General features: G+C 39.4%; 5 protein-coding genes, 2 pseudogenes and 4 gene segments (V, D, J or C); 6 read left to right on the plus strand and 5 right to left on the minus strand.

The window, feature by feature from the left end:
- Window positions 1–34440: 34440 nt before the first annotated feature.
- On the plus strand, window positions 34441–34936 carry LOC131922272 (Ig lambda-2 chain V region-like; annotated as a pseudogene).
- Window positions 34937–63686: 28750 nt separating this feature from the next.
- LOC131922436 (Ig lambda-2 chain V region MOPC 315-like) lies at window positions 63687–335027 on the plus strand. The segment is given in 4 exon segments: window positions 63687–63732; window positions 63827–64128; window positions 333206–333242; window positions 334596–335027. Coding segments are annotated over 4 exon segments (702 nt in total).
- On the plus strand, window positions 197893–198414 carry LOC131922438 (immunoglobulin lambda variable 4-69-like). The segment is given in 2 exon segments: window positions 197893–197984; window positions 198092–198414. Coding segments are annotated over 2 exon segments (402 nt in total).
- Window positions 276000–276527, plus strand: LOC131922439 (immunoglobulin lambda variable 4-69-like). The segment is given in 2 exon segments: window positions 276000–276083; window positions 276205–276527. Coding segments are annotated over 2 exon segments (402 nt in total).
- A 1650-nt stretch (window positions 335028–336677) lies between the features above and the next one.
- Window positions 336678–338604, plus strand: LOC131922437 (Ig lambda-1 chain C region-like). The segment is given in 2 exon segments: window positions 336678–336947; window positions 338143–338604. Coding segments are annotated over 2 exon segments (525 nt in total).
- Window positions 338605–392690: 54086 nt separating this feature from the next.
- LOC131922273 (small ubiquitin-related modifier 1-like) lies at window positions 392691–393135 on the minus strand (annotated as a pseudogene).
- A 31529-nt stretch (window positions 393136–424664) lies between these two features.
- Window positions 424665–425606, minus strand: LOC131922689 (olfactory receptor 2M3-like). The gene has a single exon (XM_059277531.1). The coding sequence runs from the start codon at window positions 425604–425606 to the stop codon at window positions 424665–424667; it is 942 nt and encodes a 313-aa protein (XP_059133514.1).
- Window positions 425607–453333: 27727 nt separating this feature from the next.
- Window positions 453334–454275, minus strand: LOC131922738 (olfactory receptor 2M3-like). The gene has a single exon (XM_059277581.1). It carries the CDS (start codon window positions 454273–454275, stop codon window positions 453334–453336), a length of 942 nt encoding a protein of 313 aa, XP_059133564.1.
- Window positions 454276–523797: 69522 nt separating this feature from the next.
- LOC131922274 (olfactory receptor 2L13-like) lies at window positions 523798–524736 on the plus strand. Its single transcript, XM_059277037.1, has one exon. The coding sequence runs from the start codon at window positions 523798–523800 to the stop codon at window positions 524734–524736; it is 939 nt and encodes a 312-aa protein (XP_059133020.1).
- A 12456-nt stretch (window positions 524737–537192) lies between these two features.
- On the minus strand, window positions 537193–538149 carry LOC131922275 (olfactory receptor 2L3-like). The gene has a single exon (XM_059277038.1). The coding sequence runs from the start codon at window positions 538147–538149 to the stop codon at window positions 537193–537195; it is 957 nt and encodes a 318-aa protein (XP_059133021.1).
- Window positions 538150–557103: 18954 nt separating this feature from the next.
- On the minus strand, window positions 557104–558042 carry LOC131922276 (olfactory receptor 2L13-like). The gene has a single exon (XM_059277039.1). It carries the CDS (start codon window positions 558040–558042, stop codon window positions 557104–557106), a length of 939 nt encoding a protein of 312 aa, XP_059133022.1.
- Window positions 558043–576716: the final 18674 nt, after the last annotated feature.

The raw sequence follows: 576716 nt of genomic DNA on the forward strand, positions 1-576716 counted from the left end.
TCTTACTTAATAAGAAGGTTGGTTACATCTTCACCCATAGGGCACCTGCTTAGAACCAAGAATCCCTGAGTGTAAAGATGACCATATCCAATGCACAAAATCTTCAGTGTGGTAAATAAAAGGTAAACTCTAACTAGATTCTACAATAAGAGAGAATCTGACCAGGTAGACTGAGGCAGTAATAAGCAACAACCCTCACCCTCTGCAGAAATTCCAGAGGATACTGGTTAGGGTTTTAACAAACTCTTTAGACTAAAAGTAATCATGCCAAAGCAGAGACAGATACAGCAGAACTGGTGGACACAGAAAGGCACAGCACAACTGGTGGATACAGAGGTGGGCACAGCAGAACTGGTGGATACAGGGATGGATACAGCAGAAGTGGTGGATACAGAGGTGGGTACAGCACAATTATATCCACTGTGTCCATACTGGAGAGCTGAGAGGACAGAGGCCACAGGAGACACTTGGCAAGATGTTGTAAGGGAAAGAAATTGGTGTGATATATTGTGTTTCAAATAAAGCTTGCCTGAAGCTCATAGGACAGAGTTAGCCACAGACTTAGCCACAGAGGTCAGGCAGTGGTGTCACACACCTTTAATCATAGCACTTGGGAGGCAGAGACAGAGATCCATCTGGATTTCTGTGAGTTTGAGGCCACACTGGGCTAGAGGAGATTAATTCAGTCTAAAAAAGAGACAGATCCAGGCAGTGATGGCACACACTTTTAATTATAGCACTTGGGATCACACACCTTTAATACCAGCACTAGGAAAGTTGAAACAGAAAGTGATATGGAGCAGCAGAAAAAGTATAAGGCAGGAGGAGACAGGAATTCACTCTTTTGCAGAGGCTCTGTCAAGCTGAGGAGTTGGTGAGGTAAGAGGTGGTAGCTGTGGTTTGCTCTGCTTCTCTGATTCAGCTTTCACCCTGATATCTGGCTCCAGGTTCTTAATTAAGACAAATTAGGATTTATGCAAGAAATTGGGAAGTTGGCAATAAATATATATATGACATTAAGGCCATGGAGGTACTAAAAGAGGTGATAAACAAATGCTATAGCTCTTAACCCCAAGAACAAGAGAAATAGTTTGAGGAAACAAACACCTCCTCTACATCTTGGATTCTCAACAAATATTGCCTGAACCAAGATCCCTTGTCACACACTGTGTGAGAGCTCCAGGTCTTCAATCTCCTTCCTCTCCTCTAACCCAAAGGTCACCCAAATTAACCCCATAAGTCATCCCAAACCCACGCTCTTCTTAAAATCTCCAGGCCAAGAAAACCAAGCCCATGTGTCAGATCTAGAACTTTCCCCACAGTATTGATAGTGGCCTGGAAGGACATGGAAACTATCTAGCCCTCCATACTTAGCAAAGAATACATGCATGAGAGCTACCTTACTTTAACAAGATTCATAGACCTCTCACAGTAGATACAACTAACAGGTAATTCATGAAGAGAACCCTGGGGAGGAGAGCCAGTCTGATGAGAAACAGTTCTAGATTCCCTGTCCTGCCTAGTAGACTTTACAAAAAAAATCACTTGGAGGTGCTTTCTCTACAAGTTTTGCCCTCACAGACTTTCTTTCTGAATATAAAATATTTTTTAAAGTTTTTCTCTGTTATTAAATATAGATTTATTTCTCATACAATAATATCTGAATAGAGTTTCCCTTCCCTCTACTCATCCTGGTTCCTCCCCACCTCCTTTTCCATCCAGATCCACTTCCTTTCTATCATTAGTAAAGAACGGGCTTCTAAGAGATAACCACAAAATAAAATATGAGAAACAAATCATTATATTTACACTGGACAAGACAAGCCAACAGAAAGATTAAAGAGCCCCAAGAGAAGACATGGGAATCAAAGACCCTCTTGTTTACACATTCAGGAGTCAAATGAAAGTACTAAACTAAAAGCTATAGTTATATATGCAGAGGACCTAGTACAGACCCGTGTAGGACCTGTGATTGCTGCTTCAGCCTCTGTGAGCCCATATGAGCTTTTCTCAGTTGTTTTAGATGGCCATCTTCTTCTGGTGTCCTCAGTCTCCCCCATCTCCCCCAATCCTCTGTCTCTTCTTCAACAGGGGTCCCTGAGTTCTAAAAGGGAGAGATTTGATGGAGACATTTCATTTAGAGCTGTGTATTCCAAGCTGTGTACTCTTTCTTTCTGTGTCATGACTGGCCATGGGTCTCTGTATTTGTTCCCATCTTCTGCAGGAGGAAGCTTCTCTGATGATGGCTGAATAAGGCACCAATCTATGAGGATAGCAGAACGTGATTAGGAGTCATTTTACTATTACTTTTTTAGATCAGTAGTATTTTGTATTACCCTAGGTCCCTGAGCTACCTAGTCTCTGGTCCTTGGTCAGCCAAGCAGTGTCAGGTATGGGTTCCATATCATGGAGTGGGCCTTAAGTCAAAACAGACATTGATTAGTTACTACTACAAAATTTTTTGCCCTAGCATATTTTTCAGGAATAACAGAATGGATCAAAGGATTTACAGTTGGGTTCTTGTTTAAGTTTCTCTTTTGGTATCCTGCAGAGTACTTTTCCATATCAAAGACACTGGAACATGGGGGCAAATGTTCTATGTCTGCACCAAATCAACCTCTCCGTGATCAATGAGTTGTGTGGATGTTGTCTTCAGCATTGGGGGCTTGCTGTCAGTTTGTGGGGAGCAACCTCTAGTCTTGGCAGTTGCTGATCGTTATAAATTTCACTGCCTCTATTCTTCTTGCAAGACAATGGATTCTGGGAACAACCCACTTTTGTAAAAACTACTTGCTTTCTGGAGATAACTAAGGCATCTATAGGATGTCTATTGTAAAAGTTAGGCACTGAAGGATGTGAAGTAATTCAATCCCCCAAAAGATGTGACTTTGTGTGGTTTTGTTTGCTTTGTTTTTTTGGTTTATTTTCAAGACAAGGGTTCTCTATGTAACAGTCCTGCCTGTCCTGGAACTCACTTTGTAAACCAGGCTGGCCTCGAACTGACTGAGATCCTCCTGCCTCTGTCTCCCAAGTGCTGGGATTAAGTGTGCACCACCACTGTCCAGCTTTGTTTTTGTTTATTTGTTTCCTCTATTGAGAATTCTCTGTTTAGATCTGTACCCCATTTTTAACTGGGTTATTTATTTTTATGATATCAAGTTTCTTAAGTTTTTTTATGTATTTTTGAAAATCTCAATAAACTATCTATGATCATACAGAGAAGAAAATCTATTCCTTTATCTTTTATTATATTTAATTTTCAAGCATCTGGGAGTCTCAGTGTGAGAACTGGTGGGAGGAAGGACAGAGGAATCTGTGGTTGACAAGTAGAATGAATAGAAAATCTCTTAACAAAAAAGAATTGGCATCCAGTATAATAGGCGGTGTTATCTGACTTATTCCATATAGTGTCATCCAACAACAGGAAGACTTAACCCAGAAAACGCTTTTCTCTAATTTTCCCTTGAGTTCCCAAGTTCCACTGTGCAAGCTTATACAAAACGTCTCTCCTTCATGTCTCAGTTTCAGTGCCCTCAATAGACTAGACTACACATTGCTGTAATATGTTTTTATTATCTGCTCATGTCTGAGGGGGCACTGTTCAGAGGTGTAGTACAGATCTACTGTGAGATTTTATCTCCCCATATTCCACCAATACAACTCAAAAGGGAGTTGCATGAACTGCCTGTGTTTGTGGGGATCTGACCCAGAGAAAGAAGCTATCCTTGCAGCAAGACCCTGGGCCTCCTCCTCTGCCAGGAGTGGCACAGAGAACAGAAGGAGGAATTGGAAGTAAATAGCCCAGAAAACAGGAGGCTGAACTCAGAGACCTGGAGAGAGGCTTGTGGTTTATCACCCTCTGGAAGTATAGACTTCCAGGTGTGTGAACAATACTTAACCTTTTCCTGAATTAGGTTTGCAAGTATTTTGTTGAGAATTTTTGAATCGATGTTCACCAAAGTAATTGGTCTATAGTTTTGTTGCTGTTGTATCTTTATCCAGTTTGGAATCCAAATAATACTGGTTTCATAGAGGGAATGTGTTACTGTTCTATTTTGTGGACCAAGTTACAAAAAGAATTGGTAGGTGATCTTCTTGAAAGTTTGCTAGATTTTAGCAGTAAATCCATCTGGTCCTGTGCTTTTCTTTGAAGGGGGGGGCTTTTGATTACATATTTGGTCTCATTACTTGAAATGAATTAATTTAAGATATTCATATTTTCTGAGTTTAGCAAACTGTGATGTCAACACTGGACATCCAGAATAATCAAATTAGACTCAGATCTTTCACCTCATACCAAAATCACTTAAAAATGTATCAAAAACCTTAATTTAAAGCCTGAGATGGTAAAGTTTCAAAAAAAAAAAAAAACCCTTAGAGAATACTCTTGCAAGATATTGTAGTAGGCAAGAACTTTCCGAACAAAATATCAACAGCACAAGAATTAAACTAAGGTATGAACAGAAGAGACTATATGAAAATAAAAGGTTTCTACTAGCAAAGGAAGTTATTATCAGAACAAACAATACACAGAATGGGAGAAAATCTTCGCCAGTTATTCTTCAGACAAGGGAATAATATCCATAATTTACAAAGAATTGCAGAATTATATGTCAAGAAAATAAATCTTCCATTCAACGAATGAACTAGTGAATTTAATGATTTTTAAAGAGAGAAGTGCAACTGATCAATAACTATTTTCTTAAACTGTTTGATAACCTTGGCCACTGGGAAAAAGCAAATTAAACTACTTTGAGACAGCATGTCACTGAGTCTGATAGAAGAAAGGGAGGGTTAAAGTGATGTAATTCTATTTCAATTAAAATATATTATAAAAATTAATCTTAAAAAATAAAAATAGAACTGACATATTACCTAGTTATTTCACTCCTGAGTGTACCTACCATAGAAATATTTGCACCCTCGTGTTTATTGATGATTTGTTGATTACAGCAATAAAATGAAACCAAAATAGTTTTCTATTAACAGATAAATGGATAATGAAAACCTGGCACATATATAAAATAGAATACAATTTGTCCATGAAGAAGAATGATATCAGAAAATTTCCAGCTAAATTTATGGACTTAAAATATATAATTTTCTAAGTAAGTGAGGCATACAATCTCTGAAAGAAAATACCCTACATTCTCTCTTATATGTGAATCCCAGCCTATAGTATATTCTTTATATTTATATTATTAACATTTATATATTATATATGTAAGCAAATGTATATGTGGGCACATTATAAAATCAGGAAAGGGCAGATACCAGGCAGTGAGGAAGGAATGAATGCATGTAATGGACATGAGTCAAGAAAAGATATAAAGCTACTTGTTTTCCTGGTTTTAACTCTGTAATGTGTTTTTAGTTTTTTGATGATAAGTGCATAAAATGCAACTGTTGCTCAATGACTTCAGACTGGCTATATGAACTATATGAAAGTTCATTGAGATGTATAGTCTTTAGGATATCTAACCTCACTGCATGCTCTTTAATTTGTAATTTCTTATAAAGTTTTAAATAAAAATGCTATTGATTTGTTTAAATAAAATGCTTTAGAAACTAAAAACAGTCTTATAAACAGGATTATGAAACATGTCTATAATGAAATCATCATAATTGCTTTATGACTAAACATAGCAAATGTTGCTGTGACAATTTTCACTTGCTTTTGTCTTTGTTCAAAACTGGACAATGCATCACACCAACTGCCTCTTAATCTGTTTTACAAAACAAAACCTCTTTGGAGGAAAATAAACATATGAAAAGATGTAGGAATAGGTTTTCCCCTTTAAACATTCAAAAGCTAAAAACAAACAAACAAATAAAAACCACCTATGTAGATACCAGTAAGGTGTTAAACCTAATAACACTCTCATTATTTGTGTTTGGACCCTGGGCCCTGCATATGCTGCTTTATCTCTGAGTTTCATCTTCATTGCTGTGCTTTACTTTTATTTTTAGACAGTGTTTTGCTACATTGGTTTAATTGGCCTTGAACTCCTACCTTTTCAGCTTTAGCTTCCAGTGTATCTGGGAGTACAGGCATGTGCTGCCATGCTCCGCTGGGACTCTTTCTTGAGAATACCACACTCACATCTTGGGTATATGCTTCTGTCTTTTTCTTAGTAAATCTCAACTTTTATTTTATACTGCCTAGTCCTTAATTGTTTTTCTGCTTGGTGAATCAAGATCCTAGTTACTTCTGAGTAGAAGTCTCTGAAAAGAATTTCCCAGTACACAAGAACAGAAATACCAAGCTGTATCTTCTGCTGCTGGTGACATTCTAACTGTCATCCAGGTGCTTGATGTTTCACTAAAACTGCAGCCTCTATCTATTCTTTACAGCAGGGTGGGTTCCCATGTCCCTGCAGGAACCTCTCTAATGACCCACAATCAAATCTCCTATATTGTTCCTAAATTAGATGTATATAAAATGTTTCTAAATTTGCTCAGTCACCATATCTGAGATTCTATGATTCCCAAACTAGCTTTAAGCAATATTGTAAGGAGTGGAATTTACCTTTAAGTGATGTCTTTATTTTTAAGGGAGCTGATAAGCTCTATTGAGGCTGGTTCACTTTTTAAAACAATGTACTTTTCTTTCCCAGGTTTCCTTCCCCTAGTGCAGTCCCTACATTCAGCTGGGTTGGCCTTACTAAGTCACAAAGATACAACTGTCTCTTTTCCTCTCTTCTGCCTTTTCCTTTTGGAGCCTTAGTATGCTTTAACACCCTCAACTAATACTTTGGACTTGTTGCTCTTTTTATTCCCTGCCTCAATGTGGCTGATCTTTGTGCAAGCTTGTCTCCTCCATTCTCCTTCAGGCAGCTTTAAGATGTACAGATGATTGCCCTTATGTTTTCCTTTTAAACTCTAGTAGGCTATCCATAAGCTTCTGTTGTGCTTGCTCTTCAATCCTTTAAGCAATAAGACTAAGAACCCTGAGAGGGGATGGCAATCTCCCAATGTCATATGGCTCTGCTGGGACTTCTCAGTATTTCTGGTAACAATACTTTTCTGTCTTTTAATTCTTTAATCGGCACAGAAAATGAACCTGTATCTGCACCTCTGGACAGCATCAGTGTCTTTTCAAACAACTCTTCGGTGAAATCCCTAAGAACCAGATATTCCAAAGATTGTGCATGAGGTCCTCTGTGAGGTGATCTTGGGACATTGCACTCCTTCAGTCAAGGCTTAGAGACACCAGCACAGAAACATGATGCATGATTACCTGGCCAAGGTCACTTAGGGGCCTGAGAAGTCACATTGTCATTGAGGATCACAAACCTATTTGTTTTTCTAGGAAGTCAACAGAAGTCTTCCATAAAGTCACCTAGGACTAATGGCCTTTAAACAGTGTGACCCGTGTTCTTTATTTTTTGAACATTCTCAGTTTCTACCTGATGTCCTGGCACCATCTATTTTCCCCTGATATTGGGCCTCATGCGTAACTCGGGCTTGTTTTACATTGGCAGTCCTCCTGTTTTCCCCTCTTTATTGCTGAGACTAAAAGACAGAAGAAGAAACAGGGGTCAAGAACCCTGGCCACTGACGGAGGGAAGGCCAACGTCCACATCCTCCAAGCATATGCCTTGATCGGTGTAGAAAATAAAGGAAATACGTAGGCAAATCCCCAATAAGCTCAGAAATTCTGTGTGGTCTTTGATATTCAAGAGCAGCGACAATGTGGAAGGACCCAGCCAGGTGACCCTGTTCTCAGGTAGACAAAGTCTTTACATGGAGCATGTAGATCCAGAGGTTAGGATGTCATTCCTGAGTACCTGTTACGTGCCAAGCCTACAGCAACTTTAGGCCAAGCAGGTGTCATCAGGCTTAGAGTACAGAAACCTTAGAGAGAAATAAATAAGTGTAAGGGAAAAATGCATAATGTCTTGTAGGAGACAGGGAACCATTTTGTGGAGAAATTAAGTATGTGTAGTATGTAGGAGTGGAATAAACACACCAACTAGAGATGCTCAAGGGTTAATGTTCCAATAGCCCAAAGCAAGCAGGAGTTTAGACGCCTGCTGCTGTAGCCTGTGCTTAGCCTCAGTTTTCTTCATGCGCAGCTGGAATGATGATAATGGAAGGGAGAGGAGATCAGATGAACAGCGAGATTCTCATTATCATAATAGACACAGAGCTCCAAGGTTCCACACTGTTATAGTTGGTCCAACCTCTGAAGAACATAAGGTCTTAGGGCAGCGTTGTATAGTGGCATTGTAACATGCCGTTTACCTACGCTCTAGACTTCTCTGGATTTTAGTATGTGTTTCTTGCTTGATATTATTTGCATTGGTTGTAGTTCCATCTTATCTAGGTCGTTATCCCTCATTATTCCTGGACAGTATTTGATAACCATTCCTTTCTATATAGTCTTGCATTAGGTTAGAACCTTCTTATTTAGACAAAAGGGGAAGATGTAGTGGATAGCCATTCCAGCTTTGATCTGGAAGTTCCAACCCCCATTGAGGGTTCAGTAACTGTCATGCCTACAAGGCGGGGCCAAGAGAGGACCCTGAAGACCCTAGATCTGGATGTGCCACCTCTCTTGGTTCCTGGACCCTGGACGCTGGAGGTAGACTGAACAGAGTTCTCCAGAGAACACCACCAGACTGCACCACGCCTTCCCTAGACCCTGCAACCTACCTATCCCTTCATTTGTAACTTATGCCACTAAATAAACCTCCCTTTTAACTACATGGAGTGGCCTTAATAATTTCACCAATAGTGTTGTATTTGATACACAGAGCTCTTCCTCTAGTTCTTGCCAGCCTGGCCATGCAGGGATTTTATGAGCTTTATGTATCTTGGTGATCTCAATGTTGGCCTTAGTTCTGTGCCCAGACACCAGAATAGGATCCTTAAGGAAGGGTCAAGGCCTGCAAGAACAGAGGATTTTGCTTCTAGAGTCAGTCAACCATTGTCTCAACATTCTGATTACCTAAGGCCTGGGAAAGGGTACCACGGGCAGGAAGTGGCTTAGTGCAGGGCCATGAACCCGTTTTCCAGCTGCAACTGCAACCTGGTCCCTGCCCTAACACAACCAACAGAGGTGAAAGCACCTGATGCTAGGCCTTGGGCTGGGTGGGGTTTCCCAGCTAATTTTGGCCTCTGAGATTCTTAGTTTCATCATGCTAGCTTCATTGGATCAGGCCTACAGGGACCCCAGATGGGACAGAGAGGTTGGTCCATTTCCAGCTGAGGTTGCAGAAGCACAAGAGTAACAACCAAACATGTAACCAGCAAAGCATCCATTTTCCACGACCCACCCTTCTTTTCCTTCAAGATATCACTCCAGTTTTATGAGAAGTACCCCCACTTTACTTTCCACCAGATGTGCCCACCCATGGGTCTGCAGAAGTTTGGCCACTCCACCTCTATCCCACATTCTCATGTCTCCCACTATGCCAGGCATAGTCCCCAGCTTATGCTCACACGTGTTTCATCCAGGTCACATTTTGGAGAGATGTTATGATACTGAAGCTTGCACTACAGGACAAACCTACAATGCGAATGGTATACTATAGATTACATGGCAGCAACAGGCTAGAGCAGGGCCCAGGAGTTTTACCCTAAGACAACAAGGCAAAGGGATACAGAGCATCTTGTGTGACTGGCATGACCACAGGAATAGACGGTGAGTACTATACACCTTCTTGATCTGCAGCTGAAGCAGTGAATTCAACATCCCTGGAGCATTCTGGCCACTCCACCTCTATCCCACATTCTCATGTCTCCCACTATGCCTGGTCTACCACCCTACCCTCTGCATAGAAAGTCCCGAAACATTCTGTATTATGGCTGGGTGGTGCTTAGAACCAGTTCACACATGGGGCAGGAAAGAGAGGAGAGTGGACATGGGAGCCCTATCACTACATGGAAAGATAATTCAACACAGACAGTTAAAATATGCACAGAAGGACTGAGCACGGGTAATTTGAGGCAGGCCTAGGACAGAATTCAGTGTGTAAGAGGTTTGATGATGATGAGAGGTAGACCTTGAATGTGAATTCTATCTTGGGACAGGGACCAGAGGGTCACAGAGATTGCAGCCCAGGAGACTGGTGGTAGCAGGGCCCAGAGGCCAAGACCTGGAGTAGAGGCCATAAACAACTTTACTCTGGCCACATATACCATACTGAAAGGCATCAGTACCCCAAGCATTATTGTCTTTTATGCCATTTACAAAACATAGGGACACTAGAAATCAGAACAGGCATTCATGAATTCTGTGAAGCCAATACCTAGGATATTTATCCTACTGCAGTGAAATACCCAGAATAAGACAGAATGGGCTCCTGTCTTCCAGTCTTTCATTATGGACCAGGGAAACATAGTCATGAAAGTTATGCTGCCTTCTTTCAGGCAATAGACACATTCACAAAGAGGGATTTCTACCCATCATTCCAAAGCCTAACCTCAGCCAGCCATGACAGCAGATATTGAGCAGAAACTGAACTATAGGTTCTATGACCAGTCATCCACAAAAAGCTGAGTGGGGAGAGACGGCAGCAGAGTCTAGCGAAGCCCAGAGATCTCTTCTTTCTGTAAAAGACTCCAGTTGACACACATGGATGGCTGCTACTTGCTCAGTCTTCATTGGCCCTTCACCCTGAGTAATTAACTTCCCCTCTGTGTACCTCAGTTTCCCTGTTTGTACTAAGGTATGGTTATCAATCTTTCCATGGCAGTGTGGGTTTAGAGATTAATAGAGAAAATGACTAGAGTGTTCCTGACCAGTGGAGATCCTCATTAATCTACAACTACTACTATCTTCTCCTGAGATCTTACATTGGCCTGCATTTTTTTTTTTGCTGTGGTCCTAGATTGGTAATTTCCATTCACTGGAGTTTCACATTCCCATCTGAGCAATAAGCAGTTGAATGTCAAGCCATGAATATAAGCTATCTGAGAAACCATAGATTTCCTATATGATGGAGTTAGCCAGGAAACTAGATTCTGGACTTGGTAAAGCAGCAATGCCTGAAGTGTAGCATATGGTAAGAAAGCAGTAAGAAAGCTCAGGGTGGGGGTGGGGAGGGAAGTATGGACCGAGCTGCTTTACTGAGCCCACTGTGACTGCAGCTGGCCACCCTTGAGAATCCACAAGCTAAAATTAGTCCTGTTTTGGCTGAAACAAGAACTCACAGTCACAGAAAAAGAGAAATAAGAAATGAAACCAAGCCCATGACCAGCAAGGCATGGCAAACAGGGTCAGGTGTGTCATTGGAGGGACGGGGCCAGTATTGGGAGTGTAGATGAGCAGTTGTGTATCTCATAGTTAGGGGCAACAGAGTCTCTCCCTCACACCTCATCCCTACTTTCAGTCACATTCCTAGAGTCTGATACTGCCTCTGCTCAACCAAGCTCAATCCTGAATACTAGAATCCTGGAGAGTCATAGCCCAAAGAGCTTCATAACCAGGCAGTAGATTATCTGAGAAGTGGGCAACTTGGGTAGAGCTCTGTAGTCACAGCCCAAGGTTCTGTTCTGAACAGGAGTGAGCAAGCACAGGAAGTCTCACTTCTTCAGAATCTGAGGTTCAGAGGCACACGATCCAGCCTTTCAGGCATCCTGACTTTGCCCCTTATGTCTCCAAGGTTGTAAACACCCTCCCTGTGACCCAGAAATCTTGCTTTTGGCAACTGATCATGGAGCTGTCACAGGGCCAGCACATAGAAACACATGGACAGAGCACATTTTTAAGAGGGAAATGGTATAGATGCCAGTTGTACATGTGGTTCTAATGGCTTTGGAGAAGGGCCCTGACAGGTGCCAACAGAAGGGAATAGTGTCTCACAGGCTCAGGACAAGATCTCACTCTTGTTCAAAGACATGATTTCTTGCAGAGACTAATCTGAATGGACCCACATCAACACACTCTCAAAGTTTTTCCAGTAGGAATTTGTCTCTTTATGCTTTCTATGTTTTCTGACTTTTCGGTGAATGGCTACTGGCTTTATAACTAAGAAACAAATGAATGAACTGAAGTAGGAAATAAGATTTTCTACAAATTCTATCTGAGAGGAACTTAAAATACATTTTAAAAGTTTTATACAAAGTATTTTCTCAAAGAGATCCAAAGATGTAAGCAGGGCTTGATAGCAGATGATTGTAATTATAACCATTGTAGGCTGTAGGCAGTAGGATTGTCTGAGATGGGAATTCTAGGTTAGCTTGTTCTACATAACAAGATTCATCTTGCATACATAAATAAATGAATAAAAATGTGACTATGGGTGCATGCATGTCTGTGTCAGGATCTATGCTGACTGTCTATATGCATAGGTATTCACTGTGAGTACTTGTGAGAGCAGTAATATTTTTGTTTGCTCATCTGAGTTTTCTTTTATAACAATGACCAAACATTTATTTTTTAATTATGAAAAGTGTTGTGATCACATAAGAGTATTTATTCCAGTTTAATTAATATTCAACAAATGCTTATTGTCTGCCTGTTACAATCCTTCCAGGAAATGGGCAGGATTTGAAATTGTACTGAGGAAGAGAGAGAACCATCCATCTCTATTTTGAATCACTATAATTTGGGGAACATACACATGGAAAGAGGTTCTTAAAATAGACATGTGGAAACTTTACCTCTAAAGCTTCATTTCTTGCCATAAATCATGAAACTCAGACAAAATTATAGCCAGTAAGCTAAAGCGCAAATCTGAGAAACCTCCATAAAAACTGAGAGAAGGAAGCATAGGAGTTTTAACTACCTGGAGGTAGGCATTGGCAGAAAGGGTTAGTGCACAACAATCCAAACTAAGATCAAATAAAAACAAAGGTTATTGCCAAAATAGGAAAGGAAACAATCGCACATCAAATTCCTTTTATCTTTCATTTAGTCAGCGCTAGGGATAGAACCTGGGGCGCTGCACATAGTAGGTAAGCAGTCTACCACAGAGCTGCATCCACAGCCCTTTCTGTGTTTTTATTTTTGAGACAATATCTCACTAAGCTTCCCAGATGTTCTCCAGACCAGCTGAAGTTACTAGCTTGTAACTGGGCCTGACAGCTTCAGCAATTCCTACATAGAATTTTAAACTCCTTTATACCCATTGAGACTACAACTGCTGGCAAAGATGTAGAGAAAAAAGTTCACTTATTTGCTGCTGGTGAGAGTGTGCATGGGTGTACACAATGAAAATGAGCATGTGTGTTCCTCAAAAAGTTAGAACTAGATCTACCATATAATCCACCTATCACATTCTTGAGCATATACCCAAAGGACTCCGTATCTTACTACAGAGATACCTGCTTCTCAGTGTTTAATGCTGCTCTATTCACGATAACCAGGAAATGGAAATGGCCGAGATATCCATCAGCTGGTGATGATGAAAATGTGCTACATTTAGGCATGGAATATTACTCAGTTGTTAAGAAAATGAAATTGTGGGATTCATTCGGATTGAGCTGAGTGAGGTAGATCCAGAAAGACCAGCATCACATGTTCTCTCTCATATGCAAAATGCATCTTCTCTCATACATGTATCATTTAGAGTACCCACAGAATGCAAGAAATCAGTAAGGGGCCTTTTTTGGGGGTCTGTCAAGGGAGGGGAATAGAACACAATTGTATAAAGGGTTAAAGTGGAATAATGAAATGTGAAGATTTAAGTCAGGATTGGGGATGGAGAGGCAAGGAACAAGGGGAGAGATAACACTAAAGATCACACACACATATATACACAACATACACACACCCGGGGGAGAGAGAGAGGAGAGGAGGGAGAGAGAGAGAGAGAGAGAGAGAGAGAGAGAGAGAGAGAGAGAGAGAGAGAGAGAGAGAGAGAGAGAGAGAATTAAATGGAATTACAATATAACTGGATGCCAATGCCCATACTAGACACCACAGGCAAAAATGTCTACTTCTTCTGGAGTTTTTGGCCAGTGGGGTTTTATATACCCTGAAACACTACAGACTATCCCAGAACTTGATGGTAAAACCCTATTGCTGAAGATACTACATACTTGAATCTTACAACATGGAGAACTCAAGCTGGTGCTCACCTGGAAGCTTCATCTCTTACTGGATAGCTTTCATTGGGCTATTAATGCTACCAGAGAATCAACATAATCATCAGTCTTATCTGGCTGTGAACTCCATGAGCTACAATAGTGACTCCCTGGAAAGGTATGTCCACCGGTGCAATAGTGGAACAAATGTCACATTTGTTTGGATTTTTGCCACTGGGTACTCCTTCTTTCCCCCAGCATCTATGTTTGGATCTAGACTCAACATGATGTAACTCATTCCTAGCACCTTTATCCAGAACAAGAACCTGTGGCTAGGCAGGTCACTGTCCCTAGTGGAGAAGCTACTATTGCTACTCTGCTAAGTGTGCCTAGTATTAAATCAACTCCTAAGTGATGTATCTTATATCCACAGGTTAGTGCATGTCTCAACCTTCATCAGAGAAGCTTCTGTTTGCAGTAGATAACAATTAACAGAGACTCACAACTGGTCCAGATACAGAGAATACTAGAGTTCAGAGCTGAATGTGATGTCTGTTTCACACCCCTCTACCCAAGGATCAGGGATCATTGCAGAAGGAATAGAAAGATTGTTAGAGCCACAGGTGGTGGTTGACTACAAGGAAAACATTTGTTTTCTTGCTTGTTTGTTTTTCTGGACTGAACAGAGCAGTTGTACATATGAACTCACAGTGGTTGTGACAGCATGAAGAAGTGCAAGCTCAAGGGAGAAAAATCCCAACATGTCGGTATTAGATGGTCACAAATCCTGCCCCTAGCTGAGCAGCTACTGGTAACTGATAACTGCTAGGGGAGAGTTTTCTTTAAGGTGTAACTCCTGGTAGGTCGATCATGCTCTAGTGGATGGCCACACACCCAAGGGTATATAGACAGCACTAATGAGATTTGGTGGATTAAAAATAAAAATAAAATTTAGGGGGTTAAGAATGAGGATTTCTTTGGGAGGAGATGGGGGATAAGTGTGAGTATGATCAAAGAAACATAGGAAATACTCAAAGGATCAACAAAAATATTAAGAAAGGAAAGATGTCACTATTCACAGTGAACTAAATTAAGATTTCACTTAGGAAACTGATAACCAAAGCCCACATGTGGTCATTGAACTGGAGCATAGCAATGTAGAAGCATTTTGTGTCCTGAGAAACTCCCCATTCAGGAAGAGGAGCCTACCTTGGACTGGCAGGCTTTCCTTAGCTTTACCTAGAAAAGGTTGATCTAGGGTGAGCAGTCCCTGGCAGAGGATGCTGTTTGCATGGATCAGAAAGGTAATGGGAAATCTTCAACCTTCATTCTGGACTAGTCTCTCAATCTTGTTATCAAAAGGGTTTTGATAGTAAATAGATGCTAGGGGAAAGAAGGAGTACCTAGTGGCAAAAACATGTTGATGCATTCTTCCAAGGGAACACAAGTGTGCTAGCTCAGGAACTGACACTAACAGCAAACCAACAATAAACAGGGGCTGAAATAAAAGGAAATTAAGATTGTTACATGGGTGTGAGACATCCTGATGCCTAAGGAATTGCCAACCCTAGGAGAGATTTCTCTTCTGTCACTAGGGTCTTCCTAGAAAGAGATGTTGGTTACCTCCAATGCCTTCAGACTCCAGGCCCAGGTGAAGGAAGCCAGGCACAGATGAGACTCAAGAACACAGGTGTCAGAACAGACCAAGGGGATCAGCTTGTTTGTTTTCTCACTTCCTCTAAGAGCAGGGACCACTGGTCTTGGTTTTAGTTTCAGGATAATAAACTGCTCACTGTTCACAGCATGAGAAACACAGGAGCACAAATAAGAGAAAAAAATTCATGCAGAGGAACCATGCATTATATTTCTTTTTTTAAAAAATTTTTTTATCTTTTTGGTTTTTCGAGACAGGGTTTCTCTGTGTAGCTTTGTGCCTCTCCTGGAACTCACTTGGTAGCCCAGGCTGGCCTCGAACTCACAGAGATTCGCCTGGCTCTGCCTCCCGAGTGCTGGGATTAAAGGCGTGTGCCACCACCGCCCGGCTGCATTATATTTCTATATGTTCCTTTGGTTGTAGCTACGAGCAGTAACAAGCTTCAAATGAGCAAATGAAATTCATTTGCAAGATGTAGAACACAGTGACACTGGTAGTGATGGTAGCACAGCACAGTGGATGTATTAAATGTCACTGAGCTGTTCACATAAGGATAGTGATGTGATGTGATGTGGATTTTCCCTCCGTTAATCACTGAGGCTAAGTACACTCAGGCCCTTAGGATTCCCTAAATTAATCATCTCTTTTGTCCTCTACTTACTTTTGCTTTTCATTCTGCTTCCCTCTAAGAGAACTACTTTCTCTGCCTAGCCAGATTTTGAATTTCCTGGAAAACTAGATAGGGCTGGTTATATTTATCATCATTTGGGTCTTCCTGTACACTGTGTCTTTGGCATCCATTCACATGGATATACTGCTCACTTTCAATTCTAATTACTAGAAGTGCCAGCATCCAGTTCTCCACTCTGGTCTCCACCATGATGTGGGTAGCTGTTCTCTGGAGCAGTGCATCCAAGACACCAGCCTGAGGCTTAGTGCAAGAGTTTCTCTGGAGTCCTGTCCTTCTATAACACTTTAAAAAATAGAGATTACTTATATGTTTCCAATTATAAAAAGCAGTGAAAGATTCTTTTGAACAACAACCAAAAAAATCAGGGAAAACAGTATGAAGAAGAAACATCTGTACACAGCCTGGTAGCTTGTTTTGTGTGTCTGAGCATATCTGGACTTAACCTTGGCTTTCAAGGAGACCAAAGAGGTGTCTATATGATATCTGAAGCCCAGTGCTGCATTAGGCCCTGAGAACATGGTGGTGGCCATAGGACCCAGCCATGGAGCAATGCCAGTGGATGACACAGATCAAGCACAAACACATGTTGCTCTAATAGGCAGTGTGGTGCATTCTAGAAGAGAGTGGCAACTCCTGGCTTTGCTGGATGGTCAAGATGAGCTTGCCTTCCTCCCCAAAGGAGTGGGAGAGACACTGTGCAGAGAGTCTTCCAGGGGAAGAGAATTCCCTTTAAGAAAGTACACTGTGTTCAAGGAAATGATGCTGAAAAGTATACATAAGAAAGTACAGGAATAGCAAGAGCATCCAAGAGAGGGGAGAAACAGGAGACTTGAGCCTTTCTGGTAGCGCTGTGTAATTTGTGTTCTGTTTCCAGTTTTCAAAGTTACCTGATTATGTGGGACACACTGGGTTCCTGAGTTTCTAGGATTAGGACATCCTACCTGGTGAGATGGAGTGAGCCAAGTGGCTCCTGTGTGAACAGAGGACATGAACTAGGCCACCTGGTGTGTGGTTATTTGAGCTGATTAGGTTCTGCTTCCTTTACAATGTACTTAGTAAAGCATTCTAGTTCCCATACACACACTGGCCTTGGGAGACTATCAGGCCTGGATCTCTTGGAACCTGGTTCATGTGGACTCTTAGCTATATTCTCTCTCAGAGCAGAGGGACCAATTCAGGAGGACCATAGCCCATCCCTGTGGCCGCATTGCCTAGAGACTGGATAAACAGGTGTTGCTTTATTTTTTGAACAGCCTCTTCCACACTCAGTGAGAACCCAGGTAAAGTCCCCAGGTGTCACTCTGAGGTCCTTAAACTCCTCTCTCTACTCTCCACCCCGACTCTACTTCTTCCTATGTAAGTGTGGGTTCACTGTGTTGTCATTAGGAAGTTCCTCTGTTTACAGGTACCACTCCTTTGGGTCTTCGTGGAGTGGGCCACTCTGCTAAGGAATCAGAGAGAAGGCATAGAGTCCCCTTGTGGCCAAGGATGGGACCTTGAGGCTAGGTTAAAAAGAAGACTGACCTAACCCAGTGCTCCCTGCTCTGGAGCCTCTCCACTTTTCATGATCTTTAGTTGCCCAGGTGATGGAAAGAAAGGATGGCACTTAATTAGAATCATCTGAGTGTCTCATAGTTAGAATCATTAAAAATACTTCTAACTCCCAGGAGTCAAAGTATAGAAATTTAGTACCACTGAAGGAATTCTGAGACCTGCCCTGGAGTGTGGTTCACCACACCCAGTGTCACTCCATACCTAGAAAACTGATTTTTCCCTCTCCAAGCAGGTGTCAATTTTAAATAGCTTCCTGGTTGGAGTTGGGACTTTGTGCTTCTCCCCATGCCCCCTTCTCCATGTTGGAATTTTATCTGGCTTGAACTTGTTCAGGTCTCTTCTGAGTTGTTACAGTCTTTGTGGGTTTACACGAATCATCCCTGTTGTGTCTGGAAGACAGTTTCATTAGGGCCCACTGAGACTTATGATCTGTCCACCTCCTCCTACAGATCCCTAAGGTGAGGAGTTTGATAAGGACATGTCATTTAGGGCTGAGTGCTCAGAAGCCTCTCACCATCCACACATTGTCCAGTTGTGCATTTCTGTTTTAATCTTCATCTATTGCAAGAAGTTTCTCTGATGAGGTGTGAGTCATGTACTGCTTAAATGTCATTAGAAGTCATTCTATTTTCATATGTATTAATCAGAATAATAATAGTAGGTTTGCCCATAGGGCCCATAACCTGTCTAGTCTCAGGTGCTTCGCCAGATTAACAGTGTCAGTTGTTCAGATTTTTGAGTTCTTTGTATATGTTCTAGAGACTAAACATTTTTAAATGTACACCTGGTAAAGATACATTACCCATTCACTCAAATGATAGTGTCATTTACAGTACAGCAACATTTGAGTTTTATGAGACACCATTTATTAATTATTGGTCTTAATGCCTTTATAATAAGAATCCTGTTCAAAAAGTTCTTTATTGTGCCAATGAATCTGAGCATATTCCCTACTTTCTCTCTATCAGACTTAGAGTACCAGATCTCAAGTTGAGGTCCCTGATCCATTGATCCATTTGCAGTTGAGTTTTATACAAGAGACAAAAGTCTAGTTTAATTATTCTATAAGTAGTTATCCAGTTTGTCCAGAACCATTTCTTGAATATGCTGTCTTTTCACCTATGTGTAATGTTGGCCTCTGTGACAAAACTCAGATGACTGTATTTGTGTGGGCTTATATGTGTGTTTTCAATTCTATTCTATTTATCAGTGTGTCTTGTTCTCTGCCAGTGCCATACAGTTTTTGTTGCTGTAGCTCTGTAACATAACTTTAAATATGAAATGGCTATACCTCCAGAAATTTCTTCTTTTTTCCCCCAGGATAATCTGTGCTATTTTGGGTGTTTTCTGTTTTCATATGAAACTTAAGATTACTTTTCAATTTCTGTGAAAAGATTTTATTAGAAATTTGATGGAGACTTCATTGAATCTCTAGATTTGTTTTTCATAGGGTGACCATTTTTACAATATTAATGTTATCAATCCATGAGCATGGAAAATCTTTCCTTGTCTTTCTGATAGCTTCTTTAATTTTATTTTTCAATGCCTGTTTGCTCCACTTAGTGACTGTATGCCATGTATGTTGATGGCAGCAAAGGCCAGAAGAGGTGTCAGATCTCTTGTGTTTTGAAATACAAGCAGTTCTGAGCAGCCAAAAGTGGGTAGTGAGTGTTGGGAGTCCAACTCAGGTCCTCAGAAGAGCATCAAGTGTTCCTAACTGTTAAGTTGTTTCTTTAGCTTTATTTTTTATCTTAGAATGAAACAAATTTACAATATAAAATTTTCACTAGTTCAAATATTTTTCCAAAAATATCTGTCTTTTAAAATATTTGTCTCTGTCTCTGTTTCTCTCTCTCTCAATATATATTGGTTTTTTGAAATAGGGTTTCTCTGTGTAACAAATCTGGCTGTTCTGGAACTTTATTTATAGACCAAGCTGGCCTGGAACTCACAGAAATCACCTGTCTCTGCCTCCCTCCTGAGTGCTGGGATTAAAGGCATGTGCTACCATGCCCAGCTTCAGTATATTATTAGTAATAACATGAAACATAGTGATATAAACAAAAATGTACTAAGTTATTAAAAGAGAGGATACACACAGAAATCCCCTAGATGTTAGCTCTGTAATTGCAGTTATAGATAGCAAAGTTGTTTGCTCCCCCAAGAACTAGAAGTGACAGTTAACAGCTGCTTTGTCATCTAGTGATAACCATTACCAGTTTGATTTGCCAGAACCTTCCCCTATGGAAGTGTTGCAGGAATGGAAGCAGTCCATTCTAACAGAGTTCTATAGTAAATAAGACAACAGATAAGATCAAAATAGACAGAGACCTTAAACCAGAGGACACACAGGCCACAACCTAGGAAAACAAAAAATGCCTTTCACCAGAGACCAGATTAGTTAGTTTTTATTTTATTTTATATTTTTACAAAACATGGCAAGCAAAAACAAAAACAAAAACAAAAAACAGAAAATACAGCAATTCAGTCAAGGTGAAGGCAAGAGAAAGTTCAAGGGTCAGAAAAGGGAACGTTCCCAAGTGAAATGACTTGGCAGTCATGTGGTTGGGTGTTTGCCAGTCCTGAAATTCCAGGGGTTTTGGTCTTAAGTAGCCTGTAGGCACTGCAAGGCAAATTAATGACACCCCAGACAGTTCCAAGACTGTAGTCACCAAGAATGTAAACAGAAGTCCATACTGCCCATCACACAGTAAAAACAGGAGTTGAATTATTGCAAGACTCACAAAAAGTGGGGAAGATGGGATAGAAAGGTTATGAGAGCCAAAGGTGATGAATGGTTACCAGGAAATGATGTTTTCTGGAGATAGTAGGCCGGGTGCATATGCAGCAGTGTACACAGACCTGTGTAAACTCAAGCCAGACAAAATCTCAGCATGAAGAAGGGAGGTGGACATGAAGTCTCAACCTTGGCCAAGGAGCTACTCTCAATTGATACCTGCTGGGGAAGGGAGATTTTCTTAAAGAGTATAGCTTCTGGGAATTCGACTACAGGCCAATGGAAGGCTACACATCCAAGGGTATGTAGGCTGTGCCAACTATCCTTGACAGGTTACAAAACCAAAAAAAGATACAAAGCAGGGTGAGTAAGTAAGGGAGTTGGATCTGAGAGGATTTGGAAAAGGAATGAGTATGATCAAAATCAATTATAAGATATTCTTAAGGAAGTAATAAAAATGAGAAGAAAAAAATGAAGGAAACTAAATGGTTAAAAAATGAATAGCTGGCCAATATAAAACAAAGTGTGTAGTGGTTTGGGTTGGTTTTGTTGTTGTTTGTTTGTTTGTTGTTTTCTGTTTTGTTTTGGCATTTATTTATTTGTTTTTGTTTTTGATTTGTTTTGTTTTTATTTTTATTTTTTGTGGGAGAGAAAAAGAACATAAAGCTGAGTAGGTAGAAAGGTGGAATGGCTCTGGGAAGTGTTGGAAGAGGGGAAAAACATGATCAAAATGTACTGTATGAAAATTAAATAAATAACATAAAAATATTAGAAGTTATATATGTAATTTTAAAAAGTTTCACAAGTTAAAACAACAAAAGAAGAACTGACATGGCTATAGCCATATCAACCTTAATGATGCTATTAAAATTCTTTTTTTTCTTTTTTTCATTTTTCTTTATTAAGAAATTTTCTACTCACTTCACATACTAACCACAGATACCCCCCTCCTCCCTCCTCCCACCCCCGAGTCCTCTTTCCCAAGCCACCCCACATCCCCACATCCCCCAAATTGAAGTCTCCCATGGGAAGTCAGCAGAGCCCAGCACACTGAGCCTAGGTAGGTCCAAGCCCCTTCCCACTGCACCAAGGTTGTGCAAGGTGTCACACCACAGGCACTGGGTTTCAGAAGCCTGCCCATGCACCAAGGACAGATCCCGATCCCCCTGCCTGGGTGCCCCCCTAACAGTTCGAGCCAAACAACCGTCTTCCATGTCCAGAGGGACTAGACCAGTCCCATGGGGGCTCCACAGGAACCAATCCACAGTTCATGGGGTTCCACTAGTATGGCCGGTCATCTCTGCACATCCTCCCATCATGTTCACATCCCTCACCTGCAGTACCTCTCCTCTCTCTTATCAATTGGATTCCTGGAGATCAGCCTGGTGCCTGGCCGTGGATCTCTGTATCTGCCTCCTTCAGTCACTGGACAAAGTCTCTATGATGACAGCTAGGTTATTTGCTAGGCTGGTCACTAGAGTAGACTGGTCCAGGCACCCTCTGGACCACTGCCAGCAGACCAAGGTGTGGTCAACCTTGTGGATTCCTGAGAGCCTCCTGAGCACCCTGCCTCTTCCTATTCCCATGATGTCCTCATTTATCATGGTATCTTCCTCCCTGCCCTCCCACTCTGTCCCTGTTCCAGCTTGACCCTCCCATTTCCCTATATTCTCATCCCCCACTCCTCACCCTCTGTCACCTCCCCACACCCAGTCCACTCATGTAGATCTCATTCACTTCTCCTTCACAGGGTCATCCATATGTCCCTTCTAGGGTCTTTCCCTGTTAACTAGCCTCTCCGGAGTTGTGGGATGCAGTCTGGCCATCCCTTCCCTCACATTTCATATCCACTTATGAGTGAGTACATACTATGTTTGTCCCTCTGAGTCTGGGTTACTCACTCAAGATGATATTTTCTAGTTCCATCCATTTGCCTGCAAGCCTCATGATGTCATTGCTTTTTACTGCTGAGTAGTACTCCATTGTGTATGTGTGCCATATTTTCTTTATCCATTCTTCAGTTGAGGGGCATCTAGGTTGTTTCCAGGTTCTTGCTATTATGAATAATGCTGATATGAGCATAGTTGAGCATGTGTCCTTGTGGTAAGATTGAGAATTCCTTGGGTATATGCCCAAGAGTGGTATAACTGGGTCTTGAGGAAGACTTATTCCCAATTTTCTGAGAAACCGCCATACTGATTTCCAGAGTGGTTGTACAAGTTTGCATTCCCACCAACAGTGGAGGAATGTTCCCCTTGCTCCACATCCTCTCCAGCATAAGCTGTCTTCAGTGTTTTTGATCTTAGCCATTCCGACAAGTTTAAGATTGTATCTCAGAGTTGTTTTGATTTGCATTTCCCTGATGACTAAGGATGTTGAGCAATTCCTTAAATGCCTTTCAGCCATTTAAGATTCTTCTGTTGCAAATTCTCTGTTAAGCTCTGAAACCCATTTTTAAATTGGATTGTTTAGTATTTTGATGTCTAGCTTTTTGAGTTCTTTATATATTTTATATATATATATATATATATATATATATATATATATATAATATATTATATATTTTTCAGATGTGGGGTTGGTGAAGATCTTTTCCTATTCTATAGGCTGTCAATTGGGCTTATTGACCATGTCCTTTGCTCTACAAAAGCTTCTCAGTTTCAGGAGGTCCCATTTATTAATTGTCACTCTCAGTGTCTGTGCTACTGGTGTTATATTGAGGAAGTGGTCTCCTGTGCCAATTCGTTTCAGACTACTTCCTACTTTCTCTTCTATCAAGTTCAGTGTAACTGGATTTATGTTGAGGTCTTTGATCCACTTGGACTTGAGCTTTGTGCATGGCAACAGATATGGATCTATTTGCAGCCTTCTGCATGTTGACATCCAGTTATGCCAGCAACATTTGTTGAAGATGCTTTCTTTTTTCCATTGTGCACTTTTGGCTTCTTTGTCAAAAATCATATGTTCATAGGTATGCAGATTAATGTCAGGATCTTCAATTCAATTCCATTGGTCCACGTGTTGATTTTTATTCCAGAACCAAGCTGTTTTTATTACTGTAGCTCTATAGTAGAGCTTTAGGTCAGGGATCATGATGCCTCCAGAGGTTGCTTTATTATAAAGTACTCTTTTAGCTATCTTAGATTTTTTTTCCATATAAAGTTAAATATTGTTCTTTCCAAGTCTGTAAAGAATTGTTTTGGGATTTTAATGGGGATTGCCTTGAATCTGTAGATTGCTTTTGGTAAGATTGCCATTTTTACTATGTTGATTCTATGTTGAGCATGGGAGATCTTTCCATTTTCTGATATCTTCTTCAATTTCTTACTTCAGAGACTTAAAGTTCTTATCATAGAGGTCTTTCACTTGCTTAGATAGAGTTACCCCAAGGTATTTTATATTATTTGTGGCTATTGTGAAGGATGATGTTTCTTTGATTTCTTTCTCAGCCACTTTTTCACTTGTATATAGGAGAGGTACTGATTTTTTTAGTTAATCTTATATCCTGCCACCTTACTGAAGGAGTTTATCAGCTGTAGGAGTTCCATGGTAGAATTTTTGGGGTCACTTATGTATTCTATCATATCGTCTGCAAATAATGAAAGTTTGACTTCTTCCTTTCCAATTTGTATCCCCTTGATCTCCTTATGTTGTCTTATTGCTCTAGCTAGAACTTCAAGTACTATATTGAATAAGTATGGGGAGAGTGGACAGCCTTGTCTTGTTCCTGATTTTAGTGGAATCGTTTTGAGTTTCTCTCCATTTAATTTGATGTTGACTGTGGATTGCTGCAAATTGCCTTTATTATGTTTAGGTATGTTCCTTGTATTCATGGTCTCTCTAGAACCTTTATCATGAAGGGGTGTTGGATTTTGTCAAAGGCTTTTTCAGCATCCAATGAGATGATCATGTGTTTTTTTCCTTCAGTTGTTTATTACATGGTGTATTACATTGACAGATTTTTGTATATTGAACCATCCTTGCATCCCTGGGATAAAGCCTACTTGATCATGGTGGATAATTTTTTTGATGTGTTCCTGGATTCAGTTAGCCAGTATTTTATTGAGTATTTTTGCATCAATGTACATGAGGGAGATTGGTCTATAATTCTCTTTCTTTGTTGTATCTTTGTGTGGTTTGGGTATCAGGGTAACTGTAGCCTCATAAAAAGAATTTGGTAATGTTCCTTCTGTTTCTATGGTGTGGGACAATTGAAGAGTATTGGTATTAGCTCTTCTTTGAAAATCTGGTAGAATTCTGCACTGAAACCATCTGGTCCTGGGATTTTTTTGGTTGGGAGACTTTTAATGACCATTTCTATTTCCTTAGGGGTTATTGGTCTATTTAAATCATTTAATCTGGTCTTGATTTAACTTTGGTATGGGGTACCTATCCAGAAAATCACCCATTTCTTTCAGATTTTCCAATTTTGTGGAGCAGAGGTTTTTGAAGTATGACCTGATGATTCTCTGGATTTCCTCATTGTCTTTTGTTATGTCCCCATTTTCCATTCTGATTTTGTTAATTTGGATGCTCTCTCTCTCCTTTTTGGTTAATTTGTATAAGGGCTTATCTATCTTGTTAATTTTCTCAAAGAACCACCTCTTTGTTTCATTTATTCTTTGTATTGTTCTCTTTGTTTCTATTTTATTGATTTCAGCTCTCACTTTGATTATTTCCTGGCATCTGTTCCTCCTGGGTGACTTTGCTTCTTCTTGTTGTAGAGTTTTCAGTTGTGCTGTTAAGTCACTAGTGTGAGATTTCTCCAACTTCTTTTTGTGGGCATTTAGAGCTATGAATTTTCCTCTTAGCCCTGCTTTCATGGTGTCCCTTAAGTTTGGGTATGTTGTACATTCGTTTTCATGGAATTCTAGGAAATCTTTATTTTCTTTCTTTATTTCTTCCTTGACCCATTGGTGTTTCAGGTGGGCATTATTCAGTTTCCATGAGATTGTAGGCTTTCTGTAATTTTTGTTGTTTTGAAATCTAACTTTAAGTCATGGTGGTCTGATAAAACATAGGAGGTTATTTCAATTTTTTGTATCTGTTGAGATTTGCTTTGTGACCAAGCATGTGGTCGATTTTGGAGAAGGTTCCATGGGGTGCTGAAAAGAAGGTATATTCTTTTGTGTTAGGGTGGAATATTCTGTAAATATCTATTAAGTCTATTTGAGTCATAATGTCTGTTAGTTCCCTTATTTCTCTGTTAAGTTTCTATCTGGCAGACCTGTTCATTTGTGAGAGTAGGGTGTTGAAGTCTCCCAGTACTAGTGTATGGGGTTTGATGTTTGATTTAAGCTTTAGTAATGTTTCTTTTACGAATGTCAGTGCCCTTGTATTTGGGGCATAAATATTCAGAATTGAGACTTCATCTTGTCAGATTTTTCCCTGTGATAAATATGTAGTGTCCTTCCCAATCTCTTTCAATTGATTTTAGTTTGAAGTCTAATTTTTTAGATATTAGGATAGCTACACCAGCTTGCTTCTTAAATCCATTTGATTGGAAAGTCTTTTCCCCGCCTTTTATTCTGAGTTGATGTCTCTCTTTGAAGTTGAGATGTGTTTCATATATGCAGCAAATGGATGGATCTTGTTTTTGTATCTATTCTGTTAGCCTGTGTCTTTTATTGGTGAATTGAGACCATTGATATTGATGGATATTAATGACCAGTTATTGTTAATTCCTGTTATTTTTTGGTGGTAGTGTTGTATGTTTTCCTTCTTTGGTATTTGTTGGTATGGGACTATCTATTGCCTGTGTTTTCATGGGTATATCTAACTTCCTTAGGTTGGATTTTTCCTTTAAGTGCTTTCCATAGGGCTGGATTTGTGGAGAGATATTGTTTAAATCTGGTTTTATCATGGAATATTTTGTTTACTCCGTCTATGTTGATTGAGAGTTTTGCTGGGTATGATAGTCTGGGTTGGCATCCATGGTTTCTTAGTATCTGCATAACGTCTGTCCAGGACCTTCTGGCTTTTAGGGTCTCCATTGAGAAGTCAGGTGTTATTCTTATGGGTCTGCCTTTGTATGTTACTTGGCTTTTTTCCTTTGCAGCTCTTAATATTTTTTCTTTATTCTGTATGTTTAGTGGTTTGATTATTTGTGGCAAGGGGACTTTTTTTTTTGATCCAGTCATTTGGTATTCTGTAACCCTTATATTTTTATAGGCATTTCCTTCTTTAGGTTGGGAAAGTTTTTTTCCTATGATTTTGTTGAATATATTTTCTGTGCCCCTGAATTGGTATTCTTCTCCTACTTCTATCCCTATTATTCTTAGGTTTGGTCTTTTCATGGTGTCCCAAATTTCCTGGATATTTTGGGTCATGACTTTTTTGGCTTTAGTGTTTTCTTTGACTGATGAATCTATTTATTCTACCATATCATCAATGCCAGAGATCCTCTCTTCCGTCTCTTGTACTCTGTTGGTTATACTTGCATCTGTAGTTCCTGTTTGTTTACCCAGATTTTCCACTTCAGCATTACCTCAATTTGTGTCTTCTTTATTGACTCCATTTTAGTTGTGAAATCTTGAACTTTTCCCTCACTTGTTTAATTCCTTTCTCTTGGCTTTTAAGGGATTTACTGATTTTTTTTCCATTTTTTGTTTGACTTTTCCTCAATTTCTTTAAGGGAAATTTTCATTTCCTCTTTTAAGATCTCGAATACCTTCTTAAAGTCATTTTTATGGTAGATATCTTCTGTTTCTTCTGTGTTGGGATGTTCAGGTCTTGCTGATATAGGTTCTAATGGAGCCATATTGGGTTTTGTTTGTTTGTTTGTTTTTCGAGACAGGGTTTCTCTGTGTAGCTTTGCGCCTTTCCTGGGACTCACTTGGTAGCGCAGGCTGGCCTCGAACTCACAGAGATCCGCCTGGCTCTGCCTCCCGAGTGCTGGGATTAAAGGCGTGCGCCACCACCGCCTGGCGCCATATTGGTTTTTATGTTGTTGGCTGTATTTTTGCACTGGCGTCTACCCACCTCTTTCTCCACTTGGTGCAAGTGGTATCTGTGTCTGAGGGAGCCTCTCTTGGTCTGATTGATACTCTTGATCCAGTGGGAGCTCTTGGTCTAGTTGATGCTGATGGACTTTTTGTGTTAGGGAGCAGCTCTTAGTCCAACTGGCGCTAGTGGGCTCTGTCTCAGGGAGTAGCTATAGTCTTATGGTATGGTAGATGGTGGTAGTCTGACCTGTCTGCAGGAGGTCTTCCTGCCAACTGGCCTCTTAGTCCAGTTGGGTGCTGGCAGGCTCTGTCTCATGGAACAGTTGCAGTCTGGGAGGGTGGGTGGGATTTGGGGGAGGTGGGGCTTGGGTTACAGGGTCTGATGGTGGATGGTGGTAGTCTGACCTGTATGTAGGAGGTCTGCCTGCCTGAAACTGGAACTGCAATGGGTGGTGGTGTAGGGGCGCAGGGTTGTGCCCCTGGGCCCAAAGCCTAAGGGCTGTGGTTTTCGGGTATGAGGATAAAGACTCACCTCTTAGTCTAGTCAGGTGCTGGCAGGCTCTGTCTCAGGGAACAGCTGCAGTCTCAGAGGGTCTTAAACATTTGTTTAATGATGGTGATAGAAATTCCAATCACACCCCATGGTCGTGTATGCCCAGTGGGACACTTAGTCATCTCTGCCTAGTCATTTCCAGGTCATACATCCTGTGTGACTCATCCCCATGTTTACGTGGTCACATAGTCATGCTGATGTGACCCTGTGACCTCTGCACTTGAGTCTGTGTGCGTAGGTGTGTCCTGGCCTTTATAAGGCGGTGCCATGTTCCCCTGGTCTCTCTCTCTCTGCATCTCTCTTTCTGTTTCCTCTCTGCCAGGCCTGGCTTCTCTAGCCTATCTCCTCTTCATTCCAATAAAGTCCATTCTAACTCTGGTAGCCAGGGCCTATGACTCTTGTGCCGAACAACCTGTGCCGTCTATCCTTTCAGATGGAAAGATGTGTTTAATTAAATAAAATTCACCTTCAGTCAGAAGACTGAGTGTAACTAGCTGGCAGGAAGTGGTAGGGAGGAGCCAGGTGAAAAATGGTTTATAAGGAAGGGTGAGGAGAAGGAGGAGGGCTTTTTGGAGGATGAGAGCAAGGAGAGCAGGTGAGGTACTTGCTATTCAGCCTCTCTGAAGAGCAGAATTCCACTTTAACCTTTGAATCTTGAGTTACTTGGAGGGACAGAGGTTTAGTTAAGTTTCTTGTGTAGCTTTGCAAGAGTCAGAGCCCGAGGGAAGAGAATTTCCTCCGGCTGCATACAGCCCTGTGGCCTAACCACCACTGGTAGCAGTGGAGTTGCAGTTACTGATTTGGAGAGCTGTGGCTTAAAAAGAAGCAACAATTAAAGGACAACACAAGTATCTTTGTAGTAAGCTATAAAGTCTTTTGAGTATATCCATGAATAGTACAGCCAGAATATATGGTAGAATTTTTTTTTTCATTTTCAGAACTGATCTCTATAGTATCCATCCATGTGCTCTTTCACTCCCAATAAAAGCATATAGACCTCTTTCTCTTTCACTACCTCCATAGCAACATTTGCTGTTATTTCTATTCCAGATGACTGACATTCCAACTAGAGTGAAATAAAATCTTAAGTTGGTTTAAGTATGCATTTTCCCTGATGACTAAATGTGTTGAATTTTTTAAAAAGGTATTTACTAACAATTTGTATGTCTGCTTTTGAGAACTTTCTGCTCATCCAATGACCCATTTTTAATTGGCATATTTGTCTCCTTGGTGTTTAATTTTCCCTTTTCATATATTCTAGACACTATTCTTCTGACACATATAACGGGCAAAGATTTCCTCTCATTCTGTGTTGGGTTTGTCTGTTCACTAACTTCATAGCATAGTGGAAACAATTAGTTCAAAGGGATCCTTTTATTCTAATGTACTCATGTCCTTCCCATGGTTAAGTAATTAGCTCATGTGGTTAGTTCTCAGACCTGTTACATATTAAGTCCGGAACAACATTACAGATTTCAGAAAGATCTAGAGATGCTAGGGATGAAAGGAGTATACTTCAACATAACAAACAAAAACTCCTAAAGTCAACTCCTAAAATCATGTTAAATGGGTGAAAATGAAAACCATTCCCACTAAGATCAAGAAGAATAAAAGGGTCTCTACAAACCCACACCTTTTCAGGTTAGTGCTTAAAGTCTCAGCTAAAGCAGTAAGACAGGAGAACATAATAAGAGGGCTAGAAATGGGAGAACTAAAGGTAACCCTATTTGCATTTGATGATTCTTTATATAAGGGACCCTGAATGCCCCAGAGCTGAAAATTTAAGCAAAGTGGAAAGATTAAAAATAAACACAAAATCAAATAACCTTTCTATAATCAATGACAAACATATGGCAATTTAAAAATATTGGAGAATACATTCCCCTTCATAGTACACACACACACACACACACACACACACACACACACACACACACCCCATGGGAATAAACTTAGCTGAGGAAATGTATCACTACAGGTGGCACTTGCCATCATTACTTTGATTTCAAGTTACAGCTGATTCCAATTATTAGTCACTAGATGAGGATATGATGAATGTCTTTGTGTACTGAAATCGTCTTTGACAAAAGAACCATATGTAAATTGTCCCATTAAGTTGGGGTTCTTTTAAGGGTAGATAAAATTCCCAATCTAAAAATTTAGGAATAATTTTTCAAAAATGAGAGAAATATCTATAAACCAAAACAATTTAAAAAATAAGGTGATGGTTATGAGTTAGCTTGGGAAATAAATGTACAGCTGCCTGATAAAATAAGTAAACACTGGTTCAATGAATGAAACCCCCCAACTCAGAATAAAGTAGCCACCAGAGGGGACTGTGACCCTTCACAGAAATCTCAGTGACTCAAGTGTTCAAATTCAATGGACCCAGAACAGTTGCTCACTGGCCCATTACAGTGTTACAGCAGCTGCTTCCTCCCAGGGGCAAACCCACAGCACAGAGCACAGGGCCTCCCTGCATAGGCCTCTCACAGTGTAACTGCTCTGAGAGCTGAGGACCAGGTGGTGGAGGCTGTTAACAGCTCATGTTTACATAATCCACAGCAGAAAGAGATCACAGGGAAGAGCAGTCTTGTGCTGAGAAGCTACAGATAAAACACAGCATGTCAAAATCACAGAACTTAGAAATTAGATTAAGAGATCAGGTGAGCTGCAAAATGAACATAGACTCTTGGCCATGGTGACTGTGGGCCTTGTTACCTGCAGGGGGCACTATGGGATAGTCTGTTTACAGTAAACTGAGGACCATTTACTCAAAAAAACCTTTGCATAGAGGAGATGCCTTTTGCTTGCTGATTAGGAATCAGTAGCTGCATCTTCTCCAGCCTGGAAGCAGACCTTCACTTTGCTCAGCAGGCACCTCCTCCTGTGGAGTCCCCAGTGAATAAATAACCCTCCATGCTCCCAAATGTGTGTGAGCTGAGCATCAGCACTAAGGCTGAGGGAGGAGCAGAAGCCATCATGGATGGAAACACTGTGGTAGGAAAGTCTCTGTATGTGGAATGAGGAGGGGATACAATGAGACCTGAGGCTGGGCCTCCCATGGTAAGGGTCAGGAGCTGTGTCCCTCATGAGGGGACTGTGCCCTTCCTCCTGCTCTTTCCTCAGGTCACAGGTAGGAATGTGCATCAGCAGGTCTCAATTCCCACTCAGCCTTGTCCATCTTGTCCAGCAATCCATGGGACCGTCTACTCTGGTCTCTGCCGCATGTATTCTCATACTGTTTGCAGGGTCCCTCTGCCACGCTGTGCTGACTCAACTGCCCTCACAGTGTATCCTCTGGAGCATCTGCCACACTCCCTTGCAGCCAGAGCAGTGGCTGCAGTGTGGGAACTCTGCTTTTCTGCTTCCTGGATAATCCAAGACCCAACTGAAATCTCCTGCAGGACCACACTGACCTGAATTTATCTTGGGGCTTTTGGGCAACAGTGACTTGTTTGTGTCCAAAGATTTCTCAGATATTATAAGGGTACTTGGTCACTCTTAGAATGCAGCCTGTGGATGAAGTTGATTATCACTATTCTCAAACTCATCTTAATGAAACACATATTCATTAAAATATTTCAGTTAATTAAAAGAGAGGGAAAAACATGGGTTCATATGTAGTGGGTAGCTGTTCCAGCTCTGACCTGGAAGTACTACCCCTAGTGAGGCTTCTGATAACTGCCACGCCTGCCTATGACCTGCCCCTGGGGCAGGGCCAAGACAAGAGCCCGAAAGATCCCTGGTCCGGATGTGTTGGCTCTCTTGGTTCCTGGTGATCCTGGATGCTGGATGGTAGACCAAGCAGAGTTCTCTAGAGAACACTGCTGGACTGTACTCCACCTCTCCCGGATCAATCCCTTTACTGGCTGTAAATTACCCCCAAATAAACCTCCTTTTTAACTCTGTGGAGTTGCCTTAATAAATCCCCATAACATTCATATGCCCTATATCTTTTGAGTGTCCTTCACTGGCATACTTCCTAGGTGGCATTAAGATATTAAAAAGTCCATGACCATGTAAAAAGTAATAAAATGCTTGTTCTGTAACAAAATATACACTAGAGAGTCCCAAGAAGGCACAGGGAAACTTGATAATCAGTCCAGGGGCACATGTCATTTTGTCTGAAGTCATTAACATGAGTGTCTACTATGGTCAGCATGGTTAACATGACCAGCACAAGCCAGGCATGATGAGTCACCAAGCAGAGGCCTAACTGTATTCCTTCAAGCCCCAGGGCTACATGAGGTGTCCCCTTTCCTTTGCTGTCAAGCTCAGCACTGTCTCTAATCCTGTCACCACTACTGCATCTGTGTCCATGTTTTACTCTGAATGTTCTGTCACAAGCCAGGCCCAGGCCCTGAGACCTCAGCTTGCAGTCACTGCCCTCCCCACCTCCTCACTGCTCAGCTATAGCCACTTTCACAGAAACTACTAGATCTACTCAGACACTTAGTAATAGAATTATTCCTGTATCAATGGGTGGTTAGAGGTACTACTTTCCTATCTTGTGAATGCTGGATTTAGATGGGGTCAGCACCTATCTGTGTCCACACCAAGACAAATCTGACTCTCAAATCACTGAGTTCTGGAAGCTCTGTCATCCCCTTGTTTCTCCACACCCAGTCTTCTCCTTTTGATACACCCAGTAGCCATTTTCCTTCTTTATTTAAGTCTGAATTTCTACCCCACATCTGATTTTCATTGATCTGTGAGAATGTTAGCTCTGATTCATGGACAGAGCACCTTTATCTGTTACCCTGTTGAACAATCAATTCTTGCCAGCCTTGGGATGCACATCCTGATTCCAAATATTGATACTGTCTTAGAAATAATTTATGTATTGTGTGGAACCCAAAACAAAAGGCAAAAGATTTGCATCATTATTCTGTTTTGATAACCATATTTCAAACAATAATTTTTGTTAGTTTTTTTTTTTTGAGACAGGGTTTCTCTGTGTAGCTTTGGAGCCTGTCCTGGAACTTGTTCTATAGACCAGGCTGGCCTCAAACTCACAGAGATCCTCCTGCCTCTGCTTCCTGAGTGCTAGGATTAAAGCTGTGGGCCACCACCACCCAGATTCAATCAACAATATTTGGGAAAAGTTTCTAATATAAACCTGTTATTAATATCATTTTAAGAATTACATCATTGTAATATATTTAAAGCAAGTTTATTGAACTGGAATTTTTATAAAATATATGCCTATGTTAGATACAAAGTTTGGCATGTGTATATACACACATAATTTATATAAACACTTATTTTTTAGTGTATTAAACACATATAGTATATACATGCATATGTATATATATATTTATCATTATTTAACAAATGAAAATTTAGATTCTCTCTTTCACCCTATATTTTTGCCTGTATATTCATCTCATGAAGCATGGATCTAGTTATCTGCTTTGCTGCTTGAAACTGCATCCCATCTTCTCAGAAACAAGCACTTAAATTCTGAAATAACATTCTTCAAATACCTGACAAGATGATTTAAAAACCCAGTTATATGTTGGTGTGGACATGCACTTGATCCTTCCTAGTTTCTGTGCAGGACATCTTTATGTAGATAAGCAACAGTTTCTTTGTTACTTTATACACATTTGGGTTTTCTGAACCATGAATAAATCTGCCTTGCATTAATATTTTCATGTGTTCATGAATTAGCACAATTGAGCAGAATGATAAGCCATATCAGAAAGTGATTATAACTGTAAAACGGACTGCTTTTAAAATACTTCCTACCTCTAGCAGTGCTCAGAGATCTATTTGAATTAAAGCCCTGCCCACTTCCACTCTTGTCATTCCATTCACAAGTTCTTACATGGCCTTGTGTAATGAGGCATCATGGTGATTTGATTTGGCAGCTTTAGACTCATTAAACCATACACAATCAAGTTCAAGTCACGTTCCCATCCTTACCTAACTAACTGTGAGCTCTTTAAATTATTTTGACTCTTTCTCCTTATTTCCTCCTTTACATTGCCCTGCATCTTCCAGTGATTCTCACTGTCAGTAGGGTAAGACTTGGTGGAGCATGGTTTGCACTGCTGATACCCCTCTAGGACACTAGACAGAAGAAACTTTTGTCTCTGGAAAAGCAAAGGCAGCTGGACAGTAATGCAATGCTCTTGACCTATATTTGATCAGTAACTTGTGTCAGCTCAATAACCTTCACCTGACAGCATATAATCATCATGGAAAATGATCCCATTTGCATTAATGCAAAACTGTCCCCTTGTTAGGAGTTATATATAGTAGGCACTCTGACACAGTCTTGTGCTGAGCAATCTTGAAAAGAACAGACCTGAACTGAGAATCATGGCCTGGACTTCTGTTTGGATCACACTTCTGGCTCGCTGCACAGGTCAGGGGGTCTTTTAGGGTCAGAGTGGTTATGCAATGGTGCACATCTTGTCTCTGATTGCTTCTGATCATTGGCTTTCTCACCTGTTTGCAGGAGCCATTTCGCAGACTGTTGTGACTCAGGAATCTTCCTTCACTCACCACATCTCCTGGAGGGACAGTCACACTCACCTGTGGCTCAAGTACTGGGGCTGTTACTACAAGTAACTATGCCAACTGGGTCCAAGAAAAATCTTACCAGGTACACAGTGGTCTGATAGGTAGCACCAACTGCAGAGGACCAGGTGTTCCTCCCCGATTCTCAGGCTCCCTGCTTGGAGACAAGGCTGCCCTCACCATCACAGGGGCACAACCTGAGGATGAGGCTGTGTATTATTGTGCTCTGTTGTACAGCAGCCAGTTCCACACTGACACATGCAGATTTACAGTCAATGATTCTAAATGGTCATAAAATATAAATAAAACAGAAAAGTGCAAACAATTAGCCAACACTACATCCAAATGCTTCCTGTAGATGTAACCAACCTTCTTATTAAATAAGAAACACAGAACCAATGCAAAGAAGAAAGCCAAGAGGTCAGAGCTAAGAGCTAAAACCTTACCCTTCCTCCTGCAGTGGTCCTACCTCTCTGAACCAGAGCTACCCCTGTGTTAAAGTCTTTATATAGAGTTCCTGTTCTGCCTTCTCATTGGTTGTGAACCCAACCACATAACTGCCTCATCATGGCCTGTGTGTATAGGCCTCCAGGTTTTCCATGATTGGTATTGAGATTAAAGGCATGTGTATCCAATAATGGCTGTATCCCTGAACACACAGAGACTTACCCAGCTCTGCCTACCAAGTGCTGGGATTACAAGCATATGCCACCACTGCCCTGCTTTCCTATGGCTTGTTAATAGCTCTCACCCCTGGGCAACTTTATTTATTAACATACAAATAACATTTTAATACAAATAAAATATCACCATAGCTTCCCATTAAACTTATTGTTTAAATAGACTCTTTTGTAGTAGACATTGTTCTCTTAAATATAGGAATATCATTCTGTGCTTGGTGCATTTACTGACAGAAAATAACCATGAAATTCTAAGTCTGCTTCAACTCACACTTTTCCACATCTTCATATCTCATATGGTTAATATATAACTAACCTCCAAGCAGTTCCTCAGTCCTGCTTCATTTCCTAAGTCACTGTCTATGACACATCTTTTACCCTATACCATCACTTCCTTTCCCAACACAGGTTCAATGGGTCAGTGATGCACTTCCAAGACCTATCCCATTACAGCTCTTTCCTAGTTCCGTACTCTTGACTTATGTCAGTTACATGCAAGCGTATTCTTCTAGGTCCCTTATGTGCAAGTTCAGATCATAAAATCTTTTAGAGCTGAGTGTCTAATGTTAGAGGAAACAAAAGAGAGTGCTGTGGTTAAATGACTACTGAAAAAAATGAAATGTTTGCCTGAAAGCCATACATGCCATCTTGGCATACTGCCTGGCTTTGCACTCTACTTCACACCTTCAAACCTGCATTGATATTTGATATCCTTTTTATTCATCTCCCATGACTTTTATCCATGCCCGCTTCACTACTGTAAGCCCCCCCTTTTTTTTCCGCACACAGCATCCCAAAGAAGTGCCTTGTCTTCTGAAGTATAAAGACATATGTAATTCATCTTTGATCTTCTAAAGGGGAATGTATCTCCTGGTTTGAAATGTTCACATTGACAGACTGAATTTTCTCTGCTCAAGACTTTTTTTTTCCTTCACACTGTATAGTTTAATGGATAATATATATTCAATATTTTAAAACAAACCCCAGAAAACACTTCATTCTATACCATTGGCTCATTATTCAAAGAATAACAGTTTTCTGAACAGGAGGGACCTTTCAAACAATGGTCTTTATATTTCCTTAAACTTCAGTAGATCTGGAAGTGGGAGAAAATTTATACTGTTTCATTCCTAGGTTGTTTCTCCTCCATCCAATCATGCTATGAAATTAATATCCATCTTTCCTTGAACTTCTTCTTTTTTTTTCTTTTATTTTTTTTTTGCTTTTGTTTTTTCCCCCTCCCGCCCCCCTCACCTTCCCCCCAGCCTGCCCCCCATTCCAATCTCCTCCAGGGCAAAGCCTTCCCCGCAGACTGAGATCAACCTGGTAGACTCAGTCCAGGTAGGTCCAGTCCCCTCCTCCCAGGCCAAGCCAAGCGACCCTGCATAGGCCCCAGGTTTCAAACAGCCGACTCATGCAATGAGCACAGGACCCGGTCCCACTGCCTGGATGCCTCCCAAACAGATCAGGCCAATCAACTGTCTCACCCACTCAGAGGGCCTGATCCAGTTGGTGACCCCTCAGCCATTGGTTCATATTTCATGTGTTTCCGTTCGTTTGGCTATTTGTCCCTGTGCTTTATCCAACCTTGGTCTGAACAATTCTCACTCATATAAACCCTCCTCATTCTCGCTAATTGGACTCCCAGAGATCCACCCGGGGCCTAGTCATGGATCTCTGCATCCAGATCCCTCAGTAGTTGGATGAGGTTTCTAGCATGACAATTAGGGTATTTGGCCATCCCATCACCAGAGTAGGTCAGTTCGGGCTGTCTCTCGACCATTGCCCTGCTTAAGACTTTTTGTCCTCAGCTCCTGGGTGGTGCACAAACTATCCTGGGTTGACTGCCTGTGTGCTGTCCCTGCCTGTCCACATTCATCAGAGAAATACATCAGTGATGGCTCCACTGGAACACATCAACATGCTCTCTGTAGTTCTCCTTTCATGTGTCTGAAATATAAGGTGAAGAAAACACAGCAGAACTGATATATTGAACAATAGTGAAAAGTGATGCTTGCTCTGGAACTTAAAGGAGTGTACTGAGTCTCTCTCTGGAGTTTCTGGAGGACAGGCACCCACATGTGGTGACCCTAACGGACATGGGACCCATTGACTGAGTCCTCCACTTTTTGTGAGGAATCGGCAATCTGAAAGAGGTCTTTGCACATGGGAAAAAGTAATTCACTTCACATGGCTTGCTGTTACAGGAACTCACACTGTGAATCAACCACTAGAAGGAGTTAATGAGAATTCATTTTCATGACAAACCCCTCTTCTTCTCTGAGATCCCTGGTAATAAGACAGGGAGACAGCCCAGATAGTATACCCTGGCCTAAGAAGAAGCTGTACTGTGCATACCATGTCTTGACTCCTCTCATCTTCATTCTTCTATCTCAATGTACAGGCAGGGACAGGATTAAGAGTACTGGGAGAACTCCTTCACTCAATCATTCCCTTCTGGTTCAAATCTCCAAGGAGTTGTACCTCAGCTCTGCTCTTCACTGTGGTGTCTGCTTTGCCAGGTTACTTTTCTCAAGCTGTGTTCACTGAAACACCCTCTTTCTTTCTGCTACTTGGCTCAACAACAAGATTTCATGGGCCAAGGAATAATACAGCGAATGGCAATTTATATTCAGATGTCAACCTACCGGATGGCTAATTCTTTGATGAAAAAATCTAGTTTAAGCAAGGCTTACTAGGCCACAGACTCTAAATAATGTTTGCCTTTGTCTGTAATTTTTCTCATGTGCTAACCACAATTTTTTCTGAAACAGCTATGGGAATCTCCCCCACTATCTGTACTGTAATGTGTCTATCTCATGATTACATCTCAATCTTATGGGCAATTTCACCTGTGAACAGTCTAGAAGATAATTCCTTCTTAAGCTGTATTGTCCATTTGATATCAATAATGTTAGTCTATACAGAATTCTTATAAAAATATGAATACAAATAATTACTACACAAATCATAACTTGTAAGACACTGAGAACTATTTTATATCATAGCTCAAGATGACATAAGAAAATAGTTGCATCTCCCAAGCTCTGAGACAATTGTATACCATTGGCTGATTTAATGCTTCATAGTAACTTTAGATTAAGACAAGGTGTCTTGCTATCACAAGGACACACCTGAGCTGTCTGGCTAAGTTGTAAATACAAAGACAGCCCAATTATTGCTCACAGGCACATGATTAATTTCTTACAGTCATTTCTGACTGCAAATTGTGAAAGTAAATTCTGGCTAGTCAAGGCCACAGAAAATAACTTGACTCTGTAGCCCCAAATGAGGACTACAGATGTTTTTAGATAATTAGAAGCTACACATAGAACAAAAAGTACATTTTAAGATTTAAATGTTATTATGCTATAGTATCATGGAAAGTACAGACTTGAGCTGATGCTAAAAAACATAAGGCTTATTTCAGAGGATTTATGGTCTCCTTGCCTGGAGACTGAGCACTCACCAGATACCACTAATTTGTAGGCAGTTAGCTCTAAATGTTTACATATGTCATAGTTTCTGTAATCTTTCACTTAATTGGAATGTAGCCTTTGTGTGACTATGGGATTGTCTGAGAAAGTTTTTGTTGGGAATATATATATATATATATATATATATATATATATATATATATTTGCATATATATATATATGCAAAAAGGAGATTTGAGGGAGGGAGCAAGGAGAGGAGCCAACATGAGAAAATAGTTGGGGAAGCAAGATGAGAACAGAAATGAGAGAATAAAAAATGTTACCATCAGTATGTGTGTGATTTTTTTCCTAAAATCCTCAGACAGACAAATTTCCTGGAGCCCTCAGTACTCTGTGGCATTTTCTTTACTAAGCCTGGAGCATCCTGACAGCTAATTTTAAGGTTTGCAATAGCAGGTGCACCCTGAGGAGTGGCATCAGCATTGTTTTAAAAAGATTTACTGGTACCAGCAGAACATTGCAGGGGAGCCCTCCTCAGTTTTTCCTGTACTACTACTGCTCAGACTCAGACAAGCAGCTGCATCCCAGAGTCTTCATTACATTCTCTGGGTCCAAAGAAATCACAGAAATGCCGCAAATTTGCAGATCTCTGAGCTACAAGTGGAAGATGAGGCTCAGTATTATTGTGTTACCTGGGAAAATAGAGTGTCTCACAGTGCTGCAGGCACATGGGGAAGTAGCTATAAATTGTAGTTTATGCTAAAAAAATCAGTTCTGGTAGAGGGCATTCTCGGGATGCATGGAGGAAAGCTGGCAGGCAGAGACATAGGTACCTGGGATAGCATCATCTTTGAGCTGATCACAGGCCCATCATAGTGGCAAGAGCTAAAGCAGAACAGCAAGGCAGCTTAATAGCCTGTAGAGAGCTGTCCACGGCCGCGCCTCAAAGATGGTGTCGGCATCCGGCTTCTGCCTTCCTGATGGCAGGTGTTCTCTGGGATAAACAACTCCTTATTTGGCTTGGGCGTAGAATCTGGCTTGCTTGCGTATGTCTGACCCTATCGGCATTGTCCACGTGACACTACGGGGTTGGTTGCCCAGTGGCTATAAAGGGCGTGGTCTGGCTTGTCCTGGGGTCAGAAGATTGTTCAAGGTTCCCGAATACACGGCAGAAAGAAGAGCTCAGTGTTGTGTCTTCCTTGCTGGTCGAGGTGGTCACCACAAGTGGTGGCCTGTATGGGGAACCTCAGCCTCTTCGTGGAGCTCAGAACTTTTTGCTGTCAGGGTGGTATACTAGTAAGTCCTCAGGTAATTTGGGGAACCACGATAAAAGCAGATGGGAAAATTAAAGAAAGAGAAAATGTAGAGCCGCGACAAAAGCAGACGGGAAAATTAAAGAAAGAGAAAACGTAGAGCCGCGACAAAAGCGGACAGGAAAAAATAAAGAAAGTGAAAGTAAGTGAAGGCAAAAGTGCTGCTAGTATCATGGGCACAACTTCTTCGCACCCAATTTTTCTGGCTCTTAACGAGCTGCTCCTTTCAAAGAAATTAAAGATTAAGAAGAGTGTTTTAGAAAGATTTCTAGAGGAATGTGATGTTGTGGCACCCTGGTTTGCAGTTTCCAGAAGCCTCATGGTAGCTGCCTGGGAAAAGTTGGGCCGTGATCTAGACTTTGCTGCAGAACAAGGGACGCTTAAACATGGGGTTAGACCAGTTTGGAAATTAGTGAGAGGGTGTCTCGAAGGCCAGCGCTGCAGCGATGCAGTAGAGAATGGGCAGGCAGCCTTAGAAATGTTGCAGGAGGAAAGATCAGAAAAGGCCATATCTGCTAAAGCAGTGTCAGCTGCGATTAACAGGGCTGCAGGTGGAGGTCAAGCAGCTTGGGATGTAGACATGCTGCTGGGACAAGGCCGATTTGCCAATCAACAAAATGAATATCCACAGCAGGTTTATGACCAGATAAATCAACTAGCAACAAGGGCATGGAAGTCCCTACCTAATAAAGGGGAAGTGAGCAGCAACCTTACTAAGATCCTTCAGGGACCTATGGAACCTTTTTCAGATTTTGTGGCCCACATGGTCGAGGCTGCAGGCAGAATCTTTGGGGACCCAGATGCTGCAATGCCGCTTATAAAGCAGCTAGTTTATGAACAATGTACCAAAGAATGCAAGGCTGCGATTACCCCTTATAAGCACAAAGGTCTAGAAGTATGGATGAAAGTGTGCAGAGAATTAGGGGGACCTCTAACTAACACAGGCCTTGTGGCTTCAGTTATACAACTTAGTAACAAGAAAGGAGGGAACACTGGGGCATTTTTTCGGTGTGGAAAAATGGGCCATCTCAAACATAGCTGCCCTCAAGGAGGAGGTAACCAAGGAATAGGGAGGAGCCAACACCCTACACAGCCTGGACTTTGTCCTAGGTGTAAAAAGGGGAAGCATTGGGCGAATGAGTGTAGGTCAGTCAAGGACATAAATGGTCAGCCTATAACAACGGCAATCTTTCAAAAAACGGACAGCGGGGCCCTTGGCCTCAGGGCCCGCAAATATATGGGGCAGTGGAGAATCAGGAGCAAGGCGGGAACCCGGAGTGGTGGCCAACCCTCCGTCATCCGAGGAACCACGGAGAGCCACTACAGGCTCAGCAGGATTGGACCTCCGTGCCACCACCAGAATTGTACTGACTCCGCAGATGGGAGTACAATTAGTGGAGTCTGATTTTAAAGGCCCTTTGAAGCCAGGCTCGGTGGGTTTATTGATAGGAAGATCCTCCACCACCATAAGAGGTCTTAAAGTACACCCAGGAGTGACTGATCCTGATTATACTGGGATCGTGAAAATTATGGTTGAGTCTCCAAAAGGAATTACTGCCATTTTCACCGCTGCTAACTATTCTAAAGCTTTGAGTGCTATGTTGACAGGAACCTGGTCGGCGGAGTTTGATAACCTGACCCAGATCCTGCGCAATGAGATCATTGCGGTCAACTCCATCTGTGTGCACCTGGCCTCCGCTGTGGAAATGATGTCTTGGCTGTGAAATTCTATCACCTTGTTAAAGGAGTGGGCGGGATTAGGTGCCCTGGCAGGCCTACTGGTACTTGTCTCCCTGATGTGCCTGTGGTGCATTGTTCATTTAAGGGTTTCTCAGCAGCGCAATGCAGCCATGATTATCCAAGCCTTTACAGCCATAGAGGCTGGACAGTCTCCCCAGGCCTGGCTGGCCACGTTAAAAGCTTGATCGCGCAGGATGCAAGGCTAGTGCACTGCACTTGGGTCTAGCTGTATTGCAAAACCCAAGAAGAGCAAGTCTAATTGCATGTGGGTTGATACCCTAATTCCCACCTCTGCAAAAAAGGGTATTGGATGGGTAAAGTGTTCTCTGGGTGGATGACACCTGGACTAACACCAGTACAATGTTCAAGTTGTATTTTGGCAGAGATTAGACCTCTGCTCTTGCCTGCTGCTTAAAACAAAAAAGGGGGAACAGTAGACAGCCATGCATGGCCACGCCTCAAAGATGGCGCCGGCATCCAGCTTCCGACTTCCCGATGGTGGGTGTTCTCTGGGATAAACAACTCCTTATTTGGCTTGGGCGTAGAATCTGGCTTGCTTGCGTGCATATGTCTGACCCTATCGGCATTGTCCACGTGACACTACGGGGTTGGTTGCCCAGTGGCTATAAAGGGCATGGGCTGGCTTTCCCCGGGGTCAGAAGATTGTTCAAGGTTCCTGAATAAACGGCAGAAAAAAGAACTCGGTGTTGTGTCTTCCTTGCTGGTCGAGGTGGTCGCAACAATAGGCACCTGAAAATGCTGCAGTGTCCAGGTGTGGAGGGCAAGCAGTGTGCCAGGGTCCAAAAGAGCAGCTATTACTAGGTGCATCAGATGTTCCAAAGCCTCTTATGATACAAGTACCAAAGCAAGCATGCAGATGCCCAGGCATTCATGTATTCAGGAGCATTGCTCTTCTTCATTCATGGCCAGCAAAACAGTGTGCATTACCTGTCCATGCTGGTCCTCAACTCCCTGAAGAAAGCAAAGGTAGGCATAGAAGATAAGCTGTTGCAAAATCTGGCTAAAATTTTCAGTTTGAGGGATCCAAATTCTTCTGAGTGAGTAGCTTTTGTGTGCAGAGCTCTGAAGTAGTCCAGTGGCAGATTTGGGAACTTTGGCCATCCTCAGTTCTACTAGCTGCTGGCCCTGTGGGAGCCCACAGAGACTCTGTAGTGAGACCTTACCCAAGGACAGAGAATCTGAGCTTGCTTTACCCTGCAGGGCTGCATAATGGGATGACTGGACCATGGGAATGTTTACCAGGTGTTTGGAAGGGTCTATTCTTGGCTGTACAGTGTGCATTGATCTTACAAGCAGAGGGTGGGGGAGAGGTCTTTTGCCTCTCTACTTGGCTTGTTATAAAAAGCCACTTTTAATAAAGGATAAGGCTGTTGGCTATTTATCCAGGCCTTCCTGATGCTATCCTGTTTTTATGTCTTTCTCTTGTCACCTAGGTCTCTATCTGATATTTTCTTATCCCTCTATCTCCTTCCTAAGAACCACTCAAAAACTTGGAGCTGGACTTCCACAGAAGCACCATAATGTGGGGCTTAGGTACAGAGGATAAGAGAGAAGGGGTACAGTGGAGCAGGGGTCATGACTGGTAATGAATTAAGTAGAAGTTGTGGTGCTCTATTCTTTAGAAATAAAATTTGAAATATAATGCAGAGTAGTTCAAGTTAGGCTGTAGCAAATATCTTTCTCTGGTTCTCTCTCTCTCTCTTTCTTTCTTTCTCTCTCTCTCTCTCTCTACACACACACACACACACACACACACACACACATATAGTCATAAGTAAGTCAAAAGTTTAGTTTGAGAAATTTATGCTTAAGTATTTTAGGATAGACTAGGCTTTAGGTATAGAGATATTATGTAGGCTTAGGTATATTAGGATAGAATAGACTTTAAGTATAGGAATATTATGAAGGCTTAGGTATAATAGAAACTTAGGGTAGAGTTTTTTTTTCTCCCAAGTACAGACAGGATCTGGGACACAGAGAGTAGCATCCAGGACTGTACAGACATTGTGAACCTGGTGGTCTGAGAGCAGAAAGCAACTTCAGAGACTGCCAGATTCAGAAAGCAGCAGCAGATCATGAGTGGCTGCCACAGCCAGGCATCCTTGGCTTAGAACCCTGGGTGTCATAGCTTCCCAGGCAGCAGATGCTGAAATAAAGCATAGGGTTTTGCATTCTTTCTGCCATGGCAGAGCTACAGTGAGGAGATTGCAGTCAGTCAGCCTGAGAGACATGACTTGAGGGTACACTGAGATGCCATGCCTTGATAGAGGTAAACAGCAGGTAGTTGCCTGGAGTACAGCAGACTTTGGATCCCAGAAGCCAGAGCAGCTCTGACACTGAGAGCCAGAGTCCCTGGTGGTGAGTACCCAGCAAAGACACCATGTGAGAGGCCACAGTGGGAGGAGCAGCTGAGACATGCCTCTGCATGGAAAGGCAGGCATGGGAACTGCTGAGTAAGGCAGATCTGTGCTCCAAGGCTGAACAGAGAGATGCACTGGAACCTAGGCCAGCCCAAGCTCCCACTGGCAAGCCTGTTGCAGGCCAGGGAACAGTCTCTCTGAGTTTAAGTGCATTTCAGTGACACCAGGGAACCTGAGGTGGTGCTTGCCCATGCAAATGAGGCAGCACACAGGGGATGTAAAGACCACCAGCACAACAGGTATTGGAGCTCAGGGTACAGTAGCCATGACTGGACACAGCTGGGTTTCCTTGAAGAGCTGGGGTTGCTGTATGAAAGCCGTAGCTCATAGACACAGGAGAAACGTTGAGCCCCTGGGGTGAGAGGTGATTGAGAGTGCTTGGTCCTAGGACCAGGACTGTAAATAAAAAAGTAGACTGGGACAAAGGCTTTACTGCTGTTTGAGCCAGCAACCAAAGCTGTATGGTTTCTGTTTGCTGGCAGTGGGCCAATGTGTGGCTCCATTGAGAGACAGCTTTATAGTTCATGCTGGCTGTACAAAGAGCTCTCCCCCAGACAGATAACTGCTTTTGCCATAGAGCAGATTGCCTAGGGGAAAGCTAACATAAAATGCTGCTGTAACTGAGAGTGAAGTTTCAGCAACTCTTGTTTGAACTAGTGTTGCATTCAGAGGAACTACAAGACTAGTACCAGAACTGTCTTTTTGAATTTTTCAGACTTAAATGAGATGAACAGGAGTGGTTCAATTGCAATGGGACAGTATTGAATTTAATTACACTTATAGAGTCTATCAACTGTGATGAATTATGAATTATTTTATGTATGCATAAATGCTTTATTAGCTGTGGTGATTTATGAACTGTTTTGTATAAAAAATGGAACTGTTTGTGTAGGAATAGAGAATTTTTTTCTACCCAGGCTCAACACACAGCTTAAAATTTATAAAGGAAAGGGGGAGTTAATATTCCTCAGTCTCTTTAATTTTTTAAAAAAATATTTTCTTGTCCCTTGAGTGGATTAATGTTAATTTGTGTTAATGTACCCTATCTTTTGTACAGTTCTATATTGCTTTTGGATGTTTGCTAAAGTTTATAAAGTGTAAGTAATTCTATTGAGAGTTTGCTTTTGGATGTAAGTTTGTAAGAATTGTAATTATAAATAGTAATATTCATGCTAGAATTATGTTAACTTGTTAATGTTGATGAAGCTTGGTATGGTGATGCTAAGAGTTCTTAGGTTTGGTATGGTTGCATTAGGAGTTTACTATTTATTTCACATGATTACATCAAGAGTTTATTGATTTAAAAAGGGCTTGGTGCAGCTAAGACAGCTATAGACATCTTAGACGCATTAAAAAAGGCCTTTCCATCTTTATCATCCTTTACTCCTTTACTGGGAGGTTTGGCAGCCATAGGGAGCAGGAGTATTTCTGTAATTTCAGCTACTTGAAAGCTCTTAATGGAAGGCTGATTCAGAGCTGCATGTAATTAAGCTCTGTTCCCTCATTTGAGTTATTAATATTATAAAGCAGGATATGTAGGAGCCAATAGAGGCTCTCTAGTGAGATCTTACACAGGGCCAGGGAATCTGGGCTTGCTTTACCTAGCAAGGATGCATAAGGGGATGATTTGACTACAGGCATGTTTATCAGGTATTTGGAAAGGTCTATACCTGGCTTTATGGTGTACTTTGATATTACAAGGAGGAGGTCTTTTGCCTCTCCACTTGGCATGTTATAAAAAGCCCTTTTCAATAAAGGATGAGGCTGTTGGGTATTGACCCAGGCCCTCCAGATGCTATCCTGTGTTTCTGTCTTTCTTCTCACATCTGGTATTTGCACTTTGTTAGGCAGCCTTTGGCTCTAGGGGGAACACCATCTGCCCAGATGATAAAATCTCATTAAAATTATGTGTATATTTACTCACTGATTAACATGTATTATAGTTTTTTTGTGGTTTCTCTTTTTTTAGGTTACAGTTAACAGTATGATTCTTTGTGGCTTTTGCAAACATTTTTATTGTTGTTGTACTAACCTCCATCTTTCTCATGTATTTACCTTTCTCCCCTTCTCTAAGAAGACCCATATTTCCCATTTCTCCTATCAGATCACTTGTATTCTGCTATTTTCTTTTGTCCTCCTCTTTCTCTGTATTTATCTCTCTCTCTCTCCATAAGGAGCTGTCCTTTCCCCTTTCTCTTGTATGGCCACTTTTCCCCTGTTACTCCTGACAAATCCCCTCAACCCTGGCAATAGTCCCATTTTATTTTTCAGAATAGGTATTCATGTATGAGAATTTGATACTAGGAGCCTTAAATAAGAGAGAACATGTGATATTTATCTAGGTCTTTTTAGGTCTAGGTTATCTCACTCAATAGGATCTTTCCTAGTTTCATTGTTTTACCTGCAGAGTACATGATGTCATTTTTCTTTATTGATGAAGTATTCCATAAAGAATTTTATTTAATTTTCATTATTTTTAATGTCAGTTGTAGGACATATTGTGAATAGAACATCAATGATGATGGCTGAGCAATTATCTGTTTAGTATGATGTTGAATGTTTTGGGTACATGTCAGGGAGTGGTATAGCTGGATCATATGGTAAATTTCCTTTTAGCTTTTTGAGGATTCTCCACACTGACTTCCACAGTGTCTGCACTCATTTGCAATGCCACCAGGAGTGAATGTGTATTTAGTTCTTAGCACTACTGTCTTTTGTTCTCTATATTAGTTTCACCTATTAAGCACTATATGCAGCATTCAACCACTTTTCTCATCAAAAGTCTCCAAGTCTTTCACATTTGAAGAATCAAAGCAACAACCAATCAACCAACCAGACCACATCAAACAAAAAATACAAGCTTAGGCCCATCAGCAGTTGTTAATTGCATGCTCTATGGCACCATCTTCTGTATTAGTTATTTTGCTATTGTTATGATAAGAATCCAGGACCTTTGAGTTTTTAGTACCATGTGTATGAAAAACTATTGGAGAAAATGTGAAGTTACTGGATAACATGCCACAATACTGAATGCCACTTAAGTCTGCCATGAACATGGTCTTTCAAAGATGAATCATGGCAAAATTGCCAGTATTACATAAGAGATACCCAAGGAGCTACTCTTTCTTGCTCTGAAATTGTGGTGGATTCCTAATGCTGTGACTTATTTTTCAGTATGTATAATCTCAAGCCTTTCAATATTTCTTTCCAGTTCCAGCTCAAATACACAGGAAGGCGATTATTCTTCTATTGCATGCTTTGAGTGTGTAATAGAGGGCCTGTAGCGATATCACAGAGATACCTGCAGAATCCAGATACTGGTTGTTAATTATAACATTTTGTTTACTCATGAATAGATCTGTAATTGAAATTTTCTTCATCTATAACATACATACATGGTATTTCTTATGTGACTATGTTTCTTATTGTTTTCTGAATTTTGTGCACATTTACAGAAGTTTATGCATTCATGAACCTCATTTATATAGTCTTGATTTAAGTCTTAGCCTTGACACTATTTTTCAAATTTCATATGGACAAAACATTTAAGTAGAAGCTGAGGTGGATGTTATACAGTATGTATAAAACAATTTAAAAATGTATATCTAAACCAAATATGATAGAAATATTTTTTAAATGCAAATGTATTAAATTTGAATCACTTTACAATTTAGGAGTGAGAAAAAGAATTCTTTTTATTTCCTTTATACAGTGTTGTAGACCAAATTTTTAGTTTCATTTTTGCCAATTGAAGGGAGAATTTTTTTACTCCTAAATCTTTCTCGACTCCCACAAATACTTCTTCCCTTTTCTGGCATTTATATTGAAACTACACTTTATACTTGATTATTTTTAAGAAAAACTTTACAAATGTGTGTGTGTGTGTGTGTGTGTGTGTGTGTGTGTGTGTACATGTGCTTGCAAGTGTATCTAGGTATCTGAGGAAGCTAGAAGAGGCCATCTGATCCCCTAGAGCTGATATTAGACAAGATTCTGAGTTGCCTGATATGTGTGCTGGAAATCAAACTCATGTCCTCTGCAGGAACAGTAAGCACTCTTAACTGCTAAAATCCACTCTTAACTCCAATCCACTAGTAAATTCTTACCTGGAAATGTCCACCATTATAACTACCGGTCTTCTAGAATAAAAGAGTAGTGTGTTTCTCAAACCAGGATTGATTCTCTATGCAAAAGTAAACTAGGTTGACCACTGTCTTAACTGATATTTACAGACTTTTATTAAGGAACAGTTCATATTCCACTCAGACCCCTGATAGAGCTACGTAACTTCCCAAATGGTCTCACTGTTGGCAGGAAGAGGACCTAGCAGTCACACTCCAGATGGCAGAACATAGTTGCCTTGGGGACTGATACGGCCAAGCACCTGCCTAGTGCTCCCCAGCTTTTCTTCTGTTTTCCCTTCACTTTTAGGTTTTTCTGTCCTGCCACTAGGTGGAGCCCACATCCTCTCCATGTGTAGTCTTCCACTTCTCAGTCAGACCCAGTCTGAAGTAAAAGGAAGGGCCTGTACCTCCTCAGGAAGAGGGGTATTTGCATGGAACCATTCTGCACTTAGAATCCCAGAGACAGATAAGAAGTGGTACCCAGATGTAGTCAGTTCATTGGACACAGAAAGCTGAATTTGGGTGTCTTCACCATGAATTGGGCTCATGACATGATATTCATGCATTGCTGGATTCTCTCAGGGAATAAATCAGATGGTTTAGAATGGCATACTCTTCCTAGGTAGGCAACTGTGAAAGGTATTGTAGTTTCAGTAGGAAAGACAGTAGAGCTGTAGAGAAGAAAGGAGAAGATAGGAACAGGGAAAAGAAAGGAACAGTGTGGAGGGAAGGAAAGACTTAAAAACTAAAATTGAGTGGATGGAGGACTTAGCTATGACTGTGGAATGAGTCCAGCTGTAGAGAGCAGGAGCTAAGGTTGAAGACAGGGAGCTAAAGAAGATATTCTCTGTACCTCTTGGCAGTGGTAAAATTCATTTTAGAGAGACAATGTTACAGAGACAAAGGCCTTTCCCTGAATTGTCCACTCTGATAAATTCAACTGTGTGGTGAATGTATGCTAAGAGATGGTCTGCAGAATTCATTTGGCTTGAGGGGAAATTATTTTGAGTCAGCATTGTGATGAGCACTATGCAGTGGGAAACAAGTCAGAGGTGGGGTCACTTCCTCAGCCAGGATCTCCACAGAGGAGGAGGGAGGTTGCTGTTGGTGTATAGAGGAATGAAGAGCACATCTGCAGCACCTGCCACAAGCTCGGAAAATGGAAGTGGCTGCTGCTGTCTAGGGAAGATGCACCCACTCTCTCCAGTGCTGAGATGTAGGAAGGCCAGAGGGAGTAATAGAAACTTAACTTGGGCCACAAATCCCACTCCCTGGTTGTTAGGAAAGCTACATGTGTATAAATATTTATAGACAAAGCTAGATCACAGAAACAACACCTCTTTTTGGGTGGTGAGAAACTAAATAAAAAAATGATAAGTCTAGGTAGAATACAACTCTACATACCTGCTGACACAAATTAATCACTTGTGGATGAAAAGGAGCTCGCTTTCTTTATTTCATATGCTACTAACAGGAATTACTTGGGGGTCCAGACCCTCGATAGCTCTCCTCCCCCAGGGTTTGGGAAGAATCTACAACCAGCTGATAAATTTAATCTTAAAGACAGTGAATCAATTTATGTATCTATGCTCTTTCCTTCATCAGCTTTATTCCTCTGCCACCATAATTCTGCTCCATACTCTTGGGGATCCAGTCTATATCTCACCAAAACAGCAACATTTTTTTGTTTTTGTTTTTTGAGACAGGGTTTCTTCTGTGTAGATTTGTGCCTTCCCCGGAACTTCACCCTGAAACTCAGGCTGGCCTCAAGCTCACAGAGATCCGCCTGCCTCTGCTCCTGAGTGCTGGATTAAAGGCTTGCACCACCACTGCCCAGAGACAGCAACATTCTTTTGTTTACAATACAAGACTTGCAAGGTCCTCACAAGAGCTTCCTGGTCAACTTCACATAAATACATATATTATTGGCTAGATTCCACATGTGGAAAAAATAGTTGATATTGTGTGTGATAGATTCACGAACACGCCCCCACAGTTGGGCATGTCCGGCGGACCTAGACACTTCTGCCTAGCCAGTTCCAGGTCAAAAAATAGCCATTTCTGGGTCAAGGCGTCTCGCATGACCAGGACCCCGTGGATTTGCATGGTTGAGTAAGAGCGCGCAATGCAACCATGTGATCTACGCACATGCGTGGAGTAGCCACATGGACCTTTGTACACATGCACCATATTCCCGGCTTCTTCTTCTTCTCCTCCTCCACACACGTATCTCTTCCTCAGGCCTGAGCACCCCTGTCCTTTTCTCTTATCTTAATAAAACTCTTGTTAGTGGATTCTGTCATGTTTCGTGACATTTCCTTGCAGGGTAGGAGCACCGCAAAATAACTAACATCTGATGTCGTGACCAAGGGGGGGCTTCCAGGAGCCCTGTGCCTGGAAACCCATAACCCGGGGACTGCTCCACACAAACCAGGGCCTCTGCTCCATACGCGCGACAGACCGCTTTCCATTAGCCTCGACGCATGAAACATCCATCCAACACTGCTTCTCTGATTGGTGAGTCCCCCACTTTTTGGCCAGCGTAAATGGTTTCCTTAATCTGTGAGAATGACTGTTGAGCATCTGGTGCCTCACTAAGTATTCTTAAAACTGGTGGAACCCCTGGCCACTGTCTTTATTGGCTATGGTTGGCCCCTACTGCAGGCCTAAATTTCTAGCCATCTCCCACATCTGCAGCCTGAGATATTCCTCGCAGTTGGACCACCACTGTTGGGTGCGTCCTGGGGGCTGTGTGAGGGCAACACGTTCTTCCAGTTTGACGAAGTGGTAGACGCTGTCCGGATTCCTGGGGAATCCTTGCTTCACATGGCGTGGCTCCTGCTTCTCGGCTGATGAGCCGTTTAGCATCTTGTGTGCCAGGTATCCATCCTTGGCCTTGGGGGCACCTGGGGCCTTGGCTCTGGATCACATTTGTTTTTTTATTTTTTTATTTTTCTGCCTCTCTGCTGCAGACATAGGAAACAAAGCTTCCAATGCTATTAGTCCTTCCTCTCCCTTAGGTTGTCTTCTTGAAGCTTAAAAACCTCTCAGCTTAACGCCTTACTTAAAGATTCCTAAGCTGATCCATCTCTGTACTAAGAAATGGCCCAAATATGCTTTAGAAAATAACAAAAAGTGGCCGCCGAGTGGCTCCTTAGATCCCGATATTTTACAGGAGTTATCTATTTTCTGTCAGCGAGCAGGCAAATGAAAAGAGTTGCCCTACATAATAGCTTTCTTCTTTGTCAGTGCTAAACCATCTCTTCTGGATTCCTTCTCTCCTGCTGAGGCGGCTCCTGACCAAAACAGCAACATTTTTTTTTTTGTTTTTTTGAGACAGGGTTTCTCTGTGTAGATTTGTGCCTTCCCTGGAACTCACCCTGTAGCCTCAGCTCCTGGGGGATGTGAAAGGTTAGTCTGGTGAATTTTGTCTGCATGGGTCCTAGCCTGTTCCTATACTTGCCTGTGCTCCTCAGGAAGTAAATTATTAGAAAGTATCATGTATATATCATGAAGGTGAGACTATAAGATTGAGTTATATATTGAAACTGTTTAATAAAGGAAGCAGAATTAGAAGTATAAGAACCCAGCTTACTTTCTATCTGAGAGAGTTCTGCGAGAGAGAATGGAACACGAACTTTAATCAGTCCATCCACACCAGCCACCTCTCACAAAGGGAGAACAGTGGAAGGGTTTGGATGGCTGGAATTAAGAAATTTAGCAGTTCGAGAATGGGTGGTAAGAGGAGTGAAGGTTAGAGCCAGGGCAGGGCCTTTGGAAATGGCAGCTGCCAAGGGAGAAGCAGCTGCTGCCAAAGGAGGATCAGCTAGAGAGGAAGGAGAATCCAGAAGAGGAGCTGAAGGAACAGTTGCCCTAGGAGTAGGGGTGGGAGCCAGATGTCGGATAGTTGGAGGTTCATTAGCAGGATCCAGAGTCAGAGATTCCAGAGTCAGTGAATCCTCTGGTTTAGGCATAGCTAGCTCCAACAGGCTCTTCTTCAGGCCCCAGTGCTTCATCTTCCAGACTTAACCTGTCCCTTTTCCCTCTATGTAGCAGAGAAGGAGGGATTTGCCCTGGGAACTCTAGGGCATCAGCTGGGACCCACCTTTGCACCTGTAGCCTACCTGTCAAAAAAATTTGACCTTAACAGTCAGGGCTGGGCACCTTGCATCCATGTCTTAGCAGCTGCATAGTTCCTTATTTAGGAATCAAAGAAGCTAAGCTTTGGGTCATCCATTACTGTTTTCTCTCATCATAACTGTCCCATCTCTTAACTTATAAAGGCTTACAAACTTTACCTCCTTCCCGGGTTCTTTCTCTCCATGTAGCATTACTAGAGGATGCCACACTTACTTTCTGGACTTGTCCACCTCTTAAGATTTTAAGCCTCCTCCCTCAACCTAATGCTGACTCTTCTCCTTCTCATTCCTGCACTGAAACCTTAGAGGAACTGTTACCTCACCCTTCACACATACAGGAGGGCACATTGCCTCAGGTCACTTATACCTGGTACACAGATGGCAGCTCCTCTTTATATGAAGGGACCCGTAAAGCAGGTTATGCCATAGTGTCAGATACTGAGATAATAGAGGCACAGGCATTACCCACACACACCACTAACCAACAGGCTGAGTTCATAGCTCTCACCCGTGTCTTCCAATTGGCACAGAGACAGTCTCTAAATATTTACACAGACTCCAAATATGCTTTTCATATCCTCCTGTCTCACACTACTATTTGGAGGGAGCGTGGCCTTCTCATAGCAAAAGAGGGATCCATATCTAACTCAGGCCAAATAATGGCCATGATGGAGGCTTCCCATCTCTCCAAGGCTATAGGAATTGTCCCCTGCCAGTCTCATCAGACCAATAGCTCCATCATCTCTAGGGGAAATAACTGGGCTGACCAGGCAGCCAGGATAGCGGCCCTCCAGGGCCAAGTCTCACTTCACCCACCACAGGGAATCCATACGGTACAGCCTACACCCTCACAGGGAACTCCAGACACTAGACAAATTATTTCCTATCTACACCAGATCTTTCATCCGAATTATCTTGCTCTGTCTCAATTTGTAAAAGCTTACCTGCAGCCCACTCCTGAGGACTTACAGTTCTTAAGAACTATTACTGCCTCTTGTGAGATCTGCCAAAAAGCAGATTTTAATACCAAGTACAGGAGTCAGCCTTTTCCCACCTACCAGCCTAGAGGTTCCCTTCCAGGGACTGACTGGCAGCTCCATTTTACCCACATGCCCACCGTCAGGAAAGTTAAATATCTCCTCGTGATGGTGGACTCATTTTCAAATTGGGTGGAGGCATATCTGGTTTCTAATAAGCGGGCTCAGACAGTTGCAGACCTCCTTCTCCGAGAAATTATTCCTCGGTTTGGGGTTCCTGCTTCTCTTCAGTTTGACAATGGCCTAGAATTTACCTCTCAGATTTCTCAGACACTAGCTAAGGCTCTTAACATTCCTTGGCATTTCCATATCCCATACCGTCCTCAATCCTCAGGAAAGGTGGAGTGTACCAACCGTTCTTTAAAAACTATTCTTACTAAGATGTCACAGGAACTTGACCTCGACTGGGTAAGATTATTGCCTCTAGCTCTTCTCAGGCTCGGGGCTCTTCCGAAAAAGCCTCTTTCAATTTCTCCATTTGAACTAATGTATGGAAGACTAGTTCTAACACCAGGTCTTTTATCCAACCCTCCAACTGTTCCAGATATCCTGTTAACTCCACTTTTATGTCACCTAAGGTCTATCCTACAAAGCTACGCAGAGTGTTCATTACCTAGCTGTCCACTTAACTGTCCACTTCCAATCCACATCGGGGATCAAGTTCTTCTCTTCCCTCCAGGTCAGCACCAGCACCATTCACCCCTTCCCCCTAAGTGGCAGGGAAAATTCAATGTAATTTTTGTGACTCCTACAGCTGATAAACTCGAGGGTTTTTCTCACTGGGTCCACCTGTCTCATCTAAAACCTTTCATCTCACCTCCATCCCAGAGAAATCTCTCTTCATGTACAGTAAAACAAACAGGGCCTTTTTCTCTCAAGCTCCAGAAGACATCAGGATCCACTGCCTTGTCACCAATTCCAGAGTAATAAGGTATCACCCCTTCCTTTCCCAACTAGGGCCACACAGAGCTGGAGGCAAAAGGACCATCAGAAATATTCAGGTGGTAAGGAAAAATGTAATACAACAGTCTATCATTGTTCAATACTCAGTAACTGATCACCTGCATTTCCTAAATGCTAAACTAATGAAGGAAACAGGTGCCTTAAATAAATTACCTGTAATAAGGCTTGTCTCAGATAAAAATTAAGCAAAGTACTAAGGCCAGATCTACCTCAGATAAATGTCACATGTCTCCATCTGGGCAGGCCAGATCTACCTCAGACAAACTCCAACTCCAAAAATAAAATAATAATGATTTTTTTTCTCTAAGCTTTTTCTACATCAACAGTATCTTGTCAGACAAAAGGTTCCCAGCCACAGCACGGATGGATAGCTGCAGAACAAGGTAATGGCAGAACTTCATTCCAGGAACCCCCCCCCCACCATCATCCCAGGACTTCACAAGCTACCCTCCCCATTTCCCCCAAGAGCCAACCACTGCCCACTATTCAGCTGGAAGCAGTCTTTGAGAGAAACAACACCCCACACCCACTCAACCACAATTTTTTTCTTTTTTAAAGAAGAAGAGTCAGGGATGATAGATTCACAATATGCCACCACAGTTGGGCATGTCCAGCTAGACATTTCTGCCTAGCCAGTTCCAGGTCAAAATAGCCATTTCTGGGTCAAGGCGTCTCACGTGACCAGGACCCCATGGCTTTGCATGGTTGCATAAAAGCACTCAATGCAACCATGTGATCTATGCGCATGCGTGGAATAGCCACATGGACCTGTGTACACATGTGCCACCCAGCCTTTATAAGCTGGTGCCATATTCCCGGCTTCCTTCTTCTCCACACACGTGTCTCTTCCGCAGGCCTGAGCACCTTTGTCCTTTTCTCTTATCTTAATAAAACTCTTGTTAGTGGATTCTGTTGTGTTTTGTGACATTTCCTCGCAGGGTAGGAGTGCCGCAAAATAACTAACAGTGTGACTTTGCCTAACATTGTACAGTCTGTCTGTCTTTTCCTTCATCTTTTTCTTTTAAACTTCATTTTTCTTTAGAGCTAAATAGTATTTGTATGTGTCTGTGTGTGTGTGTGTGTGTGTGTGTGTGTGTGTGTGTTTATGTGTATGTTACCAAAATATATCTCCTCATTTTTAATCATAGACCAACCAAGCAATCTGCTTTTTGCCATTCTTCTGTGGGATAATTAACACATTATTATTTCTTCAGTTTTGTAAGAAAGTCAAAGATTTCTTCACGATGGTAAAAACTTTTACAGAAGAGCAAAAAATATCCATTTCACATTTAGAAAGCAGAGTCTGTGTTTGTGTGTTCAGACAGTGCTCTGGTGAGTACTAGAATCCAGCTGGACTCTGAGGTCTCTGCACTTTGGTAACTAAGGACCCTTTGGCTAATAGGGGGCACTGTGGGTCTATGATATGATACCACTTCCACTTACTCAAAGAAGCTGGCCTTTAGGGCTTACCCAGTGTTCACTGAGGAAACTCAGCAGTGGAATCACTCTGTCCTGTTAGAGTTCAGGGATAAAGGGGCTCTGTCTTAGCTAGTGATTCCACCTAGACACTCCCACTACTGAAAGCCTATCTCTGCTTCAGGCTGTCATGTAAGCTGAACTCCAGCAGAAGGGCTCACAAACAGTCTTGGCAGCCACAGTGAAAACATATCTGAAGGAACAACCACTTCTTGAAGAGGCTGGAAAGGAGGCTTGGGGCAACCTAGACTCTGTGGAGATCAGTTTTCTATGTCCACTTATTTTCTCTTGCACTGTTTCTTTCTCACTACTGAGTTAGAGACAGGCCTAAGAGCTCTGTCACCCTGACTATATCTGCCTCTTAAGCACAGATCATGACAACACTTTACCACAGCACCTTACCTACTGTCTGATGGTATCTTTTGCTATAAGTAACCTTTCCTAGTCCATGATTCTACCCTCTGCCTCTCTGCTAACTTTGCTGACTTTCTTGAATTTGAGCATGAAAATCAGTTCCACTGTCTCTAGCACAAAGTGATGCAAATAAAATAAAATAAAAGTCAGACATCCATCCCTCATATCTCCTTGGCTAACCCTCTGTGTCAACTAAGAACAAGTCCCTTAAGAAATATTAAATTCTCAAATTTCATGTCAAATACTATAAAACTAACCTTTTCTTTCCCTCTTCTCCCATCACTACTGAGACTTTCTTTCTCAATCCACCAATGTCCCTTTCTACATGCCCACTTCTCCTCAAGGTTTAGAAGTGTTTGCCCAGCCAGATGTAACCAACTTCATTTTTGTCTTTTAGACAACAAGAAAACTGTAATGTATATTTATCCAGGAACTTACACTATCTTCTTCAGCTCCTGGGTGTCTAACAAGCTCTCCTGGGATGTCTTCATTCATTCAGACTCATGTCCTTGCCTGTCACATTCTTCAGAGAAATGTATCAGTGATGGCTCCACTAGAACACAACACCATGCTCCCTATTGTTTTCCTTTTATGTGTCTGAAATATAAGGTGAAGGAAACACGGCAGAACTGATATATTGAATAATTGTGAAAAATGATAGTTGCTCTGTGACTTAAAGGAAAGTACTGAGTCTCTCTTTGGAGTTTCTGCAGGCCAGGTGCCTACATGTGGTAACCCTAACAAACATGGGACCCAGTGACATCACTTTTTGTGAGGAATCAGCAACTGTTCTACTGTGGATCTGGAAGAGGTCTTTGCATACGGTCATGTGTACGTTACCACCTGTTTTATATTCTGTGGGAAAAAGTAATTCACTTCACCTGCTTTGCTACATCAGGAATTCATACTGTGAATCAACCACTAGGAGGAGTTAATGAGAACTCATTTGCATGACTAGGCCCTCTTCTACTGTGAGGTCCCTGTAGATGAGATACTGAGACAGCCCAGACAGAAGACCCTGGTCTAAGGAGAAGCTGTACTGTGCCTACAATGGCTTGGACTCCTCTCATCTTCATGATTCTATCTTTCTGTACAGGTAGAAACAGGCCTAAGAGTAGTGGGGAGGACTCCTAGACTCAGTGATTCCCTTCTGCTTCAGATCCCCAAGAATTTGCATCTCAGCTCTGCTGTTCACTGTGGTGTCCTCTTTTGCAGGTTCCTTTTCTTAGTCTATACTGACACAACCGCCCTCCATCTCTGAGGCTCTTAGATCAACAGCCAGACTCACCTGCACTCTGAAGAGTGACATCAATGTTGGTAGTAAAAGCATTTACTGGTACAAGCAGGTGCAGGAGAGCTCTCCCCAGTTTTTTCTGTACTACTACTCAGACTCAAACAAGAAGCTGGGGCCTGGAGTCACTGATAGAGTCTCTGGATCCAAAGATACCTCTAAAAATGCTGCAAATTTGCACATCTCTGAGCTACAAGCAGATGATGAGGCTGACTATTACTGTGCCATCTGGGAAAATAATGTGTCTCACAGTGATCCAGGCAGATGGGGAAGTAGGTAAAAACTGTAGCTTGTGACAAAAAATTCAGTTCTGCTTTTGTTACCTTGTAATATTCATGCACTATTAATGTAAGTGATAGTGACCTGGACTTGACCTGTGAGAGGAAGGGTCTACTATATAGACATAGGGAAGAAGAGGGAGGTATTTTATAGTAAGAGAGAAGGAAGAGGAGAGTAATGCATAAAGAGAGGGAAAGGGACAAAAATAACAGTAAAGATGTTTGAGAATCATAGCAAACCCAGTATTTTATATTCTTATTTAAAAATATAGACATTTATGTTGTTTCATTGAAGTTGCTTCACATATTGTGATAATGTACCACTGGACCTGCAGATTAGCTAAAACCACACAGTGGCAAGTATGAAAAACATCCCCTTGAGTTGTTTTTGAGTGTGATCCAAGAGACCTTCAAAACATTGCTTTGGTTGCCTGCTAGAACATCAGGGTGAGATGCTATTGCTGAGGATACTACACCCTATGGTCAACACAGTGTCATTGATCTGAAATCTGCCTCCCTTAGGGATAGCCCTCCCAATTTTGAATGTAATGTGCAAGGAGAACATGTTATCAATTGCACTACCCAGATGAAAATGTTGGAAACAACACAAAAGGAATAGCAAGACATCCCCACAGTGACATAAAAACACATGCATCTTGAGGATAGCCAACACCTACCCAATTGGACACAAAATCAACCACATAGAACAGATACATTGCACTATAAACCTAGCCAAGAATCTATGATTTTTGGACAGATTGTGGGCCCTAAGGGAAAACTGCTGCTACCTACCAATTACTGGAGTTTTGTCTGCTTGTGTGTTTGTTATGGTTTCCACAATAGAGTAAGTCTGGCTTCATGGAGGGAGTTTGAAAGTGCTCTTTGGATTTCCATATTTTTCTGATACATTAAGAAGTATAGGTTGTAATCTTTTTAAAATACTTTAAAATTCTGGTGTTAATCCAACTACATCCAAGGATGTCAGCGTTGTAAAAGTTTTTGGTGCTGTTTTACCCTCTTTATTTCGCAACACTTATTTAAATTAATTATCCAAATTATTTAAATATGGATACCTTCTTGATTCATTTATATCTAGAATTTTACCCAATTCTACTAGGTTTTCCGGTTTAATAGAGTTCAGATCTCTTTTCTTTAACCTTACATTTTTTATAAAAATTATTTCAAGATTATAATTACATAAATTTCCATTTCTTTTTCCTCTTCTCAAACCCTCCTATATATGTGGCCTTGCTTTCTTTCAAGCTATGGCCGGCCTCCTTTCTCATTGTTATATACATACATGTGTATCCATATGAACTCCTATGTACATAGATACAACCTGGTCTACATAACATTACTTGTATGCATGTTTGCAAAGTTGATCATATGATATTAATTAGCAAATTAGTGCATTCTTCTATGGGAAAGACTATTTTTCCAACTCTCAGCATTCTTGGGTTGACTTATTTCTTTATTTGGTTGTGAAGCCTTGCGCTATCCCAAGTCTAGACTTGTTAGTGAGACTTTATGGGAATGACTTCTGATATCACTAGGAGACACAGCAAACTCTCTAATTATTTGGCTTTCACAATCTTTCCACTGTCTATTACTCAATGATCCCTGAGATACTGGAGTGTTTTGTAGATGTATTCATTAGGACTGGACTCCACAACTCTGTGGTTTGATTAATTTTGGTTTTCTGTAGTGGTCTCCATGTGTTACAAAGAGAAGTTTCCTTGATGAGGGGTGTAAATTACACTTATCTATGCATACAAATACATGTTTATAGATGGATTGTTATTACAGATTATGCTGGTGTAATAAGTTAGTCATTGTAGTAATCATCTAATAACCATGATTTCTCTAGCCCTGAGTACTTAACTAGGTATGTATGGTATGGTATCTCTCTTACTGTGTGGGCCTTAATTCCAATTAGAGAGCTGTTGTTTAATACCAAGTTATGTGTGTCAGTACTGCATCCTTAGGGTTACCTTACCATGCCGGACATTATGATATATAGGCAGAATAGCTGTAGGACTGTTGGTTGTCTCCTCCCTTGGAAGCTTGCAGGAAACCTTCTGGTACCATGGAATTTTAACTTTAGGAAAGGAATGTTCAGGTCACTCCAGTTAACGGGTCTCATGGATGTGTTTCTGAAGTGTGTAGTAACTTCAACAATAATGACTTACCACTCCTGGAGGTAACAAAGGGCAAAATCAATAGGTTGTGTTTTAGGAGTCTCTTGACAGTTCTGGCCACCAACTCCAAAGAAGGCTTCTCATATCTGGAATTTGAGTTTTATTTAGGTGGCCTTTGATTTTTGGAGGAGCACAGTCTGCCCTGATGATTAAAATTTAAAAACTGTATGTGTATTTATATACTGACTTACACGTATTAGATTATTTTAGTTGAATAGTTAATAATATGAGTCTACGTGGCTTTTCCAAACATCCTTATTGATGTTTTCCCAACCTCCATTCTTCTCCTCTATTTACCTTGCTCCCCTTCTCTAGGAAGCCCCAGGTTTCCCATTTCTCCTATCAGATCAGTTGTCTTCTGCTATTTCCCTTCACCCTCCTCCAACTGTTTTTTATCTCTCTCTCCCTTCCAAAGGAGCTGTGCTTTTCCCATTTCTCTCTGATCACTTTTACTCTGTCATGGCCCTCTCTGTTGCTCCACAACTACCACCACTACAAATTGTGGCATTAGTGCTATTTTTTTTTTCAGAATATGTACTAACATGTGAAGATTTTGAGCCAGGGGCCCCCAGGAAGCGAGAGCATGTGGTATTTATCTTTCTAAGCCTGGGTTTCCTCACTCAATATGATATTTTCTTGTTCCATCCATTCACCTTCAAATTACATGATACAATTTTTCTTTATGCATGAATAATATTCCACAGAGCACACATTGTCCTCACATCTTTCTCAGTTGTAAGACATTTGGTTGTTTTCATTTCCTAGCTATTGTGAATAGAATAGCAATGAACATGGCTGAGCAATAATCAGTGGAGTAGGATATTGACTCCTTTGGGCACATAGCATGGAGCGATATAGCTGGAACATATGGTATTTTTCTTTTAAACTTTTTGAGGATTCTTCACACTGACTTCCACAGTGTCTGCACCCATTTGTAGTCCCACCAGCAATGAATGTGATTATATTTGTTATCATTACTGTCTTTTACTCTTTATATTAGCTTGACCCATTAAGCAGTATATACAGCATTTGACCACTTTTCTTTCAAAGTCTCAAAGTCTTCCATATTGTTTAAAACAAAACAAAGCAAAGCAAAGCAACAACCAATCAACAAGACAGACCAAACCATATATATATATATGTGAGTGTGTATATAAATGACATGTGCCCTCACAGTGTATCCTCTGGAGCATCTGCCACACTCTCCTGCAGCCAGAGCAGTGGCTGCAGTGTGAGATCTCTGCTTCTCTACTTCCAGGAGAATCCAAGACTCAACTGAAATCTCCTGCAGGACCACACAGATTTGAATTTATCTTAGGAATCTTGAGCAACATTGACTTGCTCAAAGATTTCTCAAACTTTACAAGGGTATTGGTCATTCTTAGAATGCAGCCTTGGATGAAGCTGATTCTTACTATTCTCAAACTCATCTTAATGGAACATATATTCATTAAAATATATGTTAACTAAAAGAGAGTAAAAACTTGGGTTCATATACCTTATATCTTTTGAGTGTCCTTCACTGGCATACTTCCTAGGTGGCATTAAGATACTAAAAAGTCCATGGCCAAGTAAAAAGCAATAAGAAGCTTGTTCTATGATAAAATATACACTAGAGAGTCTAAAGAATACACAGGGAGACTTGATAATCAGTCCAGGGGCACATGTCATTTTGTCTGAAGTCATTAACATGAGTGTCTACTATGGTCAGCATTGTTAACATGACCAGCACAAGCCATGCATGATGACTCACCAAGCAGAGGCCTCACTGTATCCCTTCAAGCCCCAGGGCTACATGAGGTGTCCCCTTTCCTTTGCTGTCAAGCTCAGCACTGTCTCTAACCCTGTCACCACTACTGCATCTGTGTCCATGTTTTACTCTGAATGTTCTGTCACAAGCCAGGTCCAGGCCCTGAGACCTCAGCATGTAGTCTCTACCCTCCCCACCTCCTCACTGCTCAGGTGTACCTTCTTTGAAAGAAACTTCTAGATCCAATAGGCCCTAAGGTGATAGAAGTACAATATATCTACTGTGTAGAAATATAATTTCTCCATCATGGGAATGCTGGACAGATGATTGGAAACTTAGCTCTGGTTCTCATGGGAAGTATCATCTATCTGTTTTTCTGTCCACCTATCAGAGCTTTTCTGCCTCAAGGCCCAGATCTTGCCTCCAAATATTTATATTATCTTAGAAAGAATTCAATGTATCTTGTGGAACTACAAATAAATGGCAATAGATTTACATTATTATCCTGTTTCGGTAATCATATTTCAATCAATAATCTTTTGTGAAGAAGTTCAAAATAGGTTTGATGTCAAAATCTTGTTAGATATTTAAAACAAGTTTATTGAGCTGGAATGTTCATAAAATACATACTCATGTTAGAGACAAAGTTTGGCAAGTGCACACACATATACTTTATATAAAGTACTTATTTTCAAATGTGTTATGATTATATATTATTTGTTAAAAAATTTAAATCCTCCCTATCTACCCTACATTTTCACCTCTACATTAATCCCATGAAGCTTGAATCTAGTGATCTGCTTTGTTGCTTGAAAGTACATCCCATCATTTCAGAAACAGGCACTTATACTCCAAAATTACAGTCTTCAAATACCTGACAAGGTGATTCCAAAACCCAGTTATATGTTTGTGTGTACATGCACTTGATCCTTTCTAGTTTCTGTGCAGGGTATAGTTATACAGATATACTACGGTTTCTTTGTTACATGACACACATTTGGGTTATCTGAATGATGAATAATTCTGCCTTGTATTAATATTTCCATGTGTTAATGCATGAGCGCACTTGAGCAGAATGATAAGCCATATGAGAAAGTGATGCTAACTGTAAAATGGACTGGTTTTGGAATGCTTGCTACCTCGTGTTGTGCATCAGAGATCCACTTGTTTTATAACCTTGCCCCCTTCTGCTCTTGACATTCAGTTCTCCAACTCATTTTTTTGTACTTGTGTAGTGAGACATCATGGTGATCTGATATTGCAGCTTTAGACTAATTATACTATACAAAATCATCTTGCATGAGGTGAAACTGTGATGAAGAAAGAAATGAAGTTCAAGTCACATTCCCATCCTTACCTTACTAACTGTGAGCTCTTTAAATTACTTTGACTCTTTCTCCTTATTCCCTCCTTTACACTGGCCTGCATTTTCCAATGATTCTCACTGTCAGTAGGGTAAGACTTGGTGGAGCATGGCTTGCACTGCTGATGCCCCTCTAGGACACTAGACAGAAGACACTTTTGTCTCTGGAAAAGCAAAGGCAGCTGAACAGTAATGCAATGCTCTTGACCTATGTTCTTAAAAATATTCAATCAGTAACTTGTGTCAACTCGATAACTTGCATCTGACAGCATATAATCAGCCTGGAAGAGGAGTTCATTTGCATTAATGAGTGCCCGGCCCCATGTTAGGAGTTATAGTAAGCACTGTGGCACTGCCTTTTGTTGAGCAATCTTGAGAAGAGCAGACCTGGACCGGGAGTCATGGCCTGGACTTCTGTTTGGATCACACTTCTGGCTCACTGCACAGGTCAGGGGGTCTTTTAGGGCCAGAGTGGGTATGCAATGGTGCACATCTTTTCTCTGCTTTACTACTGACCACTGAATTTCTCACCTGTTTGCAGGGGCCATTTCCCAGGCTGTTGTGATTCAGGAATCTTCACTCACCACATCTCCTGGAGGGACAGTCACACTCACCTGTGGCTCCAGTACTGGGGCTGTTACCACCAGTAACTTTGTCAAGTGGGTCCAAGAAAAATCTTACCGGGTACACAGTGGTCTAATAGGTGATACCAGCAACAGAATCCCAGGTGTTCCTGCCCGATTCTCAGGTTCCCTGCTTGGAGACAAGGCTGCCCTCACCATCACAGGGGCACAGCCTGAGGATGAGGCTGTGTATTATTGTGCTCTATGGTACAGTGACCATTTCCACAATAGCACATGCAGATGGAGAAGTAGAACACAAACACCCTGGTAGAGCCTTATGACTACTGTCTCCTTACTATGTGACTACATCTCCCTAGGCTCAGAGAGCATGTTCTCTATTACTGCAGAGAAAGTCATAAAAGCCTTTATCTAAGGTTAACAAATGTTTTATTTCAACATATTTAATGAAGCCTGTCCTGGAACTTGCTCTGTAGACCAAGCTGTCCTGGAACTCAGAGAGACTGGTCTAGAGAATACACTAACTATCATCATTGAGCTTTCATCCAGTGATTGATGGAGGCAGATGCAGGGATCTGCATCCGAGTGCCAGGCTAAGCTCTGGGAATCCAGTCGATGGGAGAAAGGAGGGATTCTATGAGCGAGGGATGTTGAGATCATGATGGGAAGACATGCAAAGTTGACCAGCCACACTAGTGCAGACCCATGAACTGTGGACTGGTGGCTGTGGAGCCCCCATGGGACTGGACTAGGCCCTCTGGATATGGGAGACAGATATTTAGCTCAAACTGTTTGGGAGACACCCAGGCAGGGGGATCAGGATCCATCCTGGTGCACGGGCAGGTTTTTGGGAGCCTGGTGCCTGTGGTGTGGCACCTTGCGCAGCCTTGGTGTGGAAGGAAGGGGCATGGACCTGCCTGGGCTCAGTGTGCTGGGTTCTGCTGACTTTCCATGGAAGACCTTGATTTAGAGGATGTGGGGATGGGGAGGGTGGCTTGGAAGGGAAGGCTGGAGGGTGGGAGGAGGAAGGAAGTGGGATCTGTGGGTGGTATGTAGGATGAGTAGAAAATTTCTGAATAAAAAATGAAAAAATAAAAATATAAAAATTAAAAAAAGAAAAAGAAAAAGGCAGAGAGAGAGAGAGAGATCATCCAAATTAACAAAATCAGAAATAAAAAGGGAGATATAACAATAGACAATGAGGAAATCCAGAGAATCATCAGGTCATATACTTCATAAATCTGTACTCTACAAAATAGGAAAATCTGAAGGAAATGGACAATTTCCTGGATAGGTAACACATACCAAAGTTAAATTGAGACCAGTTAAACTATTTAAATAGATCAGTAACCCTAAGGAAGTAGAAATGGTCATTAAGTCTCCCAACCAAAAAAAGCCCAGGACCAGATGGTTTCAGCACAGAATTCTATCAGATTTTCAAAGATGAGCTAATTCCAATACTCTTCAAATTGTTCCACATAATAAAAACAGAAGAAACATTACCAAACTCTTTTTATGAAGCTACAGTTACCTTGATACCCAAACCACACAAAGATGCAACAAAGAAAGAGAATTACAGACCAGTCTCCCTCATAAACATTGATGCAAAAATACTCAATATTATTGGCAAACCAAATCCGAGAACACATCAAAAAAATTACCCACCATGACCAAATAGGCATCATCCCATAGATGCAAGGATGGTTCAACATAAAAAATCTGTCAATGTAATATACCATATAAACAAACTGAAAGAAAAAAAGCTACACGATCTCTCATTAGATGCTAAAAAAGCCTTTGACAAAATCCAACACCCCTTCATGATAAAGGCCCTATAGAGATCAGCAATACAAGGAACATACCTAAACATAATAAAGGCAATTTACAGCAAGCTGACAGCCAACATCAAATTAAATGGAGAGAATCTCAAAGTGATTCCACTAAAATCAGGAACAAGACAACACTGTGTACTCTCTCCATATTTATTCAATATAGTGCTTGAAGTTCTAGCTAGAGCAGTAAGACAACAAAAGGAGATCAAAGGGATAAAAATCGGAAAGGAATAAGTCAAACTTTCACTATTTGCAGATGATATGATAGTATACATAAGTGACCCCAAAAATTTTACCAGGGAACTCCTACAGCTGATAAACTCCTATAGTAATGTGGCAGGATACAAGATTAACTAAAAAAAAAATCAGTAGCCCTCCTATGTACAAATGATAAATGGGTTGAGAAAGAAATCAGAGAAACATCATCCTTTACAATAGCCACAAATAATATAAAATACCTTGGGGTAGCCAGGCGGTGGTGGCGCATGCCTTTAATCCCAGCACTTGGGAGGCAGAGCTAGGCGGATCTCTGTGAGTTCGAGACCAGCCTGGACTACCAAGTGAGTTCCAGGAAAGGCGCAAAGCTACACAGAGAAACCCTGTCTCGAAAAAAACCAAAACCAAAACAAAACAAAACAAAACAAAACCTTGTGGTAACTCTAAGCAAGTGAAGGACCTGTGTGATAAAAACTTTAAGTTGCTGAAGGAAGAAATTGAAGAAGATATCAGAAAATGGAAAGATCTCCCATACTCATGGCTAGGTAGAATTAACATAGTAAAAATGGCAATCTTACCAAAAGCAATCTACAGATTCAATGCAATCCCCATCAAAATCCCAACACAATTCTTCACAGATTTGGAAAGAACAATACCCAACTTCATATGGAAAAACAAAAAACCCAAGACAGCTAAAAGAATCCTGTACAATAAAGCAACCTCTGGAGGCATCACCATCCCATACACCCAGTTCTGCTGTAGAGCCATAGTAATAAAAACAGCTTGGTACTGGCATAAAAACAGACATGTGGACCAATGAAATTGAATTGAAGACTCTGACAGTCTGCACACCTATGAACACACGATTTTTGAAATAGAAGCAAAATTCTACAATGAAAAAAAGAAAGCATCTTCAACAAATAGTGCTAGGATAACATGTTAACATATAAAAGATTGCAAATAGATCCATATCTGTTGCCATGCACAAAACTCAAATCCAAGTGGATCAAAGACCTCAACATAAATTCAGTGACACTGAACCTGAGAGAAGAGAAAGTAGAAGTAGTCTTGAATGCATTGGCACAGGAGACCACTTCCTAAATGTAACACCAATAGCATAGACACTGAGAGCAATAATGAATAAATGGGACTTCCTGAAACTGAGAAGCTTCTGTAAGGCAATGTACATGGTAAATAAGACAAAACCACAGAATACAGAATCAGAAAAGATCTTTACTAACCCCACGTCTGACAGAATGCTGATCTCTAAAATATATAAAGAATTCAAGAAACTAGACATCAAAATATCAAGCAATCCAATTTAAAAAAATGGGCTACAGAGTTAATAGAGAGAATTATCAACAGAAGACTCTCAAATGGCCAAAAGACATTTAAGAAATTGCTCAACATCCTTAGTCATCAGGGAAATGCAAATCAAAATGACACTGAGATACTATCTTACACCTGTCAGAATGGCTATGATCAAAAACACTGATGATAGTTTATGTTGGAGAGGATGTGGAGCAAGGGGAACACTCCACCACTGGTGTTGGGAGTGCAAACTTGTACAGCCACTTTGGAAATCAGTATGATGGTTTCTCAGAAAGTTGGGAATCAATCTACCTCAAGACCCAGCTATACCACTCTTGGGCATATACCCAAGGAATGCTCAATCCTGGTGCATGAACTGGCTTTTTGGAGCCCAGTGCCTATGGTGGGACAACTTGTGCAGCCTTGTTGCAGGGAGGATGGGCTTGGACATGCCTCAATTGAATGTACCAGGCTCTGCTGACTCTCCATGGGCGACCTTGCCTTGGAGGAGGTGGAAATGAGTGGGTGTATTGTGTGTGTGTGGGAGACTATTGTCTGAGACCAAAAGTGTGTGTGAGTTTAGGGTCTTCTAATGAAATATGGGTCCACATCCCTGAAGAAAATTATCCTCTCCTCCCAGCAACTATCAGTTGCCAGTATTTCTTCAACTAGGGGTGGAACTACCTGACATTCTCTGGTGTGATTTCATGACACTTGACTTTCTGTTATCAACTGGCTTATACATCTTTGTATATTTTTTGCCTACATTTTCTGCCTACAACACACATAATGATTGATTTCAATCACTATGTACATCATTCCTTGGCAGATATCTCATGGCTTTTGCCTAAAATCTTGGTGTCTCTAGTGCAATGCCGGGTTCATTATCACAGTTTCAATCTATGGCCTCCTAGGGCCTCTTGAGGTATGAGAGCCTTTATGCAGGGACTTCCCTGCTATGTGTTGCCTGGCCTCAGGGTCTGAAATTATGAAAGAAGATTGCAGGACCTTTTTACTTGTCCATCTTTATGATTGTAAGGCCAGAACCACAGGATGACACTGCCAAGTTTGGCTGCCAGCTTGTGATTGATCCCAGAGCCCGTGAAGCCTTTATCAGCTATTGTTTGCAGCTGCTTTGTGGGAGCAGAAAGCTCCTTTGGATTTTCCCCTTTCACAAGTTGGAAGCTTAGCTGAGTGAAGTCTTGCCCTGATAGAGCCCTACCTTCAGCAGTGCTGAGCAGGGGTCTCTCTTAATGGTGCTAATCTTATATCTTTCTGCACAAGCCTGAGCTGTAACATTAAGCTTTCCAGTGTCTGTTTCCTCTACAAGTTGTAAACTTTGAATTTCTTTCTGCCATATTGTTCTTTCTTTCATTGTAGACTTGCATATGAGTGACTGCTGATAACCACAAACAGATTCAACACTAGCTATCTTGAAATATACTCTCCTGAAGAAATTCACCCATTGTTTTATAATTTAGCCTTAGGCAAGTTCTTAGTACAAGGGCATAAAACAGCCATATTTTTTGCCAAAATTTCACAGAAATTGTTTTGAATCTAGTTACTAAAATTGTTATCCCGTGAAACCTCTTAAGCTGGGCTTCCACAGCTCTAAGTAGTGATGGGTCCTTAAACTCCACTCACAGTATTCAATTGCTTTTCTAGTTGCAAATTTCCAAAGTCTTCTACATTCTTCCAAAAAATCAAAACAGAAACAAAGCATAGCAGGATCTGTATTACTAACTTTTTTATTGCCATGATAAAACACCACAACTAAGGCAAGATGTAGAATATTTTATTTAGTCTTACAGTTCCAGAGGGCTAGAGTTTATGATGGTAGAACAGAGGTAACAAGGGCCTGCATGGAGACAGGAAGAACAGCTGAGAGCTCACATATTGAATTACAAGAACAAAGCAGAGAGAATAAACTAGAAATGTTTGAATCTTTAAATTATCAAATTCTGACCCCCAGTAACTCACTCTAGAATAGCCACACCTCCTACCTACCAACTGGAGGCCAAGTATTCAACACCTGAAACTGTGGACAATACTTTCAAACCGTGACAACCTGTCTTATTATTATAGCTTGCTGTGGATATCTTTCTGTATGCTGTGAATATGTGTTGCTCTGATTGTTTGATAAATAAAACCATTTGGCCTATGGCAAGGCAGCTTACAGGCAGGCAGGAATTTCAAAGAGACAGAAAGAAGGAGAGGAGGGATGCCAGCGAGCTGCCCAAGGAGCAACATGTAATGGGACATAGGTAAAGCCATGGAACATGTGACAATACATAGATTAATAGTTATGGGCTAATTTAAGATATAAAAGCTAGCTAGCAAAAGGTTTGAGCCATGGCCAAACAGTTGTAATTAATATAAGCCTCTGTGTGTTTACTTGGGGGACATGAGTGGGAGAGATTTGTTTCAACCACCAGCAGGCCAGTACACAAAAGAAAAATCTTCCAGCTACAATAGCTAATACCTTATATTCTGTATTCAATGTGAATAAACAGAATAAAAATCTTATATTTTTTTCTTGTTTGGGCAGAACTAAAAGGGTTTTCTCCCATTTAACATTTTTCTTTAAAACTTTTTGTTTGTTTCTTCTGTGTGTGTGTGTGTGTGTGTGTGTGTGTGTGTGTGTGTGTGTGTGTGTACAGGCACACCATAGCATACATGTGGAATTTGGAGGATAACTTACAGAAATTGGTTTTCTCTCTTCATCATGTGGAATCTGGGGATCAATCAAGCTCAGGTTGTTAGCTTGCCTGCAAGAACCCTTACCCATTGTACCACCTCATGGATCCCTCCCATCACTTCCTAAAATGTGATACAACCATAAATGCAGATATTAAAACTATAAAATACATGATAAAACAAAGGGACAGATCTAAGTAAGATGAGTATTCAAATGGATAATTTGAGGTAACAGAAATACATAATAGGAAAATCTTTGAAATGCAATTTTATTAAAAATAACCATAAACTATGTCATACCAAATTATGTTCTCAAATAAGTTAAAAATCAACATATGAATGGGAAATCATACATGTGTGAAAGTTTTGTTGTCTCTGCTATTCAAGGCATTTTTTACAACTGATCTGAAAAAGAAATGCAAGCATTCCAGTAAAAATGGGCAGAGCATGTAGATGGACTTTCACATACAAAGATAGACAAACTGCCAAGAAACCCTTAGGTTGCTATAATTTAAAAATAACTGGAACAAGAAAGACATGGAGAAGTGAGGACTTTCAAAATGGCAACATATAATTCTTTACCAAATTCAGAATGTCAAAGTTCGCCAAAACTTTAACAGATTTACCATCTCAACATTGCATTATTGAAGTTATAAATAATTGTAAAATTAAAATATTAAAAATAACTTTGCTCTAGTTACATAATAGACTGCTGTTGCTAAGACCAAATTGCCTGAAAGAACAACCCAAAGTGAAGAACATTTTACTTTAGCTTCAGATTGCACAGGTTTGATTTTGTGGCTGCTCAGCACTTTGTACACAGGCAGAGAGAGCATCACTGGAGGAGGAGAAAGGAACTAGGGACTAGGAAGAAGTTCCCAAGGACATACCACCTATGACCCACTTCTCAGAGTAGACCCTGCCTCCTTTTTATCCCTCCCTTCTTCAAATATTGTCACTTTATGAATCCATCAGTGAATTAATAAATTGATTATGTTTTATCCTTCAGGATTCACTCAGTTTGAAAATATTTGTCAGCTAGTAACCAAGATTCCAACATGTAGCTGGGCAGTGGTGGCTCACGCCTTTAATTCCAGCACTAGGGAGGCAGAGGCAGGTGGATCTCTGTGAGTTTGAGGCCAGCCTGGGCTACAGAGTAGTTCCGGGAAAGGCGCAAAGCTACGCAGAGAAACCTTGTCTCAACACCCCTCCCCCCCAAAAAAAAAAGATTCCAACATGTGAGTTTATAGATGGAACATTTATTATTCAAATTTTAGCAGTATATATTTAAAACACTTAGAACATTCATTCAAAAATGCTTGCATGCTTATATTCTTAACACAGCAATCATAATCAAAAGGGAAAAAATGACTGCCATAATTAATAATGAACTACATGATGTTTGTTTGAAATAGAAATGAGCAGGCTGTGAAGAATTACAAAAGTAGATGAACATCCAAGGTATTATGCTTGATTATCAGGAATGCATAATCTCAGAGGCAGAAAGACACTAGATGTCTAGGGCTGAAGAAAGGAAAATGGACATTTGTTATACACCTAGTGTAATAGGTTAAAGGTATCTCCATCTTGTGTCGGATGAATCTGTATTTGATTTCTATCCCCTACCCTGGGAAGTCCCCTGTGAAAGCAACCAATCCTATTCTAGAAACTCAGGGTTGAAATTCTCCAGATAACTGCATATTCTTGGCTCTTGTTAGACTGCTTGCATGCTTCCCTCTGCAACTGCAAAGCAGCATGCAATTTCTTTGTTTGTCTTTCAAAGCTCCCTGCAATGTGTATTCAGAGATGCTCTATGAGAACCGCTTCTCTCTAGGCTCCTCCAGCCACCTTCATACAGAAACTCTGTATTAAACTTCAGTCCTTCTGAATGGTTGGCTCTGGGTTTTACCCATAACACCTAGTCTGTTCTAAGAAAGTGATTGCATAACTTTGTGGATGCAGGTAATGTCACTGACTTGCTTTTTGAAGTGATTAATCTTATGTTAAATTTAGTTCACTGCTAAGAAGATATGGAACACTGTTTAAGAAGGTATGGTGATCTGGCATTGTCCCTCAGTTGATAGTTTAAACCTGATTTGGAGGCAGATGTAAATTTAATATTTCTCCCATTCAGGTCGATTTAACTGAGGTATGCATACAGTAGAAAATGCAACATGCTGGGGGCCTTTCATTACCTTTGGTTAGCACTTCTGCTCATATGCCTCACAATTCCATTTGTTTAAATGCTCCCAATTTTCTTTTTTTCAAGACTTATTTTATTTATTTAAGATTTATTTTTATTTTATGTGCATTAGTATCTTGCCTGCCTGTGTGCCTGTGTGAGGGTGTCAGATCCCCTAGAACTGGAGTTACAGACAGTTAGTGAGCTGTGGGTGCTGGGAATTGAACCTGGGTCCTCTGGAAGAACAGCCAGTGCTCTTAACCACTGAGCCATCTCTCCAGCCCATGTGTTCTCAATTCTTAGATGTCATCAATCCTTTGCTGCCATCTCAGGTTGATGATACGAGGCTTGGCTCTGGGAAGGCTGATGTCCAACCAAACCATCTGTCTTTCACTGTTATCGAGGGTCCTTCTTGCACCGTCGATGCAGAAGGAAGTCAGAGAGGGTTTAGAGGAGGACCACCTGCTTGTCGTGGTAGGAAGTGGCAAACAATGAACAAAGCCCAGCTGCAGGCCGTTTATGCTCTTTCTGCTTGGTCTGCCACTGTGCTGCGCCCTTTGCTGTGATGACCAGCAAACTCACAATAAAGAAAAGGCCACTTTGGTCAACCGCTAAGGACAGCACATCTTTGAAATCAGGGCTTCACCTGGTAAACGTCCCTGCATCCTTTGTAGGAGGCTCCTATGCAGGGAAGGGGGCAGGGCCCCTGCTTCTCTCCGGAGTTCCTAGGTAAGGCTGTCCTGAGTGACCTGTACGGAGACAGTAGGGGGCGCTGCATACCTGTCCCTTTGGAAATCAGCCTTCCACTCCTCTGGTAAAAGCTAATGCTCAGGGTCCAGAATAAATCTGTAATCTTGGCTCTTTCTGCCCAGCTCCCCCAAAAGAAGACTCAGAAACTGAGGTGAGAGGCCTTCTAGTGGAGGACATGATTTGCATGGGAGGTCCCTCTGTCCTATTTATGGGAACGTGGGTACACAGACACTAAATGGTCTTTGCTGCAGCATTAGGTCCTCAGGAACCAACAGTCCACAGATCTCCACGATGACTGGGGTCTCCCTCCTTCTCACTGTCCTTACTCTCTGCACAGGTGACTGCTTGTAAAAAGCAATAGGGATTAAGGAGTTGCTAGAAATGTAAACTTTCCTTCTATTGGAGAGCAAACTAGCCCTGCTGTGTCTCCATGTCCTCTGTTACAGGGTCCTGGGCACAGTCTGGGCTGAGTCAGGAAGCCTTCATGTCTAGTTCTATTGGACAAGAAGTCACCCTCATCTGTACTGGAAGTGGTGGTGATGTTGGACTCTATGATGCATCCTGGCACAAAGAAATTCCTGGTGATGTACCCAAATTTGTGACAATTGGCTATTCCCGGCCCTTTAGCAATACATATTACCTAACTATGACAGACCTCAAGCCTGAAGATGAGGCCAGTTATTACTGTTCAACATGGGACAGTAGCACAAATGCTCACACAGTGCTCCAGATGCATGGGGAACTGAGACTGAAACATTCCCCTGACCTTCACTAGCCTACTCAGGCCATGGTGATCTAGCAGTTAAAGTGGGCAGCTGTGAGGACCAGTGTCCCTGTTATTACATCAGATTGTCAGAGGACAGATCAGCCTTATGTGATAGCTACAGTTGGCAATCTTCATGTGGTTGGATCTTAACTTCTTTACTGAGATATACTGTCCAAGAGACCAACTGTTGCCAAATGTGCAGTAAAATTCTTCTTTTCATATTTCTATGGTGTTGCAAATTTCACATAACATAAACTAAGAATATAACACCTTAAAAAGGAACAATTATTCATTAGAAGGACAGCAGGTTATTGTAAGTTTGGCTTGCAACTACACTTTTTGTTTTCGTTTTTTGCATCGCTTTTGGTATTTTTAGGAAATTGTCTACTAGTTGGCTGTTTTGGACACTTCTCAGACATAATTTTGTACTATCAGGTAATTATTATCTTTAACTTGAATTGTATGGATACACTACTGGTGGCCCACCTCTAACCGGGTTAGAGGTATTTGGTTTGAATTTTTGTATTTATAAGCATTTTTATTATAGATGTCAACCTACAATTTTCAAGTGCTTCTGTGGACATACCCTTTGGGGACAGATAACCAGGACCAGAATTTCTAGGAAATACTGTGACTATTTGTGGAAATTTCTCCTTTTTAAAGTGGATGGATAAATTCACAGGTATGTGAGCAAGGTATGCTGACCCACATTTTCTACATTCTCACACTAGTGTTCAAATTCCAAGCATTTCTTTGGGCATGTATTTCCAAGTATCTTTAACAGATAACTGAAATATGAAAATCATCATTCTTTGGAGGAAATGCCTCACTCCTTTGCTAAGTTGCTGTGCCAGTTAATAGTTCCATGAGAAGACGAGGTTCATGATTTCTCCATGATATCACTGACCTCACTGCTATCTGCCATTTTGACTTTAACCTCTTTACTGTTAATGAAATACCATTTCATTATATATTCAATTGTAATCAATGGATTGATGACACTTGCATTCTCTGAATCACTGTAATCTATCTAATCCATTATAAACAAATCAAAGTATGAGTTCATTCCATGAATCATTGACTCCAGGACTCCTGACTTGTTATTGCTAATGCCACTGAGTATATTCTCAGTTGTACAAAGCAGATAGGAACAACTACTTCAGATAATAAGTTGTTGGCATGAAGCCATCTCTCCATGCATAATCAGAAGCCATAAGAATTCTGTATGGTTTGAGTGTTTCAAGAGCTGAGGCCTCACTCATCTTTACATAGCTCTAAGTTCTCCTTTTGAGATGGTCACTAAGCAGTGGGGGGGATGAAAACAAGGTGGGCATGTGTCTCCTGAGGCTTCACCATCTGTTGCTTCCCTGGGAGGGTAAGTTGGGGTAAATATTTGACTCCTGCCCTGTCTCCTACATGCACCATGCAATCTTTATTAATAACACAGAGCCTGAATACATGCACATGCAAATTAAATGTCTTCATCTACAATGAGACGGATTCAGAAACATCTAGAGATATAGCATATTGGTAGATAAGATGTTCTAATGTCACATGCCAAAAAAAGGTATGCTTATTGACTAGACTAATATAATAAATGTATTTCAATATACGTTACTAAGAATGTAGCTAATTTGATTTTTTTCTAGTAATAACATGGAAAAATGGTAAATTCTAGTGCACCTTAGAAACAAATAGAATGCTGGGCAGTGGTGGTGCATGCCTTTAATCCCAGCACTTGGGAGTCAGGGCCAGGTGGATCTCTGTGAGTTCGAGGCCAGTCTGGTCTACAGAGTGAGATCCAGGACAGGCACCAAAACTACACAGAGAAACCCTGTCTTGAAAAAACAACCCCCCCAACCCCCCCCAGGGAAAGAAATAGAACAGTGAACATACACTATTATATATTGAAAAGAATTAAAAATATTACTGTAAATAGCTGTTGAAATAAAAAATTTATTGACAATTCAGAGGCATGCAAAGGTTTAAAATAGGCTTATGAGGGATGCCAGTTGTGATGTGGCATTTAGACAAAACAGTGTCAAAGAAAATTATAAATCACCATGCAATGTTTGCTTCTGTATTTTAAAATGTAAATTTCAGAATGATATATGCAGAAACTCTTATTTAGGAAGATTTAATGTTATGAAGTTGGAATAGCATAGAGTAGATTTAGCCACTTATTTCTGATCACAAGAAAACTGGACAATACCACTTGATAGATATAAAAAGCACTGCCATCCTTAAGGCTCAGGAAACATTGCAAAAAAAGAGACAGAAAGATTGTAAGAGCCAGAAAAAAAGGGAGTTTGCTGTGAGATTGTGTCTCCTACTAATATCAGAAGCTACACCCACAGAGTCTCACCAACATGATCACCTAGACATGGTTTGAACTAGGATGACACCAGTGAACATGCCAAGCCGGACTGGGAAAAGTCCACAAGTTCATCCTGCACAGACAACTACAGGCCACTAAGGAGAGCTGGCAGTGGGAGAGGTGGTCTTCCTCAGGGAAGAGCACACTGACTGGTTATCATGGTCAGCCATGATAACATGCAAACAAGTAACATTATATGCATTAAACAGTGTATACTTCGGAATATATACATGTATATAGTAGGGCTTGAGGGAGTAATGGACAGAGAGAAATGTTACTCAACTATAACCTCAAATAGAAAAAAAGTCAAACCTCAGAAAAGAGACAGTGCAGGGTTTGGATGCTGAGCAGAGCATGTAGTCACCTTTGGTCACGGTGATTCTTGCATGGAGCAAGTTAGGAGTAGAGCTTACTAACTGCCCGAGACTTAGCAAACAGAGCCAGAGGTAGTGAGCCTGAGGCTTCCATGACAAACACATAGTAGATCTGGAGAAGACAAATGGATGAAAAAAGGTTGACACTTCTGTAAACTGTCTTCCCATGTCTTTGAAGAATGTCAAAATATCTGTGTGGAGAATACAATCCTATTATTTAAAAATAGGGCAGCCAGGATATGTGGGATGATCAGTTTTTACTTTTCACAGAATGGTGAGAAACACTACAATTCTTATCCATTATCAAAATAGTACAGTTTATTTTTTCAATCATTTCAATATACACCAGCACTATATTGAAGATGAGAAGACAACACAATTTTGCAGAAGATTTAAAGATATATTACAGGAAACTCACTCAGTTGTCATAATTTTTTTGTCAATTTGACACAATCTAGAGTTATCTGGGAAGATGAACCTCAAGTGGGAAAATGACCTTGTCAGATTGACCTATTGTTAAACTTGTGGAGCATTTTATTGGTTAATGATTGATGTTGAAGAGTCCACTGTGGGTGGTGCTTCCCTGGGGCAGTTGGACCTGGAGTGTATTGGAAAGCATTCTGAGAAATCTAGTAAGCAGTACTCCTCCATAGCCTCTGTATAAGTTACTGCCTCCAGATTCATGTCTTGAGCCTGTCCTGACTTCCCTCAGTGTGAGACTGTGCCCTGAGAGTTGTATGAAGAAATAAACCCTTTACTTCCCAGATTGCTTTAAAAATTTAAAAGCAGAGAAAGATAATATTTTTTTAAAAACATGCTAGTTAAAATAGCACACTAATATTTTCTCTTAATATCTTAATTACAACAATATTAGTATAGAGAGAAAAGACAAAGTTTTGAGTAGCAAAATAGAAAATTCTAGTTCATAAGCATAAATTGATGAGAAAGGGGTAATTGAGGCTAAATGTAAAATTGCCTCTGGATATTTCTTGGGGTAATTTCTCTGGACTTTCTTGGGCTCATATGTCAAGGTTTCCTTGATGCTTCCATCAGGTAATGTTAGATAGCTCTTCCTGGCCACATATGAGGTTGTAGTATGACTGAGTCTGAGCTGACCTTGTGTTCAGGGACACTGCAGCATGAGTCTGAGATTCTTCTGGAGACTCCTGTGCAAATTTCTAAGAGCTGCAACCTTTACCAACTTCCCTGGTTTTACACTCAAGGCAAGCCACTCTCTCACCCTCCTGTGTCCTCAAGACCTCTCTCTGATTCAGAATCTGTAATCAGCAGCGTCTGAAAGAATCACGAAGGGAAAAGGCAACTATGAATAAACCCACCCCCCCCCTTCAGAAAGGAGGAGCTAATACCCTGGGGGCAAGCAGCTGCATGGAGGGAATGAGAGAGGTGTACCCACCATGACTGTATTTCTCTACTGATCCTTCTTGCTAACTCTACAGGTAGAGATTGGCCTAGAAGACCAGACTGATATCCAGCCTGTCTTAGAGTCTTTGGTTCATATAGTAAACAGTGTCTCCTCATTTTGCCCATCACCACTCTGTGTCTGTTTGTTGGATCCTTCAATTACCCAATTGCTATTCAACAGCTAACTTGTTCTTCATCTCTGTGAGCATCTTCCAGACTCATGGGTACCTTGAAGCAGTGGTTTCATTGTCCATTTCAATGGTCTATCCTACTACCAACTGAAGTTAGGAGGCCTCTTCATATATGAAAAATGCAAATTCACAATTAGAATAGGGAATCCCCTTCCATCACTTGGGATACAAGGATGCTTCATGTGATTAAGGTGTAGTTAACTTTTTTTTGTAATATATAGGTTCAAAAAAAAATACATAGGAACAGGTTTGAGGTGTCAAAGTTGGGGCAAATGCTGCTGGCTACAAACAGGTCACAATCTTACTGCTGAAGCATAGTTATATTTCTCCAGTATTATCAAAATGAGGATGATGACAGCTATATATTGAAGAAATGTGACCCTCTGGGGAAACAGATTTTCTCTATCTATGTTCCTTAGTTCTCCCCAGAAGACAAATATTTGTGACACTGAATTACCATCAAGAAACTCTCCAAGGTTCTCATGATCCAACAATAGTGTCCTATCCTCTTAGTGTTCCTTGTCTCTTCTTTGTCCACCTTATATGATTCTCAGACGCCTCAGTCTATGAGTCATCAAGCCTTCTTACCCACCCACATTGGAATCCAATCTTATCTTTAATTTTGACTGTGATTGAGTCAACAGTGTTGGGCATCACCAGTAGAGGAAATAATTTTGACTTCCTTTTTTATATTTTTGAATTACTCTCAGTTCATTAAAGATAAGATGGCTTGATAGTAAAAAAAAAAAGTTGCACAATCCTCAATTCCTTGAAGGTAATATTATAAATAACTCTCTGGTGCTGTTTAGGCATGTAGATGATGGTTCCTGTCAAGCTTATATCACAGACTACTATGTCTTTTACTTTAAACAGCACTGAATTTTCCCAAGACAAATATTAGTTAAAATGTGTGCATTTTCCAAATTGTCTTCAAGCTAAATCCTATACATCCTTCTCTAGGGTCTCTCTTGCCTGGTAGGTCTGCCTGACTCTCCCTTCCACTAACCATCACCAACCTGCCAGACCTATAACAGGTCCCACATGCAGTGTACAGACTAGTATAACAATGCCTCCCAGCACCCCAGCAAATATCTAGGCTTCAAGAGGACCTGATCTGCCTGCCCCTGATACACAGGAGCTTCCAACCCCACACCTAAGCTCTCCAAACAGCCGTATCCTGCACATCCTTACCCAGGGTCTACCTCAGTGAGTTTGACTGCCCTCCGTGCACCTTTCCTAACCTGACAAAACTAGCCTGGGTCCCACATGCAGTGTCCCATCCTAGTCTAGACATGCCTGATGGAACCTCAATCACATCCTACAGCACATCCAACAACAACAAGCAGCCACTAAGGTGACTCTACAGGTGCTAATGACTCTTATACATCCAACTCATGGCTCTCCACAGGAGGTTATGAATGCTTGGCTTTCTGAAATTCAAAAGGCTACTGCCTGACACTCCCCACTAGGAGTGACTTCCCAGGGACGGATGCTCTTCGAGGGCTGGTAGTCAAAGATGGGTAAGAGATTGTTTGGCAAGCTAACCTAAAACAGGCACAGTCCAGTTGCTGAGCCCCACTGAGGCAGGGTCAATAAGGCCTGAGCAAAGAACTCTGACTCCTGATGAGTGCCCATGTAATAAAATAAAAGGGTGGATATGTAGTAGAACAGGCCCATAGGGTGGAGGAAATTGGCTCAGACCAGTAGCCAAGGCATGCACATAACATACTCCTTAAGAGCCAACCTGGAGTCTGCCTGAGGGCCTAGCAACAGGAGCTGTAAGAGTTCTTAGTTGATTTCAGAGTTCCTGATTGTGCAGAATCTACTTAAAGGCCTAGCAAGAGTCACTGTCAGAGTTCCTGATCATGCTGAGTCTGCCTGAGGACCTAGCAACAATTGCTGTTGAGTTCCTGATTGTGCCCAGCCAGTGAGGGATGACCACACAGACTGGATGCTGGGAAGAAGGTATGTAAGGCCTACTATGTTAAAATAAATGAGTTAGTTATTTGCTTTCAACAGATTCTTGGTGTCTGAGTCATTGCCACTGTGCCTTCTTACTGTCTCCCCCAAGGGAGCCGTTAGAATCCAAGCAACACACTGATTTATAGGTATAGCAATAAGTCAATAGAAGTCACTAATGACATGTCTATTTAGCAGAATAATAATATGAGGTTCTTCTCAGGGAATGATAAGCTATCTAGACTTAGTGTCTTGACCTTGTTGTCAGTGCTAATGGATGTTTTCCATCTTGTTGAGCAAGTCTTAAATACAATGAAAGAGTGGTGGGTCATTTCCATAACATTCATACAGATATTGAATCTGTGGGCATATTTTTCCAGGCAGTTCACTGCTGTATATTGAACAGTTTATATCTGGGTGAAGCTGATGATTGCTTTTCTACCAAGGTAGCATGCTTTGCATCTTCCAGCACTATGAAATCTAGCCAGTAGGGGTGAAGTTTTAAGCTATATCTCTTCATGTTGTTTATCAGTATTTTTCTTGATTGAATTTTATGTAAATAAGAATTTACCATAAAAGCTATTTTGAGTATGAAAGGTAATCTGAGGGCAAAGTATTTAGGAAATTACTTAGGATTTTAGAGGAAAAACCAAAAGGAAATCGGGATTCCTGAAATTAACTGACAGAAACTGTTAACCATAGAATTATCAGTAATTCTAAAATGGCATTTGCCACTTGTCAATTTTAACCAAAAGATTATACAAGTGAAAATATGAGAGAAGAGTTTCAAACTAGAATGGAGGAAAGGTTTGTATAAAATTGAAAACAACCATTGATGATTAGCAACAACAACAGCAAGTAAATGCACAGAACAGTAATTCTTCAAAATATATGCTGTGATTGTTTAGGCAGCATCTTTCTTGAAGATAGTCCAGTGCAGGGTAGGAAGCAAACTTAAGAATGGGAAGGGAGTCTTCATGTCTCACTTCTTCATTGTGTCATCACCTCTCCACTGTGGCAAGCAAAGAAGGCATCAAATGAGGAAAACATTACATCATAAGAGTTGCCCTCCTGTGTGCAGGATCAAGGTAGAGTCGATCAGCTGTGCAAAAGGCAGTATGTCAAGTCACGCTTGTACATGTTCCAGCTTTTCAGTATCAGGTTCCCAATACGTCATTTTCTGCCTGAATAATGTTTGTAGCAATCCATAAAGCCAAATAAGTATGAGCCTCCCATCTGGTCACATAACACCTTGTCACAGTGTGAAGCCTGGCAATGAATGATCTAGCAGGCATAGCCATTCATTGGTGTAGTTGAAGAACTAAATCTCAGCAATGGTGCCCACATGGCTCTTCTGGCATTAAGGAGAGGGTCATCCTGAAGTTCATGGTGTAGCTCACTGCTCTGAGAAGAGCTATACACGGGGCAACAGCTTGGCAGGCCACCAGAAGTGCTCAGCTTCCCACAGCAGATTTCAACACCATGATACGGGAGGCATCTTGACACTACATGCTCTGGCCTCCTACACGGAGTGTGGAGTTGTGCTATATCCAAACTTCTCTACACCTCTGCCTCTCAGTTTATCGCATTTTGAGTAAATAGCACTACAGATCACACATGTCCAGTGTATTCACAGTTATCCGAATAGGGCAAGATGTGTTCTATTCAATATGGTGTGGTGTGCCTCAGCACTATAGTTGTTTTTTCTTATTTATTTTATTTAAACTAGATATTTATACTGATATGACATTACTACATATGAATATGATAAACAGTAGTGTCAGGATCAAAAGGAAGTATAAGATGAAAAACATAGTAGTTAATGTAATTGTATCCTATATATTGAAAATAAGTTCATCTTAGATATTTTATTATAAAGGACCAATGAAATGAAACTGTGATTTGGATACAGGAACTAAGAAGAAATAAAAAGAAAGCTGCTTTTCAAAAATCTCTGATGCCTTTCCCCATTTTCTTCTCAGGTTTGATTCTCACCAGCACAGTTGTATGTAAAATTAACTCTCGGAACACTATGATCACCTTCCCAATATGTGAGGTGTCCAGTGTCTCCCTGGAAAGCTGCCATGGGCCCCACAGGCAACACCTAGTATAAAATGTTGATTGTGGGCAGGGCATCTTCTTTGAAGGATAAAACATCCGTGACAAGTGGGTGGAATCTCCTCTTCATGTTGTTTTTCCCAGCACGAAGTATGGGATACCAGCCTGAGCTGTGCACATCCTTATTAGTTGAATTCAAGGACTTTTCCAGCCTATGTTGGAAGACTCCATGACAGGAGCCACAGACAGCTCCTGTGCCCCACTTTGGGCTGCCAGAAGGGAAAAGCATTGTGAAGATTTCCTAGAAAAACGGAAAAGGAGATTGAGTTAGGGCACAGCCCTGTGTTCTACCACCAGATGTCAGATGGACAGCAACGGTGATTTTTGAGTCTTGAAGGTTAATGTCTGGCCACAAGGGGGAGGCAGACTGAGTTTTCTCTATGAGCCCTGAACCTTTATGAGATCTCAGTGTAGGAAGTGGGAGGTTATATTTGCATGAGAGGTTAGGTCTTGGCCAGACTGAAGCTTAGGGGATAAGAGGTTGGGATCTCAGACTTAGTGAGGGTCTAAAGAACAGCATCGTTCATGTCCACCATGACCTGGACTGTTCTCCTCATCATCCTCACTCTCTTCAAAGGTCAGCTGTGGGCAATGGTCAAGATCTCCAGAAAGACCACTAGTGCTTAGCACCAACCTCCCTCACCCCATCCTTTTCTCCAGGAATTATTCATTTTCTTCTTTATGAGATCTTTAACTCATATCTGTGTTTCCAGGGTCTCTTTCTCAGCCTGTGTTGACTCAGCCACCATCTGCATCTTCTTCTCTGGGAAAATCAGTCACACTTACCTGCACCCTGAGCAGTGACTACATCAAGTATAATGTCGACTGGTACCAGCAAAGCTCTCAGCAGGTTGTCCAGTTTTTGATGCGAGTGGGCACTGCTGGTAATGTAGTATCCAAGGGTAGTGGGATTCCTGATAGATTCTCAGGCTCTGGCTCTGGACTAGTTCGGTATCTGAACATCCAGAATGTCCAGGATGATGATGAGAATGTCTACTACTGTGGATCAGATCATGGCAGTGGAAGCAGTTATGTGTAACCCACAGTGACACAAACAGTAAGGAAGTGAGACAAAAACTTGGTTAATCTGCCCAGTGCTCTCTGATTTCCCTGTTGTCTTAAAGTAAGAGTCTTCAGAGTTTCTTGATGTTGCCTGATATTTTCTATTTTCCAAATTGAATTAACATAAATATTTTTTTCAGTGTTGGTTGAAATATTTGAATTTATGTAGTTACATTCAATCACCAGTCTTCTGGAGTATTTATTATACAGGTTATAGACATTTTCCCATGTTAATTCATTGTGCAGTACCTGATGTCATCTGAGGTGACTTTCCACTATATCAATCGTGTGTGTGTGTGTGTGTGTGTGTGTGTGTGTGTGTGTGCCATATAGTGATGAGCATCACAAATTTCATAGAAATTCCCAACCTTGACCCTTAACCACAATGTCATAGGTTCACCAATGGTTATGGTGGATTTCACTCACCTCATATCACATCCATGTGCAAAGAGGAGTAAGTACCAAGATTGGGGTGGTGTTCCATAGACATGTGCAATCTGGAAATGGCTCTGAACTTTTCATCGGTGACTGTCTTTTCTACAAGGGAAATTTGATCATGCTCAGAAGAGAAACTTCTGATTTAATTTGTAATGCCTCTCTGATAGTGATTACCTTGGTTTTAACTCACTTGATTGAAGGCACACCCATTCATAATATCATACCCAGTTCAGAATGTATGTGTGCGTGTTACAGATATGAAAAGATAGCCAATATGATGACTCAGTTTACAGAGATTCATGTAGAAAAAAGGAAGAGGAAATGCTGAAATACCACATACTCAGGATTGAAACCTCAGGAATGAAGTAGAAGATGAAATAAATCCTGAGTAAAGAATGGTAAGTCCATGATATAGTAAATTAAAGGTTTCACAGATATGAGTAGATTTAACATAGCATTTCACCTGTGAGCTTATAAGATTATCAGTTAAATAAAAGGCATCACATGCCTGGCGGTGGTGGCGCACGCCTTTAATCCCAGCGCTCGGGAGGCAGAGCCAGGCGGATCTCTGTGAGTTCAAGGCCAGCCTGGGCTACCAAGTGAGTTCCAGGAAAGGCACAAATCTACACAGAGAAACCCTGTCTCGAAAAACAAAAAACAAACAAAACAAACAAACAAACAAAAAAGGCATCACACAATCAGTGAAATTCTATTATATGACATTCCAATAATAGAATCTTCAAAAGTCAAAGTGGGAAGAATCAGGAACGGAAATAGTGTGTTTGTGAGCTTGATGTGCATTAGAGATGATTCTGCACTAAGAAATTAAAGGACAGAAACCATCCAGTAACTATCTGAGGATATATTTGCAAATTAATTTATTATTTTTTTCATGAGAGATTCATGCTTAGTATTCTAGCTTTGTGAAAACATGCAATCCATCTGTCTTGTTCAATTCTAACTTACTGAATTCTGGGATCACATATGTGTACCATGCCTGGTCATTAGCTGGACTTAGTTCTTCAGAAATGTTGTGCTTATGAAATCTGCATTCACCTAACATCCATAAAAATAAGTTTAGTGGTGATGTTTCTAAGTGGTAAAGCTAGTGATTATCCTGCTTTAGGTCTTTTTGTTCAATAGACAGAATTAAATAAACAAATAAACCAATATAGCCCCAAAGGCCTCCAGAAGGTATCCTCAGAGGATATGACAGGTCATGATTAAAATTTTTGACTTTGCACAGTTGCTTACTTGTTCCCATACAATGTTAAAACAGCTGCTTCTTCCCCTGGGACAAATCCACAGCAGCATGGATTGGTCAGGTCTACATCTGACAGTGTAACTGTTCTCAAAGTCAAGTTCCAGGTGGTAGTAAAGATCAGTAAAAGGATCCAGTTTTCACAATGCATACCCAGTCTTTTTTCTCTAAGATTCTATCACAACTTTATTTTTAAAATGAGAAAGTAAGTTCAAAAACACTATTAGTGATTCAGTCAAATGATCTCCTCCCCTCCTTTAATTGGCCCTCAATTCAAGGTATCTCTTCTATCATATTCTCCCTTGACCACATCTCCTTTCCCCTACCCCATCTTATACTCCTGTGCTCATGTCATTCAGACTCCCTGGCTACTCATATAATCTGTTCTATGTCCCCTGTCAGGAAGATCCACGTGTCCCCCTAGTCCCTCCTCTATACATAACCTCTCTGGGTACAGACTGTAGCAGCATGACTGCTTTACTTAACAGCTAATATCCACTTACAAGTGAGCACACACCATGTTTGCTTTTCTGTGTCTGGGTTACCTCACTCAGGATGATTTTTTCTAGTTCCATCCACTTCCCAGAAATTTTTATGATGTCATTTGCTTTAATAATCAACCTTTGTTTATTTTTTTTTACTATCCAATAATCCCCCATGGTCAGCTAAAGACAGGCAACTTGATCCATCTCCCATATCTCTACTGATAGAGCAATCACTGTCTGCCACATCTACTCCCAGTGGTAAAGTGAGAAAGCATGCTGGGCTAAGCATGATCTGTCTCTCCAGACTTCCTCCTGTAAATATTCACACAACATCTGCTCACTCCTCTTTTTTTTTTTTTTGAGGAACAATTTTACAATTTACTTTATTTGTCATCCAGTACATTTTTAAAGAAAAACAAAGCATTTTGGTGCTAATTTAACATAAGAACAATTTAACTTAATACACTAAAAAATTTTCATGCAATCTTTCCAATCAACTATTTCTAATTTTAATAACCAATTTTTTGTTTATATTTTTGTTTTTCCATTCTTTTGTTTTCTTTTTTCTTATTTTTTTCATTTTTCTTTATTAAGAAAATTTCTATTCACTCCACGTACCACCCACAGATCCCACATCCTCCCTCCTCCCACTCCCCAGCCCTCTCTTCCAAGCCACCCCACATCCCCCCATCCCTCAAATCAAGGTCTCCCATGGGAAGTCAGCAGAGCCCAGCATACTGAGCCTAGGCAGGTCCAAGCCCCTCCCCACTGCACCAAGGCTGCGAAGGGCATCACAACACAGGCACCAGGCTCCCAAAAGCCTGCCCATGAACCAGGGACGGATCCCAATCCCCCTACCTGGGTGCCCCCCAAAGAGTTTGAGCCAAACAACCATCTTCTGTATACAGAGGGCCTTGTCCAGTCTCATGGGGTTCCACAGACACCAGTCCACTATTCATGGGCTTTCAGTAGTGTGGCCGGTCATCTCTGCACATCCTCCCATCATGATATTGACGTCCCCTGCCTGTAGAATCTCTCTTCTCTTTCATCAATTGGATTCCTGGAGCTCAGCCTGGTGCCTGGATGTGGATCTCTGCATCTGCCTCCGTCAGTTACTGGACAAAGGCCCCATGATGACAGCTAGGTTATTCGCTAGACCGATCACCAGAGTAGATCGGTCCAGGCACCCTCTGGACCACTGCCAGCAGATCAAGGTGGGGTCATTCCTGAGGATTCCTGAGAGCCTTCCCAGCACCCTGCCTCTTCCTATTCCCATGATGTCCTCATCTATCATGGTATCTTCCTCCCTGCCCTCCCACTCTGTCCCTGTTCCAGCTTGACCCTCCCATTTCCCTATGTTCTCATCCCCGACTCCTTGCCCTCTGCCATCCACCCCCCCCCACACCTAGTCCACTCATTTAGATGCCATCCACTTCTCCTTGGCTGGGTCTTCCATGTGTCCCTCCTAGGGTCTTTCCCTGTTAGCTAGCCTCCCTGGAGCTGTGGGTTGGAGTCTGACCATCCCTTTCCTCTCATCTAGTATCCACTTATGAGTGAGTACATGTAGCATGAATCTTAAAAGTTCTTAATAAAAACAAACCCAGGGCCTGATATTGGGGTGAATGCTGGAAGATCAGAGAAGCAGAACAAGCCACAGCTACCTCACCTTGCCAATTCCTCAGCTTTAACCTGTTTCTTCACACTGGAAGCCTCTGAGTTCTCATCTGACTGGAACTCAGCTGACTGCCACTAAAAGCCTAAAAGCTTAAGCAGGATCTTGTAGATGTAACCAACTGTCTTATTAAATAAGAAACACAGAGCTGATTCAGAGAAGAAAGCCAAGAGGTCAAAGCTAAGAGCCTTACCCTTCTTGCTTTAGGGATCCTGTTTAGCCAAGAGAGCTCTCTGAAAAAAGAGCTACTTCCTGTGTGTTTGTCTTTATATAGTCTTTTTGTTCTGTCTTTATATTGGTTGTAAACCCAAACACATGACTGTCTCGTCACTGCCTGTCTGTATAGACCTCCATGTCTTCTATGGTTGGGATTGAGATTAAAGGCGTGTGTCTCCAATGCTGGCTGTATCCTTTTACACACAGAGATCTACCTAGCTCTGTCTACCAAGTGCTGGGATTAAAGGTGTGCACAACCACTGCCACACTCTTGCTATGGCTCTAATAGCTCTGACCCCTGGGCAACTTTATTTATTAACATACAATTAAAATCACATTTTAGTACAAATAAAATACCACCATATTTCTCCTTTTCTATTTTAATAAAAAGAAAAAAAAAGAAAAACGTTATAACTAACAAAAGAAAAACTATATACAAAAGTACAATAACTATATACAATATATACAAGTAATAAATACCTAAACAATGTTTAGTCTATTTTTATTTGACAAATTTAGAGAAAATAATTTTATTATTTATCTTATTTTGGTAAGTCCAAAATGTACCTAATTCACTTTTTATCCTAACTAGTTTTTAACAATAACTATCTAACCTTTAACTATAACTAACTAATCTTTAACTCCTTCAGAGACCCAAGAAGGAAATAATATTAGCTAACAAAAATAAAAACAGGAAGTACATGCAAGCAACTTCCAAAAAATTTGTGAGTTGACAGAAACAGCCAGCTGCCTGGACAGTCACCTGAGGTTTCTCCGCAGTGCTGGGGCATCATCTTTAGCCTATAAGCTTAGCGTATCTGACAGACTCATTTGTGAAGTAGGATGTACACAAGGTCAACAGTTCAACCTCACATTGGGTGAGAGCAGTCCATGTACCAGAAACACCTGAATTCCATTAGTGTCATGTCATGATTTAAGATTTTAAATTCTGGAAATTGTTGATGGTTTTTTTAATTTAGCTGTCCATTTTTTGGCTGTGTATATATGGCTTTATCTCAGCATCCCATTCTTTTCCACATCTCTCTAGCAAATGTCAGTCTACTATTGAGAGGCGTGAGCTTAGTTACTCTTTAAGAATAACAGTTTTAGCTGTTGTCCCATTGTACATCAGAAGCCATCGGCCCATTACCTGTTCAGCCGCCTTCGAAGAAAAGGGCACTGTATCTTTTCCAAATTGTGAAGGCCACTTTAGAGATGGTGCCATATTGTCCTGGCCTCAGAAGATGCCTTTCAATAAAGCCATAACCACATTTGTTTTGGCAAGAATCAGTAATCCTTTGTTTCATGTCCCGTCTGTCCATTTTGTCCTGTTGATTTGAGGATACTTTGTTGTTTAGTGGCTAACTTTTGTCACAATGAAAGTTAATTCCATATGTAGTTTCTTTAATGCTCATTTTTTTTAAAAGAAGATTGGTACTGCCAGGAGCCGACATGTCTCAAAAAAGAAAAATTTTTTAAGTTATTAAAACATTTTAAATGCCATATTTTGTAGATCTCTGAAGGGTTTGAAGATAACCTGTCTAAAATATATCTGTTCCTCATTCTCACACTTTAAATACCTTTCTGCTTCCTGCCATCACTTCCTGGGATGAAAGGCTCTTGTTAGCACACCTAACTGTTTCCAGTGTGGCTTTGAACTCACAGATATCCAGAGGGATCTCTGTCTCAGGAATGCTAGGATTAAAGGTATGTGTGTCACTATTCCCTGGATTCTATATCTAGTGACTGTACTGTTCTCTGACCCCAGATAAGTTTATTAGGGTGCACAATATTTTGGGGAACACAATATCACCACAAGTACATACTGTGTTTGTCCTTCTGAGTCTGTGTTACCTCACTCAGGATGATAGTTTCTAGTTCCATCCATTTGCCTGCAAATTTCATGATATCATTGTTTTTTAAGTGCTAAGTAGTACTCCATTGTGCATATATGCCACATTTTCTTTATCCATTCTTCAGTTGAGGGGCATCTAGGTTGTTTTCAGTTTCTAGGTATTATGAATAATGCTGACATGAACATAGTTGAGCATGTATCCTTGCGGTAAGATTGAGTATTCCTTGTGGCTGTATAAGTTTGCATTCCCACCAACAGTGGAGGAGTGTTCCCCTTGCTCCATATCCTTTCCAACATAAGCTGTCTTCCATGTTTTTGATCTTAGCCAATCTGACAGGTGTAAGATGGTATCTCAGAGTTGTTTTGATTTGCATTTCCCTGATGACCAAAGATGTTGAGTGATTCCTTAAATGTCTTTCAGCCATTTGAGATTCTTCTGTTGAGAATTCTCTGCTAAACTCTGTAGCCCATTTTTTAATTGGATTGTTCAGTATTTTGAAGTCTAGCTTTTTTAATTCTTTATATATTTTGGAGATCAGCCCTCTGTCAGATGTGGGGTTGGTGAAGAACTTTCCCCATTCTGTAGGCTGACGTTTGTCTTATTGACTGTGTCCTTTGCTCTACAAGAGCTTCTCAGTTTCAGGAGGTTGTAGCTAGAGTTTTCCTGCCTGGCCCACGGTCAGGGCAAATCTCTCTCAGGCTGGAGAATTTCTCTCCAGCTCCCGCCACCAAGTCCCGCCAGTCCCAGAGCCCACTTATAAAATAAACACACAGACTCTTACATTATTTAAACTGCTTGGCCATTAGCTCAGGCCTGTTATTGTCTAGCTCTTACTCTTATATTTAGCCCATTTCTATTAATCTTTACTTTGCCACATGGCTCATGGCTTACTGGTACCTTCCCATGCGGCTTGTCATGGTGGCGGCTGGCAGTGTCTCTCTCTCAGCCTTCCACTTCCCAGAATTCTTCTCCTTGTCCCGCCTATACTTCCTGCCTAGCCAATGGCCAATCAGTGATTTATTTACTGACCAATCAGCAACACACTTGACATACAGACCATCCCACAGCACTTCCCCTTTTCTTTTCTTAAAAAGGAAGGTTTTAACTTTAACATAGTAAAATTACATATAACAAAACAATTATCAAGCAAGAATTACAATTACAATATTAAAGAAGAGATCCTATCTATCTTATATTTGTAAGTTTAAGGTTTTATATCTAACTTATCTTTTATTATCACTAAGGAAAATTGTAAGTATCTAGTCTTTAACCACATCAAAGACCTCAGAAGGATATACTACTACCTGAGAAATGGAGAAGGATATAAGCAACTTTTAGGAGTCTTGTAGGGTAGACAGAGACAGCTGGCAGCCTGGACAGTCATTCAAAGTTCTCTTGTAAAGTTGGGGCATCTGTCTTCAGCCCACAGGCCTAGAGTCTCTTATTCACTTTTCTCTGTGTCCTGTAGAATGTCTGGCAGTTTTCTCTGCAAAGCAGGAACCTGAAGGACCATTTTGTCAAGCAAAGTTCAGTGGTCACCTTTGTATGGGTCCTGCATGTCCAGTTGATCAGGCAGTCCAGGCAAGAACAGTTTCTTGCCCAAATGGCTATTTTTGTCAAGGTGAAGATAAACTCCGTATGGAGTGTCTTCGATGCCCATCCTCCTCTCTGAAGTAAATCGGTGCTGTCAGGAGCAGACATGTCTCACTGTCCAGAAAGTCTAAATTTTTAAAACATTTTAAATGCCATATTCTGTAGGTCTTTGAAGTGTTTGAAGACTACCTATCTATCTGAAATATAACTATGTATACCTAGAAGACTTAACTAACATGGCTACAAATATGATTATCATAGATGACTAATTATTAATCTATTTTTTAATTATCCATTATAATTTTAAATGAGTTACATAAACATAATACCTCAAACAAGAATAGAAATATATATATAGTATAACAAAATTAAGTTTAAACTTGTATCAATAAACTAAAATCTATAGCAATGTAAAACATTTTAAACAAGTTGTTACTCTTTAAAAGTAGGTTCATTAATCTACCCTTTCATCCTATCTAAACTATCCCCCTTTTTGTTTTAGAAAGAGATTGTATTTATAATCAACCTGACTTAAATAAAAATATTGTTTTTTCTCTGTCCCACACCAGAGGGCTCTTCTGATTTGGGACACAAGAATCTCTTAACCATTTTTTTTTTTTTGAGCAATATGTCTGGGTTTAGAGGGGGAGTGAGCCAATTCCATCTCTAAAGCCAGCTTGGTATATTTGGGAATTTGGGCGTAGCTTCTCTTACTACTTCCTGCTGGAGGGGGGCGCTGTATCTTCTGGAGACAGAAAGAAAATTTTAGGATCATGGAGTAGTCCGTGAGGCTGTATATCTGAGCCAGTTGACTTGAAACCATTCTGGATGTTGAATCATCTGGGCCATGGTGTCATTGGAGACCTTTCAGGGGGTCTTGGCTGGTCAAACCTGATGTATCTTAATCTGGAACAAATCCATAGTCTCTGGCTTTCTGTGGAAACAAGAGCAGAGACTCTTTTCCAAAGCAACATATCCTTATATCCAAATTTTGAAGTCAAGGTACCTTTAAAATATACATTTTGGCATAACTCAACAGCTTTTACAATCAAATGTTTTTCTGCAGTTATGAATATCAAAGAGAACATAATCCAGATTCTCTGTGTGGTAGTCATCTTTACGTGGCTTATTTTTTTTATATTAGCTTGAGCCTATTGCTTTAAACTACAGCCTTCTAAGCCTGAAACGGCGCAGTGGCTGCTGGCTCCGCCCACTTCAGCTTCCCAACATGGCCGTGGTCCGCTTTCCGCCAGCTCTGGGAGCCGTAACTCTCAGAAATAGTGGGTCTACACTTTTACCAAAGTAGCGTGTAGCCCAGAAACCTCTTTTTTTGTTTTGTACTAGCAAAGGCTAAATCCACCACACAGTTTAATGTGCTACTTGCAGAGGCCTCATTCCCACCATACTGCAGGTCGAGAGCGCACGCTAGGAACCCGCCAGTAGCTCAAACCGGCAGCTGCCACTTATTTGAGAGAGACAATTAGGAAGCTGTTTTTAGGTCCGTTTTAGAATCTTTTTTCTAAGTTTTTAGGTGGAAACTCTTGCCACCACGTTGGACGCCATTTGTAGCTAGAGTTTTCCTGCCTGGCCCACAGTCAGGGCAAATCTCTCTCAGGCTGGAGAATTTCTCTCCAGCTCCCGCCACCAAGTCCCGCCAGTCCCAGAGCCCACTTATAAAATAAACACACAGACTCTTACATTATTTAAACTGCTTGGCCATTAGCTCAGGCCTGTTATTGTCTAGCTCTTACTCTTATATTTAGCCCATTTCTATTAATCTTTACTTTGCCACATGGCTCATGGCTTACTGGTACCTTCCCATGCGGCTTGTCATGGTGGCGGCTGGCAGTGTCTCTCTCTCAGCCTTCCACTTCCCAGAATTCTTCCCCTTGTCCCGCCTATACTTCCTGCCTAGCCAATGGCCAATCAGTGATTTATTTACTGACCAATCAGCAACACACTTGACATACAGACCATCCCACAGCAGGAGGTCCTATTTATTAATTGTTGCTCTCAGTGTCTGTGCTACTGGTGTTATATTTAGGAAGTGATCTTTGGTGCCAATGCATTCAAGACTACTTCCTAATTTCTCTTCTATCAAGGTCAGTGTAACTAGATTTATGTTGAGGTCTTTGATCCACTTGGACTTGTGCATGGTGACAGATATGGATCTATTTGCAACCTTCTGCATGTTGACATCCAGTTATGCCAGCACTATTTGTTGAAGATGCTTTCTTTTTTCCATGATAAAGTTTTGGATTCTTTATCGAAAATCGTATGTTCATAGATGTGTGGATTAATGTTAGCATCTTCAATTCGATTCCATTGGTCCACTTGTCAGTTTTTATGCTAGTACCAAGCTGTTTTTATTACTATAGGTCTATAGTAGAGCTTGAAGTCAGGGATCATGATGCCTCCAGAGGTTACTTTATTATACAGGATTCTTTCAGCTATCTTAGGTATTGTGTTTTTCTATATAAAGTTAAGTATTGTTTTTTTCCAAGTCTGCGAAAAATTGTATTGGGATTTTGATGTGGATTGCATTGAATCTGGAGATTGCTTTGGTTAAATTGCCATTTTTACTATGTTGATTCTACCTATCCACGAGAATGGGAGATCTTTCCATTTTCTGACATCTGCTTTGATTTCTTTCTTTAGAGACTTAAAGTTCTTATCATACAGGTCTTTCACTTTCTTGGTTAGAGTTACCCCAAGGTATTTTATATTATTTGTGGCTATTGTAAAGGGTGATGTTTCTCTGATTTCTTTCTCAGCCCATTTATCATTTGTATATAGAATGGCTACTGATTTTTTTGAGTTAATCTTGTATCCTGCCATCTTACTGAAGGATTTTATCAGCTGTAAGAGTTCCCTGGTAGAATTTTAGGGGTCACTTATGTATACTATCATATTGTCTGCAAATAGTGAAAGTTCGACTTCTTCCTTTCCAATTTGTATACCCTCGATCTCCTTTTGTTGTCTTACTGCTCTAGCTAGAACTTCACATACTATATTCAATAAATATGAGGAGAGCAGACAGCCTTGTCTTGTTCCTGATTTTAGTGGAATTGTTTTGGGTTTCTCTCCATTTAATTTGATGTTGGCTGTTGGCTTGCTATAAATTGCCTTTATTATGTTTAGGTATGTTCCTTGTATTCCTGATCTCTCTAGAACCTTTATCATGAAGGGGTGTTGGATTTTGTCAAAGACTTTTTCAGCATTCAATGAGATGATCATGTGGTTTTTTTTTTTTTTTGAGTTTGTTTATATGGTGTATTACATTGATGGACTTTTGTATGTTGAACCACCCTTGCATCCCTGGGATGAAGCCTACTTGACCATGGTAGATAATTGTTTTGATGTGTTCTTGCAGTTTGTTTGCCAGTATTTTATTGAGTATTTTTACATCAATGTTCATGAGTGAGATTGGTCTGTAATTCTTTCTTTGTTGCATCTTAGTGTGGTTTGGGTATGAGGGTAACTGTAGACTCATAAAAAGAGTTTGGTAATGTTCCTTCTGTTTCTATGGTGTGGAACAATTTGAAGAGTATTGGTATTAGCTCTTCATTGAAAATCTGGTAGAATTCTGCACTGAAACCATCTGGTCCTGGGGTTTTTTTGGTTGAGAGATTTTTAATGACTATTTCTATTTCCTTAGGGGTTATTGGTCTATTTAAATAGTTTATCTGGTCTGATTTAAATTAAGTATGGGTACCTATCCAGAAAACCATCCATTTCTTTCAGATTTTCCAATTTTGTGAAGTACAGGTTTTTGAAGTATGACCTGATGATTCTCTGGATTTCCTCATTGTCTGGTTTTATGTCTCCCTTTTCATTTCTAATTTTGTTAATTTGGATGCTCTCTCTCTGCATTTTGGTTAATTTGGATAAAGGCTTGTCTATCTTGTTGATTTTCTCAAAGATCCAACTCTGTTTCGTTGATTCTTTGTATTGTTCTCTTTGTTTCTATTTTATTGATTTTAGCCCTCAATTTGATTATTTCCTGGCAACTGTTTCTCCTGGGTGACTTTGCTTCTTATTGTTCTAGAGCTTTCAGGTGTGTTGTAAAGTCACTAGTGTGAGATTTCTCCAACTTCTTTATGTGGGCATTTAGAGCTATGAATTTTCCTCTTAGCACTGCTTTCATAATGTCCCATAATTTTGCATATATTGTACATTTGTTTTCATGGAATTCTAGGAAATCTTTAATTTCTTTCTTTATTTCTTCCTTGACCCATTGGTGATTCAATTGGGCATTATTCAGTTTCCATGATATTGTAGGCTTTCTGTAATTTTTGTTGTTGTTGAAATCTAACTTTAAGCCATGGTGGTTCAATAAGATATGAGAGGTTATTTCAATTTTTCTGTCTGTTGGGATTTGCTTTGTGACCAAGCATATGATCAGTTTTGGAGAAGGTTCCATGGGGTGCTGAAAAGAAGGTATATTCTTTTGTATTAAGGTGGAATATTCTGTAGATTTCTATTAAGTCCATTTGAGTCATAATGTCTGTTAGTTCCTTTATTTCTCTGTTAAGTTTCTGTCTGGCAGACTTGTCCATTGGTGAGAGTGGGGTCTTGAATTCTCCTACTACTAGTGTATGGGGTCTGATGTATGATTTAAGCTTTAGTAATGTTTCTATTACAAATGTAGGTGACCTTGTATTTGGGGCATTAATATTCAGAATTGAGACTTCATTTTGTTGGATTTTCCCAATCTCTTTCAATTGATTTTAGTTTGAAGTCTATTTTATTAGATATTAGGATAGCTACACCAGCTTGCTTCTTAAATCGATTTGATTGGAAAGTCTTTTCCCAACCTTTTACTCTGAGGTAGTGTCTGTCTTTGAAGTTGAGGTGTATTTCTTATATGCAGCAGTAGGATGGATCTCGTTTTATTATCCATTCTATTAACCTGTGTCTTTTTAAAGGTGAATTGAGACCATTAATATTAATGTATATTAATGACCAGTGATTGTTAATTCTTGTTATTTTTTGGTGGTAGTGTTGTATGTTTCCCTTCTTTGGTGTTTGTTGTTGTGGAACTATCTATTGCCTGTGTTTTCATGGGTGTATCTAACTTCCTTAGGTTAGATTTTTCCTTCTAGTGCCTTCTGTAGGGCTGGATTTGTAGAGAGATATTGTTTAAATCTGGTTTATCATGGAATATTTTGTTTACTTTGTCTATGTTGATTGAGAGTTTTGCTGGGTATAATAGACTGGGTTGGCATCCACGGTCTCTTAGTGTCTGCATAACATCTTTCCAGGACCTTCTGGCTTTTAGAGTCTTTATTGAGAAGTCAGGTGTTATTCTTATGGATCTGCCTTTATATGTAACTTGGCCTTTTTCCTTTGCAGCTCTCAATATTTTTTTCTTTATTCTGTATGTTTAGTGGTTTGATTATTATGTGGCGAGGGGACATTTTTTGGATCCAGTCTATTTGGTGTTCTGTAACCTTCTTGTATCTTTATAGGCATTTCCTTCTTTAGGTTGGGAAAGTTTTGTCTATTATTTTGTTGAATATATTTTCTGAGTCTTTGAGTTGGTATTCTTCTCCTTCTTTTATCCCTTTTACTCTTAGGTTTGGTCTTTTCATAGTGTCCCAAATTTCCTGGACATTTTGGGTCATGACTTTATTGGCTTTAGTGTTTTCCTTGACTGATGATTCTATTTCCTCTATCATATCTTCAATGCCAGAGATCTGCTCTTCCATCTCTTGCATTCTGTTGGTTATGTTTGCATCAGTAGTTCCTGTTCATTTACTCAGATTTTCCATTTCCAGCATTCCCGCTGTTTGTGTCTTCTTTATTGTCTCCATTTCAGTTTTCAAATCTTGAACTTTTCCCCACACTTGTTTAATTGTTTTCTCTTGGCTTTCAAGGGATTTACTGATAGAAAATCTTTTTTCCTTGAATTTGAGTTTTCCTTGAATTCTTTAAGGGAATTTTTCATTTCCTCTTTAAAGATCTCTATCGTCTTCTTAAGGTCATTTTTAAGGTTGATTTTTTCTGTTTCTTCTGTGTTGGGATGTTCAGGTCTTACTGATGTAGGTTCTGATGGAGCGATATTGGTTTTTATGTTGTTGGCTGTATTTTTGCACTGGCATCTACCCATCTCTTTCTCCACTTGGTGCAAGTGCTGGCTGTGTCTGAGGGAGACTCTCTTGGTCTGATCGATACTCTTGGTCCAATGGGAGCTCTTGATCTAGTCAGTGCTGATGGACTCTTTGTCTCAGGGAGCAGCTCTTAGTCCAATTGGCCCTTGTGGGCTTTGTCTCAGGAAGTAGTTGCAGTCTTGGCTCATGGGTGAGTTGGGAGGGGTGGGGCTTGTGGGTTACAGGGTTTGATGGGGGATGATGGTAGTCTGACATGTCTACAGGAGGTCTTCTTGCCAACTGGCATGAAACTGGGGCTGCAATGGGTGTTGGTGTAGGGGCCCAAAGCCTAGGGACTGGTGTGTTTGGGTATGAGGATAAAGACTCACCTCTTAGTCCAATTGGGTGCTGGTGGGCTGTGTGATGGCATTTTTTAAACAACTGAGTAATACTCCATTGCATTCCAAATTCACCACATTTTCTTTATCTATTTTTCTGTTGAGGGGAATCTAGGTTGTTTTAACTTCTGGCTATTATGAGTAGAGCAGCAATTACCATGGTTGAGCAAATGTCTTCGTGGTGGTACGAAGTATCCTTGGGACTAAGCTGTGAGTAGTATGCCTGGGTCTACAGGTAGATTGGTTCCTTAACTATCTGAGAAACCACTATATTTGTTTACATAGTTTTTGTAAAATTTGCACTCCAATCAGAAATGGATGAATGTTTCCCTTATTCTACATCCTTTCCAGCATGAACTGTCACATGTTATTGATCTTAGCCATACTGACAGGTAGAAGATGGAATCTCAAAGTAGTTTTGATATGCATTTCCCTGATTGCTAGAAATACTGAGCATTTCTTTAAGTATTTCTCAGCCACTTGAGTTTTCTATATTGACAATTCTCCACTTAGATTTGTGCCCCATTTTTAATTGGATTATTTTATTTGATATTTAGTTTTTTAGTTCTTTATATATTTCAATATGCATCCTCTATCAGATGTGGAGTTGGTAAAAATCTTTTCCATTTTGCAGGCTGCTGATTTGTCTGAATGACAGTATCCTTTGCCTTAAAAAAGCTTTTCAAAACCTTCATGAGACCCTATTTATTAATTGTTGATTCCATTTATTAAGTGTTGCCTACACTATCAGAGTTTTGTTCAAAAAGCATTCTCTTATGTCAATGAGACACTTTCTCTTTTATGAGGTTCAATGTATCTGGTTTTATGTTGAGGTCTTTGATTCATTTGGATTTGAGTTTTGTGCAGAGTGATAAATATGAATTTGTTTGCATTCTTCTACATATAGACACCCAGCTCAACAAACACCATTTGTTGAAGATGCTGTCATTTTTGCAGTGTGCATATCTGGCATCATTACCAAAAATCCTTAGGGATGTTGATTTAGGTCTTGGTCTTCAGTTTGGTTCCATTGATCAACGTGTCTGCATTTATTCCAAAATCTTACTGTTTTTATTTCAATAGTTTTGTAGTACAACATGAAATTAGGATAAGCGAGACCTTCAGCTGTTCTATTATAGTTCAGGATCATTTTAATTATCTTGTTTTTTTCTTTGTTTTTCTATATGAAGTTGAAAATTATCTTTACAAGATCTGTGAAGAATTGTGTTGGAATTTTGATGGGTGTTGTATTGAATCTGTCAATTGCTTTTGGTAAGTTAGCTATTTTTACCATGTTAATCCTTCTGATCCATGAGCATGAGAGATCTCTCCATCCTCTTATATATTCTTCAGTTTCTTTATTCAAAGTGTTAAACTCTTTACCATATAAGTCTTTCACTTGCTTTGCTGGGTTTACTCTGAGATATTTTATTACACTAGCTTGCATTTTTAATCTATTAGCTTGCAATATCTTTTTCCAACACTTTACCATTAGGTAATGTCTATCCTGGGTGTGTTTCTTGGATACAGCAGAAAGATGGATCCTGTCTTCACATCATTATTTTAGTCTGTGTCTTTTTATTGGGGAATTGAGACTATTGATATTGAGACCAGAGTTATCAATGACAATTGATTGTTGATTTCTCTTATTTTGTTACTGTTGTGGTGGTGGTGTGTGGTTGGGTATGTGGTTGTGTATGTGTATGTTTGTTTGTGAATGTGTGTGTGTGCCTCCTTCTATTGATTTTGCTGTTCTGAACTTATTGATTCCCTATGCTTTCACGGTTATTGTTAAACCTCCTTAGGTTAGGAGTTAATGTGAGTAAAGATGCTGTTTAAATTTAGCTTTATCATAGAATATCATCTTTTCCATCTTTAACCATTGAAATTTTTTTGGATATAGTAGCCTGGGCTGCCATCTGTGGTCTCTTAGAGACTGCAACACATCTTTCCAGGACCTTCTGGCTTTCAGAGTCTCCACTGATTTATTAGCATAATTTTAATATGTCTGCCTTTATATGTTACTTGGTCTTTGTCCCTTGCATCTTTGTTATGTATGTTTAGTGTTTTGATTATTATTCAAGGAAGAGACTCTTTTCTGGACCATCTATTTGGTGTTCTGTATTCTTCTTGTACCTTGATAGGCATTTCCTTCTTCAGGTTAGGAAAATTTTCTTCTATTTTCTTTTGTTGAAAATATTTTCTGAGCCTTTGACCTGGGTATCTTTTCCTTTTATTATTCCTATTATTCTTAGATTTAGTCTTTTCACAGTGTTCCAGATTGCCTGCATGGTTTGTGTCATAGTACTTTAGATTTAACATTTTCTTTAACCATTGTATCCATTTCTTCTACTGTATCTTCAGTGCCTGAGATTCTCTGTTCCACCTCTTGTATTCTGTTCTTGAAGTTTGCTCCATAGTTCCTGTTTAAATTTTTAAATTTTTCTTTTCCAGATTTTCCACAGTTTGAGTTTTCTTTTTTGAATCTATTGCCTTTTGTATATCTTGAACATTTTTATTTGTTTCTTTCCATTGTTTGTTTATGTTTTCATTTATTTATTCATTTCTTATTGCTTTGTTGTTTCTTAATTTTTTATTGTTTCTTTGTGGATTTCATATTATGTATCCCCATCTAACTCATCTCTCTGTCCCCTCACTTTTTTTTAAAGATTTATTATTTTGTATACAGTGTTCAGCCTGCATGCCAGAAGAGCACAACAGATCTCATGAGAAATGGTTGGGAGCCACCATGTGGCTGCTAGGAATTGAACTCAGATCCTCTGCAAGAACAGCCAGTGCTCTTAACCACTGAGCCATCTTTCCAGCCCATGTCCCCTCACTTCTGTCCTCTGCCCTTGCAAACACCTCCAAAAACAAAATTTAAAATTAAAACCAAACCAAAGCAAAACACAACAAAATAAAACAAAAAAGCAAATTAAAAAAACTCTTGGTGTGGAAACTGTAATTTGGGCCAGTGAGTCACCCTTTAGTCCATAAATCTTTACCTGTGAGTTTATTGCAATGAGTCATTGGTCTGTTTTGAGGCCTCTGGCTTCTGCTACATACTCTATACAGGGCCCTCACTTGGACTCCTCTTGGATATCTTATCATTGCCTTTCATCATGGAGATCTTGTAGCTTTGGATCTGCAGGTCTGGCCCTTTCACATGATTCAGCAGTTCATAGATGAGGTGGATGTTGGGAAAGGTCACCTGATGGTCCTGTTTCTGGGACTGAGTGGTATCTGGGTTGTTCACCCTACCAGCTTTACCACATCCTCACCACCCAGACAAGCTCTCCAGCACTGCCCCAGCTAGCTCACCCAATGTAGCAGAGAATAAGGAACAGGACCAATATCATACAGGCATCTAAAGAATAATAATAAAATAAATCAGAAAACTAAAACAAATAAAGTGGAATAGCACACAACAAACAAAGGAAGGAGCCAACAGAAAAGCACAAGAACACATACAGACTCAGACACAAACTTTCCCATAAGAAGGAATCTATTAAAAACACAAAACTGCAAGGCATAATATATACTCCAAGAACCTGTAAGGTAAAAAAAAAAATGCCCTGACACAGACAGTGGTGGCAGAAGCCTTGAGAAAACAAAGCTCTTAGCTAGGCCATGTAGGAAATTATTATACTGGTTTTTAAATACTTGAGCAAGAGTGTCTTCATTGAAGTGTGACTTCCTTGCACCTGGGTCTCCAAGAGGCACAAGAACATTGAGCTCTAACTCTCATACTTGTTTCCTATGTCATTATTTGTGACTTATGAAGGAACTGTCTGTGCAGGAGAGAGGCACAGTAACAGATAAGGAAATATTATATGAAATATGCAGGATTGTTTGATCAGAGAATAAGAATAAATTGTTAAAAATGGATTTATATTTCCAAAAATAAGAAGCAAAAACCCTAAATTAATGTGTGAATACAACTGTAAAGTGTGTCAGTGAGGTATTATCTGACATAGTATCACTACAACAGTCCAGACACAGCTATGAAGTAAAGAGAAGTTTATGTTTGATCATTGTTCATGAAGTCTTAGTTAATGTTTAGTTGATCATATATATTTGTGGAACATGTGAGAGTGTTACATCATGTGAGAGAGAGAGAGAGAGAGAGAGAGAGAGAGAGAGAGAGAGAGAGACTGAAAGAGACAAAGAAACAGAGAGATAGAGAGAGACAGAAGAGAGAGCCTCATTGGGGTGATCCTAAGGCCCTCTCACTATGCTCCACTCTATTCAGAGCACCTTAAAACCACATCACTGGAACCAATAATTTACATATTCAATTTACAATGAAAGTATAGCATCATGCTAGAAAGAGGACTCTAGAAATGTATGCCAGGTTGAGAAAAGGTTACTTTGACTGCCAGAAAATATTTGTGATGAGAACAGGATCTTTTGAGGTGTGTGAGGAATGATGATCATGGAGTTGAAGTGTGGGCATGTAGAAGAGTACTGAGAAACTGTCAGATTCCATAATCAGCTTCTGAGATCAGCAGTGCTTGAGTTAAGTAGGAGACAAAGGTGGAGTTTCTGAAGGCAATGAAATAGGAATAATCAGTACTGGGTCTCAGTCCTTCAGGGAAAGAAAGCAAAGAAAAGGAAAGTTCTTTCCTGAGCTAAGAGCTCCTTATACCCTATGTACTTCTATCACATCAACATTCCCAGTCTTTCCTCTAGCACTTCTTATTGGCCCCTAGTCCCTTTAAAGGACATATGTGTCCTGACTGACAGCACTACCACTGCCATTTTCCTAAGTCAGTGTGCTTCCTAACTGCACTCTACATACTTAAACTTATACCCACAAAGTAAGAGCTGCTCCCACTCTTCATAAAAGAAGCTCCTTTTATAGCAGGAGACCATTACAGCAAGACACAACTGGTCAAAATGAAAAGATTAACTGACCATGGGTTGCCCAGCTCAAGCTGAATATATCTGTAAGGAAAACCCTGCACTTAAGGCTCAGGGGACATCACAGAAGAGGACAGAGAGGGTTGTAAGAGATGTGGAAGTCTGCTGTGAGAGCATGCCTTCTACGACAAGGCAGCTACACCCATGAAATATCAGGAGAAACTGTGCAATCCATTGTCATTGGCAAACCATTGAAGATGGGGCCTCACTCCTAGATGAAGAGCTAAAAACCAATTAACAACTGCCGAGAGAGAGAGAGAGAGAGAGAGAGAGAGAGAGAGAGAGAGAGAGAGAGAATGAGAATGAATTAACCTTCCCCAGGGATGAGTGCCCTCTTTGGTTACCCAATTCCAACTAGTCAGCAGTAGAAGCATATACATGCAGGCAACAGGGGACAGACTAAGAAGGTTGTACTTATATGTTTATCACTTATATGTATTTGTAATAAAAATGATTAAAAAACAGAAGGCTGTGAGTTTGGGAGATAGAAGACATGGGACGTTAGGAGGGAAGAAGAAAAGAGGTAACTGTATTCTAATAAAATAAAAAGCTCCCTCATGTATGATAGTGGGTCAATTTCAAGCAGGACATGATTTAGCAGAATAATAGTAGTAGGTTCTCTCCTAGGGCCTAGGTGCTGCCTAGCCACAGGTTCTTGGCCTGATACTGTTGCTGGATTTGTGTTTTGTTTTGTGGAAGAGCTCAATCACTAAGTGGTTGTTTTACTCCTGTAATGGTCATGCCACTATTGGGTTCGTGGAAATGTCTAACGAGGCAAGTCTCTACTGAAGCTCTCAGGGTTCACACATGGGTGAGATTGAGGCACACCTCCAAGCCCTTTGTATCCTACCCAGTGGGGATGAAGCTTCCAGACTAGTACCAGCTGAATCTCTTCATATTTCAATATTCAACTATACTGTGTGTTCAGCAGGCAGGTCTTATTGTCATGTTATGGAAGGGAAATAAAGCAATTGCAACAGCCTGCAATCTTTGGTGGTCTCCAAGGAAGTAAACCATTCTTGGAAACTGGATGCTATAGAAGCATTGTCACCCTGTTATAAGGTAACTCCATTTTAAATCTTTTTAAAACACGCGTATGTATTTATTATAGGAAGCTTCTCCTGTAGTAGGTTTCCATATGCCTTTTGCAAAATGCCTTCATTGTTATTTATCCTTTTCTCTATTCCCTCCTCTACACTGCCTTTCTATGCCCAACACTAATGTAGCTATCCCTGCTCTCTTAGTCCCCTTTAACCTTTTATACCACTGAGTTCTATCCTTGAAATTCTCCATTATAGCTCTTTACCAATTTCAATATCTATATGGATTTTCCAATGAAATATGTATATGTGAAGATTCAAAACAAACATTCACAGATGAGAAAACTTGTGTCTTAGTTGGTGTTTCTATTGCTGTTAATAGACACCATGATCACAGCAACTCTTCTAAAGAGATGTGGAAGTCTGCTGTGAGAGCATGCCTTCTATGACAAGGCAGCTACACCCATGAAATATCAGGAGAAACTGTGCAATCCATTGTCATTGGCAAACCATTGAAGATGGGGCCTCACTCCTAGATGAAGAGCTAAAAGGAAGATATTTAATTGAGGCGGCTTACAGTTTCAGAGGTTTATTTCATTATCATAGCAAGACATGGCAGCAAGTAGGCATACATGGTGCTGGAGAAGGAGCTGAGAGTTCTGTATGCTGATCTGCAGGCAACAGGAAGTGAACTGAGACACTGAGCATAGTTTGAGTGTAAGAGACCTCAAAAGCCTGTCCCCATAGTGAAACAATTCCTCTAACAAGGCCACACCTACTCCAACAAAGCCATACCTCCTAATACTGCCACACCTTATGAGCTTTTGGGGGCCAATTACATTCAAACTATCACAACATGAAACTTTTATCTATCTGGCTCTGTGTTATCTCCCTCAAAATGATTGTTCTCAGAGTCCCATAAACTTCCATTGCTAAGTAATTAAGGATCTAAGAAATGAAGTGGGAAATATACATTTTGGGGGGCTTAATGTTTTCCCAAATATTATGTAGGAAAACCCTGCAGACTTGGATTTGTACCTGGTAAGAGATAATGGAAAATGTGGGCTCACTCCTCTCAGTGCCTCCAGGTCTATTATTTGTTAGTCTTGTTCATTCATCTATTCTGGCTTCTTAGAATCATGATTCTCAAACTGGCACATCCAGCTTCACAGCTAGGAGTGTGCTAGCACCTTTTTCTAGGGAGAGGAAAGGAACTGTAAAATTTAACCTGTTCTCTGCACTCGTTATGTGGAATATCAGTCTGGAATGTGTTTTAACACATTCTCCAACCATCTCTTTATCCTGTGATCTAGGAGAATGCATGATGCCAACTGTCTTCAGCTTTTCTTGTTAGGACATTTATGATGTATTCCTTCAGAGGACATCTGTAATTTTGAGGCTTTTCACATATGTACAAACTCCTTACACAGTGAATTTGTGGACCTGACTCCACCACTGAAGCTGTCCAGAGGATGAGCCATGAGGTGTTCTCCCAGACATTTCTGATGTCTAGATGTGAAGAAGCCCTAAGCCCAAGGTTTCCATCTTCATGCCATTTAGAGACCTGGTTGTCACTTGGCAATGTGAAAAAACATGTTAATTTTAGGAGGACATCTGAGTTAGTCATGTTAACCCATCCTCTGCTCTGTTGGGGATATAGTCCCTGACAGTTGTGAGGTAGCTGCTTAAAATTATGTTTGCTTTGTACTGTAGGGATATTTGGGATGTCAAGTCACTTTAATTTCCAGAGAAATGTAAATGAAAAGCCAAACCCTCCTGAGGAATCTTAAAGTTATGATATTACATGTGTGGTCTAAATCTTTCTTTAGGGAGAGAGACTTAAGGATTCCATTTAAAATATAAGGCATATTCATGCCTGAATGAGCCTCAGGTTTCAGTTAAATGCAGATCATTTTTTGCTGATACAATGTGTGCAGGCCTATAAACCATATTCTGGGTTTCTCCTGAAGGTAATTGATTCATATAGAGCAGCTTCAGGGTACATATATTGGAGCAAGTAGGTTCCTTTGATTTCACCATCTTCAGATATCCTGTCTTCTACTGCACATGTTGACAGTGGAGCTCATGTTCTTTGTGATATTTGCCACCCACACAAGGAACCAGAACATCGGAAAGAGTAGTAACTCTTGGTGCATATGGATAGGTATGAAAGTCTAGCTGTACAGAAAGCACAGGTGGTTGTGCAGAGCCCTGAGGGCTAGTGATTGTAACAGCCAGAAGTGTTTTAGGGAGGGCAGAAAGTTTGAGCACAGGCACCTGCCCTGGATCGATGTCTCCTCCAGCCACCAGAGGGCACTGCCAGCCACAAACTTGCTTAGTGTTGCCAGGCTCTCAGCTGATTTCTCCTTGCCCAGAAGCATTTCCTGTGCTTGAAAAGGCAAGTTCTCTCTAGCTTTCTTTCTCAGCTGGTGCCTGAGCTAATGTTGAAGGAGGAGCTTTCACAGGCTCCAGGACAGGAGATATTTGCATAGGGATGATCCACTCTGGGTGCAGGGACAGATAAGAAGTCACTGCCTCTCACTAGATTGTGTGGCTCCAGGAGAACCTGAATGCATCTCCAGCATGACCTGCCTTCCAGTTCTCCTCATTTTATTTGCTCACTGCTCAGGTGGCTGCTTTCATTTAATTTTGGGAGTGTGAACAGGAGAAAATGATAGTCTCTTCCTAGACTCCAAGAAACCAGCAATGTTCGGTCCTCACTAATACTCTGTTTCACTCCATCCTCACAGGGTCTTGGGCTGAGGTTGTATTCACTCAGCCCAAGTCAGTGTCTGGATCATTGGGGCAGAAGATCACCATCTCCTGCACTCGAAGTAGTGGAAACATTGGAAGCAATTATGTATACTGGTTTCAGCAGCGCTCAGCAAACTCACCCCAACTGCTCATCTATGAGTATGATCAAAGACCTTCTGGGGTACCAGATAGGTTCTCTGGCTCCAAGGACAGCTCCTCCAACTCTGGCATCCTAACTATCTCTGGGTTGCAGCCTGATGATGAAGCTGACTACTACTGCCTGTCTGGTTATGACAGCTATTCCACACAGAGCCCCAGACTTATGGGGAACTGAGACAAAAACTCTCTAGAGCATCACCACCCTGTGTTACCTTCAACCTTGGAAAATTGAGTTTTTCTGTCTTGTTTTGGAAATTTCTGTTGAATAGTCCCTTTATTTCCTAAATATAACTTACTCCCTGTCTGTCTGTCTATCCATCCATCCATCCATCCGTCTGTCCATCTATCCATCCATCCATCTACCTATCATTCTCTCTGTCTCTGTCTCTGTCTCTGTCTCTGTCTCTCTCTCTCTCTCTCTCTCTCTCTCTCTCTCTCTGTGTGTGTGTGTGTGTGTGTGTGTGTGTGTGTGTGTGTGTGTCTGTGTCTGTGTCTGTGTGTCTGTATCTGTGTGTTTTTCAGAAGACACCTTGTGGATGTCAGTTTTCTCGTTCCACCAGATGGGTCTCTGGTATCAAACTCAGGTCATCAGGTTTGGTGGCAGGGTCCTTTAACAACTGAGCCATTTCTCTGACACAAACCTCTATCAACGCTGATGGATGAGCTCCTAATCCTTTTAAGACTGTTTCATGGAAGAGATTTACTTAACCTCAGAGCTTGCCAAACTGCGATGAATTTCCTTAAACCAGATATTCCATTTTTTTTGCTTTCTCTGTTTGTTGTTTTCTTAAGATTGGGGTTTGTTACACAGCCCAGGCTGCCTCACAACTTGCTATGTGGCTGGTCCAGGCTTCTCTTGAATCCTCTTTGTGTGGCAGAAAATATTCTTCACTCTTAAACTCTAGTTTTTTTTGTTTTTTGTTTTTGCAGTCTCAGCAGCTTTAAGAAGGAGATCTTTGGAGTGCCTTCCACTTGGGAGAATGCTAGGTTCTGTCTTTTATTAATTAAATTTATTGTTTGACATATGTATACACGAATGGAATGTATTCTAATCATTCTTATCTCCTACCTTGACAGTTCACCCCCACTACAAATCCCCTTCCCCTATTTTATATTTTTGTTTTGCTCTGTGACCCACTGAATTTAAACAGAGCCATCTGTGTGACTGGGAGTTGGAACTGTCTATTGGAGCCAGGTGGGCTCACCATTGCCACACAGCTGAAGGCAACTACTCATCCTTCCCAGAATCTTTCAGTCACCAATACTTTAGCTGGTTGGGTAGTGGCAGGGGCATGTTTACAGACCCCTCCACTCTGCATACTGACTGGTGACAGGCCCAGTCTTGTGCAGGTTTAGTTCAGGTAACTACAGCTGTTGTAAGTTCAAAAGACTGCCATGGCTGTGTCTCACCCAGAGATGGCATTGAGCAGCCCCTCTCCTTGCCTGATAATCTCTTTGCCCATATGTCACAGTTCCCTGAGCTCAGAGGAGGTAGTAGAAACATTTTATTTAAGGCTGAGAACTCAGACATCATTTATTCTTAGCACCTTGTGAAGCAATGACACTGTGCATTTACCTTTGTTCACTGCAAAGTAAACTTTTCTCATTAAGGCTGATAATAGGATTTGACTATGAGTGTCAATATAGGTATTTAGAAGGAATTTTGATGCTATGCCTATTTAAGTAGACAACAATATTCAGTTCCCCACTAAGGTCTATGACTTATTCAAGCATACACTTTTGACAAGATTTATGGTATCATGCATGTATTCTCTTCTGTGGAGTAGGATTCAAATGTAATCAGAGAGTAATTGGTTGCTTGCATAACAGTTTTTTATTGTAGTAAAGAGGGCATGTCTAGCCCAGGAGGATCACAGCTAGGTGAGACTGTTGGAGGCTTTTCTCCTCTAGTAGCCAGGGTGGTATCTTCTGGAACTATTAAAGCTAGTCAACATGGAGGAACCTTTCAGCTGTTTTCTCTATATCTTCCAACCAAGATGTGTGATGTTTCAGCCATGGGTTCTTATCATCTAGTTATGGAAGGCAACCAAGATTATAACTTCTGGCTTTATAGGGCTAGGCGAACCAAAATTGTGCTGAACAGTCAACAAATACAAATATAATTTACTCATCTTTAAAAGCTAAAATTTTCCCTGATACACTGGATGGTTTGACACAGACAGCAGAAATTCAGCAGATATGACTCTTTTCATGGTAAGCAAGGTGTCTCCTGGTCCCAGTAGAGAATGTGTTGATATTTGCATGAGTTCTGAACTCTTTTTTTGTTTTGTTTTTTTGGAGATAGGGTTTCTCTGTGTAGTTTTGGTGCCTGTCTTGGATCTCACTCTGAGACCAGGCTGGCTTCGAACTCAGAGATCTGTCTGGCTCTGCCTCCAGAGTGCTGGGATTAAAGGCATGTGCCTCCACCACCTGGCTAAGTTCTGAACTCTTAATGAGGTCAAGTTTCTTTGGTATCCCAGTTTGCTCTGAGCAGGAGCTCCTGAATTCCCAAGTGCAGGATGAGCCCTTACCATTAAGAAAAGTTCCAAGGCCTTCATATGACTCAATCCCAAGTTAGATCTTGAAATTTTGAAATTGTTCATTGTCTAGTTCTTCAGTTGGATTAGTGTTAGACAAGTATAAGTAACTTAGGGCCTTTAAAAATAATCCTTCTGAAATTAAATACATGGACTTCTTTTGTCCCCTTTGTTTTCCTTTTATTGAAGATAGATTTTTTTACTCATACTCTGGTTATGATTTCACCTCCCCCAGCTACTCTGAGATCTTCCCCCATCCTTTCTCTTCAAAATCCACACCCTTTCTGTCTTTCTTTAGAAATAATGCAGACATCTAAAGAATAATAATAAAGAAAATCAGAAAAACTAAAACATAGTGGACTAGGACAGAACAAACAGAAAATAAAGGGCCAAGAAAAAAGCCCAAGAAACACAAATAGACTCAGAGACACACTTTCCCATCAGTAACAACTTATTAACAACAACACACAACTGGAAGGCATAATATATATTCAAAGGACCTGTAAGGTAAAAAATAAAATGCCCTGACACTGACATTGGTGGCACACAACTTTAATCTCAGCACTTGGGATGCAGAGGCAGATGCATCTCTGCATTTGACGCCAGCCAGAACTACAGAGTGAGTTCCATGGCAGTGAGGGCTACACAGTGAAACTCTGTCTCAAAAAAAAAAAAAAGAAAGAAAGAAATGTACTATAAAACATTATGAGACAAAGAATATCTGAAGATGCCACTGACTGTAGTTTGTGTTTGTTGGGTATGGGGCCAGGCCTTAAGTGTGGTTAGTATTTTGAGTGATATTCCCTTAGAAAAACAAATGTTTGCATTTGTGAGTGGTTATCAATTGGAGATAGGTTTTAAAACAGGGATGGGGGTTTGTGTTCTTTTTCCTCTAAGCATTAGGATCCAGTCTGGCTGAGACCTGTGCAGCCTCTGTCCATGCTACCACAGTCTCTGTGAGTTCATATGTGTATTGCTTCTGCTGTGTTTAAAAATCTTTGTTTCCATCCATTCTGACTCTTAAAGTCTTTTAACCTCTTATTTTGCAGGGTTCCCTAAGACCAGAGAGGTGGGATTTGATGGAGCCATACCATTTAGGACTGATTATTCCAAGATCTCTCACTCTCCACACAAAGTTCAGTTGTGAATCTCTGTATCTCATCTAATCTAGTGTAGGAGGAATGTTCTCTGATGATCATTGAGCAAGACAGTGATCTATGAGATAACAGAATGTCATTAAGAGTCATATTATGACTATGTTTCTTCAGCAGAGCAGTAGAATTTTGTTTTTCATAGGTCCCTGGCCTATATCTCAGGTTCTTGGCCCCTTCAGTACTGCCAGGGATTGGTTCCATTCATCCACTTAAGGACATCTAGGCTGTTTCTCATTTCTGACTATTGTGAATAGACTAGTGATGGACATGGTTGAGTAAGTGTTTCTATAATAGGATGAAACATCCTTTGGGTATATGTCCAAGAGTGGTATAGGTGGATCTTGAAGTAGATCTATTCCAAGCTTCCTGAAAAACAGACACACTGATTTCCATAACCGCTGTACAATTACAGTTGTGCACTCCCATTAGCAATGGATGAGTGTTCCCCTTACTCCACATCCTGGCCACTATGAGCTGTCACTTGTTTTTCAGATCTTGGCTATTCTGGTGGTATAAGATGAAATGTCATAGCAGCTTTGATTTGGATTTCTATGAGAACCCTTTACAGAAACATTTGATCAAGGTATAAATGACTGAAGATAAAGGTCATGGGTGCTCCTTAGTCTCAGAGCAGTAGAGGAAATAATATATATAGTAGTGTTAAAGGAAACAATATATATATATATATATATATATGTATATAAATATATATATAAGGAAACAATATATATATATAGTAGTGTTTTATATCAACCTTTCAAGATATATTAAAATGTTGTAACATGTCACTCAGAATAAACTCAACATTTCCAGGTTGACATTAAAGGGTGAATGAGAGAGAGCTTATAAACAAGACAGCAGGAAAGCATTATGTCTTCTAGGGAGGACAGAAATCACAAACCAATTTCTGTGTCATGGAAGGGAGAAAAGAGACAAGGGGAGTCTCACAGCAATAGGCACTAACAAATCCATTTGTAAGAGCAGCATAGACAGAACAAAGTCATCAGGAACAAACGACCTGGGTCCTGGGCTAAACTTTGAGCATCCAGCAAAGTTCCCCATGGTGAGAGAAGTATAATGATACCAGCTCCCAGCAGTGAGGAAACTAAAGTCCTTGCAGACCTCTGATATATGGTGCCATAAGCCCAGCCCTTAGAGCTCTGGAGATCAATATAGACCTAAACATCACATTGATGAATCAGGACTACATACTGAGGGAGATCACTTATCCTGCTGAGAAGACCAAGGCCAGGAGTTCCTTCTGGGAGTGCTGCATTTGAGGGCATCAAGGACCTGGCCTTGAGAAAACAAAGTCCTTGGTTAGGCCACATAGGAAATTATTATACTGGCATTTACATACTTGGGCAAGAGTGTCTTCATTGAAGTGTGACTCCCTTGCACCTGGGTCTCCCAGAGGCACATGAACATTGAGCTTTAACTCTCATTCTTGTGTCCTATGTCATTATTTGTGACTTATGAAGGAACTGTCTATGCAGGAGAGAGGCATAGTAACGGATAAGGAAAGATTATATGAATATGCAGGATTGTTTGATCAGAGAATAAGGGTAAATTGTGAAAAATGGATTTTTATTTCCAAAAATAAGAAGCAAAAATCTTAACCAATGTGTGAATACAACTGTAAAGTGTGTCAGTGAAGGTATTATCTGACATAGTATCGCTACAACACTCCAGACACAGCTATGAAGTAAAGAGAAGTATATGTTCGATCATTGTTCATGAAGTCTTAGCTAATGTTTAGCTGATCATGTATGTTTGTGGAACGTGTGAGGTTGTCACATCATGACAGAAAGAGAGAGAGATTGAGAGACAGACAGACAGACAAGAGACAGAGACTGACATAGACAGACATAGACAGAGATAGATAGATAGATAGATAGATAGATAGATAGATAGATAGACAGAGAGCCACATTGGGGTGATCCCTTTTGTAGATACGTTCCAATGACCTAAAGCCCTCTCTCTAAGTTCCAATATATTGAAAGCATATTAAAATCACATCACTTGGACAAATAATTTACATATTCAATTTACAACAAAAGTATAACACCATGCTAGAAATATATGGCAGATTGAGAAAAGTTCATGTTGACTGGTGGAAAATATTTGTGATGAGAACAGGACCTTTTGAGGTGTGTGAGGAATGATGACCATGGAGTTGAAGTGTGGGCATGTAGAAGAGTACTGAGAAACTGTCAGATTTCATAATCAGCTTCTGAGATCAGCAGTGCTTGAGTTAAGTAGGAGACAAAGGTGGAGTTTCTGAAGGCAATGAATAGTACTGGGTCTCAGTCCTTCGGGAAAGAAAGCAAAGGAAAGCTCTTTCCTGAGCTAAGAGCTCCTTATACCCTATGTACTTCTATCGCATCAACATTCCCAGTCTTTCCTCTAGCACTTCTTATTGGCCCCTACTCCATTTAAAGGACATATGTGTCCTGACTGACAGCACTACCACTGCCATTTTCCTAAGTCAGTGTGCTTCCTAACTGCACTCTACATACTTAAACTTATACCCACAAAGTAAGAGCTGCTCCCACTCTTCATAAAAGAAGCTCCTTTTATAGCAGGAGACCATTACAGCAAGACACAAGTGGTCAAAATGAAAAGACTAACTAGCCATGGGTTGCCCAGCTCAAGCTGAACATATATGTAAGGAAAACCCTGCACTTAAGGCTCAGAGGACATCACAGAAGAGGACAGAGAGGGTTGTAAGAGATGTGGAAGTCTGCTGTGAGAGCATGCCTTCTATCTATGACAGGGAAGCTACACCCATGAAATATCAACAACATGGCTGTGTAAACAGAAACTGTAAAATTCCATTACCGGTTGGCAAAGTATTGTAGATGGGGCCTCACTTCTAGATGAAGAGCTAAAAACCAATTAACAAATGCTGAAGGAGAGAGAGAGGGAGAGAGAGAGGGAGAGAGAGAGAGAGAGAGAGAGAGAGAGAGAGAGAGAGAGAGAGAGAATTAACATTCTCTAGGGATGAGTGACTGCTGATTGGCTACCTAATACCAAGTAGTCAGTCCCAGAAGCAAATACATGAAGGCAACAGTGGACAGACTAAGCAGGTTGTGCTTATGTGTTTATCACTTATGTGTATTTGTGATTTTTAATATGGTTAAAGAACAGGAGGCTGTGAGTTTGGGAGATAAGAGACATGGGATGTTAGGAGGGAAAGAGAAAAGAGGTAATTATATTCTAATTAAATAAAAAGCTCCCTCATGTATGATAGTGGGGCAATTTGAAGCAGAGAATGATTTAGCAGAGTAATAGTAGTAGGTTATCTCCTAGGGCCTAGGAGCTGCCTAGCTTCAGGTTCTTAGCCTGATACTGTTGCTGGACCTGTGTTTTCTTTTGTGGAAAAGCTCAATCACTAAGTGGTTGTTTTACTCCTGTAATGGTCATGCCACTATTGGGTTAGTGGAAATGTCTGGCTAGGCAAGTCTCTACTGTAGCTCTCAGGGTTCACAGATGGGTGAGATTGAGATCTTTTTCTCTTCTCTTGTATCACGTACAACACCTCCAAGCACTATGTATGCTACCTAGTAGGGATGAAACTTCCAGGTGAGTACCAGCTGGATCTCTCCATATTTCATTACTCAACTTTGCTATGTTTTAAGTAGGATGACCTTACTGTCTTGTGATGGAAAGGAAATAAAGCAATTGTAATGGCCTGCAATGTTTGGGGGTCTCCAAGGAAGTAACCTATTCTTAGAACTTGGATATTTATTTGTTAGTCTGAGGTATCTCATAGAATCATTGCCACCCTGTTATAAGGTGTTGTATTTACCACAGTGAGAATGGACCACAAATATACAATAATTTTCACTATAAGAGTTTTAATGATAGAGAGTGGGAGAAAGGGAAAAGGGGGTGTGCTCAGGCCTGTCTGGAAGAAACATGAGGGAAAGAGGATGTAGGATGGGTGGGTCCACTTTTAAAGGTAGCTCAGCACATAAATATAGGGGTTTACATAGCCATGCCACACAAGAGTATAGATTATGTGTCACGCTGCACATGCACAAACATTACATAGGACATAAGGCCTTTAGATGTCTTGTTAGTCTATGGTGTCGCATAGAAGCATTGTTACCCTGTCATAAGGCAATTCCATTTTAAATCTTTTAAAAACATGCATATGTAGAAAGCTTCTACAGTAGTAGGTTCCATATGCCTTTTATAAAATGCCTTTATTGTTGTTTATCACTCTCTATATTCCCTCCTGTGCACTGCTTTTCTATGCCCAACCCTAATTTAGCCGTCCTTGTTCTGTTAGTCCCCTTTAATGTTTTATACCACTGAGTTCTATCTCCCCTCCTTTGAAATTCTCTTTTATGGTTCTTTACTAATTTCCATATCTATATGGATTTTCCATATAAAACATACACATATGAAGACTTGAAGCTAACATTCATACATGAGAGAAAACTTGTGTATTAGTTGGTGTTTCTATTGCTATAAATAGACACCATGACCACATTAACTCTTGTAAAGGATAAACATTTAGTTGTGGTGACTTACAGTGTCAGAGGTTTAGTCCATCATCATAGCAGGACATGGAAACATAGGCATACATGGTGCTAGAGAGGAGCTGCAAGTTCTATATCTTGATCTGCCGGCAATGGGAAGTGAACTGAGATACTGGGCATAGCTTGAGCATAGGAGATGTCAAAAGCCTGCCCCCGCAGTGAAACAATTCCTTTAACAAGGCCACACCTACTCCAACAAAGCTACACCTCCTAAAACTGCCACAAATATGAGCTTATGGGGCGCTAATTACATTCAAACTATTACAACATGCAACATTTATCTATCTGGTTCTGTGTTACCTTACTCAAAATGATTGTGCTCAGAGTTCTATAAACTTCCATTACTAAGTAATTAAGGTTCTAAGAAATGAAATGGGAAATATACATTTTGGAAGGCTTGATGTTTTCCCAAATATTATATAGGGAAACACGACAGATTGGATTTGTACCTGGTAGGAGCTAATGGGGAATGTGGGCTCACTCCTCTCAATGCCCCAAGGTCTATCATTTGTTAGTCTTGTTCATTCCTCTATTCTGGCTTCTTAGAAACCTGATTTTCAGGCTGGATCATCCAGATTTACAGCTAAGTGTGTGTTAGCAACCCTTTACTAGGGAAAAGAAAAGAGCTATAAGATTTAACCTCTTTTCTATACCAACTATGTGGAATATCCCTCTGGAATGTGCTTTATCCCATTCTCAAACTAATCCTTTATCCTGTGATATAGAAGGATGCATGATGCCAACTGTCTTCAACTTTTCTTTCTAGGAAATTATGATAAATTCCTTCAAATGTAATCTGTAATTTTGAGGCTTTTCAAATGTGTACAAACTCCTTACACATTGAATTTGTGGTCCTGACTCCACCACTGAAGCAGTCCAGAGGATGAGCCACGAGGTGTTCTCCCAGACTTTTCTGAGGTCTAGATGTCAAGAAGCCCTGAGCCCACAGTTTCAATCTTTACTCTATCTAGAGACCAGGTCATCACTCAAAAACTTGATAAAACATGTTGATTATAATAGGAGGACATCTGGGTTAGTCATTTTAACCTATCCTCTGCTCTATCAGGTATGTAGTCTCTGGCAGTTGTGAGGTAGGTGCTTAAAATTTTGTTTGTATTTTGAGGTAGGGAACTTTGGGATACCAAGTCTCTTTGATTTCCAGAAAAATGTAAATGAAAAGCCAAGCCCTCCTGGGAATTTTCAAGTTATGATATTACATGTGTGGTCTAAAACTTTCTTTAGGGAGAGAGACTTAAGGATTCCATTTAAAATATAAGGCATATTCATGCCTGAATGAGCCTCAGGTTTCAGTTAAATGCAGATCATTTTTTTGCTGATACAATGTGTGCAGGCCTATAAACCATATTCTGGGTTTCTCCTGAAGGTAATTGATTCATATAGAGCAGCTTCAGGGTACATATATTGGAGCAAGTAGGTTCCTTTGATTTCACCATCTTCAGATATCCTGTCTTCTACTGCACCTGGTGACAGTGGAGCTCATGTTCTTTGTGATATTTGCCACCCACACAAGGAACCAGAACATCGGAAAGAGTAGTAACTCTTGGTGCATATGGATAGGTATGAAAGTCTAGCTGTACAGAAAGCACAGGTGGTTGTGCAGAGCCCTGAGGGCTAGTGATTGTAACAGTCAGAAGTGTTTTAGGGAGGGCAGAAAGTTTGAGCACAGGCACCTGCCCTGGATCGATGTCTCCTTCAGCCACCAGAGGGCACTGCCAGCCACAAACTTGCTTAGTGTTGCCAGGCTCTCAGCTGATTTCTCCTTGCCCAGAAGTATTTCCTGTGCTTGAAAAAGTAAGTTCTCTCCAACTTTCTTTCTAGATGGTACCTGAGCTAATAGTGAAGGAGGGGCTTTCACAGGCTCCAGGACAGGAGATATTTGCATAGGGATGATCCACTCTGGGTGCAGGGACAGATAAGAAGTCTCTGCCTCTCACTAGGTTGTATGGCTCCAAGAGAACCTGAATGCATATCCAGCATGACCTGCCTTCCAGTTCTCCTCATTTTATTTGCTCATTGCTCAGGTGGCTGCTTATATGTAATTTTGAGAATGTGAACAGGGAAAATGATAGTCTCTTCTTAGATTCCTAGAAACAGGTATTGTTTGGTCCTCACTAATGCTGTTTCACTCAATCCTCACAGGGTCTTGGGCTGAGGTTGTGTTCACTCAGCCAAAGTCAGTGTCTGGATCTTTGGGGCAGAAGATCACCATCTCTTGCACTCGCAGTAGTGGAAACATTGGAAGCAATTATGTATACTGGTTTCAGCAGCGCTCAGCAAACTCACCCCGTCTGCTTATCTACAAGTATGATCAAAGACCCTCTGGGATTCCAGATAGGTTCTCTGGCTCCAAGGACAGCTCCTCCAATTCTGGCATCCTAACTATCTCTGGGTTGCAGCCTGAGGATGAAGCTGACTACTACTGCCTGTCTGGTTATGACAGCTATTCCACACAGAGCCCCAGACTTATGGGGAACTGAGACAAAAACTCCCTAGAGCATCACCACCATCTGTTGCCTTCAACCTTGGAAAACTAGCTTTTCTGTCATGTTTTGGAAATTTCTGTTAAATAGTCCCATTATTTCCTAAAATATAACTTACTCCTTGTCTGTCTGTCTGTCCATCCATCCAACCATCTATATCTATCTATCTATCTATCTACCTACCTACCTACCTACCTACCTATCATTCTCTCTCTCTCTCTCTCTCTCTCTCTCTCTCTCTCTCTCTCTCTCTCTCTCTCTCTTTCTCTCTCTCTCTCTCTCACTTGATGTTGCTCTATCTATCTATCTATCTATCTATCTATCTATCTATCTATGTGTGTGTGTTTGTCAGAAGATACCTTGTGGAAGTCAGTTTTCTTGCTCCACCAGGTGGGTCTCTGTTATCAAAAATCAGGTTTGGTGGCAGGGTCCTTTAACTACTGAGCCATTCCTCTGACATAAACCTCTACTCAACATTTATGGATGATCTCCTAATCCTTTTACGACTATTTTATGAAAGAGATTTACTTAACCTCAGAGCTTGCCAAACTGTGATGAATCATTCCTTCAACTGGATATTCCTTTTTTTACTTACTTTTCTGTTTTTTGTTTTCTTAAGATTGGGTTTTGTTATATAGCTCTGGCAGCCTTGCAACTTGCTATGTGGCTGGTCCAGGCTTCTCTTGAACTTGTAATCCTCTTTGTGTGGTAGAAAATATTCTTCACTCTTAAACTGTAGTTGTTTTTTTTTGGGGGGGGTGTCTCAGCAGTTTTAAGAAGGAGATCTTTCAAAAACACTGAAGACAGCTTATGTTGGAGAGGATGTGGAGCAAGGGGAACACTCCTCCACTGTTGGTGGGAATGCAAACTTGTACAACCACTCTGGAAATCAGTATGGCAGTTTCTCAGAAAGTTGGAAATAATTCTTCCTCAAGACCCAGTTATATCACTCTTGGGCATATCCCCAAGGAATTCTCAATCTTACCTCAAGGACACATGCTCAAATATGTTCATATCAGCATTATTTGTAATAGCCAGAACCTGAAAACAACCTAGATGCCCCTCAACTGAAGAATGGATAAAGAAAATGTGGCACATATACACAATGGAATACTACTCAGTGGTAAAAAACAATGATGTCATGAAATTTTCAGGCAAATGGATGGATTTAGAAAATGTCATCTTGAGGTAACCCAGACTCAGAAGGACAAACATGGTAAGTACTCATGAGTAAGTGGATACTAAATGGGAGGGAAGGGATGGCCAGACTTCAAGCCATGACTCCAGAGAGGCTAGCTAACAGGAAAAGACCCTAGGAGGGACTCATGGATGACCCTGTGAAGGAGAAGTGGATGAGATCTACATGAGTGGACTGGGTTTTGTGGGGGCATGGCAGAGGGCGAGGAGTGGGGGATGAGAACATAGGGAAATGGGAGGGTCAAGCTGGAACAGGGACAGAGTGGGAGGGCAGGGAGGAAGATACCATGATAGATGAGGACATCATGGGAATAGGAAGAGGCAGGGTGCTCAGGAGGCTCTCATGAATCCACAAGGTTGACTCCACCTTGGTCTGCTGGCAGTGGTCCAGAGGGTGCCTGGACCAGTCTACTCTGGTGACCAGCCTAGCAAATAACCTAGCTGTCACCAATGACAGATGGAGGCAGATACAGAGATCCATGGCCAGGCACCAGGCTGAGTTCCGGGAATCCAATTGAGGAGAGAGAGGAGAGATACTGCAGGCAAAGGACGTCGAGATCATGATGGGAGAATGTGCGGAGATGACGGACCACACTAGTGGAAACCCATGAACTGTGGACTGGTGGCTGTGGAGCCTGCATGGGACTGGACTAGGCCCTCTGGACACGGAAGACGGTTGTTTGGCTCCAACTGTTTAGGAGGCAACCAAGCAGGGGGATCAGGATCTGTCCTTGGTGCATGGGCAGGCTTCTGGGAATCCAGTGCCTGTGGTGTGACACCTTGCACAGACTTGGTGCAGTGGGAAGGGTCTTGGACTTGCCTAGGCTCAGTGAACTGGGCTCTTCTGACTCCCCATGGGAGACCTCAGTTTGGGGGATGTGGGGATATGGGATGGCTTGGGAAAGAGAGCTGGGGGTGGGAAGAAGGAGGAGGGGGGTCTGTGGATAGCATGAGGAGTGAGTAGAAAATTTCTTAATAAAGAAAAAAAAGAAGATCTTTGGAGTGCCTTCCAATTGGGAGAATGCTAGGTTCTGTCTTTTATTAATTAAATTTATTGTTTGACATATTTATACACGAATGGAATGTATTCTAATCATTCTTATCTCCTACCTTGACAGTTCACCCCCACTACAAATCCCCTTCCCCTATTTTACATTTTTGTTTTGCTCTGTGACCCACTGAATTTAAACAGAGCCATCTGTGTGACTGGGAGTTGGAACTGTCTATTGGAGCCCAGTGGGCTCACCATTGCCATACAGCTGAAGGCAACTACTCATCTTTCCCAGAATCTTTCAGTCACCAATACTTTAGCTGGTTGGGTAGTGGCAGGGGCATGTTTACAGACCCCTCCACTCTGCATACTGACTGGTGACAGGCCCAGTCTTGTGCAGGTTTAGTTCAGGTAACTACAGCTGTTGTAAGTTCAAAAGACTGCCATGGCTGTGTCTCACCCAGAGATGGCATTGAGCAGCCTCTCTCCTTGCCTGATAATCTCTTTGCCCATATGTCACAGTTCCCTGAGCTCAGAGGAGGTAGTAGAAACATTTTATTTAAGGCTGAGAACTCAACCATCACTAATTCTCAGCACCTTGTGAAGCAATGAGACTATGCATTTACCTTTGTTCACTGAAAAGTAAACTTTTATCATTAAGGCTGTTGGTAGAATTTGTCTGAGTATCAATATAGATATTTAGAAGAAAAGTTGATACTATGTCTGTCTATTTAAGTAGACAACAGTGTTGAGTTCCCCACTAAGGTCTGTGACTTATCCAAGCATACACTTTTGACCAGATTTATGGTACCATGCATGCTTTCTCCTCTGTGGAGTAGGACTCAAATGTAATTAGAGAGTAGTTGGTTCATCCTATAACAGTTTGTCATTGTAGTATGAGAGGGCATATGTAGCCCAGCAAGTTTACAACTATGTGAGACTGCTGGAGGCTTTTCTCCTCCAGTAGCCTGTGTAGTGTCTTCTGGCACTATGAAAGCTAGCCAGCCTGGCAAAAGCGTTCAGTTTATTTTCTCTCTATCTCCCAACCAAGTTGTGTGCTGTATTCAGCTATAGGTTCTTTTTAACTAGTTGGGGAAGGCAACCAAGATTATCACTTCTGGCCTTATAGGGTTGAGAGAATCAAAAGCGTGGCAACTCTTTCTTCTGCAGCAAAAGTGTCTTCATTTCTGTGATCACCTCTGTGATTCTGACACAACTTGAATATTTCTATTTAAATTTCAACATGGTGCTTGCATCATTTTTGGCCAATGGGGGTCACATAGACCCCTAAGCTATTGCAAGCTGTTGCCAATAATCTCTATTACCTTCCAGAACTTTATGCTAACATCCCATTGCTGAAGACCTTACTTGAGTCATAGAATATATGGAAATCAAGCAGATAAATCACTTGAATGTTTCATCACTACAGGCTATTTTTCATGGTGATGGAAAGTGCTATCCACACTGCTAGAGAAAAAAATAAGCTTCAATATGACCTATAAAGTTGTGCAAAGTATAGCAATGACTGTTCTGGCATGATGTGTACCCAGGTGCCATTATTGTGTCATGAACATCATGGGAGCAACCAACCATTTTCTTGGTTGTTTTGAAGCTTGTTCCATGAGATGGACCTCCATTTGGCACTATTAAAGGGACAAAGAAACTGAGGTCAGATTGGTCACAGACCAATATAATACAAGGACATAAAACAACTCCTAATGACTTACTGCTTTTGATACTAAGGGTAAAACCTACGGGCTTGTGTGTAGACAAATGCTGTTCTGCAGCTCTATTTCTATCGTTTTTTAGATTAATTATTGAGGTGGTTTGAAGAGGAATGGCCTCGTAGACTCATGTGTTTGAAATGCTTGGCTCATAGGAAGTGGCACTATTATGAGTTGTGGTCTTGTTGGAGGAAGTATGTCACTATGGAGGCAAGCTTTAAGGTGTCATATCTTCAAGCTACACCCAGTGTAGCGCACAGTCACCTCCTGTTGCATGTGGATCAAGATGCAGAACTCTTAGCTCCTTCGCTAGCACCATACCTGTCTGCATGCTGCTGTGATGATAATGGACTAAACTTCTGAACTGTAAGACAGCCCCAATCAAATATTTTTTGTAAGTGTTGCCATGGTCATGGTATCTCTTCACAGCAATAAAACCCTAACTAAGACAATTACCATACCTAAAGTAATATAAATACCAGGTAACAGTTGCTTTACTGAGTTGTCTAGTAAATAATGACAAGAAAAATGTCTGAGAATGTTCAGTTAAACTGTAAGTGTGAGGAATCAACTTCTAAAGATCTCAGTGGTTAAAACAGTGGTTTTCAAACTTCTTTGTGATGATATTGTGTTCCCCAAAATATTGTGCACCCTAGTAAACTTATCTAGGGTCAGAGAACAGAACAGCCACTTGATAGACATAGAGACCAGAAAATGGTAACACACATGCCTTTAATCCTAGCATTCCAGAGGCAGAGATCCCTCTGGATCTCTGTGAGTTCAAAGCCACACTGGAAGCAGCTAGACATGGTAACAAAGAGCCTTTAATCCCAGGAAGTGATGGCAGGAAGCAGAAATGTATTTAAGGGTGAGGACGAGGAACTAGAGCTTGGTTAAGCTTTTAGGCTTTTGAGCAGCAGTTCAGCTGAGATTCATTTGGATGAGGATTCAGAAGCTTCCAGTCTGAGGAAACAGAATCAGCTGAGGAATTGGCAAGGTAAGGTGGCTGTGGCTTGTTCTGCTTCTCTGATCTTCCAGCATTCACCCCAATAACTGGCCTTGGGTTTGTTTTTATTAATAAGACCTTTTAAGATTCATGGTACACTTCTTAATGCTGTGATCTTTTAATACAGTTCCTCATGTTGTGGTGACCCCAATGATAAAATTATTTTGTTGCTGCTTCATAACTGTAATTTTGCTGCTGATATGAATTGTAATATAAATATTCGATATGCAGGATATCTGCTATGGGACTCACAGATTGAGAACAACTGTGTTAAAATAAGGCAGTGTTTGAAAAACAATGAGATCCTGTGACTTGGATGGCAGTGTGTTGCAGAAATATGGGGAGGTTGAGATTGTTGAATCTTTAGATTATAATGGACTCACTACATCTGAGGAAATAGTCTTCCTTCTTACTCCCTGAAGTTTTTTTCTGTTCTTTCTGCCCTTTCCTGAAGATTCAATCCTGCACCATCTGTACACCCTAAAGGAGATGTCAAGCAAGACAATGATGATCTCTTTTAGGGACCAGGTATCATAGCCTCTAGACTGATACTTATAGTAAAAACAAAACCCTCTAGAGGTGAAGTAGGAAGTGTAGTCCAGGAGGAGATGTGGTACATCCATAAAGAATCAAATGAGGTTTTTAAATCCATTCAAGTAGACATATAAGTAATACATACAGGAATGGAAGAAAAAGGTGTGAGATAATGGCACAAGGATCATAAATACAGATCAGGCTGAGTTTATTGCTATGGGTTTATTGAACAGAGATTCTAGGTTAATATTGTAGATCATACAACCAAACCATTGTCAAAAGTTTATTTGATTGATTTCCCAAGTGGTTGTGAAAAGGTGAGCTACAGAGAAGGGATTGGAGATGTCTGACATTCCTTGGCTGAGTACTTTATTTTTCTGTTTTTTTATTGTTTTGTTTGTTTGTTTTGTTGTCGTTGTTTCTGTGATGAAAGCTTACTAACCCTTGGCTTAGTACTGATGAGGAAATTCTAAAGGTCAGGAAAATTGGAATGCTTAAGTGGATTTGTTATTTAAAACCTAACCCACCACGGTGGAAGGCCTAATAGCTATCTCTTTCACTAATACAATAATTTAAAAAAAGGTGAGAGAGCCACCAGCATGTTTTAAGACCTTGGTCATTGTTCCTCTAGTACAAGACCTTTGGCTGTGAGATGCAGATGATCAGTTTTGTGAATTAAATGTGATTATTTTGATAGAGTCCAAACTCAGCATCCAAATTGAAACTGCCAGAAGGAGATTTCAGATTCAGTAGTTCACTGGCTGATCTGACTCTCAGCCTTCCCACACACTGCTGGGCCCAAGGACTGTGTGGAGCTGGACCTAGAAAATTAAACTTTCTAGTGATCTTTTTCTATACAAATTACATTTTGTATTTGTTTTTCTCCACTTGCTCTTTTTCATTGTATCCCATTGTAACAGCAGTTACTAGTAACCAGAAAACAGAGCCAACTTCAGGTTGTCTTAAAATATCCATGGCCAATGAAATCAGTCTAAAACTCACCAATTTAGCCTCAGGCAGGTTCCAAGGACAATGTCAAAACAGCTACATTCTTTTTCAAAATGCTACAAGAACAATCTCTAATCTAGTTGCTAGTTTGTTTCCATTGGAAATCTCTTGATCTTAATCTTGGCCTCCACAGTTCACATTGCTCAGCACTACTGTTTCCAAGCTCCCACTAAGAAGGGCCATTAAACCGCTACCTACAGTGTTCAAGTGTATTCCTAACTCTTAGTCAAATGTCCCAACATCTTCTATATTTCTCCACAACTCAACATGGTCCTGCCTATCACAGCACTATCTCAATTTCTGGTACCAACTTCTATCTTAGTTATGTTTTTATTGTCATGATAAAACAGCATAACAAAGACCACTTATGGAAGAAAGTGTATAATTGTGGCTTGCTTACTGTTCCAGAGGTTGAGTCCATAACCATTGTGGCATTGTTTAAGCTTACATTCTTAAAAACCAACCACAAAAGGGAGGGGTGGTTGGTGAGAGCAAGCTAACTGGGAATGGTAAGGGCTTTTTGAAACCTCAAATTTCACCACTAGCAACACACCTTCTCCAACAAGACCACACTTCCTAATCCTTCCCAAACAGTCTTACCAACTGGGGACCAAATATTTAAATATATGTATCTATGGAGCCATCCTCAAACCTCTATAGTAACAGTCAATTCAGAGATTTATAACTGTTCATATTGCTGAGAGTATGTGACTGTGAATTCTTAACTTTCCATAGGACTTATGTATCACTCTATTCTTTAAGACACCAGGAACAATGAGGAAGAGAGGAAGAAAGAATGTAAAAAAACAGGATGAGGATCAGTGCTGTGCAGGTATGGCCTCTTGGTGTTGCAAACATGAGCTCACATCACTGTGGTTATCTGCACAAGGCAGTTAAGATCAAGCCAGTTAAAATTCCAGAATGGAGTAGGGAGAGCTCCTGAGGTCTCACATCTGCCTGAGTAGCTAAGGGAAGCTAAAAGCTGCTGAAAGATCATTTTTGGTGGAGGGCAATGTGTGACCTTTGGTTGTGTTAGGTTGCCTGCTCCTATGTAGATGAAACCCTCCAATGTGCATGTGGGAATTCTTAATTGGACATGAAATTGGGAGGGGAATGGAGAATATATTGGAGAAGCATGGGGAAGTTAGAGTGAGGGGTGATAAATGGATATGTCTAAGACACATTGTATAAAAGTATGACATTTGAAAGAAAAAGACAGAAAACCAAAAAGGCTGAGAATATATCTCACTGGTAGAGCACTTACCTGGGGCATGTAAGACCTTTCTTCAACTACAAGTACCATAAATCTATACGAACATAGTAAAAAAATGGAGAAACATTGAACTAACCAAAACAAAGATTGTAATAGAGAGCACAGAGAGTCTCTTCAAAGTTTTCAGCTCTTAGAAATCATAGTCTTAACATTTCTCTAATGTCAGGCAACTCAGGGTCTGTTTGAATCAAATAGATCCATTTCTCATTTCAGTGTGTTCATTAAAACTGTTAGAGGGACCAACTAGTACTGAAAATGTTTGATCAGACAGAGAAATAGTTGACCAAAGTAATCTGTTGGACATATGGTAGGTGGCATGATGGAGGTTGTCATATTACTGGAAATCTAGGCCAGATATCCTGTGGTTAACAACCTTAAGGTAAGACTAATGTCCTACTGACTCCAAGGTATAGCTGGAGAGTTTCTCTCTGGGTCCACCAAGCTCCCACAGTCCCACAGCCCACTTATAAAATAATCACTCGGATGCTTATATTACTTATAAACTGTGTGGCTGTGGCAGGCTTCTTGCTATCTGTTCTTATATCTTAAATTAACCCATTTCTATAAAACTATACCTTGTTACATGGCTCATGGCTTACCGGTATCTTACATCATGATTCTCCTCATAGTGGCTGGTAGTGTCTCCCTTCCTCAGCCCTCCTGTTCCCACAGTTCTCCTCTCTCTTTGTCCTGCCTATACTTCCTGCCTGGCTACTGGCCAGTCAGTGTTTTATTTATCAATCAATCATCCACAGCACCTAGGTCTATACGTGAACACTTAGTTTTCAAACATCACACCTACTTGAAGAACTGCTTCACTCCCCCTGTTAAAGTGAAAAATGGAGTTTACAGACACCAGAGCAAGTGGTTAATCCTTTCACATGAGTTTCAGAATTCTGGGGAAGGGGCAAAGGGTCAGAGTTACCAGGAACCTATCTTTTAGGAATTAGAATGGGTTCCTAGCACAAAATTGAGTTTTCCTTTTTCTTTTCTTTCTTTCCTTTTGTTTTGTTTGTTTGTTTTTCAAGACAGGGTTTCTCTGTGTAGCCTTGCACCTTTCCTGGAACTCACTCTGTAGCCCAGGCTAGCCTCGAACTCACAGAGACCTACCTGCCTCTGCCTCCCAAGTGCTGGGATTAAAGGCATGTGCCACCACCGCCTGGCTAACTAGCTTTTGTAGTACCAGAAGGAGCCATGCAAGCTTCCGAAGAGGAGAAGCAACCAACAATCCTACTCACCTATGATACCTATGACCCACAAACAATGGCCAGCGTGACACAATAATTCTTTTTTTTTTTTTTTTGGTTTTTCAAGACAGGGTTTCTCTGTGTAGCTTTGCGCCTTTTTCCTGGAACTCACTTGGTAGCCCAGGCTGGCCTCGAACTCACAGAGATCCGCCTGGCTCTGCCTCCCAAGTGCTGGGATTAAAGGCGTGTGCCACCACCACCTGGTTGACACAATAATTCTAAGAGGGCAGTAGTGGCACACACACCTTGGCAGTAAACAACAGTGCTCTATTTGTTCTTAAGGCCCTTTAAACAAGAGGGAAATCATTCCTGGTACAGGAAACCTAGCCAGGTACCCAGGGCTAGTGAAGCCATAAGTCTTGGAAAAAAACCTACAACCACCATAATCCTGTTCTGTCCATGTATTTGTCTTCATACCAAGAGATAAGTGCAGTCCTCTACACTCATTTAGGAAACTTGTCTTTGAAACAGATGGAGACTATTACAGAAAACCACAAGCAATCAAAATGCAGAGTTGGAGTTCAGTTTGAATGGATACATCTGTAATACAAATCCCTTAATGGAGGCTCAGTGACCATTGGGAAAGAGGAGGTAGAATAATGGTAACAGACAGAACAGGGAGTTTGCTCTGAGATTATGTGTCCTAGGTATATCAGAAGCCACACACATAAAATCTCACCATCATTACTGCCAAAACATGAGGTGAACAAGAACAACAGCAATAGACATGGCAATGTGGCCTGGTTGAATGGGTGGAACAGTGAATCCTGGATGTCTCATCCTCACCAAAATAACTGCAGGCAACTTGGGGATTCTGGAAGCAAAAGCCATTGTCTTCTCCAGGGAACAATTAACTAGCTGGTTATCCAACATAAAATGTTCAGTCCTGAAAACATATATAAAAGTAAACATATATAAAAGTAACATTATACAATGTTGGTTGAATTTATTTACTTAGGAACACACACACACACACACACACACACACACACACACTTAACTAATTAAAAAAGGAGGGCATGAATTTGAAAGACAGAAAGGAGGGTTGTATAAGAGGGTTTGGAGGGGAAGAAAAGGAAGGTGAAAATGATGTAATTATATTGTAATCTCAAAAAAGAGAAATAATTAGAAAAGATTTTGGTATATATCTATTAAAATGTTTTCATCTTTTCCCTATCATGATGATGATCATTTCGACTGTGGGCAATAACTTCTCACCTTGATAATATTTACAATGGCATAAGTGAGTAATCATTGCTCATTTTCCATTCAGATTGATAACCAACCCGGAGCAATGTGGTGATCCCATGCGTACCTAAGTCAAATCAACCAATTCAAATCTGAGAGGTTCTGCTTGGTAGATCATGCAAAACCCCAGCAATTGTCACACAAGTGAGATTACAGTCACTACATCTGACTTGTTTTGCTGATCTTTACAACTGCCATTTCCTTTCAGACCAACAGGGAGCAGGTGGTTAAGAACAGCAACTCAGCCGGGCGGTGGTGGCGCACACCTTTAATCCCAGCACTTGGGAGGCAGAGCCAGGCAGATCTCTGAGTTCGAGGCCAGCCTGGGCTACCAAGTGAGTCCCAGGAAAGGCGCAAAGCTACACAGAAAAATCCTGTCTCGAAAAACCAAAAAAAAAAAAAAAAAAAAAAAAAAAAGAACAGCAACTCACAGTAACAGAACTGGAGTACAAAACATTAGCCACCAGTGGGCCCTGGACTTCCCTTCTGGAGCTCAAGTGAGTCCCCTAGATTGCCCCAGACCCCATCCCTGGGCACCAGTCACTCTGGGGAAGACCTGCCCAACTTGGCCCCAGGTTCTGGCCACCGGGCAGGTTCCCTTCTAGCCCCACCAGGAAGGATCCCCTTCTCCAAGACCCCTGGCAGACCCTGCAGTCTCCACGCCCTACCCCCATGCCCATCCGACCGAGCCACAAGCCTCTTCCTGAGACTTAGAGGCCGGCCCCCAGCTCCCATCTTGCCCCGGACTTCCCTTCTGGAAGAGAGAGAGAGAGAGAGAGAGAGAGAGAGAGAGAGAGAAGAGCTCCCATCCTGCCCCGGACTTCCCTTTTGGACAAGAGCTCCCATCCTGCCCCGGACTTCCAATTTGGACAAGAGAGCTCCCATTTGGACAAGAGAGAGAGATTCCCCGAATCTGTCAGCTCTGTCTGAACCAAGTGTGCGGATAAGGCCAAGAACGAACCACAAGGAGATGGGCAGATGTCAAGGCAGAAACGCATACAACAAAATGAATAGCAATACAACATCACCAGGCCCTAGCCCTCCTCCAACACCTAGACCTGAACATCAGAAATTGGAAGAAGCAGAAGAAAATAGCCTTATGAATGACATCATGAAGAAGGTAGAGGCTTGTGTAGAGGAAAAGACAAAAAAATGTGAAGAACGCTGTAAACAACTAGAGGAAAGGGCAAACAAATTAGAAGAAATCAATAAAGTCCTGGAAGAAAACAATAAAGTACTGAAAGAAAATCAAGAAAAATCAATGAAACAAATGAAGGAAACAGTCCAAGACCTGAAAAGGGAAATAGAAAAAATGAAGAAGACACAAATAGAGGGAACGCTTGAAATAGAAAATCTGAGAAAACGATTGGGAACTTCAGATGCAAGTATAATCAACAGAATGCAAGAGATGGAAGAGAGGATCTCTAGCATTGAAGATACAGTAGAAGAAATAGATTCATCAGTCAAAGAAAACACTAAAGCCAACAAAGTCATGAACCAAAATGTCCAAGAAATTTGGGACACCATGAAAAGACCAAACTTATGAATAATAGGGGTAGAAGAAGGAGAAGAATACCAACTCAAGGGCACAGAAAATATATCCAACAAGATCATAGAAGAAAACTTTCCCAACTTAAAGAAGGAAATGCCTATGAAGATACAAGAAGCCTATAGAACACCAAACAGACTAGACCCCCCAAAAAAGTCCCCTCGCCACATAATAATTAAACAATTAAATGTACAGAAGAAAGAAAGAATATTAAGAGCAGCAAAGGAAAAAGGCCAAGTGACATATAAAGGCAAACCTATCAGAATAACATCCAATTTCTCAATGGAGACTTTGAAAGCCAGAAGGACCTGGACAAATGTAATGCAGACACTAAGAGACCATGGATGTCAGCCTAGACTAATATACCCAGCAAAACTTTCAATCATCATAGATGGAGTGAACAAGACATTCCATGACAAAGCCAGATTTAAACAATATTTATCCACAAACCCAGCCCAACAGAAAGCACTAGAAGGAAAATTCCAACCTAAGGAAGTCAGATACACTCTCGAAAACACAGGCAATAGATAAAGCCACAGCAGTAAACCCCAATGAAGAGAAGTACACACACATCACCACCAAAAAATAACAGGAATGAACAATCACTGGTCATTAATATCCCTCAATATCAATGGACTTAATTCACCTATAAAAAGACATAGGCTTACAGAATGGATACGAAAGCAGGACCCATCTTTCTGCTGCATACAAGAAACACATCTCAAATTCAAAGATAGACACTACCTAAAAATAAAAGGCTGGGAAAAGACTTTCCAATCAAACGGTCTTAAGAAACAAGCGAGTGTAGCCATCCTGACATCCAGCAAAATAGACTTCAAACTAAAATCAATCAAAAGAGATCAAGAAGGGCATTACATACTCATTACAGGAAAGATCCACCAAAACGAAGTCTCAATTCTGAACATTTATGCCCCAAACACAAGGGCACCCACATATGTAAAAGAAACATTAATAAAGCTTAAATCACATATAAAACCCCACACATTAATAGTGGGAGACCTCAACACCCCACTTTCACCACTGGACAGATCTCCCAAATTGAAACTTAACAGAGAAATAAAGGACTTAATTGATGTCGTGACCCAAATGGACTTAATCGATATCTACAGAACATTCTATCCTAACAAAAAAGAATATACCTTCTTCTCAGCACCCATGGAACTTTCTCTAAAATCGACCACATACTTGGCCACAAAGCAAATCTCAACAGATACAAAACAATTGGAATAACCTCCTGTGTTCTATCAGACCACCATGGTCTAAAGTTGGATTTCAACAACAAAAACTACAGAAAACCTACAATCTCATGGAAACTGAATAATACCCAACTTAATCACCAATGGGTTAAGGAAGAAATAAAGAAAGAAATTAAAGACTTCCTAGAGATCAACAAAAATAAAGACACCACATATCCAAACCTATGGGACACTATGAAAGCAGTACTAAGAGGGAAATTCATAGCACTAAATGCCCACATAAAGAAGTTGGAGAAATCTCACACTAGTGACTTAACAGCACACCTGAAAGTTCTAGAACAAGAAGAAGCAAAGTCTCCCAGGAAAAATAGATGCCAGGAAATTATCAAACTGGGAGCTGAAATCAATAAAATAGAAACAAAGAGAACAATACAAAAAAATTAATGAAACAAAGAGTTGGTTCTTTGAGAAAATCAACAAGATAGACAAGCCCTTATCCAAACTAACCAAAAGACAGAGAGAGAGAGCATCCAAATCAACAAAATCAGAAATGAAAAGGAGGACATAACAACAGACATTGAGGAAATCCAGAGAATCATCAGATCATACTTCAAAAACCTCTATTCCACAAAACTGGAAAACCTAAAAGAAATGGATAATTTTCTGGATAGGTACCACATACCTAAACTAAATCAAGACCAGATAAACTATTTAAATAGTCCAATAACCCCTAACGAAATAGAAACAGTCATTAAAAGTCTCCCAACCAAAAAAAGCCCAGGACCAGATGGTTTCAGTGCAGAATTCTACCAGATCTTCAAAGAAGAGTTAATACCAATACTCTCTAAATTGTTCCACACAATAGAAACAGAGGGAACATTACTAAACTCCTTCTATGAGGCTTCAATTACTCTTATTCCTAAACCAAACAAGGATACAACAAAGAAAGAGAACTACAGACCAATCTCCCTCATGAACATCAATGCAAAAATACTCAATAAAATACTGGCAAACAGACTCCAAGAACACATCAGAACAATTATCCACCATGATCAAGTGGGATTCATTCCAGGGATGCAAGGATGGTTCAACATATGAAAGTCTGTCAATGTAATACACCATATAAACAAACTCAAAGAAAAAAACCACATCATCATCTCACTAGATGCTGAAAAGGCATTTGACAAAATCCAACACCCCTTCATGATAAAGGTCTTGGAGCAATCAGGAATACAGGGAACATACCTAAACATAATAAAGGCAATTTACAGCAAGCTAACAGCCAACATCAAATTAAATGGAGAGAAACTCAAAGCAATTCCACTAAAATCAGGAACGAGGCAAGGCTGTCCACTCTCCCCATACTTATTCAATATAGTACTTGAAGTTCTAGCCAGAGCAATAAGACAACATAAGGAGATTAAGGGGATACAAATTGGAAAGGAAGAAGTCAAGCTTTCCCTATTTGCAGATGACATGATAGTATACTTGAGCAACCCCAAAGATTCCACCAAGGAACTGATACAGCTTATAAACACCTTCAGCAACATAGCAGGATACAAGATCAACTCAAAAAAATCAATAGCCCTCCTATATACAATAGACAAAGAAGCGGAGAAGGAAATCAGAGATACATCACCCTTTACTATAGCCACAAATGACATAAAATACCTTGGGGTAACACTAACCAAGCAAGTGAAAGACCTATATGACAAGAACTGTAAATCCCTTAAAAAAAGAAATTGAAGAAGGTGTCAGAAAATGGAAAGATTTCCCATGCTCATGGATAGGCAGAACTAACATAGTAAAAATGGCAATCTTACCAAAAGCAATCTACAGATTCAATGCAATCCCCATCAAAATACCAACACAATTCTTCACAGACCTGGAAAGAATAATACTCAACTTCATATGGAAAAACAAAAAACCCAGGATAGCCAAAAGAGGTTGTGTACAATAACACAACCTCTGGAGGCATCACGATCCCTGACTTCAAGCTGTACTATAGAGCTACAGTAATAAAAACAGCTTGGTACTGGCATAAAAACCAACATGTGGACCAATGGAATCGAATTGAAGACCCTGACATTAATCCGCACACCTATGAACATATAATTTTTGACAAAGAAGCCAAAAGTGCACAATGGAAAAAAGAAAGCATCTTCAACAAATGGTGCTGGCAAAACTTGATATCAACATGTAGAAGGCTGCAAACAGATCCATATCTATCACCGTGCACAAAACTTCAGTCCAAGTGGATCAAAGACCTCAACATAAATCCAGCTACTCTGAACCTGCTAGAAGAGAAGGTAGGAAGTAGTCTTGAATGAATTGGCTTAGGAGACCACTTCCTAAATAGAACACCAGTAGCACAGACACTGAGAGAAACAATCAATCAATGGGACCTCTTGAAACTGAGAAGCTTTTGTAGAGCAAAGGATACGGTCAACAAGGCAAAGCGACAGCCTGCAGAATGGGAAAAGATCTTCACCAACCCCACATCTGACAGAGGACTGATACCCAGAATATATAAGGAACTCAAGAAATTAGACATCAAAATGCCCAACAGTCCAATTAAGAAATGGGCTATAGAACTAAACAGAGAATTCTCAACAGAGGAAACTCAAATGGCTGAAAGACATTTAAGTAATTGCTCAACATCCCTAATTATCAGGGAAATGCAAATCAAAACGACTCTGAGATACCACCTTACGCCTGTCAGAATGGCTAAGATAAAAAACACTGAAGACACCTTATGCTGGAGAGGATGTGGAGCTAGGGGAACTCTCCTCCACTGCTGGTGGAAATGCAAGCTTGTACAACCACTTTGGAAATCAATATGGAGCTTTCTTAGAAAATTGGGAATCCATCTCCCCCAAGATCCAGCTATACCACTCTTGGGCATATACCCAAGGAATGCTCAACCATACCACAAGAGCACTTGTTCAGCTATGTTCATATCAGCATTGTGTGTAATATCCAGAACATGGAAACAACCTAGATGCCCTTCAACTGAAGAATGGATAAACAAAATGTGGTACATATACACAATGGAATACTACTCAGCAGAGAAAAACAATGACATCATGAGGTTTGCAGACAAATGGATGGATCTAGAAAAAATCATCCTGAGTGAGGTAACCCAGACTCAGAAAGACAAACATGGTATGTACTCACTCATAGCAGGATACTAGATGTGGAACAAGGATGATTGGACTGCTACTCACATCACCAGGGAGGCTACCTGGAAAACAGGACCCTAAGAAAGACACAGGTATCGCCCAATGACAGAGAAATGGAATGAGATCTACATGAACAGCCTGGACATGAGTGGGGGTAGTGAAGGGTGAGGGTCGAGGGAAAGAGAGCTTGGAGGAGTGGGAGATCCCAGCTGGATGAAGAACACAGAGGAAAAACAAGGAATAGGAGACCATGGTAAATGAAGACCGCATGAGAATAGGAAGAAGCAAAGTGCTAGAGAGGCCCACAGAAATCCACAAAGATACTCCCACAACAGACTGCTGGCAATGGTCGAGAGACAGCCGGAACTGACCTACTCTGGTGATGGGATGGCCAAACACCCTAATTGTCGAGCTAGAAACCTCATCCAACTACTGAGGGATCTGGATGCAGAGATCCATGACTAGGCCCCGGGTGGATCTCTGGGAGTCCAATTAGCAAGAATGAGGAGGGTTTATATGAGCGAGAATTGTTGAGACCAAGGTTGGATAAAGCACAGGGACAAATAGCCAAACAAACGGAAACACATGAAATATGAACCAATGGCTGAGGGGTCACCAACTGGATCAGGCCCTCTGAGTGGGTGAGACAGTTGATTGGCCTGATCTGTTTGGGAGGCATCCAGGCAGTGGGACTGGGTCTTGTGCTCATTGCATGAGTCGGCTGTTTGAAACCTGGGGCCTATGCAGGGTCGCTTGGCTCAGCCTGGGAGGAGGGGACTGGACCTACCTGGACTGAGTCTACCAGGTTGATCTGAGTCTGCGGGGAAGGCTTTGCCCTGGAGAAGATGGGAATGGAGGGCAGGCTGGGGGGAAGGTGAGGGGGGCAGGAGGGGGGGAACAAGGGAATCCGTGGCTGATATGTAGAACTGAATTGTATTGCAAAATAAAAATTTAAAAAAAAAAAACATTAGCCACCAGTGGACAGAAAAAAAAGAGCAATCTCATTCAGAGGATTAAGAATATCTGGCTAAAAATGAATTTACCAGTAAATGCAGAGAGGCTATGAGTGATGACAGGTGAAATGTTAGAGACTTATTTGCCCTAAAAATCACAGATGGAAAAAAAAAAACAAGCAAAAAATATCACTCTGACATAGCTTCCACCCACTCCAGTTCCACTTTCCTATTTGTTTCTTCTGTAGAATGGATTCATGATTTCCTTTTCTAGTAGCTACCAATTCCCAAGGCTTCTGGGTTGGAGGTAGTACTTAATGTCCTTGGTCCCCTTTCCATGTTAGGATTTTTGTTTGGCTTAAGTTTGCCCATGCTGTAACTTTGAAAGTACCACTGTCTGCTGTGTCCAGAAGGCAATTTTGTTATGGTCATTCACTGCTTCTGGCTCTTTCTTTCTTTCTACTCTTTCTTCTGCAATGATCCCTGAATCTTGGGAGGAGGGAGTTTAGTATAGATGTTTATTTAGGGATGAGCATTCTGCACTCATTCTCTGTACCTTGGCCAGTTGTGAGTCTCTGTATTAATTGTCACTCACCTACTGCAATAGAAGCATCTGTGATGATAGTTGAGAGATGCATATATAGGTGTAATAATAAGTAATTCGGAGTTAGTTTGGTACTATTTCCAGTTAGGAGAACAACAGTAATGGGCTCTCCTCTAGCATTTATGGCTTGCATAACTACAGGTTTTGGCTTCATATTGGTACCAGATATAGGTTCAACTTGCAGAGTGGTACTTAAATTCAATCAGAAAATGGTTGGTTACTGTGTCTTAGGGTTTCTGCTGCTGTGCTTAAAATGTCATGGCCAAAAGTAATTTGAGGAGAAAAGAGTTTACTAATGAATTCCCCCCAAGTGCCTGCCTTAAGGAGATTTCTATCAGGGTCCAGAACAGATGCTACAATCGGCTAAGGAAACTAATCTGAGGGATATCAAATGAATCTAAGCACACTGAGTTCTTTAGTCCATACACTTTATTCTTCTAGGTCAATTTTATCTACACAGTTTCAGCCCAGTCCTCACATACAGCTCCTCTCTGTGCCCAGTTTTCCTGTCCTCATAGTTTTAATAAGCTTCTATGCTTTTAACCTGACCTATGTCCTCTGTCCCTTTGTCTTCCAACTCACCTTCCTAGCTCCTTACTGCTGGCTCTCAAAAAACTCTACCCAAGGTCTGCTTTATCCTGTACAGAGCCTCTGTCTTTCTCTTCTCTCTCTGTCCATATGGTTCTATGTCTCCTCTGGAGTTCTGCTCCAGTCCTTGCAGCACCTGGTTATGCAAAAAGCCCTATTGTTCTCAATCAATCTTTCTGCCATGACCTAGGCATGAGGGAAGGGGATGGTATGAGCTTCATTTGCACAAGAAACAAAGCTATACATCTAGGAGCCTGCTTGTCTCCTAGGCTCAATGGGGGAGTTAGTTCAGCAGTCCTGGAAAGCTTAGCTGTTTGCCAAATGGTCTATAGTATTTGGGCACACAAGAATTTCATAGCACAAAACAGCTGAAATATTAAAAATTGGATAATACCAAATATTTCATAATAAATGGCTTGCCTTTTGACAGACCCTTGGCTGGTCAAAGTATAGCTTTAATACACAGATGAATCTCTATAATATATTCCTGTGGCCTGCAAGAGTTTTCTTCATTTACACTTCAGTGTCACAGTCCTCCTTTTAAGGAAGTCATGCCAGGAACTCAAGGCAGGAACCTGAAAGCAAGGATTGAAGTGGAAATCATGGAGAAACACCGCTTACCAGCCTGTTCTCCATGACTTGCTCAGCCTGCTTTCTTACACAACTTAGGACAACTTCCTCAGGAGTGGCTCTGCTCACAGTAAGCTTGGTCCTCCCACATCAGTTATTAACCAAGAAATTTCCCTACAGCTTTGCCTATAGACAATGTCATGGAAGCCCTTTATCTGCTGAGGTTCTTATTTTTTAAATGACACTACCTTGTGTCAAGTTGACAGAAAACTAAACAACACAATTACACAGATATACAATAGTTTCATAGCTTTTTTCTTTCATTACTATGAGAAAAGATTCATTTTTTTTATACTTTAATCCATTGTTCTAGTTTCATTACTGTTGCTAGGAACAACAAAAAGCAACATAAGGATGAAAAGGATTATTTGGCTTACAATTATAGGATGTGTTCCATTACTGTGGGGAAGTCAAAGCAAAAACTGAAAGCGTCATATCGAGAATCAAAAGCAAAGAAAATAACACTTGATCCTTGGTAGCTTTCTTTCTGTTTATACTCTGGTGTGTGTTTTGTTTTGTTTTGTTGTTCTAGTTGTTGTTTTAAGCTATTTATCTATATACAAATATAACCCTACAGAAGGCACTCAAAGAAAAACTTCAACCTGAAGAGACTAACAACAACCCTCCAAAAAAACTACACAAGAAATAAATAATATCAGACTGGAAATTTTTAAAAAATGACAACAAATCCATATCACAGCAAAAAAAAATAACAGGAATCAGCAAATACTGAATATTGATATCTCTCAATGTCAATGCTATCAATTCCCCAATAAAAGGGCATAGGCTAACAGAATGAATATGAAAACAGGATCCATCTTTCTGCTGAATCAAAGAAACATAACTTAACATTAAGGATAGACATCCCCTCTGGGTAAAGGGAATAAAAAAAATATTCCAAGCAAACAGACCTCAGGAATAAGCCAGTGTAACCACTTTATTATCTGGCAAAATAAACTTCAAATGAAAACTAACCAGAAGATATAGGGAAATTACATACTTATCAAAGCAAAATTCCACCAAGAGGACATTGAAATTCTTACTACAAACACAAAGGCATTCAAGTTCATAAATGATGCACTGTTACATCTTAAATCATATATCAACCCAAACACAGTGAAACGCCACTCTTGTCAATACAACATTCTTGCCAATAAATGGGATATCCAGGCAATACTAGACAGAGAAATGCAAGAATTCACTAATATCATAAATCAAATGGACTTAATGGATGTTACAGAACATTTTACCCAAATACCAAAGAATATGCCTTCTCAGAAATTCATAGAATTTTCTCCAAAATGGACTGCACAGTTAGACATAAAACAATTCTCAATAAATCCAAAAAAACTGAGATGGCACTATGTATCCTATCTGACCACCATGGATGAAAGCTGAATATCAAGAACAACAGAAAGTTTACAAACTCACCACTCAATGAAAAAATGAGTCTAGACAGAAATTAAGAAGGAAATTAAAAACTTTTTAGAATTGAATGAAAATGAAAATTTAACATACCTTAACTTATGGGACATAATGAAAGCAGTTCTAAGAGGCAAGTACCTAGCACTGAGTGCCTACATTAAAAAAAGAAATGTTCTAATGTTAGTAACTTAATAGTTAAGTTTTAGAACAAAAAGAAACAATTACAGCCCAAAGGAGTAGATGTCAAGAAATAATCAAATTCAGGGCTGAAACTAATGGAATAGAAACAAACAAACAAAAGCAATACAAGGAGTCAATGAAACAAAGATTTGGTTCTTTGAGAAAATTAAAATGATTGACAAACCCTTAATGGAAATAATGAAAAGATGGAAAGGAAAGATACAAATTAACAAAATTACAGATGAAAAGGAGAACATAATAAAAGACACTGAGAAAATTTAGAGAACCACATAGACAGGCTTTAAAAACCTGTACTCCTCCATATAGAAAAATCCAAAGGAAATGGATAATTTTCTCAGTACAGACCACCTACCAATGTTGTATCCAGATCAGATAAAAATCTAAATAAACCTGGAACTCCTACTTAAATAGAAGACACAATTAAAAGGCTACCAACAAAAAAAGTCCAGGGCCAGAGGCTTTATCACAGAATCCTATCAGACTTTCAAAGAAGAGTTAATGTCAATACTTCTCAAATTATTCCACAATATAGAAACAGAAGGAACATGACACGCCTCAGTTTCCAAGCCCAATTACCCTGATACCCAAATCATATAAAGATCCCACAAAGAAAGATAATAATAGATAATTTCTCTTATGAACATAGATGCAAAAATTCTTAATGAAATATGACTATTATTAAAATAAAATGCAATTAATATTTAGTAAAATAAAATGCAAACCAAATCCAATAGCACTTCAGAAAGTTCATCTACTATGATCAAGAATGCATCATTTAAATGATACAGGGATGGTTCAACATATGTAAATTGATAAATACAATCCACCATGTAAAAAGACTGAAAGAGTACAACCACAAGCTTATTTCATTAAATGCACAAAAGACTCTTGACAAAATGCAACACCCCTTCCTGATAAAAGTCTAGGAGATCCTAAAGACATACCTCAACATAATAAAGACAATATATGGCAAGCTGATAGCCAACATAAATTCAATTGGAGAGTAACTCAAAGCATTTTCATTGAAATCAGAAATAAAACAAGGTTGTCCACTCTCTCTAAGGCTATTCAATACAGTACTTGAGGTTCTAACTAGAGCAATAAGATAGTGGAAGGAGATCAAGGAGACACAAATAGGAAGGGACAGTATAAAATTATCATTATTTGCAAGTGATATCAGAGTATACATAACTGACCCTAAAATTCCACCAGGAAACTCCTACAGCTGTTAACACTTTTTACAAAGTAGCAGGATGCAAATTAACAAAATTAGCAAAAATCAGTAGCCCTCCTGTATACAAATGACAAAATGACAAATGGACTGAGAAAGAAATCAGTGAAACCATACCTTTCACAACAGACTAGAATAATATAAAATATCTTATGGTAATTCTAACTAAGCAAGTGAAGGACTTGCATGATAAAGTCTTTGAGACATTTAAGAAAGAGTTTGAAGAATATGTCAGAAGATGGATCTATCTCCCATGCTCATAGATTAGTAGTAGTTACAGAGTGAAAATGGTTATCCAACCAAAATCATACTACATATTCAATACAATCTCCGTCAAAATTCTGGCACAGTTCTCCACAGAACTTAAAAAGATATCTTTCAGCTTCTTATGGAAACGCATGCACATGCATGCACGCACGTGCACATGCACACACACACACACACACACACACACACACACACATACATACACATCATCACAGGACAATTAAAACACTCCTGGATCATAAAAGTTCTGTTGAATGTATCACCATCCCTGATCTCAAATTTTAATGCAGAGTGATAGTAATAAAAACAACATCGTATTGGCACAAGGCAGACATATGGATCAATGGAATTAAATAAAAGACCCAGGCAAAAGTCCACATGCCTATGGTTGCCTGATTTTTTTTTATTAAAAAGGTGAGAAATACACACTGGAAAAAGGACATCATCCTCAAAACTGGTAGTGGTCAAACTGGATGGCTGAATGTAGAAATGCAAACAAATCCATATTTATTACCTGGAGCAAAACTGCACTCCAAATGAATCAGTTGCCTCAGAATAAGGGCAGATCCACTTAATCTGATAGAAGAGAAAGTAGGACATACATTTGAAGTCATTGGCACAGGAAAAAACTTTCTGAACAGAACACCAACAGCACAGGTGCTAAGAATACAATTAATAAATGAGACCTCATGAGAATGAAAAGCTTCTGTACAGGCAAGAACACCATCATCAAGACAAAGAGGTGGGCTACAGATTATGAAAAGATTTTTACCAACTCCACATCTGATAGATGACTAATAGTGAAAATATGTAAAGAACTCAAGAAATTGGGTGTCAAGCAAACAAATAACCCAATTAAAAGTGGGACACAGATATAAGCAGAGAATGCTGAAAAGAAGAAACTAAAATGGGATACAGACATAAACAGAGAATGCTCAGAAGAAACTAAAATAGGATACAGATGTAAACAGAGAATGCTCAAAAGAAGCAACTACAATTCTTGGGAAACAAAGATATGTTTAACATCCATAACCTTCAGGGAAATGAAAATCAAAACTACTTTGAGATTTCATCATACACGTTCAGATGGCTAAAATCAATTAAACAAGTAATGGCTTATGCTGGGAAAGAATTGGAACAAGAACACTTACCACTGCTTGTGGGCATGCAAACTTGTACAACCATTATGGAAATTGGTGTGACAGTTCCTTAGAAAGATAATCATCAATCTGCCTCAAGAACCACCTAAACAACTCTTGGTCATATACCTAAAAAAAACACTTCATCCTACAACAGAGACAATTGTCCAACCATATTCATGCTCTATTCTTAATAGTCAGGAATCAGAAGCAATTTAACTAGCAGTCAACAGAAGATAAAATGTAATACATTTACACAATGGAATATGATTCATCCATTAAAAAAAGGAAATATTGAAATTCTCAGGTAAATGGATGGAACTGGGAAAATAATACTGGGAGAGGTAATTCAGACCCAGAAAGATAAATTCATGATATAATCACTTATATGAGGGAGTTGGCTGTCAAGTCATTGATAAGCAAGCTACAACACATAAAACCAGAGAGATTAAGTATAGAGTAAGGGACTTGTGGGAAAAGAAGGATCTTCCTAGGACAGGAAAATAAAATGGATAGTCGTAGATAGATATAAGGGATGTGAGGCTGAGTTGAGAGAATTAAGCAGGCAGGGAGAGAAGAGTGGGCAAAGCAAGGGGATGTAGGTAGGAGGTAGCTAAAGCCAAGGGCCATTTGAGGGGTCTTATGGTAGCCTAATGTTGTAGAAACTCCCTAATTTTTTTTACATGTATGAAAGTGATCTAAGTAAAACTGCCATGAATGTAGGAGACAGAACCCCAACTGTACAGTTCTCATCTCAAAATGAAGCTTCCAGTACTGGAAATAGGTTATGTCTAATCAAATTCTTGACCAAGAGTGTTGGGTCCAGCCTTGACTCAGGTTCAAGTCCTGAGACCAGGAAGGGGTGTCAGTGTGAAGAAATAAATTGTCCAATCAACAGATGAGTTTACCACAAGTGCCCAGGCCTGAATAGCTCCAACCTTCATTTATACATCAAAAACAAGCATGTTTTCCCATACTAACAAGTTTTTCCCATCCTCCAACATTAACTTCTGGCAAAAACCAAATATGTCAAATATGTTTATTTCCAACAAAACATCTTTAAACCAAAACCAACACTAATCATTTTGCTTGCTTGGCCAAATGTAGAGCCAGGTACATCCTGTCTTTAGAAAACTAAAAGGTGATTGACATAGGCATGTATTTTCAAGAACAACAACCTCATTCAAGTCATATTTATAGAAATAGGGGTGCTCTGCCTTTGATCCTGTCAGCACTGAATTAGAACAGCTCCTGGGGTCTGAAGTCACAGCTGGCATCCCCAGATAAGAAACATGAGAAGCATCACCTCCCAAGGAATTTTAGGGGAAGATATTCAAGAAAAAAGGGGGTTTTCAGAGATGATCGCATCTGTTCCATGCATGATTGAAAAAATGACAGTAAAAATGCCAAGAGAATCATCATTATTATGAGAGAGAAGAGAGCATTCAAACCTCACTGTCCCAGCAGTATTCTTCACCATCCCAAAGTCCACTGGTCCTTGCCAAGTGAGACTGTCCCCATGGGCTTTTGCCTCATCTGGAGAGCCGCTGGACAAACACTCATATACTGGCCTGGAATTAAGCTGTAAGGCTCCCAACACAAGAAGGTCCCATTAGAACCTCCAAATAACTCAGGCTATTGCCAAAGTATTGGTGACTCCTCAAACAGACAGTAAAGCCCAATTGCTGAAGAAGTTGCTGTACAACTCATTGAATGAGAAGAACTGGAGTTGGTTCCTGTCTAGAGCTTTCACCTTATAGACTGGTGTTTATGGTACTAGAAGATATTTTATACTCTGCAAAAGGATAGGATAGAGGTCAACACCAACCCAGCTACAAACCCCTTTGATGTTGACCTTCCTGTAAGATATGCTGGTGTAACAGTGGAATGAAGCCTTTGTGGGTAATCAAACAATATCTGACTTAATTAAATCTTACTCCATGAGGTGAAACCCATTTCCAATGTTGCTTTTGTGGCAAGAACTGGTTCTTGATAGGCCAGGGACCTAGGAGAAAACCAAATGTAATGTTCTGCTAAAGGAACACATCAACAAAGAGATTCCTAATGGCATTTGGCTATATTCATAGATCCACCATCAGAGAAGCATCCTCCTGCAGAAGATGGGAACAAATACAGAAATTCAGAACCAAGCAATAGGCAAAGAGTAAGAGACTTTGGAACACTCAGCCCTAAAAGGGATGTTGCCATCAAATCCCTCCCTCCAGGGCTCAAATACTTTTGCAGAACAGGAGGTGAAAATAATGTAAGAGCCAAAGGAAATGAATGGAGGACACCAAGGATTCAAGGCCCTCTAGAGATCACATGACTGCTGCATTTATGACCTCAGATAGACTGTAGCAGCAGGTATAGGGAATGCACACATCTACATCTGATGGGGTCCTAGAGCTGAAAGGAGAACTGGACACTGCCCCCTTCAATAACCCAGAAGGTATGTCCAACTAATAGTCACTACAAATAAAATATTATTTTTTGCCTAGAGGTTCTAACCTGCTATACAAACCATACTTAATATAAAATGAACTCACAGGCATCTTTAGAGGTTTTGTGTCTTTTTGTCTCATAATGTTATCCTGGTTTTTATGAGATTCCTGTATGTAAAAATGGCTGTGCCTCTGCATCTATATGCATTTCTTGTGCTTTTTCTTGTTTGGTTGTTTTTTTCCTATTCCATTTTATTTTTGTTTTATTTAATTGTATCTTATTTTTATTTAATTATTATTCCTTAGATGTGTGTAGTGGGTAGCTGTTCCAGCTTTGACCTAGAAGTACTACCCCTAGTGAGGCTTCCTGTAACTGCCACGCCTACCTATGACCTGCCCCTGGGGTGGAGCTGAGACAGGAGCCCTTAAAACCTGAGATTTAGATGTGCCAGCTCTCTTGGTTCCTTGTGATCCTGGATGCTGGATGGTAGACTGAGCAGAGTTCTCCAGAGAACACTGCTGGACTGTACTTCACCTCTCCTGGATCCTGTAACCAACCCCTTTACTGGCTGTAAGTTACCCCAAAATAAACCTTCTTTTTTTTTTTAAATTTTTATTTTGCAATACAATTCAGTTCTACATATCAGCCACGGATTCCCTTGTTCTCCCCCCTCCCGCCCCCCTCACCTTCCCCCCAGCCTGCCCCCCATTCCCATCTTCTCCAGGGCAAAGCCTTCCCCGCAGACTCAGATCAACCTGGTAGACTCAGTCCAGGTAGGTCCAGTCCCCTCCTCCCAGGCTGAGCCAAGCGACCCTGCATAGGCCCCAGGTTTCAAACAGCCGACTCACGCAATGAGCACAGGACCCAGTCCCACTGCCTGGATGCCTCCCAAACAGATCAGGCCAATCAACTGTCTCACCCACTCAGAGGGCCTGATCCAGTTGGTGACCCCTCAGCCATTGGTTCTTATTTCATGTGTTTCTGTTCGTTTGGCTATTTGTCCCTGTGCTTTATCCAACCTTGGTCTCAACAATTCTCGCTCATATAAACCCTCCTCATTCTTGCTAATTGGACTCCCAGAGATCCACCTGGGGCCTAGTCATGGATCTTTGCATCCAGATCCCTCAGTAGTTGGATGAGGTTTCTAGCTCGACAATTAGGGTGTTTGGCCATCCCATCACCAGAGTAGGTCAGTTCGGGCTGTCTCTCGACCATTGCCAGCAGTCTGTTGTGGGAGTATCTTTGTGGATTTCTGTGGGCCTCTCTAGTACTTTGCTTCTTCCTATTCTCATGCGGTCTTCATTTACCATGGTCTCCTATTCCTTGTTCTCCCTCTCTGTTGTTGATCCAGCTGGGATCTCCCGCTCCCCCAAGCTCTTTCCCTCGACCTTCGCCCTTCACTACCCCCACTCATGTCCAGGCTGTTCATGTAGATCTCATTCCATTTCTCTGTCATTGGGCGATACCTGTGTCTTTCTTAGGGTCCTGTTTTCCAGGTAGCCTCCTTGGTGATGTGAGTAGCAGTCCAATCATCCTTGTTCCACATCTAGTATCCTGCTATGAGTGAGTACATACCATGTTTGTCTTTCTGAGTCTGGGTTACCTCACTCAGGATGATTTTTTCTAGATCCATCCATTTGTCTGCAAACCTCATGATGTCATTGTTTTTCTCTGCTGAGTAGTATTCCATTGTGTATATGTACCACATTTTGTTTATCCATTCTTCAGTTGAAGGGCATCTAGGTTTAAACCTTCTTTTTAACTATGTGGAGTTGCCTTAATAAATCCGCACAATATCTGGTGCTCATGTGAGGCAAACTCCAAATGCCTGGGTGGCTTCAGCCTTCAGCCTCCTCTGTGGCTACTGGGGCACACTTTCTACACTTGCCATGCTTCCCTGTCTCTTTTAAAATTCTCTGCCCCTCCTGGGGACCAAACATTTACTGTTCAGCCCATAACCACTCAGTACTGTTCCTTCCCTTCCCTTCCTTCCTCCTCCCCTGTTTGTGGGCGTGTGCACCTGCCTGCCAAGTTCCATATAGCCAGGGAACACCTCTGCAGCAAGTCTGGTTCCATTCCCAACACAAGGGAGCAGCTGAGTCTGGGTCCTGGTTCCCCTGGCAAGCTTAGCCCCCAGACCAGAGATAGCCACCATGAGTAAGCCCCCCACATGCTGACTCCCACCCAAACTCTGCCTGAGCCCATGGCTTCCACCATCTTACCATCTCTCTCAGAAGCTGCTCAGAGGCTGCCTGGTAAAATTAGATGCTGCTACTGCCCCCCAACTGGCTCCCTGAGGGTGCTGCTCCTGTGGAGGCAGAGGCACTGAGAGGGGCTCAGCGCCACAGCTGCTGGCAATCATCCTTGCCACCTGAAGCTCTCTGCCCCCTGAGCTCAGGCCACTCAACCCCACACACCAGCCTTTGGGCTGAGGAAAGGGCACTGAAGGGCCAGGCAGGCCACAAAAGCCAAGCCGGGCCCTGAAGCTCCAGGGGGTCACAGGAAGATCTGTCTATACTACCTCACTGCTGCTGCCTCCTGCAGCTCCTCCATACGTGCACACAGGACACTCTGCTCCCGCCTGCACCTACCACCAGCCAAAGCCTTCAGCAGAACCTATGTTAGAGCTACACCAGTCACACCTGCTGGCCGAAAAGCACTACTACACCCCAAAACCCATTGCAAGGATGTTAAGACAAGCAAGCCAGTATTTTATTTTAGGTAAGAGTGCTTGATAATTTTACACCTTACAAATTTTGAGTAATTCTTATAATATGGCCAAAAACATTACTTCATAAGAATTTAAAAATGTTTTTGCCTGTATGATGAATGACATTTTCCTGGAAATATATGACCTTCCTAAGGCATATATGGCCTGTACCATTTTGGCATTTACTGTAATAATTCACACAGCATTCAAATACTGGTTTAATAATAATAACAGAGATGAGTCATTATCGGGACTGATACAGACTTTAAAAGATAGCAATGAAAGCTTACATAAAAATTCTTATTCTGGAATCTGCTAACCAGGATTTACAAGATAGTAATAAAGATTTACAAAACAGGCTTCCTTGTTTGGAATCTGCTAACTTAATACAAGAACTTCAGTCCATTAATAATAAATGTATAGCCAAATTTGATTTTATTGATAATAAATATGGATACTTAAAGGATAGAACAATAACTCTCCAGGGTGAAGTTGTTGCTACTCAGACACATTATAAGGAAGAAAGATTATCATTAATTGATAAAATAAGGTCTATGGAATCATGTGTTTCAGAAGAACATAAAAAGTTGCATGAGTCCATGAGAAATCTGGAATCCCTTGTGAGAGAGGAGGTTCACTCCCTAGAACAGACCCTAGGTGCTTGTTTGTAAGCCCTAGAAGACACTCTCAGTATACATGACAAGGGAACTAATAAGCAGAACATCAAGACCATACAGGTTGTAACATCTCCAGATGGCACTCATACAATGGGTTAGCCTATCATCATCCATGAGAGGCCAGCAGATGATAGACACCCTGAGCCACATGTGGAATTTATATTATAACTGATTTTGATGAGGGATTTTTAAAAATATGAAGGAAGTGGGGTTGGGGATTTAGCTCAGTGATAGAGCACTTGTTTAGCAAGAGGAAAGCCCTGGGTTTGGTCCTCAGCTCTGAAAAAAAAAGAAAAAAATATGAAGGAAGCAATAGTCACATATATAATACTCTCAACATATATAAGGCAGATGTTAAATCTGTGGTCTACCTCATATAGAATCACTCCAGATGACTGGAATCAGTTAATTTCAGCTATTCTAGAAATTAGCCAGCAGTTACAATGGAAAAGCTGGTTGAGAGTTAGAGGCAAGAAATTTAGAGCAACAAGGTAAAGTCAGAGGTTTTGAGCTCTCCCAAGATCGAATTCTTGGTGAGGGACGTTTCACTGATAGGAATGTACAAGCCACTTATGATGAGCATACAATATCCCTACCCTATGCCGTACAGCAGCTCTGGATGCTTGGAAAAAATTCCAGAACCAGGAAAACCAACTGAGGTATTCACAAAGATATTTCAGCCACCACAAAAACCTTCACTGATTTTTTTTTACAAAGGCTGACCACAGCTATAACGAAATCTGTGTCAGATAAAGGATTAAGACAAGAATTAACTGAGTCCTTGGCATTCGACAGTGTTAATACAGAATGCAAAAGAATACTTATATCATTAAAGGTCAGATTAGCTCCTTTGGGAAGAATGAATTCAGTATACTACCAGTGCTGAGTCTCTTAACTATAGTAATGAGGCTTGGATAGGAGAGTCAATTCCCAGAGGTGGAAGAAGGCCCTGTGGTACCAAGTGTTTTAAATGTGGTACACCAGGTCATATCAGTAAAAACTGTACATGGAGTGCTCCTAGAAGTAATATTCCTTCTAGAAATAACCCAAACAGGAGACCCCAAACTTCTGGATTATGTAGAAGATGTGGCAAAGGCTGACATTTAACCAATGAGTGCGGATTAATAATAGATGTACAAGACAACCCTTTACAGGTGGGAAATGCCTCAGATGGCCTCTTTCAGGCCCTCAAATTGAACGTGGTCCAAACATTTCCAGCCACTGTGGAATAAATTCCTCTCCAGGAAATTAAATAAACCAATACTTAATATAAAGAACAATACCCAGTTCCCTCAGTCATTGGATGGGGTTTCTAGCATGACAATTAGGGTGTTTGGCTATCCTATCACCAGAGTAGGTCAGTTCGGGCTGTCTCTCGATCATTGCCAGCAGTCTATTGTGGGGGCATCTTTGTGGGTTTCTGTGGGCCCCTCTAGCACTTTGCTTCTTCCTATTCTCATGTGGTCTTCATTTACCATGATCTCCTATTCCTTGTTCTCCCTCTCTGTTCTTGATCCAGCTGGGATCTCCCGTTCCCCCAAACACTCTTTCCCTCAACCTTCGCCCTTCATTACCCCCACTCACATCCAGGCTGTTCATGTAGATCTCATCCATTTCTCCGTCATTGGGCAATCCCCATGTCTTTCTTGGGGTCCTGTTTTCCAGGTAGCCTCCCTGGTGTTGTGAGTAGCAGTCCAGTCATCCTTGTTCCACATCTAGTACCCTCCTATGAGTGAGTACATACCATGTTCGTCTTTCTGAGTCTGGGTTACATCACTCAGGATGATTTTTTCTAGATCCATCCATTTGCCTGCAAACCTCATGATGTCATTGTTTTTCTCTGCTGAGTAGTATTTCATTGTGTATATGTACCACATTTTATTTATCCATTCTTCAGTTGAAGGGCATCTAGGTTGTTTCCATGTTCTGGATATTACAAACAATGCTGATATGAACATAGCTGGGCAAGTGCCCTTATGGCATGATTGAGCATTCTTTGGATAAATGCCCAAGAGTGGTATAGCTGAATCTTGGGGGAGATGGATTCCCAATTTTCTAAGAAAGCACCCTATTGATTTCCAAAGTGGTTGTACAAGCTTGCATTCCCACCAGCAGTGGAGGAGAGTTCCCCTAGCTCCACATCCTCTCCAGCATAAGCTGTCTTCAGTGTTTTTGATCTTAGCCATTTTGACAGGTGTAAGGTGGTATCTCAGAGTCGTTTTGATTTGCATTTCCCTGATAATTAGGGATGTTGAGCAATTCCTTAAATGTCTTTCAGCCATTTGAGTTTCCTCTGTTGAGAATTCTCTGTTTAGTTCTATAGCCCATTTCTTAATTGGACTGTTGGACATTTTGATGTCTAATTTCTTGAGTTCTTTATATATTCTGGATATCAGTCCTCTGTCAGATGTGGGGTTGGTGAAGACCTTTTCCCATTCTGTAGGCTGTCGCTTTGCCTTGTTGACCGTATCCTTTGCTCTACAAAAGCTTCTCAGTTTCAAGAGGTCCCATTGATTGATTGTTTTTCTCAGTGTCTGTGCTACTGGTGTTCTATTTAGGAAGTGATCTCCAGCTCCAATTCATTCAAGACTACTTCCTACTTTCTCTTCTAGCAGATTCAGAGTAGCTGGATTTATGTTGAGGTCCTTGATCCACTTGGACTTAAGTTTTGTGCACGGTGATAGATATGGATCTGTTTGCAGCCTTCTACATGTTGATATCCAGTTATGCCAGCACCATTTGTTGAAGATGCTTTCTTTTTTCCATGGTACACTTTTGGCTTCTTTGTCAAAAATTATATGTTCATAGGTGTGTGGATTAGTGTCAGGGTCTTCAATTCGATTCCATTGGTCCACATGTCGGTTTTCATGCCAGTACCAAGCTGTTTTTATTATTGTAGCTCTATAGTAGAGCTCCTGGGCTTTTTGTTTTTCCATATGAAGTTGAGTATTATTCTTTCCAGGTCTGTGAAGAATTGTGTTGGTATTTTGATGGGGTTTGCATTGAATCTGTAGATTGCTTTTCGTAAGATTACCATTTTTACTGTTAATCCTATCTATCCATGAGGATGGGAGATCTTTTCATTTTCTGTCATTTTCTTCAATTTCTTTTCTCAGGGACTTAAAGTTCTTGTCATATAAGTCCTTCATTTGCTTGGTTAGTGTTATCCCAAGGTACTTTATATCATTTGTGGCTATTGTAAAGGGTGATGTATCTCTGATTTTCTTCTCAGCCTGTTTGTCAATTGTATATAGGAGGGTTACTGATATTTTTGAGTTGATCTTGTATCCTGCTATGTTGCTGAAGGTGTTTTTAAGCTGTATCAATTCCTTGTTTGAATCTTTGGGGTCACTCAAGTATACTATCATGTCATCTGCAGATAGGAAAAGCTTGACTTTTTCCTTTCCAATTTGTATCCCCTTAATCTCCTTATGTTGTCTTATTGCTCTGGCTAGAACTTCAAGTACTATATTGAATAAGTATGGGGAGAGCAGACAGCCTTGCCTTGTTCCTGATTTTAGTGGAATCACTTTGAGTTTCTCTCCATTTTATTTGGTGTTGGCGGCTGGCTTGCTGTAAATTGCCTTTATTATGTTTATGTATGTTCCCTGTATTCCTGATTGCTCCAAGACCTTTCTCATGAAGGGGTGTTGGATTTTGTCAAATGCCTTTTCTACATCTAGTGAGATGATCATGTGATTTTTTTCTTTGAGTTTGTTTATATGGTGTATTACATTGATGGACTTTCATATGTTGAACCACCCTTGCATGCCTGGGATGAAGCCTACTTGATCATGGTGGATAATTGTTTTGATGTGTTCTTGGAGTCTGTTTGCCAGTATTTTATTGAGTATTTTTGCATCAGTGTTCATGAGGGAGATCAGTCTGTAGTTCTCTTTCTTTGTTGTATCCTTGTTTGGTTTAGGAATCAGGGTAATTGTAGCCTCATAGAAGGAGTTTGATAATCGTAATGTTCCTTCTGTTTCTATTGTGTGGAACAATTTAAAGAGTGTTGGTATTAACTCTTCTTGGAAGATCTGGTAGAATTCTGCACTGAAACCATTTGGTCCTGGGCTTTTTTTGGTTGGGAGACTTTTAATGATTTATTCCATTTCCTTAGGGGTTATTGGACTATTTAAATAGTTTATCTGGTCTTGATTTAACTTAGGTATGTGGTACTTATTCAAAAAATTATCCATTTTTTAGATTTTCCAGTTTTGTGGAATAGAGGTTTTTGAAGTATGACCTGATGATTCTCTGGATTTCCTCAATGTCTGTTGTTACGTACCCTTTTTCATTTCTGATTTTGTTAATTTGGATGCTCTCTCTCTGTCTTTTGGTTAGTTTGGTTAAGGGCTTTGTCTATCTTACTGATTTTCTCAAAGAACCAACTCTTTGTTTCATTAATTTTTTGTATTGTTCTCTTTGTTTCTATTTTATTGATTTCAGCTCTCACTTTGATAATTTCCTGGTGTCTATTCTTCCTGGGAGACTTTGCTTCTTCTTGTTCTAGAGCTTTCAGGTGTACTGTTAAGTCACTAGTATGAGATTTCTCCAACTTCTTTATGTGGGCATTTAGTGCTATGAATTTCCCTCTTAGCACTGCTTTCATAGTTTCCTGTAAGTTTGGGTATGTGGTGTCTTCATTTTCGTTGATCTCTAGGAAGTCCTTAATTTCTTTATTTCTTCCTTAACCCATTGGTGATTCAGTTGAGCATTATTCAGTTTCCATGAGATTGTAGGTTTTCTGTAGTTTTTGTTGTTGTTGAAATCTAACTTTAAACCATGGTGGTCTGATAGAACACAGGAGGTTATTCCAATTGTTTTGTATCTGTTGAGATTTGCTTTGTGGCCAAGTATGTGGTCGATTTTAGAGAAGGTTCCATGGGATGCTGAGAAGAAGGTATATTCTTTTTTGTTAGGATGGAATGCTCTGTAGATATCGATTAAGTCCATTTGAGTTATAACATCAATTAAGTCCTTTATTTCTCTGTTAAGTTTAGATTTGGAAGATCTGTCCAGTGGTGAAAGTGGGATGTTGAAGTCTCCCACTATTAATGTGTGGGGTTTTATATGTGGTTTAAGCTTTAGTAATGTTTCTTTTATATATGTGGGTGCCCTTATGTTTGGGGCATAAATGTTCAGAATTGAAACTTCATCTTGGTGGATCTTTCCTGTGATGAGTATATAATACCCTTGATCTCTTTTGATTGATTTTAGTTTGAAGTCTATTTTCCTGGATGTCAGGATGGCTACACCCACTTGTTTCTTAAGACTATTTGATTGGAAAGTCTTTTCCCAGCCTTTTATTCTTAGGCAGTGTCTATCTTTGAATTTGAGGTGTGTTTCTTATATGCACCAGAAAGTTGGGTCATGCTTTCGTATCCATTCTGAAAGCCTGTGTCTTTTTATAGGTGAATTAAGTCCATTGATATTAAAGGATATTAATGACCAGTGATTGTTCATTCCTGTTATTTTTTGGTGGTAGTGTGTGTGTACTTCTATTCTTTGGGGTTTACTCCTGTGGCTTTATCTATTGTGTTTTCGAGGGTGTATTTGACTTCCTTATGTTGGAATTTTCCTTCTAGTGCTTTCTGTAGGGCTGGGTTTGTGGATAAGTATTGTTTAAATCTAGTTTGTCTTAAAATGTCTTGTTCACTCTGTCTATGATGATTGAAAGTTTTTCTGGTTATATTAGTCTAGGCTGGCATCCATGGTCTCTTAGTGTCTGCATTACATCTGTCCAGGTCCTTCTGGCTTTCAAAGTCTCCACTGAGAAATCGGGTGCTATTCTGATGGGTTTGCCTTTATAAGTCACTTGGCCTTTTTCCTTTGCTGCTCTTAATATTCTTTCTTTACTCTGTATGTTTAGTTGTTTAATTATTATGTGGCGAGGGAACTTTTTTGGGGGGGTCTAGTCTGTTTGGTGTTCTATAGGCTTCTTGTATCTTCCTAGGCATTTCCTTCTTCAAGTTGGGAAAGTTTTCTTCTATGATCTTGTTGAATATATTTTCTGAGACTTTGAGTTGGTATTCTTCTCCTTCCTCTATCCCTATTATTCTTAGGTTTGGTCTTTTCGTGGTGTCCCAAATTTCTTGGTCATTTTGGGTCATGACTTTGTTGGCTTCAGTGTTTTCTTTGACTGATGAATCTATTTCTTCTACTGTATCTTCAACACCAGAAATCCTCTCTTCCATCTCTTGCATTCTGTTGGTTATACTTGCATCTGAAGTTCCCGTTCGTTTCCTCAGATTTTCTATTTCCAGCATTCCCTCTGTTTGTGTCTTCTTCATTTTTTCTATTTCCCTTTTCAGGTCTTAGACTAGTTCCTTCATCCGTTTCATTGCTTTTTCATAATTTTCTTTCAGGGCTTTATTGTTTTCTTCCAAAGCTTTATTGTTTTTTTTCTGCTTTATTTGTTCTCTAGTTTTTTATAGCATTCTTCCCATTTTTTGTTTGTCTTTTCCTCTGTATAAGCCTCTACCTTCTTCATGATGTTATTCATAAGGCTGTTTTCTTCTGCTTCTTCCAATTTTTGATGTTCAGGTCTAGATGTTGGAGGAGGGCTAGGTTCTGGTGATGCTGTGTTGCTCTTCATTTTGTTGTATGTACTTCTGCCTTGATGTCTGCCCATCTCCTTGTGGGTTCATTCTTGGTCTTATGAGTGCACTTGGTCCAGACAGAGCTGACAGATTCAGGAAGTCTCTCTCTCTTGTCCAGATGGGAGTTCTCTTGTCCAGATCAAAAGTCTGGGGCAGGATGGGAGCTGGGGGCCAGTCTCTAAGTCTCAGGAAGTGGCTGAGGTCTTGGGCGATGATGGGGTTGGGGGCAGGGCTTAGAGATTGCAGGGTCTGCCAGGGGTCTTGGAGAAGGGGAGCCTTCCCGTTGGGGGTGGGGGTAGAAGGGATCCTGCCCAATGGCCAGAACCTGGGGCTATGTTGGGCAGGTGTTCCCCGGAGTGGCTGGTGCCCAGGGATAGGATCTAGGCTGAGCCCAGGCACTCACCTCTTGTCCAGAAGGGCATTTTCTGCTTATTACTCAAGGAAAAAAATCATAGGTCTAGCACTTCCTCCTGAATTCCTGGAGAAAGAGGAAAAAAGACAGGGATTATAAAGAGTCACTGATCTGTAATAATGCTGACTTTGTAAAAGGTGGTGTATATACTGGTGAGGTCAGAATATTCTCCTTTCAAGTTGGAGCAGTGTGTCTAAGGCTCTCACTGTCACTCACCAAAGTTCATAGAAATTTCTGTTCTTCATAAGATGGCTTTCTTGTCTCATGCTCGAATTGTTTGGTAACTCCAGCAAATTCCCAAGAAGCACAGTGTAAGAACAATGGAGGTGGCAGTGTGATTGAAGCCTGCTATTGCCAGGGAAAAGAAAAATGAAGAACAGGCACAAAGGTGGAGCATTCCCCTTGAATGTACATGACCTCCATGTCCCTCCTGACACTCGCTCTTTACTTAGTGGGCCACCCAGAGTCTTTGAAGGAAGAACAAAGCCATCATGGGGTTTAGTCTCTGCCAAACTGCTTACATATGACCTTGCCGTATTCCCCTCAAGGCCTCCCTTCATGCACATCGAGGTCATCATTACAATCTTATTTTAGGCTTACAATGACCAAAGAATTTACAAGAAACCATGAACAAAATAACCAAAATGTTTACAAAAGGCTCCTGTTTTGCGAGGATCTGGGCTCCAATCTTTTGAACAGGATTTCAGACACATGTGCTGGTGGCCATGTCAGAGGAGCAGCAGATGTCAATTGATTTCAGGGGATCAATCCACCAGGAAACAAATCCCTGATGGGTAAATTATTGATAGGCAAGGCCCCGAGAAAGCCTAGGTCCCAGAATGTTTCTTACTACTGCTTTGTCTTTGTGTATTTGCCACTGCCATTTTCTCTGGTATCTGGCATGGTATGAATGGGAGTAGGGAGATCCACACTGCCTGTAATGTAGTGTGGGGCATTTACCCACCAACCCCACAGTTCCCCAGAGTTTTCTTGAGTGCGAGCAGCAGGAAGTATTAGATAGAAAGATTTATATTGTGGAGAATATTGCAGAGATAAACAGATAGAAAATAAAGGATAGCCTTGAGAGGGCCTGGAATCTTTTCCAATGGGCCCCGACTGTCTCTGCACCAGGGTTTTTATAGAGACACCAAGGGATGGAGCAAAAGACCTCCTCCCCCAGCACAGCCAAGTGCAGACCATCTCAGACACCTGCACTCAGGCCCGTGGTCTAATCATCCTCTATGCAGACCTGCTGGATAAAGCCACGAGGAACCCAAGAACGGGCTCCTGCAATGTAGTATGATTATTTCAGGAAAATATCCCATTCTATGAGGCATTTTTACCTGTGGGTTATTATGGAGATGATTTCCTCCTGTTTAACTGTTTAACTGAAGCAATGATTTTATGCAATAATAGTGTTAGTTTAAATATGATTTTGATGATTGAGGGTTTTTAATAAATATAGTAAAGAATTATGATAGAGGTTCATTTAGTAGAAAACTTTACATAGGTAAAGGTAGGAAGGATAAAATGTTGCCCCTGACTCTGATAAAGCAGAGGCTGCAGAGGGTAAAAAATAAAACATGGAAGTGTCATACAGCTAGAACACATAAGTTTTTATAGAGGAGCCATATAGACTGTGGCTGAGGTTAATGATTAAGCAAAACAACTGAGTCCCAGAAGCCCAGCTAGTTTAATTCTTTGTATCTTTATGTTGGGAGATGTATTCACAGGTTTCAGAGTGCATCATAGCTAAAACAAAGCTTTGAAAACATCTTAAGGTTAGACTAAGATGTTTTTGTCAAATAGCTTTGAGGTGAAAAACACAGAAAGACTAAAGTTTTAGGAAGGCATGTAGGTGAGTGATAGATTCATTAAGGTTAGTTATCAAAAACAAAGCAGCCCAATTATTAGCCAACATACCTTTGTTGCTAGGATAGGTTGGTGACCAAAGGCAATGATTAATTCTTTGTGTCCATTTCTAACCCCAGCTTCCTGATATAAAAATGTGTTGATGAGTGGGTATGGTATGCACCCTGGGGATTTAAAATAGAGCTGACTGATTATTTTTCATATATAAAAGTTTAAATTTGTGATTCTTCTAAGATTTCTTATAAGAAATCTTTCAAGACAAGTAGTAAAGTAATTGATTCTTTATAACCACAGCATGCAGCCTGCCAGTGAAAGAACTGATCGAGGAAAGCACTGTGCTTGCTCATGCGATGTGAATCTATAACAAGTGTGTGCTTGCTAATGCTATGTGAATCTATAACAAGTTGCTTGGACAGGAATGTAAGTGGGTTCTTGGGAAAACCTGCTTTTTGCCTGTAATATGTAAAGATGTTTAATCATGTAAGGGATATGGAATACATGCTAGTTTTTACTTGCATTCATTGTAATAATTCACTGGAAAAATAGAATGTAACCACATTGTAATCTTTATGTTTCTTGAAAGGTATTTGCTGGAGTATCTAAGTTGTATGAGAGAAAATAAAGTGAGTTGGAAGGAAAATATCAGAATGAGAAAAAGAAAACACCAGGAGAGATGTAGAGGAAAAATAAGAACAAGAATAGAGAAAAAGTCAGAAGGAACATCAAGAGTGTGTGTGTCATTTCCCTTACCTCCTCAGATGAAAAAGTCTTAGTTCACTGACTGTGTGGATCCCCACTGAGCCCTGTGCTGCTAGAGGCTGGAACTCATGGCAATAGTATGTGGTGATATTTTATTTGTATGTTAATAAATAAAGTTTGCCTGGAGGTCTGTACAATAAGACCATTTATAAATTTGTCTACAGTGGTAGGGGGATGACTAGCAAATTAAAGTTTCCTGGAGAAGCCTCTGAAGCCAAACTCACTGGTCAGAACCCCACAGCAGCAGGTCCTGAAATCTGCTAGAAGATTCCATTGGGTTCCCCAACCTTTTTGAGTTCTTACTTGGAATGGATATTTTTTCTTTTTTTCCTTTTTTTTTTCTTTCTTTCAGATGGTGAACAGAGCTGATAGCCTGCTTTTTCTGTTGCTTTGGGCTTCCTCACTCTTCCCCTAACACTCTGCTCCCTCTCATGTGGCTGATTGAACCCTGTAATAGTTACTTTTCTATTGCTTTGATAAAACACCATGGCCATGGTATCTCATCAAAGAAAGAGAGTTTTCTGGACTTATGGTTTCAGAGGTATAAGTACCCATGATGGTGGAGGAGTGGCAGGCATAGCAACAGGAGCAGAAACTGAGGGGTCCACATCTCAAATGTCAAGCAGATAAAATTGGTATTGTGCAAGGCTTTGAAATTGCATTGCCATTAACATACCTTCTCTAGGAATATCACCCCTCCTAAACTTATCCCACAGTGCCACTAACTTTGGAGTAAGTGATCAAATGCCAGAACCTATGGGGAACATTCTCATTCAAATCATCACATCCACCATGCAACTGATCTCCATGCTGGCTTAACTCAACAACATGAATTCTTTCCTGCAATGAAGACTACTGGAACCTGGGACGACGATGGTCTGGGTAATCTCGGTCTTTTTAAAAATAGAGTTGAGAGCTGCCTGGTCTGCACTTAAACAGAATTTATGCTTCCAGATCTCTGATTATATTGATGACTAGGTTAGCTATAACTTTGTCACCTTAGCAGCAACAGACACCCAGAGTCCTCCACAAGGCTGCATCCATCTTGTTAATTCATTGCTCAATACATTAATTAATTAAAGTACTGGGTCTCTAAAAAGAAAGGACAAACAGGTTTTCCTTACAGACTTCAAAAAAGATAAATAGATTTAAAACATGATATAAAATGGTTTAAGTTATGTGAAAACTATTACAATATTTCTTTCCTTCACCATGCTGCAATTGCATTGAAATTTCAAAAATTCAGATTTTAACATTAATAGAATTTTGACAAGTTAATAGAGCAATGACTGCTTACAGTTAGTATCAGAAGCTCCAGATTTTAGGTTTGTTTTGGTTACCTTCAAAATGTAGACTTAAAGATGCTTCTCATCAAGCCAAAGATATCTCTGTTTAATCTATACCTGGCTCTCTGGACAGAAGGAAAATGTACATGCTTTTAACACAAATCAGTAGTCTACTTCTGCTATTTTACAGATAACGGTTACTTGCTTTTTCTACAATATGAATCTCAATACAAATTATAAATGTTAATATATCTGAAACTTTTAGGTCTTTTTATAAAATATGAATTCATATAAGCTTCAAAGAATCAAGAAAATAATAAAACTTGGATTCACTTCTCAGGTCAAAGGGATTCCAAATAAATACAGGTGAGGTTCTCAACCTCTCTATTCCTGGGGATGGTATTTTTCTCTCTCCTGATCTTGGGAATTCTCTCCCTTCCTCAACTACTAATATCATGGGTCTAAAAGTTCCAAATAAGTTGATAAATTTTAACTTCTGTTCCTAGTTTATATCTGTCTCAACAGAATTCCACTTTATTATTTCAGGTCTGATGATGAACTCTAGAGAATTCTGAAGCAGAAAAGTTACAGTGAATGAGAAAAACATAATACAAGGACACTAATACTGAGATGGATCAGATTGTCTAATTATATAGTAAAGATTTTTCACCAAAAAATCACAGAATCCCAACGAAGAAGAAAATTGCAGGAATTTTTTTAAGAGGGAAAATAACCAGGGTTCAGAATGCATAACAGTCATTAAATCAATGAAAATTAAACAGATAGAATTTTAGTTAAAGTTAATAGCAATTTCAGTGATGAACTAAGGAACCTATGACAGAATAGAAATCATGTGAAATATATTTAACGCAAACCATGAAGGAACTACCCCTGTCCAGCAGGGGGCACTGTGTGCTTCTGAGAATCTGACAAGACTTGAGGCTGACTCCTTACTCACATGTAATCTGGGCAAAGCTGTCTGGACTAGAGATTACAGCAGGTGTTTCCTCAAGTTGCCCCAGCCCCTTTGGGAGGAGAGTTGTCCCTGGACTGCAGAGATGAAATGAGGTGGTGATGTTGATAGTAAAAGTCTCATAATGCCTGGACTCACCATTTCCCTGATACCCTGAGAGCCCCAGAGTCCAACAGCATCTGTGGGTCCTGGGAATCTCTGGAAATCTACAGCATGACCTGGATGCCTACCTCATTCCCCAGCTTTTTCCATCTCTGTCAGGTGTCACGGAGACTAAAGAGGCCTGCCTTTGGAATGATCCCTCTCCTTTCTTTCCTTCTTTCTTTCTTTCTTTCTTTCTTTCTTTTTCTCTTTCTTTTTTATTAAGAGATTTTCTATTCATTTTACATATCAACCACTGATTTCCCTGTCCTTCCTCCTCCCACCCCCAAGTCTCCCCCCTTAACCCACCCCTCATTCCCACCTTCTCCAAGGTAAGGTCTCCCCTGGGGAGTTAGCAGAGCTTGGTACATTCAGTTGAGGCAGGTCCAATCCCCTCCTCCCTGCACCAAGGCTGAGCAAATGTCTCAGCATAGGCACAAGGTTCCAAAAAGCCAGCTCATGCACTAAGGACAGGTCCCGGTCTCATTGCCTGAGGGCCCCTTAAACAATTCAAGCTAAACAACTGTCTCGCTTATCCAGAGGGCCTAGTCCAGTATGATGGGGGCTCGTCAGCTATTGGTTCACAGTTCATGTGTTTCCACTAGTTTGGCTATTTGTCCCTGTGCTTTTTTCCAATCATGGTCTCGATATCTCTTGCATGGTATGTACTCACTCATAAGTGAATACTAGATGTAAAACAAAGGACAGCCAGACTGCAACCCACAGCTCCAGGGAGGCTAACTAGTAAAGAGGACCCCAGGAAAGAAACAGGGATCACCCAGTGATGGAGAAATGGATGAGATCTACATGAGCAAACTGGGGGTGAGGGGTGTAATGGAGGGCAAGGGTTGGGGAAAAGAGAGCTTAGGGGAGCAGGAGGTCCTAGCTGGATCAGGAACAGAGTGGGAGAACAAGGAAAGAGTTATCATAATAAATTAAGACACCATGGGAATAGGAAGAAACAGAGTGCTAGAGAGGTCCCCAGGAATCCACAAGGATGACTCCACTATAGACTACTGGCAATGGTTGAGAGGGTGCCTGAGCGCATCTACTCTGGTGATTGGATAACTGAACCCCCTAACTGTCATGATACAACCCTCATCCAGTGACTGATGGAAGCAGATGCAGAGATCCATGGCCAAGCCCCAGGTTGAGCTCTTCTCATTTCTTAACTCTTTCCTAACAGCTGTTTCTTTTCAGGCTCTCCTCCCCAAGCTAAAGTGATGCTGTGGAATAACACTCTCTAGCAGTTACTGATCCTCTCTTTCCACACTAGTTCCAGAAGCTGCCTGGGCAAGTCTCTAGGCTTTGATTCACACAACAGTAACAGCCATTCACAGTCTCCTGTCATTTTTCACCTTAAACATAACCTTGTCCTGGGCTCTAGGGTTACAATCTGAGGACAATGCTGAAGGCTACTGCATGAACACTGCAGTGGTGCTCAGCACAGTGAGACACACATGGAGAAGCAAGACACAAACATGCATTTGTCTGAGCCTGGGAGAGGGTCCCATGACTAGTCACTGTTGCCATCCTGATGTCGACTCTCCACAGACAAGAAGGTGAAGGGAAGCATCTGCCTTCACTTGAGTCCTAGTTAGAGTCATAAAAGTGGAAATGTTTGTCAACTATTATGATAGAGATTTTAAAAAGTACAGAATTCAATTACTATATTTCTCACTTAGATGTGTTAATTGCAAGACTAGAGTCTAAAGTTTTCCAGAGAGAAGCATTCTCAAGGGCGTTCTATACAAATACGTTAAAGTGAAGTAATTATCCTTTCCTATTTTCTAACTATTGTTTTATTAACTATTATTTGAAGACAATACAAATTCATTGTGTAGTTTTTAAAAGTCATGAAAAAATTTCTTCTCTGACATTATGTTAACATATTTTCCCCTAAAGAAGATATGGTAATGTAATAAATCCGAGTATAACTTTATGTAATCTTATTATAAGATCCTAAGTACTACTGCAGATACCTCAGTCAGATGAACTCATGCTGAAGCACAGTGAGTCAGTCCCCTCTGCCATGGGGCTTTGAGAGACAGTGACATTGTGATGGATTCCCATGTGAAGTCTAATGTGTACACATGGCTTTGTAGCTGCTGACCAAAAATCTCATAAGATTGCTTAGAAACATCAGGGACAGAGGAGGGGAGGAAGAGGTGCCATAGGGTGCTGAGCTCAGCATGCCCATTTTACAAGTCTGTCCTCCATAAATCAGTATGAGATAACACAAGTCACTTTTGTGTTAATCCACAGTTTGTACATTGTTACTGCCATCCCAAGGAACTAACAAACTAGGCAATCCTTTGTAAAGTACTTATGAATTTGTGCACATTCTTTGATCTTGACTCACATTTTATCCTTGCAGATACTGACCCATTGGCTAATATTTCTACCTTCACGACTGCAACTAATCTCTAAAGTTAAACAATTTTCAGTCCTAAATCATAAATATATTTCTTCTCTTTCAATATTTTAATACTGTAAGCAGTGACATAGAAGTGAAGCTTCTAGAAGATACCCTTTTTCAATGGCATCCACCTGTGAATGTGGGAACATGTAAGTATTCCTTCTTTTTAGGAAATAAATTTCAAATACTTAGTGAACTATGTGACACCAAGGGACGTGCCTTTAATTTTTAGTGGAAACCTTAAGAAAGTTAATCCTGTCATATAATGAAGAGACTGGGAGTCAGGAAGTTCTTTTGCTGCACATGGTGGTAGGAAACAATAAATAAAAGGAAAAGGAAAAGTTCAGTTCATAACCCAAACCACAACAGTTTGTAGCCTGTGTTAGAGAAATACTTGTTAAAACTCAAGGTGCACATGGAATCTGTATCTGAGGGTCAGAACTGGGCCTGACACCCTTCACTAGTATAGTCCTCCTTCCCAAGGAACTTATATCAATATTCAAATGTCAACAACACTAAAGGGTCTAAATAAAATCAAAACCAAAAGTGATATGGATTCACAACACGCCCCCACAGTTGGGCATGGTTGTGCATGCCCGGCGGACCTAGGCACTTCTGCCTAGCCATTTCCGGATCAAAACGTCTAGCGTGACATGGACCCCATGGTTTGCATGGTTGCGTAAAGCAGGCAGTGCAACCATGTGATCTACGCGCATGAGTGGAATAGCCACATGGGCCTGTGTGCACAGGAGCGGCCCAGCCTTTATAAGCCGGAACCATGATTCCCAGCTCCATCTTTACTCACGTGTCTTTTCCACAGGCCTGTGCACCTCTGTCTCTCTCCCTTATCTTAATCAAACTCTTGTTAGTGGATTCTGTCGTGTTCCGTGACGTTTCCTTGCAGGGTAAGAGTGCCACAAATAACCAACAAAAAGGGCACAGAAAAGAGAAACAAAACTGTCACGAAAGGATCAAAAGATTTTTTAAATATGTATCTATTTATATACAGATTTATTTAAGAATTTAATGTGTGTGTGTATTTGTGTGTGTGTGTGTGTATGTGTAAATGCCACAGCATGAGCACAACAGTTAGAGGACCACTTGTGGAAGTCTTCTCTTTCCTTCCACCATGGTTGTTCCAGGAATCAGCTGGCACTGAGACGCTTGGCAGCAAGTGCCCTCATGTGCTGGCCATCATGCTGGTTCTGAGTAGGACACAATGTATAGTTCCATGCTCATTTTCAACCAGGAATAACAGAAGTCTGAGCCTCATCTGTTTTCTTCCTTCCGTGTTTCCTTCCCTCCTTTGTTTCTTTCTTCTTTTTATCTTTCTTTCTACAGTTTTTATCAATATTTTGTCTTGAGATTCTTTTTTAAAAAACTTTCTCATACAATCTATTTTGATCATATTCCTTCCCTTCCCCCAACTCTTCCCAGATCCTCCCAGTTCTCTACCCACCCAACTTCATGTTCTTTCTCTTTCAAACAAAGCAAGACAGGAAAACAACAACAAAAAAAACCTAAAAAGAAAACCAAACCGAACAAAGTAAAATGGGAAAATCAATAAGATAAAATATAACAAAACAAATAAAAAGGACACACACACACGCACGCACACGCACACACACACACACACACACACACACATATACACCATGGAGTCTGTTTCCTGTTGACCAACTACCCCTGGCCATCAAGCTTGCCCTGGAGGGTGATTGATATTGCTAGTGACACTCCATTGGAGAAAACTGATTTTCTCTTTTCCAGAAGTTATCTATGGCCACACCTTTATGGCTAAGGGTGTGACTATTTGTCCACTTCTCTTTCTCATAGCTGGAATTTTGTCTGGTTTGAACCTGTGCTGGTCTGTGCATGCTGTCATAGTCTCTGAGTTCCCATGTGGATTAGTCCTATTGTGTCTAGAAGATGCTATTTCCTTGGAGTCATCCAGCACATCTGGCTCTTATAGTCTTTCCACCTCCTCGTCTGCACATTCCTTGATTCTGGAGGACAGGGTTTGACAAAGACAACTCAGGTACACAGTTTCTTTAATCATGTATAAGTTAAAGCACACCTGAGCAAACCCACATGGTCCTGACATTCTTCTTGTTCCAGCTCATCTCTGCAGTGACTAATTCTTCTATCATGATTCATTAATTCTTGCCTCCAATTTAGAGCTGTTTCCTTTTCTCATCATATATCCCACTAAACCCTCTATCAGTTAAATACAGTATTTTAATATCAGATAAGCAGTAGGCAGGTTTCCATGAGTGTTTTTAAAAACCATGCACAATCATTCTTCATCAGTACTTTCTAATCCTTTTGCACCCAAAATCCTAAGTCCCCAAAGACCACCCAGATATCAATCTGACTGCAAAAGCAAAGAACCTTTTAACTACGAGTTTAAATCTGGTCCCTCATCCATCTGTCTCAGCGGTGGAGTAAAAGCAGGAACAGGATAAAATTTTTATAGTGGTTAGGGTCAGGGTTCTAGGGGAATTCCAACTCTATATAGTCACAAGCTCAGGATTGGTGCTTACTTCAGGTTGGAGATGCTTGGGTTGAACTGATTGGAGAGTTGCAGCTGCAAGGAAATTGCCATATCCTCTGGCAGTTTATGTCATAGCATCTATGTCACCAGCAGAACCGTTTTCTCTGACAGTTACACTTGCTGTAGTATACAATCTATCATATCCTTTAGGTTATGGCAGAAAGTGTCTGGAACTCATTTTTTATGTGGACTTAATTGTCTGGGTCTAGGGGTAGCACATCCTCTGGTGGATTTCCCAGGGCCTGCTGCTGACCCTTCTCTAAGATGGCTGTAACCCTGTCATCCTCTCAATCCTTACTTAAGGACAATTACAGACCCACTGTGTTCTAGCCCCCTTTTTCCTATATTTCTGTTTTGTTTTACCATGTTATTTTCTAATTTTTTTACTTATAATCCATCAAGGGAGTCTTGCAGTATAATATTTACCATCATAGATGCCAGTATTCACATTGTGTCTCTGTGGGTCAATCTGCTGAGGAACCAAGTAGAAAGAGAGAGAAGCCTGGCCTCTTGAGCATTCCAAGAAGGGGCTCGTGGAGTAAATTTCTCCATCCTCAGCTTCAGTGGGGAAAGCCCCTGAGTAAAAAGATCCTAATAAATACAGTCTAGCAACAGTGGTTCTCAAACTTTCTAATGTGGAGACACCTTAATACTGTCCCACGTGTTGTGGTGACCTCCAACTATAAAGTTATCCATTGCTATTTCAGAACTGTAATTTTCCAACTGTTGTGTATTATAAAGTAAATATCTGATCTACAGGATATCTGATCTATGACTTCTGTCCTGTGGGGGTCATGACCCTCAGGTTAGGAAGCACTGGTTTACACAATGTTCCCACTGAGCAGAAGTAAACAAAATAAAAGAGGTGATGTAAAATCAGCCTCAGAGGAGGCAAATTCTTTTGTCATTGATCAAAAAGTGTTTGATGATCACAGCCTGGGGGAAGTCATGTGGACACAGACATGACAGACCTGAACCTGCTCAGTGGGGTCTGTAGGAGACACTGAAGAGTCTGGAGACTCTAAGCTGACAACACAAACATCTGTCTCTTTGTTTCTGCTCAGGACTCAACAGGCCCAGCAGCTGGGGACACTGTGGTCCCTTGGGCAGCCTCAAGCAGGAAGTGACACCCAGACTTTGATGGCACACACAACTGAGAAGGGATTTGGTTGACCAAGAAAAATTTGCATGAAGGGCCCTGTCAATTCTCTGAGAATTGTTAAAGGATTAGAGAGACCTGCACCATGTCTGTCTCAGCAGAGCTCAGTGGTGTCTGCACCATGGCCTGGACTCTTCTCCTCTTCTTCTTCCTTCATTGTACAGGTCAGGAGTCATCTGCACCCTGATCCCAGTTCAGGGAAACCATCTGACAGCAGATACATTCTCCTCTCTTCTCTCAGCGTAGACATAATTTGTTTCTCTATTTTCAGGGTCTTTCTCCCAGCCTGTGCTGACTCAGTCACCCTCAGCCTCTGCCTCCCTGGGAGCCTCAGTCAAACTCACCTGCACCTTGAGTAGTAAATACAGCACCTACAACATTGGTTGGTACCAGCAACATCCAGACAAGGCTCCTAAGTATGTGATGTATCTTAAGAGTGATGGAAGCCACAGCAAGGGGGATGGGATCCCTGACCGCTTCTCTGGCTCCAGCTCTGGGGCTGATCGCTACTTAAGCATCTCTAATATCCAGCCTGAAGATGAAGCTGACTACATCTGTGGTGTAGGTGGTACCATTAGTGGACAATACCAGTGAACACAGTGAACTAGATAAATGAGGAAGCAGGACAGAAACTGTTTCACTCTCTTGCTACCAAGACGGGCCTATGATTATGAGAAAGAACATCTGAAGTTGTTAGATATCACACTCATTGCATGTTCTCCGATTATTACTCAAAAGGAGAGACCATACATCTATCAGGGTCTCTAAGACTCTCACTGTTACCTCACCAATGTTCATAGGAATGTGTGTTCCTTGTAAGATGGCTTTCTTGTCTCATGATCGAGGAGGTGTTTTATAACTCCAGCAAATTAGCAAAGAAGCATAGCATAAGAACATTTAAGGTGGCAGTGTGATTGGAGCTGCCTATTCCCAGAGAAAAGCATAATATAAAACAGCCATAAGGTCTGAACATTGAATGTACATGATCTTTTCCATGTCCCTCTCGACACTCCCTCTTGACCTGGTAAGCCTACCAGAGACTTGGAAGGAAGGACAACCAAACACCATGTGGGTTAGTCTCTGCCAAACTTCTTACATGACCTTGCCATATGCCCCCTGAGTCTCTCGCTTCCTACACACCAAGGCCATCTTTAGAATCTCACTTTAGCTTATAAAATAACCAATGAAATTACAAGAAACCATGTATAGACAGAAAAACACACAAGTCCTACAAAAGGCTCCTGTTTTGTCAGGATCTCGGCTTCATTCTTTTGAACAGGAATTTAGAGAGAGATGACCAGAAGAATGGAAGTTGCTCTCCTGGAGAATACGCTGAAGCCAAACTCATTGGTCAGAACCCCACAGCAGCAGGTTCTGAGGCAGCTGTGAGGTGAATCAGAACCTCACAGCAGCAGAACCTACAATCTGCTTGGAGATTACATTGGGTTTGCCAACCTTTCTGAGTCCTTACTTAGAATGGCATGTTTTTTCTTTTTCTTTCTTTCATGTGGTGACCAGATCCTAAACCCTGCTTTTTCTGGTGCTTTGGGCTTCCTCACTCTTCCCCTAACATTCCCCTCCCTCTCAAATGGCTGATTGTCCACTGTAAGAGTTACTTTTCTGTTGCTTTGATAAAATACACCACGACCAAGGCATCTCATAGAAAAAAAAAAGATTTTCATGGGCTTGTGGTCTCAGAGGGATAGGATTCTATGATGGTGGGTGAGAGGGGAAAATCAGCAGCCATCTTGAGAGACGCTTCTCCCTCCCCTTCTCCAAAGGTATTTGCTGACCAGCAGTTTTAGAAGTGACCAGAAGTTGAACTTATAAGGCTGGGACAATAAATCTATGTATCCTGGACTTGGCAAAACAAGATATGGGCTCAAAACAAGAATGGGCTCAACTGACCAGAAGTTGACCTTAGAGGAGAGTAAGACTGGAACAATAAATCTGAATGTCTATATCCTGGGTTCAACAAAACAGGACATAGGGAGTAAAAATTTATGTCTGTGTAGATACCCTGAATCCTGTTAGCAATCCGTAACCTCATGCTTATAATTCAGCCAGTAACTTCAAAGAACTTCCTCACCCCTAGCCCCCTGGACCAATCCCAAGCTGCATGTAAACTTTTCCTATATAAACCCCTTAAAGTGAGTGCTCAGGACCGTTCTCTTCCACTTGCTGTGTCGGATGTTAGATGGTGGACTAAGCTTGCTTGTTTTGTTATTAAAAACCTCTGTGTGCTTGCATCAGATATTGGCTCTGTGGTGATCTTGCTTGGGGGTCTTGCGACCTGGGTACAACATCTGGGACCTCATCCAGGATCCCGTTGCTTCCCCCATCCCCTAATCTGAGGGGTTTCTAACCAGCCAGTAAGTTTCTGTGTGTCTTTGTTTTTCTTTGTCTCTGTGTAACTCTGTGTGTTCGTTTTCTGAGGCGTGCTAAGGTCTGTGACGTGATCTGGTAACAGACAGTGCCTGCAGCAGGCAGCCAGCAGACATGTTGGTGAGCTGGGATCATGGGGGGGTCTCGGGAGACGTTCTGGGACCCTCCATGTTTAATGGGGATGTGGAACCCCCAATCTGTTTAACTGAGGACTGAGCCCCTCGAGTCTGGATGGTTTTTGGTGTGATTGAGCCTGGACAGTTGCTCCCCCAGAGCACATCAGGCTGTCATTGTTTTTGGAACTTTGTTGGTTGTCTCTTGGGGCAAAGTTTGTTTTGGTGTGCCCTTGGTCTTGTGTGTAGCATGTTAACTGTTCTTATTGTTGACTAAGACAGACATCATGGGACAGTCTCCCTTTTCCCCCTAGACCCTTGCCTAGCATACTAGAAGGATGTGCAAGCCACTGCTCACAATAGAATGATTGATTCACAAAGGGAACTTTGTCACCTTTTGCAGTTCAGAATGAGCCTCTAACAATGTTTACTTAGCCTCTGGAGGGAACCTGATGCTGGAGGAAGAGCTGCTCCCCATGGTTCCTGCAGACTCTGCCCTAGGGGGAGAGTTGGCTATGAAGGGCTGCAAAGGGTGCAGTATGCAGAGGCAGAGAAGAAAAAAAAGAGAAAAACAAAACCTTCTGATCCCAGTAAAGTGGTTCTATGTCTATGTAAATGTTACTTGTTTCTGACTACTAGCTTTCCTTATTGCTGTCAGACCTGCAGCACTGGCCAGCAGGTGAAGCTCCTCAGCAGGGCCACCAATTGAGTGCTCCTGTCACTCCCCTGGCGCCTGGGAAGATCTGAGACTGGGGCCTCCAAAGGCCCTAACCAGGCTCTCCCCGAGCTGGGAGGTGAGTTCCCAGAGAGCAGGGCTCCAGGGGCAGACCAGGCAAGAGGGGCCCTGAGTGGGCAGATGCCTCCCTTGTGGGAGCTTGGAGCAGGACAAGCAGGGAAGATGTTAGCCTGCAGGAGGGGCTCAGGTGGCTCTCACAGAGGCTGGAAATGCACACTCTCTACAGGCAGGCAGAGACAGGGGTGGGGGTAGGGGTGGGGGGAGCTGGGGGTAGTGGGGAGGTTACTGCCTACACACTCTGAATCTAAATCCTTCCTTCCTAAGCCAAATTCCTCATTAGCTTCCCATTTTAACCCTTCTCTGTCCTGGTAATACTTAAAAATTGTTAAAGATATATTAGGTTTAAAAAATTTTAAGAGAATTCGTTACAAATTATTATTGGTTAAGATTTAAAAAAATCTATCAAATTTCAAGTAGAGGATAACTCAATGAATTAAATAAAAAAAAGATATTTTAAAATGTAATGTTTTTATAAAGGCCTGAGATATGAGGACGAAAGTTTGAATAAATGATTTTTGGGTCTGAGGAAGTAGTTTGAGGTAAAATGTGGAACTTTAAGTACTTTAAAGTTCAAGTAAGTTATGAGGTTTGAGTATAAACAAAGTTTTTGTGGGGTCTAAGATGTAAAGGTTTTAGGTATGGGGAAAAAAGGTTTTGGAAAAAATGAAAGAATGTGAAATGCAAGTTATTGGAATGTGTAAAAGCCAGTTATAAAGATCTGAGCATAAAAAGGCTTAAGTAATGAGTTTTTAGAAGACAGTGACTTAAGGTATATAAAAGATAAAACATGCTTCAGATTCTTTTTCTTGCCATTCTGCTGTTACATTGAGAATCCAAAGGTTCATAGTTTTCAAAATGTCTGTTTATTCTGTAGTTATGAATGAAAATGTGGCCACATGTATGTTTGGTTTCAAATGTCTAAGTTTACATGTTCTCTATATTAAGGAATACAAGTTAATGCTAGTCATCCGGCTATCCAGATACTAGTTTAAAGCATAAACTGTTAAATCTTATTTAATTATAAGCAATTAAAAAAATAGATAAAACAGAGCCTGAGAGGTCCATTTGACTACTATATCTACAGGATAACAAATTGGCCTGGTTATTGTTACCAAACTTAGAGAAGTTTTCAAGATTGGGCCTAGATTTGTTTGCCTCAGATGTATTTGATAGATAATGATCCTCAAACCCGTCAAAGATCTGATGAATATGGCATTTAAATTATTAATAAAAAAGTTTACTATAACAAACAGAGACTACCAGCTCCTAGCAATGACTCCCAAGGTCTCCAAAGAAGATATGGAACAATGACAAGAAGATGCCACCTGAATTGCAGACAACACTGACCACTGGGCAAGATCCCCTAACTCAACACCTGCTGCCAGGGATCTGGCCCAGAGTGAAGACATTGACAAGACAAGATCAGTCTTTCTCCTCCACAGGGAGAAATTTCACATAATGGGCTGGCTCATCAGTTAAGACTGATGCTGTCCTCATACCTGTTCTGCCAATGCTATGAAGACTACAGGAGCCTGGGATGATAGCGGTCTGGGCAATGGATAGTCTATGTCATTTTTTAATAGATTTGAAAGTCTACACTCAGGTAAAATTTATCCTTCTCAGATCTCTGATGGCATTGACAATTGGGCTAGCTAGAGCTTTGTCAGCTTAGAAACATCAGGCAACCAGAATCTTCCACGCGGTTGCAGTCACCTTATTAACTCATTGATCAATGCATTAATTAATTAAAGACCACATTGTCATTGCATTAAAACTTAATGAGTTCAGAATTTAACATTAATAGAGTTTTGACAAGCTAATAGAGCAATGACTACTTATTGTTTGAATTATGAGCTCAAGATTTTGGATTTCTTTTGGTTATCTTCTGAATATAGATGTATAGACAGATACCTGTTACCTGTTTTTTTCACTATTGATTGATAACCCTAATATATTTACTGAGGCTGTGGGCCTAAAAATTTCAGGTAAGCTAACTTTTGTCTCTAGTCTATGTCTGTTTCAGTGGGCTTCCATTTGGCTAGCTGACACATCCAGGCATCAGCTACTGACTTCAACCTGTGATATATGGACTTGCTGAAAGCTGATATGAACCTATCAAGCCAATATAAATGCTATTTCTTCAGGTGGTTAATGAACCAGATGCTTCTAAATCCCCTCCTTGCTTTTGATTAACATTCTGGCTTTCTAGGGTCCTGAAAACGACATCCCAACATCAACAGGAAGTAATTACAGAAGCAAAAACATCATCCTTATTCTTGGAATACTAGATCAAAGAAAATTTTCCATCATAGGGAGCCTGAGATAAAATAATAACTGGTCCCTATTCTCATTTCCAAGTTCCTTCAGGATAAGGAACTCTCTCAGCTATCACAGGGCTTCTCTTTCTGCTAATTACTGTTGGCTCTTATGTCATTGATGCCTTAACTAAATAATAATTCCTTTTTGGATGCCACTAAAATGATGATGCTAGAATCCCTCACCTCGCTTTTTGAGGTCATATTACAGAATAGGCTAGGGCTAGACTTCCAGTTCTTACAACAAAGTGGACTATGTGCAGCCCTGGGAGAAAAATTATGTTTTTATGTAGCTCACTCTGGGCTGGTTAAGGACTCTATGACCAAAGTATGAAAAGGCCCCAACAAGTTGATGCAAATCATCAAAGAAAGGTAGGGGACCATCCAATTAATGGTGCAAAGGACTCAAACTTAATATGAGACCCTCAACCAAGATATAAAAATGGGCCATCTGACTCAAGGCAGACATTTGCAGACTAAGTACTAGGAGAGGAGGAAATGAAAGGGAAAAATCAATAGCCATCCTGAGAGACGCTTCCTCCTCCCCTCCTTCAAAGGTATTTGCTGACCAGCAGTTTTAGAAGTGACCAGAAGTTGAACTTATGAGGCTGGGACAATGAATATATGTATCCTGGACTTGGCAAAACAAGATATGGGGAGTAATGGACTCAACTGACCAGAAGTTGACCTCAGAGGAGAGTAGAACTGGAACAATAAATCTGAATGTCTATATCCTGGGTTCAACAAAAGCAGGACATAGGGAGTAAAAATTTATGTCTCTGTAGATACCCTGAGTCCTGTTAGCCACCAGTAACCTCATGCTTATAGTTAAGCCAGTAACTTCAAAGAACTCCCTCACCCCTAACTCCCTGGTCCAATCCCAAGCTGCATGTAAACCTTTCCTATATAAAGCCCTAAAGTGAGTGCTAGGGGTCTTTCTCCTCTACCCACTGTGTGGGATGTTGGATGGTGGACCAGGCTTGCTTGTTTTGTTATTAAAAACCTCTGTGTGCTTGCACTGGATATGGGCTCTGTGGTGGTCTTGCTTGGGGGTCTTGTGAACTGGGCACAACAGTGGGGAAGTGGCAGGCATGGCAGCAGGAGAAGAAGCTGGGGGATCACATCTCAAATGTCAAATAGATAAAATGGTTCTGGTGCAAGGCTTGGAATTGCAAACCCCAGTGATGTACCTCCCCCAGCAAAATCACACCTCCTTGACTTATCCAAACAGCACCACTAACTTCAAACCAAGTTGTCAAGTGACAGAAGAACCTGTGGGAACATTCTCACTCAAATCACCACATCCACTGTGCATCTGATCGCCATGCTGGCTAAACTCAAATGCATGGCTTCTTTTCTTTCCCATCTTCATTCTTCTCTTCAGGGAAGCTGGAAGATCTACAGCTTGCTTTATCTTGAGTGTTCTTTTTAAGGTATAATAAAATTGTCCTCAAGCTTAAAAAATAACCATTTAATGAGGGGAAGGGAGAATGGAAGAAAAGTGGACAGGGAGAGGGAGACTGAAAGTGAAGAGAAGAGTAAAGGGGAAGGGGAGTGGGAAAGACAGACAGACAGATGAATTGATTCCACTAATATTTAAAATTACCTTTGAAATATGTGTGTTAATTGTGATCATCGTATTACTGATTTTTGTTTTAGTTTAGGTTCAGTGATATTGTGTGTTTGGACAATTATGGCTTAATTCCTTCCACAGTCTCTGTGCAATGCCTGTTTCTCTCCTGAGCTCAAAACAATGCTTCCTCTATTCTCTTTAGGTTTGATTTCTTACTTAATGATTTTTAGGATATTTTTGTCATGGAAATTTCAATCATTGAACATAATTTTGTTGGGTATATCACTCTAGGTTCACCATTACAGTCCTTTAGGCCTTCAGATATATTGATCCACACTCTTCTGGTTTTCAAAGTTTCTATAGATAAATTGGCTATTTTTCTGAAGGATTTTCCTTTATATGTGACTTGAATTTCTTTTATTGCAGATTTCAAATCACTTTCTTGGTTCTGTAAATTAGTGCTTTAATTATGATATACCATGGATTTTCTTTTCTGGTTCTGTCCAGTTGGTGTTCTGTGAACTTCTCTTCTCTGTATGGATGTGTCATTGCTTAGTTTGTAGAAGTTTTTTCTCTGTAATATACTTGAAGAGAAAATCCAAGCCATTAATTTGAGATTCTTTTCCATCATATAGGCCTATACTTTGAAAGGTCAGTTTTTTTCCCCTTGTGTCTCATATTTCCTGTGTGTTCCACCCCAACTTGTGTGTGTGTGTGTGTGTGTGTGTGTGTGTGTGTGTGTGTGTGTTTTAGAGTGACAGAGATAGATAGACAGACAGATAGATTGATAAATAGATAGATGGTAGACAGAAAGACAGATAGATAGGAGAATTTTAATTGGGTGGATATAGTTTTGGAGAGATATGGGAGCAGTTTAGGGACAGGAAAACATGATCAAAATACATTATATAAACAATTTAAAATATATTATGTTATTTTGTCCTGGCTTTCTTTTCCTTTATTTATAGGTTTTTTTTCCCCACAGGGTCCCAAATTTTCTGTATGTTTTATGACTGGATTTTTTTATGTATATATTTAACATTATCTTTGGTTGAGTTATTTATATGTTTGACCTTTTTTCAAGACCTGAAATTCTATCTTCTGTATCTTTTAATTTATTGGTGAGGATTATCTCTGAGATTTTTCTTTGATATTTTGAGTTTTTAATTTCCAATTTTAATTTACTTTGTGTTTTCATTAGTAATTCTATTTCCTTGTTAAATCTATTTTGCTATCACAAGTTTTTCATTATTTTTTCCCACTGGTTGTGTCTTCACATTCTTCATTAAGGCATTTACTCATATCCTCTTAGGATCTTTGACACAGTCATATCTGATAGTTTGCAGTCTTAGTCTAGTGCTTTAGCTAAATTGGTTTTTGAGGCCCAAACACAGCAGAAATCCTGGCTTCTGTAGGAAGCATACTGTCTTGTTTGTTCATGTTTGTCTTTTTATGTTTGGATCTAGGCATCTGGAATTATGATGACTGAAGTGTTTCTGGTATAGATATTTGATCTTGTCTTTGTTACAGGGGTGTGCTGTGGTTTCGTTGCTGTTGCCCACTCTGGGTCCTAGCCAAGTGTGGCATCTGTGGGGTCCCTGATTCCCAGCCAAGTGTGTTGACTCAGCATTCCCTGCTGGTGAGTTGTTCTTCAGGTCAGCAGAAAGTCACAAGAACTGAGATGGGCTAGAAGAATAGGCTAAAACCGACAATTGGCTAGAACTTGGGGGACTGTGGATCCACATCAGGAAGCCGAGTCTCACTGTGATGCTGGTGGCCTGAAGTGAGGGTCTCAACAGGCAGGCTACAGTAGGACTCAGATAAGTCTGGAGAGAATGGAATGGAGGATGGGAAGGGGGTAAAGATGTCCTCCCTGAGTTCCAGCCTAGTATGTCAGCTGTGATTCCTGATGGACAAAGGTTCTGTGGGCCAGTGAAGTCACAGAGGATTAGAGATGGACTAGAAGACTAAAAGAGGCTGCCAGGAATAGCTAAGGGGACTCTGGTTCCAAACCATGGACCTTACACCCCAGGGGGCCCTCAAACATTCTTGAAAACAGTTAATCAGATCTCCCAGGAATACCCAAAAGTACCAAGCTTTAAATGAGAAATCCTGAAGTTATTTAAGAAGTCCCTCTTGGCCACACCTGACTTCACTTTCCCAAACTTCCCACAAGGCTACAAAGTATTTGTAACCCAGTTAGTACTGACACTTCCTACTTTTACAGGAATTTGTAGATGAGTACACGAAATGAACATTTAAATACCAATTTCATAATGATGACCAGTTTTGAGTCATGCATTCATTTATTCTTTTGTGTCACAGCTTGTTAAAAGATCTACATTTCACAGAACTGAATAAGTGATTTTGAATGAAGATTCTGAACAGAACAATCAAATCTAATTGATTTGTTCATAGTTCTTCATGCAATAATTGGATTCTCACATTTATTTTATGCTTATGTTATGGGCTGCCTATTGAAGGCCCATTGTGAGCCTACAGTCCTGCTGAACACCAGTACATTCAGGCCATGAAATACAGACATCTGATATTTAACAAGATGCTATGACAGGGGAGTGGGAATTACAGGGACCTCTTTCCTTCTGAGGGACCATTGGGTGTTGGGAATGAGGATGCAATAAGTAACCCCTCCCCTACTGTCCTTTGTATTGGGTCCCCTTTGGCTTCTGTGGAACCCACTTCAAAATAGTTCATTAATGCCAGGGCCTTGTATTCTGGGGTAGATAACAGAGAACAGGGAGCACTACCCAGCTGTGGACACAAACTGGGGTATCTACAGCATTACCTGGACAATCACCATTATCTCTTACTTTCTCTCATATACAGAAGATCTGCCAAGGCTTTTCCACCTTGGTCAGCCAGAACATGACTCACATTTGGAAATGACTTTATGATTATTGTAGGTGACATTGTTTGGATAGGACCCTGACAATTACTCTTCAGTTTCCTGAGCCTTCTGGCCTGGCATCCCTTGAAAACTCAGCTTCTGCAACAGAGGTACCCACGCAACACATACTCTGCTGCTCAGAGTGAGGATGGACACAGAACCAGCAGAATCAAGGCAAACCCTGCCCCAGCACAGCAGCCTTGTTTTATCCCACAGGTGATCCATTTTCTACCTGGGACCATATCCAAGGTCACCATTATCTGAATGCTGAACTGATGATGGCTAGACCATGATGTGGATGGTGGTGAGTTTCATGAGTCATAAAATCTTGTCAAGCAGTCACCTTATTGCATAGGGTAGTGACAGTCCTGCTTCCTAAACTGCTAAGTGGCCAGTGTAGTGTTGATGCTGCTAACACTTTTGTAGATTTTTCTATTGTTTGCAAATGAACTTATTTTATTGATCATTTCCAGTATTTCAAAAAAAAAAAACTAAACTAAATAGTTAGATAAAAGTGATGGTGTGGTTTTTCATGCCTGGCATCCCAGCATTCAGAAGGCTCATGGAGAAGAATTAAATGTTCAAGGTAACTGGAAAGAAAATGCAATTCTCTTTATCAAAAAACTTGGAATAAAATAAAAAAAACAATAATACATATACATTTGATCAAAATTAAATTGACTCTGTAAGATAAATGCCAATGTACATATATGTATATATACATATATATGTATGTAACAATAGAAAAGTACATATGATATTGGGAAATGGGACTTGGGAGGAAATAACAGGGAGAGAAAGGAAAGTGATATAAATGCAGAGCTTATTTATGAAGTTCTCAAACATTAATAAAATAATACATAATTTATTATACTATTTTATTATGCCTGGAAATTTCTGGGTGACTTCTCTCCCCAGGTTTCTGCCTATGTCCTGGAGTGACACTGTTATGTGGCCCTTAGAATGTGATATACATATGCTCATACATACACATACACACACACACACACACACACACAAACACACACACACACATATACAAGAATACATGAGAGAGAGACACAGACAGTCAGAGAGAAATAGACAAAGATACAGAGAGAGACACACACAGAGAGACGGAGACAGAGAGAGAGGTGAATTTCAAACCCAGAGATTTTTTTATAGGAACAGATATTGTCCTGCTTCCCCACACACTTCTGTGTTCTGGCCCAGGATGTTGGAGTGTGCCTCAAAACATTCCTTAAGGCTGGACTCCCTGCACCTCTTCAGGCTAAAAGTATGTCAGACAAAGAAGGAAGTTCCTATTCTTACACTCTCCAATCAGCGGAATAGCAGGGTAGCATTCTGAAGCAGGCAATGGGGAGACTAGAGAGGACAAAAGAAGGTGATGAGGTGATGCTAGGACAGGGATTTGGCAAGTGTAATTGTCAAGGGACAGTTTTTGACAGTTTTTGGACTACAGTGATTACTTTCAGAGTGTCACATAACAGTATCACTACAAGAAACAGACAGAACCCTGGGCAGAGTAAGAGACTCAACCAGGAAATGCTCTGGCATATTGCAGTACCAGGTGTGAACCTGGGTAGCTCCATGATGGCCAGCATTCATTGGTGAGAGCACTCTGAGTCCAGCTCATTTTGAGAGAACTGACCCCCAAGGGCCTGTGTCTTTCTCTCAGGAATAGGGTCTCCTGCCTATGGTTCACAGTGCCCATGGTTGTCTAGCCATCATCTGTCACTTACCTTTCTCTCTTTGGGACTCCAAGAGCAGCCTGCTCTTGGGTGTTAGCTTTCCCTCTCATCTAACACCTGGACTCTAGTGCAGTCTGATGTGGGGAGTGTGGGCATTAGGGGACTGTCCCTGGATGAAGAATCCACAGCTTTCTTTGCAAATAGTTTGAATGATCTGAACACTTACCTGACTCAGAGCACACCTGTAACCCTGGCTGTATTGGATCAGTGTAAGCATTCTTCCTGATGGGAACCCTGACCACTTTCCAGAGCTCAGCTCTGCAAACTTGATCCTGTGTCTTTCACACACACAAGAACTGGAGTGTGCTTCTCAGGAAGGCATTGTTTCTTGCACATTTTAACAAGATCTTCAAAGCCACTTGTGCATGATTTTCAAAGGAATTTCTGATGCTGGATGCTAATCTCATGTAAGAAGGGTGGAGTCAGAGAGGGAGGAGACTCCACAGGAGAAATGAGACTAGACTTTTGGTTACTCCACCAAACAAATGTTTGTATAAACAGCCCATACCACACAGGAATGTATTTAACACCAATTCTAAGAGCACAGGATGATATTTTATTAGATTGACAAGGATGGAGCACAAACAAGTATAACGTGGTGACCCAGAGAGAGAAAGGAATATGAAGGTGACAGGTGTCTCACCTTCCTTCTGCTGAGTCAGATGTCAGTAGTGGTCTCTCAACAAGAACAAGTGTACACTATGAACAAAGCAATGGAAGGTGCACAGCCTTGATAAGCCCTGCTCAGCAGAGTTAGAAGACAGATCATGGATAAGTTCCTGTAGGGTTACTGTGTTTAGAGACCACAGAAGTATAGGGTTTCTGAGCCAAGGGACTCTTGAATGAATTGGGGCTCCACCCCTTCTCAACAGTTTCTACATCACAGCTTTGTAGAACTTTCTCCTACTAGGGCTCCTTGATGAGCCCCAGAAGGACAGTAAACTTTCATAGCCATCAGTGAAAGACAAGCCACCACTTTTACAATCCAAGGTACTCTTGAGTAGGGAGACGTAAGAAATATTAGCTAGAAAGAGATACCTAGGTGATGAAAGGAAAATACAGAAACATAGGATAGTCTTGGGAGGGCCTAGATCCTTATCTACCGGCCTAGAATGTCATTCTAAAGGTCTTTTTATGACCATGCCAAGGGGAGGAGCAAAGAAACTCCCCCTTGCTAGGTACAGCCAAGTGTAGACCCTTCCAAACACCTGATACTCAGGCCCGTGGTCCAATCATCCTCTTTACGCAGACATAGTGGATAAAGCCACTAGGAAACCTAAATGCTCTCCAATATGTCTCACTTTCTTAATATATATATATATAAAAAAAGAATAAACAAAAACTCCCATTAAGAGCTCACAGCAATTTCTATAGCTGTCATACCTCCCAGTGAATGAGTAGAAGATGATATAGATGGAATGTCCTTTTTGGAATTGACTTGAGATGACTACAGCAGTCTTAGCTGCACCAAGGCTTTTAAATCAAAAAACTCTTGATGCAATCGCTTCAAACAAATCAATAAACTCCTGATGCAACTGCATCAAACTTAAAGACTCCCTTTGCTGGGGATGTCTTTCTGTATGCTGTGAATATGTTGCTCTGATTGATTGATAAATAAAACACTGATTGGCCAGTAGCCAGGCAGGAAGTATAGTATAGATGGGATAAACAGAAAGGAGAATGTTGGGAGGAGGAAGGCTGAGTCAGGAGATGCTGCCAGCCACCACTGCTGCCATGAGAAGCAAGATGTGAAGGCAGAACTGGGAAAAGGTACCAAGCCACGTGGCTAAACAGAAATAAGAATTATGGGTTACATGAACTGTGGACTAGTGGCTGTGGAGCCCCCATGGGACTGGACTAAACCCTCTGGACACAGAAGACGATTGTTTGGCTCGAACTGTTTTGGGGGCATGCAGGCAGGGGAATCACGATCTGTCCCTGGTGCATGGGCAGGCTTCTGGGAATCCGGTGCCTGTGGTGTGATACCTTGCACACCTTGGTGCAGTGAGAAGGGGATTGGTCCTGCCTAGGCTTAGTGAGCTGGGCTCTGCTGACTCCCCATGGGAGACCTTGATTAGGGGGACATGGGGATATGGGGAGGCTTGGGAAAGAGGGCTGGGGTGGGGTGGGAGGAGGGAGGAGGGGGGTCTGTGGATATCATGAGGAGTGAGTAGAAAATTTCTTAATAAAGAAAAATAAAATTAAACAAAAAAGAATTGCCGGACGGTGGTGGCACACGCCTTTAATCCCAGCACTCGGGAGGCAGAGCCAGGCGGATCTCTGTGAGTTCGAGGCCAGCCTGGGCTACCAAGTGAGTCCCAGGAAAGGTGCAAAGCTACACAGAGAAACCCTGTCTCGAAAAACCAAAAAACAAAACAAAACAAACAAAAAAGAATTATGGGTTAATTTAAGTGTAAGATCTAGCTAGCAAGAAGCCTGAGGCATTAGGCCAAACAGTTTTAATATAAGTGTCTGTGTGTTTATTTGGGTCTGAGCAGGTGTGAGCCGGGTGGGACCAGGAAAAATCCAACTACATCCCTTAGCTTCATCATTAACATTAACAGGATAACATAATTCTAACATAAATATTGCTATACATAATTACAATTCTCTAAATCTTACATCCAAAAGTAAACTCTTAATTGAACCATAACACTTTAAACACTTTAGCAAAAATCCAAAAGCAACTTGTTAATGAAACTCTTTACATTCTAAAGCAACCTCTTAATATAACCATTTACATTTCTTATGAATACAACATAGGATAAACTTCTGATGCATCCGCATCAAACTTAAATACTCCCTGAACTTCAACAAACCATGGTGTATCATTATCAATAGGTTAACATAATAACTGTCATAAAAAATGCCATACACAATTACAATTCCTACAAACTTACATCAAAAACAATTTCTTAATAGAACTCTATAAACATAATATTAATTCACTCAAGTAACAAGAAAGTATTTTTTAAATTAAATAGACTGAGGAATATTAACTCCCCCATTACCTTATAACTTTTAAACTAAATTTTTAGCCTAGTTAGAAGAAAACCCAAACTTCTCCATTTAGGATAACATAATAACTAACATAAACATTATTATACACAATTATAATTACTATAAATCTACATTCAATGGTAATATTCTCAGTGTAACAATTAACATTTTAAAAACTTTAGCAAAACATCCAAAAGCAAGTTCTTCTTTTTTCTGCTTTATAAATATATATTTTTCTTTTTCTTTTTTTATTTTCTTATTTCCATGGTTATTTTTATTTTATAATTTAATTTAATTTTATATATCAGCCACAGATTCCCCTGTCCTCTCTCCTCCTGTGCCCCCCACCCTCACCCTAGCCCACTCCCCATTCCCATGTCCTCCAGGGCAAAGACTCCCCTGGGGATTCAGCTCAGCCTGGTAGATTCAGTCGAGGCAGGTCCAGTCCCCCCTCCCTTTATCCAGGCTGAGCAAAGTGTCCCTGCATTGGCCCAAGGCTCCAAACAGCCAGCTCATGCACTAAGGACAGGTCCCAGTCCCACTGCCTGGGGGCCTCCCGAACAGTTCAAGCTAATCAACTGTCTCACTTATCCAGAGGGCCTGATCCAGTTGGGGGCTCCTCAGCTGTTGGTTCATAGTTCATGTGTTTTCACTAGTTTGGCTATTTGTCCCTGCACTTTTTCCAATCATGGTCTCAACAATTCTCACTCATACAATTCCTCCTCTTTCTTGCTGATTGGTCTCCTAGAGCTCCACCGGGGCTTGGCCATGGGTCTCTGTATCCACTTCCATCAGTCATTAAATGAGAGTTCTATCATGACAGTTAGGGTGTTTGGTCATCCAATCACCAGAGTAGGTCAGTTCAGGCTTTCTCTTGACCATTGCCAGTAATCTATTGTGGAGGTATCTTTGTGGATTTCTGGGGACCTCTCTAGTACTTTGCTTCTTCCTATTCCCATGGGGTCTTCATTTATCATGGTCTCTTTTACCTTGTTCTCCCTCTCTGTTCTTGATCCAGCTGGGGTCTCCTGCTCCCCTAAGCTCTCTTCCCCTGACCCTTGCCCTTCATTACCCCCCCCACATCCAGTTTGCTCATGTATATCTCATCCAAGTGGATCAAAGACCTCAACATAAGTCCAGTTACTCTGAACCTGATAGAAGAGAAAGTAGGAAGTAGTCTTGAACGAATTGGAGCTGGAGATTACTTCCCAAATATAACACCAGTAGCACAAACATTGAGAGAAATAATTAATCAATGGGATCTCTTGAAACTGAGAAGCTTTTATAGAGCAAAGGACATGGTCAACAAGACAAAGCGACAGCCTACAGAATGGGAAAAGGTCTTCACCAACCCCACATCTGACAGAGGGCTGATATCCAGAATATATAAAGAACTCCAGAAATTAGACATCAAAATGCCCAAGAGTCCAACTAAGAAATGGGCTATAGAGCTAAACAGAGAATTCTCAACAGAGGAAGGTCAAATGGCTGAAAGACATTTAAGAAATTGCTCAACATCCCCAATTATTAGGGAAATGCAAATCAAAATGACCCTGAGATACCACCTTCCACCTCTCAGAATGGCTAAGATCAAAAACACTGAAGACAGCTTATGCTGAAGAGGATGTGGAGCAAGGGGAACTCTCCTCCACTGTTGGTGGGAATGCAAGCTTGTACAGCCACTTTGGAAATCAATATGGCACTTTCTTAGAAAATTGGTACTCAGTCTCCCCCAAGACCCAGCTATACTACTTTTGGACACATTCCCAAGGAATTCTCAATCATACCACAAGGGCACTTGCTCAGCTATGTTCATAGCAGCATTATTTGTAATAGCCAGAACCTGGAAACAACCTAGATGCCCTTCAACTGAAGAATGGATAAATAAAATGTGGTACATATACACAATGGAGTACTACTCAGCAGAGAAAAACAATGACATAATGAGGTTTGCAGGCAAATGGATAGATCTAGAAAAAATCATCCTGAGTGAGGTAACCCAGATCAGAAAGACAAACATGGTATGTACTCACTCATAGGTGGATACTAGATGTAAAACAAAGGATGACTAGACTGCTATTCACAACTCCATAGAGGTTACCTAGTAAAGAGGACCCTAAGAAAGAAACAAGGATTGCCCAGTGACAGAGAAATGGATGAGATCTACATGACCAAAAGCAAATTCTTAATAAAACTCTTTACACTTTAAAGTATTCTCTTAGTATAAACATTTACATTTCTTACTAATACAATATTAATTCACTCAAATAATGTGAAAATATTTTTTAAATTAAATAGACTGAGAACATAACTCTTCCTTTTCTTTATTTTTTTGAATAAAATATCAAGCCTAGTTTGAAGAAAACCCAAACTTCTCTATTTAAACAGTTTCATTTTTAACACAAAACCAATTCCATAAGCAGTTCCATTTTTACACAAAGAGTTCCATAAAACAGTTCCATTTTTAACACAAAACAATTTATGAATCACCACAGTTAATAAAGCACATATGCATACATAAAATTGCATCTTGAGCATAGATAGAAAAAAATAAATTTCCTCTTTTAACAGTTCTATTTTAAAAACAAATAATTCCATAAACAGTTCCTACGTCATCACCATTGATAGAGTCTATATGCATAAGTAAATTCAAAATTGTCTCATTACAATGAAATCACTCCTGTCCAACTCATTTCTTAAGACCCAAAATTCAAATAATAAATTCTGGTACCAGCCTTCCAAATATGAAGAAATGCATAACGAAAACCTTTTTTTTTATATAGTTTTATCTCATTTTTTTAAAGTTCAAGGGTTCAATAAAATAAATTCTGGTATTAGACTTGCACTTCCAAATATGAAGAAACGTTTGTTACATCCAAAAACATTTTGCAGTTAACAATTTTAGTTCAAACAAGCATCTGTGCAACTTTTGTTCTCATGAACAGAGGTGCATTCAATTACAATACATTTTAATGACAGTGTTTCCCATAGGGTGAAAGCTATTAGCTCCACAAGAGCTGGTTGATACAAAGTCCTCTCAAAAGAGACTTTCTTTTATCCAGCAAACAGAAACTGCAAAACTTTTGCTGCTAGCTCAGTTTTACAGTTTTTACAGTCCAGATCTGTCTTTGCCTCTGGAAACCAGGCCATTATCAGGCCATTCCCAGGGCTCCTGTGTCCTGAGGCTAGAAGGCTCTCAAACCCCTCACAGCCACATGGTCTCAAGGCTCCTTCAGCTGCTATAGCTGTTTCTTTCCTACAGCAACTCTGGCTCTGTGAGGAAATCTAGCCACAACTACAGCTTCCTTGGTTCCCATTACCTGCTTCCAGCACTCTGGGTCCTGGAAACCTCTAGATGTTTTCCTGTTGCACATCTGTAGCCCCAGGCCAACTCAATGCTTCCAGCCACACCTTGCTGCTATGGGTACAGACTGCTTCAGTCTCAGCAGTTCTCGTAGAGACCCAGTCTGGCTGTTCAGCCTGGAGCACGGCTCTAGCTCCCTGGGATCCAGCACTCCAGCTGCCTGCTTGGCTCTTGGCTTCTCCCATGGTGCATCTGCTGAGCCACTTGCTTGGCTCTCTGCCTTTCCTGCTGTGTCTTGGGGCTCTGGCTGCCAGAGACAGGCTCCAAAAGACAAGCCTACACTGGCAGCTGTGGTCCAAATTCTTTGTTGCACTCCAAGCCGCTGCCTGCCATCTCTGTTCAGCTGGCTGCATTCTCCTGCCATGGCTCTGTCACAGCAGAAAGCATGCAGAACCTTGCTGCTAGTGCTGGCTCTGCTTTTGCTGGCTCTTGGCATCTCTATTGCACTCCTCACCATGGCTTCCTTTTGGCAAAAAGCTTGCCAGCCCTTGGGTGTCTGCCAGTTGAGAAGCCATGATGCTCCACAGGTCTTAGCTGCCTGAAACCTGGCTGCTGCCACAAGCTTGTGCTGGCTCTGGAGTCTGTTGTTGGTGCCTTCTGGAGCTTCTGAAGTGACTCAGACTGTCAGCTTGCAGTCTGCTAGGGACACTACCTTCTGCATCCCAGGTTGGGAAAACTTGCTCTACAACTGTTTTATTAAACTTTCACTATCTAATCCCTCCATTAAACCTTCACTGTATCACTAGACCTAAAGCTTATTCTATCTTATTATCTCAAACTAAATTTATAGCTTACTTTACTAAAAAGAGAGAGAAACATAAACAGAGAAACATAGACAGAGACAAACATTTGCTGCAGCACTTGGGCATACTTTCATCCCCTTTCACTCCTGAAAATACAATATATTACCCCCACCTATACAACATAATCAGACATGGCCTAACTTCCCGCAGGACCCTCTACCCTACCAATTCCCTGGTGTCTCTGTTCAGTGGCGCTATCTGTGGTGGACCAGCTGCCACTTTTATACCCAGAATATTCTTGAGTAGGGAGAAGTAAGAAAGATTATCTAGAAAGAGATACCTAGACGATGAGAGGAAAGACAGAAACACAGAATAGGCTTGGGATGGCTTGGATCCTTATCCACTGGCCCAGAACTTTATTCCAAAGGGCTTTTTATGACAATGCCAAGGGGAAGAGCAAAGGAACTCCACCTTGCTAGGTACAACCAAGTATAGACCCTTCCAAAAACCTGATACTCAGGCCTGTGGTCCAATCATCCTCTTTATGCAGATGTGCTGGATAAAGCCACTAGGAAACCTAAATGGGCTCCAACAACCATCAAATATCCACTGCTGCAAAACATCTAAAAGAGAATAAAAGGCTCGAGGAGTCCCATTTTTCTGTAATTCCAAGACCCAGAACTCTGTGGACTCTCCATCATGGTCTGGCTCTTCCTCCTGTTCCCTTTCCTCTCTTTCTGCACTGGTATCCTACCCAGAAATAGTCCCAAGTTTCAGCCTGCACAGGACACTAATGGCCAGCCCTGAACCATGAGCCATGTTCTGGTAGAGTTTTTACCTGGCCCTAAAAATGGTATTGTTCAATATCCACAGTGTTTTTCTCTTTTCTTTTACAGGTTCCATAGCCTTCCATATACTGACTCAATTTCCCTCAGTATCAGTGTCCCTAGGTCAAAAGGCCACAATCACTTGCAGATAAACTCTCATACAATATGTTCATTGATACCAGCAGAAGCCAAGCCAAGCTCCTGTGCTGGTCATATATAAAGATAATATACATTACCCTGGCATCCCAGACCAATTCTCTGGCTCCAACTCAGGGAACAGAGGTACCTTGAACATCAGTAAACCCAGACCAGAGATGAAGCTGACTGTTACTGTCAATGTTGGAATAGCACTGATAATGTTCACAGTAACACAGGCAGATGAAGAAGAAAGACACTACTGTGTTAGTGGCAACTTGTTTTCTAGTTTAACTTGCAGAGCTGCTTTCCTATCCTTTGCCAAGAAGTTGTTTTCTGATGCAAAATGACCAAGCCTACATGATTAAGATGTGAACTGTTAAATATCTTTCCTTAGACTCTACCAAGCAAAATATGTGGTGACCTTCAGATTCTGGCAGATAACAGACTTTATTTCTCTTTTTTTTTTTTTTTTTTTTTTACAGAATTTTATAGTATCTCTATTGTGCAAACCAACACATTTTGTTATTTGATTAATTTTTTTTCTTAGACTTTTAACATCTACTTTGATTATATTCAGACTCAACATTTCTCTCTCTTGTCCAGTTCTCCCTTGAAAAAAATTTATCAGGGCTCTTTTAAATTATAAGGAATCTTCCTGCAGCCTAACAAGTATGAAGTTAGAGCTGAGAAGACAGGTCAAAAAGGAATAATCATTTCCCTCTCTCCTACTGGCCCCACAGTCACGACCTATTCTTCAAAGAGACCACATAGGAGAAACCATGACATGCATCCCTTACTCAAACAAAGAGTATACATGGCTGTGAGGTTTAGCTTGAAGAAAAGTATTATGTTTGTATCAGGACTTTCAAGAACTTGAACCAGGAGTCAAGAACAATTGCATCTTCCAATCAGAATAGAATTGTAGATAGAGGCCTTGGACAGCAAAGATACTGCCCAGCACACTTCCTCACTTCCCATGGATCCTATTTATTGTCTTCCTAATGCCATATATATATATAATCTGAATTTCTAAAAATGCTGTATTTCATGGGATAAAAAAGCTTATCCAACATTACTTTTATTGTAGATCTAAGAATAAACTTGCTTCTTCTCCCTATCAATTCTGTCTCCAGAATATTGCCTCTGAATAGCAATTCGATGGATTTCGATTTCATAACACCATTTTCCCCATGTAATTTCCTCTGCTCTCATGAGGATAAGAGAACAAGTCACGATCAGGCCTGTTCCTGCTTACCCAGCTATGAGATATCCAGCCTGCCCTTTTCTACTAGCATCCATCAGGATGGATACAAAGTGTAGAAAAAAACCATATTCAATAACAAAGTTAGACATTGTGGATGGGATTTTTCTCAACGTACCTAATGTGCTTTCCTGAATATGTCTTTATGTAATACAAGACTACATACATTGAAAAAAAAAAGCAACGAAAGTTTAAAAAGCAGGGAAAATAATGACATTCTTTATTTTAAAAAAATAGAAAAATTATTAAACATTGAAAAGGACATAATTGATATTACATAAATGAGAAATACATGTCTAAGATTATAGGCAAACTAAACTGAATGATTGGTCAAAGATTAGACATTGTAAAATTAAATACCAATGGCACTGAAATACAACAGAAAATATTAAAGATAAATCAAGTACATAGGTCCTGAATATAGTTTAGTGGTGGAATACTTGAGTGGCATATGATACATCTGTCCCCCAATAAAAAAAAGGGAAAAGTGCAAAATATTTTCAGGACATCATTGAGTTTTCCAACTCTGTGTTGAATTCTCATTCTCTCTCTCTCTCTCTCTCTCTCTCTCTCTCTCTCTCTCTCTCTCTCCCTCTCTCTCTCTCTCTCCACTACTGAGAAACTGAGAAGACACTGTCAGGGACCAGGAGTGAACACAGTATATCAAGAATCAATGATCAAAATAGTTCTGCACTTATAAAAATAAAAAAAATTAATGTATGCAAAGAACACAACAAAATGAACCTGAAGGTAAATGTCAGTATCTAACATCATTAAATGGCACTGATAGTAATAATTGGTGAATTGAAACTGGATCCTAAATTATTAGGGCAGAATTCTCAACTAACGTAAGAATGTATTAAGAGAGTAGAACAATATGCTTTGTGAAAATTCTCCCTACAGAAAATACTTTATGCAGTGAATATATAAAAGTATACTAAAACTTTTTCAGATATTAAGTTTATCTCTAAAATAATCTAAAAGAGTATTTACCCCTTTAAAAAATGAAAATCTAAATATATATTATGAAAGAAATTTAATGAAAACAGTGTATAAGATAAAACATAATCATTGATATCATTTCCACAGACCTGAGTCTGATGTCTCCAGGTGGCTGGATATGATCCCTCTTTAACCTTTGTTCTACATATGTCATGGTTTCCTAATTGTCTGTTCCAAATTACACAGCCCTAGCCTGACTCTGTGGGTTAATGTAAAAGTCCTCCATTTGGGAAACCACAGACCATTGCCCTTCTTCATGTCTAAGTTAAAATATGCCCTCAATGTATATTAGACAATGGTCACTGTTGACCCAAATTGAGAACTTATGGTTTTATTTTCTAAACTGACAGAGATAACTTCATAAGTTAAAATGGATTTCATGCCCTTCCTCTCATATAACTCCAAGCTCATCTGAACCTTTCTCATGCAGCTATTTAGCTCCTGCTTACAACAGTACCTAGATCCCAAAATTTAATAATTTTTATACCCCTTTTCAAAGAACCCACTGGCCTGTTGGAAGTGAGCAAGAAAGTCAAGTGAGCTGAGTCAAGCTAGGATAGACTGCCACACAGGACTACATAGGATCTTAATGCCTGCTTATTTGACTGGGTCTCAAAGCCTGCTTTCCCGGAATAAGATATAGCAGTTCTTCTATCTGTGGTCTGCTTTTCTTTCTGCCCCAGCTAGTAGCCTGGACACTCTTCTTTGGTAATTTTATAGTTTTTTTGTCTGATGGCCTCTAGGTTACAGTACTTACATTACTTGCGACTTTATTTCTTTCCTTTCCTTTCTCTTCCTTTGCTTTTCTTTTATTTTCCTTTCTTTTTTTGAGACAGAGTTTCATGATGTAACTCTGGCTGTTCTGAGTCACTAAGTAGATGAATCTGACCTCAAACTCACAGAGATCCACCTGCCTCTGCCTCCCAAGTGCTAAGTTTAAAACCATGTACCAATATTCTAGGCTCAACTTGAGGTATTTATAAGCGGAAAAAAAAAATACTTACGTTTTTCAGATTGACTGATTCCCCCAAGCTTCACACACACACACACACACACACACACACACACACACACACACACACACACACACTGCTTATGCATATTTAAATCACTAGGTTCAGTCTTTTAGTGATCCAAATATTTTGTGCAAATGGATAATACAGGAAAATTGTTGCATGCCATTTTGCTTGATTGGAAAGTTGGATCTGGAGATGAGATGTGGACTGTTCATTTCAGACCCAGGCACGTTTACCTAAAAGTTTCCTTCAAAGCCCCTGTCCTGACTCTGTGACAGGAAGAAGGAGAATCATCCCAGGAAAAATGCATTGTGCACTGTGTGAACAGCTAAGAGATAAAGCATTTGAAAAAGATTGCTCAAGTTTATCTCATGATACTTAAACTGTTTTCATGAAAATAAATTTGTCCATATAAATGAAAATGGCTAAATGTAATTAAAGATGTCTGGTTCACTTAAAAACACTTCACTCACTTCTTGGTTCTTGTTTACAGGACATGTTCTCCATTTAGTTCATTGATACCTTTGAAGCTCTTGCTGAAATGCAAACTTTCTTTGTCTCAGGATCTGTGAGACCATGGGGGATGTGGTTTAAAAACCTGTAAAATACTAATACTAGCTTACAACTTGTAACAAAAAAAGGTGGTGGTGGGACACATTTTTAATCCCAGCATGTGGGAAGCAGAGGCAGGTGAATTTCTGAGCTCGAGGCCAATCTGGCCCACAGAGCAAGTTCCAGTACAGCCAGGGAGGGATACATGGAGAAACCTTGTCTGGAAAAAAAAATCCTTGTAACAAAAAGTGACTAATGGTTAAATGTCTATGTACAGGTAACCTTAATTTGGTACAGCAGGCAGTATGCATAACTTAGATTCTGCTCTTGTCTAAAAATAGAAAGAAACACTAAGTTTGATGATTAAGGTTTATAAAATCCTAAGGTTACAGTGGTCTCTTCATGATAACAGAAATTGACTCAAAGAAACAGAAGTTATTCAGAGTATCCAAGCAGTGTCTTTGTGGGTCAGTCCTAAAAACTTCCTCACTAGGATTCTATTTTTCTTTTAAACTGTTAATTAAATGCTGATTTTAACTGACTTTTATATATGTATGTATGTATGTATGTATGTATGTATCTATCTATCTATCTATCTATCTATCTATTTATTTTACAAAATTCAGGTGCTGGATGTTTATGCAGGAGTCTGAGATAACAAACAACCGATTACAGCTACTTTATCCCTCTATGGAACTCTGATACATGGTCCAGCCAATCGTACAACAGCATTTAACCTTGTGTTAACTTTATATTTAACAGTATATTAAGTTATGCTGATCTTGAAATATTTTTTCCTCATTAGCTTTGTGTCTTAATGTTCCCCTCAGGGTTGTGTAGTTATTACATTCTTACTTATGTTTTGGGTTGTTGCCATGAGTTAGAGTCTCTTGTAGACCCTCTGATGGACCCTCCTCTCGGATACTCTCCTTGCTGCTCTTTGTACATAGCCCATTATGTCATAAGGACACACTAAAGCAATATAAGGGTCTCCAAATCCCTGAAAGTAGTTCCAATGACCTCTGAAAGGGAGACTATTGGGCCATGGACCATTCAACCCCTCTGAAGGCCAGGCTCTCATCTCCTTTGTGCTTTCTGTCCCTTTAAGCTACCTCAGAAATCTACCAGCCTACATCCAAATATATCTCAAATAACTTAATTACACACCTGAGGAACTCAGAAAACTAAGAACAAACCAAAACCCAATCAGTCAATGGGAAAAGAGAATGAAAATCAGGACTGAAGTGAATGAGAAAAAGACTCAGTACAAACAACCAATGAAATAAAGCATTCAGTCTTTGAAAAACACAAGATAGAAAATAATCTTAGTCAAATTAATCAAAATAAAGAGAGAGAGAAGACTCAATGTCCCTTTAGATATCAATGGGGATATTACAATACATACATCAATAAAATTCATAAAAACATTATTATTGTTTTTGTTGTTTTAAGACAGGGTTTCTCTGAACAGATCAAGCCATCCTAAAAGTCATTTTTTTTTTCAGACCGTGCTGGCCTTAAACTCACTGAAATCTGTCTGTGTCTACGTTCCAAGTGCTGGGATTTAAGATGTGAGCCACCACTACCTGTCAATCAGAAAATTATTTTAACTTAAATATATTTATTTTCATTATATGTACATGATAATTCTATAGGCAAATTTAAAACAAACATATATTTGTGTGCCTGGTATTTGTGGAGGATAAAAAAAGGTATCAAATCCTCTGGAACTAAGGTACATGTGATCAGCAGCAGTCGTGAGAATTTTGGTAACCTAAAATGAGTCTTTTTGGTAGAGCACCATGTGCCCTTAAATGCTGAGACATCTCTCAATGTCAAACTATAGGAAATTTTAACATCTTTAAATCTGTATCCCACTAGACTAGAAAATCTAAAAGAAATGGATACAATTCTAGGTGCATATGACATACCAAAATGAAATAAGGTGAAATAAACAATTTAAGCAGATCCATAACCAATAATGAGATTGAATCAATAATTAAAATCTTCTGACTAAAAGTGCCCAGGTCCAGATGGATTTACTGAAAAATTCAACCAGAACTTCAAGGTGTGAGTTCTACCACCAATAGTGCTCAGTACTTCCATGGAATCAAAGAGGAAGAAAGGTTCTCAGAGGTATCATGAAGTCAGTGGTGCTGTCACCTGCTAGCTCTAGGCTCTTTGGGGAGCAGAACTTGTACCCCAAGTTTTTCAACCAGAACTTCAAGGTGTGAGTTCTACCACCAATAGTGCTCAGTACTTCCATGGAATCAAAGAGGAAGAAAGGTTCTCAGAGGTATCATGAAGTCAGTGGTGCTGTCACCTGCTAGCTCTAGGCTCTTTGGGGAGCAGAACTTGTACCCCAAGTTTTAGGGGAAGCAGCTCTCAGTGGCTGCTGTTAATTCTGAAATTCACCAAAAAACCAGTTCCATTATTTTGGCTAATTTTAGGCAAGTTTTTATTAAAATTTCACATATTGACAACATGGAATTTGGTCAGGACACTATGCAAATTTTTCAACTGTGTGGCCTCCAGACACATGTTTGCCTGGCTTATCTGGACAAAATCTATACTTCATCATAGTTCCCATGGGGCTTTGTTTTAATTTTCTAAGAACTACACTCCCAGAGTGCCAGGAAGCTTGCTCTTGGGCAGGTGAGGCTTACATGTTACCTTCTATCTAACACTGAAGCAGGCTGAACAAGCAGAGATGACTTCCTAGTGTGCTGATCCTTGTGTGTGAGTTTCTTTTTTTTTTTTATTAAGAATTTTCATTTTATGTACCAACTACACATCCCCCTCTCATCCCTCCTTCTGCTCACCCCCAGTCTTCCCCCAACCCACTCTCCATCCCCTCTTCCAAAGAAATAAGGCTTCCCATGGGGAGTCAGCAAAGCCTGGTACATTCAGCTGATGCAGTTCCAAGCCCCTCCTCCCTGCATCAAAGCTGTGCAAGGTGCCACACCACAGGTAATGGGCTCCAAAAAGCTAGCTCATGCACAAGGAATAGATCCTGATTCCACTTCCAGGGGCCCCTTAAACAGACTAAGCTACACAACTGTCTTGCTTATGCAGAGGGCCTAGTCCAGGATCATGTCGACTCCACAGCTGTTGGTCTAAAGTTCATGAGTCCCAACTGGTTTGGTTGTCTCTGTAGATTTCCCCATCATGTCTTGGTGCTCCTAGCTCATAGAATCCCTCTTCCCTCTCTTTGACTGGATTCAAAGTGTGTGAGTTTCAACTGATAGCAGGGACACTGAGTCTCAGGAACCCAACACCAACTGGGTGAGGCTCTGGGATATCTAATTCTCTTCTGCATCTCAAAGTTGTAGTTGCATATTTTGCAAACAAATTTCCTGGCAGAAACTACTATGGTAAGAAATGTTTATTTTATTTGAAGTTTCAGAGTTTATCACTATGGGGAAGGCATGGCAGGTGGTCTCAGTCCATGGCTCTAGGATTGTGAATCCACTGCTATGTATATTCTGTGTGGGTTTAGGGAGAAAAGACAGTCTTTTGTATAGGACCTGTGGGTTATGAATAGCCTCATGAGAACCCTGTAGTCTTAGGAGTGAAGAGAAAATTGGTCAGAGAAAAGATGTGATTTGCCTAATTCTCTTCATGACTTTGGATGCTCATTTGAGCCACCACAGGATGCTGTCCTTAGGCCAGAAACATTTAACCCTGTTCCTCTGAGACTGATGTAGTGCTCTGATCAGGGTCTCACCAAAGGATATTGAACACATTCTTCTTAGAGCAGGGACATTTCTAAAGCATTCATGGAGGCTGCCACCTGCTATAGCTACCTGTGCAGACTGAAGGTATTTATTTCCTGGTGGCTGTAGCTTCCTCCACTCTAGTTGTTTTCTGGAGAAGGAATGAATTTGAAGTAAAGGCAGAATTCATGTGGAAGCAGGTCATGACTGTCTCTCATGAAGGTATCACAGGCATGGAATGCATTGGGATCTTTATACTTGCTTCAGAAATAGCATATGAAGAGCAGAGATGGGTTAAGGTAAGACTTAGTCATTCTTTCTTTTTCTAAATAATCTTCAAATTTCCTGATCTACATATTAGAATGCTTTCTTTTCTGGGAATAATAATTTCATAGAAATGCTACCAATTAAATTGTGTAAGTTACAAATATAGTTACATTCATATGTCTTTATTTTTATTGGGACTGAAAACAACTTTAAAAATTAAGGGTGCCCTGTCCCTGCACCTCTTCCATTAGGGAGATAAATCTGCCTGTAAACAAATGGCAACTTTCTTTCTTTCATAGAGAGTTTTACAACCTCAAAAGGTGTCCCAATCCCTATTGAGGAAGGATCCTGATGTGTAAAATAGTTTGTGTACTCTATAGGAATGTCCTTGTGGTGTTTTACAACATCAATGGTTACATTGTAAAGACTTTCTAGCCTGCAGCAGGTGTGATGTGACTGCAGCCTTTTGTCTTTCCATCCCTGAGCCTCCTTACTCTTTCCCACCAGGAGCCTATTGCTGGCCACACAGCTAGAGGACTCACTGTACTTATAATTGGTTTAATAAAGGTTGATTTCTGTAACTTTCTTACATGAACTGTTTGAGAAAAAAAAGTGTAGTTAAATATAAGATATAACTAAAGCAATTGACTTATCAATAAAATAGTCTAGACTCTATAAAAATATCCTTCAGAATGAAGGGAAGATTTGTCACTACCCTGATATTGTATATTTACACAATACAATAGATTCCTTGATATAGCAGACTTTATGGGTTCAAAACACATTTAAGTAATATTTTTTCAGGAGAGTATCACAAATTTAAAGTTTTTTGGTGGCTGGAGAGAAGGTTCAGTGGTTAAGAGCCCATACTGATTTTGCATTAGTTTGAAGTTCATTCTTATCACCCATTACTGCTTGTAATTTCAGCTCTTGGGGAATCCTACAGCACTTCTCTCTCTCTCTCTCTCTCTCTCTCTCTCTCTCTCTCTCTCTCTCTCTCTCTCTCTCTCTCTCTGTCCTGTGTGTGAATGTGTGTATTTGTGTGTGTATGCATATGTGTGTGCTTGCACATGCACAGAAATAATTTATAATTAAATAATTTTAAAAATCTAAAACTTATTTTTTAGTACTTCAAAAGTACTTTTATTTTTCACCTCTGGGTCTTAAACATGGGTTCTAACAAATTCTAATCAGGTTCTCTATTACAGGTCCGTATCTCCAGGACAATAATTCTTTCTTTATTTTTTCCTTCTGTCATTCTATAAAGCATAGCATATGAACAATCAGAATAACACAGACTCTGAGGATGTCAAAACATGTCACTGTCAAACTTTCAGGAAAGAATTCTCTGCCAATAAATGACATTAACTATTTAAACGTGAGTCATGTCTAGATATTTACTTTGTGATAAAACATTCCCATAGGTTACTAATGTCCAATACAATTTCCATTAATATAAAATCTCAAAGGAATACTCCCAAAGCAATGTGTGCTTCATAATATACAAAAAAGGAAAATGAATAGTACTGGAAAAAATGAATGAACCATAAATCAAGTATTATTTCATTTCAGGTCTGATGATAAACTCTAGAGAATTCTGTGTCACAGCACTCAAATAACAAAACATTTTTATTATACACCAGAAAAGTTACCGTGTGAATGAATAAAATACAATCCACACACAATCTAATTGAAGAACAGTTGAAGATATTTTTGAATTAGAGATAACTAACGATTAAAAACATTACAGAAGACATACAATGAAAATTTAAAAGATACAATTTTAATGTTTAACAAACTAAACTTAATAGCAATTTTGAAGAGGAAGTAAGGAATCTATAATTGAGAAATGGAAATCATATGGAAGATATTTAATATAAATCACAAAAAAGTATCCCTAGTCCAGCAGGGGGCACTGTGTGCTTCTGAGAAATTGACAAGCCTCAGCTGACTCCTGACTCTCATGTAATCTCCTGGGCAAAGCTCACTAGACTAGAGGATGCAGCTCAGCAGGTGTTTCCTCAAAGCTGCTCAAGGCCCCTTGGGAGGAGAGTTGTCCCAACGGGCTGAAGAGATGTAATGTAGAATGATGTTGATAGTAAAAGTCTCATACTGTACCACATCACCATTTCACCATTACCCTGAGAAACCCAGAGTCCAGCAACATCTGTGGGTCCTCAGGTTTCTGGAGATTAAAAGCCTGGCCTGGATGCCTGCTGCTTTCCTCCATCTCTGTCAGATGTCACAGGACTAAAGAGGCCTGCCTTTGGAATGATCCATCTCATTTCTTGACTCGTTTTTAACAGCTATTTCTTTTCAGGCTCTCCTCCTCAAGCTGAGGTGATGCTGGGGGATTACACTCTCCAGCAGTTACTGATCTGCTCTTCCCACACTGGTTCCAGAAGCTGTCTGGCCAAGCTTCTAGGCTCTGATTCACCCAACAACAACAGGCGCTCCCAGTCTCCTGTCACTTTTCACCTTAAACATAACCTTGTCCTGGGCTCTAGGGTTACAATCTGAGGACAGTGCTGAAGGCTACTGCATGAACTACAGTGGTTCTCAGCACAGTGAGACACACATGGAGAAGCAAGACACAAACATGCATTTGTCTGAGCCTGGGTGTAAGCCCTGTCCTGTGGAGTGGGTCCCATGACCAGGCACTGTTGCCATCCTGATGTCGACCCTCCACAGACAAGAAGGTGAAGGGAAGCATCTGCCTTCATTTTTGTCATAGTTAGAGTCATAAAAGTGAAGGTGTTTGTCAACTATTATGATAGATAATAAAAAATAAAACTAGAAGTCAATTATTTTATTCCTCCCTTAGATGTGTTTGATTGTAAGACTAGAGTCAATAGGTCTCCGGAGAGAAGCATGTTCCATGATGTTCATTCAACAACTTAGATCAAAGGGAATAACTGTCCACTCATATTTTCTAACTATTGTTATATTATCTTTCATTTGAAGACAATGCAAATTTATTTTGGTTTTTAAAAGCTATGAAATTATATAATACATATATATATATATACATATATATATGAAATAATTTCTCCTATGACATTAGGTTAACACATTTCCCCCTAAAAAAAGATCTGTTGATGTGATAAATCTGAGTACCACTGTATGTAATCTCATTATAAGATTGTAAGGACTATTGCAGATGTCCTTAGTCAGATGAGCTCATGCTGAAGCACAGTGAGTCCCCTCTGCCTTCATAAGATGGCTTTGAGAACACGGGGAGGTAGCAGTGATGGACTGCCATGTGAAGTCTGATGTGTATGTAGGGCTTTGATGCTGCTGACCAAAAATCATCAAGATTGTTCTTAAACAAAAGGGACAGAGGAGGGAAGGAAGAGGTGCCTTAGGGTGCTTAGCTAAGTATGTGCATTTTGCAAGTCTGTCCTCCATAAATCAGGGTGAGATAACATGTTCCCTTGCGCTAGCCCACACAGTTTGTTGTATGTCACTACTGTCATCCCAGGGGACCAACAAACCAAGCAATCATTTGTAAAGTATTTCTGAATTTGCACACATTTCATTCACCTTGACTCATATTTTATCCCCAAGGATATGGACACATTGGCTCATATTTCTAGTTTTATGACAGCAACTAAACTCTAATGTTAAGCAGTTGTCAGTCTCAAAATGTGAATATATCTCTCCTCTTTCAATATAGTACTCCTGTAAGCAAAGACACAGAGGTGTAGCTTCTAGGAGAAGCCTTTTCTTCAAGGTTTCCAGCTGTTTACATGTGAACATGCAAGTATTACCTTGTTATAAAAAACTTAGTTTTGAATATTTTGTTATTTACATGAAACAAAGGGACATGCCTACCATTTGTAGTGGGAACTTTAAGAATGTTAATCTTGACACTTAATGCACAGAATGGATGTTAGGAAGTTCTTTTGCTGTACATGGCAGTAGGAGACAATAAATAAAGGAATCAGGAAAATGTGCAAGTCAAACCACAATAGTTTGTAGCCTGTGTTAGATCAATATTTGTTAGAAGTCAGGGTGCTCATGTATCCTGCATCTGTGGGTCAGAAGTGGGCCTCTAATCCTTCATTCATAAAGCTCTCTTTCCTAAGATTTCACACTGGTGTTACATTGTCAACAATAATAATAAGGGCCTAAAATAAGGAAAAATCACAGATAGACAGAAAGTAGTGACAGACGCAAAGAATCAAAATAGTTTTTAATATATTTATTTATTTTATGTGTGCATGTGGGAATGTGTGTTTGTAAATGTGTGTGTGTTTGAGAATGTGTGTGTGAGTACGTCCTTGAGATTAGAGGACAATTGCACAAATCAGTGAGCCATTTAATTCCATCATGGATGTTCCAAGTAAACTCACATTGTCAGGCTTGGAAGCAAGTGCCACTGTATACTGAAGCCTCAATATACAGTTCCACGCATGGATTCTACCAAGGACAAATGAATCCTAGTTTCTCTTTCATTCTTTTCCCTCCCTCCCCCTTTCTCTCTCACTCTCTCTCTCTCTCTCTCTCTCTCTCTCTCTCTCTCTCTCTCTCTCTCTCTCTCTCATTGTCTGTGTCAACATTTTTTCTAAAGTGTTTTATTACTTTATTAAAAATAATTTGTTGCCTGACAGTGGCGGGACATTCCCTTAATCTCAACACTCAGATTCACAGATCTCTGTGAGTTTGAGGCCAGCCTGGTTTCCAGGAAAGCCATGGCTACACAGAGAAACCCTTTCTGGAAAAAAAATGTTTTCAAGACAGCATTTCACTATGTAGCTCCAGCTGTCCTAGAGCACTCTATGCAGGCCAAGTTGGCCTACATAGAGAAACTGAAAAAAGAAAAGCATTCAGACAAAATAAAACTATACAAAAAGTACATACAAATAAACACACACCACGGAATCTGTTTTGTGTTGGCCAACTATTCCTGGGCGTGAGGCCTGCCCTAGAGTGTGGTTGATATTTCTAGTGACACTACATCAAGGAAAACTGATTTTCCTCTTTTCCAGAAGATACCTATCCCAATAACTGCATGGCTAATGACTGAATTTTTGTCTACTTCTTTTTCTCAGAGCGGGGATTTTTATTTGGTTTGAACCTGTGCTGGTCTTGTGCATGCTGTCATAGTCTCTCTGAGTTCCCATGTGGATCAGTCCTGTTGTGTCTGGAAGATGCTCTTTTGTTGGAATCATCTACCACCTCTGGATCTTACAATGTTTCCTCCTCTTCTTCTGCATATCCCCTGAGCCTGGAAAACAGGGTTTGACAAGGAAAATCCATATAGTACAGCTTCCTTAAACATGTGTGAGCTGAAGCAGACTCCAGTAACCCCTCCTGTTGTCTCTCTTGCTCTTGCCCAATCTCACAGATGACTTCTATCTTGATTTAATTTTTCTATTAATTTATACCTGTCCTCATTTGTGAGAATCCATCTCCCTTAAGCTATGCCAGTTAGATATGATTTCTATGTCAGCTACATAGTAGGCAGGTTTTTATTGGTTTCCTTGAAATCCATCACACACAGTCATTCTTCACTGACCCTCTATAATCCTTAATTGAGGACAAGCTTTTTTTCTTTTCTAGTTTGTAAACTTTTATGTAATTTTTGTTTGTTTCAACTTGTGATTTTTTAAAAATTCTGTATGTCTAATGTATTAAGAGAGTTGTACAATATAGTATTTATCTTCCTAGACACCAATATTCCCAGTAAGTCTTTATTGGTCAGTCTGCTGAGGAACCATGGAGGTGTGTGGCTGCTTGGGCAACGTGTGAGAGGGGCTCACGGAGGATATATCTGTGTCCTCAGTCTGCATGGGAGAAGCCCCTGGATGAAGAGCTCCTTATAAATTCAAGTCTACATACTGTGCCCAGAGGAGGCAATCCTTCTGACATTGATCAGAAAGTGTTTGATGACCACAGCCTTGGGGAAAGTCACGTGGACACAGACATGACAGACCTGAACCTGCTCAGTGGGGTCTGTAGGTGACACTGAAGAATCTGGAGACTCTCAGCTGACAACACAAACATCTGTCTCTGTGTCTGCTCAGGACTCAACAGGCCCAGCAGTGGGGACACTGTGGTCCCTTGGGCAGCCTCAGGCAGGAAATGACACCCAGGCTTTTGATGGCACACACACCTGAGAAGGGATTTGGTTGACTAAGAAAAATTTGCATGAAGGTCCCTGTCAGTTCTCTGGGAATTCTTAAAGGACTAGAGAGACCTGCACCATGTCTGCCTCAGCAGAGCTCAGTGGTGTCTGCACCATGGCCTGGACTCCTCTCCTCTTCTTCCTCCTTCAATGTACAGGTCAGGAGTCATCTGCACCCTGATCCCAGTTCAGGGAAACCATCTGACAGCAGATAGGTTCTCCTCTCTTCTCTCAGCATGAACATAATGTGTTTCTCTATTTTCAGGGTCTTTCTCCCAGCCTGTGCTGACTCAGTCACCCTCAGCCTCTGCCTCCCTGGGAGCCTCAGTCAAACTCACCTGCACCTTGAGTAGTCAGCACAGCAGCTACTACATTGCTTGGTACCAGCAACATCCAGACAAGGCTCCTAAGTATGTGATGTTGCTCAAAAAAGATGGAAGCCACACCAAGGGGGATGGGATCTCTGACCGCTTCTCTGGCTCCAGCTCTGGGGCTGATCGCTACTTAAGCATCTCCAACATCCAGCCTGAAGATGAAGCTGACTACATCTGTGGTGCAGATTATACCATTAGTGGACAATATGGGTGAACACAGTGACCCAGATAAATGAGGAAGCAGGACAGGAACTATTTTGCTCTTTTGCTACCAAGACTGGCTTATGATTATGAGATGGAAAAATCTCAAGTTCTTAGTTATCACAGTCATTGGATATTTTCTGTTTATTATTCAAAGGGAAAGAGCATAGATCTAACAATTCATCCTAAACTCCAGGGGAAAGAGAGGGAAAAGGCAGGTATTGTATAGAGTCACTGTTCTGTAATAATGATGACTATGTAAAGTCAAATCTGTTGTGTGTACAGCAGAGGAGGTGAGAATATACTCCTTTCAAGTTGGAGCAGTGTATCTAAGGTTCTTACTGTTACTGCTCCAAAGTTCATAGGAATGTCTGTTCTTCATGCTCAGTGTTTTGTAACTCCATCAAATCGCCAAGAAGCATGGTGTAAGAACATTTAAGGAGGTATTGTGGTTGGAACCCCCTATTGCCAGGGAAAATGAAAAATTGCCATAAAGTCTGAGCACTGTCCTTGAATGCACATGAACTTATCCATGTCCCTCCTGCAACCACCTTTATTACTTAGTAAACCTTCCCAGAGATTTCAAAGGAAGGACAAAATGACAGACATGTGGTTTTATCCTCCAAAATTCTTACATGTGACCTTGTTATACCAGCCTTGATGCCCCTGTTCCTCCACACTGAGGCCAACTTTAGAATTTCACTTTAGGTTTTAAAATTATCAACAAAACTACAGGAAATTGTGTATAGAAACAAAGAAAAACCTAGATTCCTACAAAATGGTCCTGTTTTGTCAGGATCTGGACTCCATTCTTTTGAGCAGGAGCTCAGAGAGACAGTCAGCAGAATTAAAGTCATTTTCCTGGAGAAGACTCTGGAGCCAAACTCATTGATGAGAATCACAGGGCAGCATGTCCTGCAGGCTAGTAGGAGGTTATGTTGATCAGAATCATGAAGCAATAGGTCTTTCATGCTGCTAGGAGATTCTGTTGGATCATAATCCTAAAATAGTTGGTCCTGCTGGCAGTTAGGAGTCTCTGACGAGTTTGACCAGCTTTCTCAGTCCATACTTACAATGTCATAACTTTTTCTTTATCTCTCTTTTTGGTTCTTTTGTTAAGTGATGACCAGAGCCAAAAGACTGTTTTTTCTCATACTTGAGGCTTCCCCAGTCTTCCCCTAGAATCCTCTCTCCTCAGGTGGTTGATTGTCCACTGTATTAGTTACTTTTCTATTGATTTGATAAAACACTGTGACAAAGGCATTTCATTAGAAGGGAGAGTTGATGGTTGGGGTTGGGAGGGGGAGGGGTTATGGCTCCCAAGGGATAAGAATCCATGATACTGGAGAAGTGGCAGGTGGAATAACATGATCAGAATTTGTGGGCTCACATCTCAAATGTCAATCAGGAAGATGTATGTGGTGCAGGGTATTGAAACTCCAAAGACCACTCTCAATGACAGTAATCCATCAATACCACACTGCCTAAACCCTTCAAGCAGCACCACTAACTTTGAATCAAGTGGGCAAATGCCAGAACCTACAGGGCACATTCTCATTCAAACTGCCTTATCTTTGTTGTTACTGATCTCTATGCTGGCTTAACTCAAACAGCATGACTTCTTATCTTCATTCACCTCCTCTGGGCAGAAGCCAGAATTTACAGATTGTTTTCTCTGATTGTTTTTTTCTTTTTTCTTTTTTTTGTTTTGTTTTGTTTTGTCTTGTTTTTCAAGACAGGTTTTTCTCAGTGTAGTTTTGGTGCCTATCCTGGATCTCGCATGGTAGACAAGGCTGGCCTCGAACTATCAGAGATCTGCCTGGCTCTGTCTCCAAGTGCTGGGATTAAAGGCATGTGCCACCACTGCCTGGCTGATTGGTTTTCTTTTAAGCTCTAATAAAATTGTCCTTAAGGTTAAAAATAAAAGGCATTTAAGGGGGAGAGTTAGATTGGAGAAAGTGAAAAGGAAGGGGAGAGGAAGAGGGAGAAACAGAGGAGGAGGAGGAGGAGGAAGAGAGAGAGAGAGAGAGAGAGAGAGAGAGAGAGAGAGAGAGAGAGAGAGAGAGAGAGAGAGAGAGAAATAGGGAGAGCTTGCTTGGCATCACAGCTTCTGTCTGTCTCATATGCAATAAGTTACCTGATTCCATTAACAACTGATGTACTGATGTTTGGAGGAGATTCAGACCACCCCAAAGCAAAGATGGGAATCTGTATACACCATAACAGTATAAATCCATGAAGTATTAAGGAAGGTCATCATAACACCCTTGAAAATGAACAGCAGCAGTCTGTGTTCTTTCCAGATAAAATTTTTCCCTTGCCAGATGTCTTCTGTGAGAGCAGAATGCCTTCTGTCCTGTCTTGCTCAACATTTCACTTCCAGTTCTTTTCTTTCTTAACCAAATTCAACCTCAAAACTATCAGAAGCCAAAGAGCAGGTAAGGAAATTGTTATCATGACTCTGGAATTTCTACCAGATGCTTGAAATTTGGTATTCATCTGTTCTCTCTGAATCTTGAGATTCCCAGCTCTGGGGAATAGAATGCAAATGCCTCTTTTTGGAATGATTATTTTGAAATGACCATGCTCACCAAAGCTCTTCTCTTACCACATCTACATTTAAAGAACAGATCTGAGCTGTAGTGTGTAGGACTGATGCACAGGAAGTGGGGTGGATATCCATGAGACGCCCCTCTTAGACTGGAGAGAAAGTGAAAGGCCTAGGAGAGATTCAGTGTGAACTGTAAGACATGAAGCACAGCTCTGGGATGTAATCTCAAATGAGTGCACAGCTCTCTTCCTGATCCTTTTCATTCACCACACAAGTCACTGGATAACTAGTGTTACATTCTCCTCATTCTAAAGTCATTCTCTAATCCTGAATGTTTCCAGTTAAAATGTGGACACTAAAAAAAGCAAAGAATCCACTAGTGTCTTCCATATTAACTACTAGGAAGTTCATGAGGTAAGATTCAGTAACTGTTTGCATTTAATTTCCTTAGAGGAATTTTTTCAAAATGGATTTACATCACCTACCTGTTTATATAAGTATTTTTTTCCCATCGAGGAAAGGTGCCAAAAATGACTTCATGGGCTGAAAAGTACTAAGGCCTGGATCCAGAAGGGACAAAGTCCTTAAAAATTCTATATCCTTCCTGGGAAAAAAAAATCAAATTAGAGTGGCACCAATTCTTTATGCTCAACATCTTTGCAAGGACAAAAGAAACTGTTTTTGGAAGCAGAAGAGACAGGGTCTAGTGGTATTAAAATTCATAATGAGATAAATGAGCATAAACAAAGGTGAGCATTGTATATTTGTAATCAAGGGAAAAGAGGACTTGCTACAATGGGGTAGATTAGAAGAAGCTGTGGGAATAGCCTGTCTTTTTCTAATACATGTATTGATATCACGCATCTTTTCTCAACCACAGGAAGTTTGCTTTTAATGGCTGGTCTTCTAGGTTTTTATTTTTTATTATTTTTCATTTATTTATGCATTAAGCCAATGTATCAGTATGTAGACTAGGCTGGCCTCAAAATCACAGTGACCCAACTGTCAGCGTGCTAGAATTAAAAGCATGAGCCATCACACATATTACTTCTATTTTAGATAATATGTGTTTTTAATTTTTCAATTTTTTATTATTTCAGCATATCCCTCTTCCCTTCCCTCCCTCTAAGCCCTCCCATATACATTTCCTTGGTCTCTTTCAAATTCATGGTCTCTTTTTTTAATTCATTGTTATTACACCCATATACCTATAACCACATACATACATATGTATGCAAATATATAGGTATATAAATACATATAAATATATATAACTAAGTGTATGTATATATACATATATATATATATAATATACATTTATGTATATGTATTTCTAAATATAGCCAGCTCATTCTTTAGAAGGTTTAATGTAAGAATGTTTTCAGGGCTGACCTTTGGTATTGGATAACCAACTGGTGTGCTCATCCCTGGGAAGGGCTGTTCCTTTTACTCCCAGCATTGCTTAGATGCCTGTTGTTCTTTGTGTAGAGTTAGGGACTCCCAGGCTTTTCCCATCCATGTGGCATGACTATCCATCTTATCCTTGTTCAGCTATGGTTTATGCATTCACGTGATGAGATATTATGGGCCTAGTTTCTGACATTCCTAGGCAATACATTCTTATAACAAAGTCCATGATATATTTAGGTATATGTGAGTGAGTGAGTGAGTGTGTGTGTGTGTGTGTGTGTGTGTGTGTGTGTGCGTGTGTGTTTCTGTGTATGTAGGCATTTGCCTGTGAGTACCGGAGTTCTGGAGCTGGAATTCTAAGAGATTCTTGGCTGACATGTGGGTGCTGGGAACTGACCTAGCATCCTTTGCAAAAACAGTCAGTGCTCTTAACCACTGACCATCTTTACTGCCTTAGATATTGTATTTTCTGATGTTCTAACACCAGCTTTAGCATCTTACTGAAATCCACATTAACATACCAACTGAATGCAACAATTGACATTTATTCTTTTTACAAATTGAAGAGAATCAGGTCTTTGTTTTTAAAAGTTATATGCCCATCAATTTGCAAGTTATTTACTGAGATGCAAAAGCACATTTAACTATCATATGCATTTTGTTAGGGTCAAAGAGTAGTCCAAAAGAAAGACCATCAGCCGGGTGGTGGTGGTACACGCCTTTAATCCCAGCACTAGGGAGGCAGAGCCAGGCAGATCTCTGTGAGTTCGAGGCCAGCCTGGGCTACCAAGTGAGTTCCAGGAAAGGCGCAAGTCTTCACAGAGAAACCCTGGCTCCAAAAAAAAAAAAAAAAAAAAGAAAAAAGAAAAAGAAAAAAAAAAGAAAAGAAAAGAAAGAAAGAAAGACCATCAATCACATGTGCAATCAGCAAGCACATTTGTACTGATTGGTGGAGGAAAGATTAGTCTGGAGGTTGATTGGTGGGAGGCTCTAGTGGTTAGGCACCTTCCAGCAGCAGGGCAGGGAAAGCTATCTTTAGCTAGTGAGAGGCTGGGGAGCTCCTTCTGAGCCAGCAGAATGCTGTGGGGTGCCTGCTGGTTGGTTTCCCCTGAGTTGTGGTCTTCCTAAGAACTGCTCACTCAGCTCCAGCCAGTTTCAGTAAATTGAAACTAAGGCCTGGTCCCTGGCAGGGCTGTTAGAGACCTGTCATGCCTCTGGTCTGCCTCCCCAGCCCTCTCACATTTAAGCAATTCTTTCTGGTGACTGAATCTACTTCAGTCACAGAGATTTTTTTCTTGTATCCACTAGCAATTTCTAACATATTTATCTGTATAAAGATTGATTTTTACCCCCACAAGATCCTGTCCTTTATATTACAATATGTTATTTTCTTTGTTAAAGACTTTAGATGCAGACAAGTATTTGGGGTGATTAACATATTGTATAAACTTGGCTTTGGTTTACCTGGGTGGTGGGTTGAAGCTTGAGAAACTAATGGGTGATGTGTATTTGAAGTAAAAGTGGATCTTTTTAATGTTTTAATTGAAATAGATTTGTGGAACTTCCCCTTACCTTTTCTGGCTCCAGTACCTCACAGCAAACTCCCTTGAACTTCTCCCATGTTCTCTCCACAGTGAAATTGGCAGTCTCTTTTTCTTTTATTACATTTCCTACACACAGACACACATTTACACATGTACATGTAATTGTGCATGTACACTTGCTGAGTCCGTTTTTGTTATTTTATGTGTATGGTTTCAAGGCTAACCACTCTGAATGGGACAACCAATAGGGGGCTCATCCTTAGAAGAATCTAAATCTCTTTCTCTGGGAAGTCAATAGCTTCCTTTATTTAAGGTCTTGGCATGCCAGGACCCCATAATCTGTCCCCAGTTCTACATTAACATACTCATCTATATTGATATTTTTCTGGTCTCATTTAGACAATCATTTCTAGGGAAGACTATTTCACAGTGGAATTTTAGTATTTTGGCTTTTCCAATATGTATGCCTCCATCTTCTCCTTTCAGATTCATGGGAGTTTTGTTTGCACCAGGTTTCTACCTGACCCCAAAATGCTCCTCCCCATTAAGATATTTCTTTCATTACTCTCTCCCTGAATCTACCCCCACAATGCAATCCTTCACATTCCCATCTCATCCAGCACCTAGTCTACCAAGGAGATCTCTTATATCTTCCCTTTCAAGGAACATTCATGCATCCCCATCTCCTTTGGACCATCCTTGTTATCTAGGCTCTCTGGGGCTGTGGATTGTATAATTCTTATCCTTTACTTTACAGTTAAATATCCATTTATGAGTGAATACATACTATGTTTGTATCTCTGGGTCCAGGTTACCTCATTCAAGATGATTTTTTTTAAGTTTCACCTACTTGTCTTCAACTTTGATGATGTCATAGTTTTAAACAGCTGAGTAACATTCCTTTGTGTTGAAGTACAACTTGTTCTTTATCCATTCTTCAGTTAAGGGGCAACTAGCTTGTTTCCAGTTTCTGGCTATTACAAAAAACACTGCAATGAACATAGCTGAGTAAGTGTCCTTGTGTCATGATTAAGCATCCTTTAGGAATATGCCTAGGGGTAATATAGCTGGGTTTTGAGGTAGAATGATTCCCAATTTTCTGAGAAATCTCCATATTTTCCAAAGTGGCTGTGCAAGTTTGCACTCTCACTCATAGTGGAGGAGTGTTTCCCTTGCTCTACATCCTCTCAATAATAACCTTTCATTAGTTTTTATGACTTAGCCATTCTGACAGATGTAAGATCATATCTCAGAGTTATTTTGATTTGCATTTCCCTGATGACTGAGAATGTTGTACAATTATTTATGTTTTTCTCAGCCATTTGAGATTCTTCTCTTGAGAATTCTCTATTTAAATATGTACTCAATTGTAACATGAATTTCTAAACAGTCTTATTAATATAAAACCTGGAGCCAGATATTTGGGTGAAAGCTGAAAAATCAGAGAAACAGATCAATCCAGCTACAAGCTCTTACCTCTATGAAATCCTTGGTCTCAAGACAGCAAGTTCCTGTTTCATCACACCTTATATACCTTTCTGTGTCCTGCCATATGACTTCCTGGGATTAAAGGAATGTGTCACCACTGCCTGGTTCTGTTTGTCTCATGTAGCCTGGTGTGACCTTGAACTCACAGAGATACAGATGAATCTATGGCTCCCAAGTGATGGAATTAAAGGTGTGTGCCACCACTGCCTGCCCTCTATGTCTAATTTAGTGGCTGGATCTGTCCACTGATCCCCAGATAAGCTTTATTGGAGTACATAATATATCACCACATTTCCACTTTTTTGTCTAAAAAAATAAAAGAAGTTTATAGCTAATATAAGCAAATCTATATACAATAAGTACAATAACCATATATAATATATACATCAAGAATTACATTAGCAATGTCTAATCCATTAACATTTGACAAATTCAAAGAAAACACTCCATTATTTACTCTATTTTGGTGAGTCCAAAATTTTGTAGCTAATTCACATTCTATCTTAACTTGTATTACCAACTAAAAATATCTTTTGATACAAAATTTATACACTTAACACCTTTTTAGGCAGTTTCTCTTCTGAATTTTTTAACAAGGAAAATTATAACTATAACTATCAAATCTTCAACTCTTTCAGAGACCTAAGAATAAAATAATATTATCTGAGTAAGCAGGAAGTGCAAACAAGTGATTTCAAAGCAAAACAAAAAAATGACATCATTGAAGGTATTGTAGACATAGGTGCAGATGTTACAAAAATTGCACCAGAATCTTGGCATCCAAATTGACCTCTTCAGGAGGTAAATGTGCAGCTTTTAGGGATTGGAACATTATTTCAAGTGAAACAGAACATGAAGGCCAGAAGGACAGAGAGGAAAATTAAAGCCATATGGCTAATATAGCTATAAATCTATTGGGATGTGATTTATTACAACAATGGAATACCCAGACTAACATGCTTCTGAGAAAAATATTAGAAGGTATTACAAAGAACAGTCACCAAGCACTGAGATTGTACAAGGACAGGGCAAAACAGCTGCTCATCTTTCAAAGACATCAACAGCTCTACCTTTAAAATGGTTAACAGACAAGCCTGAATCGATTCAGCAATGGCCTTTAACAAAAGAGAAACTACAGGCCTTAGAACAGCTGGTACAAGAGCAGTTAAATGCTCAGCCCTTGGAATTTGTTACTAAAAAGAAATCTGATAAGTGTAGAATGGTAACAGACCTAAGAGCAATTAACAAGATAATTTAGCCAATGGCCTTTCTACAATCTGGAATTTCTTTGTCTACTCTGTTACCTAAAAGATGGCCTTTTATAGTTATCAATTTAAAAGACTTTCTTTTCAATACCCATACAAGAAAAGGACAGAGAAAGATTTGCCTTTATGGTGCCTTCTTATAATAATCCTCAGCCAGTTAAAGAGATATCAATGGAGGGTTCTCCCACGGGGAATGTTAAATAGCCCAACCCTGTGCAAATAATTTGTATGACAGGCATTGGAAGTAATAAATAAACAATTTCCTGAATCTATAATTTATCATTACATGGATGATATTTTACTAGCTGATTCAAATGTTTGAATTCTTCAAAGAATGTTTGAAGAAGTAAAGAAAATTTTGCCTTTTTGGGCATTGCAAATCACTCCTGAAAAGATACAAAGAGGAAATTCTATTAATTATTTATGATATAAAATAGGTCCACAAAAAATTAGACTGCAAAAGGTACAAATTGGGAGAGATTGATTACAAACTCTTAATGACGTTCAAAGATTATTCAGAGACATTTCCAATCTATGGACCACTATTGGAGTAAAACTGAGTAATTTGTTCAAAACCTTAGAGGGTGACAAGGATTTAAAAATCAAAGAAAATTATCACATGAAGCTGAGAGAGAATTGGCTTTGGTGGAAAAGAAAATACAGGATGTACAGGTGGTTCTAAAGATAGATTGCCTTTTGATTATTTTACCCTATAAGCATTCCCTTATAGGAATTTTATTGCAGAGGAAAGATATTATATTGAAATGAATATTTCTACCAAATAAACAGTGTAAAAAATTAAAAAGTTATGTGGAAAAGTTCTCTGAGTTTGTTTTAAATGGAAAATTGAAACTTGGTCAATTAGCAGGAATAGACCCAGCAGAAATTGTAGTACCTTTAACTAATGATGAAATTGACAAATTATGGGCAGAAAGTGAACCTTGGCAAAGAGCTTGCAGTATTTTTTTGGGAGAGATTAACAGCAAATATCCCAAAAGTGATTGAATTGAACTTATAAAGAGAGCTTATTGAATATTGCCTCTCATTGTACAGGAAACACCCATATCTGGAGCTCATATATTTTATACAGATGCAAACAAACAATGAAAGGCAGGTTACAAGTCAGAAAATTTAAGTAAAGTGGTTCAAAGTACTTATAATTTGGTTCAAAAATTGGAATTATATGGTATTCTGTTGGTATTAATGGATTTTTCTGAACCTCTCAGCATAGTTACTGACTCTCAGTATGCTGAAAGGGTGGGCTTACATACTGAGACTGCAGAATTTATCCCTGATGAGTCAGAATTAACTTTGTTATTTATTCAACTACAAGATATAATCAGGAACAGAAAGCATCTTTTATATATAACTCACATCTGATCCCATATGGGTCTTCCAGGCCCTCTAACACAAGGTAATGATGAGACTGAAAAACTATTGACAGGAAATGTGCAGGAAGTCTCAGAATTTCATAAAAACTTCATGTTAATAATAAAGGTTTAAAAAAGATTTTTCCATAACGTGGCAACAAGCCAAGGAAATTATAAAGGAAATGTCCTACATGTTCTTTTTACAATTAGACTCTGCTACCAGCAGGATATAACTCAAAGGATATTCAGAGGACTGTAATCTGGGAGATGGATGTGTTTCACTTTGCAGAATTTAGAAAATTCTATTGATTTTTATTCAGGATGTCAATGGGCAACTGCTTTGAGTTCTGAAAAAGCTGATTCTGTAATCATGCATTTGCTACAAGTTATGGCCATCATGGGTATACCTGTACAAATTAAAACTGACAAAGCTCCAGCATATGTCTCTGGTAAAATGAAACAGGTTTTTTTTTTTTTTTGCTTATTACAATGGTGTTGATGTTCTGTATGTTAAATGTTTTGCTCTGATTGGTTAATAAATAAAACACTGATTGGCTAATAGCCAGGCAGGAAGTATAGGCAGGACAAGGAGAGAGGAGAATTCTGGGAAGTGGAAGGCTGAGGCAGAGAGACACTGCCAGCCGCCACCATGAAAAGTGAGATGTAAGGTACCGGTAAGCCATGAGCCACAAGCCACATGGCAACTTATAGATTAATAGAAATGGGTTAACTTCAGATATAAGAACAGTTAGCAAGAAGCCTGCCATGGCCATACAGTTTATAAGAAATATAAGTCTCTGTGTGTTTACTTGGTTGGGTCTGAGCTGCTGTGGTACTGGCAGGTGAGAGAGATTTGTCCTGACCATGGGCCAGGCAGGACTGGAGAAAACTTCAGCTAATTACAATATAAAGCATATTACAGGTATACTACATAATCCTAGGGCAAGAAGTCATAGAAAGATCAAATCAAACTCTACAGGATATGCTAAATAAACAGAAAGGGGTAACAACCTCCCCCCCAAATAGATTACATAATGCTCTATTAACTTTGAATTTTCTCTATGCTAATGAGAAGGGAACAACAGCTGTGGAGAGACATTGGATAATAGAAAAAAAATACTACAGAATTAAATCAGCCTATATACTTTAAAGATGTGCTGACCTCAGAATAGAAACCAGAACATGTGTTACGTTGGGGACGAGGGTTTGCTTTTGTTTCTACAGGAGAAGAAAAGCTGTGGTTGCCACTAAAATTAATAAAAGTTAAATTTGAACAAGAAAGACTTGTTAATTAGAAGAGGTGATAGTTCCTTAACCAGAATGACCATCCAATTTAAACTAATTTATACCACTAACAAATGCTTTTTATTTAATCAGATACAACTTGACAAAAGGGAACCTCCCCAAAGTTAGGCTTGGGGAAGGGTTTTTGTTTTTGTCTTTCAGGAGAATGAAGGCTAAGGAATCTGAAGAAGACTGTACAAATGAGACATCTGAAAAAAAAGGCAAATCATCTAGAAAAAAAAGGCCCATCAAAAAGGAGTAAATTGGTCTATTGTTATATCACATACAAAATTCCATAAGTCATCCTAAGTGTTTGTTTCTGCTCTTCTCTACAGACACTTAATACAAATGGTCATTTTGTAGTCCCAGTTCAATTAAAAATTAAAGCTGGCTTAGGAGTTGAAGAATGTCTCTCTCCTTCTCTGAACCCAAGCATGCTGTTAAAAGAAAAATGAAAAATCTCTATACCATGTCAGAAGAAAGAGCCATCTTCTGATTTGGGACAGAAGAAACATAAAAAATTAAGGGACAATTCTATTGCCACTAATATCAATCCTTTGGTTCTATTTTGAGTCTTTAATCTTTCCTTAAGGTATAAATTTTATATCAAAATTTATAAGATTAATATATATATTTTAAACTTTTGTTATGATATTAATGGTCATATAGAGTGCTAACTAATTCTAGAAAAACGACTTCAGTTAGCTGCCAAAAATGTTTTTGTGTTGTAGTCTCTATCAGTTTTATGCAGGGAATCAAGACCAGGCCTAACAGTGTATTTGAAGTTTCCATAAAGATGATGGGGCCCCACAACAACAATTTCACACGGACCATAATAATACCACTAAGCTGACAAACATCTCCAAAAGATCAGCTTTGGACGACAAACTGCTCAGGACAATTTTGATATAGCTAGCTAAGATGATTCAGCCTCACAGACTATTGGAGCAAGGACGTGAGATAAGCCCTGAACTTTGACATTATGCAGAGACTGGGCAACAAATGATAGAGCTACTTCTCCCAGAATTTGACAATTAACCCCAAATTTTTCTTTTCAGGATCCCCTAAAGATGTCTTCACCCACAAACAGCAGGAAGTAATTTTAAGAACACAACGTTCATATTCCCAAGTGATGAGGCAGGTGGTTTTTGGTATTTCAACGGGTTTCAGGTTTGGGATAGTTGTCATTGTTTAGAAGGGTTGGTTACAAGCTGTTGTTGTTAATGGTCAGAAAAAAGGGCTAAACAAAGGAGATTAGATTTCAGATTCTTGTTTGAGAATAAAAAAGTGGATACAGGTAAGAGGTAGATTATTGAATCTACTCTGAAAAGAAAATGAAGATATAGATATGACATAGATAAAAAGGTACATTATTGAATCTACTTTTAAAAGAAAACTACTAGTCTTAAATACTTTACATCAGATTAGATTTTTATATATTGTATACAAGTTATATATATTGAGAGAGAGATTGTTAGAAAATGCTGTATGTATATTTCTAATCTTGTTCAGGATATTGTACCTATATAGTTCATTTAATATTGTAATGCAATTTGCTAATCCTTGAATGTTATTATTATCAACTATTAGGATATAAAGAAATAAAAATTAGTAGTTAGACATTACAATCGAACTTGTAGTCATATTAGGTATGGTTTCAAGGTCAAACAGAGATATATTTTAGATAGACAGGTCATCTTCAAACCCTTCAGAGATCTACAGAATATGACATTTAAAATGTTTTAATAACATAGATTTCTTTCTTTCTTTTTTTATGACTATGAGACATGTTGGCTCCTGGAGGCACCAATCTACTTCAGAGAAGATATGGGCATTGAAGAAACTGCATATGGAGTTAATTTTCATTGTGCCAAAAGTTAGCCACTGGGCAACAAAGTACCCTCCAATCAACTGCCGACAATATGCTATCCAAAATGGACAAACAGGACACAAAACAAAGGACTGCTGATCCTTGCCAAGACAAGTGTGGTTTCAGCTTTGGCAACAGGTGTCCCCTGAGGCCTGAACAATATGGCACCATGGCTGAAGTGGCTTTGCAATCTGGAAAAGGTATATTTCCCCTTTCTGTGAAGGCAGCTGAATAGGTAATGCACTGATGGCTTCTGATGTGTAGTAGAACAGTAGCTAAAACAGTTATTCTTGAAAGAGTAACTAGGCTGATGGAGTCTAACCTCTCAATGGTAGACTGGTATTTAACAAAGGAGATGATGCAACCCATAAACCGAGAAGAATGGGATGTAAAGAAGAATGGGATGCTGAGATGAAGCCATTCACAAGCTGAGAAGAATAAGCAGCTGAATTCCAAAAACACCAGCAATTTCCAGCATTTAAAATCCTGAATCATGACAGCACACTGGTGGAATTCAGGTTTACCTGGTATCTGGAATACTCATACCGAATGTGAAGGCAAGCTGTAGGCCTTGTGTACATTCTACTTCACAAATTAGTTTGTCAGATACGCTAAGCCTGTAGGCTGAAGATGATGCTCCAATACTGCGGAGAAACCTCAGGTGACTGTCTAGGCTGTTTCTGTCAACTCACATTTTTTTAGAAGTTGCTTGTTTGCACTTCCCATTTTACTAGGTAATATTATTTCCTTCTTGAGTCTCTAAGGGAGTTGAAGATTAGACAGTTGGAGTTACAGTTTTCCTTATATCTTCATAGGTATTTCCTTCTTTAGGTTGGAAACATTTTCTTCCATGATTTTGTTGAATATATTTTCTGTGTCTTTGAGTTGGTATTCTTCTCCTTCTTCTATCCCTACTATTCTTAGGTTTGGTCGTTTCATGGTGTCCCAAATTTCCTGGACGTTTTGTGTTATGACTTTTTCGGCTTCAGTGTTTTCTTTGACTGACAAATCTATTTCCTCTATTGTATCTTCGATGCCAGAGATTCTCTCTTCCATCTCTTACATTCTGTTGGTTATGCTTGCATCTGTAGCTCCTGTTTGCTTACTCAGATTTTCCATTTCTAGCATTCCCTGAGTTTGTGTCTTCTTTATTGCCTCTATTTCAGTTTTCAAATCTTGAACTGTTTCCTTCACCTGTTTAATTGCTTTCTCTTGGCTTTCTTTAAGGAATTTATTGATTTCTTCCAATATTTTGTTTGTCTTTTCCTCAAATTCTTTATTGATTTCTCCCATTTTTTGTCTTTTCTTCAATTTCTTTAAGGGAAATTTTCTTTTCCTCTTTAAAGGCCTCTATCATCTTCTTTTTTTATTTTTTTATTTTTTTTTAAAGATTTATTTATTATGCATACAATGTTCTGCCTGCATGTATGTCTGCAGGCCAGAAGAGGGCGCCAGATCTCATTACAGATGGTTGTGAGCCACCATGTGGTTGCTGGGAATTGAACTCAGGACCTCTGGAAGAACAGCCAGTGCTCTTAACCTCTGAGCCATCTCTCCAGTTCTATCATCTTCTTAAAGTCATTTTTAAGGTCAATTTTTTCTACTTCTTCTGTTTTGGGATATTCAGGTCTTGCTGATATAGAACCATTAGGTTCTGACTGTGCCATATTGGTCTTTTTGTTGTTGACTGTATTTTTGCACTTATTTTTAATTGAATTAGATTATTTTCTTTCAATATATTCTGATCACAGTTCCTTAATATCACAACCAACACCTCCCAAACCTGCCTACATCCTAGCCAACCAAAGTCCACAACCTCTGTCTTTCATTAGAAAAGAATCATGCATCTAATAAACAGAATACAATCAAATAAAACAAAATCAAACTGGTATAGGATGAAACAAAGAAACAAACAGAAAAACACAACCAAAAAAAAACCACTAGAAATACATATAGTCCAAGAGATACACAAATGTCTTTTTAAAACATAAAATAGGAAACCTTAATGTATAAGAAAAAGAACTGCAAGCTTTAAAAATCCCGGACAAATAATTATGTGACAAAAACCATCCAAAAGTACCATTGAGGTTTTGTTTTGTTTTGTTTTTTTGCTTTGTTTGTTTACCATCTACGTCTGTGTATGGGGCTTACCCTCAAGTGTGGTTTGTGTACCCAGTGAGACTCTATTGGAGAAAAGTAACTTTTTCTTTGCAAGCAGTCATCAATTTTAAATAGCTTTTTTATTAGGGATGGGAGCTTGGGTCCACTTCCCTTGTCAGCACTAGGTCCGCTAACTGGCTGAGACCTGTGTGGGCTTTGTGCATGCTGCCACAGTCTCTGTGAGCTCATACGTGCATTACTCCTGTTGCATCTAAATGGCCTTATTTCCTTGGTGTCTTTTTAGCTATCAGGAAAAATACAAATTAAAACTACTTTGAAATTTGGCCTTACCTCACTCAGACTGAGCATGATCAATAAAACAAATGATAGCAGCTGATGTATAGAATATGGAAAAAGGGGAAATTTTATTCAATGCTTTTGGGAGTGTAAGCCAAAACAACCATTATGAATGGAAACCGTAGTGTGGATCTTAAGCAAGCTGGAATTGATCTACCTCAAGATACAACTACACCAATCTTAGGCATATACTCAAAGGACTCTACACCCTAATAGAGAAATACTTGCTTATTCAGGTTCATGACTGCTCTATTTATAATAGACAGCAATCATAATCAACCTATATTTCCAACAACTGATGAATGGATAATAAAATGTGCTATATTTTCACAGTGGAATATTATTTAGCTCTTAAGAAAAAATGAAACTAAGAAATATTCAAGTAAATGGATCAAGCTAGAGAAAAATTTTCCTCACTGAGGTAACTCTGACTACAAAAGACAAATCTTGTACGTTTTCTCTTATATTTGTTTCTTAATTTTTTGGTTTCCAATCTGTATGCTACAGACTGAATATCAACAAAAGATAAGTTCCTTGTGGACTAGGGAGAAGTGTGGTGGTATTGTGTTCCCCCAAATATTGTACACCCTAATAAACTTATCTGGGATCAGAGAACAGAACAGCTATAATATTAAACATAGAGGATAGGCAGTGGTAGCACCACACCTTTAACCCTAGCATTCCAGAGGCAGAGAGCTCTGTGTGTTTAAGGATACAGCCAAGCGTGGTGACTCATGCCTTTAATCCCAGAAAGTGAGCTTTTAATACCAGGGAGTGATGGCAGAAAGCAGAAAGTTATATACGGTGTAAAGACCAGAAACTAGAAGCATTTGGCTGGTTAAGCTTTCAGGCTTTTGAGAAGAAGTTCAGCTGAGATTCATTTGGATAAGGACTCAGAGGCTTCCAGTCTGAGGAAACAGGATCAGCTGAGGAACTGGTGAGGTGAGGTAGCTGTGGCTAGTTCTGCTTCTCTGATCTTCCAGCATTCACCCCAATAACTGGCCTCAGGTTTGATTTTATTAATAAGAAGTTTTAAGATTCCTGCTACAGAGAAGAGCTCCAAAGAAAAGAGAAATAGAGGGTATATGATGTTGTGGATAGTAAAACAGGAACCTAGAATTGGAGGATCAAATGGCAAGGGGTTGGGATATAAGGGTAAAAGAATTTTATGAGCAAAGATAGCTAGCATTGAAGTTCTTTGGAAAAGCCTTATGGGAACCTACTACTGTAGAAGCTTCCTAAAATAATGCACATATGAAAGGAATATAAATTGAGCCACCATAAAATGAAGGAGACAATGTCCCAACTAGACATACTATACCACCAAGTAAAACCTGCTGTGCCAATATGGATTACATTTTACTGAGTTATTAGCCAAAGCAGCACAATGGAACCCTCAAACATAACAAAATAATGCCAAGTTTATTGATTGCTATCTAAAACCTTAAAGGTTTTTGCTGATGAAAACATTTTCAAACATCATTGAGCTGGTTCCTAACTAGAAACTTCACTCCTACTGACTTGCATTCATGATGCTAAAAGGCAGTCTGCACAGTACCAGGGGAGAAAAAAATCATCAGTACCTAGCAGCTATAAATCTTGGAACCTACAAAGGTCATCTGTGTGCAAGACACACTGGTGCAATGATGGCACCAATGTTATGGGGATAACCAACCACTCTGATTGGACTTACGGGTCAGTATATGGCATGGAAACTATACCTGGCACTGCCAAAATGGCAAAGGAACTGGGACTATATAGGTCACAGACCTGGTAGAAAGTTTAATACTATTATTCTGCTAAAAGAATACTGCAATAAAATGACTCCTAATGACATGCAGTTATTCTGATTGATAAGTGTCTGGCTCAAACCTCATCAGAGAAACTTCTTCTTGCAGTATATGGGAGTCAGCACAGAGACAACACAGAGCTGTACAATACACAAACAAAGAGAGTCTTTGAAGCTCTCAACATAAATAAGATGCTCTCACCAGACCCCTCTTCTCAAGTCTCAGGGATCTATGTGGAAGAAAACATAGGAAGATTACAAGAGACAGAAGTGGTGAATGACTTCAAGGAAGCTTTGTCTTCCAGACGCAACAATATTGAGGCACATTTGAAGTCACAGAGACTGTGACAGCTCACACAAGGCAGGTGCATGTTCAAGGCCAGAATTGAAGAGTTGAAGACGACAAAGACTCCCATCCCTAACCAAGAAGGTATTAGAAAGTGATACTTGCTGGAAATCTATTTTTGCCAACAGGTGTCACTGGATATAGCAACCGCACTCCAGGGCAGGCCACTGTCCAGGAATGTTTTGCCAACACAAAGTGCACTCCCTGAGTTTCTTTTGTTTCTTTCTTTGTTAACTTTTTTGTGTCATTTGTCATTTTTGTCTTAATCGTCTTGTTTTTGTGGGTTTTTTTTTGAGACAGAGATTGAATATATATATTCATATATATATATATATATATATATATATATATATATATATATATATAGAGAGAGAGAGAGAGAGACATATAGAGGAAGAACTTTAATTCAGGTGGGTAGAGATTTGGGGGTAATGGGAGCAGTTAAGGGAAAGGGAAAACATGATCAAAATATGTTGCATGAATTTTGTCGAATATTTTATGATTTTTGACATGGCTTTCTTTTCCTTTATTCATTGGTGTCTGTCCATATGTCCTGTATGCTTATGAAATGTTTTTTAAAATACGTATTTAACATTTTTTTGGCTGAGCTGTTTATTTCTTTTATCCTTTTTCAAACCTGAAAAATTCTGTCTTTCATGTCTTTTTAATCTATTGGTAAGGCTTATTTCTGTGTTTTTTGCTAGACATCTAGAGTTTTAATTTCCAATTTCCTTTCAGTTTGAGTTTTCATTAGTATTTCTATTTCTTTGTTAAAGTCTACTTTCATGTATGAAGTTGTTTTCATTATTTTATTCAACTGTTTGTGTTTCACATCCTTCATTAAGGCATTTATTCATATCCTTTTAGAGTCTTCAGACATAGTCACAATTGAGAGTCTGAAGTGCTTGTCTTGTGCTTCAGCTAAATTGTTCTTTTAGGCCCTAGCACAACAGAAATCCTGGCTTCTGTCTGAAGTATATTGTGTTGGTTGTTCATGTTTGTGTTTTTACACTTGGATCTAGGCATCTGGAGTTATGATGGTTGAAGTGCTTCTTGGTATAGATATCTGGTCTCATCTTTGTTGGTTGGGTATTCTGTTTTTTTGGTTGTTGTTGCACACTCTCAGTCCTAAGCAAATCTGGTAGCTGTGGGGTTCTCAAGTCCCAGCGAGTTTGGTGGCTTTGGCTTACCAGTTAGGGAGTTGTTATTCAGGTCAGTGGAAAGTCACAAAGAAATGGAGATGAGTTAGAAAGAAAAGCTCAAAGGACCATCGGAACAGAACTAGATGTTCCCTTGGTCCACACCAAAAGTCTGAGATTCAATATTATGCTGATGGCTTGGGAGGAGAAGCTCAAAAGGCAAACTGGAGTGGGACTAAGGGTAAATTTGGAGAGAACTGAATGGAGAACTGGAAGGAGGGTAAAGATATCCTCCTTGAGTTCCAGCCTAATATAGAAGCTGAGGTCCCTGGCAGACAAAGGCTCTGAGAACAGTTGTTTACAGAAGCTTAGAGATGGGCTAGAAAAGAAGAGTGAAATAGGCTGCCAGGAATAACTAAGGGGACTCTGATGCCAAGCTATGGACCTTAGGCCCCAGGTTTCCCTCTAACATTCTTGGAAATAGTCAATCGGATCTCCCAGTAAGACCCAGAAGTACCAAGCCTTAGATGAGAAACCCTGAGGTCATTTCATAAGCTCCTCCTGGTCACACACAACCTCACATGCCCAAACCTCCCATAAGGCTGCAAAACATTTGTAATCCAGGTAATGACAGTTCTTCCTTGTTATGGGAATTGGTAGAGAAGTGTGAAAAATAAACATTTAAATATCAATTTTAATAATGATGACAAGTTTTGAATCATTTATTCACTCAATCATTCCATCTTTTACTTCAGAGCTTGTTAAAGTGTCTACATTTCATAGAACTAGGTAAGTGATTTGGAATGAAGACTGAACAGAACATTTTAAATCTAGTTGGTTTGTTAATTGCTCTTCATGTAAAAATTGTATTCTCACATTTATTTTATGCTCATAATTATGTCTCTCCCATTGAAAGGTCATTGTGGTCCTGGAGTCTTGCTGAATACCAGCACATTCAGAAAATGGATCTAGACATTTTATATTTAACAAGATGATGTGAGGCAGGAGTGAGAAAGACAGTGGCCTCTCTCTCCTTCTTTGGGAGAATGGGAGATTGGGAATGAGGTTGAAATAAGCAATACCTCCCACACTGTACTATGAGTTGGGCTCCTTGACTTCTGTGAACCACATACAGTGCTACCCACTTCAGAATAGTTATTTAATGTCAATGTCCTGTATTGTTGGGTGGATGACAGAGAACAAGTAAAACCATCCAGATATGGACACAAACTGGGTTGTCTCCAGCATGGCTGGTACACTCACTGTCACCTCTTATTTTTTATCATTTGCAAAAGACCAGCCAAGGCTTTGCCACGTTGCTCAGCCAGAACAGAACTTCAAGGCTGGCAGTGAGTTGAGATTATGGCAAATGATGATATTTATTGGGTGTGACACTAACAGTGATCTCTATAGGGGCCTGAACCTTCTGGCATGACAGACACTAAAAGCTCAGCTTCCATTGCAGAGGTAATGAAGTGATACATCCTCTACTGCCCAGGGGAGAAGGTGCAGAAGCAATGCACAGAGAAGCAGCAGGATCAAGGCAAAGACTACCCAGTACAGCAGACTTGTCTCCCACAACAGGTTGTCCAGATTCCACCTGGAGAATTTCCAAGGAAGCCATTATCTGAATGTTGAACTGATACTGGTGATGGCTAGGCCAGATGATGGTGAGTCACCTGAGTCATAACATTTATGTCAAGCACTTACCTTACTACAAAGGGTAATGTCAGTCTAGATTCCTAAACTTAAAACTGGCTATCACAGTACTGATGCTGTGAACACTTTTGTGGACTTCTCTATTGCTTTTAAATGAATGAATTTTATTGATAATTTCCATTGTTTTAACAAAAGATAATTAAATAATTGGAAGTGATAAGCATAGCACTCAAAAATCTCATGCAAAACTATTGAATGTTCAAGGTAACTAGAGTGAAAATGATATACTTTGTACCTAAAAACTTGAAATAAAATAAAAATATGCAAGAATATATGTACATATGAGCAAAGCTAAGTGGACTCAGTAAGATATACACATACATGTTCTGGTGTGTGTGCTTATTGCATGTATATATATGTATACATATACATATAAATATGTCTATATGCATATATATGTGTATGTGTTTATATATGTGACAATGATATAGTAAAGATCCTGAAATTGGGAAGTAGGACATGAGAGGCATTGACAGAGAGAGAAAGAGGAATGATGTAAATGCAGAACTGTAGCTAGAGTTTTCCTGCCTGGCCCACGGTCAGGGCAAATCTCTCTCATCTGCCAGTCCCACAGCCGCTCAGACCCAACCAAGTAAACACAGAGACTTATATTGGTTACAAACTGTATGGCCGTGGCAGGCTTCTTGCTAACTTTTCTTACAGCTTAAATTAATCCATTTCTATACATCTATACCTTGCCACGTGGCTCGTGGCTTACCGGCATCTTCACATGCTATTTGTCATCATGGCGGCTGACAGTGTCTCTGACTCAGCCTTCCACTTCCCAGCTTTATTCTCCTCCTTGTCCCGCCTATACTTCCTGCCTGGCCACTGGCCGATCAGTGATTTATTTATTGACCAATCAGCAACACACTTGACATACAGACCATCCCACAGCACAGAACTCATTTATGAAGTTCCCATAAATTATTAATATAGTATGTAATTTATTGTACCATTTTATTATTCCTGATAATTTACTGGGTGAGTCCCTCCAAAGTCTGTTCAGGTTTTTGTCTGTGTCTTAGAGTGACACTGTTGTATGACCCTTAGAATACGGTGTACATATACACAAGTATACACACACACACACACACACACACACACACACACGAACCAGACAGACAGACAGAGAGGGGGTGGGTAAATTTTAATCCCAGAGTTTGTTATACAAATCGACCCTGTTCTGCTTCCTCACACACTTCTCTCTTCTGGCCCCAGGATGTTGTAATGTGTCTCCAAAAATTCCTTAAAGCTGGACTCCCTGCACATCTTCAGGTAGAAAAGACTTTGGGTTCAGTTAAAGAGAGAAGTTCCAACAACTTTTAGGTGTGCTGTTAAGATACTAATATGAGATAACAACAATTTCTTTATGCAGGGACTTAGTGCTATGAATTTTTCCTTTTAGCACTGCTTTCATTGTGTTTGTAAGTCTGGATATGTTGAGTATTCATTTTCATTGTATTCTAGGGAGTCTTTAATGTCTCTCTTTATTTTGCCTTGACCTAGCAGTCATACAGTAGATAGTTGTTTGGTTTCCATGAGTTTGTAGGTTTTCTATTGTTTTTGTTGTAATCCAGTTTTAATTCATGGAGAGTTGTCATGATTTTCTAGCCATCACCTGCCACTTATATTTCTCTCTTGTGCACTTCCAGAGCAGCGCTTTCCTCTAATCTTACCTATGGGCACATTTTCCATTATACTGAAGAGTTGCAAGAGAGTTGTTCATACAGGTATTCAACTGTGCCAATTAAGCTACATTGAATCAAAGGTCAGAGCCAGCAATTAGCTGAGCAGGATTAGCCATAGAGTCATTGGAGGACTGAGAAGGTCTGATAGACAGGAACAGGAAGAGAGAAGAAGAAATTTCCAGGGAGATTTCGGTCATGGTCTATCAAGAAAAACATGGAAAGAGGGTCAGCCAATTGACTCCCCCCTGTTGTTTGGATTTATCAGGTCTTAAACTCAATTTCTGACTGCCAATTTTTTAATTATACTAGAACAATTTAGGTAAATGTTATACTGAAGTACCTGAGCTCTGGTGCAGTCTAACATGGGCATGGAGGAAATCCACAGCTTTCTTTGCAAATACTGTGAATGACCTGACTCAGAGTATACCTGTATCCTAGTTGTATTCACTCAGAGTCAGTTTTATTTTTCCTTTGGTTTTTCGAGACAGCGTTTCTCTGTGTAATTTTGGTTCCTGTCCTGGACCAGGCTGACTTTAAACTCACAGAGATCAGCCTGGCTCTGCCTCCCGATTGCTGGGATTAAAGGTGTGCGCCACTACCTCCCAGCCCATAGTCAGTCTTGAGGCCTGACCCATCAGATGTGAAAGCTCAGTTCTGTGCGACTCTTATCTTGATGTCATTCACACACACAAAAACTGGAGTGTGTTTTTCAGAATGGACTTGTTCGTAGCACTTTTAACTAAGTCTAGAAATTCACAGATGCAAGATTTTAAAATCAATTCCTAATGCTGTTTAGTAGTCTCTTCTGAAAAGAATAGAGGCAGAGAGGAAGCAGATTATTTGAGAAATGAGACTGGACTTTTGGTGACTCCATAAATACCAATGTTTGTATAATAAGACAAAAATCAGGAATGTACTTAAAAATTCTAATAACATTGGATTACATTTTACTGGAAAGACAGGAATGGAGCACATGTATAGCTTGGTTGCCCAGAGACAGAAAGGAAAATGAAGGTGTCAGGCCACACTACACCTTCTGCTGTGTCAGATGTCATGACCAAGTACACACCACAGACAGGATATTGGAGGGTGCACAGTCTTGCTAAGCTCAGCTCATCAGAGTTAGGAGACCGATCATGAGTTTCTGTAGGGTTGCTGTGATCAGAGACCACAGAAACTTAGGGTGATTTTCTGAGCCAAGGGAATCTTGAATGAGCGGGAGCTCCACACCTCATCATCAGTTTCTACATCACAGCCTTGAAGAACTTTCTTCACATAGGCTTTTATTGAGAGCCCCCCTGAAAGGGAGTAATTTGCATAATCACCAAACGTTTACTACCCCAAAAGGTATAAAAATAATAGAAGGCCTAAGTAACCTTGTTGTGCTATGATTTCCATGACCCAGAACTCTGTGGCATCTCCACCATGTCCTGGACCCTCCTCCTGTTCTCCTTCCTCTCGCTGTACACAGGTGACCTACCCAGACTCAGTATCTCAACTCAGACACTACTTGCAAGCTCTGAACCCTGAAGTCAATTTTGGTAGAGCTTTTATTTGGCCTTAGAAAGAGAATTGCTCAATGTCCACACCATCTCTTCCTTTTCTTTGCAGATTCCATGGCCTCCTATATGCTCACTCAACCTCCTTCAGTATCAGTGGCCCTAGGTCAAAAGGCCACAATCACCTGCTCTGGAGATAAACTCTCAGACAAGTATGTTCACTGGTACCATCAGAAGCCAGGCCTGTGTTGGTCACATATGGGGATAATATGGATCCCTCTGGTGTCTCAGACCAATTCTCTAGCTCCAAATAAGGGAACAGGGCCACCCTGACCATCAACAAAGCCCAGGCTGGAGATGAAGCTCACTATTACTGTCAAATCTGGAATAACATTGGTGATGTTCATAATAACAGAGGTAGATGAGAAAGTAAGACACAAACCCTTCCTCTACTGTGACCCTGGCAACACTTTTCTATTCAACTTGCAGATTTACATCACTGTCCCTTGCCAATAACTATGTAATCTAATGCAAAATGACCAAACTTACATGACTTAGATGTGAAACTGCTAATTATCTTTCTTTTTTTTTTTTTTTTCCCTTCCGGAGCTCAGGACCAAACACAGGGTCTTGCACTTAGCTAGGCAAGCGCTCTACCACTGAGGTAAATCCCCAACTTTCTTTAGCCTCTACCACACAGAATAGGTGGTCAGCTTCAGAAAACATCACATAAAGGACTTTCTTACAAATTTATTAGGATATATCCAATTGTGCCAAACAGTGCCTTTTGTTATTTGATGAAGAATTTTTCTGGGATTTTTGACATCTGCTTTGGTTATATTCACACTCATCATTTCTTTCCCTTGTTAAACTCTCCCTAGGAAAATATTATCACTGCACTTGTGAATTATAAGAAATCTCACAGTCTAATGAGTGCGCAGTAAGAGCTGAGAAGATAGCTTAAGAAAGAAGAATCATTTCCTCTTCTTTACCTTGTCCCAATGTCATGATCTACTCTCCGTAGGACCCACACAGAAGACATCATGTCATACATTCCTTACTGACACAAAAAATAGACATGGATTTGAGGTTTACTTTGAAGGAAAGTGCTATATTGGTATACAGATTATCAGGAACTTGAACTAGGAAGTCAAGGGCAATTGCATTTTAGGTGAAAATATAAAAGTGTAGATATAAGCCTTAAGAATAAAAATGATACTGCCCAGCATACTTCTGCACTGCTTATTGCTCATAGATCTTATTTTTCATCCTCTAAGCCCCATTCATTTATACAAATTCTCTAAAATAATAAATTTCACGGCATAAAAGTGCCTCTCCTAGCTTGTCTGTGGGTGTAGAACTAAGAATAAATTTGCTTCCCTCCCTATCAGCTCTATATCCAGAATGTTGGTTTTGAATAGTAATTGTATGGATTTGGAATTCATAACACTATCTTTGCCATATATTTTCCTCTGTTCCCATGGGGCCTAGAGAACTAGTCAGTCTAGTCTAGCCCTGATTTCCCAACTCTGAGACATCAAGCCTGCCCTTTCTGCCCTTTCCTCTAGCATCAATTAGGGTGGAAACAAAAGTGCATAGGAAAAATATATTCTAGAGGAAGAGAGGGGATTATAGATGGGAACACAGTCAATGTACGTAATATGCTTGTCTGAAAAATGTCCTCATTTAACACAGGATTAAGGAAGGTCAAGGAAAACAAGATGAAAGTTTAAAAAGCAGGAAAAATAACTGGCATTTCACATTTATAAGAAATATAGAAATAATTCAACATTGAAAAGAATATCATTGATCTCAGAAAAATGAAAAATACAGTGTCTTAAGATTATGAACAAAACTACACTGAGCATTGGCAAAAGAATAGACACTGAAAAGTAAAGATCAGTAACACAGAGACAGAGCAGTAGAAACTATTAAAGATAAAGCTGCTCATTATTTTTTGGATATAGTTTAGTGATGAAATACCTGCCTGGAATAAATTAGGTTCTATGTTGGATTCACAGCACCTAACCTCCAATAAAAATGAAGAAATTTTTTTTTTTAAGGGCACAATATTTTCGGGACATCAATGAGATTTTTCAACTATGTGTGTCTCTCTCTGTCTCATCTCTGTCTCTGTCTCTGTCTCTGTCTCTCTCTCTCTCTGTGTGTGTGTGTGTGTGTGTGTGTGTGTGTGTGTGTGTGTGTTTGCTCACTACTGAGAAGACAATGTCAGGGAGCAGGACTGAACAGTGTTTGAAGAATCAATGATCAAAAATGGACTGCATCTGAAAAAAAAATAAGAAACTAACATATGCAAGGAACACAACAAACCAAAGCTGAAAAATCACACTAAATGGCCTAATAAAAATAAGTGGAGAAGAAAACTGAACCCTGCATTATAAGAGAAGAATTCTCAACTGAAGAAGAGAAAGGAGTAAAATACTAGAACATGTGTGTAAAATGTAAATTGAAAATCCCCCTTACAGAAAACAATTTATCCAGTGAAAATATCTCCCACCAAATGACACCAGAAATATTTTTTCTCTTTTAAACAAATGAATATATACATATAATGAAAAAAATTAATAATCTTTAAGACAAAACCAAACATTGATGTCATAGCCACGGACATGCTGTGTTAGTTCCATGGGTCTTTTGACAAGATGTCAAACAATTCGTCTAAGATTCTCCACAGTTAATTGACATTAGCATGGGGGTCTGCTGGTGGGCACTATCCTAACCATAGCATTTCACTGCAAAGTTTCCTGAAAGAGGATTGCATGATCATCTATCTCAGCACAGTTCTCTGGAACTTGTTTTACATCCTGAAATCAGGGTTAGATGGCACATGCATTGGCATCATGTGATTGCTGTATCCTTTATATGGCATGCATTCCAGGCAAAAATGTCTTTGGTATCACTGTTGGAAAACAGTGAACTCCAGCTTGTTCACTTTCCAGTGACTTCCAGAACACAGTTACCTTAAAATTACAGCCCTGGCCCCACTAAGACATTCTAACCATTCTTTAAGTTAGAAGAAGCCTTGGCAAACTGAAATGTCATCTCAGGGACGTTGTTTAATGCCTTCCTTTCTTCAAAGATCTTACAGTTGGCCAACAGCAGACTAATACATCAAGCAATAGTGAAGGACCCTTCTCAAGAGTAGAGACCACCACAGAGAGATGTTAAATCACATAATGCCAAGAAAGTCATTTGACACCCTGGATAATTAGAGGAAGTTATGGGTTATAGAAATTTATTAGTCAAAGAAAAATTAAATTATTTTGTCTTAAACTGCGTAAGAAGGTTATTCTGTAATGCTTAAAACTTAGCTCCATTTCAAACTGAGGTTCAAACTAAGTTTTGCATAAAAAGGGGAAACCTGAGTGTCAGCAGATCCTTATCTTAGCCTAAGAACTCTTAACCATAGGATTAAGGTCACATCCCTAAGGTCAACTCATCAGCAGTTGAGTCTTGACAGTACTCTGAAGAGGAGACTGATTTCAAAGCCAATTCTCTCATTTTCCCTTCGTGTGTAATTGTTATCCAAAAATATTAACCAGATGCTCATTATGCTTTTGTAATCTTGCTTAACTGCTGCTTGCTCAGAAAAAATATCGATGATAGTGCCTCATGTAAAAAATCCCCATATTTGAGAGAAATGTGGTTTGTACCTTTAAAAACACCTGACACTGTCTTCGTCTTTGGCAGCAGCTTTCATATTGGCAAAGGAAGCTGTTTGTCACAATGTTGCTATAAATAAACTTGGTTTTTGTTTTGTTTTGTTTTTTAATCTTTTAATTTGAAAGTAGTTTTGTGTGATGGGGCATTTTCCTTGTGGTCTTGAACTCTGCAACAATTTGACCAACATGGAAAAAGCTGAAGAGGTACAGAAGAGGTGTCTGAAGCTCTTCTAGTGTATGTTATTAAGTGCATAATAACTCTTGAGATTAGATATTGATGTGGTTAGGTCTGTGCTATACACTCCATAGCATTAAATAACAAAGTATCTTTTAACATTAAAGTATCATAGCTGATAATTGAATTAATCAGCATTCTTCATAGAAAGAGGACCAATGGAAGATATGCAAAATGATATCAAAGAAAAGATATCTGAAATAAATGACAAAGACAATTCCAGCTTTGAAATCTGAGTTCAAATCCACCTGAACTCAGTTGTTGCTGTTGGTAGTGGTGGTGGTGGTGATGGCGGTGGTTGTGTGTGTGTGTGTGTGTGCGCGCACATACGTTTGTGCATGCATTTTCCTCTGGTGTGGAATTACCTGTTGGCTGTATTTTCGTGAGTGCAGCTAACTTCCTTGGGTTGGAGTTTACTTTCTAGTGCCATCTGGAGAGCTCAGTTTGTATCTAGATAGTGATTAAATTTGACTTTGTCATGGAACATCTTGTTTTCTCCATCTATGGTGATTAGAAGTTTTGCCAATTATAGTAGCCTGGGCTGGCATCCAGGGTCTCTTAGAGTATGCAAGAAGTCTATTCTGGCTCTTCTGGCTTTCAGCATCTCCATTGAGAAGTCAGGTATAATCCTGATATGTCTGCTTTTTTTGTTACATTCCCCCTTTCCTTTGCATCTTTTAATATTCTTCTATTATTTGGTACGTTTAGTGTTTTGACTATATTGTGACCAGAGGACTTTTTTTCTGATCCAGTCTATTTGGTGTTCTGTAAGCTGGAACCAGGTTACTAGTAGACTTCAGTACAGCTCACTGGCCTCAGGGACATAGATCCTTGGGAGGATGAATGAGGATTGGACCTCTTTATTACCTGTCTAAGAGACAGACATCTGGTGTATCTACACCACTGCTGGCAGACCTCTGGGTCTGTTTCCTTTTTCTTGGAACATGTAACCTTTCCAAATACTGTATTAATCTCTGTCTCAAGTTCCTACGTCTTATCAGGACCCTGAGCCTTTAAGATGCTAAGGTGAAAAGTATTAGCTGCCAGTATTCTGGGATTATAGGCCTCAAAATTTAGAAGAAATAAATATCCCCAGTATAAGAAGACACAAGACTCTGGTCATTCACATGTTCAGGAGAGAGGAAAGATTCAATAGTACAGAAATACCAGCAAGAGGCATGCAAGGGCTGCAAGGTTTGCCGAAGCAAACATCCAGTTCCCTAAAGGTTTTCTAGCTCCAATCTGACACAATCTAGAGGTTGCATTGGACTCTTCAAAACAGCCAGGAGATGCTGGGGGACAGGAATGAGTTGTGTGGAAAACAATCTCAGCCAAATATTTAGCCACTATGTTCTACTTTTATCTCTATGTCTTGACCCCACCCTGAACCATAGGATTGCAGGTATGGATTTGGGACTTATGTGCCTACTCCTGGACATGGAAGCTCCTGTCTCTGTTCTGTGTGTAACCTTGACTCTATTTCTTCTCTTTGCATCCTTTGAAGTTCTGTATCCATTACAAACCAAAAACTGGGTTCTTGCTTTTGAAAGTCATGTGCTACACACAATTGGAAGACACTCATGTATTGAACATAGGTGAGGTCTCTGAGAAGAGACAATGTTTTGGATCCTCCTGGAAGCTCTTTTCTTCTTTGAGAATCCAAGGATAGGAGGTCAAAGGGAGTGTGTTTTCCTCTGGTGGTAACTGGCTGTAACGGACACAATAGGGGACTCTGTCTTCATGAAAAGAGCAGTAGAGAAATGGTTGAAATTCTTGGCTGAATTATGAATGATATGATGTACTAGTGATAGTAACAGATGACAATGATGATGATAAACCAGACACAGCAATAACAATGTCATGAAGTTGACCCATTAGCACTAAAATGGCAATGACTCTTGATCTGGCTAAAAAAAACCATAAGATCTTGACTGAATTTAAGGTTGTGCATGTTTTTTTCTGGATTGTTGAGGTTTTGGGAGAGTTATACTTGAAGTTCCCTATACTGTCCATGAATTAAATCATAGCACTCAAGTAGGACATTTAGAGAAGGTCACAGGATAGTCCCTGACAAAAGCCCCTTGAACGGTCTGACTTGCCAGTGTGGGCACACCAGGTAGAAGCAGACTGGGATCCCAGGCACTCCCAGGCAAACTGTCAACTAATGGGGCTTGTGATCGCCTGAAAGAGAAGTTCCTGTTATGGGGCCACTGGGCCAGCAGAGGGTGGCAGAGCTGCAGCAAACACCTGCCAGGGAACTGTGGGAAGGGCAGCCCTGGAGGTCAGCAGAGGAAGTCAGAAGTGTCCACTCTATGCTCTGAGCTGTGGTGTTTGCATTGGGTCAGACTTACATTGTAAGATCAAAGGATACGAGCAGGGTTATGGGAAACATCTTGAAAATGCATTGAATAAGCTTGGTCCCAGGTACTTTCTGGGCAAACTCCCACAGCACTGAGAGTCTCTAAGGAGATCACCCAGAGGCCCAAGCACTCAACAGTATGAGAGGACGGGTTCCCTGCGCCTATGCTCTTCATCCAAGATGGCTGTCTGTGTCTTGTCACCACTCTCCAGGCAGTCTAGCAGTGACTTTTTCTCTCCTGAGCATTTTCAGAAAACTTCTGCACTCCTCCCTTTCCTCTAGCTCATCTCCAGAGTCATCTGATGTCAAGATGTGGCACCAATGCTCACATGCAGTCTCAGTTTTTCAGGTAGAGCTGTTAACTAGACTCTCAACGTGCCCTTAAACCAGATCATGTTAAACACTGGCATGAAATGGACAAGAATGAATTCCTCTTGACAGCTGCTACTCTACTGTGAGAACAGGGACAGTGTAGGAGGAAGAAGTCACCATATCTGGAATAAAAGATGGAATTGTGAAGAATCAACTAAAGCAGGTGATTACAAACTTACCAAGCAACATGTTGTGTAAGAAATGAATTAGGCCAGACCCTGATGAAAATGACTCCATTCTAGTGAGGTAAGCTCTGCACTAACCCTCCTTGGGGAGCCTCAGGGATGGAATAAACTTGCATAAGTACTACACTTTGCCCCATAGACCAGAGGACAATAAGAGAAGCCTGCAGGGGCCCAGATGTGCTGTGTTTTCAGAACACAGAGCTCTGAGGCATCTTCATCATGGCCTGGACAACTCTCCTTCTATATCTTCTCTCTCTCTGTGCAGGTGACCTTCTCAGCCCTCTCCCCAGGCTCACAGGAGACCCTGAACTCAGAGGGAAATCCCAAGGATGAGTCTTTTACTTTGACATCTCTATCCTCTCTTTCTTACAGGTTCTGTGGCCTCCTACGAGCTGACCTAACCACCTTCAGCATCAGTCACTATAGGAGAGACTGTCAAAATCACTTGCTCTGGGGACCAATTGCCAAAAAATTATGCTCACTGGTTTCAGCAAAAGCCAGACCAGACCATTTTGCGACTGATATACGAAGATAGTAAGCAACCATCAGGGATCCCTGACTGATTCTCTGGTTCCAGTTCAGGGACAACAGCCACCTTGACCATCAGTGGAGCCCTGTCTGAGGATGAGGCTGACTATTACTGTTTTTCAAGATATGGTGATGGTAGTACTTTGTTCCACAGTGATTTAGGCAGATGGGGAAGTGACTCACAAACTCCTTCTCTGTGACTTGCGTCATATTCCTGTAGCCACGGGAGGACCAGAGGCAAACCCACGAACATTTCTGGGCCTAGCTCACCCACATCAAGACTTCCAAGCTGTCTTTTCCTTCTATCTAGTCCTCCCGCAGACTCTGTAGTGAGTGCATTGGGTAGGTTTACAGCTGTCAGGGATACACTGTCTGGATTTGGGTGAAGAGTGATTAGAAAAAGGGCACATGAGTGGAGAATCAGATGAATGAGACATCCATGTGTGTCGCAGCTCTCCACACTTCTTTATCATAAAGTGTGTCTCCATTGAACAAATGCTCCGGGTTACCTACTTCAAGGTCTCAACTTGTCTTTTCTCCTAAAGTTGTAGCACTCTATGACAGGCCAGTATATAGAACAGAGGAATTCAGAATAGCGGATATAAAGGGATCCCTGTTAGATAAGAACCACCTACTGAATCTTATATATCAGTCACCTGGTAGAGGTGAGTTCAATGGAATACGCAGCTGGAACTTGCCTCTGTAGGTTCATGATCTACACAGGAAAGCTCAGTCTAATGAAACCTTGATGCTAAAATCTCAAGGTTCCTGTATCAAGTACCTCAACTTGGGATATTCTCAAAAGTGACATCCTAATGTTACTTTATCTTCTCCCCACTGCCTTCTCCTTACTGTCTATAAGCTACTCTGATTCAAATTTCTGTTGGAATCATTATTCAAGAAACCAAATAATGAAGACCAACTAACTCTAATATGAAACATCAAGGTACTTGAAAGACATCTCTGCATATAGAAGGTGGTGGTGAAACTAGTATAAATATCCAAATTCTCTTTCTTCTTCCAATTATTTATTATTCTATTGTAAACAGAAAATGTCCTCACATATTCAGTACTCTGGATTATGGAAATGAATTAGATTCATCCTGGGGATGAATAGACAAGTCTATAATGTATCAGGAAACACAGGTTTGAGGTACAGAATGAAAGTAGTGTCCTATACGTTCTCCCCATCTTGAAAAAAATGTCATTCCTATAGCCAGAAATACAGATGTCTCCAAAGTGGAAATCAAGTTGAAAATTTACATTAAAATGTAGCAGTAGCACACGGTTGACAATATGAAGGCCATACACATTGCCTTCATATTGTGCCACACAATCCATAAATAAAACTGACAAGTTTACCATGCTCTACCTACTAAAAACAGCATCTTTATAACAGCTGTTGGTGGTCAGGGCAATGGTCTTATTTGAGCTGAGGCCAGGAATTCACTTCCTAGTCCATAGAAGATACAGGTTTGTCTTCATTGTGTTTATTTTTTCACTTCGATATTATGAAATCTAAATACCGTAATGAGCAATTAACTGCTTTAAAGACATATTATCATGGATGACACTGGGATATAAGGGGTAGAAAATTATTTGAAAAGAATACATTTCAAGATATTTGTATCAAATATGAAAATACAGATTTGGTCACAATTGATATTTTCTTCATTACAGATTTAATATTCTCTCTGCAGTCAGAAAATAATGTTTGCCAGTGTTGATCCATGAAGTCATCATGTCAGATGGGATTAACCAAATCTTCATTCTAACTGCAGATCCATGACTGCACATGTTAATTGGGGCGATATATATTTTGTGACTCACTGTTCATCAAGAAAACATTCTTTATTACATGAAACTCCTCAACCCAGTCCTCATGTGGCCTCCACATTCACTTATGGTAGTTCAAGTCAGTAACTAGCCAATAGCTTCTATTTTATTTGATGGTTTTTTAACATGAGAATATAAAAGTGCCACACATACAAGTCAATGTGGTCATTGTTTGGTCCACTGGGATAATGTATCCCCTTCTCGAACTCTGATCTCTGTACTCTACCATCATTTTTTTCAAGTTACAAAGATGAGAAGCAAACATTGTATCTAGGGATGACACTGGGACACTGCTTGTGCAATCATGAACATCCTATAGCCATAGCTACCTGTACAAGTCCTACACACATACATACAAAGACTGAAATATGGGGTGTCAGAGCTTGGAAGCAGGTCAATGGGAGAGAATGGAGGATGAGAGAGGATACTAGGTGGTAAATAGGATATACATTTATGAAACCCGAGAAATTTTTAATTACAATAAAAAGAAACACACTAATCTCATTTCAAAACCCTAATTCTGATATTAATGAAGTTTAATGTGGGAGAAGTAATATACATTAGATAGTGGCTTTTAATATCCATACAGTGATGGCTAGTCTTGTCAACTTGTCAGAATGTAGAATTACCTGGGATGGGGCCTCTAGAAGTGACTTGTGGTATTTGGTTACATTAATTGAGATGGAAGTACCCACCCTCTGTGGGTAGCAACATTTCATCATCAGGAGATTCTGGACTAAATAAAAGTGGAGAAAACAACAGGTACATTTTCATTGATTCATTGTTCTCTCTTCTTAATGATGGATGCAGTATGACTAGTTCTCTTAAGCTGTTGGCGCTGTGACTTACCTGCTACAATGGACTATTCCTTGAAAGTAGAAGCTGAAACAAAGCTTTTGTCCTACAAGTTGTTTTAATCAGACATCAGAGCAACAGGAAAAGAGGCTAAGAAACACAGGTTTCTGAATGACATCTCTTAGTTCAGCCAAATTGAAACATAGATACCTTTTTCACTGAGTCCTCTAAATTCGTTGTCCTTTCTGTCAGTTGGAAATTCAAAATGCAAAAGGTGACTAACTTCAGGCCAAATACAGTGCTTTAGTGGCTGTGGAATGGGTTCTGTGTTCAGAATGGATATGTGAGATGCCATTACTGTGGGTGAGGTATCTACAAGTCTATAGGCAATGGTTTTGATAGAAGCATTTAACGTAAGAAAACCAGATGCTTCTAATGTAAATCTATGACAAAGAGTATTCAGTTGGAACGCATGCTTTCCCTTGCCCAAGCTGGGAAACCCTGTCTACCTGACTTGCCCCAACCCTACTCACATTGAGAAAACACTGAAAAAAAAAGGAATGGCACCAAAAGCCTAGTTCTGTAGAGAGCCGTGCTCAAAGATGGTGCGGGCTGTCCGGCTTCCGCCTTCCCGATGGCGGGTGTTCTCTGGAATAAACAACTCCTTATTTGGCTTGGGCATGGAATCTGGCTTGCTTGCGTATGTCTGACCCTACCGGCATTGTCCACGTGGCACTACGGGGTTGATTGCCCAGTGGCTATAAAGGGCGTGGGCTGGCTTTCCCCAGGGTCAGAAGATTGTTTAAGGTTCCTGAATAAATGGCAGAAAGAAGAGCTCGGTGTTGTGTCTTCCTTGCTGGTCAAGGTGGTCGCAACATAGTTCCACATGTCGGGCAGCTGAGGCAACCTGCCGTTCTGACACAAGCAGCCTACCCAAGAGTCCACCCCAGGGCATAGCCTTGGAATATTCAGGAGCACAGTCCTAGCCCCTGGCTGGTGCATCATCACACCTTACCTAAGTAAGGTCCATAAAACAACTCTGTCTTAGTCTAGGCATGTGACTTCCATGGCCATGTTCTTTAGGACCTATGAACGTACCCAGGAACAATACCCAATTCATCTACATTCATCTGTTTTTAAGCTGGCCTGATCTGGCTGTTAGTACTAGCAAAAACATATCAATGAGAACAAGAGCTAGCCAGTCACAATAAGAGGCCATCAACCTGCAGCCCACAGAGAATAGCATGCTAATGACAGCACAGGGCTGAGGGTATGACCAAGTCAAATGGTGATCAGAATCCATGTTGGTGTCTCCTTGAATATTCATCTCTGCCACCAGGGACACTTTTTTCATGAGCTCATTTGGCAATAAAACATGTGCCTTGAAGAGGAAGATCACTGATTCCCACTGAATGACTCACCAGTCAACTTGTAACCTTTTAATTCTGAAATCACCATTTGTTGATGAATACTTAGAACATATATATCAGTATTAATTTCAAATAGATGCTGATTTGATAAGTGTCTTTTCTAATCTTAAAAGGAAGTTTATGAATGCAGTCAACAAAGTGCCCCAGGGAGGAATCAGCAGGAAAAATACTTTCTACCATGTCTTACAACCTGAGTTTGATCTCTGGAATTCACTCCATGGTGGATGGAGTGAACCTACTCCCACAAACTGCCCTCTGATGCCCATATGCACACCATGACACATGTTCATGTGTGTGGCACATGTGTGAGTGCATTTGTGTGTGTGTGAGTGTGTGTGTGTGTGTGTGTGTGTGTGTGTATGTGTGTGTGTGTGAAATAGGGTAATTTGGTATAGGAAGACTGTTTCTACCCATAGGATTTATGTATGAACTAAAAGAAAGATGGTGGTACAAGAAGGATGGAAACACAGGGTTTGAAGTGCCACAAATCATTCAGGTTACTAATCTTCAGCTCTTCTGCCTTATCCTAGAAATATAGTGTCTACTTTACAGTGGCAACTACTTGGCTGTCCTGATCCTATAACATATTTGTAGATGCATGGTGATCTGATGTCCTATATCCTACTTATTGGGACCCAAGAATGCATCAGAAGCTAATTTTTAAAAAGTGTGTGACTCTGCTGTGAATTGTGTGATTTATACTGAGATTCGTTTTGAGGGTGGGTTTGACCTTAGTTTTATTCACTTGTCATTGCTTGTCATCATTTCATTTATTACTAGAGACTTCACTCAGCTTGATTTTTCTATGCAGCAGGTTGAGTGACCATTGTATAGCAGTTTCCTCCAAGACAGAAACAATTCCTTCTGCAGGGAAGCTCTTTAAGCAGTAGGTAAACAACTCAAAATAACTCCAAAAAGTCCCTGAAACTGATCAGGTTCACTAGGCTCCTCCCTCCCATAGTAAGCAATAAAGGCTGCTGAGAGTTACTCTGAGACAAGCCAAGCTACAAAGAAGACTCTGAGACCAGACCAGCTGCTTGGAAAGAAGCAGAAACCAGCGGCTCTGTGAGAGGAACAGAACAGAGCTGAGTCCCTGTGCTGATGGTTCATATTGTCCGTTGTCAGCATTCATTCTGTTCTAAAGGATTCCACACGAGGGAAGGTCAATGTCAGTATCTCCTGCCTGGTCAGTTAAGAATACATTTCTACCTTCCTGGATACATCTCACATGTGAAGGGTAATACGTATACAAATTAATCATTAAATGCCTGCAAATGATATATAAGTAACATTAACTGCCTGAACAGACTATATATGTACTTAGAAATATATAATGTAATAAATGAATAGAAAGAAACTGGAAAATGTTTTAATCATGTTATAATCTGAAAAATATATTAAAAAATATAAGATCAACCACATTCCATCAAAGTTATAAATGCATCAATAGTTTATGTTATTTGTAAGGTGTAATAACTATGACTTCATAGTCCTATGCGGCAGAGATTATCAAGACTCAGAATTTATCATCGGTACAAAAGTGCATTGAGGACTCTTCAGTGTTTACCATTGATACAGTTTATGTTACAAAGTTTCTACTCTGTTGTCTTAGTTTGAGAGCACCAGTGACAAAAGGATGAGCATGGATCAGTCCAATAATATGCCATCTACATGGCAACCGTTGTACTTGTAATGATCTTACCTTTACATGGTACAGTGTTATTGTTATGAATTATATACTCTGGGTGAAAATGTTTTAGATCTAAGTAGTGAAGTTGAGACTGGGGGCCATTCCTATTCAAACCACTGCACCCAGAGTTAGTATAGCCAGGTAATAGAGTAGTTGTTTTCTAGCATTTTTATTTTTTGCTGTTGAAAAGTCCAGACTACTTCACAAAGTGACTACATTCATTTTTACACTCCCACAAACACTGCAGAAGAATTACCCTTCTATCACATCTACACCAACATTTGCTGTCATTTGAATTCTTGATGTTGGCCCTTCTGACTGGAGTTTCATGGAAATTTAAATTAACTATACTCTGCATTTTGCTGATGGCTAAAGATTTTGACTAGTTCTCTAGATGCTCACTAGCCATTTTATTTTTTCTTTGAACCACCCTCTGTTCCATTCTTCACCAGCTTTTTAAATTGTGTAGTTTGTTTTCTTGATATTTAGTGTCTGAGTACATTTTATATTCTAGCTGCTAATCCTCTGTCAGATGTCCAGCAGGAAAATATTTTATCTCATTTTATGGGTTGCTTCTGTATTAGATTGACAGCTGCATTTGCTGTACTGAAGGTTTTAGTTCTGCTATAAGGAAAAGAAAATGAAATTTGCAGATGAAAAAATCAGAGTGGAACAATACACTGAATGAGGTAACTCAGGCACAGAAAGAAATCACCACATGTTGTTGCACTTGTGTAGACTCTTGCTTTGAGTCTTTAATCCTATGTGTTTAATTAGGAATAATGTGGAAACCAAGATACTAGACAGGACCATTGTTTGGGGAAGGAGAATGTCATAAGGGAGAGAAGTTGGAAGAATACAGACCAAATGAAAGTATAGAGGAGAAATCCTGGAATGGAAAATTTAAGCTTGGAAGGTACTAAGTGATTGAGCAGGAAAGGGCAAGCAGGCACAGTTAAGTATAGTGAAGAGGTGACATGTGTAAAAAAGAAAGGGTATGGGGTTGAGCAAGTGTATTCTGGGAGATGGGTGGGGATGTTGAAAAAGAAGATATATTTTCATGTAAGTGTAACATTTTCAAGATTTAAAAGATTCCTAGTAAAACTGTTAGGGTCTTTTATGTATAAAATCATATCATCTGCAAATAGGGCTACTTTGAATTCTCCCCTTTCTATTTGCATCCTTCTATTTGATCGCCTTCAGTATTCTTAGTGTTAAGATAAGCCTTCCAGTTCTATTTTAAGTAGGTATAAATAGAGTTGAAATCTGGTGTTTTCTCTTATTTTAGTGAAAATTCCTCAGTTTCTGACCATTTCGGCTGATGCTAGCTATGGACTTGCTGTTCATTGACTTTATTATATTGAGGTATGTTGTTGTGGGATATACTGTATGTTAAATGTGTTGCTCTGATTGGTTAATAAATAAAACACTGATTGGCCAGTAGCCAGGCAGGAAGTATAGGCCTGACAAGGAAAGAGAAGAATTCTGGGAAGTGGAAGGCTGGTTCAGAGAGACACTGCCAGCCACCACCATGGAAAGCGAGATGTAAGGTTCCGGTAAGCCACAAGTCATGTGGCAACTTATAGACTAATAGATATGGGTTAATTTAAGATATAAGAACTAGATAGCTAGAAGCCTGAGCCATTAGGCCAAACAGTTTAAATAACATAAAAGTCTGTGTGTTTATTTCATAAGTGGGCTATAGGACTGCTGGGGCTTGGTGAGATCTGGAAAGAAACTCTCCAGCTACAAATGGTGCCCAATGTGGGGCAAGAGTTTCCACCTAAAACCTGAGAAAGACAATTCTAAAATGGATCTAAAACAGCTTCCTAGTTGTCTCTCTTAAGTTAGTGGCACCCTGCATGCTTGAGCTACTATATGGTGGGTTTGTGGCATGCATACTTGACCTGCAGTATGGTGGGAGTATGGTGGGAATGAGGTGTCTACAAGCAGCACATTACGCTGCTGTGTGGTAGATTTAGCCTTTGCTAGTACAAAAAAAAAAAAAAAAGGCTTTTGGGCTACATACTGCTTTGATAGAACTGCTTCTGATAGTTGATGGTACACATGGCTACAGGACCCAGAGCTAGTGGTAAACTGTACCATCTCCATGTTGGGAAGCTGAGGTGGGCAGAGCCAGCAGCCGTTGCAGTTTTAGAAATGATGCAGTTTAAAACAATAGATCACGATAAGACAGATTCAGGTGGAACAAGACTTTAAATGATTTACAATGTGTGTAAAAATGCACGTAGGTTTGGAAGAGAGAGAAAAAGGAATATATACAGTTATATAAAGAAATAGATAGTTTTTAAAAATAAAGTCAATAAAGAGATAGTAAGGTAATATAAAAATTAAGCAATGTAAAGATGGATATTACACAGAGAGTCTGGATTGTGTTGTCTTTGGGATTTTTAACTCTAGAAAAACATTTGACCATAAAAGCTGTTGAGTAATGCCAATATGTATATTTTAAAGGTACCTTGACTTCAAAATTTGGATGTAAGGATATGTTGCCTTGTAAAGGAGGCTCTGCTTTTGTTTCCACAGAAAGCCAGAGACTATGGATTTGTTTCAGATTAAGATACATCAGGTTTGACCAGCCAAGACCCCCTGAAAGGTCTCCAATGACATAATGGCCCAGATGATCCAACATCCAGAACGGTTTCAGGCAAATGGGCTCAGACAATGCAGCCTCATGGACTACCTCATGAGCCTTAAATTTTCTTTATGTCCCCTTAAGAATACAGTGCCCTCACCCAGCAGGAAGTAGTAGGAGAAGCTATGCCCAAATTCTCACATATACCAAGCTGGTTTTTTGGAATGGAATTGGCTCACTATTATAAATAGACTAGATATTGTAACTGTAATTCTTACTTGGTAATTGTTTTCTTATATGTAATTTTACTATGTTAAAGTTAAAACCTTCCTTTTTGAAAAAAAAAGAAAAGGGGAACTGCTGTGGGATGTTAAATGCTGTGTATGTTAAATGTGTTGCTCATATTGGTTAATAAATAAAACACTGATTGGCCAGTAGCCAGGCAGGAAGTATAGGCGGGACAAGGAGAGAGGAGAGTTCTGGGAAGTGGAAGGCTGGGTCAGAGAGAAGCTGCCAGGTGCCGCCATGGAAAGCAAGATGTAAGATACTGGTAAGCCACAAACCACGTGGCAACTTATAGACTAATAGATATGGGTTAATTTAAGATATAAGAACTAGATAGCTAGAAGTCTGGGCCATTAGGCCAAACAGTTTAAATAATATAAAAGTTGTGTGTTTATTTTATAAGTGGGCTATAGGCCTGCCGGGGCTTGGAGAGAGCTGGAAAGAAACTCTCCAGCTACAGTTTGTCCCTTGCATTCCTAATATCTTCAGAACTTTTATCGTGCATGGATGTAGAATTATGTCAAAGATCATTTCTTTATCTAATGAGATCATCATGTGGTTTTTGTCTTTCATTCTAATTATGTGGTGGATGACATTTTTGGATGAACTTATTTTGAGCCATTCTTTTTTTTTGTTTTTGTTTTTGTTTTTGTTTTTCGAGACAGGGTTTCTCTGTGTAGTTTTGTGCCTTTCCTGGAACTCACTTGGTAGCCCAGGCTGGCCTCGAACTCACAGAGATCCGCCTGGCTCTGCCTCCCGAGTGCTGGGATTAAAGGCGTGCGCCACCACCGCCCGGCATTTTGAGCCATTCTTGCATCTCTGGGATGAAGCACCCCTCCAATCTCCCATACATGTTTGTTCAATTAGAAACCCAAGTCTGATGTCTCCAGTTGGCTGGATATGACCCATCTTCAACCTTTGTTCTACATCTGTCATAGTTTCCTAATTGTCTGTTCCAAATTACACAGACCAAGCCTGCCTCTGTGGGTTAATCTAAAAGACCCTCATTTGGGAAATCACAGACCACCGTCACACTTCTTCAGGTCTAAGTTAAAATATGCTCTCGCCGGGTGGTGGTGGCGCACGCCTTTAATTCCAGCACTCGGGAGGCAGAGCCAGGCGGATCTCTGTGAGTTCGAGGCCAGCCTGGGCTACCAAGTGAGTTCCAGGAAAAGCCGCAAAGCTACTCAGAGAAACCCTGTCTTGAAAAACCAAATATACATATATATATATGCTCTCAATATATACTAGACAATGGTCACTGTTGACCCAAATTGAAAACTTACGATTTTAATTTCTAAACTGATACAGATAACTTCATAAGATAAAATGGATTTCATGCCCTTTCTCTCATATAACTCCAAGCTCATCTGAACCTTTCTCATCCAGCTACTCAGCTCCTGCTCACAACAGTGCGTAGATCACAAAATTAAATAATTTTTATCCCCCTTCTCAAAGAACACACTGGCCTGTAGGAAGTGAACAAGAAAGTCAAGCTGAGATCATACCTAGGATAGCCTGCTGCACAGGACTACATAGGATTCTAATGCCTGCTTATTTGACTGGATCTCAAAGCCTGCTTTCCCTGAATGAGATACAGTAGTTCTTCTATCTGTGGTCTGTTTTTCTTTCTGCCCTAGCTACACTTTTTTGTAATTTTATAGGTTTTTTTTTTTGTCTAATGGCCTCTAGGTTAGAATACTTACGTTACTTGAAACTTTATTTCTTTCCTTTCCTTTCATTTCCCTTTCCTTTTCCTTTATTTTCCTTTCTTCTTTTGAGACAGAGTTTCACTGTGTAACTCTGGCTGTCCTGAGTCACTAAGTAGATAGATGAGTCTGATCTCAATCTCTCAGTGATCCACCTGCCTCTGCCTCCCAAATGCTAAGTTTAAAACTATGCACCAATATTCTAGTCTCAACTTGAGGTCTTTATAAGCAGAAAAAAAATACTTAAGTTTTTCACATTGACTCCTCCAAGCTACACACACACACACACACACACACACACACACACACACACACACACGCACACACACACACACGCACACACACACACAAACTGCTTATGTATATGTAAATCACTGGGTTCAGTTTTTCAGTGATCCAAATATCTTGCAAATGGATAATATAGGAAAATTGTTGCATGCTGTTTTGCTTGATTGGAAAGTTGGATCTGGAGATGAGATGTGGACTGTTCATTTTTAACCCAGGCATGTTTTCCTAAAAGTTTCATTCAAAGCCCCTGTCCTGACTCTGTGAAAGGGAGAAGGAGAATCATCCCAGGAAGAATGCATTGCGCATGTGTAAATAGCTAAGAGATAAAGCATTTGAAAAAGATTGCTCAAGTTTATCTCATGATACTTAAACTGTTTTCATGAAAATAAATTTGTCCATACAAATGAAAATGGCTAAATGTAATTAAAGATGTCTGGTTCACTTAAAAACACTTCACTCATTTCTTGGTTCTTGTTTACAGGACATGTTCCCCATTTAGGTCACTGATATCTTTGAAGCTCTTGCTGAAATGCAAACTTTCTTTGTCTCAGGATGTGTGAGACCATGGGGGATGTGGTTTAAAAACCTGTAAAATACTAATACTAGCTTACCACTTATAACAAAAGAGGGTGGTGGTGGGACACACCTTTGATCCCAGAATGTGGGAAGCAGAGGCAGGTGAATTCCTGAGTTTGAGTCCAGCCTGGTGCACAGAGGAAGTTCCAGTACAGCCAGGGAAGGATATACAGAGAAACTCTGAAAGAAAAAAAAAAAAAGCCTCGTAACAAAAAGTGATTAATGGTCAAATGTCTATGTGCAGGTAATCTTAATTTGGTATTGCAGGCAGTGTATATAACTCAGATTCTGCTCTTGTCTAGAAATAGAAGGAAACATTAAGTTTGATGATTAAAGTTAGTAAAATCCTAAGGTTACAGTGGTCTATTCACGGTAACAGAAATGGACTCAAAGAAATGGAAGTTATTCAGAGTATCCAAGCAGTGTCTTTGCAGGTCAGTCGTATAAAAATTTCTCACTAGGATTCTATTTTTCTTTTAAACAGTTAATTAAATATGATTTTAACTGACTTTTATTTGTTTATTTATTTATTTATTTATTTATTCATTTATTTTTTACAAAATTCAGATGCTGGATGCTTATTCTGGAGTCTGAGGTAACAAACAACTGATTACAGTGACTTTATCCCTCAATGGAACTCTGAAACATGGTCCAGCCAGTTGTACAACTGCATTTAACCTTGTGTTAACTTTATATTTAATCTTATATTAAGTTATGCTCATCTTGAGGTATTTTTTCCCTCATTAACTTTGTGTCTTAATGTTCCCCTCAAGGTTGTGCACTTATTATATCCTTACTTATATTCTGCGTCTTTGCCATGAGTTAGAGTCTCTTGTAGACCCTCTTATGGACCCTCCTCTAGGATATGCTCCCTGCTGCTCTTTATACATAGCCCATTATGTCGTTAGGACACACTTAAGGGAGATAAGAGTCTCCAAATCCCTGAAAGTAGTTCAAATGACCTCTGAAATGGAGACTATTGGGCCATGGACCATTCAACCCAGCTGAATGCCAGGCTCTTGTCTCCTTTCTGCTTCCTGTCCCTTTAAGCTATCTCAGAAATGTAACAGCCTACATCAAAATATACCTCAAATAACTTAATTATGCACCCGAGGAACTCAGAAAACTAAGAACAAAACAAACCCCAATCAGTCAATGAAAAGAGAGAATAAAAATCAGGACTGAAATAAATGAGAAAAAGACTCAGTATAAACAACCAATGAAATAAAGAGTTGAGCCTTTGAAAAATATGAGATAGAAAATAATCTTAGTCAAATTAATCAAAATAGAGAGAAGAGCCAATGTTCCTTCAGATATCAATGAAGATATTACAACACATACATCAATAAAATCCAGAAAAACATTATTATTGTTGCTTTTGACACAGGGTTTCTCTGAACAGATCAAGCCATCCTAAAACTCATTTTTTTTTAGACCAGGCTGCCCTAAACTCATTGAAATCTGTCTCTGCCTCCCAAGTCCTGGGATTAAAGATGTGAGCCATCACCACCTGTCAATCAGAAAATCTTAAACATATTTATTTCAATTGTATGTGCATGATAATTTTCTCTGCATATGTAAAATAAACATACATGTGTGTGCCTGGTGTTTGTGGAAGATGAAAGAAGGTATCAAATCCTCTGGAACTAGAGTAACATGTGATCAGCAGCAGTCATGAAATGTTTGGGAAACTAAAATGAGTCCTTTTGCTAGAGCACCAAGTGCTCTTAAATTCTGAGACATCTCTCAATGCCAAACTTAAGGAACTTTAAACATCTTTAAATCTCTATCACACTAGACTAGAAAATCTAAAAGAAATGGATACAATTCTAGATGAACATAACATACCAAAATGAAATCAAGATGAATTAACTAATGTAAGCAGATGCATAACCAATAACGATATTGAAGCAGTAATTAAAAATCTCCCAACTTAAAATGCCCAGGTCCAGATGAATTTACCAAAAAATTAAACCAGAATCTCAAGATGTGAGTTCTACCACTAATAGTGCTCAGTACTTCCATGAAATCAAAGAAGAAGTAAGGTTCTCAGAGGTATCATGAAGTCAGTGGTATTGTCATTCTGGCACTTGCTAGCTCTAGGCTCTTTGGGGATCAAAGAACTTGCACCCTGAGTTTAAGGGGAGGCAGCTCTCCATGGCTTCTGTCAATCCTGAAATTCACCAAAAAAAAAAACAAAAACAAAAACATATTTTGGCTAATTTTAAGCAAGTTTTTATTAAAATTTTAAATATTGACCAACATGGAATTTGGTCAGGACACCATCTGGAAATTTTCCAGCTGTGTGGCCTCCAGACACATGTTTGGGTTATCGGGACAAAATCTATATGCCATTATAGTTTCTATAAGGCTTTGTTGTAATTTTCTAAGAACTACAACTCCCAGAATGTCAGGAAGTTTACTCCTTAGGCAGGTGAGGCTTACATGTTAACTTCCATCTTACACTGCAGCAGGCTGAGCAAGCAGAGATGACTTTCTAGTGTGTTTTTTCTCTTTATTTAGATTTTTTTCATTTTATGTACCAACCACAAATCTCCATCTCATCCCTCCTTCTGCTCACCCACAGCGTCGCCCACAACTCACTCTCCATCCCCACCTCCGAAAAAATATGGCTTCCCATAAGGAGTCAGCAAAGCCTGGTACATTCAGTTTAGGCAGGTCCAAGCCCCTCTTCCCTACTTCAGAGCTGTACAAGGTGTTCCACCACAGGTAATGGGCTCCAAAAAGGTAGCTCATGCACCAGGAATAGACCCTGATCCCACTGCCAGGGGCCCCTTAAACAGACCAAGCTACACAACTGTCTCACTTATACAGAGGGCCTAGTCCAGTTCCATGCAGGCTCCATGGCTGTTGGTCTAAAGTTCATGATTTCTCAGTAGTTTGGTTGTCTCTGTAGATTTCCCCATCATGTCTTGGTGCTCCTAGCTCATAGAATCCCTCTTCCCTCTCTTTGACTGGATTCAAAGTGTGAGTTTCAACTGGTAGCAGGGACTCTGAGTCTCAGGAACCCAACACCAACTGGATGAGGCTCTGGGATATCTAATTCTCTTCTGCATCTCAAAGTTGTAGTTGCATATTTTGCAAACTAACCTCCTGGCAGAAACTACTATGGTAAGAAATGTTTATTTTGACTTGAAGTTACAGAGTACATCACTATGGGGAAGGCATGGCAGGTGGTCTCTGTCCATGGCTCTAGGATTGTGAATCCACTGCTATGTATATTCTGTGTGGGTTTAGGGAGAAAGACAGTCTTTTGTATAGGGCCTGTGGGTTATGATCAGCCCCATGAGAACCCTTTAGTCTTAGGTTGAAGTGAAAATTGGTCAGAGATCAGATGTGATTTGCCTAATCTTCTTCATTACTTTTTTGATGATTTCATGATGCTCATTTGAGCCACCACAGGATGCTGTGCTTAGGCCAGAAACATTTTATCCTGTTCCTCTGAGGCTGATGTAGTGCTCTGATCAGGGTCCCACCAAAGGATATTGAACACATTCTTCTTAGAGCAGGGACATTTCTAAAGCATTCCTGGAGGCTGCCACCTGCTATAGTTACCTGTGCAGACTGAAGGTATTTATTTCCTGATAGCTGTAGATTCCTCCACTCTAGTTGCTTTCTGAAGAAGGAATGAATATGAACTAAAGGCAGAATTCACATGGAAGCAGGTCATGACTGTCTCTCATGAAGGTATCACAGGCATGGAATGCATTGGGGTCTTTACACTTGGTTCAGAGATAGCATATGAAGAGCAGAGATGGGTTAAGGTAAGACTTAGTCATTCTTTCTCCTTCTAAATAATCTTCAAATTTCCTGATCTACATATTAGAATGTTTTCTTTTCTGGAAATAATAATTTCATAGAAATGCTACCAATTAAATGTATATGTTACAAATATAGTTACAGTGATATATCTTTATTTTTATTGGGACTGAAATGATTTTAAAAATTAAGGGTGCTCTGTCCCTGCACCTCTTCCACTAGGGAGATAAATCTGCCTGTAAACAAATGGCAACTTTCTTTCTTTGATAGAGTGTTTTACAACCTCAAAAGGGGCCCCAATCCCTATTGAGGAAGGATCCTGATGTATAAAATAGTTTGTTTACTCTATAGGAATGTCCTTGTGGTGTTTTACAACATCATAGTTTGCATCGTAAAGACTTTCTAGCCTGCAGCAGGTGTGATGTGACTGCAGCCTTTTGTCTTTAAATCCCTGAGCCTCCTTACTCTTTCCCAGCAAGAGCCTATGATTGGTCACACAGCTAGAGGACTCACTGTACTTATAAGTGATTTAATAAAGGTTGGTTTCTGTAACTTTCTTACACGAACTGTTTGAGAAAAAATGTATAGTTAAATAAAAGATATAACTAAAGCAATTGACTTGTCATTAAAGTAGTCTAGACTCTATAAAAATATCCTTCAGAATGAAGGGAAGATTTGTCACTACTGTAAGGATTCTGTATATGTGCAGCTTGGGGTCTTGTCTCGTGCCTTATTACATCATCAGCAGGCATCTGCGACCCAGCCTAAAAGCCGGAAGTGTACCCCAATGTGCTCTCTCGTTCTTTCTTTCTCTGTGCCTCTCTATGCGCCTCTCTTTCTGTTTCCTCTCTGCCAAGCCTGACTTCTCCTGTCCTATCCCCTCTTCTGTCTAATAAAGCCCATTCTAACTCTGGTAACCAGGGCTCATGACTCCTCCACTCGTGACTCTTCTGCTGCCCACCAAACCAGTGCCATGAGCCACCAGCACCATATACCCTTTCATTGGTGCTGTTTGGACTCGGGGGATCACCGGGGGGCTTGTGAACCTGCCTGACCCAGCCCACCACTCCTGCTACCGTCGCTGCTGCTTCTCTCCAGTGAGACCCCAAGTACACACGTCCCCCTGCCCTCAAGCCTCCACTGGACCCCCACACCACTCCTGCCGCTACCACCATGTTTCTCCACCACACGTGAGTCCTCTGCCGTTCTCTCAGCTGCAGCCTGACCTATATTCTTCACGACGGACGCCCTGGGGGTCGTCCTCTGGCTGCACTGGCAAGGACACATTTTCTTTCCTGATGAGGTCAATGCTGTCTCGGTCCACCGGGTGGTCTTCCTGCAGTGTACGCCCCAGCCCTTAGCTCTCCCTTGATAAAGGGGGCTAGCTTGGCTGATTCATAGATCTTCCTCCTTGCCGCCTGGGATTGGAGTCTGATCCTGGTTTGTTATTTTAATTTTTTATTTTTCTCTCGGCTGCAGCCATGGGACAAAGGAGTGGATACCACTTAAGTTGGCGGATACCGGTATATCTGGCTGCATAACAGCTCCACGGGAACTTCTGCCAGCAAATGGGCAAATGAAAAGAGTTACTTTATCCCCAAGCTTTCTGCTAAAGTTCTGAACGCTTCTCCCTCTCCATTTCTGATGTTTTTTTTTTCTCTGCCTTTTCTGTCTGCTTTCTGCCTACTGCTCTCCAGCAGTGGGAGGGCTCTGTACTGTTGTGTGGGCCACTTCTGCTGACTCTCACTTTAACACTCCTCCCACTCTTTCTCAAGCTGCTGTGAGAGGCACAGATGGATCTGGAAGCAGCTAAGATCCACACAAATAAGTTTACAGTAGTCAGGATGGCTCTTAAGCCAAAAATCAGTTTATACTCTCAGACAAGTCTTCCAAAAGGATCAGTTTATAGTCTGCCTCCTGGCAGATCTTCCAAAAAGCTGTCTTTAAGCCAGCAATTATCAAGGAAAAAAATCCAAGACACAGAGTAAAATCTGTCTCTTGTTCCCCAGATCTCCCCAACTAAAACTTAAGCATCTGGAGAGCAAGGCTCCTGACCCCACAGGCAAAAGTGTCATCTGTGGCATTTAAGGTGTGCCAGGTTAGAGATCAAAAGCCTGAAAACAAAATTGCCAAGTGCTGGCACTCGCTTACTCCCAAAAGCTGTTGGGTCCCTGTTTTAAATGAGGAAAAAGGCCGCGGGCTAGCCAGTACCCTGCCAGGCCATCAACAGCCTTGTTGAAAGTGCTGCCTAGAAAGATAATCAGTCAGCTGACTGCCTCCCCCACCCCCCCACCCCCCAACCCCTACCCCCCCACCCCCCCAACCCCCAGCCCCACCCCTCCCCACCCCCCCAACCCCCTACCCCTGTGCCAAGACACATGGGACCATCAAGCTAAGGCCTCCAGCAGACCTAGGCTTGGCTATAGGCTTGCAGGGAAAGCGTTCTGTTTCTTTCCTCTGGACACCAAAACCACTGACTTGGTTCTGGGAGTTTTGGGATGTCACCTCTCCTTGTTTCCCTATTTTTGGTGTAGGGAGGACAACCTTACCCACCTCACCAGATTTAATTGCACTTTCAGGGTTATTTAATGGGAAAAGATTTCCAGGTAAGATAGGAGCTTTCATTTCATTGCCTCACTCCAGATCTACAAGCCTGTGTTTCTCATGTGCACACAGACAAGGCTCTGATCTTTGCCTTGTCCCTAATTCCAAAAATAAATAAATAAATAAATAAATAAATAAATAAATAAATAAATAAATAAATAAATACATAAATACATAAATACATAAATACATAAATACATAAATACATAAATACATAAATACATAAATACATTAATAAATAAATTCTTATGCACCACCAGCTTTTCTCTTCCCAGTTCCCTGTTCTAACTCACTGTTCAACTAATGGTACAGGACCACAACAGAACCGGAGTCCAGAGATCATCAAGTAAGAAACTGTAACAGCTAAAAGGTCTTTACACCCCCAGACCCAAAAGTGTCTGGGCTCTACAAAAACAGACTTTAATATGAACATCTATTACTATAAAATTCTTTTAACAATTGATCTCCTGTCTTCTGGGTACCAAAGTAGTGAAGGAAACAGGTGCCTTAAAATAATCTGTCTCGAATAAAGCTTACCAATATAAGCAGAGTACTAAATACCACATATGGTCACTAATCTTCTCATGGCTGCTTCTTAACATGTTTCAAACTTTTCCCAAGCTCCAGAAACCAGCTTAAATCCATCTGGACAGGTCAGACCTACTTCAGGCTTTTCCTGTCTCACCAGCATCCTGTCAGATACAAAAGCAGCCAGAGTGCCAAGTCAAGAAAGATTCATGGCTCCAGGACGGACATCCCGTCATCCAACAACACCTGTCTACCTTGGAAGACCCCCTCCTTCCTTATTCACCCCAAGAACCAACCGATGCCCTCCAAGTCAGCTGGAAGCAGATTTTCCTGGGAGAAATGACACACCTATTCCTATCTACTTGGTTTTTTATAATAAGCAAAAGTCTGGAATGTAAAGATTCTGCATACAAGCAGTTTGGGGGTCTCATCTGGCACCTTATTACATCATTAGTGGGCAACTGCATCCCAGCCTGAAAGCCAGACGTGCACCCCCACGTTCTCTCTCTGTGCTCTCTCTCCACTCTCTCTCTCTCTGCCTGGCCTGGCCTGGCTCTCTCTCTCTCTCTCTCTCTCTCTCTCTCTCTCTCTCTCTCTCTCTCTCTCCCTGTGTGTTAGTGTGTGTGTCTGTGTGTGTTTATGTGAGTATGCATGTGTGTGTGCTTGCACATGCACACAAATAATTTATAATTAAAAAAATTAAAAATCTAAAACTTGTTTTTCAATACTTCAAAAGTACTTTTATTTTTCACCTCTGCGTCTTAAACATGGGTCATAACAAATACTAATCAGGTTCTCTATTAAAGGTCTATATCTCCAAGACAATAATTTTTTCTTTATTTTTCATTCTGTCATTCTATAAAGCATAGCATATGAACAATCAGAATAACACAGACTCTGAGGATGTCAAAACATGACACTGTGTCAAACCTTCGGGAAAAAATTTTCTGCCATTAAGTGACGTTAATGATTTAAACGTGAGTCAAGTCTAGAGATTTACTTTGTGACAAAAACATTCTCATAGGTTACTAATGTCTAATACAATTTCAATTAGTATAAAATCTCAAAGGAATACTCCCAAAGCAATGTGTACTTCATAATTTATAAGAAAGGAAAATAAATAGTACTGGAAAAAAAGTGAATGAACCAAAAATCAAGTATTATTTCAGGTCTGATGATAAACTCTAGAGAATTCAAGCACTCAAATAACAAAACACTTTTATTATACTCCAGAAAAGTTACAGTGTGAATGAACAAAATACAATCCACACACAATCTGATTGAAGAACAGTTGCAGATATTTTTGAATCAGAGATAAAATAACTAACAATTAAAAGCATCACAGAAGACATACAATGAAAAGTTAAAAGATACAATTTTAATGTTTAACAAACTAAAGTTTATAGCAATTTTGAAGAGGAAGTAAGGAATTTATAATTGAGAAATGGAAATCATATGGAAGATATTTAATACAAACCACAAAGGAAGTATCCCTAGTCCAGCAGGGGGCACTGTGTGTTTCTGAGAAATTGACAAGCCTCAGCTGACTCCTGACTCTCTTGTAATCTGGGCAAAGCTCACTGGACTGGATGTTGCAGCTCAGCAGGTGTTTCCTCAAAGCTGCCCCAGCCCGCTTAGGAGAAGAGTTGTCACAATGGGCTGAAGAGATGTAATGTAGGGTGACTGTGATAGTAGAAATCTCATGCTGCACCAAATCACCATTTCCCCATTACCCTGAGAACCCCAGAGTCCAGCAGCATCCGTGGGTCTTCAGATCTCTGGAGATTTAAAGCCTGGCCTGGATTCCTGCCTCTTTCCTCCATCTCTGTCAGGTGTCATGGAGACAAAATAGGCCTGACTTTGGAATGATCCCTCTCATTTCTGGACTCTTTCCTAACAGCTATTTCTTTTCAGGCTGTCCTCCCTAACTTGAGGTGATGCTGGGAAATGACACTCTCCAGCAGTTACTGATCCTTTCTTTCCACACTGGTTCCAAAAGCTGCCTGGCCAAGCCTCTAGGCTCTGATTCACCCAACAATAACAGACACTCCCAGTCTCCAGTCACTTTTCACCTTAAACATAACCTTGTCCTGGGCTCTAGGGTTACAACCTGAGGACAGTGCTGAAGGCTACTTCATGAACTACAGTGGTGCTCAGCACAGTGAGACACACATGGAGAAGCAAGACACAAACGTGCATTTGTCTGAGCCTGGGTGTAAGCCCTGTCCTGTGGAGTGGGTCCCATGACCAGGCACTGTTGCCATCCTGATGTCGACTCTCCACAGACAAGAAGGTGAACGGAAGCATCTGCCTTCATTTGTGTCCTAGTTAGAGTCATAAAAGTGGAGATGTTTGTCAACTATTGTGGTAGATAATAAAAAATAAATCCAGAAATCAAATATTTTACCGCACCCTTAGATGTATTTGCTTTTAAGACTAAAGTCAATAGGTCTCCAGAGAGAAGCATTCTCAGTGATGTTAATTCAACAGCTTTGATCTAAGGGAAGTAACTGTCAACTCATATTTTCTAACTATTGTTATATTATCTTTCATTTGAAGACAATGCAAATTCATTTTAGTTTTTAAAAGCTATGAAATAGTAAATATATAATGGTAATAATTTTTCCTCTGACATTAGGTTTTTAAAATATTTATTTAATTATTTAATGTGTGTTTGTGAATGTGTGTGTGGGTGTGTCCTTGAGATTAGAGGACAACTTGCACAAATCAATGAGACATTTCCTTCCACCATGGATGTTCCAAGTAAACTCAGATTGTCAGGCTGGGAAGCAAGTGCCCTTATATGCTGAAGTCTCAATATACAGTTCCATGTATGGATTCTACCAGGGATAAATGAATCCTAGCTTCTTCTTCATTCTTTTCCCTCCTTCTCTTCCTCCATTACTCCCTTCCTTCTCTCTCTCTCTCTCTCTCTCTCTCTCTCTCTCTCTCTCTCTCTCTGTCTCTCTCTCTCTCTGTCTCCATCTCTCTCTCTGTCTCCATCTCTCTCTCTTTCATTGTCTGTGTCAACTTTGTGTTTAAAGTATTTTATTAATTTATTAAAAATAATTTGGTGCCTGACAGCTGTGACACATTCCTTTAATGTCAGCACTCAGAAGGCAGAGTCAGGAAGATCTCTGAGTTTGAGACCAGCCTGGTCTACAGAGAGAGTTCCAGGAAAGCCATGGCTACACAGAGAAACCCTTTCTGTAATTTTTTTTTCAAGGCAGCATCTCACTATCTAGCTCCAGCTGTCCCGGAACACTCTATGTAGGCCAAGTTGGCGTACATAGAGAAACTGAAAAAAGAAAAACATTCAAACAAAATAAAACAATACAAAAAGTGCACACAAATAAATACCCATACACACACACACACACACACACACACACACACACACACACACACCATGGAATCTGTTCTGTGTTGGCCAACTATTCCTGGACATGAGGCCTACCCTAGAGTGTGGTTGATATCTCCAGTGACACTGCATTGGAGAAACTGACTTTCCCTTTTTCAGATATTACCTGTTACAATAACTGCATGGCTAATGCTGGAATTTTTGTTCACTTCTTCTTCTCAGAGCTGGAATTTTTATTAGGTTTGAACCCATGCTGGTCTTGTGCATGCTGTCACAGTCTCTCTGAGTTTCCATGTGGATCAGTCCTGTTGTGTCTGGAAGATGCTCTTTTGTTGGAGTCATCTACCACCTCTGGCTCTGACAATGTTTCCACCTCTTCTTGTGAATATTCCCTGAGCTGGAGGAGAGGGTTTGACAAGGAAAACCATGTAGTGCAGCTTCCTTAAACAGGTGTGAGCTGAAGCAGACTCCAGCAACCCACCTGCTGTCCCTCTTGCTCTTGCCCAATCTCACCGATGACTTCTATCTTGATTCATTAATTTTTCCATAAATTTACGGCTGTCCTCATATTGAAAATCTATCCCCCTAAAGCCATGCCAGTTAGATATGATTTCTATGTCAACTACATAGTAGGCAGGTTTTTATGGGTTTCCTTGGAAGCCATCACACACAGTCATTCTTCACTGATCCTCTATAATCCTTAATTGAGGACAAGCTTTCTTTTCCTTTCTAGTTTGTGCACATTTTGTATTTTTTGTTTCATTTTGCCTTATGATTTTCTAAAATTTTTTATTTCTAATGTATTAAGAGAGTTGTGCAATGTAATATTCACCAGTATGTCTGCTGAGGAACCATGGAGGGGTGTGGCTTCTTGTGCATTCTGAGAGGGCCTTATGGAGGTTATATCTGTGTCCTCAGTTTGTATGAGAAAGCCCCTGGATAAAGAGCTCTTTATGAATTCAAGTCTACATACTGTGCCCAGAGGAGGCAAGTCCCTCTGACCTTGATCAGAAAATGTTTGATGATCACAGCCTGGCAGAAGTCATGTGGACACAGACATGATAGACCTGAACCTGCTCAATGGGGTCTGTAGGTGACACTGAAGAGTCTCTTCTGACAACACAAACATCTGTCTCTTTGTATCTGGCTCAGGACTCAACAGGCCCAGCTGTGGGGACACTGTGGTCCCTTGGGCAGCCTCAGGCAGGAAGTGACACCCAGACTTTTGATGGCACACACACCTAAGACAGGATTTGGTTGACTAAGAAAAATTTGCATGAAGGGCCCTGTCAGTTCTCTGAGAATTGTTAAAGGACTAGAGAGACCTGCACCATGTCTGTCTCAGCAGAGCTCAGTGGTGTCTGCACCATGGCCTGGACTCCTCTCCTCTTCTTCCTCCTTCAATGTACAGGTCAGGAGTCAGCTACACCCTGATTCCAGTTCAGGGAAACCATCTGACAGCAGATACATTCTGTCCTCTTCTCTTACCACAGGACATAATGAATTTCTCTATTTTCAGGTTCTTTCTCCCAGCTTATGCTGACTCAGTCACCCTCAGCCTCTGCCTCCCTGGGAGCCTCAGTCAAACTCACCTGCACCTTGAGTAGTCAGCACAGCACCTACACCATTAAATGGTACCAGCAACATCCAGACAAGGCTCCTAAGTATGTGATGTATCTTAAGAGTAATGGAAACCACGGCAAGGGGGATGGGATTTCTGACTGCTTCTCTGGTTCCAGCTCTGGGGCTGATCGCTACTTAAGCATCTCCAACATGCAGCCTGAAGATGAAGCTGACTATTACTGTGGTGTAGGTGAGAGCACTGGAGGAAAGTACCAGTGAACACATTTACCCAGATAAATGAGGAAGCAGGACAGAAACTCTTTTGCTCTCTTGCTATGAAGGCCTAATATTGTGAGAAGGAACATCTGAAGTTCTTAGCTATCACAGTCTTTGGAAGTTTTCAGCTTATTACTCAAGGAAATAGACCATAGGTCCAGCACTTCTACCTGAACTCCTGGAGAATGAGGGAGAAAAGACAGCGACTATAGAGAGTTTAGTGCTCTTTAGTAATGATAACTACATAAAAGTCAAAGGTGATGAGCATACAGGTGAGGTGAGAATATTCCCCTTTCAAGTTGGATCAGTGTGTCTAAGGCTCTCACTATTACCTCTCCAAAGTTCACTGGAATGTATGTTCTTCATAAGATGGCTTTCTTGTCTCATGCTTGAACTGTTTTGTAACTACAGCAAATTCCTAAGAAGCACAGTGTAAGAACATTTAGGTGACAATGTGCTTAGACCCCTCTATTGTCAGCAAAAGAAAAAAAAGAAAGAAAAATCGAGAGCAGACAGAGGCTGAGCATTCCACTTGAATGCAAAAGACCTCCTTGTGCCTCTTGACACTCCCCCTTTACTTAGTGAGCCTACACAGAGACTTTGAAGGAAGGATAAAGCAACCACCATGTGTTTTAGTCTGAGCCAAACTACTTTCATGACCTTGCCGTATCCCCCTGGAGGTCTCCCTTCCTGCTCACCAAGGCCATCTTTACAATCTCATTTTAGGTTTAAAATGACCACAGAAAGTACAAGATACCATCTATAGAAACAAACAAAACAACCCCACCAAAAGGTCTACAAAAGGCTCTTGTTTTGCTAGGATCTTGACTTTATTCTTTTGAACAGCATTTCAAGGAAATGACCTGGAGAATTAGTTTCCTGAAGAAACTTCTGCAGCCAAACTCGTGGGTCAGAATCCCATAGCAGCAGGTTCTGCAATCTGCTAGGAGACTCCAAGAGTTAACCAAACTTCCCGAGTCCTTACTTAGAATAACATAACTTTTTCTTTTTCCTCCTTTTTGGTTCAGTCTTTCAGATGGTGACCAGAGCCTAAAGCCTGCTTTTTCTGGTGCTTTGGCTCCCTCACTCTCCTAACACTCCCCTCCACTCATGTGGCTGATTGTGCGTGGTATTAGTTACTTTTCTGTTGCTTTGATAAAACACCATGACCATGGCATCTCATATAAGGAAGAGTGTTTCATGGGCTTATGTAAGTATCCACGATGCTGGGGGAAGTCGTAGGCATGGCAATAGAAGAAGCTAGTGGCCCACATCTTGAATATCAAGCAGAAAAATGGGTATTGTGCAAGGTTTTGAAATTGCAAACCCCAGTGACATACCTCCTCCAGCAAAATCACACCTCCTTAATTTATCCAAACAGCACCACTAACTTCGGACTAAGTGGTCAAATGACAAAACCTGGGGGAACATTCTCACACAAATCACCATATCCACTGTGCAACTGGTCGCCATGGTTTCTTAACTCAAACTCATGACTTCTTTTCTTTCCCATCTTCAGTTTCCTCTTCTGGGAAGCTGCCAAAATCTACAGCTTGCTTTCTCTGAGCCGTTATTTTAACCTCTAATAAAAGTGTCCACAAGCTTAAAAATAACCATTTAAGGAGGAATAGAGAGAATGGAAGAAAAGAGGACAAAGAGAATGAGTTTAAAAGAGAAGAGAAGGAGAGTAAAGGGGACAGAGAGTTGGAAAGACAGACTGACAGACAGATGAACTGATTCTACTGATATTTAAAATTACTTTTGAAATATGTGTGTTAATTTTGGTCATTGAGTTGTTGATTTTTGATGTCATTTGGAGTCACTGTATTTTGTGTTTTAATAATTATGGCTCCAACCACAGTCTCTATGCTGTCTCATTTCTGTACCAAGCCCAAAACAATATTTCCTGTATTTCCTTATGTTTGTTTTCTTGGTTGTGATATTTATGCTGTTTTCATCATGAAAAATACATTGTACATAGCTTTGTTGAGTTTATAACTCTAGATTCACTATTATAGTCATTTATGCCTTGGAATATATCACTCCAAACTCTTCTGGCTTACAACGTTTCTATAGATAAATTGGCTCTTTTTCTGATGTGTTTTTCTTTATACATTACTTGAAATTCTTTTCTTGCTTGCCTCAAATCACTTTCTTGGTTCTGTAACTTAGTGCTTTAATTATGCTATGTCATGGATTGTCTTTTCTGGTTTTGTACAGTTGGTGTTCTGTGTACATCTCTTATCTGTATGGATGTGACATTCTTAGTTTATAGTGGATTCTTAGTTTTTCCCTGTGATTTTGGTAAAGACACGGTCTATGCCATTAATTTGAGAATCTTCTCCCTCACACCTGTAATTTGAAGGCTTAGTTTCTCCCTTGTGTCCCATATTTCCTATGTATTCCTTCCCCATGTGTGGTTTTTGTTTTTAATCTTTCATGTTTTGTCTTATTTGGACTAGATCTTTTATCCCCAAGACTTGATTTCTATCTTCTGCTTCATTCATTCTGTTTGTAAGTCTTTCCTGAGAGATTTCTGTTTGTGTTATTGGGGTCTTCAGTTATGTCTTCATTATCTGGAGTTCCCTTCATGATTTCTACGTCCTAATTTAACTATATTCTCAAGTTTCAGATAGTTTTTGTCATTTCTGTCAGACAATGCTTCTCTTTTCTTGGACATAGCCCAGACATTTTATCTCTTTAATTTCACTCTTTGTCCTTGGTTTCAGTGAACTGTTTACTTGCTTCTTCTTTTTAAAAAATTACCCTATTTTTAAATGAACAGAAAGTTTTCATACAATATATTCTTATCACAGTTCCCCACTTCTACCACAAACACCTGCCAGATCCTTTCTACATCTTCACCCAACCAAATCCACACACTTTGTTTATCTGTCATTAGAAAACAAACAGGCATCTAATAAACAGAATACAATAAACACAAACAAACCAGTATAAGATGAAACAAACAGAAAAAAAAGAGTTAACAAAAAGCACTAGAAGCACATACATTCCTAAAGATACACAAAGATCTCTTAAAAACACAATATTATAAATCTCAGTATATAATAAAAATAACTTTAAGATTTAAATAAGCCTAGAAAAGAATTATGAAACAAAAATCATCCAAAAGTACTAATGAATTCATTTTGAATTTGAAATCTACTACAGTGCATGGGGCATAGCCTTATGTGTAGTTTGTATAACTAGTGATAGTTTGTGAGATAAAACTAACTTTTTCTTTTCATGCAGTTATCAATTGGAGATATCTTCTGTGTTAGGGATGGGGGCTTGTGTGGTGGTATTGTGTTCCCCAAAATATTATGTACCCTAATAAACTTATCTAGGGTCAGAGAACAGAACAGCCACTAAATATAGAGGCCAGAAAATGGTGACACACACGCCTTTAATCCTGTCACTTGGGAGGCAGAGATCCATCCGGATCTCTGTGAGTTTAAAGCCACACTGGAAACAGCCAGGCATGATGACACAGGCCTTTAATCACAAGAAGTGAGCCTTTAATCCCAGGAAGTGAAGGCAGAAAGCAGAAAGGTATATAAGGTGTGAAAAACAGGAACTAGGTTGGTTAAGCTTTTAGGCTTTTGAGTAGCAGTTCACCTGAGATCCATTTGGATGAGGACTCAGAGGCTTCCAGTCTGAGAAAAAAGGATCAGCTGAGGAATTGGCGAGGTGAGGTAGCTGTGGTTGGTTCTGTCTCTCTGATCATTCAGTGTTCACCCCAGTACCTGGCTCTGGGTTTGTTTTTATTAATAAGACTCTTTAAGATTCATGCTACAAGCTTGTGTCCACTTCTCTTCTCAGCACTGGGACCCCATCTGGCTTAAACATGTGTAGGCCCTTGTGTATGGTGCCACAGTCTCTGGGAGCTCATATGTGCATCACTCCTGCTGTGTCTAGAAGGCTTTACCGCTACTGACTTGCATTCATCATGCTAAAATTACTTTGCACACTACCTAAGGAGAAAGATAATCACCAATAACTCCCAGATATAAATGCTGGAACCCACAAAGGTGAATGGTGTGCAAGGTATACTAGTGCAATTGTGGCACAAATGTTATGGGAATAACCAACTCATTTGATTGGACTTAAGGGTCAGTTTATGAGATGGAAACCATACCTGACACTGCTGAAGTGGCAAAAGCCATGGGACTATGTAGGTCACATGACTAATAGAAACTTTAATATTATTATTCTGCTAAAGTAACACTGTCATTCAATGACTCCTAATGACATATGGGTATTCCTGTTGATCAGTGCCTTGATCAAACCTCATCGGAGAAACTTCTTCCTGCAGTATATGCGAGTCAGCACAGAGAGTTATAGCTGTACAATATACAGACAAAGAGAGTCTTTGAAGCACTCAGCCTGAATAGTATGCTCTCACCAAACCCTTCCACCCAAGGTTCAGGGATCTATGTGGAAGAAGACACAGAAAGATTGCAAGAGACAGAAGTAGTGAATGACTCCTAGGAAACGGTGTCTTCCAGATGCAACCAAACTGATGCACATTTGAAGTCAGAGACTGTGACAGCTCACACAAGGCATGTGTGGGTTGAAGGCATTCAGAATCTCAACACTGAGGGGTTGAAGTGGACAAGGGTCCCATTCCTAACTAAGAAGTTATTAGATAATGATATTTACTGGAAGTCTATTTTTGCCAAAGGTGTCACTGGATATAGTGACCACATTCCAGGGCATGCCACTGTCCAGGAATATTTTGACAACACAAAATTCATTGCCTAGGTTTCTTTTGTTTCTTTCTTTATTGGCTTTTTGGTTTCTTTATGGCAGTGTTTTTTATTCACTGATCTTTTATTTTTTGTTTTTTTTGTTTTTTATGAGAAGTAGTGATAGATGATAGATAGATAGACAGACAGACAGATAGATAGATATAGACAGACAGACAGACAGACATATAGATAGATAGATAGATGATAGATAGATAGATAGATAGATAGATAGATAGATAGATAGATAGACAGACAGATATGGGCAGGAGAACTTTATTTGGGTGGGGAGCTATTTAGGGAGATAAGAAAGCAGTTAAGGGAAAGGGAAAACATGACCAAATAATATTCTATGAACAATTTTAAGTATTTTATGTTCCTTTGAGCTGGCTTTCTTTTCCTGCATTGATAGGTTTCTGTTCCATACGTCCTGGATGTGTATGAGACTATTTGTTTTATACATATTTAACACATTCTTTGGCTGAACTGTTTATTTCTTCTACCCTTTTTAAGACCTGAAATTCTGTCTTTCATGTGTTTTCATCTATTGGTGTGGCTTACCTCTGATGTTTTTATTAAACATTCTGAGTTTCTAACTTCCAATTTCATTTCGGTTTGGGTTTTCATTAGTAATTATATTTCTTTGTTAAAGTCTACTTTCATGTCTGGAGTTGTTTTCACTATTTCTTTCAACTGTATGTTTTCATAGTCTTCATTAAAGCATTTATTCATATCCTCTTTTGGATCTTTGGACATAGTCACAATTGATAGTTTCAAGTCTTTGTCTTGTGCTTCAGCTAAATTGTTCTTTTAGGCCCAGACACAATAGTAATCCTGTGTCTGTAGGAAGCATATTGTCCTGGTTGTTCATGTTTGTGTTTTTGGATCTGACATCTGAAGTTATGATGACTGAAGCATTTCTTGGTGTAGATATCTGGTCCCGTCTTTGTTGGTGGGGTGTTCAGTTCTTTGGTTGCTGTTGCACACTCTCAGTCCTAAGCAAATGTGGCAGCTGTGGGGTCCCTGTTTCCCAGCAAGTTTGTTGACTTGGGGTTCCCTGTTAGTGTGTTGTTCTTTGGGTCAGGGGAAAGTCACAAAGAAACAGAGATGGGCTTGTGTTGATATATTTTGTCCCCCAAAATATTGTGTACCCTAATAAACTTATTTGGGGTTAGAGAACAGAACAGCTGCTAGATAGACACAGAGGCCAGAAAATGGTGGCACATGCACCTTTAATCCTTGCATTCTGGAGGCAGAGATCCATTCAGATCTCAGTGACTTCAAAGCCACACTGGAAACAGCCTGGTATGGTGACACATGCCTTTAATCCCAGGAAGTGATGGCAGGAATCACAAAGGATTATAAGGTGTGAGAAACAGGAACTATATGGTAAAGCTTTTAGGCTGTTAGCAGCAATTCAACTGAGATCCATTTGGAAGAGGACACAGAGGCATCCAGTCTGAAGAAACAGGATCAGGTGAGGAATTGGCAAGGTGAGGTGGCTGTGGCTTGTTCTGCTTCTCTGATTTTCCAGCATTTACACAACACCTGGCTTCAGGTTTGTTTTTATTAATAAGACCTATTAAAATTCGTGCTACATGGGCTAGAAGAACATACTGAAAGGGGCATCTGCATGTAAGTAGGGGTTCTCTATGTCCACTCAAGAAATGAGTCTCAATGTGATGTTGATGGCCTGGGAGGAGGGCCTTAACAGTCAGGTTACAGTAGCACTAAGGAAAGTCTAGAGATAATGGAGTGGAGAATGGGAAGGAGGGTAAAGACATTCCCCCTGAGTTCCAGCCTAGTATGACAGCTGTGGTCCCTGATGAACAAAGGTTCTGTGGGAAATGAAGTCACAGAGGATTAGAGATGTGCTAGAAGAAAGACTGAAAGTGGCTGACAGGAATATCTAAGGGGACTCTGATGCCAAGCTATTGACCTTAGGCCACAGGGGACCCTCTAATATTCTTAGAAACAATCAGATCTCTGTGGAGGACCCAGAAGCACAAAGCCTTAGATGAGAAACACTGAAATTATTTCAGAAGCCCCTCCTGGCCACACATGATGACTTTGCATTCCCAAACCTCCCACAAGGCTACAGAGCATTTATAACCCAACTAATGACGGTTCCTTCTTGTTACAGGAATCTATAGATCAGTATGCAAACTCAACATTTAAATACAAATTTTAAAAATGATGACTGATTTTTATTCATTCATTCATTCATTCACTTAGAGCTTGTTAATTAATCAACATTACACAGAACTGGAAAAGTGATTTTGAACGAAGACTGACCAGAACAATATGAAATCTACTTAGAGATTATTCTTTATGTTATTAGATTCTCACATTTATTTTATGTCCATAATTAGATCCTGCCTGTGGAAAAGTCACCAGTAAATTCAGGAAATGGAACCCAGACATTTTATATTTAACAAGTTTGTGTGAGGTAAGAGTGAGTAAGACAATGGGCTCTCTTTTTCTGAGGGATGGTGGGAGACTGTGAATGTAGTTGGAATAAGCAACACCTCACCAGTGTCCTCTGGGTTGGGCCCTCTTTACTTCTGTGGAACCACATATAGATCTACCCACTTCAGAACAGTTAATTAATGCAGGGTTCTGCATTGTTGGGTTTATGACAGAGAACAGGGAGTGGCACCCAGCTGTGGACACAAACTGGGGTGTGTCCAGCATGGTCTTCACACTCACTGTCACCTCTTACTTTTGCTCATTTACAGAAGACCAGCCAAGGCTTTGCCACCTGCTCAGTCAGAACAGAACTTCAAGATTGGCAGTGACATTAAGATTACTTCAGATGATGATGTTGATTAGGTGGGACCCTGACGATGATCTCTCCAGTGTCCTGAACCTTCTGGCCAGGCATCCATTAAAAACTCAGCCTCCACTGCAGAGGTGGTCATGTGACACATCCCCTGCTGCTCAGGAGAGAGGATGCAGCAACAGTGCACAGAGAATCAGCAGGCTCAAGGCAAATCCTGCCCAGCTCCACAGATTGTCCAGCTTCTACCTGGAACCATATCCAAAGACTGCATTGTCTGAATGCTGAACTCTGATCCTGGTGATGGTGAGGCCATGATATGGATGATGGTGTGGTAAAAAACACTCAACATCTGAAGTTTTCTCCAGTCCCATCCGGGCCCACAACTGCTCAGACCCAAATAAACACACAGAGACTTATATTAATTAAAACTGTATGGCCTAGGGGCTGGAGATATGGATCAGTGGTTAAAAGCACTGACTGCTCTTCCTGAGGACTCAGATTCAGTTTCCAGCACCCACATGACAGCTAACATCTATCTGTAACTCCAAAATTTGACACCCTCACATGGACGTACATGCAGGCAAAATGCCAATGCACATAAAATAAAAAAAATACTGTATGGCCTAATGGCTCAGACTTCTTGTTAGCTAGATTTTACATCTTAAATTAACCCATTTATATAAATCTATACCTTGTCATGTGGCTCGTGGCTTACCCATATCTTTACATCTTGCTTCTCCTAGCAGCATCTGGCAGCATCTCCTGACCCCGCCATACTGTACCCAGAATTCTCCTTGTCTGCTTATCCCACCTATACTTCCTGCCTGGCTACTGGCATATCAGCTTTTTATTTATTAACCAATCAGAGCAACACACTCATAGCATACAGAGTGTTATCCACAGCACTTTCACTTTTCTTTTTTTTTTCAAAAAGGAAGGTTTTAACTTTAACATAGTAAAATTACATATAACAAAGCAATTATCAAGCAAGAATTACAGTTACAATATCTAGTCTATTTATTATATCTAGCCTATTTGTATTTTACTACCAACTGGGGCAATGGTGACATTCATTCCCTGGCTTCTGACAAAGACCATGTCTGTGTCCCTGGACAAACCCCATTTAGGGTCAGTGTTGATATCCATGGCTTGTGTTGCCATTAAGAACCACTCAGACACTGGGGTCTGGGCAGCCACCTAGGTTCAGGAGGGTGTCCAAGGGCTATGCTACTGTTGAGGCTATGCAGATCTAACCAGCCATGCTGCTACCCAGGACCATGGCTTTCCCTGGATTGGGCTGATGGCAATGGCCATGTCTGGGTCCGTGGTTCCTGTTCTCCTCTAAGACAGTGAAGGTAGGGCTGCACAGAGTTGACCCTGCCCCCTTACTCAGGAGAGCAGACCTTCACGTGGCCTGGGCAGCACAGTGGAGCTGACACCTTGGGCAGGTAAGCAGGCCCTGAAGGCATGAGAGTAGGAGAGCTGGCCCCACTATCTCTCTGTCAAGTGGTGGCATAGGCAAGGGAAATATGTTCTTCCCGCACTGTACCCCACCTCAACACCTACTGAATTCGGGAAATCTGGTCCCAAGTCACAAGAGTGGGAGAGCTGATACTGTCCCTCACTGGCTGCAGCACTAGGGAGATCAGGCCCTACACCTTGCCTGAGCAAAATAGTAGAGCTGGGCCTGGTGCTGTGGGTGCAGGTGAGCCAGTCTCCACTGCATGAGAGCAAGAGAAATGATGCTGCTCATTACTGCCTGCTGCAGTGGGTGAGCTAGGGCAATCCTGGCAAGCTTGTCCTGTTGTCCATGAGGGAAACCTGGCAGGTTGAATAACCAGCTAACACCCAGGATTAGAACCAGGGCTATGTGTTGGCCCATACCAACATCTATCTCATCTATGAACTCCTGGAACATGGTAAGGTGCCAGATTTGCAGATCCAAAGCCCTAGGATTTCCATTATATAAGGCAACAGCAAGATATCCAAGTGGAGTCCCAGTGAGGGCCCAGTATCAACAGTGTAGCAGAAGCCACAGGCCTCAAGCCATCCAATGACTCATGGCAATGTACACTTACAAGTAAAGATGTAAAGACTAAAGAGTATCAGTGTGACTCACTCTCCCACAGCTTCTAAGCCTACACTATTCTTTTTTGTATGTTAATTGGCTTGGTAATTATTGTTTTTTGCTTGTTTGATTTTCTTTGGGATTTTGTTTTGTTTTGGGGAAGAAGTTGCAAGGCTGGAGGGTGAATATGAAGGGACAGGGAGATTGATGGGTTCAATATGCAAGATGTAAAACCTACAAAGAATCAATAAAAAGGATAATCAGAAATATAGTATGAAAAAACATTGATTAAACACAATCTATAAGACAAGCCAATACTTGGATAAGTAAAATAAATCATGGTTATGGAAATTGACTACTCAAAGAAAAAATAAATTATATTGAGATTTATATGCCATAAGAAGGTTATTTGTCAAAAATGGTAAATACTGACAAGATACAGAATGTGTCTGAAGCTCTTATAGTATATATTAGTGTATATTATCTCTTGGAGTTTGATAATGGGGGTATTAGCTCTGTTTAATACACTCTGCATCTTTATAAAACAAATCCTTGGGCATCAAATTATCATACAGATAACTGAATTAATCAGCATCCTACATAGAAAGAGGATGAATGGAAGATCAGCACACCAAGTGATATCCAAAAAAGATACCCGAATGAAATGACAAAAACAATTCCAGCTTTGAAAACTGAGTTCAGAAAAGAGGTAGACATAGTGAAGAGAAATGACTTTGAGAAGAAGATGAAGGTAAAAAAATTAATGTCATGTTTATAAACCTTGGAGGTAGCCTTAAAGTAGAATGTCTCAAATAGAAGGGAGAATATCAGGACTTGAAGATGAAATAGTGGAACTGGACCACTCAAGCAAATAATATGAAAAGTTTTAAAAAGCAAATAAAAGGACCATGCAGGAGTTATTACACACCATGAAAAGACCAAATATTTGAACCATAGATATGGATAAAAGGGAAGAATACCAGGTTAATGCTATAGGCATAAACTTCAACTAGATAACAATGGAAAATTTACCTAAATCAAAGAGATGTTAAGTTGTATCTCATAAAGATAAAAGAAACACAGAGAACACCAAACAGATAGTACCAGAAAAGAAACCCCTTACAACATATTATGCCCAAAATACTAAATATATTGAACAAAGAACGTGTTTTGAAATGTATGAGATAATACCCACAGTAACATATAAAGTAAAATCCACCAGAATAACAGCTGATTTCTCAGTGAAAACTTTAAAAGCCAAAAGAGCCTGGAGCAAATGTACTTCAAGATCTCAACAATCATGTATGTCTATTGATACTACTGTACACAGGAAAACAGTTGTGCCAAGGTAGAAAAACAAAGAAAGAAAGACTCCCTATAATATGAACACACTAATAGAACTCATGTCCACCCAACAAGCCTTACAAAGAATACAGGAAACAATGCTTCAAACTGAAGAGATCAAGGAACAGAGCCAGTTTACTGTAAAAGGAATATACATGAAATTATATTTACTAAAATAAAAAATACTATCAAGGACAATAAGGACAAAATAAGCCATTAATCAACACACACCTTCATAATAACTTTAAATAATAATGAGCTCACTTTCCCAAACAAAAGACATAAGTAAAATGAATGGATTAAGAAACAAAACCTACCTTTCTTAACTCTACAAAAATCTCATTTAATCTTAAGGATAGTCACCTCCTTAAAGTGAAAGGATGGAAAAAATTACAAGCAAATAGGATGATGAAGCAAGCTGGGTCACTATCCTAGCATCCTATTTAATAGATCTTACACTAAAATTAACTAGATGAAATTTCATAAAAAGCATGCTGTTGGTTGTAAAGACACAGATTAAATCCATCTCAGTAACAGTGGGTGAAATCAATACACTACTTTCTTCAAAAGACAAATCATCCACATAAAAATACACAGGGAAACATCAGAATTAAATGACACCATATATCAAATGTACCTAGTAGATATCTAAGAATATTGCAACCAAACATGAAATAGACATTTTATTCAGCATGCTTCCATGTCCTAGGCAGAGTAGAACCAAAGAATCATCTCCCCCCTTCAACCCCTCCTATGCTCCTCTACTCCCTCTCTGCTCATGACCATCTATTAATTACTGTTATGTTGTATATATAGAATTATACCATCAGTGGGCTCATTGACTGATGCATACACACACACACACACACACACACACACACACACACACACACACACACTTATATATGTCTGGCTACTTTAAATTAGATCATATATCAAAGACTTGATTCCTGGGGAAGTCCACTTATCCCTTCCTTAGCAATGATAATTGCCTGTAGCTCCTGTAGCTATTCATCAAGGGATTTCCTCCATCACTGTTAACTGGTTTTGTCATTGTACCAGTCTTTATTACTTGACAATGTTTTTGTGATTTTGTGAGTTCAAATTCCTTGTCATACATAAAGGACACTATTTCACAGGTGATACTCTGATCCTCTCACTCTTACAATATTTCTGACCATTCTCCCATGATATTCTCTGAGCCTTAAGTATAGGAGACTGTTGTGAGCCTATCAGTTGGGGCTGGATATATACACACCATGGTGAGCTGTTCCCTGCATTTTAATCAGTGCTAGATTTCTGTAATAGGCTCTGGTGCAAAAGGAAATTTCTTTAATGATGTCTAAGTGCTACACATGTTTGTGGTATATAGATAATTATTGAGCATGCCATTAGAAATTATACTGGTTAAGGAAAGTGGCAATAGTGTTCTCATCAGCCATAGAGAGTTGACTAGGTTTTCAGTAACAAGCCCTCATTATCTCGTATTTAGTGGTCCTTCAGTCCAATTAGACAGCTGTTTCTGTTTGTTTGTTTGTTTGCTTTGTTTTGTTTTTTTACTTTGAAGTCTTGCCATGCTGGTTAACTGTAGGTGGTAGGTAGTACAGCTGGGCAGGTCTATTGATTGCTTTTCTCCATTGGGAGCCTGTTTAGCATCTTGGTATACTATAAAAGCCAGTGTTCAGGGAGGAGCCTTGCAGGTGAGTTACAGCTGATTCTTCAAGTTCTGTGTCTGAAGTATGTGGTATCTTCAGCAATATGGTTTTACCTTCAACTTCTAGGTGAGCATCATGGAAAATATCAATAGCCTATATTATCTTAGATGTCTCTTGGAGTCCCCTAACACTCCACATAAACACATAAGTAATTGAAATTGTAAGTTTCAAAAGCAATTGAATTTTATTATAGTTCTATGTTAATATTATATTCAACTATCTCTAAAATGAGATGTGAACTGAAATAAAATTAAAGCTTTGCTCAGCTGCAAAGCTGGCCTATAATCCCAGTGCCCATGGTAGAAACAGTTCCTGGGACTGTTGGCCTGTCAATCTAGTTAAATCAGTGAGTTCAAAGTTAGGGGAAGACTCCATGTTAGAGAGAATGGAGATAAATAGGATACATCAGTCTCTGCCCTCAACATGAACAAACTTGTCCACACGTGTCTATGCCTGAACACATAGGACAAATACAAAGAAAACTGCAAATTAATGATATTTCACACCCTTACTCTGGCTCTGTTCCACTAAACAGTGCAAAGTACAGACCACAGAGGAAAGTTAATAAAACACAGGTGTAACTATGCATCCATGCATCTCCCACATCCCTATGATCACTTTCACCTCTCCAGGGCTTCAAGACCTAGATCCAGATGACAGAAATGAGGCTAAGAGAGACACAATATTTAACACAATGGAATCATGATGTGAAGGGAAATAAGGCAAACTTACCACATTTTTTCTTATGTGTGAAACATAGCAGGCAAAAATACTCATGAATGTAACAGGCAAACTTTTAGCGGTGCAAAAGTGGGGAAGGGCAAAAGCAGGGCGTAAGAGCAGAAAATATGGGGATGAATAAATATCTTTATATATATATATATATATATATATATATATATATATATATATATCTTTATACATAGGGGAATATGTCATAGTAAAACGCATTACTTTGTACTGTTATTGTGTTCTACTAAAATTATCAATGGTTATTAAAATGAGATGAATAATATACTTTGAAGATGAAAGTCACTACAGATTTTTCAAAGTAAGATACAATGACCTTACAGACCACTGGACAGCTCTGGCATCATAATGCTGTCTGATAGATGATTAGGCATGCTGTGTCTGTACTCTCCAGTCTACATAGCTCAGATTTGGTTCTTTAGTCTTTCATTGCAATGTTAAGTACTAAATATTGCATTTTAAAAATATTGTTGCAGTTGTGCTCCTTAGCTTTTGATATATAATGTTTTCGTGTTTAAAAACTTCACAAGTGTAATTTCATACCTGTTACTGTAATCCTGGTCAGCAGTCTATGCCTGGAAGAGAGGGTTCATGGACCGTATGTTAGAAGTTCATATTGTTATATTGCGAAGTGACCATGCTGTCAAACATCTTTGTAAATGTGTATGCTTATACCCTAGACTCAGTTTGGTAAAGAAGCTTCTTTTTGCAATGGGCAACAGTCAATGGAGAGACACATAACTGATCACAGTCCTGAGATTAAGAGACTGAGTGCTCAGCTCTAAATGGGACATGTTTATCAGCACTCACCCCAAACACACACAACAATGCTCAGGGAACATTGGAGTGAGGATGGAAAGAACATAAGAGCCACAGAACAGGAGACTGTTGGACCGCTTTGAAATGTGTGGTGATATTGTGTTCCCCAAAATATTGTGCACCCTAATAAACTTATCTGGGGTCAGAGAACAGAACAGCCACTAAATACAGAAGCCAGAAAGTGGTGGCATGCACACTTTAATCCTAGCATTCCAAAGGCAGAGATCCATCCAGATCTCTGTGAGTTCAATGCTACACTGGAAACAGTCAGGCATGGTGACTCACGCCTTTAATCCCAGGAAGTGAAGGCAGAAAGCAGAGAGATATGTAAGGTGTGAAAACCAGGAACTAGAGCTGATTCAGCTTTTAGGCTTTTGAGCAGCAGTTCAGGTGAGACCCATTCTGGATGAGGACTCAGAGGCTTCCAGTCCAAGGAAACAGGATCAGCTGAGGAATTGGCGTGGTGAGACTATGACTTGTTCTTTTCTCTGATCTTCCAGCATTCACCCCAATAACTGGCCTTGGGTTTGTTTTTGTTAATAAGACCATTTAAGATTCATGCTGCAGAAATGTGCTTTGAAATGCTGTCCTCTAGATATGATATGCTATCAGAATTAGAAACTTACAGAAGCTATGGTTATGTGCACAAGGCCTACACATAATCAAGACAACAAAAGTCCTGGAATAGATAGGGTAGATTATGGTAGAGGGTGAAAACATTGGCTACACAGATAAGCACTGGTGAAGCCAAGAAAGTGAAGTCACTTCTATGTTTTCGTAGCACAAGCCAGTCAAGACACCCACAGGCATTTTGTTTACCTCAGTCATTCTGCCTAGATCATCTACCTTGACCATTGTTTCTAAAGTCAACAAAAACCCATCATAGGTTGAAGTCATGTTTATTTTGTAATAATTTTATAATGTCTTAAGCTATTTTGTACTCACAGGACTGAGTTAATTGTTATCAGAAAACATTTTTTTTCAAAGTTGTGCTATGCTTAAATATGGCCAAAAGAAAATTACCTGAGTCAGACTCAAGAAGTCTTGGTCCTGCAGCAGTTACCTAAACCGAGCCGATCAGTTTTTCATTCTTTCACCCTAATCACTTTCCTTGCCTCCTGTAAAGCCTGCAGGGACCCTCCCACAGAGGATCTCCAGTCTCATTGCCCATACTCATGGAGATTAAATAACTTACTGCTCAATGACAAAAGGTTGAAGACGGAATTAAGAAAGATTTTCTAAATCTGTAATTAAATGAAAATGACAACACAGCCCAACAAAACTTTTTGGACATAATAAAGAAGTTGTAAGAGGAAAATTTATAGCTCTAAATGTATATATTTTTTAAAAAATCAGGAAGAGTGACTGAAGAGTGTTGGTTAAACGATGGCGCTTGTGGCTGGCCGGTGGAGGAGAATGCTGATCAGAAGAATCCTTACAAAGAGATGGATCAGTTGTTGAGAGTATTGGATGCTCTTTCAGAGGAATCAGGTCCAGCTCCTTGCAGCCACTTGGCACCATACACTTAGCAGCAACTTCAGTTTCAAAGCATTTGCTCTCCCTTCTAACCTCCATGTGCTCTTGTCTGCACTTGCTGGATATACATGCATTCAAGCACATTCACTCAAACTTATTAAATGTTTTCTTTAAGTCATAGAGCACCAATAAATTACTTAAGGATGCTTCTTCTCAAGGTTTGGAAAATCAAGGACAAATGAAGCCCAAACCTAGGAGATGGAGAGAAATTAGAAAAAAATAGAGCAGAAATAATGAACCAGAAACGAACAACATATAAGGAATCAATGGAGGCTGTCTCTATGGAAACAAACAACACATAAGAATTCAATGGAGGCTGTCTCCAAGGAAACAAACAACACATAAGGAGTCAATGGAGGCTGTCTCTATGGAAACAACACATAAGGAGTCAATGGAGACTGTTTCTATGGAAACAACACGTAAGGAGTCAATGGAGGCTGTCTCCATGGAAACAACACATAAGGAGTCAATAGAGGCTGTCTCCACTGCATTTGCCAGTGCAGCCTCAAAGTATTTTCTCTTGGTAAGCTGCAGGATCTCCTGCATGTTAGTCCTTTTCTGGCAGAGAAATGAATGTGGAACAAAGTTAGACTTTAAGTTAGAGCGGGTCATGACTGTCCCTCATGAAGGTATCACAGGAATGGAATGCATTGAGATGTTTATAATTCTCCTTCCAGAGTTAGCATAGGAAGAGTAGGGAGGGTTTCAGGTAAGACTTAGTCATACCTTCTCCTTCTAAATAGTCTTCAAAATTCCAGGTCTGCCTCTTAGAATGTTTCCTTTTCTGAGAATGATAATTTCATTGAGATACTACCAATTAAAATATATGTTACCAATATAGTTACACTGAAATATCTTTGTTTTTATTGGAACTAAAATAGCTTCAGGAAGGTCAGGTTGCCCTGACCCTGCACTTCCTCTACCTAGGAGCTCCATTTGCCTGTAAACAAAGGGCTTTTTACCTTGTTTGAGAAAATGTTTCACAACACAAAGGGTCCTTCATTCCCTACTGAGAAAGGGTCCTGATATGCAAAAACAGTTTGGTTCCTGTACAGAAGTGGTCTTTTGTGATGTTTTACAAGATCAAAGGTTACATTGTAAAGACCTTCTAGTCTGCAACAGGTGTGATGTGATTGCAGCTTTTTGTTATTAAAAACCCTAATGTCCTGTCCTTTGTCTTTCCCAGGCAGGAGCCTTCTCTTGGTCAGTTAGAGGACTCATTATACTCTTAATTGGCTTTGCAAAGCTTGATGATCTGTAACTTTCTCAAGTGGACTATTTTAGACCGAAATAGGAGAGTATAGCTTAATAAAATATATGCCCAAAGTAATTCACTAATAAATTAAAGTTGTCTAGACATTATAAATATTTACTTCAGCAGAAAGGGAAGATTTGTCACTGCTCTGATAGACTGGGTTTACACAAACCAATACCGTTCTTGATATCCATTCAAGACTGCTGTAAGTAATATGTTTCAAGAAAACAAGATAATTTTATACTATTTTGGGTGGCTAGAGAGACAGTTCAGTGATTTAGAGCACATATTGCTCTTGCAGAAGATTCATGTTCATTCCTAGCACCCATGTAGTTTGCCTCATAAGGCCCTGTAATTCCCCATATAGGGCAATTAGGGCAATTAGACCCAACAGCTATGGTATCTCTCTCTCTCTCTCTCTCTCTCTCTCTCTCTCTCTCTCTCTCTCCTTCTCTCTCTCCCTCTCTCTCTCTGTTTCTCTGTCTCTCTCTGTCTCTGTCCCTGTCTCTGTGTGTGTGCATGCACATTTGCATTCATGGGTGCATGCGCACAGGGATAATGTAAAATAAAAATAAACATTATTTTCAGTACTTTCAAAAATACTTCTGTTGTGCCCAGATCGTGACCCCCAGAGAGACCACCAAAGACAAGCATGCCAGAATGCAAAAGCAAGGTTTAATTCCGGATATCCAAAAGCAATACAAGCGTAGGCAGGGACTTAGTCCAACACATCCAACGCAGCGGAGGCTGGAAGAAGTGCCTGCCTGTCTGCAAGCTCAGTTTTTAAAGGGAAAAATCACAAGGTTACATCATTTAGGGGTGCTAGTATGGGCATAATTCTGATTGGCTCGCTTCTAGGGGCTTTCTAGAAATCATGGCTTAATCTTACTTCTAAGGGGGTGGTTGCCCACCACCATTTCTCATTGGCTGCCCTCAGGTGGGGACACTTTTATGGTCAGTTACCCTGGAAACCAGGGTTGGAACATTCTATAGTCCGGCAGTCATTACCTAGTGACTACCTTGTGACTCTGTACTTTTACACTTCCTGGTTTCTGGAATCTGGACTGACTTGTTTCAGTAACTATTGGCCTATTCCTAGAAGGAGAAATCTTAGGTAGGCCTTAGTTTTTGGGTGAAAGCATTTTGGTCTTATTTCTAAGATGGCTCATTTTGGTCTCACACTTCTTTTTTGTTTCAGCTCTAGGTCTTGATCACAGGTCTCTATGCATGCTAGTCACATTCTCTATTAGTGCTATACACTTCCAGGCCTGTAAGAATTTCTGTCCTTTTTTCCTGTCTTTTCTTACAGCATAGGATGTGATCAATAGGAATAACACAGACTCTCAGGGTGTCAGACCACATCACAGTAAAATCTACACCTGAGAACTCTTGCCATTAGATGACATTACTCATTAAGTTCAATGTGGGCCATGTCTGGAGCTTGGCTTTTGGAAAAACACTCTAATAAATTTTCACTGACAATAAAAAGTGAAATTCATTTTATAGTCAGTTATAACTTCCAAAGCAAGGTGTGTCTCATTCTCTCCAAGAAAGACAAAACAAACAGTAATAGAGAAAAATGAATGAACCAAAAGACAGGTATTATTTCAGTTCTGATAATGAACTCTAGGGAATTCTGACGCAGAAAAGTTACAGTGTGAATGAGAAAAACATAATACAAGGACACTAATACTGAGATGGATCAGAGTGTCTAATTATATGGTAAAGATTTTTCACTGAAAAATCGCTGAATCCTATCAAGAAAAAAAATACAGGTATTTTGATTAAGAGGGAAAATAACTGGGATTCAAAATGCATAAAAGTCATTAAAACAATGAAAATTAAACAGATAGAATTTTAGTTAAAGTTAATAGCAATTTCGATGATGAACTAAGGAACCTATAGTAGGAAAATAGAAATCATGTGGAAGACATTTAATACAAAGTATGAAAACTACCCCTGTCCAGCAGGGGGCACTGTGTGCTTCTGAGAATCTGACAAGACTTGAGGCTGACTCCTTACTCACATGTAATCTCCTGGGCAAAGCGGCCTGGACTAGAGGTTACAGCAGTTGTTTCCTCAAGCTGCCCCAGCCCCTTTGGGAGGAGAGTTGTCCCTGGACTGCAGAGATGAAATGAGGTGGTGACGGTGATAGTAAAAGTCTCACAATGCATGGACTCACCACATTCCTGATACACTGAGAACCCCAGAGTCCAGCAGCATCTGTGGGTCTTGGGAATCTCTGGAAATCTACAGCATGACCTGGATGCCTACCTCATTCCCCAGCCTTCTCCATCTCTGTCAGGTGTCATGGAGACAAAATAGGCCTGCCTTTGGAATGATCCCTCTCATTTCTGGACTCTTTCCTAACAGCTATTTCTTTTCAGGCTCTCCTCCCCAAGCTGAGGTGATGCTGGGGAATGACACTCTCCAGCAGTTACTGATCTGCTCTTTCCACACTGGTTCCAGAAGCTGCCTGGCCAAGCCTCTAGGCTCTGATTCACCCAATAATGACGGGCACTCCCAGTCTCCTGTCACTTTTCACCTTAAACATAACCTTGTCCTGGGCTCTAGGGTTACAATCTGAGGACAGTGCTGAAGGCTACTGCATGAACACTGCAGTGGTGCTCAGCACAGTGAGACACACATGGAGAAGCAAGACACAAACATGCATTTGTCTGGGCCTGGGTATAAGCCCTGTCCTGTGGAGTGGGTCCCATGACCAGTCACTGTTGCCATCCTGATGTAGACTCTCCACAGACAAGAAGGTGAAGGGAAGCATCTGCCTTCATTTGTGTCCTAGTTAGAGTCATAAAAGTGGAGATGTTTGTCAACTATTATGATAGAGATTTTTAAAAGTACGGAATTCAAATATTTTATTCCTTCATTAGTTGTATTTGCTTGTAAGACTAGAGTCAACATGTCTCCAGAGAGAAGCATTCTCAGTGATGTTGTCTATAAAACTTAAATCTAAGTGAAGTAACTATCCATCCATATTTTTTTAACTATTGGTATATTACATTTCATTTGAAGGCAATGCAAATTCAATGTATAATTTTAACAGCTATGAAATAGTATATATATATATATATATATATATATATATATATATATATGGAAATAATTTCTACTCTAACATTAAGTTAACATATTTTCTCCTAAAAAGATATGCTGACATGATAAATCCAAGTACCAGTGAATGCGATCTTTTATAAAGCTGTAAGTACTATTTTAGATGTCTAATCAAAGGGTTTCATGCTAAAGTACAATGATTCATCTCTGAGTTCATTAGATAATTTTGAGAACACAGGTATGCAGTGATGGATTGCCATGTGAACCTGATATAAGTATTGGCCTTTGTGGCTGCTGACCAAATGATCACCAAATATTTGCCCAAACAACAGACACAAAGAGGGAAGGAAGAGGTGCTATAGGGTGCTTGGCTTAGCATGTTCAATTTGCAAGTCTGTCCTTCAAAAACCAATGTGAGATAGCACAAGTCACTTGTGTTAGCCCATGTTGGTTGTTGTTTGTTGTTCCTGTAATCCCTGGGAAGTAACAACCCAAATAACCATTTGTAAAGTGTTTCTGAATTTGCATTCATTTCTTTGATCTTGACTCATATTTTACTCTCAAGGATGTTGACATGATGGTTCATGTTTCTAGCTTTATGACTGAAACTGAAGTCTGAATTTAAACAATTTTCAGTCTTAACTCACAAATCTCTCTCTCTTCTTTTAATATTTTAATATTGTAAGCAATGGCATAGAAGTGCAGCTTCTAAGAGATGCCTTTTCTTTAATGGTGTCCACATGTGAATGTATGTTCATGTAAATATTACCTTGTTATTAGAAATTCAGTTTTGGATACTTAGTGAACTATATGACACTGAGGGACATGCCTGTCATTTATAGTGGGAAATCTTTAAAAAGTTAATCCTGGCATCTAACACACAAAATGGGACTCACGAAGTTCTCCTGCTGCAAATGTTGGTAGGAAACAGTGGAATCAGGAAAAGTTTGTAACCCAAGTATCAACAGTTTGTAGCCTGTGTTAGTTCAATCCTTGTTAGAACTCAAGGTGCACATAGAACTTGCATCTGTGGATCAGAAGTGGGGCCTGATATTTCCTTCCCAAGAAATTCACATCAGTATTTGAATATCAACACTAATAAGAAGGGCATAAAATAAGGTAAAACCACAGGCAGACAGAATGCAGCAACAATACATGAAAGAATCAAAATATTTTTAAAATTCTTATATATTTGCATATTTATTTATTTAGTATATGTGAGTATGTGTGTGTATGTGTGTGCATGTGTGTGTTCATGAGTGTGTGTGTGTGTGTGTGTGTGTGTGTGTGAAAGAGAGAGGAGGAAGTGAGCTATTGGAGGACAACTTGCATAAGTCAGCCATTTCCTTCCACCATGCTTGTTCCAAGAATTGACTCACATTGTCAGACTTGGCAGCAAGTGCAGTTATATGCTTAGTCATCACACCAGTTAAAAGGTCTTGAAAAGGTACTCTGTACAGTTCAATACATGGTTTCTACTAGGGGCAAAAGAAGCCTTGCTTCCTTGCCTTTCTTCCTTTCTCTTTTTCTTCTTTCCTTCCTTCTTTTCTTTCTCTCTCTTATTCTTTAATTGTTTGTATCAATTAATATTACTCTAAAGTGTTTTACTACTTTACTTAAAAGTTTTTATACAATATATTTTGATTATGTTCTTTCTCTTCTCCCAATTCCCCTCAGATCTTCCCAACTTCATACATACTCACCCAGCTTCATGTTCTTTCTCTTTCTCAAACAAAACAAAACAGAAAAATAACAAAAAAATCAAAACAGACAAACTAAAAGAAGAAAATCAACCAGACAAAAAAATAAAAACAACAAAAAGTGTGCTTGTGTGTGCATGTGCACACAAACATCCTAGACACACATACACACACACACACACACACACACACACACACACACACCATGGAGTCTGTTTTCTGTTGGCCAACTACTCCTGTACATTAGGCCTGCCTTAGAGTGTAGTTGATATAGTTAGTGACACCTCGTGGGAGAAAAATGATTTTCCCTTTTCCAGAAGTTACCTATTACCATAACTTCATAGCTAAGTGTTGGATTTTTTTCCATTTCTGTTTCTCAGTGCTGGGGTTTTGTCTGGTTTGAACCTGTACATGTCTTGTGCATTCTATCACAGTCTCTGTGATTTCTTACGTGAATCTTACCTGTTATGTCTAGAAGATGCTCTTTCGTTGGAGTCATCCACCAGCTCTCGCTCTTACAATGTTTCTACCTTCTATTCTGCATATTTCCTGATTCGGATGAGAGTGTTTTGACAAAGAAAATCCATGTAGACTGTTTCTTTAACAATATATGAGTTAAAGCATGCCTCAGCAAACACTAACCTGGTGTCCTAGCTTTTGCCCAATTTCACCAAGAATTTCTTCTCCTATCTTGATTTGTTAATTCTTGTCTCACATTTAGGGCTGTATCCCTTACTGATCATCCATCCCCTAAAGCCTCAGCAGTTAGATAATGTATTTTTTGTTGTTGTTGTTTTTTCCAGGCAGGGTTTCTCTATGTAGTTTTGGTGTGCTGTCCTGGAACTCGCTCTGTAAACCAGGCAGGCCTCAAACTCACAGAGATCCACCTGGCTCTGTGTCCCAAGTGCTGGGATTAATCACCACCCAGCCTTAGATAATGTATTTTTATATCAGATGCATAGAAGGTAGGTTTCTATGGAAACCATCACACACAGTCATTCTTCATGATCCTCTCTAATCCTTAATTAAGGACAACCACAGGCCCACTGCTTTATTTCACAATAAAGTTTGTGAACTTTTTTAGTGTCTATTGTGCTTTGACTTGTGATTTTCTAAAAAAATATATATTTCTAATGCATTAAATGAGTCTGACACTATAATATTTATCCTCATAGTCACCAATACTCACCAGTAAGTCTCTATGGGTCAATCTGCTGAGGAACCTTGGACGGGTGTGGCTTCTTGTACAATCTGAGAAGGAGCTAATGGAGGATATTATCTGTGTCCTCAGTCTGTATTGAAGAAGCCCCTGGATAAAGAGTTTCTCATAAATTCAAGTCTACATACTGTGCCAAGAGGAGGCAAGTCCTGTCCTTGATGAGAAAGTGTTTAGTAGACACAGCCTTAGGGGAAGTCTCATTGTCACAGACATGACAGACCTGAACCTGCTCAGTGGGGTCTGTAGGTGACACTGAAGAGTCTGGAGACTCTCAGCTGATAACACAAACATCTGTCTCTTTGTGTCTGCTCAGGGCTCAACAGGCCCAGCAGCTGGGGACACTGTGGTCCCTTGGGCAGCCTCAGGCAGGAAGTGATACCCAGGCTTTTGATGGAACACTCACCTAAGAAGGGATTTGGTTGACCAAAAAAAATTTGCATGAAGGTCCCTGTCAGTTCTCTGGGAATTCTTAAAGGACTAGAGAGACCTGCACCATGTCTGTCTCAGCAGAGCTCAGTGGTGTCTGCACCATGGCCTGGACTCCTCTCCTCTTCTTCCTCCTTCAATGTACAGGTCAGGAGTCATCTGCACCCTGATCCCAGTTCAGGGAAACCATCTGACAACAGATACATTCTGTCCTCTTCTTTCAGCACAGGAAATAATGTGTTTCTTATTTTTTTATTCTTTATTTCAGGGTCTTTCTCCCAGCCTGTGCTGACTCAGTCACCCTCAGCCTCTGCCTCCCTTGGAGCCTCAGCCAAACTTACCTGCACCTTGAGTAGTGAATACAGCAGGTACATCATTCATTGGTATCAGAAACATCCAGACAAGGCTCCTAAGTACGTGATGTATCTTAAGAGTGATGGAAGCCACAGCAAGGGGGATGGGATCCCTGACCGCTTCTCTGGCTCCAGCTCTGGTGCTCATTGCTACTTAAGCATCTCCAACATGCAGCCTGAAGATGAAGCTGACTACATCTGTGGTGCAGATTATGCCATTAATGGACAATTTGGGTGAACACAGTAACCCAGATAAATGAGGAAGCAGGACAGGAACTACTTTGCTCTCTTGCTACCAAGATTGGACTATGATTTTGAGAAGGAACCTCTGAAGTTCTTAGCTACTACAGTTACTGGATGTTTGCTGCTTATTATTCAAGGGGATAGATCATAGGTTTAGCAATTGCTCCCAAACTCCTGGGGGAAAGTGGGGATTGTATAGATTGCATAGCTCTGTAGTAGTAATGACCATGTAAAAGTTAAAACTGTACAGCTGAGGAGATGAGAATATTCTCCTTATAAGCTGGAGAAGAGGATCTAAGGTTCTCACAATTACTCACCGAAGTTCATAGGAATATGTTTTTCATAAGATGGCTTTCTTGTCTTATGCGCTAAATTTTTTTTTCACTACAGCAAGTTCCCAAGAAGCACAGTGTAAGAACATTTAAGGTGACCCTGTTGTTGGAGCCCCCTATTGGCAGCAAAAAATATAAATGGAAAATAGTTACAGGTCTGAGCATTGCCCTTGATGTATATGACTTCCATGTCCTTCCTGCAGTACCCTCTTTACATAATAAGTTTACTCAGAGACTTTGAAGGAAGGACAAAGTAACCACCATGTCTGCCAAAATTCTTTTTGAAAAATTTTTATTGATTAAATTTATACATTTATTTTACACCCCAACCACAGTTTCCCTTTCCTTCTCTCTTTCTATCCCCTCACCTACCCCACCTCCAGTGAACCCCTACCTCCTCTGCTTTTGTTCAGAAAGGGACAGTCCTCCCATGGGTGTCAATAAAGCATGACATATCAAGCTGGATAGGACTAAGCTCCTCCTCTCATATTAAGGCTTGGTAAGGTAATCCAGTATGAGTAATAGGTTCCCAAAAGCCTGCCAAAGCATCAGGGACAAGCCCTCCTCCCAGTGCTAGGAATCACACAAGTAGACAAAACCATATTACTGTCACACATATATAGAGGGCCTAAGTCAGTCTTTTCAGGCTTCTTAGTGATCAGTCCAATGTCTGTGAGCAACTATGAGCCCAGGTTAGTTGTCTCTGTAGGTTCCCCTGTGATAACCCTGGTCCCCCTGGCTCCTATACTCCTCTCTCACTCTCTTCAACAGGATTCTCAGAACTAGGGGAAGTGCTGGGCCGTGGAACTCTGTATCTACTTCCATTAGTTTGTAGCTGGAGAATTTCTCTCCAGCTCCCGCCAAACCCCGCCAGTCCCGGAGCCCACTTATAAAATAAACATACCGACTCTTATATTATTTAAACTTCTCGGCTATTAGCTCAGGCATACCATTGTTTAGCTCTTACTCTTATACTAAGCCCAATTTTGTTAATCTATATGTCCCCACATGTTCTGTGGCTTTACCTGTTGCCTCTACATGATACTTCCTGGACCGCAGCTGGTGTCTCCCCTCCCTGCCTTCTTGTCTTTTTCTTTTTCCAATCTGTTAGTCCCGCCTATACTTCCTGCCTGGCTACTGGCCAATCTGTTTTATTTATCAAACAATCATCCACAGCATTAGTTATTGGACAAAGGTTCTCCAACGACAATTAGGATAGTCACCAATCTGATTACAGGAGATGGCCAGTTCAGGCACCCGCTCCACTGTCTCCACTTTTAGATTCATGGGAGTTTCCCTTGCACCAGGTTTCTATCCTGAACATAAAATGCCCTACCCCCTGCATCAAGACATCTCTTTCACTACTCACGCTTTTTATCCTACCCCAGCCCTAACCTTAATGTTCCCATCACTGTCTGCCCCAGTTTACCCAGGAGATCTCTTCTATTTCCCCTCCCCAGAGAAATCCATATATTCCTATTTGTAACCTCCTTGTTACCTAGCCTCTGTGGGACTGTGGATCGTAGCATGTTTTTCCTTTACTTTACAGCTAATATCCACTCGTGAGTGAGTACATACTATGTTTGTCTTTCTGGGTCTAGACTACCTCACTCAGTTTGATTTTTTTTCTAGTTCCACCCATTTGCCTGCAAATTTCCTCATGTCATTGTTTTTAACAGATGAGTACTATACTCCATTGTGTAAATGTACCACATTTTCTTTATCTATTCTTTGTTTGAGGGACATCTAGTTTGTTTTCAGATTCTGGCAATACAAATAATGCTGCTATGAACATAGTTGAACAAGTGTACTTGTGGTATGATTGAGCATCCTTTGAGTATATGCCCAATTTGTATTGCCGGGTCTTGAGGTAGATTGCTTCCCAATTTTTTTTTTTTTGAGAAACCACCATATTGATTATCAGAGTGGCTGTACAAGTTTGCAGTTCTACCAGGAGTAGAGGAATAATACCCTTGCTCCACATCCTCTCCAGCATAAGCTGTCATTAGATTTTTTTTAAATCTTAGTCATTCTGACAGGTATAAGATAGAATCTCAGAGTCATTTTGATTTGCATTTCCTTGATGGCTAAGGATATTGGACAATTCTTTAAGTGTCTCTTGGCTATTTGAGATTATTCTCCTGAGAATTCTCTATTTAGATCTGTACCCCATTTTTAAATTTGATTATTTGGTTTTTTTATGTCTAGTTTCTTGAGTTCTTTATATGTTTTGGAGATCAGCCCTCTGTCAGATGTGGGGTTGATGAAGATCTTTTCCCATTCTGTAGGCTGCTGTTTTGTTTCATTGACAGTGTCCTTTGGTTTAAGAACCTTTTCAGTTTTGTGTGGTCCCATTTATGAATAATATACTAGTCAATGTACTGGTGTCTGTGCTACTGATGTTCTATTCAGGAAGTTGGCTCCTGTGTCAATGCATTCAAGGCAACTTCCTAATTTCTTTTCTATTAGGTTCAGTGTAACTGTATTTATACTGAGGTCTTTGATTCACTGGACTTTGAGTTTTATGCAGGGTGATAGATATGGATCTATTTGCATTCTTCAACATGACCACATCTAGTTATGCCAGCTCCTTTTGTTGAAGATTCTCTCTTTTTTCCATTGTATAATTTTGGCTTCTTCTTCAAAAATCAGGTGATCATAGGTGTGTGGATTTATGTCAGGGTCTTTGACTCAATTCCATTGATCCATCTGCTTGTTTTTATGCCAATAGCATACGTTTTTATTATTATAGCTCTGAAGTACAGCTCAAAATCAGGAATGGTGATACTTCTCAAAGTTCCTTTATTGTTCAGGACTGTTTTAGCTATCATTGATTTTTGTTGTTTTGTTTTGTTTTGTTTTTCCATATGAAATTGAGTATTGTTCTTTCAGGGTTTGTAAAGAATTGTGTTGGAATTTTGACTGTAATTGCATTGAATCTGTAGATTACTTTTGGTAAGATGGTCATTTTTACTATGTTAATCTTACTGATCCATGAGATGGGAGATCTTTCCATCTTCTCATATCTTCTCCAATTTCTTTCTTCAAAAACTTCAAGTTCTTGTTATACAGGTCTTAAATTGCTTAGTTAAAGTTACCCCCAAGATATTTGATGTTATTTCTAGCCACAGTGAAGGGTGTTCTTTCTTCATTCCTTTCTCATACCCTTTATCATTTGTATATTCGAGGGCTAATGATTTTTTTGATTTAATCTTATATTGAGCCATGCCATAGGAGATGTTTATCAGCTGTAGGAGTCCCCTTGCAGACAGTCTTGTCTTGCTCCTGATTTTAGTGGAATTGTTTTGAGTTTTTCTTTGTTTAATTTGATATTGAAATCTGCTTGCTGTATATTGCTTTTATTATGTATATTTATGTTCTCTATATCTCTGATCTCTCTAAGACCTTTATCATAAAGACTTGTTGGATTTTGACAAATGCTTTTTCAGCATCTACTGAGATGATCATGTGGCTTTTTTCTTTCAGTTTGTTTATATGATGGATTACACTGATAGATTTTTTTTTGTATGTTGAACTATCCCTTTATCTCTGAGATGAAGTCTACTTGATCACGTTGGATGATCTTTTTGATATGCTCTTAGATTGAGTTTGCCAACCTGTATTGAGAATTTTTTGCATCAAAGTTCATGAGGAAAATAGGTCTATAATTTTCTTTCTTTGTTGAGTCTTTGTGTGGTTTTTTTATCAGGGTGACTTTGGCCTCATAAAAAGAATTTGGCAATATTCCTTCTATTTCTATTATATGGAATAATTTGAGGAGTATTGATATTAGCTCTTCTTTGAAAGCCTGGTATAATTCTATGCTGAACCCATCTGACCTGGGTTTTGTTTGGTTGAGAGACTTTTAATGGTGGCTTCTATTTCCTTAGGGGGTTATAGGTCTATATAAATTGTTTAATCTGGTCTTGTTTTAGTTTTTGTATGTAGTACCTATCAAGCAATTTGTCCACTTCTTTTACATTTTCCAAATTTGTGGAGTACAGGTTTTTGAAGTATGACTGTGGTGATATTTTATTTGCATGTTAATAAATAATGTTTTCCTGGAGATCAGAGGACTAGCAAGCCATAAACAAAAGTCAGGCAGTGGTAGCACACATCCTTAATCTGATCACATGGCTGGCAGAGTCTCTGTGTGTTCAAGGACACACTAGGGAACAGCCAAGCATGATGACACATGCCTTTAATCCCAGTACCAACCATAGAGACCTGGAGGTCTGTATAGATAGGCAGTGACAAGGAAGTGAGGTAGCTGAGCTAAGAGCCAATGAGAGGGCAGAACAGCAAGGCAATAAAAGCCTGGGTAGACAGGAAGTAGCTCTCTTGGGAAGCTACGGCAGCATGGTGAGTTAAGGTTAGCTGGTGGCTCTCACTATTTCCCTGATCACTAAGGCTTTCACCCCTATATTTGACTCTGTGTTTCTTATTTAATAAAACAGTTTAGAAATTTGTTTCCGTTTTATTGATTTCAGCCCGTGGTTTGATTATTTTCTGCCATCTACTCCTCTTAGGTTTGTTAGCTTCTTTTTGTTCTAGAGCTTTCAGATGTGCTGTTAAGTCACCAGTATGGGACTTCAACTTATTTATGCAAGTACTCAGGTCTATCAACTTTCCTCTTAGCACTGATTTCATTGTGTCTCATAACTTTGGGTATGTTGTGCTTTCATTTTCATTAAATTCTAGGAAGCCTTTAATTTCTTTCTTTCCTTCTTGGCTCATTGTTAATTCAGTTGAGAATTGTTTTGTAGTTTGGGTTGTGGTTGAAGTCCAACTTTATCCCATGGTGATCTGATAAGATACAGGGGATTATTCCCATTTTTTGTATGTGTTGAGATTTGTTATGTGATCAAGTATATGGTCAGTTTCCAGAAGGTAACACTAGGTGCTGAGAAGAAGGTATATTCTTGGGTGAAGGTATATTTTGGGTGAAATGTACTATAGATATCTGTTAGGTCAATTTGAGTCATAACATCTCTTATTTCTCTGTTTATTTTCTGTTTGGAAGACCTGCCCTTTGTTGAGAGTGGAGTGTTGAAATCTCCCACTATTAATGTGTGGGATTTTATGTGTGATTTAAGCACTAGTAATGTTTCTCTTACAAATGTGGATGCCCTTTTAGTTGAGGCATAGATGTTTAGAATTGAGGCTTCATCTTGATGAATTTTTTTCCTTTGATGAATTTGAAATGCTATGAGATATGTGTACATTGAGCCAAGGTGTTTGCTATGATTGTGTAATAAAAAGGTAGATGGCCAATAGCTAGTCAGGATGTATAGGCATGACTTCAAGGCAGAGAAAGGAAGTAGGATGAGATAATTGAAGCACAAAATTGTTGCCAAGGAGACACAGAGGGATTCAGACATACAGAATGCAAGAAAGGTGAAAAGCCACATATTAAAATGTATGTTAAAAAGTAGGATAATTGAAGTTATAAGAGCTAGTGGGACAGGTTTTCCCTATTAATAAGAAGTCTCTATGTCAATATTTGGGAGCTGTGTTGTGGGACAGAAAAAAAACTCAGTATTTTTGACACCCAAATTGAGGCACATTATTTCCATACAGGACCTGAGAAAGGCTTTAAAAATTCCAAATACAGAAACATGGGCCCAGACACAGCTTCCTGGTCCCACAGTCTCTCAGCCAGGTCATGACATACAGAGTTGCATCTCCTGGTCACTGCCTGTGGGATTGAACAAGTCAGCACCATCTGAGGAGCTTTGTGTCAGCATTAAGGCTTGGCTCATGCAGTCAGAGAAGCCTACAGGCATTCAGTACAGTGATCTAGATGGAGAAAACCTTTAAACAAACACAGCAACAAGTGGTTATAGGCTGTCATAAAAAATAAATAATATAAAAATAATAAAGTCTTTCAACAGAAGGAGATCAAGGGGATACAAATTGGAAAGGAAGAAGTCAAATTTCACTATTTCACTAACAGACTACATAAGTGACCCCAAAAACTTATAGCAACTACCAGGCAACTCCTACAACTGTAAACATCTGCAGTAATGTGGCAGGATACAAGATTAATTAAAAAAAATCAGTAGCCCTCCTAATACACAAATGATAAACAGGCTAAAAAATAAATCAGAGAAATATCATCCTTTACAATAACCACAAATAATATAAAATACCTTGGGGAAACTCTAACCAAACAAGTGAAGCACCTGTATGGCAAGCACTTTCAGTCCTTAAAGAAAGAAATCGAAGAAGAAATTAGAAAATGGAAAGATCTTCCATGCTCATGGATAAGTAGAACCAACATAATAAAAATGGCACACTTACCAAAAGCAATCTACAGATGTAATCCCCATCAAAATCCCAACACAATTCTTCACAGGCCTGGTAAGAATAATAATAACTTCATATGGAAAAACAGAAAACCTAGGATATCTAAAACAATCCTTTACAATAAAGTAACTTGTGGAGGCATCACCATCCCTGACTTGAAGCTCTCCTATAGAGCTATAGTAATAAAAACAGCTTGGTACTGGTATAAAAACCGACATATGGACCAATGGAATCAAATTGAAGATCCTGACATTAATACACACACCTATGAACACGTGATTTTTGATAAAGAAGCAAAACTTTACAATAAAAAAAAGAAAGCATTTTCAACAATTGGTGCTGGCATAACTGGATGTCAACATGTAGAAGACTGCAAATAGATCATATCTATCACCTGGAGATGGTAGACAGAGCCTCATGGCCAAGGAGAACCAGTCTTAATAATATTCTTCCCAGGGGCCCAGAAGAGAAACTACAAATGGCAAGAATTGTTTTCTGGGAAAGAATCTACATACACCATGCTCTTTGTCTGTTTACTTTATTCCTCTGTGACAAAATTCTACCTCATTCCCCAGCTTTCTCCATCCTGAGTTTCTAACTTCCAATTTCATTTCAGTTTGGGTTTTTATTAGTAATTCTATTTCTTTGTTAAAGTCTACTTTCATGCCTAGAATTGTTTTAATTATTTTATTTAACTGTATGTTGTTATAGTCTCCTTTAAACCATTTATTTGGGTCTTTGGATATAGTCACAATTGATAGTTTCAAATCCTTGCCTTGTGCTTCAGCTAAATTATTATTTTAGGCCCAGACACAATAGTAATTCTACGTCTGTAGGAAGCATTATTGTCCTGGTTGATCATGTTTGTGTTTTTACGCTTGGATCTGACATCTGAAGTTATGATGACTGAAGTGTTTCTTGGTGTAAATATCTGGTCCTATCTTTGTTGGAGGGGTGTTCAATTTTTTGGTTGCTGGTGCCCACTCTTAGTACTAAGCAAATGTGGCAGCTGTGGGGTGTGTGAGTCCCAGCAGGTTTGTTGGCTTAGGGTTTCCTATTAGCGCATTGTTCTTTGGGTCAGGGGAAAGTCACAAAGAAATGGAGAGTGGCTAGAAGAACAGGCTGAAAGAGGCATCTGGATATAACTATGGGTTCCCTTTGTCCAATCCAAAATTTGAGTCTTAATGTGGTGCTGGTGGCCTGGCAAAAGGGTCTTAATAGGCAGGTTGCAGTAGGACTAAGTGCAAGCCTTGAGAGAATGGAATGGAGGATGGGAAGTAGGGTAAAGGTATCCTCCCTGAATTCCAGCCTAGTATGGCAACTGTGGTCCCTGATAGACAAAGGTTCTGTGAGCCAGTGAAGTCACAGAGGATTAGGGATGGGCTGGAAGAAAAGATTGAAAGAGGTGACCAAGAATACCTAAGAGGACCCTGATGCCAAGGTATTGAACTTAGGCCTCAGCAGACCATCTAACATTCTTGGAAACATTCAGTCAGATCTCTGTGGAGGACCTAGATGAGAAACATTGAAATTATTTTAGAAGCTCCTCCTGGCCCCACATGATGACTTCACATTCCCAAACCTCTCACAAGGCTACAGAGCATTTGTATCCCAAACAATGACAGTTCCTTCTTGTTACAAGAATGATCTACAGAGATGACTGTACAAACTGAACATTTAAATACAAATTTTGATAATAATGACTGGCTTTGGTCATTCATTCATTCATTTACTTTAGAGCTTGTTAAAGAGTCAAAATTACACAGAACTGGAAAATTTATTTTGAATGAAGACTGAATAGAACAATATGAAATCTACTTAGTGATTGTTCTTTATGTAAAAATTAAATTCTCACATTTATTTTATGGCCATATTTATATCCTACCTGTGAAGAAAGCTTATTATTAATCTGCTAAATGGACACATAATTAAAATGAATCTTAATGATTTATTTCTCTACCCACAGATCAGTACCTTGCTCAGCACTCAGAGAAGTTTCTTCTTGAAGTAGACATCAGTCAATACAGAAACCAAAAAAGTATTAATGTGTAGAGAATAAGAAATTTTTTTGAATTCTCAGCTTAAGTGGGGAAGACATCTGATTCATACCTCTTCCTCTCAATACCCAGGGATCTTCTTGAAAAGTGAGGCCAAAAGATTATAAGAGATAGAGAAGGTAGACTGTTTCAAGGAAACTGTTTTCTGAGCACAATGGGACAGATGTACATATGAACTCACAGACATTGTAAGAGTAACACAAAACATGTGAAAGATCAAGCCAGACAAAATTCTAGCATAAATGGAGAGGTGGACATATTTTCCTAACCTTAGCTGAGGATCTGTTGACATTTGATACCTTTTGGGAAAAAGCATAGTCAGTTCGATTAAATGGTGTGATCTTTGTTATAGTGACCATACCATGCCATGTCCCAAGATAGTTTCCACATCATAGGAGTTGGGCAAGCAGGACTCAATGAGTTTGAGAGAGAGAAAGAAGGAGAAAACTTGGGGGTGTGGAGGGTTGGGGTAATCACGTTGAAACTTCTGTACTTTTCTGAAAATCATCAAAATACATCACCTGAAATTCCCAAACAAGTAATTAAAATATTCTAAAATAATAATAGAAATTATATATTATAAACCCATGCAAGGGCTTTTTCAAATTTAAATAGGTTCAGTAAGTACAAGGAAAACACACAGAAAAAAAAGCCAAAAATATAAAAATACATACAGACCCAAAGACCTTCTAAAAAATAAAAATAGGAAATATTAGTAAATAAGATAAAGAACTTTAGGATTAAAAAAAAAAAGAACAAACAAAGAATTATCTGACAAAAACCATCCCAAAATATCATTGAGTTTGCTTTGTGTTAGCCATCTATTTCTGGACATCGGGCCTGCCCTTATGTATATGCAGGGATACTTGTTGGATGAAACCTTTTCTTTGCTAGAGGTTATAAATTAGAGATAACTCCTGCATTAGGGATGAGGACTTGTTTCCACTTCCCTCTCAATGCTGACTCCACCTGGCTCTGACCTGTGCAGGCCCTGTTTATGATATAACAATTTCTGTGACTTCATATAGAGGTCAGTCCTATTTTATCTAGAAAGTCTTGCTTTGGTGTCTTTTACTACCACTATCTCTTATCCTCCTCTTCCACAGAATTATCTGAGCCATGAAGGGATGGATTTGATGGTGATAATGCACATATGACTAGTGTTTCAAGATCTCCCCATTTATGTACATTGCCAGTTGTGAGTCTCTGCATTTGTTCCCCTCTACTACAGGAGGAAGCTTCACTGATGATGGCTAAGTAAGACATTGATTTATGAATACAGCAGAACATTATTAGGGGACAGTTTGTTGTTACATTCTTTTATCAGAACACTAATGTTTAGTTTTCTCCTATGTCCTTGGCCTATCTGGTCTCAGGTTCTTGGCTCCCCAAGCAGTGTCAGGCATGGGTTCTATCTTATGGAGTAGGATATTCCAATCAAATAGGGGTTGGTTATTCCAAGAACTTTTGTGTCATTATTACAACATTGTATTTTGCAGGCAGATGACTAGTGTAGATTGAAGTGTTGTGGCTGGGTTGGTATTTAGCTTTCTCCTTTGATAGTGTGTAGAGTATTTTCCAGTATCAGGGCACAAGTCATTAGAGGTGAAGGCTTTTGGTAGGCAAAAACTCAACTTCTCCATGTTCAAAGAGTTATGTAGATGTTATCCTCAACAATAGGGACTTACCATCAGTTTGGGGAGAGTAACCAATAGTCTTGGTAATAATGTGGGTTGCTTGGGGCTACCGTGGGGCCTATTTGGCCAACAACTCAATTAAATGTAACCCATTGCCAGCACAGGCAGTTTCAATTGGTGGGAATATGGCTAGTTGGGGCTTTCTGTCCCCTATCATTTGGTGATTCACCACCATTTGGTGATTCTATTTAGATTTCTTTCATATATGTATATTTTTAAGAAGCTTCTACTGTATTAGTTTTCCATTTATTCCTCAAATAGCTCTTATATTGTTCTGCAAACAGCCCAGGCTATTGCCAAGGCTCTTTGTTGTTCTCTTCAAACTGATGGTAAGACCCTGTTACTGAAGAAAACACCTACATAAATCACTGAACATGAAGAAGATAAGCCGGTACCTACCTGGAGCCTTCATGCCTACTGTCCAGTGTTCCTGACACTAGAAGATACTATGAACACTATTAGAATTGCAATCTAAACACCAATCCAGCAATCTACAATCATGTTCTGACTTCAGGATACACTGGTGAAATAGTGGCACAAAAATGTATGATTAATCAATCAGTATCTGACTGGATTTAAGGCCTGCCTACTACAGCAGATGGAACCCTGGCCTGATACTACCTAGGTGGCCTAGAACCAGAGACTACATAGGCCAGAAACTTAGTGGTAAACCAAATAATATTGTTCTGCTTAAGGACTGATTCCTACAAATGATCCTAAAAAATTGACCCTGTGACAGTCTACTATACTCATACACTGATACTCATATCAGTGTCTTACTCAGCCATAATCAGCAAAGCTTCCTCTTTCATTAGATGGGAACAAATATAGATTTTGATAACTGAACAATGTGCACAAAATAAAAGATCTTGGAACACTCAGTCCCAATGGCATGTGCCCACATTTACAATCATACCACTCAAAACTCAGGGAACTCTGTGGAAGAAGAGGTAGAAAGATGTCAAGATTCAATGGGAATGAAAGACACCAAGGAAACAAGGCCTTCTAGATACAAGACTGATGGGCATATGAACCCACAGGGATTGTGGCAGCATGTACAGGGCCTGCATAGGTCTCTGCAATGGGAGGTTCCAGTGCCAAAAAGGAAGTAAACACAAACCCCCATTCCTAAGCCAAAAGTTATGTTCAATTTAGTGTCTGCAAAGAAAAAGTTAGTTTTCTTCAATGGTCTCACCGAGTATACAAACTACACTTAAGGCAAGGCTCCATGTCCAGCATTAGATGGTCAACACAAAACTATGTTAATGATATTTTAGGAATCTTTTGTCTTATAATGCTTTGTCTGGGTAATGTTTTTCATTAGACAACTTTTGCTTGCATGTTATTGTTTCTATGAATTTTCTGTATGTGAAATGTATATGTATCAGCATCTTGTGTTTTTTCTTTATGTTTTGTGCTATTGTTTTTTATTTTATATTATTATTATTATTATTATTATTATTATTATTATTATTATATACCCGTTTGCTTTCTATTGAGAAAAAGAAAGAAGGGATATTTTGAGTGGGTGCAAACTAGAGAGAGTCTAGTTGGGGGAAGAGGAATAGTAATTAGAATGTATTTAAAATTATTTTTAATTAATAAAAGAACCACAAAGCCCAATAACATGAAAATAAATAATTCAATTAAAATAGGTACAGAATAAGCAGAGTGTTCTTAAAAGATGAAATAATTGACTAACAAACACTTAAAGAAATGTCTAACATCTTTTGTCATCAGGGAAATGCAAATCAAAATTACTTTGAAATTTCATCTTATCTTTCTCAGACTGAAAAATGTCAATAAAACAAATGAAAGCACATGATGGAGAAGATGTGAAAAAAGAGGACCGTTTATTCATTGCTGATGGGAGTGCAAACAGAAACAGCCCTTATGGAAATCATTGTAGTGGTTCCCCAGCAAGCTGGAATTGATCTTCCTCAAGATCTAGGTATACAACTCTTAGGTATATTCCCAAGGACTCTACATCCTAGTAATGAACCCAGGTTCGTTACTGATCTAGTCATAATAGCCAGCAGTTAGAAACAGCCTATATTTCTAGCAACTGATGAATAGATAATAAAAATGCAGTACATTTACACAGTGGTTGTTATTCAGCTCTTAGGAAAAAAGAAAACTATGAAATGCTCAGGTAAATTGAGAGAGCTAGAGAAAAACATTCCTGAGTGAGGTAACACAGATCCAACAAGACAAATACTCTATTTTTCTCTTATATTTGGATGATTACTTTTAACTTTCCAATCTGTATGATACAATCTGAGTAGCCATAGAATTTAGGTACCTTATATGAGAGCAGGGAAGAGACGATATCCCAAGAAGGGGAAATAGCATATAGTGTTGTGGGGAGTAAAAGGGGAAACTGGAATAGAAAGATTAAATGGGGAAGGGATGGGATAAAAGGTTGAGGGAGGGGTATAGGGAAGAAAAACTATTAGCATTGGGCAAAGGGGTCCCATAGAACCCCCAAACATCACAAAATAGTGTTAAGGCTGTGGGTTGCTGCCTACAACCTGACAGGTCCTATTCTGATGACAACAGTTTCCAGTGTCATCAAACATGTAGAAATTGAGATGATGTTTAACTAGAAGCTTCATCCTTACTCACTTGCATTCGTAGTGTTGCAAGATACTCTTCACACTATCTAAGGAAAAATATAACCATCAATACCTCCCAGGTATAAGTCCTGGAATCTAAAAAGTTCACCTTTGTGCAGGATATCCTGGCATAATGTGGCACCAATGTTATGAAAAACAAAAACAAAAATAAAAAAAACAACAACAACCATTCTGATTGGATATAAGGCCCACTCCCTGAGTGGGAACCCATAACTGACAGTGCTAAAGTGACTGAGAACTTAAAACTATATATGTCATAGACTGTAGATGAATTTCTAAATAGTCTTATTAAATAAGAAACACAGAGCCAAATATAGAGGCAATAGTCAAAGAGATCAGAGTGAATAGACACGACTAGCCTTAGCTTACCACCACACAGTAGCTTCCACAGAGAGAGCTTCTTCCTATCTAAATTGAACTTTTATTGCCTTCCTGTTCTGCCTTCTCATTGGCTCTAAGCCCAGCCACATGACTTCCTCATCACTGCCTGTCTATACAGACCTCCAGGTCTCTATGGTTGGTACTGGGATTAAAGGCTCATGTCACCATGCTTGGCTGTGTCCTTGACCACACAGAGACTCTGCTTGCCATGTGATCGGATTAAGGGCATGGGCTACCACCACCTAACTTCTGTTTATGGCTTGCTGACCTCTGATCTCCAGGCAAACTTTTTAACATACAAATAAAATATCACATTTCAGCACAAATGAAATATCACCACATTTCCCCTTTTTATTCTAATAAAAAGAAAAAAGTTATAACTAATAAAGAAAAAACTATATACATTAAATACAATAACTATATACAATATATACAAGCAATAAATACCTCAACAATGTCTAGTCCATTTGCATTTGACAAACTCAGAGAAAATATTCCAATATCTATCCTATTTTGGTAAGTAATGTACCTGAATCATTTCCTGTCCTAACTTATATTACTAACAGAGAACTATTTTATAATGTCTTTCAAATGTATACACTTACACCTCTTTAGTGAGTTTCTTTTCTGAAATTCTTAACGAGGAAAACTATAACTATAATTATCTAATTTTCAACTAACAATAACTATAACTATCTAATCTTCAACTCCCTCAGAGACCCAAGAAGGAAATAATATTACCTAAAAAACAGGAAGTACAAGCAAACAGCTTCCAAAAAGTTGACAGAAACAGCCAGCTGCCTGAACAGTCACCCGAGGTTTCTCCACAATGTTGGGGCATCATCTTTAGCCTATAGGCTTAGCATACCTGACAGACTCATTTGTGAAGTAGAATGTACACAAGGCCTACAGTTCGACCTCACATTAGGTGCGAGTAGTCCATGTACCAGATAAACCTGAATTCCACCAGTGTCCTGTCATAATTCAGGATTTTAAATTTAAATTGCTGATGTTTTTGGAATTCAGCTGTCCATTCTTCTCAGCTTGTGGGTGGCTTCATCTCTATTTATTATGTATTTTATACATACAACATTTTTTAACAATCTCAATCTCAATATATATAATTTGTATACAATATAAAAATCCAATCCAATGTAAAGTATTTATAGATAGTAATTGTCTTTTAAAAGTAGATTCAATAATCTACCTTTTTATCTATATTGTATCTATGTCCTGTCTTTTCTTTTCAGAGTAGGTTCAATAATCTACCCTCTATTCTATCATTGCTATATATCTTTTTTTCAAATAAGAACCTTAAATCTAATCTTTGTTGAGCCCTTTTCCTAACAATTAACAACAACTTGTAACCAACCCTCCTAAACAATGAAAATTATCCCAAACCCCAAACCCATTGAAAAACCAAAAACCACCCGCCCCACACCACTTCTTTGGGAATGTGGGCATCATTTTCTTAAAATTGCTTCCTGCTGGTTGTGGGTGAAGGCATCTTTATTCTGAAAAGAAAAATTTTGGGTTAATTGTCAAATTCTAGGAAAGGTAGCTATATCATTTGTTGTTCAGTCTCTGCATAATGCCAAAGTTCAGGGCTTATCTCAAGTCCTTGTTCAATTAGTCTGTGAAACTGGATCATCTCAGCTAGCCATCTTGAAATTGTTCTGAGCAGTTTATAGTCCAAAGCTGATCTGTGGGTGATGTTTGTCAACTTAGTGGTATTATTGTTTACGTCGGATCGTTGTTGTGGGGCCCCATAATCTTTCTGGAGACTTCAAATTCAGTGTTAGGCCTGATTGTGATTCCCTGTAGAAAACTGATAGAGACTCAAACACAAAAAACATGTATATACAGCTAATTAAAGCCTTTTTTCTATAATTAATTAGTACTCTATATGACTATTAATATCATAACAAAAGTTTATATATATTAATCTTATAAATTTTGTTATATAATAGACATTTTAATATTATTATTTTTCTGAAAGAAAACTGCAATCAAATAACTCCTAATGGCATATTGCTATTCCCATTGATCAGTGCTTCATTCAAACCTCATCAGAGAAACTTCTACTTGCAGTAGATGGGAATCAGCATGGAGACCTACAGATGCACAACATGCTGAGAGTGAGAGGCTTTGAAGCATTCATCCCTTAATGGGATGCTGTCACCAAACCCTTCCTCTCAAGGCTCAGAAGACAAAGAATGATTGCAAGAGCCAGAGGTGGTGGATGATGCCAGGCAAATTGTGTCTTCAAGCTATAATACAACTGATGTACCTATGAAGTCACAGATACTGTGACGGCTCACACGAGGCCTGCACAGGTTTGAGGCAGACAGGGTCCTAGCATTGAGGGGCTAGGGTGGAAAAAGAATTCCATCCCTAACAAAGAAGTTAGTAGAAAACAAAAGTCTGTTTGATGGAAATCTATTTGTGTTAACAGGTATCATAGGATATATCAACCACACTCCAGGGCATGCCCCTGGCTAGGATTATTGCTTACACAGAAAATGCACTCCATAGATTTTTGTATGTTTGTTGAGATTTTTGTTTCACTTTGTCATTTTTGTCTTATTGGTCTTTTGTTCTTCTGTCTTTACGATTTCTTCTTAATTTTTTTTGAGAGATAGCAACAGAAAGGTAGGTAGATAGGTAGATATGTAGATAGGAGAAGAACATTAATTTGGGTAGGTAGGGATATGGTAAGGATAGGGAGGAGTTAAGGAAAGGGGGAAATATGATGAAAATAAATTGTTTGAAAAAAATTAAAAGGTATTTTCAGTTCCTTTAACCTGGTTTTCTTTTTTATTATTCTTAGTTTTTTTTCAGAGTCTCCAAAATATACTGGATGTTTTATGTCCAAATATTATATTTTCAAGATCTGAAAATTTGTCTTCCTTTCCTTTTAATCTATTGGGAGGCTTAACTCTGAGGGTTTTGTTTCACATCTTGAATTTTTAATTTCTAATTTTATTTCAGTTTGGATTTTTATTAATAATTTTATTTCTTTGTTAAAGTCTACTTTCATGTCTCAAGTTGTTTTCATTATTTTATTCAGCTATTTGTGTTTTCATAGTCTTCATTAGGGCATTGATTCATATCCTCACAGGGTTCTTGTACATAGTCAAAATTAGAAGTTTGAAGTCCTTCTCTTTTGCTTTACCTAGATTGATTTTTCAGGCTCTGACACAATAGAAATCCTGGATTCTGGAGGAATCATATTCTCTTGGTTGCTCATATTTGTGTTACTGTGCTTGGATCTGTGCATCTTGAATTATGATTAAAGTGTTTCTGGGTATAGATATTTGGTCTTATCTTTGTTGGGTGGGTATTCTGTTCTTTGTTGCTATTGCCTACTCTAAGTCCTGGGCAAGTGTGGCAGCTGTAGGGCCCCTGATTCCCAGCCTAATGTGTTGAATTAGGGTTCCCTGATAGTTACTCTTTTTTATTTTATATAAGAAATTGTCTAGTTGTTTTATGTATCAGCCATGGATTCCCCTGTCCTCCCTCCTCCCACCTCCCAACCTTCCCCCACAATCCACCCCAGTCTATTTTTCTAGTTCATTTGTGTCCTTGTTAATTTCTGCTGAGCTCAAGAATAACTCCCAGCTTTTTGGTGCAGGGGGAGAGTTACTCTTGAGCTCAGCAGAAATTAACAAGAACACAAATGAACTAGAAAAATAGACTGAGACAGGCACCTGGATATAACTAGGGACCACTGGATCCACACTAGTAGGCTGAGTCTCATATGGATTGAGGTGGTCCAGGAGGAGGGGCTCACATGGGCAGGCTGTAGTGAGACTAAGAGTTAGTCTGGAGAGAGTGGAATAAAGGATGGGAAAGAGGGTAGCCCTCCCCTCCCTGACTTCCAGCCTAATGTGATATCTGTGTGTCCCTGGTAGATGAAGGTTCTGTGGGCCAGTCATGTCACCAAGGGTTAAAGAAGGGCTAGAAGAAAAGAATTAAAGAGGCTGCCAGGAATAACTAAGGGTACTCTAATGATAATCTATTGACCTTAAGTCCCAGAGACCCTTTTACATTCTTTTGAGATAGTCAATCAGTTCTCCCAGGAGGATCTAGAAGTACCAAGCATTAGATGAGGAACCCTGAAGTCATGTAGGAAGCTCCTCCTGGCCACACCTGACTTCATGTGCCTAATCCTCCCACAAGTCTATCAAGTATTTGGAACCCAGTTGGTACTGACACTTCCTATTTGTTACAGGAATTTGTAGATGAGTGAGGGAAATGAATATTTAAATACCAGTTATAATAATGATGAATTGTTTTGAGCCATTGATTCATTCATTCTTCTGTTTTCACAGCTTGTAGCTAGAGTTTTCCTGCCTGGCCCACAGTCAGGACAAATCTCTCTCACCTGCCAGTCCCACAGCCACTCAGACCCGACCAAGTAAACACAGAGACTTATATTGGTTACAAACTGTATGGCCGTGGCAGGCTTCTTGCTCACTGTTCTTACAGCTTAAATTAATCCATTTCCATTAATCTATACCTTGCCACATGGCTCGTGGCTTACTGGCACATGCTGTTTCTCATCGTGGCGGCTGGCAGTGTCTCTCTGACTCAGCCTTCCACTTCCCAGCTTTATTCTCCTCCTTGTCCCACCTATACTTCCTGCCTGACTACTGGCCAATAAGTGTTTTATTTACTAACCAGTCAGAGCAACACATTTGCCATACAGAACATCCCACAGCAGATCCACATTTCATAGAGCTGTCAAGGCAGTCGTTAGTGAAGAGACTCAATACAGCAATCGAAAATCGATTTTTGGATGGTTCTTCATGCAAGAACTGTATTTTTAGATTTACTACAAAATAAGTTTATTGTAAATAAATATGTCATAACGATGCCCTGCCTATTGAAGAATCATTGTATTGAATACCAGAAACTTCAAGATATGAACATAAAAATCTTATATTTAACAAGATGCTATGAGGAAGGAGTGAGAAAGACAGAGGCCTCTCTCTCCTTCTGAGGGAGCATGGGAGATTGGGAATGAGTTTGAAATAAGCAACACCTTGACCACTGTTCTCTGGGTTGGAACCCCTTGGCTTCTGTGGAGTCAAATATAGCTCTACCCACTTCAGAATAGTTAACTAATGTCAGGGTCATGTATTGTTGGGTGGATGACAAAGAACAGGGAGGAGCACCCAGCTGCAGACACAAACTGGGGTGTATTCAGCATGGTCTGCACACTCACAGTCACCTCTTACTTTTGATCACTTATAGAAGACCTAAGGCTTTGCCACGTGCACAGTGATTGCAAGACTATAAGGCTGGAATTTGCTTTGAGATTATTGCAGTTGATGTTGTTGTTTGGGTTGGACCCTGACAATGATCCCTCCAGTGTCCTGAACCTTCCAACCTGCCATCCCCTTAAAACTCACTTTGTACTGCAGAGGTGATTGTGTGACACATCCTCGGCTGCTCAGGAAAGAGAATGCAGAAACAAGGCACAGAGAAGCATCAAGCTCAAGGATAACACTGCTCAACTTTGTTTCCCTCACTGGTGATCCAGGTTCCACATGGGATGGTATACAAGGACACCATTATCTGAATGCTGAACTGTTATCCTGGTGATGGAGAGGTCATGATGTGGATGGTGGTGAGTTACAAAGCACTCACCCTGCTCATGCTGTGACCTAGAAACCTCAAACTCGAATCCAACCTATCTATGTCCATTCTTATAATGAACCACCCTTTCCTCATTTTTGTGAAAAACTCAAGTTTTCATCGTTACCTGTTATACTGCTCCTAGGAAAATGAATTTTGGAGCATACATTACATAAAGGAATTAAATAGTCAATTTATTTTAGACAAAGCTGGTGGAGTCTTGATTGCTCCCTCTGCTCTTAGAACTTCCTGCCTTTTCCCATGGAAATGTAAGGAGAGAGACTCAGTAGTGAGTGTGTCTATGCACTGGGGACAAGCACCTCCAGTTCTGAAGGAACAGACTTCTCCAGTTTCATCACATTGAGGTCCAGGCTAGATTTGAAGTCCTCTAGCAGGAGATAGGAAGGGCATGTGATCAAATAACAACAGCAATAAAAATGGTGATAATGGATGATAAAAATGATTGTGACATCAGCAAAGCCTGAGTATTGGTGACACAAACAATACAGATTTCACCTCCAACAACCTTGCTACTCTTGCTGAGCAGGGTAGTGTTTTCTTGCTTCTTAAACACATAAATGACCAGTGTATTAAAGATGCTGTCAACACTTTTTCAGACCTCTCTGCTGCTTGAAAATGACTTAATTTTACCCACTATTTCCATTGTTTGAACAGCAAATACTAAATAATTAATATAATGTGATAAACATGGCATGGCATTTTATGTCTTCTATTATAGCATTCAGAATCTAATGGAGAATTGACTATTATAGATATCTACAGCTAATGACTGTACTGGCACATGCCTTTAATCCCAGCATTTGGGAGGCAGAGGCAGGTGAATCTCTGAGTTCGAGACCAGCCTGGTTTACAGAGAAAATTCCAGGTCAACCAGGGCACACAGGGAAATCCTGCCTCAAAAACAAAACAAAACAAAAATGAAAGATAAACTGTGATACTCAAAATAAACATTAATACCTGGCATATGAGTACAGTTAAATTAATTCAGGAGATTATCTATCTATACATACTTATGTGTACACATAAACAAATAAGTGTACAAATGTTTATACATGTAACAATAATAAAGTAGTGATCAAGAGTTTGGAAAAGAGGATGTGGGAAGAACTATCTGGGAGGGAAAGAAAGAGATGCAAATGCAGAGCTCATTTATGATTTTTAAAAAATTTCTTATAACAGTATATATTATATTGAACTTGTTTACTTTGCCTGAGAATTTCCTGGGTTAGCCCTCCTCACTCAGCCCAGGTTTCTGCCTGTGTCCTGAAGTTACACTGTTATTTGACCCTTATTTGTGATACAAATATACGCATACAAATGTATGTACAAATTCATGCACATATTAGAGAAGGGTGAATTTCACCACTATGTTGGTTATAGGAGCAGATCCTATCTGCTTTCTCACATATCAAGGTTACCAGTCCTCTCTGCTAGCCACAGGGTGTTGGAGTATGTGAAGGAGACACAGAGTAAGGCTCAACTCCCTGTACTGCACTTTTTCAGGTGAAAAGGACTTTGGGGCCAGTTAAAAAATGAAGGAAGTTCATGTTCTTAGACTGTTCCACCAGCAGAGGGTGGTAGGGTAGCATCCAGGAGCACCCAAGGGGGAGACTAGAGTTGTACAGGGGAAGTTGAGTAGGTGATGGTAAGCCAGGAATTCCGAAAGTGTCAAGGGACAGTTTTTTTACTGCCAGTGATGACATTCTGAGAATCACATAACAGTGTCATTCAGGAAAGAGGCGAAACCCATGCATAATGAGGGACTCACTTAGGAAATGCTCAGGTATTGTAGGATACCAGGCATGAGCCTCGGTAGCTCTGTCATGGCTGACATTCATTGGCATAAGCATTTTGAGTCCAGTGGGGAGTTCACTGTGGCAGAACTGGCTACCAGGAATGGTGTCTTGCACTCAGGATCATGTTCTCTTGCACGTGATTCACAGTTGTCATGGCTGCAAAGACATCACCTACTATTTATCTCTCTCCTGGGTATTTCCAGAGAGGCATACTTCTCTAACCTACAGGCAGATTTGCCATTAGACTGAAGCACCTGGGCTCTGGTACAGTCTAAAGTAGGGAAGGTGGCAACCTGTGTTCTGTCCCTCCATGAAGAATCCAGTGTTCTTTGGAAATACTTGAATGAACTGAACACTAACCTGACTCAGAGCACATGTGCTCAGTGTCTGCATTCCTCCTGATGGGAACTCTCACCAAGCACCTTCCAGAGCTCAACTTAGTGCAACCTTGATCCTATGACTGACACACACAAGTGTGTTTCCCAGAAAGTCTTGTTTCAGGGTATTTTAACAAGATCTTCAATGTCACTCATGCAAGATTTTTAATTTAATTCCTGAAGCCAGATGCTAATATCTTCTAAGAGAATGGAAGTCTAGAAAAGTCTAAGTCTAGGAAAGAGACTCAACATGAGAAATGACCCTGGACTTCTGATGACTCCACAAAAACAACTGATTGTATAACAAACCAATATCACATAGGTGTACTTGACAACAATTCTAATAGCACAGGGCTACATTGTATTGAGATGATCAGAATGAATCACAAATATAGCTTGATGACCAAGAGAGAGGAAGGAAAATCAAGGTGATGTGACAGGCCACACTATACCTTCTGTTGAGTCACATTTCAGTAGTGGTCCCTTAATGATACCAAGTGCACACCATAGACAAGATAGTAGAAGGTGCATAGCCTTGCTAAAACAGCTCAGCTGTTCAGAGACTATCATGGGTAAATTGCTGCAGGGTTACTGTAATCGGAGACCACAGAGGCTTAGGATGTTTTTCTGAGCCAAGAGACTCTTGAATGAGTAGGGATCCACTCCTCCAAGTTGGTTTCTGCATCACATCTTTGAAGTATTTTCTCCACACAAGCCTCCATGGGGAGACCCAGAGAGGGGTAAATTTGCATAGCCACAGAACATCCACTACCCTCAAAAGGACTGAAAGAGAATAAAAGCCTGATTAGTCTGGTTGTGCTGTGACTTCCAGGATCCACTACTCTGGGCATCTCCACCATGGCCTGGCTGTTCCTCCTGTTCCCCTTCCTCTCTCTCTGCACAGGTGATTTACCCAGACACAGTCTGATGTTTCAGCCCACAGACATTGCTGCTCAGCCCTGAATCCTGAGTCCTGTTCTGGTGGAGTGTTTAGTTGGCTCTGGAAAGAGCATTGTTCAGTATCCTCAGCATCTTTCTCTTTTATTTTGCAGATTCCGTGGCCTCCTATACACTGACTCAACCTCCCTCAGTATCAGTGGCCCTAGGTCAAAAGGCCACAATCACCTGCTCTGGAGAAAAACTCTCAGATAAGTATGTTCACTGGTACCAGCAGAAGCCAGGCCAGCCCCCTGTGCTGGTCATATATAGAGATAATAAGCGTCCCTCTGGCATCCCAGACCACTTCTCTGGCTCCAACTCAGAGAACACAGCCACACTGACCATCAGCAAGGCCCAGGCTGGAGATGAAGCTGACTATTACTGTCAATGTTGGGATAGCACTGATGATGCTCACAATAACACAGTCAGATGAGGAAGTAAGACACAAATCCCTTCTCTCCTATGACAGTGGCAACCTGTTTCCTAGTTTAACCTGCAGAGTTGCTTCCCTGCCCTTTGCCACAAACTTTGTTTTCTAATGCAGCACTACAAAGCTTACATGACTAAGATGTCAACTGCTGAGTATCTTTCCTTAGTCTCTACCAGGCAGAATATGTGGTGACCTTTAGATTCCATCAGAGAAAGGATTTTATTCCTCATTTTTTACAGGTTTTTAGAATATATCCATTGTGCAAATCAGTGCACTTTGTTATATTAAACGTTTTCTTCAATTTTTGACATCTACTTTGGTTATATTCACATTCATCATTTCTCTTCTTGGCTAGATCTCCCCTGAAAAAAATCTATCAGGGCACTTGTGAATTATAAAGAATCTTCTTACAGCCTAACAAATGTAAAGTAAGAGCTGAGAAGACAGGTGAAAAAGGAAGAATTGCTTCCCTCTTTCCTACCTGCCCCTCTGTCATGACCTATTCCTCCAGGAGCCCACATATGAGAAACCATGACATGCATTCCTTACTGACACAGAGTATACATGGCTATGAGGTTTAGCTTGAAGAAAAGTAATATGTTTGTGTCAGGACTTTCAAGAACTTGAACCAGGAAGTCAAGGACAATTGCACCTTCCAATTGAGAATAGAATTGTAGGTAGAGCCCTTGGACAACAAAGATACTGCCTAGCACACTTCCTCATTGTCCACAGCTTATTTTCTGTCTTTCTAATTATATATGTGTGTGTGTATATATATATATATATATATATGCTGTATTTTATGAGATAAAAGAGCTTCTCCAACATTACTTTTGTTGTAGACCTAAGAATAAACCTGCTAGTAGTCTAATTAGTGTCATCCTTGGGAACTTCCCTAGCACCCAATTTCTCCCTATCCTCATAAAGTCTCCCTTTATCATGGTATCTCTTTCATTGTTCTCCTACTCCATGCCTGTTCCAGCCCAAACATCCAATTCCCCTGTGTTCTCAGCTTAGACTACTAGCAATAGTGGAGAGGGTGCCTGAATTGGCTTATCCCAGTAAGCAGATAGTTGAATACCCTAACTGTCATCATAGATCCTTCATCTAGTAACTGATGGATGCAGATGCAGAGATCCAAAGCCAAACATAAGGCCAAGCTCCAGGAGTCCAGTTGAAGAGAGGGAAGAGAGATTCTATGAACAAGGGGCATCAAGATCATGATGGGGAAGCCTACAAGAGACAACCAAACCAAACTAGTGGGAACTCATGAAATTTAGACCAACACCTGTGGAGCATCCACAGGACTGGACTAGGACCTCTGCATAAGTGAGACAGTTGTGTAGCTTGATCTGCTTAAGGGCCCCCCCCCTGGCAGTAGGATCAGGATCTATCCCTGATACATGAACTGGCTCTTTGGAGCACATTACTTGCAGTGGGACACCTCTCTCAGCCTTGAGGCAGGGGGAGGGGCTTGGACCTACCTCTACTGAATAGACCACACTTTGCTGACTCCCCGTAGGCAGCCTTACTTTCTTGTAGGAGGGAATGGTGAGAGGGTTGGGGGGGGAGGCTGAAGGGGAAGAAAGAGGAAAGGGGAGATCTGTAATTGGTATGTAAAATGAATAAAAAATTTCTTAATAAAAAAATAATAAACTTGCTTCTCTCCATCAATTCTGTTTCCAGAATGTTGTCTTTGAATAGTAATTCCATGGATTTCGATTTCAAAATATTATCTTTCCCATATACTTTCCTCTGCTCTCATGAGGGCAAGATAACAAGTCATGATCAGATCTGGTCCTGCTTACCCTACTATGAGATGTCCAGCCTGACCTTTCCTACTAGCATCCATTAGGATGGATACAAAGTGTAGAGAAACACCATATTCGAGAACAAAGTTAGACATTATGGATGGGAGTATACTCAGTGTACATAATGTGCTTCTCTGAACATGTACTTATGTAATACAAGACTAAGTACAATGAAAAAAAAGCAACAAAAGTTTAAAAAGCAGGAAAAATAATAACATTCTTTATTTTTTAAAAATGGAGAAATTATAAACATTGAAGTGTACATGATTGATATTACAAAAGTGAGAAATATTGTATCTATAGTTATGAACAAAACTACACTGAGTGATTGGCCAAAGATTAGACATTGTAAAATTAAAGATCAATGGCACCGAGTCACAACAGCAGATACTATTAAAGATAAAGCATGCACATATGTCATGGATATAGTTCAGTGGTGGAATACCAGACTGCTGGAATATATTTAGGTCCTGTGTTGGATTCACAGCATTCATCCTCCAATAAAAATAAGGAAAAAGTTCAAAATATTTTCAGGACATCATTGAGTTTTCCAACTCTGTGTGGAATTTTACATATCTCTCTCTCTCTCTCTCTCTCTCTCTCTCTCTCTCTCTCTCTCTGCCTCTCTCTCTCTCTCTTTCTCTCTGTGTATGTATATCTGTGTCTGTCTGTCTGTCTGTCTATCTGTCTCTTTCTCTCTTTCTTTCTCTGTTCACTACTGAGAAGACACTGTCAGGGACCAGGAGTGAAATACAGTATTTGAAGAATCAATGATCAAAAAAGTTCTGCATTTGTTAAAAATAAAAAATATTAACATGTGCAAATAACACAACAAACTGAACTTAAAGATAAATGACAGTATCAAATATTAAATTGCACTGATAACAGTAAGTGGTGAAAGGAAACTGAACCCTAAATTATTAGAGCAGAATTCTCAACTGAATTTAAAAAAAAGGCACTAAGACAGTAGAACAACATGCTTTTAAAATATAAAGTGAAAATTGTCCGTCTAGAACACAATTTACACTGTGAAAATATCTTCCTCCAAATGAAGGTATAATAAACACTGTCACAGACGTTAGTTATCTCTAAAATCCTCTAAGAGAGTATTTACTTTTTTTAAAAATGAAAATCAAAATATATATCATGAAAGAAATTTAATGAAAACAGTGTATAAGATAAAACAAAATCACTGATGTCATGTCCACAGACACGTTGTTATTACAATGGGTTTTTTGATAAGATGATAAACAATTTTTCTATAAGTTCTCCACAATTCATTGACATCAGCAGAGGGTGGTGGAAACTACCCTCTTCTGAGAATTTCACTGGAAAGTCTGCTGGCTGGGGACTGGACAGTCATTTGTCCTCTGGTCAGTGCCATGGCTCTTGTTCTACACTCTGTTATCAGGGCAGAAGGCTTGTGTACATTGACACCATATGCACTGATGTCATTTGATTGCTGTGTAACTTATGTGACCAGGACTCCAGGGACAAGCTGCCTTTGGCATCACTGCTGGAAAACAGGTCCTTTGCAAAGAACTTTAGTTTGCTGAGTTTCTAGTGACTTCTAGATCACACTTACCTTGAAATTAAAGTCCTGGCCTGACCAGGACTTCCAATCCCTGCTTTAATTTAGAAAGAGACTTGGTACTTGAAATTGCATCTCAGAGACCTGTTATTTGAAGCCTTTCTTTCCTCAAAGACCATATAGTTGACCAACACAGCAAGCCATAGTAGTAAAGGACTTTTTTCAAAAATAAATACCAGCATATAGAAACGTTCATTCAATTAATAACAAGAGAGCCTTTTGACAATCTAGATGAGTAAAATAAATTATGGTTTATAGAAATTGATTAGTGAAAGAAAAAGAAATTATATTGTGATTTATATCACATAAGATATTTGAGTAAGATGGAAAACACTGAAGAGGTATAGAACATGTGTCTGAAGCTCTTAAAATACATAGAAAGTATATATTATACTTGGAGTTTGATATGGAGGTGCTGGGCTTGTGTTATACACTTTATACCATTTTAAAACAAATCCATGGACATCAAAGTGTCAAAACTGGTAACTGAATTAATCAGCATCCTTCATAAAAAGAGGATGAATGGAAGATAAGCAGACAAAGTGATGTCTAAGAAAATACATCTGGATGAAATGGCAAAACAATTGCACTTTTGCGAACTGAGTTCAGTAAAGAGGTAAACATAGTGAAAAGAACTAAAGTTGAGATGAAGATGAAGTTGAAAAATTTAGTATCACATTTATAAACCTCAGAGAAAGACTTACAAGTATATGGATCAAGTAGAAGGTAGAATATTGGGACTTAAAGATGAAACAGAGGAATTGGAACACTGAAGCAAATAGTATGAAAATTTTAAAACAAACAAATAAAAGGACCATTCAGGAATTATTAAACACCATGAAAAGACTAAATATTTGAATCATGTTATGGGTGAAGTAGAAAAATACCATGTCAATGCTATAGACATAAATTTCGACAAGATCACACAAGAAAACATTGCTACTTACAGAAACACATTCTCATTGATATATAAGGAGCACACAGAACACAAAGAGATAGGACCGGAAAAGGAACTCCTCACAGCATATTATGCCTAAAATACTAAATATATGGAACAAAGAAAGAGTTTTGAAATATAAAAGACAATGCCAACAAGTAACACAGAAAAAAAACTCCATCAGATTTATCAATGGAGACTCTAAAAGCCCAAGACCTAGGAGCAATGTACTTCAAAATCTTAAAGATGATGTGTGCCTATCTAGACCACTGCACACAGAAAAACTGTGTGCCACAGTAGAAAGAGAAAGAAATGCTCCTTATGATGCAAACACACTAATAGAATTCATGTCCACCCAACAAGCCTTACAAAAGATATTAGAAATGCTACTTCACTGAAGAGTTCAATAAACATAGCCAGGAGACTGTAGAAAGAAAACAAATAAAATTATAACTATTGACACACAAAATAGGATTAAGAACACAAGGGCCAAAAGGTCATCAATAATAATAACTTTAAATATTAATAAACTCAGCTCCCCAATCAAAAGATATAGGTAGGTTGAGGGGCTTAAGGAACAAATTTTGTCTTTCTGTTATCTACAAAATACTCATCTAACCTTCAAAGATATGCAGCACCTTAAAATGAGAGAATGGAAAATTATTACAAGCAAATGTGACCCAGAAGCATGGAAGTGTCACCATTCTAGTATCTAATAAAAGAGATTTCCCACTAAAAGTATTCAGAATAGATATAACAAAAAGCATAAAGTTGGATGGAAGGACATGAATTGAATCCAACACATTATCAGTGGATAAGGTCAATACTCTACTTTTTCCAAAAGGCAAATCATCTGGACAAAAATAAATAGGGAAACATCAGAATTAATGGACACCATACACCAAATGTACCCAATAGATATCTAGAGAATATTCCACCCAAACAAGAAATATACATTATACTCAGCAGTCTGCAGAAACATCCATAATATAGACCACACCCTGTGACAGAAAACACATCTTAATAACTTTGGAAAGCTTACAGTAATCCTGTATCCTGCCTGACCACAGGACAACAAAATTTAAAATTAAAAGTAAAGAATTATCCAGGATTTCAGACATCCACATGGAGTAAACAGCATATTACTGAATGTTGAAAAGCTAAAGGAAGAAATTTAAGAGGGGAAAAACAATACTGGATTTAAATAAAAATGATAATACATCACAACAAAATTTCTTAGATAAATTAAAAGCAGTCCTAAGAGGGAAATTTATATTAAAAATCAGAAAATGTACAAATCATTGATTTAATGTTGAGATTCAATAATTTGGACAAGGCAAGATTAAATAAAACCACAATCTATTACATAGAAAGAAATAATAAAAACCAGGACATAAATTAATGAAATAGAAACAAAATATAAAGTATCAGCAAACCTAAGAGCTTGTCTTTGAGAAGACAAACTGAGACAAGCCCTAGCTCAATTAACCAAAAGAAAGAGATGACCTAAGTTACCAGAATCAGAGATGGTAGGAGATCATTATTAGCGTCATTAAAAGAATTTGGAATTCTTTCAAAACTATTAGGATAGAAAATCTAAATGAAATAGATGAATTTCTAGATTCATTCAAATTGGAAAATTTAAGCTAAGAAGAGATCAACAGCTTAGACACATAACAGATAAAGAGAATAAAAAGTAGTGAAAACCCTGACAAAATTTTAAAAAATCAAGCCCAAATGAATTCACAGCAGAATCCTATCAGACTTTCAAAGAAGAGCTACAATCATATTTACTAATTTATTTTTAAACCGTAAAAACCACTTCTAAACTGCTTCTATGATGCCATTATAATATTCATGCCAAATACAGGTAAAGACATTATATCAACAACAAAAATCTTTTTAAAAAGAAAACTATAGGCTAATACATGCCTGATGCAAACATCCTTAGTAAAAAATATTTGCAAACCAAATATAGGCTTACATTAGAAAGATCATCCACCATTACCAATTTCTCTTTATCATATAGATGTGAAGTGGTTACACAAGTCAGTAAATGCCTTACATCATATAAATGGATTTAAAGTTAAAGACTATACAATCATCTCAATAGATTCATAAATGAACCTTAACAAAATCCAACACACTTTTATACTAGAAGTCTTAGAGAGAGCAAGACTGGAGAAACATCTCCCCCTTTCTATCACTTCAGTGCTCCCCAGTCCCTTTCAAATCTATGACCCTTTCTTGTTCATTTATTATGGTTATAATGTATATACACACAAAATTATAAATACAACCCACAGAATTCAGTTACTGCTGCATACATATGTAAGGGCTGACCACTTTGAATTGGATAATCTTTCAAAGGCCTGTTCTCCAGAGAAGACTGATTCTTCCTCTGTCCATACCCCCAGTTGCCTGTAGCTCTTTCTCAAGAGGTTTCTTCTATTCATATTAACTGGTTTTGTCATTGTTCTAGTCTTTTGTTGTTGTTGTATTGTTTGGGGAGATAGGGTTTCTCTGTGGAGCCTTGGCTGTCCTGGAACTTGCTCTGTAGACCAGGCTAGCCTTGAACTCACAGAGACCCACCTGCCTCTGCCTCTTGAGTGCTGGGATTGGTGGTATGCACCACCATTGCCTGGCTTTGTTCTGGTCTTGACTTGGTGACTATGTTTTGAAATTTTGTGAGTTCAACTTTCTTGTTATATTTAAAAGACATTTTTCAGCAGATGCTCTCTACTCTGGCTTTTACCATCATTCTGCCCTCTCCTTCAGGATATTCTCTGAGCCTTAATTATAAGAGTGTGTTGTGAATGTATCAGCTGGGGCTGAGCACATAATGGTTGACCAGTTGTATATTTCTGTAATAGCCTCTGTTGCAAAAAAAAAAAAGCTGTTTTGAGGAGGTCTAAGTGCTATATATGTCAGTAGATACAAGGATAATTATTAAGAATATAATTAGCACTCAGGAGACAGAGGCAGGCAGATCTCTGTGAGTTCAAGGCCAGCCTGGTCTACAAAGCAAGTTCCAGGGAAGGCACAAAGCTACACAAAGAAACCCTGTCTCAAAAAAACAAAACAAAACAAAAGAATGAGATTAGAAACTATACTGGTTTGCAAAAGTGTCAATGTGTTCTTTTCTTTAATCCATAACCTCATCAGCTATGGGTAATTGACTAGGTTTTAAGTACTAAGCATACATTCTCTCCTATTGCGTAGGCCTTCAGTCCAATTAGATGGCCGTTGGTTGCTTCCAAGTCTTGACATTCTGGTTATTACTGCAGGATGTAGGTAGTTCATCTCTGTAGGACTATTGATTGTTTGTCTCTTTGTCTTGTTGCCACTCTCCAGGGAGTCCAGCAGTGACTTGTTCTCTCCTGAGCATTTCTAGAAACCTTCTGCACTTCTCCCTCCTTTTTTTTTTCACTTCATCTGAGACATCTGATGTCAGGATGCAGCACCTGCGCTCATATGTAATCAGATCAGGGAGGGGCATTGTGTGTCTGTTCCTGGATAAGATCTTTAGATTCTGGAGACAAATGTGGACTCTCACCCTGCTTCAGATCACAGCTCTGGTAACAGGGCTTTCTTTAGGTCAGACAGATTCTTTCCAGCTGCCAAAAAAATATGCTTACTGGTATCAGCAAAAGCTGGACCAGACCATTTTGCCACTGATATACGAAGATAGTAAGCGACCATCAGGGATCCCTGACCGATTCTCTGGGTCCAGCTCAGGGACAACAGCCACCTTGACCATCAGTGGAGTCCTGTCTGAGGATGAGGCTGTCTATTACTGTTTGTCATCATACGATGAGAGTAATAGTGTTTTGTTCCACAGTGATTTAGGCAGATGGGGAAGTGACTCACAAACCCTTTCTCTGTAATTTGCATCATTTTCCAGTAGCCACAGGTGGACCGGAGGCAAACCCATGAACATGTCTGGGTCTACCTCATTCACACCTGAGACTTCCAAGCTGCCTTTTCCTTCTAGTCCTCCAGAAGGCTCAATAGTGAATGGATTGGGCAGGTTTGGAGCTGTCAGCGATACACTTTCCCAATGTTTGTTTAGGTGAAGAATGATGAGGAAAAGGGCACATCAGTGAAGAGAAAAATGAATGATACATCCATGCATGTTCCAGGTCTCCACACTTCCTTATTGTGATGTGTGATCCTCCTCTGCAAGTTCTATGGGTAACTTCCTTCAAGGATTCAACTGGTCTTTGCTCCTGAAATCCTAGGACTTTATGACAGTCCAGTACATTGAAGAGAGGAATTCAGAATAGTGGATATAAAGGGATCTCTGTTAGATAAAAAACATCTACTAAATCTTTTATTTCTGTCATCTGGTAGAGGTACTCTCAGTAGAATGCACAGTTAGTACTTGCCTCCCTGCATTCATGACCTCCACAGAAATGTTCAGTTTAATGATTTTCTAAAGATAGAAACTCAAGGTTCTTGTACCAAGTACCTCAATTTAGGATATTCCCAAAAGTGATATCCTAGGATTACTTTTCCTTCTTCCCACTGCCTTGTCCTCACTGTTTATAAGCCTCCCTGTAGTTCAATTATCTCTCAGACTTGTTATTCAAGAAACCAAATGATGAAGACCAATTATCTTTCATATGAAATATCAAGGATCTTGAAGACATCGCTATACCCAGAAGGTGATGATGCAACTAGTGTGAATATCCAAATGCTCCTTCTGCTTCCAATTATTAATTGTCCGATTGTAAAAAAGAAAAACATCCTCACGTATTCAGTACTCCTGGTTATGGAAGTGAGTTAGATCCATCCTGGCAGAGCAGACAAATCTACACTCTATCAGGAAATACTTAGGTGTGAGCTACAAAATGGGAGTTGTGTCCTATATATTCTCCTCGTCTTGAAAAAAATGTCATCCCTACAACCAGAAATACTGATGTCTCCAATCTGGGAAATAAAGATGAAACATTTACATATAAATGCTACCACAGCCCACACTTGTCCGTATCAAGGCCATGCACATTCCCATGTGTCACACAATCCCCAAATAAAATTGACAAGGTTAACCATGCTCTATCTACTATAACAAGAGTCTTCGTAACAGCTGTTGCCTTTGGCTTACTTGAGTTGAGGCCAGGAATTAATATCTTTCAAGGGCCATAGAAGATACAGATTTGTCTTCATTGTTTATTTTTCCACTTCAGTGGAAAAGTAACCTAAATACTTCATACAACCTAAATACTGAAATGTGCACTTAACTGTTGTAGAAGGCATTTTATCATGGATGACACTGGGATATAAGGAGTAGAAAAATTATTTGAAAATATACATTTCAAGATATTTCTCTCAAAATATGAAAAAACAGATTTGGTTAAAATTGATATTTTCTTCTTTACAGATTTCATATTCTCTCTGAAATCAGGAAAAAATGTTTGCTAGTTTTGATCCATGAACTGATCATGCCAGATTGGATTAAGCAAATCTTTACTCTACCAAACCTGTTAATAAGGACTGTATATATTTTGTGACTAACTGTTGATCAAGAAAGGATTTCTCATTACAAAAAACTCTTCAACACAGTCCTAGTGCATCTTCCACATGTATCTGTGGTGGTATAAGTCAGTCACTAGCCAATAGCCTGTTTTTTTATTTGATGATTCCTTAGCATGAAGTTACTTAAGTGCTACACATAGAAGACAGTGCAGTCTTGTTCAGCTCCCTGGGGAAATATATTCCTTCTGGAACTCTGATATCTGTACTATATCATCATTTTTTTCAAGATGCAGAGATGTGAAACCAACATTGTATCTAGGGATGATGTTGGGACATCATGCAAATTCTACGCCCATGGCTACCTGTACAAGTATTGCACACATACACCCAAAGACTTAAAAACAGAGTGGAAATATAGAATTGGGTCAATGGGATAGAAAAGAAGATGAAAGAAGATAGAAGATGGTAAATGTGATATGGATTTATGAAAATGACAAAAAATTTAAAATTATAGTAAAAAGGAACATATTAATCTCATTTCAAAACCTTAATTCTTTCACTAATCAAGTTTAATGTAGGAGAAGTAATATCATACATTAGATGATGGCTTTCAATATACATGGAGTAATGGCTAGTGTTGTCAATTTGTCAGAATTTAGAATTGTATGGGGTAGGGCTCTGGGACTGACCATGGGTGATTATTTTGATTATATTAATTGAGATAGGGTATGTATAGCAACATACCCTAGCCAGCAGATTCCAGACTATGCAAGAGTGGTGAAAAGAAGATGTGCATTGACTTGCCTGAATTCATTGCTCTCCATTCCTAAGTGTGAGTGCAGTACGACTAGCTCTCTTCCACTCCTGGTGCTGTGACTTACCTGTTATTCTGGACTGTAACCTGGAAACAGGAGATGAAACAAACCTTGTAAGTTGCTTTTGTTGGGTATCAAAGCAACAGGAAAAGAAGCTAAGGGACACGGGTGTCTGATATAGATATCTCTTTTTTACTGAGTTTTCTAAGTTCGTTTCCCAGATGAGATAGATACTTCAAAATGTAAAGGGTGACTAAGTTCAGATGCATTATGGTGCTTGAATGGCAGTGGAACTGGCTCTGTGTTCAGAAAAGATAATTGGAATACCATGACTGTGGGTAAGGGATCTGTAAGTCCATATGCAATGATTTTGATAGGAGCATTTAAAGCAAGAAAATCAAACGTCATCCAATGTGAAATTAGTGACAATGAGAACAAGAGCTAGCCACTCACAATAAGAGGCCATCAACCTGCAGCCCATAGAGAACAGCGTGCTAATGACAGCACAGGGGTAAGGGTATGGCCAAGTCAATGGTGATCAGAATACATGTTGGTGTATGGTGGTATTTTATTTGTACTGAAATGTGATTTTAATTGTATGTTAATAAATAAAGTTGCCTGGCGGTCAGAGCTATTAGAGCCATAGCAAGAGCATGGCAGTGGTGGCGCACGCCTTTAATCCCAGCACTTGGTAGACAGAGCTAGGTAGATCTCTGTGTGTTCAAGGATACAGCCAGCATTGGAGACACACGCCTTTAATCTCAATCCCAACCATAGAAGACCTGGAAGTCTCTACAGACAGGCAGTGACGAGGCAGTCATGTGTTTGGGTTTACAACCAATGAGAAGGCAGAACAGAAAGATTATATAAAGGCAAACACACAGGAAGTAGGTCTCTTTCAGAGAGATCTCTTGGCTTAAGGGGCTAGCTGCAGGGTAAGGCTCTTAGCTCTGATCTCTTGGCTTTCTTCTTTGCATTGGTTCTGTGTTTCTTATTTAATAAGACGGTTGGTTACATCTACATTGGTATCTCCTTGACTATCCTTCTCTGCCACCAGAGACACTTTGTTCATGAGCTTATTGGGCAATAAATCACATGACTTGGAGAAGAAGATTATTAGAGCCCACAGAATGAGTCATCAGTCAACTTGAGACCTTTTATTTCTGAAGTCACCATTTGGAGATTATTATATAAGACATAGATGTTGTAACTACCTACAAATAAGCAGTGATTTGATAAATGTCTTAAAGGGAAAATTTTACAATCTTATAGGTAAAATTATAAAAGCAATCAACAAGGTGTCCTAGAGAAGATTTAGCAGGCAAGGTGCTTTCTACCATGTCTGACAACATGAGTTTGATCTCTGGAATCCACAGGGTAGAAGGGAGAACTTACTTCTAGAAAGTGTCCTCTGATGTCCACCTGCACAGTATGGCGCTTGTTTATATGTGAGGCACATGTGTGAATGTGTGTGTGTGTGTGTGTGTGTGTGTGTGTGTGTGTGTGTGTGAATTAGGGGAGGAAACCTGTTTCTACCCATAGGACATACGTGTAAAAAAAGATGATGATGCAATGATGGAGACACAGGGTTTAGATTACCTTAGAGCTTTCAAGTTACTAAGCTTCAGCAAACTGCTTATGTGTTCATGATTATAATATAATAAATGAAACTGCTAATTGTTCTTCCCTATTGTAGAAATTCATGTGTCTCCTCAAGCTCTTCAGCATCTTTTCATGTCCAGGAATGACTGACAGTTTCTATGAGGGGTCAAATCCCTGGCAATACCTCCAGTTTTTCAGGAAGCCCAATGTCCCCACAATGTTATGATCAAAGGGGGAGTTTTTGAAGCAGAGGGAATTAAAGACACACATACATACTTTTGTCCAAACTTTGTGAATTTGTATTTTTGTTTTTTTGGCTATTGCTCTGTGAAAGGAATAGAAGATAATGGGAGTCCCTAAACTGATGGCTCATACCATTCACTTGTAAGCATTCATTCTGTGTCTAAAGGATTTCATACAAGTGAAGTGAGTGTCAATATTATTATCTCCTGCCTGGTCACTTAGGAATACATTTCTACTTTCCTGTATACATCTCACATTTGAGGGATGCTGTGCATACTAATTCATCATTAAATGCATACAAAAGATATATAAGCAACATTATACAGACTGAACAGAATATATTTGTGCTTAGGAATGTACAATATAATAAATAATGGAAAGAAATTAGAGCCAGGCGGTGGTGGCGCACGCCTTTAATCACAGCACTCGGGAGGCAGAAGCAGGCGGATCTCTGCGAGTTTGAGGCCAGCCTGGTCTCCAAAGCGAGTTCCAGGAAAGGCGCAAAGCTACACAGAGAAACCCTGTCTCGAAAAACCAAAAAAAAAAATTAGAAAAATGATACAATTATAATCTAAAAATACATTTAAAAAGACCACCTCAGCCACAGTCAATTAAGCTTGTAAAGGTGGCAATAGTTTATGTTATTTCCAAGGTCTAATATCTCTGATGTATTGATAATATGTAGCAGAGATTATCAAGACTCAGAACTTGTCATCTGTATAAAAACACAGAAAGACTCCTTCAGTGTTTACCAGTGATGCAGTTTGTGTTAAAGACACTGCACTCTGCCATCTCAGTTTGAGAGCACCAGTGATAAAAGAGTGGGCATGGCTGTTCTCAGGAATACCTCACCAACACTGCAGCAGCTGTACTTCATATGGTGCTATTGTTATAGAATTGTAGATTCTGGGTGGAAAGGTTTTGGATCTAGATCCTGGACTTCAGACTGGGATCAGGACACCTGACATCACCCTTCCTTGTTTCTCTGGGTTTACACCACTCCCTATTGTTCTCTACAGACCAAACCTGAGGATGGTATAAATGAACTGTATTTTCATAATCTATTAATTAGTTCATGGGATGTCTAGCTGATTCGATTACCTAACTCTTGTGGATGGAGGTGCAGTGACCATGAAATAGCAAGTGTCTCTAGGTAGGAGAGTCCTTTGGGTACATGCTCAGGGTACATGTCACTAATTGTGACACAACTTATAGTGTTGGCCTTAGATGTGTCTATATGCATACAAAATATATATATGTTATATATATATATATATGTGTGTGTGTGTGTGTGTGTGTGTGTGTGTGTGTGTGTCTATACATATTTCACATAGGACAAGAGACAGAATGTTTTTGTCTCTGGTGTCTTTTGTTCTCTAAAGATCTCACTGGGGCATCATCTCAGAGCCTCATTCTGAACCACATATATGTTTTCTTCCTGGGAGTGTACAGATATATTCACTGCACCATTTAAAGGTTTATTAATTTCAATTCAAATCATTGTTTGTCATTTAATTCTATGTGTTCATCATGCTCAAGTTTTGTATGACATATACATGAGTAATCATTTAAGTGAACAGAAACATTGACAATTACAGCATTCACAGTGCTAGGGATAACCTAGCTCTCTCTACTTCCTAATATTACTTCAGACTCAAAAAAATAAACCTGCATCCCTTATTCATATCCTATGCTTCCAGGTCCTGCCCTTCATTTGCCAGCCCATCTTTATGGATTCATTTGGCCTTGAGTCTCATGGGGATGGAAATGTGATTTATGAAATAAAAGTCTGTTTCTCTTCACTTTTAAGCCTTGAGTCTCATGGAGATGGAAATGTGATTTATGAAATAATAGTCTACATTTCTTTTCAATTTTGAGCTCCTTCTGAATCATCCACACTATGGCATAGAAATCACTGCATGCATGCTGAATGTTGAGAGCACAACAATGCATTTTAAGGAAATAGCACACATGTTCAGTAATTCAACAGTTGATGGTTTCTGGAGTAGAGTATAATAGACTATAAAGCAATGACTATCTGTGTAAAAATTCTTGTTTGAATTCCAAACTTTCATATTTTATGGTATACCACAATGAAGCAAATTGATGAATCAAATGCTAAATATTTGTTTTGAGTATTGATCCTCTTTCTACAAGTCCACTTAAGTATTCCCTCTTAATTCTCTCTCTCTCTCTCTCTCTCTCTCTCTCTCTCTCTCTCTCTCTCTCTCTCTCTCTCTCTCTCTGTGTGTGTGTGTGTGTGTGTGTGTGTGGCTTTGTGCTTGTGTGTATAGATACATATAGAGGCCAGAAGTAGATTTTTAGATTTTAGATGTCTTTTATCTACCACCTTATAACCATCTTTAAGATAGGATTTCTAAGTGAAAATGAAGTTCACCAATGAAGCCTAACTGGCTTGCCAATAAACTTCCATGATCTATCTGTCTGTCTCCCAGTGTTGGAATTATAGATACTCAGTGCCATTCTCAGATTTCTACATGGATACTAGGGATCCAAAATTAAAGTCTCTTGCTTGTACAACTACTTTACTAACTGAGCTGTCTTCCAAACCCTCACTTTTTGTTCTTTTATTGCATTTTGAATTGAACCCAGGGCCTAAAATACACTAGGTAAGCACTGTGTTACTGAGCTATATCAGCTGCCCTCACTTGCCACTCATGTTGATCATGAGATCATTTCTGCAGTACCTTTCCTATGACCATGTGGAAATGACATTAGCAATAGATGGAGAATAGTTCAAATACTAAGTTTTATATAATACACATGTAGGCAATATATTAAGTGGAGACAAGTTTCTTGCATATGATAATTTAAATTTTTGGATAGACCCCAAAAATAATATTGGTAGGTCATATAGCAATTCCACATTAATTTTATTAGCAATCTCCTTAATAATCACTTGTCAGTTTCTCTGAAGGGTAATGAACAATGGTCTATGCACCTCAGATAGGATGCCAATATTAGACCAAAGAAACAATTGCATTCAAGTACTGTTTGTTGAATTAATGGTTTATTGGACTTCTGTGGGTGACATGCAATAGCTAGATTACAAAAATAACCCTCCACAACTTGAGAGACAATCTCTATTGAGGTTCTTATGGAGAGCCTGCTCCAAAGCCATCTCTAGCGTCACAGAATAGTTTTCTAGGAATATTTTCTGTTGATAAGTCCATACTATTTCACAAAGTGTTGCCCTTTCATCACATATACACCATAATAAGCTGCTACAAAGGTATTTTTAAGGTCCTTTTCTTATGTTTCAGCTGCCTTGGATTATCCAGGTCTGGCTATAGTTGGATAGCTGTAGTCTAGTAGTGGCTTATTGCCCTGATTATTGTTAATTGTATTCTTACATTAGCATTTAGGCAACTGGTTTTGGGATGATTATTGGTCTAGGTCCTGATTTCTGAGTTTGTCTTTGTTGAATATGTGTTTTGTTCCGTGGTTTCTGTTTCCTTCTTGGTCTTCTAGTCTCTGTGGCCTGGACTTCTAGTGGCCAGTGTGACCTCTGATCTAGTAGGGAATATCTGTCCAAGTTGGGTGCTGGACTTCAGGTGGTTAGCTTGGCCTTTGGTGTTGCATGGGGTCATTGTTCTTCTGACTGGTATGGCCTGTTTTTCTGACTACTGTGGTTTGCACCCTAGCAGTGAATTTCTGCCTGAGTTGGGGGCAAGGCCCAGCAGAGGTACTATTCTTCTGACTGGGGTTGGCTGTACATGAGTCAATGAAGTCTGCCTGAGTTGGGGGGAAGGGAACATGAGGGATTGGGTTGTGCAGGTTGGGGGTGGGACTGAGGGGGAGAGTAATGAAAGAGATGTCTTGATTGCTGCGGGGGGAGGGATTTTGAGGTTAGAGAGAAACTTATTGTCAGGAAAATTCCCAGGAATCCACAAGGATGACTCCAGCTAAGACTCCTAGCAATAGTCGATAGGCTGCCTGAACTGGCCATCTCCTGTAATCAGATTGGTGACTACCCAAATCGTCATTAGAACACCTACATCCAGTAACTGATGGAAGCAGATGCAGAGACCCACAGCCAAGCATTCACTGGCCAAGTTCCAAGAGTCCTGCTGAACTGTAGGAGGAAAGATTGTACGAGTGGGGGTGGGGGATGGGGGTGGGGAGAGGTTGGGGGGAGTGTCAAGCTCATGATGGGGAACCCATGGAGGTATCTGACCTGAGCTTGTGGGAGATCACAGACTCTGGACTAGGCCCTCCACATGTGTGCAACAGTTGTACAGCTTGGTCGGTTTGTGGGGCTCCCGGAAGTGGGATCAGGACCTGTCCCTGGTGCATGAGCCGGCTCTTGGGAACCTATTCCCTATGCTGAATTGCCTTACTCAGTCTTAATGCAGCAAGGGAAGCTTGATCCTGCCTCAACTGGGTGTTCCATGCTTTGTTGACACTCATGAGAGGCCTGCTCCTTTCTGAAGAGAGACTGGAGATGGAGGAGAAGTGGACTGGGGGGAGGGGGTACATGGGAGGTAGGGGAAAGAAATGGGAGGAGAGGAGGGGGATAAACTGTGGCTGGTGTGTAAAATAAATGAAAAAATTTAATTAATTAAAGAAGAAGGTAGGAAAGGGGTAAAGGTGAATAGCAGTATACAGTATACAACTGATCTGAGAGATGAAAAAGGAAAAGGGGGGATTCTAAAGGAAGTGGGAGGAGGTAAATATAGAAGAAGGGACAGAGGTAAAATAACAATATGGATGCTTGAAAAGGCCACAAGGACTCATACTATTAATTGGCACAGCCATATCTGTTGGGAATAGCAGAAGTCATAAAGCCAGCACAGCTGCTTGACAAAGATCCAGCAGAGCTGAACCACATGATGTCTGCCATGCCACCTTTGGTTTTCATCTCCACCTGTTACACACTTGGGGCACTTTTAATATTTGTACAATTTGGGGATATTGAATTGATGGAAAATTCCTTATGAATCATTTATGCCATCTCCCAGGAATGCTGCTTCTAAGCTTCCCCAGGAAAGTTCTGAACATACTATTCCCCCCACTTTGAGGGAGATATCCTTATCTACTTGAAGGTCTTCCTTACACCTTGGAGGTTGTGACACATGAAGAAGCCAGAGGTCTCTTCATGAGGCTATGAGACATTCTTGAAACAACTGTCCCTGTACTTACATAGGAACAAGATATTCAAAACAAAGTAAACTTACAAAAATCAACAAAATTTGGTGGGTTAGAGGAGTTGTTCACAGTTTAGATTACAAGGCTCTTCCCACTGTACACTCAGACAATTACATGGCATACAACTCTGCCCTACACAGGGACATACTGATGAGTAAAGTATGGAGTGGGAACATGATAAAAGTATGAGGTGTCAGGACCTCTCTCTCTTAGAATAGTTAGCTCATGCAGAGCCACTATAATGTCATATGAGCAAGGAACAACCAAATGCCAGGATTAGACATATAGACAAATTCTATAGAGATATAAATATGAACATTGTATTATGCCAGAATTTGAATAATAACTGCAGCATCTTTGGCCTGAGGATTTTTCTTGGGCACTCTGACCACTAAGAGTTCATAATACACTGTTTGGGACATGGCAAAATGCCCAGGGTGGTTGAAGATTTTTGTTTTGGTGGAGTGCCCTTGAAGCAACCAAAGCTACCAGCCTGAGAACAGGCTTTCATATGCCTCTAGATTCTCAAAAATTGGGTTGTGGGGTTAATGAGTAAAAATAATAACTCTGTTTATTAATGATGTCAAAACTTGAAGGAAAATGATTGGAAATGATAACTCTGTTCTGTCATAGTTTATTAATGATGACTAAAAGATGAGCAAAAGGAAGTGAAACGCATGTCCAAAACCAAAAATGATATGAACTATATTTAGGAACATCATGAATGTATCCCTGCTTACTAAATATATATAAATAAACACTCTGGCTGCTAGTCAGTCAGGCTGCAAGACTCTCCTGACCACCATGGTCTGGCTCACTTCCTTCCTCAGCTGACTCCTTATACCCTCTGCAGGACCCATCCACCCCTGGGGATGGCTCCCAGAAATTAATCATTTACCTAAAAAACGTAATGCATATAATTCATTTTACGCAAATATAGTTTTAATGAACTTTTCTCGTCTGGGCTGACGGGGTTCCCTCTAAGAACAAAAGACCATGTAATAAAACCTTTAATACCAGAATAAGTCCTTTTTCTTCTTGAGTTACTCATCATGGTTGTCCAAGAGATTCCTAAAACATGTAGCCTATTGCTATTGTCCTTGATTACCCCATTGAGGTGAAAGGTAAGTCCTTATTGCTGAAGACACCATGCACTTCAGAAACAGGGCCCAGAGACCATTGAGCTGGACCTGATCTGAATGGCCTCTCCCTGAGTACTATGGTACCATAAGGCACCATGTAAACTTCCAAAGGAGGGAGGTAACCAACAGTCCCACACAGCTATAATAGATCACACATCAAGACCAGCATGACACACTAAGCCTTAGAGTATAATAATGACATACATATTTTGACAGCATCCAAGAGCTCTATATTGGACTTAAGACAGGCTAAGCAAGAGGGAGACCATATCTGGTACTGGAAATCTAGCTAATTACTAAGTGCTAGTGAAATCCTAGTTGTCGGAGGAGACTCTACAACTACTAATTCACCAATCAGCATAATATGTAAAACAATCCATGAGCATTTGTCCTTATATTTACAAATAAGTTCAGTCTTCATGCCTCATCAAGGAAACATCTCTTTGCAACACAGGAAGACCACTACAGAAAACCACAACCAATCAAAATGCAGATTTGTGAAGCCCAGTCATAATAGATACATCTACAAAACACTTCCACATCTGAGGCTCAGAAAACATTATGGAAGAGGGGGTGGAAAGATCATAAGATCCAGAGGATCAGGGACTGTGCTGTGAGATTCTATCTTCTAGTAACATTGGAAGCTATACCCATAAAATCTCACCAACATGACTACCCAAACTGAATAAGAAGGGCACCAAAGAACATGCTGAAATCCACCAAGATAAACTCATGAGTCCTCAACTCTTTACAAAACAAAACAAAACAAAAGACTATAGACAACTAAATAAAGATGCGAATGGGAGAGGGTTGTTGTTCAGTGCCAAATGATCATGACTAGAGATATACATACAAGTAACCTTATATTTTTGGTTGTGAGCCTAGCCGTTAACGGCTGAGCTATCCCTCCAGCCCATACAAGTAACCTTATATGGACTCAACAGGTTGCATTTCAGAATGCATATAAGTGCATGCAATAATAGTGGATGTAAAAATAATTCCATGATCTTGAAGGAGAGCCAGAAGAGTTATATGGGAGGGTTTGGAGGGAGGAAAAAGGTTCTAGAAATGTAATTTAAACACAATCTTAAAATACACAACAACAAAATAGCAATATGAACGTGGCACAATTACAGATATGTAGACTAATGCAACAAACCTGAGAATCCAAAACTGAGTACAACAAGATCAGCCATTTAATGTCTGACAAAGTTGTCAAAAACATAAGCAGGAGTTCTAGAAATGGTGCTGAGAAAACTGCCTGTCCAGGTAAAGAAGAAGAATGTAACCAGCCCTATATCTATCGACTTGTTCAAATACACCAAATGAATCAAAGAACTGACTGTGAAAACTGAAGCTACTGGAAAAAAACATGGTCAGTACCCTACATAACACAGGTTTAGGAAAGGACTTCCTGAATAAGACTGCATTTGCCCAAAAAGTAAAGGCAACCGTTGACAAGTGGCACTTCATGAAACTAAAATGTGTCTGTACAGCTAAACAAACAAGCAACTTGGTGAACAGGAAGCACATAGAATGGGAGGGAGTCTTTGCCGGCTGTATACTTCATAGAAAATGAGTATACACAATGCATGAAGAATTAACAAAACAAAGAGTCAAAAAGCAGACTACCTTTTTCAAAAATGGCCATGGCATATAAACAGAGTTCCCAACGGAAGATGAAATTTGCTGAGAAATATATCTAAAAATATTTTCCCCCTAGCACATAGGGAAAAGTGAATCAAAACAACTTTGTGATTTCATCTTACCCCAGTCAGAATAGCTAAGACCAACCAATCAACTGACAACAGTGCCTTTGTGGGTTCAGGGAAAGGGGAACCCTACTTCGCTGTTGGTAGGACTGCACACTGGTACAGCCACCGCAGAAATCAGTGTTGAGGGTTGTCAAAAAGCTAAAAACAAATCGACCATATGACTCAGCTGCACCACTCTTTGCCAAAGAGTGTCTATGGATACTTTCTCAGCCATGTTCATTGCCTCTATGGTGGTGTTCCTAGGGAGAGCTGGACAGAAGTAGGTATGAGTATGGTCAAGATACATCGTGTAGGTGTCCGAAAATGTCAAAGAATGAGTAAAAAGTACCTTTTAGAAAAGAAAGAGCCTCAGCATTGCTGGTTCTGGTGCCATACTCCTGCTTCCTGCTGTTCCTACTGTGCTCCTTTCCAGGGCTGCTTTAGGTAGCCCGAGCATTTGAAATTAAAGAAAAAAACTAAAATTGCCCCACTTCTTACTGCCCACTGGAGAGATATAGGCAGTAAGATATTGGCCATCTCATGCCCCCCAAAACACTGTTAGAGAGATCTTTAAATATAAACATATTAGAAAGCAATTTGAAAACATGACCATTTAGCAAATAAATAAACAACAGTAGGTTCCCCATGAGGCCTATGCTCTCAGTACCCACGTAATTTGACTGTGTTCATACTATCAGTCATGAATTCCCTCCTGGTAAGCAGTGATCAAATCCAATCAAGAGCGTTAGTGGAAGTTTGTGAGGTGGGTACCCAATGGGTCAGTGTAATGGGGACTTATTTCCAGAAGAACAAGTATCAACTCTTAAGTGTCAATGAACAGTGAGAAGATTCTAAACAATCTCCAAATGCAGCTAGGAGAAGTACTAGTTAAGACCTGTTATGCCTAGAAAGCCTGGAGTACCTTAGGTAGAAGCTGTCTCTAGCAGCAAAGACAAGAGACATGAGGTCATCATGCTATCTACAAAAACTGTTCTTGCTAAAGAAGTTAGAGAAGCATATGGTCTGGAGGTCAGGAGCCTCTGACTGATAGTGGTCAATTATCAAGTCAACCTTTATACCCATTTGTTGTGTATCAGTCCTAAAATTCTCACTTTATTTCTCCATTAAATCCTCAGTAGGAACTGGGCAGCGGTGGCACACACCTTTAATCCCAGCACTCAGGAGGCAGAGCCAGGCAGATTCCTGTGAGTTGGAGGCCAGCCTGGTCTACAGAGCAAGATCCAGGACAGGTACCAAAACTACACAGAGAAATTCTGTCTCAAAAAACCATAAAAAAGTTCTCAGTAGGAGCAAGATCTCTGCTAACTCAGGAAGTTTGTGACATCTAAAATGGAAACAGGAATAGCTATCTATTTCTCAGGAAAGAGATGAGTGAATGACGCCCCCACCACTGGTCACCCGCAAAGCCTGGGTCTTTCATGTTCTTAAGCAGCAGTCAGAGTAAACTTGGGGTATTGGTCAATGTCCTCTAAAGAAACAGATGCAGCCTACATAGCCTAACAATAGGTGTCTCACAGCAGAAAGCTCAAGAAGCTGGTAGTTTTTCAGTTCAAAAGGTTGGATGGTTCACCACTGCCAATCTGGAACTGGAGACCCAGAAGTTTCCTGAAGAGCTGCTAACCTTCAGTCTACATTGGAATCCTATTTTTCTGAAAATATATCTTGCCTTTGAAGAGACTGAACTTTCACCAGACCTTGCAATAAAGTTAAAAATACACATTGAGATCATTTAAGCTATGCAGACTAAATTAGCTACTTAAGCTAATTTGCTGTCCTACTGTGTACTCAGCCTATTTAAGTTTAACCTGCCTTTAAGAAAACAGTAGAACTAACCTTACAATGCCTTGAATTCCCATGCAATCAGATTTTACAACTTAAGATAATTGCATAGCTTTAATCTTAAACTATGTACTCTCGCATGCTCCTGAACCAGAATAATGTAATACATATATATATATATATATATATATATATATATATATATATATATATATTAATCATTTTCTGAAAACAGCCAATGGGTTGAATAAACAAAATGAATATCCCATGAATGTTGGAAGCAATATGTGGATTCAGGCTGGTAACATCTGATCATGAGGTCAAATGCTATTCTGGGTCAGCTGGGAGTCAGTAAAGTAACTTTTCCCACTGTAAAATTCTGTTAAGGTTTCTGGAGAAAATAATTCCTCATTTCTGTCCCAGACCATGTTTTTTGGCCTTTGTTAGGGACAGAAAACAGGGGCAGACACAAGTCACACAGGGGCAACAAAGAACACACGGGCACAGTAGACAAACAACAGGTAGGCAATGTAGACAGGCACAATAGAAAGGTAACAAACAACAAATAGGTACAAAGACAGGCAACACACAAACAGATAACAGACAGACAATAGGAGCAGTCAGATGGAAGACAGGGAAAGAAGTGGATAATTAAAATGTTGCTTCATTGTTGGTTAGCTATTCCAAGAGGAAGTCCTCTCTCTCTCTCTCTCTCTCTCTCTCTCTCTCTCTCTCTCTCTCTCTCTCTCTCTCTCTCTCTCTCTCTCTCATTCCTTAATGAGACATTGATGAATTTTGGTACCCACTCTGAGGTTACTTCATTGTGTAGCTGACACATTTTGGCACCTCTCTGAGGTTTCTTTAATGCATAATTAATGCACTGTGGAATAAATAAACTTGCCAGCAAGAGTGAGGTCAAGCAGGTAAAACTCAATGTTTCCTTCTTCCATTTCATTTTTTTTTCTGGGTTGCCACAAGTAGGCATGGCCCAGATTTAGGGGAAGGGGGTGCTGTTTCAAATAATCAGATCAAGAAAATTCCCCACAGGAGTACCCAGCAGTTTGTACTTTAGTTGATTTTATAATCAGACAAGTTGATAACCAAGATTCGCCATCACACACTTGGGATATACAGAACCAACCCTTAAATAAATATTCAGAGAGATTCAACACCTTTCTTATGTCCCTGATACTTTGTCATTCTTTGCTCCAATTTTACCAAAAGAGGAAATAAATGTGATATGAAAAGATTTGGTGATATGGGCAAGCAAGATGGCTCAGTGAGTAAAGATAAAGATGCTTTCTGGAAAGGCTGAGATCTGACCTGAGTTCCATCCCAGAGACTTGCATAGTAGAAGAGAATAAACTCCTTCTAGTTGTCCTCTGACATTCACATAGGAACAGTGATGCACATGTGTATGTATACACACACACATACCATTTCACAAATTAATGAATTATATGTAAATATACATATTTATAATAATATTTGATATATTGTATATATTTGAGTTTGGGGAGTCTGAGAAGCAGGAAGGGCAACAGCAGACCTCCAAGGAGGAAGGTACTAGAGCTGTAGGAAAAGTCTTTGAGAGCTATGGGTGGAGAGTAGTTAGGTACTTTTCAGCAGGAACTTAGAGATGCCTGTCTCAGATTTGAGCTGGACAGAAGCTCCTGAGCAGGAGACACCTAGATAATCTGGAAGAAAAGGTGACAAAGGTCTTGAACATGCAGTCAGCTTAACTGGATCCTTCTGTGCAGGTCTGAATGGATTCAGCCCTCATCCCATTTCAGTCCAGAAGAGCACAGTCTAGGCAGCCAAATCTTAAACTACATGATGTGGAAAGTCCTAGTATCCATCCTGAATATATTTCTGTGGCTACCCCATGAGGATGTGGCTTGTGGCCTGTGACGAAATGCCTACCCAGAGACCATAATAAACGCAGAACCTTGGAGGAGAGCAGCTAGTATTGCTACACTTGGGGACAGTTCTTTCTGTTCCCAAGACTGTCTCTGAGGGGACACTGTGGATTCTGGACTCTAAATTATGAGACAGTCACATCCACATAAGGGTGCTGACATGGGGCACAGCAAACCCAGACTCCTATACTCAAGAGCAGAGGAGCCCAATGGCAGAGGCAAGAGAGGACCTGTGACAAAATGGAGAGAAACTGGACTAGATCAGAGACCTCACAGGACACCCTATTACCAGTGATGGTACCCACACCCATAGCTGACCAAAACCATGTCAATTTAGAAAGTCAAGGATATGTGGCATTTATTGGTGTGATCTAGACTTTAGCACCAGGCCTGGCTCTCAGAGCTGACTAAGCAATTTTGTGCAGTGGCAACATATAGCCTGAAGATCCTGGAAAGCTGATCTGGAAAAAGGATCAACCTATTAATCCCTCGTTACCACCATTAAATTTATATTTTCTTTTCCCCAATATTATCATCATTGTGGGGAACTGTGAAAGATGTGAGACCATTCTCTACTTGCAAGCTGCCTCAGTTCTGGAGACACTGGCAGTTGATATGGACTTCTAGATCAAACACCAAGAACAGCTTGTATAAGTATCAGCAATATAAGCATCAGCATTTTTATACCTATTCCACAAGACTATGAGAAGACAACCCCAGGTGGTATCTGCAAAGTTGAGTTTGAGGACCCCATATTTTCCACATTGGTCATATGGTGTCTCTACCTTCCATGGTTGGTCACACTTCAAACAGAAAGGTAAACACAGAACAAAGGTAATCATGCCTATGTTAAAGACATTTGAAAATGTAAGAACCATGGACAGTTTCTTCCTGGAAGTCACAATGCCTGTAAGTGAAATGCTGGGCGATTTTTCAATCCCTGAACTCGATGAAAATAAATATAATGATTTTCAACAAATACAGCAGAAAGTACAAAGAGTAACTATGTATCTGATCAAAAAATGGGTGGAGAAACTCCTTAAAGGGCCAGGAAGTTCACCTTGCTGTCTTCTGAGCCATTCTTGCTAGAACTGTTGAAACAAAATATCCAAACTGAAAACGTAACAAAAGTTTCAAGAACTGCAGCTCTGAACTTGAGCAGAGGTGTTTAATGTGTGTGTATGTAAGCTTGAGTGTTTGTATCTTCACCATGTGAGTGCAGGTACTTGTGGAGGCCTGAAGAGGGCGTCAGATGTCCTGGACTGGAGTTACAGGTGATTTTGAGTGGCCTCATGTAACAAATCCAGGTCTTCCTCAAAATAAGTACATACTGTTAATTGCCAAGCCTTCAGTCGAGTGCTTTTTCATTTTTAAGAGATGAGATGTCTCTATGGTGCCAAGGCTGGCTTTGAACTCCTGGTCTCAAGTTATTGTCTTGCTTCAGGCTTGCATTTGGCTAGGGCTTAATGTAAATACTATATTCCTGGCTCTATACAAAGGATTTTGAGTCTTCCCAAGACAAAAAAAAATAGTAAATGTAGGTGGATTTGCCAATAACCTTGGTCTGATAGTTGTAAATTGTAGACAAGAATTGAAATATCACATATATTCCATTAATTGTATATAATTATTTTTGTCAATTAAAAATTTATGTTATAAGAGTGTGTGCAAGAGCTTATGCAATAGCTCAGTGGATTAGCACTTATTCCTGAGGCCTTGTGTTCAATCTCCTGTACTACAAAAGTTGTTAGTGGTAGTAAAAGGACTTGGAAAGCAAGAGGACGAATCTTCACTGACATTCTAGGAATGGAACAATAGGGATTTTCTCTCTGGATGTAGGAAGTTGGGGACATCTGAAAAAGGAGACATGGAGAAACCAAAAGATACCAGCAGACAAATAAAACAGAGGAAAGCTCCGTTCAATATGTCCATATTCAACTACATGTAATTGAATATCTATTATGTACCAGGCTCTGGGCATTATGTTTTCCCATGCACCAAGCACTACCATACCACCTAGAATGAGAGAAAAATGTCATCGTTGGAAATCCCAGTCCTGCCACCTCTCAATTCTGTGGCATCATAATTTAGAGAATTTGCCAGAGTGTACGTTTATTAACTTGCATACCTGAAGAGTAGGTAATCTTAGACCCAGGTTTACAGACAAGGCACATAGCCAGTGTTAAAATGTCACCATTTCCACTGAACTGTGTATCATATTCCTGGGATTCAAACTCGAGTCCAATCAAAAGCACATGACCATGCCCTTCCTCCACCAGCAATGCCTAGCACATTTCAGTTTTTGGCACACTGAGGATCTGGGAACAAAATTATTGATGGTGGGGGAGCTGAAAATTTATGGAACATGATCCCTATTGGATTCTAGCTCACCCCTAGAGCAATAGTGAAATTTTTCTTTATTTTCTTTGGGTTCTTGTTGATGTCTACAGAACAAGGATACTTGCAAGAGGATTCCTGAAAAGTTCCTTAGAAGCCTAAAGTCAGAGGAGAGCAAACAAGGGAGCCACATAGGTGGAGTTTTCCCATCCCAGGATTCACTTCCAAATTACCACACAGAGGTTTATATTAATTGTAAATGCTCGGTCAATAGCTCAGGCTTATTACTAACCAGCACCTACATTTTAAATTAACCCATATTCTTTATTTACACTCTGCCATGTGGTGTTAACTTTATTAGCATGGCATGGCACATTCATTTTGCTTCTCCATGTCTCCTCCTGACTCCTGACTCCACCCTTCTTTCTCCCTGTATCCTTAGTTTGATCACTGTGCCCAAACTTTTTGTCTGGCTACTGGCCAATCAGCTTTTATTTGCCAATGAGAGTAATACATATTCATAGTGTAAAACAAGATTGTTTCACAGCAAAGCCAGATACACTAGACAGCAGCATGGAGTCATCAGATACCATCAGCCATTAACGGTCACAACCCTCCTGTGTAGAACACCATTCCATTTCACACACACACAAAACCCTGAAGTCTGGGGCTGATAGTTTCAACATGATCTCACTATTACTGCTCCCCTGAGCTATATAGAGTCACAGTCTGATGGGATTTTGTCAGACTCATGAGAGGGTCAGACAGGAGCTGAACAGGCAGAGACATTCTATACAAGGAGGGATTGATCACACTTGACCTGAGTACAGAGTTCATGGGCCACCTTAGGGACTGATCTGAGAAGCCCAGCACTCTCCAGGACCCCGAGCTCAAGCTTTCAGTGGCTCTTGTCTTCCCCAGCCATTGGAGTAACTCATTGCAACCTCTGGGCACCTGGGAGAAGCTTCAGAGCTCTAGAGTATCCCTTGGGGAACCAGAAAATTGTGCTGGTCAGCTTTGTTCTACACAGGTCCCTAGGGACAGGACCAGTCTGGCTGATGCCCAAGGGAGTAGTTGAGCTCTGGATCCCAACCACAATAAGACAGTTTATAACCCTCCCCATGCCCCGGGATAGACCTCTAGAGAATATTAACCACAGAGTCTGGAGGGCTAGGCTGAGGGTGGGGCCACAAGCCATGTGGACCTCTGTGTACTGAGGCAGCCATCACTAGCAAGTCTTATGGATCTCCTCCAGAAATCTCACCCACTGGTTGGGCCAGAAGTACTTGTGACCCTGAGCACAGGTGAAGACCAGGATATGGGGAGTGAGACTCCAAAAGAATTAGGCCATGACCTAAGAAATACTTTCTACTCTGTTGGTGAGTGTGTCCATGACAACCATGGTCTGTTGTGTCAGTTGACAGCACCTTGGAGCAGGATGAAGGCCTAGGAGCATGGGCAGGAAACAGTCCCTTAGTCTGCAGAGCTTGAAGTACAGGTATGTGTGCTTATGTCAGGCAATGGCCAGTGGAGGAAAAGTAATGTCAAGGGAGGGTGAGAAGGACCTGTCTGTGAGGAATGTCTTGGTAGACTCTGGCTTAGTGTTAGCATTTTGTTAATTGTAGATTTGTTTACAATAACTTTAGTTTTTATTAACATGTTATAATATTAGTAATCTTGGTTTTGAATCTCATCAGCCAGTGTTAGTACTTCATTCACACGAGTCTTCTGAGCAGAGAGAAACCACCTACAGAAAGCCAGGTGCACAGCACAGTGGTAGTGTCCACTGCTGCACAGGATGTTGCTGTTCTTCTCTCCTCCCCCTCCTTCCCTCTCCTCTCTCCCTTTTCCTTCTCCCCTCTCCTCCTTCCCCTCCTCATGCTGAACTTCATACTCTCTCTTCTATCTTCCTCTTGCCCATCCTCCTTCATCTATTTCCTTTAAGCTATGCACTATCATTATGTTAGCTAGCCAGGGATTCTGCCATGCTATGGGTTCCACATGATAATGTAGAATAAACGCCCCTTTACTGGGCTGCATGTTGCACAGGTGCCAAGGCCCAGGGGCTTTTTGGCTGTCATTGCATCCTTGGGCAGTGCCATTACTCCCAGGTTTCCAACATCAATGAATTGCAAGAGAGTATTGTGTTAATATGCCCTTTCTTTCTGGAGAAAGGTGACTGATATGGAGCCCAAGGCTAGGCACACAGTGACATGTACTCTAGGATGTAGTTATATTACCATTACTAGCTTATATTTTGGGAAAGACAGTTAAGCTATAAAAAAGGAATGGTGCTTGACTTGGTCTGTCCCCAAGGATAAGACTTTCATTTGCTAAAGTACTCATCAATGGTTACTGGGGTCAAGGCCTGGTAATGAAGAGGAAGTGTGTCTGAACCAAAGGGGCCTATCCCATTGTAGAATAAAACCAATTTTCAATTTTATGAGCAACAAAAGGGAAAAGAATGCTAGCATTACAGAGTTTGAGTACTGGGTGGTGATGGGAACACCCCATAAAACAAGCAATGATTGAATGGGGAGAACAGGACACCAAGTACAGCAGGGAGCTGTTGGGAAGAGCTAGTGGATCAAGAAGTCTAATGTTAGAGCTGTTGCTTTGAGGTGTGAGAGAAGCATCAGAAGGGTTTATGTAGATGTCTTAGGGTTTCTATTGCTGCAACAAAACACCATGACCAAAGAGCAAATTGGGGAGAAAAGGGTTTATTCAGCTTACACTTTCACATTGCTGTTCATCACTGAAGGAAATCAGGACAAGAACTCAAAAGGGCAGGAACCAGCTGTTTGCTGGCTTGCTTCCCACTGCTTGTTCAGCCTGCTTTCTAATAGAACCCAGGACCTCCAGCCCAAGGATGGCTCCATCCACAAAGGGCTGGGCCTCCTCCACTGATCACTAATTGAGAAAATGTCACTACAACTGGATCTCATGGGGACAATTTTTCAACTGAGGCTTCCTCCTCTCCAATGACTCTAGCTTGTGTTAAGTTGACACAAAACCAGCCAGTACAAGAGGTGACCACCAAAGTTGAACTGTTTCTTGGAAAAGTTGGTTCCAATAGCAAACTGTATGGTAATATTTGAGGATGGAGGCAGAAACCAAAGAAACTGATAGAGAGACAATGTACCTAGAGCACAGCCTGTTAAGATGTGATCCTAATTAGTCTTATCAATAATCACTTGGAGTCAAATATTGAAGGTGAAAGCTGAAAGATCAAAGAAGCAGAGTGTCAGTCACTAGAGACTTTGTACCTCTATGAATCCTCAGACCAAATGGAGGCGAGATCTTGTCTCTATCCACCTTATATTCCTGTCTCTGCCTCCTGATTGTGCTGGGATTAAAGGTGTGAGCCTCCCAAGTGCTGGGGTTAAAGGTGTGTGCCACCATCGCCTGACCTCTACGGTTAACCAGTGGCTAGCTCCACCCTCTGATCTCCAGGCAAACTTTATTCATCAGAACACAAGCAAAATATCACACAACATTCCCCCTTTTGTCTATAGGCAAGAACAAAATATCACACAACAGCCCGGAGATGTGAAGGGTCTCAGGTACACTTAACCCCAGGCCAAGATCCCTGAGGAAGTAAAGTGATTAGATTTAAAGTAAGAATTATTGGAATTATCATGGAAGGAATTAGCAATCTTAAAGACTGTCTAGAGCGTTTAAATGCATAGCCATTTCAGGAACAGGAATGAGTTGTAAAAGAAATGTTATTTATCTTCATGGTACAATTCTACTCTATGATTTATTCCTAAGCAAGGAACATAATAAACTTGTAACCAAATACTTATATGCAGGAAGAATGAGCTCAACATTATTAGTAATGACAGAAAATAGGAAATCATATAAATGCTGCATAAGAGCACATCATAGTATATCCATCATAAGCAATCTAATGGAAAACTTCAAAATCATGTTACCCAGCAGCAGAATGTGACATAAAGTTAATATCCAGGAAAGGTTATTTTTATTGCTATTAAAACATAAAGATAATATTTTATTAAAATTACATGTTTCTGAAACATCTAGAATCATAAGAAAATCTTTTTAAAATTACAATCCTAGCATACTGAATGTTTCCAATTGCATTCTTCTTATTATTTAAATATATTTTAATGGTATTCTTTCCCCTACCCCAAGTATTCTCAGACCCTCCCACTTCCCTATCCACTCAATTTCAAGTTATTTTCTTTCTAAAAAAAAATACAAAAACAAAAACAAGCAAACAAACCATTAAGACAAAAATACTGAAACAAAGCAAAAAAAAAAGCATACAGAAAACATGAAGCTCATTTTGTGTTGGTCAGTGTATCTTGGGTATGGGCTTGCCCTGAGTGTGGTTGATGGTCACTGTCACTCCCTTGGAGAAAACTGATTTCCCCTTTACAAGTGGTTATCAATTGCAAAAACTTCATTTTACTGCTGCTCCTTTAACAAAACAATAATAGTAGATTTTCCCCTAGGCTCATGACCTGTGTAATCTCAGGTTCATGGCCACTTTCATAGTGCCAGGTATGGGTTCCATCTCATGGAGAGGGCCTTAATTCCAACTAGGATAGTTGATCACTCCCATAATATTTGTGCCACTATAGCACCAGTATATCTGACAGGCAGGTTGCTGTTGTATGCCATATAGTTTGTAGTTAAGTGACATTAATGATTACTTTTCTCCTCTGGTAGCATGCAACGTACCTTCCAGTATAATGAATACTAATTAGTAGAGGTGCAGCTTTTAGTTAGGCACCAACTCAGCTTTTCTCTGCTCAATGATAGAAGAAGCATTGTCTTTGATAACAGGACTTAGATACCATCAGATTGTAGAGAGGAACCAATAGCCTTCGTAGTGATCTGTGATGTTACAGGGGGTAGAGTATATGCAGGAATTCTTTGACCAATGACTCAACAAAACATAGTCAATTGCTAGTCCTGTGAGTTTTACTCTGTGGCATATTATGTCTATTTGGGGCACTGTCTCCCCCATTATTAGGTAACTCTAGTTAAATTACTTTCATATATTTGCACATTTTATGAAACTTCTATAGTAGTAGGTTTCCACATGACTTTTCAAAAGGTCTTTAAAGTTAGTAATTCTCTCTCCATCTGCCCTCCTATACACTTCTCTATTTAATGAGGTAGAAACTGTCATGTTGCTCTATGCACCAACTACCCATGCCTATTCTCCACTGTTCTTACTGCTTGATTTTATAATTAGTTCCCTGTTTCTCAAGAAGTCTACAATTTTGATGCAGTATATGATTAATTTGAAAAGAAATGATCTTACAATACTCAGCATTTTCATCAAGGAACAAGATTGTACTCTGATGACTAACCTTTACGTTAAAAAGACAAGTAATTTATTTACAAAGCACATCATGTTTATATGACATTCTATGTTGTTTATTTCTAGAGTATTTTCTATAATGTTAATAAATCTTTAAAGGATCTCTGTAGACTTTATAAGCTGCTTTTTCATTCAGCCACTTACTTCTCATGTTAGTTCAGTGATTCCTTAGCTGATTCTTTCAGATTGGTCTGTTGATTGGCATTTTACTATGCATTCATATCCCCAAGCTTATTTCAGTGGATCTGAATATTCAGAATCTGTGAAATACTGTAAATGTTGAAAGAATAAGTGAGAGTTTGTCCTTGTTTCTGATTCAAATGATTTGCATTAAGTATAAAGAATATTGTAACTTTTAAAAGAATTACTGACTGAGGAAGTTTCTTTCCAATATTAAAGGAAGAATGTATGCATTATTTACTAAGAAAGAAGGGTTAGATTTATGCTGCTAATATATTAAAAAAATACTTATGTACAAGTCTTAAACCAGTGGAAGTTGTCATTTGGATGGAATTTAAATAAGGTAAAGAACATGGAGGAAAAAATAAAATTGTAGCCTCAACACAATAGGTAATCTTCCAATGTAAATTAATAATCTTGGGGAGCTGGAGAGATGGTTCAGAGGTTAAGGGAGTTTACCACTCTCACAGGAACCCAACTTTAGTTCCCAGGACCCACATTGGGTGTCAAACAATGGCCTATAATTCTAGCTCCAGAAGAATGACACCCTCTTCTGGTCTCTGGGGGTACTAAATTTACATACAGAAAGCCACATGCATACATATATACACATGAAGTTGGTTGTTTTAATTTAAAAATTATGGAGAGATAGAAGCAAATTTCAACAATACCTAAGGATTCTTGTCATCATGAGCTTTTGGTGTGAGCTGCATGTTGGTCTTGTGTTTTGAGTATTTTAATAGCATGCTATGCTGTATAGAATAACAAAAAAAATATATGTTGATTCAATGAAAGGAAAACATCCTGGGATGACTTCAGGCTCTATATTGGAGAGAAACTGCTGAAAAGAAGGCATTGTAGAGGATCAAATTACAGGGACATAAATTTGGTTGGGGAACTGTTGAATTTGATGTTCCTATAGAACAGTCAAGAAGAAACAATATAACTGAATTTGGAGCCAAAAAGAACAGGACACACACAGAGTTCTGGGCAGCTGTGGCTTTGTAGAGTGCATAACGCAAGCCATCTAGAGTAATAATATGAAGGGGACAGGGCAGGCACTACCCTGGTGACAGTCTCAGAGTGAACAACCATTTGCAGACCAAAGGGAGAGGAAAGACAGTAGTCACAATGTGGGAAGTTTCAGAAACAAAGGAGAGGAAAGTGGTGAGAAAGAGAGGGTTCTTTGAGATACACGGGGTGCTGTTGAACTACAGAACTGTTTGAGAGGAGATTATTTTTGTCTTTTGTGTGAGAAGTTTCAGAAAACTATGAAGATGAAAGTCAGAGTAGTCTACCGATGTTTTAATGTAAAAAACCCCAAATAGATGGGTACTTTGTGGCCATGTATATGTACAGTTAGGTATGTATGTATGCGTATAGATAAATAGAATGGTGAACAGATACTGTATTCTGAAACACCCCATAAAAATGAAGTACATATGAGCTATGTCTCTGGGTGTAAGAAATTCAAAGAGAATTCTCTCTGTGGAAGTTTCTTAAGGCAAGAGTGGTCCTGGGTCCATGGTTCCAAAGAAGAAGATGGCCAAATGTGACTATACGAATTTGTGAGGAAAACTATCTCAGTCCGTAAAATGAGGCTAAAAATCATTGGACTTTATGGCACACAACAAAGACACCTGAAATAATGTGTCAGTTGGGATTCTTTGGGATCTTCTGTATTGCTGTCAGCACAGGCAGTATCAGAGATAGGGCCGGGTACACACAGTGTAGAAGAAGTTCATGGAGGGCCTGCCAGACAAGGACAAAGCCAGAGAAAAGGATTATCATCTAACCCTCCTCAAGTTAGGTCACAGCTCCACCCATTACAGCCAGCTAGTATTTTGGTCCAGCCCAGCTGCCAGAGAACAGGGACAGGTGCTGGCCCCACAGGTTTTGGTTTGAGTCTCAGTCACTGTGGTATGTTTTCGGCGGAGGAACCAAGCTCACCGTCCTAGGTAAGTGGCTTTAATGCTCCTTCCCATTCAGCTCAACCCTTGTTGTCTTGGAAAGGTCTGTTTTTTCCCTCTGGGAACCTCTTCTCATCTGCCCTCCCCAGACTTAAGGACCGCATCCTTAGCCTTCTCCATGGTGACTAGGGGAGATAAGTATTTTAGAGTAATCTGCAGGAAGGGCCAGGAGATCAGAAGCATCTGGCCTCAGATTCTAATAAATATGCTGCGATCTCACAGGATTTAGTTAGGGTCAGGCAGGAGTCAAGGGCTCCATCCTTGTTCTCAGACAGATTAATCATTAGGGACCATTGACTGGGTCAAAGAAGAGGTACTAGGACTTTGTCAGAGCCCACAGTATCTTTATAGGGTATCAAGGGTTGGATCTAGAGATGTATGTCCAGCTTCCAGGGACTTAGATTACCTAAGTGGGGACCGCAGAGGTATGGTGAAGGAGTAGGCTTGTCATAGTCTTCAGTTGTCTGATCTTCTACTGAGCTGCTGAGGTCCTCTAGACACAGGGACATCACTGAGTAGTAGGGTAACCAGATCCTGCTCATCTAAGGATTATGGAAGGTTCTGTCTAGAAAGCCGCATATCCCTGGGTTATGGTGTCTTGTGTTTCCATTGTCTGCTTTCTATCTTCTTAAAATGGCACGTTAAACTTAGGAGGTCAGGAATGAGGGACAAACTTGGGGTTTCAGAATGCTCAATGACTGTCAGGGAAGCAGGCTGTTGCTGTGAGCAAGTGACTGCAATGGTCTTCCATCTGAGTGCAGAAACCTCTAGAACATGGTGAGTGTAGAAGGAATAGTGGTCAGGTCAAAATGTGCAGGAGGCTTCAGAGCCCTGGAGTAGCCTCAGATCTTCTCTGAACGGAACAGACTACCCAGTGGAAAAGCTGTGTGGGTTGATGTAGAAACTCTGTGGTCCAAAATAACAGGAGGTTCAGTGTCCCTGGGTGCTGGGGACAAAGAAGGGGCCTCCTCACTTAATGAAAATGTGATCTTCAAAGCAAGGTGGAATATAACCTGTTCTCCAGAGAGCTCTGACCACCTCAGGAATAAAGAGCAGATGGGCTGGGGAAGATAATCCGATATGGGGCAAATTCCAAGTTAGATGATAGACAATAGGGTGGAGAGAGCACAGTCATACCTGCTGATAATATTCAGGTCACTTCACTTGGGAGAGTGTCCAGGAAAAGGCTACTAAGAAGGTTGTACTCATGGAGGCTCAAGGGGGCAGATGAGAAAGAAGAGAAAGTTCCAGGTGAATAAGATGACCAAAGTGAAGAGTCACTGAGATTTTGATATTTTGTATTTTGTCTCCTGAATCAATCCCCTTCCTTTATTCACACAGGTCAGCCAAAGTCCACTCCCACAGTCACAGTGTTTCCACCTTCCTCTGAGGAGCTCAAGACAAACCAAGCCACAGTGGTGTGTCTGATTAACGACTTCTACCCGGGCAGTTTAACCGTGACCTGGAAGGCAAATGATGTACCTATCACCCAGGGTGTGCACACTACAAATCCTTCCAAACACAACGACAAGTACATGGCCAACAGCATCCTCACTTTGACAGCAGACCAGTGGAAATCTCACAATCGCTTGTCCTGCCAAGTTACACATGAAGGGAACGTTGTAGAAAAGAGTGTGTCCCCTGCAGACTGTTTCTAGGAGCCCAGCCTTTCCTTAGCCTAGGGGACCCAGAATGGGGTCTCTTCTCTATGCTAGCAATCTCATCCTTTCTCTTTTACCCACTGAATATTCAATAAAATATCATTGATCAGAAGTACTGTCTTGTCCCATTTGTTCTCCTTATATGTTTAATTTTGAAGCCTTTGAATCTACAATGTGTGTGTGTGTGTGTGTGTGTGTGTGTGTGTGTGTGTGTGTGTGTGTCTCGGGGGGGGGGTTGGATTCAGGTTCCCAGTGAGAAATTAGTTCTCCTTTGAAACATACAGAGGGTATCACCCTAATAGTGACCTTTCCCTTGCTCTGCACTGTTCTTTGAGCCCTGTGATGCAGGAACACTCATTTAGAATGCAGCTGAAGTAAGATATCATGTTTCAGGCTAAACAACTAACTTAATATTACACAGGAAATCCCACAATTCTGTGTATAATTCAAAACATTGGTGCTCATGGTCCTCTATACAGGGGCATGAGGTGGGATAACCACTAAAGCATAATAACTTCATCCAGTGGGAAATGGATCCAACTCAATTCCTGAAGGGGTTCCAATTAATTGTTCATAGGAAGTGGTCTCAGAGTTAAATTCCAGACTACTCAAGGTCCTGTTGGGTGAGACTTCAAGGAAGACTGAGTGTGACCTGAGAGGTAAACTCAAACCAGTTGCTTGGGTAGAGTTAGGTGTATCAGGCACCCACTTCACTGGTCCAAGTCCTCTCATGTGCATCAGCACACCAGTGTGCACATCAGATTGGTGTCAATCATGGTCTTTGAAATTCACAGTCAGCCTTCAGTGTCCCAGCCTCTGTTCAAGTCAGCAAGGATTTAGTGTTCAGGGTTTGGAGACATCATCCTCAGTAGCTCATAAGCAGTACGGACACTGAATACACGCAGAACTCTAGTGGATTAATACAGTACAGTAGCATAGTCTGCCAAGCCAGAAATATTCTTCAACAATGAGGCAGAGTGACAGTTAACAACACTGAGCTTGACCTCAGGCCCCAAGTCCCTAGTTTCTGAGCTAGGAAAAAACCTTTGGGGTTTGTGCTTCATGGCAGCTTTCTGATGCTAGGGCATGATAAAGTTTGTGCCCAATAATTGGAAGTGAAGACCCTGGGTATCCTCACAGTAGTGTTCCTTGCTAGGGTCAGTGCCAGCACTCATCCATACCCAGATATTGCCCAGAGACTCACTTCCTCATCCTTTTGCTTCAAGTTTTCATTGACAAATTTGGACACAAAAATTAGGAAACACAGAAATAGTAATGTTCTCATATTCTCACCAAGGAACCTCTAACCCTCATTTCAACTGGATTTTGATTCAACTATAACATTAAACTCTTCCCTTATATTGTGTTACAAAAGCACATTCCAGAACTTGTATCTTGTGTGATATGATTACATATACTTCCGGGTTTACAGAAAGAATGCCTAGACAGCATATCTAACTCCAAAAGAAGTTATTGATTATGTCTTGATATCAGGTAATAGTCAAGTTGTTATTAAATGACTGCATAACATGACCCTATAGTGTTTAGTAATGTATTATTGGTAAAGATTCTACCATGTGTAGGAAGATGAGACGTGGATTGAAACTGATGGTTGTGTGTGTTGTCCACCTGCTGCCTTCTGCAGGGTCTCAGAGCTCTGTTTTTGTTCTTCACCAGGCAGGAGCTACAGAGACTGAGTTAGTGGGCCCAAGACTTTGCATAGACTCCACACAGTTAGCAGCTTCCTTGACCTGTTACCAAGGGCTCCTCTCTGTTCATTCTTATCCTGTAAAGAGCTTCTTCTAAAGAGTGTGTGGAAATTTTATGAATGACTTTCTGTCAAGGCTGGCTCAGAGGACATGTGGGATCCTGGGAAGCAGGATCTTTCAGAGAGGTCACCATATATCCCAGAATCACCAGAGACTGCATATGTCACAGCTGAAACTGGAGGGTAAGGTGCATGTAGGGTTTTTGCATGAGCCTATATCACAGTGTTGGGTGTTCGGCCAAGGCACCACATTGACTGTCCTAGGTAAGTGACTCTTTTCCTCTTCTGTTACTGTAATCTCTAAGGTTTGAGATGATTTTTTTGTTTAATTATTTCTCATTCTCTATTCTACTTCATGCTTAAACTTCACTCGAGGTAAATAATCTCTTGCTTCTCTAGTTCCTGCAGCTCACCTCAGATGGTTCCCTGTCAATTTTCATGTCTAATCTCAAAGACGAGGGCAAAAAAAGATAAACTGTTAATATGTGTCTGTCATTCTGTTGAGATATGCAGTGCTCTGATAAGTACCCCACTGTGCCATTCTCTATGAGTGTCTATCTTTAATGAACTTTGTGAGGGCTAAAGTGAGTTACTATCTCATGGGGAAGGAAGGCTAGAGGCGTAGAGGGAGAGGCAGCTGTTGAATTAGGAGAACATAGAACACTCAGCACTGAGGCTGGTGAATAACATGTCAGAGGTCAGATAAGCTGGAGAGTGGAACTTGGGATTCAGTTCCTAGGATAGGCAGGAGAAATGATCCCCAAGCTCCCATGGAAAGCCATGAATAGAGCAGTAACCAATCTAGAACTCAGGAATTTTAGTAAGGAGAAGAAAGGTAAGGGAGCTCTGGACACAGGAAGTCAAGAGAAGAGAGACTGGAGATGCAGTTGGGAAGCTGGGTTCCTGGGTCTCTCTAAGACACTGGTTAGGAAACAGAGCAACTGCGTTCACATAGCTCTGGTCCTGATCCATGAAAATTACACAACTCATCCAGAGAAGGGGATCTCACCTCAGTCTGCAGAATGAGAAACAGTTCACCCAGATCCACGCTACACTGAGCAGAGGCCAGGGACCTACAAGGCACAGATTTGGGTGAAAACAAACTCCTAGGTTTAAAGTTTAGACTCAGGACAGGTTTTACCTCAGAACTGTCCTCTGAGTGGGCCAGACAGACTGCAGACATATTAAAAAAATAGAAACAAGGTTACAAGGGTAGGAAAGTGAATGTCAGTTATCTTTGTTGAAAGTCAAAGTGCAGGGAGGTATCAAGTGAACTACTGCACAAATATGGGGTGCATAATTCCTAAGAACATAGGGAGTATATAGAAGAAATGCATACCTCATCTTCTGTACTCTGTGTGTTCAAACACGGTCACTAAACTCAAGACACTTAAAATGCTACCTCCAGGATTCCTATTGGAATACTAAGATTCTGACCTTCTCTTTCTCTACCCTGCAGGTCAACCCAAGGCTACACCTTCAGTCACCCTGTTTCCACCATCCTCTGAGGAGCTTAAGACCAAAAAGGCCACACTGGTGTGTGTGTTGACTGACTTTTACCCAGGTGTTGTGACAGTGGCCTGGAAGGCAGATGGTACACCTATCACCCAGGGTGTAGAGACCACTAAACCTTGGAAACAGGGTGACAAGTACGTGGCTAACAGCTACCTGCACTTGACAGAAGAAGCATGGAAATCTAAAAGCAGTGTCAGCTGCCTGGTCACTCATGAAGGGGACACTGTGGAGAAGAGCTTGTCCCCTGGAATGTGTTTCTAGACCTTTCAACATTCATCTCACCCACACAGGCTGGGATTTGAATGATGCACAAGTATACCTTTACTGCTCTTGCCTACATAGCCCTTCTCCCTGCTCCTGAAATGCACAATAAAATATCCATTCTTGGCTTGTAATTCTACTCTAACTTATTTGTTTTAGTGTATATTTCACTGGGATTCAGAGTGGTGTGGGGATGTCCTGGCACCCTGGAGTCTGCAACCAGGGTTATAACCTGCATCATCACTCCAGGGAGTACCATCTCCACACAGACACATTTTCCCAGCCCTCCTCTGGATCTCTGATCATACCATGCAGTTATACAGTGTGAATGTCATAGACTTCCATAATCTCACCTAACATACCTAATATATATATATATATATATATATATATATATATATATATATATATATATATATATACCTAATAACATGTCCCCTCCATTTCTAACAATCTATTGGTACTTAGTCATCTTGCCTTAGAATTACAGTGTGTGGACTGGGACACGTCTATTATCTGTGATCTCAGTTTCTATTACTCAAGTCAAAATGAATAGATAGTACTGGGAAATTGGAAGTTTATTACAATCAATACAAACAAGTAAAATCAGGCTGAAGATAGCGCATATGTGGAGTTCATGAAGGCTACAGTATGGTTGCAGTCAGCCTTCATGTGAACATGAACTAAAGCAAACAAGACATGATTTTCAGGCCAAATGTTAACAAAGGCATTCAGTGCTGAATGTGAGAGACTATGACAAGTCTCCACTTCAGAACTTGATTCTGGGATTTGTCATACAACATCAGTGCTGAAGGTTCCAGGCATAACTAAATATCTGGGTACCCTACAGAGAACAAGACTGTTCCTAGAATCCCCATCCAACCAGGTCTCATTCTTTCCCTAGCTCAAGGCATAATAGTTCAGGGTGCACCTGTATCCTGAAGTTATCACAGGACCCTACTAGGAGACTAGGTCAAACCCCTAGCAATAAAGACCCTGTTCTATAGTTCCCAGGACTTAGGGACACAGGACCATGGTCTGTACAAAGTTTAATGTTGAGGAATCAGCCTGGTAACTTGGCCTGAAAGATGAGGGAATATTTAAAACAGTGGTATGAGCAGAAATAAGGCAATACTACTAGATCCTAGCCACACCAATTCAAACCATAGTTTCTGCCTTAAAAGGGTATTCAGTGGATTATGTTGTACAGCAAATGACTTTAGTTCATAGTGGTGATTCAAAGTTGAGGTTGTGTCCTTGACCATATTGGATTCAATGCCAGCTCCACTCTCATCCACCAGCTACTACCTATAGGAACACATTTTCATCACTTTGTTGTAACATTGTAAGCACAGAATTTAACTTATTCCTTGGGGACACACCCAGCGTCACATAGGCATGCCTCACATCACTTATCACAGGATTCCTATTATTTTATTTTAATATGACCCTTAACAACATCTCCCCTTTTGGTGCTCCTGATATATGAATTTTCTCTTCTTTATGATGTGTTAAAAGTTTAATAGAGACACAAAACAGTAGACTAGTCCTAATGCCCAGTGGTCAGATGTCTTTTGGTTGTCAATGTGGCAGAGCATGATTTAATTCAACATTGGCTTATGTCCAGACTCACTGTGGAGTATCAGAGGGTAGGAGGCTGTATACTGGTGAGTCTCCTGGGTTCAATTTTTTCCCAGTCTTGGCAGAAATACTCCAACAGAGTGATTGGAAGTGACTGGACTGAGGATATCAATATACTGAAGAGAAAATGAGAAGGGGACAAAGAAGTTTTAACATGAGAAAACAGGCCCTTTTACCTTTCCAAGGACAAGCTTGACACCTTGACTGCCATGTAGCTTGTGATTCATAAGTCAAAAAGTGGGCATATCTATATCCCACAACTGGAATTCTTGGGAGAGGGGGAAGTCCTGATAGGAACTAGTGACAGGGACGTGTTGAGAGAAGAAACTGTCCTGATATGACAGATCTCCCCAGAGCCTTCAAGATGAGATTTGAGCAGGATCAGTCCCAGAAGAATGTAAACCTTGATATATAAAAACTTCTGGGATCAAATTCCAGGGCTTGTCAAGTGTTCTAATAATTCAGCACAGCAACTGCACAGGTTCAATCCAGAAAGGGTCCCAGCACTGATAGGAGAAAACAAACATGACCTACCATATCTAACAAAAAAAGCTATCTCCAGTTGACAACTGCTTGCGAAGAAGAAAGTAATTTTTACCAATGGAGTCTCACTGGGGGGTATATAAACCACATGCAAGGCTTGGCCTTGTGTCCAGCAGTAGATGGCCAACACAAAACAAACTCACTGGTGATTTTGAGGATATTTCATCTCATATTGATTCGGCTATTCCTTATCTCACAGGTCCTTTGCTTTGCTTGTGTTTTATGGTTTCTGATTATGTGTTTTTATGACTTTTGTGTGTGTTGTGCTTTTTAATTGATTTCTTTAAAAAATTCAGTTTTTTTGTTTGCCTGTTTGTTTTCTAGGAGAGAGAGAGAGAGAGAGAGAGAGAGAGAGAGAGAGAGAGAGAGTTTAGAGATGAATGGGTGTGGAGATGAGGATCTGAGAGGAGATGGGGGAGGGGAAACTGTAATCAGAATATGTTATATGCATTTTCAAAAAAAGAAAAGGAAAATTAAATCATGCTATGAATAGAGTATGAATAAAGTTGTTAAAGATTGGAGCCTGGACATGGTCAGTCTATGTGAGTATAAGATTCAAGTCAATTTGGAAATGACCCCAAGATTAACACTCAGGAACTCTGATTAATAGAAGCTGTTTCAAAATTGATTTCAGGACTAGACTCAAGTCATGAAAGGCCAAAGCAGAGTGAGTGTGGCCTGAGAACTGTAAACAAGGCCAGGTGTTCAGGAAGTCTCAGCTGGTCCACATGCTTCTTCACTAGCCCATGTCCTTTCACGTGTAACTTCATCTGGTGTGGACCTCAGACTGATGTCAGGAGTGATCCTTAACACAGATCTGCCTTCCTTGGTCTAGTGCTTATCCAGCTCGGTTGGTCCATCATGTTCAGGTCCTGTGTAAAACATTGTCTGTTGTTAACAAGGGACATGGCAGTTGCCTGCACCAGAGCTCCTGGTCAACCTGTCAGCTCAGTGACACACTCTGAAAATCAGGAGACATCCTCAATGATGAGACAGAGTGATAGGGAAGGTAAAAGTAATGTTTGATCCTGGCCAGAACATTCCAAACCTCAGCCTCTGATATAGAAGAAATTTTGGAAACTCGTATCTCACAGTATTTGTCTTATTCTAGTTCACAGAAATACTTTCTGTGACCCAAAGTTGGAGGGGATTACTTTGTGGAAGAAAGAGATTGAAATGAAGTTGGGTATCATTGTATCTCAGCGTGTTCTAGGCTATTAGAACACTGCCACCAAAGTAGTAGCTCTGCTGAGGGCAAAGTCAGAACCTGCTGAGTCCCATCTGCTACCCAGAGACAAGACTCATCCTGTTGTTGCATGATTTTATTACAGAGAATACAAAACATAAGGAACAGAGGCATGCCAATGTTTCTATTTATTAGTCACTGAATAATTTATTAAATTATTTCAGTTGACCTTTGATAGCATAAGTCTTCCTTTACATAATATCTTGAAGTGGATCTTGACAGGTTGTCTTTATGTGTATATATTCCACCACAATTATGCATTGATAATAACTAAAATGTTCAGAAAAATCAACTCTAGATTGAAATTATGGACAATCTTTCATTTCAGAAAAGAGTAATGTTGTCATCACGTACCCATAAATATCTTAGACCCATAGTGTTTTTCACGCTGGCATTATTCCTTCTTGTTTCTTTATATGTATACATTACAAGGATGGATTCTGTTTCTTAATCTACACAACTAACCTGTGTCTTTTGATTGAAGAGTTGACAGTATGAATATTTACATTTACTATTAAAAGGTGTTTGTTTATTGCTCTTGTATTTTTTTACTGTTTATGTTCTTAGTTTTATTTTGTGTCTCACTGAGCAGTGCCTCTACTCAGCTTCAGTAATTACAGCTTCATTTTCCTGTAGGAAATTGAAAGATAGCTTAAAATAGTCATGATACATGAGTATGTTCTAGGCTGTTGAAAACTGTAGGGTCCACAGGTCGCTCTGGTTCCCATCCAGTCAGAAGGTAAAGGAGGAGAGCTGCTGATCCTAGGATTCTTTTGTTCCTGTAGCTGCCCAATATCTTCCTAAGTTGTTGCTGGTAGCAGCTCACTGCTTCTTACTCCATGAAAAGTTGCTCTTCTATACAGTTATTGAAAAGGATCAGTTTACTTTGAAAGAGGATAATTCCAAGGACTGGTAGCATTTTCAATGAAAGACCTCCAGTACCACTCACTTTCAGTGAGCTCAACATCTTCTCAGGAAGACAGTTACATTTGAGCATTCCCCCAGCACAACTGCAACCAAAGGCTGCTGCATCCATGACTTTGGGCAAAGCTCACACATTGTTTTAATGAACCTGTGTCACAGTATTGGATGTTTGGCAGAGTGGCCGAGCTGGCCACCTTAAGTCAGTGTCTGTTTTCCTTGTTTTTCTAAAGGTTCAAATACACTTCTGCTTTGTTGTTGTTCTTTTTTCTTGTTATACTTAGACATGGTGAGTGGTATAAAAAGAAGGCCAAGGCTTAAGATAGTCTCAGGAAGTTACATACAGGTATCTCGGCCAAGAAATCTTCAGTATATGGGGAACAATTAAAGGAAATTGAGCCTACATTCCATATGATGAGTTTGTCAACCCAGAGCTTCAAATGGAGCCTTTTCACACACTGAGCTCAGGAGCCACAAGCATACCTCTGACCCTTCGCCTCTAACCCTTCACCATTGTCACATTATTGGTCAGCTCAAAAATATACCTCTATCACTCTGTCCCTACTATCTTTTGAGGAACTCCAAGTCAACAAAATTACTATATGTATCAGATCAGTGACTTCTACTCAAGTATCATGACTGTAGCCTGTAAAGCAGGTGGTACCATTGTTACATAGAATGAGAAAGCCACACAGCTTTCCAAACACAACAAATACATATCCAGCAGCTATAAGACTCTGGTACCTGACCATGTGACCACTGGAGATCTTATAGGGTCAATAGTTTCTAGATCACCCATTAAGGGATTATAGTAGAAACAATAGTTTCCCCTGTAGAGTCTTCCTACTTATCTAATAGTTGCATTACAATGTGGGCTGGAGTTATGGGCCCTAAGAAGGAATTTTCTCTCCTATACTTACTTATTCTAGTTCAGGATTTCTCAATCTATGGGTCTCGCCCCCTTTCAAGGGTCAAACAACTCTTTCTCAGGGGTTGCCTAAGACCATTGGAAAACACAGACATTTATATTATAACTCATAACAGTAGCAGAATTACAGTTATGAAGTAGCAATGAAAATAATTTTATGGTTGGGGGGGTCACCACAACATGAGGAACTGTGTTAAAGGATCTTAGCATTAGGAAAGTTGAGACTCACTCACTGTTCTAGCCCTTCACTCTGAACCCAATGAATGATAAATAATATATCCATTATGACCCAGAAACCCTTCTCTTACTCATTTTTTCTTATTTAATGTTTAATTTAAAATGGCTTTTAAGGTTCCCAGTGCAGAAAGCAGGGAATTTTGGTATCCAGTAGGGAAGTGGCTTCACTGTCAGGAATCCCTCAAGGCATCATCATGAGTGGGGCCTTCCTCAATCAACTATTCCTTCTCTTAGCTCTTCACTATACCCAAGTCTCTGCCATACAAGCTCACTCCAAGCAACTCTCTCACACTTTGCTATTCATATTACTAATCATGTATCAGCCCATATTTTTAGCATAACACGACACCCAGTCATGTCTCTAAAGGCTCACATCAAAGAGTCAAAGGAAATTGCACTGTGAGATGTCACCTCTCCATCATCCCATTTGCTCAACCCACTAAGGACACAGATCATTTCTTTCTTCTGATGGAGATTATGATCCAGAGGAGCTCATTGTCTCTGAAGATCAGCCATGAGATGAAGTCCTTTTCAATATGGGAAGCAAAAAGTTCCCTTCATAGAATTGGTAATTAGCCATAGTAGGGAGTAGAAAATTTGGAGCACAACTTCATAATGAAGGCAGATACTTACAAATAAGTTAACCCTGGGGCCAAAGCTACACTTTTCACATGGGCACAAGTTGAAATGTTCACTTACAACTGAGGCACATAGCCAGAAGAACATTTATCAAGTGGGAGATAAATAAGTTGCCACCACTAAGGAATCATGGAAAAGTTTGTGAACTGCATGTCTCATATTTTGGCAAAATAATAATTCACTTTTGAATGACTTGATCTACCTAACACAGAAGATACTTTGAAGTTAATTCATGTATTTCATCTTTTGGTTATATTCTGAAAAGAAGACATAAGGAAATATGATTACTATTCCTAAACAGGAAATATCAACACTTCAATGTAAAAGTAACAAGCGGGGTCTTGTCAAGCTGCTCCCAAATGACATGCATGCATTTCTTTGGTTATTTATGATGCTGTTGTTATATTTGTCCTTGAGTGTAGGAAACCAAAAGGAGCTTCGAAATTTGTGGAGGCCCACAAAAGTTTCCTAGTGAGACCTGAGTTTGCTTTATCCAGCAGGACTTCATCAGAAGATTGCTTGAACACGTGTATTGTTACCAGGTGATTGGAAAGGGTCTGCACTTGGCTGTTCTGGGGGGAGGTGTTTTGCTTCACCCCTTGGTATTCCTTTAAAAGGCCCTTTAGAAGAGACAGAAGGGGTCAGTGGATAATGATCCAGGCCCTCCTGAGGCAATCCTGTGTATCTAGTACTGAATTCTCTAAGACCTTTAGATGTCAACAAACCCTTAGTAGAGTTTCAACTCAGGATCATTTCAAGCACCATGGAAACTTTTGATCTATAGTACTCCTGAGAGCCAGCCAGAGTCAATCTCATGTTGTAATGTAGCACAGCTATGGCTCTGTTGGCAGAGACTGAAATGAGGGACCCAGAGAAACATACTGGTAAGAAACCAGTCACCAAAATGGAGGAGAAAGTAGAAGTAGAACAGAGGCACTTCATGGTGATCAAGAACACAGGATCTGGCAGAGAATGTCCTGAACCATGGATGCCCAGAGGACATATGAGTTTCCATGGATTCTCTGGCCAGCCTGGAAAAGAAACAGAGGTGATGACACTTGTGCTGGATGGTAAAGCCAAGACTGGAGACAAAGGATAATAACTTCACTCCAGTGCATTAAATATCTTATTCACTGACTAAAGTTCATTAAGAGCCCATCTTCATCAATGGGACCTGTACCCTGCTGTAAGATTGGAACCAACACACATTGGTCCTCTCAACCCCTCCTCCATTGCTCTATATGCTAGCCCATAGCCCCTGCCTGAACTTTCACCCTACCCTGAGGAGCTCCAGGCTAATGTTACACTGGGAATTTGGTCAATGCTTTCTACACAGGTACTGCTACAATGGCCTGGAAAGCAGATGGCACCTCTGCCAACCAAAGCAACAACAAGTACCTGATCACCAGCTACATGGCCCTGATGCTCCAATATGAGACATCTCATAGGACATGCAGCTGCCAGATCATGTGCAAACAGAGCACCACAGAAAGGATGATACCATTAAGGGTATTCCGGGACCCACATCCTTCACAAGGACCCTTTTAGTTACTACCATGGCTTCTACTGGTAATGGACTATTGTCTGGGGGTTCTATGTTGAAATAAACACTTTCCTCCTCAAGATAGTTTTGGTTATGGTATTTTACCATAGCACAATAGAAGCAAACTAATACAATGTGAAATGGTTAACATTGTCGGTGTTCTTAGCATCCTATCACCAGACTGGGTTCCCTAATCACTTTACATGTTTCTTGCCAGGCAGGAGATACAGGAGCAGAATGCCTCCTTCTGAGATATTCCAGAGCCCTTCTTCATAACCTCCCTGAGTTGCTTCTAAGGACTTTACTTGGCTCCTTCTTTTCCAGCCAATTGCTTATTCCACAAAAAAAAGCTTAAAGGTGATTTTTATAAAAGATTTATTTTTTTATGTGTTTGAGTGTTTTGCCTGCATGTATATATGCACATGTGCCTGGTGCCCAAGGAGATCAGAAGAGTTGCATGGATCTCTTGGAACTAGAGTTACAGATGTGTATGAGCCACCATGTGAGTGCTAGGAACAGAATCAGGGTACTCTGCAAAGAGCAACAAGTGTTCTTAACCCCTGAGCCATCTTTCCTAAATCCTAAAGGTGATATTTTCTTCTTTTTTCTTTTTTTTTCATGAGACCACATCCCAGAGTAGTAAACTGTTAAGAAAGTCATTTTTTTCCACTAAAGAATCAACATCCTTCCAAATTCTTCAGGATATTTTGCACATGCATGTGCCACTACAGTATTAGGTGCATAGCAGAGATCCAAGGTGACTACAAGGTGTGAGTGATTTTTGTTTTCTCTTCTTCGCTGCTCACCACAAACTTTGGAGTAACTTTCCAGGTTTTGTTTTTATCTGTACACCGTCTCTCTGTTTAGGATCTTGCTTTCTTGTAGCTCTTGATCCTTGGGCACTGAACTCTTACTTCTCTGTGTACACACCCATGGTTCCTTCAGCTGGTTGCCAGAAGGCCTTAATTTCTGAGCCCAGAGGTAGGGGACTGAACCTAAGCATAACTAAGTTTCAACAAAGTGTTTTCCTGGGTGCCATGGTCTCTCAGAAGTCCTCTCTTCTTGCAGCTTCTCATGGCATTTAGTCTGTCTGATGAGCTATGTAAACTAAGGTAAACTAAGGCCATATATCATGGAGAAGTGAGGATGCATGGTGCTGAGAAAGATGACTGGTGAAAATAGAAAGACCTGGAACATGCAAAACTGTGGCTAGGAAGCCAAATGTCAGAAAATTAGACCAAGTCCCATGGGTTTTAGGACTCACTATCAGAAAAAGGAAGCAGATAGGGTGTATAAGAATTCTCCTGTTTCCAGGTAAGACCAGGCACATAACCAACAGCAAATCATGGCTTGAGAATTTTCGTCAGGAGGAGAAATGAGGAGATGGCTCTGAATGAGACATAGCCAGTGCATTGGTGAGTGAAGGACATTGCTGTGGATCAGGGTTCCTGGTTTCCCATAGGGCACCTGCTTAGAATCAAAAATCCCTAAGTGTAAAGATGACCATATCCAATACACAAAATCTTCAATGTGGTAAATAAAAGGTAAACTTTAACTAGATTCTATAATAGGAGAGAATCTGACCAGGTGGACTGAGGCAGTAATAAGCAACACCCCTCACCCTCTGCAGAAATTCCAGAGGACACTGGTTAGGGCTTTAACAAACTCTTTAGACTAAAAGTAATCATGCAAAAGCAGAGACAGATTCAGCAGAACTGGTGGACACAGATGGGTACAGCACAATTGACGGATACAGAGGTGGATACAGCAGAACTGGTGGATACAGCAGAACTGGTGGATACAGGGATGGATACAGCAGAAGTGGTGGATACAGAGGTGGGTACAGCACAACTGGTGGATACAGAGATGGGTACAGAAGAACTGTATCCACTGTGTCCATACTGGAATTCAAGAAGTCCTGGAGAGCTGAGAGGACAGAGGCCACAGGAGACTCTTGACAAAATGTTGTGAGGGAAAGAAATTGGTGATACATTGTGTTTCAAATAAAGCTTGCCTGAAGCTCATGGGACAGAGTTAGCCATAGAGGTCAGGCAGTGGTGTCACACACCTTTAATCATAGCACTTAGGAGGCAGAGACAGAGATCCATCTGGATTTCTGTGAGTTCGAGGCCACACAGGAGATTAATCCAGTCTAAAAAGAAACAGATTCAGGCAGTGGTGGCACACACTAGCACTTGGGATCACACACCTTTAATGACAGCACTAGGAAAGTTGAAACAGAAAGTGATATGGAGCAGCACAGAAAGTATAAGTCAGGAGGAGACGGGAATTCACTGTGGGAAACAACAAATATATGTATGACATTAAGGCCATAGAGGTACTAGAAGAGGTGATAAACAAGTGCTATAGCTCTTAACCCCAAGAACAAGATAAATAGTTTGAGGAAACAAACACCTCCTCTACATCTTGGATTCTCAACAAATAATGCCTGAACCGAGATCCCTCATCATATACTGCGTGAGGGCTCCAGGTCTTTGATCTCCTTCCTCTGCTCTAACCCAAAGGTCACCCAAAGTTACCCCATAAGTCACCCTAAACCCACGCTCTTCTTAAAATCTCCAGGCCAAGAAAACCAGGCCCATGTGTCAGATCTAGAACTTTTCCCACAGTATTGATAGTGGCCTGGAAGGCAGATGGCACCGCATTCACCTAGGATATGGAAACTATCTAGCCCTCCATTCTTAGCAAAGAATACATGCATAAGAGCTACCTTACCTTAACAAGATTCATAGACCTCTCACAGTAGATAGAACTGACAGGTAATTCATGAAGAGGACCCTGGGGAGGAGAGCCAGTCTGATGAGAAACAGTTCTAGATTCCCTGTCCTGCCTAGTAGACTTTACAAAAAACATCACTTGGAGGTGCTTTCCCTACAAGTTTTGCCCTCACAGATTTTCTTTCTGAATATAAAATATTTTTTAAAGTTTTTCTCTGTTATTAAACATAGATTCATTTCTCATACAATAATATCTGAATAGAGTTTCCCTTCCCTCTACTCATCCTGGTTCCTCCCCACCTCCTTTTCCATCCAGATCCACTTCCTTTCTATCATTAGTAAAGAACAGGCTTCTAAGAGATAACCACAAAATAAAATATGAGAAACAAATCATTATATTTACACTGGACAAGACAAGCCAACAGAAAGATTAAAGAGCCCCAAGAGAAGACATGGGAATCAAAGACCCTCTTGTTTACACATTCAGGAGTCAAATGAAAGTACTAAACTAAAAGCTATAGTTATATATGCAGAGGACCTAGTACAGACCCGTGTAGGACCTGTGATTGCTGCTTCAGCCTCTGTGAGCCCATATGAGCTTTTCTCAGTTGTTTCAGATGGCCATCTTCTTCTGGTGTCCTCAGTCTCCCCCATCTCCCCCAATCCTCTGTCTCTTCTTCAACAGGGATCCCTGAGTTCTAAAAGGGAGAGATTTGATGGAGACATTTCATTTAGAGCTGTGTATTCCAAGCTGTGTACTCTTTCTTTCTGTGTCATGACTGGCCATGGGTCTCTGTATTTGTTCCCGTCTTCTGCAGGAGGAAGCTTCTCTGATGATGGCTGAATAAGGTACCAATCTATGAGGATAGCAGAACGTGATTAGGAGTCATTTTACTATTACTTTTTTAGATCAGTAGTATTTTGTATTACCCTAGGTCCCTGGGCTACCTAGTCTCTGGTCCTTGGTCAGCCAAGCAGTGTCAGGTATGGGTTCCATATCATGGAGTGGGCCTTAAGTCAAAAGACCATTGATTAGTTACTACTACAAGATTTATGCCACCATTGCCCTAGCATATTTTTCAGGAATAACAGACTGGATCAAAGGTTTTACAGTTGGGTTCTTGTTTAAGTTTCTCTTTTGGTATCCTGCAGAGTACTTTTCCATGTCAAAGACACTAGAACATGGGGGATAATGTTCTATGTCTGCACAAAATCAACCTCTCCATGTTTAATGAGTTGTGTGGATGTTTTCTTCAGCATTGGGGGCTTGCTGTCAGTTTGTGGAGAGCAACCTCTAGTCTTGGCAGTTGCTGATCATTATAAATTTCACTGCCTCTATTCTTCTTGCAAGACAATGGATTCTGGGAACAACCCACTAGTTTTGCTTTTGTAAAAACTGCTTGCTTTCTGGAGATAACTGAGGCATCTATAGGATGTCTGTTGTAAAAGTTAGGCACTGAAGGATGTGAAGTAATTCAATCCCCCAAAAGATGTGACTTTGTGTGGTTTTTGTTTTTGTTTGCTTTGTTTTTTGGGTTTATTTTCAAGACAAGTTTTCTCTGTGTAACAGTCCTGCCTGTCCTGGAACTCACTTTGTAAACCAGGCTGGCCTCAAACTCACTGAGATCCTCCTGCCTCTGCCTCCCAAGTGCTGGGATTAAAAGTGTGCACCACCACCATCCAGCTTTGTTTTTTGTTTATTTGTTTCCTCTATTGAGAATTCTCTGTTTAGATCTGCACCCCATTTTAATTGGGTTATTTATTTTTATGATATCAAGTTTCTTAAGTTTTTTTTTATATATTTTTGAAAATCTCAATAAACTATTTATGGTCATACAAAGAAGAAAATCTATTCCTTTATTGTTTATTATATTTAATTTTCAAGCATCTGGGAGTCTCAGTATGAGAACTGATGGGAGGAGGGAGGACAGGGGAATCTGTGGTTGAATGAATAGAAAGTCTCTTAATTAAAAAAAAGAATTAGCATCCAGTATAATAGGCGGTGCCATCTGACTTATTCCATATAGTGTCATCCAACAACAGGAAGACTTAACCCAGAAAACCCTTTTCTCTAATTTTCCCTTGAGTCCCCAAGTTCCACTGTGCAAGCTTATACAAAACGTTTCTCCTACATGTCTCAATTTCAGTGCCCTCAATAGACTAGACTACATGTTGCTGTGATATGTTTTTATTATCTGCTCATGTCTGAGGGGGAACTGTTCAGAGGTGTAGTACAGAACTACTGTGAGATTTTATCTCCCCATATTCCATCAATACAACTCAAAAGGGAGTTGCATGAACTGCCTGTGTTTGTGGGGATCTGACCCAGAGAAAGAAGCTATCCTTGCAGCAAGACCCTGGGCCTCCTCCTCTGCCAGGAGTGGCACAGAGAACAGAAGGAGGAATTGGAAGTAAATAGCCCAGAAAACAGGAGGCTGACCTGGAGAGAGGCTTGTGGTTTATCACCCTCTGGAAGTATAGACTTCCAGGTGTGTGAACAATACTAAACCTTTTCCTGAATTAGGTTTGCAAGTATTTTGTTGAGAATTTTTGAATCGATGTTCACCAAAGTAATTGGTCTATAGTTTTGTTGCTGTTGTATCTTTATCCAGTTTGGAATCAAAATAATACTGGATTCATAGAGTGAATCTGTTACTGTTCTATTTTGTGGACCAAGTTACAAAAAGAATTGGTAGGTGATCTTCTTGAAAGTTTGCTAGATTTTATCAGTGAATCCATCTGTTCCTGTGCTTTTCTTTGAAGGAGGGGCTTTTGACTACATATTTGGTCTCATTACTTGTAATGAATTTATTTAAGTTATTCATATTTTTTGAGTTTAACGAACTGTGATGTCAACACTGGATATCTATCTACAGAACAATGAAATTAGACTCATATCTTTCACCTCATACCAAAATCAATTTAAAAAAGTATCAAAAACCTTAATTTAAAGCCTGAGATGCTAAAGTTTCAAAAAACCATAGGAAATACTGTTGCAAGATATTGTAGTAGGCAAGAACTTTCTGAACAGAATACCAACAGCACAAGAATTAAACTCAGGTATGAATAGAAGAGACTATATGAAAATAACAGGTTTCTGCTAGCAAAGGAAGTTATCATCAGAACAAAATATCCACAGAATGGGAGAAAATCTTTGCCAGTTATTCTTCAGACGAGGGAATAATATCCAGAATTTGCAAAGAATTGCAGAATTATATGTCAAGAAAATAAATCTTCCACTCAACAAATGAACTAATGGACTAAATGGTTTTCAAAGAGAGAAGTGAAATTGATCAATAACTATTTTCTTAAAATATTCGATACCCTTGGCCATTGGGATAAAGCAAATTAAACTACTCTGAGACAGCATGTCACTGAGTCTGATGGATGAAAGGGAGGGTTAAAGTGATATAATTCTATTTCAATTAAAATATATTATAAAAATGAATCTTAAAAAAATAAAAATAGAACTGATATATTACCTAGTTATTTCAGTCCTGAGTATACCTACCATAGAAATATTTGCACTCTCGTGTTTATTGATGATTTGTTTATTACAGCAATAAAATGAAACCAAAATAGTTGTCTATTAATAGATAAATGGATAATGAAAACCTGGCACATATATAAAATAGAATACAATTTGTCCATGAAGAAGAATGATATCAGAAAATTTCCAGCTAAATTTATGGACTTAAAATATATAATTTTCTAAGTAAGTGAGGCACACAATCTCTGAAAGAAAAAAAAACATTCTCTCTTATATGTGAATCCCAGCCTATAGTATATTCTTTATATTTGTGTTATTAACATTTATATATTATATATGTAAGCAAATGTATATGTGGACACATTATAACATCAGGAAAAGGTAGATACCAGGCAGTGAGGAAGGACTGAATGCATGTAATGGACATGAGTCAAGAAAAGATATAAAGCTACTTGTTTTCCTGGTTTTAACTCTGTAATGGGTTTTTAGTTTTTTGGTGATAAGTGCATAAAATGCATTTGTTGCTCAATGACTTCAGACTGGCTATATGAACTATATGAAAGTTCATTGAGATGTACAGAACATTGCATGCTCTTTAATTTGTAATTTCTTATAAAGTTTTAAATAAAATGCTATTGATTTGTTTAAATAAAATGCTTTAGAAACTAAAAACAGTCTTATAAACAGGCCACTCAGGGATTTTATGAGCTTCATGTATCTTGGTGATCTCAATGTTGGCCTTAGTTCTGTGCCCAGACCCCAGAATAGGATCCTTAAGGAAGGGTCAAGGCCTGCAAGAACAGAGGATTCTGCTTCTAAAGTCAGTCAACCATTGTCTCAACATTCTGATTACCTAAGGCCTGGGAAAAGGTACCAAGGGCAGGAAGTGGCTTAGTGCAGGGCCATGAACCCATTTTCCAGCTGGAACTGCAACCTGGGCCCTGCCCTATCACAACCCACAGAGTTGAAAGCACCTGGTGCTAGGCCTTGGGCTGGGTGGGGTTTCCCAGCTAATTTTGGCCTCTGAGATTCTTAGTTTCATCAGGCCAGCTTCACTGGATCAGACCTACAGGGACCTCAGATGGGGCAGAGAGGTTGGTCCATTTCCAGCTGAGGTTGCAGAAGCACAAGAGTAACAACAAACATGTAACCAGCAAAGAATCCATTTTCCACGACCCACCCTTCTTTTCGTTCAGGATATCACTCAGTTGTATGAGAAGTACCCCCACTTTACTTTCTACCAGATGTGCCCACCCATGAGTCTGCAGAAGTTTGGCTCTCAACCTAACTATGGACATCATCCAATGTCCCCAGCTTATACTCACACGTGTTTCATCCAGGTCACATTTTGGAGAGATGTTATGATGCTGAAGCTTGCACTACAGGACAAACCTACAATGAGAATGGTATACTATAGGTTACATGGCAGCAACAGGCTAGAGCAGGGCCCAGGAGTTTTACCCTAAGACAACAAGGCAAAGGGATACAGGGCGTCTTGGGTGACTGGCATGACCAGAGGAATAGAGGGTGAGTACTATGCACCTTCTCGATCTGCAGCTGAAGCAGTGATTCAACATCACTGGAGCATTCTGGCCACTTCACCTCTACCACTTGCCTGACCTACCACCCTACTCTCCACACAGAAAGTCCCTAAACATTCTGTATTATGGCTGGGTGGTCCATAGAACCAGCTCACACATGGGGCAGGAAAGAGAGGAGAGTGGACATGTGAGCCCTATCACTACATGGAAAGATAATTCAACACAGACAGTTAAAATATGCACAGAAGGACTGAGCACGGGTAATTTGAGGCAGGCCTAGGGCAGAATTAAGTGTGTAAGAGGTTTGATGATGATGAGAGGTAGACCTTGAATGTGAATTCTATCTTGGGACAGGGACCAGAGGGTCACAGAGATTGCAGCCCAGGAGACTGGTGGTAGCAGGGCCCAGAGGCCAAGACCTGGAGTAGAGGCCATAAACGACTTTACTCTGGCCACATATACCATATTGAAAGGCATCAGTACCCCAAGCATTATTGTCTTTTATGCCATTTACAAAACATAGGGACACTAGAAATCAGAACAGGCATTCATGAATTCTGTGAAGCCAATACCTGGGATATTTATCCTACTACAGTGAAATACCCAGAATAAGACAGAATGTGCTCCTATCTTCCAGCCCAGAGTCTTTCATCATGGACCAGGGAAACAGTCATCAAAGTTATGCTGCCTTCTTTCAGGCAATGGACGTATTCACAAAGAGGGATTTCTCCCCATCATTCCAAAGCCTAACCTCAGCCAGCTATGACAGCAGACATTGAGCAGAAACTGAACTATAGGTACTTTGACCAGTCATCCACCAATAGATGCTATGACCAGTCATCCACCAAAAGCTGAGTAGGGAAAGACAGCAGCAGAGTCTAGCAAAGCCCAGAGATCTCTTCTTTCTGTAAAAGACTCCAGTTGACACACACAGATGACTGCTACTTGCTCAGTCTTCATTGGCCCTTCACCCTGAGTAATTAACTTCCCCTCTATGTACCTCAGTTTCCCTGTTTGTACTAAGGTACGGTTATCAATCTCTCCATGACAGTGTGGGTTTGGAGATTGATAGAGAAAATGACTAGAGTGTTCCTGACTAATGGAGATCCTCATTAATCTACAACTACTACTATCTTCTCCTGAGATCTTACATAGGCCTGCATTTTTTTTTTTTTTGCTGTGGTCCTAGATTGGTAATTTCCATTCACTGGAGTTTCACATTCCCATTCTGAGCAATAAGCAATTGAATGTCAAGCCATAAATATAAGCTATCTGGGAAGCCATAGATCTATATGATGGAGCTGGCCAGGAAGCTAGGTTCTGGACTTGGTAAAGCAGCAATGCCTGAAGGGTAGCATATGGTAAGAAAGCAGTACGAGCTCAGAGTGGGGGTGGGGAGGGAAGGATGGACCAAGCTGCTTTACTGAGCCCACTGTGACTGCAGGTGGCCACCCTTGAGAATCCACAAGCTAAAATTAGTCCTGTGTTGGCTGAAACAAGAACTCACAGTCACAGAAAAAGAGAAATAAGGAGAAGTGAAACCAAGCCCATGACCAGCAAGGCATGGCAAACAGGGTCAGGTGTGTCATTGGAGGGGCAGGGGCCAGTACTTGGAGTGTAGATGAGCAGTTGTGTATCTCATAGTTAGGGGCAACAGAGTCTCCCCCTCACACCTCATCCCTACTTTCAGTCACATTCCTAGGGTCTGATGCTGCCTCTGCTCACCCAAGCTCAATCTTGGATACTAGAATCCTGGAGAGTCATAGCCCAAAGAGCTTCATAACCAGGCAGTAGGTTATCTGAAAAGTAGGCAACTTGGATTCTGTATTAACAGTCCAAGGCTCTGGCCTGAACAGGAGTGAGCAAACACAGGAAGTCTCACTTCTTCAGAATCTGAGGTTCAGAGGCACACGATCCAGGCTTTCAGGCATCCTGACTTTGCCCCTTATGTCTCCAAGGTTGTAAACACCCTCCCTGTGACCCAGAAATCTTGCTTTTGGCAATTGATCATGGAACTATCACAGGGTCAGCACATAGAAACACATGGACAGAGTACATTTTTAAGAGGGAACTGGTATAGATGCCAGGTATAGACGTGGTCCTAATGGTTTTGGAGAAGGGCTGTGACAGGTGCCAACAGAAGGGAATAGTGTCCCACAGGCTCAGGACAAGAAGATCTCACTCTTGTTTAAAGACATAATTTCTTGCAGAGACTAATCTGAATGGACCCACACCAACACACTCTCAAAGTGTTTCCCAGTAGGAATTTGTCTCTTTGTGCTTTCCCATGTTTTCTGAATTTTCAGTGAATGGCTACAGGCTTTATAACTATGAAACAAATGGACAAGCTGAAGTAGGAAACAAGATTTTCTACAAGTTCTATCTGAGACGAACTTAAAACACATTTTAAAGTCATATGAAGTATTTCTTCAAAGAGATCCAAAAATGTAAGCAGGGCTTGATGGCAGATGATTATAATTATAACCATCACAGGCTGTAGGCAGTAGGATTGTCTGAGATGAGAATTCTAGGTTAGCTTGGTCTACATAACAAGATTCATCTTGCATAAATACATAAATGCATGAATAAAAATGTGACTATGGGTGCATTCATGTCTGTGTCAGAATCTATGCTGACTGTCTATATGCATAGGTATTCACTGTGAGTACTTGTGAGAGCAGTAATATTTTTGATTGCTCATCTGAGTTTTCTTTCATAACAATGTCCAAACATTTATTTTTAATTATTGAAAGTGTTGTGGTCATGTAAGAGTATTTATTCCAATTCAATTAATATTCAAGAAATGCTTATTGTCTGCCTGCTACAATCCTTCCAGCAAATGGACAGGATTTGAGATTGTACTGAGGAAGAGGAAGATCCATCCATCTCTATTGCAAATCACTATAATTTGGGGAACATACACGTGGAAAGAGGTTCTTAAAATATACATGTGGACACTTTGCCTCTAAAGCTTCATTTCTTGCCACAAATCATGAAACTCAGACAAAATTATAGCCAGTAAGCTAAAGCACAAATCTGAGAGACCTCTATAAAAACTGAGAGAAAGCATTGAAGGAGTTTTAACTACCTGGAGGTAGGCATTGGCAGAAAGGATTAGTGCACAACAATCCAAACCAAGATCCAATAAAAACAAAGGTTATTGCCAAAATAGGAAATTAACACATCAAATTCTTTTTATCTTTCATTTGTTCAGCACTAGAGATAGAACCTGGGGCGCTGCACATAGTAGGTAAGCAGTCTACCACAGAGCTGCATCCACAGCCCTTTCTGTGTTTTTATTTTTGAGATAATATCTCACTAAGCTTCCCAGATGTTCTCCAGACCAGCTGAAGTTACTAGCTTGTAACTAGGCCTGACAGCTTCAGCAATTCCTACATAGAATTTTAAACTCCTTTATACCCATTGAGACTACAATTGCTGGCAAGGATGTAGAGAAAAAGGTTCACTTATTTGCTGCTGGTGAGAGTGTGCATGGGTGTACACAATGAAAATGAGCATGTGTGTTCCTCAAAAAGTTAGAACTAGATCTACCATATAATCCACCTATCACATTCTTGAGCATATACCCAAACGACTCTGTATCCTACTACAGAGATACCTGCTTATCAGTGTTTAATGCTGCTCTATTCACAATAACCAGGAAATGGAAATGGCCGAGATATCCATCAGCTTGTGATAATGAAAATGTGCTACATTTAGACATGGAGTATTACTCAGTTGTTAAGAAAATGAAATTGTGGGATTCATATGGATTGAGCTGAGTGAGGTAAACCAGATCCAGAAATACCGGGATCACATGTTCTCTCTCGTATGAAAAATGCATCTTCTTTCATATGTGTGTCATTTAGAGTACCCACAGAATTCAAGAAATCAGTAAGGGGTCTTTGTTGGGGGTCTGTCAAGGGAGGGGAATAGAACACAATAAAGGGTTAAAGTGGAATAATGAAATGGGAAGAGTTAAATCAGAGTAGGGAAGCAAGAAAGAGGAAGGAATAAGGGGAGAGATAAATAACACTAAAGATCACATACACATATACACAACATACACACACAGGGAGAGATAGATAGATAGATAGATAGATAGATAGATAGATAGATAGATAGATAGATAGATAGATAGATAGATAGATAGATGATAGATAAATAGATAGAGATAGATAGATAGATAGATAGATAGATAGATAGATAGATAGATAGATAGATAGATAGATATTAACTACAACTGGATGCCAATGCCCATACTAGACACCACAGGCAAAAATGTCTAGTTCTAGGAATGGTAACCTCTTCTGGAGTTTTTGGCCAGTGGGGTTTTATATACCCTGAAACACTACAGACTATCCCAGAACTTGATGGTAAAACCCTATTGCTGAAGATACTATATACTTGAATCTTACAAGATGGAGAACTCAAGCTGGTGCTCACCTGGAAGCTTCATCTCTTACTGGATAGCTTTCACTGGGCTATTAATGCTGCCAGAGGATCAACATAATCATCAGTCTTATCTGGGTGTGATCTCCATGAGCTACAATAGTTACTCCCTGGAAAGGTATGTCCACCGGTGCAATAGTGGAACAAATGTCGTAGGAATAGCACATCACTTTCTGTTTGGATCTAGACTCAACATGATGTAACTCATTCCTAGCACCTTTATCCAGAACAAGAACCTGTGGCTAGGCAGATCACTGTCCCTATTGGAGAAGCTACTATTGCTACTCTGTTAAGTGTGTCTAGTATTAAATCAACTCCTAAGTGATATATCCTTATATCCACAGGTTTGGTGCATGTCTCAACCTTCATCAGAGAAGCTTCTGTTTGCAGTAGATGACAATTCACAGATGCAGAGAATACTAGAGTTCAGAGCTGAATGTGATGTCTGTTTCACACCCCTCTACCCAAGGATCAGGGATCATTGCAGAAGGGATAGAAAGATTGTTAGAGCCACAGGTGGTGGTTGACTACAAGGAAAACATTTGTTTGCTTGCTTGTTTGTTTTTCTGGACTCAACAGAGCAGTTGTACATATGAACTCACAGTGGTTGTGACAGCATGAAGAAGTGCAAGCTCAAGGGAGAAAAATCCCAACATGTCGGTATTAGATGGTCACAAATCCTGCCCCTAGCTGAGCAGCTACTGGTAATTGATAACTGCTGGGGGAGAGTTTTCTTTAAGGTGTAACTCCTGGTGGGTCGATCATGCTCTAGTGGATGGCCACACACCCAAGGGTATATAGACAGCACTAATGAGATTTGGTGGATTAAAAATAAAAATAAAATTTAGGGGGTAAGGAATGAGGATTTCTCTGGGAGGAGTTGGGGGATAAGTGTGAGTATGATCGAAAGGTAACATTGGAAATTCTCAAAGGATCAATAAAAATATTAAGAAAGCAAAGATGCCACTATTCACAGTGAACTAAATTAAGGTTTTACTTAGGAAACTGATAACCAAAGCCCACCCATGGTCATTTGGACTGAAGCAAAGGAATGTAGAAGTATTTTGTGTCCTGAGAAACTCCCCATTCAGGAAGAGGAGCCGACCTTGGACTGGCAGGCTTTCCTTAGCTTTACCTAGAAAAGGTTGACCTGGGGTGAACAGTCCCTGGCAGAGGATGCTATCTGCGTGGATCAGAAAGGTAATGGGAAATCTTCAACCTTTATTTTGAACTAGTCTCTCAATCTTGTTATCAAAAGGGTTTTGATGGTAAATAGATGCTGGGGGAAAGAAGGAGTACCTAGTACCAAAAACATGTTGATGCATTCTCCCATGGGAACACAAGTGTGCTAGCTCAGGAACTGACACTAACAGCAAACCAACAATAAACAAGGGCTGAAATAAAAGGAAATTAAGATTGTTACATGGGTGTGAGACATCCTGATGCCTAAGGAATTGCCAACCCTAGGAGAGATTTCTCTTCTGTCACTAGGGTCTTTCTAGAAAGAGGTGTTGGTTGCCTCTGATGCCTCCAAACTCCAGGCCCAGGTGAAGGAAGCCAGGCACAGATGAGACTGAAGAACACAGGTGTCAGAACAGACCAAGGGGATCAGCTTGTTTGTTTTCTCACTTCCTCTAAGAGCAGGGATCACTGGTCTTGGTTTTAGTTCCAAGATAATAAACTGCTCACTGTTCACCACATGAGAAACACAAGAGCACAAACAGAAAAAAATTCATGCAGAGGAGCCATGGATTATATTTCTATATGTTCCTTTGGTTGTAGCTATGAGCAGTAACAAACTTCAAATGAGCAGATGAAATGAATTTTCAAGATGTAGAACACAGTGACACTGGTAGTGATGGTAGCACAGCACAGTGGATGTATTAAATGTCACTGAGCTGTTCACATAAGGATGGTGATGTGATGGGATGTGGATTTTCCCTCCATTAATCCCTGAGGCTAAGTGCACACAGACCTTTGGGACCCCCTGAATTAATCATCCCTTTCGTCCTCCATTTACTTTTGCTTTTCATTCTGCTTTCCTCTAAGAGAACTGTTTTTTTTCTGCCTAGCCAGATTCTGAATTTCATGGAAAACTAGATAGGGCTGGGTATATTTATTGTCATTTGTTCTTTCTGTACACTGTGTCCTTGGTATCCATTCACATGGATAGACTGCTCACTTTCAATGCCAATTACAGAAGTGCCAGCATCCAGTTCTCCACTCTGGTCTCCACCAGGATGTAGGTAGCTGTTCTTAGGAGCAGGACATCCAAGACACCAGCCTGGGGCTTAGTGCAAGAGTTTCTCTGGAGTTCTGTCCTTCTATAACACTTTAAAAATGGAGATTGCTTATATGTTTCTGATTATAAAAAGCAGTGATAGATTCTTTAGAAAACAAAAAAAAAGGCAGGGAAAAACAGTATGAAGAAGAAACATCAGTATAGCCTGGTAGCCTGTTTTGTATGTCTGAGCGTATCTAGACTTAACCTTGGCTTTCAAACAGACCTAGGAGGTGTCTATATGGTATCTGAAGCTCAGTGCTGCATTAGGCCCTGAGAACATGGTGGTGGCCATAGGACCCAGCCCTGCAGCAGTGCCAGTGGATGACACAGATCAAGCACAAACACATGTTGCTCTAACAGGCAGTGTGGTGCATTCTAGAAGAGAGTGACAACTCCTGGCTTTGCTGGATGGTCAAGATGAGCTTGCCTTCCTCCCCAAAGGAGTGGGAGAGACACTGTGCAGAGAGTCTGCCAGGGGAAGAGAACTCCCTTTAAGAAAGTACACTGTGTTCAAGGAAATGATGCTGAAAAGTATACATAAGAAAGTACAGGAATAGCAAGAGCATCCAAGAGAGGGGAGAAACAGGAGACCTGAGCCTTGCTGACTGCATTGTGTAATTTGTGTTCTGCTTCCATTTTTCAAAGTTACCTGAAGGAAATCATGTGGGACACACTGGGTTCCTGAGTTTCTAGGATTAGGACATCCTACCTGGTGAGATGGAGTGAGCCAAGTGGCTCCTGTGTGAACAGAGGACATGAACTAGGCCACCTGGTGTGTGGTTATTTGAGCTGATTAGGTTCTGCTTCCTTTACAATGTACTTAGTAAAGCACTCCAGTTCCCATACACACACTGGCCTTGGGAGACTGTCAGGCCTGGATCTCTTGGAACCTGGTCAGATATGTTCATGTGGACTCTTAGCTATATTCTTTCTCAGAGCAGAGGGACCAAATCAGCAGGGCCATAGCCCATCCCTGTGGCCGCATTGCCTAGAGACTGGATAAACAGTTGTTGCCTTTTCCTTTGAACAGCCTCTTCCACATTCAATGAGAACCCAGGTAAAGTCTCCAGGTGTCACTCTGAGATCCTTGAGTGCCTCTCTCCACTTGCCAACCCCACTCTGCTTCTTCCTGTGTAAGTCCTGGGTTCACTGTGTTGTCATTAGGGAGTTCCTCTGTTTACAAGTACCACTCCTTTGGGTCTTCGTGGAGTGGGCCTCTCTGCTAAGGAATCAGAGAGAAGGCATAGAGCCCCCTTGTGGCCAAGGATGGGACCTTGAGGCTAGGTTAAAAAGACCTAACCCAGTGCTCCCTGCTCTGGAGCCTCTCCACTTTTCATGGTCTTTAGTTGCCCAGGTGATGGGAAGAAAGGATGGCACTTAATTAGAACCATCTGAGTGTCTCATAGTTAGAATCATTAAAAACACTTATAACTCCCAGGAGTCAAAGTATAGAAATTTAGTACCACTGAAGGAATTCTGAGACCTGCCCTGGAGTGTGGTTCACCACACCCAGTGTCACTCCATACCTAGAAAACTGATTTTTCCCTCTCCAAGCAGGTGTCAGTTTTAAATAGCTTCCTGGTTGGAGTTGGGACTTTGTGCTTCTCCCCACGTCCCCTTCTCCATGTTGGAATTTTATCTGGCTTGAACTTGTTCAGGTCTCTTCTGTGTTGTCACAGTCTTTGTGGGTTTACACGAATCATCCCTGTTGTGTCTGGAAGACGGTTTCCTTAGGGCCCACTGAGACTTATGATCTGTCCACCTCCTCCTACAGATCCCTAAGGTGAGGAGTTTGATAAGGACATGTCATTTAGGGCTGAGTGCTCAGAAGCCTCTCACCATCCACACATTGTCCAGTTGTGCATTTCTGTTTTAATCTCCATCTACTGCAAGAAGTTTCTCTGATGAGGTGTGAGTCATGTACTGCTCAAATGTCATTAGAAGTCATTCTATTTTCATATGTATTAATCAGAATAATAATAGAAGGTTTACCCATAGGGCCCATAACCTGTCTAGTCTCAGGTGCTTCTCCATATTAACAGTGTCAGTTGTTCAGATTTTTGAGTTCTTTGTATATGTTCTAGAGACTAAACTTTTTTCAAATGTACAGCTGTTAAAGATACATTCCCTATTCACCTCAAATGATAGTGTCATTTACAGTACAGCAACATTTGAGTTTTATGAGACCCCATTTATTAATTATTGGTCTTAATGCCTTTATAATAAGAATCCTGTTCAAAAAGTCCTTTACTGTGCCAATGAATCTGAGCATATTCCCTACTTTCTCTCTATCAGACTTAGAGTACCAGATCTCATGTTGAAGTCCCTGATCCATTGATCCATGCAGTTGAGTTTTATACAAGAGACAAAAGTCTAGTTTAATTATTCTGTAAGTAGTTATCCAGTTTGTCCAGAACCATTTCTTGAATATGCTGTCTTTTCGCCTATGTGTATTGTTGGCCTCTGTGACAAAACTCAGATGACTATATTTGTGTTGGCTTATATGTGTGTTTTCAATTCTACTCTATTTATCAGTGTGTCTATTTCTCTGCCAGTGCCATACAGTTTTGTTGTTGTAGCGCTGTAACGTAACTTTAAATCTGAAATGACTATACCTTCAAAAGTTTCTTCTTTTTTTCTCCAGGATAATCTGTTTTGTGTTTTCATATAAAACTTAAGATTACTTTTCAATTTCTGTAAAAGGATTTTATCAGAAACTTGATAGACTTCATTGAATCTCTAGATTTGCTTTCATAGGGTGACCATTTTTACAATATTAATGCTATTAATCCATGAGCATGGAAAATCTTTCGTAGTCTTTCTGATAGCTTCTTTAATTTTATTTTTCAATGCCTGTTTGCTCCACTTAGTGACTGTATGCCATGTATATGGATGGCAGCAAAGGCCAGAAGAGGTGTCAGATCTCTTGGGTTTTGAAATACAAGCAGTTCTGAGCAGCCAAAAGTGGGTAGTGAGTGTTGGGAGTCCAACTCAGGTCTTCAGAAGAGCATCAAGTGTTCCTAACTGTTAAGTCATTTCTTTAGCTTTATTTTTTAGCTTAGAATGAAACAAATTTACAATATAAAATTTTCACTAGTTCAAATATTTTTCCAAAAAATCTGTCTTTTAAAATATTTTTCTCTGTGTCTCTGTCTCTGTCTGTCTGTCTGTCTGTCTGTCTCTCTCTCTCTCTCTCTCAATATATATATTGTTTTTTTGAAACAGGGTTTCTCTGTGTAACAAACCTGGCTCTTCTGGAACTTTATTTACAGACCACGCTTTCTGAAACTCACAGAAATCACCTGCCTCTCCCTCCCTCCTGAGTGATGGTATTAAAGGCGTGTGAAATCATGCCCAGCTTCAGTATATTATTAGTAATAACATGAAACATAGTGATATAAACAAAAATGTACTAAGTTATTAAAAGAGAGGATACACACAGAAATCCCCTAGATGTTAGCTCTGTAATTGCAGTTATAGATAACAAAGTTGTTTGCTCCCCCAAGAACTAGAAGTGACAGTTAACAGCTGCTTTGTCATCTAGTGATAACCATTACCAGTTTGATTTGCCAGAACCTTCCCCTATGGAAGTGTTGCAGGAATGGAAGCAGTCCATTCTAACAGAGTTCTATAGTAAATAAGACAACAGACAAGATAAAATAGACAGATACCTTAAACCAGAGGACACACAGGCCACAACCCAGGAAAACAAAAAATGCCTTTCACCAGAGACCAGATTAGTTGGTTTTTATTTTGTTTTATATTTTTACAAAACATGGCAAACAAAAACAAAAACAAAAAAACCCCCCAAAACAGAAAATACAGCAATTCAGTCAAGGTGAAGGCAAGAGAAAGTTCAGGGGTCAGAAATGGGGACATTCCCAAGTGAAATGACTTGGCAGTCATGTGGTTGGATGTGTTTGCCAGCCCTGAAATTCCAGGGGTTTTGGTCTTAAGTAGCCTGTAGGCACTGCAAGGCAAATTAATGACACCCTAGACAGTTCCAAGACTATAGTCACCAAGAATGTAAACAGAAGTCCATACTGCCCATCACACAGTAAAAACAGGAGCTGAATCATTCTGAGGCTCACAGATCAGTGGGGAAGATGGGATAGAAAGATTATGAGAGCTAAAGGTGATGAATGGTTACCAGGAAATGGTGTTTTCTGGAGATAGTAGGCCGGGTGCATATGCAGCAGTGTACACAGACCTGTGTAAACTCAAGCCAGACAAAATCTCAGCATGAAGAAGGGAGGTGGACATGAAGTCTCAACCCTGGCCAAGGAGCTACTCTCAATTGATACCTGCTGGGGAAGGAGATTTTCTTAGAGTATAGCTTCTGGGAATTCGACTACAGGCCAATGGAAGGCTACACATCCAAGGGTATGTAGGCTGTGCCAACTATCCTTGACAGGTTACAAAACCAAAAAAAGACACAAAGCAGGGTGAGTAAGTAAGGGAGTTGGATCTGAGAGGATTTGGAAAAGGAATGAGTATGATCAAAATCAATTGTAAGAAATTCTTAAGGAAGTAATAAAAATGAGAAGAAAAAATGAAGGAAACTAAATGGTTAAAAAATGAATAGCTGGCCAATATAAAACAAACTCTGCAGTGGTTTGGGTTGGTTTTGTTGGTGGTGGTGGTGTTTGTTTGTTTGTTGTTTTCTGTTTTGTTTTGGAATTTATTTGTTTTTGTTGTTGATTTGTTTTGGTTTTGTTTTTATTTTATGTGGGAGAGAAAACAAACATAAAGCTGAGTAGGTAGGAAGGTAAGAAGGCTCTGGGAAGAGTTGGCAGAAAGGAAAAACATAATCAAAATGTACTGTATGAAAATTAAATAAATGACATATAAAAATATTAGAAGTTAAATATGTTATTTTAAAAAGTTTCACAAGTTAACACAACAAAAGAAGAACTGACATGGCTATAACCATATCAACCTTAATGATGCTATTAAAATTCTTTTTTTCTTTCTTTCATTTTTCTTTATTAAGAGATTTTCTACTTACTCCACATACTAACCACAGATCCCCCCTCCTCCCTCTTCCCACCCCCCAGTCCTCTTTCCCAAGCCATCCCACATCCAGACATCCCCAAAATCGAGGTCTCCCATGGGGAGTCAGCAGAGCCCAGCACACTGAGCCTAGGCAGGTCCAAGCTCCTTCCCAATGCACCAAGCTTGTGCAAGGTGTCACACCACAGGCACTGGGTTCCAGAAGCCTGCCCACAGACCAGGGACAGATCCCGATCCCCCTGTGTGGATTCCCCTCAAACAGTTCGAGCCAAACAAACATCTTTCATATCCAGAGGGCCTAGTCAAGTCCCATGGGGGCTCCACAGCCACCAGTCCACAGTTCATGGGGTTCCACTAGTGTGGCTGGTCATCTCTGCATGTCCTTCCATCATGATCTCAACATCCCTCACCTGCAGTATCTCTCCTCTCTCTCATCAGTTGGATTCATGGAGGTCAGCCTGGTGCCTGGCTGTGGATCTCTGCATCTGCCTCCATCAGTCATCAGGCTCTATGATAACAGCTAGGTGATTTGCTAGGCTGGTCACTAGAGTAGACCAGTCCAGGCACCCTCTGGACCACTGCCAGCAGACCAAGGTGGGGTCAACCTTGTGGATTCCTGAGAGCCTCCCCAGAACCCTGCCTCTTCCTTTTCCCATGATGTCCTATCTATCATGGTATCTTCCTCCCTGCCCTCCCATTCTGTCTCTGTTCTAGCTTGACCCTCCCATTTCCCTATGTTCTCATCCCCCACTCCTCACCCTCTGCCACCCCCCACAACCAGTCCACTCATGTAGATCTCATCCACTTCTCCTTCAGAGGATCATCCATGTGTCCTTCCTAGGGTTTTTCCTTGTTAGCTAACCTCTCTGGTGTTGTGGGTTGCAGTCTGGCCATCCCTTTCCTCACATTTAGTATCCACTTATGAGTGATTACATACTATGTTTGTCTTCTGAGTCTGGGTTACCTCACTCAAGATGATATTTTCTAGTTCCATCCATTTGCCTGCAAATTTCATGATATCATTGTCTTTTTACTGCTGGGTAGTACTCCATTGTGTGTATGTGCCATATTTTCTTTATCCATTCTTCAGTTGAGGGTCATCTAGGTTGTTTCCAGGTTCTTGCTATTATGAATAATGCTGATATGAACATAGTTGAGCATGTGTCCTTGTGGTAAGATTGAGCATTCCTTGGGTATATGCCCAAGAGTGGTATAACTGGGTCTTGAGGAAGACTTATTCCCAATTTTCTGAGAAACCGCCATACGGATTTCCAGAGTGGTTGTACAAGTTTGCATTCCCACCAACAGTGGTGGAGTGTTCCCCTTGCTCCACATCCTCTCCAATATAAGCTGTCTTCAGTGTTTTTGATCTTAGCCATTCTGACAGGTGTAAGATGGTATCTCAGAGTTCTTTTGATTTGGATTTCCCTGATGATTAAGGATGTTGAGTAATTCCTTAAATGCCTTTCAGCCATTTGAGATACTTCTGTTGAGAATTCTCTGTTAAGCTTTGTAGCCCATTTTTAAAGTGGATTGTTTAGTATTTTGATGTCTAGCTTTTTGAGCTCTTTACATATTTAGGAGATCAGCACTCTGTCAGATGTGGGGTTGGAGAAGATCTTTTCCCATTCTGTAGGCTGTCGTTTGGTCTTATTGACCATGTCCTTTGCTCTACAAAAGCTTCTCAGAGAGGCTACCTGGAAAACAGGACCCAAAGAAAGACACGGGGATCGCCCAATGACGGAGAAATGGAAGAGATCTACATGAACAGCCTGGACATGAGTGGGGGTAATGAAGGGCGAGGTTTGAGGGAAAGAGAGCTTGGGGGAGCGGGAGATCCCAGCTGGATCAACAACAGAGAGGGAGAACAAGGAATAGGAGACCATGGTAAATGAAGACCACATGAGAATAGGAAGAAGCAAAGTGCTAGAGAGGCCCACAGAAATCCACAAAGATACCCCCACAACAGACTGTTGGCAATGGTCGAGAGACAGCCTGAACTGACCTACTCTGGTGATGGGATGGCCAAACACCCTAATTGTCATGCTAGAAACCCCATCCAACGACTGAGGGATCTGGATGCAGAGATCCATGGCTATGTCCCAGGTGGAGCTCTGGGAGTCCAATTAGCGAGAAAGAGGAGGGTTTATATGAGCGAGAATTGTTGAGACCAAGGTTGGATAAAGCACAGGGACAAATAGCCAAATGAATGGAAACTCATGAACTATGAACCAATGGCTGAGGGGTCCCCAACTGGATCAGGCCCTCTGAATGGGTAAGACAGTTGATTGGCTTGATCTGTTTGGGAGGCATCCACGCTGTGAGACCGGGTCCTGTGCTCATTGCATGAGTGGGCTGTTTGAAACCTGAGGCCTATGCAGGGTCCTTTGGCTCGGCCTGGGAGGAGGGGACTGGACCTGCCTGGACTGAGTCTACCAGGGTGATCTCAGTCATCAGGAGAGGCTTTGCCCTGGAGGAGTTTGGAATGGGGGGGGGCAGGCTGGGGGGAAGGTGAGGGGGACGGGAGGGGGAAGAACAAGGGAATTCGTGGCTGATATGTAGAACTGAATTGTATTGCAAAATAAAAAAAAAAGCTTCTCAGTTTCAGGAGGTCCCAGTTATTAATTGTCTCTCTCAGTGTCTGTGCTACTGGTGTTATATTTAGGAAATGGTCTCCTGTGCCAGTTCGTTCCAGACTACTTCCTACTTTCTCATTTATCAAGTTCAGTGTAACTGGATTTATGTTGAGGTCTTTGATCCACTTGGACTTGACTTTTGTGCATGGTGACAGATATGGATCTATTTGCAATCTTCTGCATGCTGACATCCAGTTATGCCAGCACCGTTTGTTGAAGGTGCTTTCATTTTTCCATGGTACAGTTTTGGCTTCTTTGTTGAAAATCATATGTTCATAGGTGTATGGATTAATGTCAGGGTCTTCAATTTGATACCATTAGTCCACATGTTGGTTTTTATGCCAGTATCAAGCTGTTTTTATTACTGTAGCTCTGTAGTAGAGCTTGAGGTCAGGGATCATGATGACTCCAGAGGTTGCTTTATTATAAAGGATTCTTTTAGCTATCTGAAATTTTTTGTTTTTCCATATAAAGTTATGTATTGTTCTTTCCAAGTCTGTGAAGAATTGTGTTGGGATTTTGATGGGTATTGCATTGAATCTATAGATTGCTTTTGGTAAGATTGCCATTTTTACTATGTTGATTCTACCTATCCATGAGCATGGGAGATCTTTCCATTTTCTGATATCTTCTTCAATTTCTTTCTTCAGAGACTTAAAGTTCTTATCATACAGGTCTTTCACTTGCTTAGTTAGAGTTACCCTAAGGTATTTTATATTATTTGTGGCTATTGTAAAAAGTGATGTTTCTTTGATTTCTTTCTCAGCCACTTTTTCATTTGTAAATAGGAGGGCTACTGATTTTTTTGAGTTAATCTTGTATCCTGCCACCTTACTGAAGGAGTTTATGAGCTGTAGGAGTTCCCTGGTAGAATTTTTGGGGTCACTTATGTATACTATCATATTGTCTGCAAATAATGAAAGCTTGACTTCTTCCTTTCCAATTTGTATCCCCTTGATCTCCTTATGTTGTCTTATTGCTCTAGCTAGAACTTCAAGTACTATATTGAATAATTATGGGGAGAGTGGAGAGCCTTGTCTTGTTCCTGATTTTAGTGGAATTGTTTTGAGTTTCTCTCCATTTAATTTGATGTTGGCTGTGGCTTGCAGCAAATTGCCTTTATTGTGTTTAGGTATGTTCCCTGTATTCCTGGTCTCTCTAGAACCTTTATCATGAAGGGGTATTGGATTTTGTCAAAGGCTTTTTCAGCCATCTAATGAGATGATCATGTGGGTTTGTTTCCTTCAGTTTGTTTATACAGTGTATTACATTGACAGATTTTCATATGTTGAAACATCCTTGCATCCCTGGGATGAAGCCTACTTGGTCATGGTGGATAATTTTTTTTATGTGTTCCTGGATTCAGTTAGCCAGTATTTTATTGAGTATTTTTGCATCAATGTTCATGAGGGAGATTGGTCTATAATTCTCTTTCTTTGTTGCATCTTTGTGTGGTTTGGATATCAGGGTAACTGTAGCCTCATAAAAAGAATTTGGTAATGTTCCTTCTGTTTCTATGGTGTGGAATGATCTGAAGAGTATTGGGATTAGCTCTTCTTTGAAAACCTGGTAGAATTCTGCACTGAAACAATCTGGTCCTGGGCTTTTTTTGGTTGGGAGACTTTTAATGACTGATTCTGTTTCCTTAGGGGTTATTGGTCTATTTAAATAGTTTGTCTGCTCTTGATTTAACTTTGGTATGGAGTACCTATCTAGAAAATCTTCCATTTCTTTCAGGTTTTCCAATTTTGTGGAGTACAGGTTTTTGAAGTGTGACCAGATGATTCTCTGGATTTCCTCATTGTCTGTTGTTATGTCCCCCTTTTCATTTCTGATTTTGTTAATGTGGATGCTCTCTCTCTCTCTGCTTTTTGGTTAATTTGGATAAGGGCTTATCTATCTTGTTGATTTTTCTCCAAGAACCACCTCTTTGTTTCATTTATTCTTTGCATTGTTCTCTTTGTTTCTATTTTATTGATTTCAGGCCTCAATTTGATTATTTCTTGCCATCTATTCCTCCTGGGTGAGTTTGCTTCTTCTTGTTCTAAAGCTTTCAGTTGTGCTGATAAGTCACTAGTGTGAGATTTCTCCAACTTCTTTATGTGGGCATTTAAATCTAGGAATTTTCCTCTTAGCACTGCTTTCTTGGTGTCCCATAGGTTTGGGTATGTTGTACATTCGTTTTCATTGAATTCTAGGAAATCTTTAATTTCTTTCTTTATTTCTTTCTTGACCCATTGGTGTTTCAGGTGGGCATTATTCAGTTTCCATGAGATTGTAGATTTTCTGTAATTTTTGTTGTTGTTGAAATCTAACTTTAAGCCATGGTGGTCTCATAAGACATAGGAGGTTATTTCAATTTTTTGTATCTGTTGATATTTGCTTTGTGACCAAGCATGTGGTCGATTTTTGAGAAGGTTCTATGGGGTGCTGAAAAGAAGGTATACTCTTTTGTGTTAGGGTGGAATATTCTGTAGATATCTATTAAGTCTGTATGAGTCATAATGTCTGTTAGTTCCTTTATTTCTCTATTAAGTTTCTGTCTGGCAAACCTGTCCATTGGTGAGAGTGGGGTGTTGAAGTCTCCCACTACTAGTGTATGGGGTTTTATGTTTGATTTAAGCTTTAGTAATGTTTCTTTTACAAATGTCAGTGCCCTTGTATTTGGGGCATAAACATTCAGAATTCAAACTTCATCTTGTCAGATTTTTCCTGTGATAAATATGTAGTGTCCTTCCCAATCTCTTTCAATTGATTTTAGTTTGAAGTCTATTTTATTATATATTAGGACAGCTACACCAGCTTGCTTCTTAAATCCATTTGATTGGAAAGTCATTTCCCAGCCTTTTATTCTGAGTTGGTGTCTGTCTTTGAAGTTGAGATGTGTTTCTTATATGCAGCAAATGGATGGATCTTGTTTTTGTATCCATTCTGTTGTCCTGTGTCTTTTATAGTTGAATTGAGACCATTGATATTGATGGATATTAATGACCAGTTATTGTTAATTCCTGTTATTTTTTTGGTGATAGTGTTGTATGTTTCCCTTCTTTGGTATTTGTTGGTATGGGACTATCTCTTGACTGTGTTTTCATGGGTGTATCTAACTTCTTTAGGTTAGATTTTTCCTTCAAGTGCTTTCTGTAGGGCTTGATTTGTAGAGAGATATTGTTTAATTCTGATTTTACCATGGAATATTTTGTTTATTCCGTCTATGTTGGTTGAGAGTTTTGCTGGGTATAATAGTCTGGGTTGGCATCCATGGTCTCTTAGTATCTGCATAACGTCTGTCCAGGACCTTCTGGCTTTTAGAGTCTCCATTGAGAAGTCTGGTGTTATACTTATGTGTCTGCCTTTATATGTTACTAGGCCTTTTTCCTTTGCAGCTCTTAATATTTTTTCTTTATTCTGTATGTTTAGTGGTTTGATTATTATGTGGCAAGGGGACTATTTTTTTTGGATCCAGTCTATTTGGTGTTCTCTAATCCTCCTGTGTTTTTATAGGCATTTCCTTGTTCAGGTTGGGAAAGTTTTCTTCTATGATTTTGTTGAATATATTTTCTGTGCCCTTGAATTGGTATTCTCTTTCTTCTATGCCTATTATTCTTAGGTTTGGTCTTTTCATGGTGTTCCAAATTTCCTGGACATTTTAGGTCATGACTTTGTTGGCTTTAGTGTTTTCTTTGACTGATGAATCTATTTCTTCTACCATATCTTCAATGCCAGAGATCTGCTCTTCCATCTCTTACATTCTGTTGGTTATACTTGCATCTGTAGTTCCTGTTTGTTTACCCAGATTTTCCACTTCCAGCATTACCTCAATTTGTGTCTTCTTTATTGACTCCATTTCAGTTTTGAAATCTTGAACTGTTTCCCTCACTTGTTTAATTGCTTTCTCTTGGTTTCAAGAGATTTACTGATTTCTTGCCATTTTTTGTTTGGCTTTTCCTCAATTTCTTTAAGGGAAGTTTTCATTTCCTCTTTTAAGATCTCTAATATCTTCTTAAAGTCATTTTTATGGTAGATATCTTCTGTTTCTTCTGTGTTGGGATGTTCAGGTCTTGCTGATTTAGGTTCTGATGGAGTCATGTTGGTTTTTATGTTGTTGACTGTATTTTTGCACTGGCGTCTACCCATTCCTTTATCCACTTGGTACAAGTGCTGTCTGTGTGTGAGGGAGCTTCTCTTGGTCTGATTGATACTCTTGATCCAGTAGGAGCTCTTGGTCTAGTTGATGCTGATGGACTTTTTGTCTTAGGGAGCAGCTCTTAGTCCAACTGGTGCTAGTGGGTTCTGTCTCAGGGAGTAACTGCAGTCTTAGCATGTGGTAGATGGTGGTAATCTGACCTGTCTGCAGGATGTCTGCCTGCAAACTGGCCTCTTAGTCCAGTTGGGTGCCGGCAGGCTGTGTCTCAGGAAACAGTTGCAGTCTTGGAGGGTGGGTGGGATTTGGAGGAGGTGTGGCTTGGGTTACAGGGTCTGATGGGGGATGGGGTAGTCTGACCTGTGTGCAGGAGGTCTGCCTGCCAACTGGTCTGAAACTGGAACTGCAGTGGGCGGTGGTGTAGAGGCACAGGGTTGTGCCCCTGGGCCAAAGCCTAGGGTCTGGGGTGTTCAGGTATGAGGATAAAGATTCACCTCTTAGTCCAGTCAGGTGCTGGCAGGCTCTGTCTCAGGGAACAGTTGCAGTCTTGGAAGGTGGGTGGGATTTGGGGGAGGTGTGACTTGGGTTACAGGCTCTGATGGGGAATGGGGGTAGTCTGACCTTGTTCTGCCCAGATTAGGACCCCAAAAGAGACCACTAGAGACTGAAGATGTCCAGAATGCAATAGCAAGTTTTATTTGATTCCCGAACGTGCGTAGTTCAAGCTAGCCGGGAGCTCTCGTCCACCATGCCTGACACTACAACGCAGGGAGGAGAGTTCCTCTTTCTTGGGGAAGTTAGTTTTTATAGGCAAAAACCACAAAATTCCTTAGGGGGAAGGGGGTTAGTACAGGTCCATCCTTGATTGGTCCATTTTTTTCCAGGGCCTAGACTTTGTCTTATTCTAGCTTATCTGTTTGCCCTGTCAGGAGTTTTACAACCCATTTCCAGGGGCTGGTCATGTTATCTCTGGAGAGGGGCATCTCATAGTTAATCGGTCACCACCAGACATCCTGACTTTGTTCTTTTGAAAACTCCTGACTTTACCCTCTCCAGGAAGGGGGAACTGACTCAGTTCTGTTTATTTTAAGATATCTCTTCCCTCAGCTTTCTTGGGTTTCTGGGGAACTGTGTCTGAGCCTTTGGTGGTGGGGGTCTTTCATTCCCCCCTTCTATTGGCCCTAGAGGGGCTCAATCATGGGCCCCTAACTTGTTCTAATTCAAGAGATTCCCATGTTCTCACTCCAGGGCCTGCATATGACTCATATTCAGTGGTCCTGACTTGAGTATAACCACGTTGTACCATGAGTTGTATGGTGCCTAGCCTCTGTTTCATAAATTGTACTAGTCTGTTAAGGATACAGGGCCCAAAGATGAGTAAGGTAATACGAATCACGATGGGCCCTATTAGACTAGAAATTAAAGTAGTTAACCAGGGGGACCAATTGAATAACCCCTGATACCAGGAACTCTGTTGATCTTTTTGTCTATCTTTTATCCCTTTATGGATCTCATCTAGATTTTTAGTAACCACTGCTGAGTGATCAACATAGAAACAGCATTCTTCTCCTAATGCTTTGCACAATCCCCTCTGCTGTAAGAATAACAATTCCAGTTCTCTTTGATTCTGCAGGGCAAATTGTGCTAGTGAATCAAGAGACTTTTGGAGAAACCTAACAGAAGTTTCTAACTTATCAAGGTTTATGTCTACTAGATGTCTTAATTCTTGAAACTTATTTTGCTGTAAAACCATATAAGTGGCTCCTAATCCGGCTCTGGTAGCTCCTAAGCCGAGGAGTGCAGTCACCACTAGGGCTATCATGGGTTCTCTCTTTGATTGTGGAGCTAGTCGGGTCACTACCTCTTCATTGCTATGATATAGCACATGAGGAAGCATCAACACCAGGGCACAAGAATCATTCCATAAAAACAAAAACTCAATAGCCACATAAGGAGATCATCAGGTCTTATGACAGAGCTAGTACACACCTGCATCTGTAGGTTGGAGCCATAAAGGAGTTGTGGAATTAACCTTTTGGCACCTGGACTAATATTCATCCTGATAATTTTCAGAGGTGACACAGGTCATATTATTGGCAACCAATGGGAAGGAGAGCCCAGTGGGGTCCTCTATGATTGGGTCACCCCACTTGCATCTTGAAGGGTTGTCTTCCATGTTGAAATGCCCTTTTACCCCTACAGCTTCAAGGAAGGGGGGCGTCTGTACAAGCACATCCAACAGGAGGTGGTTAAGTCTGGTTGGGAGTGATTTAGGCCTAGAAATGCCATTTGTATCACCAACAGGGTGAGCCCTTCATCCTCAGGTAATTGGTGGGGGGGTGGGGGTGCCCTATCCTTGTGAGTAATGGAATAAGTGGCCCACTTCTCTGGGATTAGTTGCATTGGGGGTACTGTGATTCTAGTTTGGGGAACAGATTGCATAGGCCCAACAACTTGGGGCTCCTGGTAAGGCTGCACACTCCTTCTTATTGAGAAAAGCAACCCCTGGTCTCCTCCCTGGTGATATAACTGGAGGCCCCACATGCCTCCCATATCCCAATTGAAGGCATGTTTTACTGCCTCTGTAATGGTCACCTGGATTGGGTTGCATCTGTATTTGGAACACTGGCCATACAGGGGGTTGGATGCAAGACGAGTCTGAGCAACTCATTGAACCCTGAGATTACCCTTTTGTATTATCCAGTGTCCCATCCCCGTTTGCTCACATCCCCAATTGGCACAGTAATAATCATCTGCACCTCCACATCGAGTTACCTCCTTTGCAGTTCTGTTGCTTCCTGGGTGTACATAAAAAGGGGTATCTCATAACACAGTTCTCTTCAGTATATGAGAACATCCTGGGCTTTTTGGGTTGCCAGTCAAAGAAGAGTACATCCCTTGGTTCTACTGCATTCTGGTCATCCTTCATGGGCTGGTGTCCAATCACCTATGTCCCAAGAGCCTGGGGCCAAGTCATAGAGGTCGAAGTAAAGCTTGGGCCACCATACTCTAGGAACAGTCTCGAGGGTGGTGCTGTTAAGGACTTCCCCATTACCAGCATTGACCACTACCTACGTCACCTTCTGGGGTTGGTGAGGATTGAGCATTGTCCTGTTTACTGCCTGGAGGGTCCCCAGCAGACATAGTAACAGGATTGGGATCATGGCATTGGAGCTTGAGTTTCAAGGGATCAGTAGGATGTTTGGACACTCCCTAGGTTTTGTCTGGATATTTCTCAGCTGCAGGCACCACGGGTCGGGTGTGGGTGTGGTGAATCCAAGGGGAGATGCCATCCACTTTGAGGGCCATTGGGGTGGTCAAGATGATGAGGTAGGGTACTTTCCACCATGGCTCCAGGGATCTGCACTGATGTCTCCAGATCAGAACCCAATCTCCAGGCTCAAAACTGAGGCTCAGGGGGAAGGAGGGTGAGTATAGGGCCTGTAGTTGAGGCCATATGTCTTCCTGCACTTGGGACAGAGCTTTCAGACTCTCAAGAAGGTCTACCTCTTCTGGTGGCAGAATCAATTCAGTCTGGAGGCTAGGCACAAGAGGTGGAGGTAGACCATATATTATTTCAAACGATGTCATCCCTAGCTGATAAGGGGAGTTTCTTACATGGAACAAGGCAAAGGGAAGGAGAGTCACCCAGTCACCGCCAGTCTCTAGGGCTAATTTGGTTAGGGTCTCTTTTAGGATCTGGTTCATTCTTTCAACCTGGCTGGAGCTCTGTAAGCACAATGTAGTTTCCACTCAGTCCCCAGTGCAGTGGCTATTCCCTGACTTACCTGTGAGATGAAGGCTGGGCCGTTGTCTGACCCGATCATGTGTGGGAAGCCAAACCTGGGGAGGATCTCATCCAATATCTTCTTGGCCACCACATGAGCTGTCTATTGTTCGGTGGGGTAGGCTTCAGTCCATCCTGAAAAGGTATCTACAAGAACCAGTAGATATTTATATCCATATTTACCTGGTTTGATCTCTGTGAAGTCTATTTCCCAGTACATACCAGGGCGGGTCCCTCCCATGCGGGTGCCCTTTTCTCCTTTTGCCTTGTAGACGTTTACCAGTTGGCAAGGTCTGCACTCTGGCACAATTTTGTCGATCACGTAGCTGGCCTGTCTAATCTTCAGTGGGGACCCAGAGATCAATTCTCTCAGCTTTCGAATCCCCAAGTGGGAGGCCTGATGGATTCTTTTGAGTACATGTTTTCCTAGTAGTCTCGGTAGTAGAATTTTTCCTGAAGGTAGTTGCCACCAGCCATCCTTCTTGTATGCTCCTTTCAGTTGACTAGCCCAGGCCTCTTCATCTGAGTCATATTTTGGCAGCAAGGGTAGGCTGCAAGGGCCTGGGTCAGTCAGAATGGGCAGGGCTACAGTACTCATAAGCATAGCCACCTCCCTAGCCACCTCCCTTGCCTTTTTATCTGCCAGATTGTTTCATTTTGAAACTGCATCTGTCCCCTTCTGATGTCCTGGACAGTGCATCACTGCGAGCTTCTTTGGGAGCCAGAGTGTTTGTAACAATTCTAATATCTCTTGTTTACTTTTGACAGTCTTTCCCTCAGCAGTCAGTAGTCCCCTTTCTGTATATGTAGTATGAATCTTAAAAGTTCTTATTAATAGGATCAAACCTGTGAGCCAGGTATTGGGTTGAAGCTGGAAGATCAGAGATACAGAACAAGCCACAGCTACCTCACTTCGCTGGATCCTCAGCTGGTCTTGTTTCCTCAGACTGGAGGCCTCTGAGTTCTCATCCAGAATGGGTCTCAGCTGAATTGTGCTAGAAGCCTGAATGCTTAACCAGCCAAATTCTTCTTGTTTCTGGTCTTCACGCCTTATATATCTTTCTGCTTTCTACCACCATTCCCTGGGATTAAAGGCTCACTTTCTGGGATTAAAGACATGTGTCACCATGCCTGGCTGTTTCCAATGTGGCCTTGAACTCACAGAGATCCAGAGGGATTTCTACCTCCGGAATGCTAGGATTAAAGGTATGTGCTACCACTGCCTATCCTTTATGTTTAATATTGTGGCTGTTCTGTCTCTGACCCCAGATAAGTTTATTAGGGTGCACAATATTTTGAGGAACACAATACCACCACATGTATATATTGCCCTGTGAATGTGTAAGGTAGCAAAAGCATACCTACTGTCCGTATAGACGTTGATCTTTTTGTCTTTGCCCGGGCATAATGCTTTTGTTAATGCTATCAGTTTGGCCCGCTGGGCTGAGGAGCCAGCTGGAAGGGTTTCTGCCCAGACCACCTCCTGGGTGGTGGTGACCGCAGCCCCCGCATACCTGCGTCCATCCCGTACAAAGCTGCTCCCATCCATGAACCAGGTTTCTTCTGCATCTGTCAGTGGTGTATCTCAGAGGTCTGGTTGAATGCAATGCACTTTGGAGAGGATCTCATTGCAGTCATGGAGGGGGGCCTCTAGGTCTGGATCAGGTAGCATAGTGGCCAGGTTGAGGGCAGTGGGTACCTGGAATGTTATTCCACTTGGGTTTAGGAGTAGAGCTTGGTAATGAGTCACCCTGGCATTACTCATCTATCTGTCAGGAGGCTGTTTTAGAACCAACTCCAGGGCATGTGGAGTGGCCACCATGAGACTTTGTCCCACTGTGAGTTTGTCTGCGTCTTTAACTAACAAGGCCATGGCAGCAATGATGCATAAGCATGGGGGCCATCCACCTGCCACAGAGTCCAATTTCTTAGATAAGTAGGCCATTGGCCTCCTCCACGGTCCAATGTTCTGGGTCGACATTCCTTTTGCCACTCCCTTGTTCTCATCCTCTTAGAGGAGGAAGGGCTTATTGATGTCGGGGAGTCCCAGGGCCAGGGCCTCTAGTAATTTCTGCTTAATGGTGTCAAAGGCAGCTTGTTTCTGAGAGTCCCAAGTCGGGGTCTGTTCTTTTGTAGCCTCATAAGGAGGGTGGGCAATTTCAGTGTATCCTGGGATTCAAAGCCTGCAGACTCCTGCAGAGCCTAGGAACTCCCTGACTTGTCGTACTGTCCTGGGTGTTGGTATTTTTAATACCATCTCTTTTCTCCCCTCGGACAGCCATCTTTTCCCCTCTTTTAACATGTATCCCAGGTAAGTTACTGCTTCTGCAGATCTGGGCCTTTTTGGCTGAGGCCTGATAGCCCAATGTCCCCAGTGTCCTCAGGAGATCTTCAGTTCCTTCCTGGCACTCCTCCTTTTTCCTAGTGGCTATTAGTATGTCATCTACAAACTGTAGAGGAGAGACCTAGGGGTGCTGGGAGCAGTACTCACTCAGATCCTCATGGAGAGCTTCATCAAATATGGTGGGTGAGTTCTTGAATCCTTGTGGCAGTCTTGTCTAAGTCAGTTTTCTTGACAAGGTTCCCCTGGGTGTCAGGAGGACTGAACTTTCTACTCCTGTGTCCACCATGGACAGGTTTCCCTTCCACTCTTAGAGTTACCCTAGGCTCAGGGAGGGGGGGCTGAGCCCCATCCTCCCTAGTCACCGTCATCCTCCAGGGAGGCAGGGATGGAAGTTGGCTTTCTTCCTAGTCCCACTAGCGTCTCTCCCTTACCCTTATTTTTAGGGCATTCTCTAGCCCAATGTCCTTCTTCCTTGCAGTACACACACTGGCTCTTTCCTAGCTTAGGTTGAGGCCTTTTTCCCTTCTCAGAAGCTTCCTGCTTCTGCAGCCAGGAGCACTCTCTCCATCTGTGTCTGTTGCTGTTCCAATATCTTGGTCAGGCTCCTTCCTTGTCTCTTATCTCTCTTGTCCTCTCTCTCTTGACATCCTCTTTCCTTTCTCTCTACCTTCTGTTCCTCTGTCTCTCTATAAACCTTTTCTGCCACTGCCACTAAGTCCCTCAGACTCCTCTTTCTTAGTCTTTCTAGTGATTGTAGTTTTTTTCTAATATCTGGTGCTGCCTGGTTCACATAGGCTAGAATAACTGCTTGTTGGGCTTCCTCAGACTCTGGGTTGCATGGTGAGTGTTTCTTGAAAGCACCAATCAACCTCTCTAGATGTGCAGCTGAGCTTTTTTCATTCCCCTGCCTTACATCATAAATTGTTGCCATATTAGTAGGCTTGCACACAGCAGCCTTGAGACCTGCCAACAGAGCCTGGCGGTATACATGGAGACTTTCCTTATCTTCTGCCATATTATAGTTACAGTCGAGGCGAGTGGATGGAAAAGCAGCCGCTGCCAGGGCAGGATCCGCTAGGGGGCACCCGTGGGTCCTGGAACTAGCTTCCGAGCATTCTCCAGAATCCGGTTTCTCTCCTCCACGGTGAAGAGGACCCCCAATAGTTGGCTTATATCATCCCATGTAGGTTGGTGTATGAATAAAACTGTCTCCAAAGGGTTAGTTAAGTCTTGGGGGTCCCTAGAGAATGGTGCATTTGGGGCCTTCCAGTTATACAGGTCACTAGTGGTGAAGGGCCAGTAGTGAAATGGTTGGTTCCCTGCCTCATCTGGGGGCCCCACAGGTCTAAGGAGAAGGGCTGTGGTGTCTGGCTGGGGGGTCCCCCCTTCTGCTGCAGGTGGATTGTGCCAGCCCCTTCCCCTCGGCTCTCGATGGCTGAGGCTCCTGGGCTTCTTCCACAGGTGCTGTGGGATGGACCTAGGGAGGGGGAGAATAGGGAGGCAGAAAAAATTCTCATGCTTGATTTGTCTGAACTTGAACTCTACCTTTCTGCTTTTGACATAAAAAGAAAAGGTTATCAGTTTGTGTTTTATGGAATTTAGATACAATTGGAAAAGAGACAAAAGGAAACAACATCCCTTCTACCCCCCTTAGTGAGGCCAATTGTTAAGCAATTGCATAAGTTTACCCATTCAGGGAGAGACACTGTTGTAAGACCAGTTCCTTCGAATTTCAACACTCCTTCCAAATTGAAAACTCTGCCCAAAGATGGAGCAGGGAGGCACAGGAACCTCAGGTGGTAAAGAGGAGGGAAACAAAGTCACATCTCTGGGAAAATAGAAACTTGGAAGATTCTTGAGGGCCCCTAACCAACAGTCTAAAAAGAAGTAACCAGTTTCTGAGGTGGCCACTCTGACCAGCCAAACTGTGAAAAGAAAAGCATTGTTGGGACTCTGGAGGGGTGAGCTGTGTGTAGAAAAGCTTTGTTGGAACTGTGTGTGTTGGGGGGACGGTTGTGTTTAGCTGGCTGGGACTGTGGAGAGTGGGCTGTGTGTAACTGCCTGCAAGCTGAACAGGGACCTCCAGGGTTGCAGGTTTTCCCAAGTGGTCACCAGTGTTGGGGTGGGCTTTCTGATGATGCAGCTACTTTTGAGTTGTCTCTGGTCCTTTTAAGTGACTTCCTCTAAGAAGAGCGCATTGGTTCACCAAATTAGACATTGGGGCAGTGGTTACTTTGGTTAGCTGTGGGCTTCTTTTCTGGGGTGAGTAGACATGGGTGTTGCATCTCCTGAGGAAATGTCTGTCACAGCAGACACTCTAATCAATAACATTAAGTCATGCATTATAGGTCAAAAAACAGCATGGACTGAAAAGGCCTAAGAAATAAAGAAAGACTCACTAAGTAACCACCTACAGCTTGGACTGCCTGTCTGCATTCAGAATGGTGATAGACTGCTTATGTTTTTTGAGATCACACAACAGATAAACACTTGGGAGTCAACTAGAGAATCCTCTTAGCAAGGAGACCACAGCTTCAGATGAAATGGAAAAGAGAAGGAGGCTTTGAAAAAGACAGTTGCCAATTGTTCCAACAAACTCACTGCCACTTGGATCAAGGCATACCTACTGTCCTGCTGTATATGATGGTGGCCCCCAGTGTGGGTTTGATTTGAGTCTTCAGAAAACTGTTTATGAGTGACCACTTCAGACTGCTTAACTAGATGATTCTGCAATATTGTAGATCAGAAACTAGGAGTAATACACACCATCTAGGATGGATTTAAAACTTATCTAAAATAGGTGTTAGAGTTTCTGCTCTTGCCGGGAGGTGGTAGCTCATGCCTTTAATCCCAGCACTCCAGAGGCAGAGCCAGGGGGATCTTTGTGAGTTTGAGACCAGCCTGGTCTACAGAATGAGATCCAGGACAGGCACTAAAACTACGCAGAGAAACCCTGTCTTGAAAAAACCAGAGAGAGAGAGAGAGAGAGAGAGAGAGAGAGAGAGAGAGAGAGAGAGAGAGAGGGAGAGAGAGATTTTGCTCTTACAGTCCTATGTACGCATTCAAATCTAGTGACAGTTCTCTGCTGATAACTTAAAAAAAAATCAGAATCCCTGTAAGATCAACTGACAGGGAAGATGACTCGCCCAGAGAGAGTACCTTGTGATACTACAGTAGAAAGCTTGCAAGAGTACAGCCTTGGACACAGTGCACTGGGGTCAAGAGAACACCTCAAGATCAGTGGACACTCAAATAGGAGATTTAAAACTGACCTAACACTAGCCAGGTCATGGTGGCACACGCCTTTAATCCTGGTACTTGGGAGGCAGAGGAAAGTGGATCTGTGAGTTCAAGGCTGGCCTGGTCTACACAGAGAAACCCCATCTTGAAAAAACAAAAACAGACAAACAAAAAACTTGATTTAACACAGCAATGGTGGTTGTGTTCTTTTGTACTTTGTTCATCCTAAGGAGCATTATACCTTCAAACTGATGTGAAAATGTTTGGGTATGTTTCGCAAAGAGTGTTTTAAATATGTCTGACCTTTATATGACAGGAGGGATGAATACTGGCCCAACACTTTCACTATGAGGTGTTTATACATACTCCTAATAAACCACAAAATTAAAAGTTATACTGTATTCCAAGGAGTTGAAAATGCTATACCCTACTCTAATATCAATAACTGGGACCTGTTATGAATTAAAAATATGTATGGTTGAGATTAACAATTGTCTCTCCTGTTTTTTGTTTGTTGGTTTGTTTGTTTGTTTGTTTGGTTGGTTGGTTTTGTTTTGTTTTTAATGTACTATTCTCACAGGCTAGTATTGAGGATGTCAACTTGACACAAGCTAGAGTCATTTGAGAAGAGGGAACCTCAACTAAGAAAATGCCCCAACAGACTGGCTTGTGGGCAAGTCTGTGGTGTGTTTTCTTGATTGATGGTTGATGTGGGAGGGTCCAGTTCATTATGGGTCATGCCACCTCTGGGCCTGTGTTCCTCAGTGGTATAAGAAAGCAGGCTAAGCAAGCTATGTTCATTCATGGCCTCTGTTCCAGTTCTGGCCCTGACTTCCCTCACTGATGGAGTATGACCTGGGAGTTGTAAGATTAAATAAACCCTTTCCTCCCCATGTTACCTTTGTTTGTGCTGTTTTATTACAACAACAGATACCCTAAGACATGGGGTGCATTAAAAATAGTCTGAATTTGGTAAGTGGGAAATAATACACCCTCTCCACATTTTTGCTGTGGCTACCTAAACCAGCTGCAGGGGTGATCCCTCATGTGCAATAAAGTGACTTGCTCTTTTGTGCCTGCAAACAGCATGAGGACTCTGTAGCCTGGGATAAATCATGACGGGCTCACCTCAGAAGGCCCACCTGACTTGTAAAGTAACAACAAAATGACATTTGCTTCCAGTCGCTTGTGGTGATAAAGTGCATCTGTGAAACACTACAAAATACATCTCTATGGTTAACTTCAAAATGCCACCTATGGTAAGACTCCTGCATGCAGAGTGGAACACCCAGCTTTTCAGGGTTGGAGGCTTAGATAAAAATGAATTTGGTTCCAAATAGGAAAATCTACACAGTTCACAATATTAAAGAGACAGAAAAGTATTCTTTAAGATCCAATGTCTAGTAAAAAAGAATTCCTATTTTACAAGGAACACAGAGGAAATCCCCTAATCTGGTGAGAGAATTCTGAAGGAACACTCTTGCAAGTACCATGTTCCATAGAGAAAGGCTTCAAAAGATGCCACATGACATGCTGTGCATGTCCATTGTCTTCCTTGAAAGTACAAAGGGGATAAGGTGACAGAAAGGGAAGAGACAGGACCTTGGAAAGAGCAGCGACACCACTGCCAAGGACATCTAGCAAATCTCACAAATATGCAGCATGGATATAACAGCCAGTAAATCTCACAAATACACAGCATGGATATAACAGCCAGCAAATCTCACAAATATGCAGCATGTGTATACACCGAATCTTCCCGGTCTCATTTCAAATCACAAACTTCCCAGATTTATATATATCCAGAAATTAGTATAAGAGAATATTCTTAATTATATAATTTACAATTGCACTAAACCATCAGGAAACTACTGATTAAAATGTAGTAATGTTTTCAGGCATCTACTATGAAAAACTATTAGTGAGAAATATAGAAAATATTCACAGATTCAGTGACTCAATGTGGAGAAGACCTTTATTCTTCAAACATTATTATAATTGAAGAACTCTTTAAATGTGTCAGAATTATATAATTTTATTTCTTAGGTGGGTGTTAAAAGTCTTGATACTGACTCTAAGTAAGAGAAACTCACATACTCTAAAAGGAAATAAGAGAAAAATCTCCCTTATTTTCTATCATCTAGACAATTTCAACATAATAATGTGGAGGAATGGACAACAGGTGGAGACCCTGAGGTGGGATCCTTGCAATATCTTCTCACTAAACTCAAGGTCCCACCCTTAACCCCAAGGATTGTGTCCTCAATCAGAACAGAGAAGGGCTACGTACCTGTATAATAGAGGAACCTCCTAGTGACAACACAGCAAACCTAAGATTCATGAAAGAAAGAGGCAAAGTGGGGGATAAATTGAAAAAAGTTCAAGGACGTCAGAGTGACACCTGTGGACTTTACCTGGGTTCTCATTTAATGTGGAAAAGGCTGTTCAAAAGAATACAACAACATCGGTTTATCCACAGTCTCTAGGCAGTGCAGTCTCAGTAACAGGCTATAGACCTGTTGAACTGTGAATTGGTCCCTCTGCCCTGAGAGAGGGTACAGCTAAGACTCCACCTGAACACACCTGCCCAGCCTCCCAGAGATCCAAGTTGGAGTAGAGTCTACTAAAGCCAGTGTGTGTATGGAAAACTGATATGCAGGACTTCACTGGCTAGATTGCAAAGTGCTGTGGATGACTGATTGATAAATAAAACACTGATTGGTCAGTGTCCAGGCAGGAAGTATAGGCAGGACAAAGAGGGAGGAGAATGCTGGGAGGTGGAAGGCTGAGTCAGGAGATGCCAGCCTGCCATCCAGGGAGCAACATGTAAAGGCAACAGGTAAAGCCATGGAACACATGGCATATAGATTAATAGAAATGGGTTAATTTAAGATATTAAAACTAGATAGCAAGAAGCCTGCCACGGTCATATAGTTTATAAGTAATATAAGTCTCTGTGTGTTTACTTGAGTCCAAGCGGCCAGCCACAGGGCCTCAGGAACTGAGCTGAATGAGGAAAACTTTAGCTACAGCAAAGGAAGAACCAGACAATTCCAAATATCCCTTCATCGGATGACTATGCATGTGGAGTTGGAAGGAAGACACCATAAGGCTGGGACATGGACACCATGAACCTTGTGACTGGTAACAGTGTTCCTTGAGTGGACCCCTTCCAGCTTCAGGTTATTTCGTGTTGAGTGGTAGGGGTCTAGTGAGTGTGTTCCATTACCTGGACAGCTTGAACTTGGCTTGACCAGGGAATGAAGAACGACAGATACACATGTAATACACATACAGAAAAGCTGGGTTTGGTGGACCCTGTGTGCTGATAAAGATATACCAGCAGCCAGGAAACATAGAGTGTTTATTTTATACATCCAAATTGAGGAGGGAGAAGTACCATTACGGTATACAGCTGAACAAGAAGCCAGGTTTGGCAGTTCTTGATAGGAAGTCTCTAGAGGGGACCAATCTCTGGCTGCAGTCATCAGGGAGTGGAGGCTTTGGCTGATACATTTTCCACATACTGTTAATATTTGTACATGGACCAGAAGAAGGCCTGCCCATCCCCCTGCACCTGAACAGGTGAAGATCGTGTCATTTCTGTGGGTCTTAGGCATTGCAGTTTCTGACATTGTGATGGCTTAGAACTTCATCATCTACCCACACTGTATGGTAGCCCCACATCCTAGGACTCCTAGAACAGTTGTGAAGAAGAATCTGGAACACAGAGATCCAGATAGCCCAGCCCCAAGACATGGGCCAGGATGGTATGGGGGAACAACACGTGAGTCCAGGGATCACCTTATCCTTCCAGATCAAAGATATCCCCAAAGAAGGATCAGTCTGATGTCTGAAGTCTTGTAAGTTAAAGAGTCTATCATGAACTGTGGCTATAAGGAAGAAACCCCTTTCTGTGCCCTGACCACAGAGATTGTGACCACCACATGCAGATGAAGCAGCCTCTACACCACCAACTTTGGGTTGTATTCCCAGACTCCTCTTTCAATACCCATACCCTAGTTGAACCTATGTGAAGTCAGAGGTGGAACCACAGTCAGGATCTCTCTCCTTGAATGGGGAGAATGGGTATTCTTAGAGAGTCACATGGAAGGAATAATGTGCTGGGGATGAGGAGATGTCAGTGAAGAAGTAAAAACCCAAGATGGAAAGTGGTACCTGGTTCAGAGTTTCAGAGAGGAACTGTGATGCAGGTGTGATAGGTGGGAGCACAGTGGCCTGGTATCCTGCAAAATATACTTAGGATACTGGAGATACCCAAGGCTCTGAGCAGGGCCAATGCTCTCTAAACACCAGTCTGCTAAATGTTTTAAAGTTTTTAGACAAGCATGACGTAGGATCCTCAAGGAAGATCTGTGAGGTCAACCCATTGACTAGGGTCGTCAGTGCTAGGACCCATAGGTGAGGTAGAAGTGAGGGGTTTTGGCTGCATCTTGCCTGGAATAGTGAGCAGTTTGAACAGGACATCTGTGAGATAGGACCAAAAATGGCTATCTAAGTGTGGTTGGAGCTGAGTGTCTCCAGGTATAAGGTAGCTCAGGTTCCTCTAACCTTTGTGAATTACACAAAAAAATGATTTCTATTATTCATCTACATGTCTCTATTAAACATTTGTCATTTGTTTTTCTTTGTTTTCTTTTTTCTTTTATTTAAAATAGATTCTTTCCTCACATTATATCTCAGTTGCTGCTTCCCCTCCCTGTACTTCTCCCAGCTCCTCTCACTTTGCCTCCCTTCCCACCTCTGGATCCACTCTCTTTCTATCTCTCATTAGAAAAGGACAGGCTCCTAGGAGATAACAACCAAACATGACAAATAAAATATAATAAGATAAATAAAAACCAACCATCATATTCAAGTTGGACACAGCAAATCAATAAGAGGAAAGGAGTCCCAAGAGCAGGCCAAAAAGTCAGAGATGTACTCATTCCCATAGCCAAGAGTCCCATAAAAACACTAAACTAATAGCTATAATATATATGCAGAAGACCTGGTGTAGACCCACATATAGACCCTGTGCTTTCTGCTTCAGTTTCTGTGAGTTCATATGTACCTTGCATAGCTGATTTGGAGGTCCTTGCTCTCCTGGTTCTTTCCTCCATCTAGCTCTTATGTTTTTTTCTGCCTCCTCTTCAGGAGGATTCCATGAGCTCCAAGGGGAGGGATTTAATGGCTACATCATATTTAGACTCTCTCCCCACAATGCCTGGCTGCTGGTTTCTATATCTATTCCCATTTGCTGCCAAGGAAGCCTCTCTGGTGATGAATGAATAAGGCACTGATCTACAACTACAGAAGAATATCAAGAGGAGTCATTTTATTGATACTTTTTAGAAAATGAACAGTATTTGGTTTTGCCCTAGTTTTCTAGACTACCTAGTTTCTGGTTCTTGGTTACCCTAGCAATGTATTGTATGAGTTCTGTCTCATGGAGTGGGGATTAAGTCAAATCAGATGTTAGTTGGCTCTTCCTACAAGTTTTGTGCCACCATTGCCCTCACATACTATGCAGGCAAGACAGATTGTAGGTCAAAGTTTTTTGTGGCTGTGTTGATGTTTATATCTTCCCCTTTTTGTAGCCTGCTGAGTACCTTTCACACAAAAGAGTCTAGAACATACAGGTGAGGGCTCCACGTGGGCACCAGCTTGACTTCTCCACGTTCAGTGAGTTGTGTTGGGTGTTGTCCTCAGCAATGGGGCCCTGCTGTCAGTTTGTGGAAAGAAACCCATCATCTGAGCAACAGCTTGGATTGTTTGTGGTTTCCATGGGACTCCTTGAGCCAACAATTCAATTCAATGTAAATCAGTCCCACTACTAGAAGCCTTATTTGATGACAATTTGATGACAACAGGTAGTCAGTTGAGACTCTGCACCCCCCATTATTAGAAGGCCTTATGAGGATCACCTTCATGTAATTTTAAAAGTTTCTATTATAGTAGATTTCCATATCATCCCTCAAATGCCCCTCAAATACATATGTCTCTCCACACCATTGTCTTCCTGTACCCTATATTTCCTCCTGCTTTCCACCTGATTCACCTGCTCCTGTACCTACCCACCCCAAATCTACACATAAAATTTATTCTATTCCCCCTACCATGGAGATCCATATTTCCCTCCCTGACCCTTCCTGTATACCTAACTTCTCTGGGTCTATGGATTGTACCTTTCATTTGCTTAACAGCTAAGATCCACTTAAAAGTGAATATACACCATATGTATCTTTCTGGTTCGAGGTTACCTCACTCAGCATGATTTTTTTTTCTAGTTGCAATCATTTTTAGGCAAATTTCATGATGTTATTTTTTTAAACAGCTGAGTAATACTTCATTTTGTAAATTACCCCATTTTCATTATCCATTCTTCTTTTGAAAAACATCTCGGTTGTTTCCAGTTAATGGCTATTACAAATAAAGCTATAATGAGCACAGTTCGGCAAGTGTCCTTGTGGTAGGATAGAACTATTCTTGAGGTAGATCAATTCCCAACTTTCTGAGGAAATGCCACACTGGTTTCCATAGTGGCTATACAAGTTTTCACTCCCAACAACAGTAAAGGGGTGTTCCCCTTGTTCCACACCATTGCCATCATGAGCAGTTACTTATGTTTTGATCTTAGCCATTCTGGCAGGCATAAGATGGAAGCTCAAAGTAGCTTTTTTTTCTTTTTAATTTTTTTATTCATTTTACATACCAACCACAGATCCCCTTCTCATTCCTCTTTTTGCTCCTCCTCCACTCCCCCCCCAACCTATAGTCAGAAGTTTTTCTGTGTCCTCGCTGGCCAATGGTCAGGATGAATCTCTCCCACTCACATTCCCCAGGTAAACACACAGAGGCTTAATATTATTTATAACTACTTGGCCACTAGCTCAGGCTTAATACTGACTAGCTCTTACACTTAAATTAACCCATTTCTGTTAATCTATATGTCACCATGTGTTCCATGGCTTTACCTGTGTGCCATTACATGCTGCTCCTTGGACGGTGGGCTGGCATCTCCTGATTCAGCCTATCTCTTCCCAGAATTCTCTTTGTCTGCTCACTCTGTCTATACTTCCTGCCTGACTACTGGCCAATCAGCATTTAATTAAAGCATTGTACAAGGGCATTATTCCACAGCATTTCCCCTTTTCTGTCTAATCAAAAAGGAAGGTTTTACCTTTAACATAGTAAAGTTACATATAATAGAACAGTTATCAAGCAAGCATTACAGTTACAATATCTAGTCTATTTTTATTTGGCAAAATTAAAGAAAATATTCTATCATCTATCCTATATTTGTGAATCTAAGGTTTTATATCTAACTTGATTTTTATTATGACTAAGGAAAACTATAATTATAACTATCTAGTCTTCAACTACATCAAAGACCTCAGAAAGATATAATATTACCTAAGTAAACAGGAAATGCATTGTAAGCAACTTCCAAAACTCTAGAATGACAGAGACAGCTGGTTGCCTAGACAATCAACCAAAGTACCTCTTCAACATTGGGCCATCCATCTTCAGCCTATAGGCCTAGAGTTTTTTAGTCACTTCTCCATGTGTCCTGTAGAATATCTGGCAGTCTCCTCTGTGAAGCAGAAACCTGAAGAACCATTTTGCCTTACAAAATTCAGTGGTCATCTTCTTATGGGTCCTGCTTGTCCAGTTTATATAACATATTATCAGCAGTCCAGGCAAGAGCAGTTTCTTGCCCAAATGGATATTTTTGCCAAGAAGAATATAAACTCCCTATGGAGTGTCTTCAATGCCCATCTTTTTCTTTGAATTACATTGTTGCTGCCAGGAGCAGATGTGTCTCACTGTTCAGAAAGTCTAAGTTTTTAAAACATTTCAATTGCCATATTCTGTAGGTCTTTGAAGTGTTTCAAAATCACCTACCTAATTGAAATATATCTATGTGTACCTAGAAAACTTAACTAACATGACTATAAGTTTGACTATCATAGAAGACTAATTATTAATCTGTACTTCTCAACTATACACTACAATTTCAAATGAGTTGCACAAAATACCTTAAACAAGAGTAGAAATATACATACAGTATAACAAGATTAACTTTAAATTTGTATCAATAAACTAAAATCCATAGCATTGTAAAACATTTTTAAACAAGTTATTGCTCTTTAAAAGTACATTCAAGCCAAGCAGTGGTGCTGCACACTTTTAATCTCAGCACTCAGGAGACAGAGCCAGGTGGATCTCTGTGAGTTTAATGCCAGCCTGGTCTACAAAATGAGTTCCAGGACAGGCACCGAAACTACACAGAGAAATCCTGTCTCAAAAAAAAGTAGATTCAATAATCTACCCTTTTATCCTAACATATTTGTATCCTATATTTCTATATCATATCCTCCTTCCTTCTTTTAGAAAGAGATTGACTATGACCAATAACAAGTTGTAACCAACAACCTAAACAAAGACAAACATCCATAATCCATTTTTGGGGATTGTGGGCATAGTGTTCTAGGCTACTTCCTGCTGATAGGGGGCACTTGTAGTCTTATGGGGATCCTGAGAAAATTCGAGATAATGTTCAAGTCCTGAGAAGATTGGCTATAACCTTTGTTGATAGATACTATCTGTTAAGGTTCAGGAGGTCTGGCTTAAGCAAATATTATTCATCTTAACCTGGAATAAATCCATAGCCTCTTGCTTCCCGTGGAAACAAAAGCAGAGCCTCCTTTCTAAAGCAACATACCCTTAGATCCAAATTCTGAAGTCAAGATATCTTTAAAATATACACGTAAAAAATCAGCCATGTTGCATTCAAGCTCATATGCCATGAACCCACCGTAATGTAGCTCAAGTCCATACACCACAGCATCTCTGTACTTTGGCATCTCTATATCTTGACCCACATAAGACATGAAGTAGAAAGCTGTTTTAGGCTCCATTATTGTGTGTTTAGAAGCCTGTTTTGAGTTCATTTAGGCCTTATGAAAATTTGAGAGCCCCATGTTAGGCACCAGTTGTACTTGGAAATTTTTCTGTGTCCCGGCCAGCCAATGATCAGGATGAATCTCTCCCACTCACATTCCCCAGGTAAACACACAGAGGCTTAATATTATTTATAACTACTTGGCCACTAGCTCAGGCTTAATACTGACTAGCTCTTACACTTAAATTAACCCATTTTTGTTAATCTATATGTCACCATGTGTTCCATGGCTTTACCTGTGTGCCATTAAATGCTGCTCCCTGGATGGTGGGCTGGCATTTCCTGACTCAGCCTTCTCTTCCCAGAATTCTCCTTGTCTGCTTGCTCTGCCTATACTTCCTGCCTGGCTACTGGTCAATCAGCATTTTATTAAACCAGTGTACAAGGGCATTATTCCACAGCAACTCCCTCACCCTTCATCCCCTTCTCCAACAGAGTAAGTTCTCCCACACAGGGACAGCTAAGCCTGATGCATTCAGTTAAAGCAAGACCAAGCTTCTCCCTGCTTTATCATGGGTGAGCAAGGTATCTGATCATAGGTAATAGGCTCCAGAAAGCCAGCTCATGCACCAGGGATAGATCCTGATCACACTGCCAGGAGCCCCTCAAACAGACCCAGCTACACAACTATCTCCCGTATGCGGAGGGTTTAGTCCAGTCCCATGCAGATTCCACAGCTATTGGTCTAAAGTTTGTGAGTTCTCAAGGTAGTTCTGATTTGAATTTCTCTGATGGCTAAGGATGTTAAACGTTTTTTAAATGCTTCTTACCCATCTGAGTTTCCTCTATTGAGAATTCTCTGTTTAGATCTGTATCCCATTATTATCTGGGTTATTTGGTTTTTTGATATCTAATTTCTCAATTTTGTTATTTATTTTAAATATTAGTCCTCTATTGGATGTGGAGGTGGTAAAAAAAACTTTTCCCATTCTGTAGGCTGCCACTTTATCCAAACAACGGTGTCCTTTTCCTTACAAAAGCTTTTCAGTTTCACAGGGTTCCATTTATTAATTGTTGATCTTAGTGCCAGCATAATCAGTGTTCTGTTCAGGAAGTTGTCTCCTCTACCAAGGCTGTTCAAGGGTATTCCCCCACTTTGTCTTCTATCATGTTTAGTGTATCTGATTTTATGTTGGTATTTTTCTTTCAGTTTTTACAAATATTGTTCATTTTAATTAAGCTGGTACAATGTCCCTTGACAAGCCATGTCCCAGGCCAAAAAGTACAAACAGAATCAAAAGGGGCAGTGTCTGTTGCATAAACTTCTCCATGATTAGCATTATTACTAACTGCTGAAGAAAATTAGAACTTTTCTTAGGATCTCCAGACTGACTGTCTTACTATTACGATGCTTTCTTTTTCTCCAGTGATGCCATCTTTGGAGTTAGTTGTTATTCTCACTGTCACTGTATCTATCATCTTGACTAGAAATGTGATATTCTTCTTTTGATTCAGATCCTCAGATTTTAAGAGTAGTTTCAAGCTGAAGAAAGGTCACTGTTCAGGTGTCTGAAACACTTCCATCTCCAACAGTCCAGGAGTCAAGCAACCACATGCTGGAACTTCAGGGCCAATTGGAAGGTCACAGGAAAGCTTGCACTGATGGATCTTTTTATCATCACAAACCTGAAAATGCAGTCCTGAAAAGTATGGCCTTTCTGTACTCACATAAAAAATTTTTAAAATAAGAATGGCAATATTAAGGGAGATAAGATCTGATCACTAAAACTCAGTAGAACAAAACCAACCAACAATGAATATTGAACACTGGAATTCAGATTACAAGATGGTCTAAAGAGATGCAATGCCAGCATTCAGTTTTTATTGTGAACATCACATTACAAAAGAACTATTTTTAAAAATAAAAAGGATTGAGGGAAAAGAAAAAAATAAAAAGAATTATCTAAACTGTCCAATGACCCCTGTTTATTCCTGATAAAGTTCAATCACATCTTCTTCCTCTACTCCCAGTTATTTTAGAGTATGATTATCAGCAACTCTCTGACCTTCAAAAAGAAACCTGAGTGAGTTCATTGGAACTCCCTGTATTTGACAATATGATTCTTTGAGTTTCATGAGATGTGTTGTCATTTTCACTTTGAAATATTAACTCACTGCTACCCTGTCCAGTAACTTTGAGTTTAATGTATTCTTTCTTTTTATCCCCAAAGTCGAAGTCCTCATTTGAAGGTTTTGTCTCCTGGTCAAACACGGTGAATGTGGCTCCACCTAGGGGTCTGTGCACTACAGTGACTTTTGGAAGACAGAACCTTATTCTGAGGTTTACAAATCCTTCTCTTCCCCACAGCACAACACTGTGCCTGCAGGGACTTCTGCTATACATTTTGTCCTTATGTTGAGGTCTTTAATCCACTTGGACTTGAGTTTTGTGCAGGGTGATAATTAAGGATCTATATGAATTATTCTACAGGCAGGCCATCAAGGTTCACTAACACCATTTTTTGAAGACCCTGTACTTTTTCCAGTGTGTATTTCTGACTTCTTTAAGAAAATTCAGGTGTCCATAGGTGTGTGGATTTATGTCAGAGTCTTCCATTCAATTCCATTTAATCAGTGTGTCTGTTTTATGCCATTACCAGGCTGTTCTTACCACTCTAGCTCTGTAGAACAACTTGAAATGAGGAGTGGTGAGACTTTCAGGAGTTCTTTCACTATTCAGGATTGTTTTAACTATCCTGGGTTTTTGCTTTTCTATATGGAGTTGATAATTGTCCTTTCAAGATCTATGAAGAATTGTGTTGGAATTTTCATGTGAATAATATTGCATCTACAGATTACTTTTGGTAGGATGGCCATTTTTACTCTGATAATCCTACTGATCTATGAGCATGGGAAAGCTTTCCATCTTCTGATCTTTTCTTTAATGTTTTTCATGAAAGACTTGATGTTTTTATCATACAAGCCTTTCACTTGTTTGGTTAGAGTTTCCCAAAAATATTTTATATTAGTTGAGGCTATTGTGAAAGGTATTGTTTCCCTGATTTAATTTTCAGTCCATCTGTCATTTGTATAAAGGAGGTCTTCTACTGATTTTTGTGAGTTAATTTTTTATCCAGTTACATTGCTGAAAGTGTTTATCAGCTGTAGTAGTTCTACAATGGAATTTCAGGGTCATTTATGTACACTATCATATTATCTGCAAATAATGATACTTTTACGTCTTCCTTTCTAATCTGTATCCCCTTGATCTCCTTCAGTTGTCTTATTGCTCTAGCTAAGACTTCAAGTACTGTATTGAATAGATGTGAAGAGAGTGGACAGCCTTGATTTGTTCCTGATTTTAGTGTAAATGTTTTGAATTTCTCTCCATTTAAGATGGTGTTGGATATGGACTTGCTGTAAGTCACTTTTATTATGATGAAGCAGGTCCCTTGTACCCCTAAACTCTTGAGGACTTTTATAATGAAGAGGTTTTTAATTTGTCTAATGCATTTTCTGCATGTAATGAGATGATCATATGGTTTTGGTCTTTTACTTTGTTTATAAGTTGGATTGTACCTATCAGTTTGTCCATGCTGAACCATCCCTGCATCTCTGGGATGAAGTCTATTTCATCATGGTGGATGACAGTGTTTCATGTATTCTTGGATTCAGTTTGCAAATATTTTACTGAGAATTTTTACATCTGTTTATAAGAAAAAAATGTTTTTTTCCCACCTCAGTGGAAGGAACCAATCAGGCTTGAACCTGTGCAGGTCCTATACATGCTGCCATAGTTTCTATGAGTTCATATGTGAATCAGTCCTGTTGTGTCTGGAAAACACTGTTTCCTTGGAGTCATCCACCACCTGTGTCTCATACAAATTTTCTGCCTCCTTGCCTTCCCTTTGTTTTCAGAGAGGAGTTTGATGATGGCCTTTGGCAAAGGTGAAATCTGTTTTCTACAATGGAACCTCACTAGGCATATCAACCACACTCAAGAGCAGGCCCCATGACTGGTAGTAATTAACCAAACAAAATGAATTCCATGGTTTTGTGTGCTGGAGTATCTTTTTGCATTGATAACAGAAGATTTTATTTATTTATATTTTATGTGTGTGAGTATTTGCTTGCATATATGTATGTGTACCATGTACATGCAGTTCCAATGGAGGCCAAAAAGGGGCACCAGATCTCTTGGAATTGAACTTACAGAAAGTTGTGAGCCACCATTTGGATGCTGAGAATCAACTCCAGGTTTGAAATGCTGAGTTTGAGGTGTCTAACTCCAGGTGTATCTGTTTTTAAAGAACCAAAGTAAACCAAGTGTTTTGCTTGATCAGAACTCCAGAGAAACTCTTGCACTAAGCCTCAGGATGATGCCTTTGATGCCTTCCTCCCAAGGACAACCACCCACATCTTGGTGGACACCAAAGTGGAGAACTGGATGCTGGCACTTCTAGTAATTGGCAGTGAAAGTGAGCAAGACATGAAGGTAAATGGATACCAAGGACACAGAGTACAGAAAGAACCAAATGACAGTAAATATGCCCAGCCTAATCTAATCGCCAAGAAATTTAGACTCTATCCAGGCAGAAAAACAGTTCTTTTAGAGGAGAACAAAATGAAAGCAAAAGTAAATGGAGGACAAAAGAGGTGACTAATTCAGGGAGTCCCAAGGGCCTGTGTGCACTTAATCTAAGTGGTTAATGGAGGGAAAATCCACATCTCATCACATCACTATCCTTATGTGAACAGCTGAGTGACATTTAATACATCTACTGTGCTGTGCTACCATCACTACCAGTTATCACTGCATTCTACATCTTGCAAATGAATTTCATTTGCTCATTTGAAGCATGTTACTGCTCATAACTACAACCAAAGGAACATATAGAAATATAATCCATGGTTCCTCTGCATGAATTTTTCCCTCTTGCTTGCAGTCCTGTGTTTCTCATGCTGTGAACAGTGAACAGTTTATTATCTTGAAACTAAAACCAAGACCAGTGGTCCCTGCTCTTAGAGGAAGTGAGAAAACAAACAAGCTGATCCCCTTGGTCTGTTCTGACACCTGTGTTCTTCAGTGTCATCTGTGCCTGGCTTCCTTCACCTGGGCCTGGAGTTTGAGAGCATTGGGGCAACCAACACCTCTTTCTAGAAAGACCCTAGTGACAGAAGAGAAATCTCTCCTAGGGCTGGTGATTCCCTTCCTGGAAATTCTTCACCAGGACCTTCAGCTATTAGTATATTTCACTAGTGTGTATTAACATTCAATGCCATTTTTTTCAGCAATTGGTTTTGGTTTTGTTGGCTTGTTAGTATACAGTGGTTAACTGGGGATTAGCAAGTTACTTGGGAGAATGTGTCAAGACTGTTTTGTCAGTACCTCTTCCTCTCCCACTTTTATTTACTATCAAAGCCCTTTCAAATAGCAATATTATGAGACAAGTTTAAGCAAATGTGGAAGTTTCCCCACAATCCCTCTACTCCATATAAATATAGCTCTCGTTATGGAATGATGACCCAGAGAACAGTAACTATCAGAAATATGCCATTCCAAATAAGGTCCTTGCTTCTAGATGGGTAGAGTATCCCAGAGAGCCAGAATTCAGTATGGTGATTGTGCCCCAAACACAGTGCCCTGGAAATGACATTTGGTGACCAGTTTCCTAAATGGAGGTCTTTAGTTAGAGCACAGTGACTCATCTTGCTGCACTAAGATTTCCAATTCTCCCCACAAAACACAGTCATGCAGATATCCTTTTAGGGTTTTGTATATGCTCAGGTTAAAATTTCTGGATCCATTCTCTACATCGTGGTCTTTAGGGCACCCCTAGAATGGGGTAAACACATTTGGCTTCTTTGTGACCCTAAGCAGAAGACCTTGGATCCATCATTTCTTCTTTAAAGGACTCCATTTCCACAGTTAATCCACTTGAAACTTACACAGGTCTATGTGTGTGTGAATGTTGTCAATAGCATGCCATAGGCAAGGATGCACAGTGGACAGATACAGATGCAAGAGATGGATCCAGGACTCACAGAAGGTGGTCTGGATTCAAAGCAAATACATCTTTTCACAGCTTATAGCATATCTCTTCAGGACTCAGCTAATGAGCTCCCAAATCTTTGCAATACTCTCATCGCACCTGAGAAAACCTCACTGCTTCTTTGTGCATACATGTTCGTAGCATTTGGTAGATAGGGAAAGCACAGGCACCATCCTTTTATGGTACAGACAAATCTCATAAGCTAAAGAATGGCAAATGTCATATTCAAGACAAGATTGGAATTGAAACTTGAACTCAAAAGTTAATTTCATTGTCTTTACAAAGAGCTGCCAGGTACCAGTTTTCTGTATTTCTCACAATTAAGCTATCTTATAGCCACCCTGTCAGCTATCCATTCATTTACTCATTCAATTGTCCACATAGACTCACCAAACTACTTGTTTTATCCACACATTTCTTGTTCATCCATCTTCTTGTCCAACCATTTAGCTATCTCTTCATACATTCATCCTTTTATCTATCTATGCATCTCTCATCCATCCCTTTCCTTATCTCTCAACTATTCATCCAACCTTTCACCTCTTCATCTGTCCACACATTAATTCATTTGTCAATCCATTCATGCTCCCATTCATTCTTCCACCATCCATAAATCAAGTACCCATTTATACATCCATCCTCCTTCCCGTCATCTATTCTTTCCATCCTTTGAAGTATTTATTAGGAGCCATTAAGTTATCAGACATTAAACTGGCTTTTCAATGTGAAATGAAACATTTAGAGACCAGGAAAAGGGTCAAATCTCATTGTAGCAAAAGTTTTTCTTTGGTCAATGTGGCCTTTGGAAGGGGAAGGTGGGAAAGGGGGTAGCAGGGTAGAGAAGCAGTAGTTCAGCTTCTCCAATTTTAGTTTTAGGCCATAATATTAGTCTCACAGAATTGATTAAGGAAGTGGGAAGTGAACAAAATGGGATGGGTGCTGTCTTCATGCTGCCTAGAGAAGAGATACCTGATGACACTGGTAAGTGAAAAGCTTCTAAAGTCTCTTAGACTGTGCAAACTGTAGGCAAACAAGGATAATAATTTCTCACATCTCACTGACATTCATTGAGCCAATGAATGTTGTCTTAAGAAATTCATTCATATTCTGACGTGCACTTCCTGTAGCAGACATGTTGTTGAGGGCAGAATACCATGAGAGAGGCTAGGATTCAAGGTAATTTGCCCTCTCTAAGAGGTAGAGAACTTAGTCCACATTGGCCATCCTGTAAGTATGCTCAAATCTACTACCCCCTGTGTAAAGAACCTGTGAACACTCTTGAAGTCTTCTCGGGTCTTGTTCTGACAGTACATCTTGTCTTTCCAACTGGTGCTCCTGTTTACCTGACCTTGCCTTTTACCCATCTTTTTTGTTTGTGTGAAAGGGTTTATTACTTTCTTCACAAATCTCTGATGCTTTCAGCCACTTTAATGTAGTCCCACAGTCTCAACTCTTTTGGAGACTGCCAGAGAAACTAAGTGGGACATTGTCTCAAAAAAATTACAGAAAGAGTTGAGGATTAAACTCTTGCATTAAGCCGGGCGGTGGTGGCGCACGCCTTTAATCCCAGCACTCGGGAGGCAGAGCCAGGCGGATCTCTGTGAGTTCGAGGCCAGCCTGGTCTCCAAAGCGAGTTCCAGGAAAGGCGCAAAGCTACACAAGAGAAACCCTGTCTCGAAAAACCAAAAAAAAAAAATAAAATAAAATAAACTCTTGCATTAGATGCTTGTTTCTCACATGCAATCCTCTATGTTCATTCCCTAGTGCCCAAACGAGGAAAATGATAAAAGAAATTGTTAGAACATTTCATGTAGAGTTGTTTGTTCTTCTATTTTTACAATAAGTTTGTTGGTTTGGTTTGTTCTCTTTTGTCAAATGACAGGTAGTGGGTGGGTACTTGTAACCACAGAAATACCTCTTCTTCTATTTTTATGATTGAGACAACAGTCTCCCCAAATCATACCTTTCCTATGCTCAGATCTTGGCTATATCTTTAACCAAGTTTCATGTTTTGGGGCAAAAAACAAAGAATTTGAAGCAAATTTTCCAGTTATATCTCAAGGCCCCTTTCCATGAGTAGATTTCCCACACTGGACTCTTGCCCTAAGATGGATGGTTTTCTGTCTTTTCTTCAGTATAATAACAACTACAGCATCCTTCCAGTGAAGGTTGGAACAGGCAGGAAATAGATGTTTGTCAAATGTTAACTGAATTGGAACAAACAGACTGAGAAACATAAAGCCCCTTTTCATAATTATACCAAAAATATGGTCATTGTTCAAAAAGAAAATTAGATTAAAAAATAACAATCAACATCACCTAAATTTCTGCCCCACAGATAGTGATTAATTATGGGTATGGACTATAAGGATAGATATACATACTCACCTCACATCTTTATTCAGATATTTATGTATGTTTGTATATATGTTTGAGATAAATATTGTTATACAGCTGAATTTCTAGAATTTTATGCTTAGATGATCCTCCTGCCTCAGCCTCCCAAGTGCTGGAATTACATTTGTATGCCCTCATTTCTAGTTCACATCTCATCTTTTGACCCCTTTGAAGTAACACTAAGCTCATGCCTTTACAGATGCATTGTCAGCTCTTCTCAGAAAGAGAATATTGATCCCTAAATCATCTCAATCATTTGTTCCATAGTTATAAAACTCATACTTGTTCTTGGAGAAATCAGAAAACATGGGAAAACATATAGAAACAAATTTCTGGGCTGGAGAGATGGCTCAGTGGTTAAGAGCACTGACCACTCCTCCAGGAGAATTAGATTCAATTTCTAGCACCCACAGGGCAGTTCACAATGGTGGCTCCAGTTCAGGTGATCCAATGACCTCTTCTGGACTCTATAGGCACCATGCATGTATCTACTTACAGACATACAGGCTTTAAAAATATTCATACACACAAAATTAAAACATTTTTAAATTAAAAAGAATCAAATTTCTACTTTAAAGCACCTTGCAAGTGTGTTGGTGTAGCTCTTTCTAGACTATTCTCTGTAAAAAAAAATAGCATGTTTAAACAAAGAAGAGACTTTGTTCTTTAACTTGCCTGTTGGCCACTCTTTGTTGCTGTAGACATCCATCCAGCCCCTTCTCCAAGGCTATTTAGACCATGTGAAAATTAGGTCATCTATACTATTTCCTTGTTAAAAGTGTATCCTGAAGGACCAGTGAGATGGTTCAACAGGCTAAAGGCGTCTTTCATTCACATTCTGAGACTCATGTTATGAAATAAGAGAATGAACTACAGGAATTTGGCCTTTGGCTCCCATGTGAGTACTGTGGGATGAAAATGCCCCCCAATACACACATACACATACCCACCAAATAAATGAATAAAATTTTAAAAAAGTAAACTCTGGCTATGAGCTCCCATACTACTTTGGCCTGTGACATCTCTGTGATGAAGTACCAAAAGTAGGATTTTGTTGTCATAATGAAGAAGTTCCAGTCTGTGGACATGGGAGACAAATTCATGAAGGTCTGAAATAGCATGTCTTTGAATCACAGGGTCTCACGGAATAAGGATTTCTGTGCTTGCTCACTCAGTTGTTCATTTCTGCCAAGGCTAGGAACTTGTGATGGGACTCCAGAGTTCTTGTCCAGTCACCTCCTCTCTGGTGCACTAACATACAAGGCCACAAGGGGCTGGTCCTGAGGCTCCTTTGCCCTGCCTTCCAGGGTTCTGATATTCAGGACTGAGCTTGGAATGTGAGGATGCAGCCAGATGGGCAGCATCAGATCCAGGGACTATTACTTGTAGTTGGGAGGGGATAAGATGTAGACTCTACTATTCCTACCTATGAGAGACACAGTCATCCAACTACAGTCTTGAAATGGCCCCTTGTTCTCAATGGCCACACCTGGCCCTGTTTGTCATGCTTTTCTTACCATGGGCTTGGTTTCACTTCTATTCACTTCTCTATTTTCATTCCCCTGAGTTCTTCTTTTAGCCAACACAGGACTAACTTTAGCTTGGGGATTCCCATGGTGGCCAGCTGCAGTCAGGGTGAGCAAAGCTGGGGAAAGCGACTAGATCCAGCTCCCTGCACACTCACATGCATACAACCCTTAACCTATCTCTTGTTTCATACTCAACTGAGGCATTTCTGTCTCACTATGTCTAGAACCTATCTCCATGATCAACTCACCACATAATAATTCTATAATTTCTAAGATAGATGATATTTGGTGACCTTTATTCACCCCGGCATTGGGAAAATTAGAGGGTGATCCCTGAGAAGGGAAGTTAATTGTTGAAGGTCACAAAGTCAGAGGCTAGATCTAGACAGGAGCCCAGGTGACTATAGTAGTGACTAGGGTTAGTGAGGGGACCCATATGCCAAGCAAACTATAGGTAACATCTCAATTAATTCCTAAATCCATCCTATGTGGCTTATTCTTAATCACAGCCTCATACAGAGAAGGAAACTGAAATCTACTGACGGAAAGTGAATTGTTTAGAGTCAAGGGCTGATGAAGGCTGAGCAGGTAGTAAACATCCATATATGTCCATCAATATCCTCTACAGAAATAACTTCTGTGCTCTCCTGGGCTCTTTGCAGCTGTTCCTCTACACCTTTGGCCATTTATTTAGTTGATCACAAGCCATAGTATCTGTAGCTCAGCCTCTGTCTCATGGCTATTTGATTTCTGCACCCTTGAAATGGGATAAGACTTTGGAATTATGGGTAGAAATCCCTCTGTGTGAGCATGTCCATTGTCTTGGAGAGAGGAGCACTCTACACTGAACACTGTGTGTGAGCACAGATGGGTATCTTTGGAAATGTTTTCTTGACTCATCAGATAGAAAGGCCTAGGTAGAAGTCAGGACACATGGGAGTTCATTGTGCCTCACTCTGAGGATTTTACTGCAGTGAAATGAGGGCCCTGGGAGTTGATCTTATAGAATCTCTGAATGCCCATTCTGATAATTAGTGTCCCTGTGTTTTTTAATCAATTAAAAGAAAAAACACACCTAGCAACATCTCAGCTCAGGATGCTTGTGCCATTCAAAATTATAAATCTGCCTGGAGATAGTCTTACTAATTCCTTCTTCTCACCTTGACCCCTTTGGGCCCTGTAATCAATAGTCTTCTGGGCTGTGAGGTTTGTGTCCCTCTGGTCCCTGGCCTTGGTTAGAAGTCACATTCAAGGCCTAGAACTGTCTTGCCCTTCCTTGGTGTATGTTCTATCAGCAGCCAAATCTCTTATACCAAATTCTTCCCTGGGTCTGCCCCCAAGCACTCTCTGCTCAGTCTCTTTGTGGGGATGTTCACTGTCTGTGTTGGATTACCTTTGCTCTCCAGGGAGGGATCCAAAAGCCCCCTCCTTTCTTTCCTGTTCCATATATGGTCTTGATCTCACCAGCACCCAGTCATGAGGCAGAGACCTCAAACCAAGCAGAGAATAATATTGCAGCCCTGGTAGCATAAGAAACAGGAGTCTAGGGCACAGAGATAGAGAAGCCAGGATGCTTCAACCACACTGAAAGAACTAGCTGTGGCTAAACAGAGTATTCATAGTAGCCACACCTCAATCCCTTTGGTCATGACCACTGGCCTGGGTATGCCATGGATCTCTTCACTTTTTTATCTTTGAGAGTCCAGCTCCTGGGGCTTTCTTTAGTGGCAGCAACAACCTTTACTGACCTCCAGTTCAGCATGTACTAGGAGATCTTATATACAGTGTAACCTACTGCAATATGTCTGTTTTTGCATTTTTCTATATGTAGCCATTTGGTTTGACCAGCAACATCTGTTGAAGATGCTGTCTTTCTTTCCAAGATATATTTCTGGCTTCTTTATCAAAATTCCAACATCCACAGATGTGTTGATTTTTGTGGGTTTTTAACTTGACTCCACTGATCAACAATTTATTTTTTATGCCGATACCATGCTGGTCTTATTACTATAGCTCTGTAGCACAATTTGAGATTGAGATGGTGATACCTCCATTACTTTTTAATTAAAAAAACTGGAGAACAGAGGAAAAGAAAACCAAAGAGCACGATTAAAATCTGGGGTTCAGATCTAAGCAGTGCTCACAAAAGAGTAAACACAAATAGCTCAGAAACACTTAAAGAAATCTTCATCCACCTTTAGTCATCAGGAAAATGAAAATCAGAATCACTTTGAAATTTCATCCTACACCAGTAAAAATGACCAAGGTCAATAAAACAAAGGACACCTCATGCTGATGAGGATGTGGAGTAAGGGAAATATTCATCTATTACTGGTGGGAGTGCAAACTTATAAAGCTCCTATAGAAATCAGTGTAGTGGTTCCTCAGAAGCTGAGAATAGATCTACCTCAAGATCCAGCTTAATGCATATACCCTACTTCAGAGACAAGGCCATCTATGTTCACTGCTGCTGTATTCCTAAAAGCCAGAAATAGGAAATAGCCTAGATGTCAATAAAGAGATGAATGGCTAATAAAAATATGGTGCATTTACACAATGGAATATTATTCAGCTACAAAAAAATAGAATTTACAAGTAAATGGATGGAGCTAGAAAAAAATCATCCTGAGTGAAGTAATCCAGACCCTGAAAGACAAATACTGTATGTATTCTCTTAAATGTGGATAATGTGGATGACAGCTTTTCAGCCTTTGATAGGCATGCCACAATTCATATAACCATATAGATTAGGTATAAAGTACGGGACAAGGTAGGGAAGGACTTCTCGAGGATGGAGAAATAGAATATATACTTTGGAAGAGACAGAGTGGGAGAGGAGACTGGAAGGTGGAGACTAAATGGAGATGATGAAGGAAGAGGGGGTAAGGGAAGGAATATGGGGAGGAACTTCTAAAAGTAAGGGACATCTGAGGATCATATGAAAACCTACTACAATAGAAGATTCTTTAGAATGAAATCTAAATGGAATCACTAAACAACTGTGAGACAAAGCCTCAACTAGACATCTCTTACCACCAAATGACTCCTAACAACATTCTGCTATATCCATAGATTAATGTCTTGTCTCCATCAACAGAGAAAATATCCCCTGTGGTAAGTGGGAACAAATACAGAGACCCACAACTGGACAATGTGCAGAGAGTAGGAGACCTTGGAATACTCAGTCCTAAATGGAATGTCTCCATAAAACCTCTCCCCTAAGGACTCAGGGATCTTTGGAGAAAAGGAGGCAGAAAGATTGTATGTAGCATGAATCTTAAATGGTCTTATTAATAATAAAAAAAAAACTCAGGAGCCAGATATTGGGGTGAATGATGAAAGATCAGAGAAACAGAATAGGCCACAGCTAACCTCACCTTGCCAACTTCTCAGCTGATCTCATTTCCTCAAACTGGAAGCCTCTGTGTCCTCATCCGAATGGATCTCAGCTGAACTGCTGCTCAAAAGCCTAAAAGCTTAACCAGCTCTAGTTCCTGGTCCTCACGCCTTGTATACCTTTCTGCTTCCTGCTATCACTTCCTGGGATTAAAGGCATGTGTCACCATGCCTGGCTGTTTCCAGTGTGGCTTTGAACTCACAGAGATTCAGACAGATGTCTGCCTTCAGAATGCTAGGATTAAAGGTGTGTGGCCACCATTTTCTGGCCTCTGTATCTAGTGGCTGTTCTGTTCTCTGACCCCAGATAAGTTTATTAGTGTTCACAATATATTGAGGAACACAATATCACCACAATTGTAAGAGACAGTAGGGATGGAAGACCCCAAGGAAACAAGGTCAGAAAGATTGACACACATACAAACTCACAGAGACTGTGGAAGCATCCACTGGGTCTGCATATGTCCAAGCTAGATGAGGTTCCAGAACTGCAGGGGGAAAGTGATCTCAGCAGTCATGGAACTTTCTCCAAAACTGAACACATTATTAGGACACAAAGTAATTTTCAAAGAATACTTTAAAAATTTAAATAGCAACCTTCAACCTATCTGACCACCATGGATTAAAGTTGTTTACAACTTGATTCCAGCCCTCAGTTTGATTATTTCTTGCTGTCTATTTCTTTTGGGTATGATTTCTTATTTTTGCTCTAGAGCTTTTAGATTTGCTGTTAAGTTACTAGTACATTATGAAGTTATGCCACATGGGCTAAATTTTTTCTTCCCAAGAGGCATAAATTATATAACAAAAGTTCTAGTACCAGGCACGGCTTCCTTTTTTTTTTTGTTTTTGTTTTTGTTTTTGTTTTTCGAGACAGGGTTTCTCTGTGTAGATTTGCGCCTTTCCTGGGACTCACTTGGTAGTCCAGGATGGCCTCGAACTCACAGAGATCCACCTGGCTCTGCCTCCCGAGTGCTGGGATTAAAGGCGTGCGCCACCACCGCCCGGCACGGCTTCCTTCTTGTTGAACATGTCTTAAGTCCAATCAGAGAGCTGTTGGTTACCACTAAGTTGTACACAACCAATCAAAATGAAGAGAACCAACAGGCCAATCTGGCCAAAGAAGCAGATAGTCTAACTTCAGATCTTCACCTCTCCTTCATCTCCTCTGAATCCAATCCCCCTGTCTCATCCCCAGCTCTGCAGCATAACATCTGATAAGGCTTCCTTCCCCCACAACATCCCCCCATCACCAGTGGACTACACAAATCTTTTTCTCCTATTCTTCCTTTATCCAAGACTCCTAACCCAGTAAGCATTCTCTGGGAACCTGCAGGCCACTCTTGCCAGACTGCAGATCTTCACCTCTCCCTCTGATTCTCCAAATCCAATCCCCCAGTCTCATCCTCAGTTCTACAGCAGAATACCTGCTGCAGCCTCCCCCACCACCAACATCTCCAGTGAATCATGCAGATTCCTCCTAACATCCCCTTCACACACACATTGCTTTATTCGAGCCCCTAACTCCAGCAAGCACTACCTGGGAACCCACAGGCCACTCTGACTAGGGAAGCAGGTAGACTAACTGAAGACCTTCACCTCTCCCTTCATTCCTTAAATCCAGTCTCCCAGTCTCATGCTCAGCTCTGTAGCTGACCTTCTGCTGTGGTCTCTCCTCACTCTTTGCTCCCATTCCCATGGAACTAAGATCCTGGTGGACTATCCTGCTTTCCTCCCTCCTGTGGAAACCCTGTGGAACCTCTCAGCTCCCAAACCCATCTACATTTCTAAGTATCAGCTCTCAATGTCCAGATAAACATTTTACTGGGACAATCCAGTGCCCATATCCATCAGGATCCCAGAAGAACCCCTACAGCACACAGCCATCTGGTTCCAAAGAACCAGAGAGGAAAAAGAACAAAGAAACAAAACATCCACATAACAAAGATAAGACCATATATCAGCACTGAGAATTATACCAAACTCAGTTTCAGACACATAGACACCAGTGTACAAACACAATCAAAAACAGCCAGGATATTGTGTCTCCAACTAGAGCCCAGCATCTCTACCATTGCTGGCTCAGAATATTCCAACATAGCTGAAGCATAAGAAAAAGACCTTAAAACAGTCTGTATGAATATGATAGAGGTCCTTGAAGAGGAAATGAATACATCTATTTTTATGTCTATGTAAATATAAACAAACAATGGAAGGAAATGAATAAAACTGTCCAAGAATTGAAAGTGGAAATAGAATCAATAAAGAAACCCCAAACTTTGGGAAATCTGAAAATGAAAAGTTTAGGAACTTGAAAAATAACCTCAGAGGCAAGTCTCACCACCAGACTATAAGATATGAAAGAGAGAATCTCAGACCCTGAAGACAAGAGAGAAGAAATGGATACCTCAATCAAAGACAACTTTAAAATTAAAAAACTCCAAGCACAAAACATCCAGAAAATCTGGAACATTATGAAAAGACTAAATCTAATAGGAATTAGAGGAAGGAGAAGTAACATAGGTCAAAGGCACAGAAAATATTTTTTAGCAAAATCATAGAAGAAAATTGCCCTAACCTGAAGAAGAAGATGCATATGAAGGTACAAGTAAGATACAGAACACCAAGTAGGGTAGGCTGGACCAGAAAAGAAAGCCCCTTTGGCAACACAATAAGCAAAACACTAAACATTAGAACAAAGAAAGAACAGTAAAAGCTGCAAGGGAAAGTGGCCAAGTAACATATAAAGGCAGACCAATTAGATTTACACCTGATTTCTCAGTGGAAACTCTACAAGCCAGAAGGGCCTAGATAGATGTGCTACAAAATCTAAGAGACCACAGATGCCAGCCCAGACTACTATACACAGCAAAACTTTCAAACACGATAGATGGATATAATAAGGCATTCCATGATAAAGCCAAATTTAAGCATTATCTAAATACAAACCCAGCCCTACAGGTGATAGAAGGAAAACTCCAACTTAAAGAGGTTAACTACATTCAAGAAAACACAGGGAAAGAATGATCTCATACCAGCAAGTCAAAGAAGACACATGTACACACACACACACACACACACACACACACACACACACAACACACTGCAACAAGAAAATGGCAGGAATCAATAAACACTGCTGGTTATTGAGACCTCTCAACATTAGTGGTCTCAGTGCCCCAATGAAAAGACAGAATAAAAGAATAGATACAAAAACAGGATTCATCCTTCTGCTGAATCCAAGAAACATACTTTAATCATGATCAAGGACATCATTTCAGGGTAAAAGGATGGAAAAATATATTTCAAGCAAATGGACTTGAGAAGCAAGCTGGTGTAGACATTTTATTTATTTGTTTCTTTTCTTGTTTATCTATTTATTTTGGTTTTTTTGAGAAATAGTTTCTCTGTGTAATAACTCTAGCTGTCCTGGAACTTGCTTTATAGATCAGATTGGCCTTGAACTCACAGAGACCACCTACCTCTGTCTCCTGAGTGCTGGGATTAAAGATATGCACCCCCACCATCCAGTGTGGTGTAGAATTTTAATATCTGACAAAATAGATTTAAAATCCAAGCTAATCAGAAGAGATAGATGTTCTCATCAAAGGGAAAATTTACCAAGAGGACATTATAATCCTTAACGTCTTTGCACTAAACAGATAGTCACTCAGTTTTGTAAAAGAAACACTACTACAACTTAAATCACATATTGACCCTCATACACTGATAGTGGGAGACTTTAATAGTGCTCTCTTGCCAACAGACAGAACTAAACGAAGAAATTCTGGAGCTGATTCATAAAACAAATGGACCTAACAGATATTTACAGAAAATTTCACCTAAACACACACACACACACACACACACACACACACACACACACACACACACACACACACATACACACACACACACACTTTATCTTAGTTCTGGATACCTGTTATTAAGGTGAACACAAGGTCACACTCCCATCATAGCTCCAAGGAAGGATATTTTCCTACTTTTTGTTCACTCCTGTTCATCTTTTGTTTTACCCTTTTTTATACTCTAGTATTTGTCTCCATCTCATAAACTTCCTCTACAAACATATATTGTTTATCCTCTACTTTTCTTTAAAAGTCAAGAATCTTAGCCCATTAATGTATGGTCCAATTTCTTTAAGAATGCTTTAATTAATGAAACCTGCAAATAAATATTTTGACTGAAGCCATTTCATTAGTTTTCAAGTGGGTATGGTTTGTGAAATGATGTTCTCTTGGATTTTGTGATTATAAGTTGTATACCTTGTTTGAATTCAGTCTATGCTCCTGGAGCTATGGCATAGTGATACAGACAGCTGAACTACCATAAACACAGAGCTAAATATCCCTTCCATGAAGGGAAATTTCAGAACATTAAACTGCATCCATCACATGGATCATGTTGAGCATAACTATTTTTTAAAAATGTAATGGCTGCAACTTGTGCTCTGTTTCAGTACACCTTTAATTACTATAAAACAATGAAGTCCTCATAATATATAAGGAAAAGAGCTTTATTTAGCTTATATATTTGGAGGTCTAAGAGAATGACAGCATCTACTAATTTCTGGTGAAGGTTTTCTTGGCACATAACATCCTGACAGAAGTGTGAATGAAATGAAAATATCCCGTGATGATACAGGAAGCCTATATAGAGATCAAAAAGTGAGTCTTGCTCTGCTACACAAACTCACTTTCAAGAGAAGTAACTATGTCTCATGAAAATCCTGGTCACTCCATCAAGAGGAGCACTCACAGTGACATACCTAGTCCTACATTCTAATGAGTCCATACTTTCTTTTCATAATACTTGGAGGACCAAATTTCACATGTATAGGCCTTGGGGGACACAATCACATCACATCCAACTTATTGTAATAGTCAAATAAAAAGCTGGTTATTAAGAACAGGAATAGAGTTTTAATACTTTTGCCAATCTTGCTTTCCTCTTAGAATTTCAAACTTGAACTCTGGAGGATGCTGCGAGAGAAAACTGGCTGACAGAAATACGGGAGACTGGATATTTCTACAATCACTATCCTGTGAGGTTAATAACAAGTGAAGACACTGTCAGTTCAATTGTGTAAGAAGTTTTTTATTATTATTATATATAACAACTGTTTTCTTTTCCACTATCATCATTGTGTGGTATTAGATAATGTAAAATATGCCTTTGCCATTCTTTTTATGGGTTTCTTGACAAAAAGAATAAGGTAAATTACTTAGAATTAGGTTTGGTGCAGAGAGAAAAATGGTTGTTCTCTCAAATCCTTTTGCTGTTCATAGAGTGCCCTCCTCCATTGAGTCTTCACGTGAGCATCCTCAGGACATGCTTCTGCAAACTGTGGCAATACCATGACAAACGTCCATAGCAGCAGAAGCACAGTTCTGGATCATATCACAATATAATTTTTCTCTCGGTAATTAAGTTCTAGTCAATTCAAATCAGGGTGTATGTGTGGTGCATATGTGAGTTGACATGTTATTAAATATATGGAAAAGGATTAATATAAAGTGAAATTTACCCAAAACATAATTGAAATAAGGAAAAATCCTACCTTTCTCTACAATTTGAGAGAAGTCTAAAGTAACTTGAAATGATGGTTCATTTGTTAACTCTAATACTAAATAGGATGGCCCTCTGTGCTTCTGTTGACATGGACATTTGTTCATTGTATCCGGATTTATGTTGAAGCCTTTGGTTCCTTCTGCAGACTAAGTTTTGTGCCGGCTACTAAGAGTGGATCTGTTTGGATTCATCTAAATGCAGCCATCAAGTTGACCACCACCATTTGTCAAAGGTGCAATGAACCTGATAGCAGAGAAAGTGAGGAATAGCCTTCAACTCATTGACATAGGAAAAGACTTTCTGAATGGAACACTGTTAGCACAGACACTAAGATCAACAATTAATAAATGGGACCTCATGAAACTGATAAGCTTTTGCATGGCAAAGAAAATGCCATTTGTACAAAGTGGCAGCCTACAGAATAGGAAAAGATTTTTTTTTTTACCAACTATACATCTTATAGCAGGCTAAGATAAAAATACATGAAGTACTCAAGCAACTGGATACCAAGAAAACAAATAATACAAATTAAAACTGGAGTACAGATCTAAACAGAAAATATTCAATAGAGAAGACTCAAATGGCTGAAAAACACTTAAAGAAATGTTCAATATCCTCAGGCATCAAGGAATTGCAAATCAAAGCTACTTTGAGATTTCATCTTACACCCATCCCAATGGGTAAAATCACCAAAACAGCTGACACCTCATGTGGTGAGGATGTGGAGTAAGAGGAGTACTCATACATTCCTAGTAGGAGTGCAAACTCACATAGCCACTGTGGAAATCAGTGTGGTGGTTTCTCTGGATAATGGAAATTGTTCTACATCAAGATGTAGCTATACTACTCTTGTGCATATACTCAAAGAATACTGCATCCTGTCACAGAGATACTTGCTTAACCATGTTAATTTCTGCTCTATTCATAATAGCCAGATACTGGAAACAACCTAGATGTTCCTAAACATAAGGATGGATTCATAAAATAGAAAACATTTACTCATGCAGCTGCTTAATGAGGTGACATCATGAAATTTATAGCAGATGAATGGATGGAACTAGAAAAAAATTATACTGGTTGAGGTATCCCAGACTCAGAAAAAAATACTGTATGTATTCACTTATATATGGATATTATCTGTTAAGTCAATGATAACCAAGCTATAATCCATAGAACCTAGCTATAATCCATAGTTTAGGTATAGAGTAAGAGACTAGAGGGAACATATAGATATCATTATGAAGGAGAAATTTAATAGAAAGGAAGACCAAAAGTGGAGGGAAGGAGAGATGGGGTTGTGTGGGAGGGGATACAAGAAGAAACAGCTAAAATTAAGAGGCATTTGAAAAGTAGTATAGAAACCTAATACAGTAGGAACTTACTAAAATATATTCATATATGAACATGATTTAAATATAGTCACCAAATAATGGGGAAAACACAGAGCCCCAAGTGAACATTGTCATTAAATGAAACTTCTGGTAGTGGTATTGGGTTACATCTAGAGTTGTTGGCCAAAGGAATCCAAAAGGAATCACCAAACAACCAAGGCTGTTGCCAAGACAATAGGCTGCTCTCCAGAAACTTACAGCAACACTTGGTTGTTGAAGATAGCACCCACACAACTCATTAAATATGGACATGTCAAGTTGGTGCCTACATAGAGTGCTCACCCCTACATTCCAGCATCTTTGTGTGCTTTCAAAAGAGAAATGTAAACATCAAGCCAGCTACAAAACCATTATCTACAATGGTATAGTGCCTGCAAGATATGCTATGGCAATGGTGGTGCAAAGCTTGTGGAAGTAATCAACAAATAACTGACTTGACCTAAGGCCCATTCTGTGAGATGGAACCCATACCCAACACTGCTTAGGTGACCAAGAACTTGAGATTAGACAGTCCAGGGACCTAGGGTAAAACCTAGCAATACTGATCTAAAAAAAGGGAAAAATTGTAGTAATAAACCAACTCCTAATGACATTCTATTACACTCATAGATCAGTGCCTTGTTCAGCCATCATCAAAGAAACTTCCTCCTTTAGCAGATGGGAACAAATACAGAGACCCACAGCCAGACATTATACAGAGAGTGAGAGACCTTGGGACACTCCGTCTTAAATGATATGCCTTCATCCAATTCCTCCCCTCAGACTTCATGGAACAACACCAGAAAGATGTTCCTTTCTGGCAGAAAGTTGGCAGAAAGAATGTAAGTGCCGGAGGGATGGAGGGCATCAAGAAAACAAGGCCCTCTAAATAAACATAAACAAACCTCATATGAACTCATCAAAACTGAAGCAGCATACTCAGGGCCTGAGTGGGTCTGCACCAGGCCCTCTGCATATATATTAGGGCTTCATAACCAATGTTTTTATGGGATTCCTGAGTGTGTGAATGAGTAAGTTTCTGATTCTTGTGCCTTCTCTTGGGCTCTTTTCCTCCTGTTGGTTTGTCTTGTATAACTTCAGTGTGATAATTTTTGTTTTATCTTCTTATATTTTATATTTTAAATGAATGAATGAAAACCTAGCCAGTGGGCTAAAGGTTAACAACTGAACTGTCATACCTGCTGGGAAAGGAAAAATCAGTTTTCTCCAATTAAGTCACACTGCGTAAATCAACTACTCCAGGATGGGCCTTATAATTAGAAGTAGCGGAGCCAACATAAAATGAATTCCATGGGTTTTTTTTATATGCTTTTAATTGATTACAGTTCAGTGTTTGGTTTGTTTGAGTGTGATTTCATTATGTTTTGTTGCTTGTGAGGAGGGTTGTTGATGTATTAGGTTTGTGTACTTTTTGAAAAAGAACTTTATGTTGGTTGAATAGGGAGGGGAAGAGGACTTTGAATGACTTGGGAGAGGGGAAGAATATGATCAAATGTATTCAAATTTGAAAATTGTTTTAAAAAATAAGATGGAGGAGAATAATAGAGGAAGATATACTTTGTCACCCTGTGGCCCCCACCAACATATACATGAGCTCATACCACTCCACTCACACAGGTATGTGCATGTACACACACAGAGATGCACACACAGAGATACACACACACCATACATATACATATACCCCAAATTGTATTTATATAAATTTTGGTATCTCTTTATTTCCCTTCTGTGTTGTACTCATTTCAAACTTGATTATATCTCATATGTATACTTTTATTATGCTAATATTTACATTGTAAGTAATAGCTGTAGAGTCCAACTCATTTTGAAATGTGGATTCCCCTTGTATTCAGCATTTTACTTTTACTAATCCTGTAAATGCTGAATGTGCATGTGTTAATTGATTAAAATGAAGTGCTTAGTAAAAAAAAAAAAGACAAAAGAAGAGTGAGGTGTTATCTAAGGGGCTTGCCTTTAAGTGTGATTTGTCTTTTCCCTTCCAGGTTTAACATACTTGATTATGTGTGATGGCGCCTTTCCTTCCTGGCCCCATTTATTTGGTATTCTGTGTGCCTCTTATACCTCAATAGGCATCTCTTTCTTCAGATTAGTGAAAAGTTTTTTTTCCTGTGATGTAGTTAAGAATGGTGGTTATGCCCATAACATTCATGCCACTTTAACACCTATGCAAATGTCTTGCCAAACCTTTTTGGAGCTCATAGGTTTATAGCTGGGCATTTGTAATTTTAATGACTGTTCTTTCCAGCAACTAGCATAGTACTTTCCAGTGATATAAAAGTTAGATAGCAGAGTAGAAGCATCTAGATCAGTTCTAGCTTGATTTTAAATATTTACAGATAACCAATAAGTTGTTTTATTTTTAAATTAATAATTTTTAAAGGATACTATGTCTACTTATTTCCAGATCCTTAGCCAAAACAAATTTCAAACCTGAGCTTTGGAAGAGGCACATTTAGTAAAGTTATATGTCCATCATTCCTCAGGAGGCCAGTAAATTATGGATCTCAAACCACAACCCTTTGGTTACTGCAAGTGTCCAGCCTGAGTATTGACTGAGAGCAATCCTGTTTTGTTTGCTGAAACGTAGCCTTGCCTGGGACTTCCTGCTCATAAGTGCATCCCCTTGGTTCTGTGAGAAACACTGGCTATTGATTGAATCCTGTTCTCAAAGTCTGGATCCCAGAAAGCCAAGAAGCTCCCGAAAATACCCGTCATACTCTTGTCATACCATGAAATCCTTGGGACCTAGAAATAAATATGAATACCTCTTGTGATTTCTGTTATAGAATGCGTAGGCTGATTGGAATGGGTGGGATTCTGGAGCATTTTGGTGGCTGAATGATACACCTGAGTGATAAAACAGTTTCTAAGTTTTTTCCCAAATGAGTTGTTCATGTTTAAATGATTATGTCACTGTTTTAAGCCAAACTAAATATTCTCTTTCCATGGTTTACTTTAAATTTTCTAATCTTTCTTCACACAAACTTCTCTAATATTTATTCTTTTTTGTCATTTGTCTGTTTGATCATATGGTCAAAGTTTACCAAATTCAGTATATATAAACAAAAAGCAAATAATAGAAAACAAAAAAAAAAGGCAAAAACTGTGTAGTTGGTGGGAGGTGGAGCAGGATTGATTAAAAGTGTTCTAAGAGGGAAAAATGGCACAACAAAGTGGGCACTAAGAATCATTTATTGTCAGAGATATCACTGTAGCTGTAAAATTATCACTACAAAGAAATGATTGAAATCTAGTGTCTGAGCCACTTACTATTGCAACTACCAAAGCTTTTGAGAAGTCAGTACTGTCAGAAAGAGACAATGACCCTATAAGCCCAGCCCACTGGTTCTCTGTTGGTCTTTACATATCTGCTTAAAAAGTAACTTCATAATCAAGTCTAAGATACCCAACAAGCACTACATAAATTTTTGTCTTTAATTTTTGGATGACAATTCAGGTATTTTTCTCATGTTTGCCCAATAATTTATAATAATGGCTGGTTTTGTGTGGGAGAAAACACATTTCTCTCATGAACAAATTGTTCATGGAGGAAAGCAATATTTGGAGAGCAAAATGGAAAAATAAACTAGTGATTTATCAAATATAAAAAAAAGAATATTTTCTGTGCCTTTAGCCTGGGCTTCATCTTCTTTTTTACCTATTATTTATAGATTTTTTGTATTTTTGTAGTGTTCCAGACTTCCTGGATGTGTTGTGCCAAGATTTTTTTCAGATTTTCATTTCTTTTTCTTAACTAAACTTTCATTTCTTCTTCCTTGTTTACAAGACCTGAAATCATCTCTTCCATGACTTTAATCTCACAATGAGGTGTATCTCTCAGGTTTTTATTTTACATTCTAATTTTTTCATTTCCAATTTAATTTCAGTTTGAGTTTTCTTTACTGTATTTTGTCTTTGTTAAACTTACTTCAGGTCTTGAATTGTTGTCATTATTTCTGTGTTTTCATAGTCGTCATGAAGACATTTATTAATATCATTTTAACATACTTGAACATGTTCACAGTTACTGTTTTGAAGTCTGTGTTTTGTGCTTCAGATAAATTGCTTTTATCATGGCCTATTACAATAGGGTTGCTAGGGTTTGGAGGAGTCACACTGCCCTGGTTGTTCACATCTGTGCTTTTGCACTGGGGTGTAGACATCTAGTGTGTCTTAGTAGAGATAACTGATCTCATCTTTGTTGGTTTCATGTTCCTTTCTTTGTTTGCTGTTGCTAATTCTAGAGCCTAGTTAATTGTGGTAGCTATCATGTCCCTGGTAAAGAGTTCTGTGGGTTGGGGCTTCACAAAAGAATAGAGACGGGTTAGAAGGAAAGGCTAAAAGGGGTGGTGGGAAAGAACTGGGATGCAGGGCTGGATCTACACTAAGAGGCAGAGTTCCCAGAAGTTGAAGATGATCTTGAAGAAGGGACTTTTGGGGCAGACTTCAGTAGGACTTAGAGTAAATCCAGAGAGACTGGAATGGAGGACAGGCAGAATCATAAAGTTCACCCACCTGAGTCCTGGCCTTATGTGGCCAGTGAGGGTCCATAACAGAAAGGGAGTTATCAGGCATCACAGAAGAATGGAAATGAGTTAGAAACAAGAGCTGAAAGGGGCAGGAGAAAGAACTAGGGAGACACTGGGCCAATACCAAATGGTGGAGCCCCCAAGGAGTCAAGCTTCACTGTGATGAGGGGATTCTGTGGAAAGAACTAAGCAAGACTAAGAGCAAATCTGGAGAAGCTAGAATGGAGGACCAAGATATAACTACTCATGGTCTGAAAAACTAAGTGAGTGTAAAAAAACTCAGAAATTTCACATCTAGCCTTGAGAAATGGCTCAGTGGTTAAGAGTACATACTATTGTTGCAGAGGAGCCTAATTCAATTCCCAGCACACACATCAGGCAGCTCTCAACTACCTGTAACTTCACCTCCAGGGGATCTGGTATCTCTCGACGTTTTAACACATGTGGGTGCATGTACACATGCACACACATATTCACACACACACACACACACACACACACACACACACACACAAACTAATAATTAAATTTTTAAAATTCACATCTCTGTAGGGGGTCCTACCAGACAACTATGTTCACACACACAAACATGTAAGTGCCTTTCAATATTGTTCTGTGGAATATTTGTATATCATTACACTAGAATATAAAGTACTTACCTGTAATTGTTGTTGGACAGTTTTCTCTCTGGGTCCTACCAAGCCTCAGCAGTCCCTTAGCCCACTTATAAAATAAACACACAGATGCTTATATTAAATTGTTTGGCCTAATGGCTCAGGCTTCTAGCTATCTAGTTCTTACATCTTAAATTAATCCATTTCTGTAAATCTATACTTTGTCATGTGGCTTGTGGCTTACCGGCATCTTCACATGCTGCTTGTCATGGTGGTGGCTGGCAGTGTCTCCCTGCCTCAGCATTCCACTTCCCAGAATTCTCCTCTCTCCTTGTCCTGCCTATACTTCCTGCTTGGCTACTGGCCAATCAGTGTTTTATTTATACAGAGCATTATCCACAGCACTTCCCCCCCCTTTTTTTTTAATAAGGAAGGTTTTAACTTTTACACATCTCCAAAACAAGCTTGGTATATTTGGGAATTTGGGTGCAACTTCTCTTACTATTTCCTGCTGGAGGGGGGTGCTGTATCTTATGGGAACACAAAGAAAATTTTAGGATTATGGAGTAGTGTGTGAGGGTGTATCATCTGAGCTAATTGCCTTGAAACGGTTCTGGATGTTGGATCATCTGGGCCTTGGTGTCATCAGAGACCTTTCAGGGGGTCTTGACTGGTCAAACCTGATGTATCTTAATCTGGAACAAGTCCATAGCCTCTGGCTTTCTGTGGAAACAAAAGCAGAGCCTCCTTTCCAAAGCAACATATCCTTACAATCAAATTTTGAAGTCAAGGTACCTTTAAAATTTACATTTTGGCATAACTCAACAGCTTTTACAATCAAATGTTTTTTTTTCAGTTAGGAATATCAAAGAGAACATAACCCAGATTCTCTGTGTGATAGCCATCTTTACGTGGCTTATTTTTTATATTAATTTTATTGTCTCTTTAAAGACTTTATTTTTAAAAACTATCTAATTGTTAATATAACTGTATATATTCCTTTTTCTTTCTCTTTCAAGCCTACATATATTTTTACATACATTGTAAACTATTTCATCTGAATCTGTCTTATTGTGAACCTATTGCTTTAAACTGCAGCATTCTAAGACTGAAATGGCATTGTGGCTGCTGGCTCTGCCCACTTCAGCTTTCCAACATAAAGGTGGTACATTTTCTGCCAGCTCTGGGAGCCATCATGTCTCAGAAATAGTGGGTCTATGCTTCTATCAAAGCAGCGTGTAGCCCAGAAACCACTTTTTTTTAACTAGCAAAAACTATATCCAACAGACAGCATAGTGCGCAGCTTGGAGACAACTCTGTGTAACATAGTGTAGGTCAAGACCACACGCATGCCACTATCGCACCATATAGTAGCTCAAACTGCAGGCTACTGCTAATGAGAGAGACAACTAGGAAGCTGTTTTCAGCTCCATTTTAGAATCATTTTTTTCATGTTTTAGGTGGAAACTCTTGCCAACGTTGGGCGCCATTTGTAGCTGGGGTTTTTCACTCCAGGTCCTGCCAATCCCCGGCAGTCCCTTAGCCCACTGATAAAATAAACATACAGATGCTTATATTATTTAAACTGTTTGGCCTAATGGCTCAGGCTTCTAGCTATCTAGTTCTTACATCTTAAATTAATCCATTTCTATAAATCTATACTTTGCCATGTGGCTTGTGGCTTACCGGCATCTTCACATGCTGCTTGTCATGGTGGTGGCTGGCAGTGTCTCCTCCTTGCCTCAGCATTCCACTTCCCAGAATTCTCCTCTCTCCTTGTCCCGGCTATACTTTGTGGTTGGCTACTGGCCAATCAGTGTTTTATTTATACAGAGCAATATCCACAGCATGTAATGTTATCCAAAACAGGAACATAATTTAGGATGAAAGCACAGATGATTCTTGAGCCAAGGTTTGTAGTATCTTGTTAAGAGAAATGCTTAAATGGTGTGAAGAATCTGAATCTTCATTGTCAGTTTGATAAAATAACAGAAGATACATATATATATATACAAAACCAGTGGTATATATGTTATATATCTGAGTACATACAAAACTTTGCAAATAATATGGATGTATATTTTCTAAAAATACCATCTTACTAAACTTGACTTCAAAATATAACAATATTTCATTTTTTTCTTTTAACATATATTTCTTTATTCCTTGAAAAATTTACGTATATGTCTAGAGAGATGACTGAGTGGTTAAAACCATGCAGAGGACCTGAGTTTGGTTCCTAGAACCCAAATTAAGCAACGTACCACTCCCTGTAATTCCAGCCCCTTGGGGATCCTACACCTCTAACCTCCAAGGGCACAAGGACTCACATGCATAGATTTCCACACAGATACATACACAAACACAAAATTTAAAATTAATAAAGTAAAAAATTTAAAGATAGTTTCTTAGACATACACACTGTATCTTGACCATATCTACCCCAACTCTTTCCCCAGCAACTCCTATTAGGCCACACTAGCACCTCTTCCTCCCAATTTTAAGTCTTTTTCAATTTTTAAATAACCCACTGAGTTAAATTAGAGCTCACAATATATTATGTGTGTGGGCTTTTCCTCTATGGCATAGGCAGCCTGCTAGTAGTCACCTCACAAATAAAAAGAACTCCCTTCTACAGTAGCCATTGATGTCAATCTCCATAGCTCCTCAGCTAGGAGAGGCGTCTCAGGATATCCTCCTCAGTCCATGTTAGAAGTTTTAACTGTGCAGGTCTTGAAACAATAACCACAGCTGCTGTGAGTTCATGTACACAATACTGTGTTATGTCCAGAGGATCATTTCATAGCAATGCCATCCTCTGTTCTTACATTTTTTTCCCTACCTTCTTTTTCACAGTTTTTCCTGAGACTTGGAGGGCCAGAGTTTGTTACGGATTTCCCCTAATGGAGAATATTGTAATTTTCATAATGATATTAACATCAATCCTATGCTTTAAAATATGGAGCTATTTCATAAAGCAAAATATGGCTATCAAATTGGAAAAATAATGCAAATCTCTTGGCTTCTGCTTCTGGTCCCATGTGATATATGATCTGTTACTAAGATGATGTCTGGATTTGGAATCAGGAGGTTTGATATTGGATCTGGGAGTAGACACAGAAAAGCCCTGACTATTCCCAAGAAAATCCACAACGGTCTCTTCCTATGAAGAATAGATCACCTTTACTGAGGAACAATAACAGACACAGAGTCAAAAACTCAAAATGAGAAGGAAATGGGCTTACTGGGAATATGAAAAGAAATGGACTGGGTATGGACAACAACAGAGATGGAGAAAACAAATTTCAGAATAGTTATGATTTTGAGAGTTATATTTGACTTTGGTATGGACACACAGATAGGCCCTAACCCTGTTTCCAGCCTCCAATATAATAGTGATAACAACAGTAGACAGTCTAGTTAATGGCTTCATACAAAAAGACATGTGTCTTTGGACTTGATCACATCTCTCCATGCCTCCCTGGGAATCTCTATATTGCATCTTTTGTTATCAGAAAATAATTTTATTTTTCCTCATTTATAGAAACATTTTAAACTACTATATGTTGTCCACATGGAAGTTTATCAGTTCAGGATGGTCAAGAAACTCTGGGTATGTGAACCTAAGACTTTTCTTCTCATTTTTTTCCTATTAACTAAAACTAAAACTTGTCCCATTAGCATGACATATAGTACAACAACAATCCCTAGACTGTAGCCCAGATATGGACAACATCCTGTATGTTTTGAGGACACTTTGAATCCAAAGATTGACTGGAGACCCTAGAGCCAGCATGGGAAGTCTGTATGATTGTACATGAGACTTGGGGGAGGTCTCCCTGGATTCTTCTGGAAGCAGAGAAGCAGAGATCCCACACTGCAGCCACTACTCTGGCTGCAGGGGAGTGTGGCAGATGCTCCAGGGGATACACTGTGAGGGCAGCTGAGTCAGCACAGCATGGCAGAGGGACCCTGCAAACACTATGAGAATACACGCAGCAGAGACCAGAGTAGACGTTCCCATGGATTGCTGGACAAGATGGGCAAGGCTGAGTGGGAATTGAGACCTGCTGATGCACATTCCTACCTGTGACCTGAGGAAAGAGCAGGAGGAAGGGCACAGTCCCCTCATGAGGGACACAGCTCCTGACCCTTTCCATGGGGGGCCCTCCCTCAGGTCTCATTGTATCCCCTCCTCATTCCTGACACAGAGCCTTTCCTACCACTGTGTTTCCATCCATGATGGCCTCTGCTCCTCCCTCAGCCTTAGTGTTGATGCTCAGCTCACACACACTTAGGAGGATGGAGGGTTATTTATGCACTGGGGACCCCTCAGAAAGAAGTGCCCGCTGAGCAATGGAAAGGTCTGCTTAAGAGAGTCTTCCAGGCCACAGAAGATGCAGCTACTGTTTCCTACTCATTAAACAAATGGAATCTTTCCTATGTCAAGTTTCCTTTGAGTAAATGGTCCTTGTGAGTTTACAATAAACACAGGCTGTCTCATAGTGCCCCCTGCTGGTTGTAAGGCACATAGTCAACATGGCCAACAGATCAAGGAAGCTAGTTCATTTCACACTTAACCTGCTCATGGTTCAAATATCCAAAGTCCAATTCATAAATAGAGGGTATAATTCAGTAATTTCTCACAACCAGAGGTTCTCTTCCATGTGAGCTCTTTCTGTGGTGAACCATGTAAGTATGGCCTATTACTACCCACTTCCTACCGCCCAATACTCAGCTCTGAGAAGTTGTATTGTCAGAATGTGGAATGGATTTACTACGTGGGAGGAAGGGGTTGATCTGAGATTGTAAGGGGCCAGTGAGCAATGTGTAAGTACCAATTAATTTGACGTCTCTTAAGACTTCGGAGGTGGATCACAGCACCCTCTGGTGGCTTCCTTATCCTTAGATGTATGTTTTCATTTATTTAACAAATAACTTTTCACTGATCTTACCACATCAACACTATATTTCTCAGTTTGACACACGTCCAACAACTTTCTCTTCCTTACTCATTCTGATTTGTAAGTATTTGTCTAATTTTTAGTAAAATAATCCTTAGCATCTGCTTTAAACTTATCCAAGTGCTTGAATGAATAAAAAGGATTCTTTTTAATCACTAAAAAATGCACTTATTTTGAACCCCACATGGGATGGACAGGTTGCTTAACTGAAATTATATATGACAAATTAAAGGAAAGAAATGAATGAAAATGGCCAAAGATTTATGGCTAAAGTTTTGAGTACTACTTCACTAGACAAAGGACTTAATCATGTCTACATGTTCAAGTCTCTTTAAACATCCTGGACACCAAGTTAAATCAGCTTCCTGTTTGATAATATACCATGCACAATGTCCAGCATTGTTTCCAGAAGCCAGCATTGTGTAAGAGTAGAAGACAACAGCTCCCTTGAGATTAACAGTTGGAGGAACCCTCCCTCCTCTCATACTTGATAGGATTTGTTTGTGGGCTAACATGTGATCTACCCTAGAAAATAGCCCATGTTTACTGAGGAGGTGCAGGCTTATGTGTATAAGGTGGGATGGCAGTCTCAGAAGAGCCATACATCAGAGATGATACTATTTATTCTCCCATACTCTAGAGTAGAATGAAGAGTGTCCTGGCCCACTTCCCAGACAATGTTGTTGAAGTACTGTGGAGCAATGGGAACCTTACACTAAAACCATTTTGATATTTCTAGTCACTGGAGAACACATATAGATAATGCATGGTAGAGTTCTATGAGTCTTAGAAATTTTCATACCCTTAAATGCCTTCCTTATTTCATTCAGTTTTTTTGTTTCCACTTTCAAGTATTCATTATAACATCTGTTCATAGCCTTTTGTGTTCCTTGAACACATTTATAATTGCTATTTCAAGTTCACTGTCTCTGTGTCTTCTACATAACTTTCTTTAGAGAACATTACTATGTGAGTAGTAAATTTTGAGAAGATATGCTGAATTTTTGTATAGTTTTTGGAAAGAGAATTCTTCTGGAGTTAGGTGGTTGGTTGTACTTTTTGGTATGAATAACTTTCCCACATTTGTTAAATAGCCATTTAAATTTCTGTTTGCTGTTACTATAACTTGGAATGTTTTGGAGCAGCTGGATAGTGTTTTATTTCAGTCTTGAGGCCATTTCTTTAGTGATTATTGTCATATCTGAAGGGATTCTAGCTGCACTGTAGGAAAGTTTCACTTCTGACCACATGATGGAACCCTCTGTACAGCTAAGAGCTTCTCAATGTGATTCCTCACAAGTCAAGGTTGGATTGGCAGAGAACTGGAGGTAGTAGTTATTAGTAAGATACACAGGCATTCAGCATAGGGTCTTCCATTGAGTTTCACTGAGTAGGGGCAGAGGAAGGCTCACTTGGACTGCACCAGGGGCTCAGGCACAGTGCTATTTGTGGGTTGTGCAAATGGCTCAGCCCACAGATCTTCGGATGGTGGGGATTGGGCCTGTGCAGAATGGGGTGATACTACCCAATAGGTACAAAAATGGCTCAAAATGAAGATCCTCAGATGAGGAGCTTGAGCTCATGTTGACTCACGGTGGTGATGGGAGTACTACTTGAGAGAAACATACACAGCTTTGAGCACAGATCCTCGGGAGTCAAGTGAAGGGAGCTAGATACAACAGGAGGTGAAGCAATGTTACCTGAGAGGCGTGCAAATGATCTGCACGCAGATCTTATGTGGTGGTGGCTTGGGATTCTACTTTTGTTATTTTTGAGACATGGTCTAGCTTTATAACCCATGCTTGACTGAAACTCACTGTATAGCCTAGGCTCATCTGCATAGAGCCCTGCTCTCATGAGTAGTCTTACTGCATTGGACCCTCAAGTGCTGGGAGTCCCAAGTGCTATGTCCTAAGCTACCACCTGAAACTTGAAGCTTATTTTTAAAGCTAATCTAAAAGTCCTGGGGAGAAATTAGAAATGTTTAATCAACCTCCAAATTATACTTTAGTCCATTAAAACAAAGCATTGAGGATTTTAAAGGATTTTTAGATGATTGAATTGATTCAGTCATTTAGACTTTATAATATTTCATCACATTTGTGCCAGTTGGAGTTGTAAGCTACTGTATTATTAAATGTTTTGTGGAAGTGGCTCTGTAAGATACCTTGTCAGTCTGGAAGGAAGAACAGTGAAGTGTCACCCATTGTCTGCATTTGCTAGTGTTACTTCCATGATTAAACTTCATACAAAACAGAATAAAGTGAGTTTTGGAAAGAAATTCAGATAAAAATTTGGTTGACCTCAACTGATCAAACTATAGATGTCTTCTTATCCTGGTGGATCTAGCTAATCTTCAGGCTTTAAATGAAGACTAAGGCATTCCCTTGGGGATACGGTCATTATCTTACTGCCCTTCAAGAAACAATCTCCCAGCAGTCATTTAGTAGCATAGAAATTTAGTTATTTCAAGAAGCATGTGTCTTGGGCTTCACATGAGACTTCAGCCTTATCAAATGTCTAGGTTTCAGCTTCCTCAGACTACAGTGGACAGCACCAGACTCCCCTGGACAGCACCAACCTCTGCCAGACAGCTTTTGAGGGAATATAAATGAATTATATTTATATTAGCTTGTAGAGGGTTTTTTCCTCATAGAAACATAAGATTCTCTTTAATTACATTTACTTTCATAATAATATCATTGCAATATGCCATAGCATTTAGGGAATATGCAGACTTTAGAAAACATAGACTTCTCTATTAAAACTTGCTCTCCTGTTTATAGTATTAATGCCTGCACAAGAAAAAAATAAGTGACAACACCTTATTTTCAAGTATTCTGGGGAAAAATGTTCATTACAAAGATACTCAGTGTACCTAAGACTCAATATGTTGTATCTCTGTTGACTGTTGTTTGCATTTATTTTTATTAGACCTAAATACACACATAAGAATTAGTAGAAAATTAGTAGCTTCATTTTAGCAAAGTTGCAAATCCAAAGTAGGCTGGAATCAATAGAAGAAATCATGAAAGATTTTGTATAGGTAAGCACTCTGAGCAAAAAATATTTCTTGTTTGTTAAATGTTATTGCTGATTATAATACATTGAAATGGCCACAAAAAACCTGACATATTTGAGTAAATAGGAATGTCATTTTTTTCATGGCTTTAATTTTATGTGGTGGCTGTAAATCTACAATGATAAAAAAAAATATTAGTTGTTAGAATGCATTGCTTCATCCTATAAATTTGCACATAAAGTATTTTTTTGAGATATGGCTTTGCTATCTGACCTAGACAAGTCTTAAACTCAATATGTTCCTCACACTGGACTTGGATAGAAATGTCACTATCATAGAATAACTTGAAGGCACTCCTTCATCAGTCATTATGCCCAACTACTTAAAGCACGGCTAGAGATAGAGCATAATAGTCAGCAAACTTACGCTGTAGCCTTGTCCATCCCTAATACTTTCATGAATGCTCTGCCCACTTCTCTGTTGCGGAGGCTGTAAATGAGGGGGTTCAACATAGGAGTAAGGATAGTGTAGAAAGCTGACACTATTTTGTCCTGATTGGGAGAGCGACCAGAAGAGGGCCTCATATATATGAACATGGCTGCCCCATAGTACATTCCTACCACCACAAGGTGAGAGGAACAGGTTGCAAAAGCTTTGTGGCGACTCTCAGTAGAGCCCATACGAATGACAGCCAGAATCACACGAGTGTAGGAGGCAATAATAATTGCTACAGGGAAGATAAGCATAATTACACAGCAGAAAAATATCAACTTTTCATATGTTGAGGTATCACTACATGAAAGAGTGAGCAGGGCAGGAACCTCACAGAAAAAATGAGGTATTTCTCTGGCACCACAATATGAGAAAGACAATGCAGCCACAACTTCTATTATACCATCAAGGGAGCCAAGAATCCATGAAGAGGCAGCCATGAGACCACAGATTTTATGACTCATAAGAACAGAATACCTTAATGGGTGGCAAATAGCCACATAACGGTCATAGGCCATTGAGGCCAACAAAAAACACTCAGCTCCAAGTAGAGAGACATAGAAGAATATCTGGCCTCCACAGCCAGCCATGGAGATGGACTTGTTGCCAGAGAGGAAGTTGAAGGCCATTTGGGGCACTGTGGTACAGATGAGCATGAGATCCATGAGAGAAAGCTGGCTGAGAAGGATGTACATGGGGGTGTGGAGTTGGGCATCTAGGTAGATGAGAAGCACCATGGTAGAATTCCCTATGAGAGCCATGAAGAAGATTCCCAGGGTGAGGGAAAAGAAAAAAATATGAAGAGGGCTGTGATTAAAAATTCCCAGCAGGATGAAGTCAGAGTTGAAGGTCCAATTGTTCCACTGCATCATAAGTATCTTCACTGAGGAGTTGGAATGTATAATAATAATAAAGGTCAAATTGTATCATAGAAATGCCCAGTATTTCCTTTCAAGCTAGATATACACATACATGCAGTGATATGTAAACATGAGAAATTGTTTCTTTGGGTATCAGCTATTTTGTTTGGTGATGGGTGTGATTAGAACTTGTTTTTGAGCTCTCTCTCTCTCTCTCTCTCTCTCTCTCTCTCTCTCTCTCTCTCTGTCACTTTCTCTTTCTCTCTCATGTACACACATGCACACAGGTGCACACACAGTTTTATTCTATATCCAGGTTTGACTTTGAACTCATCCTTCTCTTGCCTTAATCCCTAAACTTATGGGATTACAGATGTGCAAGCACCACCATGCTTGGCTTGATATGACTTTTAAACTCAAATTTCTAAGCAAACAGACAAAGAAGATTCCATAAAAGCACATATCCAAAGTCATGCAATCAGGTTTGAGGAAGAAGTCAATACACATGTGTAGTATAAACCATATCTTAATAACTATGAACATTATATCTACTTTTTATTTTAAAAACTTATTTGTTATTCCTGAAAATTTTTAATTATATTTTCTTTCTACTTATTAAAAAATAAGTTGTTTATTATATTTTATGTATATGGCTCTTTTCTAGCATGTATGGCTCTATACTACAGGCATGTAATGTCCTTGGAGGCCAAAAATAGTATCAGATCCCCTGGAACTTGAATTACAGATAGTAGTGTTTTTGTGTGATTCCTGGAAATTGAACCTGAGTGCAATAAAGCAACCTATAAAGCAACCAGTTTTCTTAACCACTAAGCTGCCTCTCCATTCCCTGTTACTTTTTTTTAAATATTTCAGTTAATTCTTCCAGACTTTCATACAATGTATTTTGAGCATATTCTGTCCTCCATGTATCCCTATAAAACACCGTTCACAGCCTCCCTTTCCTTTTCCACTCACTTTGGGTTTTCTTGTCTTTTTCTCCCATTGAGTCCAGTTTGTTTTACCCAAATAGACTTTTTATATATTTTTATTATTATTAAGAAACTTTCTATTCATTTTACATTCTAACCACAGATCCCCTCCTCTCTCTCCTCCCACCCCCAACATCCCTCCCATCTTACCCCCCCCCATTCCTACCTCCTCTAAGGCAAGGCGTCTCATGGGGAGTCAGCAGAGCCTGATACACTCAGTTAAGGCAGGACCAAAGACCTCCCCCTGCACCAAGGCTGTGTAAACTGTCCCACTATAGGCAGTGGGCTCCAAAAAGTCAGCTCATACCCTAGGGATGGGTCCTGATCCCACTGCCAGGAGGCTTCTTAAGCAGATCAAGCTACATAACCCAAATAATCTTAGGAGTGGAGCTCGCTCTGGCATGTAGTAGACCTATCATGGGTCACATTATTAAAGAAAACTGACTCCTCATGAAGTGATGAGATTTTCTGTTACATTCTTACTCTTTGCTGAAGATTTTATATGTCTTGACCTTGTACAAGTCTTGTGTAAGCTGTAACAATACTGTGAACTCATAACTGTAACCGCTATGTTATTCCTAGTAAACAAAGTATCCTTGATGGTATATACCACCTCCTATTCTTAAAATCTTTCCACCTCCTGTTCCATAAACATTCTTGAGCCTAGGAGTGAGGGGTGTCATATGTATGTCCCATTTATGGCTAAGCTCTCAATTTTCTCTTATTCTATGCATTTTGACCAGTTGAAAGTCTCTGTGGTAATTCCCATTTACTGGGAGAAGACACTTTCTCTGATGAAGTTTGAGATAAGCTCTGATATATGAGTATTGCAAGAAGTCATTAGGAGTCATTTTAATAGCATGTCCATTTAGTGGAAAGATAGTATTGGAATCTTGCCAGGAGCCATTCCCCGGTGGTGGATGGGTCCTGCAGAGGGTGTAAGGAGTCGGCAGGAGAAGGAAGTGAGCCAGGCCATGGTGGTCAGGAGAGTCTTACAGCCTGATTGACTAGCAGCTAGAGTGTTTCTTTATTTATATAGAATTTAGTTAGCAGGAATATATTCATGATGTTCCAAAACATAGATCATATCATTTTTGGTTTTGGTCATGTGTTTCACTTCCTTTTGCTCATCTTTTAGTCATCATTAATAAACTATGACAGAACAGAGATATCATTTCCAATCATTTTCCCTCAAGTTTTGACATCATTAGTAAACAGAGTTATCATTCTTACTCATTAACTCCATAACCCAATTTTTGAGAATCTAGAGGCATATGACAGCCTGTGCTCAGGCTGGTTGTTTTGGTTGCTTCAAGGACATTAGACCAAAACAAAATCTTCAACCACCCTGGGCATTTTGCCATGTCTCAAGCAGCATATTATTAATGCTTAGTGGTCAGAGTGCCCAGGAAAAATCCTCAGGCTAAAACTGCTGTAGTTATTGTTTAAATTCTGGCATAATACAATCAATGTTCACATTTATATCTTTATAGAATTGGTCTATATGTCTAATCCTGGCATTCTGTTGTTCCTTGGTCATATGACATTGTAGTGGCTCCACATGAGCTAACTTCTAAGAGAGGGAGGCCCTAACATCTCATACTTTTATCACTTTTCCACTCCACACTTTGCTCATCAATATGTCTTTGTGTAGGGCAGTTGTATGACACATAATTGTCTGAGTATACAGTGGGAAGAGCCTTGTAATCTCAACTGTGGACAATTCCTCTAGCCCACTGTATCTTGCTGACTTTTTAAATTTTACTTTGTTTTGAATATCTTGTTCCTATGTAAGTACAGGGACAGATGTTTCAAGAATGTGTCATAGCCTCCTGAGGAGACCTGTGGCTACTTTATGTGTCACAACCTCCAAGGGATAGGGAAGACCTTCAAGTAAATAAGGATATCTCCCTCAAAGTGTGTGGGGGGATAGTATGTTCAGAACTTCCCTGGATAAGCTTAGAAGCAGCATTCCTGGGAGAAGGCATAAATGATTCATAAGGAATTTTCCATCAACCCAATATCCCCAAATTGTACAAATATTAAAAGTGCCCCAAGTATGTAACAGGTGGAGATGAAAACCAAAGGTGGCACGGCAGCCATCATGTGGCTCAGCTTTGGTGGATCTTTGTCAAGCAGCTCTGCTGGCTTTATGACTTCTGCCATTCCATTCAGGTATGGCTGTGCCAGATTCTCCCATGGAGTCTATAACCTACCTAGCCAAAGTTAAAAGAAATTCCTAGAATTGAATAAAAAATGAAAACACACCATATCAAATATATGGAATACAATGAGGACACTACAAAGAAAAAAGTTCATAGGACTGAGTGACTACATAAAAATCTGGATAGATTTTATATTAATAATTAATGATATACCTTAAGGCCTTGCTAAAACAAAAATAGACAACTTCCAAAAAGAGTGGGTGGGAATAGACCGTAAAAGTCAGGGATAAAATCAATGAAATAGAATTTAAAAAACAATACAACTTTGAATCAAAGAATGAGTCAAATAATTCATACTTTGAAAATATTAACAAGATTGATGAACCTCTAGCCAAATTAATGAAAAGAAATAGAAAGAAAACTCAAATTAATAAAAGCAGAATTTGAAATGAAAGCATTATAACATACATTGAGTAAATTAAAAGAATCATAAATATATAACTTACAGATCTATACACTATGTACTTCAGAAACAGAGCCCAGAAATCCCTGAGCTGAACTGACTTGAATTTCCCCTTCCTGAGGACAGCTTTCATGGTACCAGAAGCGACTATGCGAGCTTCCAAAGAAGGGTGGTAATCAACAGTCCTACCCCACTCTGATGCCTGTGAATCACTTCAATGAGTATCATGAAACCATAACCCTACAGGTCCAGTAGTGACACACATACCTTGGCAATAACCAACAGTTCTCAAATTGAAGTTAAGACCTGTTCCACAAGAGGGAAACAATGCCTGGCTGGCACCTACCTAACTATTCAGAGCAAGGGAAGTCATGGTGATTAGAGGAGAATCTACAACCACTAACTTACTAAACCAGTATAATTTATAACAACCTATAAACATTTGTCCTTATATCTCCAAACAAGTATAGTCTTTACCTTTCATTAAGGGAGTTTCTTTTTTCAACAGATGGGGCCACTATAGAAAACCGTAATCAATCAAAATGCAGAGTTATAGAGGCCAGTCCCAGTGACAAACACACCGAGAAAGAAACTAGAGAATTTCATTCATAAAAGCCTCAAAAAGTGCCTTGGAATAAACCTAAGAAAGTGAAATACTTATATAATAAAAACTTGAAAAACGGAAGAAAGAAGCGTAAAGCACAAGACAATGGAAAGACCTCCTGTGTACATGGATTAGTAGGATTAATATTATAAAAAAGACCTTCTTATCAAAAGCTATTTACAGATGAAATGCAGAGCCCATCAAAATTCCAACACAGTTCTTCACAGAAATGGAAATAAACAATCTTATATTTCATTTTGCCAGGAGAGCAAAAACAAAATTCTTGAACAATAGAAGAATTGTTGAGGGTATTACTATTCCTGATTTTAAGTTACATTGCAGAGCTATAGCAACAAAAAAACATGTATTGACATTAAAATCAGACACATTAATTATTGGAATAAAATTGAAGACGCAGATAAAAGTCCATATACCTATAGCCACTTGATTTTTATGTCTTCTTTTATGGTTATTGATTTATTTCAATCTATTCAATTTTTATTTAACAACAAACTTATACAGAGACATAATCACTTATACAGAACACACACACACACACACACACACACACACACACAAGATTTTGTCTTTTGGAATAAGATAATCTTATCTATTTCCTCAAACACTGTTTTTTTCATTTTCATTTTAAAATCAAATTTGTTTCTTCCAGAATATATGAAATATTATGCTAATTATCATGAATTAGAACAACATAAATGGACATGAAGATTACATTAGGTTAGGTAGCCTATCCAATCAAATACCTGATAACCTTACTCATATATGAGATTGAAACAAATTGTTCTCATGGGAGGTGTTGTTACGAGTGGGAAGAGTAAGGGGAAAAGGATAGTCAATAGGTACTAAGTTATAGCAACATAGAAGAATGTAATATAAATAATAATATAATAGTATTTACATATTAAAATAAATCTAATCTGTTTCAAATAAAAAATATTTTTCAAAAGTAACCTAGAACTGGACCATGTAAGTAGGGCTGCCTATATACAAACTCAATTTCTCACAAGGTCACAAATATTAATAGTCGGCAAGGGCAGATGTGTTGACTAAAGTCTTTGTCTCTGGCCCCAAAGGCCATTCTTAGGCCTTCATTAGTAAAATAGAAAGTAAAATTGCCCCTCCTCTCAAGCCCATGAGATGCTTAGGCACACCTATGAGACATGTTTTCCTTTACTGAAGAGTGGAGCCCAGCATACCAGGAGCATGACTGAGGTTACCTAAGCCCTTTGCAATGATATCCTGCAGCAACCAACATCAGACACGGAGAATTTCCGCAGTTTGAAAACATTCATCTTTCTGTCTATTTTTGATGGAGCTCAAGTAGTAGCCTAAGCTTTATTTATCATGGGGATTTAGAAATATTTGCTATGTAGTTAATTTAAAAGTTGATTTAAGAAAATTTCCAAAGAATGGGAACTTTGTTTCTGAAATCACAGCAAAGACATGGGAGAATATTTTACCTTACCATGAATGAAATTGAAAATATACTACGATAAGATTTCAGATCAAAGTCAGCAAGATAATCACAAAAAGTTTCAGAATGAGATGTTAGGCCCTATTGAAATTGTTTTAAATTGTGAATTTCAAGAAATACATAAAGGTGGATCAATAAGTATATGAACAATATTTGTAATTTTAACTCAATAGTTTCTTGTATTATATTTAAAAAGTAATATTTTTAAAATGGTCACTGCAACATCACCTAAACTGTATTTTAGTAGTAAGTAATCTGTTAATGTCAATAAATCCTACAACATTACCAAAAAAATTACTCCAAATCTATAAGAAAAACAACACACATCAATTGAACGCTTGACAACTTGCTTTTGTTAGCTCACTCATACTGAACAGTATTAAAGGAGAATGGGCAACATCCCTGAAAGATCTCAGTGTACTTGGCTTACCAAGTCCTTCAGCTCAACTTGTTATCTAATTAAATACACTATAAATTGAAAGATCAAGAACACTAAGTCATTTGTGGACTGTACAACAATAAAATCCATGGATTATTTACTTCTTCAACCTTCATTTAATTGTATTCTGATCCTCTTTTATCTAACTAGGGGCATAAATTGACTTCCTCTAAATTTTGCGAATAAACCTGGAATGGTTGTGGGAACTGATATATTGCTGACACACAACAATTCATTACATTTCTAAGTCTCCAAATCAAATTACCTTGCAGCTGCTTAAAGCCACATTTCCATTTCTGATGGATACTACCATTCCTAAGCATTGTGATGGGATGGTGTCCCTGTTTGTATCTCCTATTAACCACAAACTCCAGTGTAATTTGAATTTATACCTGCTCCCATTCCATGTACATAAATAAAATTATGAATTCCTTTAGGCCAGAGTAGACCATGCCTGAAAAACAGCAGTGTGGGCAGTGGACTTAATCAAGTCTTGTCGTTTTCCGTAAGTCTCAGTTAGTGGCACCTTGATCATTTTGAGTTAAAAAAATGGTTTCACAATTACAGAACTTAGTTGTTAGTTATCAAAACAAGTATAGAAAATGTCTATCATGAGGAACAAAGTTCAACCTATGTATTTCTGTTTCCCATATTTTTCAAAGCTAAGTATAAAATAACACTTTTTTTAATGCAGTGTCTCTTGCTTTCTCCTAAACCAGTCCCACAAAGTCTCATTTATCATTATTGTGCTATCACAGAAAGTTAAAGTCAACATCACTTCACTGTAATTAAGGAAATATTGCTGCACTCTATCCAGGCTCCCCAGATCAACTCCATAGAAGTAATGCTTTAGTGAAAACCACTGACACTATGACATGGTGGCACTGTGAAAAATGAATTTAAGTCTAGAGAGTGGTGCAATGATAGAGCATTTTCCCCAACATATATAAGATCCTAAAGTAGATTTCCAATACTGAAGAAGAAGAAAAAGGTCAAGAAGAAAAACAGGAAGAAAAGGATAAGGAAGCGCGTTCAGTTAAAAAAGAATAAAATATTAATATAGATGTTAGAAGTATCCATTTAAATATAATACACTGTTGCTTTAAACATTTTGTGGTAATTTTATCAATAGTTTATTAGTGTCATAAATTTGTATAATACCACTCCATCTTTTTTAAAATGCAATTTTTATCATTTATGTATATGTGTGTGTGTGTGTGTGTGTGTGTGTGTGTGTGTATACATCATATGTGGGGAAGTATCTAAGGAATCCAGAAGACAGTGGAAGGTCCCATGGAGCTGGAGTTAGAGGCCATTGTGAGCTGCCCATCGTGGGTGCTGGACACCGAACTTGGGTTCTCTGGAAGAGCAGTGCCCACTTTTAGCTACTGAGCCATCCTTCTAGCCCTTCCATCTTTTGGATAATTATTGGATATATAACTATTGTAAAATTATTTTAAGGAATGGGAAATTAGAGATGTGTTGGAAAGAAGAGAGGAAAGGCATAAAGGAAAGGAAAGACATTGAGTAAAAGCATTTAAAATGAATAGAATACTGAAAGATAGTGAATATAAACAGAAAAAAATCTTGGAGCTACAGAGAAACTGAAAGCTGGGAAAGCATAGAAAACAAAAAGAGATATGAGGAAAAGAGGGAAAATGAAGTAAAAAAAGTGATGGTGAAATTTGGTTGGGATAAACAAATATAAGCATCTACCCTCAATGTGCTGTGTTATGTAAAGTCATCCAAAATATGTAAAATACCTTCAAAATTAATATAGCAATAATGCTCCACTTTATAGATATAAATATGAAAAACCTGTCATTGCCCAAACTTCAAAATTACTCACAAATATGTGCCTACAGAGAGAAACTACAAATCATACATCATGGAACGTATTGCTCACATTTTCTAGGAGGGCCTATGTGTACTTCTGGGGGAAATGTTGATATCTGAAACCCCTGAGATAATGGATAAAATTAATGTTTTATCTAAGCAACATATTTTCTCATGGTTTTGCAAAGATCGAATAGATTGTATTACTACTGTCCTAAGAAAGCAGGCAGTGTTTCAAATTGTTCATGATTTCTGCAGATTGGGTTTTCACCTGACATTGACTGTAAAGCACTGTAGAAATTCTGCAAAAATCTAGTTAAGTCATCTGATGTGTTTTCCATTAGAACCCTGTGAATGCGAACTTATAGATCTGTGATACAAAAGTGTTCACTTAGGCCTCTCCATCCTTTTCAGTGAAGTGCCATTTCTTTTTTGTAGTCCTTCACTTTTATGATTAGTATCGCCTTCCAGTTACAATTCATATACTTGGATGTACATATATTAATATGCATTCATAAATAAACAGACTCATACTAACAAAAACACATGCACACTCTCTACACATATTTCTGTATTCTTCTTTATTGTATAGAAAGTAAACTCTTCAATATACTGAGTTCAGAGACAATATGTAGCCTTGTCTTTGTTCTTAAAAAATACCATGTAAAAAACCTTGATTTCAGACAAAATGCTTACTCTACCATCAACTCTTTTTTAACAAGCCAAGCTAAATACCCCTGAGAACTTCTTTTCATTTTGATGTAGGAAGCACAGAGGTTCTTGTGCTCACAGATAAGTACTAGGGGAACCAGGAATGTTAAACACAGAGAGTTGTTTTTTCAAGTGGAGAGATATATATTACTTTTTCTACCCAAGAAGCTGGGAACAGACATGCTTAATAGCCTTGTGATCTTTGTAGTATCTATGCGGCCAGAGACCTCACAGCTTCCTCCCTCAGATCCTTGTCTCAAGCTTGTTCTCTTGGTTAATCTTTAGAACTTACCATATACTTTACAAAGAGTTTCAATGTAATCAAGTCTTCAGCTTTGTTGTGCACATAGGGTCAAGTTAATTATCACAGGGAATTTTTTCACCCAATTGTGTTGTGCTTAAATATACCTAAAATAAACTCTTCAGGGTCAGACTTTCAGAGTTTGAACCAACACTGATTATGAGTCATGTTAAACCAAACTACCTTCTTGTCTCCCTCGGATCATCACTCTGTGGGCTGTAGTGTTCATAGAGGCCCTGAAATTTTATATACCCATTACTGGTTTCTCTACAAGTCCAAATAAGTTTCTTTTAAAACTCACTCATCAAAGTACATGAATTACTTGTCACCTTTAATCTTGCCATCATTTAAGTTCTAGTAAATTTGTAGTAAGCTCAATTTTACTAGCTCAATTTTGCTAGTATTTTTGATAACGTTCTGTTTTCTTAATAGATTGTTTGTTCCTGATTGATAACCTACATGTTTCTTTCTTGTATGATCTTATTCAAAGAAGGTCATTTTATGCAGTGGAGAGAGCTGTAAGTCCACAACAGGACCGAAATAATGAGTAAGTTCATCAGATCTACTGGAAGGTCTTACAATGACTCAAATCACACTCATACAGCTGTTAGCAAAATATAACATTCATTTAGCACCTTCATAATTATTACTTAATGTTAAAACTTTAAGAAATATAAAAAACATCATTCTACTTTTACAAAGAATATAAAGGGATATATAAAAGAATATGAAGGCAGATCAACATGAAGAGCATCCTAACGTTTGAAGGAGTTTAACATAGTATAATATCTTTTGCATGACTGATAAGTAATGTGTGGGTCTTTCCAACACATCAGGGCTCCCTAATATTATGGAGGTTGCAAAATACCTTCTTCAGTCTTACCTTCCATTTGTCCTCAACAAGAATTGCTCTTCACAAGTTAACTGAAAACATTTAAACTTCCAGAGAAGAACCTGTACAACATGTTGCCAAGTAATCTGTGATTTATTTTTAAAGTTTCTCCAGGGAGTTCAATCCCTTGCTTCAATTATGACACTATATGTTGCCAGCTGCTTTTCTTCCTAGGGCTTCATGTAATTTAGGCTTAAACTTGAAAAGCTGATGCACTATTTACTTCATTTATTAGTGAATAACATACAACTTTTATTTTGTTTCCTTTGTCATGTACATATTAAAGACTCCATTTTGACTAGTCTTACTTTATATGTCACAGTTTCAAACTCTCTATGAAGTCCATAAAATAAGTAAAAACTGGCAATTTAAGTTCTCATTTTAATTAGGTAAAATCCTTGAGTGATTTGTCTTATTTATTTGTAAATAGAATTTTGTTCAAGTTCATCAATCACCTTCAAACTTTTAAGTCAAGTAGAAGCATTGTGGTACCATCAGACTGACTTCCCAAGTATTAGTAGCCTTTTGTATTTCTATGTGATGAGTAAATATTTTTCTACTCCAGCTAATATCATTTGTTCCCATTTTTGTTTATTTTTGTGATTTTTCAATTCCTTTTCTTCCCTCTATCCTTTCCATATGTCCCTCCCAAATCTCCTTTAAATCTATGGCCTCTTTTTCATCAATTGTATATTTATATTCATGCAATAAAATGAACAAATATGGATAAAAGGAGCCTGTGAGCTTTTCTTGGGGTTGCCATTTTCCCTTTGTGTGAGATGTGCAGCCCCAGCATGCTGGAACTCTAACTCTTGAGATAATAAATGTTCTTGCTGATTGCATACGTGGATAGTGGTCTGTTGTGGGACAGCTCTAGGACCCTAACATTTTCAGGTCTGACTGTTCAGCACTGGACAACCATTTAGTGTGATCTTTCATGTGGAGGTTCACCTCCCCTACTCCCAGCTTACTCATTTCTCTGTAGTTCTTTGTGTAGGAGTGAGACCTCATGGGCTTTTCCACATTCATTTTGGCATGTTCGTTGGTCCAGCCTTGTCCAGTTCACATCTTTGTTTCCCTTTTTAGACTCAATTTCTTCTTCCTTAAACCACATGGTGGTATAGACTGCAGCCTGAGTTTTGAAATCTCAGTATTGCTCCATTGTTTCTTTGTGTTTATCATGATCTTCTTAAGAAAGCTTTATAAAACAAATAGCACAAACAGAAAGCAGAGGTAAAAATACATAGGCACATTTTGGGAAAATGCTTGACCATTACAGCATGACAGAAGTGATGAACTACGATGTCCGAAGCATTTTCATAAAATATTGTTTTCTTAGGAATATTTGTGTTGGGATATTTCAAAAACTCTTTAAATTGTGAAGTTCTCCCATTCTATAAGCTATTTTTTGTGTGTGTGCTAATAATTTTCCTTGTTGTACAGAAAGGTTTTAAATCTCTATATCTCATTCACTGACTTTTGTTACTGGTTTCCTGTGCTATTGGTGATTTATTTAGAAAGCTCTGGTCTGTAACTGTAACTTAAAGGGTATTATTTGTTTTCCTCTAGAAATTTAATTATTTCTGGTTTTAAATTAAGGCATCTGATCCATTTTCAATAGAATTTTGTGCAGGATGAGTGCTGCACATCTGATTTCATTCTTTTGTAGACAGAAATCCAGTGTTTTTGTTTTTGTTTTGTTTTGGTTTTGGTTTTGGTTTTGGTTTTGGTTTTGTTTGGTTTTTCGAGACAGGGTTTCTCTGTGTAGCTTTGCACCTTTTCCTGGAACTCACTTGGTAGCCCAGGCTGGCCTCGAACTCACAGAGATCCGCCTGGCTCTGCCGAGTGCTGGGATTAAAGGCGTGCAGCACCAACACCCGGCTTGGAAATCCAATTTTACCAGAACCGTTTCTTGTAGGTTTCATTTCCCAGCATACCCTTAGGACTAAGGGGATATGTCTGAGGAGGTTTATTTCTGAGTCTTCCATTCTACTCCATCAGTACACATTCCTGTTTATGTGCAGTGCCATGCTACCTTTGGCACTGTTGTTCACAGAATAGTTTGATATGAAGTATTATGATCATTCCAGGAGTATTCTGCTTAGGGTTGCTTTGGATATACACGGTCCTCTGTATTTCCATAGGAATTTGTAAAATTCTTTTTTCTAGTTATAGAAAGAATGGCACTTGAATTATGATGAAAATTATATCAAATCTGCAGATTACTTTTGGTAATATATTTTTCCACATTATTTTTTCCTTATGGTAACATAAAGTTTCTCTATTATCTGATATTTTCTTTCTTTTTTTTTGTTTTTTTCGAGACAGGGTTTCTCTGTGTAGCTTTGTGCCTTTCCTGGAACTCACTTTGGAGACCAGGCTGGCCTCGAACTCACAGAGATCCGCCTGCCTCTGCCTCCCAAGTGCTGATATTTTCTTTGATATGTTTTCAGTGTCTTGATATTTTCATTGCAGAACTCTTTCATATTCTTGGTGAAATTTATTCAGTTTGCTTCTATCATAGAAAGCTTTCATTTGTCCATCATTTACAAAAGATGACATTGGCTGGCTATAATATTATTGTTTGTCAGTTGTGGTCTTTCAGAGCTTGGAATACATATTTCTAAACCCTTCTGACTTCTGAAATATTCAGTAAGATAGTCAGGTGTTATTCTCATGGACCAACCTTTATATGTCTCTACTTTTCAGATTTCAATATCTTTTTTAAAATTTTATTTTATAATTTAATTTAATTTTACATATCAGTCACAGATTCCCTTGTTCTCCCCCCCCCCTCGCCCGCGACTCCCCTGAGGATTGAATTCAACTTGGTAGGTTCAGTCCAGGAAGGTCTAGTCCCCTCCTCCCAGGCTGAACCAAGTGTTCCTGTATAAGCCCCAGGTTCCAAACAGCCAGCACATGCACTAAGAACAGAACCTGGTCCCACTGCCTGGATGCCTCCCAAACAGATCAAGCTAATCAACTGTCTCACTTATCCAGAGGGCCTGATCCAGTTGGGGGTTCCTCAGCTATTGGTTCATAGTTGATGTGTTTATATTCGTTTGGCTATTTGTTCCTGTGCTTTTTCCAATCTTGGTCTCAACAATTCTCACTCAAACAAACCCTCCTCTTTCTTGCCAATTGGACTCCTGGAGCTCCACCTGTGGCCTGGCCATGGATCTCTGAATCCGGTTTCCTCAGTCACTGGATGAGGTTTCTAGCATGACAATTAGGGTGTTTGGCCATCCTATCACCAGAGTAGGTCAGTTCGAGCTGTCTCTCGACCATTGCCAGTAGTCTATTGTGGAGGTATCTTTGTGGATTTCTGTGGACCTCTCTAGCACTTTGCTTCTTCCTATTCTCATGTGGTCTTCATTTATCATGGTCTCTTATTCCTTGTTCTCCCTCTCTGTTCTTGATCCAGCTGGGATCTCCTGCTCCCCTAAGCTCTCTTTCCCTCCACCCTTACCCTTCATTACCCCCACTCACATCCAGGTTGTTCATGTAGATCTCATTCATTTCCCTGTCATTGGGTGATCCCTGTGTCTTTCTTGGGGTCCTGTTTTCTAGGTAGCCTCCCTGGAATTGTGAGTAGCAGTCTAGTCATCTTTGTTTTACATCCAGTATCCTCCTATGAGTGACTACATACCATGTTTGTCTTTCTGAGTCTGGATTACCTCACTCAAGATGATTTTGTCTAGATTCATCCATTTGTCTGCAAACCTCATGATGTCATTGTTTTTCTCTGCTGAGTAGTATTTCATTGTATATATGTACCACATTTTATTTATCCATTCTTCAGTTGAAGGGCATCTAGGTTGTTTCCAGGTTCTGGCTATTACAAACAATACTGCTATGAACATAGTTGAGCAAGTGCCCTTGTGGTATAATTGAGTATTCCTTGAGTATATGTCCAAGAGTGGTATAGCTGGGTCTTGGGGGAGATTGATTCCCAATTTTCTAAGAAAGCACCATATTGATTTCCAATATGTACAAGCTTGCATTCCCACCAGCAGTGGAGGAGAGTTACCCTAGCTCCATATCCTCTCCAGCATAAGGTGTCTTCAGTGTTTTTATTCTTAGCCATTATGGTAGGTGTAAGGTGGTATCTCAAAGTTGTTTTGATTTGCATTTCCCTGATGATTAGGGATGTTGAGCAATTCCTTAAGTGTCTTTTAGCCATTTGAGTTTCCTCTGTTGAGAATTCTCTGTTCAGTTCTATAGCCCATCTCTTAATTGGACTTTTGGGTGTTTTGATGTCTAATTTCTTGAGTTCTTTATATATTCTGGATATCAGTCTTCTGTCAGATGTGGGGTTGGTGAAGACCTTTTCCCATTCTGTAGCCTGTCACTTTGCCTTGCTGATTGTATTCTTTGCTCTACAAAAGCTTCTCAGTTTCAAGAGGTCCCATTGATTGATTGTTTCTCTCAGTGTCTGTGATACTGGTGTTCTATTTAGGAAGTGATATCCTATGCCAATGCGATCAAAACTACTTCCTACGTTCTCTTCTTGCAGGTTCAGAGTAGCTGGTTTTATGTTGAGGACTTTGATCCAGCTGGATTTAAGTTTTGTGCAAGGTGACAGATATGGATCTATTTGCAGCCTTCTACACGTTGATATCCAGTTATGCCAGCACCATTTGTTGAAGATGCTTTCTTTTTTCCATTGTACAGTTTTGGCTTCTCTGTCAAAAATTATATGGTCGTAGGTGTGCGGATTAATGTCAGGGTCTTCAATTTGATTCCATTGTTCCACATGTCGGTTTTTATGCCAGTACCAAGCTGTTTTTATTACTGTAGCTCTATAGTAGAACTTGAGGTCAGGGATCGTGATGCCTCTAGTGGTTGTTTTATTGTACAGGATACTTTTGGCTATCCTGGGTTTTTTGTTTTTCCATATGAAGTTGATTATTATTCTTTCCAAGTCTGTGCAGAATTGTGTTGGTATTTTGATGGGGATTGCATTGAATCTGTAGATTGCTTTTGGTAAGATTGCCATTTTCACTATGTTAATCCTGCCTATCCATGAGCATGGGAGATCTTTCCATTTTCTGACATCTTCTTCAATTTCATTCTTCAGGGACTTAAAGTTCTTGTCATATAGGTCCTTCACTTGCTTGGTTAGTGTTACCTCAAGGTATTTTATATCCTTTGTGGCTATTGTAAGGGCTGATGTATCTCTGATTTCCTTCTCAGCCTGATTGTCAATTGTATATAGGAGGGCTACTGATTTTTTGAGTTGATCTTGTATCCTACTATGTTGCTAAAGGTGTTTATAAGCTGTATGAGTTCCTTGGTGGAATCTTTGGGGTCACTCAAGTATACTATCATGTCATCTGCAAATAGGGAAAGCTTGACTTCTTCCTTTCCAATTTGTATCCCCTTAATCTCCTTATGTTGTCATATTGCTCTGGCTAGAACTTCAAGTACTATATTGAATAAGTATGGGGATAGCAGACAGCCTTGCCTTGTTCCTGATTATAGTGGAATCGCTATGAGTTTCTCTCCATTTAACTTGATGTTGGCTGTTGGCTTGCTGTAAATTGCCTTTATTATGTTTAGGTGTGTTCCCTGTATTTCTGATTGCTCCAAGACTTTTATCATGAAGGGGTGTTGGATTTTGTCAAATGCCTTTTCTGCATCTAGTGAGATGATCATTTGGCTTTTTTATTTGAGTGTTTATATGATATATTACATTGATGGACTTTCGTATGTAGAACCACCCTTGCATCCCTGGGATGAAGTCTACTTGATCCCAGTGGATAATTGTTTCTATGTGTTCATGGAGTCAGTTTGCCAGTATTTTATTGAGTATTTTTGCATCAATGTTCATGAGGGAGATCGGTCTGTAGTTCTCTTTCTTTGTTGTATCCTTGTTTGGTTTAGGAATCAGGGTAAATGAAGTCTCATAGAAGGAGTTTGGTAGTGTTCCTCCTGTTTCAATTTTGTGGAACCATTTAAAGAGTATTGGTATTAACTCTTCTTTGAAGATCTGCTAGAATTCTGTGCTGAAATCATCTGGTCCTGGGTTTTTTTTTGGTTGGGAGACTTTTAATGACTGATTCTATTTCCTTAGGGGTTATTAGACTATTTAAATAGTTTAGCTGGTCTTGATTTAACTTAGGTATGTGGTACCTATTCAGAAAATTATCCATTTCTTTAAATTTTCCAGTTTGTGGAGTAGAGGTTTTTGAAGTATGACCTGATAATTCTCTGGATTTCCTCATTGTCTGTTGTTATGTCTCCCTTTTCATTTCTGATTTTGTTAATCTGGATGTTCTCTCTATGCCTTTTGGTTAGTTTGGATATGGGCTTGTCTATCTTGTTGATTTTCTCAAAGAACCAACTTTTTGTTTCATTAATTTTTTGTATTGTTCTCTTTGTTTCTGTTTTATTGATTTCAGCTCTCAATTTGATAATTTCCTGGTGTCTATTCTTCTTGGGAGATTTGCTTCTTCTTGTTCTAGAGCTTTCAGGTATGCTGTTAAGTCACTAGTGTGAGATTTCTCCAACTTCTTTATGTGGGCATTTAGTGCTATGAATTTCCCTCTTAGCACTGCTTTCATAGTGTCCCATAAGTTTGGGTATGTGGTGTCTTCATTTTCATTGATCTCTAGGAAGTCTTTAATTTCTTTCTTTATTTCTTCCTTAACCCATTGGTGATTCAGTTGAGCATTATTCAGTTTCCATGAGATTGTAGGTTTTCTGTAGTTTTTGTTGTTGTTGAAATCTAACCTTAAACCATGGTGGTCTGATAGATTGCAAGATTATTCCAATTGTTTTGTATCTTTTGAGATTTGTTTTGTGGCCAAGTATGTGGTCGATTTTAGTGAAGGTTCCATGGGGTGCTGAGAAGAAGGTATATTATTTTTTGTTAGGATGGACTGTTCTGTAGATATCAATTAAGTCCATTTGAGTCATAACTTCAATTAAGTCCTTTATTTCTCTGTTAAGTTTCGATTCGACAGATCTGTCCAGTGGTTAAAATGGGGTGTTGAAGTCTCCCACTATTAATGTGTGGGATTTTATATGTGATTTAAGCTTTTTGTTTCTTTTACATATGTGGGTACCCTTGTGTTTGGGGCATAAATGTTTAGAATTGAAACTTCATCTTGGTGGATCTTTCCTGTGATGAGTATGTAATGCCCTTCTTGATCTCTTTTGATTGATTTTAGTTTGAAGTCTATTTTACTGGATATTAGGATGGCTACAGCAGCTTGTTTCTTAAGACCATTTGATTAGAAAGTCTTTTCCCAGCCATTTATTCTTAGGTAGTGTCTATCTTTGAACTTGAGGTGTGTTTCTTGTATGCAGCAGAAAGATGGGTCCTGCTTTCATATCCATTCTTTAAGCCTGTGTCTTTTTATAGGTGAATTAAGTCCACCGATATTAAGGGATATTAATGACCAGTGATTGTTCATTCATGTTATTTTTTGATGGTAGTGTGTGTGTACTTATCTTCTTTGGGGTTTACTGCTGTGGCATTATCTATTGCCTGTGTTTTCGAGAGTGTGTCTGACTTCCTTAGGTTGGAATTTTCCTTCTAGTGCTTTCTGTAGGGCTAGGTTTGTGAATAAGTATTGTTTACATCTGGCTTTGTCTTGGAATGTCTTGTTCACTCCGTCTATGATGATTGAAAGTTTTGCTGGGTATGTTAGTCTAGGCTGGCTCTTAGTGTCTGCTTTACATCTGTCCAGGTCCTTCTGGCTTTCAGAGTATCCATTGAGAAATCGGGTGTTATTCTGGTGGGTTTGCCTTTATAAGTCACTTGGCCTTTTTCCTTTGCTACTCTTAATATTCTTTCTTTATTCTGTATGTTTAGTTGTTTAATTATTATGTGGCGAGAGGACTTTTTTGGGGGGTCTAGTCTGTTTGGTGTTCTATAGGCTCATTTTATCTTCATAGGCATTTCCTTCTTTAAGTTGGGAAAGTTTTCTTCTATGATCTTGTTGAATATATTTTCTGTGCCTTTGAGTTGGTATTCTTCTCCTTCCCCTATCCCTATTATTTGTAGGTTTGGTCTTTTCATGGTGTCCCAGATTTCTTGGACATTTTGGGTCATGACTTTGTTGACTTTAGTGTTCTCTTTGACTGATGAATCTATTTCTTCTACCGTATCTTCAACGCCAGAGATCCTCTCTTCCATCTCTTGCATTCTGTTGGTTATTCTTGCATCTGAAGTTCCCATTCATTTACTCAGATTTTCTATTTCCAGCATTCCCTCTGTTTGTGTCTTCTTCATTTTTTTCTATTTCCCTTTTCAGGTTTTGGACTGCTTCCTTCATCTATTTTATTGCTTTTTCATGATTTTCTTTCAGGGATTTATCGTTTTCTTCTGCTTTATTTGTCCTTTCCTCTAGTTTTTTTTTATAGCATTCTTCCCATTTTTTGTTTGTCTTTTCCTCAATTTCATTTTTGATTTCTTCTACATAAGGCTCTAGCCTTTTCATGATGTTATTCATAAGGTTGCTTTCTTCTGCTTCTTCCATTTTGTGGTGTTCAGGTCTATCTGTTGGAGGAGGGCTAGGTTCTGGTGATGGTGTATTGCTCTTCATTTTATTGTATGTACTTCTGCCTTGATGTCTGCACATCTCCTTGTGGATTCATTCTTGGTATTATCACCACTCTTGGTCCAGACAAAGCTGACAGATTCAGGAAGCCTCTCTCTGGTCCAAATGGAAGCTCTCTTGTCCACATGGGAGCTCCGGGATCGGATGGGAGCTGAGGTCTGGTCTCTAAGTCTCAGGAAGTGGCTGGAGTCTTGGGCAGATGGATGTGGGGGAAGGAAGTAGAGATTGCAGCATCTGCTGGGGGTCTTGGAGAAGGGGAACCTTCCCGGTGGGGGTGGGAGGGGATCCTGCCTGATGGCCAGAACCTGGGGCCAAGTTGGGCAGGTCTTCCCTGGAATGGCTGGTGCCCAGGGATGGGACATAGGGGCAGTCCTCTCTGGGAATGAGCCCAGGCACTCACCTCTTGTCTAGATGGAGATTTCAATATCTTTTAATTACTTTATGATATCTGTGTTTAGATTTTAATATATATCTTGTTGAGTTTCTTTTCTAGTCTTGTATATTTAATGTTATGTTGGCCACTTGCATCTCTGTAGATATACCTTTCTCAAAACTTAGGAAATTTTATTAAATAATTATGTTGAAATAAATTTCTTTGTCTTTGACCAGGAATTTTTCTACTCCTATGCTAATAATTCATAGATTTGGTCTTTTCATGGAATTACAAAAATCCTGCATGTTCTGTTTATGTCTATAGTTTTTTTAAACTTTCATTTTCTTTGACTGAGTTACCAAATCCACTACTTTTTCTTTGAGCTCTGATATTCCATCTTTCACATGGTCCATTCTGCTAGTGAGGTTTTCTACTTACCTTTTAATTTGATTGATTAAATCTTTAATTTCCAGCTTCATTTCAGTTTAGATTTTCTTTGGCATTTATACCTCTCGAACTCTATTTCCATATAATAAGTTGACTTTCTTATTTCACTCATTTGTTTTTACTTTCTTCAGCATCAATTTAGTCCTGTCTCGGGTTATTTACATGTTTGTGTCCTCTTTAATTCATTGAACTCTTTAAATGCTTATAATTGTTCTTTTGTATCCCATGTTTTGAATTTCATCTGTGTCATTTTTGGGAACCAATGCATATGGGGTTGGGTATATTTGGGAGGGTATTAATTTGTTTCATTTTTTATATTACTTTTTTTTCATGAGAACTGACCACCCAGAGTAAGTTGTTCACTGTATCATTTGCTTTATTTTTTAGCCCACCATAATGTTGCCTAGAGGTAGGAGGTGACAGGCAGCTTGTAAGGAAGGGCTGTCTTACTTTGTCAGTGCCAGTTTAAGCCACATATACTGGTTTGGCTCAAGGATGCCTTGAGGTGAGTGACAGCACCATTTGTTGAAGATACTTTCTTTTTTCCATTGTACAGTTTTGGCTTCTTTGTCAAAAATCAAGTGTTCATAGGTGTGCAAATTAATGTCAGGGTCTTGAATTCAATTCCATTGGTCCTCATGTTGGTTTTTATGCCAATATCAAGATGTTTTTTATTACTATAGCTCTATAGTAGAGCTTGAAGTCAGGGTTCATTATGCCTCCAGAGGTTGCTTTATTGTACAGGTTTGTTTCAGCTATCTTGAGTTTTTTGTTTTTCCATATGAAGTTGAGTATTGTTCTTTCCAGGTCTGTGAAGAACTGTGTTGGAATTTTGATGGGGAATGCATTGAATCTGTGGATTGCTTTTGATAAGATTGCCATTTTTACTGTTTATCCTACCTATCTATGAGCATGGGAGATCTTTCCATTTTCTGATATCTTCTTTGATTCCTTTCTTCAGAGACTTCATGTTATTGTCATTCTGGTCTTTCATTTGCTTAGTTAGAGTTACCCTAAGGTATTTTATATTATTTGTAGCTATTGTAAAGGGTGATGTTTCCCTGATTTCTTTCTCAGCCCTTTTATCATTTGTGTATAGGAAGGCCACTGATTTTTTTTTAGTTTATCTTATATCCTGCCACATTACTGAAGCTGTTTATCAGTTGTAGGAGTTCCCTGGGAGAATTTTTGGGGTCACTTATGTATATTATCTTATCTGCAAATAGTGAAAGTTTGACTTCTTCCTCTCCAGTTTGTATCCCCTTGATCTCCTTTTGTTGTCTTATTGCTCTAGCTAGATCTTCATTACTATATTGAATCAATTGGGGAGAGTAGACAGCCTTGCCATGTTCCTGATTTTAGTGGACTTGCTTTGAGTTTCTCTCCATTTACTTTGATGGTGGCTGTTGGTTTGCTGTAAATTGCCTTTATTATGTTTCAGTATGTTCCCTGTATTCCTGATCTCTCCCAGGCCTTTATCATGAGGAGTATTGGATTTCGTCAAAGGCTTTTTAAACATCTAGTGAGATGATCATATTGTTTTTTCTTTCAGTTTGTTTATATGGTGGATTACATTGACAGATTTTTGTATGTTGTACTATCTTTACATCTCTGTGATGAAATCTACTTGATCATGATGGATGGTTTTCTGTTGTGTTTTTGGAATTGTCTCTTTTTGTTCATCAATGTTCATGAAGGAAATTGGTCTGTAATTCTTTTCTTTGTTCAGTCATTTTGTGCTTTTGGTATCAGGGTGTCTGTGGCATCACAGAAAGAATTTGGCAATGTTCCTTCTGTTCCTACTTTGTAGAATAATTTGAGGATTATTTGGTATTAGCTTTTCTTCAAATTCTGGTAGAATTCTGTGCTAAAACTGTCTGGCCCTTAGTTTTTCTTGGTTGAGAGACTTTTAATAACTGCTTCTGTTTCCTTGGGGGCTATGGTCTATTTAAATTGTTAATCTGGTCTTCATTTAACTTTGATAAGTGGTATCTATTGAGGAACTAGTCCAATTCTTTTAGATTTTCCAGTTTTGTAGAGTACATCATTTTGTAGTGTGACTTAACGATTCTCTGGATTTCCTCAGTGTCTATTGTTATGTCCCTTTTTTCATTTCTGATTTTGTTAATATGAATATTCTCTCTGTGCCTCTTAGACTGGGAATAGTTTTGTCTATTTTGTTGATTTTCTAGAAGAACCAACACTTTGTTTTGTTGATTCTTTGTATTGTTCTTTTTATTTCTCTTTTATTGATTTCAGCTTTCAGTTGGATTAGTTCCTGCCATCTACTCTCCTTGGGTGTGTTTGTTTGTTTTTGTTCTAGAGCTTTCAGGAGTGCTGTTAAGTTGTTAGCATGAGATTTCTACAAATTCCTTATGTAGGCACTTAGTGCTATTACCTTTCCTCGTAGCACCGCTTTCATAGTGTCTCATAAGTTTGGGTATTTGTGCATTTATTTTCATTGAATTCTAGGAAGTATTTTATTTCTTTCTTTATTTCTCCTTGACTCAGTGGTGATTCAGTTGAGCATTGTTCAATTTCTATGAGTTTGTAGGCTTTCTGTAATGTGTGTTGTTTTTGAATTCTAACTTTAAGCCATGGTGATCTAATAATATACAGGGGGTTATTCCATTTTTTTGTATCTTTTGAGTTTTGCTTTGTTACCAAGTATGTGGTCAATTTTAGATAAGGCTCCATGAGGTACTGAGAAGAAGGTATATTCTTTTGTGTTTGGGTAGAATGTTCTATAGATGTTTGCTAAGTCCATTTAAGTCATAGCATCTGTTAGTTCCCTTATTTCTCTGTTAAGTTTCCATCTAGGAGACCTGTTCAGTGATGAGAGTGGGATGTTGAAGTGTTGAAGTCTCCCACTATTTGTGTGTGGTTTGATGACTGATTTAAGCTTTAGTAATGTTTCTTTTTTCAAATGTGAGTTCACTTATATTTGGGGCATAGATGTTCTGAATTCAGACTTCATCTTGATGGATTTTTCCTGTGATGAATATTAAATGTCCTTCTCCATCTCTTTTGATTAATATTAGTTTGAAGTCTAATTTTTAAATATTAGGATAACTGCATCAGATTCTTTCCTAGGTCCGTTTGATTGGAAAATCTTTCCCAATCTGTTATTCTGAGGTAATGTCTGTCTTTGAGGTTGAGGTATGTTTCTTGTATGCAGCAGAAGGATGGGTCATGTTTTCATACCTATGTTAGGTCTGATAGCCTGTGTCGTTTTATAGGCAAATTGTGTCTATTGATATTAAGAGGTATTTATGACCAGTGATTGTTAACTTCTGTTATTTTTTCTTTTCTTTTTTTTTTTTTTTTTTTTTTTTGGTTTTTCGAGACAGGGTTTCTCTGTGTAGCTTTGTGCCTTTCCTGGAACTCACTTTATAGCCCAGGCTGGCCTCGAACTCACAGAAATCCGCCTGGCTCTGCCTCCCGAGTGCTGGGATTAAAGGCGTGCGCCACCACTGCCTGGCTATTTTTTATTTTCTTATTGGTGGTGGTAGTGTATGTGTGTTTCCCTTCTTTGGGATTTGCTGGTGTCAGATTATCTATTGTCTGTGTTTTCATGGATGCAGCTAACTTCCTTGGATTGGAGTTTTCTTTCTAGTACTTTCTGTAGGGCTGGATTTGTGGGTAGGTATTGTTTAAATCTGGTCTTGTCATAGACTATCTTGTTTTCTCCATCTATGGTGATTGAAAGCTTTGCTGGTTATATTACTCTGTGTTGCCATCTGTGGTCTCTTAGTGTCTGCCAAACAGCTATACAGGACCTCTGACTTTCAGAGTTTCCATTGAGAAGTTGGGAAATTCTTCTTACTTGGCTTTTTTTTTTTTTGCAGCTCTTATTATTCTTTCTTTATTTTGTATGTTTAGTGTTTTGATTATTATGTTGTGAGGGAATTTTTTTGGTCCAGTCTATTTGGTGTTCTGTAAGCTTCTTGTACCTTCATAGGCATGTCCTTTTTTAGGTTGGGAAAGTTTTCTTACATAATTCTGTTGAATACATTTTCTGTGTCTTTGAGCTAGAATTCTTCTTCTTCTATCTCTATTATTCTTAGGTTTGGTCTTTTCATGGTGTCTCAGATTTCCTGGACATTTTGTGTTAAGACTTTGTTGAATTTAACATTTTCCTTGATTGATGAATCTATTTCCTCTATCATATCTTCAATGCCTGAGATTCTCTTCCATCTCTAGTATTCCGTTGTTTGTGCTTGCATCTGTAGTTTCTGTTCATTTATCCAGATTTTCCATTTCCAGAATTCCCTTGGTTTGTGTTTTATTTCCTCTATTTCACTTTTCAAGTTTTGAACTGTTTCCTTCACCTATTTGATTGTTTTTTCTTGACTTTCTTTAATGGATTTATTGATTTCTTCCAATTTTTGTTTGTCTTTTTCTTGATCTCTTTGAGGGAATTTTTCATTTCCTCTTTAAAGGCCTCTGTCATCTTCATAAAGTTATTTCTATGGCTCTTTTTTCTGCTTTATCTGTGTTAGGATATTCAGGTCTTGCTGTTGTAGAACCACTAGTTATTGGTGGTGCCATATTGCACTTTATGGTGTTGAATGCATTCTTACCTTGTGGTCTACCCATCTATTCCTCCAATCCATGCAGGTGGAGCCAATGGCTCTGGTGGTTCCTGATGCAGCAGGAGATTATTAAGGGAGTTGCTGCTATGGCTCAAGTGGGTGGGGGGAGGGTTACAGGATGTGCACCTGGTGGCTAGGACTGTCCAGACAGGAGCTCAGATACTCATCTTTTCCACCAATCAGTGTAGATGGAGCCTGTGGCTCCTGTTGTTGCTGATGCTGGAATCTGATTCTTGATCCATCAACACATCTGTGTCTTTTGACTAGAGATTTTAGGCCTTTCACATTTAAAGTTATTATGACTGGAAAGAGGGTCATAGGTTAAGAGCACTGACTGCTCTTCCAGAGGACCCAGATTCAATTTCTGGTACCCACATTGCAAATAACAATCTACTGTGACTTCAGATCCATCTATAACTTCAGACTCTCTACTGGACATTATGGGCAGTGTGTGTTTGTGGTGCACAGACACACATGTAGGGAAAGCATCCACAAATATAAAATGAAAAATAAGTAATTCTCAAAGAACATTATGAGTCATTATTGTAAGGTGTGTTTATGTGTGCATGTGTTTCTGTTTGTTTTATTCATCTCATTTCAGTAATTATACTTTTTTTCTGTAGTCTTTTGGTTATGCTTATTTCTTTCTTTAACATAAAGTATTGGTTTTATTATTATTATCTATGGGACTGGTTTGGCAGACAGTTCTTTTAGCTTGTTGATATTGTAGAAACTTTTTCTTTCTCCTTTAACTATGGTAGATAGATTTTCTGGGTCAAATAGTCTGGGTTAGCATCTGTGGTCTTTTAGAACTTGGAGTACATTTTTCAAGATTCATGGATTTTAGTTTTTCCCTTCAGAATCATCTGTTATTCTGGTGAGTTTTTCTTTGTATATGGCTAGTGGGTTTTCTTTTGTAGCTTTCAATATTCTCCCTTTGCTCTGTATAGTGTTTTATCTAATATGCCATAAAGAATTTCTTTTCTGGTCCTGTTTGGTGTACTGTGAGATTCTTGTTTCCATATCTTTCCCTAATTAGGGAACACTTTTATTTGATGATACTGTTGAAGATCTGGTCCATGACCTTGGACTGATAATATTCTCTTTCTTCCTTGCCTACAATAAATACACATGGAGTTTTCTAGTGTACTAAACTTCCTCAGTATTCCCTGTGTGTATTTTTGAATTTTTCATATTCTTTTACTGAATGGCTCAATTCCTTTATTTTATCACCAAGTCGTAATATTCTGTCCTCTACTTGATGCATTCTACTTGTAAGGTTTTCACCTGAGTTTCATAGTTGGTTGTTTAGTTTTTCAATTCTATTTCATTTTTTATTGAGTTTTCTTTAGTGTCTCTGTCTGTTTACTCAATTCAGCTTTCAAGTCCTGAAATATAAAAGAAAATGTTGGGATTTCAAATGAGATTGCATTGAATCTGTAGATTGCTTTTGTTAAGATCTCCATTTTTACTATGTTAATTCTACTGATCCATGAGCATGAGAGATTTTTTCCATCTTCTGATATCTTCTCCAATTTCTTTTTTCAAAGGCTTGAAGTTTTTGTTATACAGGTCTTTCACTTGCTTGGTTAGAATTAAACCAAAATAATTTCCATTATTTGAGGCTATTGTGAAGTGTATTGATGCTGTTTTCTTTCTCAGCCTACTTATCACTTGTATGTAGGAGGGCTACTGATTTTTGAGTTAATCTTGTATCCAACTACTAGAATGAATGTGTTTAACAACTGTAGGAGTTCTCTGGTAGAATTTTGGGTGTCCTTTCTCAGAAAATAATGATACTTTGACTTCTTGCTTTCTGGTTTTTATCCCCTTGACTTCTAAGAAGAGATTTGTGAGTGGAATGAAGATGGATGGGGATGGGAATATGAGCAGTCAAGTTGTAGGTGAATGGGGTAGGAGAGTACTGAAAGAGAGTAATGAAGATTTGGGGGGCATTTCAGGGTCAAATAAAAACCTGCTGCAAGGGTATCTCCCAGGAACCTACAAGGAAGACCCCAACTAAGACTCCTAACAATAGTAGATATGTAGCCTGAGTTTGCCATCTCCTATGACCAGGCAAGGTTTCCAATGGAGGGATTGGGATACCAACCAAGCCACATAAACTTCTACCTACAATCTGTCCTGCCTATGAGACGCATGGGGGTGGGGGTCTAGGGGTTAAGGGTGGTACAGAGATTGTGGGAGTGGCCAACCAATGACAGGTCCAGCCTCAGGCCCATAACATGAGAGTGAACACACCACTGACACTACCTGGAGTGCCAGGACCCAGAGGCTGAATGGTTCAGATACTTAAAATAGAACCATACATGATTGGGGAAAAAAACATAATGATGTCAGCATAATGATGCCTAAGGATATAGATTAGTCCTATAACTGCTGTACTCATAGATTGGTAAACACCCCAATTGTCATAAGAGAGCCTTCATCCAGTAACTGATGGAAAAAGATGCAGAGACCCACAGCCAAACACTAGGCCTAGCTTCAGGAATCCTGCTGAAGACAGAGAGGAGGAATTGTGTAAACTAGAGGGGTCAAGGACATCAAAAAGGAACTCACAGAAACAACTAACCTGGGCTCATAGGAGCTCACAAGGAGTCTGCATGAGGCAGATAGACACTCTTTATATAAGTGACAGTTGTGTAGCTTGGTGTACTTGTGGGAGTCCTAACAGTGGGAGCATGGGCTGTTCCTGTTGCTTTGGCTAGCTTTTGGGAACCTATTCCTCATATTGGGTTGCCTTGCCCAGCCTTAATTCAAGGAGAGGAGCTTAGTCCTACTTCAACTAGATATGCAATATGTTGTTGATACCCATGGGAGCCTGCCACTTTCTAAACATAAATGGAGGAAAAGTGGATTGGAGGAGAGGGGAAGGGAGAAAAGGGAATGGGAGGAGAGGAAGGAGGGAAAACTGCAGTTGGGATGTAAAATAAATAAATAAATGAAACTAATTAAAATAAGAAACATAAGAATCTCTTTAATTACATTTACTTTCATAATAATACCACTGCAACATGCCATGGCATTTAATGAATATGCAGACTTTAGAAAACATAGACTTCTCTATTAAAATTCACTCTCCTGTGTATAATATTAATGACTGTACAAGAAAAATTAAATGAAAACTCATCATTCTCCAGTATTCTGGTGAAAAATGTTTAATACAAATATACAGTGTGCCTAAGACTCAGCAAGTTTTAACTCTTTTGTCTGTTGACTGTTGTTTGCATTTATTTTTATTATTAGACCTTAATATATATGTATATATATATATATATATATATATAGTATATGCTCATATCTATGAATTTGTATATTAGTCATATATGATATATAATATATTAATATATGTAATATCCATATTACTTATGAATTAGTAGAAAACTAGTAGCTTCATTTTAGCAAAATTGTAAGTCCAAAGTAGGCTAGACTCAATAGAAGAAACCAGTAAAGATTTTTCTATGCGCACTGTGAACGAAAAATATTTCTTGTTTGTAAAATGTTGCTACTGATAATAATACATTTAAATGGCCACACAAATAACTGGCATATTTAAATAAATAAGAATTCCAACTTTTATCATGGCTTTAATTTTACATGGTTGCTATAAATCTACAATGATAAAAATATTAGTTTTTGGAATGCATTGCTTCATCCAATAAATTTGCACACAAAATATGCTTTTTGAGATATGGCTTTGCAATCTGGCCTAGACAAGTCTTGAACTCAATATGCTCCTCATGCTGGACTTGAACTCATGGCCCTCTTTCTTCAGTCATTATGGTCATTATGCCCAACTACTTAAAGCATGGCTAGAAATAGACGACAATAATCAGTTAACTCATGCTGAAGCCTTATTCATTCCTAATACTTTCATGAATGCTCTGCCCACTTCTCTGTTGCGGAGGCTGTAAATGAGGGGATTCAACAAAGGGGTAAGAATAGTGTAGAAAGCTGACACCATTTTGTCCTGATTGGGAGAGCGACCAGAAGAGGGCCTCATATATATGAACATGGCTGCCCCATAGTACATTCCTACCACCACAAGGTGAGAGGAACAGGTTGCAAAAGCTTTGTGGCGACTCTCAGTAGAGCCCATACGAATGACAGCCAGAATCACACGAGTGTAGGAGGCAATAATAATTGCTACAGGGAAGATAAGCATGATTACACAGCAGAAAAATATTATCTTTTCAAATGTCAAGGTATCACTACATGAAAGAGTGAGCAGGGCAGGAACATCACAGAAAAAGTGAGGTATTTCTCTGGCACCACAATATGAGAAAGACAATGCAGCCACAACTTCTATTATACCATCAAGGGAGCCAAGAATCCATGAAGAGGCAGCCATGAGACCACAGATTTTATGACTCATAAGAACAGAATACCTTAATGGGTGGCAAATAGCCACATAACGGTCATAGGCCATTGAGGCCAACAAAAAACACTCAGCTCCAAGTAGAGAGACATAGAAGAATATCTGGCTTCCACAGCCAGCCATGGAGATGGACTTGTTGCCAGAGAGGAAGTTGAAGGCCATTTGGGGCACTGTGGTACAGATGAGCATGAGATCCATGAGAGAAAGCTGACTGAGAAGGACGTACATGGGGGTGTGGAGTTGGGCATCCAGGTAGATGAGAAGCACCATGGTAGAATTCCCTATGAGAGCCATGAAGAAGATTCCCAGGATGAGGGAAAAGAAAAAAGTATGAAGAGGGTTGTGATTAAAAATTCCCAGCAGGATGAAGTCAGAGTTGAAGGTCCAATTGTTCCACTGCATCATGAGTATCTTCACTGTGGAGACGGAATGTATAATATTAAAGGTCAAATTGTGTCATAGAAATATCCAATTTTTCCTCCCATCTAGATATACATGCAGTGATAACATGAGAAAATAGTTTCTTTGAGCATCAGCTATTTTATTTAGTGATGGGTGTGATTAAAACTTATTTTGATCTCTCTCATATACATGCACACATTCACACAAAAGCACATATGTAGACACACACAGTTTTATCCTATATTCAAGTTTGACTTTGAACTCATGATTCTCTTGCCTTAACCTCTGAAGTGTTGGGATTACAGATGTGCATGCACCATCATACCTGGCTTCATATGACTTTTAAACTCAAATTACTTGGCAAATAGATATAGAAGATTATATCAAAATATATATCAAAAGTCATGGAGTCAAGTTTGTGGAAGAAGTCAACACACATGTAGTATCAATCATCATTTCATAATTACTAATATTATGAAAATATTTCTAAGTCCAGGGAATTCCATGATCTTTCTATTACATGTTTCACGGATGTTACCATGTCATATTCTGAAAATAAAATGCTATGAAGGAAAATGTAGAAATTTACTCAAATGAAATTACTAATTCTGTTAACTTACTAATTTACTGAATTAAATCCTGGCTAGTCTAATATCAGATAAGCAGATACATTCAGATACAAATTTTAGAAGTATATTAATTGAAATGTGTTGCTAATATAGAAGGTAATCATAGAAGTATGTCCAAACCAATACTTTTCATCATTTTACCATTGAAAAATTGTCTCTGTATATGAAGAGTCTAAGATCAACATTTCACCGGGTAAGAATTGACCATAGTTGCATACTTCAAACTTTGACTACCTATTACTTTAGCTGTGTGAATTTCAGTAATTATTCACTTCAAACAAAATTTTCCATTCATCAAATTTGAATAATTATAATATCTATATTATAAGGATCCAGAACACTAAATAAAATTACATTTTAAAGTATTTCCAACATTACCTGCATGTACAAGCATTTTAAATTAAACATGGCTAGAGAGAATATTGACTATCCTTACTTTACCTCTAGGGGTGGACAATTTATTTTAAGAAGTCAGTGCTCCACAGATGTATTTTGGAACTTTCAAACTTCAGACTTCAGATTAGGAATGCTTAAACTATGTTGTCAGTGATACACTTTGTTAGGAGCTCATAACCAGGCCACAGCTGTATAATCCTTTTAAATTTCTTTATTAAGTTTCATGATTGTATTAGACAATGGGAAATAAGTGGGATAAAATAAAATACCTATATAAAAAAACTTTTGTCTTCAATTTCTTTTGAAAGTTTTTTTAAGAGTATGATTTTTGCAGATCTATGGATCAAGCTTTGTGGGTGAGGATGAACTTAACATGGCAAAGTCTCTAGCTTAAATCTCCAATAGCAAAAAAAAAAGATGAAAAGCTAACATCTTTTAAATTTTCTTAAATATCTAATTTGTTTCCTTCTTTTGGAGTACTTCTGTAGAACCAAGACATTGGTTTTATCTATTTCTTTCCCACTACCATATGAAAAAAATTTTTGTCTATATTTTACCATTTTTCCTTTATCAACCACCTGTGCATTATTTAGCAGCTTTTTGAGTTTATCACTATTCCTGTTGATTGGAACTTCATTATGTCCTAAATTTCTAATCAACTCTAAATAATCTATAAAGATTTTTATATTTATAATACTTGTCAAGAAACTTAATTACTGTTGTATAGAAAAATAACTATAATCCATTGTATTTATTATTTTTATTTTCAAAACTCTTTGTTATTCCTAAAGATGGTTAATTACATTTTTCTTATTTTATTAAAAAGATAAGTTATTTATACTATTTTATGTATATGGTTATTTTCTTGCATGTGTATCTGTATACTACATGCATCTAATGTCCTTGGAGGCTGGAAGGTGCCTCAGATCCCCTGTAACTTGAGTTACAGATAATTGTGAGCTGTCATGTGGGTCCTGGAAATTGAACCCGAGTCTTCTAGAAGGGCAGCCAATGTTCTTAACCACTAAGCCATCTGTCTAGCCCCTGTTTTATTTTTTAATATTTCAATTAATTCTTTCCAAGTTTTCAATGCAATCTATTTTGAGTACACTCTAATCTGTACCTACTCCTATAACTACCCTCTCTCTAATGTTTCTGTTCTTTTCCACCCAACTTTCGGTTTTCTTCTCTTTTTTATGAATTTGGTCTGGTTTGTTTTGCCAAATTAATCTTAGGAATGGGGCTTGCTCTGGCATATACTAGATCTATCGTGGGTCACATTATTAAAGAAAACTGACTCCTCATGTAGTGGTGAGATTTTCTGTGCACATTCCCCACTTTGTTCTAAGGATTTTGCATATCTTGACCTTGTACAAGTCTTGTGTAAGCTGGCACAACTATTGTGAGTTCATATGTGCAACTTCTCTGTTATTTCTATAAAAACACAGTTTCTTTGATGTTATACATCACCTCTAATTTTTTAAAACTCTCCACCCCCTGTTCCATGAATATTCCTGAGCCTTGGGAATAGAGATGTCATATCTGCATTCTATTTATGGCTAAGATCCCTAGTATTTCTTATTCTATCCATTTTGACTAACTGAAAGTCTCTGGGTTAATTTCCATCTACTAGAAGAAGACACTTCTCAATGATGTTTGAGATATTCTTTGGTGTATGAGTATTGTGAGAAGTCATTAAGAATCATTTTAATAGCATGTCTATTTAGGAAATTGACAGTATTGGATTCTCCCACGGTGCCTATAACCTACCTAAGTAGGTTAGTAAAACATTCCTAGAATTGAATGAAAATTAAAATACACCACATCAAATATATGAAATACAATGGTGACACTCCAAAGAGAAAATTTTATAGGACTAAGTGACTATATAAAAAAACTAGAGAGATTTTATATTAACAATTAATAATGTACTAAGGCCTTGCTAAAACAAGAATAGAAAACATCCAAAAAGAATAGATGGGAATAGACCATAAAAGTCAAGAATAAAATTAATGAAATAAAATTTAAAAAAACAAGGCAAAGAATCAGTGAAATCTTGTATATTATTAAGGACCAGTCTTAATAATATAATTCCTAGGGGCTCAGAAGAGAAACTACAAACAGCAAAATTTACTTTCGGGAAATGAATCTAAGCACACCAAGCTCTTTGTCTGTCTACTTTATCCCTCTGAGATAAAATCCTATCTACACAGCTACAGTTCTGTACTCAAGCCTAGTTCCTTCCTTGGCTTATTTGTCTCTACCTTTATCTGTTATCCCCTCTAAGTTCTATCTTAATTCTCTCATCTTAGTTCTGCCTCATCTAGGTCCTTCTCATCACATTCTTACCCATCTAGTACTTTTCATCTAACTCTTCCTTATCTTCTATCCTGACCTACAGTTCTCTGGTTAAAAATCCTCTCCAGCCAAAGTCCTCAATATCCTCTCTTCTCTCCCCCATAACTCAATCTCTGAGGTGTTCAGTTATACCCAAGCCATAGTGATCCTTTGGCCAAATAAGGTCACCAAGCTTGAATCCTTATGGGGTCATAAAGGCAGGTAAGAATTTTCCTCAGGCAGTGGCTGTCAGGCTTTCTTTTATAACCCAAATGAGTGTTAATGATCAGTTAGTCATGTTATTCTACGTTTCTAGAAGTGCTTAGGTAAGAAATTAGCAGTCTATTAGTAAGGCTGTAAGGAAGGAGGATCTCACTCTAAATTGCACAAGAAATAAAGCTGTCTGCCTGACCTAGGAGACAGGTATTTCGTTTGGCCTTGGATGCGATGCTTGATAGGTATTTTAGATAAATACACTGTTAGCAGTTCTTGGAAGCATGCATTGCATTACAAGAAAATCACTGTAGGAACCGCTAGTATATATATATACAAAAGCTAAAATATCACCAAGACTTCTTCAGCCATGTCTTGACCTTTGGAGAAGTCCTTGACTTTTCCAAGTAGTAGCTTTTGTGATAGTAGCTGAATCCCATTACCTTTCCCTGCAGTAAAAGAGGAGGTCAACTGAGTGCTAATGACCAGTTAGTATATCAAAAGGGGGATCTATGTGCTCAGTCTATATTCCTAGAAGTGGTTAGGCAAGAAGTTAGGGGTCTATTAGTAAGGTTGTATAAGAAAGGAGGGTCACACTCTAAATTGCACAAGAAATAAAGCTATCTGCCTGACCTAGGAGACAGGTGTTGTTTCATTTGGCCTTGGATGCTTAAGTCTGTTCTTAGAGAGTACAGAGGTATCTCTGTTAAGATCCCTCCAGGGATGTTCCTGGCCAGATGCTGCTAAGGACAGTAACTGCAGAAAGACCTGCAATTAGGGATTCTGGCTGTGTTACTGCTCAGGAGGTTATCCAAATACTCCTTTAGTAAAGGGGAAGTTGTGCCCAAAGAATGATGGAAAAGCTACAATAGCACATGAGAAATTCATAGTAGGAAATGGCTAATAATCAAAAGCCAAAAATCACCACAGCTCCTTAAGCCTTGGCTTTACTTCTGGAAGACCCTTGGCTTCTTCCAGGTATAGCTTTGGCATAATCAGCTGAAATCCTACTTTGTATATTTTTTGTGGCTTTCAGCAGTGAAATAAATGACTCTTTGAAAATATTAACAAGATTGACAAACCACTAGCCAAATAAATTAGGACAAATCTCTCTCACCCGCCGGTCCCACAGCTGCTTGTACCCAACTAAACACACAGAGGCTTATATTATTTACAAACTATATGGCCATTAGTTCAAGCTTATTACTGACTAGCTATTACACATAAATTAACCCATCATTCTTTATTAATGTTTAGCCACATGGCTTGGTACCTTTTCTCAGTTCTGCCTTCATATCTTGCTTCCTCTGTGTTCGGCTGGCAACTCCTGACTCAACCTTCCTCTTCCCAGAATTCTCCTTTTCTGCTTATCCCACCTATACTTCCTGCCTGGCTACTGGCCAATCAGCATTTTATTTATGAACCAATCAGAGCAACACATTCACAGCATACAGAGAGACATTACACATCATTTCCCCTTTTTTTCTATTTAAAAGGAAGGTGTTAACTTCAACACAGTAAAATTACATATAACAAAACAGTTATTAAGAAAGAATTATAGTTATAATAGTCTTCTGTTCCTCTTTTATCTATCTAGCAGCATAGATTTGACTTATTCTCAATTTTGCAGTCATAACTGATACCACCATTCTTAAGCATTGTGATGGGATGGGGTCCATTTGCTTGCAGTGCCCTTTTGTATCTCCTATTAACAACAAACTCCAGTGTAACTTGAATTTATACCTGCTCACATTCTATGTACATAAGTGAAATTATGAATTCCTTTAGGCCAGAGTAAATCATGCCTGAAAAACAGCAGCGTGGGCAGTGGACCTGATTAAGTCTCACCAGTTTCCCTAAGTCTCAGTTAGTGGCCCCTTGATCATTTTGGGTTAAAGTACGGTTTCATAATTACAGAACTTAGTTGTTAGTTATCAGAACAAATAGACAAAATCTATAGTATTGTGAGGAACCAAGTTTAATCTGTATATTTCTCTGTTTCCCATATTCTTCAAAGTAGGCAAGTATGAAATAATACTTTTGTTATACTGTATTGTTCACTTTGTCCTAAACCAGTCCCTCAAAGCCTCACTTATCATTATTATCCTGTCACAGAAAGTTAAAGTCAACATCACTTCACTGTAATTAAGGAAATATTGCTGCACTCTATCCAGACTCCCCAGAGCAACTCCATGGAAGCAATGCTTTAGTGAAAACTACTGACACTATGACACTGTGGCACTGTGAAAAATGAATTTAAGTCTAGAGAGTAGTGTAATGATAGAGCATTTTCTCAACATATATAAGACCCTAAAGTAGATTTCCAATACTGAAGGAGAAGAAAATGGTCAAGAAGAAAAACAGGAAGAACAGGAGAAAGAAGAAAAGGGTAAAGAAGTGTGTTCAGTCAAAAAAGAATAAAATATTAATACAGATGCTAGAGGTGTCCATTTAAATATAATACACTATTTCTTTATAAATTTTGTGATAATTTTATCAGTAGTTTATTAGTATTGCAAATTCTTATAATCCTCCATCTTTTTTAAAATGTAATTTTTATTCTTAAGTATGTATATGTGTGTGTGGGTATGCGTCATATATGGGGAGATATCCAAGGAATCCAGAAGACGGTGGAAGGTCCCATGGAGCTGGAGTTAGAGGCAGTTGTGAGCTGCCCATCGTGGGTGCTGGACACTGAACTTGGGTTCTCTGGAAGAGCAGTGCCCACTTTTAGGTGCTGACCCATCTTTCTAACCTTTCCATCTTTTAAATAATTATGAGATAAATAATTGTTATAAAATTATCAGAGGAATGAAAAATTTGAGATGTTTTGGGAAGAGGAAAGGCAAGGGATAATGTTGAGTAAAGACACTTCAAATAAAGAGATTACTGAAAGACAGTGAATGTCAACAAAAAAAAATCTTAGAGTTACAGAGAAACTGGAAGGCGAGAGCACAGAAAACAAAAGGGAAAAGAGGAAAAGAGGATAAATGAAGTAAGAAACCATAGAGAAAATTAGTTAGGATAATTAAATATAAACATCTATCCTCAATGTGCTGCCTTCTGTAAAATCATCCAAAATTAATGTAGAAACAATGCAGTACATTATAGACATAAATATAAAAAACCTGTCAATGCCCAAACTTCAGAATTACTCACAAATATGTACCTATAGAGAGACACTTCAAATCATATCTCACAGGAAGGATTGCTCATGTCTTCTAGGAGGGCCCTTGAGTACTTCTTGGGGAAATGTTGATGTCTAAAAGCCCCGAGATAATGGATAAAAGTAATCTGTTTTTTAAATCCAACCAATATTTTTTCTCGTTTTTTTACAAATTCCCAATAGATTGTATTGTTTCTGTCCTAAAAACAGACAATATTTCAAATTGTTCAGAATTTCTGCATATTAGACATTCACCTGATATTGACCATGAAGCACTGCAGAATTTTTTTGCAAGAATCTACTTAAGTCATCTGATCTTTCTTTTTTCATAAAAACCCTGGGAATGCCTACTTATAGATTAGTGATACAAAAGCATTCACTTTGGCATCTCCATCCTTTTCTTTTCAGTGAAGTGCCATTTCTTTTTTACAGTCCTTTACTTCTGTAATTAGTATCTCCTTCCAGTTACAATTCATATGTTTACATGTATACAGATACATACATTCATAAATACACAGACTCATACAGCAAACACACATGCACACTCTCTACACATGTTTCTGTATTCTTCTTTATTGTATAAAAAGTAAGCTCTTCAATATACTGAGCTCAAAGATAATATGTAGCCTTGGTCTTTGTTCTTAAAAAATATCATGTAAGAAACCTTGATTTCAGACAAAATGCTTACTCTACCATCAACTCTTTTTTAACAAGCCAAGTTAAATACCCCTGAGAACTTCTTTTCATTTTGATGTAGGAAGCACAGAGGTTCTTGTGCTCACAGATAAGTACTAGGGGAACCAGGAATGTTAAATGCACAGAGTTGTCTTTTCAAGCAGATAGATGTATATTATGTTTTCTACTCAGGAGGCTGGGAGCAGACATGTTCTAATAGCCTTGTGATCTTTGTAGTATCTGTGTGCCCAGAAACAACATAGGATCTTCCCTCAAACCCTTGTCTTGAGCTTATTTTCTTAGTTAATATTTAGAACCTATCGTTATGGAAGATGTCCCAAGTACTTTACAAAGAGTTTTGTTGTGGTCAAATATTAAGCTTCATTGTGCACATGGGGTGGAGTTAACTATCACCAGGAGTTTTTTCACCCAGTTGTGTTGTGCTTACATACACCTAAAATAAACTATTGAGGGTCAGATTCTTGGATTTTGAGCCAAAACTGACTATGAGTCTTGTTGAAATAAACTGCCTTCTTGTCTCCCTTGGATCATTATTCTGTATGCTGTGGTGTTCATAGAGTTCCTGCAATTTTATACACCCATTACAGGTTTCCCTACAAGACCAAATAAGTTCCTTTTAAAACTCACTCATCAAAGTACATGACTTACTTGTCATCGTTAACCTTGACATCCCTTAAGTTCTAGTAACTTTGAAATAAACTCAGTTTTACCAACTAATATTTTTGATAGTATTCTGTTTTTCTTAATATTGTTTGCTCTTGAGTGTATTGCATACATGATTCTTTCCTATGTGATCTTATTCAGAGAAGATCATTTTACACAGTGGAGAAAGCCATAAGTCTATAGCAGGACTGAAAGAATGAGTGTAAGTTCATCAGATCTACTGGATGATCTTACAATGACTCAAATCACACTTCGTACAACTGTAAGCAAAATATAACATTCATTTAGCACCTTCATAAATATTATTTAATGTTAAAACTTTAAGAAATATAAGAAACATTATTCTACTTTTACAAAGAATATAAAGAGATGAGTAGCAGATCAGCATGAAGAGCATCCCAATATTTGAAGGAGTTTAACATAGTATAAAATCTACTGCATTACTTTTAAGTAATGTGTAGGTCTGTCCTCATAACAGGATTCCCTAACACCTTGGAGGTTGGAACATACCCTTTTTCCACTCTTACCTTCCATTTGTCCTCCACAAGAATTAATGTTTACAAGGTAACCGAGTTTTAAACTTCCAAAACCCATACAACATATTTTGCCAAGTTAGCTGTAATGTATTTTTACAGTTTCTCTAGGGAATTAAATCCCTTGCCTTCAATTATAACACTATATGCTGCCAGCCACTTTTCTTCCTAGGGCTTCATATAATTTGGGTTTAAACTTGGAAAAAAATGACACACTATTTAGGAAAAAGAGAAAGTTACTTCATTTGCTTAATGAATAACATACAATTCTTATTTTGTTTCCTTTGTCTCTGTCATTTTCATATTAAAGACTGCATTTTATCTATTCTTACTTCATATGTCATATTTTCAACTCTATATTTAGTCCATAAGAATAGGTAAACAGTAGCAATTTAAGTTCTCATTTTAGTTAGTTAAAACCCTTGAGTGTTTTATCTTATTTACCTGTAAATAGAACTTTGTTCAAGCTCATCAATCACCTTCACACTTTTAAGTCAACTAGAAACACTGCAGTACCATTGAACCAACTTCCCACATATTAGTAGGCTTTTAATATTTTTATTTATTGACTAAATATATTTCTGCTCCTGCTAATATCATTTCCTTCCATTTTTGTTTATTTTTGAGATTTGTCTATTCCCTTTCCTCCCTTCATCCTTCTCATATGTCCTTCACAACTCTCTAAATTCATAGCCTCTTTTCATCAATTGTTATTGCATGCATATATGTAATTGTTTATAAAAGTATATTCCTAAATATAACCTGTTGAGTCCATGTAATGTTACTTATAGGTCTATTTTCAGTGCCAACTCTTCAGCACTGGACAACTAACCCATGTGATTTTTCCACTCCCAGCTTACTCATTTCTCTGTACTTCTTTGTGTAGGACTGAGACTCCATGGGCTCATTCAGTTTGGTATGTTCCTTGGTGCCAGCCTTGTCCAGTTCACATTTTTGTTTCCCTTTTTAGATTCCTGTTTCTTCTTCCTTAAACCCCATGTTTGTACAAAATGCAGTCTGAGTTTTGAAATCTCAGTATTGCTCAATTGTTTCTTTGTATTTATCATGATCTTCTTCAGAAATTTTTATAAAATAAATGGCCCAATCAGAAAGCAGATATAAAGACACAGGCACATTTTGAGAAAATGTTTGATGAATACAGCTGGACAAAAGTGGTTAACTATGATATCCAAAGCATTTTTATAAATACAATGTTTTCTTAGGAATATTTGTTTTTTTTTATTATTTCAACAAATCTATAAATTGTGAATTTCTCCAATTACATAAGCTGGTGTGTGTGCGCGTGCGTGCGTGCGTGCGTGCGTGCGTGTGTGTGTGCATACACACATGTGTGCATGCTGATGGTTTCCTTTGTTGAACACAAAGGTTTTAATTCTATATATTCTCATTCATCAATTTTTGGTACTGTTTCCTGTGCTACTGGAGTTTTATTCAGAAAGCTCTTGTAACTTAAAGTGTGTTATTTGTTTTCCTCTAGAAATTTCATTGTTTCTGGTTTTAAATTAAGGCATCTGATCTATTTTCAAATGAATTTTGTGCAGGATGAGTGCTACATGTCTGATTTCATTCTTCTGAGATGGAAATCCAGTTTTACCAGAACCATTTGTTGAACAGTCTCTTTTCCCAGCATACCCTTTGGATTAAGTAGCTGTATCTGTTGAGGTTTATTTCGTGTGTGTGTGTGTGTGTGTGTGTGTGTGTGTGTGTGTGTGTGCGTGCGCGCGCGCGCACGTGCACGTGCGTGTGTTAAATATTTTCTTTTTTATTAAGAAATTTTTTATTCATTTTACATACCAACCAAAGATCCCCCTCTCATTCCTCCTCCTCCTCCCCCCAGCCTTCCCCACTCAAGCCAACCCCATTCCTTCTTCCAACAAGGTATGATCTCCCATGGGGAGTCAGCAAAGCCTAGTAATTCAGTACAGAGAAGTGCAAGTCCCTCTCCCTACATCAAGGCTGTGCAAGGTGTCTCACCATGGGTAGTGGGCTCTAAAAAGCCAGCTTATACACCAGGGATAGATCCTGATCCTACTGCCAGGGGGCTCCTTAAGCAGATCAAGCTACACAACTGTCTTGCTTATGCAGAGGGCCTAGTCCAGTCCCATGGAGGCTCCACAGCTGTTGGTCTAAAGTTCATGAGTTCCCACTAGTTTTGGTTTGGCTGTCTCTGTAGGTTTCCCCATCATGATCTTGATGCCCCTTGTTCATAGAATCCCTCTTCTCTCTCTTCAACTGGACTCCTGGATTCTACTCAGTACACATTGTAGTTTATGTGTGGTACCATACTACCTTTGGCACTGTTGCACACAGAATAGTTTGACATGAAGTATTATGATCACTGCAGTAATATTCTGCTTAGGGTTGTGTTGGCTGTACACGGTCCTCAATGCTTCCACATGGGTTTGTAAAATTCTTTTTTCTAGTCATGTGAAGCATGGCATTTGAATTTAAATGTAACTTACATCAAATTTGTAGATTATTTTTGGTAATATAGGTTTTTTACAATATTATTTTTCCCATCTGGGAGTATGGAAAGTTTCTCTATTATCTGATATTTCCTTTGATGTGTTTTCAGTGTCTTAATATTTTCATTGCAGAAGTCTTTCATATTCTTGGTGAAATTTATAGTCCTAAATTCCTTCAGTTTGCTTCTATCATGGAAAGCTTTCATTTTTCCATCATTTATAAAAGATGACTTTGGCTGGCTATAATATTACTGTTTGTCAGTTGTGGTCTTTCAGAGCTTAGAATACGTCTTTCTAAACCCTTCTGCCTTCTGAAATATTCAGTCAGATAGTCAGGTGTTATTCTGACGGGCCACCCTTTATGTATGTCTTTACCTTTCATATCTCAATATCTTTTAATTATTTTATGATATCAGTGTTTAAATTATAATATGTATCTTGGGGAGTTTCTTTTCTGGTATTGTACATTTGGTGTTCTGTTGGCCACCTGTACCTCTACGAATATCTCTTTCTCAAAACTTAGGAGATTTTATTGAATAATTATATTGAAAATTTTTTCTATGCCTTTCTATGCCTTGGAATTATTCTTGTCCTATTCCCATAATTCATAGATTTGGTCCTTTCATGGTGTTCCAAAGATCACGCATGTTCTGTTCATGTCTATAGTTTTTTGATTTTCATTTTCTTTGACTAAGTTACCAAATCCTTTACTTTTTCTTTTAGCTCTGATATTCAGTCTTCTACATGGTCCATTCTGTTAGTGAGTTTTTCTACTTATTTTTAATTTGATTTATTCAGTTTTTCATTTCCAGCTTCATTTCAGTCTAGATTTTCTTTAGCATTTCTACCTCTCTACTGAATTCTATTTCCATATCCTAAATTGACTTTATTTCATTCATCTGTTTTTATTTTCTTTTGCATCAATCAATCCTGTCCTCTTACGTTATTTACATGTTTGTATCCTTTTCTATTCACTGAACTCTTTAAATGTTTATAATTGTCCCTTTGAATCCCATGTTTTGAATTTCATCTAAGTTATTCTTGGGAACCAATGTGTATGGGATTGGTTGAATTTGGGAGGGTATCTTTTTTCATATTGATTTTGTTTTTCCCATGAGATCTGGACATCCCAATTAAGTTGTTCACTGTGTAATTTGCTTTATTTTTTAGCCCACTGCAAAGTTGCCTAGAGGTAGGGGATGACAGGCAGCTTGTGGAGAGGGGATGTCTGACTTTGTCAGTGCTCATTTGGGCCATGTATATTGGTTTGGTTCGAGGATGCCCTGAGGTGAGTGACAGTTGTTGGTGTTAGTGATGGAGGGACTGCTTTATCTGATCCATGCTGAGATGTGTATGCTCTATGGGCTTTAGCAGACTACAAGGTGATGGAGGGTTTTCAGGTAGTTTGGGTAGAAGAAGTACATATCTAGCACCACTTCAGGCCAGGCTGCATCAAGGTAGATTGGTTCAAGTAGGTTCAGGGTTTGGGGGTTCCATATGTTGGGGATAGAGTAAGTACATATTCAAGTTGATAGACATGGGTCCAATTTCACTATTCTATATATGGACATCCAGTTTATTCTAAGCATCATTGTGATATATCTCAATCACACACACACACACACACACACACACACACACACACACACACACTGACCCCATATGGAGGACTAACTATGGAATAAGTGTTCAAATGCAAGTCTGTGTGGATGCCATTCAAACTACCAAAAGGGCTTTGGCTGTATTTTAACTGGGTACTTGGTTTTCTTGATTTTTGATTTTTGAAATTTTGTACAGTTTGGTTATTAATCCTGCATAGTATGTATAGCTGGCAAAAGATTCTCTCCCATTCTGAGGGTTTTCTTTTCACTTAATGGTTTCCTGTGGGGATCAGATGATGTCCTGACTGCATGTGTGTTATTGACATGAACATAGCCATTTTAAGGACCCTAGTGCCTCAGATCCATGGGAGTGGCAAAGCCTTCTCCGGGTCAGTCTCAGAAGAAAGGCAAAGCCTTCCCCTGGTCCAAGTTGAATGTTTACAGGTGACTGATTTTTAGCTAGAACTTGTGTATGCAGAAAACATTATCCACAGCTTCCTCCATAATAATAACTTCAACCTGAGACTGCTCCCCTACTGAGATTAGCCTATCCACTCCTCTTGATTCATCCTATAGATAGTGAACATGCTGAGTTTCCGGGTGTCCGTGGAGCATCTCCACTAGAGGGCAGAGCACCCAGTGCCAGCCTTTCTGCATGCGTGTCTATGGTTTCTTTATTCCCAGTTGCCTCAGTCAGTTCAGTACCAATCTGCACAGACTGTGGCAGCTTCACTTGTACAGAAGCGTTTTCATTCTTGTCAGTTACTGTCCTCAACACTTGGGCAAGTGGAGTCCTATCCAGAAAGTCCTTTTCACATCTGTATCTCACTTTGTTCTGGCATTTTCAGAATTCCAGGTTTCACATTAGAGGTTTTCATCCATTTGGAGTTGATTTTTGTTCAGGATGATAGACATGGGTCTAATTTCATTCGTCTACCTGTGGATATTCACTTTATTCTAAGCACCATTTATTAAGATGTTGTCTTCTTTCCAGTGCATATTTTTGGCATTTTTGTCAAATATATGATGACTATTACTGTTGTCATTAAAGCTGAGTTTCCTTAGTCTGTTCCATTGACTGACGTGTCTGTTTTTTGAAGCACTTTCTTGCTGTTTTTATCACTATAGTTGTGTAATGTAGATTGAAATCTGACATGGTTATTCCTCCAGCATTTATTTTTTTCTCTGACAATTGCTTTGGTTATTCGTTTCTTCTATTTCCATGATGAATGCCTTAAAGATTTTTATTAGAATTTTATGGGATCTGTAAATATCCTTTTTATATAATGGTCATTTCAGAATATTAATTTCACCACTTACAGCTCTATAACATCCTTGGTTAGGTTTTTTCTTAGGTACTTATGGTGTTCTGTTTCTTTTCCTGTTTTTTGTTTTGTTTTGTTTTTTAGGAAATCTTATCAAGATCCTTCCTCTGCATGCTTGCCGTTGGTGTATATAAAGTTGATTTTATATCCTGCAAATTTGCTGAAAGTGTTGATTTTTTTCTAGAAAATTTCTGCTCAAATTCTGACATGTCATATCATTTGTGAATAGGAATAATTCTTTTCCTATTTGTATCCATTTAATTTCTTTCTCTCGTCTTCTTTTTTTTTATTTTGCAATACAATTCAGTTATATATATCAGTCATGGATTCCCTTGTTCTCCCCCCTCCAGCCCCCTCGCTTTCCCCCCATCTCACCCCCTCCTCCAGGACAAAGCCTCCCCCAAGGACTGAGATCAACCTCGTAGACTCAGTCCAGGCAGGTCCAGTCCCCTCCTCCCAGGCCGAACCAAGCGACCCTGCATAGGCCCCAGGTTTCAAACAGCCAACTTATGCACTGAGCACAGGACCCGGTCCCACTGCCTGGATGCCTCCCAAACAGATCAAGCCAATCAACTGTCTCACCCATTCAGAGGGCCTGATCCAGTTGGGGACCCCTCAGCCATTGGTTCATAGTTCGTGTGTTTCCATTCATTTGGCTATTTGTCCCTGTGCTTTATCCAACCTTGGTCTCAACAATTCTCGCTCATATAAACCCTCCTCTTTCTCACTAATTGGACTCCCAGAGCTCCACCCGGGGCCTAGCCGTGGATCTCTGCATTCAGATCCCTCAGTCTTTGGATGGAGTTTCTAGCACAGCACAACAATTAGGGTGTTTGGCCATCCCATCACCAGAGTAGGTCAGTTCAGGCTGTCTCTCGATCATTGCCAGCAGTCTGTTGTGGGGGTATCTTTGTGGATTTCTGTGGGCCTCTCTAGCACTTTGCTTCTTCCTATTCTCATATGGTCTTCATTTATCATGGTCTCCTTTCCTTGTTCTCCCTCTCTGTTGTTGGTCCAGCTGGGATCTCCCGCTCCCCCAAGCTCTCTATCCCTCGCCCATCGCCCTTCATTTATAAGGAACACAAGAAATTAGATATCAAAATGCCCAACAGTCCAATTAAGAAATGGGTTATAGAACTGAACAGAGAATTCTCAACACAGGAAACTCAAATGGCTGAAAGACACTTAAGGAACTGCTCAACATCTCTAATCATCAGGGAAATGCAAATCAAAATGACTCTGAGATACCACCTGACACCTGTCAGAATGGCTAAGATCAAAAACACTGAAGACACCTTATGCTCGAGAGGATGTGGAGCTAGGGGAACTCTCCTCCACTGCTGGTGGGAATGCAAACTTGTACAACCACTTTGGAAATCAATATGGTGCTTTCTTAGAAAATTGGGAATCAATCTCCCCAAGACCCAGCTATACCACTCTTGGGCATATACCCAAGGAATGCTCAATCATACCTCAAGGGACTTGCTCAGCTATGTTCATATCAGCATTGTTTGTAATAGCCAGAACCTGGAAACAACCTAGATGCCCTTCAACTGAAGAATGGATAAATAAAACGTGGTACATATACACAATGGAATATTACTCAGCAGAGAAAACAAATGACATCATGAGGTTTGCAGGCAAATGGATGGATCTAGAAAAAAATCATCCTGAGTGAGGTAACCCAGACTCAGAAAGACAAACATGGTATGTACTCACTCATAGGAGGATACTAGATGTGGAACAAGGATGACTGGACTGCTACTCACATCACCAGGGAGGCTACCTGGAAAACAGGACCCCAAGAAAGACACGGGGATCGCCCAATGACAGAGAAATGGATGAGATCTACATGAACAGCCTGGACATGAGTGGGGGTAATGAAGGGCGAGGGTCAAGGGAAAGAGAACTTTCTCTCATCTTTTTGTTCTACTCCAGGTGCTATATTGAAAAGACAGGGGTATAGAACCCTGTTTTGTCCCTGAATTTAAATATTTTGAAGTTTTCTCCATTTAGTATGTTATTGAATGTGCACTTATTATATGTAGCCTTTATTACGTTGAAGTGTCTTCTCTCCAGTCTTACTTAGGACTTTTATAAAGCAGGTATGAAGAATTTTGACAGAGATTTTTTTCTTCATCTTGAGATAATCGTGTATTTTTTAATCCATTTATATTATTTATTAATTTTGGGTTTTATTTTGTTCTTTTAGGGTTTGGTTTTTGGATATATGATTTTTTTCTGTGTAACAGCCTTTGCTGTCCTGGAACTCACCTTGTAGACAAGGCTGGACTTGAACTCACAGAGATCTGTCAGCTTCTTTCTTCTGAATGCCTGGATTAAAGGCTTGTGCCAGCACATCTGGCTTGATTTATTGCATTTTTTATATATGTATGCTGAACCATCCCTATATTTTAGGATATAGATAATTTGATCATGGTAGATGATCTTTTGGATATATGATTACATTTGGCTTGCAAGTTTCTTATTGAAAATTTGTGCATCTCTCTTCATTATGGATATTGGCCTGTAATTTCTCATTGCTATTGTCTGTACCTTCTTTGCTGTTAAAGTAATACTTTACTTTAACATGTAAAGTTTGTAAGTGCTGCTTTTGTTAATCCTGGTTTTGTTTGCTTGTTTTGAATACTTGAGAAATATTGGTTGTAGTTCTTTGTAAATCTGATGATAGAATTCTGCCCTGAATCAATCTGGATCTGTGCTGTCTATAGTTGGAAGGCTTTTTCATTACTATTTCAGTTTTCTTATATTTTACAGGTCTGTTTTGTCATTGGTTACTTCTTGCTTTAACTTTGATGTTTTTGAAGAATCTAGAAATTTGTCAATTTTTTTTAGTGTTTTTAACTTAATGGAGTGAAGATTTTTGAAGAAGTCACTTAAATATTCTGAATCTGTTTGGTATCTATTGCAATGTTTTCTTGTCTACCTGAGATTTTATTAATATAGATCTCATTTTTCTTTCTTTTGATGAATTTGGTTCAACATCTGTTGATCTTGTTTATCTTTTCAAGGATTTATTGATTCCTCACATTGTTTTTGTCTCTGTGTTATTAATTTCGGTTCTAAATTTATTATTTTCTCCATTTACTGGATTTGAGTTTATTTTTTTCCAATTCTTGGATTGCATCATTCAGTTGTTTACTTGTACTCTTTCTGCTTACTTAATGTAAGGTCTTAGAGTTATAAATTCCCGTCCTATGACTCCTTTTCATATACCCTAGAGGATTTGGTATGCTTTTATTTTCATTTAGTTTCAGGATTTTTTAAAGTTTCCTTCTTGATTTTTTTCTTTGACCAATTCATCATTCAGTAATGTGTGTTTAATCTCTTTTAGTTTATATAATTGCTAGAGATTCTTTTCCTGTTGATTTTAAATTTTGTTTCAGTGTGGTCAGTTAGAACGCACAGAGTTATTTAATTTTTTGTATATTTTGAGAAGTGTGTTATGTCCTGTATGTGGTCTACTTTAGAAAAACTCCCATGACCTGCTGAATAGAATGTATATTCTTTGGTGTTTTGGTGAACTATCCTTTAAATATCTGTTATGTCTATATTTGATGGCATTTTATTCTAATGGTTCTATTTTTTGTTTTTGTTGTTTCTGTTCAGATGACCTGTTTTGGGAGATAATTGTACATTAAAATCACCAATCACAACCAAATTAGTGATAATCTCTCTTTAAGTCCAGTAGTTTATTTTTATGAAACTGTGTCTGCCAGTAGTAGATGAATATATGTTTAGGACTATAATGTATTCTTTGTTTATTATTCCCTTGATGTTTATCTCACCTGATTAATTGTGGCATGAACTCTATTTTTCTTTTTTTTTATAATTTTTATTATATAATTTAATTTAATTTTACATATCAGCCATGGATTCCCTTGTCCTCCCCCCTCATGCACCCCCTTCCCCCCAGCTCACCTCCCATTCCCATCTCCTCCAGGGCAAAGAATCCCCTGGGGATTGAGTTCAACCTGGTAGACTCAATCCAGGCAGGTCCAGTCCCCTCCTCCTAGGCTGAGCAAAGTGTCCCTGCATAAGCCCCACGTTCCAAACAGCTAGCTCATGCACTGAGGACAGGTCCCGGTACCACCGCGTGGATGCCTCCCAAACAGATCAAGCTAATCAACTGTCTCACTTATCCAGAGGGCCTGATCCAGTTGGGGGCTCCTCAGCTATTGGTTCATAGTTCATGTGTTTCCATTTGTTTGGCTATTTGTCCCTGTGCTTTTTCCAATCTTGGTCTCAACAATTCTCTCTCATACAAACCTCCTCTTTCTTGCCAATTGGACTCCTGGAGCTCCACCTGGAGCCTGCCCGTAGATCTCTGCATCCGGTTCCCTCAGTCATTGGATGAGATTTCTAGCACAACAATTAGAGTATTTGGCTATCCTATCACCAGAGTAAGTCAGTTCGGGCTGTCTCTCGACCATTGCCAATAGTCTATTGTGGAGGTATCTTTGTGGATTTCTGTGGACCTCTCTAGCATTTTGCTTCTTCCTATTCTCATGTGGTCTTCATTTATCATGGTCTCTTATTTCTTGTTCTCCCTCTCTGTTCTTGATCCAGCTGGGATCTCCCACTCCCCTAAGCTCTCTTTCCCTCTAACCTTGCCCTTCATTACCCCCACTCACGTCCAGGTTGTTCATGTAGATCTCATCCATTTCTCTGTCCTTGGGCAATTCCTGTGTCTTTCTTAGGGTCCTGTTTTCTAGGTTTCCCTGGAGTTGTGAGTAGCCGTCTAGTCATCTTTGTTTTACATCTAGTATCCTCCTATGAGTGAGTACATACCATGTTTGTCTTTCTGAGTCTGAGTTACCTCACTCAGGATAATTTTTTCTAGATCCATCCATTGGCCTGCAAACCTCATGATGTCATTGTTTTTTTCTGCTGAGTAGTATTCCATTGTGTATATGTACCACAATTTGTTTATCCATTCTTCAGTTGAAGGACATCTAGGTTGTTTCCAGGTTCTGGCTATTACAAACAATGCTGATATGAACATAGCTGAGCAAGTGCCCTTGTGGTATGATTGAGCATTTCTTGGGTATATGCCCAAGAGTGGTATAGCTGGGTCTTGGGGAGATTGATTCCCAATTTTCTAAGAAAGCACCATATTGATTTCCAAAGTGGTTGTACAAGTTTGCATTCCCACCAGCAGTGGAGGAGAGTTCCCCTAGCTCCACATCCTCTCGAGCATAAGGTGTCTTCAGTGTTTTTGATCTTAGCCATTCTGACAGGTGTAAGGTTTCCAGTTTCTGGCTTCTTTAAAAAGGATAGCAATGAACCTGGTTGAGCAAGTGTCCATGTACAATAGGATGAAACATCCTTTAGATATATCTCAGAGTCATTTTGATTTGCATTTCCCTGATGATTAGAGATGTTGAGCAATTCCTTAAATGTCTTTCAGCCATTTGAGTTTCCTCTGTTGAGAATTCTCTGTTCAGTTCTATAGCCCATTTCTTAATTGGACTGTTGGGTGTTTTGATATCTAATTTCTTGAGTTCTTTATATATTCTGGATATCAGCTCTCTGTCAGATGTGGGGTTGGTGATGACCTTTTCCCATTCTGTAGGCTGTTGCTTTGCCTTATCTTTTTGACCATGTCTTTTGCTCTACAAAAGCTTCTCAGTTTCAAGAGGTCCCATTGATTGATTGTTTTTCTCAGTGTCTGTGCTACTGGTGTTATATTAAGCAAGTGTTCTCCTATGCCAATGCATTCAAGACTACTTCCTACTTTCTCTTCTATCAGGTTCAGAGTAACTGGATTTATGTTGAGGTCTTTGATCCACTTGGACTTAAGTTTTGTGCACAGTGACAGATATGGATCTATTTGCAGCCTTCTACACCTTGATATCTAGTTATGCCAGCACCATTTTTTGAAGATGCTTTCTTTTTTCCATTGTACACTTTTGGTTTCTTTGCCAAAAGTTATATGTTCATAAGTGTGCAGATTAATGTCAGTGTCTTCATTTTCATTCCATTGGTCCACATGTCGGTTTTTATGCCAGTACCAAGCTGTTTTTTTTTTTTTTTTTTTTTTACTGTAGCTCTATAGTAGAGCTTGAGGTCAGGGATCATGTTACCTCCAGAGGTCCTTTTATTGTACAGGATTCTTTTGGCTATCCTGGGTTTTTTTCCATATGAAGTTGAGTATTATTCTTTCCAGGTCTGTGAAGAATTGTGTTGATATTTTGATGGGGTTTGCATCTGTGCATCCCCAAATCTGTGGATTGCTTTTGGTAAGATTGCCATTTTTACTATGTTAATCCTGCCTATCCATGAGCATGGGAGATCTTTCCATTTTCTGACATCTTCTTCAATTTCTTTTTTCAGGGACTTAACGTTCTTGTCATATAGGTCCTTCACTTGCTTAGTTAGTGTTACCCCAAAGTATTTTATATCATTTTTGGCTATTGTAAAAGGTGATGTATCTCTGATTTCCTTCTCAGCCTGTTTGTCAATTGTATATAGGAGGGCTACTGATTTTTTTTTAGTTGATCTTGTATCCTGCTATGTTGCTAAAAGTGTTTATAAGCTATGTCAGTTCCTTGGTCCAATGTTTGGGGTCACTCACGTATACTACCATGTCATGTGGAAATAGGGAAAGCTTGACTTCTTCCTTTCCAATTTGTATCCCTTTAATCTCCTTATGTTGTCTTATTGCTCTGGCTAGAACTTTAAGTACTATATTGAATAAGTATGGGAAGAGCAGACAGCCTTGCTTCGTTCCTGATTTTAGTGGAATCGCTTTGAGTTTCTCTCCATTTAATTTGATGTTGGCTGTTGGCTTGCTGTAAATTGCCTTTATTATGTTTAGGTGTGTTCCCTTTATTCCTGATCACTCTAAGACCTTTATCATGAAGGGGTGTTGGATTCTGTCAAATGCCTTTTCTGCATCAAGTGAGATGATCATGTGGTTTTTTCTTTGATTTTGTTTATATGGTGTATTAAATTGACGGAATTTCATATGTTGAACCACCCTTGCATCCCTGGGATGAAACCTACTTGATCATGGTGGATAACTGTTTTGATGTGTTCTTGGAGTCTGTTTGCCAGTATTTTATTGAGTATTTTTGCATCAGTGTTCATGAGGGAGATTGGTCTGTAGTTCTCTTTCTTTGTTGCATCTTTGTTTGGTTTAGGAATCAGGGTAATTGTAGCCGCATAGAAGGAGTTTGGTAATATTCCTTCTGTTTCTATTTTATGGAACAATTTAAAGAGTATTCATATTAACTCTTCTTTGAAAATCTGGTAGAATTCTGTGCTGAAACCATCTAGTCCTGGGCTTTTTTGGTTGGGAGACTTTTAATGACTGATTCTATTTCCTTAGGGGTTATTGGACCATTTAAATGATTTATCTGGTCTTGATTTAACTTAGGTATGTGGTACCTATCCAGAAAATTATCCATTTCTTTTAGATTTTCCAGTTTGTGGAGTAGAGGTTTTTGAAGTATGACCTGATAATTCTCTGGATTTCCTCATTGTCTGTTGTTATGTCTCCCTTTTCATTTCTGATTTTGTTAATCTGGATGTTCTCTCTATGCCTTTTGGTTAGTTTGGATATGGGCTTGTCTATCTTGTTGATTTTCTCAAAGAACCAACTTTTTGTTTCATTAATTTTTTGTATTGTTCTCTTTGTTTCTGTTTTATTGATTTCAGCTCTCAATTTGATAATTTCCTGGTGTCTATTCTTCTTGGGAGATTTGCTTCTTCTTGTTCTAGAGCTTTCAGGTATGCTGTTAAGTCACTAGTGTGAGATTTCTCCAACTTCTTTATGTGGGCATTTAGTGCTATGAATTTCCCTCTTAGCACTGCTTTCATAGTGTCCCATAAGTTTGGGTATGTGGTGTCTTCATTTTCATTGATCTCTAGGAAGTCTTTAATTTCTTTCTTTATTTCTTCCTTAACCCATTGGTGATTCAGTTGAGCATTATTCAGTTTCCATGAGATTGTAGGTTTTCTGTAGTTTTTGTTGTTGTTGAAATCTAACTTTAAACCATGGTGGTCTGATAGAACACAGGAGGTTATTCCAGTTGTTTTATATCAGTTGAGATTTGCTTTGTGGTCAAGTATGTGGTTGATTTTAGAGAAGGTTCCATGGGGTGCTGAGGATGGAATGTTCTGTAGATGTCGATTAAGTCCATTTGAGTCATAACATCAGTTAAGTCCTTTATTTCTCTGTTAAGTTTCGATTTGACTGATCTGTCCAGTGGTGAAAGTGGGTGTTGAAGTCTCCCACTATTCATGTGTGGGGTTTTATATGTGGTTTAAGCTTTAGTATTTAGTATTGTTTCTTTTACATATGTGGGTGCCCTTGGTTTGGGGCATAAATGTTCAAAATTGAAACTTCATCTTGGTGGATCTTTCCTGTGATGAGTATGTAATGCCCTTCTTGATCTCTTTTGATTGATTTTAGTTTGAAGTCTATTTAGCTGGATATTAGGATGGCTACCCCCGCTTGCTTCTTAAGACCGTTTGATTGGAAAGTCTTTTCCCAGCCTTTTATTCTTAGGTAGTGTCTATCTTTGAATTTGAGGTGTGTTTCTTGTATGCAGTAGAAAGATGGGTCCTGCTTTCATATCCATTCTGTAAGCCTATGTCTTTTTATAGGTGAATTAAGTCCGTTGATATTAAGGGATATTAATGACCAGTGATTGTTCATTCCTGTTATTTTTTTGGTGGTAATGTGTGTGTACTTATCTTCTTTGGGGTTTATTGCTGTGGCATTATCTATTGCTTGTGTTTTCGAGGGTGTGTCTGACTTCATTAGGTTGGAATTTTCCTTCTAGTGCTTTCTGTAGGGCTGGGTTTGTGGATAAGTTTTTTTTTTTTTTTTGGTTTTTCGAGACAGGGTTTCTCTGTGTAGCTTTGCGCCTTTCCTGGAACTCACTTGGTAGCCCAGGATAAGTATTTTTTAAATCTGGCTTTGTCTTAGAATGTCTTGTTCACTCCATCTATGATGATTGAAAGTTTTGCTGGGTATATTAGTCTAGGCTGGTATCCATGGTCTCTTAGTTTCTGCATTATATCTGTCCAGTCCCTCTGGCTTTCAAAGTCTCCATTGAGAAATCGAGTGTTATTCTGGTGGGTTTGCCTTTATAAGTCACTTGGCTTTTTTCCTTTGCTGCTCTTAATATTCTTTCTTTATTCTGTACATTTAGTTATTTAATTATTATGTGGCAAGGGGACTTTTTTTGGGTGTCTAGTCTGTTTGGTGTTCTATAGGCTTCTTGTATCTTCATAGGCATTTACTTCTTTAAGTTGGGAAAGTTTTCTTCTATGATCTTGTTGAATATATTTTCTGTGCCTTTGAGTTGTTATTCGTCTCCTTCCTCTATCCCTATTATTCATAGGTTTGGTTTTTTTCATGGTGTCCCAAATTTCTTGGACATTTTGGGTCATGACTTTGTTGGCTTTAGTGTTTTCTTTGACTGATGCGTCTATTTCTTCTACTGTATATTCAATGCCAGAGATCCTCTCTTCCATCTCTCACATTCTGTTGGTTATACTTGCATCTGAAGTTCCTGTTCGTTTACTCAGATTTTCTATTTCCAGCATTCCCTCTCTTTGTGTCTTCTTCATTTTTTCTATTTCCCTTTTCAGGTCTTGGACTGTTTCCCTCATCTGTTTCATTGCTTTTTCATGATTTTCTTTCAGGGCTTTATTGTTTTCTTCCAGGGCTTTATTGTTTTCTTCTGCTTTATTTGCCCTTTCCTCTGGTTTTTTATAGCATTCTTCCCATTTTTTATTTGTCTTTTCCTCAATTTCATTTGTGGTTCCTTCTATAGAAACCTCTACTTTCTTCATGATGTTATTCATAAGGCTGGTTTCTTCTGCTTCTTCCATTTTTTTTTTTTTGAGACAGGGTTTCTCTGTGTAGCTTTGCGCCTTTCCTGGGACTCACTTGGTAGCCCAGGCTGGCCTCGAACTCACAGAGATCCGCCTGGCTCTGCCTCCCGAGTGCTGGGATTAAAGGCGTGCGCCACCACCGCCTGGCTTGCTTCTTCCATTTTTTGACGTTCAGGTCTAGCTGTTGGAGGAGGGCTAGATTCTGGTGATGGTGTATTGCTCTTCATTTTGTTGTATGTACTTCTACCTTGACGTCTGCCCATCTCCTTGTGGATTCATTCTTGGTCTTATCAGAGCTCTTGGTCCTATCAGCGCTCTTGGTCCAGACAGAGCTGACAGATTCAGAAAGCCTCTCTCTGGTCCAGATAGAAGCTCTGGGCCAAATAGGACTTGGGGGCTGGTCTCTGAGTCTCAGGCAGTGGTTGGGGTCTCGGGCGGATGGGCGTGGGAACAGGGCATGGAGATTGCAGGGTCTGCCAGGGGTCTTGGAGAAGGGGAACCTTCCCATTGGGGTTGGGGGGTCCTACCCGATGGCCAGAACCTGGGGGCAACTTGGGCAGGTCTTCCCCAGAATGGCTGGTGCCCAGGGATGGGAACTAGGGGCAGGCCTCTCTGAGTATGGACTCTATTTTTCAAATTCTAGAATAGTAATGCCTGCTTGTTTTCTGCTCCCATTTGCTTGAAATTTTTCCCCATCCTTTCATTCTAAGGTTGTACTTATCTTTGAAGGTAAGAGTTTCCTGGAGACAATGGAAAGATGAACTATGATTCTTAACCCATCAACTCATCTGTGTCTGTTGATTAGAGATTTGAGGCCATTAACATGTAAAGTTACTGGGACCGGAGTGATGGTCATAGGTAAAGAGCACTGACTGCTCTTGTAGAGGACCCAGATTCAATTCCTAGTACCCACATTGCAAGTAACAATCTTCTGTAACTTCAGATCCATCTCAAACTTCAGACTCTCTATTGGACATTACAGGTACTGTACATATGTGGTGCACAGATGTACATATGGGCAAAACATCATACATTTAAAATGAAAAATAAGTAAAGCTCAAATAATATTATAAGTTTTTAGACTCCTAGAGCTCGTCTCATGCTTGGCTGTGGATCTCTGCATCTGCTTCCATCAGTTACTGGATGAGGGCTCTATGATGATAATTAGGGTAGTAACCAATCTGATTACCAGAGTAGGCCAGCTCAGACACCCTTTCCACTATTGCTATTAGTCTAAGCTGGGGTCATCCTTATGGATTCCTGGGAATTTCCCTAGCACTAGGTTTTTTTTTTCTATTCCCATGATGTCTCCCTCTATCATGGTATCTCTTTCATTGCTCTCCCACTCCATCCCTGTTCCACCTTGACCATCCTGTTCCCTTATGTTCTCATCTCCCATCCCTTACTCTCTATTGCTCCCTCTTTCCCCAAATTTACTCAGAAGATGGATTTTATGAGCTAGAGGCATCAAGATCATAATGGGGAAATCTACAGAGATAACTGAACCAAGGTAGTGGGAACTCATGAACTTTAGAACAACAACTATGGAGCCTGAATGGGACTGGACTAGGATCTCTGCATAAGTAAGACAGTTGTGTAGCTTGGTCTGTTTGAGGGGCCCCTGGCAGTGTGATCAGCATTTATCCCTGGAGCATGAGCTGGCTTTTTGAAACTCATTACCTCTGTTGGGACACCTTGCACAGCCTTGATTTAGGGGGAGGGGCTTGGACCTGCCTCAACTGGATGGAACAGGCTTTGCTGACTCCTAATGGGAGGCCTTACTTTTTCAGATGAGGGAATGGAGAGTGGGTTGGGGGTAAGTTTGACAGAGGGCAGGAGGAGGAATGAGAGGGGGATCTGTGGTTGGCATGTAAAATGAATTAAAAAAATCTTAATAATGAAAAAATAAGTTATTATTGTAAGATGTGTGTGTTGCCGGGCGGTGGTGGCACACGCCTTTAATCCCAGCAATTGGGAGGCAGAGCCAGGCAGATCTCTGTAAGTTCGAGGCCAGCCTGGACTACCAAGTGAGTTCCAGGAAAGGCGCAAAGCTACACAGAGAAACCTTGTCTCGAAAAACCAAAAAAAAAAAGTGTGTGTTGTGTGTGTTGAGTTTCTGTTTCTTTTATCCATCTCATTTGTGTTTCAGTAATTATACTTCCTTTTTCTTTCTGTAGTCTTTTATATTTGTCTTTAATATAAAGTATTGGTTTTATTATTCTCTGTGAAGCTGATTTGGTAGAGAATTCTTTTAGCCTGTTGATATTGTAACTTTTTCTTTCTCCTTTAACTATGGCAGATAGATTTTTCTGAGTCACGTTGTCTGGGTTAGTATCTATTAGAACTTGGAGTACATTCTCAAGATTCAAGGATTTTAGTTTTTCCCTTCAGAAGTCACCAGTTATTCTGGTGAGTTTTTTTTTTATTTTACAATATAATTTAATTCTACATATCAACCACAGATTCCCTTGTTCTCCCCCCTCCTGCCCCCCTCTTCTTCCCCCCAGTCCACCCCCCATTCCCATCTCCTCCAGGGCAAAGACTCCCCTGAGGATTGAAATCAACCTGGTAGACTCAGTCCAGGCAGGTCCATTCCCCTCCTCCCAGGCTGAGCCAAGCGTCCCTGCATAAGCCCCAGGTTTCAAACAGCCAACTCATGCACTGAGCACAGGACCCGGTCCCACTGCCTGGATGCCTCCCAAACAGATCAAGCCAATCAACTGTCTCACCTATTCAGAGGGCCTGATCCAGTTGGGGGCCCCTCAGCCATTGGTTCATAGTTCATGTGTTTCCATTCGTTTGGCTTTTTGTCCCTGTCCAGTGGGTTTTCTTTTGTAGCTTTCAATACTCTCCCTTTGCTCTGTGTAGTGTTTTAACTCAAATATGACATGGAGAATTTGTTTTCTGGTCCTGTTTGGTGTACTGTGAGCTTTTTGTATCCATATGGATATGTCTTTCCCTAAATTGGGGACAGTTTTATTTGATGATACTGTTGAAGATCTGGTCCATGCCCTTGGACTGGTATTGTCTCTTCCTTCCTTGCCTATAATCAATACAAATGGGCTTTTCTAGTGTACTAAACTTCCTCAATATTCCCTGGGTGTATTTTAAGTTTTTCATATTCTTTTACTGAATGGCCTGATTCCTTTATTTTATCACCAAGTCATAATATTCTGTCCTCTATTTGATGCATTCTACTTGTAAGGTGTTTACCTGAGTTTCATAGTTGGTTGTTTAGTTTTTCAATTCTATTTCATTTAGGTTGAGTTTTCTTCAGTTTCTGTCTGTTTACTCAACTTAGTTCTCAAACCCTGAATTTTATAAGAATGTGTTCAAACAGGCTTATAGCATCAGAGGGCTAAGCTCTGTGATAGCAGAACAAAGGTTTAATGACAGGAACAGCTCAGAGCTCACACACTGGGAATAGCCTGGGTCTTTTGAAACCTCAAATCTTGCTCCTAGGTCTTTCCCTGATGGTATCTCTCCCTTTATTCTATTTCATATCAGACCTCTCTTTAATCTCCATATCTCTTTCAGCATAAGCCTTTGCTCCAACCTCTTTTTAAACAAGATGATATCCAGCTTCTGTATTCTGATTCTTACAGAGCAACTTTCCACTCTTTCCACTTCTGTTGCTTTAGACAGAGAAATCATTGTCTAAAATACTACTATTGGATTTTAGGATTATGGAGTTATGGGCTCACCTACTGCCTGAAATATCTTTTGGAAGTGGCTTCTATTTCTTCTCCTCCATGGTATGGAGTTGTATAGCTGAAATTTTTTCATGTTATTTTTCAGCATGTCATCTGTCTTTTTGTTAGCACTTTTAAGGTATCATTTCACATTCTTTGTATGGATTTTGGGGCTCTTTTTCTCTTTTGTTCTCTCATTGGAACAGTCTATTTTGTTCTTTACTCAATTATTTTTATATTAAAGTATGATTGCATCATTTCCACATTTTTCTCTCTCTCCAACCCCTCCCATATACCACTTTGCTCTTCCAAATGCATGGTCTCTCTTTCTTTCTCTCTCTCTCTCTCTCTCTCTCTCTCTCTCTCTCTCTCTCTCTCTCTCTCTGTGTGTGTGTGTGTGTGTGTGTGTGTGTGTGTGTGTGTGTATTATGTATGTGTGTGCACGCATGTGTATATTGGCCAGTTTTATGTCAACTTAACACAAGCTAGAATCATTTTGGAAGAGGGACTTTCAATGGAGGAAATGCCTCCATAAGCCTGTAGGCAAGACTGCAGTACATTTCCTTAATTAGTGATTGATATGGGAGGGCCCAGACCATTGTAAGTGGTTACATCCATGGGCTGTTATTCCTAGGTCATATAAGCAGAAAGCAGGCTGAGCAAGCCAGTAATCAGCAAGCACTCTTCCATGGCCTCTGCAACATTTCCTACCTCCATGTTCTTGCCTTGAGTTCTTGCCCAGGCTTCCCTTAGCCATGGACTTATAAGTTGTAAGATGAAATAAATATTTTTCTCCCCATGTTGCTTTTGGTCATGGTGTTTTGTCATAGAAGTAGAAACCTTAGCTAACACACACACACACACACACACACACACACACACACACACACACACACACTGCTCAGTCTATATAATGTTACTTATATGTCTGATTTCAGGGTTGAGCATTCAATGTTAAAGAACAAGTTGTATGGGGGCAGGGTGGCTCATCCCTGGGGAAGACTGTTTCTAGGCAAAGAACTACAGGCAACATTTTTATTTTCATGTTTGGATTCTTCATCAGGTTCTGGAAGTCGACTCTGTATCTTTGAAAAACAAACTTTGATATGCGTTTTTTCATAGTAAATACAGAAAACCTAGTTATTGGGCATCAGTTGACTATGCAAACACAGTTGTTGTTCATTATCCATGTCCACTATTTTCTGTCTTTGGCTTTGGCTATTTTGATATGATATGATATGATAGTCATATGAATAGCAAACTCTTTTGACAAATGTATAAGGTAATGATGGACCCAACACATGCATTACTTTTCACATGCTGCAGTAATGGCAAAGCTATGGAAGACCAAGGCTCACAATGTCATAGTTCATTGGTGTGGAGTCATGTCATGAGGTCTGCTTACCAATGGTATCCTGTTGGCTGTGCCATACATTTCCAGTTGTGGGAGAGATGGTAATCCATTTAAAAAATACACATATTCTGAGTTTATCATGGTATTATTTTGTTCATGGAGTATTGGATACATCAGTGTATCAACTAGGAGACCCAATCTATGGGAAAGGGGGTGAGAAAATGAATGGAGAATTGCAGGATTCAAGAAATATGGTAAATATGGACTCACCCAGAATCTAGTGCATAAAAATTTACTGGAAGCCAGGTGGCTGTGGTGCACACATTTAATCCCAGCACTCGGGAGGCAGAGCCAGGCAGATTTCTGTGAGTTCAAGGCCAGCCTGGTCCACAGAGCAAGATCCAGGACAGGCACCAAAACTACATGGAGAAACCCTGTCTTGAAAAATAAAAAAATAAAAAAATTACTGGAAAAATCTGATAAAAAGCAATAGTTTAAAAGCAGTAGCCTATGAATAAAAGCCATTATCTAAAACATAAAAATCTTACAAATTCAGATCTTGTTATGATGTGGTATCTTAAGAAGAAATAACACAGAGGTATAAGCTACCATGGTCTCATTTTTTTCATCTCTCCTGTTAGCTCTGTAGAAGTTAGATATTTATGTTTGTATCAGTCAGTTCTCAGTTATTAACAAGATCTAGGCTACTATAAAACTATTATATTTTGCACTACTCCTATGGAATTCAAGTTCTATGGATACACAGTATTTCAAATTCTCATATTTCAGCTGTAACTGACTACTTTAACCATAGTCTCCACATGCAACAGACATCAGGAACCCAATCACCATCATTAATGCCATCATTAATAATGGCATCCCATTAATTAAGTGCTTTATACTATGATTCTTAGAAGAAAAAAAAAGAGGCCTGAACAAAAGGCCCGGCAACTAGGATTTCACTAAGAAGAACCATTTTAGGGTAAATAAATGAGAAAGAGGTGAAACATGGAAGCAAGGGAATGCTCTTGCCAAACCCCACTAGAGATCACTAGAGATTTTATTTTATGTAACTGGCTCATGTTAAAGGACCTTCCTGACAAGAGAAAGTGGAAATTGTTGTTCATGGACTTCTGTGGGCAGTATGTTCTCAGTTCATACGTGCAGCTGTAGCTGGAGTTTTCTCCAAGCTCTGGCAGTTTGACAGCCCACTTATAAAATAAACACACAGAGACTTCTATTGCTTACAAACTGTATGGCTGTGGCAGGCTTCTTGCTAACTGTTCTTTTATCTTAAATTAACCCATTTCTATAAATCTATAACTTGCCACATGGCTCATGGCTTATCGGCATCTTCACATGCTGCTTGTCATGGTGGCGGCTGTCAGTGTCCCCCTCACTCAGCCTTCCACTTCCCAGAATTCTCCTCTCTCCTTGTCCCGCCTATACTTCCTGCCTAGCCACTGGCCAATCAGTGTTTTATTTATACAGAATGATATCCACAGAAGTGCAGCTACTATTTAAGCCAAAGATTTTTGACTCAGTACAATAAAGAAGGCCAAAGACAGGAAACAGAAAAGTGGTGTAAATATGAAATGAGGCACCACTGGGTATGAAAATCTAGTCTTCTGAATACATAGATAACCTTGACAAATAAGAAAAAAACACATAAGTCATTATAAGATAAATGAAAATCATTTAAATATTTTATAAAGAATATTAAAGTATCACAAAAGTAGATTTTTTAAGTTGTTTAAGGTGACCGGAGAGATGGCTCAGTGGTAAAAGAACAGTTTCTGCTTTAGCAGAAGACTTGGATTCAGTTCCTAGCCTTCACAGGGCAGCTTACCACTTCCTGTAAGGCCAGTTATAAAGGTTCCAAAGCCCTCTTCTGGACTCCACAGGCACTACATGCATGTGGTGCACAGACAGACAAATAGGTACATACATACATATACATAAAAATTAATTGTTAATTAAAACAAAAGGTGGATTGAGTGCATTAATAGTGGAAATAAGAATGAATATTGTGGTATATTTAAAGGTATAGAGAGTTTTTATTTCTTTAATTCAAACAAATTACTCTAATTGGGGTTTCCCACAATTTTTTTAGTTCCTTTTTAAAATTATATTAATTGCATAAAGTACTAGATTTCATTATGAAACTGTTTCTCTCTTTCTTCCCCTTTTCTGTCCTCCTGTCTTTTCTCCTACCCTTCCATACCCAGAAGTCTCATTTCCACTCAGGTGCATCCTGTGCCCTTCTCTTCCCTCAGAGCAAGCCTTGTTCCCTTCTCATGTTTTCTGATCTAGTTTCAAGCCAGTAACCTGCCTTACACCATGTGTGCACATTCATGTCAATATTCAAAATTAGGATCTGCTTAAAAGTTAACATGTTATTTTTGTGTTTCTGAAACAAGCCACCTCATTCAATATAGTACTTTCCAAATCTATTTATATTCCTCCAATATTTATAATTTCATTTTCTTTACTGCTGAATAATATATATAACAAGTTTTCATTACCTATTCATCTGCAGATGCACATATGGCTGGTTCTACTTGTTTGTTTTTTTGAATAATGCAGCTGTAAACATGGACATACAAGTTACCTCTGTAGGGACTATTCAGAGTTTTTTGGATCATGTTGTACTTCTAGCTTTAATTTTTGGAGATACCTCCATACTAACTTTGATAATGTCATACCAGTTTAAATTCCTACCAGCAGTGAAGGAGGGTTCTCCTTTCTCCACATCCTCACAAGCATTTGTTATCATTAATTTCTCCATCTTAGCTATTCTGCCTGTGGTGAGAAGAATGTCAAGATAGATTTAGGTTGCATTTTCATGATAGTCAATGGTGTTGATTACTTTTTAAAAGTATGCATTGGTCATTAGCTTTTACTCTTTCATCAGTCCATTCATTACCTGGCAGTTTTTGGTTTTGGTGTTTAAGTTTTGAAGTTCTTTATATATTCCAGATATCACCCCTGTCTGAGGTATAGTTGGCAAAATTTTTCTCCCATTCTGTAGGCTACCCACTCATTCTGATAGGATCTTTGCCATGTAGGACATTTATTAATTTTATATATTTTTATTTGCTAACTGTTGAGAATAGTTTCATGCTTAATTGAATCTTATTCAAGTCCTTGTCTATACCTATAACTTGAAGTGTATTCTCCACATTTTCTTCTAGCAGTTTTAGCAGTTCAGGTTTTAAATGAAGATATGTGATCCACTTCAAGTTGATTATTTTTTGGTGCAGGGTGAGAGATGTGAACCTAACTTCATTTTTGTGCAGATGGATATCTACTTTGCCAGAAATTTCTCTGATATATATTTTTCTTTTACATTTTTGCTAAAAAATGTGGTTACCATGGCTGTGTATTTGATTCTGGGTCCTCTATTATGTTCTATTTGTATATATGGTTTTGTACATGACCAACTGAAAATAAATAAAATTTCAATACCATGACTTATATTAAAATCAAGAAAAAAATCTTCCTTTAAGTTGGAAATTCTTAAAGAAATTACCTATTAAATTGGGAATTCTAAAACAAATGTATAAATTTCTAGTTATAGCGAATCCAACTAAGTTAAAGCAAGATCATATGAGATCATAGTTTTAACAGACCTGAACAAACAAGGAGATTTAAGCACTAATTAAAACTAAAGCCTCAACTAAAACAGTTACAGACCTACATGAATTCATAGCAGAACTCCAACATTTCTTCAATGTAGAAGTAAAACCAGTGCCTCTAAAACTATTTCACAAAATATAAATTGAAGGAACACTTGTCCCAGTTAGTTTATTAACACAACCAAGAGTCACTTAGGAAGAGGGATCCTCAACTGAGGGACTGCTCAGATCACATTGGCCTGTGGACATGCCTGGGGGAATTATTTTGATTATTGATTGATGTGGGAAAACACAGCTCACTGTGGGCAATGCTGTCACTGGGCTGGGTCCTGAGTTGTATACATGAGCCAGAGTTGGGGGGGACAAATAAGCAGTGTTCAACCATGTTCTCTGCTTTAGTTCCTTCCTTCAGGTTCCTGTCTGCAGTTTCTGCCATAACTGACCTCAGTGATGGACTATTATTAGGAAGTATAAGCTGAAATAACCCTTTCCTCTTCAAAATTGTTTTTGGTTGTTGTGTTTATTACAGTAACAGAAAAAGCAAACTAGGAAAATTACTAAACTCTGTCAATAAAGTAAATATTACTGTATTTCCAAAATCATTTAAACACACACGAGAGAGAGAGAGAGAGAGAGAGAGAGAGAGAGAGAGCGAGAGAGGTAGACAAATATCCCTGTTTAACATAAAAATTCTCCAAAAAAATCTTGCAACCAAATACAGGCACACAGCAGAAAGATGATTTACCATGGACTTAGAGACAAAACTCATATGCTTGTCTGAATAGATACAGAAATTTGTAAATAATATGAGCCTTTGTGTATCTATTTGGCTTCAAGTGGCTTCAGGACCAGTGGATGAGAGAGTTTTGTCCTCACTGAGGGCCAGGCAGGACACAGGAAAACTTTAAGCTACACATAGGCACATCAGGATGTCCTCTCATTGTGAATGAAAGAGACAAACAGGTATCTGTGACAGAGGTCAAAAGAAAAAATCATTTCCCCTCACCCAGTGCCTTCAGACTCCCCTAAACTACAAGTACTAGAAAAGCTCGGGGAATAAGTCACACAGACAGAGGCATTTTCCCACTACGCCCATTCCCTTAGAAGGAGAAAGTGTGACATGAGGAAAAAAAAAAAGGATTGAATGATTGCACAGTGTTTGAAATTCAGGTTTCCAAACAAATGAAGTATCTGGATCCAGTTTCAACAGGTAAGAAGCATCTAGTCTTTTGATTCTGCCCTATTGCGAGGCCTCCTGGGATGATATGACTTCCCCCAAGTGGAGTATGAATGAGATGAATTTGCCTGTGATTTTGGGAAAATTCACATAAAGTAGAAAAACAAAAGAAAGGTTTATTGAAAAAAACCTCTGTAAGTGCTCTCTAAATTTAGCACTAAAGAAAAGTAAACAAATTAATAAAAATCAAAAATAGTATTTCAAAAGGATCTATTTGTCAGGCACTGAGCTCTGTCCTTCATCCCAGGACAGCTAAGTGGCTGTGAAGACTCCCTGAGAAAGTGATCTGTGTCCTCAGCATATCTACAACATTTTAGCACTCTAATGTCTGTCACTGAAAGTAAAAAGGCACATTTATAATGTATAAAGGCATTACAGCATTTAGAGATCAACAAGATCTATGAGGTAAAATGATTGTATCTCTCATGCCTTTTAATAAAAATAACTAAAAATGACTGCCCAAAGGATTATCTGATGATTACTATTTTCTTTCCTTACATGCTTGCCTATTGCCTAAGAAGCAAAGGATCATGTTACTTTGCTTAATAAGCAAAATAACAATGTCTAACCATCTTTTGAAATCCAAGAATTTGCTTCACAGTCTCAGGCACGACTGAAGCTCTTGTGCTTATAATCTCCTTCATACATGTACATTAAATTACATCCTAAATTACATATATGCATCCTAAAATGTGATGCTTTCTGTTCCTCAGGAGGTGGTCATTAGTGGTTAGTAAATAGAAGCTGGGCCATGTATCTGGCCATCTGAAGACACAGATAATCAGAAACTTTAATTTAATCAGTCTTTTTTTACCTCATACCATAGGGATGAAGTTGTTCACTAACAAAGATACTTTGGATTTAATCCAAGAAAAAAGACTGTCTCTGCCTGAATATAAAGAAGCAAATACCTTAATTGGGAGAGTAGCATTCAGGGATTCATTAAATCACACTTCTGGGATTGAGGTAGCAATGGCTTTAATTTGTTTGGCAAAGGTGATCACTCAGAGAGTTATTAATTGCTATCTCATTAATAGGAGTTGCAAACTTTATTTTATCCCCTTGCAACTTGTTAATTGGAGCCTTAATAAACTTGTGGAATTGAAGTAAATTCACTATCACTGGGTGATATGAATTCTTTGTTAAATGAACCAAAGTTGTATGGTTGCTGTGGTAACAGCAGAAAAATGAATTATATAACAATAAAGTTACCTTTCTGTAAAACATGTCAAACTAATTACCAGATATTAGCCTCTGCTTGATATTTAATAATTATCAATTACATAACAAGCTTGTAACATTTAAGTTATTCCAAATTTCCCAGATGCATACATGATTTGTCTGATATTGGTCAAATGTAATTCAACTGAGGGTCATTGTTAATCTTGATTCGTTGTCTCAAAGAATTTCCCCATCAAAATAAATATTGTCAAAATAAGATAAGTTAAATCACAAATTATATACAGTCCCAATATGATGCAAAAAAAATTTCACTTTAAAATGTCATTTCCCTATCATTTAGTCTGAAGCATATATTGCTAAAAATACTCTGGTTTCTATAAATATTCTGAAAGAATCAATGCTTTTACTTCATAAAAATCATTGTACATTTAGATAGAGATTTTCTTTTCAAATTCTTTCAGAATGAGAACAATTTCCTAATTTATTTTGAAATATTTAAAATACACAGATAAATTTTCACAACCTCATTCAAACCACCACAGGTTGTGTACTCACTGTTGAACCCACCAGTTCCCAGCTGAAAGCTCCAAGCTAGCTGTGGGTCTCCGAAGCAACCTCTCTCTGGTGTAAAAAGAAGCTTCTTTGATGAGGGGTATGTGGTGTTGTGAAAGACAGATGTCCACCATAGGTTCTAATATTTTAACTTGGTCCCCAGTAGGTGGTGCTATTGTTGAGCTCTTGATGTCTCTACCAATGTTTCCTTAGGAAAATAAATGCAGTAAAGATTTTTGTCTCTCTTTGCATCTTCTCTACTTTCTGCCTTCCTCTTTATGCAAGTTGATTAAACAAGCTTACTCCTTGTCAAAGGTCACTGGATGGCTGTAATCTTGGCCAGCTCTTGTTGAAATGTAACAATCACATCTCAGATTTTTGTGAAATAAAGAGAAAATTTACGAGCTTTAAACATCCTTAGGACTGCTAAAAGATGCTTAGGACTTTCAGGAGACAAAACTATAGCTTAATAATAAAATGTGGGGAAATAATGTTAATTTGTTACATTGTTACAAATGTAATTTGGATTCAACTCTGTTTTTAATAAGTTGGAAACTTTATGTTGTTGTGTCTCATTATATTTTTAAAAACTCATTAGATGCTGGAAAAGCCTTTGACAAAATCCAACACCCCTTCATGATAAAGGTCTTAGAGAGACCAGGAACACAAGGAACATTCCGAAACATAATAAAGACAATTTACAGCAAGCCAGCAGCCAACATCAAACTAAACGGAGAGAAACTCAAAGTGATACCACTAAAATCAGGAACAAGACAAGGCTGTCCATTCTTCTCATATTTATTCAATATAGTACTTGAAGTTCTAGCTAGAGCAATAAGACAACAAAAGGAGATCAAAGGGATACAAATTGGAAAGGAAGAAGTCAAACTTTCACTATTTGCAGAAGATATGATAGTATACATAAGTGACCCCAAAAATTCTACCAGGGAACTCCTACAGCTGATAAACTCCTTCAGTAAAGTGGCAGGATACAAGATCAACTCAAAAAAATCAGTAGCCCTCCTATACACAAGTGAAAAAAGAGATGAGAAAGAAGTCAGAGAAACATCACCCTTTACAATAGCCACAAATAATGTAAAATACCTTGGGATAACACTAACTAAACAAGTGAAGAACCTTTTTGATAAGAACTTTAAATCTCTAAAAGAAAGAAATTGAAGAAGAGATCAGAAAATGGAAGGATCTCCCATGCTCATGGATAGGTAGGATTAACATAGTAAAAATGGCAATCTTACCAAAAGCAATCTACAGATTCAATGCAATCCCCATCAAAATCCCAACACAATTCTTCACAGACTTGGAAAGAAAAATACTCAACTTCATATGGAAAAATAAAAGACCCAGGATAGCCAAAAGAATCCTGTATAATAAAACAACCTCTGGAGGCATCATGATCCCTGACCTCAAGCTCTACTATAGAGCTATAGTAATAAAAACAGCTTGGTACTGGTATAAAAACCAACATACAGACCAATGTAATCAAATTGAAGACCCTGACATTAATTCATGCACATATGAACACCTGATTTTTGACAAAGAAGCCAAAACTATATAATGGAAAAAAGAAACCATTTTCAACAAGTCCAAGTGGATCAAAGACCTCAACATAAATGCAGTTACACTAAACTTAACGGAAGAGAAAGTAGGAAGTACCCTTGAACGCATTGGCACCGGAGACCACTTCCTAAATATAACACCAACTGCACAGACCCTGAGCACAACAATTAATAAATGGGACCTCTTGAAACTGAGAAGCTTTTGCAGGGCAAAAGACATGGTCAGTAAGACAAAAAGACAGCCTACAGAATAGGAAAAGATCTTTACCAACCCCACATCTGACAGAGGATTGATCTCCACAGTATATGAAGAACTCAAGAAACTAGACATCAAAATACTGAACAATCCATTTTAAAAATGAGCTAAAGAGCTAAACAGAGAATTCACAAAACAAGAATCACAAATGGCTGAAAGACATTTAAAGAAGTGCTCAACATCCTTAATCATCAGAGAAATGCAAATCAAAATGACTCTGAGATACCACCTTACACCTGCCAGAATGGCTATGATCAAAAACACTAATGACAGTCAATGTTGGAGAGGATGTGGAGCAAAGGGAACACTCCTCCACTGTTGGTGGGAATGCAAGCTTGTAGAACCACTCTGGAAATCAGTGTGGCAGTTTCTCAGAAAATTAGGAATCAAACTACCTCAAGACCCAGCCATACCACTCTTGGGCATATATCCAAGGAATGCTGATTCATATCACAAAGATACATGCTCAACTATGTTCATAGCAGCACTATTTGTAATAGCCAGAACCTGGAAACAACCTAGATGCCCGTCAACTGAAGAATGGATTAAGAAAATGTGGTACATATACACAATGGAGTACTACTCAGCAGAGAAAAACAATGACAGCATGAAATTGCAGGCAAATGGATGGAACTAGAAAAAGTCATCCTGAGTGAGGTAACCCAAACCCAGAAGGACAAACATGGTATGTACTCACTCATAAGTGGATTCTAGATATAAAGTAAAGAACAACCAGACTGCAACCTGTGGTATTGTATTCCCCCAAATATTGTGCATGCTAATAAACTTATCTGGGGTCAGAGACAGAGCAGCCACAATATTAAACATGAGGATCGGCAGTGGTAGCACACGCCTTTAATCCTAGCATTCCAGAGGCAGAAATCCATGTGTTCAAGGTTACAGCCAAGCATGGTGACTCACGCCTTTAATCCCAGAAAGCGAGCCTTTAATCCCAAGGAGTGAGGCAGAAAGCAGAAAGATATATAAGGCATGAGGACCAGAAACTAGAAGCATTTGGCTGGTTAAGCTTTCAGGCTTCTAGCAGCAGTTCAAATGAGAGCCATTGGGATGAGGACACAGAAGCCTCCAGTCTGAGGAAACAAGACCAGCTGAGGATCCGGTGAGGTGAGGTAGCTGTGGCTTGTTCTGTCTCTCTGATCTACCAGCATTGACCCCAATAACTGGCCTCGGGTTTGATTTCATTAATAAGAACTTTTAAGATTCCTGCTACAGCAACCCACAGAACCATGGAGGGTATATATATATAGCATGGGGGACCCTAGGATGATTGTGGCTTATAATAAGTTTTGGTTTTATTCAATTACTGACCAAGCCTCAATGAAACATTTCACTATTAAGATAAGAATTTATATGATATCATGCTGATAATAGAAAAATAAATTAATTAATTAATTAAAAAATAAAAGATAAAAGAAAAATTTGAACTATTAAAAAAACAAACATATTTTACTAAAGTAAAAAAAGGGGAAACTAGGGACTCATCATTCCTCTCCACATTCTATTCTTTCCCTTGTTTTAAATTTTTTATTGATGGATCCTGCTGGAGTATCCACAGCAAATAAGCACTGGAGGGCTCCTGTTGTAAATCACCCTCTGGAGCGATGGAAGGATCTTTCTACTGGCACTTGGAGGAGACCCGATCTGGTGTTGGTGTGGGCCACGGGGTTTTGTTTGTGTCTTTCTGCAGGACAATGAGGTTCCTCTTTGGATTCCTGAGTGCTGTGTGCACCCTGTGGCTGCTTCTGAAGCCCAACATGGCAGAGATCTATTGGGCCCTCGTGAAAAACTCTCCCCTTCTGATGCCAATGGAAATTGAGAGCCCAATATGGCCAGCTTTGGCAAGCATTAACATAAGCCTAGGAACTGTAGCCATGCTTTTGGATTCTCCAGAAGGTAATGTATGGTAACTACTTTTTCAAGTATATTTGAGAATGTGTTACCCAGACACCTTGGAGATTAAGGATAACCCCTAAGGTCACTGACCTCCATTTGTTAACAGTAGCATGATAGCTAAGCCTTTTCATTTTCACAATCCTCTTAAAGCTGGTGTAGTACCTACTTTTCAGGAGTGGCTCTGTGCAATATTTATTGGCCTCCTGAAATTCATTTATCCCCCCTTTGAAGATACCTTAAAATTAATGAGCCTGAATGTAGCCATTATAAAACTATTAGTTATGCTTCTTGTGAGCTGCCTGTTTTTTCTTTATGGTTCTTAGTTGTTCTTTTGCAGAGCTGCCAGGTTAAGTCATACTGGGATCAAGAAAAATGTGCCTTGGCAGTTCGTGTTCCTGGAGTTGTATCCATGCCAGTGGATGCCCACATGCTCCAGAAAGAATTTGACATTGCTGCTGCTGTTGTTGCTGTTGCAGCAGTGGTGGCCACCACTGCTACTGTTTCTGGGATTACCATTTCATAATTGGTTACTACAGCTAGCACAGTGGAGACCCTGGCAGCAAAAGTAATTACCACAGTTAGTTAATCTTTCATTCTATTGGGCATGATAAATTTAATTCAATAGTTATATACATTTCAATTGGCTTTGAAAATTATAAATTTATAAACTCAAGTTCCATTTGCTTTTGGGATATCATCTTACAAGGACTCCAATTTGCAGTAAGGCTCGTTAAGGAAGGGAATGTCTCAGTTGCCTTTAGCCTACTGACTATAGGTGGGTTAGGACTTCTGTTGGTCTTTTCTGTATCAAACACACAGATTGCAGGCCCAGCACCACTTTGAGATCTTTGGCAGCAGTTAACTCTGCAGTTTACATACGATTGAGCCTGTATGATAATGAGTATTCAGAGATGAATAATGTCTGGGGGGCACTCACCAACCTAAGACAGAGTGCCTGTGTGGCCTGGGCAGGCATCTCCATGATGGGTAAGGTGACCTGCTGATGTCCCACGCAACCTAAGTCAGAAGCTCATTTTTTAGTAAAAGGGGAACCTGTAGGGCCCTGGCCCCCGTTTTGGGTAACTGTTGCCTTGCTTGCTGACCTTGACCTTGATATCCTCCTTATGCTAATTCCCTGCCAGGTTCCACCCTCCTGAATGCTTAAGGAAAGATCTTTGTCTGTGTATCCTGCATAATGGGTGTTAACAGCTTAGATGCAAGATTGTAAAACATTGGTAGCGAACTTCTGCCCTCCAGGGTTCTCCCATTGTGCTGTAAGCCTGTATTTAAAACCTCTTCCATCCTTCAATAAATGACATTCAGGGGGAAAAAATTTATACTGTATCAAGCTGATAATAGAAAAATAAATAATAAATAAAAATGAAAAAAAAAAGAAAGAAACTGGTTACTTTTCTTTGGGCTCTTTTTATTCCAAACTGTCTAACCAGTTTCTACCTCCTGTTTTTGTCTGCCTCCCCTGAAGAGGTAATCTTGACTTCTGTTACAAAATTGGGATGATGGCAACACTTCACGTTAGGGGAAGCAGTGAGTTAATTGGGCTTACTAAGCATGGGAAAGAGATTGCTAACAGAAATGTGACCTAAAAGCAGCTACTCTGGATACTATTCACACAGAATATGTGATAGCTTCTATATATAAGTGCATAAGCATAGCCCCCTTTGGCCTAGTCTTTCAAAGCCCATATAGTCCAGCTTCTCTTCCCAACCACAAAGTCATGTGCAATTATGATGTTGCATACAACTGGCTGGGAGGAGAGATAGGATACTGAGGTAAGGATCCAATGATCCTCCTTAATTTTCCTTTCTATAAAGAAACATCTACAATCAATAAGCCCAGCTATCATAGTATTTTATAAGCAACCACATCTGGTCTTATCAAGATGGCAGTTGTTTGGCTTAGAGGATAGTGCTGGACAATACCAACTTAGTAAAAGAAGGATGAATCCAAACTATGCATTAACATTACTCTGTGCATACTATAAAACACTGAGACTTTGTAAGTTCCAACATAAGCATCATGGAAAAAACAAGGCAGTCTGTATACAGTAAATGGATTGCTACCATAGCTGTGCTCTTGGTTTTGAATGAGTCTGTGTATCAAATTCAGAGAAGGAGCAGATACATGAAAAAACATCTTTAAATAGATGTTTAGCACATCCAGCAAAACTCAACTAAGGAATCCCTGTTGTGATGCTGGAGTTGCTACTGAGAGAGTTTTTTTTATACAGAGAGTATGCTCTGTTCTCTCCATGGATGAACATCTCATTAGCTACTTTTACTATAGACATCCTTATCTCATGAGATAACATTACTCAGAAAAGGTATTGCTCCCTTATAAAACTGAGTGCATTGGATTACATCAGACTGGAGACTTGCTTTTGAATAAAGTGACAGAGAATCCATCTTCCTTATAAGCTCTATAGATTTTTGTCTTGTCATCTATTTGGTTGTGCATTGGAAAAAAGGATTAACAAGAGGCAGAAACATATATGAAGTTTCTAGTAAAAGTAAAAGTAAATTATTGTGATATATAGGTGTATATATATAATGTATATAATATGAATGAGTCCTATATGAGGCAGCACTTGCTTGATTTTGAATGGGCATCCTGTGATATCTATAAACTATCAAATCATGGTATCAGTCTACAAATCCATGATCAAGGACAATCATCAAGCTAGCTAACAAAAGTATCTGCCTTTTTCTTCATGTATCAAATCTCCACCACTTCCTTTGAACATCCCCATTGGCCCCTTTACTCAAATTTACAAAAAGTTCATACACATTCAGCAATCTAGATAGGAGGCAAGCACCATATCGCTCAGGGTGAATATTCCTTAACGTGTGCAGTCTTGAATCAAGTACTTGAGATCTAAAGAACACAGAGCACAGAAAACAATAAAAACATGAAATAACAACAGAATTGCTGATTATCTTTCCTCCTGCTATGCAATCACCTCTTCTCTATTAAAAAAGAAAAGAAAAGAAAAAAGATGCCTGAATTAGGTTAGCATGTGAACCCAAATAAAAAGCAAAGAAACAACAAGGAATTCTGCGGTCTCTGTGCAAGAAAAGTGAGTTGATGTGTCTTACCACAAAATTTTAGCTTGCAGAACCAAACAATGTCATCTGGACCTCTTTGACCTCCTCTCTGCTTCTAGGCATGGCATGCTGCTAGGGAAGCAATACATAACTCCATTTTGCTCCACTGAAGCATGGTATGGACTGAGATAAAAGGAATCTGTGTTGACTAGAATTTATGATTCTTGAAAACCAACTTGTTAAAATAGTTTGTAACTGAAAGTTTTCCTGTGTCCCACCCAGTCTGCAGCTGCTCAGACCCAAGTAAACACACAGAGGCTTATATTAATTAAAACTGCTTGGCCATTAGCTCAGGCTAACTACTGACTAGCTCTTACACTTAAACTCAGCCCATTTCTGTTCATCTATATGTTGCCATGTGTTCCATGGCTTTACCTGTGTGCCATTACATGCTGCTCCCTGGATGGTGGGCTGATGTCTCTTGACTCAGCCTTCCTCTCCCAGAAATCTCCTTGTTTGCTTATCCCACCTATACTTCCTGCCTGGCTACTGGCCAATCAGCATTTTATTAAACCAGTGTACAAAAGCATTATCCCACAGCAATAATTCATTCTAGTTTCTAACCTTAGTAGTTGTAGGGAAAAGGGGCTGGCTAAAGAAACCCACCCTGACCCTGGAGCCCAGAATTAGGGAAGGATGGCTCAGATAAGGCCAGTGAAAGAAACACAGTTTAGCTCAGATCAGAGCCATCTCTGCACCTGTCCAAATAACTTGTGAAACCAACCAATCACAGAGCAGGACAGCAGAATCCTGGCCCTAGGGCCCAGGACCAGGGAAGGAAACAAAGCCCATGTTTGGTACCTGAGCCAGAGAAGTGAACTAAGGAAGCATGCCCTGACTCTGAAACCAGTACCAAAGAAACACTCTTGACCCCTAAAATCAGAGTCAGTGAATGAAATGTACCCTGGCCTTAGAGGTAGTATCTAAAAGCTAAGTAAGGCCAGTGAGAAAAACGTAGTTTGGCCCTGAAATCAGGGCCATCTCTGTCCCTTGCCCACAAAACTGGCCAATCCCTGGGCAGAAAAAACTAACCTATCACAGTTGACTCTGCCCCCTGGACATCCTATATAAACCACCCTGCCTGGTCAGTTGTGAGCTATTCTCTCCACCCTGGTAGAAGCAGCTACTCCCCTGGACTTTTCCTTCCCAAATAAATCTCTTTCTCAAAAGAGTTTTGGGTGAAGACCTTCATTCACTGGTGCATAGAAGAACCTTGCTGGGACATCCCATAGCGGATTGAGAAAGCGGGGAGCTGAACAGAAGAACCTTGTTAAGAGGTCCCATAGTGTACTGAGCAAGAGAGAGCTGGTAACACTGAGCCAGAGATTGCGGCTCTCCAGGAGAAGAGCAGATCTCCTGTGGGGAGACCATCCCCCATCACATCAGGTATATCCTGACTTTCCTGAATAGTCAGGATACCCTTCCTTGCTGAAGCAGTTCCAGGCCTGACTCTACCAAGAAGTCAGAAAAATTTCCCTTCCAGGGTTGGGCTATTTCTTTGTAGTCCCAGCTGTCAGAGCTGTGCTAAACAGCTCTAGGTGTCTGGGACACCTTCAGGGCAGAGTTGTTGTTCTGAGCAGCTTGAGGTGTCAGGGATACCTCTCCCTCCAGGGCTGAACTGTCACAGTTTCAGCCATCACAGATGTGCTACACAGCTCAAGGTGTTGCCTGGCTCCCCAGGTAGTCAGGACACCAAACCCACAGAGTTGCACATTTTGCAACCAGTTTACTAACATTTTTGGTGCAATTTACTAACATTAGTAGCTTTCTGTGGCACTTTTACCCAGTTCGTAAAAAGAAGCTGTCTGGGAGACAAGGTAAGGAATTAAACTTAGGTTTTAGAGTTATCTTCCACTGCTCAGTGTCCCCTTAGTTGGGCCAGAGAGGGTCTATGGGACAGGATTGGGATCTTTCTGAGTCAGCCGGAGGAGATGATCTCTTTGTCTTGGGGGAATCTGTTTGTCCCACCACTACCACCACCTTTGGTTTGTCTTTTTTTAAGCTCTTTTTGCCTATGTTATTTCTCATCCTGGCCTACCTTGGAATCACCCACTCCCCATTTTTATAGATATTTTTTGCACTCCAAGTGGTTATTTCTCATTCCAGTCCTACTCAATTTCAACTCAATCCACCACGTACCTTATGGAACTCTAGTGTACTCTCAAGTTTCACATAAAAGACATGTCTCAACCTCCACAATGACCCAATCACCAAAGGAATGTGTTGCTTTTCCCCAAAACATGTCTCACCTTTGGCCTGTGTGTAGACTTGCTTGATCACCACATCTTCTCTTGTGCCTTTTTCCATATTGCCAGGGAACTTTCATTCCTAAGATCATTACTTCAAAGGAGAGAGCGACGACATCCTGGTGTGGAACTCATCTCTCCCAAGAAAGGGGATCTGAATACTCTCCCAGATGGGTTTGTAATTCCACCTCACTCAGGGTGGTTGTTTCCAGGTCCACCCGTTTGCCCATGAATTCACAATTTGATTTTTAACAGTTGAATAACATCCTATTGTATAAATGTGCCCATTTTCATTAACCAATCATCAATTGTAGATCTAGCTATTTTTATTTCCTGGCTATTGTGTGTAGAGCAACAATGAACATGAAGACCAAGTATTTCTATAATAAAATATAGAGTTGTTAGGTCATAATCCCAAAGTAGTGTAACTAGATCACATAGTAGCTTTATTCCCATGTTTTTTTTCATAGAGGTTGCCACAGTTTCCACTCATACCAGCAGTGAATACACACTACATTTCTCACAACCACAGCAGAATCTGCTGGAATTTGTTGTTTTGAACTCTGCCATGCTAACTATGGTAAAAGGAAATCTCAAAGCAGCTTCAATAATGCATTTCCTTGATGGCTAAGTATGTTGAACACTTTTTAAATGTGTCTCTGTGCCTTTTGTATTTCACTTTTTTGAGAATTCTCTATTTAGTTCCACACTGTCTGGTAGATGTATAACCAGAAAAGATGGTTTCTGATTCTATAGATTGACTCTTGACTCAGAACCATTTTAGTTTTATTGTAGTCTATTTGTCATTTTTGGGTATTAATGCCTGTTACTTGAGTCCTTTCCAGAGAGTTCTCTCATTTGCCTATAAGTCTAAGTGGATTCCCTACTTTCTCCTATTGCGGGAGGATTTTGCACACTGCCATTCCACTGTGACTATAAAGTTTACCTTGAATCAGAGGGCAGAGCTGGCTACTAGCTAACTAAAATTAGCCATAGAAGTTTTGGAGGACTAAGGACATACAGAAAGTAGTAGGGAAGGGCTTAGAAAGATGTGCAGCCTTTTGGATCTAGGAAGGAGACAGAGAGTAGGTCACTGGTCATTTCTCCACAACTTCTCTGATCAATCAGGTTTTAACTCCATATCTGATGACCAAGTTTTTATTAATAATAATAATTTAGATAATCATTCATTGAATTTAGTGTCCAGTGTGTGGCATTATTAAACCATGCCAAGGCAGTGAACCCACCACCTCTCTGACACTGCCTTGGCCAGCAGTGTCTCTCTCCTCACAAGCCCTCCACCTAAGTCCAGTATTTTTTCAGTTACAGTCTTCAACAGCAGCCTCCAGCTGCTGCCTGCTCCTGGCCACAAATCACACTGGGGTTAGGCATCCACTGTCAACCCGAACCCTCACTTCCTGCCAAGTGAGTTTTCCATGGACCCCCCTCCCTGGGCATCAACCCAGGCCACCTAGGCCACATTGACATCCACTCACACCCACTCAGGGCTAGGGCTTTTACTGCTGCTGCCACTGCAGCAAGCTGCTAAGGGGCCTGGTCATGCACCATCCACATCCTCTGCCCAGCCTTGTTGAGCAGCTATGGCTAATGGTACCCCCACCCCCAACTGAGGACCAACACAGCTAGATACCTTCACTGTCATCATCAGCAAATCTGGTGAGATACCTGGGAATTCTTAAAGGGCGAATTAGGTGGTTTTTTTTAAAAAAAAAAAAAAGGGAAAAATATTTTCCAGGTTAAGACTCAGAAATAACACAATTCATGGAGTTAGGAACCTGTTTAATGCTACTATTGATGGCTTGAAAATGGAAAAAAAAATAAATGAAGGGATAAATTGCTTAGCTATAATACCAATTGTATTTACTATCAGTGTGTTAATTCATGTTTTATACTTAAAAGAGTGGTTGGATAACTGTGTCAAATATGAAAAATTGACTGATAAGATGCAAGACTTAGAAGTACTTACTGTTGATAAGGTGCAAACTTTGTAAAGTCTTACTATTGATAAGATACAAGCCTTTGAAAGACCTACTAGTGAAAGTAAGACAAATATTCAGAGACAGAAGAATTTAGAGGAGACCCTATTTCATCATTGCATTATGAAATTGAAGAGGAGAAGCCCAAGGTTATTAGAAAACCAACTTAGTTTATACAGTTACCATCCAACAATGGTCAACAGATGATAAGCATCCCCAACGCTATTCAGACATTGACTGGAATCCTGTGGAAATTTTAGATTTGAAGAGATTCAAAGGAGCAGTCATTTCATATGGTATGCATTCACCCTATGTGGAACAGATGTTAAATTCCTGGACAATTCAGAACGGAATTATCCCACAAGACTAGGCAGATCTAGCTACAGCAATATTGAAAGCTGGCCTACAGTTACAATGAAAACCATGGTGGAAAGAGGAAGCTAGGGTCATAGAAAAATCAGGTAGGGTATGGAAATTTCCCAAGACCAGCTTCTCAGTAAAGGTCAGTATGCCGATTTGCAAAGACAGTTTAGATTTGATAATCACACTTTGGTGCTATATCATATAACAGATTTGAATGCCTGGGATAGGATTGAAAAATCATAAAAGAGGACTGAGTCATTTACTAAAATTATACAAGGTCCAAAAGAAGCCTTCACTGAATGTTGACTTCAGCTATAAATAGAATGGTATCAGATCCAGAAGTTAAACAAATATTAATTGGATATTCGGCTTTTGAAAATGCTAATTCAGAATGAAAAAAGATGATTAGGCCTTTAAAGGAAAGATTAGCACCAATAGATGAATGGATTAGAAATACAGCTGATATTGTATCTCACACTTGTGATGCTGCTTTTATAGGAAAAGTAATTTCTAGAAATTTAAAGAAAACTTAAAATGTCAGATGTTTTACTTGTGGCAAACAAGGTAATTTGAAAAGGGATTGCAGGAAAAATGTTCCTACAAACAATGTTTTTTCCCCCTAGGGATAATCCAAACAGAAGATCCCAGCTGTGGCAAAGGTTAGCATTGGACTAATAAATGCAGATCAACAAGGGACAGACAAGGTAGCCCTTTGCCATCAGAAAATGCCATAAGGAGCCTTCCTCAGGCCCCAGTATCAAATTTGGATCAATCATTTCCTGCCAGCATTGGAGAAACTCATCCACAGAGTAATTAAAAGACTTATTACCTGTTGTTAAAAACCATACTGCTCTGGATGTGACCAAAGACAGAACAACTTCTATAGATACAACAAAAGTTCAGGAGAGACCAGAAAACAAGTATTTTGGCAAAATGCTATAAATGTATGTATAGCGTTGAAATGGAGGGTTTGTTAGACATAGGTTCAGATGTAACAATAATTTCACCAAAATCTTGGCCTCCAAATTGGCCTCTTTGGGAGGTAAATGCTCATCATTTTAGGACTGGAACTTTATCTCAGTAAAACAAAATGCAAGATGGGTTGTGTGTATAGGGACAGAAGAACAGATAAGAAAAGTAAAACCATATGTGGCTAACATAGCAGTGAATTTATGGGGACATAATTTATTGCAGCAATGGAAAACACAGATTAACATTCCTCCAGTCTCAGAAACAAAGCATAAAATAAATAATGCTTCTGAGAGAAATATTGAAAGGTATTATAAGAACAGACCATTCAGTTTGTACATAAGCAGGGCATAAAAGCTGGTGATCTTTCAAGGGTATCAACAGCCCTAATTTTAAAATGGTTAACTGACAACATTTGTGGGTGGAACAATTGCCTTTAACATCAGAAAAATTACAGGTGCTAGAACAGTGGGTATAAGAACAGCCAAATGATCAACATATTGAAGAATCGACCAGTCCTTGGAATTCACCTATATTTGTCATTAAAAAGATATCTAGAAATGGAGAATGTTAACAGACTTAAGAGAAATAAATAAAGCAACTCAGCCAATGGGACCTTTACTGCCTTGAATTCCCTTGCCTTCTCTATTACCTAAGGGGTGGCCTATTATAGTGACTGATTTAAAAGACTGCTTTTTTAATTATACCTTCACAAGAACTAGGATAGAGAAAATATTACCTTCACAGTGCATACTTATATTTCCCATCCAGTTAAAAGATATCAGTGGAATGTGTTTTCACAAGGGATGTTAAACAGCCCCATCTTGTGTCAAAATTTTGTACAACAGCTATTAGAAATAATTTTTAAACAGTGTTCTCAGTCTATAATTTACTATTATATGGATGATATCTTACTAGCTGATTCAGACACAGATACCTTAGGAAAAAATATTTGAAGAAGTAAAGAGAAGTTTGCCTTGTTGGGGATTACAAATTGCTCCTGAAAAAATACAAAGAGGTAATTTTATTAATTACCTAGGATATAAGATAGGTTTACAAAACATTTAACCACAGAAAGCACAAATCACGAGAGGTCAGTTGTGAACTCTTAATGATTTCCAAAAATTGCTGGGAGATACTAACTGGCTATGACCAACAACTGGATAAACTACTCAAGAAGTAAGTAATTTATTTAAACCTTACAAGGTGATAAGGACTTAAATAGTCCAAGAAAATTACCAGTCGAGGCTGAGAGAGAATTGGCCTTGTTAGAAGAGAAATTATAGGGTGCACGTGTGGACCGCTTAGAGCCAGAGCTTGATTGTATGCATTCTTCTACAGGAATTCTTATGCAGAGAGAAAACAAGATTTTAGAATGGATATTTTACCATACAAACTGAGTAAAAATAAAATTAAAGACATATGTAGAAAAGGTTTCTGAGATGACTCTGAAAGGAAAGTTGAGACTTCATCAATTAACAGGAAAAGACCCAACAGAAATTGTCGTACCTTTTATTAATGCAGAAACTGCCTCAATACGGGCAGAAAATGAACGTTGGCAAAATGCTCACAGTAATTTTTTGGGAAAGATTAGCAAGAAATACCCCCCCAAAACAAGGGAATTCGGTTTATAAAAGGAACTAATTGAATCCTTCCTCACATTTTATGAGGACCACCAGTTTCTGGAGCCCCTACACTATACAGATGCAAATGAATCAGGAAAGGCAAGTTATAATCCAGTAAAATTAAGTACTGTGGCTCAAAGCCCTTGTGGTTCTGATTTTTCTTGGACATTTTTTTTGGTATGTTTATCATTAGTACATAGAAAGGCTACTTATACTTGTGTGTTAATTTTGTATTATTCCACTTTGCTAAAATTATTTCTTGGTTTAGGACTTTTTTGTGGAGTCTTGGTATTCCTTACAGATAGTATCATACCATCTGCAAATAAGGTTTTTTGATTTCTTCACTTTCTTTTACTAGTTTTATCTTATTTTATTGCTCTAGCTAAGATCTCAAATACTGTATTGAATAAGACAGGATATACTGTGTCTTGTCCCTCATCTTAGTGGGAATACTTTGTGTCTTTCCCCAATTAACATGATGTTGGCTGTAGGTTTATCATTTATGTCCTAAACTATGTTGAAGTATGCTCTCTCCACTCCTAGATTCTCCATGACTTATCTTTAAGAAATGTCAGATATTTTTTGAAAGGCCTTTTCTTTCTTTTTTAGAGTGATGATGTGATTTCTGTCTTTGAGTCTACTTACTTAATAAATAACATTTATTGATTTATATATGTTGAACCATCCTTAACTCTCTACAATGAAGCAGATTTGGTAATGATGAATGTTCTCTTTGATATGATTTTGAATTGGGTTTGCCTTTCTGTTTTTGAGAATTGTTTGCATCTATACTCATCAAGGGTATTGTTAGGTAAATTTCCTGTTGCTGTTGTATCTTTATCTGATTTTAGTTTCAGAGTAACATTGACTTTATTAAAAGTTTGGAAGCCTTCCTTCTCTTTTTATTTCATGAAATACTTTGAGTAGTTAGTAGATATAACTGATGTTATTTTTTTCTTTGAAGTTTTAGAATTATTCAATAAATCCATCTGGTCTCAGGCTTTAAAAAATTGGGATCATTTTTATTATTTACTCAATTTTGTTGGTGGTTATTATCTATCTAAATTACTGTCTGTTTCATCTTGATTCAATTATGGTATGCTGTACGCATCTAGCAATTAATTTGTGTTTTTAAAATTTTCCAATTTAGTATTATAGAAGGTTTTTAAACAATGTTTTCTTATTAATTCATTGAAGATTTCATACAATGTATTTTAAATATATTCTCTCTAGATCCTCAGCTCCTCCTCTAATCACCTAATCTACTTTTCTATACAAAAGTTGAATTTTCTTCTTGCTTTTTCTTCCCCCATCAAATACAGTTTGTGTTGCCAAACTGGTCCTACATGTTGGGCCTTCTCGGGCATGTGGCCAACCTACCAGGAGTTAAATTGTTAAAAACAACTGATGCTTCCTTTCCTAGAAACTATCAAATGCTAATAGCGCTTTAGGATTTTCATACACACACACACACACACACACACACACACACACACACACTAGGATTTTGTTTGGCTTGAGCATGTGCAGGTTTTAAAAGCATGTCCTTATGATTTTCAGAATTTCATTGGTTTCTGTTGTAATCTGTCTCTTTTCATTTTTAATTTCATTAACCCTTCTCTCTCTGTTATTTACATAAGGGTGTAGTAATTTTATTTTTCAAAGTACCAGTTATTTGTTTCATTGACTCTTTGTGTTGTTGTTTACACTTGCATTTTACTCATTTCTTCCCTGATTTTGATAATTTTTTCTGTCCACTGTGTTGTAGGAATTCTACCATTTGGCCAAATGACCAATTAAATGGAGTGTTTTGGCCTTAGGGGCATGATTTTCTCTGAAGATATGTAATTCCTTAGGAATGGTGGAGCAAGGGTTGTATGCTCTCTCTTGGGTGGAGAAGTGTGGATTGTAGTTTGGTTCCAACACCATTGGACTGAACAGCACTATGGCAGTGGCTGAATCAGTGGCATCATCTCAGCTATGTTCTGTGTCATGAGTGTACCTTATAGATTTCATTCCTTAATAAATCTTGCCTGATCTGAGACTTCAGAGTCCCACACTATCTGGCACCCAATGTAAGGCTAACCTGAAAGTTCTATTATTTCTGAAAACACTTTTTATGCCTTTATGTTCACAATTAGAAGGGCAGGTCTTTTTAAGGTATCCATTATGTCTCCCGTATCCCATTCATTTAAAAAAATTACCATTACCTTTGTTGAATCATCCAATTCTTCTACCTTGCCTTTCAGCTTTGGCACTGTTTCCAAACGATCCAATCTGTTCACCAATATTCAGTTTTCCTTGAGGTTTTGACGTGGCTTATTGAAGTTTTTATTTCTAACATTTTATCTGAGGCTTTCTTTATTAATTCTCTCCCCTGAACTTAATTTTTTATCTTATATGACTTCATTTCATGCAGCTTCTCCCTCTTTGTAGTATTCCTGTCTTCCTTTTTAGGTGTTTGTATATAGTTATGATCATTCTTTTTCATTGTCCATTTGGAATTTCTTCCAGGTCATTCCATTTGGGGCTAGTATTAAGGGCTTAGTAGCTTTTGTAAGAGATGTGTTCTCAGGTTTTCATGTTTTTGTTTCTGCCCCAGGACTTTCAGTTTGCTCATCGGTACTTGCTCTCCTTCCTTCCTTCCTCCCTTCCTTCCTCCCTCCCTCCCTTCCTTCCTCCCCTTCTTCCTTCTTTTCTTCCTCCCTTCCTTCCTTCTTTCCTCCCTTCTTCCCTTGTTTCCTTCCTTCCTTCCTTCCTTCCTTCCTTCCTTCCTTCCTTCCTTCCTTCCTTCTTTCCCTCCTGTATCTATTTCTTCTTTCTTTTCTCTTTTGTTCAAGTCATTCTCATATTTCTGTAGAGACACTTACAATGTTTAGAAGGAAACTGCCTTAAGAGGTTTGAGATGTCTTTTTCCTCTGTATGTAAGTGCTAGGAGGAAGATGATCTATTTATAGTCTTTCTCAGAGGACCAGCTACTGTCTGGTGTCTAGAGAGGGGCTTCTGGGGTCTGTATATAGATCCTTATATAGGAGACTACACAGGCCCAACACCTGAAGTGAGGTCCTTGGACATTATAGTAGGCCTAAGAAGGAAATCCATGGTTCCTCACTTGGTACAGGAAGTCATACTAAACTGTACTCCTGGACCAAAATTCCAGAATGGTGTCAACTAGACTGGTATAAGACATTGTGTAGGTCAGAAACTTGGAACAAGGTTCTCAGGTATCACATTTGTGTCTCAGCAAAGAAAGACTTGTCATAGGAGGTCACTTAGGCCAAGGTCCTGAAGCAAAATTCTAGGTCAACATAGGTGTTGCCCTAAAGGGTGTTCTGTGCCAACACCTGTACTGAAGGCCCAAGCAGGGTAAGCAGGGGTCTCACTCCTGGTATAGGATGTTTGCCAGCAGTACATGTCAGCCTGATGCATAAGATCACATAGTCTGGGCATCTGAGCCCTCTCTAACACTAAATATAGATATGAGATAGAAATAAACCTTATTACCTGCATCTTAGTCTATTTTCTCTAATCTACAACAACATATTCCTTCATATAATGTTTCAATTTTTTAGGAGAGGCATTTGTGATACTTCCTCCCTCATTTGTTTATCACAGTTTTTTTTTTTTTAATTTTCACAATTTGTGTTTTAAATGGGATACATGTCAGGTTTGAAGCTGATTTTTAAATAAAAAGATGGAGCAAGTCTTTACTCCATAAACCTATCTGTCACAAGGTTGTTTTATGGAAGGAATGAAAAATTGAGTTTTGGAGATATACATTGAATCAAATTGTTCTTCTATGTAAAAGCTTTAATGCACCGGGCAGAATATCAGGCGTCTGAAGAAAAAGAATCTATTTCAGCCAGACTAACCAAGATATCTACTCTTAAATGAGGTATGGTAGAGAAGACCGTGGACCATAAAGAAGCAAACTTCACATGTGACCTGTGCTGTGAGGCACACTGTGCGATATGGGCTATAAAGACACTACATAGGAAGGTGGGACTGGTTAATGTGCGACCACAGTCAAGTTACCTCCCATACTGGTGAGCAGGGAGGTGAAAGGACCTGAGTACTGCAGGGTACTCCCCTCTGGACCCTGAACTATGCGTAGACCACACTCAAACTAATTTCCAATTTCCAACACAAAGAGATCCTTTATTAAACAAGGCAAAGAGACAAGGTGGCTGAGTCTGAATTGGGCAGAAACAGCAGGAAATAGCTTTATTTTTAATTCTAAGAGGGAAAAAGGGGAGGTCTGTGTTAGAATGAGTTGGGATGGCTTGGTAAGTTCTGATTAGGTATTTTAATTAGGGTAACGAAATGGAGCTTTTTTTAAAATTGCTGGACCTTGGTGTTTCAATAGTTGGACCTTAGTGATCAGTCAGGCATCAGGAATGAGTCAGGCATAAGAAAGTTGTCAAACAAGAATCTAAGGGAGAGGGAAGTGGGAAGAGCAAGACCCGCTAGAGCCCTTCTGGAGGCTTTCTTTGTTTCTCACCTTGATGACAGTGGCAGGGCCTGGACTGCTCATCACACTCTCTGCTTAGATCCTAGTTATCAGGTTGTGTAACAGTTCCAGTTTTATTTTTGTTTTTTATGTAAAAATAAACAAAGGGATGATTTTATATAAGATAAAATAAGGGAGGCCTATTGGATGAATGGAGTTAAAATAAATCTGTCTTCTTAGTGCTGAATTAGGATGTCAGTAGATTAGGGTGCCAACTCAACAGCTTCTAGTGCACAGTCTGTCAGTGTTCTTTGCACGAGAAGTTTGTATTTGGATTTACACATCAGGAGGATACTGTAAGTATTTTGTCCCACATTTCTACAAGGTTCATTCCTAGGATCTGATTTAGATGAGACTGATCAGGCAGAAAATCAGTTTTCAAGGGACAAAAATAGTTTCCAGGACCATTAAGGAAGAGACCCTTGTGTCATATTAAAGTTAAAATAGGAACATAGTATGACCTAAAGAGTAAAGGCAATACACGAGAGACTCAGGCATTTTAATCAACTTTAAATGGTACTCAGATACAAGTTTTATCTCATTGAAATTTTACATTTTTAATTATTATGGTACGTGTGTGTGTGTGTGTGTGTGTGTGTGTGTGTGTGTGTGACAGATGACAGACAGACACAGACAGAGGGGGGTTGGGGCACATAGCACAGTGCATGTAGAAACTTGGAGGAAAGCTTGTGGAGCTGATTATCTTCCTCCATCTTTACTGGATCCTAGTGTTCCAACTCAGGTTGTCCAGTGCAGCAAGGGCCTTTATCCACTAAGCCATCTCACTGATCCCTTGGGATACTGAATTAATTGGATTCATGACCTTAGGAATTTTGATAATCTTTAATTTACTTAAGTCAGTTAGATTCACATTATATTTTCTTAAACTTAAGCTCTCAAATCCCTTTTGCAACCTACTTTAACCTTCTAGCTTGTTTTTTCATATATTTCTATTTAGAATAATCCTTTACATTAGGACAAACTCTGGTAAATCCAATTTCATAAAAAAAGTGTATTGCTGTAATTAAAGACACAGATTAACATCAACTCATCAATACTGCTTGATTTTCTCCACTATACAGGTCATCAGGACTAAAATTAAACTGAGAATTAAAAGGCATCATTCAAGTGTACTTATATCTACAGAATATTCCACCTAGACACTAAATAATATACATTCTACCCAGCAGCCCACTAAAGCTTCTCTAATATAGGCCACATTCTGGGTCACAAAACAAATCTTAACAAAATCATAAAAATTGAAATGATTTCTATTTTCCTATGTAACAACAATGCAATAACATTTAATATTGCCAGCAATGGAATTTATAGTAAGTACTTAAACTCATGGATATTAAACAACTCATTATTGGCTGATGAGTGGCTCAAAGAAGAAATCAAGAAAGAAATAAAAGATTTCCTGGAACTAAATGAAAACAAAACACAATAAAACCCCTAGGATACAAGCAAAGAAGTCCTATAAGGTAAATTTATAGCTCAAAGTGCCTACATTTAAAAGTCAGAAAAAGCACAAAAAATGACTTAGTGGTGAAACTCAAAATTTAAAAAAAAAACATAAAAAAAATCAAATCTAAACCCACTAGAAGTCAAGAAATAATGAAGATCAGAGAAAAAATAATGAAATAGAAACAAAGAAAATAAGACAAAGGATGAACAAATTGAAGAAATCAATCAATAGACCCTTGGTCCAATTAACCAAAAGAAAGAAAAAAAATGACCCAAATTAATAGAATCAGAAATGAACAGAAAAACTTTATAACAAACACTAAAGAAGTGTATAGTATTATAAGGGAAAACTATTAAACCTATACTCCATTAGGCTGGAAAATCTAAAAGAAATGGATGAATTTCTAGATTTATCCAAGCTACCAAAGTTAAACCAAGATGCAATCAGTAACCTAAACAAACTTATGACAAATGAGCAGATTTAAAAAGTAATAAGACAGCAAATGCGAAAATACACACACACACACACACACACACACACACACACACACACACACACACAGAGGGGAGATCAGTGGAGAGTTGGGGGAGGGGAAAATCATCACAATATAGTATATGAAAAATATTTTAATGAAAATATTCTAAAGAAATAGCAGTAAAAAGCCTTTCCACTAAATAGAACCCAGGCCCAAATGAGTTCGCAGCAGCATTCTGCCAGAACTTCAAAAAAAAGATCTATAGAAAACCCTTTTTAACCTTGCAAAAATATTTCTCATCTAAAAGCAGTTACCTTTTCTTTAACCTTCTTTATCAAAAATAATATAAATATGACTTTACACTGTTTTTGTTTCTCTGATGGTTTCCTCCTGTCTTATTTTAAAAAATCTTATAAATACATTTTTAATACAACAAGTTTATTTTTTTAAGAAATTTTATTATTCATTTTACATACCAATCACAAATCCCCCTCTACCCTCCTCCCACCCCTCCAGCCTTCCTCCACCCACCCACCTCCCATTCCCTCCTATAAGAAGGTAAGGCTTCCCATGGGGAGTCAGTCAGGTATATTCTTAAGTAAAACAAGTTTATTTTAAGTTGAATCCAGAAAACCATATTTGAAATGCAGGAAACTTGCACATAGTATCACAAATACTCAACAGTCACATATACACATAAAAGATATTAAATCTAGAGACACAGGGAAAATTTATATCTCAAACACATTATAAAAAGGGAATTATGATATAATGTAACTCCTTAGAATCATTTGGAAAGATTAAGATGTCTTTTTATGTCTTCAAGCAGATTAAGCAGGTTTTCAAATTACTATTGAAGCATGCATAATTTTAAACCAGAATAGAATCTTAACTTAGAATGACAAAGATAAGGACTGTATTAACTACTGTGATAAGCCTCATATGTGCATTTGTGGAGGATCATTCACTGGGGAGTGGGCAAGCCACAAGAATCTATGTTTCCATAGGGAGAGTGACTTTCTGGCAGTGACCAACTACCATTACCTCCTTTGCCAGTGGTGGGTGTATTAGTAACTTTTCTATTGCTGTGATAAAACACCATGACAAAAACAAAAATTTGAGAGGGAAAGAATTTACTGCATCTCATGTTGTGAATGGAAGTCGATGCAGAAACCCAAACCAATAACTTGAAGATAAGAGCTGATGTAGAGTCCATGGACAAGTGTTGTTTACTGGGTTGCTCTCCATGGCTTGCTCATCTTACTTTCTTATACACTCCAGGACAACTTGACCAGAGATGGCACCATCCGCAATGACTAAGCGGTCCTCCTATATTGATCACTAATTAAGAAAATGCTCCACAGGATTGCCCACAGAATGATCTTGTGGGGGTATTTTCTCAGTTAAGGTTCCCTTGTCTCAAATGACCGTAGCTTGTGTCAAGTTTACAAAATTTAGCTAGGATAGTAGAGGACTGGTGGATCTTCCTGAACCATGATAGAATTGTTACAGGCTCAGTCTCATACTACTCTTGTGGCTTGTGCAGGTAAACTCGGTTTGTGTGAGTTTATGTGTACAGCCATCATGACTAGCTCAGAATTCAGCATTTCATAGTTATCATCATCAATTGCCACTTCTTCCACAATATTCTCTGACCCAGAGATAGATGAAGTTGATATTGATGAACCATCCTTAGCTAAGCACTCACAGTCATACTTTGTATTTTAACCAATTTCGAGTCACTGCATTAACTATGTACTGCAAAGGAGAAAATTCTCTGACCAAGTTGGGACCAACACAAATCTATGGGTTAAAAATAAATATTTAGAAGTCAATTTGACAACAGGGTCATTTAGAAAAGCAATAGTCTATTGTCCTGTAGCCAATAGTCAAAAGATTTTGACCAGGTTCATAGTACCAGGCATGAAATCTCTCCTTTGTAATAGGCCTCATATCCAATCATAAAGTGTTGCTACCCTTTATGATTGGATGATGGCTGTACATATAAACTCACATAAGCTGAGTTTAACTGCTAGGCCAAAGCTGACATATCTTGTAGGCCATGTCACTATTTTAGCATGTAGAGCCCTTTGCTGGGTGACACTGTTGATATCTTTTCATCAGTCTGCGTAGCACTTTACAGAATTAAGGTATCCAGCAAGGGCAAAGTTTCCTTGTCAGTTCAAGCTTGTTTCCTATCATTCAAAGTGAGTACTATCTATAGCAATAGGGTCTCATATTGCTGTGGTGGGCAACCAAGAGTAATGGCAGTATCTTATGCTATCTAAGGTGCATCTGGAGCCACAATGACCAATACCTCATAAGTAGGCATGCCTTGCCTGGCAGTGAGATTTTCATTTATTGGCCAAGTCTTTGGGCAGCAGCACTGTCCACCTAGACAGGAACTTCTGTTCAAACTCATTTTCTAAATATTTTGCATATTTTTGAGTAGCTTACAATGTAGTGTATTTCTGTGAGACTTCATATATTCACAGTTTTGATTAGCCTACTCTTGTCTTTACAATCTTCCAGCCCCATTTAAACCTTTAACTCTGAGAATTTGCTCTCCTTTCACTTTTTTTTGACTTTAGTTTACTATCCCACTTAATTTTCTCCCATTGAGTTAGAATATAGTTTTCCATACAGTTTTTTCACACATACTTATCTTCAATAAGCCTACTGTGACCTTCTCATTTTTCCCATCTCCCAGCGCCGTTCACACTTGAATACTTCTGCTCAAAGTATTTTATTATCTACCCTCTTTTAATGACTCCACTAACCTTTGCCCATTTCTAGTTTCTTGGTTTCCATATTACCACAATTTAAACATACAAAACAAAATATTTGAAATAAGAATCTCTGTGTGAGACATGTCATGTGGTATTTGTCTGTCATATATATTTTTTTTCGTATATTTCATTTACATATTTTACATATATGTGTGTGTGTGTGATTCACCTGAAATTTTCATGATTTTACTTTTCTCTACACCTGAGTAATATTGTATTGTGTTTGTGTACCATGTTTTCATTATCCATTCATCAATTAATGGACATTTTGGTTAAGTCCACTTCCTAGCATTTGTGAACCTATATGTGCAAATATCTCTATAGTCAGATATAAAGTTTTTGGGTATATGCTAAGAATAGTGTCACTGGGTCACATGGTAGTTTTATTTCTATGTTTTTGTTTTGTTGTTTTGTTTTGTTTTGTTTTTTTAAGAAAACTCCAACTGACTTTCAAAGAGGTTTTAAGAGATTACTCTTCCTCCATCAGTGTTCACAGGTTCCTCATCCCCCATACCCATGAGCAAACAATTAGTGCTGTCGTCCATCTTCCTGATGGTGGTCATTTTGACTAGTGTGAGATGGTATCACTTTTTTCATTTTGTGGTTTTTCAAGACAATGTTTCTCTGTGTAATAGCTCTGGCTGTCCTGAAACTCACTCTATAAACCAGACTGGCCTCAGACTCAGAGATCTGCCTGCCTCTACCTCCAAAATGCTGGGATTAAAGGTGTACTGTCCAGCTGATATGGTATCATAAAGAAGTTTTAGTCTGTGTTTCCCTTGCAACTATGAGTCTTGAACACTTTTTTGAAAAATATTTTAAGTCATTTGCATTTCTTGTTTTGAGAACTTTTTGTTAAATTTTATAGCCCATTTTAAAATTGGGTTGTGTTGCTTTCTTGATGTCTAGTTTTATTAAGTTCTTTATATCATGCAGACTATATTAGTTGCACTGCTGGAAAGGACTTTGTATCATCTATGGAAGCTTCTTAATTCTCCATTACTGTTTTCTCTGATGCACAGAATCTTAAATTTTATGAGATCATATATATCAATGGTTTGTCTCATTTCCTGTGCTAGTGAGTCCATTTAAGGAAGTCGTTACCTGTGCCTACTCCCTACTTTTTTCTTTAGCAGTTTCTCAGTACTGGATCTTATGCTCAGATTCTAGACTTTTGAAGTTGTTTTCTGCAGGTTGAGAAATGATAGTTTAGCTTCATTTTTCTGTATGTTAAAGGCCAGGATTCCCAGAAACATTGTTAAACATGCCATCTTTTCTCTGGTGTGTATTTGTGGCATCTGTATCAAAACTCAGGTAGCTGTAGTTACTTTGATTCATATCTAAGTTCTCTATTCTATTCCATTACTCTCTGTGCCTGTTTTTTTGTGGAGTGCCTTTCTGGCTTTGTGAATATGACTCTGCTTCATATGTTGAAATGAGGTAGTGTGATACTTCTAAAAGTATTCTTTTTGTTCAAGATTGCTTTAGATGTCATTGGATTTTTGTGTTGCCATGTAAATTTTGAGATTGTTTTATCTCTGTTTGTGAAGGACAGCTCTGAAGTTTTTATTGGTTGTACTGAATGTATAGATTGATTTTGGTATGGTAGCCATTAGTACAAGATTAACTTTCCAAATCCATAAGCATTGGAAGTCTTTCCACCTTCTGGTGGCTCTCCAATTCTTTAGTTACTATCTTAAAATTTTAAGTTCAGAGGTCTTTCATTTCCTTGGGTAGGTGTATTTTGAAGAATTTAAAATTTTTTGTAAGCCTGTTATTACATCAGGGTTGTTTTTGCGAATTCTTTTTCAATAATCTTGTTATTGTTATTCATGAACACTACTGATTTTTGTGTGTTGATTTTGTATCCTTATACTTTGATGAAAGTGTTTACTGTGTCAGGGAGCTTTTGGTGAAGTCTCTAGGGTCTCTTATGTATAGATTCATGTTGTCTGCTAATAAGGATGCTTTGACTTCCTTTCCTGTTTGTAGAACTATAAGTACAATGTTGACTAGGATGGGAGAGAGTGCTGCCCTTTATCTTGTTATTGATCTTAGTGGAAATAATTTGAGTGTTTCAGCATTTATCCCTCAAAGAAGGAAAGCATCTTCACTGAATGATTGGTGACCATCATAAATAATTTTAACATTATCCAAGGAATAGATCAAAGTTGAGGACCTCAGAAATTACTAGGAAGAAATAAGAAAACAATGAATTCAATACCAGCCTGGGTTACATTTAAAAAAACTTTCACTGAATTCAATACCAGCCAGGTATACACAGAAAAGAAATTTAACTATCAATAAAGAAAATTCTTTATTTCACATTGAAGTGAAAATATGGAGCAAAAATATCATATACTAAAATGTGTGCAACTGTATTTGCTCATTCCAAAATATCACTGCTATTAATACTGTTTTTCTCAGATTATCCACAAATCTGTTATAGGCCACTAGGTTTCCTAGTGGCTGTACCCAACAGGACTGCATAAGAGGTTGATTGGACCACAGGCCTGAGTATCAAGTGTTTGTAAGGGTCTACACTTGACTGTAACTAGCAAGTGGGAGGTCTTTTGCTCCACCCATTGGTATTGTTATAAATAGACCTTTGGAATAAAGTTCTGGGCTGGTGGATAAGGATCCAGGCCCACTTGACTCTATCTTGTGTTTTCTCTCCCCTCTTTATTTCTAAGTCTCTTATCCTGATTCCTCAAGAGTCCCTGGGGTAAATAAATGTGGGGGCTGCTCTGTCACAGATGGCATCTGAACAGAGACAAAGAAAAAGACAAAAAAAGAAAAAATAACCCTAGGACTTAGTGAAAAAATTGAGGGATCATTCTGAGTGTAGGCATGCCAATATGGAATTGAAAAATGAAGGCAACAGTATTTTATTCTCAGGTGTATAAGGTAGGCAGTGGAATACCACAGAGCTTCAGCATTAGATTTCTCTGTATATGCTCTCTCTCTCTCTCTCTCTCTCTCTCTCTCTCTCTCTCTCTCTCTCTTTCTCTCTCTCTCTCTCTCCTATCTATAAAAATTAAGTAGAAAAAAGAAATATTGGGTTAGGAATATAGAAAGAAAAAGCTTAGGGTAAAGTAGGATAAGATAAGCCTAAGTATGGGACTAGGAACAAAAAAATCTTGGGGAAAAATCAGAGGAAATATCTACTAAAGAAGAACTTAACAGGCAGAGAAAAGATTCCCACAGAAGCTTTTGGCCTGTGGGCATTGATTCAGGACAGTCTAGATCTAAGCCCTAAGAAACAAGGGGCATTTGGCCCTGAGGTGGACAAAACCCTCCACTCCATCAGCAGTGCCTGAGAAAACTTTCACTCTTATGACACTATCTACCACTGTATGAAAACATCGTACCCTCAGAATTAGTTTCCTCTCGGCCACTGAAGCCAAAGTTTAGAGAACAGAAGTCTTGGGAAAACTTGCTGGTCTTTCTCTCTTTTGGGAGAAACTTAAAAAATAGTTTCACCTGGATGGGAAAGTCCCTAAGGCAAGGACCTGATGAGGAAGTGCAGGGCAGCTTGAGGGAGATGCTTGCACAGAGGTGACAGGAAAGCCAAGCTATGGCTGCATCTGCAGCTGTGCTGCCACATCAGAGACACTCGATGGAGAAGGAGCCAGGCTGGGGCAGGACAGGAAGCTATCCAGGAGAGACGCTCACGTTTCTACTCAGGGAAAAGATCTTTCTGAAACAAATGCTTTCGGTTTCCCCCCACTGACTTGCCTCCGGCAATAAGCTGAGTGTACACAGACAAATGGATGCAAAGCTCAGGAACAAGGTCAGATGAGAGATCTAATTGGAGAGATACATCTACTAAGTGGGGACACAGGCATCCTAATGCAAGCTTTGGAAAGAGAAATCTCCCGTTACAAAAATGAAATCCTGTTAAGAAAACCAACCAGAAGGTTGCTAGCATACCCGAAAGGCTTTCTTGGAAATGCAGTATCAATGTAGGGTTGAAACAGTGCCTTTTATTGTCTAATAGCCGCTCAAAGAGTTTTTGCTAAGAGCTTTATGGCAGTTCAATATGGTAATTTCACCCTCAGCCTGAAGCAAAGCTTTTCAGTCAAACAAACTGAAAGTTCTGCTGTAACAGAAATGTTTGTCTGAATTGAAGCACTTAGAGGAGCTGTGATGAATTTGAGTAAAGGGACAGCCTCTAGTTGGAAACCATTTACCACTGAGAGCACATCTCTGCCCATTCCAGAATAGCTGAGAGAGTTCAGGCGGGAAAGGTGACTTTGGGGAGTGGCATTTGTCCCGAGAATGTTGCAGCTCCCTAGCAACAAGTTTTACAACTCCTTAGCAACATTACTCACTAAAATCCCAGTGTTGAAAGAGCCATTGCCAAATTAGACTCTTGTTTCAAACCCTCAAAAACTTTCAGAATAATATCAAAGCTGACTAAATGATTTGCATACTTCCTGTCTTGTTAATAGTTTAGCTAAAAATCTTTTCTAGGTGTTAAGAAATATCTTACAGATGCTTGCTTTAGTGTTAAGTTAGTTCTGTTATGTGTAAAGTGATAATAGTTAAGAGATCTCTTCTAGATGTTAAGATTTATAAAATAGAAGACTTAGGTAAGGTTTATAAAGTATACCTATAGAATGTAAGTTTAAATAAGAAATGTAAAGGCTTAAGTGAAGTAAGATTTAGTTAAAGTTTATAAAGTAGTCCTATAGAATGTAAGTTTATTATGTAGGCTTAAGTGAGACTTGGTACAGCTTATAAGTCATAAATTTAGTTTGAGAAATATAGGTTTAGGGTAGCATAAGCTTTAGGCATAAAGATATTGTGAAGGCTTATATAGGCTTTAGGTCTAAGGATGTGACGAAGGTTTAATAAAGGGATAAGAGTAGGATTTCCCAACCTGGGACATGGAGAGCAGTGTCCATGATGGACTGTGGTTCCAAAAACCAATAATGGCAAGAAGCAGCTCCCAAGACTGCTAGCTTCAGAAAATAGCAGCCAGGTGTCCATGGCTGAGACCCACGGAATATCATAGCTTCCCAAGCAACAGACACCAAGATCCAGCAAAAGTAGAGCAGTACTAGCAATAAGGATCTGCAGGCTTTTGGCCATGAAGAGAGACTTGCTTTAACTGAAAAGTTTTGGTTATGGGACTTCTTGTATTTGGAGCTGTATACAGACTTAAGAACAGCTGACAAACCACGTCCTGATTTTGATCTCTCAGAGGAACTTTTAGGAATGGTACCAGAACTCTTGTTGAACTTTCAGACTTAAATGAAATAGACAGTAATGATTTCATTACAATGGGACAGTTTGAATTTACTTACGCATTTAGATGCTATCAACAGTGATAACTTATGAACTACTTATGGAACTGTTTATGTAAAAATGGAACTGATTAAAAATAAAACTGTTTAAATAGAGAAATTTAGGTTTTCTAACTAGGTTTGAGATTTAATTTTAAATATAAAGCAAAGAGAGAATTAATAGTCATCAGTATATTTAATTTAAAAAATATTTTAGTGTTACTTGAGTGAATTAAGGTTGAGAGTAGGTTTGTAGGATTTATGATTGTGTAACCTATAGATATTGATGCACCATGGTTTTGTGAACTTAAGGAAGTATTTAAGTTTGAGATGTATACATTAGAAGTTTATCCTATGTTTTGTTAGCAAGAAATTCAAGTGGTTCTAGTACGAGTTTGCTTTGAGATGTAAGACAGAGAAAATTGTAACTATGTATAGCAACATTTATATTAGTTCAGATGGTTCTGTTAAGTTCGCTTTAAGATGTAAGATTGAGAGAATTGCAACTATGTATAGCAATATTTATGTTAGAATTATGGTAATGTGTTAATGCTAATGATGAAGTTAAGGGAGTCTTTTTTTTTTGATGTGGTTGCATCAAGAGTTTTTTCTTTTAAAATATAAAGAAAAGGGACCTGCTGTAGCCACTAGGTTTCCAAGTGGCTGTACCCAACAGGACTGCATAAGACATTGATTGGACTATGGGCCTGAGTATCAGGTGTTTGCAAGGGTCTACACTTGACTATAACTAACAAGTAGGAGGTCTTTTGTTATAAATAGGACGTTAGAATAAAGTTCTGGGCTGATGGATAAGGATCCAGACCCACTTGACTCTATCTTGTGTTTTCTCTCTGTTTTCTCTCCCCTTTTTATTTCTAACTTGGTCTCTCATCCCTCATTCCTCAAGAGTCCCTAGGGTAAATAAACGTGGGGGCTGGTCTTCCACATGAATCATGTAGTCACTGTTCAAAATAAGTATCTTATACATATGTATATGCAGCACCAATTCTCTGCTCCCTCTTCTCAAACTCCATGATCATCAGTTTCATCTCTTAACCAGGATCTGGCATGTGGAGACTCCTTGTGCTGATAAAACCTTCTCAGAAGGACCACTTTACCCTGAACACCAAAATCCAGTTGTCCCTAAGACACTGCAAAGGATTTCTCTCATGCCAAGTCCCTGGTATCATGGAGACACCATGCCAGAATAATTTGTTTTCCCTCATTATCTTGTTGATCATAGCTTTCAAATATATTCATAATCCTCCCACCACCATTACAACTTACCATGATAGCTTCTATCTCTGTACACAGAAAAAGGTGCACAGTCACCATCAGATACTCTTTATTTAACACCACAATTATAGTTAACAAAAATGGGCATATGTTGGTAGGGTATTCTAACATCAGAGAAAACAGAAAAAGGCAAAGTTGAGAAGACATGAGCCCCATGCAAAAGTATAGTGCATGAATTCAGCAACAGCAGTTAGTATTGTGTACTGTTATTATATGTGAAACTAAGCATGCAGTACAGATAGAGGAGCAATAATAGAAGTCTAAATGCATTTATAACTTTCCTACTACTACCTCTAAAGATGTAGAACCAATAAGTAAAAGTTTACATGTCATAATTTGGTTATATTACTTGATGATATTTATTGAGTACATTGCTATTAGTTAATATTTCTTCACCAAATTCAGTAATATATGAACATGGACATAAACATCTCAAATAGCTTAAATGTTCACTAATCTATTTTATCAATATGTGGACTGAGCAGGAAAATAAAATCCTCAATTCTACTCATTCCTATTTCTGTATACACACTATGTAAGCAAGTTTATTCCTAGGATGTTCTTCAAATTATATATTTAAATATTTGGCCACAAGTTTTCATTTTTTATGAAATTTGCCTAACTTGTTTTCTTAGTCACTGATGGATCTGTCATATTGAATTGAGTATGAATATCCACTTGTCACAATAAACTTCCAACATCCTTCTGTGACATTTAACATAGAATTTCTTTCTGGAACAATGTTTCAGTATATCAATTGTGGAGCCATTTGATGTCCAAATGAGGGACTTTAATACATGTTGCCTAACATTTCTACAGATCACAAGCCTTATTCTGAAATAATTCTGTACACAGACCTCTCCTTAGTCTATTTTCAGGCATCTTGTGATTGCAGGAAATGCGATTGTCATATATTTTGTTCTCTAAGTTCAAAACTCAGCTACCTCAGGCCAGCCAAACCAAGGGAAATGGCCGAGGCATTGTCTCTGTAGATTTAGACATGAGGGATCAATTAGAAGAAAAAGAGGAACATCTAAGACTTGCTGATCCAAGACGGTGCATATAAAATACAGCATTTGCTATTCTGTCTTTCATCACTATAACATGTGAGAAACAGAGGTGAAATGTTCCTTAAGTTTCACTCAAACAAATAGCTAGTAAATAAAGATAGTCTGAACAAGCAGGGAGACTATTTCAGGAAAGAAAATTAAATTCTTTCTGATTTCATCATCAATAAGATGAATAGTAAATAATTCTTGAAAAATTCTTTCTAGGAATTTTGGTTCACAAAAAAAGGAGAGAAGTGAGTTTTGGACTGAGGTAGGACTGTTATGCTGGAAGATGACCTTGTGGTGTATGTGACAGTCTGTGTGAGCAGAAAGATGTGTTGAAGCCTTCCCAGGAACAACAGACTGTCATCAGGCAACAATCTTATTGTGAATGTACTTTCTTTCACAAATACAAATACAAGACCTCTGGACAAGGTGAGTCCAGATTACTGGGGAAGTGTTCTGAAAATATGGTTTTCTTGTCATGAGGAATTATGTAATCCTGAATGGAGAATATGAATTTTCATAACCAATTAGAAAAGAAAAAGTGAGCTCAAAATGCAAGAGTGTGCTGTTTTTGAAGGTTGTGACCATAAATAAGTGATTGAATTTTTCTGGTATTGAGATTTCTCAAATGCTAAGATGTGGAATGGGGCAAAGAAATGGGCTTCTTGAGATCCTAATGTATGCTGAATACAGACAGCTTATTGAGATTCGCGTCTTGGATTTCCCAGGGAGTTTTAAGTCTAAGTAGAGACTCTGACTGTCAGTTCCCTCTTTGGTCTTGTGCTCTGTAGATTTCTCCGCTAACTATATGTGTCCCTGTTGTGTGTGTATACACTTGGAACTTTGGCAAAATTAATCTAGCATTAGGCATTTGTAGCACTCCTGTATGACAGGATTCTTCATGACAAAGCTTTAAACAACTGTGCTTTTCATGTCTTCTGGAATAACCAAGGGGCACACTAACATTAGATCTTCCTTGAACCACTGGAAGATTTTAAACTTAAAATGTAACCAAGAATACTGTTCTTCCTCTGGTGTGTTAAATAAGGTCCAGCCCAAATAAAGAATTGTCTGAAAATAAATGAAAGAATTTTGGCTCTGACTCAATGTCTGAAATCCTAAACCTTCAAATCCCAGGTATCTGGCTGCCTAAAAAATAGCTGTTTTGAATATTATCTGCCAAAATGATAGCTTCTAACATTGCAAACAAAATAATTACTAATGTAACTGTCCTCAAAGTGTGTTTATGAACCACTGTGAAGTGATGTGAGAGTAAAAACCTGTACATTCCTTTCATAGAAACCAAACATGTGGGGCTGGAGAGATGGCTCAGGGATTCACAACACTGACTGTTCTCCCAGAGGGCCTGGGTTCATTTCCCAGCACCCACATGGCACCTCACAACTGTCTGTAACTCCAATGTCTGACATCTTCACACAGACATACATTCAGGGAAAACACCAATGCACATATAATGAAAATAAAAGGAAAGAACTCCAACACGTGAAACGTTAGTTTAGTGCAGGTTGTCCAAAGCTGGATATTGGAAACACGTCCTGAGAGGAGGGCTGGAATGCTGCTTACATTACAGGTAAACCCCTGCTTAGGGAAGTAAAAGCAGGTGCCCATAAGGGGTTCCTCTCTATTCACAAGGCATTGTGCAGAAGATTAGATTTCAAATTGATGCTGTTAGCTTTGTCAGTATGGTCAAACTATCATCTCTAACGATAATGTTTTATTCACATCAACAGGCTTGAGAACCTGCTGTAAGTATGTGCTGTGCCAGGGAGTAAATATCAATGAATCATCATCCAGGAGCTTATGTCCAGGTAGACAACCCATTGTCCTAACACACCTAGGAGTCAGTAGTTTTCTGAGATGTGTGACTCTCTTTTCAAATCCAGAGAAGTCACCAGATATTCTTATTATCTTATTATCTTATCTCTCTAACTAGTCTCCTCTGCATGGTCCCCACAGCAGCTCCCTTCTGAACAAGAGCATCCGGTATGAGGTCTAGAAAGGTACTTAAGAACACATCGTTCTCACTGTTGTGCTAACTTATCTATATAAGAATACAGGTTTGTGTGTTTTACACAATTGATCTATCCCTTGCCCTCCTTAACCACAGTTCTGCTTGTTTTCATCAACTACCTTTTACCTCAGCCCTGTCCCTTGTTCACAATTTTGTAAGGAATTTCACAAAGACCTGTTTATGTGATACCTGTACAAAACTCTAGAAACAGGGAATGTGTTTTGAAGGCATGAGCTTATCATAGTGGTGATGACTTTTATTTATGCTTTGTGTTCACCTGTCAAGTCATAAGTGTTTATTTTAAGAAGTAGTAAAAGGACACACAATGGTTGTCATATCATTTTTCCTCTGTGCCTAGTAGACCTGTGCACCCACCATGTTCCTGCCTAAATAGTCCTCATTGTCAGTATTTCTTGATTAGATACCTACAAAAGTGTATTCCCATTTTTCTGTCCCAAGCTCTCCTTTTCAAATGTATTTGTGCTTACCACAGACACATGAAATGCCAGGTGACTTGTTACTATAGGTGAATAATTGCCACAAACTACTCTTTGCTGTTCTTTACTTTGGGTCCTTGGGATGTGTGTAGTATAAGACCAGTTGATGAAGGATGGCCAGAAACGACAGTCTTGCAGATGACATGGTAACAGAAGACATGGGGAAACACAAAGCCTGTACTTGATTATGTTAAATAATGGGCACATGTAGAGTTACCAGTAAGAAATGTATTAGCTGTCTTACTCCTGTCGCCACATCTTTGAATAGAGAACACGGCCAGTAGTAATTGGGAAGGAATATTCATTTAGATTTCAAAATAAGTTCAACAGAATGACAGGGCTGGAGGAAGGACAAGTGAGTGTGAGAATTTATTACAAGCAAATTCCTCTTCATTCTCCTGTCCTATTTCATATGGCAATGCATTTCACTTTTAGGTTCCTTTTCAAGAAAGTTAAAACAACACGTTTTCATGGAGAAATGGAATCAGAGCTCAAGTGATTTCATTTTGTTAGGGTTGTTTCCAGAAAATCAAACAGGACTTCTGCTTTTGCTGCTCATCATCTTTGTCTTCTCTCTGGCCTTGTTTGGCAACTCAACAATGATCCACCTCATTCGTGTGGATCCCAGACTCCACACCCCCATGTACATTCTCCTCAGTCAGCTCTCTCTCATGGATCTGATGTATATTTCTTCTACTGTTCCCAAGATGGCTTTTAATTTTCTCTCTGGTCAGAAAAGCATTACCTTCCTGGGCTGTGGAGTGCAATCATTCTTTTTCCTGACTATGGCGTGTTCTGAGGGCTTGCTTCTAGCCTCCATGGCCTATGACCGTTTTGTGGCCATCTGCCACCCTCTTCATTATCCCACTCGCATGAGCAAAATGATGTGTCTGAAGATGATCATAGGATCCTGGATATTGGGCTCAATCAACTCTTTAGCCCATACAGTCTATGCTCTTCATATTCCTTACTGCCGTTCTAGATCCATTAATCATTTCTTCTGTGATGTCCCTGCCATGTTGCCCCTGGCCTGTATGGACACTTGGGTTTATGAGTACATGGTATTTGTGAGCACAAGCCTGTTTCTGCTGCTTCCTTTCCTTGGCATCACAGCTTCCTATGGACGCGTCCTTTTTGCTGTCTTCCATATGCGCTCAAAAGAGGGAAAGAAGAAGGCCTTCACCACATGTTCAACTCACTTAACTGTGGTGACATTTTACTATGCACCTTTTGTCTACACTTACCTTCGACCTAGGAGTCTCCGTTCCCCAACAGAAGATAAGATTCTGGCTGTCTTCTACACTATCCTCACCCCCATGCTCAACCCCATCATCTACAGCCTGAGGAATAAGGAGGTCCTGGGGGCCATGACAAGAGTCTTTGGGACATTCTCTTCCACAAAAACTTGATCATTTCTTCTCTACTCATCTTTCAGTTTCTTTGGAGAATATCATAGAGCAGTACTGTCTATTAGAAATGTAATGTGTGCCACACACATGTCATATCTTTCTGGTGGTTCATTACTTTCTAAGATTAAATAATACATTCATTACTACATACTATTATAATTTCCACACGTTTCTTTAATTTGTAACATTATAGTCAATAATATAAGCAGTAAATATTAACAACAAATTGCTATACTATTAACACATGGTGCATGTATACTATGAGTACAAAGATACTTGGGTAAATGTGATACTATTTATGCCAAAATTGACAAGTTGTTTCTAAAAATTTGACATCAAATTATTTTTTTGCTCATATAATTTTCTTTCATTCTTCAAAATCTTTTGTGTGTTACATATTTACAACCCATTGGAGTTTGTACTACATATATTTCAAGTGACCAATACTCACATGGGAAACTGTGTTAAAATTGGAGCAACAGCTGGACAGTGGAGGCACATGCCTTTAATCCTGACAGAGGCAGGAGAATCTCTGTGAGTTCAAGGCCAGCCTGGGATACAGAGTTAGTTCCAGGAAAGGCTCCAAAGCTACACAGAGAAACACTGTCTGAAAAAAAAAGAATCCCCCCCCAAAAAATTGGAGCAACATAGAAGTTATGAAATGTTATAAGAACATTAAAACTAACCACTAGAAAGTACTACTTCACCACAGGTAGAATTGTTCTCATAAAAAAGGACAATGGTTATCAAATTCTGTTTGATTAGGAAGAATGAAGAACTACTATATGCAGTTGTTCAAAGTGTGAAATAATGCAGTTCTTCTAAAAGACAAATATGGAATCTAGCTATCCTCCTAATGTACCTAAATTTAAAGAAAACAAAGTCAAAGTTTTTAAGAGTTGTATACCCCCACACTTATTCCAGTTCTGTTCTTATTAACTAGAATAGGTCCTGGTATGCTATGCCATAGTGAGATAAATATAGTTAAACATATTGTCTCATGTCTCAAAGGAGAGAATGTTGAAGGTATTTATCCTATGAAAGTAGAAAGATTCAGGTGATAAGTTGGCTAATTACCCTAATTCTACCATCATACAATGTATACATGTATGAAATATACATTATAATCATAAGTAAATACAAGTTTATCTCCACTTAAAACAGTTTTATCATATTGATGTGGTATTTTAGATTGTACTAAATATTGGTGGGATGAGAAGCAATAAAAATCAGAGTATAGAATTGATGATTTAGAGAATTCACATTTCTTCCTTTTATTTGTACCATGATCCTTTGGACTATAATTTACATATGTAGGTCATCTCACCTTTCTTCCCATATCCATCAAATATCCATGGCCTCTTCTATAATTATAAATATCAACCTGGTGTTGCTGGTATGCACATGTGTTTCAGACTGACAAATTGTGGCTGGATAACCTATGCATGGTTTGTCACGGGAAAAAAACCATTATCCCTCTCCCAACAGCCATTTCTTTACTCTAGCTCTTTTTTTCATTTTGACACTTTCAAATTTAATAACATGATGTAAATTACATGTCTAGTTACAAACAGACCAGTCTCCATAGACTATTGAACAAGAAAATGTATCCAGTTCATCTTGAAAAAATGAGGGGATTAAAAAATTGCCATGCCATATTAGTATATCACATTCATATATGAAATTGTCTAAGAATAATAAATAAAAAGTACAACAAAAACTTCAAACAATAATAAACAGCAAAAGAAAACCAGTCACAAACAAAGTAACTGAGGACCGGAAGATAATACAACAATAATTTTGAATTGTGAGGTGTCTCATCCACATATAAAAGTATCAAAGTAATGTCATGTAACTAGACACAGAGGTATTTACACTACCTACATACACTGTAGTTACTCTAGCTCTTTATCTCAGGATGGAGCCTTGTGAAATTTCATACATCATGTTGCTATGTCAGTTGGTTTGGTCACTATATAATTATCTTTAGGCAATCATATTTTTGAGATTTCATGGACTGATCATTCTTCTTCTGTCCAGAAGATGCTATTTTACATCACTTCTCCTCTCTTTCTAGCTCTTTATGCCTATATTTCCACAACATTTCTGAGCCTTGGGTGTAGGAAGTGTGTTGTAGATGCACCAGTTACAGCTGAGAACCATAGGGTCACTTATTATCTTCATTCTAAACAGTTGTGTATTTCTGTAGTAGCCTCCATCTGCTACTGATAGGAGCTTTTTTCTTTTTTGATTAATTAATTTCTGTAAGATTATAAATAAATTATTTTCCATTCCCTTTCCTCCCTCCCAACTCTCCTATATATTATCCCTTGCTCTCTTTCAAATTCCTGGGCTATTTTTCATTAATGTGGTGTGTGTGTGTGTGTGTGTGTGTGTGTGTGTGTGTGTGTGTGTGTGTGTGTGTTCCTAAATCAAACCTGTTAGGTCTGTCTAATGTTACTTGAATGTGCATGTTTTCAGGGCTGAACATTTGCTATTGGATTATAAATCATTGTGCTCTTCCCTTGCTAAGACTGTTTCTCCCGTTCTCAGCATTCCTTAGTTGCTTGTGTTCTTTGTCTAGGGTTGAGGCATCATGAGCTTTTTCTCATTGAAATTAGTATGTATATTGGTGTCCTTGTTCAGTCATGTTTAGACAGTCATGTTGTTGAGACTTTATAGGAATAGATTCTGGCATTCTTAGGAGACAAAATCAAACAGAAAACTCCCAGATCCTCTGACTCTTACATTCTGTCCACCCTTCTTAAATAACTGTTTCTTAGCCTAAAGTGTAAGAATTGTGTTACAGGTATATCATTGGGACTGTGGTCTACAATTCTGAATATTGATGGGTATCATTTTCTGTAATTGTCTGTCAAGAAGTTTCCTTGATGAACGGTGAGAACTAGACTTACTGGTGGTTATAAGGACAAATATTTTGAGCTTAGTTAGGGATTGTGCTTAGTAAAGTGATGGTTACTGGTTCTTCTTCTATATCCATGACTTCTCCAGTCCTTGTTAGTTATCTAGTTTCCCAATACCAGTCATTATTTCCCACTTATTGTTGTTGAGTCAGTCTTTAGGACAATTAGCTAGCTGTTGGTTACTGCAAAAGTATGCATGCCCCTACTGCATCTTTAGGGTTATCATGCCATAGTGATCATTATTGTGGTTCAAAGGCATCATAGATGTATAGGATTATTTGACAGCTTTCCACCCTTAGAAGCTTGCTTGAATGCCTTCTGGAAGCATGAAAGCTAGTACTGAGGAAAGAGGCTTTCAGGTCAGGTCAGACCTTGTTGGTCTGAATATTGTCTTCAGCAATAGAGACTTATATTCCACCTCTTGCTGTGGGATGTCTTTCTGTACACTGTGAACATGTGTTGCTATGACTGATTAATAAATAAGCTGCTCTGGCCTATGGCAAGTCAGTTTATAGCTAGGTGGGAAATCCAGAGAGACAGAGAGAAGGTTAGAGTTGAGGGAACCGCCAGTCCACCACCCAAGGAGCAACATGCCAGCAAACTGGTAATACCACAGCCATGTGACAAAGCATAGATTAATAGAAATGGGTTCATTTAAGATGATAGAGCTAGCTAGCAAGAAACTTAAGCCATTGGCCATACAGTTTGTAACCAATATAAGCCTCTGAGTGATTATTTTATAAGTGGCTGCGGGACCACGGGGCTGTGTGAGACCAGAGAAACTTCTGACTACAACCCCTACAAAGCAAACAAGAACAACAGCAATAGTTTATAATGTTTTGGGAGTCTCTTGGACAACACTGACCAACAACAGAAAAGGGCCTTTTTGGTGACTGGTGCTGGGTTTTTGTTAAACCGTCTTCAGTTCTTGGAGGAAGCACTGTCAGCTTAGATGAGAAATTTGCATCTAAACTATGTACATATATTTATATACTTACTTACATATATTATAGGTACTTTCATGTAAGTAGCCAATAGTTTGATTCCTCATTACATTCTCAAACATCTTACCCTCATTTTATACTGTCCTTTCCTCTAATTATCTCACTCTATGTCCCTCAGAAGAATTCCCATCTTTCTCAATTTCCCTTTCAGGTAATTTACCCTGCTATTCTCCTATCTAAACTATTCTAAATGTTCCTAAATCGTCCCCTTCCCTGCAATGGTCCTTTTTAACTTTCTGGATTTTACAGCTACTCCATGTTATATACTCATATCTGAAGACTTTGACCTAAGGGCTTCAGATGAGAGAGAACATGCTATATTTGTCTTCTGGGTGTGGGTTATCTCATTCAATATGATCTGTTCTAGCTCCATGCATTTACATGAAGAGTTCATAATTACATTTTTCTTTGCTACTGAATAGTATTCTATGGTGTATATGCACAATATTTTCTTCTTTCTTTTTTTTTTTTTTGAAGAGAAAAGTGTTTATTTTCTTCCACTTCTACATAATAGCCTATCATGAGGGAAGCCAAGGTGAAAACTCAAGCAGGCCAGGAAGTGTCAAGAAGGACTGCATTTTACTGGTTTGCTCAGCCTGCTTTTTTATACAATGTAGGACCACCTACTCAGGGTTGGTACTGCCCACAGAAAGCTGGGCTCTCAATCAGCAATCATTAATCAAGAGAAATGTCAGAGGGGCCTACAGGGCCATCTGATGGAAGCGTTTTTTTAATTGAGGTTCTCTCTTTCCAAATGACTTAAGCTTGTGTCAAGTAGACAAAAACCACTAACCCAGACAGTTGCTAATTGATAACTTCAGATTACATGCATTATGGAATTTTAGGCTCAGTGTGCCAGGCTCTGCTGACTCCCCATGGGAGACCTTGATTTTGGGGGATGTGGGGATGTGGGGTGGCTTGGGAGGGAGGGCTGCTGGGTGGGAGGAGGGAGGAGGTGGGATCTGTGGATGGTATGTAGAGTGAGTAGAAAATTTCTTAATAAAAAAATGAAAAAAAAGAAGCTCATGATAACAAAGCAAGAGCATTTGCTAACAACAAGAAAAAAATTCATCATACAAAACCCATGAAAACATCTTGGTGGGCTGCATTCAAATGCACATTTTGATGTTTTCAAAAGTAAAGATAAAAGTCTGCTTCATTAAATAAGAAAATGTCATCATTTGAATATAATAATAGAATACATTTACAAACCTGACAAAATGAAAACAAAAATCAAAAACTTTCTCATTGTCATTAGATTTATCCATTCAAGCAAGAAATTATCAATCAGATGAACTCAGAAAAAGTGAATGAAGCCGGGCGGTGGTGGCACACGCCTTTAATCCCAGCACTCGGGAGGCAGAGCCAGGTGGATCTCTGTGAGTTCGAGGCCAGCCTGGTCTCCAAAGCGAGTTCCAGGAAAGGCGCAAAGCTACACAGAGAAACCCTGTCTCAAAAAACCAAAAAAAAAAAAAAAAGTGAATGAAAAGAACAGTAACAGAAAGCATTCCTCTGTTCTAACATGAAGGAACACATTCATATCAGTTTTCAACTGGAAAAAAATCACAATTAGAATTCCTTCCCCTTGCTCTCCTGTCCTAATAATTAGGTTTCCTTAGTTTGTTATCTCTTGCAAGTATTTTGTGTCTACTTGGTTTTGTAAAATGTCATAATGCACAATATTTTCATTATCTATTTGTCAGTTGAAATACATTTAGGTTGTTTGCATTTCCAAGCTATTATAAATAAAGTATCACTCGGGGATTTCTTGCTATTCTAATTAAGTTCTTTGATTTGCTTACATTTTCTTTTAATAACCTTGAATTCTTTAATGAAATTTATGATTTTCCTTATATTCTCTGTGTACAAGGGTTCATCTAGGCAATTCTCTCTTTGGAGGAAATTTCTATAGGATTGATGAATTTAGGGGGAGAGATAGTCTTGGTCTTTCATAGTTTCAGAGTATTTGTGGTAAGAGCTGGGTATATGTTCTTCTTTACTGCTTATGTGTGGGAGCCCGTTCTCGCGTTCCTCGTGGCTTTACCCAGCAGGTCCGCATAGAGGATGATTAGGACCATGGGCCTGAGTGCAGGTGTCTGAGATGGTCTGCACTTTGCTGTGCTGGGGGAGGAGGTCTTTTCCTCCACCCCTTGGCGTCTCTATAAAAACCCTGGGGCAGAGACAGTTGGGGCCCGTTGGAATAGGTTCCAGGCCCTCTCGAGGCTATCCTTTATTTTCTATCTGTTTATCTCCACGATATTCTCTGCAATAAATCCTTCTATCTAATATTTCCTGCTGCTCGCACTCAAGAAAACTCTGGGGAACTGTGGGGGTGGTTGGGTAAACGCCCTACACTTATGTATCTGGTGAAATTTCAGAAGCCAGTGTACAGGCAACATATGCAAGGTAAGGGTTGGGAATGGCATAAGCAGGGAGATTCTGGAGACTAACCAGGTTGGAATCATGCACAAATGTGCATCCTAGGCTATTCCTGGAGGTTGGATATGTTATAGATGGGCTATGATCTGAGGGATCTATAATACTGATTGGGTGTACAGGATATACAACTATGGAAAAGCCTGAGTGTTGAGAATGAAACAGGTGGGACTGTATATAGGATGAGTAGGTCTGGGTAGCAGAGAAAATATATATGAGCTACAGTTAAGAGAACTCACAAGAATAGATCTGACCACATGATTGAGATCCAGACAAGGCCTAGAGTTTAGATGTGATGTTGGCTACTGGAGTGGAGGAGGAGGTAAAAGGAGGTAAACAAGTAGCCTATGTGGGCCCAACCCACATGTAGTGTCTACAGATTCCATAATAAGAAGCTGGGCTTGGATTTGATGTGTAAGTTTTTATAAAACTAGTTAATTAATAAAAAAAAATAGAAACTACATGTGCTGGTTAATCTCATGCTGACTTGACACAAGCAATAGTCACTTTAAAGGAGGGGACCTCAACTGATATAATGCCTCCATAAGATCTTGGTATAAGGCATTTTTGTAATTGGTGACTGATGTGGAGAGCCCAGTCCATTGTGAGTGGTGCCATATGTGGGCTGGTGGATGTAGGTTCTATAAAAAAGCAGACTGAGCAAGCCATAAGAAGCAAGCCAGTAAGCAGCACCCCTCCATGGCCTATGCATCAGCTCCTGCCTCCAGGTTTCTGTCATATTTGAGTCCTTATCCTGACTTCTTTTGTTGATAAACAGCAATGTGGAAATATAAGCCAAATAAACCCTTTCCATTCCAACTTGCTTTTTGATTATGGTGCTTCATTGCAGTAATAGAAACCATATCTAAGACACTAAGTTAAATTTAGTTAAATTTTTATATTTTAAGCTGCCAGAGAAGATAGTTTCATAAATAAGTAATTATGGTACAACTAGTCAACCAGCATTAAAAACATTTATACCAAAATAAACTAAAAATAAAATTACATTTAAATTAATAGAAAATATTTTGAAAATTTACAAATCTGAGGAGCCAATGCTTTAATACTTTTATATAAAGTTTATAAAACTGTAAAAAAGATATGCTGATAAATTTCATCATTTTAACTTTTTATTTTTATATTTTCATGTGCATAGGTGTTTTGTCTGCACATATATCTGTGTATCACATTCATGCAATGCCCTCAGGAGAATATCAGACACCATGGGACTGGAGTTATAGATATTTATGGTTCATCATGTAGAGCTGTAAATAGAACCCAGGTCCTCAGAAAAGCAGCTGTATTTAACTTCTGAACCATCTCTCCATCCCAAATTTGATTATTTCCAAACATTTCTAGATTCTAGTGTTCCTTGTTGAAAATGTGAAATAAGTACAGTTTAAAATAGAGTTATACTATACCAAAGGAAGTATTAGAAATATGCTTAGTTTCAAATGTGAGCACAGAAAAAATAAAAACATACATCAGGTAAAATATGGGTGGTGATTACCCCAACATGAGATACAAATTGCTTTAAAGATTTGAATTCTCTTATTTTAGGTGTTAGATTTCAAGCATTCAACAAGCATGTTACTATCTGAATAATCATAAAGGTTAAGTATAGAGTAAGGAACCAGGGAGAAGAGCAGGATCTCCCAAGAAAGGGGAAATAGAATCAAAGAATAGATAGTTAGAACAGGGGAGAAACTGAATTGGAAGGATTAAATATAGAGACAGAGGAAAAGGGGGGGAGTAAGTAAGGGAATATGGGTAGAGAGATATAACACTAAGGACCATTTGAAGGGTCATGTGGAAACCTAATACAGTAGAAGCTTCTTAAAATATATACATTTATGAAAGAAATAAAAATGGGATCAACAAATAACAGTGTAGAAAAAGCCCTAACTAGACATTTTTCTTCTCCAAATAAAACCTCCAGGACCAGGAATGGATCATATCTAATTGGTTGAGTTGTTGGTCACAAGGACCTAATGGAAACCCCCAAACAACTCAGGCTGCTGCCAAAGCAATTGGTTGCTCTCCATTAGTTGACAGTAAAACCCTGTTGCTGAAGAAAACAGGGATATATCTCACTAAACATGGAAAAGTCGAGCTGGTGAATAACTAGAGCCTTCACCCTTATTGACTACTGTTTATGGTACTGGAAGATACTTTGCATGCTATCAGGGCAATAGGTAAGCACTAACTCATCTACAAACCTTTTGATCTACAACGGTAACCTGCCTGCATGATATGCTGGTGTAAGAGTGGCACAAACAGTGTAATAACCAACCACTATTTAATTGAATTTAGGACCCATTCTGTGATAAGAAGCCCATGCCTGGCACTGTTAAGGTGTCAAAGAATTTAAAACTAGATAGGCCTAGAGGCCTACTGTTCTGCTAAAGGAACATAGCAATGAAATAACTCATAATGACTTTCTGCCATATCCACAGATCAGTGTCTCTTTCAGGCATTACCAAAGAAGCTTCCTCCAACAGTAGACGGTAACTAATACAGAGACCAACAACTGAACAATATGCAGAGAGTGAGAGATTTTGGAACATTCCCTCTTTAATGGAGAATCCATCAAATCCCTCTCCCTCAAGGCTGAGAGAACTTTGGGGAAGAGGAAGTGAAAAGACTGTAATAGCCAGAGGGCATGGATGGCACCAAGGAAACTGTCTTCCAGACATAACAGGATTGGTGCACATAGGAACTCATAGATACTGTGGCATTATGCACAGGGCCTGCAAAATCCAAACCAGATAGGGTCCTAGCACTGAGATAGGAGAGTAGACATTACTCCATAGCCCAACCAATTAATAACTACTCACAAAAGAAAAACTAGTTTCTCCAAGGAATTCTTACTGTGGGTACAAACCACACTTAAAGAAAGGCTCTATGCCTAGTAGTAGATGGCCAATACAAATTAACTCCAGGGTATTTTTTGGAGAGTTTTGTTTGTTTATTTCATCTTGCATTGTCTGGGCTTTTTCTTTTCTTCTTCTTCTTCTTCTTCTTCTTCTTCTTCTTCTTCTTCTTCTTCTTCTTCTTCCTCCTCCTCCTCCTCCTCCTCCTCCTCCTCCTCCTCCTCCTCCTCCTCCTCCTCTTCTTCTTCTTCTTCTTCTTCTTCTTCTTCTTCTTCTTCTTCTTCTATTTTTTAGCCTTAGTGGTCTTTGGCTTGTATATTATGGCTTCTGATTTTTGAGGTTTTATGGTGTGGTGGTGTGTGTGTGTGTGTGTGTGTGTGTGTGTGTGTGTGTACATTTCTATGCTCTTTCTTAGTTTCTCTTTGTTTGTTTTGTTTTTTCCTTGTCTCTGTGTCCTTTTCATTTGCCTGTTTGTTTTCTTAAGAGAGAGAGAAAGACATGGAGTTGGAAGGGTGAATAGTGGAGAGGATCTGGGAGGAGATAAGGCAGAGGAAACTGTAATCAGAATATATTGCATTAAAATAACTTTATTTTTAATAATAAATGAAATAACTAAAAAATGATTTTCAATTTCATTTATGCTAATTAATTGTACTGATCAATCAATATATCCCTGTACAGTTAGACATATCAAATTTTCAATATGTTTTGTTGGCTCATAATGGCAGAACACTCTTTGCATGTTGTTATTATGACATATTGCTAAAAAAATTTAAAATTGCCTATAATTAGAAATCTTATATGGATGGATAATTACATGTGGACAACAATCTCCATTATGATTTTTAGAAGCAATATACTCGAAATGGAATTATTCATTAAACCTAAAATGAGTAAATGTTTTGACAAGGTCATACAATGAAATAATACATGGCAATAAAAGACATGAATGAGTCTTGTACAAATGAAGTCAAATAAATGGTCAGAAACTAAGAAAGAGCATAGAAATGTACACACACACACACACACACACACACACACACACACACACACCACACCACACCATAAAACCTCAAAAATCAGAAGCCATAATATACAAGCCAAAGACCACTAAGGCTAAAAAATAGAAGAAGAAGAAAAGAAAAAGCCCAGACAATGCAAGATGAAATAAACAAACAAAACTCTCCAAAAAATACCTTGGAGTTAATTTGTATTGGCCATCTACTACTGGGCATAGAGCCTTTCTTTATAGAGAGGGGGACAAGGTAGTAAATATTGATCAACTCTATTGACAGATACTTTTTAGACCTTTATAAATGAGAACAAGAAAATTACACTATGGTACATGGTAACATTTTCTAGACAGAAGGAGGAGTCTTTGTTTGGAAATGGGTGTGCAAAGACTCTTAAGAAGGCTAATATTTCTCTGCATCTAGAAATGATACACAGTTACACTGGTACTCAAATTATAATTCATTGTTACTCCCTGATCTCCAGAAGCTACATTCTACAATCTGAAGAGGATGTTTGAAAGCATGAGCACTAGCTAAACCATATATATGGGAAATAGAAAAGGGGAGCTCTTTAGAGAGAGGGAGGGAAGTAAATACAGAAATAGGTAAGTAAATAGAATAACAATAAGGATGTCTGAAAAGCCACAAGGAATCATACAATTAACTATTTACCTAAAGGAAAACTGTAATACATATAACTCCCATGTATAAACATACATACATAATTTTAATGAACTTTTTTTTTATCTGGGCTGGTGGTACTCCTTCCAAGATCCAAAGACCACCTGACAAAAACCCTGATATCAGACATGAAAAGCCATCTTTTCAGTTGTCAGCCAGGGCTGTCCAAAAAACTCCCAAGACATACAATTTATTCCTATTGCCCTTGGTTACCCACCCTCACAGAGGTGGAAGTTAAGTACCTATTGCTGAAGATACGGTGCACATCAGAAACATGTCCCAGAGACTCTTGAGCTGGGACTAACCTGAATGCCATCTAGCTGAGAATTAGCTTTCATGGGACCATAAAGAATCATGAACATTTCCAAAAGAAGGAGGCAACCAACAGTCCTATGATGCCTATGAACAATAGCAATAATCTACATGGGTTTATAACCCTGAGAGTATAGTAGTGGTATGTGTTCTGTGGTGGTAACCAACAGCTCTCTAATTTGACTTAAGACCCACTTAATAAGAGGAAAACCATGCTTGGTACTAGAAACCTAGCTAGTAGAGTCATGATTAGTAGAGGAGAATCTACAACCATGAACTTACTAAACCAGCATAAGCCCTAACAGCTATCTATAAACATTTGTCCTTATACCCACAGACCTATATAATCTTCATCCTCACTGAGAAAACTTCTCTTTTCCACTGATGGAGACCACTACAGAAAATGGCAAGTCAATCAAAATGAAGAGTTGTGAAGGCCTACCTTCAATGGATATACCTATACAACACTTCCATACCTAAGGTTTAGGAACATTGTGAAAGTGAGGGGGTGTAAAGATTGCAAGAGCCAGAGGATACAGGACTTTGCTGTGAGGTTGTATATCCTAGTAACATCAGAAGCTACACCCATAAAGTCTCACCAATATGACTGCCCAAACTCAAGTAGAATAAGAACACCAATGGATATGCAAACGGACAAGGAAAAGTCCATGAGGCTTCAACCCTACACAAAGAACTATAGTCAACTGAGGAAAGCAAAGCCGGAAGCTAGAGAGGTGACTTTCCCCAGGGAGGAGCACACTATTTGATTGTCAAGTGCCAAATAATCAGCCTGAAAACATACATGCAAGTAACATTATACCATCTGAGCAGGTTATACTTGTTTTACATATAGATGTGTATGTATGTGTGTATGTATATATGTATGTATGTATGTATATAAATATGCATCTATGCATGTAAAAGCAGTTACAGAAAAAGAGACCATGAATTTGAAGGAAAGTGGGAAGGGGCACAAAGGAGGTTTGGAGGGGGAAAAGGTGAGGGAGAAATGTAATTATGTTATAATCTCAAAAATAAAGAAAAATGTTAAGAGGCAAAGAAAAAAGAATGACATTTTTCTTCCTAATTTTTACTTCTGAGACAGAGCCCCTACTTAATGCTTTATTATCCTTGATCTCTTTCGGAATATTTGAGTTCTTATGGTTTAACTGGAGAATATGAAGCTGAGTATTCTTGCACCTAAGTCCCAAACTCAGGTAGGCAATTTGTCTACATTTTTTGAAAAGCAAATTCTGTGAGTTACTCTTCTCAGTGCATCCATCACTTCTTTGTTTCTCAGGCTGTAGATGATGGGATTGAGCATTGGGGTGAGGACTGTGTAGAAGACTGCTAGAATCTTGTCCTCTGCTGGAGATCGGAGGGATCTTGGACGTAGATAAGTGTAAGCAAACGGTGCATAGTAGAAAGTTACCACAGTGAGGTGAGTGCTACAGGTAGAATAGGCCTTCTTCTTCCCTGTCCCAGAATGCATGCGGTAGACAGCAAGGAAAACACGACCATAAGAACACACTATACCAATGAATGGAAGCACAAGAAAGAGGATTGTGCTCACAAATACTGTGTACTCATAGACCCATGTGTCCATGCAGGCCAGGGTCAACATGGCAGGAACATCACAGAAGAAATGGTTGATGGCCCTGGATCGGCAGTAAGGAATGTGAAGTGCATACCCAGTGTGAGCACAGGAGTTAATGGAACCCAGCACCCAAGATCCTATTATCATCAGCACACAAACTCTTTTATTCATGTGTATAGCATAGTGGAGAGGAAAGCAAATAGCCACATAGCGGTCATAGGCCATACAAGCCAGCAAAAGGGTTTCCGCACCCCCAAAAGTCAAGAAGAGGAAGATCTGAAACCCACACCCAATGAAGGAGATGTGCTTATTACCCAACATGAAGTTAGACACCATTTTAGGGACAATGGTAGAGATGTAATTTAAGTCAATGAGAGAAAGCTGACTGAGTAAGAAATACATGGGTGTGTGGAGATGGGAATCCAGGAGGATGAGGAGGATCATGGACAGGTTGCCAATCCAAGCTGTCAGGAAGATGAGAACAATGAGAATGAAGAGAAACATACCTGTTTGTGATGATGGGAACAATCCTAATAAAATGAAACCTGTAAATGTGTGATTATAACTATCCATCTGGTGTTCATTTAGATTTTCTTAGAAGCATAGGCAGCAATAAGTTACATAAAAGACAATAAAATAATTCAATTCATGATTTTCACCAGACTTTGGTCATAACTGCTAAGGAAAGAATAGTGTACTTTGACTCATCTTCTAGCTTATACATAAATATGGAGTAAAACAACATATATGAACAAAATATTTTACTGAAACCTGAAGGCTTATAAGTAACATATTTCCACAACGACCTTACTAGAAAATGGATATTTTTGTTCCTAATAAATTGAGATGTCATGAACATGAGTCTTCATAGTACATTTTTGTAACCAATCTAAATGTCTAAAATACAGGTCCATAATTGAATACATTTTCTTTCCAATCAGGATGACTCTTTTCTGCCATACACTGGCCCTAAGATACACGCAAAGATACAACAGTAAATAAGATCATTCAAAACTACATTTCTTTCTTATGAACATCCTTCATATTAATAAAAACCAAGATCTTTTAAAAATAAGGTGCTGTTATTTCTTAAAAAATTTATAATTAATACTTATTGACAAGTGTCAACTACACAAAGTCATTTTTTCCTTCTTCATTCACATTTGGAACACTCTAACTAGACTCTGTCTGTGGACATCTACACATCACATTCACTGCACAAAAGGAACAAGTGCTGTGTTTGCCCCTTCTCAGAACTTCACAGAGCACTTTGCTTTTCCTTCACTACTTCTCATTTTCCTCTCTTTTATCTATAACATAAGGTGGAAATTTAAACACACACACAATTATGACTTTTCCATCTTAGAACTAACTGGAATGAAAAGGAAATAAATGATGTACATTTAAAAAATATTTAATGCAAAGGAGAGGGATAAGCAAGAAAAGAGCACTCAGGGCCTTTCAGAGTTTGTTTCAGGCTTGTTAATGGAGCAGAGTCAGGCTGCTAACCGCTGGGAGGGAAAAGAAATCCTGAGTCTTCAGAATGAGCAAGAGCGTGGGCTATTCTCCTCCACAAGGAATGCAGTCTGCAAGAGGCTTAGCATTCTGGGCCCAGAAAATGCATGATACGTCTGTCTGTGCTAGGGCCAAGGAATATCAGCCTGGAAATCTGCAAACTGAAGAGAGAGATACAGCACTTAGGAGTATACAAACACACACACATATAAACACCAAATACATGTATAGAATAGGTTAGAATGATTGGGAAAATGGAGATTTTTATCAGAAAAACTGGCATCTTCAGAGGCACATAGAGAGGTATTCAGTTCATAGCACAGATATCACTTATTTTAAGGGAATGACAGATGCTGGTAAAGAATTTCTGAAAATAAAATAACCAGGACTGACCAAATACAGTCAAGGAAAGTTCTAAAGTAAACTGGAGAACACTCCAAAGACAAAATAGAAATAAAACATAAAAGATTGAAGTTTAGAAAAGAAGTTTTGAGATTGGATACTTATGCCTATGTGCAGGCATTCCTAAAAATTGTCTAATGCAAAATAATTATGGGTTGAGATTATCAAAAAAAAGCAGTTCCTCAGAACTGAAATGTATGGCTCCATTGTCTAAATACCACACATATTATGCAGAAAAGTAAAGGGAAAATTATTATTTTTGAAAATACAATTATTTATTGAGCAGAGTAGCTTCTTAAGAATCCAGAGAGTTTCCTTTAAAAACATCCTTTTAATTTTCAGAATAGACTATAGCATGAGAACCCATGAGGGTATTGTTTTAAGAAAAAAATCATACCAGCCAAGAGGAGAAATGAAGCAGCTGCAACCAAACATCTGCAGGCTTTGCAGTGAGGCTGCATGTTGTCCACACTGCCAATGCATTCTAGTACAGGAAGCACCAGTACATTCTGGAAGGTGGAGCAAAGACGTCAGCCTCCATCAAATGTGAAGAGAGATGTGGCAATGTCAGGAGGGAAGGAGGAGGGGGAGAAGGGTATAATATGCAGAAATGTTTGCTGTCTAATCGCTCTTTACCAGTAAATGTATTACTTATAATATCAAACAAGTAAAAGAAAAATAGTGAAATATTTACCTGAGCAGCAATCGGAGTGGCTATGGAACTGTCTTATCTTTGGGGATGTTGCTGCTAGGACATAAAAATTTGCCAGACTTAACCATTTCAAAACACTAAAATTATTGAATGCAAGAAGCTTGAAGTAAACTGTGAAAAACAAGGTGGAACTTTTGATTTCACACTTAGCAAAGGAGTCTCAACTGGCTACTAGAAACAGATGGAATTCAGGGAAAGCAGATATTTCACACAGCCGCAGTTGGATTCATCATGAGATTGACATCCTAGACTGATATTACAGTATGTCATGTACATTGATGTTTTAAGTGACTGATTAAAATGTAATGTTAATAATTACCAACCTGATTAACATGGTGATGACTGCCACCATTTTTACTCTATACAGGGTGTAACAGTAGTTCCATGAGTCGCTTCATTGCTAAGATGAGAAGCACAAAGAGAGATAATGGCTGATATATCAGTTCTTGGATATGACACCTCCCAACTGTCAAAGAAATTATTTCACTGGACTGTGTTTTGTTGTTCCTGTGTGACAACAGTGAGTAATGTGGAAGTTGTAGCTGACAGGAAAGTGGATTCAGCCAATGATTGTTTGTTTCAAAGTTGAAAGTGAAAAGAACATTTTTGCTTACATGACAAACTAAATCATGTTGCCCTTTTTTCTCTCTTAATGTGAAATAGCAATAATTCATCTCTTTACAGGTCATTTGAAAAGATTTTAACTTATCTTGACCACCCCACAAGGAGTGGTGAGGGTATACACATGGGAAAGAAATTAGCCAGAAAAGGGTGATGTGAGCTGAAGTAACAGCCCTAATGAAGCACAAGACCTGTGTGTAGACAGAAAGATAGACAGCCCAAGCTTGCAAGTGTCCAGAAACCTCCCTGAAATAAATTGTCTAAATACATTGATTTTAGTATTAGAAAGTACATTTTATAATCTCCTCCATATTGTATTTTTGTTTAATCTTGATCATTTAAACTGTAAAATAATATATCCACTAGTGCTTTTTTTTTGAAACATGGTATTACTATATAGCCTTGGCCAACCTAGAATTTTGCCATATAGACCAGGATTGCCTACATAGAACTCACAGAGATCCCCCTGCCTCCGCATCCTAAGTGCTGAGATTAGAGGCATGTGCTACCTTGGCTGGTAACCACTAGCATAGAAAATAAAATCAAGTTAAGACATTTTAGGCAAATTTGCTTTGATATCTTTTCAGGAACTTGGAGGAGACAAATCAGACACAAACATAGATATTATGTATCAGTTTATCTTTGACTAGATACCCTGTCTTATTCCTCACACATCTTGAGATAACATTTCTGAAGCAATAAAACATTTGACAGCGTATACTGGTGAATATATGGAGAAAGGGGGATACTTATTCACTGCCAGTGGCAGTGCAAACTATCACAGCATCTATGTAAATAAGTGTGGAGGTTCTTCAAAAAATCAATCTCCTTCAAGATCTAGCTGTGCCATCCTTGGACATGTACCCAAAGGATTCTGTATCTTACTGCAGATACTTGCTCATCCATGTTCATTCCTGCTCTATTCATAACAGCCAGACCTTGTAAGCATTCTAGATGTCCATTAACAGTTGAATGGAGAATGAAAATAGGAAACTTTTACACAATGAAATATTATTCAGCTATTAAAAAAATGAAATTTTGCCAGGGCATGGGTGGATCTAGAAAAAAAATCATGTTGAGTGACATTACCTAGACCCCACCCCTAGTGTTACATGTTTTCTCTGATATGGGCATTAGATTTTAAGCTTTAGATACTGGTAGATACTTTTTTAAATACTCAAAACTTTATTAATTTATAAAAATTTTAGTGAAAGCCAAAAAAATGCTATAGTTCCATGAATTCAATAGGCAGAGAATACACTTTTTTTCCTATATTTATATTCACTTAAAAAATCTGACAAAAAGCTTTCCTTCAATTACTCTTATAATTATAGAAAACATGAATTTTAGACATGCTTTTCCTATTTTAAAGAAACAAGCCTGAACTGCAGTTTAAAACGAAACTGTGTGGTACTCATGGGCCCTTTGGAGGGGCCTCTGGCATTTACTCATTAGAGTGTCCCTTTATTGCAAGTTTTGTAGGGCTTCCCTTTTCATTACTTTAATACTGATCACTAAGAAAATTGTTTTTGGTGAATTTTGACTGATCATTGCAATTTTTTAAATTTTGTGAAAGACCAAATTGCTCTACTAGAGGCTTTATAAGGAATCTAGGATGATACATTTAGACACACATGAACCTCAAAATAATCTCCACCATCACTGACACAAGCTTGAGCCATTGTCTCTCATCTTGTCTCTAATATATTCTAAAAAACTGAAACTTCATGAAAAGGAGTTTCTAACCACATGTCAGATGGGAGCCTGTAAACCAGGAGACACACAGTCTTCCCTAGAGCACAGCCGAATCATTTTCTCCCATAATATCTACATTACTGTAGTATTTCAGTTGCTGTGTTTTCTGGGTCAGGATCTCATTCAGCCCAGGCTGGCCTCAAACTTGCTATGTGGCTAAGGATGCATTAAAGTTGAGGCTATCCCTGCTTTACATGCATGTGCCACTACAATGGATTTTATGAATTATTTTTTATGCCTGACCATACCTGAATCTGTAAGTTCATAAACAAGAATTTTTTTTTAATTTTCAGCGATATAAACTTTTAAACTAAGAAATATTTTTCATAGAATCCAAATCAAATAACCTAGAGGAGTAATCCTTGGAGTATAGACAAACATTGTTCCCAAGAGTGTCCTCCCATCGAAATATGCATGAGATCCCTCATTCCTTCAATATTTTCACAACACATCTTACAAAAGAAAATAATGCATAACCTCATGTGTCATTTTAGTAGTGCTTTTCTAATATTAGCCAAACAATTATAAGTTGTGATTATTTAGAAGGATATACACAATGAGAACTAAAATTACTTTAATGAAAAGTTTAAAACATGGAATATTTGTATATACAGGTGTGCTTCCAAATCACATACCTCTGTTTACTATTTGAAGTTTATACTCACTAGCTTGAAATCCTAGAAAGATGAATTAGCATTCATAGAACTAGATACTACATACGTATACAGCACTTTGAGGGATAAACAGATAATACGTCCTTTGAATTTTAGTCAGATTGGGGGATGAGTTATGGAACGGCCATCTTTACACCAGACTGTTGTAGAGTTTGGAATAAAAACTTGACAGAGTCCTACTTTGTTGTAAGTTTGGGTTTTTGAATACTGATTTTGGAGCTCTGTAAATTATGAGTAAAATTTAAAAAAAATAAGTTATTGGAAGATTTCATGAGATAATTCACAAAGAATTCATGAGGAGAATCTTGGATAGATTAACAATGAGTAATGGCTCTGACATTTGCCACTTGCTACCCACCAACACCTGCATCAGCATGGTCACCAGCACATGACCATCATCCACATATTTGCCACCACTATATTGTTCAGTGACTTGATATCTAATTTTTTTTGTGTGCTACTTAATTTTCTAGAGAAATAAAAGTTTGCTAATGAATTATTGTTATTATTATTTAACTAAACTTTAATGATTACTTGGAAATTATAAGAAATAAGATGAAAAAGTAAAATTTATTGATCATAGTAAGACCCAATTTCAGGTTGAAGGAATGAATAACTGAAATACATAATTTGCAGTATTCCTATGAATTTCCCGTATACTTATAGTAATGCCTTAAGTTTACAAACTATAATATTGCTCCATAGATGGTTAATTTTAGCTATTACCTTGTTCTTTTAATACAGTATATGTTATATAAAGCACACTTGTATTTTTATAAGAAGTTTAGATATCTTATAAAATATAAATGAGAATATTTTATAGTTTACAGTTTATATAAATAAAATACTGTCAAAGAAACAATAGATACACTCTGGGAACTCTATAATCCTGCACTCATTGATAAATATTTGGTATGATTCCAAGAAAGAAATCATGTAATTCAAGCTTCAGTTGTTAGCAAATTAGTCTTCTTAAATGTGACTTCCTCCATTGAATTTTGCCAAGGTCTATCAGCAGCCCTCTTACACAAACATAATCTTCCTATCCCGGAAGCATTGTTAGGAATTAGTTCCCAAGCTGCTTTTTGTTATGAAATCACTGCCACTGTCCCCTCAGACTACACTTAAATCTGCTTCAGAGGCTCACTGCGCCTGCATGCATTACTGACCCACTTCCTAAAATGTTATACTTAACTAGGGAATTATTACAATCCACACAAGCCCCCACTGCCAAAGGGGATAATACCAGGAAAGCAGCATGAATGTGATGACCATGTGCCCTTGCCTGGAAACATTCTTCCTTGTGGAAAATATAACTGATACTGACTGCTCTTATTTTCCATAATAAGCAGTAGTGATGTTGACTGCTCTTATTTTCCATAATAAGCAGCAGCAATGTTGACTGCTCTTATTTTCCATGATAAACAGTAGTGATCCTGGCAACAAAATATGTTTTTTCTGTAAATATCTTGGTTTATTTAAAACCAGAACACTCTCAAATTTTAAGGTTGTATTTGAATTCATATAAATTTTAAATTTTTATTTTGTTAACCATTACTTATAGTATCTTTATAATGGACATCATTTCATGAAGTTGGTATCATTTACATTGTAAAAAAAATGAAATTGTAAAAAATGCATTGGCTGTATTTTCATCTTTGGTATTATATAATAATTCTGATATTTAATATAATTATTATATTATATTAATATTAATATAATTACTATATTATATTAATATAATTATTATATTATATATTAATATAATTATTATATCTAAGTAATCACAGCTGTTCTCTTCAGAACTATATAATGCTATAGATTTAAAATAGCATCACATTTCTCTTTCCATATATATCATATATATATATATGATTTTGTATAATATGTTGTCTTAAACCCACTATAATTAAAAATATCACAGTTCCTGTTCCCTGGTGAAGGAAGTCTTAAATATGCTAAGTGCTGATACTTCATTAATGGAAATTTTCAATCAATTTGGAAATAAATTTCCTTCAGCATTTTCCAGAATCTAAACATAAATATGATAACTAAATGTAAAAACTAGCTTAGGATACACCTCATTTTATCTCTCCGGGATCACAGTTTCCCTTATGTCCATTCCTCACGGTAGCTCTGCAGTGACTGCATCAACAACATCACTGTTGTAAACTTCAAGCTAGTGAACATACTTTCCTCCCATCCTGTGCTTGGCAACTGCTTTCCTCCATGGAAACAGGGGCAATTATGATTCTAAGCCAACCCTAATAGATTTAAACTCTCTCTCTCTCTCTCTCTCTCTCTCTCTCTCTCTCTCTCTCTCTCTCTCTCTCTCTCTCTCCCCTCTCTCCTCTCTCCTCTCTCTCTATGGGCATGTTCTCTTGACATAGTCCACAGAGATCACCATGTTGTGGAAAAAGTTACTAATGAGTCAGGAATTAGGCCAAGGTCAAGAAGAGAGTTTTAGCAATTTCTTTAAGGGTTTCTGGAGCTGATAACTCAACTAAACACATTTATTGATATTATCCTAGTAGCAAAATGTCTCAGAGTTTCACAAAATATGTTTTATAAATATTTTGTTTAAACCTTTATTTTTTAATTTAGATAATTAAAAAATTACATCATTCCCATGCTTCCCCTTTGTCTTCAACCCCTTCCAAGTCTCCCAACCCCCATTTCTCCCTCTCAAATTCATGGACTTTCTTTAATGCTTATTATTACATATGGATATATGTGTACATAATACATACATACATATTTATTCTTACTTATGTAAATACAATCAGCTGAGTCAATTCACTGCTACCTGGATGTAAATGATTTCAAGGCTGGCCAGTTGATATTGGATAATGAATTAGGGGCTCATCCCTTAGGAGTCACTGAAGTCTTAGTTCCCTGCAGTTCTTTGTCTTGGGGTAGTACAGTATAAGATTTCCTTCTTCCGTGATATGTCTACTGCTGTTATTGATTTGGTCTTGTTTGGGTAGTCATGTTGGAGAGATAGCATAGCTGTAGTTTTCCTTCATTTCAAGGAAACACAGTATCACATCAGACTTGCTTGTTCCCTAGTTTTAAAAATCTTTATACCCCTCTTCTATAACATTCCCTCGACCTTAGGTACAATAGTTGTAATGTAGCTGTATCCAGTGGTTATATGTGTCCAGGGCCACAGTCAGGTATGCTCTGCTTTTGGCCAGTTGTAGTTTTCTATAATGGTCACCATTTGATGGGAAGAGAAGTTTCTTCGATGAGTAGTTAGAGTTACACTTGCTTTAGGTATAAGAATAAGTATTTTAAAATGCAATTAGGAATTATTCTGGTTTAGTGAAGTGGCAGTAGTAGGTTCTCTTCTAATATCAATGACCTCACTATCACCAGTGCAAAGAAGTAAAGTAGATTTACAGTACCAAGCAAAATTTCTCTCTTGTTGAGTATGACTTAAGTCCAACTACACAGACTTTTGTTGCTATCAAGATAAGACTGCTACTAATGAACATTTTGGGATAGCTTGCCATGCTGGTCATTGCTGTGGTTCACAGAGTTCAAAGCTGGGCAAGACTATTGGTTGCTGCCTTCCCTTCTCAGATTGCATAGCACATTTAGAATCTTATGAAAGCTAATCCTCTAGAAGGAGACTTTCAGGTGGATCCACTTACAATCCTGTGTTTGAAATGAACAGCATCTTTAGCAATAGGAACATACTTTCAACCTCTTAGAGGCAACAAATGGCAAAAACAATGGCTTATATTGTTTGGAAGGTCTCTACCTTCCCCGATCAGCAACTCTAAAGGAGGTTTCTCATGCATGCTGCTGGGAATTTTTATCCTTATTTTTGTGATTATAATGTAATTACAGCATGTATCTCTTTCCCTTCCTTCCTCCAAATCCTCCAATAAACCCCTCCCTGCTCTCCCTCAAATTCATGACCCCCTTTTTCACTGCTTGTTACTGCATGTATATATGTGGATGTATATACTTATATATTCCTAAATATAAACCACTTGGTCTATATAATGTTACCTGTTTGTATGTATGTATGTATGTATGTATGTATGTATGTATGTATGGTTTCAGGGCTCACCATTTGGCATTTGATAATCAATTATTCTGCTCTTCCCTGGCTCCCAGCTTTCCTCAGTTGCCTATAGTTCTTTATGTAGGGTTGAGACCTCATGAACTCTTCCCTGTCCACTTTTCAGGTCCACTGGTGGTGTTCTTGTTCAATTACATTTGGGCACTCGTGTTGATAAGAGTTTATTGTGTGGAGCTTCTGATGTTACTAGAAGATACAATCTCAAAGCCAACTCCTTGATCCTCCAACTCTTACAATTTTTTTGCTCCCTCTTCCACAATGTTCCCTGAGTCTTCAATGTGGAGCTCTTTTGTAACTATATCCATTAAGGCTATGCTCCACAATTCTTTATTTTTTCCTTTTATTGAAAATAGTTTTTTTCTGATGTAATATAGATTATAGTATCCCTTCTACTTCTCTACTTCTCCTAGTTTCTCCTGATCTCCCCTCCAATCCAGTTGTACTTAGTTTCTATCTCTCATTAGAAAACAAACAGGCTTGTAAGAGATAATAGTAAACATAATATAATTTGAGGTGATAATATAAGCTAATACAATAAAATATATTATAAAACAAAAACTAATACATTGGAGTTGGACAAGAGAAACAAAAGGAAAAGAGCCCAAGACCAGGCATAAAAGTCAGAAACCCACTTTTTCACACACTCAAGAATCCCATTAAAATACTAAACTGAAAGCCATAATATATACCTGGTGCAGACCCACAGAGGCCATGTACATGTGACCTAAGTCTCTGTGATTCATTTGAGCTTGAATCATGTTGATTTAGAAGGTCTTGTTTTCTTGGTGTCCTTCTTCTCCTTTATCTCTTATGCTACTTCTGTCTCCTCTTCCATCAGGTTCCCTGAGCTCTGAGAGGACAAATTTCATAGAGATATATCCCATTGAGGACTGAGTGTATAATGTCTATCTATGGGTCTTTATATTTGTTCCTGTTACATCAATGATGGGAATGTCATGTATGTTCTGTATGCTGTGAATATGTTGCTTTGATTTGGTTGATAAATAAAACACTGATTGGCCAGTAGCCAGGCAGGAAGTATAGTATAGGTAGAACAAGCAGAGAGGAAAGTTCTGGGAAGAGGAAGGCTGAGTCAGGAGTCATCAGCCAGATACAGAGGAAGCAAGATGTGAAGGCAGAACTGAGGAATAGTACCAAACCACGTGGCTAAACATAAATAAAAATTATGGGTTAATTTAAGTGTAAGAGCTAGTCAATAATTAGCCTGAGCTAATGGCCGAGCAATTTTAATTAACGTAAGCTTCTGAGTGATCATTTTATAAGCGGCTATGGGGTCTGTAGGGCTAGGCAGGACCAGAGAAAACTTCAGCTACACATGAATAAGCTTCTTTGATGAAAGGTGAGGAAAGAATGGATCTATGAGTACAGCAGAATGTCATATCTGTTCTTTCTGAGACTGAACATTTTCAGCAACACACCGTTGTGACACATGGTTTTCCAGCTTGTTGGTTTTCAAGTCTAAATACAGAGTTAGACTTGCTGTGGAAGATGATCTTCATTGTGCTCTTGTATAGACTGATCTGAGAATTTCTGCCTGGTGAAAAAGAAGCAATGTCAACTAACTTTGGCTATGTACACATACTATTGTGAAATGTAGCAATGTAGCACGGTTGTTTGTTAAGAATGTTACCCATGCTACATCATGCTTCAAAACAAAATTTCATTTGTTTTCAATCGAAATAAGTATTTCACAATATATAACTGCATTTTTTAGGTTAATCACTATGCTTTAATTGTATTCAATTTGTAACAATGAAATACATCCTACATATCAGATATTTACATTACAATTCATAGCAGCAACAATACTACAGTTATAAAGTAGCAGTGTAAATAATTGTATGGTTTGGGCTCACCATAACATGAAGAACTGTATAAAATGTCACAGCATTAGGAAAGTTGAGAACTACTGCCCTAGCATCTTTTGCAAGTAGAACACCGTTGTACATCAAAGGTTTTTGTGGTAGGCTTGGTGTTTCTATTTCTCTTTTGATAGCATGCAGAATACCTTCCTGTACCAAAGATGTTAGCATATAGGGGTGAAAACTCTATATAGGCACCATCTCAATTCCAACATATTCAATGAGTTATGTAGGTATTGTCTTTTAGCAACGGGACCTTGATGTTACTTTGTTGAGAGCAACCTTTAGTCTTGGCAACAGCCTGGGTTGTTTGTGGGTTCCCATGGGACCACTTTGGCCAACAACTTAACTAGATGTAACCCAGTGTTGATATGGTAGGATTCACTTGGTGAGAAGAGATGGCCAATTGAGACTCTGTCTCACCCAATATTTGGCAATTTAATTTATATCACCTTCATACATGTATTTATTTTAGGAAGTTTCTGCTATATTACCTTTATAAACTGCTCCCCAAATGTCTCTCCCCATATTCTCTTCCTCAACCTCCTTACTCCTCCCCTTCCCTACTTGATCCTCCCATTCCAATCCTACCATCCATACTTAATTAGCTATTCTATTTCCCTTTTCTGACAAGATTTATCTTTACTCTCCAGTCTCTTACTCTATAACTTACCCCTGTAGTTCTACATATTGTAGCTTGGTTATCATTGGCTTAACAGATAATATCTGGATATAAGACAATACATACCATATTTGCCTTTCTGAGTCTGGGATAGCTCATTCATGTTATTTATTATATTTCAATTTATTTGCCTGCAAATATCATGGTGTCATTTATATAACAGCTGAGTGATTCTTCATTGTGTAAATGTATTATATTTTCTTTATCAATTCTCTTGTTAAGGGACATCTAATTTGTTTCCAGTTTCTGGTTATCATGAACAGAGTAGCAATGAACAGGGTTGAGCAAATGTCTCTGTGGTAGGATGAAACATCTTTTGAGTATATGCTCAAGAGTGATACAGAAGGACCTTGGGGTAGATAGAGTCTGATCTTTCTAAGGAACTGTCTCCTTGATTTCCATAGTGGCTGTACCAGTTTGCACTCCCACTAGCAATGAATGAGTGTTTCCCATTACTCCATATCCTTGCCAGCATGAGTTATCACTTGTTTTGTTAATCTTAGCCATTCTGACAGATATAAGATGAAATCTCAAAGTAGTTTTAATTTGCACATCCCTGGTGCCTAAGAATTTCTTTAAATGTTTCTCCATCATCTGAAGTTTCTCTTTTGAGAATTCTCAGTTTATATCTGCACCCCATTTTTAATTAGGAATTATTTGGGTTTTTTGATATCTAGTTTCTGTATGTATGTTCTTTATGTATTTTGAATATTAGCCTTCTATTGCATGTGGAGTTGGTAAAAAAAAATTTCCTGTGTTTTAGGCTGCCACTTTGTTCAGGTGATGGTGTCCTTTACTGTTCAGAAGATTCTCAGTTTCATGAGGTCCCATATGTTAATTGTCAATCCTTAGTGTCTATGCTGACAACGTTCTGTATAGAAAGTCTTTTTCTTAGCCAATGAGTTCAAGGCTATTCCCACTTTCTCTTCTGACGGGTTCAGTGGATCTGGTTTTATCTTGATGTATTTGATCCACCTGTACTTGAGTTTTATGAAGCATTGCAAGTATGGATCTATTTGCATTTTTCTACATGCAGACATCCAATTTGACTAGCACCATTTTTTAAAAATGTCATCTTTCTTTGCCAGTTTGTGTTTCTGGATTCTCTATCAAAATTTATGTGTCCGTAAGTGTGTGAATTTATGTCTGTGTCTTCAATTTGATTCCGTTGATCAATGTGTCTGGTTTTGTGCCAATGCCATGCTGTTCTTTATTAGTACAGCTTGTAGTACAAATTCAGGATAGTGATATCTCCCACAATTATTTTTTAACTATCCTGAATGTTTTGCTTTTTCCATATGAATTTGAGAATCATCCTTTCAAGATCTGTGGAGAATTGTGTTTGAATTTTGATAGGGATTTCACTGAATCTGTTGATCATTTTTGGTAGATTGGGCAGTTTTACTTATGTTAACGAATCTATGAGCATGGAAGATCTTTTCATCTTCTGATATCTTCTTCAGTTTCTTCCTACAATACTTCAATTTTTTATCATACAAGTCTTTCACTTGTTTGGTTAGATTTACCCCAAGATACTTTATATTATTTGAGGCTATTGTAAAAAATGTTGTTTTCCTGATTTTTTTCTCAGTCCATTTGTCATTTGTATATAGGAAAGCTACTGATTTTTGTGAGTTATTTTGTATCCAGTTACTTTGCTGAGAGTGTTTCTCAGCTGTAGGGGATTCCTAGTGGAAATTTTGTGGTTATTTATATATACCATTACATCATCTGCAAATTAAAATACTTTGACTTCTTTCTTTCCAATATGTCCATCCTTGATCTTCAATTGTCTTATTACTCTAGCTATGACTTCAAGTACTATTTTCAATAGATATAGAAAGAGTGGGCAACCTTGCCTTGTTCCTAATTAAAGTAGAATTGCTTTGAATTTTTCTCCATTTAAGTTGATATTGGGTATGGGCATTCTGTAAACTGCCTTTGTTATGTTGATGTATTTTCCTTGTATCCCCAATCTCTATAGTACTTTCATCATGAAGGGGTGTCAAATTTTTCAAAGACCTTTTCTGCATCTAATGATATGATCATGGATTTTTTTATCTTTCAGTTTGTTTATATGTTGGACTATATTTATTGATTTTTGTAGGTTGAACCAACCCTGCATCTCTGGGATGAAGCCTATTAGATCATGGTAGATGATCTTTTTGATGTGTTCTTAGATTTGGTTTGCCAGTATTTCATTGAGAATTTTTGCAACTATGTATAATAAGGGAAATCAGTCTGTAATTCTCTTTTCTTTATGTGGTTGGGTATCAGGGTAATTGAGACCTCTTAAAATGAATTGGGCAATGTTCTGTTTCTATTTTGTAGAATAATTTGAGGAGTATTGGCATTAACTCTTCTTTAAATGTCTGGTAAAATTCTGGGCTTAAATCATCTGGTCCTGTGCATTGAATGTGCTAAAATCATCTTTTAAATTTGGGGAAGGCAGACTTTTAATGATTTCTTCTAAATCACTAGGGGTTATAGTTCTGTTTAAATTGTGTACCTGGTCTTGTTTTAACTTTAGTAAGTGGTATTCATCAAGAAAACTATTCATCTCTTTTAGATTTTTTTTTTTTTGGTTTTTCGAGACAGGGTTTCTCTGTGTAGCTTTGCACCTTTCCTGGAACTCACTTGGTAGTCCAGGCTGGCCTCGAACTCGCAGAGATCCGCCGGCCTCTGCCTCCCGAGTGCTGGGATTAAAGGCGTACGCCACCACCGCCCGGCTAGATTTTCTTTTGGACTATTCATTGGAACAATCTTGACATGGTCCAACTTCCCAATAAAGTATGTGGGGTTGTATTTCTTTATATGGTAGCTGCTTCATGCATTGGATAGAAAAATAAGAAACTAAGACTGTGCCATCTGAGATGGAGTGTGAGAAATCATTGGGTATCTACTATCTTCTATGTGTGGAACAACATATTTGCCTTTTGATTAGTGTCCACCATAGGAATATGGAGATGCTATAAAAACAATTAAAAGACTAGATAATACACTGCCTTCCCTGAGACCAGCACATATGCAATAAAATTGACAGCAATCTGTCAAGGTGATTTTTGTGACTGACCACCACTATGTATCAGAAGCCATGAAAATGAGGGTGAAATGGCTGTCCAATGGGAACTTGCTCATTGGAGGTAAAAACTATGAGAAAGGAAATGAAGCTCTTTCTGAGAGACCACAGCTCCCTTGAAATTTATCTCTTCTTCTATATTTTTGTTTTATTTTTTAATACAATCCCTTTCTCTTTTGATATCTAGCTGTACATAATCAACTTTTTGAATAAGATTCTAAGAGTCTGGAAACACTCAAACCAGACAGCAACCACTGGTCCCAGAGAAAGTAGGGTAAAAATGATGGAAAATGGTATTTGCAGCCAATCTTCAATACAGAAAAAGAAAAAACTCAATAACTCAGCATATAGATAGAAGCCTTAATTGTGGCTCAGTAGAGGAAACCATGATTAGCAGGGAGTATCATGGCTACTGATGGATACTGGGAAAATGAGTCAGTTTTCTTCAAAAAGTTAGCAATTGAGAGGCTACCAATGCTCTAAAAGATGGCACTATACCCATACACATATGGCAACATGGAGTAGAGACAGGGGTGTGTGGCAAATCACATACAGTTGAGAAGGAATAGTGGTGTGGAAATGGGAAAGCTTTTGAAGCAGAGGTAATGAAAGTTAGGCTTACATGGATGACATTCTCAAACAATAAATAGGGTGAAACTGCACAAGGAATGTAGTTCCCTATATATTCTACTGTTCTCTAACAATTCTCTTTGAATTGAAACAGTCCCTCCAATAGAGGAGGCTCGTGAGACTGAGGAAGCAAACACAGTTCACATGACTGGGAAAACTGAAACTTCAAAGATTTATGAGTGCCTTCCCAAGGATGAAGAACCAGTAAACAACTACTAGGTCAGAAGGTTGTCTGATCAGGTGCACTGCTAAGAGGAGTCATTCAGAACTGTTGAGATGATTTCAAGTCGTACAGAGATCTCTAGAGATGAAACTTCCATGGGTTATCAAACAAGCTGAGGTGGTGTTTTCAATAATGAAACTGCATTTCAGTTCCCTCAATCATACTCCTCTAAGTAACCCCAATAAACTCATTAATTCAACAAATTGGGATTTGGTGAAACTATTACTTCCATTTGCAATCAATTACCTGTCTGTGGTGAGTACACACATGTGTATCTCCTAGTAGAAAGTCTCACACAACATCTCCATGTACTGCAGAAGTTAACAAGTTGTCTTGTTCTGATTGTGAGATACATTGATGTTCCAATGTATTGATTATTATCTATGTGAAAGATTTTGAATTTGTGGTTTAAGGGTCAATATAGTATAGCCTTTATTATTTTAATGACATTCATATATTTCTTACAATCCCATTCTGATTGAATACTTCTTTATTTTTATAAATTTTTATCAAGGCAACACATACATCTTGTTTTTAGAAGTCTTCTTCCCTCAATTTCCCATATCTCAGCAATAGAAAGACCTGTTAGCCTTGTTATGTAGTGCTTTTTATATTTTTGTGTATTGATATGAAATTGAATAAAAATACAAGTTGTTAATTGAAAAATGTTTATTCTAGACTTTAAATTGCTGACAATTAAGGCTAACTGTTTCAAAATTCCTAAATCATTAAAAGCAAAGTGATAATTTTATTTCATTAAATCTTTATATAGTATCTTTTTAAGCAAATATGTTTGCTTAAATATTTATTTCATGTGCTTAGTATGAAATATATTGTGCTTAGTATGAAATACATTAATATAATAATATAAACTCACAATAATACAAAATTTATGTGAATATTTGACTCATTGAAATGCAATTTTAAATTTTTCCATAAATTATGCTATCAAAACAAGCTCTTTAAATACATTTATTTACTTCTTCACAAAATTTATGGGTATATTTCTTTGAGGACCATATTGAAGAGGACTGGAGATAGCGGGTAGTTCTGTGTTGATCATGATTAAATTGGAATTACTTCTAGAATTTTTTATCAATTTAAAATGATTTTGGCTGTGAGATTGCATGTATAGCCTTTACTATGTTGACAAATGTTTGATGATCTTTTATTCTATAACTTGTATCATGAATATATGATGAATTTTGTCAATGGCTCTTAATGCATTTATTGAAATAATCATGGGAATTTTTTGCTTTTAGGTCTATTTATGTGATTTATTACGTTCATTGATTTGGGAACGTTGAAGCATTCCTGCATCTTCAAGATAAAGAAAGAGCCTTGGCCCAACTAACCAAAAGAAAAAAAGAGATCACTCAAATTAGTAGAGTCATTAATGGACAGGAAAGCATCACAAAATGCGCCATGGCAATTCAATATATTATAAGGAAATGTTTGAATAAACTATATTCCATCCATTAGGTTGAAAATATATAAAAGAAACTGATAAATTTCTAGATGCATGCAATTGACCAAAGTTAAACTAAGAAGAGATGGACAATTTTAACACAACCAAAACAAATGAGGATATTCAAGCAGCAATAAAAGCCTTCCAGCTTAAAAACAAGTTCAGGACCAGATAGATTCACAGAAGAATTCTTCCAGACTTACACTGAAGATCTATAGTCAAATGCTTTTTAAATCACACACACACACACACACACACACAGAAGGAGCATTTCTAAACACCTTTATTACTCTACTACTAAAACAGGGTAACAACATAACAAAAACAGCAAGGAAACTACAAGCAAATAGCATGATAAATAGACTATCAAAAATCTTCAATAAAATACATGCAAACTGAATATCAGCTTATATCAAAAAGATTATTCACAATGCACAAAAATTTTAACTTAAATAAAAATGTAAATGAATCTAATATACTCTTGACCATCATTTCATTTCAGTGTCTGAGGGAAATAAGAAAAATCCTAAGCCATGTAAGTCTCTCTAAAATGGTCTTATATAGACCTAAGCCATGTAAGTCCCTCTAGAATGGTCTTATACAGGGACATTAGGATAGGATGGGCAACATATTGCATTATAGTTCATAGGACCATGCTAAAAAGAAAAGGGAAAATGAGAACTCTCCAAACTCATCAATTTCAAGAATTTGTATTTTATTACTTCTCACCTCATCAATAGTTAGTACGCCAAGGATACACTGTATAATACCATGTGTATATGATAAATATTTCAGCTGAGAGATAACTATATTTATTTATGAGGTAAATGTGATATTTCACACATGGAAACATTGTATATTGATGGGGTCAGGGTAATCAGCCAATTTATACCTGAAACTTTTTACTTCTTTGGGAACAATACATTCAATATTATCTCTTTTGAGATATATGAGTCATTATGTTTATTTATATTTATTCAATTGCAGCAGAGCATACCAGAAACTATTTTGGCGAACACAAATAGTACTTCAGTAAGTGGTGTGGGGGAAAGTCTTGTAAACACTTCGACTTTATTCTATTTCAATTTGGTACAGTAGGAGGATTGATAAATCCCATAATTTGTTTATTTTTATGTAATTGACTAAACACAGCAAGGACTTATTAATTTACACTTCATCCAACTGTGTATAATATTTCTCCATACTTCCACTCACAAAAGCATTTGATTTTAAAACAACCATTCTACCTGGAGTAAGGTAGTACTTTACTGTGCTTAATTTTGATGTTCTTAAAACATTTCATGACTTTGGGATTGCTCTATTGTCCTACATAGCAGACACTGGCACCATTTGAGTATTGGTCACATGGGCACAATTCAAACTTCAATATGTTGTAAATATTCAATTTACATAAACTTTTAATAATGAAAAGAATGAAAGCAAAACACATAAAAAAGCAATTAATCATGTTAATTTTGTAGAAACAAGTCAATATCAGCATACATAGTATCATTTTACAGTAATATTATATACTCATAAGGTATAATGTGTCATATTATGTTAGGATGGTAATTGTTGAATTTCTGTTATTGATATCATTGACTGTAACATTATGAATTAAACATGTGAATAATTGTACTAGTGTGTAATAATGAACATACTATTTAATCTTAACCAGTTATGAGTAACCAGAAAGGTATGACATGTTTGTGGGAAATATTACATTTCCAATAGGCAACACTACTCTGACATTCTCCAGGGGAACTGAAATATGAGTAGAGAGGAAATGATCAAGATTTTCTGGGAGAGAATGTCCCAAAGACTCTTGTCATGGCCCCCAGGACCTCCTTATTCCTCAGGCTGTAGATGATGGGGTTGAGCATGGGGGTGAGGATAGTGTAGAAGACAGCCAGAATCTTATCTTCTGTCGGGGAACGGAGACTCCTAGGTCGAAGGTAAGTGTAGACGAAAGGTGCATAGTAAAATGTCACCACAGTTAAGTGAGTTGAACATGTGGTGAAGGCCTTTTTCTTTCCCTCTTTTGAGCGCATATGGAAGACAGTAAAAATGACCCGTCCATAGGAAACTGCAATGCCAAGGAAAGGAAATAAAAGAAACAAGCATGTGCTCACAAATACCATGTACTCATAAACCCAAGTGTCCATACAGGCCAGGGGCACCATGGCAGGGACATCACAGAAGAAATGGTTAATGGACCTAGAATGGCAGTAAGGAATGTGAAGGAGGTAGACTGTGTGTGATAAGGAGTTAATGGAGCCAAGTGTCCAAGATCCTATGATCATCTTCAGACACTTCATTTTGCTCATGAGAATAGGATAATGAAGGGGGTGGCAGATGGCCACAAAACGGTCATAGGCCATGGAGGCTAGAAGCAAGCCCTCAGAACCTGCCATGGTCAGAAAGAAAAAGGATTGCACTCCACAGCCCAGTAAGGTAATGCTTTTCTGACCAGAGAAGAAGTTGAATGCCATCTTGGGAACAGTGGAAGAAATGTACATCATGTCCATGAGAGAGAGCTGACTGAGGAGAATGTACATGGGAGTGTGGAGCCTGGGATCCACACGAATGAGGTGGATCATTGTTGAGTTGCCAAGCAAGGCCACAGAGAATATGCACATGATGAGCAGCAAAAGCAGAAGGCCTGTTTGGTTTTGTGGAAACAATCCTAACAAAATGAAATCACTTGAGCTCTGATTCCATTGCTCCATGAAAATATATTGCTTTCTCTTTCTTCAAAAGTGACCTGAAAGTAAAATGCACTTATATAAAGTAGAACAGGAGAATAAAGAGGAACTTGCTTGGAATGAATGCTTGCACTGAATTGTTCTTCCTCCAGCACTGTCCTTCTGTTGAATTTATTTTGAAATCTGAGCTGAATGTTTCTTCCCCCTTGCCTCTGGCCAAGTTCTCAGTTCAGAGACACCTGTATGGTCATTTTAAAACCAAGGGTGGCAACATGAGTAAGATAGGTCACACATTTCCTCCTAGATAACTCCATGCAAGGCCATTACTCAAGATCATCAAGCCACTTTACAAAACTAAGAAAGCCTCTATCTTCTGCATCACTTACTTCCTGGCCATGTTCCCATAATTGGCCACAGTGCAGACAGATCCCAGAAACCTGCTCCTTGTGCTCTGCCTCTCACATTCTCTAATGAATCTTTACCATTCCTGAAAATAACATCCACTCCCAATTCATTGTTCTGGAACTAACAGGATTTCTGTGTGCTCAGATCCACACTAATCATAAGATGCTATTTCCATAAGGGATGCTTTGTTTATGTAAATTTTAAAGATACCAATTGAATACACACTTACAATAAAAGTGTTTATACAAAAAACAAAATAAATATAATAAATGATACACATTGCCTAATATGCCTAATGTGTTTTTGTTATATTTTACAGTTGTAAATATTATACACATATGCCCCAGTAGTATAAATATTTATATGCACTGTTTTCCCCTCTTCCTATGAAGCTCAGATCTTTATACTCCACTGAGAGGAGTGAGAAGCCCTTAAAAATATGTTCATGGGAAAAGAAAATGTGTAGGTATGCATTCTTGACTCTGCATACCCATATTTTTCAATCATTATATTTTCATTCATTTAATTCTATGTATTTGTGTGGGGTGTGGGTGCATGCATATAAAGTCAATGATTCCTTGTATTCTTTTTTAAAAAAAGCATGGTAGACAAAGGGTAAGAGACAGCTGGGCTGGGACTTGCCTTGAGCCACCAGGTGTAGGCACTATGTAAGCAGGTCTGTGAGAAGTCCCTTACTCAAAGTAATCAGCAAGGAACAGGGTCAGGAGAGAAAGTAAACAAGGACAAAAAAAAACAAACAAACGTGATGAGTGGTTGGGCAGGGAAGATGTGAGGGCAATTGTATATGAAGAAGAGGAGTTGAAATCTGATCTAGATAAGATGGGAGAACAGGGGGAGCACTGTGTTCTTAGGTACATTTCTACACCTCAGATGGAATGCTCATGTTCAGAAAGCTGCTGTCGGGACCCTGCAGAGAAGATTACTTAGAGGGAATAAGAGTATCTAATAACTTACCTGGATTTGAAAAAAGAACTACATTCCTCCCCACCCCCCACAAAAAAAATCACTGACACCTGCTCATTGAGGATAGTGGGTTGCCTACCTGGACACAGGCTCCTGTTTGATGGTTCATTGATGTCTACTCCCTGGCACAGCACTTACATACATCAGTCTCTCAACCTGTGTGCCTGTTGAAATGAATAAAAAATTATCCTTAGAGATGATAGGTTATTCTAATCATACTGACAAAACTGACATTACGTTTAAAATCCAGTCTTCTGCATCATGCCTTATGAATAAAGAAGAATGACTTAAGGACACTTTCTTTTACATCCTTGAACACTGGTCTGATCATAGAGAAAGGAATATTCCAGTCATCCTCTCAGGAGTGTTCTAGCAGCTATCTTTGGACTCAGTCTGCACTAAACTTACAGTTCATGTCTGATTTCTATAAAAGGGATATACAGATGTGTGCTCTCAGGTCACTTCTCAGTAATTCATGAACACACTTTGAAGACAGTTACTGCAGTAATTATTTTGTTTCCAATGTTTAGACATGGTCATCTCGGCAGTTAATATTGGGAAATAGCTATATTTAGGGGTGTGAATACCTGGACCTTAAGATCTAAGGCATTGATCTAAGCAGAGCTAAAGTTTTCATATTGATGACCAGATCATTGCATTAGGCTTCTGGGTATGTATGCATGGTTTTTCCAGACAGGATTTCTTTGTGTAGCCTTGGCTACCCTGGAACTTGCTCAATAGACCAGGCTGGCCTCGAACTTGGAGATCCACCTACCTCTGCCTCCCAAATGCTGTGATTAAAGGCATGCACCACCACCTTGCTGAGTACGGGCTTCATTTAACAGTCACTGAAAGAATTGTATTATTGATTACATTTTAATTTTAAAAACTTCCAATGTCTTCAAGGCAGATGTAATGTCAGTGTGCCCCGTGAGCATTCCAAAAGACACAGAAAAGAAGAGATGTTTAAAGCCCTGTTGTAAAAGTTCTATTGTATAGAAGTGCTACATATACAGAATGCTAGATTAATTTTGCCAAAGTTACAGATATGTAAACACAACAGGGACACACAGTTAGCAAAAAAAATCTACAAAACACAAGACCAGGCAGATAACTGAACATTGACATCTCTGCTTAGTATGAAAAACTCCATGGAACTCTTGAGAACATGAACCTCAATGAGCTGTCTGCATTCAGCACGTATTAGGTCCTCCAGAAATGTCCGTCTCTTTCCTCCATTCCATATCTTAGCTTTTGAGAAACTTCAACACCAGAAAAAATGCATCCTCTTATTTATGGTCACAACCTTCAAAAACAACCCTTTGTAGAATTCAAACATGTTTACAATTTTTCCTCTTGCATTTTAAGCTCTTTTTTGCTTTTCTAATTTGTTATGAAAATCCTACGAAGGGCTTCCTCAGTACAAGAAAACCAGAGTCTCCCCTAGTTAACCTAACCCAGACCAACTCTGCTCCATAATGTCTTCTGGACTCAGTTTATAAAAGGATCTTACACTTGTGTTTGTGTTGGTGAAAAAAGATACCTTTATAGTACAGCCATTCCCTGTAGACAGTTTCTGTGTCATGAGAAGTCTTCAGCTTCCCCTCTTTGTTCAAGTCCCCTTCCAGGTACACCACAAGATCGTCTCCCTGTGCAGCAGCCCCAGTTGAAGTCCGAAAATCTGCTTCCTACACAAGAATCACTTCTTCCAACAAAATATCAAAAAGAAACTTTTAAGAATTATCTACTACTATTTCATCTTACACATGATGAAACCAAGAGAACATCATTAACCCTCATGAAATATTTACATGTTTACTGCTCATATAAAACATCATTCTTACTAATTAAATGAAACATAGAGATATTTTGGATTTATTTACCACAGACTATACTGATGAAAGACAGAATGGAAAATGCTGTATTTTATATGCACAGCCTTGGATCACCAAGTCTTAGATGTTCCTCCTTTTCCTCTAATTGATCCCTCATGTCTAAATCTACAGAGACAAAGCTTTGGCCATTTCTCCTGACTTGGCTGCTCTGGGATAGCTCAGTTCTGAACTTAGAGAAATAAATGCATGATGATCGCCACTCCTGCAATCACAGGATGCCTGAAGATAGACTAAGGAGGGTGACTGCATTATTTCAGAATGTGACTTAAGAGATGTAAAGGATACTGGGCTATATTATATTATTATAGTCTCCAATTTAAATGTTGGGCCCAAAGGGGTACAAATTGATATACTGAAACATTGATCTAGACAGAAACTGTACTTTAGTCAGAGGTTCATGCAGAGGTCTTGTTGTAAAGTGGATCTTCAGACTCAGGGTCATCCAGGCTGACAGATCCACCACTGATTAGAAAAACAAGTTGATTGAATTTCAAAAGAAATTAAAGATTGTGGCCTAATATTTGTTTTTTACAATCTGAGGAATGTTTCAGGAACTAGAAGGAAGGATGTATGCTACTTGCATGTGAAGTGTCTACATAGAAGCAGAATTGAGGAGACTTATAATTTTACTGTGCTACTCAATCCACAGTAAGTAGATTAATGAACATTTGTGGTACTTAAGATATGTAAGTGTGCCCTGAATCTCATTGTACAAATAGGTGAGAGTTTGTTATTGAATGACATTGTACTCAACAAATACTAGTGATGGGTGTGATGTGGAGCAAACTTTTACAAATAGTTCCGCTTCTTTAATACTACTAGTGGAAAAGTTATAAATGCATATGAATGTTTATTATTATACTTTATGGATAACATCTATGTTATCCATTGCATTGCCTAGAAAGCCGCATAGACCAATCACTCCCTCAGGGTCTTACAATACTTGCGTGGTCCATATGTAACACTGAACTATGACTGGAAAAAGGGCCAAACCATGATGACAGACCTCACCTAAGAATAATAGGAATACAAGAAAGAGGAGAATCCCAGTTCAAAGGCCTATGAAATATAGTCAACAAAACCATAGAAAAAAATGTTTCCTAACAGAAAAGGACATAGCCATAAAGGTACAAGAAGCTTACAGAACACCAAATAGATTGGATGAGAAAAAAGTTCCCATGACAGATAATAAACAAAACACTAAACATATAGAATAAAGAAAGAATTTTTAAAGTGACAAGGGAAGAAGTCCAAGTAACATGTAAAGACAGACCTATTGGAGTTACATCGAATTCTCAATGGAGACTGTAAAAGCCAGAAGGGCCTGGTCAGATGTCTAACAGACTCTAAGAAACCATGGGTGCCAACTCAGACTACTATAACCAGAAAAAATTTCAATTACCATAAATGGAAAACATAAGATACTTTACAACAAAGTCAAATTAAAAGAATATCTATCAAAAAATCCAGCTAACAAACACAAGTTAACAAAATAGATATAAAACAAGATCCATCTTCTGCTGTATACAAGAAACTCCTCAACACCAAAACCTAGCTCTGGGTTTGTTTTTATTTAATAAGACCTTCTAACAATTTGTGCTACAAAAGATAGACATTAACTTACAGTAAAGGGTTGAAAAGAAGATTTTCCAAGCAAATGAATGTAGGAAGCATGCTGGTGTAGCTATTCTAATATTTAACAAAGTAGATTTACAATCAAAATTAATCAAAAGAGAGGTCAGCACATCTTTAAAGTATACTGTCTGATTTAATTCCTCAGTTTTTTCTGTTATCCAATGTTTCTCCTCAGCTGTCATTCCTTTTTCATTAGCATTTACAAAATCCAAAGCATTCCCCAGTAAAGCACTATGCAGTCTATCTCTGGGGGTCTTTATTACCCCACTTCTGTTTGTTTACTATATCCTTTAGACTTAAGTTTGATCTTTCTATGACTGCTTGCCCCGTAGGATTGTGTGTTATACCTGTAATATGCTTTATATTGTAATAAGCAAAAAAACTGTTTCATTTACCAGAGACATATGCTGGGGCATTGTCGATCTTAATTTGTCCAGGTGTACCCATGATGGCCATAACTTCTAGCAAATGTGTGATTACAGAATCAGCCTTTTCAGAACTCAAAGCAGTTGCCCATTAAAATACTAAATAGGTACCAATGATGTGGTGTATAAATTTTAAATTTTCAAATTCTACAAAATAAAACTCATCCATCTGCAAAATTTCATTCCTTTGAGTACCTTTTGGGTTACTTCCAGCAGGTAGTGGAGTTTGGTTGTATAAAGAACAAGTAGAACATTTCCTTAAAATATCCTAGACTTATTGCCAAGTGATGGAAAAATCATTTTTCAAACCCTTGCTATTGATATGATTTTTTTATGAAATTCTGAAGCCTCCAGAACATTTCCTACCAATAGTTGATCAATTTCAACATTATCTTGTGCTAGAGGACCTACAGACCCATATGGGATCAGATGTTTGTTATATATGAGGGATGATTCCTATTTCTGATTATTTTTTAATTGAATAATGAAGTTGATTCTGACCCATCAGGAATAAATTCAGCAGTTTTAATGTGTAAAACAGCTCTGCATACTGAGAGTCAGTAACTATGTTAAGAATTTTGGAGATCAGCCCTCTGTCAGATGTGGGGAGGGTGAAGATCTTTTCCCATTCTGTGGGCTGCTGTTTTGTCTTATTGACCGTGTCCTTAACCTTACAGAAGCTTTGAGATTTGCTGGTGTGAGATTATCTATTGCCTGTGTTTTCATGGGTGCATCTTACTTCCTTGGGTTGGAGTTATCCTCTAGTACTTTCTGTAGGGCTGGATTTGTGGATAGGTATTGTTTAAATCTGGTTTTGCCATGGAATATCTTGTTTTATCTGTCTATGGTGACTGAAAGTTTTGCTGAGTATAGTAGTCTGAGCTGGCATCTGTTGTCTCTTAGTGTCTGCAGAGTGTCTGTCCAGGACCTTCTGGCTTTCAGGATCTCCACTGAGTTGAGTTTAATTCTGATAGGTCTGTCTTTATGTGTTGCTTGGTCTTTTTCCTTTGCAGCTCTTAATAATCTTTCTTTATTCTGTGTGTTTAGTGTTTTGATTATTATGTGGAAAGGGAAATTTTGGTGGGGGGGTATCCAGTCTATTTGATGTTCTGTAAGCTTCTTGTATCTTCATAGCCATGTCCTTCTTTCGGTTCAGAATGTTTTCTTCTACAATTTTGTTGAATATATTTTCTGTGCCTTTGAGTTGGTATACTTCTCCTTCTTCTATCCCTATTATCCTTAGGTCTTATCTTTTCATGGAGACCCAGAATTCCTGAATGTTTTGTGTTTCCTCTATCATATCTTCAGTGCCTGAGATTCTCTCTTCCATCTCTTCTTTCTGTTGGTTATGCTTGCATCTATAATTCCTGTTCATTTACTCAGATTTTCCATTTCCAGAATTCCTTCAGTTTGTCTTCTTTATTGCCTCTATATCAAATTTCAAGTTTTGAACTGTTTCCTTCACCTATTTGATTGTTTTTTTTCTTGGCTTCCTTGGCTTTATTTAAGGGATTTATTGATCTCTTCCAATTTTTTGTTTGTCTTTTCCTCCATTTCTTTGAGAGATTTTTTTCATTTCCTCTTTAAGGGCCTCTATCATCTTGATAAAGTTATTTTTGTTTGTTTGTTTTTCAAGACAGGGTTTCTCTGTGTAGCTTTGGTGCCTGTCCTGGATTTTGCTCTGCAGACCAGGCTGGCCTCAAACTCACAGAGATCTGCCTGGCTCTGCCTCCTGAGTGCTGGGATCAAAGGCGTGTGCACCACCGCCCAGCTATAAAGTTATTTTTAAGGTTGTTACTTCCGTTTCATCTCTATTGAGGTGTTCAGGTCTTGCTGTTGTAGAGTCACTAGTTTCTGGTGGTGCCATATGGTCCTTTATGTTGTGGAATGTATTCTTACACAGCCTTTTATCCATCTGGGTTTTGGAATAATTATCGGAACAGGTGTTGATTCTTGTGATGTCTTTGTTGGATGGGTCTTTCATTCCTTTACTGTATGTTTCCTTTACTGTCTTTTGGCTTGATTGGCCAAGGGTTATAGTCATTGGCTGGTTGTCAGTTCAGTTCGAGTAGGGTTGTCTCAGCTGAGGTTTGTGAGGGTTTGGGTGCCTAGATCTAGTGTCCAATTCTCCTGGCTGGTGTGGGCTTTACTTGTGCCTGTGGGCTCTATTCTTCTAACTGGTATGGGTTGTAGATGTAACCAACAGTCCTATTAAATAAGAAACACAGAGCTGATTCAGAGAAGAAAGCCAAAAGGTCAGAGCTAAGAGCCTCACCCTTCCTGCTTCAGCGATCCTCTTCAGCCAAGAGAGCTCTCCGAAAAGGGGGCTACTTCGTGTGTGTTTGTCTTTATAAAGACTTTCAGTTCTGCCTTCTCATTGGTTGTAAACCCATGCCTCGTCACTGCCTGTCTGTAAAGACTTCCAGGTCTTCTATGGTTGGGATTGAGATTAAAGGCGTGTGTCTCCAATGCTGGCTGTATCTTTTTACACACAGAGATCTACCTAGCTCTGTCTACCAAGTGCTGGGATTAAAGGCGTGTGCCACCACTGCCATGCTCTTGCTATCTAATAGTTCTGACCCCTGGGCAACTTTATTTATTAACATACAATTAAAATCACATTTCAGTACAAGTAAAATACCACCATAATGGGTGGCTAGGCCTAGGGTCTAGTGACTGGGGTAGTTCAGCTGGGAGACCAGTCACTCATCTCTTCCTTCAAATGGTACAGAAGTGTACCCCTTTAGCCTCTAGAGACTCCTGGTTTTGTGAGGGATGATTGGTCAGGGAGACAATGATGGGTTTTGTGGGTTTGGGTGGCAGACTGGATCTTGTAGGTTATAGGACTCTTACCTGCTGGCCTGCTGATGGGCCTGAGATGTGAGGTGGAGGGAAATGGGATGTGCCTTGGGGCTTACGGCCTAGGACTTGGGGCAGTTTATCTGGGAAACCAGTTGTACACCTCCTCCTACAATTGATGCAGATGTGCTTGTATCTCTGGTGGCTGCTGACCTTGCAGGGGATGGCTGGCCAGTGGGAGGATGATGGGTTCAGTGGGCTTGTGTGGCAGAGTGGGACTTTTCAGTTACAGGGTTCAATGGGTGGCAGCAGTGGTGGTGTGGCCTGCCTACAGGACTCTTAACTGCTAGCTGGATATTTCATCTTGTTTTGATGATGAAAGTACAGATACAATGTATTGTCCCTGATACAATGAAAAAGATAATTTTTCTGAATAATTTAAGAGGACTTTGTTGTAACACAACTTTGAAATCTGGTAGAATTTCAAGGTAAATCTTTTTGGGCCTATTTTGGGTTTTTTGTTGTAGTTGTTTTGTTGGTTTTGGTTTTGGTTGTTTGTTTGTTTTTTGAGGGTGTTTTTGGCAGGAGGCATCTGATTACTGTTTCAATCTCTTTATTAGCTATGTATGCATATGTTTGGGCTGTTGAATCCTTCTGGGTTTATGTTTGATAAATAAGCTGTATCTCAAAATTCATGCACTTCATTTAGATTTTCCAACTAATAGAGTTTAGTCCAAGGATCTGTCAATCATCTTTGTTGTCTTAAAGACTCATTGATTCTTTGTACTGTTTTCTAGTTCATTCATTTCTGATCTGATTTTTATTATTTCTTGCCATTACTGAGTTTGAGTTTAATTTGTTCTTTCTCTGGCTTGAGTTGCTTCATTACTCATTTATTTTCAGTCTTTCTGAACTAAAAATGAAAGCACTTAGAGTATAAATTTCCTTTATAAGACTGTTTTTAATGTGGTCCAGAGGTTTTGTTGTGTTGTGATTTCCTTTTCACTTAGGTGTAGAATTATGTACTTTACTTCTGACCCTTTCATCACTCAGTAATGGGTTGTTTAATCTTGAGTCTGTGTGCTTATTAGAGATTTGTTTGCTGTCAAATTTAAGTTTTATCACATCTTGATCAGATATAACACATGAAGTTAACTCAGTTTTTATGAATTTGTTATGATTTATTTTGTTTGTTTTCAAGGATATGGTCTATTTTAGTGAAGCTTCCATGCATATATTCTTTGATGTTTGGGCAGAATATTCTGTGGATATCTGATAGCTCTTAAGTCTGTTTTATGTATAATGTCATTTAATTCTTATGTTTCTCTGTTTTTCATCCAGAGGACCTGTCCATTAAAGAAAATGGAGTATTGAAATAGCTTAATATTATTGATCTGGCGTTACTCTGTGTCTTTAATTCTAGTAGTATGTCTTTTTATAAAATTGTGTACACCAAAATTGAGTTTATATATGGTTCAAGATTGTAATGTCCTCTTAATCATTCCACTTACTAGAATAGAGTGATCTTCTTTATCTCTTACGTCCAGTTTCAGTTTGGCACCTATTTTATCAGATGTTTGGATATGAATGCCTACTTGTTTCCTTGTTCCATTTGTCAGGAATAATACTATGCATTCTTCGACTCTAAGGCACTGCCTGTCTTTAAAGTTAAGATGAGTTGCTTATACGAAACAGAAAGATGGCTTTTGTTTCCTGATCCATGTGTCTAGCCTGTGTCTGTTCACTGAATTCAGAGTTAGGGCCAATAATATTAAAAATTAGTATTGAAAACTATGTTGATTACCATCATTATGTTGCTGTATTTCTTCTTAGTTATGCATTGCATTTCAGTTATTATACCTTCATCTATTTTCTTCCTAAAGTATCTCAGTTATGCTTATTGCTGTCTCTGTTCTGTAACATTGCTTCCAGTATTCTCCATGGGTCTAGTTTGGTGAATATGAATTTTTTTATTCAAAGTTTTTCTTTCTTTCATAACAATGGCAGATAGTTTTGATGCTACAGTAGTCCACGATGGCATCTGCGGTCTCTTAGTATGTGGAGTACATTGTGGACCCTTCTAGTGTTTAAGTCATCATTAACAAAGATGTTATTCTGATGGGTTTTCTTTATATGTGACTTGGGTTTTTTTTTCTTTTACAGTTTTTAATATTTTTTCTTTGTTTTTTATATTTAGGGTTTTAATTTTATCATGCCATGGGGAGTTTCTTTATGACCTTGTCTATGTGGTGTTTTGTGTGTATCTTGTATCTGTATAGATATGTGTTTCCTTCAGTTGGAAAAGTTTTCTTCTACAATATATGGTCTATATAATTGACCTGGGATTCTTTTCCCTCAGCTAATCCTGTATTTAAAAAATTTGTTCTTTTCATGGTGTCCCACAATTCCTGAATGTTCTTTCCCGTATTTTTTTAATTCTTCATATTCTGTGTTTCTATGGTCTAATGATGATACTTTATCTATAAGACCTGATCTACTTAATGTGTTCTACTTATATGGATTTTCCCCCATGATATTTTGAATTAGTTTGCTGAATATTTCAATTCCAACTGCAATTCAGCTTAAGATTTCTATATCAACCTTGACTTATGTGTTGTTATCATCATTTAATTAAGCCATAGGATTTGGTTTTCTTAGGCAACACTTGAGCATTTATTACTATTCTAAGGTCATTGATATGGTCGTTTCTGTCTTCTTTAAAAACCTTGAAACTTTTGATGCTTTTTATGATTGGTATTTAAGAACTGTACTGGGTTCAGCTAGACAATTCTCACTGGAGAGCATTAATATAGGTTTCATGGGTTTATGGGGAGGCTTACTGTCTGACATTTCATATTGTTTGTCTTTTGGTGATGAGTTCCAGAAATATGTACACTTTTTTGTTGTGTGTCTGATATGGACTCATTATAGTTGACTGGAGCAAGGATGTGGATCCTGGGCAAGGGTAGATGTTGTGGAAGTATGGGTGGTGATCTTCAAGCTGGGGCATGTGACTGGATATTGGGACCAGGCTCAGTCAGAGGACTAAATTGGATACATTGGTTTGGAATTAAAAGGGCAAAGTCACTGAGCATAGAAGCAAAGGTAGAGATGGACCAAGAGAATTTTGAATTAGACTCTAGGCCTGGAACATTCAAATCTCTGCAGAATCATTGAAATTCTGACCAATCATCCTCTTCAGTATGATCTTCTTTGTGGAAATTTTTATTCACACGAGTCATTTCTATATTTGTATTTTGTTTGTTTAGACTTTGTTTTTTGTTTTTTATTTTTTGTGTGAGAGAGAACATGAAGGTGAGTAGGGTGGTGAAGAGGGTCTGGAAGAAGTTAGGGAGGAAAAATATGATCAATATATATGGTATGAATTTTTTTAATTACAAGAGAGGAAAAAAGTTTATACATATAAACACATATAAATGCCTACTTTTCAGAATATTCTTTCTAAATATTTTGTGCTGATTCCAGCCTATACATAAAACATTATAGTCAAATTCACATATATGTATATTTTACACACACACACACACACACACACACATATATATATATATATATATATATATAGAGAGAGAGAGAGAGAGAGAGAGAGAGAGAGAGGAGAGAGAGAAAGAGAGAGACATAGACATAGACATAGACATATATACACTTTAGGGCTTCCATTTAACTTTTAATTTCTCCTAGAAATAGTATGCCTTGATCATTATGCTAGTAAGTTTTCTGTTGAGTCTCGCTCAACCTGTCAAACAATTCTGAAGAAGGGAGTGTGGAATTTAGAAATGATAGCTATGGAATATAGATGTAGATGAAGAAAAAGACAGAGACATAGGATAGCTTGGGGGCGTGTTTGAGGGGGGCCCTCTGGGTCAATGCCACAGATTCCTGAGTTTATTACTCACAGCCTTTATAAGCCCAAAGCAAGGTGGCAAAAAGACCTCCTCCTTTCAAGGACACCACCATAGTTCAAGGTACAAAGTATAGTCAAGTGTAAACAACTCCTTAGTACTCAAGACATCTGGTGACCATGCCTTAAGGCAAAGGGTCCTGTAATTAGGCATAGAGGTACAAGAGTCCTGGTAACCATGCCTTTGGCCAAAGTATTCTACTATGCAGCCTTGCAGGAGAAAACAAGCTGGACTCTCTGACCTTGAGTCAAGATGAAAACAAGTCACAAGGTGGAGTTTCTGTGGAGCCCACAGATTTACATGCTTTCTATTGACATAACACTCTTTAGTACAAGGACAGGAAGGAAGTTACAAGGAGAAAAGTGTAAAATTCTGCATTGAGATCATAAAATTTGATTAAAAGTGTAATTGCTATAGTTTTGTCTTATTTACCACGTCCTTTACCTTATAGAAGCATCTCAGTTTCAGGAGGTTCCATTTATTAATTGTTGCTCTCAGTGTCTTTGCTACTGGTGTTATATTTAGGAAGTGGTCTCCTGTGCCAATGCATTCTAAACTACTTCCTACTTTCTCTTCTATCAGGTTCAGTGTAGCTGGATTTATGTTGAGGTCTTTGATCCACTTAGACTTGAATTTTATGCATGGTGATAGATATGGATCTATTTACAGCCTTCTACATGTTGACATCCAGTTATGCCAGCACCATTTGTTCAAGATGCTTTCTTTTTTTCATTGTACAGTTTTGGCTTCTTTGTCAAAAATTATATGTTGATAGGTGTGCGGATTAATGTCAGGGTCTACAGTTGGTTCCATTGGTCCACATGTTGGTTTTTATGCCAATACCAAGCTGTTTTTATTACTATAGCTTGAAGTCAGGGATGGTGATGCCTCCAGAAGGTACATTATTATAAAGGATTTTTTTTAGCTATCCTGGATTTTTTCTGTCTTCCATATGATGTAGAGTATTGTTCTTTCAAGGTCTGTGAAGAATTGTGTTGAGATTTTGATGGGGATTGCATTGAATCTGTAGATTACTTTTGGTAATATTGCCATTTTACTATGTTGGCTCTACCTATCCATGAGCATGGAAGATCTTTCCATTTCTGATATCTTCTTCAATCTCTTTCTTCAAGGACTTAAAGTTCTTCTCAAACAGGTCTTTCACCTATTTAGTTAGAGTTACCCTAAGGTATTTTATATTACCTATTGTAAAGGGTGATGTTTCCCTGATTTATTTCTCAGTCTATTTATCATTTGTATAAAGAAGGGCTACCAATTTTTTTAGTTAATTTTGTATCCCACAACATTACTGAAGGTGTTTATCAGTTGTAGGAGTTCCCTGGTAGAAGTTTTGGGGTCAGTTAAGTATACAATCATATCTTCTGCAAGTCATAAAAGTTTGACTTCTTCCTTTCCAATTTATATTCCCTTGATCTCTCTTTGTTGTCTTATTGCCCTAGCTAGAATTTTGAGTACTACATTGAATAGATATGGGGAGAGCGGACAGCCTTGTCTTGTTCCTGATTTTAGTGGAATCGCTTTGAGTTTCTCTCCATTTAATTTGATGTTGGCTGTTGGCTTACTGTATATTGCCTTTATTATGTTTAGGTATGGTCATTATATTCGTGATGTCTCCAAGACCTTTATCATGAAAGAGTGCTGGATTTTGTCAAAGGCTTTTTCAGCATCTAATGAGATGATCGTGTGGTTTTTTTTTCTTTCAGTTTGTTTATATGATGAATTACTTTGACAGATTTTTGTATGCTGAACCATCCTTGCATCTCTGGGATGAAGCCTACTTGGTCATGGTTTATTATTTCTTTATGTGTTCTTGGATTCAGTCTGCCACTATTTTATTGAGCATTTTTGCATCAATGTTCATGAGGGAGATAGGTCTATAATTCCTTTTCCTTGTTGCATCTTTGTGTGGTTTAGGTAACAGGGTAGCTGTAGCCTCATGAAAAGAGTTTGACAATGTTCCTTCTGTTTCTATTATATGAAACAATTTGAGGAGTATTGGTATTAGCTCTTTTTTGAAATTCTTATAGAATTCTGCGATGAAATTATCTGGTCCTGGGCTTTTTTTGGGGGGCGGGGGAGATTTTTAACAACTGATTCTATTTCCATAGGTATTATAGACCTACTTAAATTGTTTCTCTGGTCTTGATTTAATTTTGGTATATGGTACCTATCCAGAAAATTGTCCATTTCTCTTAAATTTTCCAATTTTGTGGAGTACAGGTGTTTGAAGTATGACCTCATAATTCTCTGAATTTCCTCCTTGTCTGGTTTTGTTAATTTGGATATTCTTTCTCTGCCTTTTGGTTAGTTTGGGTAAGTGTATGTCTATCTGGTTAATTTTCTCAAAAACAAACCCTTTGTTTCATTGATTCTTTGTATTATTCTCTTTGTTTCTATTTTATTGATTTCAGCTCTCAATTTAATTATTTCCTGCTGTCTATTCCTCCTGGGTGAATTTGCTTCTTTTTCTTCTAGAGCTTTTAAGTATGCTGTTAAGTCACTAGTGTGAGATTTCTCCAACTTCTTTATGTTGATATTTAGAGCTATGAACTTTCCTCTTAGTACTGCTTTTGTAAGGTCCCATAAGTTTGGGTATGTTTTACATTCATTTTCATTGAATTATAGGAATTTTAATTTCTTTCTATTTCTTCCTGATCCAATGGTGACTCAGTTGAGCATTATTCAGTTTCTATGCAATTATAGGCTTTCTGTAATTTGTGGTGTTGTTGAATTCTAACTTTAAGACATGGTGATCTGATAAAATATAGGAGGTTGTTCCAAATTTTTTTATCCATTGAGATCTGCTTTGTGACCAAGTATGTCATCAATTTTAGAGAAGGTTCCATACAGTACTAAGAAGAAAGTATGTTCTTTTGTGTTTGGATGGACTGTTCTATTAAGTCCATTTGAGTCATAATGTCTGTTAGTTTCCTTGTTTCTCTGTTATGTTTCTGTCTGGCAAACCTGTCCATTGGTGAGAGTAGAGTGTTTAAGTCTCCCACTACTAGTGTGTGGAGTTTGATGTGCAATTTAAGCTGTAGTAATGTTTCTTTTACATATGTAGGTATCCTTGTATTTGAGACGTAAATGTTCAGAATTGAGACTTCATCTGGATGGATTTTTCCTGTGAGGAATATGTAATGTCCTTCTTGATTTCTTTTGATTAATTTTAGTTTGAAGTCTATTTTGTGAAATATTAGGATAGCTATACCAGCTTGCTTCTTGAGTCCATTTGATTGGAAAGTCTTTTCCCAATCATTTCAACTGGGGTAGTGTCTGTCTTTGAAGTTGAGATGTGTTTCTTCTATGCAGCAGAAGGATGGATTCTGTTTTCATATCCATTCTGCTAGCCTGTGTCTCTTTATAGGCAAATTGAGTCCATTGATATTAGGGATGTTAATGACCAGTGATTGTTAATTTTTTTTATGGTAGTGTATATGTATTTCCCATCTTTGGGATTTGTTAGTGTGGTATTATCTATTGCCTTATTTTCATGGATGCATCTAACTTCCTTAGGTTGGAGTTTTTCTTCTAGTGCTTTCTGTAGGGCTGGATTTGTGGATAGATATTTTTGTCCTGGAATATCTTGTTTATACCGTCTATGGTGATTGAGAGATTTGCTGGGTATAATAGTCTGGGCTGACATCCATGGTCTCTTAGTGTCTGCATAACGTCTGTAGAAGACCTTCTGGCTTTCATATTTTCCATTGAAAAGTCAGGTGTTATTCTGATGGGTCTGCCTTTATATGTTACTTGGCCTTTCTCCTTTGCAGCTCTTAATATTCTTTCTTTATTCTGTATGTTTAGTGGTTTGATTGTTATGTGGTGGGGGGACTTTTTTTGGGGGGGTCCAGTCTATTTGGTGTTCTGTAAGCTTCTTGTACCTTCACAGGCACTTCCTTCTTTAGGATGGGAAAGTTTTCTTCTGATATTGTTGAATATATTTTCTGTGCCTTTGCACTGGTATTCATCTCCTTCTTCTACCCCTATTATTCCTATATTTGGCCTTTTCATTATGTCTCAGATTTCCTGGATGTTTTGTGTTATGACTCTGTTGGCTTTAATGTTTTCTTTGACCAATGAATCTATTTCCTCTATCATATCCTCCATGCCAGAGATTCTCTCTTTCATCTCTTGCATTCTGTTGGTTATGCTTGCATCTGTAGTTCCTGTTTGTTTACTCAGGCTTATCATTTCCAGCATTCCCTCAATTTGTGTCTTCTTTATTGCCTCTATTTTAATTTTCAAGTCTTGAACTGTTTCTTTCACCTGTTTGATTGCTTTTTCTTGGTTTTCTTGACTTTCTTGAAGGGATTTATTGATTTCTTCCAATTTTTTGTTTGTCTTTTCCTCAATTTCTTTAAGGAATTCATTTCCCTCTTTAAAGGTTTCTATCATCTTCATAAAGTCATTTTTAAGGTCGTTTTCTTCTGCTACTCCTACATTGGGCTGTTCAGGTCTCGCTGTAGTAGAACTACTAGGTTCTGGTGGTGCTGTATTGCTCTTTATGATATTGAATATATTCATGCACTGGCATCTACCTATCTCTTTCTCCAATCAGTGCAAATGGTGTCTGTGTCTCAGGGAGTAGCTCTTGGTCCAATTGGCACTGGTAGTGTTTGTGTGTCAGGGAGCTGCTGGGGTCTCTTGGTTCAATTGGAGCTGGTGGAGTCTATGTTCAGGGAGTAGCTGAGGTCTCAGAGGATGGGTAGATTTGAGAGATGGAGTGGGGGCTTATAGATTACAGGGTCTGATGGGGGTAGGGGTGGGAGTGGTCAGGTCTACCTGCAGTAGTCTTGCCTGTTGGCCTGAAACTGGTGCTGTAATAGGTGGGAGTATGGGGTCATAGGTTGTGTCCCTGGGCCAAAGGCCTAGTGCCTGGGGTGACTGCCTATGAGAACAGTGATTCATCTCTTGGTCCAATTAGAGCTGGTGGAGTCTATGTCTCAAGAAGCAGCTGCAGTTTCAGGGAATGGGTGGGTTTGGAAGATGGAGTGGGACTTGTAGATTACATGTCCAATGGGGCAGGGGGCAGGCCTCCTGCAGGAGTCTTCCCTGTTGGCCTGAAACGGGAGCTGCAGTGGTTGGAGATAGGGGGCACAGATTGTGCCCCTAAACCTAGGGCCTAGAGGCTGGGGTGACTGGCTAGAAGAACAGTGACTCACCTCTTGGTCCAATTAGAGGTGGTGGAGTCTGTGTCTAAGGGAGCAGCTGTGATCTTGGGGAATGGGTGGGTTTAGGGGATAGAGTGGGGCTTGCAGATAACAGAGTACAGTGTGAGGGTGGGGGTCAGGCCTGCCTTCAGGAGTCTTGCCTGCTAGCCTGCACCTGGGGCTAAATGGGTGGGGCTATGAGAACACAGGTTGTGCCCCTGGGCCTAACGCTTAGAGGCTGGGGTGACTAGCTACCAGAACAGTAACTCACCCACAGAATGGGAAAATATCTTCACCAGCCCCACATCTGATAGGGTGCTGATCTCCAAAATATATAAAGAACTCAAGAAACTAGACAGCAAAATACCAAACAATACAATTTAAAAAATGAGCTACAGATCTAAACAGAAAATTCTCAACAGAAGAATCTCAAATGGCTGAAAGACATTTAAGGAATTGCTCAATATCTCTAGTCATCAGGGAAATGCAAATTAAAATGACTCTGAGATATCATCTTTCACCAGTCAGAATTGCTAAGATCAAAAACATTGATGACAATTTATGTTGGAGAGGATGTGCTGGTGGGAGTACAAACTTGTACAACCACTTTGCAAATCAATATGGCAGTTTTTCAGAACATCGGGACTCAATCTACCTCAAGATCCAGCAATACCTCTCTTGGGAATATACCCAAGAAATGCTCAATCATACCACAAAGACACTTGATCAACTATGTTCATAGCAGTATTATTCATAACAGCCAGAAATTGGAAACAACCTAGATGCCCCTCAACCAAATAATGGATGAAGAAAATATGGTACATTTATACAATGGAGTACTACTCAGCAGTGAAAAACAATGACATAATGAAATTTGCAGGCAAATAAATGAAACTAGAATCATCCTGAGTAAGGTAATCCAGACTCAGAAGGACAAACATGGTACATACTCATAAGTAGATACTAGATATAAAGCAAAGGATAACCAGACTACAACCCACAGCTCCAGAGAAGCTAGCTAACAAGAGGACCCTAAGAGGGATGCATGGATTGCCCTGGAAAGGGGAAATAGATGAGATCTCCATGAGTAAACTGGGAATGGGGAGCAATGGAGGGTAGAGAATGGGGGATTGGAATATAAGGGAACAGGATAACCAAGCTGGAACAGGGACGAGTGGAAACACAATGGAAGAGATACCATGATAGAGGGAGACATCATGGGGATGGGGAGAAACTGGGCACTAGGGAAATTCCCTCAAATCCACAAGGATGACCCTAGTTTAGACTACTAGCAATAGTAGAGAGGGTACCTGAACTAACCTACCCTGGTAATCAGATTGGTGAATACCCAACTGTCATCACAGAGCCTTCATCCAGTAACTGATGGAAGCAGATACAGAGATCCACAATGAAGCACCAGACTGAGCTCTGGGAGTCCAATCGAAGAGAGCAAAGAAG

This window comes from Peromyscus eremicus, chromosome 12, assembly GCF_949786415.1.
Source record: "Peromyscus eremicus chromosome 12, PerEre_H2_v1, whole genome shotgun sequence".
Lineage (NCBI taxonomy): Eukaryota > Metazoa > Chordata > Mammalia > Rodentia > Cricetidae > Peromyscus > Peromyscus eremicus.

Bases quoted from the DNA above. Each gene is read 5' to 3' on its own strand.
- LOC131922689 (XM_059277531.1), bottom strand. From the start codon at position 425,606: ATGATGCAGTGGAACAATTGGACCTTCAACTCTGACTTCATCCTGCTG.
- LOC131922738 (XM_059277581.1), bottom strand. From the start codon at position 454,275: ATGATGCAGTGGAACAATTGGACCTTCAACTCTGACTTCATCCTGCTG.
- LOC131922274 (XM_059277037.1), top strand. From the start codon at position 523,798: ATGGAGAAATGGAATCAGAGCTCAAGTGATTTCATTTTGTTAGGGTTG.
- LOC131922275 (XM_059277038.1), bottom strand. From the start codon at position 538,149: ATGGATAGTTATAATCACACATTTACAGGTTTCATTTTATTAGGATTG.
- LOC131922276 (XM_059277039.1), bottom strand. From the start codon at position 558,042: ATGGAGCAATGGAATCAGAGCTCAAGTGATTTCATTTTGTTAGGATTG.